The sequence below is a fragment of the Carcharhinus amblyrhynchos genome, chromosome 10 (genome assembly GCF_965287045.1).
Source record: "Carcharhinus amblyrhynchos chromosome 10, sCarAmb.v2.hapA, whole genome shotgun sequence".
Classification (NCBI taxonomy): domain Eukaryota; kingdom Metazoa; phylum Chordata; class Chondrichthyes; order Carcharhiniformes; family Carcharhinidae; genus Carcharhinus; species Carcharhinus amblyrhynchos.
The window spans coordinates 91,627,387-92,139,814 of NC_137333.1; the positions used below are offsets into that span (position 1 = coordinate 91,627,387).

Genomic DNA, 512,428 nt, shown 5'->3' on the forward strand with positions numbered 1-512,428 from the left:
AAAAAAAGATATAGAAGGTGCAAAGAAGATTTGCCAGAATAATACCAGGAATATTTGGGTATACAAAGCAGGCAAAGATTGAAAGGTTCGGTTTCTTTTTCTTGGGAGAAGGCTGACGCAATAGAGGTTTTTGACAGAGTGGTTATAGAATGTTTTCTCTTCACATAATCACAGAATTGTAGAATCACACACTGCAGAAGAGGCCCTTCAGCCCATCGAATCTGCACTGGCTCATGAGATCGAAGGCTATTGTGGCACAGTGGTTAGCACTGCTGCCTCACAGCACCAGGGACTTTGGTTCAATTCCCGGATTCAGTTCCTGGCTTGGATCACTAACTATGTGTAGTTTGCACATTCTCCCCATGTCTGCGTGGGTTTCCTCAAAGTGTCCCATTCCCTCCCACAGTCCCAAGATGTGCAGGTTAGGTGAATTGGCCATGTTAAGGCTAATTAGGGGTGATAATTATAGGATGGATGTCAGAGGTAGGTTCTTTACTCAGAGGGTAGTAAGGGCGTGGAATGCCCTGCCTGCAGCAGTTGTGGACTCGCCAACTTTAAGGGTGTTCAAATGGTCAATGGACAGGCATATGGATAACATTGGAATAGTTTAGGCTAGAGGGTCATTAGATTCGTTCCACTGGTCGGTGCAACATCGAGGGCCGAAGGGCCTGTAGTGCTGTAATGTTCTATATTCTATGTTAAATCGCCCCTTGGTGTCGGGGGATTAGCAGGGTAAATGCATGGGGATTGGGTTTGGGTGGGATTGTGGTCAGTGCATTTTCAATGGGCCAAATGGCCTCCTTCTGCACTGTAGGGATTCAGTGATTCTATGACTGAGAAACACCTGCCTGCCTAATCCCATTTACCAGGACTTGGCCCATAGCCTTGAATGTTATGCTTTTGTGGGGGAAGAGCATAATTCGAGGGCATTAATAAAAGATAGTCATCAAATCCAATAGGGAAATCGGAAGAAATTTATTCCCCCAAAGAGTGGTAAGAATGTGTACGCGCTACCACAGAGAGTGTTTGAAGCAAATAGCATAGATGCATTTATGATGCATAGAGAATTGACACAAGCGTATGAGAGAGGTGGGAACAGAGAGTTATGATGAAAGATTTAAAGAGTGAAAGATGAGAGGAGGCTTGGGTAGAGCGCAAATGTGGGCAGAGGCTGGTTGCGCCAAATTGTATGTGTCTGTGACTGTATATGTTGTGCCTGTTTGCTCTGTGGTCCTGTATCTGTGTCTGGGTATGTTTCTGTTTGCTTTGTGGTCCTGTGTTTGTGCCTGTGTCTGCTCTGTGGTCCTGTGTCTGTATCTGTGTCTGTGCCTGTTCTGTGATCCTGTGCCTGTGTCTGCTCTATGATCCTGTGTCTGTGCATGTTCTGTGATCCTGTGCCTGTGCCTGCTCTGTGGTCCTGTGTCTGTGTCTGTGTCTACATACTCTGTGATCCTGTGCCTGTGCCTGCTCTGTGGTCCTGTGTCTTTGTCTGTATCTGTGTATGCTCTGTGATCCTGTGCCTGCTCTATGGTCCTGTGTCTGTGTCTGTGTTTGCTCTGTGGTCCTGCATGGAAAACAACAAATTTGTTGTCTAAATTATCACTCGGGGTTTACACTGAAAAATAAAAAGCCCTCAATTGTGACTCTCAGAAATCACCAGCTCATTTTAAACCATTTCTGCCCACATTCGACGTACAGCAAACAATGATTGGGGCGGAGTGGGGGGCGGGGGGGGGAGGTGTGGTGGAATAGTTCACACGTTATACCCTCCAAAGATTTGATTCTTTCATACTGGCCAAGCCCAATCCTCATCAAAACAAGTTCATTTTCTTGTGAAAGATTTGGGTTGAAAGCTTAAAATTCCGGTGGCTTGCATGTTTAATGCATTTCAGGCATTTGATTGCACAATGCCAACACGAAGCAATTGAGATCAATGGGCACAGCAAAGGTTCTGTATGGGCAGCAACACATGCCAGCTGAAATGCTCAAGAATCATGCTTTAGAGCCAGTCCAGTCCCTTAGCCAGATTGTTGTCATACAGATATGATATTGTTATAATGATGAGGTTTATAAGGTTGGCATCATAGAATCCTTATGGGACAGAAGGAAACCATTTGGCCCATCGAGTCTGTATCAACGACAATTCCACCCAGACCCTATTCTTGTAACCCTCATTTATCTGCTAATCCCCCGACACTAAGAGGCAATTTAACACAGCCAATCAACCTGACCCTTTGCATATCTCTGGACTGTGGAAGGAAACCAGAGCACCTGGAGGAAACCCATGCAGACATGGGGAGAACATGCAAACGGCACACAGTCAGTGATCCTGAGGCTGAAATTGAACCTGGGTCCCCGGCATTATGTGCTGCAGTGCCAACCACTGTGCCACCATGCCACCCATGTTTTATATTGGAACTTTGTTTCCTTCAGTCTAAAATGAAGAGGGCCATGGACCTATTCTGAAGTCTGCCTGGCTGGTCTGGGTCAGGATATTAAAGATTAAAGGGAGGCCAATTGTGTTTTAATGGGAAGATGGTGCAAATCTTTACACTTGGAGACAATGGCAGAAGCATTTGTATTTACAGTGGTTTGACTGATAGTCTCCAAAATTCTCAGGGAAGATGATCAGAGTGTCAAGATATAAACAGCAATCCTTCAAACTGTCCATTTACTTCCTAGATGAAATAGAGTTAAGATCTCGGGTAGCTCATCAGCAATTTCTACCTGGTTACAAGCCGCTATGATTCACATTGCCATGGTGATGGATTTTGAGAAGGGAATAATTTCTAAGATGTCAATGTAAACTCATAGACATGAGAGAGAAAAGCTCAAGCCCAAAGGATTAGTGTTCATCACAAAGGAATATGGGTGGGAGCTTGGACTGAATATACCAAATTCATGTGGTGTTAAAATAAGGCTGAAAGATTCATCTATCTTGCATTAGAGGAAGAATCTTTCAAAAAAAAAGCTTCACTGTGAAAGGAAAGGTTTTGATCAAAGGCTAGGGAAGGGCTGGTTTACAGATATCTCAATACTGAATTAAAAAATGGTGTAAAGTATGTTTTGAGAAATATGTATGTTTGATTGTTCTAAAAGTGGAAAGGGAAAAGTTCATTGACCTTAAGTACAAGCTATTTGCAAAGATAATGGGTGTAATCTTATCGGCTGTGCATCCAACCAAAACTCTGTTCACTATAGCAGAATGGGAAAATTCTGCTGCCATTAATAACCATAATATTCCAGCTAGTGCATAGTCATAGTGCTTTTAGTCCTCTGTTGCATTACTCCTCACCTACCTCACCCCAGCTAACACAGTCATCCAGTATCTATGTTATAAAGAGAACTCATATATCCTATAATCACATCTGGAAGTTAATGGATAGCTCATTGTCCTGTCAAAATAAAAAAGAAACACACAAACAAGCACTTTAAAATTATTGTCTTCAGAAGCTCATAAATCTGTCAAAATAAACACAACACTTGAATTGGCTTGTGAAAAGCTAATATTCTCTATAGAAGTCATAAATCTGTAAAAGCCATCAAACAGCGAGTAAACAAATTATGCATTGTCAAATCCATTTGTGTTTTGTAAGGCAGCCAAATGCTCTTAAATTAGTCAAATATTCCAAACAGCCAAACTGATGATTAAGTCGAACTGCAAAGAATGAATGAGCATATACATCTTCCAACCCCTCTAAGCAGCTAAACAAATGCCTGAGATTATCTGCAAAGAATGAATGAAAGAAACAGGGAGAGTTTAAATGGGAAGAGTTCAAGCAGTTACATCTCAGTCTGGGCTGGCCTTTCCACGTTGGACAATGGCGAATAGTACTTTATTTAGTGAATAATCTATTCTAATGCATCTGGAGGCTTTTCCGCTTTTAAATGCTGTCATTCACTTGATGGCATGTTAGGTTTCAGAAGTAACTACGAGACATTCTCCCATTTTCACTCCCATTGCTCCCATTGGCCAGAAAGGGGCATACTTTCCCTCTACCCCACAACATGAAGGCTTAAGGGTGACCTGTCCCAACCCCTCCCCCTCAGGTTCCAATTTAGCAACCCCTGTGTCCTCAGCACCCTGTGCCTCCTCAGCTACCTACTCAGGCCCCCCTTCAGAGGCCATGTGGATATGGTCGAGACCTTCAAGTTTCTAGGTATTCAGATCACCAACAACCTGTCCTGGTCCTTCCATGCCAACACTATAGTTAAGAAAGCTCACTTTCTCAGGAGGCTAAGGAAATATGGTATGTCCACTACAACTCTCACCAACTTTTACAGATGCACTGTAGAAAGCATTCTTTCTGGTTGTCTCTCAGCTTGGTATGGTTCTTGTCTGTCCAAGACTGCAAAAAACTACAAAGAGTCATGAACGAAGCCCAATCCATCATTCAAACCAGCCTCTCAACCATTGACTCTGTCTACACTTCCCACTGTCTCACAAAAACAGCCAGCGTAACCAAGAACCCCTTGTATCCCAAACATAATCTCTTCCACCTTCTTCCACCAGCAATAAGATACAAAAGTTTGAGGACACGTACCAACCGACTCAAGATCAGCTTCTTTCTTACTGCTATCAGACTTTTGGATGGACATACCTCTCTAGTGAGTTGATCTTTCTCTACACCTTAGCTATGACTGTAATGCTACTTTCAGCATTCTCTCCTTTCCTTCTCTATGAACGGTATGCTTTGTCTGTATAGCATGCAAGAACTGTACTTTTCACTGTATACCAATACATGTGACAACAATAAATCAAATCAGATCAAATTGAATCAAATCAAATCAGATCAAATTAAATCAAATCAAATCAAAGCAAAGATTTAAGATTTAAGATTTCAGATTTAGAATTTAAGAATTAAGATTTAAGATTTAAGATTTAAGAAAGCTAGGGAGGAGGAAAGGAAAATGTACTTTACCCAGGAGGTAGTTATGATCTGGAGTGCATTGCACGAAACAGCATTGGAAGCAGATTCAGTCATAACTTGCAAAAGTGTATTGGATATATGTTTAAATGAAAACATATTCAGGGCTTTAGGAGCTGAACTGGTGAGTGGGATCGATGAATGGATAATTCTCTTAGAGAACATACACTGGTATGATAGGCTGAATGGCCTCTTTCTTTGCTGCTTCTATGTTCCCTATTTGTAGCAAATAAATTTTGGGTATGATCTTATTGTCCATTTGCACCTCACTCCCGCTGCAGCAAGGTTGAAGAATTTGGCGCCCAACCAAATCTCCGTTCACTGCAGCAGGATGGGGAAATCCTGCTCGTGTGAATGGTGGTAACATTCTAGCCTTTTTTTTTATTTTCATGGTTACAATTTTGCAACAGTTAGGAAATGGAGAAAATCACCCTTCCACCTTGAGAGCAACAATGATGTTAAAATTATATGGCGGCATGGTGGCACAGTGGTTAGCACTGCTGCCTCACAGCACCTGGGTTTGAGGTCCAACTTGGATCACTGTCCGTGTGGGGTTTGCATGTTCTCCCTGTGTCTGCGTGGGTTTCTTCAAGGGCTCCAGTTTCCTCCCACAGTCCCAAGATGTGCGGGTTAGGTAGATTAGCCATGCTAAATTACCCCTTATTGTATGGAGGTTAGCTAATGTAAATGCATGTGGTTATAGGGATAGAGCCTGGGTGGGATTGCGGTCTGTGCAGACTTGATGGGCTGAATGGCCTCCTACTGCACTGTAGGATACGATGATTCTACATCACTGTGTCCCGTGTATTTGGAAATAGAAGATATACAGTATTCATGCAGTTAAGCGCAAGTTTTTCTATTGTTAAATTAGAACGAATGAAGATACTATTTGAGTGATTAAAGACATTGACAAAGAAAACCAATGCCTGGTATTTTGCCAATAAACCACAAATAGACTTGGTATGAAAGCGTGTATTAAATTATAAGCCTTCCCCTTCAATCCCCACCTGAATTCTATGATTCATACAGAGCTGTTTTTATTAATAATTTTTTTTCTTTGGTCATTTACCAATATGGCATCCAATGACTGCAGAACCAGTTTTGATGATAATGAAAAAGCAGATCTAGCCACATTCCTTCAGCGAAGGAACACGGTGGGTCTTATTATTTTAAAATGCGATCATGATTTGTGTAATGTACCTCAGGGAACACACATCTCCATTGTACGATGATTTCTTTTTGTGAGAATGATTGAAAATCCATTGTGTTGTACTCAGGGCTTTCATTAAGGACGGGAAACTGGAGAATTCCTTTGCCGACTCCAGCACTTTAAAAAAAATATGATTATACATTTATTAAATCTAATCGCAACTGCCTTCACATTTCTTGAAATTAAATATATCCCACTCTTTGATTTCCAGAGAACATGCCTCGATTTGGTCTCAAATATAAACCTGCTGGCAAGCTGCAACACTCTGACTGGGAGGCTGGTCATTTTAACTTCAATGCTTTATTGAGGCTGTTCTGTTGCCCTCTCAGACGCCAATACGGTGTGCAGCCCTGATGTAATCTATTATCTTTTATCGGCCATTCACTGAGAAACATAGGCTGGAATCACAGAATCCCGACAGCGAAGAAGAAAGCTATTCGGCCCATCAAGCCTGCACTGACAATCTCATCCAGACCCTCTCCCTGCAGCCCCACATATTTACCCAGCTAGTCTCCCTGACACTTACCGCTGCCTCACCAAAGCAGCCAGCATAATCAAGGACCTCGCACACCCGGACACACTCTCTTCCACCTTCTTCCGTCAGGAAAAAGATACAAAAGTTTGAGGATATGTACCAAACAGCTTGAGGACAGCTTCTTCCCTGCTGCCATCAGACTTTTGAATGGATCTACCTCGAATTAAGTTGATCTTTCTTTACGTCTTGGCTATGACTGTAACACTACATTCTACACTCTGTCCTTTCCTTCTCTATGTATGGTATGCTTTGTCTGTATAGCGCTCAAGAAGCAATACTTTTCACTGTATGCTAATATATGTGGAAATAATAAATTAAATCGAATCAAATAAAAGATTTAAGATTTAAGAAAGTCAAGGAGGAGGAAAGGAAAATATACATTAACCAGGAGGTTGTTATGATCTGGAGTGCACTGCCTGAAAGAGCAGTGGAAGCAGATTCAATCGTAACTTGTAAGGGGCAATTTTCACATGGCCAATCCATCCACCTAACCCGCACATTGTTGAGTGTGGGAGGAAACTGGAGCACCCAAAGGAAACACATGCAGACATGGGAAGAATGTACACACAGAGTGTCACCCAAGGCTGGAATTGAACCCAGGTCCCTGGGGCTGTGTGGCAGCAGTGCTAACCATTGTGCCACCGAGGAAGTGTGTTATTGTTACGGATACCAGAGGACAATGGATGCAACACACTGTGTCATCATCAGCACTTTGGAATAACTACCCAGTTAATCCTACACTCCAAACCCTGCAAATTCTCTGCTTATTAAGTCTTTATACAATTGTTTTTTGCTAATTATTACAGAGTTCGCTTCTGTCAATCTTTCAATCAGTGCATTCCAGATCCCATGAACAAGGCAGCACGATGACACAGAGTGCAGCACAGTAGCACAGTGGGCTGCATGGTGGCACAGTGGTTAGCATTGCTGCTTCACAGCGCCAGGGATCCAGGTTCAATTCCTGTCTTGGATCACTGTCTATGTGGGTTGGCATGTTCTCCCCGTGTTTGTCTGCATTTCCTCCGGGTGCTCCGGTTTCCTCCCACATTCTGAAAGACATGCTGGTTAGATGCATTGACCTGAACAGGCGCTGGACTGTGGTGACTAGGGGAATTTCACCATAACGTCATTGTAGCAAGCCTTACTTGTGACTAAAAAATAAATAAATAAACTTTAACTTCAACAAGGAGCAGGAGTTAGGCCGTTCAACCCATCGGGCCTTCTCCACCATCTAATAAATGGTCTGATACAAACCTCAAATTTGCCTCCTGCCTATCCCTGATAATCTGTCACCCCCCTTGCTTACCAAGAATCTATCCACCTCTGTTTTAAAATATTCAAAGACTGCTTCCATCGCCTTTTCAGGAAGCGAGTTCCAAAGACTATTACCCTCTGAGAGGAAAGATTTCACCTTATCTCCAGATTCTAGATTCTCCCATAACAGGAAACATCCTCTTCATATCCACCCTGTCAAGATCCCTCAGAATCCTAAGTGTTTCAATCAAGTCAACTCTTACTTTCCTAAACTCCAGCAGATACAAGCCTCACCTGTCAAACCTTTCCTCAGAAGACAACCCACCCATTCATTCCACGTACCAGTCCGGTAAACCTTCTTTGAACTGCTTCCAAAGCATTTACATCTTTCCTTAAATCAGATGAAAAATGCCGCACTCCAAATATATAGGGGAAGGCGATGCCCTAGTGGTATTATTGCTAGACTATTAATCCAGAAACTCAGCTAATGTTCTGGGGACTTGGGTTTGAATCCTGCCCCCCATGGCAGATGGTGGAATTTCAATTCAATAAAAAAAATCTGGAATTAAGAATCTAGTGATGACCATGAAACTAATGTGGATTGTCGGAAAAAACCCATCTGGTTCATGAATGTCATTTAAGGAAGGAAATCTGCCACCCTTTTCCCATCTGGCCTACATGTGACTCCAGGGCTGCAGCAATGTGGTTGACTCTCAACTTTCTTCGGGCAACTAGGGATGGGCAATAAATGCTGGCCAGCCAGCAACACTTATGTCCGATGAATGAATGAATTTTTAAAAATGGTCTTATTAGTGCCCAGTACAATTGAAGCATCATTACATGTTACATCATTGTGTCTTTGTTTTCTGTCAGTCATCTGCATTAATGCCTATAGCATAGAGTAACTGACCTGTCCCTTGCTAGTTTTCTGTGTTAGTCACCAGGTCTGCCACTTCTCAGCTAAACCCAGGTCTTCCATGTAATTGAATTATTCTGGCAGAGGTAAGATTTTCTCCATGCCCTTGTATCTCTTTTGCCTCCTCCGGAGTTTAGTTGAAGATTTTCCACCTCTGTGTTTGTCCTGAAGTCACATTTTTTTGTTGTTTGTTACAGTTAGTGGCTTTTCATTTGTTGTTCCTGTCACTATGTTTAGCGCTGCTACCATCTATTACCATTGTTATAGGCCTTAGAGGGGGCTGCACATGTTCCAGACTGCTAGTGGTAAGAATGTTGATAAACTTTACCTTTTATCGAACATTGTACTAGCTGTGGACAATACAGATTCAGTACTAGGATTAACATAGAACTATCTCTTTCCATATTCTGTCATGGCACCTATGATGTAAACAGTATTTTTTTACTGATTTGTGGAACATGGATGTTGCTGGCTGGCCAGCATTTATTGCCCATCCCTAGTTGCCCTCGAACTGAATGGCTTGCTAAGCCATTTCAGAGAGCAGTTGAGAATCAATCACATTGCCGTGGCTCTGGAGCCACATGTAGGTCAGACCAGGTAAGGATGGAAAATTTCCTTCCCTAAATGACATTAGTGAACCAGATGGCCTTTTAGAACAATTATGGTCATCAGTAGATTCTTAATTTCAGATATCTTTTATTGAATTCAGATTCCACGATTTGCTGTCTCGAGTCGCCAGAACATTAGCTGAGTTTCTGGGTTAATAGCCATCACCTTTCCTGATCTAAATTTACAGATTTAAATTTATGGATTTAACACTAACCCTTTATACTGCAATGTTGGTTCTGCTTCTTTTGCCAAGTACTCTAAATCTGTGACCTCTGGTTACTCATTCCTTTGCTACTGAAAACAATTTCTTCTTATTTACCCTATCAAAACATCTATCAATTTCTCCTTCAACCTTCTCTGTTCTAAGAATAGACTCAGTTTCTTCAATCTCTCCGTCTAGCTGAATTCTAACATTCCTGGACAATTCTTGTAGATCTTATCTGGCTATTCCTTGAAATCCTTCCTGAAGTGCAATGTCCAGAATTGGACACAATAATCCATTCTTTCTACACTGTAGGATTTCATGGAATTCCTACAGTGTAGAAGGAGGCCATTCAGCCCATCGAACCTGCACCGATAACAATCCCACCCAGGCCCTATCCCCATTACCTCATGGGTTTACTCTGCTAGTCCTCCTGACACTAAGGAGCAATTTTGCATGGCCACAAATCTTTGGAATGTGGGAGGAAACTGGGGAACCTGGGTGAAACCCATGCAGCCAAAAGGGGAACGTGCAGAATCTGCACAGGCAGTGACCAAACCAGAAATCAAACTCGGGTCCTTGAACTGTGAGGTAGCAGTGTGAACAACTTACCACCGTGCTGCCCCAGTATTTTAGGAAAGTTTACCACAACTTATTTGCTTTCGTAACCCAGGCATATACCTAGAAAGTTATGGTTGCATCAGCCTATTTAGCATCATTGTTAACTTGTCTTCCCACTCTCAAAACTATAAATATTTACATACATGTTCCTCTTGATGCCTTTATAACTTTAAATTTTCATTGATATTGCCTCTTCTAACCCTCCCTACCAAAATGAATCAATGCTTGGTTAAGGGAAGGACAGGATTAGCAGTTTAACTTTCCAGGATACAGATGTTTCAGGTGGGATAGAGGGGCATGTAAAAGGGATGAGGGAGTTGCACTACTGGTTAAGGGGAATATCACAGCTGTACTGTGAGAGGACACCTCGGCAGATTCATATGGCGAGGCAAAATGTGTAGAGCTCAGGAATAGGAAAGGTGTAGTCACAATGTTGGGGGTTTACTATAGGCCTTCCAACTGCCAGTGGGAGATAGAGGGACAGATATATAGGCAGATTTTGGCAAGATGTAAAAGTAACAGGGTTACTGTGGTGGGGGATTTTAACCTCCCCTATATTGATTGTGACTCAGTGCTAGGGACACGGATGGGGCAGAGTTTGTAAGGAGCATCCTTGAAACAGTATGTAGATAGTTCAGCTAGGGAAGGGGCAGTACTGGACCTGGTATTGGGGAATGAGCCCAGCCAGGTGGTCAATGTTTCAATAGGGGAGCAGTTCAGGAACGGTGATCACAATTCAGTAAGCTTCAAGGTACAAATGGATAAAGATAAGTGTAGTCCTGAAGTTAAGGTGCCAAACGGGGGAAGGCTAATTACAACAATATTAGGCAGGAACTGAAGAATGTAGATTGAGGGCAGATGTTTGAGGGCAAGTCAACATCTGGCACGTGGGAAGCTTTCAAATATAAGCTGATAGGGATTCAGGATCGGTACATTCCTATAAGGATGAAGGATAAGTATCACAAGTTTTGGGAACCTTGGGTAATAAGAGATATTGTGAGACCAGTAAAGAGAAACAGGAAGCATTTGTCAAAGCTAGGAGGCTGGGAACACACGAAGCAAATGTGGAATACAAGGAAAGTAGAAATAAACTTAAGCAAGGAGTAAGGAGGACTAAAAGGGGTCACGAGAAAACATTGGCCAGCAGGATTAAGGAAAATTCCAAGGCATTTAATGCATATATAAAGAGCAAGAGGGTAACCAAAGAGAGGACTGGCCCATGCAAGGACAGGAAAAGGAATCTATGCTTAGATCCAGCGGAAATGGGTGAAGTATTAAACAAATACTTTGCATCAGTATTCACCAAAGAGGACTTAGTAGATGATGAATCTGGGGAGGGATGTGTAGATGGTCTGAATCATGTTGACATCAACAAGGAGGCGGTTTTGGTGTTCTTGAGAAACTTTAAAGCAGACAAGTCCCCTGGGCCTGATGGGATACACCCCAGGATACTGAGAGAGGCAAGGGAGGAAATTGCTGGGGCCTTGACAGAAATCTTTATATCCTCACTGGCTACAGAGGTGGTCCTAGACAACTGGAGAATTGTCAACATTGTTCCTTTGTTTAAGAAAGGTAGCAAGAATAATCCAGGCAATTACAGGCCGGTGAGCCTTATGTCAGTGGTAGGGCAATTATTGGAGAGGATTCTTCGAGACAGGATTTACTCCCACTTGGAAATAAGTGGAAGAATTAGTGAGAGGGAATATGATTTTGTGAAGGGGAGGTCGTGTCTCACTAGCTTGATCAGGTTTTTCGAGGAAGTGACAAAGATGATCGATGAGGGTAGGGCAGTGGATATTGTCTACATGGGCTTCAGTAAGGCCTGGACAAGATCCCTCATGGCAGACTGATACTGAAGGTGAAGTTGCATGGGATCAGAGGTGAGCTGGCAAGATGGATACAGAACTGGCTAGGTCAGAGAAGACAAAGGGTAGCAGTGGAAGGGTGCATTTCTGAATGGAGGGCTGTGATAAGTGGCATTTATCAGGGATCAGTGTTGGGACCATTTCTATTTGTAATATATATAAATGATTTGGAGGAAAATGTAACTGGTTTGATTAGTAAGTTTACAGATGACACAAAGGTTGGTGTATTGCGGATAGCAATGAGGACCATCAGAGATTACAGCACGATATAGGATCGGTTGGAGACTTGGGAAAGATGGCAGATGGAGTTTAACCTGGACAAATTTGAGGTAATGCATTTTGGAAGATCTAATACAGAGACGAAATATACAGTAAATGGCATAATCCTTAAAAATATTGATAGGCAGAGGACTCTGGGTGTACAGGTACACAGGTCGCTGAAGGTGGCAAGCAGGTAGAGGGGGTAGTCAAAAAGGCATACGGCATACTTGCCTTCATCGGACAAGGCACTAAGTTTAAAAATTGGCAAGTCATGTTGCAGCCTTAGTTAGGTCACTCTTGCAATATAGCGTATAATTCAGCTTGTTATACTACTGGAAAGATTTGGAGGCTTTGGAGAGGGTATAGAAAAGATTTACCCAGATGTTGCCTGGTAAGGAGAACATCAACTATGAGGAGAGGTTGGAGAAACTTGGTTTGTTCTCACTGGAACGATGAAGGTTGAGGGGCAACCTGATAGAAGCCTACAAGATTATGAGGGGCATGGACAGAATGGATAGTCAGAAGCTTTTTCCCAGGGTTGAAGACTCTATAACCAGGGGGCATATGTTTAAGGTGCAAGGGGCAAGATTTAAAGGGGATATACAAGGCATGTTTTTTGCCCAGAGGGTGGTGAGTGCCTGGGAGATAGTAGAAGCAGATACGATAATGACTTTTAAGGGGCTTCTTGACAAATACATGAATAGGATGGGAATATAAGGGACATGGTCCCTGGAAGGATAACGGGTTTTAGTTCAGTCGGGCAGCATGGTGGGTGCAGGCTTGGAGGGCTGAAGGGCCTGTTTGTGTGCTGTAATTTTCTTTGTCCTTTGTTCTTTAAGGATATCAAGTAATTACAGGCCTGTGAGCCTTACATCAGTGGCAGGGAAATTATTAAAGAGGATTCTTTGAGAAACGATTTACTCCCACTTGGAGATAAGTGGACACATTAATGAGAGGCAACATGGTTTTGTAAAGAGGAGATCGTGTCTCACTAACTTGATTGAGTTTTTCAAGGAAGTGACGAAGATGATTGATGAGGGTACAGCAGTGGATGTTGTCTACATGGAATTCATTAAGGCCTTTGACAAAGTCCCTCATGGCAGACTGGTGCAGAAGGTGAAGTCGCATGGGAGCAGAGATGAGCTGGCAAAGTGGATACAGAACTGGCTTGGTCATAGAAGACAGAGGGTAGCAGTGGAAGGGTGCATTTCTGAATGGAGAGCTGTGATAAGTGGTGTTCCTCAGGGATCAGTGCTGGGACCATTGCTGTTTGTAACATGTATAAATGATTTGGAGGAAAATGTAATTGGTTTGATTAGTAAGGTTGGTGGAATTACGGATAGCAATGAGGACCATCAGAGGATACCGCAGGGTATAGATCAGTTTGAGACTTGGGCAAAAGATGGCAGATGAAGTTTAATCCAGAAAATGTGAGGTAATGCATCTTGAAAGATCTAATACAGATAGGAAATATACAGTAAATGGCAGAACACTTAGAAATAATAATATGCAGAGGGATCTGGGTGTACAGGTACACAGGTCATTGAATTTGGTAATGCAAGTGGAGAAGGTAGTCATACGACATGCTTGCCTTCATCAGCCAGGGCATTGAGTTTAAAAATTAACAAGTTATGTTGCAGCTCTGTAGAAGCTTAACTTGGAATGTAGTGTTCGGTTCTGGTTGTCACACCACCAGGAAGTTTCGGAGAGGGTACAGAAAAGATTTACCAGGATGTTGGCTGTTATGAAAGGCATCAGCTGTGAGGAGAGCTTGGAGAAACTTGGTTTGCTCTCACTGGAACAAAGGAGGTTGAAGGGTGACTTGATAGAAGTCTACAAGATTATGAGAGGCATGGACAGAGTGGATAGTCAGAAACTTTTTCCCAGGGTGGAAGAATCAATTACTATGGGGCACAGGTTTAAGGTGAGAAGGGTAAGATTTGAAGGAGATATATGAGGCAATTTTTTACACAGAGGGCGGTGGTGCCTGGAACTTGCTGCCGGGGGAGGTAGTGGAGGCAGGTTCGATAATGACTTTAAGGAGCGAATTGGCAAATACATGAGTAGGATGGGAATAGAGCGATATGGTGCCCGGAAGTGTAGGGGGTTTTAGTTCAGATGGTGCAGGTTTGGACGGCCAAAGGGCCTGTTCCTGTGCTGTAATTTTCTTTGATCTTTGTTCTTGGCTTTAAATATCATCTGTAATCTGTTGGTCATTTCACAAAACTGTACACGGTGGCATGGTGGTTAGCACTGCTGCCTCACAGCGCCAGGGAACCGGGTTCAATTGCAGCCTTGGGTCGTTGTCTGCGTGGAGTTTTCACATTCTCCCCGTGTCTGCATGGGTTTGCTCCGATTTCCTCCTACCTTCCAAAGGTGTGCAGGTTAGGTGGATTGGCAATGCTAAATTGCTGCTTAGTGTCCCAAGATGTGCAGGTTAAATGGATTAGCCATGGTAAACATGTGGGTTTACAGGGATAAAGCGGGGGGAGACGGCCTGGGTAAGATACTCTGTTGGAGAGTCATTGCAGGCTCAATGGGCTGAATAGCCTCCTTCTGCATTGTAGGGATTCAATGATTCTATGCAATCTGTCCTCCTGCAGTCTGTTACTGTCCCTCTCACTGTTTACTCCCTTGCTGAGCTTTGAAAGATCTGAAATTATCTCCTGTATAATCAAATCCACGCCACTAATATGTGTCAAACAGAGCACTGTTCCTAATATTGGTCCCTGGGGGACACCGCTGCAAACTTCATTCTAATCTACAAAACAATTACTCACTGAGCTTTTCTGTGCCTTAATCAATTATATATCCACATGAGCACTGTCTCTTTAATCCTATAATTTTGCTAACAAGTCTATAATGTGGTACTTTATCAAATTCCTGATGAAATCCCATGTACACAACACCTATCACAGTACCCTTAATTACCCCTTCACTTTCTTCACCAAAGAATTCAACAGAGTTAGTAAAACAAAGAATGAACAGCACAGACTGGGTTTTCAGCTTTGAGGTGGAACTCAGGAGTTGGTAAGTTTCCTGACATTGTGACCCCACTTCCTACCTGGCAGTGCCCAATGGCACTATTTTCATCTCCAGCCACCCAGCCACCTGACGAAGGCACAGGCTGTCCCAAAAGCTTGCGGCCTTTGTTACAAATAAATGCTGTTTGGTGTTGTGGGATTTCTTACTATTTTCATCTGTCAGAGGTGGGGATGGGATGGAATTTGGAGGTGGAGAGGCCAGAGGCAAAGGTAGATGTGGGTTGACACTGAGTTGTCCATATTAAAAAACCCTCCCCTCCATTTACAGAAACATCAGCCCAGTTCTGGACACGAGTGTTAAGCTCCCTAGCGCTCACCCTTCTACTCCCCTCAACTCTTATATATCCCCATACACCCCCCACTCCCTTACCTCTATTCCCTCTTCATCCTCATACTCACTGTACCCCTTTCACCTCTCTATACCTCCAGCACCACATACTCCCAGACTCTCCTCAATACTCATTCTCTCAATTCCATCTCACCCCTCACTCCTATAACCAAAATATCACCCAACACATTCATGCAGTATCTACCATAATAAGAACTTATAAGCGCTATAACATATAGACATCTTTGAAAAGCTCATAAATCTGACAAAATAAATCAAAATTACTTGGCAATCCATTTAAAAATGATTATCCTCTTAAAAACTCAGAAATTTGTCAAAATGAACTGGCTTATTCCCCAGCTGTATAAACAACCACTTTTGAGCAGCATACATTAGTGGTTTGAAAATCAACCAAACATTCATGTTGGACCCAAAACATCCATATAACCTGAGCAGAATCCATTAGAGCTTTTAAATAGAACCTATAGCTTATCCATTTGTCAGAGCTTTGAATAGAGTTAAATAGATGGCTGAGCAGAATTTTTGAAGCTCAGCCATCTACTCAAGCTTTGATAAAAGACAAACAGATGGCTGAGCTGAATATCAAGGAGAAATAAATGACAACAATGGAGATATTTTACACAGTCAGATTGGGATTTCACTATAGATCAATTTAGAATAGCACTTTATCCAGTTGATAATGTAGTCTGCTGTATCTGATGACTTTTCTACTTTCAAAATGCTATCTTTTCCCTTGACTGGTTGCTCGTTGTCAGAAGTAACAATCTGACAACTATATTATCAAATGGTCACTTATCTAAGGCACCATGATCACTCACTGTATTACAAATAGGTCTAACCGATGCTATAACGTTTCATTATGACATGTAAAGTGGACAACACATTTTGTAGTTACCATTTATTTGGTTTCCACCTCCAAACCATGGGTCATCCACAGTTTGTGTCACTGTTGTGCACGTGTCACCAACCAAAATTAGACTCTGTGTGCTCGCCAACATTCTTTCCTCAGTCAATATCATCAAAAATAAATAATCTTCTTATTGATTTGGTTGCTGTTTTTGAGATATGCATTATTGTAATATGTCTTTAAGGGCTTGTAGCATGTCATCACTTTAACGGAAATGTGTCAGATTATCCTGCTTCAGTTTCACTATAGCCTGGACCATAACCCAGACACATGCCTCTGATGTTCTCAAGCTTTATGTCCATCTACCTCTGTCCCTATGTGAATAGATAAATTAACCCACAATAGTGTTTGCACGATCCCGCGTGAGAAATCGGTGCTTGTATCTCTTTATAACATGCATTTAAAAGTAATTCATTCTGCATGAAGTGTTTGCATGATGTTCCAGGAAACCATGGTAAACGTGATAACTGAAAAGCGAGTGTTTCTTTTCATTTCAATCAAAGTCAAAAAACTAATATTCCACAATATAAAGTAACAAGCCAAAACATTACCTGCAATCAATCTCAGGGATCAGATGATTTCATCAAACACAGCAAAGCTCATGTAGCTTGTAAGATTCACAATCCCTAATGTGTCATCATGTGGATACAGTAGTGACTTTCAACTGCCAATGACCTGTCACCCACCCAAGTTTCATCATTAAACCAGGCTGCTTGGTCAGTCAGTGAAGCATCTTGGTGTTGTACGGCCAAACTTCTGGTCACCACACTCAGAGAAGGATGTGAATGCTTTGAAGAGGGTACAGAAAAATTTTACCAGGATGTTGCCTGGTTTGGTGGGCATTAGCTATGAGGAGAGATTAGAAAAACTTGATTTGTTTTTACTTAAACGTCAGAGGCTGAGGGGCTGATCTGATAGAAGTTTACAAAATTATGACAGGCTTGATTTGATTTGATTTATTATTGTCACATGTATTGGTATCCAGTGAAAAGTATTGTTCCTTGCACGTTATACAAACAAAGCATTCAGTGTATAGGGAAGGAAAGGAGAGAGTGCAGAAGTAGTGTTACAGTCGTAACTAGGATATAGAGAAAGATTAACATAATGCAAGGTAAGCCCATTCAAAAATCTGATGGTAGCAGGGAAGAAACTGCTTTTGAGTCGGTTGGTACGTGACCTCAGACTTTTGCACCTTTTTCCAATGGAAGGTAGAAGAGAGTACGTCTGGGGTGCTTGGGGTCCTTGATTACGCTGGCTGCTTTTCCGAGACATGGATGGAATGTACAATCAAAATCCTTTTCCCAGGATAGTTACTCGGGGACATACGTTTAAGGGAAAAGGGGGAAAGTTTATGGGAGATATGAGAGGCAATTTTTTTTTTAAACAGAGAGAGTGTTAAGTGCCTTGAATTCACTGTCAGAGAAGATGGTAGAAGCAGATACCATAGCAACGTTTAAGAGGCACATTGATAGATACATGAATAGGCAGGGAATAGAAGGATACAGACCACACAGAAGCAAACAGTCTTCAGTTGAGAAAAGTGTCATGTGTCATGCGTAGGCTTGGTAGGCTGAAGGGCCCGTTCCAGTACTGCATTGTTCTTTGTTCCTCTGTCTGCATTGACTTGGGTCAGGTAATCTGTTCGAGAACACAGTTGCAACACTGGAAGGGAGAAATGGTGGGATCAGGTTTGCTTGGCATGTGGTGTGATTCCAATACAAATGCTGGAATTGTTTTTCACGGCACCTCTTTATTTGTTTACACATCTCACAAAGATGAGCAGTAATCGCTTATCAGTACACATTCTATTGGAACCGACTTAACCCTGAATGGGTCAACCTGTTCTATAAATGTATTGGTGTTAAAGCTTTTCAACTGAAAAAAAATCTTAACTTCTTTGCTAAGTATTTACATATGTCAATTTAATCAGTCAGTATTTCTCATCTGAATAGTTAAAATAACACTACAGTGTGTTATTTATTCAAATTGATTATCTGATGCCTGTCTTAGTTGCTGATCCGTGGGTTTTTAGCTGACACAGATGCAGATTTTATGTTTTAAAGAATCACCAAATTGTAGCAACTTCAGCACAAGCTATGTATGCATAAAAGATGACAAGTCATTCTTTTCTTGTAATAAAATAAAATTACTTGCTATAAGCCTAAACTTCTCACATTATCCAAGAGATTTGTTCATGCCATTTTACTGGTTTATTCAGATATATGATACTGTACTAGAATTGTGTGCAATTCTGATTTCAGCCCCAGCATTAATCTTCCATTTCTGCAGTGGAAACCCCTTCAACTCTTTGACTAGCACTCATGAATCACAAAATGGAGCACACTCGAGGTCTCTTTCTTAAGTTGGGGTACACAGGGGGTAAGCTGGTCAGCTCATCACACTGTTCAATCGGCAAGGTGAGCCGGTATAAATATGAGAATGGGAGGCCAGGGCGCATGCGCAATAGTGCACTGTAGCTGTCAGCAGCTGGATTCCCAGTGATAATATACTTCATCCACTCTCCTACTGATGAGGTTCATACTTTGCCCTATTTCTTTCCTAAGAGTCACAAGCTTTGATTTATTTTTCTCCCGCCCCAAAAAATGGGTCTAAGCTCCCGTTTTCATGCTCATTTGGCACTTAGAACTTTTTTTGGTAAAATCACCCCCACAGTATCAAAAGACAGTCAGCATCAATGCTACAGAAATGCGTCTCCAAGGGCCAGATTTTGACTACTAAGGTGGTTAGTTTGAATTGGGAAATCGTCACATCTGCCTCAGTAAAATGTACTTTTAGTCATACTATTTTTACTTTGGGGAAGCAGGGATACAGTTTGGAGTAGAGGGGTTAAGTGAGTGCCAAGGAGAGCTGGTTCTAATGCTGACCTCAGCTCCATGAGACATTATCCCAGTCCTCTCAGAAGCAGTTAGGTCATGTAGCCCTCACCCTTCACAAAACCCCCAACACCATACCCTCCATGTCAACTCAAAGCCTACCCTCCATGCCAACCCAATGACAAGTCATAGGCCCAACCTATTTCCATGGGCCCTAATGGCCACCTCCATAACCCAGTACACCATGGGTAGACCTGAAGAATCATGCAGAGATAAAGTAAACTTACTAACAATTGAATACTGCCTTGACTCTTACATACTTATGACGAAAATACTAAGATATATGTCAGTCTGCTGTAAAAACAGACAACCTTCTTTTCGGACTCCAATTCAAAGGCAGACAATCCTTTTTAATATCTCTAAACTATCACTCAAACAGAATTCCTTGCCCATTTAATTGTAGATTTTCAAACACAGTCAAGCATTCATAATCATAATAATAACCTTTAGTGAAAGCACTTCTTTTAAGCTACGCAACTGGATATTTTTGTTCTAATTTGCATCATATGTATTTTCAATCAAAGCTCTCCCCATTTTCGACAGATCTAACTCTTTGCCATTCAGGGGAAAGATGCAAGAGATTGGACGGGAAACCCTAAGCCAGCCAGGCCACCTCAACGTAGTGCTGTGTTCCATATCAGCCATTTCATAGCATTATAGAATCCTTACCGTGCAGAAGGAGGCCATTTGGCCCATTACATCTGTACTGATCCAAACTGAGCTTTGCCCCATAACCCCACATATTTATCCACTGCACTTATACATCTTGGTACAGACACTAACAGGCAATTTATCATGGTCAATCAACCTAACTTACACATCTTTGGGTTGTGGGAGGAACTCCATGCAGGCATGGGGAGCATGTGTGGACTCCGCACAGACAGTCACCCAAGGCCGGAATCGAACCTGGGTCCCAGGCACTGCGATGCAGCAGTGCTAACTACTGTGCCACCGTGTGGCTCATACAGTCTGCAATGTGGGAGTTTATAGAGTAGATTTAAACAATGATGTGAAGTTTTTTTAAATCTCCCACTCACTTAACTTTTAAGCAGCAGAGGGTATTTTTAACTCTCACTGACAACAGCAGCCTTTTTTTTAAACATTATATGAGTGGAGGATTTGAACAAAACTTTAGATCATCACACTCCAAAGATATGTGGGTTAGGTTGATTGGCCATGCTAAATTGCTTCTTATTGTCAGCAGGATTAGTAGGGTAAATACACAGGTTTATGGGGATAGGGCCTGGGTAGGATTGTTGTTGGTGCAGGCTCGATGGGCTGAATGGCCTTCTTCTGCATTGTAGGGATCCTATGATTCTATGTCAGTTATACAGGCCACTGGTTGACACAGTGGCACAGTGACCAGCACTGCTGCCTCACAGTACCAGGGACCCAGGTTCGAATCTGGCCAGGGTGACTGTGTCGAGGTTGCATATTCTGGGTATGTCTCCTCTGGGTGCTCCAATTTTCTTCCACACTCCAAAGAAGTGCAGGTTAGCTGGATTGATCATGGTAAATTACCCCTTATTGTCCCATGATGTGTTGGGTAAGTGGACTAGCCATGGTAAAATGCAGGGGGTTACAGGGATGTGAGGAGGTGTGGTGGGACTGGGTGGGATGCTCTCTGGGAGAGTTGAGTGCAGACTCAATGGGTCAAATACCCTCCGTCTACAATATACAAATTTTATGTTACTATGGTCAAGGGCATTTAGCTTAACTCCATAAATTTGTGACTCCAACACTGAAGGTTTAAGTTTTGGAACAGCCAAAGTGGGGCCTGTTTGAACTCAACATTAAGTTGGCCTTGCTGGGATTGGGTTTCCTGATTGTGTGAATTATGCCCCACCCCCATCTCCCTGATCAAAGAGACAGCTCTGTCAGAAATGGGGACTCCCCCAACTGCATCCGGCCCCATTTTCAATATCAGTCTGTGGAGTTTTTGCGACCCTGTGGAAATCCAGCCCCTAGCATTGACAGCCAATTTAATCAGGATGGTGGAATTTTAACTCTCTTTCTCTGCAGACGCTGGATGGATCAGGAGTTAAAACAAACACATCCCATTGCTACTTCATTCTTCTCTGTGCTAGGTTTTCACCAGAAACTAACCATTTTTACCAGAAATGAGGCACACTCCTACCTCAGAACTTATCCTAGGAATTACCTGGGAGATAAAGTCTGAGATTATCCAACCTGACTGCAGTGGGATCCACCACAGGGGGTTGGGGGTGTGGGGAGGGGATGTGGCGGGCCAGACTTGAAGCCACCAGCAGTGAGTGAGGCTGGAAAACCCCAGACAAAATCAGAGACTGGGCGGAACATACCCGTCCCACTTGCCACGGGAATCATAGCGGGTGGGACACAGACCATGCAAAGGTCCATTGACCTCAGGCGGGATGTTCCGGTCTTGGGACGAGCGTGCCTACGAAATCCCGACCATTTTGTTCCTTTGCACTGGCAAGGCTTAACTAAAATTTACACCAAAGCATTGAGGTGCGGTTAGACGAATTCATATACATCAGGTATCAGCTGTTTTAGTGGGGAGAAACTGCTTCTATTGACAGGAGCGTATGTAGCCAGTGGGCACAGACTTACATAAAATCGACCAAAAGAGCCAGGAAGTATGCAAGGAGGCATATTTTATTTGCAATGATTTGTTATGACAGGGAGGGACTGGAAAGTAGCTAATGTAATGCTGCTGTTTAAGAAGGGGGGGAGGCAGCAAATGGGAAATTATAGGCCACTTAGCCTGACTTCGGTCACTGGTAAGATTTTAGAGTCCATTATTAAAGATGAGATTGCTGAGTTCCTGGAAGTGCATGATGAAATAGGACAGAGTCAGCACGACTTTGTCAAGGCGAGGTCATGTCTGACAAATCTCTTAGAGTTCTTTGAGGAGGCAACAAGGAAGTTAGATAAAGGAGAAACAGTGGACGTGATTTATCTAGATTTCCAGAAGGCCTTTGACAAGTGGAAGTTAGGTAAAGGAAAACCAGTGGATGTGATTTATTTAGATTTCTAGAAAGCCTTTGGCACATAGGAGACTGTTAAATATGTTAAGACCCCATTGTGTGAAGGGTAAGATCATAACCATTAGACCATAAGACATGGAAGCAGAATTAGGCCATTCGGCCCAGTGAGTCTGCTGCATTATTCAATCATGGCTGATATTTTTCTCATCTCCATTCTCTTGCCTTTTCCCCATAACCCCTGATCCCCTTATTAATCAAGGATGACTGGCAGAAGCAGAGAGTGGGGTTAAAGGGGTCTTTTTCAGGATGGCAGTCGGTGACTAGTGGTGTGCCTCAGGGATCAGTGCTGTATATATTAACGATTTGGAAGAAGAAACTGAAGGCCGTGTTGCTAAGTTTGCAGATGATACAAAGATATGGAGAGGGACAGGTAGTATTGAGGAGGCAGGGGAGCTGCAGAAGGACTTGGACAGGTTAGGAGAGTGGACAAAGAAGTGGCAGATTAGAATACAATATGATAAAGTGTGACATTATGCTCTTTGGAAGTAGAAATGGAGGCATAGACTATTCTCTAAATGGGGAAATGCTTAGGAAATCAGAAACAAGGGAGCCCTTGTTCAAGATTCTCTTTAGGTTAATGTGCAGGTTCTGTCAGCAGTTAGGGACGCAAATGCAATGTTACCATTCATATCGAGAGGGCTAGAAAAAGATTAGGGATGTACTTCTGAGGCTGTATAAGGCTCTGGTCAGACCCCATTTGGAGTTTTGGGGCGAAGGATGGATGTGCTGGCCTTGGAAAGGGTCCAGAGGAGGTTCACAAGAATGATCCCTGGAATGAAGAGATTGTTGTATGAGGAAAGGTTGAGGGCTCTGGGTTTGTAGTCATTGGAGTCTAGAAGGATGAGAGGGCATCTCATTGAAACTCACAGTCTCTGTGAGGCCTGGATAGAGTGGACATAGAGAGGATGTTCCCACTAGTAGGAAAAACTAGAACCAGAGGGCACAACCTCAGGCTAAAGGGACAATCCTTTAAAACAAAAATGAGGAGGAATTTCTTCAGCCAGGAAGTGGCAAATTTGTGGAACTCTGCCACAGAAGGCTGTGGAGGCCAAGTCATTGAGTGTCTTTAAGGCAGAGATAGGTAAGTCCTTGATTAATAAGGGGATTAGGGGAAAAGGCAGGAGAATGGAAACAAGAAAAATATAAAGAACAAAGAATAACACAGCACAGGAAATAGGCCCTTCGGCCCAACAAGCCCGCACCGCCATTTTAACATTGTGAGTGCCCTCTTCTACCTATGACCTTTGTCTACGCCTATTGGACTCCACAATAAAGGAATTACAACCAGATTGAGGGACGCCTAACTTAGGGACAATTTGTTAACACCAATCAGCCTAACAGCACATCTTTCAGGTATGGGAGGAAACCGGGGCACCCGGAGAAAACCCATACAATCACGGGGAGAATGCGCAAACTCCCACAGACACTGGCCCAAATCCATGTGTCTGCACAGCAAACAGTGATAGTCACTGAGTTGTCGTCTTGCCCAGCATCTGGTCCAGTTTAGGCACACACTAACGACATGAAGCACTAGGCCAATCTCGAACAACCAAGAGAAGCCCAAGTATGACCCATCGCGTGTATGCCCCTCGTTGGGCAACAAGGCGGACCGACTTAAAACCTGTGAATGAAAAGAGAAAAAGCATTATTATCATACCATATCCATTTACCTTACCAGGGACGCCCCAATGCTAATGAACCTTATTTAAAACAATCTCCTATATCCTCCCATCTCCAACCCACTCATGTGCCTGTCTAAGTTGCTCTTAAACATCTCCAGTGTGCTTGCCTCCACCACCTTACTTGGCAGAGCATTCCATACCCCCACTACCTTCTGTGTGAAAAACCTCCCCCTAATATCTATGTTATACCTCTAGCCCCTCACCTTAAGCCCATGGCCCCTCATACTATGTGTCTCTACCATAGGAAATAGCTTACCTCTGTTTACTCTATCTATACCCTTCATAATCTTATATACCTCTATTAGATCCCCCCTCAGTTGCCATCTTTCAAGGGAAAAGAGCCCCAATTCCTTCAATCTTTCCTCATAACCCAGTCCTTCCATACCAGGCAACATCCTGGTAAACCTCCTCTGCACTCTCTCCAGAGTCTCCACGTCCTTCTGGTAGTAAGGCGACCAGAACTGGACGCAGTACTCTAAATGCGACCTAACCAACATTCTATACGACTGCAACATTAGACTCCAGCTCTTATATTCTATGCCCCTTCCTATAAAGGCTAACATACCATAGGCTTTCTTCACAACCTTCTCCACTTGTACTGCCACCTTCAAAGACTTGTGCACTTGCACTCCCAGGTCTCGCTGCAATTCTATACTCCTTATGGGCTTACCCTTTATCATATAACTCCCTCCTACATTATTCCGGCCAAAATGCATCACCTCACATTTATCCGGATTAAACTCCATTTGCCATGTATCTGCCCAATATACCAGCCTTTCAATATCCCGTTGTATTGCCAGACACTGCTCCTTGCTGCCTGCCAATCCAGCCATCTTGGCAGGAATAATAGTAGGAAGGACTACTACTTACAGGGCGAAAAGCTGCAGCATGCAACGGTGCAGAGGGACCTGGGGGTCCTTGTGCATGAGTCACAAAAACCCAGCCTACAGGTGCAGCAGGTGGTCAGGAAGGCAAATGGGATGCTGGCCTTCATAGCGAGGGGAATTGAATATAAAAGTAGGGAGGTCTTTCTGCAACTGTACAGGGCACTGGTGAGGCCGCAGCTGGAGTACTGTGTGCAGTTTTGGTCACCGCACTTGCGCAAGGATATTTTGGCCTTGGGAAGAGTGCAGAGGAGGTTCACTAGGCTGATACTGGAGTTGAGGGGGTTGAGCTATGAGGAGAAGCTGAATAGACTGGGCTTGTACTCGTTAGAGTTTAGAAGGATGAGGGGGGATCTCATTGAGATGTATAAGATGATGAAAAGGATGGATAGGGTAGAGGTGGAGAGGTTCTTCCCGCTCAGAAAGGACAACAGGACTAGAGGGCACAGCCTCAAGATAAGGAGGGGGCAGTTTAGAACAGAGTTGAGGAGGAACTTCTTCACTCAAAGGGTGGTGAATCTCTGGAATTCTCTGCCCGTTGAAGTGGTGGAGGCTGCCTCACTAAATATATTTAAGACGCGGGTAGATAAGTTCTTGGTAGGCAAGGGGATTAAGGGTTATGGGGAGAAAGCGGGAATATGGAACTGAGCCACTTCAGATCAGCCATGATCTTATTGAATGGCGGGGCAGGTTTGAAGGGCTAGATGGCCTACTCCTGCTCCTATTTCTTATGTTCTTAAGCCGTGCGGCACACCACTAGTGACAGACCTCAAGCTAGAAAAGAACCCCTCCACTACTGCTCTCTGTCTCCTCTTAGCAAGCCAGTTCTCAACCCATCTAGATACCTGACCACATATCCCATGAGCCTTAATCTTTTCTACCAACCTACCATGAGGGACTTTGTCAAACGCCTTATTGAAATCCATATAGACAACATCAACGGCTTGTCCTTCGTCAACCATTTTTGTCACCTCCTCAAAGAATTCTACCAGATTCGTAAGGCAAGACTTCCCCTTTACAAAGCCATGCTGCGTATCCTTAATCAGATCGCAACGCTCCAAGTGGTCATGCATCCTATCCCTAAGAATCCTTTCCATCAACTTGCCTACCACTGAAGTTAAACTCACCGGCCTATAGTTACCCGGGTTATCCCTCCTACCCTTTTTAAACAACAGTACCACGTTCGCTATCCTCCAGTCCTCTGGGACCTCACCTGTGTCCAAAGCAGAGACAAAGATTTGCATCAGAGGCCCAGCAATCTCATCCCTCGCCTCCCTAAGCATCAGCCATGATTGAATGACAGAGCTGACTCGATGGGCTGAGTGGCCTAATTCTGCTTCTATGTCTTATGGTCTTATGGTTCTGATCTGGAATGCATTGCTTGAAAGAATGGTCCAAGCAGATTCAACAGTAATTTTTGAAAGGACATTGGATGCTTACTTTGAAAAGGAACAGAATTGCAGGGTGTGGGGAATGACTCGCAAAGTGGGGCTTATGGAGTAGTACTTTCAAAGAGCTGCCAAAGACACAGTGGGCCGAATGGACTCCACCTGCACCCTAACTTTCTATATAATGCTTTAAATTATATGTTATGAACGTGTTCAGGGACTAATTGGATATGTTTCTGGAGAAAGAAATGATTGAGGGAAATGAGTGACCGTTATTTGGGGTTAATTCAGGCAGGAATAGTTTGGACCTAATGGCTTTCTTCTGTTTCCGAAAAGCTCGGACGTAACTTTCCCATTTTAGAGTCTACAAGATAAGCTGGAAATGGGATAATAGATTTTTCTTCAGGACGTCAACACCAAATGACAATGTTTGTTTCTGGGATGAATTGATCAGGCTTTGTCCAGTTCTTATGTTATAATGGCAGCAAATGATGAGTGCATGCCTCCACTGGGAATGCAGCATTAAGTTACAGTATAATCCTCCTACTTGTTTATAGAGTGAAGTCTAAGCTATTGATAGCACTGCCGTGAAGGCAGATGTAGAGAAATGGAAGGTGAAATGCATGCTGATAGAATTACAATTGATCTGTCTTGTAATGCATGAATTGAAATTGGACACTTAAGTGAAGTTATTAAAATCCGCGGGTGTGGGTCAGGTAGTTACGTGCTGTAATACTTCTTCTGAATACGATATGATGCGTTAATTCATTCAGCGTGCTGCAATTGTCACAGAGCAGCAACTGCAGTATTCATTGTGTCTGGCATCATATTGGACCTTGAGACTGCACTGGAATGAAAACTAAAAGGGGCGTGATGGTGCAATGGTTAGCACTGCTGCCTCACAGTGCCAGGGACTCGGGTTCAAATCTGGCCTTGGGTCACTGTCTGCACGGAATTTGTATGTTCTCCCCGTGTCTGCGTGGGTTTTCTCTGGGTGCCCTGGTTTCCTCCCACACTGCAAAGATGTGCGGGTTAGGTTGATTGGCCGTGCTAAATTGTCCCTTAGTATCAGTTGGATTAGCAGGGTAAACATGGTGGGGTTATGCTTATAGGGTCTGAGTAGGATTGTTGTTAGTGCAGGCTCGATGGGCTGAAGTGTCTCCTTCTGCACTATAGGGAGCCGATGATTCTATGATTCAAAAGCATTATTAATACTGTGGATTAGGGGTTGAAATTGGTTCATCTGGTTCATTAATGTCCTTTAGGGAAGGAAATCTGCTGTCCTTACTTGGTCTGGTCTACATGTGACTCTAGAGCCACAGCAATGTGGTTGACTCTCAAATGCCCTTGGGTAACTAGGGATGGGCAATAAATGCTGGCCAGCCAACAACACCCATGGACCACGAATGAATTAAAAAAGATCACTCACCTGTGGCTTGGGATCCAGTGATGATCCTCGGATAATTTTAACCTCAGGTGGCTGCTGTACTGGAAGCAATCAACACCCCTTTAGTACTGTTGCTTTTCTACAGCACTGTAGACCTCTGGCTGGCCAGTATCTCCACTCAGTGTCCAGCTAAATGCCTGAGTGGAACTTAATTCAGCTGACCTTTCCCTTAAAGCGGTGATACAGGAGTTTCACCAGCATCTCAGCCAGTGAACAAGACCTCCATCACACCCATTAATTGCTTCGCCGTAAGCTGAATCTTTCTCTGGGCCTGGGAAAACCCAACTTGTACAATTTCATTGCTCACAAACTGCACACCTGACCCACGTGTGACACCAGTTTCGTCTTTTTGCTCCAAGTATTTAGGTGTTCAGATCACCAACAACCTGTCCTGATTCCTCCCATGCCGACATTATAGTTAAGAAAGCCCACCAATGCCTTTACTTTCTCAGAAGACTAAGGAAATTTGGCATGTTAGCTATGACTCTCACCAACTTTCATGGGTGTACCGTAGAAAGCATCCTTTCTAGTTGTATCACATAGCTCCTGCTCTGCTCAAGACCGCAAAGGGTCATGAATAAAGCCCAATCCATCACGCAAACTCATCTCCCATCCATTGGCTCTGTCTAGGCTTCCCGCTTTCTCTGAAAAGCAGCTAGCATAATTCAGGACTCCACGCATCCCAGACATTCTTTCTTCCACCTTTTCCGTTGGGAGATACAAAAGTCTGAGGTCACATACAAACCAACTCAAGAACAACTTCTTCCCTGTTGCCATCAAACTTTTGAATGGACCTATCTCGCACAAAGTTAACTTTTCTCTACGCCTTAGCTATGAGTGAAACATTACATTCTGTACTCCTTTCCTTCTCTATGAACAGTAGGTCTTGTCTGTAAGAAACAATACTTTTCACTGTATATTAATACATGTGACAGTAATAAATCAAATCAAAATCAAATCAAAGATTGAGTTTACAGTGTTGTCTGTTAACTGTGTTGGAATGTATGAGGAGTGTGGGTAGAGAGGCGGGTTCATTACAAGGCCTATGTTGATTCTCCAACAAAGGATCTCTGCACCCAACAGTGTTTAAAGGCCTCTTAAACTACAACTGTCATATTCCTCAGCCCCTACCCACCAGCCATGCCCCCTCAGATTACCCTTGCAACCTCTATGCCTCACATTGGCAGCAGTGTGTACCATCAACAAAATGCACTGCATGCAATTCACCAAGGCTCCCTCGAAAGCACCTCCCAAATATACAATCTCAACAACCTTAAAAGACAAGGGCAGCGAGTGCATGGGAATATCACCACCTACAAATTCCCCTGAAAGCCACATACCATCCTGATTGGAACTATGTTGATGTTCCTTCACTGCCACTTGTAAAAATCCTGGAGATCCCTCCCTAACAGCACTATGGGTGTGCTTAGACCACATGAACTGCAGCCGTTCAAGAAGGCGGCTCACACCATCTCCCCAAGGGCAATTGGAGTGGGACAATAAATTCTCGTAACACACACCCGGTTGAAGAACATAAAAAATAATAAGGGTGATCTTACCATCTTGCCCTGCCGGTCAAAGAGTGCAAGCCTGACTGTAATATTTAAAATAGAATTTAAATATTATGAGTCACCTCAGATGAAATCATCTGGGCTCACTTGCCTTCATAGCCATGCCGGTGAATGTCCTCACCAGTGAGGATCACGCCTTTTTCCCATCAAAACAGCCCTTTTGTGACGGTCTTAGCAGTAGGACTGGAAGCGATCGAGGCCCTCCCCAGAGGTCAGGGCCAGGGGTATCCCTTAGGCAGTGTCAGCCTGGAAGTGTCAGCCTGGTACCAGCCAACCATGCATTCTGTGATACCAAGGACTACTGAGAGGTGGCAAGGCATGAAGGGGGTGGGACATGAAAAGGACAAGGCCTGAATCGTGTGGGGTGAAAGGCTGCACACTCTGCAACTTGGAGCAGTGGGGGGGGAGGTGGTGCAAGGAGAACACTGCACACTCTGAAACTGGCAATCAGCTGATCTGAGCAGGGTGTGGGGCTCAGGTAACTGGCCAATCCATGTGGGAATGGTGAGCTATTGGTCTTTGTGGGGAGGAATCAGTCCATACGGGGGAAGGTAAACCATAGAGGGCTGCAATAATGGGGGGGTGGGGGGACGTGATCAGCTGTGGAGACCAGCAGTAGCTGCGGGAAGGTAATTGATAGATCTCTGTGCATAGATAGAGATCAACGCATGTGCAATGGCACCCTCTGCCACAATCTGCCTGCATTTGCTGAACCTAGGCCCCGCCCCTCCCATACTGGTGGGAAACGGATCTTACTTTATTATTCCCTCAAAAAACAGTTTGGTACTCTCCCATTTTCAATCTTGTTCAGCACTTAAAATTCTTTTGGTAACACTGGCACAAATAAAGCTGTTCATAAAATTATACAGTGCAATTTTGTCCAAACAGTCAGCCAGGATGAATTTATAGAAAGCCATTAATGTGGATAGTATAAAATAATTTGCAACTTAATCAAATGGCCCATATTTTTCCACAATTGCAATGTACAGCTAAATTCCATGCCTAATTTGTCAATTGCTGATTGACTTTTGTTTGGCTAGCTAATTTGAATACCTGAACATAATATTAAATCGGAAGCAGTGAAACCAATGGCCATAGACTTGGACCGTTTAGCATTTCCCGAGTGCGTGTGTGTGTGTGTATGTGTGAACAGCTGTATGTAACTGAGTTTTCCTACCCTTAAATTAAATCAGATGAATCAGTTGTTAAAATTTAATTGCGATAAGTTGAAAGGAACGCAATTTAATTTGTTTCATTTGCTTCCAACTACCCAATGGAACATACAGGCTTGTGGCAGCGTCGTGCAAACTGATTAGATTCAGCCAAGCCTGTTGAAAGGGAGGGTTCAACTTCTAAATCTGCATTTTCCAATAGAAATGATTCAGTTTAATACATGCGGTGTTCAGTCAGATAACCATACACACTGTGCTATTGAAAGCCGTTCCCATCAGTTTGCTCAGGGAAGTGATTGCAAAATAGCAATCTAAATCCAACAATGAGCATTTACGAGTGATTCATTCTAACGTGGATAGTCCGAGCTGCTTCTCTTTCTGAATGTAACTGCGCACAAATTGGCTTTTCTAATGTACAAATGTTAAGAGTGTGTGAGGGGACATTGGTGGAAGTGCAGGCATGAAGCTGAATGCATTTCTTTATGCTAAATCTCCAGGGTTTTCGTTGACGTACAACCCAAGTTAAGATGGGAGATCAGGGAAATCCCCATCCCACTCGCTCCCTATCCCACAGAAATGCCACCAACTTAATCTCTAGCTCATGTGATTAGGCCCATGGGTGGGCCAGGAGAGAGTGGCAGATAGGGCACATTTTATGTTTTGTGCTTGGAGTCTTCTCTTCAGTGCCTATGGTTAAGGCCCAGGCCAGAAACTCCAAGGTGTCTTAGGAAGATAGCCGAGTCCCTTAGTGTTACATTTGATTTTGGCATTAGGGTGAGCTTAAGGTGTTTCAGTCCAGGTGTGATTCAAATGACCTACTAGGGAGCTTTTACCAAAACAAAGTTTATTTAAGAACACAATTAAAATATAACAAAACAAATTAGCATAACTTTCACCAATTACAAAAATTAAATACAACACAATATAATGCCTAATAGCTAGCTACCTCTGCTTTTCCAAGTTAAACACCATCCCACAGATGGGAGGGAATGAACACACTGAGTATCCTGAGACTGTGTAGAACTTCAAGAAAAATGGCCTTATTCAACATATGTGAGGGAGAGCCGAGCTCGAGGCTATAACTACAGCTTATTTCCAAGCTACTCTACTAAGCATTGGCTCTTGCATATTCTAATAGTTTTTCATATTACAAAGTGCTACATTTCGATTAGGTCATCAGACTGTTACTTTAAATTGGTTACAGTTTTGTTTTTGATCATGTTATATGGATCCATTGTCCTTTAGCTTTAATGGTTAGTTTTCCAGAGGCACAATGGCTCATTGGAGCCTTGATAAGTGATATTAATTCTTTTATTGTTGCTGTAAACTCGGAATGATCTCACCTGGGGTGTGACTGTGAGAGTGCTGTCTGAGATATAATTATTTGTACTTTGTCCTGTCTGCCTGCAGTGAGTGTGGATACTACAGTTCTGTCCATTTAACCCTTTCCATTCATTCCTCTCTTTCTGCAGCCCACACTCCCTGCGTCTGCCAAACTATACACACCCTTCATCGGACTTGGCATTAATACAAGCATACACATGTGATGCTGAATTTTCAGCTTTTAACAGCGATGTGAATTGGTTTTTTGAATGATGGATTAAATCTCTGAGGTTTCACAGTCCTGGATCTTTCCAAAAAGCCTCTGAAGAGCGAGAGACAGAGACACTGCCTGCCTCCAGCAGCTTCAAGCAGCAACTAAGAACCAAAACTAAAATCTGAGACTTTTCTCTGGAAAGAAATGATGTCCCCAGACCGATCACTTGGACTGTCAATCATCCCCAAATCAAGCTCCACTCAGCAATCCACAAAGGGCCATTAAGCCACAGAACACTTGATTAGTGTTGATCTCCATCATACTGCTTCAGTAGCAATTAGAGAACATAAGAACATAAGAAATAGGAGCAGGAGTAGGCCATCTAGCCCTTCAAGCCTGCCCCGCCATTCAATAAGGTCATGGCTGATCTGAAGTGGATCAGTTCCACTTTCCCACTTTCTCCCCATAACCCTTAACTCCCTTGTCTATCAGAAACCTATCTACCCGTGACTTAAATATATTCAGCGAGGTAGCCTCCACCACTTCAATGGGTAGAGAATTCCAGAGGTTCACCACCCTTTGAGTGAAGAAGTTCCTCCTTATCTCCGATCTAAACTGCACTCCCCCGCCCTTATTTTGAGGCTGTGCCCTCTAGTTCTGTTACCCTTCCTAAGCAGGAAGAATCTCTCTACCTCTACCCTATCTATCCCCTTCAAGCAATGAGGACAACAGTTACAGTCATCACGGCACTAATAAAATGCTAGGACCTGCTGGTTTCATTAAATTCAAATTTCACCATCTTCCAAGGTGGGATCTGAACCCTGGCCTCCAGAACATTACCCTGGGTCTCTGGATTACTAGTCCAACAACAATACCATGACACCACCGCCTCCCCTACAACTTGCAGTGTTTCTCAGGCTTTGAATGAACCTTGCACTTCAAGCACCTATCACAGTAATTGCCTGCTAGAGAATCCAATCAGCATTCATGGCTCGCAAGGTTGTAGATCTTCTGATTAAAAGGAAAACTATCTAATCATTTGTGTGACATGTAATATTGACAGCATAACAGCAATGATGTCTGAACACATATAATGGAGGGTTACAGAGGGCAGTTGTTCACTCAGTTAATTAATTGCTGATATTAGTGAGATCAATTTCTATTTATAAAGATGCAACTTGACTGCCATCACTCTTCGGTGTTTACGCATTTTGCTGCATATTTATTGTGTAATCAGGAAAAGCGAGTCATGATAGATTAACCTCAAGAGCCATGTCTGCAATCAAAGTTTGTGGATTAGGCCCCAGGTGATCCGATAAGAAATTCTATCACTAAATAATGAACATTAATTTTGTAGAACCCGCGTTTGGGTTTTTCCTGGTCACGCTTTAATGCACAAGTCTGTGGCATCAGAAAACTGGATCAGTGTGAGAGGTGCACTGAAGTCTGCAAAGCAAAGAGAGTAGAGGCCGCACATGTTCATGGAGATGAATATAGATGCCTTCTGTGACTAACACACCTCATCAAAACAAAAAGCAATGAGTGACAGAATTATTATCCCAAAGTTCAGTGCCACAGTGTTTCCCAACTGACATCGGATGACCCAAATACAACTGTGATATTAAAGGACAATGAGATCGCAGAGAAGTGTTGTCTCTTCAGCCTTAACAGGTCACTGAGGGAGGACCGGATGTCACCACAGCAACACAGAACTAATGTATCCCCCAAAAGAAACTGGGCAAATCAATGATTAGCATTTCACGGCAGATGCACAACAAAAACAAAAGAAATGGAACAGGTGAACATTTGAAGGGCTTTGAAATAAAGTCAAATTAATTCCTTGCTGGCTATACTGTAGGAGATGGCAGGGATTCTCCATTTCCTTATGGCTCCATGAGCCGTTCCAAGATGTTAGATATAAAGTTTAAGTTTTATTTATTAGTGACAGAAGTAGGCTTACATTAACACTGCAATGAATTTAATGTGAAAGTCCCCAAGTTGCTACATTCTGGCGCCTGTTCGAGAGTGAGGGAGAACTTGACACGGCTAATGCATCTAACCAGCATGTCTTTCAGAGTATAGGAGGAAACTGGAGCAATCAGAGGAAACCCACACAGACACGGGGAGAATGTGCAGACTCTGCACAAACTGTGACCCAAGCCACAAATTGAGCCCGGGTCCCTGGCACGGTGAGACAGCAGTGCTAACCACTATGCCACCGTGGTAGATGATTTATTTATTTATTCTAGAGGGACCAGCACTTCAGTTCATTTGTTCTTCTGCATGATTTTTTTTGTTTGATATGGGTAGGAAATCAACTGGGAAACTGTGTAAGGCAACACGGTGGCAGAATAGTCGGCACTGTTGCCTCACAGCGCCAGGGATACGGGTTCAGTTCTGTAAGGAGTTTGCACGTTCTCCCTGCATATCTGTGGGTTTCCTTCGGGTGCTCCGGTTTCCTCCCACCCTCCAAAGGTATGCAGGTTAAGTTGGTTAGCCATGACATTGGGAGGTGATGGTCTAGTGGTATTATCAATAGACTATTAATCAAGAAACTCAGCTAATGTTCTGGGGACCCAGGTCCAATTCCTGCCATGGCAGACGGTGAAATTTGAATTCCATAAAAAATATCTGGAATTCAGAATCTACTGATGATACATTGTCGATTGTCAGAAAAAAACTCATCTGGTTCACTCATGTCCTTTAGGGAAGGAAATCAGCCATCCTTATCTGGTCTGGCTTACATGTGACTCCAGAGCAACAGCAATGTGGTTGCTCAACTGCACCCTGAACAAGGGCAACTAGGGCTGGGCAATAAATGCTTCTCATTCAGGAATGTCCATGTCCCACGAATGGAGAAAAGAAACGCTAAATTGGCCTTTTGTGTCAGGGGAATTAGCAGGGTAAATACGTGGGGTTACGGAAATAGGGCCTGGGTGGGATTGTGGTTGGTGCAGGCTCGATGGGCCAAATGGCCTCTTTCTGCATTGTAATGATTTTAGGAGCATTCCACCTCCTACCTATTGCTCAGTAACATAGAATCATAGCAAAAATAGGCGCAGGAGTAGGCCATTCGGCCCTTCAAGCCTGCACTACCATTCAATAGGTTTACTAGGCTGATGCCGGAGCTGAGGGGGTTGAGCTATGAGGAGAGGCTGAATAGACTGGGCTCGTACTCGTTAGAGTTTAGAAGGATGAGGGGGGATCTCAGTGAGACGTATAAGATGATGAAAGGGATCGATAGGGTAGAGGTGGAGAGGTTCTTCCTGTTCAGAAAGGACAGCAGGACTAGAGGGCACAGCCTCAAGATAAGGGGGGGGAGCAGTTTAGAACGGAGTTGAGGAGGAACTTCTTCACTCAAAGGGTGGTGAATCTCTGGAATTCTCTGCCCGTTGAAGTGGCGGAGGCTGCCTCGCTAAATATATTTAAGGCGGGGTAGATAGATTTTTGGTAGGCAAGGGGATTAAGGGTTATGGGGAGAAAGCGGGAAAGTGGAACTGAGCCACTTCAGATCAGCCATGATCTTATTGAATGGCGGGGCAGGCTCGAAGGGCTAGATGGCCTACTCCTGCTCCTATTTCTTATGCTCTTATGTTCTTAATATGATTATGGCTGATTATGCACTTTGAGTATCCCACTCCTGCTTTCTCTCTATACCCCTTGATCCCTTTAGCCACAAGGGCCATCTCCAGCTCCCTCTTGAACATATCTAATAAACTGACCCCAACTGTGGTAGAGAATTCCACAGATTCACAACTCTTTGAGTGAAAAAGTTCCTCCTCATCTCAGGCCTGAGTGGCTTACACCTTATTTTTAGACTGTGACCCCCTAGTTTTGCCCTTCCTCAACATGATAAATTTGATGAACATCCATTATCAATGGCGGAGCAGGCTCAAAGGGCCAAATGGCCTACTCCTGCTTCTAGTTTATATAGATCAGGAACATTCTTCCTGTATCTTACCTGTTCTAGTCCCATCAGGATTTTATAGTTTTATATCCTCTCTCATTCTTCTAAATCCCGGCGGGTACAAGCCCAGTTGATCCGATCTCTCTTCATACAACAGCAGGCTATAACTAGGCTTCTTTGATTGACAGGCTGGACACTGGGCAAAATAGTACAGTCCATGGTGCAAACGTGCTCAGCGGCTGCCTAATTATTTCAGTTGCTGCACAGACTGCACGTCTGCACTTTGCTAGTCTAGGAACCCAGGCATTTTTTGGAAACCATGTTTATGACCGATAGCCCAATAAGAATGTGCATAAAACTGTGCCCCAACAAAGTTCCATAGAAGATTGCAGCACGGGAGGAGGCCATTTGGCCCAATGTGTCTGTGCTGGCTCTCTGTGAGACAAATCCAAAATAAACCCAACAAATGAACACTTGCTAATGTGCGCCGGTGGATGTATGCCGTGAAGCTCTTCCATCCCTCCTTGATCAGTCACTAAAGATAATTACAAAGCCAGTTCACAAGCATGCATTTTTCAATTATATTTGCATGAGAACCAGGCTGAGCTGATTGCAGCTGTTGTTACAGAGCCGTAGGTAGGAGGTGGAATACTTCCCCAAGGTTCGTGTGGAAACTGCAGGGATGAGGAATAGCTGCATAAATGTTGGATTAAGATAACCCCACCACATAATGATCAGAGAGATACATGCTGCTTTGTCAAGCTGCCAGAACATCATAAAATATGTATCTTCCTGCCAACACCATCGAATAAAGTTATTGCAATTGTGCTTACCTGTGCTCCACAAGATTCCTGTCTGCAGAGTCACAATGGATCATCCATAATTTGTCTATGACTTTAGTGGCTTAGCACTCATCTCCAACCTCCCCTGTCCCATGAGCACTATAAAATTATTCAGGTTCCGTATATTTACCACATTTATGCTCAGGTGTTTCGAATAAAATAGGTCGTACATTTTGAAATATATGTAGGTTTTCCCTAGAAATACTGTGCAAAGAAAATCTCCATCAGTTTACTTACAATGTCACGATAACATATCAATTACTGCAATATGCCATTACAACAGAGAAACAGGGAAAATAGGGGGAGAAATAGGCCATTCGGCCCTCTGAACCTGCTCTACCATTTATTTTGATCATGGCCGATCATCAAATTTAATGTCCTGATCTTGCCTTCCTGCCTTAAGTGATTGCAACATGCCATCATTGGAAAGGAAGTGTGTCATGTGATGCAGTTTTAGTTTCCCACACATAGCTCTGCTGCTCCTGTGCCTTCAATTATAGAATCTCTACAGTGCAGAAGGAGGCCATTCAATCCACTGAGCCTGCACAATATATATTCCACCCAGGCCCTACCCACTTAATCCCACGTACTTACCCTAGATAGTCCCCCTGACATGAAGAGGCAATTTACCATGGTCAATCTGCCCAACCTGTATATCTTTGGACTGTGGGAGGAAACCGGAGCACCTGAAGAAAACCCAAGCAGACATGGGGAGAATGTACAAACTGCAGACAGACAATGATCCAGGGCTGGAAATGAACCCAGGTCCTTGGAGCTATGAGGCAGCAGCGCTAACCACTGCACCACCTTTATTTCTAGGTATATCTGTTGAAATGGTGATAATTCTCTTCTTGTACCGGCTGTTCACACCCCATCGCCATTGAGAATGGAGAATTTAGTACTCAGCCAAAACTCCATTCACTGCTATTGGACAGGAGAAACCCGGCCAAGGGTGAGGTCGGAGAATTCAGCCCGGTGTGTTGCATGAAGAACTAAACGCCTGCCCACAACATGAAAGGAGATGATAAGCACATCACTATGTAATGTTGTGCGGGCAGATACACTGCTGTTTTCAGTCTCCAAACTCCAACCATAAAATCCCTACAGTGCAGTAGGAGGCCATTCCGTTCATCGAGTCTGCACCGACCACAATCCCACCCAGGCCCTATCCGCATAATTCCACATATTTACCCGCTAATCTCTCTAACCTACGCATCCTATGACACTAAGGGGCAATTTAGCATGCCCATTAGCTTAACCCGTGCATCTTTGGATTGTGGGAGGAAACTGGAGCACCCGGAGGAAACCCACGCAGACACGGGGAGAATGTGAAAGCTCCACACAGATAGCAATCCAAGTTGGGAATCGAACTTGGGTCCCTGGTGTTGTGAGGCAGCTATGCTAACCACTGAGCCCATAATCAGTGCTATTCCTTAGTCATAGCTGAGTATGACCTTAAATAGAATGAAGGAGCACTCCCCACCATCACCCCCTATTAATGCTCCATAAGAGATCATAAATGACATGCAGATTGACTGTTGGTTTACAATTGTCTTTTTAGAGTTCTCCTATATTTTGAGGAATTCCAGACTTCCCCATTCCCCATCTCTAAAGCAGAGATGGGGAGGAATTTCTTCAGCTAGAGAGTGATAATCTGTGGAACTCTTTGCCACAGAAGGCTGTGGAGGCCAAGTCATTGAATATCTTTAAGACAGAGATAGGTCGGTTCTTGATTCCTCAGGGTTCGGGAGTTATGGGGAAAAGGCAGGAGAATGGGGATGAGAAAAATATCAGTCATGATTGAATGGTGGAGCAGACTTGGTGGGCCAAGTGGCCTAATTCTGCTCCTATGTCCTATGGTCTTATTGAACAGGTCACCATTGACTACATTCACAATGCTCTGCAAATGTCTCATGTGAACACACTCATTCTCATGGACTGAGGCACCAGTAAGAGGGAGTGATCATACAAGGTAGACAACCTCTTTCTGCCTGGGCTCTATCTAATTGCATTATTCATGAACATCACCAATTACCCTCTAAGATAAAAGCAAAATACCACGGACACTGGAATCTGAAATAAAACCAGAGAATGCTGGAGAGTCTCAGCAGGTCTGACAGCACCTGTGGAAAGAGAACAGAGCCAACATTTCGAGTCTGCGTGACCTTTGGTTTGAGCTCTGATGAAATCAAGGGTTGCGGGGAGAAGGCAGGAGAATGGGGATGTGAATCGTATCAGCCATGATTGAATGGCGGAGCAGACTAATTCTGCTCTTATACCTTACGGTCTTATTGTGTGCTGAAGGAGGTGGCCACATATTCGATGTTGTACAGAAGAAGTGGATGAGTCGAATCAGTGCCCAGCTGTTGAGATATGCCACCTGAAGCTTGAGCTAACTAACCTCAACAACTCTTGTCAGATCATTCAACTTCTTCCTCCACTGCATTCATGTTCTTGGAGCTACACTCCTCCCAGGAGCTCCAACACCCCTTCCTTCCACTGTCTCCTTAGTATATGTCCAGAGAACCTCCTGCGCCACCAAGCCGCACCCCTGCATCGCCCCCCGCCACGAACCACGCCCCCTGCCACCCCCGCCAACCCAATGATAATGGACATTCCTCCTGCCTCACATTTCCCTCACCACCATTTGATCCCACCTATTTAAGAACATGCATTCTATCCTAATATTGTTCACCCCCCACAGTCCTTTGTGCAGTTTTATATCCTCTCTCAATGCCTCATTCCCTCTTCCCCTCCCAAATTAATTTAAACTCCCCCCCTCTCCACCCGAACCCTACATCTTTAGTTTACCGTCCCACAAAGAACAAAGAACGAAGAACAAAGAAAATTACAGCTCAGGAACAAGCCCTTCTGCCCTCTAAGCCTACACTGACCATGCTGCCTGTCAGAACTAAAACCTCCTACCCTTCTGGGGACCTCTATTCTCATTCTTTTCATGTATTTGTCAAGATGCCTCTTAAAAGTCACGACTACATATGCTTTCACAAACATGTTGGTTCCAGCCCTCTTGGGATACAGCAGTTCCATCTTACAGAGCACCCCCTCCCCCCACCTCTCCCCACCCTCTCCCCCTCCAACCGGCTCCAGAACTGATCCTGAAGCCCCAGCCATTTTGAAGCCTTCCTTTCCTCCACCATTTCGTCAGCCATGTATTAACATTCCTTGCCTTACTGCTGTTGTGCTCAGTGGTTGCTGTCAATCAGTGTCAGGTAGCTGAGTCATGGTTAGCAGATGCAATTAGTGCGAGAATGGTAGGTGTAAGTCAGTTGATTTCTCTTTCATGACTTCTTGCACCTTCACTCATCAAACGCTGTAATTACTGCACTTTAAAAGTAAACTCCATCATCAATTTTAAATTGACTCCCTCAATTGCATTGCACTCAGTATTTTATGGTTACAGTCACTGCATCAGCTGTATAATGAGAGCCCCTTGAGGGATCCCCTATCCTTTGGGGATCTTCCTGTTCTGCTGAACACTTTTAAGTGCTTCATCTACAATTGGCTTTTCAATGATTCTGTAGACAATGATTTAGTTATTTTTTTTCTGTAAAGGTATACTCTTCCAGCATGTTCCAGGTTTTCAAAACCTGTGGGGCATTAAATTGGATAGCCAGAAAAATGTTCACGGAGATTGTGGTCTGAAATTAGTCCATTCATTGTAAGGCCGTGTGAAACAATGAGTACATACAGCCAGTGCAACCTGGGCCATCCATTGGCTAGTTACATCAGCAAGTGGCCCAGTATGGTGATTGCTGAGTGCTACTTAAAGATAGCCCTGATTTCCGAGATGGGAGGTGTATTGCGGCTGAAAGAGGTGATGCCGAGAGTTCTTTGAAAAGTGAACTGAGTTTGAGGAACAGCTTGACTTGGTTTTTTTATATTTGATTTATTACTGTCATGTGTATTAGCATACAGCGAAAAGTAATATTTTTTTGCATGCTATATAGACAAAGCGTACTGTTCATGGAGAAGGAAATGAGAGAATGCAGATTGTAGTGTTACAGTCATAGCTAGAGAAAGATCAACTTAATGCAAGGCAAGTCCATTCAAAAGTCTGATGGCAGCAGGGAAGAAGCTGTTCTTGAGTCATCTGGTACGTAACCTAAGGCTTTTGTATCTCTTTCCTGATGGAAGAAGGTGGAAGAGAGAATGTCCAGGATGCGCAGGATCCTTGATTATGCTGGCTGCTTTGCTGAGGCAGCGAGGAGTGTAGACAGAGTCAATGGATAGGAGGCTGGTTTGTGTGATGGATTAGGCTACATTCACAACCCTTTGTAGTTTCTTGCCGTCTTGGGCAGAGCAGGAGCCATATCAAGCTGTGATACAACCAGAAAGAATGCTTTCTATGGTGCATCTGTAAAAGTTGGTGAGTAGTAGCTGACATGCCAAATTTCCTTAGTCTCCTGAGAAATTAGAATCATTGGTGGCATGCAAGATGACATGGGCAAAGGTTTCAGATGCCACTTTGGAGGGTTGGATGGAAGAAATGGAAAGCAAAAGAAACTGCACTTTTAGGTTAGGTTTATGTCCTCCAATCGCGTTCACTTCTGCCACCACTGCCAGTAGTAATGGCAAATTCAGCACTCAGCCAACACTCTATCCACCTCAGTGCCACTGGTGAATCCGAACCACAGGCGAGGTCGCCGATTTCTCGTGTTAAATGGCATTTGATAAAGTCCAGTGTAATTCGAAAAACTGATGCTCATAGGATTAAAGGAGCATTGGCTGAAATAATCCTTCATTGTCGTTGGGTCAAAATCCTGGAATTCCCTCTCGACCAGTAGGTGTACATACACCGCAAAGACTGTGGGCGTTCATGAAGGCAAGTCAGCACCATCTTCTCAAGGGCAACTAAGGAAGGGCAATAAGGGTGGGCGGGCAGCATGGTAGCACAGTGGTTAGCACTGCTGCCTCACAGCGCCAGGGACCTGGGTTCGATTCCCGGCTTGAGTCACCGTCTGTGTGGAGTTTGCACAATCTCCCTGTATCTGCGTGGGTTTTCTCTGGGTGCTCTGGTTTCCTCTTACATTCTGAAAGACGTGCTAGTTAGGTGGGTTGACCTGAACAGGTGCCGGACTGTGGCAACTAGGGGAATTTCACAGTAACTTCATTGCAGTGTTAACATAAGCCTTGTGATTAATAAATAAACTTTAAAAAAAACTTAAGTGCTTGTCTAGCCAGCGGTGCCCACATCCTGTGAACAAGTTTTTTTAAAAAAAGTTGTTTATAAACTGCAAGGAAGCGATATTGCCCCAAGGATCAGCCTTGAACCCATTGGTTTGCTTGATGTATACCAATGACCTGCATTTGGAAATACAGGGTATAATTCTGTGGTGTACAGACTATACAAGAGCTTGGAAATGTAATAAACAGTAAGGAGGTTAGTAACAGATTTCAGGAGAACAGAGACATTTGAAATGAGCAGGCATATGGCAGGTGAGATTTAGTGCATTGTGAAGTAATTCATTTGGACAGGAAGTGTGAGGAGAGACAATATAAACTAATGGTAGAATTTAAGAGCCTGTGTGGAAATGGAACAGACAGAAGATTTATACCATTTCCAAGGTGGCAGGGCATCTTTAGAGGGTTGTTAAAAAAAGCAGACAGGATCCCCGGCTTTATAAATAGACATGATGTGGAGATGCCAGCGTTGGACAGAGGTAAACACAGTGAGAAGTCTCACAGAACCAGGTTAAAGTCCAACAAGTTCATTTGATAGTAAGCCCACTAGCTTTCAGGGTTTGCCCCTTCGTCAGGTGACTGTGTTTATAAATAGAAGCAGAGAGAACACCAAGAAAATAATGTCAAGCCATTATGAAGTGCGTGTTAGGCTGGAAAGTTGTGGCCAATTCTGGGTAGTACACTAAAAGACAGAAAAGTCACAGAGAGTAGGGTTAGCGTCACAGACCAGAATCCCAAGGTATATTACGAAGCCAGACTAGACCCCAATAATTCTTCCATTTGTCATTAATATGAGGAAAGGATGCCTCACTCCAGGAGTAATTCCACTGACCAATTAATTATCTTTTATCTAAGCAAGCTTTACTCATAACACAGTTTAAGTATAACCTGAACAGAATGAAGAAGTTGAACAATCTTTAGGCATGGAAAGAAACAACTCCAATTTCTGTGCCTGCTCCTGACCTGCTGAACTCATTTCCTCCTGGCTTGACTCTCTCCTCTATTCCAGTCCCTTCCCATCTTCATCCGCGATGCCTTTGATGCCCTACGTCATATCAACAACTTCCAGTCCCTTCCCATTTTCATACGCGATGCCTCCGATGCCCTATGCCATATCAACGACTTCCAGTTCCCCGGCCCAAACCGCCTCCTCCTCACCATGGATATCCAATCTCTCTACACCTCCATTCCCCAGTAGGATGCCCTCACCACTCTTCGCTTCTTCCTCGAACAGAGGTCTGAACAATCCCCATCCACCATTGTCTGGCTGAACTTGTTCTCTCACTCAACAATTTGTCTTTTAACACATCTCACCTCCTCCAAATAAAAAGTGTAGCTATAGGCACCCCTACATGGGTCCCAGTAATTCCTGTTACTTTATGGGTTAGGCGAAGCCTGTTTCTGTCCTACTCCGGCTCCCTCCCACCACTCCGTTATCAGTGCATTGATGACTATTTCAGTGCCCCTCATGCACTCATCTGGACCAGGAAAAATTTATCAGTTTTGCTTCCAATTCCCACCCCTCTATCACCTTCACATGGTCCATCTCTGACACTTCTCTCTTCTTTGACCTCTCTGTCTCCATTTCTGGTGACAAACTGTCCATTGGTATCCATTACAAGCCCAATTCTCACAGCTACTTTGACTACAGCTCTTCACATCCCACATCCCCTAAGGACTCCATCTCTTTCTCTCAGTTCCTTCGCCTTCGCACGCGTCTGTTCAGATGATGCCACTTTCCAAAATAATGCTGCCGATAAGTCTTCCTTCTTTCTCAATCGTGATTTTCCATCCTCTGTGGTTGACAAGGCTCTCAACTGCATCCAACACATCCCCTGGGCCACTGATCTCAACTCCTTCCTCCCCTCCCAGAGCCAGGATAGGAACCCCCTTGTCCTCACTTTTCATCCCACCAGTCTCTGCATTCAGAGGATCATCCTCCATCATTCCCATCAACTTCAGCATGTAGCCACTACTCAACAGTAACTTCCTGTCACTCCCTCTGTCAGCATTCTGCAGGAATGGTCTCTCTCTCTCTCTCTCTCTGAGACATACTGGTCCAGTCCTCCATCGCATTCAACACCTCATTCCCTGCCCATGTCCCTTCCCATGCAATCGTGGAAGGTGCTGCACCTGCCCCTTTACCTCCTCCCTGCTCACCATCCCAGGTCCTAACCACTCTTTTCAGGTGAAGCAATACTTCACATGCACCTCCTTCAATCTGGTCTATTGCATTTGCTGCTCCCAGTATGGTCTACTCTACATCAGAGAGACCAAACACAGACTGGGTGACCGCTTTGTTGAACAACTTCTGTCCGTTCGCAAGCAGGAACCAGACCTTCCTGCCGCTTGTCACTTCAACACACCACCCTGCTCTCCTCTCCTGTCCACATGTCTGTCCTTGGCCTTTTGCAATGTTCCAGTGAGGCCCAATGCAAACCGCAGGAACAGCACCTCGCCTTCCAACCTGAACATTGAGTTGAACAACTTCACAGAATGTACTTTTCCCTCCACCTTCACCCCAATTTTTATTTTATTTCTTTTTTTTATCTCATTCATCCATGTGATTATTCTTCTTTCTCATTTCCATTTTTCAACTTCTCCATTCCAGCTCTCATTCTTGCCCCCCCATCACCGCCAAACCTCCACCCCTGCCTTCAAGGAAACTGCCACATTCCTCAGGCAGTCCTTTAACAACCTGTACTTCTGTTCTGCCATTCATGCATTCTGATCATTTAATGAACAGTTTTAGCGCATTCTCAGCCTTCTGTATCCTCTTTTACATTCTTTTTGTCCCATTCAGTCAGGCCCCCTTTCATCCCACTGATCTCAGGCAGAGTGGCAGCGGACTGCCCATCCACCCACCAACTGATCTAAAGCAGAGAACTATTAGACGCTAGGCACCTACCTCATCAGCAACTGGAGCGCCCGAATCGGACTTCTATGGAGCATGTCTATTTTGTGCCGATTCTGATTGGGCGAACGCAGTAGTAAAGGGGAAAGTCCTGTTAAGTAGGGCACGCAGCCCATTAACTCACGGCGTGGAGGTGGGCGCGGATGGTGCTACTTGCCTCATCCCTGACTTTACCAAGTTTTCGCGCCCGAAAACGGTGCAACTTGATGGTAAAATCGGGCCCAAAGTGACTTAATCATTAAGAAGCAGACTCACAATATTGAGGCAGAATCCAGATACTGACAGAGAGATTGTTGTTGCAGGAAAATTACTGCATCTCACCCTTGTCCTCATCTGCAACATCGTCAGCTAAATACCTGCTTTATCCTTTCCATTAACTATCATTTGCTTGTATACACCCTGGGGAGATGGTGACATTAGTCACTGAGCTTGTAATCCAGAGACTCGGGTTAATGCTCTAGGGACATAGATTCAAATCCCACCATGGCAGATGCTGGAGTTTCAATTCAATCAATAAAATCTGAAATTAAATTTAGTCTCAGCAATGGTGGCCATGAAACTAACATCGCAAAATCCATCCGGTTCACTCATCGGAAATCAACCACCTTACCTGGTCTGGCCTGCATGTGAATCCAGACCCACACAGCAATGTGACTGACTCTCAAAAGCCCCTCTGAAATGGCTGAGCATGGCACTCAGTTCAAGGGCAATTAGGAATGGGCATCAAATGCTGGCCTTTCCAAGGACGCTCACAGCCTGTGAAAGAATACTTTTAAATTATCGTGATAGTAAAATTACCAAGCGGTGACACAAATTAGTGGGTTAGATTGGAATGAGCATGCTCTATCACAGCTGGTATGTACACATGAGCTTAGAGCAAGAATCCTAACCAGAGAACAAAGAACAAAGAAAATTACAGCACAGGAACAGGCCCTTCGGCCCTCCAAGCCTGCACTGACCATGCTGTCCATCTGAACTAAAATCCTCTACTCTTCCAGGGACTATTCATGTCTATTCATGAATATATTCATGTATTTGTCCAGACCCTTTGTCAAAGCTTCCAAGTCATTGATAAAAATCACAAATAACAGAGGACCCAGCACTGACCCCTGTGGTACACCACTGGTAACTGGCCTCCAGGCTGAAAATTTTCCCTCCACCACCACCCTCTGTCACCTATGAGACAGCCAGTTACTTATCCAAAGTAGCCAGTTACTTACTCGGCCAAATTTCCTTCTATCCCACACCTCCTTACTTTCTTCATGAGTCTACCATGGGGAACCTGATCAAACACCTTATTAAAATCCACGTACACGACATCAACTGCCCTACCTTCGTCTACACACTTAGTTACCCCCTCAAAGAATTCAATCAAATTTGTGAGGCAGGGTTTATCCCTCACAAAGATGTGCTGACTATGCTGGATTAAGCTGCATCTTCCCAAATGGTCAGAAATCCTATTTCTCAGAACCCTTTCTATTAATTTACCGACCACCAAAGTAAGACTAACTGGCCTATAATTACCATTATCTTTCTGAATCTACCATATCTAACCCTGTTAGAATTTTATAAATTTCTATGCGATCCCCTCTCACTCTTCTAAACTCCAGTGAATATAATCCAGGATGTGGAGGCATTGGAGGGAGTACAGAAAAGATTTACCGGGATGGAGATTATGAGCCATGAGGATTGTTCTCTCTGGAAAGGTGAAGGCTGGGGGGAACCTCCTGATCGAAGTTTATAAAATTATGAGAGGCAAAGATAAGGTGAACAGTTGGAAGCTTTCCCCCAGGGCAGAAATGACAATTACAAGGGGGAACAAGTTCAAGGTAAAAGGTGAAAGGTTCAGTAGAGACGTATGGGGGAAGTTTTTTTATACAGAGAGTGGTGGGGGCCTGGAGTGCACTGCCAAGTGAGGTGGTTGAGGTAGTTACGTTAGCCACATTTAAAACTAATTTTGATAGGCATATGAACAGGTGGGGTATAGAGGGATAGAAGTGGTAGGCAATGTGATCGGTGCAGGTTTAGTCAGACAAAAGGCCTGTTCTTGCGCTGTACTGTTCTTTGCTGTTTGTTAGCCACTTAGCCTCTCCTCATATGACAGACCCGCCAACCCAGGGATCAGCCTAGTAAACTTTCACTGTATAGCCAGGACATCCTTCCTCAGATAAGGACACCAAAACTGCGCACAATACTCCAGGTGTGGCCTCACCAACGCCCTACACAATTGCAGCAAAAACCTGTATTCCTGGAGAAAAGTAACACAACTGGACCATGTCACTGAAACGTGAGGTGACATTCTGATGATTTCATGTCAAAGCTTATCTAAGAAGGAGGTAAGCAGTTGGCTTGAGCAGTAGCAAAAACCAGACACACACAAGGTGCTGTAAATAAAACAAACACAATTCTATGAGAAATAAATCCAAAACGGAAATCAACCTCTAGTCACGCCTGTAGAGAGTTTAACAGTGTACGTTACATACAAATGAATGTTAGATGGCTCTGCGCACAGATTTCCTGTTTAACAGCACTGGTTGTAGTTGAGGTCTGATGAAATATATCACTGCCACTAATTTCACCTTTCATTTAAGAGCTCACTGTCTTAAAGAAACAGGTCGGTATTGTAGTCTTTGGGAGGAATTTTCCAGCCCTTTCCCCAGTGGAATACTCACCCCTCCCCCTCCCCCCACCATCCCCATCCCCCCCCCGCCCCCCCACACACGCACACACACACACACACACACACACCTCCTCACTCCCCAGAGGAGGCTGGGAGGAGGCAAAATACCATTGGCATTGGCGGGACTGGAAGATTCCACTGACAGCCAATGATGAGCTGCCTCTCCCGCTGGGAAACACTCTGCAGGGGGGCTGGAAAATCCCACCCTTTTGTTTTTGATTTTATCAATGAAAATGATGTGCAGTTTCAGCACTCATCATTTTGGCCTTAACTGGGGCTGTGCTTTGTCAGGATTGCTGGAGACTGCGGGAGGCAAAGTTCTTAGTAAGCTCTATCTTCATATTCTTCTGACTGTATTCAGGATAAAGCTGAGCACAAGGTTTCACAGAGAATTATCTCTCAGCATCTTTTCTTGTCATGAGATTTTACATCACTGGTGATGCAGGCTGTCTATGTACTTATTTAACATAAACTTATTGCATTATGGCCAAAGTTTTCCAGGCCTTCCTGCTGATGGCATCTTCCTATCCCTTCGATGGTGACCTTCTGTAGCGCAGTCCCTGATAGCAGAGGGTGCAGGGGACACAAAACTCCATAGACGCTGGAAAGACAAACATTCAATCCGTTCACCACTGATGAACAGTGGCAGTCCTGTCTACCATCTATGAGATGCAGAAACTCACCAAGGAATATTAGGCAGCACCTTCCAAACCCATGATTACTACCATCTAGAAGGACAACAGCAGCAGGTACCTAGGAACACCGCCACCTGGATGTTCCCTACATGTCACTCACCATTCGGACTTGGAAATACATCACTGTTCCTTCACTGTCACTGGGTCAAAATCCAGGAACTCCCTCCCTTTGAGTGTACCGAAACCTCAGCAACTGCAGCAGTTCAAGGTGCCAGCTTACCACCACTGAGGGCACCTAACAATTGGCGATAAGTGCTGATCTAACAAGTGATACCCACATCCCTTAAATGCATTAAAAAAACCAATCATCCCTTCACATTCAGTTGAATGTCTGATCGACTGTGGAGTGGTATGGATGATGGCTGGTGGTATTCTTGATTTAGCCACTGTTCTGTGTCTTAAACTCTTGCTCCAGTGTTTAATTTGACATTTTTTTTATGTCAATAGACTATAATGTCTGCACTCCAATTGTTCCCATTAGATCCTGTAATTTCCCAAGAATTGCACTTCATTTTCTTTATTAAGTATTAAACATCTTCAATGCTAATTGTTTTAATTGATTTCTCCTTAAATTTTTGCGATGGGAGCTTTCTGTTATGGCATAAAGATTTAAAATGTCCTACCACTGCCGACCTTGTTAACTGCCCAGCCTTTGATAGTGTTAAATCGTCCTCGACTGTAGAAGATCTGATAGTCTCCTTGTGACTCCCTCACTAATGGGATCCAAAATTAATCCATCTTTCAGAATTCCATATTTGCAATCCTCAGCTGGTTGATATAAATCATTAATGTAGGAATTTACACTCTCTCCTGGTCTTTGGGTATGTCTATCAAACTGTTCCCTTTCTATGATTGCATTCCTGATAAGATTGAACTATGCATCAAAAAAATTAATACATCATCGTGTGTCGTTGCTTCTTTGTTAATGCCCTGTCTGACCATATATCACCTGTACTACTGCCTATCGCATAGGGAAGGGTACTGAACATAAGAACATAAGAAATAGGAGCAGGAGTAGGCCATTTAGCCCCTCGAGCCTACCCCACCATTCAATAAGATCATGGCTGATCTGTTGTGGCTCAGTTCCACATTCCCGCCCTCTCCCCATAACCCTTAATCCCCTCTCTTATCAAGAACCCATCAACCCGCTTCTTAAAAATATTTAGCGAGGCAGCCTCCGCCACTTCGATGGGCAGAGAATTCCAGAGATTCACCACCCTTTGAGTGAAGAAATTCCTCCTCAGCTCCGTTCTAAACCGTCCCCCCTTTATCTTGAGGCTGTGCCCCCTAGTCCTACTGTCCTTTCTGAGCGGGAAGAGCCTCTCCACCTCTATCCTATCCATCCCATTCATCATCTTATATGTCTCAATGAGATCTCCCCTCATTCTTCTAAACTCTAACGAGTACAAGCCTAGTTTATTCAGCCTCTCCTCATAGCTCAACCCCCTCAACTCCAGCATCAGCCTAGAAAACCTCCTCTGCACTCCCTCCAAGGCCAAAATATCCTTGCGTAAGTGCGGCGACCAAAACTGCACACAGTACTCCAGCTGCAGCCTCACCAGTGCCCTATACAGCTGCAGCAAGACCTCCCTACTTATATATTCAATCCCCCTCACTATGAAGGCCAGCATCCCATTTGCCTTCCTGACCACCTGCTGCACCTGCAGGCTGGGTTTTTGCGACTCATGCACAAGGACCCCGAGGTCCCTCTGCACTGTCGCATGCTGCAGTTTTTCACCATGTAAGTAATAGTCCTTCCTACCATTAATACCTTCCTACCAGTAATAGTCCTTCCTACTGACCTCTTCCTTACTATGCTTCCCTGCTAGACCCAAAGCAGTTCTGTATCTAATGAATCTACAATGTCAGTTCTGCTCTTCTTGGCTTGATGCAGGCCACTACATGTTCAAAACACTCTGATAAGGTGCAGACTTGGGGGGAGGTGGTGCATAGTGGTACTGTCATTGGACAAGTCATGATGTGGGTATGCCGGCGTTGGACTGGCGTAAACACAGTAAAAAGTCTGACAACACCAGGTTTTAGTCCAACCTATTTATTTGATAATATTCTCACAAGCTTTCGAGGGGACAGCCTCTTCGTCAGGTGAATTCACCTGACGAAGAGGCTGTCCCCTCGAAAGCTTGTGAGAATATTATCAAATAAATAGGTTGGACTAAAACCTGGTGTTGTCAGACTTTTTACTGTATTGGACAAGTCATCCAGGGACCCAATGTAATGTTCTGGAGACCTAGGTTCAAATTCTATCACAGCAGATGGTAAAATATGAATTCAATAAATGTCTGGGGGGGATGATTCTTTCAGCCTGCTGCGTTGCTAGACCAGCATAGTGGACCAGGAGAAATCAGCAGATAACTATTTACTGGGCTTCCCACTGGGCACCATGGTCTCTGGCTCCAAGTTTTTTGGAAAGTGGCACAGAGCTGATTTAAATATTGAAACTGCAAGTTACATTCGATTACTGGTCCCAGGGCTGAAGTCTCTGGACCTGCTCATATCTCCCCCTCTGCCAGTGGTGGTTCACTCCAGCAGGATTTACTGTTACTCTCTATGAATGGGTAACGGGTGGCCAACCCCGGTGGAAGGAACAGAGGTCATGAGGCCCCCCCATGAGGTCAACGATAAGGGTGCTGCCCCCTGGGCAGTGCCAGCCTGGTGGTGTCAGCCTGGTCCCGGCACTGCCCGAGGGACAAACTGACAATGCCCTGGGGACATCTTGGCACTGCCCAATGGACATCAGTGCCAAGACAGCGGGACTAAAGGTAGGCAGGGCTTACTGGGGTCAGGGCCTATCGGTGGGAGTAGAGGGATCCCATTGCCACAGTGCTGAAGGAATGGTGGCAGAGGGAAGAGAGGGAAGTGGGTGATTGGGGCTGGCCTTCTAGGTGGAGGGGATTCAGCCTTCAGGGGCAATTGGTTTTGCAGGGGGGCAGCAGCAAGATCAGAGAAGCCGGTGGGGGGTGGGGGGGCGGGGGGGGGGGGAGTTGGGGTGGTGATTGGTGGGGAGGGGTGGTAGCGGGAGTAGGGCTGCCAATGTTGGGGGGGGGCGCTCCTTAAGGGCTGGCCCAGTGATGTCTGGGAGGCCAGCAATCATGAGATGAGAGGGGGTCAGAGTGGCAGCGATGCAGGGTAATGAGGCTGGCCAGCAAATGGACTGGCTAGTAATTGGGAGGCTGGCAGTGCGAGGCCAATGTGTATGCGCTGATCTTGGTGCTGAGACTGACCACTGCGTGTGCACTGACCCATTCAGCATTATACTGCTGGTCTCATGGGCGAGTGAATCCCGCTGAAGCACTCTGCAGCACACAGAGTGTCAGAGATTCATTCTGAAAATCCTGTTAAAATAAATGGAGGGACTTACTCTAGTTTTCACACGAATTCAACAATTCTTTGGGGAGAATTGTCCCCCCACTGGAATTAAAATCTAATGGTGACCATGAAACACCATTGACAATTGTTGGAAAAGCCAACCTGGTTCATTAAGGTTTTTTTAGAGAAGGAAATCTACCAATCTCACTTGGTCTGGCCTACATGTGACTCCAGAGTTAGAGAATGTGGTTGATTCTTGAAACAAAATTCCCTCCTAAATGGTTAGCAAACCCATTCAGTCCAAGGGTAATTAGGAATGGGCAACAGATGCTGGATAGTAAAAAAAATTTTCTTTATAACTTTTCTTCACTCTAAACCTCCTTTGAGTTCTGCTGGACTTTTTTTATCCTGTGCTGTCCTTTTACTGTTTCCTGCAGTTGCTGGGTGCTTTACTAGGTGTTGCTTCCATTGCCTTTTCTGCTTCCAGCATCTGTTATCGTGGGCCTTAGCTTAGATTGTAGTTGGCCAGGATTGAGAGTGACTGCTGGAGGCAAGGGTGTTGGTACACTTTATCTTACTTTAAACATTTCTCTAACTATATCCAGGATAAGGCTTCACACAAGTTTCCATGTAGAATTACCATAGAAACCTTATAGTGCAGAAAGAGGCCATTTAGCCCATCAAGCCTGCACTGACCACAATTCCACCCAGGGCCTATCCTCATATCCCCACATATTTTACCTGCTAATCCCTCTAACCTACGCATCCCAGGACACTGAGGGGCTTTTTTTTAGCATAGCCAACGATCTTTGGACTGTGGGAGGAAACCGGAGCACCCGGAGGAAACTCACGCAGACGCGAGGAGAATATGCAAACTCCACACAGGCAGTGACCCAAGCCGGGAATCGAACCCAGGTCCCCAGAGCTGTGACACAGCAGTGCTAACCACTGTGCCACCGTGCTGCCCACAGCATACTCTTATATCTCTGATGATATAGACTGTCTATTTATATATTTAACATTAACCCGTTACATTGCAAGTACTTGTTGCAGGAAGATGTTTGTCTTTTCCACTCACTGATGCAAGCCATGCTCTATATTCTGGATTTCCCTCTACCCAGTACACTTCGGGGATGAAGTGGAAATGATTGAGAGCATTGAAGTATGTTCTGTCGGTATTGCGTGTAAGAAACAATACTTTTCGCTGTATCCCAATACATGTGACAATATTAAATCAAATCAAATTTTGAGAGGATATATATGGAGGTAGATGAGGTGAAGTAATTCATCTGATCTTCTCCTGAACCATGAATACCTGCTTCCCCTCAATGTACGAATTGCTTTACTGTAAACTCTATTCTGCCTCTTGCTACCTAAGCTCAAGAGAGAAACGACATAATCAGTCTGTTCTTATTTCCACGCTGCTACCCTTAACCTTGTCACAGCATTACTTGCATTATAAACCAGCATTTATTGTTCATCCCTCATTGTCCTCGGGAAGGTGGTGGTGTGCCACCTTTATAAACCACTGCTGTCCATGTGGTGTAGGTGCAGCCACAGTGCTGATAAGGAGGGAGTGCCGGGTTTTGACCTAATGACTGTGAAGGAATGGTAGTATAGTTGCAATTCAGGGTGGTATGTGTCTGGAAGGAGAACTTGCAGGTGATGATGTTTCTGTGAGTCTGCTGCCCATGGTCATTGAGGTGGTAGAGGTTGAGTATTTGGAAAGTGCTGTTGAAGGAGCTTTGGTAAGTTGTTGCAGAGCACTGTGATCACTGTGCACCAGTGGTGGATGGAATGAATGGTTAAGATAATGGAGCGGCTGGCCACCGTGGTCGAGCGACAGAACAGAGGAGGTGATGGCCTGCTGGTGTTATCACTAGACTATTAATCCAGAAACTCAGCAAGTGTTCTGGGGACCTGAATTCGAATCCCACCACGGCCAAAGGTGGAATTTGAATTCAATTAAAAAAGTCTGGAATTAAGAATCTACCGATGACCACAAAGCCATTGTTAATTGGCGGAAAATTCCATCTGATTCACTACACCCTTAGGGAAGGAAATCTGCCATCCTTATCTGGTCAGGCATACTTGTGACTGAAGAGCCACAGCAATGTGGTTGACTCAGGCAACCAGGAATGGCCAATGAGTTCTGGCCAGCCAGAGACACCCATGTCCCATGTACAAAAAACCACAATGGAGGGTACTCTGAATATGAAGATGGGACTTCACAAGGACTGTGCATTGGCCTGTTCTACCAATACTATCATGGGCAGATGCATCTGCAACAAGTTAGTTAGTGAAGATGAACAAGTTTTTTCCCTGTTGCTGATTCCTTCACCATTTGCCACAATCTAGCACATGTGACCTCTCGGACTACATGAGTTCCATCACCAGTAGTGCAACCTTGCCTCTCTAATCAAGTGGGCTGCTTTGTTCTGGATAGTGTCAAGTTTCTTGAGGGTTGTTGGAGCTCCCCACAGAGAGAGTCAGGAAGTGAGTTATTCACTTCAGAATTCTCAACCTTTGACCTGCTCTGTAGCCATGGTATTTATGGTGCAGTTCAGTCTGATTCAGGTTGTTGGTTCGGGGGGTGAGGAGGGGTTTAAAGATCCACACACCACCCTGAATTGCAACTATATTACCATTCCTACATTGTCATTAGGTCAAAATCCTGGCACTCCCTCCCTAACAGCCCTGTGGCTGCACTTACACCACATGGACTACAGCAGTTAAGAAGATGGCACATCATCACCATCTCGAGGGCATTGAGGGATGAACAATAAATGTGGGTTATGCTATTGAATATCAAAGGGACCTGGTTGGATTCTCTTTAGTTAGAGATGGATGTTGACTGGCACTTTTGAGACATGATGTGGGAATGCCGGCGTTGGACTGGCGTAAACACAGTAAAAAGTCTGACAACACCAGGTTTTAGTCCAACCGATTTATTTGATAATACTCACAAGCTTTCGAGGGGACTGCCTCTTCGTCAGGTGAATGGAGAGTTCTGGCCTCAGACAGAGCATATAAAGCACAGACAGTTTAGAGATTACTGATTAAAATGCGAATCCTTACACCTAACCTGCTGTTCAAGGCCTGAAGTGGCTGGCAATGTGAGTGGAAGGAGCACTGATCACAGGTTACAGAGATGTGTATTGTCTCCAGACAGTACAGTAAGTGAGGTTTTGCAAGCCAAGTTCTGCACACATGAGGACGGTCTCAGCAGGGATCTTGGGTTCATGTCGCACTATCTGTAACCCCCGTGACTTGCCTGGGTTTGCAAAACCTCACTTACTGTACTGTCTGGAGACAATACACATCTCTGTAACCTGTGATCAGTGCTCCTTCCACTCACATTGTCAGCCACTTCAGGTCTTGAACAGCAGGTTAGGTGTAAGGATTCGCATTTTAATCAGTAATCTCTAAACTGTCTGTGCTTTATATGCTCTGTCTGAGGCCAGAACTCTCCATTCACCTGACGAAGAGGCAGTCCCCTCGAAAGCTTGTGAGTATTATCAAATAAATCGGTTGGACTAAAACCTGGTGTTGTCAGACTTTTTACTTTTGAGACGCACATGTTACTTGCCATTTACCAACCCAAGTCTGAATGTTGCCTCAGTCTTGTCGCATTTGGAGATGAACTGCTTCAGTATGTGTGACATTGTGAATTTTTCCAATGTTGTAAAATCATCTGTAAATAACCCTCTTCTGACCTTGTGATGGATGGAAGGTCATTAATGAATTAGCTGAAGATGGTTAGGTCTACAACATTACCCTGAGGAACTCCTGCTGTGACGTCCTGGAACTTGGATTATTGACCTCCAGCCACCACAACCATGCTCCTTTATGCTAGGTATGGCTCCAGCCAGTGGAGAGTTTCCCCTGATTTTCCATGTGCTCCAATTTTTCCTTGGGCTCCTTGACCCCCATTTGATCAAATGCTGCCTTGATGTCAAGGGATGAACTCCCACCTCACTTCTGGAGTTCAGCTCCTTTGTCCATTCCTGGACCAAGACTGTAATGAGGCCTGGTGCTGAGTGGCCTTGGTGGAACCTAAACTGAGAGTCAGTGAACGCCTGGGTTGCCAAGTAAGTGCTACTTGATAGCACTGTTGAAGACACACTCCATCGCTTTGCTGATGATTGAGAGCAGAATAATGAAGTGATAATTGGCCCGGTTGGATTTGCCCTGCTTTTTGTGTACAGGGCATCCCTGGATGATTTTGACATTGCTGTATAGATGCCAGTGTTGTAGCTGCACTGGAACAGCTTGGCTTGGTGCACAGCTAATTCTGGAGCACAAGACTGTGGTACAGTTGTCAGAAAATTATCACCTATGAAGCATGCAGTGCCTTCAGTTGTTTCTTGATATTGTCTGCAGAAATTTGAATTGGTTGAAGACATTGATGACAATCTATGATGCTGGGGACCTCCAGAGGAGCCAAGATGGATCATTCACTGGGCGCCACTGGCTGAAGATTGTTTTAAGTGCTTCAGCCTGGTCTTTTGCACTGAGATCCCTCACCATTGAGGATGGCAATATTTGTGCAGAGTCCTTCTCCAGTTAGTTGTTTCATTTTTTTAAAAAAATCATTCATGGGATATGGCTGTCACTGGCTAGCCAGTATTTATTGCCCATCCCTTGTTGCCCGAGGGCAGTTGAGAGTCAACCATATTGCAGTTGCTCTGGAGTCAAATGTAGGCCAGACTAGGTAAGGATGGCAGATTTCCTTCCCGAAAGGACATTAATCAACCAGATGAGTTTTTTTGCCAATCCACAATGGTTTCATGGTCATCAGTAGATTCTTAATTCCAGATATTTTTGATTGAATTCAAGCTCCACCATCTGCTGTGGCGGGATTCGAACCCGGGTCCCCAGAACATTAGCTGATTTTCTGAATTAATAGCCTAGCCATAATACCACCATGCTCTAACTGTCAACCAGCGTTCACAAGAAGGTATGACAGCACTGTGGAACTTAAATAAGATTGTTAGTTGTGGGATCACTTAGCACTGTCTATTGCACTCCGCTTCCAATGTTGTGCGTGCAAATAGTCCTGTATTGTAGCTTCATCATGTTGGCACCTCATTTTTAAATGTGCCTGCTTTAACTTCTTGTTGACACAGTTGAGTAATTAATTTGGCTTACATTATCAAATTGCACTGTACAGTAGCTTAGTAATGAAAATTCTTACCTTGTATGAATTTTTGGTGTGATTATAAATTTCGGAGAAAGTTGTTAAGAATGCCTTGCTGTTGGCACCTCATCAAATGTCAAATAAACGAGAATTGTTTTCACTGGAAAGATTGAAGGCTGAGGGGAGACCTGATAGAAATCGACAGAATTATGGGAAGCATAGACAAAGTGGATACTCAGAGGCTTTTCACAGGGTGAAAGTGTCAATTACAAGAGGGCACAGGTTCAAAGTGAGAGGGGGAATGTTTAAGGGAGATGTGTGGGGGGGGTTTTCCATGCAGAGAGTAGTGAGTGTCTGGAACGCATTGCCAGGGGAGATGGTAGAAGCAGGTACATTAGCAACATTTAAGAAGCACCTGAAAGGGTACATGAATAGAGAGGGAATAAAGAGATATGGACTGAGTAAGGGCAGAAGGTTTTCTTTAGTTTAGTTAAGACAGCATGTTGTTGGGCCAAAGGGACTATTCCTGTGTTGTACTTTTCTTTGTTCTTAGTGCTGTGGCTTTAAGAAAGAACATCTGGATCCTTTGTGAGTGAACATGAAGTTATAACTAGGACACATCTTCATATTTAGTCCACAGTGACTCAATCTTAGAAGTAAACAGAAACCAAAGCTGACAAAGATGAGTTGGCTGGAAGGTGCTTTGGGCTCTAGATGTTCCAGGGCCTCCAATCAAAGATGCAAGTGAAAGTTCAGCAATTAGAATGGATGCCATGGCTGTAAGGCTGATTGGCCTTGGGTATAGAATGTTCCAAGTATCTCGGGTTAGAGGTTAAAGTTATCTTGTTGTGCGAACATTAGAAGCACTCTTCCCATTGGTTAAGAGTTTCAAATATTGGGTTAGGGATCATTAGTTGCATTGATCCAGGTGCATATACATAGGTTAAAAATTGCAAAGTTATCTGCAAAACAGATAGAAAAAGGGGTGTATCGCTGAGATGTTTGTGTTTGCCAAGGAATAGCATTTACTGAGTGTGATTTTTTTAGAAGAGGGAGATTTAGGAATAGGACACTTGCCAGAAGTACAGCACTTACTCGGAAGTATGCATTTGTGCAGGACACTGTCAGTTGATGGGTATTTGTCACGGTTAAGGGCTGTTAGTGGCTTAGTTAGCGCCTAAAGCGTAGAGCTGGGGATTGCTTCAGAGTCCAGTATAAGAGATCAGTGGATTGAGGATAGGGGTTTGTCAGCATTAATGTAATTCCCATTACGATAGAGTGAATAGAAAACATGTAACCACTCAGCCATCGAGGAATTGTTCAATCAGCTGAAGTGTAGCTTGGGAGAATCGATTGTAAAGTACAGTCTTAGACATCTTGAGAAACCCAGTATTTATTAGAAAACTGTTTCCGTCACAGAGAATGAGAGACAGAGAGTGAGAGAGTGAGAGACAGAGTGTGAGAGAGTGAGAGACAAAGTGGGAGAGACAGAGATTCGGTTCAATTCGGCCTTGGGTGACTGTCTATGCAGAGTTTGCACTTTCTTCCCATGTCTCCGTGTGTTCTTTCTGGTGCTCCAGTTTCCTCCCACAGTTTAAAGTTTTTTAATGTTTTTAAATTCCTAAAGTTTATTTATTTGTGTTACAAGTAGGCTTACATTAACACTAAAATGAAGTTAATGTGAAAATTCAAAGATGTGTAGATTGGGTGGATTGTCCCTTAGTATTCTAAGATGTACAGGTTCGGAGGATTAGTGGGGTAAATGTGTGGGGTCAAGAGGATAGAGTGGGGTGGGCCTTGGTAAGATTCTCCGTCAAAGAGTTGGTACAGATTTAATAGGTCGAATGGCCTCCTTCTGCACTGTAACGATTCTATGAAGTTGAAATATTCACACTCAATAAGCAACGTGAAGTTTGTAGCTTCAACAGTTAAGGTGGACTGGAAGCTGTGTGTTCGAAAAGGAAGAGTTGAGAAGTTGAAGTCTTAAAGACACAAAGGAAGCTGTATGTATGTTACGTGCATCAACGTTCTTAAGTTAAAATCTTGATGCACCTTCTAAGTCAAGAGAACAAGTTCAAAGAATCAGGAAACGAAGATCCCAGAAATCCCAGGAACCTTGAGAAAAACAGATTGTCATAAATTGAACTTTTCCATTGTGCCATGTCTCGACAAAGGAAGTGTTAAATATCATTCATTATTATCCAATAAATCTTGATTTGATTTGATTTCTTATTGTCACATGTATTAGTATACAGTGAAAAGTATTGTTTCTTAAACGCTACATAGACAAAGCATACCATTCATAGACAAGGAAAGGAGAGAGTGCAGAATGTAGTGTTACAATTGTAGCTAGAGAAAGATCAACTTAGAGTGAGGTAGGTCCATTCAAGAGTCCGATGGCAACAGGGAAGAAGCTGTTCTTGAGTCTGTTGGTACGTGACCTCGGACTTTTGTATCTTTTCCCCGGTGGAAGAAGGTGGAAGATAGAATGTCCGGGTTGCGTGGAATCATTGATTATGCTGACTGCTTTGCCGAGGCAGCGGGAAGCATAGGCAGAGTCAATGGATAGGAGGCTGGTTTGAGTGATGGATTCGGCTATTTTCATAACCTTTTGTGGTTCCTTGTGGTCTTGGGCAGAGCAGGAGCCATACCAACCTGTGATAAATCGGAAAGAATGTTTTCTATGGTGCATCTGTAAAAGTTGGTGAGAGTTGTAGCTGACGTGCCAAATTTCCTTAGTCTTCTGAGAAAGTAGAGGCGTTGGTGGGCTTTCTTAACTATTGCATCGGCATGGGGGGGACCAAGACAGATTGTTGATGAACTGAACGCCCTAAAAACTTGAAGCTTTTGACTCTTTCTACTTCATCCCTATTGATGTCGAAAGTAGCATGTTTTCCTTTCCACTTCCTGAAGTCGATGTCAATCTCTTTCGTTTTGTTGACATTGAGATTATTGCTGTCACACCAATTCATCAGATGCTCTATCGCATTTCTGTTCTCTGTCTTGTTCTTGTTTGAGATCCGACCCACCACGATGGTGTCATCAGCAAACTTGAAAATTGAGTTGGAGAGGAATTTGGCCACACAACCATAGGTATACAAGGAGGGGGCTGAGAACACAGCTTTGTGGGGCACCGCTAATGAGGATGATCATGGAGGAGGTCCTTATTGATTGTGAGCTAGGAAGTCGCACAGGGAGGAGCTGAGATCCAGGCCATGGAGTTTGAAGATGAGATTGGTAGGGATAATGTTGTTGAAGGCTGAGCTGCAGTAAATAAATAGGAGTCGACAAAGGTGTCTTTGTTACCTAGATGTTCCAGGGTTGTGTGGAGGACCAGGGAGATGGCATCTGCTGTGGACCTATTGTGGTGGCAGGTGAAATATACTGGATCCAGGCAATCCGGGAGGCTGGAATTGATTTGTGCCATGACTAGTCTTTCGAAGCACTTCATAATGATGGATGTCAGAGCCATGAGACAATACATATTAAGGCACGCTGCTTGGCTTATCTTTGTTACTGGGTAGTTGTTAGTTTGTATTCTAAATTAGTGATTGTACTTTATGCTAATAGGGTTATTTGTTGATAAGAACTTTCTTACTCTGAGATTCAGTTTGGTGAGAATGGATGTTAGTTTTTAAAATTATTTTTGGGAACTATCATGTTATTCTGTAAAGAAGACTGTATGTCAGTGCTTGTACATATTATTTAACTGAGCTTAGTAAAGGTTGCTAGAGACAGGTTGTTGGGACGAATAAGACACAAAAGGATAGAAGTGTTAGATTTGTGCATTTGTAATGAGATATTATGATAAATTTGAGAAGTTGGATTTAACATTTCCATTTTTAGATAAGTTCATTTGAATATCAAATGGAAGTCAGATGCGAGACAACATTTTGCACCTTACAGGAGTTCCATGGGTAAACAGAAGATTGCATATTACATTCGAGTTGTCTTCGAGAGTGAAGACAAAATGTATAACCACACAACTGTCAAAGAATCGTTCAGTTAGTTAAAGTCAGGCTTGGGAGGCAAAAAGAAGAAAGAGCTCTCCTACAGCTGAAGGCTAAATTCCAACAGAAAACACGCAATCTAAAAAACAGACAGCGGGTGGAGAAAACACAGGAGATCCAGCCATTAGTCAAAACCATAACGTGCGATGTTTCTTTCATGTAGTGAAGACCATCCGTAGCCCAAATAGTCAAGGCTCTACCCCAATGCTGGCCAAGAAGGGAGAGGTGCCAACACTATAATTAAGAATGCCCACCAATGCCCTTCCTTTCTGACAAGACTAAGGAAATTCTGCATGTCAGCTACGACACTCACCAACTTTTACAGATGCACCATAGAAAGCATTCTTTCTGGCTGCATCACAGCTCCTGCTCTGCCCAACACTGCAAGAAACTACAAAAGGGTTGTGAATGTAGCCCAATCCATCACTCAAACCAGCTTCCCATCCATTGATCTGTCCTCACCTCCTGCTGCCTTGGCAAAGCAGCCAGCATAATCAGGGACCCCACGCACCCCGGACATTCTCTCTTCAACTTTCTTCCGTCAGGAAAAAGATACAAAAATCTAAGGGCTTGTACTAAGCAACTCAGGAACAGCTTCTTCCCTACTGCCATCAGTATGGAATGGACCTACCTCACACTAAATTGAACTTTCTCTACACCCTAGCTACGACTGTAATGCTACATTCCGCACTCTCTCATTTCCATCTCTATTAATGGTATGCCTTGTCTATATAGCACATAAGAAACAATACTTTTCATTGTATACTAATACATGCAACAATAAATAATTTAATCAAGGCAAATCAAATCAAAAGGTGCTCATCAAGAATAGAAAGGCAGTCAGTGCCCACTGGAAGAACTATTTCAAAGATCTCCTGAGCAGAGACTCTGTCCTCAACACAGGTGTCTTCAACTTCATCCTGCAGAGTGCTACTAACAACCACTTCAGTACAACCCCAATCCAACATGAGGCACAAAAGGCCACCCGACAGCTAAGGAATAGAAAAGCATCTGGAGCATAGAATCATAGAATCCCTACAGTGCAGAAGGAGGCCATTTGGCCCACTGCATGGACCACAATCCCACCCAGGCCCTATTCCCATAGCCCCACATATTTACCCTGTTGATCCCCTGACAGTAGGGTGAATTTACCATGGCCAATCAACCTAACCCGCACTTCATTGGGCTGTGGGAGGAAACCGGAGCACCCGGAGGAAATCCAAGCAGACACGGGGAGAATGTGCAAACTCCACACGGACAGTGACCTGAGGCTAGAATTGAACCCGGGCGCTGTGAGGCAGAAGTGCTAACCACTGCAGTAATGGAACCCCACTGAAGCACTAAAACATGGCAAAGAAGCATCATTGGAATGAATACCTGACACCATTGCCCGTTTCTGGTGGGACATGCCAGGCGACCTCAGAAACAATGTGACCGTGATCATCTTCGAGAAAGGTTACCAAATCCAATTGCAGCAACTCAGAGGAATTCCTCTGCTGTTGGCCATAGGAAAGGCCATTGCAAGAGTCCTCCCTAATTATCATCTCTCTATGGCTGAAGGGCGCCTCCCAGAGCCCCAGTGTGGGATGTGCAGAAAACATTTACAAGGATGTTGCCAGGACTCAAGGGATTGAGTCATAGAGAGAGATTGGCCAGGCTAGGTCTTTTTCTTTGGAGCGTAAGAGACTGAGGGGTGATCTTATGGAGGTGTATAAGATCATAAGAGGCATGGATAGGGCGAATGCACCCAGTCTTTTTCCCAGGGCTGGAGAATCGAGAACTAGAGGGCATACGTTTCAGTAAAGAGGAGAAAGAATTAATGGGAACCTGAGGAGCAACTTTTTTACACAGGAAGTGGTCATACGTGGAATGAGCTGCCGGGGGAAATGGTTGAGGCAGGGGCATTGACAACATTTAGAAGACATTTGGAGGGATACACGGATAGGAAAGGTTTAGTGGGAAATGCAGGCAAATAGGATTAGCTAACATAGGCTTTTTTGGTCGACATGGACAAGTTTGGGCTGAAGGACCTGTCTCTGTGTTGTAGATTCTGATTCTATGATTCTGCCCACTGAGGGGCAAAATAGACATGCAAATAAGAGAACTGCAGGGAACAGCACTAACCCTTGTACATGGCCTTCTTTGACCTCACAAAGGCCTTTGACGCTGTCAAGCACAAGGGATTATAGTGCAAGCTCCTTCATTTCGGATTCCCCCAAACTTTGTCACCATCCTCCACCTGCTCCACCATGAAATGCAAGCCATAATCCTGATCAACAGATCCACCAGAGACACAACTCAGGTTCACACTGAGCTCAAGAAAGGCTGTGTCATCACGCTGACCCTCTTCTTGATTTGTCTTGTGTCTGTGTTCCAGCTAACCCTCAGCAAGGTCCCGGCTGGAGTAGAGCTAAACCACAGAACAAACGGGAATCTGTTCAACCTCCAATCCCTGCCGGCCAGATCCAAGGTTGTCCCCTCCTCCGTCACTTAACCAGAGTATGCAGGCGATGCTTGTGTCTGTCCACACTTGGAGCTTCGAGCCATCATCAACAACACCTCGCCAAGTGGACAAGAGCATGAGCCTCACACTAAACACAGAAAAGTCCTCTTCTACCTGCCCCACCACACAACACTGGAGACTCCCAAAATAAGTGGTCAACTCAAAGCACAGATGCACCATAGGAAGCATTCTTTCTGGTTGTATCACAGATTGTTATGGCCCCTGCTTTGCCCAAAACTGCGAGGAACTACAAAAGGTCATGAATGTTGCCCAATCCATCATGCATACCAGCCTCCCATCCATTGACTCTGTCTACACTTCCTGCTGCCTCAACAAAGCAGCCGGCATAATTAATGACCCTCCCCTTCAGGAAAAAGATATAAAAGTCTGAGGTCACGGAGCAACCGACTCAAGAACATCTTCTTCCCTGCTGCTGTAAGACTTTTGAATGGACTTACCTTGCATTAAGTTGATCTTTCTCTACACCCTAGCTATGATGTAACACTACAGTCTGCGCTCTCTCGTCTCCTTCTCTATGACTGGTATGCTTTGTCTGTATAGCACACAAGAAATAATACTTTTCACCGTATGTTAAAATATGAGACAATAATAAATCAAATCAAATCAAACCAAAATCATGCAGGTTCCAGGAATGCAAAGAAAACACTCCAAGGATACCCTCAAAGTCCCCTTGCAAAGGTGCAACATCCCCACTACAGTGGGGACTCCTGGCCCAAGAAGTAGAGGAAAATCACTCGGGTGCACCAACTACCCACTCCTCCAACCACCATCTGCCCCACCCATGGTAGAGACTGTAAGTCATACATTGGACTCCTCAGTTCCCTGAGAGTTCATTCTTAGCAGGGAAACAATAAGTCACCCTCGACCCCTAGGGACGGCCTAAGGAGAAGAAGAAGAAGCATATTATGTTTTATTGACCTGAAAGCAAAAACATAATAGAAACGTGATGTTTGGAAAGATTTGAGTTTCAAAGCACAGTGCAAATAATGGAAAGTGAAATGAGAGATGGAAAAGATATTTTGGAGTTAGTCTGGAGCACTTAGGGGTTGGCTATGTGTGTGGGAAATCTCCTAGAAACAGCTCTGGACTGCAAGCTATTTCTGAATGTGGGTGCTTTCTATTTCCCTTCCTGTTTACCAACACAATGTGTTGATGGCTGTGGCAACGTGTTCACGCATTCATCAGGTTTTTCTACAGTGAGGTTTGCTTCCAGTCATCGGAAATCAGTGTTGACATATTGGACCTGCCTATCTGGAGGGAGAGTCTCTGGAAAACCAGTGGTGATAAAGTTGCGGAAAGCAGGGGCAATATCACATCAGCCCAGTAGATTCATTCATAGAACCATGGAATCTTACAGTGAAGAACAGACTCTTGGAATGAACTATCCTTGTGATCTGTTTGACTGGCTCCATTACTCTATCACTTTGCAAACTTCTCCATATCCCGTTTTTATTCCAATTCCCTTTGAAAAGTTCACGTTGAATCTACTTCCCACACACTTTCAGGCAACGCATTCCCACTTGCAACAACTTCCTCATAGGCCAGGGTTTTACTGCCCTTCCCGCCCAGCGGGATATTACAATTGCACTAAAATAAGCGGCAATTTAAATGGTCTGCTGCATCTACCAGGGAGGGATACACCATGGCAGGACTGTAATAATCCCAGCCATCAATTACATTTTCCTCACGTACCTCTGTTTCATTTTACCAATTACCTTAAATCTGCATTACTGTCCCATTTATTGGTGGAAACAACCTCTCCTTATTTGTTCCTCATAATCTAGGGGTACATATTCATAGCTCCTTGAAAGTGCAGTCACAGCTGGACAGAGTGGTGAAGAAGGCATTTGCCATGCTTGGTTTCATTGGTCAGAACACTGAATACGGAGTTGGGACATCTTGTTGAAGTTGTACAAGACATTGGTGAGGCCGCATTTGGAATACTCTGTACAGTTCTGGTTACCCTATTATAGAAAGGATACTAAACTGGAAAGTATGCCAAAAAGATTTACTATGATGCTACCAGGACTTGATAGTTTGAGTTATAAGGAGAGGCTGGAGAGATTGGGACTTTTTTCTCTGGAGCGCAGGAAGTTTAGATGTGATCTTATAGTGGCCTATAAAATAATGATGGGCATAGATCAGATAGGTAATCAATATCTTTTCCCAAAGGTAGGGGAGTCTAAAACTAGAGGGCATAGGTTTAAGGAGAGAGGGAAGAGATACAAAAGGGTCCAAAGAGGCAATTTTTTCGCACAGTGAGTGACTGGAACAAGCTGCCAGAGGTAGTAGTAGAGGTAAGTACAATTTTGTCTTTTAAAAGACATGTAGACAGTTACATGGGTAAGATGGATATAGAGGAATATGGGTCAAACATGGGCAATTAGAGGTTTACAGCATGGAAATAGGCCTTTGGCCCAACTTGTCTATGCCGCCCTTTTTGTAACCGCTAAGCTAGTCCCAACTGGCCACGTTTGACCCCATATCTCTCTATACCCATCTTACCCGTGTAACTGTCTAAATGCTTTGTCATAGAATCATAGAATCTCTGCACTGCAGAAAGAGGCCATTTAGCTCATTGAGTCTGCATTGACAGCAATCCCACTCAAGGCCCTATTTCCACAACCCCACACATTTACATCGTTAATTGCTCTGACCTACACAAACTGGGACACTATGGGCAATTTAGCATGGTCAATCAACCTAACCTGCGCGTCTTTGGATTTTGGATTTTTAAAAGACAAAACTATACCCTCTGTTCGTTCCTGACACTCATTACCCTCTGTGAAAAAATTTCCCCTTTGGACCCTTTTGTAACTCTCTCCTTTCACCTAAAACTATCCTCTCTAGTTTTAGACTCCCCTACCTTTGGAAAAAGATGTTGACTATCTAGCTGATTTACGTTCCATGATGGGCCTACCGGGACAGTCCTGTTTGTGGATTTTAGGAAGGAGGTAGAAGCCAGCTGCCCGGAGTTGGGAGGACGATGAGGTCAAGATGTACGCTGAGAATTCCCTCAGAAATTTCCCAATTGATCGCTGCAACTTGGTCTGTTACCACAGGTGCATCGCCTTTACGTGGATTCGACTGAAAACTTTGCTGAAGTTACAGTAACTGATTGGGAAAATACTGGAGGAAATTCCTGCAGGAGATATTTGCTCCATTCGAGATCAAACAGATAAGATTTATGTGAAGATGAATGTTGATAAATATAACCAGCCATTTACTAATTGCTGCATTTCTGTTTGGAAAGTTAAATGAAGAACTTCTAAAGACATCAATAATTGTCGGATATCCCAACTTCAAAAATGGAGAATTAATCACTTTTGAGTTAAGACCAAAAGATATAAGAGCAGAATTAAGCTATTCGATCCATTTAGTCTGCTCTGCCATTCAATCATGGCTGAAAAGTTTCTCAATGTCATTCTCCTGCCTTTTCCCCACAATCTTTGATCCCCTTATCATTCAGGAACCTATCTCTCTCTGTCTTAAATACCCAATGACCCTGGTCCCTACAGTCTTCTGTGGCAAGGAATGCAATAGATTCACCACCCTCTGGCTGAAGAAATTCCTCCTTGTCCCAGTTCTAAAGGGTTTTCCCTTTATTCTGAAGCTGTGTCTTCGGATCCTGGTGTCTCCTACTGATAGAAACATCTTCCCCACATCTACCCTATCCAGGCCTTCCAGCATTCTACTGTTCCACGATGATGAAATAGTTCAACTATTTCACCATCAGTGCGCCTATCTTTGAAAAAAATTCACACCATTTGTTTTATTTTCCACAAAGTGGGTTTGTTTTATTAAAATTCCATTTTGTTAAAGTTAGGTGTTGTTTCAGTTTTCAAACCTGTAAAATTATTTTGCATATTCAGACAGGAGTTTTTGAAATGGAATCCAATGCAACTAAAATCCCTAACTCTCATCTACTTCCTTGTGCCGTGATTGTTTACTGAGCTTGAAGATTGATTTATTCAAGAGCCCCACTCACCAGGTCATAATAATTTCTGTTGAAATGTGCCGGCAAGTTAAGCATGGACCCAAGTACAGTTCCTTGTTAGTTGATGATTTGAAGTTCATTTTAGAAATGATAGGAATGGCACTCTGCATTGGTCCCAGAAAAACAATTGCTGTGTTTGGGGCATAGCTGAAGTGACGGAAAAGCAAGCTGAACTGGAAGGTCTCCCTGAAATCTACATACGAACATTGGAATATCAGTAACCTGGCAGCCTCTCTGCCAAATCCAAACAAGGATAGGGCTCTGATAATGCCTGCTAGAACTGGTGCCCACACAGCAGCTTAACTGGTCATGAATTAAACTAACTTGAATAGGTTAACATGGCAGCAACCACATTTTTCTTTTATAGAATGCGGGCATCTCTCGCAAAGCAACATTTGTTGCTTATACCTAATTGCCCTTGATCTGAGTGGCTTGTTGGACCATTTGATTTGATTTGATTTATTATTGTCACATGCATTAGCATACAGTGAAAGATATAGTTTCTTGTGCTCTAAACAGACAAAGCATACCATTCATACAGAAGGGAACGAGAGTGCATTATATAATATTACAGTCATAGCTAGGGTGTGGAGAAAGATCAACTTAACGCATGCTAGGTCCATTCAAAAGCCTGACAGCAGCAGGGAAGAAGCTGTTTTTGATTTTGAGGTCTGGTATGGGACCACAGATTTTTATATCTTTTTCCCCGATGGAAGAAGGCATGCCCAGGGTGCATGGGATCCTTAATTACACTGGCTACTTTTCGATGCAGTGAGAAGTTTGGACAGAGTCAATGATTGGGAGGTTGGTTTGCATGATTCACAATCTTATATACTTTCTTGCAGTCTTCAGAGGTTGGTTAAAAATCAACTACATTGCTGGAGTCACATGTAGGCCAGACCAGGTAAGAATGGCAGATTACCTTCCCTCCAGGGAACATTGGTGATCCAGATGGTCTTTTATGACAATCAATGATACTTTTATGGTCACTATTACTGAGATGAGCTTTCAATTCCAGTTTTAACTAATTGAATTTAAATTCCAGCAGCTACTGTGATGGGACTTCAACCTGTGAACAGCCCATTAGCCTAGGTCCCTGGATTAATAGCCCAGTGACAATGCCACTGAGCCATCATCTCCCCACTGGATTCTCAAACAGCAGGGAGGTGATACCAAGGGACATGTAGTCGGACAGTGTGAAAGGTATTTCTGCTCACATTATTTTCTTTCCTTCCAAACTGCTTTTCATTGAAATTCTACAAACCTATCTTGTACGTTTCCTTTCTTCAGTTATCTATTCTATTTGCCATCTGATGCACATTTTATAAGCTCTATCAACTGCCTTTGGATGGTGTTTAGAGATTGTCAAAGTTAACTACTCAAACGTTATTCATTTTATTAAGCTATTATTCTGACACCAACCAGATTTTGTGGATTGTACTCAATTATAAAACCATCTGTTCTTATTTTTAATCTTGGAGCATGGCAAGTAAGCAAAATGTCAGAAACGTAATAAGGTGCCACCTGGGAAATGTGCTAATACACTCACAGTACTTTAGGCAATTTTTCTACCATTGCTGTGATAATACAGGTAGATTATTCAAGAAAAAAGATGAAACAACACTAAAGAGATGTTCTCAATACTCTAAAGCATTGAATCCTTTGCCTATAGATAGCCAACTATAAATGCCTTTGAGGGAAAGTGATTTCAGAATTCTATGGTATACAAGTTTAAAGTCTAATGTTTATTTATTAGTGTCACAAGTAGGTTTACCTTAACACTGCAATGCAGTTACTGGGAAAATCCCCTAGTTGCCACACTCTGGCGCCTGGGTGGCACAGTAGTACAATGGTTAGCACTGCTTCACAGCTCCAGGGACCTGGGTTCGATTCCTGTTTCAGGTCACTGTCTGTGTGGAGTTTGCACATTCTCCTCGTGTCTGCGTGGGTTTCCTCCACGTGTTCCGGTTTCCTCCCACAGTCCAAAGATGTGCATGTGAGGTTGATTGGCCATGTTAAAAATTGCCCCTTAGTGTCCAGGGATGTTTAGGTTAGAGGGATTAGTGGGTAAAATATGTAGGGATATGGGGGTAGGGCCTGGGTGGGATTGTGATCGGTGCAGACTCGATGGGCTGAAGGGCCACCTTCTGCACTGTAGGGTTCTATGATTCAGGTGCACTGAAGGAGAATTTAGCATGGCCAATGCAACAAGCCAGCAAGCCTTTCGGCCTGTGGCAATAAAATGGAACATCTGGAGGAAACCCATGCAGACATGGGGAGAATGTGCAGGCTCCACACAGACAGTCACCCAAGCTGTGAATTGAAGCCAGGTCCCCAGTGCTCTGAGGCAGCAGCGCTAACCACTGTGCCACCGTGCCGCCCCCACTGGAGAAAGTGATAATGAGACCAAATCCACAGGAAAAAGGGATTAATAGGACCAGACTCCCAGGACAAAAGGATAATAGGACCAGACCCACAGAACAAAGGGGTAATGGAACCAAATCCACACGAGAAAGGGATAAGGAGAAGGAGGCTGCTACCTGGCCTGGCCTTGGACAGTGGTGCACTTCCATTTGATATCGTTAGGTCTTAACTATCCATGTCTCTTTCTCGGGCAACGACTATGACAGCAGTGCAATAAGCAAAAGAATTTTTTGGTTTGCCTCATTTACAAGTTTGACTTCATTGGTAGTACTCATAATTTGAAGCTCTCAAGTAGTGGGACTGATTTTGATGTCTGCCACTGCAGCATAGTGCTTGCTACAGGAGAAGCAGTGGTGTAATGGTATTGTCCCTGGAAAGCAACCTAGCCACCCAGGGTAATACTGTGGGGACCCAGGTTTAGATCCCACCACAGCAGATGGTGAAACTTGAATTCAGTAACAATCTGGAATTAAAAGTCTACTGATAACCACAAACTTATTGTCAATTGTTGGGCAAACCGGATCTGATTCATTAAGATCCTTTTGGGAAGGAAATCTGTCATTCATATCAGGTCTGGTCTTCATCTGACTCCAGATCCACAGCAATGTGGTTGACTCTCTGCTGCTCTCAGGAATGGACAATAAATGCTGGCCCAACCAGTGAAGTCCATAGCCCACGAATGACTTAAAAAAAACTGAGCATTTGGTGATGTTGTACTCTCTGCTGCCCTCTTTCTCTGCGGAGGTGCAACTGAATTAGGCCAATATGGCTGCCTTCATTTGAGCACAAGTTAATCTTACTCAGTTTACTACTCAACTGAGAGATGAACACTACATCTGGATAAAATTTTCTTTTTCGTTTCATTTGAGAAATTAGGGACTGACGAACGTTGTGACATATTTTTAGAGCTCCTGAAGTTAACTTTGAGGAAGTGGGAGTGATTTAAAATATTACTCTGTGTGGCCATATTACATCCAGCGACATAATGGGCCAGCATGATCCATAATTCAAAATAAATCACACTAAAGACATATTGGGAGAATTAAACCCCAACAAAGAGGACTGGTGCAATTATAAAAGAAGGCGACACATTTGGCTGATAGCAAATGAAATAGGGGATGAGGATAAAGTAAAGTGTTTGCCTAACTATGAGAGGGTCAAATGTGCTTGATGTGATGTTTAACCAGTGTTTTCTGCACAAACACAATGTTACAAAATGCAAATACTTACCCTTATTTCAATTTGGAGGCTGGGAGCTCCTGTTCCCAATGAGTCGTGGGCTTTGTGTGCATGTGCTGGTCAAGAAATGGAAGCACATATGTAACTCATGTTTTTTCACTGCTTCAGGTCAAGATAGTCTCTCTGTGTCTGAGCTGAAGAAAAGAAACAAAGATCTGAAATGGTGCAAAACAGCTGATTAAATGACCTGAACTGGAGTATCGTTTCAGAGAAGATGTCTCAGGGTGCAAGGCATTGAGGGGACAGGGAGAGGTATCAGAAAACAGGGATCCAAATAAAGTCCCAGAAGTCAAGTTGAAAGAAAGAACAACAGGCTCAGAGTTAAAGGGAGAGTTGCAATGACCAGACTTGCAGGAATTTGGGCTTGAGAGATGATCTGAAGATCTGAGGAAATGCCGAATGTTAGTGACTCCTTCATGCAGAGGTTTTAGAGCAGTGGTGTGCTGCTTACTATTACCAGGGGTCTGAAATTGTGCTTGGAAGGTGAAGGGTGTGTGTACTCAGATAGCCAATGGAGAGGAATCTTGGAAAGAAAGTTTGAAACCGTGGGAGTGGATCCTTGTTGAAGATGTCACAGTGAAAACAATGACTGGGAGAGAATTGCAAGACAAGTTATTTGAATATGAAGATTGAATGTCCTTGTAAGGAAGCTGAAGTTTCAATGAGATGGGTTGGCTGACAATTTAACAAACATCTGAGTGGGATGTTGAGATATTCCCAACCTTTTTGTCTGGTATAATAAAATTCATTTTTCTGTTTAACGAATGTGTTATTCTTTGTGTTAAAAGTTTATTTATTTAGATTTATGTATTTATTAGTGTCACAAGTAGGCTTACATTAACACTGCAATGAAGTTACTATGAAAATCCCCTAGTCGTCACACTTCGGCGCCTGTTTGGGTTCACTGAGGGAGAATTTAACCTGGCCAATGCACCTAACCAGCACATCCTTCTGACTGTGGGAGGAAACCAGAGCACTTGGAAGAAAGCCACAAACACATGGTGAGAACGCGCAAACTCCACATGGACAGTGACCCAAGCTGGGAATTGAACCCGGATGCCTGGCACTTTGAGGCCTCAATCAACAAAACTCCTGTGAAGGTGTTTAGTAACATACCTCGACAGTTTCCAAAATAAAAAAGCAAAGTTAAGTTCCATCAAGTCAGGTTTGACTTTGGGATTATTTTTATTCATTCGTGGGACATGGACATCACTGGCCCCCCAGCATTTACATGATGTGGGTGTTGTCCACTGGCTGAGGAGCTGGTGAGATTCCTGCAAAACTGCTTTTAGGGGAAGGCCAGATGAACTGAGTTCCATTCAGGCACTTAACTGGATACTGACTGGAGCTACCAGCCAACCGGAGGACTATAGCACTGTAGAAAAGCAACAGCACTAGTGATTCCTTCTCGTACAACAGCCACCTGAGTGCAGAATCATCCTAGAGTCATCACTGGATCCCAGGTCACAGGTAAGTGATTTTTAAAAAAATTCATTCGTGGGACATGGGTGAAGCAGGGTGACCAGTATTAATTGCCCATCCCTGGTTGCCCGAGGGCATTTGAGAATCACCCACATTGCTGTGGTTCTGGAATCGCCTGTAAAACAAACCAGATAAGGACAGCAGATTCCCTTCCCTCAAGGATGTTGGTGTACCAGATGAGTTTTCCAACCATTGGCAATGGTTTCATAGCCATCAATAAATTCTTAGTTACAGGTAATGTTTTATTGAATTCAAATGCCACCATCTGTCTTGGCAGGATTTGAACTCTGGTCCCCCAGAATGTTAGCTGAGTTTCTGGATGTATAGTCCGGCGATAATACCACTGGGCCACCGCCTCTACGATCTCTACGTTTAACATCAGCTGGGATAATAACACCAGTTTTTGAGCAACACGCTGAAATTCTGGGCTCACCTGGTGGCACGATTAAGAATAAGAGTTGCACTGAGAGTTATATTTCATGAAAGAAAGCAGTCACCAAGTGAAATTATTGCAAATCACATTCTCAAATTAAAGAGACTCTCACCATTACGAGCATGGTGGAAAATTGAAAATCAAACTCGGAGGCATTTTTATAGGTGGTGAGAGAGCAGTGAAACAAAGGCCAAATGTTTGGCAGCAAGTGGACATGGAAGGAGGCCAGCAATGTGGCCTCGTCCATGGAAATGGCACAAAGAGGTAGTTGCAGATTGCAGAGGTGATTGCTTTTCTGAGCTGGCTGGGGAGTTCCACTAGGTTTCGGTAAGATCCTGGCCAGGGCAGTCAAGTTCACAGTCTCTGAGTCAGAGAGTTAGATGCTATTGTTGCCATGGTACCTGCAAACTACTTGATCCAAATCAGAAGCAAGGCTCCAAATTGTGGTAAAGCCTCATTTTGCACTCATGCACCAGGCTTTTCTCACGCTCAGTTTAGTTTTAAAAGTTTATTTATTAGTGTCACAAGTGGGCTTACGTTAACACTGTAATGAAGTTACTGTGAAAACCCCCTAGTCACTACTCTCCAGCACCTGTTTGGGTACAAGGAGGGAGAATTTAGCATGGCCAATGCTCCTAACCAGCACGTCTTTCGGACTGTGGGAGGAATCAAGAGCACCTGAAGGAAACTCACGCAGACACGGGGAGAATGTGCAGACTCTGCACAGTCATCCAAGGCTGGAATCAAATTTGGGTCCCTGGTGCTTTGAAGCAGCAGTGCTAACCACTGTGCCACTTTGCTACTGGCAACTCACTCAGAGCCTGGAAACCTTCATATGCTTATATGATGGATATGGAAATAGAAATTGATGTGATTGTGCAGCAAGGTCAAAAGTTGTACTCACCCAGAGAGCAGGATAAACAGCAAATGGAAAATGAAAGTAAAACATACAAACATAAGTTGGACCAGGAATAGGCCACTTAGAGTCACAGAGTCATAGATGTTTACCAGCTTGTCCATGCCGCCCTTTTTTTAAATGCCTAAGCTAGTCAGGCCCTCGGGCCTTCTCTGCCATTCAATAAGTACACAGCTAATCTGATTGTAACATCAACTCCACAATCCCGCTGTGATGACTTCAGCCGACCTAATGAGGTTGGCTTTCTAGAGTATGAATTACCTGATGTGTCTTCCTAACAAGAACCACCTGATGAGTTCTAACTGATGGTTAAATCAGGGAGCCTCATGCTCCCTATTTAAAGCGGGTGTGTCAGACTCCCAGCCTGCATTCAGCAGGGAACAACTGGGGAGCTGGCTGTGATGATATGGATATGCTGGCGTTAGACTGGGGTAAACCAGTCTTCCAGCAGAGCCTGATAGCCAAGTTCAGCACACATGAGGACGGTGTCAACGGGGATCTTGGGTTCATGTCGCACTATCTGTAACCTCCGTGACTTGCCTGGGTTTGCAAAACCTCACTTACTGTACTGTCTGGAGACAATACACATCTCTTTAACCTGTGATCAGTGCTCCTTCCACTCACATTGTCGGCCACTTTAGGACTTGAACAGCAGGTTAGGTGTAAAGATTCGCATTCTAATCAGTAATCTGTAAACTGTCTGTGCTTTATATGCTCTGTCTGAGGCCAGAACTCTCCATTCACCTGACAAAGGGACAAACCCTGAAAGCTTGTTAGTTTACTATCAAATAAATCAGTTGGACTTAAACCTGGTGTTGTCAGAATTTTACTGAGCTGGCTGTGTACAGATGTATGGTGTAAATAAAATAACTTGGTGCTGGCACTATGATCTCCGTGGAGATATTATACCCACCAACTCCCAATAACTTTTTGCCTCTTTGCTTACCGAAAATCTATCCAGCTCTGCCTTAAAAATATTCAAAGCCTCTAATTCAACCGAGCTTTGAAGAAGAGAGGTCCAAAAACTTACAACCTTCTGGGAGAAAGTTTTCTCCTCATCTTTGTCTTAAATAGATCACCCGCAAGTTCTGGATTCTCCCAGAAGAGGAAACATCCTCTCCACATTTGCCCTGTCTAAACCCTTCAAAATCTTAGGGGCGATTCTTCCGAGAGTCTAGCAGGGGCTGTTTTGTGGGCTCCCTGCTGGGCACCACAGCCTCTGTGCATCACCCAATGTTGGATTTCCAGCGCTGTCAGCTCTGCGCCAGAAATCAGCATGGAACTGTCTAATATATTTGTGAGCTAATTTGAATCTATTTGTAATGTAATTCGTGGGCTCAAGACTGAAGTCTCCGGGACGGCTCACTTCTTCCCCTCTGCCAGAGTATTTCACTCCAGTGGAGTTTATTATAGCTCCCCACTTGGACTGGTGGCCTGACCCCACTGGAGTAAAGAAGGGCCATTGAGGCCTCCCAGAGGGTCAGGTGTCAGGTGAGTGGCCCTTGGGCATTGTCCAGGGGGCACATTGGCACTGCCCACTGGGAACAAAGGAGGGAGCAGCTTGGTAGGGGGCAGGGCTACTGTAGAGGCAATCGGTGGTGTGCGGGAACCGGCTATCACTCTTCAGTTGGGATCAGTGGGAGAGGGAGAGAAGCCAGCAATCAGGGCTGGTCATCAGTGTCACGGGGGGGGGGGGGGGGGGGTTGCGGGGGCGGTATGTGGCTCCTGTAGGGGTGGGTCAGTGGCCAGGTTTGATTCCCAGTTTGGTTCACTGTCTGTGCAAAGTCTGCACATTGCCCCCATATCAAGGGTAAGACTCTTAGCAGTGTAGAGGATCAGAAGGACAATTGGACTCTTAAATCAGTCTCGCAGGTAGAGGATGTGGTTAAGAAGGCGTATGGTGTACTGGCCTTCATCAATCGAGGGATTGAGTTTAGGAGTCGGGAGATAATGCTGCAGCTTTATAAGAACCTAGTCAGACCCCATTTGGCGTACTGTGCTCAGTTCTGGTCGCCTCATTACAGGAGGGATGTGGAAGCCATTGAGAGGGTGCAGAGGAGATTTACAAGGATGTTGCCTGGATTGGGTGGCATGCCTTATGAGGATAGTTTGAGGGAGCTCAGGCTTTTCTCCCTGGAGAGACAAAGGATGAGAGGTGACCTGATAGAGGTGTATAAGATGTTGAGAGGTATAGACCGGGGGATTCTCAGAGGCTTTTTCCCAGGGCTGAAATGGTTGCTATGAGAGGACACAGGTTTAAGGTGCTGGGGAGAAGGTACAGAGGAGATGTCAGGGGTAAGTTTTTCACTCAGAGGGTGGCGGGTGAGTGGAATCGGCTGCCGTCGGTGGTGGTGGAGGCAAATTTGATAGGGTCTTTCAAGAGACTTCAGGATGAATACATGGGGCTTAATAGGATTGAGGGTTATAGGTAAGCCTAGTAGGTAGGAATATGATCAGCGTAACTTGTGGGCCGAAGGGCCTGTTTGTGCTGTAGTTTTTTCTATGTTCTATGTCCGTGTGGCATTCCTCTGGGCGCTCCAGTTTCCTCCCACAGTCTGAAAGATATGCTAGTTAGGTGTATTAGCCATGCTAAATTCTTCTTCAGTGTACCTGAACAGGTACTGGAGTGTGTGACCAGGAGATTTTCTCAGTAACTTTATTGCAGTGTTAATGTAAGCCTACTTGTGACACTAATAAGTAAACTTTAAAACTTTTCTCTCACCATTTAGATAATATGCTTCTCTTTTATTCTTGTTGCCAAAATGGACAATTTCATATTTTTCCACATTATACTCCAGAGTGGCCAGATCCTTGCCCACTCATTTAATCTATGTCCCTTTGTGGTCTCATTACGTTTTATTCACAACTTACTTTCCTATCGATCTATGTGTCATCAGCAAATTTGGCAACTATCTCTTCGGTTCCTTCATCAAAATAATTCATATAAATTGTAAACAATTGAGGTCCCAGCACTGAATGCTGTGGCACATCTTGCCAACAAAAAATAACCCATTTATGCTACTTCTGTGTTTTCTGTTATCTAGCCAATGTTCTATCCATGCCAGTATGTTAGCCCCCAGCACCATGAACTATTATCTTCTACAAAAACCTTTGATGTGATACCTTTTCAAGTGTTTTCTGAAAATTTAAGTACAGTGCATCTTCATGGTTCCCCTTCATCCATAGTGTGTGTATCTCTTCCAAGGAACTCCATTAAATTGGTTTAGCATGATTTCCCTTTCACAAAACCATGTTGACTCTGCCTAGCTACATTGAACTTTTCCAAGTCACCCTTCACAATGTATTTAAGAAGAGATTCTCACATTATGCACATGTACTAGTTCACATTTTATGTACAGGTCTTTTTTTCAATGGGGAGGAAGTATAGAATATTTTAAAATTCAGGAGTCCTTTCTTTGATTTGATCTGATTTATTATTGTCACGTGCTAGTATACAGTGATAAATATTGTCTTGTGTGCCATACAGACAAAGCATAGCATACATAGAGAAGGAAAGGAGAGAGTGCAGACTGTAGCATTACAGTCAGAGTTAGAGTGTAGAGAAAGATCAACTTAATGCAAAGTTGGTCCTTTCAAAATTCTGATGGCAGCAGGGAAGAAACTGTTTTTGAGTCGGTTGGTACATGTACTCAGGCTTTTATATTTATTTCCCAATGGGAGAAGCTGGAAGAGAGTATGTCCATAGTCCTTGGGATCCTGGCTGGCTACTGGCTGCTTTTCTGAGCGGGTAGTTTAGAAGGTGTCAATGGGTGGGAGGCTAGTTTGAGTGATGGACTGGGCTTTGTTTACAACTGTTTGTAGTTTCATACCAAGCTGTGATACAACTGGAACAGATGCTTTCTATAGTGCATCTAAAGGTTGGTGAAAGTCGTAGCAGATGGAGTAGTTGAGGAGTCTGGGTTTATACTCAATGGAATTTAAAAGGCTGAGGGGGGACCTAATTGAAATTTACAGAATACTGAAAGGCCTAGATAGAGTGGATGCGGAGAGAATGTTCTCACTTGTGAGAGAGACTAGAACATGAGGGCACAACCTCAGAGTGAAGAGACGCTTCTTTAAAACTGAGGTGAGGAGGAATTTCTTCAGCCAGAGGGTGATGAATCTGTGGAACTCATTACCACAGAAGGCTGTGGAGGCCAGGTCATTGAGTGTCATTAAGACAGAGATAGATATGTTCTTACTCAGTAAGGGGATCAAGGGTTATAGGAAGAAGGCAGGAGAATGGGGATGAAAATCGTATCAGCCATGATTGAATGGCAGAGCAGACTCAATAGGCTAAATGACTAATTGTGCTCCTATATCTTATGATCTTATGGACATTCGTATTGCCCTCTCTGTCACCCTCTCTGTAAATAAAATTAGTTCAATAATGGCTGCCTGCGGTTGAAAATGTGTTAGGTCAATATACAACAGCTGTACCTAATGAGCTACGTTGTTCCGCTGGTCGTATGTCCATGTTAAATTGTCCACTGTTATTTTTTTTCTTGTCTATTCCAGGGGAGATTTTCATTGATGTATTTAACCCCATGTCAAAAAACTGATCAAATGGAGCAGGAGTAGGCCGCATGGTCCCCGAGTTATTTCAAAGGGGAGAGTTTAATAGGGCCATGTCAGTACACAATGTTGTTTGGTGTGGCCCTGTTTGCTGCTGCAACAAGTGATTCAATGATGAAACCAACTGTGGCAGAGTTTGGTTGATGCTGCCTGGGCTTGACCATTACATAACCTACCCAATTTATAATTCCATCGATTTCCAAGTCTATTTCACATCTACTGTCTCCACTGGGCTGTGCTTCAGAGTAATTACAGTGCAAATTCAGTGAGTATAATGAGCTGAAAGTTCCAATTCTCTTGTGTCAACAGCAGAGCGGAGGCGGGGGTATGCAGACTAACAGAATGATTTGATTTGATTTATTATTGCCACATGTATTAACATACAGTAAAAAGTATTGTTTCTTGCGCACTACACAGATAAAACATGCTATTCATAGAGAAGGAAAGGAGAGAGTGCAGAATGTAGTGTTACAAACATAGCTACGGTGGAGAGAAAGATGAACTTAATGTAAGGGAAGTCCATTCAAAAGTCTGTCAGCAGCAGGGAAGAAGTTGTTCTTGAGTCAGTTGGTACTTGACCTCAGACTTTTGAATCGTTTTCCCCAACAGAAGAAGATGGAAGAGAGAAAGTCCGGGTTGTGTGGGGGTCCTTAATTATGCTGGCTGCTTTGTCAAAGCAGCAGGAAGTGTAGACAGAGTCAGTGGATGGAAGGCTGGTTTGTGTGATGGGTTGGGCTACATTCATGACCTTTTGTAGTTCCTTGCGGTCTTGGGCAGAGGAGAAGCCATACCAAGCTGTGATACAACCGGAAAGAATACTTTCTATGAACATTCTGGGAGAGGATATTACTGGTTTTAATATGAGAGCATTGGAAATAGGGGTTGGAGTATGCCATTCTGCTCCTAAATCCCACCCCACCACTCAATCTGGATCATCAGATTAATTCACCCTGCCTTGGCTCCAAATCATTGGTTCACAATATCTGTTGATCTCTACTTTGAAGTTTCTAATTACACCAGCATCCAGTGTTTCCTCAGAAGGAACTCTCCAAATACAGACGATAAAAATGTAACAAAGCTTATTCCAACTTATAAAGCAAAGACAGGGTTTAATGAAGAAACTTCATTACTCCAAATTGGGGCCTCACCCACCCTGGGCCGATCCAAGTTCCCCACAATTCCCAACAGGTTTATGTTGAAAATGAGTCAGCTGGTCAGCTGACCATCACCAATCACTCTGTAATTAGTTCCATGGTTTATTGAGTCAGCTGACCCTTACAGCTTGTTACCATTGGTCACATTACATCCCATACAAAGTTGTCATTGGTTACATTCTAATATCCACAACCTTCTGAGTAAGTGGTAGGGTCGTCAGTGAGGGGAGACTTCGGTCAGAGTGAGACAGAGACCGAGTGAGTATGTTTGGGCGTTTGGTTCATCTATAACGTTGACAAAACAAAGGTCTCCGCAGGAGTATTTTCATGCGTAACATTGCATGAAACCACATACAATGAAATATTCAGGATCTCATTGGAACTTACAGAACACTGAAAGGCCTAGATAGAGTGGACTTGGGGTAGATGTTTCCATTAGAAGGAGAGACTGGGATCCGCGGGCACGGCCTCAGAATAGAGGGATGACCCTTTGGAATCAAGATGAGGAGGAATTTCTTCAGCCAGAGGGTGGTGAGTCTATGGAATTCATTGTCACAGAGGGCTATAGAGGCCTGGCCATTGAGTGTAATTAGAACAGAGATAGATAGGTTTTTGATTGGTAAAGGGGTCAAATGATGGCATGGTGGCAGGTGGTTGGCACTGCTACCTCACAGAGCCAGGGACCTGGATTCGATACCTGGCTTGGGTCACTATCTGTGTGGAGTTTGCACGTTCTCCCTGTATCTGTATGGGTTTTCTCTAGGTGCTCTGGTTTCCTCCCACAGTCCAAAGATGTGCAGGCTAAGCACATGCTAAATTGACACTAGTTTCGGGGGGGGGGCGGGTTAGCAGAGTAAATATGTGAGTTTACAGGGATAGGGTTGGATTGTTGTCGGTGCGGTCATGATGGACTGAATGGCCTCCTCCCCTATTGTAGGGATTCTATGAAAAGGTGGAAGAATGCGTTTGAGAAATTTATCAGCCATGAATGAATAGCAGAGCAGACTCGATGGGCTGAATGGCCTAATTCTGCTCCTATATCTTATGGACTTTTGGTCTTAACTCAGAAGTGACCTCATGGTCTTATAGATGAATTAAAGTTTGGGCCAAGAGGTGGGCTTTAAAGAGGTTAGAGAGAGAAAAGTGCTGTGTGAACTCCAAAGCTTACCAGGCACTGCCACCAGTGATCGAGCGATTAGCAATTGAGGATGTGCAATTTGTCCCTTCTCCTCAGTTTCTCAATCAGAGAGAGGAGTTGCTGCTGGGAATAGCTTATAAATACTATTAAAGTATGTATTTTGAAAAGCAGCGGGCAAAAAAAAATGTCAGCAATGTGAGGGAGCTTCAGGAAGAATGGACCATTCTGACCCTCGGAGTGCCAGGTAAAACCAATTATATTTGTACATCTTACACGCTATCTCACAAATTGACACCAAGCTACTTCTACTCTGTACATTCTAATATCTACATGTCAAACCATCACCAGCTTAATCCTTTTACTAATATACAAGAGCCCTGAAATTACACTGTGGGATACTGTTTCATGAGCTCTTAATGTATTCACTCGGAATTTGTCTCCCTGCTCTTTCAGTGGAGTCATTAACCTGTTTAAAGTAGATGAATTAACAGCACTGATGAATTACTGGAGGACAGAGTTTCAGATGATCGCACTTGGGCACTCTCAGGATAGTTCCTGGGCAGTGTAATTTGGGGGCTAAAGGCTATTATAAATAAATTATTATAATTACTGGGAATCTGTGCAATAAGCGTGGACATCAGGAGGGAGAAGCGTGGGGCTACGAGAACCCTTCGTCTGAGAACTTAATAGAAAACGTTAAAGTTTTAAGTTTTAAATTAAGTTAATTACACTGTGTTCAAGCCTTTGCTTATAAACAAACAAGGAACAACTTCTTGACTGAAGGGAGTCAGATGCGGAAAGCCTTTTAATCATTTCGGAGGCTTGGTCACAGGCTTGTTTATCAACCTGAAGGAAAACAATATTTACTTCATATTGCATACAATTTGTGAAGGTGTGCATGTGTGCCAGGAAACTCTCACCGAATTGAGACAATAATGATTTAAATCATTTGAACCTTGGCTACTGTTTCAGGGGTAATTATGTTGGTGCAATGTTGAAATCATTTGTGTAGGCTGGAACCTTCGGAGAAGGACAGGTTAGGCCACTTGAGATCAAACCTTCATTATATCTGGGCAGTCACCAGGCTTATTAAATCATACCTCAACTTCACATGATGGGTGAGTTTTAACAAGGTCTGTGTCCAGATGCATGAATCTTCTGAGTGTAGTGAGCATTGGAATATTGGGTAGATTTTCATAGAGTCCTGCAGAAAGTTTTGAGTTTACGCCCAGTCTCCAACAGATCATCTTACCCAGTCTAGATAGAACCATCGAATCCCTACAGTGCAGACAGAGGCCATTTGGCTCATTGAGCCTACACTGACCACAGTCCCATGCAGGCCTCATCCTCAGAACCCCATAACCCTTTGCTTTTACCCTAGCTGGCTCCCCAGCACTAAGTAGCAATTTAGCATGGCCAATCCATCTAACCCGCCCATCTTTGAACAGTGGGAGGAAACCAGAGCACCCAGAGGAAACCCACGCAGACGCAGGGAGAACAAGCAAACTCCACACAGATAGTGACCCAAGCTGGAAATTGAACCCAAATCCCTGGCACTGAGGCAGCAGTGCCAACCACTGTACCACTGTGCCACCCTGTGCCACCAACCCTATCCCAGCATTCTTACATATTTGACCCATCATCCCCCGTAACATACACACCTTGGGACACTAAGGGGCAATTTACCATGGCCAACCCACCTAACCTACACATCCTGGGACACGAAGGGACAATTTAGTATGGTCAATCTATCTAGCCTGCACATCTTTTAGAAGATGGACTTTCCAACCTGCCTGACGTCCTGAATATGCATTGCATCTGATCACACACACACACCTAGTGTTCAGTCTCCTTACCTAAGGCAGAATATAACTGCCTCAAAGAAGGTGCAGTGGAGGTTCACTGGATTGATTCCTGGGATGAGGAAGACAATCCTATGAGAAGAGGTTGGGTGGGATATGTCTTGGGGAGCTTAAGAGAATCGGTATTGAAATGTTTAATACACTCAGAATGTTTGGCAGAACAGATGCTGGAAGGACAGGAACAGAAGAAATGGACTCAAGAACTGAGGGTCAACCGATTAGGATTGAGCTGGGGAGAAATTCCTTCATCCATGGTTTATGAATTTTTGGAACTTTCCATCTCAACTTTGGATGCTCCATTGTCGAGTGAAGTTCAGACCGAGGGCGATAGATTCTTGGGTGCTAAGGGAATCAGGAGATATGGGGACAGGGTGCAAAGGTTGAGGTGATGGTCAAGGTCAGCCATGATCTGATGGAATTGCTGCGGAGATGAGGGGGGTGTCTAATGGCCTACTCCTCCTCATAGCTTTTCAGTTCTCATTGTAAGCATGCTTGCATATGAGCATCTAACTGCCAAGTTAGTCTCATTATCCAGAGTTGCTCTCCATCACAAAGACAGTGGGCTGGAGTTTGATGTGCAAAGCAAGAGCTGGCAGTGGAATTGGAGATAGTGTTCCCTATTGCATCATGAATCTAAGAATGTGGTCGGCATGGCAGTTGGTAGGTTCTTATCTCAGCCATTTCGTTCTCGTTTTCCTTCCAGATTTCTCATCCGATCTGAAGACATGTTGTGGAAATACCCCCCAACATTCTTTCTGGTTGTATCACAGGTTGGTATGGCTCCTGCTCTTCCCAAGAACACAAGAAACTGCAAAGGGTTGTAAATGAAGCCTAGTCCATCACGTAAACCAGCCTCCCATCCATTGATTCCATGTACACTTCCCGCTGCCTCGGAAAAGCAGCCAGCATAATTAAGGACCCCACGCATCTCAGACATTCTCTCTTCCACCTTCTTCTGTCAGGAAAAAAATATAAAAGTCTGGGGACACTACCAAATGACTCAAGAACAACTTCATCCCTGTTGCTGTCAGACTTTTGAATGGACCTACCTTGCATGAAGTTGACATTGCTCTACACCTTAGCTATCACTGTAACATAAATTCTGCACTCTCTCCTATCCTTCTCTATGAACGGTATGTCTTGTCTGTATAGGGTGCAAGGAACAATACTTTTCACTGTATACCAATACATCTGACAATAATAAATCAAATCAAATAAAATCAACACCAGATCTTCATGTTACAGCAGTTGTGATTAGTGAACTGGGAATGATACTCAGGAATCAAGATGGACAAAGGCCGCACCCAGTACTGGATGTCCTGCTGGGAACTATGACCACTCAAAAGGGGATGCCCTGCCTTGTTACCCGAGGAAGAAACTTGCTGCTGAGACTATGGGGGTGTGATTGCAGATTGCCGAAATGGTAAATATAAGAACATAAGAACATAAGAAATAGGAGCAGGAGTAGGCCATCCAGCCCTTCGAGCCTGCCCCGCCATTCAATAAGATCATGGCTGATCTGTCGCTGCTCAGTTCCACTTTCCCGCCCTCTCCCCATAACCCTTAATCCCCTCTCCTATCAAAAACCCATCAACCCGCGTCTTAAAAATATTTAGCGAGGCAGCTTCCACCACTTCAACGGGCAGAGAATTCCAGAGATTCACCACCCTTTGAGTGAAGAAGTTCCTCCTCAACTCCGTTCTAAACCGCCCCCCTTTTATCTTGAGGCTGTGCCCCCTAGTCCTACTGTCTTTTTTGTCTTTTTTATGACGCCACATTCCTGGGTTCAATGTACCTTGCTGCTTACTGACCTAAGAAAGCTAGAGAGGCAAGTACAGTGCGGAATTCACCTACACCCTGACATGTGTTTCATATGCTAACACCCACGCTGCCTTCTCAAAAACAAAAACAGAAAATGCTGGAAAACCTTAGCGGTCTGACAACATCTGTGGAGAGAGAAGTGTTTCATCAGAAGGAAGTCTACAAAATGCAGCTAATGAAAATACAACAAAACTTACTCCAATTTATAAATCAAAGAAAGGGTTTAATGGAGAAACATCATTACTCCAAACTTGGGGCCTTGACCTGGGGCACTTCAAGCTCCCCGCAATCCTACATAGTTCCGTATTTATAATAAATCAGCTGGTCAGCTGACTATTACATCACTCTGTAATTGGTTCCATGGTTTACTGGGTCAGCTGACCTTTACATCTTGATCCCATTGGTCACGTTACGTCCAATATAAAGTTGTCACTGGTTACATTCTAACAAGAAACATGGCTAACATTTTGAGTCTGGACAACACCTTTGGGGTAAAAGAGAGGGAGTTTATGCTATAGAACGTGGAGAAGGTGGCACAGTGTAGAAGGTCAGTGATTGGTGGGAGCCAGGAGAGTTTGCAGTAAGGATTAGTAGGTCACCAGACAGAGGAAGAGTTAATGACAGTATAAAGAACTAAAGAAGGTGCTGATGGTGGCATAAAGGTAAGATAACAGAGTGTGTGAATGGGAGAAGAATGGTCAGTACGCAACAAAAGCAAAATAAAAGAACAAGTGGCAGCTGGCCCAGTGGGGGAGGAGGAGGCACGGTGGCACTGTGGTTAGCACTGCTGCCTTACAGCGCCAGGGACCTGGGTTCAATTCTGGCCTCGGATCACTGTCTGTGTGGAGCTTGCATGTTCTCCTCATGTCTGCTTGGGTTTCCTCCAGGTGCTCCGGTTTCCTCCCAGAGTCCAAAGATATGTGGGTTAGTTTGATTGGCCATGCTAAATTACCCTAATGTCAGGAGAGTATTAGGGTAAATATGTGGAATTAAGGGAATAGGTCCTGGTGGGATTGTGGTTGGTGCAGATTCAGTGGGCTGAACGGCCTCCTTCTGCACTGTAGGGATTCTATGAGGGGATTCATGCATTTGGACCCAGACCCTGTTAAATGCCTTCCCTTTCCTTCCATTTCTACCTCCACAGATACTGCCAGGTCCATTGAGGTTTTTCTAGCATTTTTTGTTCTTGTTTCAGATTTCCAGAATCTGCTGTGTTTTACTTCTATTCCCCGCCTTCTCAAGCCTACTTCATTACACACTCCATGCAAACATTTATCTCTGTCTGTATATTCTGTCCCTCACACCTTAATCCATCCATTCACCATGGCCACTCCCCTTCATCCTTACACAATCTCAGGCCTCTCCCTCATATTTACCCAAAGCAAATACATTCCATACATCGGGAAACCCAAACCAATACACTCACTCTTAACTTTCTTCCTCCGTTCTTTGCAGAAGAGGGGAAAAAAGACTGTAAGAGGGAGACAACTGGGGGGGATTTTTCACAGGTCATTGAACTGGCGACTGCAGATGAGGACTCCCCGGAGCTGTCAAAGATCGGGACTTCCTAACTCTCTGATGACACAATTAAATAAATGCCGCCCACCTTCTTTAGTCATGTTGACTTGTTTCCAACAGGGAATGAAATATGAGCATCTTCATTATGCTAGTTTACAATATTCTTTCCATGCCAGGACTAATGATTGTAAGGGTCATGCACTTAAGGTGAGAGAGGGGAAGTTCAAAGGAGATTGCGAGGTGTAACTCAGGTGTTAGAGGGATGTTTTTCACACAGAGGGTTGTGGGGGCCTGGAATGCACTGCCAAGTAGGGTGGTGGAGGCCGGCATGCTAGGGTTGTTTAAAATTTACCTAGATAAGCACATGAGCAGACTGGAGATGGAGGGATACAAAAGAATGTCCTAGTTGAAGATCAAGAGCCTCAGGACATTCCTGGGAATTAATAGATTCCTATCGGCCATCCAACAAATTTTAAGGCTTACCTGTCTCTTACGTTGGAGCTATTGGGGACCTTCCATTAATGTCTCTATAGTCTGTTGTATGTTTATTGATGTCTCCTTTTTACACCCACAGGCGATTCAGTCCGCCTTGTTGGCCAACAAGGGACATACATGCGGTGGGTCGTGCGAGGGCCGCACTTGGATGTTGCTTCGAGAGTTGCCTAGTGCTTCACGTCGTTAGTGTACGCTTAATCTAGACCAATTGACGGGCAACACAACAGCTCAGTGACTATCACTGTTTGCTGTGCAGTTACAGGGACCCGGGTCGGATCTCCGGCGTGGGTCAATGTCTGTGGGAGTTTGCACATTCTCCCTGTGCTTGCATGGGTTTTCTCTGGGTGCTCCGGATTCCTCCAACACCCCAAAAATGTACTTTTAGGCTGATTGGTGTCAATAAATTGTCCCTAAATTGGATCTCCCTTAATCTGGCGCACATATAATTCCCTAAATTTGCACCCGTTTATTGTGGAGTCTACTAGATGTAGACAAAAGTCATAGGTAGAAGAAGGACTTGAATAAGGCACTCACTGAGTATTAAAATAGGCGGCACGGGCTTGTAGGGCCAAAGGGCCTGTTTCCTGTGCTGTGTTGTTCCTTGTTCTTTGTTGAGACGTAAAAAATAAGTTTTTTATACAGGGTGATAGGTGCCTGGAACGTGTTGCTGGGGGAGAGGAGGAGGCACATATGATAGGAGCATTGAAGAGGCTTTTAGATAAGTGCATGAATATGCAAGAAATAGAGGGATATGGATCAAAAGCAGGCAGCAGGGATTAGCTTCATTTGGCGTCATGTTGGGCACAACATTGTGGGCCGAACGGCCTGTTCCTGTGGTATACTGTTTTATGTTCTATTTTTTATGTTAATTCATGTCCTCTGTTTCTTACTGGGCCTTCATGAATGTAACAAAGGCCGATAAGTGTGGTGGTGACGAGTCCTCAAAGGAGCTGAGTCTTTTCGAGGATTTACCATCCCAATACCCATGTGGACCATTCACCCCCACCCCCAGCTCAGATAGTCCCCCTTTGATGCTCCCATTAAAGCAAATAGTTGGATCTTCACCTCGTGATTTACGTTCACATTTGTAAAAGATACTGGAGCAAAGTGCAATGTGCTGTCTGGACAAAAGCTATGGGAATTAGACACATATATAGCATCAAACCCGAACACACAGGTGGACCCTGTGGCTGATGGTGGACAAACCATCCACATCGAAGTTGTGACCACTCTCCATTGCACACCCATTTCATACTGTCAACCAGAAGGTAAGGCCATTGATAGGTCTTAGGAAAAGTTTCACGCTGGAGCTAATCCAACTTGGTCCCGATGCATGCACTCTGCAGCACCAGGTCCCAGAAATGTTAAAGTAAAAAGACCGATTCAACTGCAATGTCATTGGTGAGCTATTGTAATATACGTCATGAGGTAAGACATCTTGGACCAGCAACAGTCCGTGCTCTGAGAAGATTACCCTTAGCTATGGAGCAGAAGGTAGTTGATGATCCGTATTGGATGACCACGTTAGCTCCCAGAGTCGTGGGCACAGAATGGCTTTCAGCAATGGTGGCTGCAGTGGATGAAGACAACAGGATAAGGATTTGCATTGACCCAATTGACTTAAAGAGGGTTCTGCTCAAGCTTCATTACCCTAAGAAGACATCTTTGATGTGTAACTGGCCAATGCTAAGATTTTCAGCATCTTAGATGCAACGCCTGGGTTCTGACAAATCCCACTGGATGAAGACTCCGCAAAATTCACTACATTCATGCCTTTGATGGGCATTTTGTCCCATGCCAATGGGATCTCCACTGCTAGCAAGGTCATCCAATGATGCGTGGAGCAACTCTTTGCAGGCCAACCCTGCAAAATTATTGTCAATGACATCCTGGTCTGGGGTTGTACAATGCAAAACTGTGATGCACGTCCTTGTCTCATCCTTGAAAGAATTATATAACTCACAAGAAACAATACTTTCCCTGTATGCCAACACAGGGGACATAATAGATCAAATTAAATCAAACCAAGAATACCTTAAACTTTCACTCCAGGTCACACTCTATCATTCCCAAGTTTGTAATGTCTGTGTTCATTTGAGATTTTTTGTCACCATGCTGATGTTAATCTTGGCATAAATGTTCAGATTTTGCATGGTTAGTTATTCACACATGTAATACACACTCTCCAAGGAACAAATCTCTAATTGAGCCAATCGTTAATGGACAAGCCTGACTAAATCAAAAAATCAATAATTATATCACACTTAAGTGTGTGACATCCATGAATGTTATTTGAAACAGAGAGTTTAATATGTTTAAGCCATGGTCATTAATCTGACAGGCGCAAGGAGATACATGTGAGACCACTGAGGAATATGGAGCTATTGGACTTTATTGTCATGGCAGCTGATGATATTAAGATTGACATTTTTAAGAGTGATAAGCAATTTTAAATATCATTTTCTTTTTCACTACCGAGAATATCCTGCATCTTCATCGAGGTTCGGAGATCCCAAGTCTAATTCCTGGGCAGTAGTTTCTGTTGTCAGATTGGATGCTTGGTTCACCGTTCCATTACCCTCAGCTAGGGTATCAACAATTATTCTGCTTGATGTCTTTGGTCATTACTTTGTTGTTGTGGGGCTGTTTCGGTGTATGTCTTGCTGGGTGCAACGTTTGTTCAAAATACCTTTTATTTACATCGGTAGCTATTTAAAAGGTTCATATAATCCCTACAGTGCAGAAGAGGCCATTCAGCCCATCGACTCTGCACTGACTCTCTAACAACATTCTTCCCCACCCTATCCCATGATCCCACACATTTCCCATGACCAATCCATCTAACCTACACATACTGGGGAGATGCTGGCATTGGACTGGGTTGGGCATAGTAAGCAGTCTCACGATGCCAGGTTAAAGTCCGACAGGTTTATTTGGAATCATCAGCTTTTGGAGCACTGCTCTTTCATCAGGTAAGTGGAAAGTGGACACTAAGTTGCAGGTTTGCATGGCTAATCCATATAGCATACACATATCATGATACTAAGGGGCAATTTAGCATGGCCAGTGCACCTAACTTGCACATCTGCACATCTTTGGACTGTGGGAGAAAACCGGAGCACCGAAAGGAAACCCATGCAGACACAGGGATAACATACAAACTCCACAAAGTCAGCGAAGGTTGGGATTGAATCCAGGTCCCTGGAGCTATGAGAAAGCAGTGTGAATCACTCTGCTACTGTGCCACCCTAATACAAAAATAAGAAATCACCAAGATATAGCTACATCTACTCTCTAAGATGCTTCTCCTTATTTTCTTTCAGTGAGTGACATTATTGGGACATAGCTCCAAATGCATGTTCTTAGTAGCTGTTATGAGAGTTAACTCTTTGCTGTACAACCATCAGTCATCTCTTTTGAAAGAGGCATGTGCAAGTGTGAAGTGAGTGCAACATTAAATTGGTTATGATGCCCTTACAGTTGTGTGACTTGGCAACACTTATCATTGATGTCCACCTATGAGAAACCATCATCTGATAAAGTGCCAAAGGGTGACTGACAATGCAGGGGAGATGAACAGGAAGGACAGAGTTCGTTAATCTGCCAAACGATAAATGAAAACATGAAGACTACCCTGACAGATTACATTATACTATCATTAATTGAGTATCAACACCAACAGATTGACAGGAATGGTCCTACAATGCATACACATGTATTCTGACCCAATCTAAGTTAACCCCTTTCAGGGTTCAATGAAAATAGGAATGAAGAGAATTAAACTAACAATTTGATAGAACATGCCAGAAAATGAGAGTAATGGCCGTGGGATCGCATTGCAACACTGGCTCCCTAATTATGTTGTATTATTAATGATCAGCCCAGTGCCAGTGACACAGGTTTGATTCCCGGCTTGGGTCACTGTCTATGTGGAGTTTGCACATCCTCCCTGTGTCTGTGTGGGTTTCCTCCGGGTGCTCCGGTTTCCTCCCACACTCTAAAGATGTGTAGGTTAGGTGGATCAGCCATATTAAAAAGTACCTCGTAGTGCCCAAAGATGTGTAGGTTAGGTGGATTGCCATGGTAAATGCATCAGGTTATGGGGATAGGACAGAGGTGGGGGCCAGGGTGCGATGCTTTTTTCTGAGAGTTGATGCAGACCCGATGGGCCGAACGGCCTCTTTCTGGGATTCTATGGTTTTAATGGTCTATTTAGCCTGATTTAAACATTTAAAAAGTGGATTTTTTTTGTGCTGTCATCTTCCTTGTTGATTGTCTTTGCAGGAAGAATCAAGACTTAAAGAAGAGAGTGAATCACCCCAAGGATCCTCCATGGAGATCATGGGCCTCTGAGGAATTTTCCTTCCAAAATTATAGAATCCTTACATTGCAGGAAGAGGCCATTCAGCCGACCGAGTCTGCACCAAACACAATTCCCAGGCCCTATCCTTTTAGCCTGCTAATACCCCTGATACTAGGGTCAAGTCAGTATGGCCAATAACCTAACTTACACATCTTTGGACATTGGGAGGAAGCTGGAACTCCCAGAAGAAACTGATGCAGACGTGAGGAGAATGTGCAAACTCCATAGAGACCTAAGTGACTGGGTCCACAGTGACTCGAGGCCAGGATTGAACCAGGGTCCCTAGCGCTGTGAGGCAGCGGCGTTAACGACTGTGCCACTGTGTCACCCTTAAAATCAGGAGGGTGACCTTGACAATCTCAGTGTGATGGCTTTCAGAAGGTTCTGATCGATCTATGTGCCTGGCTTGCATTGAGGAGGATGAAAAGCAGTTGCTTTGTGTCCTCAGCAGTTCAATAAAGGAATCAATCCAACATTCACAGTTTCGCTCTCTCTCCGCAGACGCTGCCAGACCTGCTGAGTTTATCGAGAATTTTCTGGAGTTTTTTTTCATTGTTGGATGCAGTGATGTGATCTTCCCAAGCGGCTAGTGGAAAAGCATCAAATGTGATTTAGGAAACTCTTCGGGCTTCCTCTTGTTTTCTGGGTCATCTGTACATGTGAATGAGAGAGCTGAGAAGTCATTCTGGCTCCTTAGCCCCTGTTCCTCAAATATCACTGGTGCAGTTTCCTTTTGTGCCTGTGATATATCACACTCTTTCACTGAATGATGTTCCTTACTGTCAAAGTGACTGCTTGTCTTCCTCCACCTCTTCCATCAGTTATGAAAATATATAGCGGAGATTTAGGCTTATGCTAAATTAAACCACAGTTTAGGGCCTCACCAAATGAAGGTCTACGTAATAGGAAAATTTAAATTCTTCGACCATTCATGCTGGGAGATCCTTGGGTCCCACCAGCAGCGCACTCAGTCGCCCATGGCTTTCCCACCAGCATGGGGTGACATCAATGGGAATTCCCATTAACAGCAACGGGACCAGAGAATCCCACTGCTAGCAAACAACACACCACCTTCTGTGGGCGGAAAACACGTGGCTGGGAGGCCAGAGGATCTCACCCTTTATCAAGTTTTATCACAATCAGTTTTTAATTAAAGAAGATATGAGGAAGTGACTCTCTAAGTTTAGACTTTTGGCTCTAAGATGACAAATCTATCCACTCTTTGCGCACACAGTAGCATTCTGTCTTCATACATTTTGCAGATGAGATGATAATTCATCTCAAAATTTCATGAAGGTTTATTGAAAAATATTGAAGCCAGCCAATAAGAAAGGTTTCATTCAGTTAGCCCTGCTGTTATCCACAGAATCATTGCCTCTGTCTCTGATGTAGACTGCAAGTGTGTAAGTAAGCAGGAAAGGGCAAAGGAAAAGAGAAGTCAATGATGGTGATGCACCCAATGCTGGTGAAATACTTTTCCTAAGAGACCAACTTTGTCCCAGTGATGGATCATCTTGAAGGAAAGAGCAATTGTGCACAAAAATGTTGTAAACTTAGATGCCTCGGAAAAATGGCCGAGTGAAAGTGTCACAAGTCAGTTTACATTAACACTGCAATGAAGTTACGGTGAAAATCCCCTCATCGCCACACTCCGGCGCCTGTTCCTATCCACTAAGGGAGAACTTAGCACGGCCAATGCACCAAACCAGCACGCCTTTCATAGAATCACAGCATCCCTACAGTACAGAAGGAGGCCATTCGGCCCATCGAGTCTGCACCAACCACAATCGCACCCGGGCCCTTTCCCCGCAACCCCATACGTCTACCCTGCTATTCCCCTGACACTAGGGGGAATTTGGTACGGCCAATCAACCTAACCCGCACATCTTTGGACTGTGGGATGAAATCAGATCACCCGGAGGAAACCCATGCAGACACAAGGAGAATGTGCAGACTCTGCACAGACAGTCACCTAAGGGTGGAATCGAACACTGGCGCTGTGAGGCAGTAGTGCTAACCAGTGTGCCAGTGTGAAATGTCAATTCCATGATTGACAAACATCAAGGCTGAACTGCAGACAACAAAGCTACAAAGGAAGTTATCTGCCAAAGCATTATGTGAATCTAAAGTGATAGACTTTGTAGCTTAACAATTGTAGACATTCTCAATGACTTGCTCTCCAATAATCACAGAAGAAAACATTTTAAAATTTTAATTTGATGTGATATGCAAACAGACCAACTGTAGGGTGCAGGGCTAATTCCATTTAGTAAGCTGCTAATTTGTGTAATAACATTTGTGTTGATGTTGATAAAAAGTTATCATATAATAATTAAAAAATTATGGAAGGATTTTAATTTGCGAGTTATATAATGCAAACAAGTATTTTATAAGACGCGTTTTAATTTGATTATCATTTTATCTTTGCGCCTTTGAAGATTTGCAAATACACAATTCATATTTGCATTTTTAGTGTATTTTCTGTGAGAATAATAAAGTTTATTTTTTATTATATGAGACCTCTTAAGCTTGATATATTTTGGGGCCTCAACATGTTATAATCTGGTGCTGAAAATACGCTTTGGAAATCTTTATCAACAAAACAAAATTATTTTGTCCACTATTTTAGCAAATACAAAGAGCAGTACAGCACAGGAATAGACCCTATGGCCCTCCAAGCCTGCGCCAATCATGATGCCTGTTCAAACTAAAGCCTTATGCATTTACTGAGTCCGTATCCTTCCATTCCCATCCTATTTATGTATTCGCCTAGTTGTCCCTTAAATGCCGCTATCGTATCTGCTCCCACCACCTTCCCAGACAGCGCATTCTAGACATTCATCACTCTGTGTAAAAAACTTGCCTTACACACATTTCCTTTAAACTTCTCCCCATGCACCTTAAACCTATGTCCCCCAGTACTTGACTTTTCTACCCTAGGAAAGAGCATCTGACTGTCCACTCTGTCCATGTGCCACATTTAACAGGTTAATTCCTCCTTTACAGTCCCTGCCATTTGGAACCATTGGGATAGACTTTGGTTTTTGGTAAGTTTCATGTATCAAATTGAAGAAGCTATTGAAATTCCGGATGGAGTATCTGATCCCATTTTGGGGGAAAGGTCTTATTAGCATAGGCAGAAAACATAGGCTGGAACTTTATAGCTGTCTATGCAGGCAGGATCTTCTTATCCTGTCGACAATGCCAGGAATTTGCCATTGACAGTGGCGAGACCAGAAGATCCCACCACCGGCCAATGGCGTGCCACCTCCTGCCATGATAAAGATGCCACAGGGAGGCTAGAGAATCCTGCCTATAATTGTCGTATCCTTCTCCAGCCCTTCTAGACTGTGACTTGTTTCCAACTCTGGCCTCTTGTGCATCTTCCACATCTCCTCAAAATTAGTGGCCGTGCCTTCAGGTTTCTTGGGTTCCTGAACTCCCGCCTACAACCGCTCATGCTTGTCACTTCTCAATCTTTCTTTAAAAGTCTTCTAACATCATCACTTTGACCAACCCTCCTAATATCTCGTTCCTTAGCCCAACAACCATTTTCTTTGATTATGCTTCTGTGAATGTCTTTGGACATTTCCTTTTAGTGAAAGATATGATATCAATGAAAGTTTGTTCATGTTGTTATTTTTCTTTTTATTTCTTGGTGGGTAAATATTTTTTGCTTGAGTAATTTTCTTTGCACTGTTACAATATCAAATCAGAAACCCCAAGGTATATTATGAAGTTAGACCAGACTCCAACAATTTGTTATTTTGACAGTAGTGTGAGGATAAGGTGTTTCACTCCAGGTGTGATTCTATTGACACACTAGGAAGCTTTTACCAAAACAAACCTGATTTAACAATACAGTTTAACGAATAGAAAACTGAATTAGCTTAACATTTAATAATTGGCCAATATCTAAACATGAATAAGTATTGTTCCTAAGTGCTAACCTATCTTTATTAGCCCCAATTCAAGAAATATTCCTCTTATAGACTTAAACTCCACTTTAAATTAATTAGCAACACGCAGGCTTACATGCTTGTACTTAGCTGCCAGTCCTTGAGACCTGAAAACACCTCTGGAGAGAGAGTCAGAGGGCCCAATTTTATATTTTGATTCTAACTGTTGAAATTGGGACTGTTTCAGATCCGACTTTTAGCTCTGTTCTCAGGCGCCCCCATATTCACTCTGCCTGAAAAAAAAGCGATTTTGAATTGTGCTGCTGAAGCCTGTGGGCGGGACTTATTGTGCCCGAAATGCTGCTGCTCTGATCACAGCCTTCAACTGCGCACGTGCAGTAAACAAAATAGAAAAGCCCTCCAATGCCACGTCGCTCCAGGGCCTGATAATGCCCCCACCAGGCTCCACAAACATTGCCCTAACTGCACAACATAAGTGTCCCCCTTATCCCCTCCCCCCTCCGTTACCCAGACCGATCGCAGCCCCCTGCCCCCCTTCCCCCCCCCACAGCGATCACACACAGAGTGGCAGTGGATCCCCTGCCCCCCACCAGACAGCCATCTTACCCACCTCCCTCCTCCCTACAAGAGTGCGATCTGACCCGACGCCCTTCCTTGCCACCAGGGAGCAATCTGACATTCCTCCCTTCCCCTACCCGAGAGCTATCTGACCCACCTCCCTCCCCACCACAAGAGAACCATATGACCCACCTCCCTCCTCCCCAGCAGAGAGCCATCGGGCCCACCTCCCTCTCCCCTACCAGGGACTCATCTGGCCCAGCTCCCTCCTCCCCACCACCAGAGAGCCATCTGGCCTGCCTCCCTTTCCCCTACCAGGGACCCATCTGACCCACTTCCTTCCCTCCCACCAGAGAGCTATCTGATCTGCCTCCCTCTCCCCACCAGAGAGCCATCTGACCCCTCCTGCTCCTACCTTCTATGTTTCTACAAACTCATGCAGATAGAAGGCTAAGACACAAGGAGACAGAGCATCTACTGTACTTTCTGGTGGGCTCTTTCCATGTGAGACTTCCCCCAAACCCCTTCCACAATCTGTGTTCTCCACGTGGCAGTATGAAGAACCCTCAATCACCTTTCTGCCTGCAGACTACATGGGCATCAGTATGGCAATGAAACATCAATGCATCACGGTGAGAAGCCCTTTATTCATTGGCAGCCCAGATGGTGGCCTGGCCACTGAGGCCTGTGTCTGAGTTCCCACCAAGTGAGGTAGTTTGAGTGATAAAGGGTTTACTGACCCTGGTAGTGTGGTTGAGGTAATTCAATCTTTTCCTGCACTGTAGTGTTGTCTTCTGGTTTACTCTGTTTGCCCTCATCACCTTGGGGGCTGCCTCTTATGCTGGGTTGGTTAATTGGGTGGGCCTCCTCCTTCTTCCCTGGGGTAGAGGAAGACCCTCCTGTCCTCCACTACGTTCAGTGGTACTTCAAACGATGCACTGCTGAATCTTAAACCAGGATTTTACAGTTCCTGCCACTGTGTGTTTGTCCCCGGTAGATGTGGCCGGTAACTCAAGTTGCCATTTACTTCAATGAGACAGTAGTATCCCACTGGGTGGGAGGGGCCAGCAAATTCTGGCCTTGGTGTGGTGTGGCCTAGGGTCTCTGAGCCAGTTTCCTTTACAACAGTTCAACATGGGGTAAAACTGCAGCTGTCTGAGTCCTTTATACGTGGGCGAGGCATGTGACAACTTGCTCTCTCCCCCACCACACCCCCTTCCCCTGACTGAACACGGAACAAAAAACAGTACAATGTTAAAACATAGAACATTACAGCGCAGTACAGGCCCTTTGGCCTTCGATGTTGCGCCGACCAGTGGAACCAACCTAATGACCCTCTAACCTAAACTATTCTAATATTATCCATATGCCTATCCACTGACCATTTGAATGGCCTTAAAGTTGGCGAGTTCACAACTGCTGCAGGCAGGGCATTCCAAGCCCTTACTACCCTGTTGTTGCTGGGCTAACTTCTCCCAGGAATTTTTTGTTCTGTTTATACCCAATTCAATCCAATCAAATTCCAATTCACAGTCTCAGCAAGTGAGACATTCCAGATCCAAGCTGACAAGACAGGCTCACCATTTCCTGTCTTAGGCTTGACCTACATGACCCAAGCTGATTGGAGCAGGCATTGCGCCTTCTCCAAGGGTTGATCTCATTTGCATCTTAGCCAAAAGGCCAAGATGCCACTTTAAAAAATTGTTTCAAATGAAGCCTCAGTGTGACCTCATGACTGCAACCAAGTGCAGCATGTCGATATTATACTTGATCATAGCCAAAAGGCTGGGAAGCGGCCTTCTCCCAGAATTTTTTTTTATTTTGTTCTTTATTCCAATTCAACCCAATCAAATCAAGTCCAATTCAGAGTCCAAACAAGTTGGGACATTCCCGATCCAAGTTGGCAAGACAGTGCTCTCACCTCCTGTCTTGGGCTTGATCTACATGATCCAGGCTGATTGGAGTAGGTGTAGCTCCTCCTCCAAGGCTTGATCTCATTCGCATCTTAGCCAAAAGGCCGAGATGCCACTTTAAAAAAATTGCTTCAAGTGAAGCTAAAATGTAACCTAATGACTTCAACCAAGTACAGCATGTTGATACTACACTTGATCTTAGCCAAAAGGCCGGGAAGCGGCCTTCTCCCAGAATGCTGCAGTGAAGTCCCTTTGCCGCCTCTACCAAATGCTCTTCCTCCCAGTTGTCACTGGAGGGACTTTTCCACTGTTGCTGGGCCAACTTTTCCCATAATGTTCTAGTTAAGTCCCTCTGCCACCCCTACTGGCTAAAAAGGTTGGAAATCTCCCATCTGACTAAGGAAGATGCCCAGAATTGCACGGCTCAGTGTGATTTCCTGCTCCTTCAAAGGAAAGACTCCAGCTCCCTGCTCCTGTCATGGGACTTAGGCCCAAATCAGAATATCATGGCCATTACCTTTCAAAAATGCTGTGACAGTGGAAAGGACAAAGAGATAGCTTCCAATCAAGTATATCCCAGGATCCTGCCCTTTCTGGCGATGCTTTGCATTTGCCATGTCAGTAGTATGATATGAAAACTCTGACCTGAGGAACGGTTGCGACAGTGACTGCATCATTGCCAACATTTATTCATTTCTAGTTCGTTTATTCACAGTGGCACAATCTCGATGGTATCCATGTTACAGACCAAAAGGATTTGTCAAAACAGTATCATATAGTTGAGCATAGCTGAGAAAGTTAGAGCGTCTGATAGATAGTTCAATCGTAAAATGCCCCAGAAATACGTTGCTAAACCTTACCTTACTTTATTCATTCAGGCATGCAATATGTATGCAAAGTGGGGAGTTTGCTGTAATGCGCACTGACGAATGTTAGCAATTTCCTTTGGGTGTACAATTATCCTATGTAATCAGAAAGTTGATCGCGTTTGTCATCTGTAATTGAAAGATGCCTAACAACTGTCATGGAGTATGTTTAGTGGCAATAATGAAGCGGTAGAAGTCCAGAGATAGCCTTTTAAGGGTTTAAAATAATACATACTAGAGAACGTGAATGGTCCTGGCTATGTGTATCTGGGATTAAAGCAATTTCTTTTGAGTTAAACTATGTGTAATGGGCAGGGGAATGGGGGAAGATGGGGGTGTATTGGAACAGGAATAGTCCAGGCAGCTCCTCCAACCATGTAATCAGATCATGTCTGACTTGTATCTCAACCCCCAAACCCTTCATCCCGTTACACAACAAAAATTGATTGAGTTTGGAAACTGCATTTGCCTCAGCGTTCATGGTTTTCTGAGGCAAAAAATTCAAGATTTCCACTGTTCTTGATACAAAAACAAGAGCTCCAACAGCACTGAAGAAGCTCAACATCACCCAAGACAAAGCAGCCCTGCTTGATTAGCACCACATCCACAAACATCCACTCCCTCCACCACCAATGCTCAGTAGCAACAGTGTGCTCTATCTACAAAATGCACCGCAGCAATTCACCACATAAAGTAAAGTTTATTTATTAGTCACAAGTAGGCTTATATTAACACTGCAATTAAGCTACTGGGAAATTCCCCTAGTCACCACACTCTGGTGTCTGTTCAGATACACTGAGGGAGAATTTTGCATGGTCAATGCACCTAACCAGTGCGTCTTTCAGATTGTGGGAAGAAACCGGAGCACCCGGAGTAAGCCCATGCAGACATAGGAGAATGTGTAGACTCCACACAGACAGTGGCCCAAGCCGAGAATCGAACCCAGGTCCCTGGAGCTATGAGGCAGTGGTGTTAACCACTGTGCCACCGTGCCACCCTTAGATCCTTAGACACTACCTTCCAAACTCACGCCCACTTCCATCTCAAAGGACAAGGACAACAGATATATCGGAACACTACCACCTGCAAGCTCCCCTCCAAGCCACTCACCATCCTGACTTGAGAAATATATCGCCTTTCCTTCACAGACACTGGGTCAAATTCCTGGAATTCCCTCCCTAATGGTATTGTGGGTCAACCCACAGCATATGACCACAGCAATTCAGGAAGGCAGCTCACCAGCACCTTCTCAAGGGCAACAATGGATGGGCAATAAATGCTGGCCTGCCAGTGACGCCCTTATCCCATGAATGAATAAAAAAATGTATGGTTTTGAGTCTGAGTGCCACAGATACCTAAAACAGGTAGTCAGGTGATTGTAAGTAATTATAAGGCATTTTATGAAGTTCATTAAGAAGCAAATGTTTTGGGTATGATGCGTTTGCTCAATAGACAGGAAACATCTACAAAGTGTGACAGTGGAGAATGGTTCACTGGCCAGAATTTGACCAGCTGATGGAACATTATGACCCTGCCACACATAATGGAGATTTAAATTGTTCACGGCCTCTGGTGGGGAACACATAAGAACATAAGAACATAAGAAATAGGAGCAGGAGTAGGCCAACTAGCCCTTCGAGCCTGCCCCGCCATTCAATAAGATCATGGCTGATCTGTCTTGACTCAGCTCCACATTCCCGCCCTCTCCCCATAACCCTTAATCCCCTCACTTATCAAAAACCCATCAACCCGCGTCTTAAAAATATTTAGCGAGGTAGCCTCCACCACTTCAACGGACAGAGAATTCCAGAGATTCACCACCCTTTGAGTGAAGAAGTTCCTCCTCAACTCCGTTCTAAACCACCCCCCCTTTATCTTGAGACTGTGCCCCCTAGTCCTACTATCCTTTCTGAGCGGGAAGAGTCTCTCCACCTCTATCCTATCCATCCCATTCATCATCTTATACGTCTCAATGAGATCGCCCCTCATTCTTCTAAACTCTAACGAGTACAAGCCTAATTTATTCAGCCTCTCCTTATAGCTCAACCCCCTCAACTCTGGCATCAGTCAGGGCTTTAGATTCATGGCCACCACTCCTGGGGGACTAATACACAGGCTGCGTTGCTCTAGAAACGTAGAAACATGGGACGGGATTTTCCAGCCACGCTCATCTCAAAACCCACCTGAGGACAACGGACCTTTGCGTGGACTGCCTCCCCATCCACTATGATTCGGGTGGCAGGCAGGTTGGGAAAACTCCCCCCCACCCCCCCTCACAGAAACTAGCAGGAGTAGGCCATTCAGTCCTTTGAACCTGCTCCGCCGTTCATTATGATCATGGCTGATCATCGTAAGTAGTCGCACAACACCAGGTTAAAGTCCAACAAGTTTATTTGGTAGCATGAGCTTTTGGAGCACTGCCCTTCATGAGGTGAGTGGTGAGTTGGATTCACAAACAGGGCATATATAGACACAGAGTCAATTACAAGATAATGGTTGGAATGCGAGTCTTAACAGATAGTCAAGTCTTTACAGATGCGGACAATGTGAGTGGAGAGAGGGTTAAGCACAGGTTGAAGAGATGTGTATTGTCTCCAGCCAGGGCAGTTAGTGAGATTTTGCAAGCCCAGGCAAGGTGTGCGGGTTACAAGTAATGTGACATGTGACGTGAACCCAAGATTCTGATTGAGGCTGTCTTCATGTGTGAGGAACTTGGCTATCAGTTTCTGCTCAGCGATTCTGCATTATCATGTGTCGTGAAGATCGCCTTGGAGAACGCTTACCCGAAGTTCAGAGGCTGAATGCCTGTGACTGCTAATGTTTTCAACCCTAACGGCTCATCTTGATCTAGAACAATATCCATGATATAAGGGGAGGTGACGGCCAGATGGTATTATCACTAGGCTATTAATCCAGAATAATGTTCTGGGGACCCGAGTTTGAATTCCATCACGGCAGATGGTGGAACTTGAATTCAATAAAAAATACCTGGAATTAAAAAAAGACCAGGAAGCCATTGTCGGAAAAACCCATCTGGTTCACTAATATCCTTTGGGGAAGGAAATCTGCCGTCCTTAACTGGTCTGGCCCAAATGTGACTCCAGATCCACAGCAATGTGGTTGACTCTCAATTGCCCTCAGGTAACTAAGAATGAGCAATCAAGCAAGGTTCATTTGCCACAAATAATTTTTTAAAAAATTGCCCTTCACGGCATTATGTAAGCTAATAGCCATAGGATTTAAAGGATGTACAGACTGTGTAATATAGGATTGTTATCGGACAACAAATTTTCTGAAATTGGGTACACAATATGGAAGCAGACTAAAGCTGCACTCAGAACATCCCCACTAAAGATCACAAGGGAACAGATCCAGACGCGCAGGCAAAGGACATGTTTTTAAAATGCAAACAAGGGCTAGCACACAAAGGGAACCAGACAGGATGGCACCCACAGAAACTAAATTAAAAGTACACCCCCATCTAATCAAATCAGCACCTCTGATCTAATCAAGTAAACCTCTACGGAGGCACCTAAGGATTAATATAATTCAGGAAGCCTCCCTGGCCTCACAGACTTCCTGAGATCAGCCAAACACCCATTGTTCAAACCCCAGAGATTCTAGACCATTGATAAACCCATCAGATAGAAACGATTAACACACACTTAAAAACATCGTTACGATACTTGAAAACATCAAAACAGAATGGTCAGAGTCAAACACTGTAAGCAAAACATTAACATTTGAATTGTGCAATGTGTCAAAGTTTGAGTATAACTGTAGCCTATTGCGATGGGCCTTTAGAGTGCTTTCGGGACAGTTTTGTTTGTATGTCCTGACTGCACCTCCGTTGACGTTAAAATAAAGCTGTACCACTGTTGAACCTGACTCTGAGTCCGTAGTGGTCGTGTCCGCCCACTCGCACTAACAGGATCATAAAATCATACAACAAAAAAGCAGCTAGTTTAACCCACCAGACTTGTGTTGGTGCTTCCAAAGAGCTGACCTATTTATCCGACTCATGCTTACACATGGCCTTGTAAATTTCTCCACTTCAAGTTTATATTTAATTCTCTCTTGAAAATTACTATTGAAGCTGCTTCTGTCCTCTTGCTGCAATAGAAAAGTTCTCCTCATCTCCCCTATTTATCTTCTTTACCAATTATGGTACCACCATGCCCTTCGGTCATTGGCCCACCAGTAGAAACAGTGGCTGACAGTTCCCAGCCTGCCGATGAGTTCCCCAGCTGTGGATGGTGCAGGGTTTCCAAAACCACGTAGGCATCAGTGGGGCTGTAAGATCTCGCAACTGGCCAATGTTGGGTCTCATCTGCCACCATGGGGTCACAGTGGTTAGCGCTGATGCCTCAAAGCACCAGGGACCTGGGTTCGATTCTCGACTTGGGTCACTGTCTCAGCGGAATCTCCACATTCTCCTTGAGTGTCCGTGTGTTTCCTCTGCTTTCCTCCCACAGTCCAAAAGATGTGCTGGTTAAGTGCATTGGCCATGCTAAATTTTCCCTCAGTGTGCCTGAAAAGGTGCCAGAAAGTGGCGACTAGGGGATTTTCACACTAGCTTCATTGCAGTGTTAATGTAAGCCTACTTGTGACACTAATAAATAAACTAATATTCCTTTATTCCTCTCTCTCACAGTGCTAATTTAGCCTCTCTGTGAAGGTTTGCAGGTAGTTTGCCACAGTTAACAGCAAGTTCCAGTTCCAACCATGTACTGAATAAATAATTTTCTTTTGAATTCTGTATGCAGATTCCTCAAGAGCAACAAAGCTAACATGACTTTTTGCTTCTGTATAAATGCTGACTTCTCTTCTATTTCTCAAATGAATATTGACAAAATTCCATAAATACTCGTACTTTCCTCATTACTAATAGTCAACGGTCTAGCACGTGTGGTCAACACTCTCGTCTATAAAACCTGTGATGGTCACTGATTTGTATTCTGAATGTTTGGATAAGATTTGTTCATGGTCCAACACACATATATTTACAGAACTTCAAAAAGAATTCATTCTGTCCTTGAGGACTTCTTTTCCTTGACTCAGTGAAACTCTTTTATGTCTTTCTAAGCATGAGAAGTGCTATGAAGATCAGACTGTTGAAGATTGTTGTGACTACCCCATTTGATCTTATTCCTTTAATTTTTTCATGATGTGTTTAAGAACAAGGAAGAGTACAGCACAGGAACAGGCCATTCAGCCCTCCAAGCCTGTGCCAATCCGGATGCCCTAATTAAACTAAAAAAACCTTCTGCCTGTATTTGGTCCATATCCCTCTATTCTCTTCCAATTCATTCATCCACCAAGACACCTCTTAAATGTTGCTAATGTGCCTGTTTCCATCACTTCCTCTGGCAGCCTGTTCCAGGTATCCACCACTCCCTGCATGAGAAATCTCCCCTGCACATTTCCTTTAAACTTTCCCCCTCTCACCTTGAACCTATGCCTCCTAGAAATTGACACTTCCACCCAGAGAAAAAGCCTCTGACTTTCCACTGTGTTGAAGCCTCTCATAATTTTGTAGACCTCTATCAGGTCTCCCCTCAGCCTCTGCCTTTCCAGTGAAAACAATCATATTCTACTCAACCTCTTCTCATAGTCAACAGCCTCGAGACCACGCAACATCCTGGTGAACCTTCATGTAGTCTGTCCAAAGTTTCCACGTTCTTCTGGTAGTGTGGTGACCAGAACTGCATGCAATGCTCCAAATGTGGCCTAACCTAGGTTTTATATAGCTGCAATATGGCTTCCCAACTCTTGTACTCAATGCCCCGGCTGATGAAGGCAAGCATGCCATATGCCTTCTTAATAACCTTGGCCGCCTGTGTTGCCACTTCTAGGGAACTGTGGACATGCCCGCCCAGCTCCCTCTGTATGTTAATGTTTTGAAGGGTTCAACCATTTACAGTATAATTTGCATCTAAATTTGATCCCCAAAATGCATCACCTCACATTTTTTGATGGCTATTAACCATTGTGTATAAAAAAAAGCATGTCATGGTCAGCAGTGAAGTGACAGCGCTCATCACTGTTTTCAAAGAAAGTTACCCTCATAGGTCTAACGATTTCACTAGTGTTAGTTGCCCCTTTCCTGATGCCAGTTTTAACCTGGTGCCAGGTGAAGGGGGATTGAAAAGAGTCCACCAAAGGTCAAGGCAACAAGCAGTCAAGTCTGATCAGCATTTTAAAGATATTTCCTTTGCCAACCAGCAGAGACTAAAAACGATGAACGCATCACTTTTTTGTTCACTTATATTCACAGATAGTGAAATAAATAATTGACAGATATGTGATTAAGGTAGATTTGATTTGATTTATTATTTTCACATGTATTAGTATACAGTGAAAAGTAGTGTTGCTTGCATGCTATACGGACAAGGCATACTGTTCATACAGAAAGAAAGGCGAAAGCGCAAAATGTAGTGTTGCAGTCAAAGAGAAAAGAACAAAGAAAATTACTGCACAGGAACAGGCCCTTCCACCCTCCAGGCCTGCACCAACCTTGCTGACCGACTTAACTAAAAACCCCGACCCATCCGGGGACCATATCCCTCTATTTCCATCCTATTCATGTGTCCCTTAAGACATCCCTTAAAATCACTACCACTTCCACAACCTACCCCGGCAATGGGTTCCAGGCACCCACTACTCACTGTGTAAAAAATCTGCCTCATGCATTTCTTTTAAACCTTGCCTCTCGCACCTTAAACCTATGGCCCCTAGTAATTTACTCTTCCACTCTCAGAAAAAGCTTCTGACTCTCCACTCTGTCCATGCCTCTCATAATCTTGTAGACTTCAACCTCCATTGCTCCAGTGAGAACAAACCAAGTTTCTCCAATCTTTCCTCATCGCTAATGCCCTCATACCAGGCAACATCCTGGTAAATCTTAGCATCTCCAAAGCCTCCATATCCTTCTGGTAATGTGGTGACCAGAATTGAACATTATATTCCAAGTGCAGCCTGACTAAAGTTCTATAAAGCTACAACATGACTTGCCAATTTTTAAACTCAATACCCCGGCTGATGAAGGCAAGCATGCCGTATGTCTTCTTGATTACCTTCTCCACCTGCATTGCCACTTTCAGTGACCTGTGTGCCTATACATCCAGATCCCTTTGCCTATCAATACTCTTAAGGGTTCTGCCATTCACTGTTTATTTCCTATCTGTATTAGACCTTCTAAAATGCATTACCTCACATTTGTCCAGGTTAAACTCCATCTGCCATCTCTCTGCCCAATTTTCCAACTGACTTATATCCTGCTGTATCCTCTGATGGTCCTCATCGCTATTCACAAATCCACCAACCTTTGTGTCGTCCACAACCTTACTAATGAATCCAGTTACATTTTACTCCAAATCATTTATAAATATTACAAACAGCAAAGGTCCCAGCACTGATCTCTGAGGAACAACACTTGTCACAGCTCCTCATTCAGAAATACACCTTTCTACTGCTATTCTCTGTCTTCTTTGGCCGAGTCAGTTTTGTATCCCCCTTGCTAGCTCACCTCTGATCCCATGCGACTGCACCTTCTGCATCAGTCTGCCATGAGGAACCGGTTCAAAGGTCTTACTGGTCCATGTAGACAACATCCACTGCCCTACCCTCATCAATTATCTTCGTCACTTCCTCAAAAAACTCGACCAAGTTCGTGAGGCACGACCTCCCCTTCACAAAACCATGTTGCCTCTCACTAATACATCCACTTATTTCCAAGTGGAAATAAATCCTGTCTCAAAGAATCCTCTCCAATAATTTTCCTACCACTGATGTAAGGCTTACCAGCCTGTAATTACCTGGATTATTCTTGCTACCCTTCTTAAACAAAGGAGCAACACTGGCTATTCTCCAATCCTCTGGGACCTCTCCTGTAGCCAGTGAGGATACAAAGATTTCTCTCAAGGCCCCAGCAATTTCCTCCCTTGCCTCTCTCAGTATTCTGGGGTATATCCCATCAGGATCTGGGGACTTATCTACCTTAATGTTTCTCAAGAACCCCAATACTTCCTCCTTTTTGATCTCTTAGTCATAGCTAAGTTATAGAAAAAGATCAACTTAGTGCAAGGTGGATCCATTCAAAAGTCAAATGTCCGCAGGGAAATTGGTTGAGTCAGTTGGTATGTGACTCAGACTTTTGTATCTTTTTCCTGATGGAAGAAGGTGGAAGAAAGAATGTCCGGGGTGCGTGGGGTCTTTAATTATGCTGACTGCTTTTCCAAGGCAGCAGGAAGTGTAGACAGAGTTAATGGACGGGAGGCTGGTTTGCGTGATGGACTGGCCTTTGTTCCCAACCCTTTGTAGTTCCTTAGCAGATAAAATAGTGTGAATTTTTGTTTAAATGTCATTATTTTAATAAGATGCAACTTCTTTATTATATTGGAGAAGTTGGTCATTTTATTCATATAAGATCAGGCTTTCTGGGCCAGTATGACAAATTCAGCACCAATCATGCACTTCATTGACATCCATCCATCTATGAGGGATGAAGGTTTATTTATTCATCACAAGTAGGCTGACATTGACACAGCAATTAAGTTACTGTGAAAATCCCCTCATTGCCACACTTCAGCGCCTGTTCAGGTACACGGAGGGAAAATTTAGCATGGCCAATGCACCTAAACAGCACATCTTTCGGACTGTGAGATTAAACTATGGCATCTGGAGGAAACCCATGCAGACATGGGGAGAATGTGCAGACTCTGCACAGACAGTGACTCAAGCCAGGAATTGAACCCGGGTCCCTAGCACTGTGAGGCAGCATTGCTAACCACTGTGCCACCGTGCCGCTTTTGGGAATGTAGCCTCGGAATTTGGTGAGGTCCGATGAGATCATCTGCGGCACTTCCTCAGATGGTTGAACAAGCTGATTCTGGAAAGCTAAAGTGTGCCAAAAGTGCCGCACTTGCCGATTGTGAGCAATGATCTTTACTGACTCCTTGTTTGCCAGGCTGGTGGCTGCTTTCGAGCTTCTGAAAAGCACATGTCGTCATGGTGGCGACTTCCTGCCCACAGCTGATATCACCAACTGTTTCGGCTGTCAGCTAGAGTTCCCACTGGTTGTGATTAACATTGAGGGCTTCCACATTTCTTTCCACAGCATGAATCGTAGCTTTGGACAGCCTGCTGGTATCTTGGCACAGGATAACTCCCAGTGTAACATATCCTCAGGGATGCAAGCCTCTTCCTCTCTGTGTGCATGCCCAAGCCAGCAAAGCTTTTTTTTTGCTGGATTAGTGCTGGTGTGCTTGGCATGTTTACCCTAGAATGGATTCCTTAATAGATGACTTTTTCTCTCAATGTGAGGCCTATGTGATCATAACCAATGCAGGTGGAAGTTATTAAGCCTGTGCTTTGCACGGTGTAAGTTCCCAGGTTTCAGTGCCATATAGAATTGTGTCTTAAAGATAAGCGCCTTCACCCTGCAAGTGACCTTGTTGATATTGCATGCCCATTTGTTAGTTGGTGGCTGCCTTTCCAATGCTTGTGCTGATCAGTCCATCAAGATTGCTTATTACAACCGATCCCAAAGCAGAATCTGACATCCATTTCCACTGATGTGTTGCTAAGACTGATCATAGGCAGAGGCACAATACTCAGTCCTTTAGCTGCAGTTTACTTGACGTTGATGGTGAGGGAGAATATAACACAAGTATGGGACAGATGATCCACAATCATTTGGAGTTGGTCCACTGTCTGGGCAACTCGAGCAGCATCAGCAACATGCAGAACTTCTCTGATCAGGACATGTCACACTTTTGTTCTGGCTTTCAGTCGTAAATTTTGCCCTGAGTACACTCTTAAAAACCCTTCATTCACCAAGGTGTAACTTTTTCAAGCGCATTTATACAATGAGACCAATAGCACGAGAATGGAAACTTTCATCAGTTCAGTGATTTCTATTTGAGTGCAAACTAGGGGAATCTCTCACATACCAGATGGCGAAACGTAGGCACTTTGATCGACACTTCCGCATTTCCACATTTAACAATGCATTGGCGGCATGATGGCACTGTGGTTAGTATTGCTGCGTCACAGCACCAGGGACCCGGGTCCGATTCCCGGCTTGGGTCACTGTCTGTGTAGAGCCTGCACGTTCTCCTTATGTCTGCATGGATTTCCTCCGAGTGCACCAATTTCCTCCCGGAAGCCGAAAGACACGTTGGTTAGGCGCATTCAAGCAGCATTAGCAACATGCAGAGGTTCTAAATCCTCTTTCAGTGTACCCAAACTGACGCTGGAGTGTGGCAGCTAGGCGATTTTCACAGTAATTTAATTGCAGTGTTAATGTAAACCATTTTTGTGAACAGCTAGTATCTCCTGCTTTAACCTGACATTCTATTTTTGATTACATCTCTTTGATTACACTCCCTATTGGGATGTTTTCTCAGTATGAATGGTGCAGTATAAATGCAATTCCTTACCCTGCTCGTAATCTTTATGCTGAGATCCTAGCTGAGATTGTGGCGGGCATTCAAGAACTCATCTGGCCTTTAGTTTTGACCAAATTGAAGGAACCACCACTGTACTAAAGCCAGACATAGATAGAAACATAGAAACAAAGAAGATAGGAGCAGGAAGAGGCCATTTGGCCCTGCGAGCCTGCTTTGCTATTCATCGCGATCATGGCTGATCATCCAACTCAGTAGCCTAATCCTGCTTTCTCCCCATAACCTTTGATCCCATTCGTCCCAAGTGCCGCCTCATTCAATGTAATAATGTTTTACTTTTTGCCACCTCAGAGTGTCTGCGTGTCTGATATTTTACATCTGCCGTGGCACATCCCCTGAACCTGACACACAAAACAGAAAGGGCAAAATTTCCACACACTGGCAGCTCTTGACACACTGCGCACTCACCTCCCCAGCTGCGGTTCGGCAATAGAGCTGGGGCATTAGAGACAAGAGTGTTATCATTGTCACAAAACTGTTGAGCAGATGCACATAATTCCTATTTGCTGATCAGCCAAGCAATGACTCACAGGCGCTCCATGAGTCTGTACAGTTTTAACTTGGCTGAACTTTGCGGAACTTGAGTAAACAAGCCGGCAGACTTCGTCATTCACAGCTGCCTGGAGGAGCTGTGAAAATTCGAAATGAAGAGCAAAGAAAGGAAATTAGAATCTTCAGCAAGGGAGATGTGACAATTATGACCCATTACATCCTGTCAGAAGCAAACCTGTTAACTGGAAGTACATCAAAAAAATATATACAGTGCTGGAGTCTATTAACTCTGTTCTATTTTTGCCACAGAATTTGGGCGGACTATGAAATGGTTTTGTTAATTGAAGACGGACATCAAGGCAGGCCGTCAAAAATAATCCAAGAAGCATGGTCCCTTGAGAAGCATTTTATTGGTATTTCCTTCTAAGTTGTTTGAACATGAACAAAATAAAGCCATAAATTAGTGGTGGTGCATGAATTGCAGATTGCAATCTGCTGACATTCAATCACTCCTATTTAGCATCAATTTATTATCAATCTTTCGAGGGTGATTTTTTTTTTCCCCATGTGGGGTGTCCTGTCAACTCCGCCATAAATTCTGGGAAAGAGCCACGGAAATCCTGGGAAAACTATGTGTGTGAGGCATTTTGGTTTTTATCGCTGAAGATTTTAATGCCGAAAGTTTATTTATTAGCGTCACAAGTCGGCTTACATTAACGCTGCAATGAAGTTACTGTGAAAATCCCCGCGTTGCCACACTCCGGCGCCTGTTCGGGGTACACTGAGGAAGAATTTAGCAGGGCTATTCAGCATCTAACCAGCATATCTTTTGGACTTGAGGGAGGAAAGCGGAGCACCCAGCACAGACACGGGGAGAATGTGCAGAGTCCGCACTGACAGTGACCCAAGCCAGAAATCAAACCCGGGTCCCTGGTGCTGTGAGGCAGCAGTGCTAACCATTGTGCCACCGTGCCACCCAGATTACAAAGTGCTGACATTCAAACACTCTTTATTTTAAAGCAAGATGTTAGCATAGTTAGCGTCAATGCATTCTTATGTGGGGAAATCAATGTTTTGAAGGTGATTTTTTTTTCCCATGTGGGATGTCCTGTCACCTCCACCATAAATTCTGGGGAACAGCCACAGAAATCCTAGGATAACTATACACATGAGACATTTTGTTCTTCATTACCGAGGGTTTATGTCTTTATCTTCTGGTGAATTTACTGTTGAAAAGTGGAGAACTCTCGTGGGAAAGTGGATCCACTTTTTTCTCTTAATATTAACACCAGTCAGTTCTAGCTTACGCTTTGAAAATTGAAGGCTAATTTTCTTTTACTTTTCATCAGGAAGTAAAAAACAAGTTCATAATTAGAATAAATCTTTGAAATTCATATCTCTTCTGTCTTCAATGGACTAAAAGAAGAACTACCCTTGTGTTAATCTAAAGCAATGTTTTGTAAATTGCTTTCATTGGATCATATAATTGTTACAAGTGCAGAAAGAGGTCATTTGGCCCATCATCTCAGTGCTACCTCTCTGCAAGATCAACTCAACCAGTTCAATTCTCCTGTCTTTATCGCACAGCCCAGCAGTTATATTCTGGTTTGCTAATTCTAATTTGCGAGCTTGCTAAGGGCAGCATGGTAGCAAAGTGATTAGCGTTGCTGCCTCATAGTGCCAGAGACACAGGTTCGATTCTCGCCTCGGGTCGTGGTCTGTGTGGAATTTGCACATTCTCCCCATATCTGCATGGGTTTCCTCCTGGTGTTCCGGTTTCCTCCCACAGTCCAAAGATGTGCTAAATGCTGAATTACTCCATTGGGTGGAATTTTACTGGCACGTCTGCCCAAGTTTCACACGATCCAGCCTGAGGACAACGGAGAATGTTGTTTTCCAAGCCCAGCCCACTCCCGGAATCGGGGCTGGCATGCTGGTAAAATTCCGGCCTTAGTGTCAGGCAGATTAGCAGGGTAAATGTGTGGGGTTATAGGAATAGACGTGGGTGGGATTGTGGTTGGTGCAGACTTGATGGGCTGAATTGCCTCCTTCTGCACTGTAAGGATTCTATGATAATTATCCAGTCTGCTTTTGGAAGCCATGATTGAATCGGTCTCCACCATACTCTCAGACAGTGCATTCCAAATCCCGTTTAAAGAAATATTTTCCTGATGGTGCCTGCTATGTGTTTGCCATTAGGAATGAAAATAGAACATGATTCTAAGTATCCAGCTATGATATGTAATTAACAGAACAATTCATACATAGCTGTTGTCCATCAGACATCAAGCATCACACTTTCTTTATCACACTCTGGTGTCAAACTTTGGCATCAGAACCAGACAATGCAAATTTCCATGCCAAATTCTTCAGAGATGTTAGAGGGCTTGGGCTAACAGATGGAACATAGAATCCAGACAGAGCAGAAGGAAGCCATTCGGCCCATCGTGTGCGCACTAACTCTCCCATAGAGCAATTATCCAGACCCTATCCCCATAGCTCCACCCATTATGTTAATGCTCCTAACCTATGCAATGTGGGATGTGGGATGCCTTCAGTCTTCAATGGATTCCTTAGAATGATTCATATATGCTTTCTCTCTAACACACACACATTCACACACACAGGAGACCGGTGCAAAGCACCCCCGCACTCTGCTGTTTAAAATGGATAAAGGCTAAGCTTGTGTTTCAGTCCAAATTAAATGAGTGGCCGACTCTTTGACACTTCTGCACTTATGTTCTCCTCAGGTTTGACCCAGCTGGACTCCAAGAAGCAGCAGTAGGACAAATATCACAAGCCACATGCACTTTCTCAGCAAGAACTGGCACATGTCACTGCTGTACCACAAGAGCAGCTGCCTGACATAAAGGGATGAAGTGATCAAAGCAAATGTGAATGCTGGAAGTCTTAAATAAATCAGCAAGTGCTGAAAATTTACACCCGATCTACTAGTGTCTGCGAAAGGCACAGTGGGTAATTGCTTTGGACGTAGGATCTTCATGAGAAAGACTGCAACAAATTTGGTTGAAACGACCAGGTCACTTTTTCTAAAGGAGTATATTGGCCTGATGCTAAAGAGGTGAATTAATGTGGGTCATTGTCAACGTATCAGTAAATGTGCTTTGACTGAACTCACACAGAGCAAAGAGATTTTCTCAGCTGAAATTATATGTTATGAGTTTGTCTCAAGGCTTCCAGCAATGATGACTCATTGCCCTGGCATTCTCAAAAGGCAAGTGTAATAACTTTGGAGGCAACTCGTTGTGACTTTAACTTGTGACGGATTTATTATCAACTATATATATATATGATCAATGGTCTACAGAACAGAACACACGTCTACTCCCGTCCTGCCCTGGTCCCAACTGAGTTTCTTCCCCATCCCAGGACATGCACCCTTGCTCCTGATTGGCTCAGCTTCCCACACTGCGTCTCCATTGCATCATCTTCATCCTATGCTGCTGGTCCTGTTTAGGTTACTCTGACTTGTCATCATCCTTGCATCGCCAGTTCCTTAATTTTTGGTAACATTAGGTCTCTTTCAGTCCAAGTTTCTATTCGATTTGTGGAGACTGGCAAAATCTCTATCAGGTGCAAGAACCAACATAATTTCTTGTCATGACGAGGAGATGCTGGCACTGAACTGGGGTAAGCACAGTAAGAAGTCCCACAACACCAGGTTAAAGTCCAACAGGTTTATTTGGTAGCACTGAGTCGATATGCGTGATCTTCTTGGAGATCCTCTCCACTCTGTGCCAGCAGTTTGCGGTGTTGGTGGTAGTCATGATATGCAGACCAAATAAACCTGTTGGACTTTAACTTGGTGTTGTGAGACTTCTTACTTTGATTTCTTGTGGTACTGGTGGTGAAGATATTGTCTGTGGCATTGTGCATTCGCATTTGTTATTTGCATCCTTGGTTAATGCAGGAATGAGTAGCTGTATGCAGCTAGCAATACCGTTCTGATACAGTGGTGAAATAGCTACTTTTTATGTATTGATGAAATTTCTTCATTGCATAAATTGCTGCCTTATCTATCTGAGCATACATTTTTTCTGCATCTGATAATGTTCTTGATGCAAATGTAATTGGTCTTTCCATTCCATCTGACATCTTGTGAGACAAAACAGCTCCCACTCATACAGTGAGGCATCAGATGTAATTCGCAATCGTTTGGCCGGATAAAAATGTACAAGGAATGATGATGGCTATAAGGCCTGCTTAACATAGAAACACAGAAACATAGAAGATAAAAGCAGGGTGAGGCCATTTGGCCCTTTGAGGCTGCTCTGCCATTCATTACAATCATGGCTGATCATCCAGCTCAATAGCCTAATCTTGCTTTCTCCCCATAATCTTTGATCCCATTCACCCCCAAGTGTTATATCCAGCCGCCTTTTGAATGAATTCAATGTTTTGGCATCAACTACTTCCTGTGGTACTGAATTCCAAAGGCTCATCACTTTTGGATGAAGAACTGTCTCCTCATCTTTATCCTGAATTGTCTATCCCAAATCTTGAGGCCGTGACCTCTGGTTCTGGACACCCCCACCATCGGGAATATACTCCCTGCATCTACCCTGTCTAGTCCTGTTAGAATTTTATAAGTCTCTATAAGATCCCTCCTCAATAACTTTGGCAATTTTGTGCTTCTTCCTATTTCCAAAGCTGATGATTCTTCAAGAGCTGTTGAAGTGGGTCTAGGATTGTAAACATATTGTGCAAGAATCTATTATAAGAATTCACCATTTCCAGGGAACAATTTTAACTCCAACATCTTTTCTGATGGTGGCACTTCCTTTATGGCTTTAACATTATTTTTCAAAGGAGGTAAACCTTTAGTGTCTACTCTGAAACCCAAGTACGTAACTTCATCCATGGAAAGTTCATTTCTTTCATTTTAAATGAAGGCCCACCTCTTTAAATCTTCTCAAAACATTTCTCTAAGCTTGACCTGTATTCCTCAGTTGAAGTTCCTGTAATCAGGAAGTCATTGAGATACACCACTACTTTACGAATGGCCTATAATTAACTTCCCATCATACCCTGGGATACGACACGAGCCAATGAAACTCCAAAAGGTATATGTGTGTACAGCTAAAGCCCCTTGTGGATGTTTATAGTAACTGACCTCTGAGAATCCACATCTAACTCCAGCTACTGGTAGGTGTGACTGAGGTCTCACTTGTTTTACTTCAGGCCAGCTGCTTTCCATGGTGCCTCCATAGGATCAGCCCAATCATGTGGCCCTCAGGGATTAGAAACATAGAAGACAGGATAAGGAGGAGGCCATTTGGCCCTTCGAACCTGCTCCGCCATTCATCATGATCATGCCTGGTCATCCAATTCAATAGCCTAATCCTGCTTTTTCCCCAAAGCTTTTGACCCTATTCACCCCAAGTGTTATATCCAGCCACCTCTTGAATACATTCAATGTTTTGGCATCAACTAGTTCCTGTGGTAATGAATTCCACAGGCTCACCAATCTTTGGGTGAAGAAATGTCTCCTCACTTCTGTCCTAAGTAGTTTGTCCTGAAATCTCAGACTGTGACCACTGGTTCTGAACTCCCCTACCATCGGTGACATCCTTCCTGCATCGACCCTGTCTAACCCTGTTAGAATTTTATAATTCTCCATGAGATGTCCCCTCATTCCTCTGAATGCAACGAAACAATCCTAACCTATTCAATCTCTCCTACGAGTCAGCCCGATGAACCTTTGCTTCCCTCCAAAGCAAGAACATCCTTCCTCAGAAAAGGAGATCAAAACTGCACACAATACTCTAGATGTGGCCTCAGCAAGGCTCTGTATAATTGCAACAACACATCATTGCTCCTGTACTCAAAACCTCTCGCAATGAAGGCCAACATACCATTTGCCTTGTTTACCGCCTGGTCCACCTGCATGCTTACCTGCAGTGACTGGTGCACAAGGACACCCAGGTCCCGCTGCATACTCCCCTCTCCCAATTTACAGCTGTTCAGGTAGTAATCGGCCTTCTTGTTTTTGCTTCCAAAGTGAATAACCTCACATTTATAGTGAATAAGGTCACATTTATTAGTCTCTGAATGGGGCCACGCTACCATGGCAAGAAATTTGGGGAAGCATTTTCTGGCTGTGCTCGTCCAAAAACTGCCCAAGGCCAACGGACCTTTGCATGGTCCATGTTCCACCCACAACGATTCCCATGGCGATCGGGACAGGAAAGTTACACCATTGATCTGCTCTCAGATTGCTGCTTTTCTCCTTATATATCCAGTCAGCAGGAGGCATTATTGACTCTCCCCTCTAATGTTTCCTTTAGGGAAATGCTAATTTTGTGTCTTCCTTTTATGCCCTCCTCCTCAGCATGGCTCATATCATTAAATGAGTAGAGCAGAGACTGGTGCTTTGCTTATCCCTCATTCTGCGGGTGGGAGGATTGAAGCTGTATTCAGTGCTACCAAACTGTGTTCTCTTTTTAATGATTAATACCTCCGAAAGCGCAAAGGCACAGATATGGAAAATGAACAACTTATAGTCCTGTCAAAAAATCCTGGAGAAAAATTGATGCAAGAGAAAATTATAACCAGCAGTCCCACATAGAGGTGAATACTACCCCGATGCTTTAGCACTCATTTTTCCACCTTAGGCAGGCACACTTTGACCCTGAGACACAGAAAAATCACCATTATCTGCTGAAGTGTTGTGATGTGGAGATGCCGCCATTGGACTGGGGTAAACACAGTAAGAAGTCTCACAACACCAGGTTAAAGTCCAACAGGTTTATTTGGTAGCACGAGCCACAGTTCGGCTTACATTAACAGTGCAATGAAGTTACTGTGAAAATCCCCTAGTTGCCACACTCTGGTGCCTGTTCGGGTACACTGAGGGAGAATTTAGCATGGCCAATGCACCTAACCAGCATGTCTTTCAGACTATGGGAAGAAACTGGAGCACCCGGAGGAAACCCATGCAGACATGGGGAGAATGTGCAAACTCCACACAGACAGTGACCCAAGCCAGGAATTGAACCCGGGTCTCTAGCTCTGACGAAGGGTCATCCTGACTGAAAGCGTTGGCTCTATTCTGTCCTCACAGATGCTGTCATGCCTGCTGAGATTTTCCAGCATTTTCTGTTTTTCTTTCAGATTCCAGCATCTGCAGTACTTTGTCATTAAGAAAAATGTTTGTTGGCCTTGTGTAAGAGAAAGAGACCTGTGAGGTGACAAAGATGCAGCAAAAGAAAATTCAGTGCAATACATTGTAGAAGGCAATGGGGGTGTAAATGTAAATATAAATGTAAATCTAACTTGCCCAGAGGGAGGACGATAGAAGCGGATTTGTTCCCTGTTTTAAGTTTATTTATTAGTGTCATAAAATAGGCTTACATTAACATTGCAATTAAGTTACTGTGAAAATCCCCTCGACGCCACCCTCTGGCACCTGTTCAGGTACACTGAGGGAGAATTTAGCATGGCCAATGCACCTAACTAGCACATCCTTCAGACTGTGGGTAGAAACTGGAGCACACGGAGGAAACACACGCAGACATGGGGAGAACGTACAAACTTCACACAGACAGTGACCCAAACTAGGAATTGAATCTGGGTTGCTGGCGCTGTGAGGCAGCAATGCTAACCGTTGTCCAACACTGGGAAGTTTAGACCAAAATCGTACCCTAAGTAGCTTGCCAAGTGATGATATGCATAGAAATCTGTCACCGTGCTTAAGATATTTGAAAACCAGTTCATGAAAAATTCTCATCATTTGTCTTCCAATGCTTCCAGCTGCATGATGGCACAGTGGTTAACACTGCTGCCTCACAGTGCCAGGGACTCAGGTTCAATTCCCAGCTTGGGTCAGTGGTTGTGCAGAGTCTGCATGTTCTCCCTGTGCCTGTGTGGGTTTCCTCTGGGTGCTCCGGTTTCCTCCCACAGTCCAAAAGACGTGCTGGTTAGATGCATTGGTCTGCTCAATTCTCCCTCAGTGTACCCGAATAGATGCCGGAGTGTGGCGACTGGGAGATTTTCACAGTAACTTCATTGCAATGTTAATGTAAACATACTAGTGACATTAATAAATAAGTTTTAAAATTTAAACTCCCCTCTGTCCCCACAGAGAAATGTCCCATCTACCTCCCTGAGAAACAAGCTTCATGTTAGCAAGAAGCCAGGAATAAAGACTCCTGACTATGCATGGGCGTTCTGTCAGTAATAACCAGCTATAATTGCACAATTACCGGCATATGACTTTGGTATGCTTCCCGCTGCGAAAATCGCCTTGCCTGATAGAGTGTTTAGGGTTGCTGTGAAGCTGCGTGGAAGGATTGTCAGACCCCATTTATAGATCTACCTCTTGAGGTTGCATCAATGTGCCAGGCAAGCTGATTAATTGCGAGAAGCCCTCTTGACCTACCTGGCTCAGGTGTTGCTCTGCCAGGTCAGTCACACAGAATCTACTCAGTGCGATTGCCTGCCAGTGGGGTTATGGAGCCTACTTGATCCCACTTACCTTGCTCATGCAGGGGAAATCATCAGCTGCTGAAATTAAGGGATAAATAGGGAAAGCTGCCAAATAGCTTGCCGCAGTACAGCATTCACAGAGTGTTGGCAGCTGATTCTCCCTTTATTTGTAAAGATCTTGGGTTTGCCAAAAGTGCTGTGAGGACACCTGTTAAGGAAGGTATTATTAGATGTCACGAAGCAGACGAGTCTTATCTGGATGAGATGCAAATACAGATCAATGCCTAGCAACCAATTTCCTTCTCAGACTATCCCTTCCATTGTAATATTGTGCTGTTGAGTACTTTTATCCATGTTCTTATTATAATGCTACTTCAAGTCCTAACAGCGCGACTTCTCAATAATTAAAAAAATCCATTTGTGTTTTCCACGTTTAGTCGCAGCTATTTGTGTGGTTATGAAAGAGGACATAATAGGGGATTCTACTTTGTGTTATTATCTATTTTGGGATGGATTTGAGGTGGTGAAAAGAAAAGAATGCCTTCTTTAATTGCCTTAATGGTCTCAAGTAAATGCTCGCAAAAAAATGCAGCTTTAATACAATTAATGCTCACTTCCCCAAATAGATGTGTGCAAGCTCGTTAATCCATTCCCCCCAATTGTTACCCCATGATGATGTTGCTGTGTCTGCTGCACAGTCTGTTTTAACCCATATACAGTGGACAAAGGATTGTGAGTAGATTTCTTGTTAGTACAATAATATTTATTCACAAACAATTTTTAGTCACCCACCCAATCAATACTAAGTTATCTTACAGAATACTGTAATTGGACATAAGTCCAATGCCAGACCTTGACTTAATTTTTACGTTACTGGCAAGTGCCCAGGCAGATATTGGCCTTTATCTGTTTGCTCGTCTCCGTTATCCTCTGCGTAGTCTGGTCCTTCAGTCTGGTCTGACCCTCTGGCTCTGGTCGTCATTCTTTCTTTGGTGTGGTGGCTCTCTTTGTGTTGGTTGTTGCTGGTGATGGTCACCATTGTTGTGGTTCATTTGTTAGGAGAGAGAGAAAGACTCTTCTGTTGTGCAGCGCCTTTTATACCTCGTTGGTTTTGTGGCCTTTTTGGCCATTGCCAATCAATTAATCAGGGCTTGATCAGCCTGATCAATGGAATCCAATCAGGTGCTGCCACACTGATCTCTGGGTGTGTACCAAGTAGCCATGCCTGTAAGTGCTGGAGGTACGCAAGTCACATACCTTCCATCCAAATAAGGGGTTAAGGTTTCCCTTTGTCTGGTAAACAAATCTGAAACAAGAACCAGAGAGTTCATGTCACACTATTTGTAACCCCCATGCCTGGCCTGGGCTTGCAACATCTCACTTACTGTCCTGACTGGAGATAATACACATCTCTTTAACCTATGCTTAATGCAATCTCCACTCACATTGTCTGCACATTTAAGACTTGATTAGCTGGAAAGACTCGCATTCCAATCAGTAGTCTATAAACTGAGTGTGTGCCTTTATATGCCCTGTTTGTGATCAGAACTCCCCAGTCACCTGATGAAGTAGCAGCGCTCCGAAAGCTAGTAGTGTTTGCTAACAAATAAACCTGTTGGACTTTAACCCAGTGTTGTGAGACTTCTTACTGTGTTTACTCCAGTCCAACGCCAGCACCTCCGCATCAAGACCAGAGAGTGTCCATTGTCTTTGTGATGGCCTTTATCCTGTATATTCAGTCAGCTGACCTGCGGCCTGTTTATCTCTGTCCAATTTCTTTTGAGGCTGCAGCCTGCCTTTTTCAGTGCTTGTCCAATTATCCCAAGGTGCTCTTGCAAACCGCCATCTTAGGTAGTCCATTTGGCTACAATGGACAATTAGTGCCACATTTTTTTACAAAAATTATAAACAAGATTCCTTTTGTTGTGATCCTAAGCCAGGGCAGGTTTTTGGTAAAAGCAAAATACTGTAGATACTGGAATCCGAAACAAAAACAGGAAGTGCTGGAAAATTTCAACAGGTTGAGAACTTCTGTGGGGAGAGAGCTGTCGTCTCTCCTCGCAGATGCTGTCAGACCTGCTGAGTATTTCCAGGTTTTTGGTAATATTTGGTTATGGACTATTAGTGTTTTGTTTTAAGTGGACAAAATTAGAGTTTCAAGCCACTAAGGCCCCAAGATTCCATGAATTTTGAACAAAGAAAAATAAACAAAAACAGAAAATACTGGAAAATCTCAGCAGGTCTGACAGCATCTGTAGAGAGAGAATAGAGCTGATGTTTCGAGTCAGGATGACTTTTAGTCAGAATTCAACGTTTGAGCTCTGACGAATGATCATCCTGTCAGACCTGCTGAGATTTTCCAGCATTTTCTGTTTTTGTTTCAGATTCCAACATCTGCAGTATTTTGCTTTTAACAAAAATAGACGTTACTGTACAAAGTCAGAAAAATAACACTACTTTCAATACCTACGTGATACTCTGACACTTAGGTTAAATATCAGGCACATTTGAGTTAATTTATTGTGGTTGCACACAACACACTGAGCATTGAATGGATGATGCAACCAAGACAGAGTCCATAGATCTCTCAACAAGCCATCTAGACTTCAGTAAATACTGCACACAGAATTTTCCCATTCTGTTCACCACAGGAATCATAGTGGGTGAGATACGAGGCATGCAAAGGTCCATTGACCTCCGGCAGGATTTTCAGGTCTTGGGGCAAGCAGGACTGGCAAATCCTGCACTGCAAGTTAAACAATTTCATTGAAACTCTGTTTCTGTCACCAGGGATTCTAGCCTTCAGCTTTGAAGGTCTCCAGTGAATTCTTACCAAATATCACTCCAACTCAGATGGCTTCAACAACAGATTTCTTTGCAGGATTTCAATCCTGTCTCCTGAGATTTTGCTCTCTCTGGATTCCTGAGTACACTCAAACACCAACTCACAAGCGCAACTTCAGATCTTCAGTCATGCCATGTGGGACACTACTACTCCAAAGACCCTTTCCCCACTGACCCACAGCACGGAGTCTGCAATCGTCGTCTGCCTTCTTGAATATTCAGGGATTCTCCTGAGACCTGTTCTATTGTCAGGGCTTCCCCTGAACTCTCTCCTTTTAAATAATAGATGAAAGCAAACTACTGCGGATGCTGGAACCTGAAACCAAAAGAGAAAATGCTGGAAAATCTCAACAGGTCTGGCAGCATCTGTAAGGAGAGAAAAGAGTTGTCATTTAGAATCCAGATGACCCTTTGTCAAAGCTTTGAAAGTATTTTCTCTTTGGGCTCCTCTCCTTTTAAAGTCTGCTTCCCACAGCCCTTTTCCTACTTTTTTTCTTTCCCTCTCTTTTTGAGCTGAATTGGGATCTGTTCTGGGCCATGTCCCCTCTGTGGGTGCCTTTTCTTGGGACTTCTTCCTGTCCTGTCTCCCTTTTCAAACCCTTCCTTGCCTGGGACATTTGCCTTTCGATGACACTCTGCTCCTGGTTATTAGACTCAGGTTTTCGCACCGTTTCCTTAGGCACAAGTGCCCTGGGCCCAAAGAAATGTAAACACGTCAATCTGTACATGTGCAGCCTGCTCCCAGTCTGCACATAGGCAAAAACTCTAAGGCCTGAAGCCCCCAACATCTTCATTCTCCAACGAAACAAGTTTGGATTTCACAATACTTCATAGGACAGAAATTTCCACTTCATCTACTATCATCCCACTCTCAATTGCTGAATGGCAGTGACAATACTTACCTTAGTTCAGTGTGATTAAACTGCATCTACTTCAACAACAGCAACAACCTGCATTTGTGTAGCACTTTGAACAGAAACAAGCTTCCCGAGTTTTAAAGCATTTGATACCAAGTCAGGAAAGGAAATACCAGGATAGCTGATCAAGAACTTGTTCAAAATGGGGCATGAGGAAATCTTCAAAGAGGGAAGCAGGATAAAGAGGTGGAGTGGTTTAGGGAGGGGATTTAAGAGTTTAGAGCTGTGGAAGCTGAAGACATCCATCAGCAGTTACACAACAACAATGGGGGTGCTCAGGAGGCCAGAATTAGAGATGTGAGGCTATTTTCAGGCTATAACATTCACCCGGAGTGATGTCAGGCTTTTGAATGGACTTACCTCTCATTAAGTTGATCGTTCTCTCCATCTTAGCTGTGACTCTAACACTACATTCTGCACTCTCTTGTTTCCTCCTCTATGAATGGTATGCTTTGCCTGTATAGCATGCAAGAAACTTTCCACTGTATGTTATACATGTGACAATAACAAATCAAATCATGTGAAATCAAATCAGGAATGCCACAATTCTTCCTTTCTACTTATTAAAAACGCAACTCTCCTTCATACCAGTTCCTTTATGTGCTCCAATTTTTATTTTACTATTCTTTTATGATATTACCTGAATGAGCCGCATTGGTCATTGGATTGCTGAATGGTTTCGCTAAAGTTAAAGACCTTGGGGCCAATCTTACCAAAAAATTCTAAGTCCCAAACGAGCATGATAAGGGGAGAAATTCGTACCTTTTTTTGGGTGACTAAATAATCAAATCTTACCTGACATAGTCAAAACAATCTTGTCAGACTTGAAATCCACTAGCAGGAGGGGTAGGTGGGGCCTAAATCACCAAAAAGCAGGCTGATAGCAGCAGAGTGCATAATTGTGCATGTGCAGATTTCTGTGTTATTCGTGCACAAAAACCTGTCACTACCTCCCTCCATCTATAGCTGGCCACCACTCTGCCACCCCCACCTGGACCAATCACCTCTCCTGTCTGGACTGATCACCAAAACCCCTCTACCCGCACCCAGGCTGATCACCATCCCCCACCATTGATGGGCACCATATGTGATCCTCGCCAGAGAAAAGCTCCACTGGCGAGACCACAGAGGAAAGTGAGCCTGGAGGATCCCATCCTGGGCTCACTTGTAATATTTAAATACTACTTTAAGTAGCATTTAAATATTATAATCAATCTCGTGCCCACAGTACTGGTAAGATCACGAGAAGCAAGGAATCACAGGTGAAACCTGATTTCCTGGCTCCCCTGTGATCTTACCGGCTCGCTCCACCCATCAGCTTGAAGGCACAAAATGGTAAGATTGCCTTTCTCACCTGTGAATAGCTGTTCACCAGACAGAACAGCTTTTGGTCGTTGTTCCCTTGCAATGTCAAGGAGTGAGTCCAGCTGTCTGTTGCTCCCTCCTGTGAATGCACGGGAGAGGGTTTTGAAGATGCATGTTCACTGCCTTTCACAAGTGAAATTCACACTCACTTTCTGCAGTGAAGGGCACTGACTCAGAGATACTAATCAGGGTCAATGTGGCAGCACAGTGGTTAGCACTGCTGCCTCACAGTGCCAGGGACCCGGGTTTGACCCTGCCTTGGGTCACTGTCTGTGTGGAGTTTGCACATTCCCCCCGTGGAATTGCAGTCAGTGCAGACTCGATGGGCTGAATGGCCTCCTTCTGCATTGTAGGGATTCTATGATTCTGTGAATATTCCTTCTTGCAAGCCCTGTGACATTGTTAATAGAATCCCATAACCCCATGCATTTATCCTAGATAATCCCCCTGACACTAATGGCCAATTTTGCATGGCCAATCAACCTAACCCACACACCTTTTGGACTGTGGGAGGAAACCAGAGCACCCGAAGGAAACCCATGCAGACATGGGGAGGATGTGCATACTCCACACAGTCAGTGACCTGAGACCGGAATTGAACCTGGATCCCTAGCATTTTGAGTCACCAGTGCAAATCACTATGCCACCGTGCTGCCCCACATTTTTTGGAAAGCACCTATAGTAGCAGTTATGTATATCATCCTGCAGACCACCAGGTTTATTTTCTGACGTCTTGATGCCTCAATAATCTCCTGGGCTTCTAATCTCAGTGGGGAGGCAGTAGCACAGTGGAACTGTCACTGCACTAGTAAACCAGCAAAACAGTGTAATTAATGTTCTGGGGACCTGGGTTCAAATCCCACCATGGCAGATGGTGAAATTTGAATTCAATAAAAAAAACTGGAATTAAAAAAAGCCTCATGATGCTCACAAAACTATTGTTGATTGTCGTAAAAATGTGGTGTGCTAATGCCCTTTAGAGAAGGAAATCTGCCATCCTTACCTGGTCTGGCCTACAAGTGACTACAGACCCATAGCAATGGCTCTCAACAACCCTCAGGAATGGGCATTAAATGCTGGACCAGGCAGTGCTGCCTACATTCCAACAATGAGTAAAAAAAATTGGGGTGTTCTTCAAATGTTATAGCTGTGGTAGTGGAATCCTTCCTAGTGGTTACGCTGCTGCCTCACAGCAACAGGGACCCAAGTTTGATTCCCGGCTTCAGTCACTGCCTGCATGAGGTCTGCACGTTCTCCCTGTGTCTGTGTGGGTTTCCTCCGGGTGCTCCAGTTTCCTCCCACAGTCTGAAAGACCCACTGGCTGGGTGCATTGGCCATGCTAAATTCTCCCTCAGTTCACCCAAACAGGCACCGGAATGTGGCGACTAGAGAAGTTTCACAGCAACTTCATTGCAGTGTCAATGTAAGCCTACTTGTAACACTAATAAATAAACTTAAACCTCTTGTCCCTAACAACTATCTTGGCAGTGCAAGAGTGCCATGACATAACCAGGAAGATTTGGAATTCCAGGATGAAATCGTGACTGGTTAAGTGGAGAATTAATGGTGTTTTCAAAGGGACAGGTGTTAGGACTGATCATTGGCCAAGGAAAGGAGAATTGAGGCCATTAGTTTGGATGAAGAGATAACATTTTGTTCAATATTAACAAAGAACAGGTTGGTACACCTGTGTGAAAGTTGTCGGTTCTCTGTATTAACAAAGGACAGGTTACGATATCAGGGAAAGACATTGCCTGCAGATAAGGCGATATTAGTGTTGTTGCATGGCATGATTTCAACGTGATGTTAATGAACTCCTCACTGATATCTCCTGTACCTCTTCTTGTGTCTCACTCAGGGAGACACAGCTCATTAGCGTTGCAACTCGCATGATGAAATGTGAGCTCGCTGTCCTTCGTGACAATAGCTTGCTGGCAAAAAAGTGCGGCTTACCAGGAAGAGGGAATAAAATCACCGCCTACAGACTTCACCTTCATCTGTCAGACAGCATAATGGAGCACACGGTGTGTTTGAAGGATGTAACACCCCGCAGGGTTCCGATGATTATTCTGATAGCAGGCAGAAAGGATGCTTCATTTCCCCTTCCTCTTAACAGGAGGGACATCCTCTGCTTTGGGAATGCTTATCAGTTTAACTAAATAATTCAGCCACGTGAAAGTTGCGAGTGAGTTACAGTCAACCACGTGAGTAAAAACATGCTCTTTAATATGCAGTTTATAAGATTTCCATCCATCTTTGCTCAGCTATTTAGCATGGATTCTAATGGCCAAAAGTATCTAATGTGATGGGAGAGTTGCCATTGAATCCCTACAGTGCAGAATGAGGCCATTCAGCCCATCAAGTCTGCAATGAATCTCCAACAGAGCATCTTACTTAGTATTCCCATAACCCCAGGTATTTACCCTGCCAATCCCCCTAATCTACACACCTTGGGACACTGAGGGGCAACTTAGCACAGCCAATTCACCTAACCCGCATATCTTTGGATTGCGGGAAGAAATCCATGCAGATACAGGGAGAATGTGCAAGCTCCACACAGACCGGTCACCCAAGACCGGAATTGAACCTGGGTCCCTTGTGCTCTGAGGTTGCAGTTCTAACCACCATGCTACCATACTGCCCACTAAAGGCATTAAGTTTAAATTTATTTATTAGTGTCACAAGTAGGCTTACATTAACATTGCAATGAAGTTACTGTGAAAATCCCCCAGTCGCTGCACTCCGGCAACCGTTCGGGTACACTGAGGAAGAATTTAGCATAGCCAAAGCACCTCACCAGCATGTTTTTTGGACCGTGGGAGGAAACCGGAGCACCCAGAGGAAACTCATACACAAACAGGGGGAATGTGCAAACTCCACATGGATAGTGACCCAAGTCGTAAATCGAACCCGGGTTTCTGGCGCTGTGAGGCAGCAGTGCTAACCGCTGTGCCATCGTGCTGCCCCATGTCTAAAAGGCATGCCTACTATCTAACTCCAATATCTAAGCAAGTGGACTGATTTTATTTTATTTAGTATCATTAATATACATTTTTGAAAAAAAGACAAACCCTTTCATATGTGGAATAAATCTCTGGCGATATAATTTAAGTGGAACGATTTTGAATTGAATTCATTGGGGCATTTGAATTGCTATGGTAACCTTTCAACTCTGGGGCTTAGTCTTAAATTCACTCCAGATTGAATTTTCTCAGAGTTTTCCTTTCCTTGATTAGATGTGAGGGTTTCAACTGCAATGCATTTGTGCAGTCTCAACCTATCAGGAACACACTAAACTATAAAACTTCCACAATATTCACAATCAGCACTTTTGAAGATTGCAAAAATGGAGGAATCCCATAGAACAAGGATTGCTGGTGTCAGGAGGTCAAACTGCAATATCCTATGATAGGAATCCTTTCCCTAAGTTTGAACAGATTGCTGGAACATATAGAAGTGTGCTCAGATAGATTTTCATGCATCCATTTCAAAATGGACTCTCTGAAAAGGCAGCTAAAGCCTGCAAAGGCTACTTAGAATCACAGCATCATAGAAACCCTATAGTACAGAAGGAGGCCATTTGGCCCATCAAGTCTGTACTGGCCACAATCCCACCCAGGCCCTATTCCCATAACCCCACGTATTTACCCTGCTAATCCCCCGATACTGGGATCAATTTAGCACAGCCAATCAACATAATCCACCTGTCTTTGGACTTGAATGGGAGTAACTGAAACTTGAAACTGGTTTGAACTGTTTAAGCTTACTTAATTCTGTAAAAGTTAAAGTTAATTTATTAGTCACAATGAGGTTACTGTGAAAATCCCCGAGTCGCAATACTCTGGCATACGTTCAGGTACGCTGAGGGAGAATTTAACATGGCCAATGCACCTAACCTGCACACCTTTGGACTATGGGAGGAAACCAGAGCACCCAGAGGAAACCCACGCTGACATGGGGAGAATGTGCAAACTCCACATAGACAGTGACCCAAGCTAGGAATTGAACCCAGATCCCCTGGCGCTGTGAGGCAGCAGTGCTAACCACTATGCCACCATGCCACCCTGGGTACTTTAAGGCTGAGTTAGATAGATTCTTGATTGACAAGGGAGTCAAAGTGTATAGACAGGAGAAGGAAATATTATAAGCCATGAGCCCTTACTTAACCAGTGAGCAATGAGGTAATCCTACCTAGGACCTTGGGCTAGGGCCAATGAGGGAAAGAAACAAAACAAGTGAATAAGTTTAGATCAACAAGGAAGAGGCAGCACATCTCAGTAATGATAAGGAAGAGGATATGAATGAAAATTCCTGAACCAGCGGCAGCAAAGCAATCAGCAAGGATAGGTAACAACACCTCCTCCACGATTATCCTCAACACCAGTGCCCCACAAGGCTGTGTTCTCAGCCTCCGACTAAACTCCTTATACACCTATGACTGTGTGGCCAAATTCCCCTCCAATCTGATTTTCAAGTTTGCTGACAACAGCACCATAGTGGGTCGGATCTCACGTAATGACAAGACAGAGTACAAGAATGAAATAGAGAATCTGGTGAACTGGTGTGGTAACAATAATCTCTCCCTCAATGTCAACAAAACGGAGGAGATTGTCATCAACTTCAGGAAGCATAAAGGAGAACGTGCCCCTGTCTACATCAATGGAGACAAAGTAGAAAGGGTCAAGAACTTCAAGTCTTTAGGTGTCCAGATCACCAACAACCTGTTGTGGTCCCCTCCATGTTGACACTATATTTAAGAAAGCCCACCAATGCCTTTACTTTCTCAGAAGACAAAGGAAAATTGACATGTCAGCTACTGCACTCACCAACTTTTACAGATGCACCATAAAAAACATTCTTTCTGGTTGTATTAGAGCTTGGTATGGCTCCTACTCTGCCCAAGACCACAAGAAACTATCAAACTATCAAAGTCTAATCCATCACGCAAACCCACCTCCCATCCATTGACTCTGTCTACACTTCCCGCTGCCTTGGCAAAGCATAATTAAGGACCCACGCACTCCGGACATTCTCTCTTCCATCGGGAAAAAGATACAAAAGCCTGTGGTCACGAACAAACCGACGCAAGAACAGCTTCTTCCCTCCTGCCATCAGACTTTTGAATGGGCTTAGCTTGCATTAAGTTGATCTTTCTCTATCTATGGCTGTAACACTACATTCTGCACTCTCTCATTTCCTTCTCTATGGATGGTATGTTCTGTCTGTGTAGCACGCAAGAAACAATACTTTTCACCATATGATAATACATGTAACAATAATAAATCAAATCAAATCAAATCAAATGAGATTAACCACACAGAAGAAGGAAGGTCTGTGTCGAGGATGTGGAGATCGCATTGGGAGGGAAGATGAATGCCTGGCTACAGTCAGCTCCCCTGATTGGGTAATATCTCTCATATTCAGTGATTACACAGAGACTGTCATGGAAACCAAATGGGAGTGCAGTTAGACTGCATAATTTTGATACAGGTTGCATGCTTATGTCCTAAACAGAAGTATAATTTATATGTGCACTGCCTCACAATGATAATAAAATGGATTACTAATTGAGACAGACTTGCCTCTTCTGCTCTTTCTACCGAACCAATAACTGGTAAGGTACGGACAACAAAACAATCTGACTAGTCATCAAATTTAAAACAGCAGTAGCCCATCATTTAGGAAAAAGTTTAAGGTTATTTATTAGTGTCATAAGTAGGCTTACATTAACACCGCAATGAAGTTACTGTAAAAATCCCCCTAGTACTCTTAGGGGCCTGTTCAGGTACACTGAGGGGCAATTTAGCATGGCCAATCCACCTAGCTGGCACATCTTTCGACTGTGAAAGGAAAGCTGAGCATCAGGAGGAAACCCACGCAGGCAACATGCAAACTCCACATGGACAGTGACCCAAGCCAGGAATCGAACCCAAGTCCCTGGCACTGTGAGGCAGCAGTACTAACCACTGTGCCACGTGCTGCCCAGTAAGGAAAAGTCTGAAGAGGTAGAGCAGGTGAACACTCTGCTTGACTTGATATGCCCAATTGCTGATGACACCATTGCACAATAGGGAATTGATGGATTGTCCACAAAGTTGGAGGAGGTGCTAAAATTGACAATTATTTTAATCTGAGAAGCCATCAAATACACAAAAGAGCTAAATTTGATTACAGGATCCAGGAGGAACCAATCGATACATTCATCAATTATCTGGGCAGCACAGCAGAAGGTTGTGAATAAGCAGATTTAAAATAATCAGAGGCAGAATAGTGGTAGAAGCAGCAAATGACGCATTGTCTGACCTCTTGTAAGCAAAGAAAGACCCGACCCTGGAAAAGGCAATCCAGACAGTTAGGCAGTCAGATCTCCGTGAGGGACACAGAATCATTTTAAGAGTGGGAAATAGACAATGAGGCAGTATCAAACCCACAGCTCAGCTGGTAAAGCGGCAAAGGGACAGGCACACTCCGGGCCAGCACAAGCAATATCCTAACCGGTCAACAGAGTAACCTTAACAACGCTGCGGGGCAAATTGTTCCCACAAGCAAGATCCAACGGTCAGTAAGATCGCACCCATTATTTTCTCATTTGGAATGCAGAAATTTTAGTCAATGACTTTTTGATAAATTTAAGATTAGACGCAGGAGCCAGCCCAATTCTCTTGTCAGATAAAGGACCAGGACTAAAAGACCTCTGGCTTGGAACAACAGACACAATGGGCCCAATCTTACGATCAAGTTGCGTTTGTTTTCCCCGCCTCCAAGCCTGTTCCCCCTTTGCCAATCGCCGAAAATGACCACCATCAGGATTATGCCCAAAATAGATACGACATCAAATTAAATGCATTTACGTGCATTTAAATTGACTTAATGGACAGGACGCCCAAACTTACGGGCACTTCCCCTTTTATCACCGTGTTCACCCATCCAGATTCAGCGTGAAAAAGACATGGTCCAATTCGGGTACTCCAACTTCTGAGGAGATACGTCCCGAGCTTCCAACAGCTCTGTGACTCAAATCAGTGGTAGGAGGGGTTGGGGGTGGGGTGGGAGGGAGGAGGTGGGTCAGATGGCTCTCTGGTGGGGGGAGGGAGGCAGGTCAGATGTCTCTCTAGTGGGGGTCCACTCTGCATGTGATCAATGGGGGCAAAGGGGGTGGTCTGCTGCCACATTGCGTGTGACCGGTGTGGGGAAGGGGGGTGTGGGAGCCGCGATCGGCCTGGGTAGTGGGGAGGTGGGCGGGTAAGGGGGTCAGTAATGCTATGGGGGTGAGGCAATGTGTGTGAGAGCCAGGGGGAGGCATTATCTGGCAAGAGAGTGATGCGACAGGGGAGTGATTTTATACTTGCATGCACAATTGAAGGCTCTGATCAGAGCTGCAGGGCTTTGGGCGCGTTAAGCCACAAGCTTCTGCAGTGCAATTCAGAATCACAGATATTTTTTGAGGCAGGGTGCGCATGGGGGCATCTGAGAACGAGTCTAAAAGTCAAATCTGAAACACTCCCAGTTTCAAGCCTGTCCAGCACTTAGAATTAAAATGGTAAAACAGGGTCCAAGATTCTATGGGTCCAGAGGAACCTGACTTCCAGACATAAACAGGACTCTGGAAGCATTAATGCATTGCAGCAAACAAATCTTCAAGCTTATGTGGGTCATCTCTAACCAGCCTTTCTCTCTCTCTTGAGCAAAAATGTCTGTTTAATCCTCGACCTCCTTAAATGACAGAAGGTGTCAAGACAACCACTGTCATTAACCATACAGAACTGCAAGTTTCCAAGTACTCAAAGAGAAAAAGAGTATCCTGACTGGAGCTTCAGTCCTGGGTTGTCTTCTTTCTTTGTGGAACAGGCTTAGCCATTGCCGTTCCAGGTGCTGGAAAGCTAACAATGGTGAGACAAGCTAGCCATCCAGGAGGTAACCATGATCTATGGCGCTTCTGTAAAAATTGGTGATTGTTTTAGCGGACGTGCCGAGTTTCCTGAACTCCTGAGAAAATAGAGGCACTTGTGGACTTTCTTAGCTATAGTGTCGGTGTGGAGGGAGCAGGACAAGATGTTGATGATCTGGACACCTGGGGGTGGTGGGGTGGTGACAGAGACTTGAAGAGCGGCAATTGTGACACCCTTATTCAAGGGAGAGTGTAAGGACAGTCTGCTATTTATAGGCCAATCATACTAATATCAATGATGGATAACCTTTTGGAATCCTTGCTTGGGGTGGTGAAGTTTTAATTTATAAAGAAGAGGCAGCATAGAAAGGCAATTGGTGTTTGACTAATCCAGTTGAGTTTTCTGATGAAGCAACAGTGAGCGTTGATGGAGTGAATGCAGTGGATGTTGTCTGTATGGATATAAAGAAAGTGTTTGACAAAGTACCAGATAAAAGACTGCTAGCAACATTGAGGCTAATGTTATAGGAGGACCCAATGAGATTTTTAAAAAATGGCTTAATGACAGAAAGTCATGATCAATGGTTGTTTTTCAGATTAGAAGGTGGTAGACAGTAGACTTTCCCCAAAGGTAAGTGCTAGGGCCACTGATTTTTATATGACTTGGATCTTTTGATAAAATATCAATTCTCAAGATATGCCAATGATATCAAATTTGAAGTGTGCCAAACAATGAGGATCATATGAACCATTATATGGATATGCTAGACAAATGGATAGATAAATGGCAGATGGAATTTAATACAGAAAAGGATGAAATGATGCATTTTGGTAGAAGGAGTAGGGAGAGGTAATATAATCTCAGTTCTAAAAAATCTACAGGAACAGGTGGACCTGGCGCATGTTTTTTTAATTCATTTGTTGGGCATGGGAGTCGTTGGCTGGCCAGCACTGATTGCCTACTTGCCAGAGGGCAGTTGAGAGTCAACCACCTTGGTTCTGGAATCACTTGTAGGCCAGACCAAGTGAGAATGACTGATTTCCTTCCCTAAAGGACATTCATGAACCAGGTAGGTTTTATCGAAATCGACAAAAGTTTCATGGTCATAGTAGACTTTTAATTTCAGGTACTTTTTATTGAATTCAAATCCCACCATCTAAATAGCAAGGCATCTTGAGGAGAATTGTTTGATAGAGCAGACACAGCACGGTTTCGTTAAGGGGAAGTCATGTCTGACGAACTTATTGGAGTTCTATGAGGATGTGTCTAGGGCGGTGGATAGAGGAGAACCGGTGGATGTGGTCTTTCTTGATTTTCAGAAGGCGTTTGACAAGGTGCCTCACAAGAGGTTATTACAGAAGGTCAGGGGGCATGGAGTTGGGGGTAGGGTGTTAGCGTGGATAGAGGATTGGCTGTCAAATAGGAGGCAGAGAGTGGGGGTCAATGGGTGCTATTCGGATTGGCGGTTGGTGACTAGTGGAGTGCCCCAGGGGTCGGTGCTGGGGCCTCAGCTATTTACCATTTATATAGATGATCTGGAGGAGGGAACCGAGTGTATGGTGTCGAAATTTGCTGATGACACCAAGATTGGTGGAACGGCAAATTGTGCGGAGGGTGTGGAGAGTCTGCAGAAGGATCTAGATATGCTGGACGAATGGGCCAGGAACTGGCAAATGGAATTTAATGTTGGCAAATGTGAGGTTGTCCACTTTGCTAAGAATAATGGTAGGAAGGACTATTACTTACGTGGCAAAAAACTGCAGCAGGTGACGGTGCAGAGGGACCTCGGGGTCCTTGTGCATGAGTCGCAAAAACCCAGCCTACAGGTGCAGCAGGTGGTCAGGTAGGCAAATGGGATGCTGGCCTTCATAGCGAGGGGGATTGAATATAAAAGTAGGGAGGTCTTGCTGCAGCTGCATAGGGCACTGGTGAGGCCGCAGCTGGAGTACTGTGTGCAGTTTTGACCGCCGCACTTATGCAAGGATATTTTGGTCTTGGAGGGAGTGCAGAGGAGGTTTACTAGGCTGATACCGGAGTTGAGGGGGTTGAACTATGAGGAGAGGCTGAATAAACTAGGCTTGTACTCGTCAGAGTTTAGAAGAATGAGGGGAGATCTCATTGAGACATATAAGATGATGAATGGGACGGATAGGATAGAGGTGGAGAGGCTCTTCCCGCTCAGAAAGGACAGTAGGACTAGAGGGCACAGCCTCAAGATAAAGGGGGGGCGGTTTAGAACGGAGTTGAGGAGGAACTTCTTCACTCAGAGGGTGGTAAATCTCTGGAATTCTCTGCCCGTTGAAGTGGTGGAGGCTGCCTCGCTAAATATATTTAAGACGCGGGTTGATAGGTTTTTGATAGGCAAAGGGATTAAGGGTTATGGGGAGAGGGCGGGAATATGGAACTGAGCCACGACAGATCAGCCATGATCTTATTGAATGGCAGGGCAGGCTCGAAGGGCTAGATGGCCTACTCCTGCTCCTATTTCTTATGTTCTTATGTTCTTACTGGGATTGGAACCCAGATCCCCAGAATGTTAGCTGAGTTTGTGGATTAATAGTCCAGCGATAATAACATTAGGCCATCACGTTCCCTCTGCATCAATCTTTGAAGATAATGGGACATATTGAGACAATAGTTACAAAAGTGTGTGAGGTCTGGGCCTTTAGAAATAGAAGTATGCAAAACAAAAGCTGGTAAGTTAGGCTAAGCATTTGCAAACCTTCGGTTCGACCCTAGCTAAGAGTTTGCATCCAGTTCTAGTCATCACGCTATTGGAATGTGAGTTTCCTTGAAAGGATGAAGAGGAGATTTACCAGAATTGTTCCAGGGCTGGGAGGGTGGAGTGGGGTGGGTGGGGGGGCTGGGGGCGGGGGGGAGGTTGGGGGGGGTGGTGGGTTTCAGTTGCAAGGTTTGATTGGAAAGACTGTGTTTGTTCTCCTTGAAGCAACGGAGACTATGGGGAGATTTTACAGATGAAGCATAGATAAGGTAGACAAGGAAAATCATTTCTCATCAGCGGATGATAAAAGGAATTGAATAGAAAAGAATAGAAAAAATGGGCCCCACGGTGCCACAGTGGTTAGCAGTGCTGTCTCACAGGGACCCGGATTCGATTCTAGCCTTGGGTCATGGTCAGTGCAGAGTTTGCACATTCCCTGCCCCGCCCCACCCCCCACCTCCCCCCCCCAACCCCCCCACCCCCACCCCCCCAACCGTGTCTGCGTGCCTTTCCTCCGGGTGCTCCGTCAGTTTCCCTCAATCTGGATGGCCATAAAACATTAGACAGGGGTTGTGGGTAGAGAGGGGGACTGGTGGTGTTGAGATGGCGGCACGGGCTCGTTGGGCCGAACGGCCTGTTTCCCGGGCTGATTTTGTTCTTTGTTGTTTGTTTGTCTTCCTCCCACATCTAAAAAACATGCTAGTTAGGTGCATTGGCCATGCTAAATTCTTCCTTAGTGTATCCGAACAGGCACCAGTGTATGGCAACTTGGAAATTTTTGCAGTAACTTCATTGCAGTGTTAATATAAGCCTACTTGTTGTACTAATAAAACTTTAAACTTAGGGGTAGTAGATTTAAGAGATGCAGAAGGAATAAGATATTTTTTACCAAGTGGATGGTTTTGATCTGGAACTTGCTGCTGATGCAAGTTGTAGAAGTTGAGAAGAATGCGAGGGGATCTCATTGAAATGTACAAAATTCTGAAAGGGCTGGACAGATCTGATGTAGGGGTGATGTTTTCCCTGGCTGTGAAGATCTAGAATTAGGGTTCACAGTCTTAGGATATGAGGTAGGCCATTTATGACTGAGATGAGGACAAATTTCTTCATTCAGACGGTGATGAACCTATAGCTGCGGAGGCTAAGTCACTAAATAGATTTAAGAAAGAAATCAATAAATTTCTGGATTCTAAAGGCGTCAAGGGGAGAGAGCGGAGGTATGGCATTGAGATGGATGATCAGCCATGATCACACTGGATGGTGGAGCTGTCTTGATGATCAAATGGCCTACTCCTGCTCCTATTTTCTATGTCTCACCACAGCATGGTTGACATTAGTAACCACTGTTGCCTCATAGCGCCAGGGATCTGGGTTCAATTCTGGACTCGAGTCACAGTCAGTGTGGAAATTTCACATTATCCTCATGTCTACGTGGGTTTCCTCCGGGTACTTCAGCTTTCTCCCACATGCCAAAGATGCGCGGGTCAGGTTGAATGGCCATGCTAAATTGCAGGGTAAATATATGGAGTTCCGGGATTAGCAAGGTAAATATGTGGGGTTATGGGAACAGGGCATGGGATGGGATGGTGGTCAGAGCAGACTCAAGGGGCCAAATGGCCTCTTTCTGCACTGTGGGGATTCTATGTTGACCTAACAAATTAGGGAACAGCAAATGCAAGAAAGATGTAATCTTATCTCAAATGATTTAGGGCACTTGAAAGAAATAAACTTGTGAGGCTACAGGGACGGAGCAGGGAGTGGGACTGATTGGATTGCTTCTAGAGGAGCCAGCACAGAATTGGTAAACTGAATGGCCTCCTGTGACACAAGATGACTCTCTGAATGTGTCTATATAATGACACAATTTGTATGTGTTACAGTGTGTGTAGAGAAACGTGTACACGGGTGCTGGAACTGAAAGAAATGTTTGTGTCGTAATGTTGTTATTTATCTGTTTTCTGAAGCCAAATATGACTGGACAGCAGTAATATTGTCTTGCGGGTCACTGCAATTTGGGAATAAACCCGAAACTTTGACATCACACGAGGCCATTGTTGAAATTGCAGACACCGCCTCTGTGTGAAGTTTAATTATTACAACAGTTCTTCATAATAGCACATCTCAGTAAAACTATCACACCTCACACTGACACATATACATCACTGTAATATAGCAGATGGTGGAGAAGGTTAACCATTTCTGGCTCCTGCAGACACCAAACACACATTTTCTCGCACCATATGCTTTGGAAAGACGTGCAAAGAAATCCACATGTGTTTTGCATTCCAAGTAGATGCGCCTGTGCCCATCCCAAAGTTGACAGTGAATGTGCAGCTGAAGGACTCATGTTTGGCAAAGGCGATGTTTGCTGTTCGGGTCCCTCAGCATCACATTTCTTAAGGAATAGCCCCCTGAAGAGGATGTTTACTAAGTTCATTGCACGCGAAGTATGAGCAGAATATAGCTTGTTTCCGAAGGTGGTCACCAGAGATTGAAGGGACAAATTTGATAGACATTTGAAAAATATTGGTAGTCTTCAAGGGAAGAACAGAGATAGTATTGGAATTGACAGTTGTATTAATGGGCTGAATGGCCAGTTGCCCTGCAGTCGGGCTCCAGTTTTTATGATGTTAACTGCATGGTTGCTTGATCATTCTACCCAAAAGAGGACTCCACCCTCTGCACTGGGCCGTCTTCTTCTGTACCGTCATAAAGAGACAGACACAACATAAACAACAGTCACCTAGAGCAGTTTGGAGGCCAGAAAGTAATCCCTCATTGGCTTATCAGGGAAAGAGAGAATTGTAGCTCTGTTCTGGCCTGCCTGGTGACACAGTGGCACAGTGGTAGCACTGCTACCTTACAGTGCCAGGGACCTGCATTCAATTCCTGGTTTGGGTCAGTGCCGTGTCTGCATGGGCTTCCGTCTGAGTGCTCCTGTTTCCCCCCATAGTCTGAAAGACATGCTAGTTAGATGCATTAACCATGCTACATTCTCCCTTAGTGTACCTGAACAGGTGCCTGAGTGTGGCAAGATCTCTACAGAGTGTTAAGTATCTTACATATAGAAAGTGGGGTTTTAACTGCACTGGTAGATCGTTATTCAAAATGCACAATGTTTGCGCTACATAAGTTCAGTTGTTTTGGCTTTTCATTGGCTGCTGATAAAGATGCAAGATCATTATTTAACAGTTTATTTTCTGCGGAACCTGGCGGATCCCATGTCCTTCTGTTCGCAATAACACAATGATTACAACAACAGGTCAGAGATTGCTTTCTTTACAATAAATAGCTCATATCTGAGCCTTTGATGCTTTTTTTAAAATTTGATTTATTGTTGTCACAAGTATTGGTATATAGTGAAAAGTATTCTTTCTTGCACGCTATACAGACAGATCATGCTATTCATAGAGAAGTAAAGGACTGAGTGCAGAAAGTAGTGTTACAGTCATAGCTAATGTGTGGAGAAAGATCAACTTAGTGCGAGGTAGGTCCATTCGAATGTCTGGTGTCAGCAGGGAAGAAACTGTTCTTGAGTTGGTTGGTACGTGACCTCAGAAAAAGATCTGAAATGAAAGATGGAAAAAGATAAAAGAGAGTATGTCTGGTGTGCTTGTTGTCCTTAGTTATGTTGGCTGCTTTGCCGAGGCAATGGGAAGTATAGACAGAGTCAGTGGACGGGAGGCTGGTTTGCATATTGGATTGGGCTACATTCATGAGCTTTTGTATTTTCTTGCGGCCTTGAGCAGAACAGGACCATACCAAGTCGTGATACAACCAGAAAGAATGCTTTCTATGGTGCATTTGTAAAAGTTGATGAGATTTGTAGTGGATATGCCAAATTTCCTTAGTCTCCTGAGAGAGTAGAGGCTTCTCCATCATCTAGAAGCCTCCAGGGAGGACTATGATGTCTCACCAACTAGCCGTCTGGAGTATGCAACCACAAGAACACTCAAGATGCTTAACAACTTTAAGGAGAGAAAACCTTGCCTCATCCTCATTGTTGCCATTAAACTCAATACGCATGCTCTCCACCATCAGCTACACAATGTACTATCTACAATAGGTACTGTGGCAACTCGCCAATCTTATTTCAATAACACCTTCCAGCCTTGTGACTTCTAGAAGAACAAGAACAGTACTGTCATAGCAACACCATCTGCCAGCCCCTATCCAAACCACAAGCCAAACAGTAAGGAACACTGGAGTTGCTATCTCAATAAAAAATATATGCCAAGAAAAATTGTTAAACCTGCTCTCTGCCCCCCACAACATCCTGCAACCCCATCCAACAGCCCCTTGCTCATTGTGGGTTTATCCTTTATCTCAGGCCTAGGAGTGAATGATGCTTGATTTATCTCACCTAATGACCCTACCTCACCTGGATCAGGTCACTTAAGAGTCACCAAGCCTTTCCTGGAATAGACAAAAGCTTCTGGGGTAAATGAGATTCTCCTGCTTACCAAATCATCAAGGAAGAAGTCAGACAGAGGCAGCACAGTGGTTAGCACTGCTGCCTCACAGCGCCAGAGACCCAGATTCAATTCCCTGTTTGGGTCACTGTCAGTGCAGAGTCTGCACATTCTCCCTGTGTCTGTGTGGGTTTCTTCCAGGTGCTCCGATTTCCTCCACAGTCCAAAGATATGCGGGTTAGGTGGATTAGCCTTGCTAAATTGCCCCTTAATGTCAGGGGGAATAGCTAGGGTTAATGCATGGGGTTATGGGGATAGGGCCAATGTGGGATTGTGATTGGTGCAGACTCAATGGGCTGAATGGCCTCCTAGTGCACCAATCTGAAGGGATTCTCTGACTCCGCAAGACACGAACCACCAGCTATTTATTGACTGTCAGAGTTTAAAATTAAATACCGTGTGTACAAACAATTAATAGATATAGATAATTATAGGTACTGTTGCTTAGCAATTTCAGTATCAGATAGTTAATAGACACAGTTACTTAACAAAATGGATTATAGGGTTATATTAAACCATGTTGCCAGAGAAAAATCTAATTGTACATGTTCAATAGTGGCTTCTCGTTTTGGGTTTTATTTGTAAACATTTATTCAGTTCTAGAGCATTAATATTGAAAGCTCCTTAATATCATGTTTAAACATATTTGTTACTGAAGACAATTCAATGAACAACCTTCATTCAACATCAATTCATGAATAATGGATTGAGATAGGGAAGGGTTTCCAAAGACTGTTTGGGAGAATATTCTTGATGTGTATGGTTCCAGACCAATGAGGAAGGAGGTTGCGATTCTGGGACTGGATCCGGGAAAGGAAGTGGGTGAAGCAGACAAGGCGTCAGTCAGGGAATGTTTCTGGAACAATTATCATAGCATCGTAAGGTTTATGTTTGCCATAGAAAAGAACATGAAGGAAAGAGAATGAAAATAGGAAATTGAAAGAGATCCAATTGGAATCATAGAGTCATAGAGGTTGGAAACAGACCATTCAGCCCAACTTGTCCATGCTGCCCTTTTTTTTCAACCCCTAAGCTAGCCCCAATTGCCCACATTTGGCCCATACCCCTCTTTACCCATTTTCCCCATGTAACTGTCTAAGTGCTTTTTAAAAGACAAAATTGTGCCCGCCTCTACGACTACTTCTGGCAGCTTGTTCCAGACACTCACCACCCTCCGTGTGAAAAAAATTGCCCCTCTGGACACTTTTGTATGTCTCCCCTCTCACCTTAAAGCTATGCCCTCTGGTTTTAGACTTCTCTACCTTTGGGAAAAGATATTGACTATTTAGCTGATCTGTGCCTCTCATTATTTTATAGACCTCTGTGAGATCACTCCTCAGCCTCCTACACTCCAGAGAAAAAAGTCCCAGTCTATCCAGCCTCTCCTTTTAACATGGTCACTTCACCTAACCTGCACACCTTTGGGACTATGGGAGGAAACCAGAGCATCTGGAGGAAACCCACACAGACACAGGGAGGATGTGCAAACTCCACCCAGGTAGTTATCCGAGGCTCGAATCAAACCCGGTTTCCTGGTGCTGTGAGATTGCAGTGCTAACCATTGTGCCACCATGCTCCACTTTCAGTGGGATGAGAACAGGCCTATCTTTGGTAAATTGGAATCAAAGATTGGTGGGCAAAATTATAATGAAACATTGGACTGCCTTCTAAGAGGAGCTGGTTTGGTTGCAGTTGAGGTACATTTCCATGGGAAAAAAAGCATGGTGACTAAAGTCAGATTTCCCTTCGATATTGGAAGAGATATGCTGTCAGATGAAGCTGAAAACTGGATGTATAACTGTTGCTCAGATGATAACACAGGTGATAGCCAGTACAAATCTATAAAGCTCAGAGTGGAAGTGAAATCAGGAAGGCAAAGAGAGAGCATGAAAAGTCACTGGCAATAAATCTAAACAGGAATCTAAATGTTTAATGTAAGCATATAATTGGCGAAATGATTGACACACAGAAGATCCTTCAGGGTTTTGACGGGGTGAATGTGGAGAGGATCACTATCTGTGTGGAATTTGCACATCCTCCCTGTGTCTACATTTCCTCTTGTGGAAGAATCTGGAAGTAGGTGTCACCGTGCCCATTTAAAACAGAGATGAGGAAAGTTTTTTTCATTCTGAGGGTCAAGAATATTTGGAACGCTCTTCCTGAAAAGGCAGTGGAAGCAGAGGCTTTGAATATTTTAGGACGGAGTTGGATAGATTCTTGGCAAACAAAGAGGTGATAGGTTATTCGGGATAGGCAGGATGAGGATTTGAGGTTATTATCAGATAAGCTATTGCCTTATTAAATAGAAGGCAGGCTTGAAGGGCTGAATGGACTACCCTCCTCCTTGTTCACACACTTGAGTGACAGAATCTGCTCACCTCCCTTGATCTCAGAAACATAGGTATATAAGTGGCACACTTATCTCCTGTAGCTAGCTTAATGCAGCTGTGCAATCTGACTTTTATAACCTCTTATCCTTTGCCCTACTTGTAAATCTGGTTGAATGCATTGGATCAGGAAGGAAACAGTTAACCAGGTAGCCACAGGATTCTAGTGTAGTGCAGCTAATGATCTGTTTACTGAGCGTTTTGCAGTTGTGAGAACAGACTACTCCCCTCAAAGCCAAATAGGAATGTCCTGGATAACAAGGTGTTGTTAGCCATTGATAGAAGGTACAAAGACTGAAGCATTCCTTTAGCAATAAAGCTCCATCTGCTCAACTACATGAACAGAATGCACGCTATGTCTGGAAAACAAAAGGGAATACAGCTCATGAGATGTATAGGCAGTCACATAATAGAAGACAGGGTATAAATGGAGAGAGATAGAATGCATCTAGGAGTTGAACAATGGGATTCCTCCATAGAAGAATCTCAGGTAGAGTGATCGAGGCAGTGACAGACACAGGCGGAATTTTACCACCCCATCCACTGTAGGAATCGGAGCAGGCGAGGGGCTTACAATGGAAAGGTCCGTTGATAGTCAGGTGAGAATTTCTGGGTTTTAGACCAGCACGGCTGGGGAATTCCGTCCTATGTCTTGTTTTTTAGGTAATGTAGCCTACAGGTGGAAAATACCACAATGTTTTCGTTATTTTCTTATATTATTCATAAAGAGCGGGGACAGATCGTTAATGGGGATAAAGGGGTGCACGTTCACTGTCACGTTGCAGTCATGTACTGAGTAACAATATATCAGTCTAACAGTCTACCAGCCACGTGGAGAGCTGTGTGAAATCCACTCGATGAAATTTCCAGCATCATGAGCTTAACGTATTATTAATTTTAAATGATGGGAACCAGAAGACACGACAGTCCTCTTTGAAATCCTGCTGCCTTGTTCCATCTGAACACTGCCACCCGGCAGAGCTAGAGTTGATTTTAATACACACATCTGATTTGACAGACTTGAACCCAAATTACACTTTGAGACAAATTTCACCAATTTTACATCTGCAAGGCAGAGACAACTACAGAAGAAAATAAAGGGAATCTTATTCTTAGCGCAGAGAGGAACTGCGTCTCACAGAGATACGGAGAATCAAACAAGATGAATGCCAACTATCCCTTAATATATTCTAAATTCAAAGGGAAAAAAACCTTTCTGTAAAATTGAACACACATCTATCTGAAGAGTCTTCCTAATTTGATGTCAATTATTTCTAACAGCTCTGTATAGATTCTGAAAAAATATCAAAATTAATGAGATACATATTCTGACTTATAATATGTTCTACATTTTAATCTCCCAATTCCCAATCTTGCTTTACCAGAGGGTGCTACACAGAATATTGCATACTAATGTCAGACTAAAGAGCTACTCCTGGCTTCAGTCTGCATAGTGGCTGACTTTTCACTGGTAACAAATGCCCTCAGGGCGCGATTTTACCAGCCGTTCGCGCCACCTTCCCATTACAGCAAGGTTGGAGAGTTTGGCGCCGGGATAGGAAAATCCCGCTGACGTGAATGGTGGTAACATTACGGCTTCCAGAGTTTTGCATATTTTGTTTCCCTATCTATATAAGAACATAAGAACATAAGAAATAGGAGCAGGAGTAGGCCATCTAGCCCTTCGAGCCTGCCCCGCCATTCAATAAGATTATGGCTGATCTGTCGTGGCTCAGTTCCACACTTCCGCCCTCTCCCCATAACCCTTAATCCCCTTGCCTATCAAAAACCTATCAACCCGCGTCTTAAATATATTTAGCGAGGCAGCCTCCACCACTTCAACGGGTAGAGAATTCCAGAGATTCACCACCCTCTGAGTGAAGAAGTTCCTCCTCAACTCTGTTCTAAACCGCCCCCCCTTTATCTTGAGGCTGTGCCCCCTAGTCCTACTGTCCTTTCTGAGCGGGAAGAGCCTCTCCACCTCTATCCTATCCATCTCATTCATCATCTTATACGTCTCAATGAGATCTCCCCTCATTCTTCTAAACTCTAACGAGTACAAGCCTAGTTTATTCAGCCTCTCCTCATAGCTCAACCCCCTCAACTCTGGTATCAGTCTAGTAAACGTCCTCTGCACTCCCTCCAAGGCCAAAATATCCTTGCGTAAGTGCGGCGACCAAAACTGCACACAGTACTCCAGCTGCAGCCTCACCAATGCCCTATACAGCTGCAGCAAGACCTCCCTACTTTTATATTCAATCCCCCTCACTATGAAAGCCAGCATCCCATTCACCTTCCTGACCACCTGCTGTACCTGCAGGCTGGGTTTTTGCGACTCATGCACAAGAACCCCGAGGTCCCTCTGCACCGTCGCCTGCTGCAGTTTTTTGCCACGTAAGTAATAGTCCTTCCTACCATTATTCCTACCAAAGTGGACCACCTCGCACTTGCCAACATTAAATTCCATTTGCCAGTTCCTGGCCCATTCGCCCAGTCTATCTAGATCCTTCTGCAGACTCTCCACACCCTCCGTGCAATTTGCCGTTCCACCAATCTTGGTGTCATCAGCAAATTTCGACACCATACACTCGGTTCCCTCCTCCAGATCATCTATATAAATGGTAAATAGCTGAGGCCCCAGCACCGACCCCTGGGGCACTCCACTAGTCACCAACCGCCAATCCGAATAGCACCCATTAACCCCCACTCTCTGCCTCCTATTTGACAACCAATCCTCTATCCACGCTAACATCCTACCCCCAACTCCATGCCCCCTTACCTTCTGCAATAACCTCTTGTGAGGTACCTTGTCAAACGCCTTCTGAAAATCAAGAAAGACCACGCATTCAGATAAAGTGCCTTCATCCCAGCCTTCACCTGGACCCTATTTGCCATTACGCCACCAACCCTACTCACGCCCCCTACTCCCTTTATTATTGGGACATCCTTGGCCTCTTCCCTTACCTGTGTCCTCTCCTTAACTTTAGACCCCGTAATGTCACCTACCCTCGCACCCTCCCCCCCCAATAGTTTAAAGCCCTGTCTACAGTCCTATTTACACGATTCGCCAGGACTCTGGTCCCAGCACGGTTCAGACCAACCCCATCCCACCTGAACAGGTCCCACCTACCCCAATACTGATGCCAATGCCCCATAAATTCAAACCCATTCCTCCCACACCAATCCCTGAGCCACCCATTCACTTCCTTAATCTTATCAACCTTACGCCCGTCTGCACTCGGTTCAGGCAGTAGCCCAGAGATAACCACCTTGTCGGTTCTACTTTTTAATTCCACTCCCAGCTTTTCATACTCCCTCCCCAGATCCTCACTTCGCATTTTGCCTACGTCGTTGGCACCCACATGTACCACAACGACCGGATTCTCACCCTCCCATTCCAGGTTCCTCTGCAGCCCAGATGTGACATCCCGGACCCGAGCACCAGGCAGACAACACACCCTTCTGTGCACTTTGTCATTGTGACAAAGGACAGTGTCAATACCCTTCACCCCACTATCCCCTATTACTACTATGTTCCTTTTCACCTTCTCTTTGCCTATGCCCTGCAACTGCATCACTGTACCGTGTGCAGTCTGCTCACCAACCTCACCTCCCTCGTTCTCGTCCAGACTGGAAGCAAGAACCTCAAACCTGTTATGCAGATTGAGAGGCTGAGGCATCCGCTCCCCACCCTCCTTCCTCCGCTCCCCACCCTCCTTCCTCCACTCCCCACCCTCCTTCCTCCGCTCCCCACCCTCCTTCCTCCACTCCCCACCCTCCTTCCTCCGCTCCCCACCCTCCTTCCTCCGCTCCCCACCCTCCTTCCTCCTCTCAGCAACCCCCTCTTGTTCCTGTCCCTTAGAGTTAGCCAGTCCGGGGGGGGTGAATGTCACTTGCACTCCATTGACAATGGCACCCTCTCTCCCCCTGATGAGCCTCAGTGTCTGTAGCTCAGAGGCCAGCTCATCTACCTTGAGCTGGAGCTCCTCCAGCAACCTGCACTTACTGCAGACATGGTCACTGGGAAGGACCCTGGGGTCCACCAGCTCCCACATCATACAGAAACCACACATCACATGCCCCTCCATTATTCACTGTAGTAGTATCGAAAATTTCAACACGAACTTACCTGGCCCTTTTTCTACCAAGCCCTTTTGCTCCTAAGCCCTAATAACTCACTCTGCTTCCCTCTCACTCGCTCCAACGCTGCCCGCTATCTACACCAAGCCTCCTTTTAAACCTGGCGCTGTTTTAAAGCCTGCTCCCCCACAACTCCCTGCAATCCACTCCCTTACAATTCTTATCCTGGCAAGATGTTTCACAATTGGCTCCAAATTCTATGGGCACTTTTATTGAAATACTGACCTGAGTTCTCCGACATTGCCCGTGGTTCTCTGGTTCTGCTACTGTGGATGGAGAATTGACCCAGCACCAAATTCTCCATTCTCGCTGGCAATGGTAGCAGGGCATGTGTAACTGGAGAATTCTGATCCCCATTTTGAGAATCACATCCAAACACTTTGTAGGGCTATTTCTTTTCAATCACAATTGGACATATATCACTATTCCCCTATCATTGCTGGGTCAAAATCAGTCCCCTCCGTACACCCATATTCCCTCTCTACCCCATGCCTCTTTAATGTCCCCATGCATCCTGCATGCTTGTTTATATCTATCATGCCCTTCCATGCCTTCATGCCTGCTCCATATCCTCTCCATGCCCTCATTCCTCCATCATATCCACATTCTCCTTCCTGTACTCCTCGTCATACTCAAATCCAATTGCTGCAACCCCCTCCATGCCCTCATGCATGCATGTCCCTCATCCAGCATCCATCATACACAGAACTCATGAGCCATGTAATAACGATAGAAAGCATTTGAAATGTTTGGGGAAAGAAAAATACAGCCAGCCTTTCAAACCACAGGGCTAGAATCCTCCAATCTCCATGGCTGTGATTGTCTGATCCCGCTGCAGTGAATAGAGTTTTAGCTGAGTGATAAATTCTCCGATCTTGTTGATGATAGGATAAGCGAGATTGGGGAATCCCAGCCCAGGTGAAAAAAAATCACCTCTGCTGAGCTAACTCTATTAGGGAGGTTGAGAACTCAGCTTGCATTCATAATGGGATTACATTGTACAGATGAATAAAAACAAATCTCAATACAAAGCCTTTGATGTTGCCCAACCAGATGTCTAGCCATATGGTCCTTTATTTTCAAAGGCTCATTGGAGTTTCAATCAAATAAGTCTGGCATCTGTCTAGCTTTTTTCAAGTTTTGAACCAATCTCTTGATGTCAAATCGAATCTCAGAGCTAAGAGACCAGATTACCCATTTTAAGTCAGATTCCTGATTCTGTAGAAAATGCAAGATGACTTTATCCACTTGAAAAAGTACTGTAATGCATATTAACACTTACACAGTGCTGGTCAATTTGGTCACTTAGTTTTTCAGAACTGAACCCTGTGATAACTTCTTGCATTGGAACATGCTTAAATTGTCATACCTTGTTACCATGACATTTGAAGTTGACAAAACCTTTTGCATATACTTATCGAAAGGTTCCTGACCCCACAGCAAGCTTCCTGCAAAGGTTCAAAAATTGACTTGCCCGACATGATTCCCACAACCCTCAGGAGCCTACTGACATCATCGAAAATATCAGTGTCAGGGAAAATTGCATTTGCAGCAGGCATGTAAATGGCGAACCTGACATCGCTTCACCTAAATGTAGGGTCCCGACCCATCCTCTTTCCCACCCTGTGGACAGTGGCTCCAACATCAAGAAAATGATATGATGTGGAGATACCAATGTTGGACTAAGTTGGGTACAGTAAGAAGTGTCGCAACACCAGATTAAAGTCCAACAGGTTTATTTTGTATCACGAGCTTTCAGAGCGCTGCTCCTTCATCAAGTGAGTCATATCAAGAAAATGATAGTTCTGGTGGTCACTTATTGCATTACTATTTATAAAACATCGGCATGCAAAATGACTGCCACATCTGACACATTTAACCTGCTCGTTCAAACTTTAACTCATTATGTAATGCACTTCAGAGCATTTAAAAAAATGAAGTGTCATACACGTAGATTATTATTAAAACATGTCAAGAGCAAATGAGAATATTATTGCAAGAACTCATCTCATATATATGATGGGTGAGAAGTTTGAGTGATGGCTGTAAAGTGAACTTGCCAGAACATGTTCTTCCAAGCATTGAATCTGTCAAAATATCTCTGTTGTGTGACATTGTCCTTTCACGAAACTTCAAAATGAAAGGTGGGAGACAAATGGATTTTTGTCACGAAATCCTCCCCCTCCTCCAGGTATCATTCTCCAAGAGGGATTTGATAACCAAGTACTCACATTGGAAGAAAAACAGAAAATGCTGGAAAATCTCAGCAGGTCTGACAGCAGGTCTGCGGAGAGAGAACAGAGCCAGCGTTTCAAGTCTAGATGACCCTTCGTCAGAACTGAGCCCTGTGATCAATTGTTGCACTGGACCATATTTCAATAACTTCCAGTGGGTTGGTCCATGGGAAAAGTACTGCAATGGCTTGCCATGCCTTCTATGGCTGACCAGGAAGCTCTACCCCCCCCAGACATTAAGCACATTGGAAAGATTCAAAGGCTGTTTGGCCACTTTATGAAGGTATCTTTCATGGCCATCAAGTTCGCAAGTGGAGCTTGAATCCGAAGCTTCTGGCAGAGGTTAGGAACACTACGGGCCTGATTCTACCATTGCATTGCACCCATTTTCAGCGGCACAAAAACTTGGTAAAATCGGGCGTGAGGCGAGTAGCACAATCCATGACCGTTTCTGAGCCGGCTCTCCTTTTACCAAAGCCTGACTTGGGCGTGACGGCTATTTAAATGCATTTGCGCGCATTTAAATTGACTTAATGAGCTGCACGCCCAACTTTATCGGCACTTCCCCCTTTACCACCGCGTTCGTCCATCTGGAATTGGCACAAAACAGACATGATCCACAAAAGTCCGATTCGGGTGCTTAAGTTAGTTAGTTAGTTAGTGACGGCTCTCTGCTTGAGATCGGTGGGGCAGAGGGGAAGGTGTGACAACTGCCACCCTGCATGAGATCAGTAGGGGGGAAGAGAGTTCGCTGCCAGCCTGCCTGAAATTGGTGGTGGGGGGAAGGGGGGTCCGATGTCACTTTGCCTAAGATTAGTAAGGGTGAAAGGGGGGTCTGCTGCGACTCTGCCTGAGATCAGTGAGGGGGAAGGGGGTGTCTGCTGCCACTCTGCTTGAAATCAGTGAGGGGGGAGGGGAAAGGAGGGAGTCTGCTACCACTCTGCCTGAGATCAGTGGGGGGGGGAGGGAGGTTCACTGCCACCATTTCTGAGATCAGTGCGGGCATGAGGGAGGATGGATCATTCTGCCTGAGATCAGTGGAGGAGAAGGGGGAAGAAGGGGCCCACGATCGGTCTGGGTGGTGGGGAGGGGGAAATCAGGGGGTCAGTAATGTTGTGGGCATGGGGCAATGTCTGTGGGGGCCAGTGGGAGGCATTATCCGGCCCAGGAGCGATGTGATAGAGGAGCTGCATTCTGTCATTTATTTTTCTGTGCATGCACAGCTGGAGGCGCTGATTGGAGCTGCAGGATTTCGGGCACATTAAGCCCTGCCCACAAGCTTGTGCAGCACGATTCAGAATCGTTTATATTTGTGCAGGCAGAGGTGTGTATGTGGAGCGCCTGAGAACAGGTCTAAAATTCAGATCTGAAACACTCCCAGTTTCAAGTCTGTCCAGCACTTAGAATCAAAATGGTAAAATAGGACCCTACCACCCTGTCGCAAGATCTCCCGTCACGAGAAAAGCTCCCATCGCTTCTGAATTGTGGGAGAGCCACTACTTTACAGAAGTTGTTTTGTTGGAAAATCAATGCTCACATAAAACTGAATGATTCAAAACATATTTCATCAGAAGCTTGAATAGAATTATCCCAATTTCCCAAGTGGTTCATTATTCTCGGGTTGGCTAGATAACAGGAGGAGATATTTAAATACACTCTGGGAAATATTAATGTGAGAGCAAATTCCTGGAGGGAATTTGAACAAAAAGCAGAAAATCTGAACAAAATGCAGAATATTCGACAGGTCTAGTAGCATCTGTGAAGTGGGAATGTGGGAAAATGTTTTGGGTCAATAATGAAAGGTCATCGACTTAAAATGCTAATTCTCTGTCTCTCTCCACAGATGCTACCAGCTTGTATTTCCAGCACTTTTTGCTTTCCTTTGAGAAGTATTCTGCCTGATGATCTGTGTTAACCAGAAAAGCTTTCAGAATAGATTTTAAACACATCCAAAGCTTTCATCTATTTTGCTCCACAAGATTTTGGTGGCTTTTGTCAAAGCTCTTTCTTCCGAGTGTACATAGCCCTTGACATTAGTGTTAAGAACACCATATCTGAATGGGCTGAATGTGAATCTGTTGAAAACTGCACAATTTCAGCAACTTATAGTTTATTGTTTTCAATGTTAGAAGATGCTTCCAAAACTTTTTCCTTATGTTACCCAATTTTAACACCCAGACTCCACATGACCCCCAGACAGAAGGTTTTGGGGGTGATGTGTACAAGAGTTGTTGGGTGGCTGGGGGGTGGGGGGGTCAGCAGAAGGGCAGAGGGTCAGGTTTTTAAGTTTGTTAGTTACAAGTAAGCTTACATTAACACGGCAATAAAATTACTGTGAAAATCCCCTACTTGCCACATTCCGGCGCTTGTTGGGGTAGACTGAGGGAGAATTTAATATAGCCAGTATGCCTAACCAACATGTCTTTGGACTGTGGGAGGAAACCGGAACACCCTGGGGGAAACCCAAGTAGACAAGCGGAGAACGTGCAAACTCCACACAGTGATCCAAGCTGGGAATCTAACCTGGGTCCCTAGCGCTGTGAGGCAGCAATGCTAACCACTGTGCCATTCCTTGGATGTGGTGCTAAATTCTGGAAGTGTCTAAAATACCTGTGGTTTTGTTTGTAGCAGGGATCAGGCCTGAGGGATCTGACTGTTTGTCAGTGCCCACCCTTAGAAAAAGTGGATGGAGTTAATGGGACTTGCAACTCAAGGTCAGTAGTTTTAGCTGGGGGAAGGGTAATTATGAGGCTATTAGGAGAGAATTAGGAAGCATAGGTTGGACTAGGAGATTACAGGGACTGGGAATGTCCGAAATGTGGAATTTTTTCAAGGAACAGCTACTGCGGGTCTGCAATAGGTATGTCCCTGTCAGGCAAGGAGGATTTGGTAGGGCTAGGGAACCGTGGTGTACTAAAAAAGTTGATTCGTTGGTTAGGAAGAAAAAGGAGGCTTATGTTCGGATGAGGCTTGAGGGCTCAGGTAGTGCATTAGAAAGCTTTAGATTGGCTAGGAGGGAGTTGAAGAGGGAGTTAAGAAGGGCTAAAAGAGGACATGAGATGACTTTGGCTGATAGGATTAAGGAGAATCCTAAGGCGTTCTATAGGTATGTCAAGAACAGAAGGTTGGTTAGGGCAAGATTAGGGCCAGTTATAGACAGTAGAGGGAAGTTGTGTGTGGAACCGAAAGAGATTGGAGAGGCATTGAACCAGTATTTCTCTTCGGTGTTCACGCAGGGGGACATGAATGTAGCTGTGGAGGACACTGGGGTGCAGGGGTGTAAAATAGAAAGTATTGCAGTTGAAACGGGGGATGTGCTGGATATTCTAGAGGGCTTGAAAATAGATAAGTCCCCTGGTCCGGATGGGATTTACCCTAGGATTCTCTGGGAGGCTAGAGAGGTGATTGCAGAGCCTCTGGCTCTGATCTTCAGGTCATCGTTGGTCTCTGGTATAGTACCGGAAGATTGGAGGACAGCAAATGTTGTCCCATTGTTTAAGAAGGGGAACAGAGACTTCCCCGGGAATTATAGACCGGTGAGTCTTACTTCTGTTGTGGGCAAGGTTTTAGAAAGAATTATTAGGGATAGGATTTATAGTTATTTGGAGAGTAATGAATTGATTAGAGACAGTCAGCATGGTTTTGTAGCAGGTAGGTCGTGCCTTACTAACCTTATTGAGTTATTTGAGAAAGTGACCAAAGAGGTGGATAGGGGTAAGGCAGTTGACGTGGTATATATGGATTTTAGTAAGGCGTTTGATAAGGTTCACCATGGTGGGCTTCTGCAGGAAATGCAGATGTATGGGATTGGGGGTAATCTAGGTACTTGGATCAGGAATTGGCTGGCAGATAGGAGACAGAGGGTGGTGGTTGATGGTGAATATTCGTCATGGAGTTCGGTTACGAGCGGTGTGCCTCAGGGATCTGTTTTGGGGCCACTGCTGTTTATAATTTTTATTAATGATCTGGATGAGGGTATAGTTGTGTGGATTAGTAAGTTTGCTGATGACACCAAAGTCGGTGGTGTGGTAGATTGTGAGGAAGGGTGTCATAGTTTGCAGGGTGACTTAGACAGGTTGCAGAGCTGGGCCGCGAGGTGGCGGATGGAGTTTAATGCGGAGAAGTGTGAGGTAATTCATTTCGGTAGGAGTAACAGATGTGTTCAGTATAGGGCTAACGGGAGGACTTTGAATAGTGTGGAGGAGCAGAGTGATCTAGGTGTATGTGTACATAGATCCCTGAAAGTTGGGAATCAAGTAGATAAGGTAGTTAAGAAGGCATACGGTGTCTTGGCGTTTATTGGTAGGGGGATTGAATTTAGGAGTCGCAGCGTCATGTTGCAACTGTACACAACTCTGGTGCGGCCGCACTTGGAGTACTGTGTGCAGTTCTGGTCCCCACATTACAGGAAGGACGTGGAGGCTTTGGAGAGGGTGCAGAGGAGGTTTACCAGGATGTTGCCTGGTATGGAGGGGAGGTCATATGAGGAGAGACTGAGGGATTTGGGGTTGTTTTCGCTGGAAAGAAGGAGGCTAAGAGGGGATCTTATTGAAACATATAAGATGATTAGAGGTTTAGATAGGGTGGATAGTGATAGCCTTTTTCCTCGGATGGAGAATGCTAGCACGAGGGGGCATAGCTTTAAATTAAGGGGTGGTAGTTATAGGACGGATGTCAGGGGTAGGTTCTTTACCCAGAGGGTGGTGAGGGATTGGAATGCCCTGCCTGCTGCAGTTGTAAATGCGCCTAGTTTGGGGGCGTTTAAGAGATCTGTGGATAGGTTTATGGACGAAAAGGGATTGGTTTAGATTAGTGGGTCAGTGTTTTTTTTAAAAAAAACTGGTCGGCGCAACATCGTGGGCCGAAGGGCCTGTTCTGAGCTGTAATGTTCTATGTTCTATGTTCTAACTGTCAGCACTCAGGTCGAGCCCCAGAACACCCTGGAATTTGGAGACCCTAAAATCTGGGGGTCAAGACCCATAAGTTTGGAAAACCTGTCCTAAAGAAACAGGTCTGAAATTTAAGCTGAGATCAGGCATTCGGTTGACCTGAGCTACATGAAATTGCATGAAATGACATCAGGCGTACATCCTGACATTATACTGCACACATACTGCACCCAATATTGAGGTTGGCGCTTCCCAGATCTGCACCCTCTAAGGCAGGGCTTGTTCCTGAGTGAGGGGCAAGTGTACCGTCTACAGCCAATTGACACATTGAATGTGAAGTATCAATGGGGCAGTCAGTGTCAGCCAGAATGTGTTCCCCAATGACTCCTAAAATGGCAGGAAGGGTACCCTCACCATCTTGAATATTTTGGCTGTGTTTGCAGTGAGTTACTTTTTATTAATTTGTGGGACATGGGTGTCGCTGCTGTCCAGCATTTATTGCCCTTCCCTATGAAGATGGTGGTGAGCTGCTTTCTTGAAATGCTGTAACCCACTTGTTATAGATTGACCCACAATGCCCATAGGGAGGGAATTCCAGGATTTTGACACAGCGACTGCGAAGGAACGGTGATATATTTCCAAGTTGAGTGACTTGGAGGGAACTTGCAGGTGGTGATGTCCCCATGTATCTGCAGCCCTTCCCTTTCAGATGGAAGTGGTCATGGGTTTGGAAGGTGCTGCCTAAGGGTCTTTGGTGAATTGCTGCAGTGCATCTTGTAAATAGTACACACTGAGCGTCAGTAGTGGAGGGAATGGATGTTGGCAGATATGGTGCCAATTAAGCAGGCTGCTTTGTCCTGGATGGTGTCAAGATTCTTGAGTGCTGTTGGAGCTGCACCCATCCAGGCAAATGGGGGGTATTCCATCACATACCTGACTTGTCCCTTGTAGTTGGTGGATAATAAACATGATTTTACATGAGTTACAGGGCAGCATGGTGGATACAGGGCAGCATGGTGGCACAGTGGTTAGCACTGCAGCTGCAGAGCACCAGGTACCCGGGTTTAATTCCTGGCTTGGATCACTGATGTGAGGAATCTGCGTGCACTCCCTGTGTTTGTGTGGGTTTCGTCCGGGTGCTCTGGTTTCCTCCCACAGCCTGCAAGACATGCTGGTTAGGTGGATTGGCCATGCTAAATTCCCCCTCAGTGTACCCAGATAGGCATCGGAGTGTGCGACTAGGGGATTTTCACAGTAACTTCATTGTGGTGTTAATGTCAACTTACTTCTAACACTAATAAATAAACATTAAAAAAATGCTTTCTTTCATGGGTTACTCCCTACAATCCTGATTATTTTAAGCCATGCTGGGAGAGACTTCCTTAGAGATGTCCTTTGTAGAAGGTGATGGTCACAATGCTTCTTCAGCCATTATTCTCAGACCTTGCATATTGCTGCACTGTTCTGCTCTTTCCCCAGTTGTTGTCTCAAACCATGCAGTTGGACCTGTTTAGAGAATGCTCTGTCTATCATATACAATGCTTGTAAATGTTGTTGTCATGGCGCCTGCTATTTTAAAGCTCCGACACAACTCTTCGCGGTGATATGAATTACTAAACTAAGCACGGAACAAATATGGTTAAAGAGGGAATGTAATTATTTGGATTACGTAATTATTCATAATGTTCTGATGCCTTTCTGTTTGTCTGAGTTTTGCAGTTTTATGTTATCATCTGATGATTTGTTCAGTTATATCGCTGAAGTATTATTCTTGACTCTTCTCGCCTTCACCACGCAATTAGATGTTCACAGTAGACAGTTCATTTCAAAGGTAGCTTGACAATAGCTTGTCATGCAAACAAGTCCCCATGTTTGTTAACAGATTGGTGGAGCATTTCGCTTCAGTTTTACAAACACACAAGAGATTGTCCATGGAAACATTCCTCAGCATCATCAAACTCAATCATGCCCAGGATGCGGGAGGTCTAGATTGAAAACGGGAAATGCTGGAAAAACTCAGCAGCTGTGGCAGTTGAACTGGAAAATCCTACATGCATAGATAATCTATCCTTAGTCGAGTGTCCAGAATAAAATAAAGCACCCTCCCAGAAGTTTTATTTATTCATTCATAGGACATGGGTGTCGCTGGCTGGCCAGCATTTATTGCCCACCTCTAGCTGCCCAAGAGCAGTTGAGAATCAACTGCTGTGGTTCTGGAGTCACATGTAGGCCAGGCCAGGTAAGGGCAGCAGATTTCCTTCCCTAAAGGACATTAGTGAACCAGATGCGCTTTTTCCGGCAATTGATAACGGCTTCATGGTCATCAGTAGAGTCTTAATTCCAGATATTATTTTTTTAATGGAATTCAAATCATATTAGCTGCCATGGTGGGATTGGAACCTGGGTCCCCAGACCATTAGTTGAGTTTCTGGATTAACAGTCTAACAAGAGTATCATGAGGCCATCGCCGCCCCTTTGTAAGTGATTCTACGTCTTCTTCCTCCTTTATTCAACCTATGACAAAGTCATGTTTTTTTTGTGAAGAATTTTCTGAAGCCAGTCCTCAGTTTGCACGTTGAACCAATGCTGCCTTATTGTACATTTCCACTTTAAGTTGGAGCAGTAATTTCAACCTCAGGACGAGTATATTGTAGAAGTCGTTTCCTTGGGATTCCTAATAGCTGACCTTTCTGTGATATTTAGACACCTGCAGTGTTATATTTGCAATCTGTATGGTAATTAAAAGTATCTTTTATGCTAATGTCAGACTCTTCATTAATGTTGAAAAATATGATGCAAAGTAAAAATGAGTGAAGAGAGATATTTTGTTGGAGCCTGCAGGATTTTATTTTTTTTTACAATTTATTTTGTTCTTATTAAGGTGAAGGATGCTATTGCTGGGCAGTAGATCACATTCTATTTCAGGCACCCTGTCTTAGCATGCAGCACTTCTACTAATGCAGGGCAAAGCTGTCCTTAACAGCATCCCTGGTCAGGACCTTCGCATCTTTCACTTGCTGTACCAGATGAACTCTGTAAATGAAGTAACCAATTCAACAGTAGAAATTGCTCTCCTGAACCCTGCAAGGCAGGAGCACTGAAAGGCAGGAAGCTGAGCAGTGGGCTCAATGTGTCACAACATGATTTTCCACCCTGTAATGCAATTTCCCAAAACCTATCCATTGATGCAAGACAAGGGCATTTTGAATGTCCATGCCCTGGGTTTAGAATTCCCAAACTCATTTCACAGAAGGTATAGGAGCCAGGAAGGAGAACCCTCTTGTTTTAATATGCCAACATATGATGTTTGTAATGTATAAGGAGTTATTATCCAATTTGACCATGGCCAGGAAGGAGGTCTTGCCGGACACTAATGCTTATTGGTCCCTCGTGTGCTTGTTTGGCCATCACAGCACAGCACAGTGGCACAATGTTAAGCACTGCTGCTTCACAGCACCAGAGACCCAATTCAATTCAAGGCTTGGGTGACTATCTGTGTAGAGTTTGTATGTTCTCCCCATGTCTGCGAACTCTCGTTCTATGCTACATTTTACACTCTCTCGTTTCTTTCTCTGTGAACGGTACGTTTTGCCTGTATCGCATGCCAGAAACAATACTTTTCACTGTATGTTAATACATGTGACAATAATAAATCAAATCAAAATCAAATCAAAAATTTTCTCCCAGTGCTCCGCTTTGCTCCCACAGTCCCAAGATGAGCAGGTTAGGTGGATTGGCCATATTGTATTGCCTCTTAGTGACCCAAGGTGTGTATGTTAGGGGAATTAACAGTGTAAATATATGGGGTTACAGGGATAGGGTGTGGGTAATATGCTCTATTGGAGAGTTGGTACAGCTATGATTCTATAATCCTCTTCAAAGGGGTATTTCTGCACCTGGAACAAGAGGTCCAGGTAACTTTGCCCTTCTAGATATGTTGCAGTGTCTGCAACTCAGCCTCCAGCTTAATGACTCTGAGCTGAAGCTCCTCAAGCATCAAATACTTTCTTTCTGCAGATGTGTTTGTCTTGGCCAGCACATTCTATAGCTGCAGAATATTTTGGAAGGAAGAATAGAGAAGCAGTGTACTCTTAAAATGGTGACTACACAACTCTGTGCTACAGAGGGATCTGAATGTCCTGATTCATTACAAAAGGTTAGCATGCAGAGACAGGATGAGATTAGGAAGGCAAATGGAATGTTGGCATTTATTACAAATCATTGAATCTCTACAGTGCAGAAGGAAGCCATTCAGCCCATTGATCCTGCACTGACTCTCCCAATGAACATCTTACCTGAATTCACACCCCATCCTAACCCTGAGCATTTGCATGGCCAATCCACCGACCTACACATCTTGGAACACTAAGGGGCAATCAATCATGGCGAATCCACCTAACCTGCAGATCATTGAGCTGTGGGAGGAAACCAGAGCACCCAGGGGAAACCCATGCAGAAAATAGGCAGACTCCACACAGACAGCCACCCAAGGCTGGAATCGAACTCGGGTCTCTGGCATTGTGAAGCAGCAGCACTAATAACTGTGCCACTGTGCCACTCTTAAAGGGGAATGGAATATGAAAATAGAGAAGTTTTATTATAGCTGTACAGGGTGTTGGTGAGACCAAATCTGGAGTATTGTGTATAGTGTTAGACTCCTTGCTTGAAAAAATATATAATTACATGGGAAGCCATTTGGAGAAGGTTCACAGGATGCATTCCTAGGATGAAGGACTTACCTTATGAAGAAAAGTTGAACAGGGTGGATCTATATCCATAAGAGTTTAGAGGGATGAGAGGTGATCTTATTGAGACCTATAAGGTCCTGAGGAGATGTGATAGGATGGATACAGAGAGGCTGTTTCCTCTTTTTGGGAGACTAAAACTAGGAGTCACAATTTAAATTAAGGAGTCTCCTTTTTAAAATGGATATGGAGCTTTCTTTTCCCCACAGAATATTGTTGGGCATTGGAATCCTCTTCCCCAGAAGAGGGCAGCACGGTGGCACAGCGATTAGCACTGCTGCTTCACAGCGCCAGGGACCCGGGTTTGATTCCTGACTTGGGTCACTGCCTGTGCAAAGTCTGCATATTCTCCCCATGTCTGCATGGGATTCCTCCGAGGCTCCAGTTTCCTCCCACAGTCTGAAAGGTGTGTTGATTAGGTGCATTGACCATGCCAAACTCTCCCTCAGTGCAGCCAAACAGGCATCGGGGTATGGTGACAGGGACTTTTCACAGTAACTTCATTGCAGAGTTAATGAAAGCCTACTTGTGACACTGATAAACTTCAAACTTTAAGAATGTAGTGGATGCTGGGACATTGAATTTATTCAACACTGAGGTAAATAGACTTTTGATGGATAAACGAGTCGAGGGTTCTGGGGAACAGGCAAGAATGTGGAGCTGAGAGCACAATCAGAGCGATGATCTTACTGAATGGCAGAGTAAGATCAAAGGCCTATTCCTGCTCCTCATTAATCCCATGTTTCCATGATCCTGTATGCCATCATTACTGTGCCTGTACTGGGAGAACATGGGCTAGAGCCAGTGCCAATGTCTTAGTCTTCAGGGTACATTGTCTTTGCTATATCCAACAGACACATCCCTGTGCCAATATTACATGAGATGAACAATATTGGTTGAAGTCTGTCATCTGTGATATAGGGGTTTCAGGAGGAGACTGAGATGGATTAGTCACTTGGCGCTGCTTGGATGTTTGCATGTGCTTCAGCCTTATCTTTTGTGCTGACATGCTGCACTCAACCAACATTGAGGATGGGGTTATTCATGGGACCTCCTCTTCCAGTTGGCCATTTAATTGTCCACCATTATTCAGGACTGGAAGTGGCAGGACTACAGAGTTATGATCTACTCTGGCAGATGCAGGATAACTTAGCTCTGTGTAAAGTATGCTACTTCTGCTGTTTAACATGCATGTGTTATAGATTCTGCAAGTTAGCAATGCATTTTCATATATATCTAGTTCTTCTCCTGGCTAACTTTTCTGTATTTTCCATTGAACCTGGATTAGCCCCTGTCTTGATATTGGAGCATTAGGTTATGGATTGTGGTTGAATATAATTCTGCTACTGTGGAAGGTCCACAGCTCCAACTGGATGCCTTATTCAGTGCCATTATACCTTTGCTAAATCTTTCTTATTTAGGACAGTGGTGGTGTCACACAAAACAGTAAAAGATGTCCTCAGTGTGAAGACAGGGCCTTGACTTCATGAGGATGCTGTAATTGTCAATCCCACCACCATGGACTATTCTACCTGTATCAGGTACATTGAGGATCATAGAATCATAGAAACCGTACAGTGCAGAAGGAGGTCACTTGGTCCATTGAGTCTGTATCGTACACTGTCCCATCCAGTCCCTATTCCCATAACCCCACATATTTACCATGGTAGTCCTCCTGACACTACGGTCAACTTAGCATGGCCAATCCACCGAACCCGCAATCTTTGGATTGTGGAAGGAAACCGGAGCGCCCAGAGGAAACCCATGCAGATACGGGGAGAATGTGCAAATTCCACACAGACAGTGATCTGAGGCTGGAATTGAACCCAGATCCCTAGCACTGTGAGGGAGCAGTGCTGAGGTCAGGTATATTTTCCCTCTTTTTCTTACCAGCTACTGCAGACCCGGTCTAGCAGATATGCCTTCTTGAATTTAGCCAACTTGTGGAGATGCTGGCGTTGGACTGGGGTAAACACAGTAAGAAGTCTCACAACACCAGGTTAAAGTTCAACGGGTTTATTTGGTAGTAAACACTACTAGCTTTCAGGGCTTTGCCCCTTTGTCAGGTGAATGGGGAGTTCATGAAGGGGCAAAGCCCCGAAAGCTAGTGGCGTTTATTACCAAATAAACCTGTTGAACTTTAACCTGGTGTTATGAGACTTCTTACTGTGTTTCGCCAACTTTGTTGCTATAATTGGTAGTGGATCTTGAAGCTCCACCCAGAGTATATTTTGCCCTTTTGCTACACTCAGTCCTTTCGCTAAGTGCCGTTCAGCATGGAGGGGTACTGACTCCCCAGCTGAAGGAGGGGAATACAAAGAACAATGTACAGTACAGCACAGGAGCAGTACAGCCCACCAAGCTTGATGCCTCCGGAGGTGGTAATCACCAGGTTTCCTTGTCCGTGTTTGTATTGATGCCACAAGACTACATGGAGTCTGGAGTCACACCATCCTGATTGTATGTCACTGTGCCAGCACTTCAAATGCGTCTGTACTGCCTGTGGGTACAGGGCTTACCCAGGAATGGCGGTGGAGGTGTCCGGGATGTTACCCGAAAGGTCTAGAAATGTGCGTGTGCATGAATATGTCAGGCTGCTGCTTTATGAGTCTGAATGACACCTCTGTCAATTTTTAAACAAGGCCCCAGGGATAGTGCGGGAGGACTTTGCAGGAGGGGTTGGGCTGGGTATGTCTTTGTTGTGTCTGTATCTAGTGCTTTGGGTGGTCAATCCTGGAGATCCATCCAGTTCTGGTATTTAATTGGTATTCTTTGGAGTTTGTCCTGCAGCTGAGTGGCTCGCTACATCTTTTCAGAGGGCAGTTAAGAATTAACCACGTTGCTCTGAGTCTGGTATCAATGTTCCAAGCAGACCAGGTGAGGACAGCAGGTATCTTCTCTTGAAGGATATTAGTGAATCAGCAGGGTTTGTTAATAATCCAATACTTCATATTTCTATGAAATATTGCGAAGAATTTCAACATGTTTGAAACATTATGTCCAACATTATCACTAGACAATTCCACTGCATTACACCAGATATATATCACAGTAACTTCACCAAAGATCCTTAGGCAGTATCTCCCAAACCCACCACCACTTACATCTCGAAGGACAAGGGCAACATATATACGGGGCCATCACCACCTGCAAGCCCCTTCCAATTGCCATTCCTTTGCAGTCACTGGGTCAAAATCCTGGAATTCCCTCCCAGCAGCATTGTGGGTCAACCCAAGGCAAGTGGACTGCAGTGTTTCAAGATGGTGGCTCACCAACACCTTCTCTACGGCAACAAGGGATGGGCAATAAATGCTAACCAGCCAGCCATGCCCGTGTCCCATGAATGAATTCTGAAAAAAAAGCTCTTTAACCCAATTGGTCCATGTCAATAATTATGCTCTCATCTGTCTTCAAGGAGGGTGTTCCATGGGTTGGGACAGCTCGCCTGAATTTACAACTGGATTTATATACAGTAAATTAAACTGATTGAACTGTGTGTTTTATCCACCCTTGTGTAGAGTTCCATCTGTTCGCATATTAACTAGTTAATTTGCTTTTAGTGTTATGAGTGAGCTGGATGAAGTATCAGCTTTCTCACTGATATTAAAAACATTAAGATTGTCAGCAAAACACCTGAAATTTGACTTAATCCCATGCTTCAGGTGTGCAGTTGTTCCCAGAACTCTTGTCAGATGGTTCTGAACTTACCTGGATGCAATGCAGAAGGAGGCCATTCAGCCCATTGGGCCTGCACCAACAACAAACCAACCAGACCCTATCCCTGTAACCCCACAATTTTTTTTAATTATTAGTGGGACATGAGCATTGTTTGCCAGACGTCACTTATTGCCCATCCCTAGTTGCCCCTTGGAGGGCTGTTGAAAGTCAACCACATTGCTGTGGCTCTGGATCACTTGTAGGCCAGACTGAGTCAGGACAACAGATTTCCTTCCCTAAAGGATATTACTGAATCAGATGGGTTTTTCCAACAATCGGCACCGTCTTCATGGTCATCAGTAGATTCTTAGTTCCAGATAATTTTTATTGAATTTGAATTCCACCATCTGCCGTGACGAGATTCGAACCCAGGCCCCCAGAACATTAGCTGAGTTTCTGGATTAATAGTCTAGCGATAATACCACTAGGCCATTGCCTCCCACATTTATCCTGTAATCCTCCTGACACTAAGGGGCAATTTAGCCTGGCCAGTCAACCTAATTGGCACATCTTTGGAGTGTGAGAGGAAACTGGAGCACCCGGAGGAAACCCATGCATACATGGGGAGAATGTGCAAACTCCACACAGTAAGTGACCCGAGGCTGGAATTGATCCTGGGTCCCTAGCGTTGTGAGGCAGTAATGTTATCCACTGTGCCATAATGCCACCCTATTGTGCCACCTAAGTTTTACAATGTAGGAAAGGGAGCAACTAATTTGCAAGCAGCAAATTCCCACAAGTGGCAATTCTAGGTGCTGGAGAAGGTCCATAAATGTAGTCAGGGGATTTGGGGAAAGCGTTACTTTTTTTGAATCCTCTCGCTGCGATACCAGTGCCCACTGCTGAAATGCAAATGTTCTCTGTCCACCCGGATTAGTGATAAGTTTCTCAGCTGCAAGTCCCAACATGTATGCTGGGTAATACAAGGGTGTGGATGGGCCTACCCATTTTCACACTCATTGATATCTTTTTGCTGGTGGTTTGAAGGAATGTGCATCTCAGTCTTGCTAGGTATGAATCACATTGTACATATTCAAATCTCAAAGCAGCAAGGCAGTAGAACTGCGGCATTTTAAGTATTGCTGCTTTGTTGTTTGTACTTTCAGCACTTTTGTCAGTTATTCAGATTGTTCCACCATCTAAAGAAATTGTCTCTTAGAGTCCATGTCCCTTATTGTGTATATTTTATATATGGTGCATTCAATTATCACAAAACAGCACTTACTATCAATAAACTCAGACTCTTGGATTCCCATTTTGTTCATTATCTCACATAACCTTTGTCCCTGGTGATGGCCTGGTGGTATTATCGCTAGATTATCAATCCAGATAATGTTCTGGGGACCCAGGTTCGAATACCCCCGTGGCAGGTGGTGGAATTTGAATTCAATCAAAAACATCTGAGATTAAGAATCTACTGATGACCATGAAACCATTGTTGATTGTCAGAAAACCCATCTGGTTCACTAGATAAAAGCAAATCACTGCGGATGCTGGAATCTGAAACTGAAAGAAAACATGGTGGAACATAACAGGTCTGGCAGCATCTGTAAGGAGAAAAAAGAGCAAATATTCTTACCTGATCTGGCCTACACGTTACTCCAGAGCCACAGAATGTGGCTGACTCTCAACTGCCCTCTGAAATGGTCGAACAAGCCACTCAGTTTCAAGGGCAACTAGGGATGGGCAATAAATTCTGGCCGGCCAGCGACACCCATGTTACTAAAGTTGGAAAATCCCACCCGAGGTCAACAGATCTCTGCACGGTCCGTGTCCCGCCCACTACAATATCCATTGAGGGCAGGATGGGAAAATTCCACCCAAGATTTAATTGCACCTGAGACTGATGCAATTGGAGACTGACACTGAATACTTAATTGGAATCACAGAGATTTTTCTTTGAACCGCTTTTAGCTTGTGGCCAAAGGCATCCATAAGGTGCTGCAGAGCTCCACAGAATATTTCCCTTTTTTAAATATGTGTGGAGTGTATCGATGGCACAGTTGGTTAGCACTGCTGCCTCACAGTGCCAGGGAGCCAGCTGTGATTCCTAGCTTGGGTCACTATCTGCATGCAGTCTGTACATTCTCCACATGTCTGCATGGGTTTCCTCTGGGTGTTCCAATTTCCTCCCACAGTCTGAAAAAAGTGCTGGTTAGATGCATTGGCCATGCTAAACTCTCCCTCAGTGTACCTGAACAGGCATCGAAGTGTGGCGATTATGGTATTTTCACAGTAACTTCATTGCAGTGTTATGTAACCCTCCTTGTACCACTAATAAATACATTTTTAAAACTTTAGAGTTACAGAGAAGGAAAATAACACCAGACCACCCAATCTCTCTTCATAACTAAAACTTTCCAGCCTGGACAACATCCCGGTAAATATCCTCTGCACCTTTTCCAATGACATCATATCCCTCTTTTCATCTGGATTCCCGAACTGGATGCAACAAAGGTGGCACAAGGATTAGAAATGTGAGGAAGTGCATTGATCCCACACTAGAAGCGGAGAGCTGTACTGGAATTGTAAATAGGAAAATTGGGAATACAATGTCGTAGTACTCAAACCAATTCCTAGTACCTTTAAGTGAAGTTGCCCGTTAGGAAGTATCTGATACTCCATATAGAGATATACATTGTCAGACGTGGTTAGGTGAGTAGCCTGCTGCCTCTACATCTAGAGGCAAGGGTTCCAGATTTAAATCCCACCTGAGCACACAAATCTCGGCTCACAGCAACGGCAGTGCTGAGAGAGTGCAGCACTGTTGGGAGTGCTGCCTCTTTTGGACGGGATGTTAAATTGAAGCCCTGTCAGGCAGATGGAAAAGATCCTGTGACACTATTTTAAAACCTGATGTGGAGATGCTGGCATTGGACTGGGGTGGGCACAGTAAGAAGTCTCACAACACCAGGTTAAAGTCCAACAGGTTTATTTGGAATCACAAGCTTTTGGAGCATTACTGTTTCATCGGGACTCACCTGACGAAGGAGCAGTGCTCCAAAAGCTCGTGAGTCCAAATAAACCTGTCGGACTTTAACCTGGTGTTGTGAGACTTCTTAATTTTTTGAACAAGATTGGGGCAGTTACACCTGGTGTCCTTAGAATACAGCAAAAACAGATTACCTAGTCATCATCCTTCCTTGTGGGACTTCACTTTACACAAATTAGCTGCTCCATTTCCTGTACTACCACAGTGACTACTCATCAAATAATCTCATTGATATAAAGTGCTTTGGGATAGCCTGTGGTCATGAAAGGTGCTACATAAATGCAAAGGTTTTTTTTTCAAGACTATTACCAGTGGTGAATTAAACACAAATAGGAAGTGTAAGAGAGAAGAAAATGTGCTTTAAAAAAATAACATAAATGTAAATTTTTCTGCTTCTGTGTCTGAAGCCATCGGATTGAAGCAAATGTAGGAAAATCAGGCAGCGAGGATTGCACCCCTATTATATTCCCCACCCTAAATTATATCCACTTGAATTCATGGACTGAAAATTCGCTTATGTCTGTTAAAGATATGTGATTCTTGCCCATCAGATTTTCCTGTATTTGCTGCACCAAAATCAGTCAATAGTTCCAAGTGCAAGATGAAGAAGGTTAATGACTCAATTAAAAAAACTTCTGCCCAGTGAATGCTACACATATTCATATGCAGTGACCTGCCCCCTACAGGCCAACAGGACACGTCCAGGCATTGCACCTTTCTTCAATTAAAGAAAAGCTTTAGGAACAATGGCCGGAATTTTATCGTCCCCCTGCCACAGGAATTGGAGCAGGCAAGGGGTGGAAAGGTCCATTGACCTCAAGTGGGGTTGTATGGTTACGGGATGAGCAAGGCCGCAAAATTCCACCCCTTCTTTCCCCAGTACATTCTTCATGTCAACACCTCAACCAATGAGACTTGACTTGCCAACCAGTCAGAACCCTCTTCTCATGTAGTACAGATTGTTGCTCCCTTTGAGATTTGGTATTCTTGGAATTCTGATGAGTATGAGTCAAAAAACTTTGATGGCATGTCTCTTTGTTCAACAATACTCAAGTTCTGTACTACAAAATGACAATTAATAAAAAAACTTTTCAATGTAGTGCATTTGCCAAACTTTAGTGTTGCACATATATGGTCAGCATCTGAATGGATTAAATAATATTGACCTAGATTCTCTCATCCCAATGTGCTACTTGAGTAACACTGGCTAACAGACATCAGCGGGGCAACTTTAGCAGGACTAGAGACCAGTGTCTGGCTGATCGCAAGTTTCCCAGGCCCTTTTTTTTCATGTAATCAACTCTGCACTAGTCCCCTTCATTTTTACTTTAATTCCTGAGATGTGTGTGTCACTGGCCAGGGGCAAGGGTGCCCATCATTAATTGCCATTAATTGAGTCAACCACATTGAGTCACCTGTAGGCCAGACCAGTTAAGAACAGCAGCATGGTGGCACAATGATTAGTGCTGCTGCCTCACAGCGCCAGGGACCCGGGTTCGATTCCTGGTTTAGTTCACTATCTGTGCAGAGTCTGCACATTCTCCTCGAGTCCACGTGGGTTTCCTCAGGGTGCTCTGGTTTCCTGCCACAGTCTGAAAGACGTGCTGGTTAGGTGCATTGGCCATGCTAAATTCTCTCTCAGTGTACCCGAACAGGTGCTGGAGTGTGGCGACTAAAGGATTTTCACAGTAGCTTCATCGCAGTGTTAATGTAAGCCTGCTTGTGACACAAATAAATAAACTTTAAACCACAAAGCTAGACCCTGCTAATCCCCTTAACGTACACATCTTCGGACACTAAGAGGCAATTTAGCACAGCCAATCCATCTAATGTGCACATTTTTGGAGTGTGGGAGGAAACTGCAGAACCTGGAGGAAATCCAAGTGGATGCGGAGAATGTAGAAGAAAGGTAACCAGCTTGCATACAATGCCTCGTCTTTGGAAACAAAATAAGGCAAGAAATAATTCGGAAATGCAGTGACCCATTGGATACGTGATTATCAATAATCTAGGCACATATGTAAGCAAGAGGGGGCCAAATCTTCACACAAACAGGATAGGGTGACTTTGTGATTTAAGGCCTTCATGCCATTTGATTTCCACTGGCCTATTTATATAATTCATTTGTTGGATTTTCAGCTGAAAGTAATTAAGTTTCAAGATTCTGCAGCTCCAGAATATCAGTCAGTTATGTGTTTTGATTGTTTGTTGTTATTGCTATTATGTGCGTACAGATGTATGCCTCACATTTTTAGTTGTTTGCAGGAGTGTTGTCTACTGTCAAGGATAGCAATCCCATTAAAGAGGATTCACATCTTCTGGCAGCTCACCAGTGAGTATATTCATGTCAAATTCCCCTTTGTGATCTATTTAGCAGGTTAATGGCTGCATTTCAATTGTGCAGAAAGGAATTTTACATGAAGGCATTAACCAGCACGTCACCAGAGGAATTATTAAACCCTTAATTATTCAACTGAAACTCTGATTGGAATCGCATTTGTGAAGATGATCTCTGCTTAGTTTTTATTCATAGGATGTGGATGTCGCTGGCTGGGCCTGCATTTATTGTCCCATCTCTGAAGGCCTTTAAGAATCAACAACATTGTTCCGTGAAGCCAGACTAGGTAAAATTTCCTTCCCAAAAGGACGTAACTTGAGTTTTTATGACAATCGGCAGTGGCTTTGTCATCATCGGACTGTTTTTAAATCCAGAGTTTTGTTGAATTTAAACCTCAGCACCTGCCATAGTGGGATTTGAGCCCAGTTCTCTGGAGTATTATTCTGGGTCTCTAGGTTACTAGGCCAGTGACAATGCCACTGAGCCACCACCTCCCCAGCATTTCCATTGAAGTCTGAAGACAATCTGAGGCAACGAGGTTGATATTCCCCTCCTGGAAACGAGGGGCTATATTTAACGCATGAGACAGTGGCCCTGACCCCAGGCCAATCTCAGTTTTTACAGGGCTCCCCATCCCCGGCCACATTTCATGGGGGCCAGGCAGCTAATTAATTGTCATTGAGATTGATGTCCCTTTAAAGGATGGTTGCTTGCACCTCTCACAAACCACTGGTACAATGTCAGTGGTATTGAGAAGAAGCCCCTAATTAGCCACATGAGTAGCTCAATGGCCTTTGGGTCGGAGCGTCACCCTCCACCTTTCATGGCACAGGCAAAATGACACGGTGTATGGAAAGCAATGGGCCTATCAACCCCTGCATTCCCTTGATATTTTACGCATCCTATATGGACACTGCAACTCTTCCCTTCAATGTAAACACACACACACACACACACACATGCAACACACACACACACACACACACACAACACACACACACGCTCACACAACACACACAACACAAACACAGACACACACACACACACACACACATTCATGCGCACACTCACACACACATAACACACAACACACAAACACAAACATACACACATGCTCACACAAGACACACACACAACACAAACACACAGACACAGACACACACACATTCACACACACACATAACACACAACACACGCACACTCACGCACACAACACACACACACACACACGCTCACACAACACACACACACAACACAAACACAGATACAGACACACACACACATTCACGCACACACTCACACACACACACACACACACACTCCATCCTAAGAAAATGGACGACCAAGGTGCTAATAATTTTGTTACAAATACTAATTCACAGTTAAGGGGCAACTCTATGAGGAAGAAAGGAATAAAAGAGTATGTTGAAAGGGCAAGGCAAAGAAAAGTGGGAGGATGCTCGTGTTAAGCATTACTGCTGGTATAAACCAGTTGGGCTGAGTGGTCTGTTTTTCTGTCCTGTACATTTGAAGCAATTCTGCTCCATGTAATGAGGGAAGTCTTTGTCAGTGCATTTACTTATTTATTCATTCCTCATCACAGGTACCCAAGGTATCTTGAGAAATTTGATCAAATCCAGCCTGTGTCATTCATTAATGGATACACCTTGACTGTCATAAAATCATAGAATTCCTACTGTGCAGAAGGAGGCCATTTGCTCCATCGAGTCTGTACTGACCACAATCATCATAACCTGACTTATTTACCCTACTAACCACCTGACACTCGGGTTAATTTAGCATGGTCAATCCACCTAACCCGCACATCTTTGGACTGTGGGAGGAAACCAGAGCACCTGGACGAAACCCACACAGATACAGGGAGAATGTGCAAACTCCATACAAAGACAGTGACCCAAGCTGGAAATTGAACCCAGGTCCCTGGTGCTGTGAGGCAGCAGTGCTAACCACTGTGCCACCATGCCGCCCCAACTACTGTGCCACCGTACCGCCCTTCGCTATCTTAGACAAGGCGATCGTAGACACTAATTAAGAGTGTGTATGTGTGTGTGTGTGTGTGTGTGTGTGTGTGTGAAATGTACCATTCTCTACCCTTCAGTTGGACCCATTTGATTAAACCTCAGTCTCCAGCTACTGCTCTACCAACCAATTATTACCAATTTTATTTTTTTTACATTTTATTTTTTTTTAATGGAACATCAAAGAATTCAAACAGTATGCAGGAATGTTCATGAAGTTACCACTGAGCAAACTACAGCATTTACCATATCTGTTTGGAAAATGGAATTAAATGAAAAGTAAGTACTAAAACTAGAATATTTACACAATGTCTAACCGTGAATAGCAACTAACCCCCAAAAATTCTGCCCATGATTAAATTATCAATGGTAAGTATACATAGTGTAAGATGATTGAATCACTCAACACCATTCACTGCCAAATTAATTCTGCATTCATTCTGTGCTATGTACTGGTAGGAATACTGCAAGGTTCCACAATGAACTATAATGCTGCAGGACACTGTGAAAGTTAACTAAATACTGTATATTAACCAGCCGTGATCATTGTATTTAGAAATAGCTAAAAAAAAAAGCTTCAAGAAAAAGCAACTCTTGCAAGGTCCAAACAATTACTAATTTTTACAATTCCTAGTGTATATGGCAGATAACTCATTGTTAATGTGACATGGTCTCATGCAAACTATGACGAGCTTGTTCAAGGCTTATGAATGTCATTCTCTTTCTCTCTGAGGGCATCTTCCTTTATCATTTTCTTTTGAGTTTTTTTTTTAAATTTCCCCTCACATTTATCACAGCTTTTGTTCTACAGCAAAAAGATTCCCATAGCTGCGGGGCTGCATTCTGCATTCCTATAATGACTGGGCAGTTGTTTCACCCTGTACAATAAACGGGAGTCCTCAGTACTTTGCAGATGGTACCTTAGCATCAGTTTACGTAGTACAGCCAGTAGATCAAGTTGAACAAAGAGAAAATGACCGGAAACACTATCCTTGACCACCTGTCTATGGCGTTAACGTCAGTCAGATTTGGGATTTTAATTTTTAGCTGGGAGGACCTCCTTCGCAAACGGTTCTTCTTGGCTTGGGCAGCATTTCTGTCCAACGTGCTGCGGCCTAGTCCTTCTCGGGCTGTGCTTTGTTTCCTGTACTGAATTCCTGAGTTGTCAAAGGACATCACCGAATTCCTCGATTCGGTCACGCTTGTCGTCACCTCTGTCGCCGGAACTTCATTGTGAATCTCCAGGGTTGAAAGCAGAATGTTTCCATGAGCATCCACCTGGTTGCATGTATAAAAATAAACCGCACGTCAGTCATATCACCCAGTCACAGATTTACAACAGCATCACAATGTTTAGCTGGACGATACGCAATGTAGTAAACCGAGGCGATGGCCAAATGGTGTCATAACTAGACTATTAATCCAGAAACTCAGCTGATGAAATAGGGTTCAAATCCCACCACAGCAGATGGTGGCATTTGAACTCAATAAAAAAAACCTGTAAGTAAAAGTCGACTGATGACCATAAAATCATTCCTTCTACTCTCTCTATGGACTGCCAATAGCAGCCTTTCCCTTTGTTTTTGTGGCTGTGACTCATCTTTCATTCCCTTGCCCAACAGTAATTCTGTCTCCCACTTTCTGTGCCTTTTAGCTTTGACAAAAAGTTATCTGGACTCGAAACGTCAGCTCTTGTCTCTCCTTACAGATGCTGCCAGACCTGCTGACATTTTCCAGCATTCTCTCTTCTGGTACCATAAAATCATTGCCAATTGGTGAGAAAAAACATCTGGTAATGTTGTTCAGGAAGGGAAATTTGCCGTCCTCACCTGGTCTGGTCTACACGTGACTCCAGAGCCACAGCAATGTGGTTGACTCGCAACTGTCCTCTGAGTTGGCCTAGCCAAGGGCAGCTAGGGATGGGCAATAAATGCTGGCTACCCAGTGACGTCCATGCCCCATGAACAAATACAAAAAAAGGTAACAGTTTGGGACAAGCAAACCTATGGTGAGTGTCATAGCAGATAAAGGGGGCGGGGTGGGGTTGACAATGTTGAGGGGGGATTGACAGTGTTGATGGGGGATTGAAAGTGTTGAGTAAAGCCAATTTTTCCATGTGGTCAAAGGTTCACCACATGGAGATACCAAGTTAAAAATTAGGAGAGCCAGGAATTAGAGGTGAGTTTTTACATTTGGAGAGTAATATTTTACATTTGGAGAGTATGGACTTTAGTAAGGCGTTTGATAAGGTTCACCATGGAAGGCTTCTGCAGAAAATGCAGATGTATGGGATTGAGGGTGATTTAGGAAATTGGATCAGGAATTGGCTGACTAAAACCTGGTGTTGTCAGACTTTTTACTGTGTTTACGCCAGTCCAACGCCGGCATACCCACATCATGGCGGATAGGAGACAGAGGGTGGTGGTTGATGGTAAGTATTCATCATGGAGTTCAGTTACGAGTGGTGTGCCTCAGGGATCTGTTTTGGGGCCACTGCTGTTTGTAATTTTTATAAATGACCTGGATGAGGGTATAGTTGGGTGGATTAGTAAATTTGCTGATGACACCAAAGTCGGAGGTGTGGTGGATAGTGAGGAAGGGTGTCTTAGTTTACAGGGAGACTTGGACAAGTTGCAGAGCTGGGCCGAGAGGTGGCGGATGGAGTTTAATGTGGAAAAGTGTGAGGTAATTCACTTTGGCAGGAATAATGGATGTGCAGAGTATAGGGCTAACGGTAGGACTCTGAATAGTGTGGATGAACAGAGAGATCTAGGTATATGTGTACATAGATCCCTGAAAGTTGGGAATCAAGTAGATAGGGTTGTTAGGAAGGCATACGGTGTCTTGACGTTTATTGGTAGGGGGATTGAATTTAGGAGCCGCAGTGTCATGTTGCAACTGTACAAAACTCTGGTGCGGCCGTACTTGGAGTATTGTGTGCAGTTCTGGTCCCCACTTTATAGGAAGGATGTGGAGGCTTTGGAGAGGGTGCAGAGGAGGTTTACCAGGATGTTGCCTGGCATGGAGGGGAGGTCCTATGAGGAGAGACTGAGGGATTTGAGGTTGTTTTCATTAGAAAGAAGGCGGCTACGAGGGGACCTTATTGAAACATATAAGATGATTAGAGGTTTAGATAGGGTGGACAGTGATAGCCTTTTTCCTCGGATGGAGAAGGCTAGCACGAGGGGGCATAGCTTTAAATTAAGGGGTGGTAGTTATAGGACGGATGTCAGGGGTAGGTTCTTTACCCAGAGGGTGGTGAGGGATTGGAATGCCCTGCCTGCTGCAGTTGTAAATGCGCCTAGTTTGGGGGCGTTTAAGAGATCCGTGGATAGGTTTATGGATGGAAAGGGTTTGGTTTAGGTTAGAGGGTCATTGCTTTTTAACTGGTCGGCGCAACATCGTGGGCTGAAGGGCCTGTTCTGCGCTGTAATGTTCTATGTTCTATGTTAATACGCTTGTGTAGTAAATTACAAGAGAAAGCCATCGTAGAGTTTTGGAGATAACTGATGTTTTCTGGAGAGGGAAGCATTTGAGGAGGAACCTGTAAAAATAAATGAGTTTATTATGCTTGATTTCTTACTCTTGGCTTTAAGATGTCATGTTCTTGCATTGTAACTTGCCATAAAAATCCATGTGGTTCCAAGAAAGACATTGGTGGGAATTCACTGGAATGACTGAAATGTAGGCCAGGTTCTAAATATCCTGGATCCTGGCTTTCTGATCACTGATTTGGAGTGTCCTTGTAGAGGAAAAGCTCTCTTGCAAGATCACAATTGTAAATTGGTAGGGGTGGGGTGGCAACAGGAGACTGAAATACCTGTGACTCTGACATTCACTGGAACTTACTAAATAATCCAAATTGATAGCCAATCAGGTCATTCTCTGGCCTCGAATTTAAGTCCTGGGCAGGACTGGTCTGCAGAATGGGATTAGAAATGGGGAGGTCAACATATTGGGATAGAAACAAAGAAACTAGAAGCAGGAATAGGCCATTTGACCCTTTGAGCCTGCTCCACCATTCATTATGATCATCAAATTCAATATCCTGATTCCCACTTCCTCCCATATCCCTTGATCCCTTTAGCCCCAAGACCTATATCTAATTTCTTCTTGAAATCACACAATGCTTTGGCTTTAATGACATTCTGTAGAAGTGAATTCCACACATTTATCATCCTCTAGGTGGAGAAATTTCTCCTCATCTCAGTTCTAAACGGTTTATCCCTTCTCCTCAAACTATGGCCTCTAGCTCTGGACTCTCCCACCATTGAGAACATTCTTTCTGAATCTACCCTGTCTAACGCTGTTAGAACTTTATAAGTTTCTATGAGATCCCCTCTCACTCTTCTAAACTCCAGTGAATATAGACTGATCTCTTCTCATATGACAGACCTGCCATCCCAGGGATCAGCCTGGTAAACCTTCGCTGTACTCCCTCTATAACAAGGATACCCTTCTTCAGGTAAGGACACCAAAACTGCACACAATACTCCAGGTGTGGCCTGACCAACCAGCAAAATTCCCTATCCTGATACTCAAATCCTTTCACTCTGAAGGCCAACATACCATTTACCTTCTTCACTGCCTGCTGTACCTGCACACTTACTTTCAGCGACTGATGCATGAGGACTTCAAGGTCTCATTGAGTTTCCACCTCTCTCAATTTATACCCATTCAAGTAATAACCTGTCTTCCTATTATTGCTACCAGAGTGGATAATCTCACATTCATCCTCATTCTACTGCATCTGCCCACATACTCAGCCTGTCCAAATCAGGCTGAAGCTCCTCTGCATCCTTCTCACAGCTCACCCTCCCACCCAACTTTATATCATCTACAAATTTAGAGATAATGCATTCAGTTCTCTCATTCAAATTATTAATATATAATGATAGTACACCATTTCCCAATTGGATGAATTCTAGGCCAATATATTGTGATTATGGGTCTGGGCAATGCTGCTGCTAAAAGTAGACCAGGGTAGAAGGAATTAACAATCCACAATTTGTAGCCCAGTGACCGATGGAATGATATAGTTTTAATCTCATCGGGAAACCTCATGGTGTCTCTGGCAAGGTGGCAAGTGAGGAACCAAGTAGCCTGAAGAGTTGCAATAGATCTTACAACCTTGTTTTTTTTTAATACTTGATGGGTCAGAAGGAGTGGAAATGCTTCCCTACACCTCCCAGGCTTCACAAGGAAGTATTTGGTCTTTGGGGTTCTGGTCATCAGTCAGTCATGCCCAGATGCCAGCCTTCCCAATCGCGACTGTGCCCAAACCTACATGTAACCTCCCCCTGATTTTGCCCAGAGCCCCCTACCACTGCCTACACCTCTCCTCCAGCCATCAGGGACCATTCCTTGGCAGCAGGCATCCAGTCCTCAAACCTTCACTCTCCCCTCCACCAACCATGCTGCCAATCTGCCAGGCTGGAGCGGGTACAGATGTATTTATTTCAGGTACCCCCATCAAGAAGCCTGGCAGGGCCTCTACATCCTTGGCCTTTCCAGACACTTCTGGTGCTCTGTTTCCCCCCTACAACCTTTTCCCACTATCCCCCCATTGACACTGGGGCCCACCTTTCCACAGCCTTTACAGGTTATTGGCAGTTATTGGTGTATCTGCAATCCTCCTGACTATTCGATATTTTGGAATTTGGAGAGCTTTCCACACCAGGGAAATATCCGATGGTTTTGTAATCAGCAAAAGGGGCACTCATTGTAAAAGACTTTAAATTGTGTGGTCTTAAAATAAGCAGCTTCATGCAGATAGACAAAGAACAGTACAACACAGGTACAGGTCCTTCGGCCCATCAATCTGTATCGACACATGCCTCTCTAATCTAATAATTTCTTGTCTCATAATCTAATCTAATAACTTTGTGTCTTATAGAGTTATAGAGGTTTACAACATGGAAACAGACCCTTCAGCCCAACTTGTCCATGCCACCCTTTTTTTTTAAACCCCTAAACTAATCCCAATTGCCTGCATTTGGCCCAAATCCCTCTATACCCACCTTATCCATGTAACTATCTAAATCCTTGATATGACATGCACCATGTCTCTATATGGTCCATGTCCCACTGTTCCCTGCCTATTCATGTATCTACAGTAAGAAGTCTCACGACACCAGGTTAAAGTCCAACAGGTTTATTTGGTAGTAAATGTCACTAGCTTTTGGAACACTGTTCCTTCATCAGGTGAGTCACTCATCTGATGAAAGAACAGTGTTCCAAAAGCTAGTGATGTTTACTACCAAATAAACCTGTTGGACTTTAACCTGGTGTCGTGAGACTTCTGACTGTGTTTACCCCAATCCAACGCCGGCATCCCCACATCATGAGTATTCATGTATCTATCCAGATGCCTGTTGAACATTGTGATAGAATCTGCTTCCACCACCTTTTCTAGCAGCATGTTCCAGGCATTCACCACCCTCTATGTGAAAAACTTGCCCCTTCATCTCTTTTAAATTTCCTCCCTCTCACTCTCAACCCTGAATATTTGATCCTTCAACCCTGGGAAAAAGACTTTGACTATCCATTCTATCCAAGCCCTTCATAATCTTGTAAACCTCTTTCAGGTCCCCCCTCATCCTCCAACGCTCCAATGAAAACAATCCAAGTTTGTTCAATCTTTCTTCATAGCCCATATCTTCCACGCCAGGCAACATCCTGGTAAATCTCTTCTGCACCCTTTCCAATGGACCAACTTCCTTCACAACAATTCACAATAAACATATTAATAATTAATGCTATATAATCACATGGCATAAATCAACAATTCCTTCAAATTTGGGAGTGGATAATAAAGTAAATTCTATGGAGAAAATCTCTCCCAGCTGCTCCAGAGTATTCAACAAGTGTATGTTTACAACTTCGCTGGTCAGATGAAATTTTCAAGAATGTATTTAGTTTATCACACCAGGACAAAAAGATCATTTCATCTTCCGTGGTGTCTATGATAGTGATGAATAAGTAAGGTTCTGGCAATGACCAACGGGTGCGAGGAACAAAAACAATACAAACAGCACAAACATTTGACCCAATACCTGCTAAGATTTGCTACATCAATATAACACTGTGAGAAAGTTGGATCGGAAGGGGCAAGCCACTGGGAGACTCTCTCCAGGTGGGAATTTCTGGCCATGCTCGTCGCAAAATCGGAAAATCCCGCCCAAGGTCAATGGACCTTTGCATAATCCAACTGTCTGCCACCCCCCCCCCCCCCCCCCCCCCCCCCGCTGGTCCATTACGATTCCTCCTGCCACCACCCGCCCTTGTAGATGGCTGCCTCGTCATGTGGCAGAGGGAGAGTGGAGGAGTACTGCTCTTAATCGTACTTCTGTTCAACTTGGTCAAGCTGCTGTCAATGCCACCACTATTCATTCGTGGGACATGGGCATTGCTAACTGGCATTTTTGACCATCCCTAGTCATCCTTGGAGGGCATTTTGTTTTGACAAGCAACCACATTGCTGTAGCTCTGGAGTCACATGTAGGCCAGACCAGATAAGGATGGCTGATTCCCTTTGCTAAAGAATATTAGTAAACCAGATGGGTTTTTCCGGCGATGGTTTCATGGTAAAATAAATGGCAGAACCATCTGAAGCATAGACACACAGAGAGATCTGGGCTTGCAGGTCTACAAATCCTTAAAATTGGCAGCACAGGTGGAAAAGGTGGTGAAGAAAGCATATGACATGCCTGCTTTCATTGGCCGGGACATCGAATATAAAAGTTGGTAAATTATGTTACAGTTTTTTAAAGTGTTGGTTAGACCACATCTGGAATACTGTGTCCAATTCTGGGATGTGGAGGCTTTGGAGAGAGTACAAGGAAAGATTTACCAGGATGTTGCCTGGTATGGAGGGGAATTGCTATGAGGAGAGATTGAATAAACTGGTATTGTTCTCCCTGGAAAGACGGAGGCTGAGGGGGCGAACTGACAGAAGTTTGTAAAATTATTAGGGGTATAGATAGGGTGAACAGCTGGAAGCTTTTCCCTAGGGCAGAACTGACAATGAATTACAAGGGGTCACAAGTTCAAGATAAGGGGGGAAATGTTCAGTGGAGATGTGCGGGTGAAGTTTTTATACAGAGGGGCCTGGAATGCACCACCAAGTGAGATGATTGAGGAAGATATGTTTGTGACATTTAAGACTTATCTGGATAGACACATGAACAGATGGGGAATAGATGGATGTAAGCGATTAGATAGGACAATGGGATTGGCGCAGGCTTGGAGGGCCGAACGGCCTGTTCCTGTGCTGTTTTTGTTCTTTGTCATCAGTAGATTCTTAATTCCAAGTATTATTATTGAATTCAAATTCCACCATCTGCCGTGGTGGGATTCGAACTAGGGTCCCCAGAACATTAGCCGAGTCTCCGGATTAATATTCCAGTGATAATGCCACTAGGCTATCGCCTCCCATCTGCCTTCCATTGTTCATCCCTTTCATCCCCCTCATTGCCTTTTGCCTGCTATTGTGAGCACTTGCCCTTTCCTCAAACACCTCCTTGCATAGTTCTCCTTCCACGTTGTCCCCTAGAGACTGCCCTACTCCCACCCCACTCCTTGCACACTCCTTCCACATTTCCCTCCTTTGTTCTCATTTGCTCACACTCACTCCCTGCCCCCACCTTGCTCTCCAACCCTCCAGTCTTACCATGGATGCAGTGGCTGCATGAGTCCCGGAACACAGTGCTGTCCAGATAGACACTAGTATGTGGAACTAGGGTTGAAGGAGACTGCTGTACTCCCCAACACCAGGACAGTCCATGGATCCAGCAGCATGGTGCTGTCCATGAAGACCTACTTGGCATGGAGATGGAAGGCAGGAATCAGTCTGTTTCAGCAGACTGATGTCAAACCCACCAGGAGCAGCATAACACAATGGATGTAAGCTTTGCATGTTGCCCACCTCAAAATCTCTTGTTAACTGAGGGCCATATTGTGTACGCCAGCCTTAGTCAATTGAGTTTGACATTGACGTGATTTCCCACTGGCAAGATTGGAAAGACAGGATTCCAGCAGGCAGCTGCTTTAATTTTTTAAAAATTTCATTCATGGGACATAGGTGGCACTGGCTGGCCAGCATTTATTGCCCATCCAAGTTGCCCGAGGGCAGCTGAGAGTCAACCACATTGCTGTGGCTCTGGAGTCACATGTAGGCCAGACCAGGGAAAGATGGCAGATTTCCTTCCCTAAAGGTGAACCAGATGGGTTTTTCCGATAATCAACAATGGTCATCAGTAGATTCTTAATTCCAGATATCTTTTACTGAATTCAAATTCCACAAACGGGATTCGAACCTGGGTCCCCAAACATTTCTGGATTAATAGTCTAGTGATAATAGCACTGGGCCATTGCCTCCCCTCCAATGAGCATTCACGAGATGCAAATGAAAGCAAATGGCATTTGCACCACCTGCCAATGGGAAGATCAACCTGCCGTTAATCCACCGTTGGGAGAACCGGAATGGGATTTTACACTGGCAGGGTTCCGACTTTTTGGCTCCTGCCAAAGTCACCGTGTCTGCCACCAACCCGCTATGGGCAGAATGGGAGAATTCCACCCTTGGAGTGGGATTGAAAAATTGGTGACAGTGGGATAGATTATGTACTTGTGACTGCATAAAACAGGTCATTACAAATTGGCAACCTGGTTTACACATCTCCTGATTTTTAATTCCTTGCCAAGTTTTATCCTATTACAAAAAGTAACTATCTATTCCAATTAATACTGACCTCATGCTCTGCAGTTATCATGATTAAAACGCCCAAGCTAATTTCATCAAGAACCCTCAGCCTTCAGAGAGAGAGATCTTTCATCGTGTAAATTTGGCTTGGATTCAAATCCAGACCTGAACAGTCTTCTAACTGGTACTCCATGGCATTTCTTCACCGTATTCCTTTCATTTAACTTTTGCAATAAAATTTTTCACCTTTATTTATTTTAAGACATTGACCCCTAGTTCTAGATTTGTCCACAAGAGGAAACACTGGCTGGCAAGATTGGGTGAGGGATGGACCATGGTAAGGTCTGTTGACCTTAGGTGGAATTTTATGGCTTGGGGCAAGTGAGGCCCAAATCCCGCCTATCATAGAACCATAGAAAATTACAGCTCAGAAACAGGCCTTTTGGCCTTGCTTGTCTATGCCAAACCATTTTTTGCCTAGTCCCACTGACCTGCACTTGGACCATATCCCTTCACACCTCTCTCATCCGTGAACCCGTCCAAGCTTTTCTTAAATGTTAAAAGTGACCCCGCATTTACCACTTTATCCGGCAGCTCACTCCACACTCCCACCACTCTCTGCGTGAAGAATCCCCCCCCTAATATTCCCTTTAAACTTTTCTCCTTTCACCCTTAACCCATGCCCTCTGGTTTTCTCGTTTCACCCTTAACCCATGCCCTCTGGTTTTTATTTTCTCCTCTAGCCTCAGTGGAAAAAGCCTGCTTGCATTCACTGTATCTATACCCATCAAAATCTTGTACACCTCTATCCTCTCTACATCAACCCTGACAAAACCCTTCAGGATCATTGTGTTTCAATCAATTCACCTCTTACTCATCTAAACTCCAGCAGATACAAGTCTAACCCTTCCTCATATGTATATATATATATGACAACCCAGTCATTCTAGGTATCAGACAACAATCTCACCCAGCACCCATCCTAATCAACCCACATACTAACCCTACTAATCCCCCTAACACTCAGGGGCAATTTACCATGGCCAATCAACCTAACCAGCATGTCTTTGGAGTGTGAGAGGAAACCGAAGCACCCAGAGCAAACCCATGCAAACATGAGAAGAATGTACAAATTCCACACAGTCATCCAAGGTGGGCATCAAACTGGGGTCCCTGACACGGTGAGGCAGCAGTGCTAACCACTGTTAACACTCGAGTGTTCAAAACATTTTCACCCAGCGACAGTGAAGGCAAGATGGCACGTGGCTTGGAGGGGAACTTATAGGTTGGGTGTGCCTTTGCACCTGCTGCCCTTGTCCTTCTTGGCGACAATGGTTGTGGGTTTGGAAGTGGTCATTAGTGAGTTTCTGCAGTGCATCATATTGATGGTCTGTCTGGCTGCCACTGTGTGTCGGAGGCTGAGGGGGTATGTTTAAAGTCATGAATGGGGTACTGCTCTGACCATATTCTACAACTTCCTGCCTGGACACCATCATGAGAGCACTACTTGTTCAAGAAAATAATCCACCATCTTCTGAGCACAATGAATTGGCTGATAATTATGTCACTACTGTCTCCCAAACTCCAGGGAAAAAGAAATAATTACCAGTTCATTAATTCAGCCCTGGTTCCAAAGAGCTTTATGAATACCACATTAAAAATGAAAGCATTTCTCTCTTAATGGTATCTTTTAAATAATCTGCGATGTATTATATTTAATATTTCACAGTGTAATATTTATTGAAGCCCTTAGGGAAATAACACTTAAGAGATTAATGACCCAGAAAGAGAAAATTATCTTCAGATTTTTTTTCTGGAGTTCATTCATCTCAATCACACGAGGGTCTGAGTGGGATTTTGTATCAAGTGGTGGGATAGCAATGATCACAAAAGAGAGCAAGCAATCCTCAGTATTACTAATGACTCTCAAAATGCACTTGTCCTGCTGGTACCAGCTCACAGCAATAGTACTTTGATTGCGTTGCAAGCCAGCACACTGAGTTGGAAATCCTGCCTGAACTGCTGTGCAATCAAGGGAAGCCTGCAGATTGCAAGTGAAAGCTGCAATGTTAGATGAAAGCTGACGGTTCAATTACTGCTCGAGTCCTATCTGTTACACTGCCTTCATAGAAAGGATCATAGAATCCCTCCAGTGCAGGCGGAGACCATTCGGCCCATCAAGTCTGCACTGACCACCATCCCACCTGAGGACCTATCCCCAAAACAGCACATATTTACCCTGTTAATCCCTCTAACCTACGCATCCAGGGACGCTAAGGGGCGATTGAGCATGGTCCAATGCACCTAACCTGCATGTCTTTGGACTGTGGGAGGAAACCAGAACACCCAAGGGAAACCCACACGGACATGTTGCAAATCCCACACAGACGGTGACCCAAGTCGGGAATTGAATGCAAGTCCCTGGAGCAGTGCTAGCTAGTGCCCCCTCCACTCCCTCCCAGAACAATTATAGAGTCTCCCTAGTTCTCACATTTCACCCACCAGTCTCTGCATGCAAAGCATAATCCTCTGCCATTTTCACCAACTCCCGGATGATGCCACCAACTGACACATCTTTCCTTTACTCCCTCTGTCAGCATTCCGCAGAGACCGTTCCCTCTGGGATAACCTAGTCCACTCCTCCACTATACCCAACACCTCTTCCATCACCCATGGCACCTTCCCATGCAGTCACAGAAGGGGTAACACCTGTCCCTTTACCTCTTCTATGTTCACCATCCAAAGTCCAAAATACCAGTCCCGGTGTTTCACTTGCACCTCTTTCAGTTTGGTATATTGCATTCGCTGCTCCCAACCTGGTCTCCTCTATATTAGAGAGACCAACCGTAGACTGGGTGATCACTTTGCTGAGCACCTTAGGTTTCTGCACAATCAGGATCTTGACCTGGTTGCTTGCCATTTTAACACACGATCCTTGCCCACATGTCTGTCCTTGGCCTGCTGCAATTTTCCAGTGAAGCTCAAAGCAAACTGGAGGAACAGCACCTCATTTTCCGGCTGGGCACTTTACAGCCTTCCAGTCTCAACATCAAATTCAACAACTTCAGATGATTTGCTCTACCCCATCTCAACCCTTTTGTTTTCATTTCATTTAATTTTTAATTGTTCTCTCCCTTTCATTTCTTTATTGTCTCTTTTTATTTTTCTTCCTCCCCACTCTTTCCCCCTATTTTATCCCCCCTTTCCTTACCTTTTCTCCCCCTTTGCTTCCCCCTTTTTGTCTCTCCAACTCATCTCACCCTTCTCCCCACACCTTCATCTGTCACCGTTTACTCTCTGATTTCAGCTTCTCTGCCGTTTGGCCAGTCACACCTTCTATTCTCTCTAAGGACTGCCATTTAGCAGCTTTCCTCCTTGTTTCTGTGACGATGACTCATCTTTCATTCTCTCACTCTGCAGGTTCAATATTTCCTGCTTTCCACGCCTTTTTACTTTGACAAAGGATCATCCAGACTTGAAACGTCAGCTCTTTTCTCTCCTTATAGATGCTGCCAGACCTGCTGAGATTTTCCAGCATTTTCTCTTCAGGTTGAGGTTTGTAAGCTGTGTTTCACTGTTAATCTCTGATTTAAACCAGAAATTAAACAGTGGAACAATACTGGGCCAAACATCTGGATAAATTGTGAGTGTCTAAACCAAATTCCCGACACCAATGTCAGTGAGAGAAATATTATCATAGTGTCCCAGCCAGCGTAAATCAGTCCCTCGGAAGTTTAAACGTCCTGGGTCATTGACTCACACGTGCATGGTTCAGGAGTTTCAATGGGTTCTAAGGAGCAAGAGCAGTTGATGTCTCAATAATCACTGCTTTTGGCATCAGAAGACCTGTTCTAATGATAATCGTGCAAACCTCACACAGACAATGATCCGAGGCCGGAACTGAACCCAGCTCCCTGGCGCTGCCAGGCTGCGGTGCTAACCACTGTGCCACCGTGACGCCCCTGCATACTTTTCTTAACTGCAGGCTGTCCTTCTTAATGGAAGGCTGCACTGAAAAGTATTGCCACAATTTAAATGATAGGGAAGTGAATACGAGGGCAGGGAGAGGGTTCCAGGATTACAGATGTAGTGCTGGAGGCCTCAGCAGCAGGCAGGAGGGGAGATGCTTTGATTCTGCCAGGGGGAGGGGAGATGGAGAACAGGGGTTTCTCAAGGACCATGCTCAGAAAGGTGTTGGGCAGGGGACCAGGGATATCAACTGCTGGAGTCAGGAATGCCACAAATAGTCTGACGACCTCTGGCGGGTAATAGATGTATCCTAACTTGACATCTACTCACCACTGCCTCAATCTCTCACACTGCCCAACGCATCACCCAACACCATTCCCTGGCACTCAGCACTCATAGCTAATATTCAGATCATTTACTCCTCTTTCACATATATACCTCTACTGTCAGCCTCACACTAACCTTGTGCTGCCTACACACACCTTCAGTGTGACAGGCATGTTACTCCGACACAGTGAAACACAATCATGCTGTTCTCTCTCTTGCAGGACAACAATAGAAAAAAGCAAAGCAGATCCTGTGAGAGACATGGATACTCCTAGATTCTCCAAAATTCTCTGGAAGAGGTTACTGTTGACTTCATGGGGCTGGTTGTAACATGGTCTTGAGGTATTCAACAACCCTGAGAACATTGAGGGTGATGGTTTAGCTCCTGCCTCGTGCTCCTTCTCAATTCCCAATACACCACCATCTTCACCAACCTTCTGATGATGTGACCATGGACCTCTTGCTTTAAACCACACGAAACTTTCCTCACCCCAATCTTCTGATTTCTGGTTTTCAAGTATCAAAAATTGTCACCTCTGCAACCAGAACAGCCCATGGAGGGTGAGAAAGATGAGAGCAAAATACTGATGACGAGGCGCCATCCCTAGCTCAGATAATGGTACTGCAGATACCTTAGATGCCAGCGTAGGGTTGGGGTCAGTTGAATGATTCATGTGGACAACGAATGTGTTGCAGAAGCTCAAGGAGAAAGGAGCTCCCTGAGGGCGAGGTCACAGATATCTTCTACTGCAAGTAACTCTGATAACTTCCCACTGCCTTGACAAAGTAGCCAGCATAATTAAGGACCCCACCCACCCCGGACATTTTCTCTTCCACCTTCTTCCGTTGGGTAAAAGATACAAAAGTCTGAGGTCATGTATCAACTGACTCAAGAACAGCTTCTTCCAAACATACTTTTGAATGGACCCACCTCGTATTAAGTTGATCTTTCTCTACACCCTAGATATGACTGTAACACTACATTCTGCACGCTCGTTTCCTTCTCTATGAATGGCATGCTCTGTCTGTATAGCGCACCAGGAACAATACTTTTCACTGTATACTAATACATGTGACAATAATAAATCAGATCAAATCAAGAAGATGATGACCTCAATGGGGCTGCTTACTGGAAAGCACTGAGTAGGCATGTTCACTAAGATGTTGGGTGCATTGCTGGTCTGCTAACTAACCCTCTGCCTCTTTCAAGGAGCACGGAAGGGTCTGGCTCCATGTTGGCATGGGGCAGAATGGAATGCTTCCCTTCTCTAGCCCCTTTGCTCCATCTTCCTGCTGCGATGAAGATCCAGAGGCAATACTACCTCAGCCCTCTGCCCCCACACTCCCCGCCCCCGCATCTGTTGTAGCCTTTGTGAGGACAGGGCACTGATGCCTCCTCCATTTGGAATATTGTGTGTAGTTCTGGTCACCTCACTATAAGAAGGATGTGGAAGCATTGGAGGAGGGTAGGTCTTATGAGGAAAGGTTGAGGGAGCTGGGGCTCTTTAGAGTGGAGGAGGATGAGAGGTGACTTAATAGAGGTTTATAAGATGATGAAGGGGATAGATAGAGTGGACGTGCAGAGACTATTTTCTCAGGTGGATGTAGCTTTTACTAGGGGGCATAACTTTAAGATTCATGGTGGGGGATATAGGAGGGATGTCCGAGATAGATTCTTTACTCAGAGAGTGGTTGGGGTGCAGAATACACTGCCTGCTATGATTGGAGTTGGATGCTTTAGGAACTTTCAAGCAGTTATTGGATAGGCACATGGAGAACACCAGAATGATAGGGAATGGGACAGCTTGGTCTTGGGTTTGGACACAGCTCGGCACAACATCTAGAGCTGAAGGGTCTGTACTGTGCTGTACTGTTCTATGTTCTATTTCAATGAGGGAACAGCAACACTCCCTGGCAAAGCCAGAAACTAAATAAAATAGACCTCCAGAAACAAACCCAAGTACATCTAGATACTTTGCAGCAGAAAAGAATTGTCAAAAAGATTGCCTTATATGGGTGCCTGGCCCTTTAAGGAATGTTATTGTGAGGCCCACCTTCAGCCTAATGCCTGATCTGGGCCACATAAATTACTTGCCAGGGCTCGCATTAGCCAAATTTGTGAGCCTAGTGTTCTGTCATTGTGAATTTATCTCCAGATTTGTTAGCTTCTTATTCCAGAAGAGAACTTGCTGGAGGCAATGATCTTTTGCTGAAAATACAATTAATTACAAACTAATTATTTGCAAAGGTTAAGCCAGACATAGCTGAAGCTACTCTGTGAGACACTTCTCAGTCATCTATTGTCAGTGAGCTCCTCAGACACATACTCAGCAGCTAGCATTAGAGTTAACTCTGTACTTTACGGGTGTGGTATCAGTCGTTTAGGCTGCATGACACTGCTTCATAGACTTTCAGCGTGCCCTGGTTTCAGCCAAGTGGGTGCAATTCTGAACAGGCACCAGGATACTGGTGGCACGATGTACCTCCTGAAACCCGTAGAGGGTGAGAGAGCGACAGCAAAGTACTGATGGCGAGGTCATGTCACCAGCTGAGATAATAGCACTGCAGATACCTTAGAAGCCAACACAGAGTTGGGGCCAGTTGGAAGACTCGTGTGGACAATGAGCATGTTGCAGAAGTCCAGGGTAAAAGACAGTTTTAGAACAAAGAACAGTACAACAGAGGAATAGGCCCTTTGGCCCTCCAAGCCCATGCCGATCATGATGCCCTAACTAAACTGAAAAAACTTCTGCCCTTACTTGGTCCATATCCCTCTATTCCTCCCTATTCATGTACCCATCCAGATACCTCTTAAATGCTGCTAATCTTCCACCACCTCCTCTGGCAGCGCATTCCAGGCACCCACCGCTCTCTGTGTGAAAAACTTCCCCCGCCCATCTCCCCTAAACGTTCCCCTTCTCACCTTGAATCATGCCCCCTTGTAATTGACACTTCCACCCTGGGGAAAAAGCCTCTGAGTACCCACCCTGTCAATGCTTCTCATAATTTTATAGACCCCTATCAAGTCTCCCCTCAGCCTCCGTCATTCCACTAAGAAAACAATCCTAGTTTATTCGACCCCTCCTCACAGCCAACATCCTCGAGACCAGGCAACATCCTGGTGAACCTTCTTTGCACTCTCTCCAAAATCTCCTTCTGATAGTGCAGCTACTCAAACTGCATGTAATATTCCAAATACGGCTTAACCAAGGTTTTATCTACCTGCAACATGATTTCCCAATTCAATGCCTTGGCAGAAGAAGGCAAGCATGGCATATGCCTTCTTAATAACCTTGGCTACCTGTGTTGCTACTTTTGCCAGCTCCTCAAGGGCAAGGTCACAGATGTGTTTCATTGCAGATAACTCAGATGATGATCTCAGTGGAGCCATGTCCCCACAGCATCACTACAGGTGACGCAGCACAACTGAAATTCTGGCCCTGGGAGTCTTATAAAGCATATATTGATAGATCACCTCATAATCCCTCATTGTGGAGCACAGGGCCAAGTTCTGCAGCAACAGGACCATTCGTGGTATGCACTGTTACAGTTTGAGCTTTCTCTGCACCCTGCAGTTTGATTTCATAATTTGCCCGGTAACTTGTAGGAAGTGTGAACGTGCATGTGGCATGGATAATGGGGCATCTATCAGCGATGGAACCAATGGGGCTTAAGAATAAAAAAGGGACAGAGGAGCAAGAGAGAGCCTGGGTGAATTTGAGGGTCAACAGAGCAGAAACTGAAGGGGAAAGGATGGTTCAACAAGGAAAACAGAATGAAAAATAAGAAAACAAAAGCAAACACAATTTCCAAAATGTAATAAATTCAGGGATGTTTTGAACTGTTCAATTTGTTTGCTACCCTTAATTCATTTTTATTCTCACCTCTCTCTCTACTCTCCTACACTGTTACACTGAAAATCAGCGTCAGTTCGAGGGACAGCACCTTTGCAACTTTCAGAACCAATGCTGAGTTTAACAATTTCAAATCATAATGCCTCTTCTCCCATCTTTGGATGGCACTAATTCCATTTACACCTCTTTCAGACACATCTTTCCTAAATCTTTACTATCTCGTTTTGGCTTCTATCATTGTTTAGAATCTTGGCATCACGACAGTGCAGAAGCAGGACATTCGGCCCATCGAGCCTGCACTGACAACAATCTCATCCTGGCCCCATCCCCGTAACCCCACCTATTTGCCCTGCTAATCCCCCTGAAATGAAAGGGCGATTGAGCATGGTCAATGCACCTAACCCGCGCATCTTTGGAATGTGGGAGGAAACATATAAGATGATTAGAGGTTTAGATAGGGTGGACAGTGATAGCCTTTTTCCTCGGATGGAGAAAGCTAGCATGAGGGGGCATGGCTTTAAATTAAGGGGGGGGTAGTTATAGGACGGATATCAGGGGTAGGTTCTTTACCCAGAGGGTGGTGAGGGATTGGAATGCCCTGCCTGCTGCGGTTGTAAATGCGCCTAGATTGGGGGCGTTTAAGAGATCCGTGGATAGGTTTATGGACGAAAAGGGATTGGTTTAGGTTAGTGGGTCATTGTTTTAACTGGTCGGCGCAACATCGTGGGCCGAAGGGCCTGTTCTGCGCTGTAATGTTCTATGTTCTATGAGACTGAAGCACCCAGAGGAAACCCACGCAGACACATGGTGAATGTGCAAACTCCACACAAACAGTGACCTGAGACCGGAATTGAACCCGGGTCCTTGGCACTGAGAGGCAGCAGTGCTAACCACTGTGCCATCATACCGCCCTTCCTTTCTTCCATTATTTTCTTCTGTCATTTGATGACTCCTGCCTTCTGTCCTATCACAGATCTGTCCTCTTGGCCATTTCCCACCTTTCCTTCTCCCTGCTTGTCTTAGCAAGTGGTTAGATTTCTGAACACTGCCAGTCCTGATGAAGGGTCACTGACCTGATGGACTCACCCCTGTTTCTCTCTCCATGAAAGCTGGTGGGCGTGCTGACTGTTTCCAGCATATCTGGTTTTATTTACTATGCTTTACTCTTGTATCAGAGGGTAAACTGTTTCCCTTCTAGGCCAGAGAGGTTGATTGCTATTTCATTCACAATCATCACATCACTAAATGGATACTTTCTCTGTTAAGTCAGAGTCCTAACTTTGTAATGGGCAATTTACATACAAATCCAGTAAGTTCTTAAATAAAACAATAATGATGTTGGTGAGCCACTCTTTATGTGAGATGATTGGTGGAGGGGTGTATACTGATTGGTTAGTATTGTCTCTTTTCCCTGAACTTGGTGGTTGCCTGTGCATTCATAACAGCATATGACATGAATTTACCATTATTTTTCAAGGAGAACTTGCCCTATTTTGTCTTCCAAAGTTTACAGAACACAGATTAGATGATAGAATGGTCACAGCACAGAAGGATGCCATTCGGCCCATCATATTCCTGTCAGTTCTCTACAAGAACAACTCAGCTAGTTCCACTCCCCCACGTTTTCCCTGTAGCCTTGCGATTATTTTTTCTCTCTCTTCAGCTGCTTATCCAATTCCCTTTCGAAAGTCACAGTTGAGCCTTCCTCCACCCCTCAGGCAATGCTTTCCAAACCCTAACCACACGTCGTGTAGAAAATGTTTTTCTCACGTCGCATTTGGTTCGTCCGCCATTCACCTTAAATCCTCTTGTTCTCATCCCTCCCACCAATGGAATAAAGAGGGAATGGTTGTGAGCTCCGTAGTTTCTATGTGTCTAGATCACCAACAGCCTGTCCTAGTCCCTTCACGCCAGCTATAGTTAAGAGAGCCCACCAACACCTTTACTTTCTCAGGAGGCTAAGGAAATTCAGCATGTCCGGTACGACTCACCAATTTTGACAGATGCGCCATCGGTTGAATCACAGCTTGGTATGGCTCCTGCTCTGTCCAAGGCCATAAGAAACTACAAAGGGTTGTGAGTAAAGCCAATCATGCAAACCAGCTTCCCATCCATTGACTCTGCCTACACTTCCCGCTGTCTCGGAAAAGCAGCCAGCATAATCAAGAACCCCACACATCCTGGACATACTCCCTTCCACCTTCAATCAACTCAAGAATAGCTTCTTTCCTGCTGTCATCAGGCTTTTGAATGGACCCACCTTATATTAAGCTGACCTTTCTCACACCCTAGCTGTTACTGTAACACTACATTCTGCACCCTTTCTCACTATGTACTCTATAAATGGTATGCTTTGTCTGTATGGCACACAAGAATCAATACTTTTCATTGTATTCCAATACATGGGACAATAGTACATTAAATCAAATCAGAACACTTTCTCTCATTTCTACTCATCTCTCATAATTCCGTTTCTTGTCCCTGTGATATTGCCAATTAAATTCCACCCCAGTCCAAGATTCATTTACATCCCTGCATTCCCAACATTTGCTCTGTAAGCATTCCAGAAGGATTATTTCCAGAAAAAGTACCTTATATGGATGACACCAAATTGAAACTAAAAATGAGAATAAGTCAATGCACAGCAGCTGGTGTGAGATGTGAATGCAACCAATGCCACAAATGTAGGAATCACAGATCTGATGATTAGCTGAGTCTTTTGAGCAAACTGATGTATGGTGTATATTTATTTATTCTTGAATGGGGATGTGGGCATTGTTTTGTCTGTTGGAGCATCGCCCCTTTAAGGGAAGGGTCATATGACCCTGGATGTGGGATGAGCTGGCCAGGAATCACCCTGAGAGGGCAGTTGTCTGCTGGAGTGTGGAGTGAGTAGACTGCAATAAGGACCCATGTTCAATGACGCCTAGCTGTGGAATAGTTCTTGAGGTGGACCTGTTGGTATTAAGGACTTTAACAGACTTCACTGGCAAGGCCAACATTTATTGCCCCTAATTGCCCAGCCTCCCATCCTTGACTCTGTCTACACCTCCTGTTGTCTTGGCAAAGCTGCCAGCATAATTAAGGATCCCATGCACTCCAGACATTCTCTCTTTCACCTTCTTCCATCAGGAAAAATATACAGAAGTCTGAGGTCACACACCAACTGACTCAAGAACAGCTTCTTCCCTGCTGCCATCAGACTTTTGAATGGACCTACCCTGCATTAAGTTGATCTTTCTCTTCACTCTAACTATGATTGTAATACTACATTCTGCAATCTCTCCTTTCTTTCTCTATGAATGGTATGTATTGTCCATATAGCGCACAAAAAAACAATATTTTTACTGTATGCTAGTACATTTGACAATAATAAATCAAATCAAATCAAATCTCTATGTGGACTTGGTGCACCTTCAGTGCTTTTAGGGAAGGAGTTCCAAAGGTTTGAGCCAGAGACAGCGAAGTAACAATGATATAGATTCAAATCAAGAGGGTGTGTGGCTTGGAGAGCCTGCAGCAGTGGTTACCATGCCACTGCTCTCCTTGTCCCTCCAGATAGTAGATTCTGTGGGTTTGGAAAGTGCTGTCGAAGGAGAGTCGGTGAGTTGCTGCGGTGCATTGATAGATGGTACACATTGCTGCCACTGCACCTCAGTAGTGAAGGACAGCATGATTAAGGTGGTAGTTAGGAAACAAACACAGCAACTGCTGGAAATACACCGCAGGCCTGACAGCATCCCATGGAGAGAGAAGCAGAGTTAATGTTTCATTTCATGACTATTCATCAGAATGCAGTGGAGAGGGTGCTGATCAAGCGGGTTGGTGTCTGGGTGGTGTTGTGATTCTTCAGTGTTGCTGGAGCTTCACTCATTCAGGAAAAGTAGATTGCTGAATTCTCTCTTGCTGTAGGTGGTCATTGCCTGATATTTGTATAGCACAAATATTACTTATTTTCACTCATCAGCCCAAACCTGAATGTTGTCTTGCTGCATGCAGATACTGACTGCTTCACTACCTGAGGAGTCACGATTAGTACTCATGATGAAGATGGACCTAAGACAATGGACCGATGCCCTGGGGCTGAGATGATTGGCCTCCAACAGGCCCAACTATCAACTTTTGTGCTAGGTATGACTCCAAACAATGGACCTGATTCCCAGTGCCTTCAATTTTGTGAGGGTTACTTTACGCCACACTTGGTCAATAGCTGCCTTGATGTCATGGAATCCCTACAGTGCAGGAGGAGACCACTCAGCCCATTGAGCCTGCACCGGCCACAATCCCACCCAGGGCCCTGTCCTAGACTCCATATATTTTATCCACTAATCCCCCTGATACTAAGGGGAAATTTAGTGTGTCCAATCAACTTAACCTGCACATTTTTGGACTGTGGGAGGAAACAGGAGCATCCAGAGGAAACCCACGCAGACTTGGGGAGAATGTGCAAGCTCTATTCATACAGTCACCTGAGTCAGAATTGAACCTGGGCCGCTGGCGTTATGAGGCAGCAGAGCCTCTGAAATTCACCCCTTTTTCCTGGATGAAGGCTGCAATGAAGTCTGGAGCCAAGTGGCCAAGGCAGAATGCAGCAACAGTCTTCTGGGGGACGATTCACCATTTTGTGGTATGAACAATGTGACAGTGGAATGATGATTGTCAAATACAATTCAGAGACTATTTCCTCAGGTGGATGTAGCTGTTACTAGGGAGCATAACTATAAGGTTCATGGTGGGAGATATAGGAGGGATGTCCAAGGTAGGCTCTTTACTCAGAGAGTGGTTGGGGTGTGGAATGGACTGCCTGCTGTGTTAGTGGAGTCGGACACTTTAGGAACTTTCAAGCGGTTATTGGATAGGCACATAGAGCACCCCAGAATGATAGGGAGTGGGATAGCTTGATCTTGGTTTCAGACAAAGCTTGGCACAACATTGAGGGCTGAAGAGCCTGCACTGTGCTATATTGTTCTATGTTCTCTGTTCTAACATTACCACCAAGAGGCCTACCTATCGTCAACCATGTGACCCTGAATTTAGCTGGGAGGCACTCTCACCTGAAACCAGTGGAGGATAACATTTATATATCAAAATAACAGTCCGATGCATTGCTGGGGTCCAAACACCAGTTTACTCTCTTTGTGATGCCATGGGTGGCAGAGTGGCACAATGGTTAACGCCTCATAGTGCCTGGGACCTGGGCTCGATTCCTGACTTGGGTCACCGTCTGTGTGGAATCTGCATGTTCTCCCCGCGTCTGAGTGGGTTTCCTCTGGATGCTCTGGTTTTCTCCCACAGTCCAAAAGACGTGCTGATTAGGTGCATTGGCCCTGCTGGATTCTCCCTCAGTGTATCTGAACAGACGGCGGAGTGTGGCGACTAGGGGATTTTCACAGTAACTTCATTGCAGTGTTAATGTAAGCCTACTTGTGAACTAATAAATAAATAAATGTCTGCTTCTTCATGCCATCGATAAGCCATTGGCGGTACAGGTCGGGAGCTGGTCTTTTTGTAATGCTGCTTAATAGGGTCATAGACAATAGATAAAACTGGAAGAGAGTCCAGCATGTTTAAATTATTGTGGCTTACAGCACTCATTTTCTTCCCCCTGCCATCCCAATCTGCTACTTTATTGATCTTTCCCTCTAGTCAGAAATGATAATCAACTGTCTATGCTTTTGACAGCACCAGAAGTGTCCTATTCAGCCTCAGCCAACATGGGGAATGGCCTCCTTCTGCCTCCAATTGTTTAGTCAGCTGAATTCCACCACGCATCCCCTGTTTACATTTACATCTGGTTACCTTGCCAAACTGGCTTTTGGCACAGAGCACGGTGTTTTTTTTTAATGAAAAGCAAAGAGAAGGGAACTGACCATTTGTCCCAGCAGACATCACCTCTTCCATAGATCATGTGGAAAATACCCAGTGATGGACTCTAGCGTGTGCACTTAATCTCCCGTGGCCATCTTCCAGTCTGAACACTGTCAGGCAATGTTATATAAATTTAACAGGTTGATGTTAAATCTGCTGTGGTCACGCTGCAAGGCTTACAGCTCCCTTCAGCCCCGTGCACCGTTCTGCTCACTTTGACATGAAGAGGCATCACGAACCTTGTGGCTTCATGAGTGTGGCAACCAGGCTGATCCCCAGTGTCAGGTGAAGGAGGTTGAGGGATGTTTTGATGAGTGAGGGCACTTCAACCTTGGTTGGAGAGACTGGGGATATCGTGCTGTCTCTGATATCCGATTGTAGAGAAGATTCAGGCCTGAAACAAAGCTTTAGGCTAGCTGGCAATGAGGGCACATGAAGGATAAACGTAGGCCAAGTGTGAGGAAGTATTACTTTACGTGGAGTTTGGTCACAGCTGGAAGGTAGCAAAGTGATGTATTCTGTAATGTCGTCCATCTTTTTATTTATTCATTTTGCGGGATATGGATGTCGCCGGCTGGACCCAGCATTTATTGTTCATCCCTAATTGCCCTCCATTTCAGAGCATTTGAGAGTCAACCACATTGCTGTGGGTCTGGATTCACATGTAGGCCAGACCAGGTAAGGACAACAGATTTCCTTCTCTAAAGGACATTAGTGAAAGAGATGGGTTCTTACAACAATCTACAATGGTTTCATCGTCATCATCAGACTTTTAATTCCAGATTTCTACTGAATTTAAATTTCATCATCTGCAGTGGTAGGATTCGAACCCAGGTCCCCAGAGCATTACCTTGGATCTCTCGCTTATGGTCTAGGGGCAATACCATGATGCCACTGCCTTCCCCTCACACAAACCACAGCAGTTCAAGAAGGCAGCTCATCATCATCTTCACAAAGATAATTAAGGATGGGTAATAAATGCTGCCCTAGTCTGCAATGGTGACATCTTGTGAATGAATAAAGTGTTGGCTGTAAGGATGAGATCAAACAGGCGAAAGGGCATTCATCACCTGAATTTGCCCTGTGAATTATCTGTCTTTACTTTAGCCATCATACCAATTTTGAACCGGATATTTATATTGCCCATTTGCAAAGGTATTGATTATCTCAGCAACAACTTTTACAAATGGGCATTTGGTCCATTATTCTATATTAATTAAATGATATTTTCTCTTAAATTATTCACTGCCCTGGCAAACACCAACATGTGTCAAACTCTATAGAGGGTTGATTTGACTTTTGTTCACGGTACACAACCACTGGCAGCCAATCTGTCGCTCGTTTATATAACATGTCCAACTATCCTTCCCATTGAGGTCAAAAGGGGAGGCGATGGCCTAGTGGTATTATCGCTAGATTCAGCTAATCTTCTGGAAACCCAGGTTCGAATCCTGCCATGGCAGATGGTGGAATTTGAATTCAATGAAAAATATATCGAATTAGGAATTGGCTGATGATCGGGGAAGCATTGTCGATTGTTGGATAAATCCATCTGGTTCACTAGTGTCGTTTACGGAAGGAAATCTGCTGTCCTTGTCTGACCTAAATGTGATTCCAGAGCCGCAGCAATGTGGTTGACTCTCAACTGCACTCTGAAATGGCCTTGCAAGCCACTCAGTTCAAGGGTGACCAGGAATGAGCAATAAATGTTGACCAGCCAACGATGCCCATGTCCCACAAATGAATTGAAAAAAAGAAAGTTAGAAGTGGGGTGTGTAGAGGGCATGTAATCCACCACCATCTATTTTCTATGACCAGTGAAGATTGAGGTCAGTCCTTAGGCTGAGTATATTGCCCAGGTACATTGGTGACACTCAATGAAAAAGGTACAGGAAAGAAGCACTTCCCACAGTGACAGAAAGAAATAAATTTTTCTTACCCTGTTGCCCTCGTACTTGTGTCGACCGTTGTTGCCTTTAGTTGCTTTCTCTGCCAGTTTCTTCTGCATCTGTGGACCTCTCCCAAAGAAGATGTAGTTGACAAAAGCGTATTCGAGTAAGGCCAAGAAAACAAACACAAAACAGCCCATCAAGTACAAATCGATAGCTTTGACATAGGGGATCTTTGGAAGGGTCTCTCTCAGATGGGTGTTGATGGTTGTCATAGTCAGCACAGTGGTGATTCCTAGAAAGAATTACAAATAGGGTTTAATAACCTGTGTGTCATAGTGAAAACAGAGAGTGCTGAACAAACTCAACGGGTCTGGCAATATCTGTGGAGAGAGAAATAGAGTTAATGTGTCAGATGTTATGGCCTTGCACGTTCCAAAACTATAAAATCCCACCCAACGTCAATGGACCTTTCCACTGTCTGCCGCTCTCCTGCTCCAATTCTCGTGGCAGGTGTGGCGGTAAAATTCTGGCTGACATTTTGAGTCCATATACCTGCGATGCTGAGAATGAGCATTCCACTACTTCCAAATTACTTTTACATGGACGGTACATTGGCACAGTGGTTAGCACTGCTGCCTCACAGCGCCAGGGACCTGGATTCAATTCCCGGCTTGGGTCACTGTGCGGAGTCTGTACATTCTCCCTTTGTCTGCATGGGCTTCCTTCAGATGCTCCAGTTTCCTTCCACAGTCTGAAAAACATGTCAGTCAGATGCATTGGCCCATGCTAAATTCTCCCTGTGTACCCGTACAGGCACCGGAGTATGGCAACTGGGGCGGTTTTACAGTAACTTTATTGTAGTGTGAATGTCAGCCTACTTGTGACACTAAGAAATAAACTTAAAATTTAGAATAAACCTCTTTGGGTTTGTTGCAACAAAATGGGGGAAAGAAAGGATGGGATTTGTGATGTAATTCAACTGCAGTACACAAAAAAGCCTTCTTCATCTTTACCCCTCTTATCTAGAAGGTGTTGACTTAATCTGGGACTATAACTGTACATATTTTCCCTGCTAATCCCTCTAACCTATGCATCTTGGGACACTTGGGGCAAATTAGCATGATCAATACACCTAATCTATTCATTGTTCTTTGCTCTTTGCACTGTGGAAGGAAACCCATGCAGATACGGGGAGAACATACAAACTCCACACATACAGTGATCCAAGCCAGGAATTGAACCTGGGTCTCTAGAGCTGTGAGGTAGCAGTGCTAACCACTGTGCCACACTTAGACAATTGTCATCCTACCAACCGATCTATTATTCTAGCTTGAACATGACCAGTGATTGGCCACAGATTTTGAGCAACTTACCGTACTGTAGTAGACCATGTCCAAATGCAGCAAAAATTGGACAACATTCAGACTTGGGTAGAGAAGTGGCAGGTTACATTTATACCACACAAGTCAATGACCATATCCAACATGACAAAATCCAACCACCTGCCCTTGACATTCAATGGCATTACCTCCACTATCAATCCTCCACTATCAATAGCCTGCAGGCTAACATCAACTAGAAACTTAACTGGACTAACCAGATAAATGAACAGAGCAGGTCCAAGGCTTGGCATTCTGCAGAGAATAACCCATCTCCTGACTCCCCAAAACCTGTCCTCTATCTATAAGGCACGAGTCAGGAGTTTGATGGAATTCTCCCCACTTGGGTGAGTGCAACTCCAACAACACACAAGAAGTTGAATACCATCAAGGACAAAGCAGCTTGCTTGATTGGCACCACATCTACCACCTTGAGCATTCACTCTTTCCACCATCAAGGTAAAGCAGCAGCTGAGTGTGTCATCTACAAAATGCTCTACAGGAGCTCAACAAGGCTCCTTTGACAGTGTCTTGCAGACCTGCAACATCTACCAGGAAGAGGACAGGGCAGCTGCCACGTGAGCACACCACCACCAGGAAGTTCCTCTCTAAGCCACACATCATCCCGATTTATGGTTTATGTTTATTTTTTAGTGTCACAAGTAGATTCATATTAACACTGCACTGAAGTGACTGTGAAAATCCTTTAGTCGTCACACTCCAGCGCCTGATTGTGTACACTGAGGAAGAATTTAGCATGGCCAATGCACCTAACCAGCATATCTTGCGGACTGTGGGAGGAAATCCGGAGAAAAACCATGCAGACACGGGGAGCACGTGCAGACTCCACACAGACAGTGACCCAAGCCAGGAATCGAACACGGGTCCCTGGCGCTGCGAGGCAGCTGTGCGAACCACTGTGCTATCACTGCCAATTTGGAAATATATCATCATTCCTTCACTGTCGCTGGGTCAAACACTTGGAACTCCCTCCCTAACAGCAATGTCAGTGTAATTATGCCGTTTAGACTGCAGCGAGTCAAGAACTTCTCCAGGCAATTAGTGATGGACAATAAGTGCTGGCCAAGCCGTCGACTCCCACATCACATGAAAGAATAAGGAAAATAAAAGGACAAAGAGAGGCTGATGGAAAAAGTGGCAACATGACAGATGAAATTCAGGAAAAGTGTGCAGAGATACATTCTGGTACAAAGATAGAGGTGAAACAATACAAGCTAAATAGTCCAATTTTAAAAGGGGTGAAAGAACAGAGAGCGTATTTGGGAAGAAATCTTTGACAGGAGAATAATGCGGGCAATAAAACATACATGATCTTGGGCTTTATACACAAAGATTATAGGGTAGAAAGGCCAAGATGTTATGCTAAACCTAAACACAACACTAGTTTGGCCAGAGCTGGAATATTGTGCTCAATTCTGTGCACTACACATCAAGAAGAATGTGAAGATTTACTAGAATGGTTCCAGGGATTAGAGATTGGACTGGAGAAGCTGGGGATGTTTTCCTTGGAGCAGAGGAGGTTGAGAAATCACAGAAGAATCCCGAGTGCAGAAGGAGGCCATTCAGGCCATCCAACGTGTGCCAAGAACAATCCAACCCAGGCCCCATCCCCATAATTCCACATATTTACATTTCCAATGCCCCTCGCACTAAGGGGCAATTTAGCATGGCCAATCCACCTAACCCGCACACCGTTTGGACTGTGGGAGGAAACCGTAGGAAACACATGCAGACACAGGGAGAACGTGCAGACTCTGCACAGACAGTGACCTGAAGCTGGGAATCAAACCCCAGTCCCTGGCGCTGTGATGCAACAGTGTTAATCACTGTGTCACTGTGCTGTCCTCACGAGAGATATGTTAGAGATGTTCAAAATCTTGGAGCGCTTTGATGGAGTAAAGAGGAATTCTTTCCAAAGATTCAAAATTAGATAAACAGTGGGCACAGAGTAAAGGCGACTCGCAAAAGAATCAGAAACAATGTGGATCCAGAACTGGCTTGCCTGCAGAAGGCAGAGAGTGGTTGTGGATGGGTCTTTTTCTGCATGGAGGTCAGTCACCAGTGGAGTGCCCCAGGGATCTGTTCTAGGACCCTTGCTGTTTGTCATTTTCATAAATGACCTAGATGAGGAAGTGGAGGGATGGGTTAGTAAGTTCGCTGATGACACGAAGGTCGGTGGTGTTGTGGATGGTCTGGAAGGGTGTCAGAAGTTGCAGCAGGACATAAATAGGATGCAGGACTGGGCGGAGAAGTGGCAGATGGACTTCAACGCGGATAAATGTGTAGTCGTCCATTTTGGCAGGACCAATGGGATGAACGAGTAAACTATCAAGGGCAGGAGTCTTAGTAGTGTTGAAAAGCAGAAGGATCTTGGGGTCCGGGTCCACAGGACTCTTAAATTGGCCTCGCAGGTGGAGGATGTGGTCAAGAAGGCGTATGGTGTACTGGCCTTCGTTAATCGAGGGATTGAGTTTAGGAATCGGGAGGTAATGCTGCAACTTTATAAGACCCTTGTCAGGCCCCACTTGGAGTACTGTGCGCAGTTCTGGTCGCCTCACTATAGGAAGGACGTAGAAGCTATTGAAAGGGTACAGAGGAGATTTACAAGGATGTTGCCTGGACTGGGAGGCATGCCTTATGAAGTTAGGTTGAGGGAGCTGGGACTCTTCTCCCTGGAGAGACGAAGGTTGAGAGGTGACCTGATAGAAGTTTATAAAGTGTTGAGAGGAATAGATAGGGTGGATTCTCAGAGGCTATTTCCCAGGGTTGAAATGGTCGCTACGAGAGGACACAGATTTAAGGTGCGGGGAGGCAAGTACAGAAGTGATGTTAGGGGTAAGTTTTTCACTCAGAGGGTGGTGAGTGAATGGAATCGGCTGCCATCAGTGGTGGTGGAGGCGAACTCGCTGGGGTCTTTTAAAAGACTTCTGGATGAGTATATGGGATTTAATGGGATTGGGGGTTATAGATAGATCTATGGATTGGTAGGTGTTGATGTGATCGGTGCAACTCGTGGGCCGAAGGGCCTGTTTGTGCTGTAGTGTTCTACGTTCTATGTTCTAACTTGAGGACAAAGGTTTGAACTTGGTGAGTGGTTACGGATTTGGAATGTACAGCCTGGTAGGATAGGGGAGGGGTACAGATTTAATAGCATTCTTCAAAAGGGAATTGAATAAACAATTGTAGGAGAAAGGTTGCAGGGATACGGGAATAAAGCAGGTAAATGGAATCAATTGGATCTTTAAAAATGCCAGTACAGATCCAATGGGCCGAATGGCCTATTGTGCCGCACTATTCCATGAGATTATGATTCTATATTGACAGAGTGCATTTCCTAGGGAAATACCAGCACCTGAGTGGGAGAATGTGAGTTTTTGCCTTTGATTTCTCATCTGCTGCTGACACTGATGGGTTAGAGGACACATATTGTGATGGAAAATGGAATGGAGTGTCATGACCGGCAGCTCTCGACAGCCTCTCCAATGCTAGTTATCAAATGATATTGGAGATAGAAATGATTCACAGCATAGGGAGATCTTCAAAGCTCTGAGTGCAAGTCGTGGCTTGGTTCAGTCATTTTTGATTTTGATTTGATTTATTATTACATAAGAACATAAGAAATAGGAGCAGGAGTAGGCCTTCGAGCCTGCCCCGCCATTCAATAAGATCATGGCTGAACTGAAGTGGATCAGTTCCACTTTCCCGCTTTCTCCCCATAACCCTTAATTCCCTCGTCTATCAGAAATCTATCTACCCGTGACTTAAATATATTCAGCGAGGTAGCCTCCACCACTTCAATGGGCAGAGAATTCCAGGGACTCACCACCCTTTGAGTGAAGAAGTTCCTCCTCAACCCCGATCTAAACTGCCCCCCCTTATTTTGAGGCCGTGCCCTCTAGTTCTGCTATCCTTTCTAAGCGGGAAGAATCTCTCTACCTCTACCCAATCTAGACCCTTCATTATCTTATATGTCTCTATAAGATCCCCCCTCAGCCTTCTAAACTCCAATGAGTACAGACCCAGTCTATTCAATCTCTCCTCATAGGCTAACCCAAATTTCCTTATTGTCAAATGTATTGGTATATTGTGAAAAATATTGTTTCTTGCACACTGTACAGACAAAGCATACCATTCATAGAGAAGGAAAGAAGAGAATGCAGAATGTTACAGTCATAGCTAGAGTGTAGTTTTAGAACCATAGAACAAAAGTAAAAGATAGAATTAGAGGGAATGCTGGGCACAGTTTATAAGAAGTTGCCATGCTCCAGCGCCATTTATAAGGCAGTAGGCAAAATGGTCAAAAAGGAAACACAACAGCAGAAACTGTCCCCTTTCACAATCTTAAGACATTGATGTTGGTAGCGGGATAAACTTTGGCCTAGTCTCCAAGATAATTTGGATAATTTGAATTAGAAATATGTAACCATACTGTACATTGAACCAATGGTATTGATCTAAGAATGCATGTATAAAGGCAAGGGATGGAATTCTCCCAAAAAGTGTTGAATTTGTCTGAAACCTGGAGTAATTCACGTTGTTTCTTTCAGTGGGAGTTCAGAGAAGAATCTCCCACATTCTGTGCACTGCAGAGGACACCATTGTGAATATCATTAAATTTCAGGGAGCGGGTCACTGCGGCATGGTCGACCTCCTGATTGCTGGCCAGCCCCATGACCCCTGCAACAGCAGTTCTCTGCCCCTCCACGGCCTGATTGCTGGCCCCCTGACCATTCCCAGGCCCAGACCCAATCCCATCCCTCCCAGACCACTGCGATCTTGAACACCCCCCTCCGCCTCCCCCCCCCCCCCCCCCCCCAGGTCCGATCACTCACAAAACAGTAACCCAACCCCACCCCCCTACTCCCCTGCAGTCCCAACACCGACAGGCCACCCACCCCCCAGCAGACTGACCAAGTTGTCCCCTTAGGCACTAGCATTTTACCCCTTGGGCAATGCCAAAGATGGGCCAAATGGCCTCCTTTTGCACTGTAAGGATTCTATGATTCTCCCCTACATACTCAATGAATGGTATGCTTTGTCTGTATAGCTCGCAAGAAACAATACATTTCACTGTATCCAAATACATGGGCAGCATGGTGGCACAGTGGTTAGCATTGCTGTCTCACAGTGTCAAGAACCCGCATTCGATTCCTGGCTTGGGTCACTGTGTAGAGTTTGCACACTCTCCTCATATCTGCATGGGTTTACTCCGGGTATTCCAGTTTCCTTCCACAGTCTGAAAGACATACTGGTTAGGTGTATTGGCCATACTAAAATTCTCCCTCAGTGTACCCGAACAGGCGCCAGAGTGTGGCGTCTAGGGGATTTTCACAGTAACTTCACTGCAGTATTAATTTAAGCCTACTTGTGACACTAATAAATAAACTTATGTGCCAATCATAAATCAATTCAATTCAATAAAAGGGGATATTGTTCCAAGTCAAGATGGAGTGTGACATAAAGGGAGTTGCAGTTGGTGTAACCATGTGTCTGTTGCCCTTGCCCTTCTAAGTGTAGGGCTTGTGAGTTTGGAACATGCTGTCGAAAGAGACTTGAGCTGCAGTTCCTTTTGTATATTTTCACATTGATGCCACTGGTGAAGGGAATGAATGTTTAAGATAGTGGATAGGATGCCAATCAAGTGGGTTGCTCTGTGCTGGGTGGTAGCGAGCTTCTTGATTGTTGTTGGAGCTGCAGTCATCATGGCAAGTGGAAAATATTCTATCACACTGCTGACTTGTGCCTTGTAGATGGAGAACAGGCTTTGGGGGCAGGGGGGAGAGTGTCAGAAGGTGAGTTACTCACCACAGAATTCCCTGCCTCTCACCCATGCTCTTGTATCCATTGTGTCTGTTATGAGTAACCAATTCAGTTTCTGGTCAATGCTGATCCCCAGGATGTTGATAGTCGGGGATTCAGCAATGGTAATGTCTCTGAATGTCAATGAGGGGAGGGGGGATGCTTAGATTCTCTCTTGTTGGAGATGGTACTGTAAGTAGTCTCACAACACCAGATTAAAGTCCAACATGTTTATTTGGTACCACGAGCTTTCGGAGCACCGTTACTTCATCAGGTAAGCAGCACTGGACCGATGGGCCTGTTTCCATGCTGTAAGCCTCTATAACTCAATGGTCGGCATGGATACAATGGACCAAAGGGCCTCTTTTTTGTGCCATCAAACTCCAAGGGCAGGTTTTCCCAGCTGCGCTCACCCCAAGATCGAGAAGTCCCTCCCAAGATCAAAGGACCTTTCCATGGTTGGCCAAATTGTCTGTCCCACCTGCTACAATTCTTGTGGTCGACAGGACAAGAAAATGTCATCCTATGACTCTGTCTGCGGGTTTTCCTGCCACGCTCATCCCAAAGTTGGGAAATCCCGCCCGATGTCAATGGATGTTTGCACACTCTGTGTTCTGCCTGCTATGATTCCCGTGGTGGGTGGGACGGTAAAAGTCCAGTGTATGACCCTATGGGCGGGATTTTACGGCCTCACTCAAGCGAGATCGTAAAATCCCACCCGAAGGCAACAGAGATTTCCGTTCTGGGAATTTTGCCCGCTTCGATTCCAGGGTGGACGAGGTGCTAGAGTTTCGGCCCATGTATGTCGAATCTGAATTCAGAGTTCAAGACCTTGCCCCGCTGACAGTTTGTGGCTATTGATTAGGATTCAGTTTATTCTCACTTTGATAGCCTCCCTTGAGTCTGCTTCATGTCAGAATCCTGACCTTTACTCTGAATAACATCAGTTGAAATCTGGCAGAACTATCTCTCAGTAGTAATTGCAAGACACATACACTGCAATTTATCTATATAAAAGAGCAGGATATAGGTGGTACAACTATCAATGGTCTGCATATTAATTATTCTATGTTTAAATGTTATCAGTTTAGCGCAAGAGTGACAGACTTATTCATAGCCTTCCATCATTTACTATGCTGTACATTGGATGTTGAAGTGTCATCAAGTATAATTCATTCTGCCCGCCCGCGGTATTTATTAAATATAAAGTATATATATTTTCTTCTATAGTTGGCACTTACCCAAAGCAACTCTCGCAGCAGAAGCATCATAATTGATCCAGAATGACACCCAGGAAAGAATTGTAATCAGTATAGATGGCATGTACGTTTGAAGGATGAAGTAACCAATATTTCTCTTTAGCCTGAAGCTCAGTGACAGCCTTGGGTACGCACCTGAGAACACAAATGAGTAAAGTGCCATTTAATATCGGAAGCATGACCAGAGACTGTCCACACTCACTGGGGTAGTCTCCAAGGATGCGGGAAGTGTCTGAAGTTCTGCTCTGGCATGTAAATAATAATCTAATCTTGTTACATATAATGAGCATTTAATTTCTCAATCTGACCATAATTCCTCATCAGAAATCTGTCAGGCCGGACGAACCGTCACGATGAAAACTACAAGAAAGTACAAAAGGTTTGAACGTAGCCCAGTCCATCATTCAAACCAGCCTCCCATCCATTGACTCTGTTTACATGTCCTGCTGCCTCGGCAAAGCAGCCAGCATAATTAAAGACCCCACGTACCCTGGACCTTCTCTCTTCCATCTTCTTCCGTTGGGAAAAAAATACAAAAGTCTGAGGTCACGTACCAACCGACTCAAGAACAGCTTCTTCCCTGCTGCCATCAGACTTTTGAATGGATCTACCTTGCATTAAGTTGATCTTTCTCTTCACCTTGGTTATTAGACTACATTCTGCACTCTCTCCTTTTCTTTGCTATATATGGTATGGTTTGTCTCTATAGCATGCAAGAAACAATACTTTTCACTGTGTGCTAATACAATAATAATAAATCAAATCAAATCAAAAGAAGACACTTGTTTCGGTTCCCCACCCTGTTGTGATGTGAAAGTCTTGGGACAGGGTTTTCCAGTCGCTCTCGCCCCAAAACCAGAAAATCCTGCCCGAGATCAATGGACCTTTGCATGCTACGCGTGCCCACCCGCTACGATTCCCATGAAAAAATCCCCCCTTAAACTGTTTCTTGCTGAGACTGGGGGAAGTGGGTGGAAATGTTGATTAAAAGTTATTAAAAAACTGAGATTTTTGTTAGGGAAGCATATTATCATGGAACTGATCCGAGGAGCTGAATGGCCTACTCTTGATCCTGCATTCCTTAGTAACAGCCAGGAACATAGGAGTTAGGAGCAGAAGTAGGCAATCAGCCCTTCAAGCCTGTTCTGCCATTCAATCAGATCATAGCTGATCTCTCCCTGGTCTCAAACCCACCTCCCTACTTGCTCCCACATCTCCTTAACCTGTTTTTTATTAGAAATATATGTCTCCTTCTTGAGACCATTCAGTGATTCAGACTCCACCGCGCTATGGGGCAGCGAGTTCCACAAGGTCACCACCCTCGATGAGAAGTAGTTCCTCCTCATCCCAGTTTTAAATCCCCCACCTCTCAACCTATGTCCGCAATCTCTAGTTCTAAATTCTCCCACAAGGGTAAACATTTTGTCTATGTTTATCAATCCCTTTTAGTATTTAATATACCTCAATCAGATCCCCGCTCATCCTTCTAAACTCCAGCGAGTATAAGCCCTGTTTAATGTCTCCTCATACAGCAACCCCCTCATCCCCGGAATCAATCTGGTGAACCTCCTCTGAACTGCCTCCAATGCTGCCACATCCTTCCTCAAATAAGGAGACTAAAACTGGAAACAACACTCTCGATGTGGTCTCAACAACACGTATACCATTGCAACAACACTTCTCTACATTTATACTCCAGTCCTTTTGCAATAAATGCCAACATCCCATTTGCCATTTTTTATTACATCATAAACTGTAATGGGCGACAGAATGTTTATGGGTGGCACAATGGTTAGCACTGCTGCCTCGCAGCGCCAGGAACCAGGATTCAATTCCATTCTTAGGTGAATGTTTGTGCGGAGTTTGCACATTCTCCCCGTGTCTGTGTGGGATTCCTCCAGGTGCTCTGGTTTTTGCCCACACTCCAAAAGACACGCTGGTTAGGTGGATTGGCCATGCTAAATTGACCATTAGTGTCAGGGGGATTAGCAGGGTAAATATGTGGGGCTACAGGGATAGGGCCTGGGTGGGGTTGTTGTCAGTGTAGGCTTGATGGGCTGAATGGCCTTCTTCTGCAGGGTTTCTATGATTCCACAATTCTATGCTACATGCTGCACCTGCGTACCAACTTTCTACGATTCATGAACAAAGACACACAGGAGCTAGGACGGATCCTGAGAGGTGGCATTATGTTGAACTGAACTGAGGTTGGTCGAAGCTGGGAAGGGATATTGGTGGTAGGTGAGGTTAGTGAAAAGAATGGCTAGAGGTTGCTGTTGGAACTGAGAGTGGTGAGCCACCAAATAGATCTGCTGCAAAACTGCCGTTGGTGGAAACCTGGATTTAAAGCTACATGTGGTGGCGGGGGGTAAAGCCCACTGACATATTTATTGCAACTGCAGAGTAGATTGTATAATAATGCATTAGGTGAGCAGTGTTAATGTGGAATAGGAGAATGTTAACCCACTGTGCCTCGTTTATGAGAAAAATAGATGTTGCTTTGGCTGAGAAAAGATACAACAAAAGTTCTTTATTAGAATCCCTACAGTACAGAAGGAGGCCATCTGGCCCATTGAGTCTGCACTGACCCTCTGATGGGGCATCTTACCCTATCCCTACAACTCCATGTATTTACCCCACTAATCCCCCTAACCTGCACATCTTGGGACACTAAGGGGCAATTTAGCATGGCCAATCCATCTAACCTGCACATCTTGGGACACTAAGGGGCAATTTAGCATGGCCAATCCATCTAACCTGCACATCTTGGGACACTAAGGGGCAATTTAACATGGCCAATCCATCTAACCTTCACATCTTGGGATACGAAGGAGCAATTTGGCATGGCTAATCCACCAAACTTGCACATCCTGGGACACTAAGGGGCAATTTAGCATGGCCAATCCATTTAACCTGCACATCTTTGGAATGTGGGAGGAAACCGGAACACCCGGAGAAAACCCACGTAGACACGGGGAGAATGTGTAAATTCAACACTGACAGAGACCCGAGGCCAGAATTGAACCGGGGTCCTTGGCACATGAGAGGCAGTAGTGCTAACCACTGTGCCAAGCGTGCCGCCCTGTTACGAATGACCTCTGGATAAATATGTTACGCGGGCTGTAATTTTCTCCTTATCAAAGTGAATCGGCGTAAGAACCGGTTTAACAGCCGGGACAGCAAGGCTCAAGGGTGTAAAAGCGTGGGGGAGAAAACTTGGTGCTCGAGTTGCCCATTGGCCCAAAGCGTTTGAGGCAAATCGTTCATTTTCCATTGCGGGCGGTGCAGGCATCAATGAGCTCCGGTCGATGGACACCAGACCCCTGCGTGGATATTTTCATTATAATCAATGAACCAACTTAAATAGCTGCTGTTAACACAGTTATAACATCAATGTATGTTTCCGATACGGAATTGATTTTTATTCTCCACCCCCGGAAATTAATTGAAGCAACGCTTATGCATGTAGGTCGTTGTGGTGTGAGATGGCCAATATTGACCTATTGAGTGCCCAGGCTCCTGTGGGTTTCATTCCACACAGTGGAGTAGTTAGAGTGCATGGTGTTAGCTTCCTGCCCTGTGATATTCTGTACAGCAAGTCCATTTAGTTTAAAAGGGTTCAAGGCTGTGCTTAAATACTGGAGGCAGGAACCAGTGAGCTAAAAATAGGCTGTGGAAGGAATTAAACCCTCGGGGGTACTGCAGTGTTGGCCGCGCCCATTCTGGAGCTGAATGGTGAAGTGGGAGGTACAATTTTTTTTAAAAAATTCGCCTGCCATCAGCCATCTACACAAAGCAATGTCAGATTGGGAAAGGGACGGGCAATTAGTGAAACTGTTGTCTCTTTTTATCTCTCCCCCTCCCCCCCCACCAAGGGAAAAACAAAGCAAGCCACTAAGTACAGGTCAGGCATTCCAGATCTCTGCTGCGATTTCCGTGGGTGGGAGAGGGTTGCCATGGCTCCTGCGGTTGCCATGGTGAGAAGTTGCATCACTGTCACACAAAAGACAGTGAACAAACTGCTCCGGAAAAACACTGAACTGAGGGGGCTTCTTGAACACGGCGGTGCCGCTGCCAGTAGCAGCTCCGAGATAAATAAGGCAGCTTTCTTTCCATCCAGAGAGGTGGTTTCCCTGGGCTCCTCTCAGGACAACAGCGCGCCTCGCGTCCCCCCCCCCCCCACACCCCACTGTTGCCTCGCCTCGGTTTGAGGCTCCATTGGTCGGGCTGCCACATGAAGTTACCCATTTGCCAGCAATGCGCGCCTGTGTGTCTGCCGCCTCTGCTGCTGTAGGACGTTCTCCGCAACATAAACAGGCAGATTCCACCGCACTGACAGCTCAGGTTAGATTGCACAAACCACTTTCACTTCAGTAGAGAAGCTCTATGTGACAGGCGGGTTGAAGTGAGTTGGCGTACTAATGCACTGCGCAGCAAAGACATAGCGGGCAATTTGGTGCCTGCAAATCCTGATGTGGTGAGGGAATCGGAGGATGTTTACAGCACAGCTGGAGGCCATGCAGCCCATCACATCTGTGCTGTCTCTCTGAAGAGCAAATCACTTCATGCCATTCTCCTGCCTTCTCCACTAGTCTTCTGCTTCATTCTTTTTTGGATGTTGAACATTTCAGTTGAAACCTGTCTCCATCCCACTCTCTGGCAGTGCATTCCAGATCCTTACCGCTCGCTGCATGGAATTCATTTATCTCATGTCACCATTGTTTGTTTTGTCAAAAAACTGTGTCCACTAAGTTTTCCATCTTACCATCGACATGAACAATCTCTCCCCTTACCATCTTCTCTATCCAGACCCATCATGATTGTGAATAACTCCCTCAACTCTCCTCTCAACCTTCTCTTCTCCAAGAGTGGCAATAGGGTGGCACAGTGGTTAGAACATAAGAACATAAGAAATAGGAGCAGGAGTAGGCCATCTAGCCCTTCGAGCCTGCCCCGCCATTCAATAAGATCATGGCTGATCTGTCGTGGCTCAGTTCCACATTCCCGCCCTCTCCCCATAACCCTTAATCCCCTCTCTTATCAAAAACCCATCAACCCATGTCTTAAAAATATTTAGTGAGGTAGCCTCCACCACTTCAACGGGCAGAGAATTCCAGAGATTCACCACCCTTTGAGTGAAGAAGTTCCTCCTCAACTCCGTTCTAAACCGCCTCCCCTTTATCTTGAGGCTGTGCCCCCTAGTCCTATTATCCTTTCTGAGCGGGAAGAGTCTCTCCACCTCTATCCTATCCATCCCATTCATCATCTTATACGTCTCAATGAGATCTCCCCTCATTCTTCTAAACTCTAACGAGTACAAGCCTAGTTTATTCAGCCTCTCCTCATAGCTCAACCCCCTCAACTCCGGCATCAGCCTAATAAACCTCCTCTGCACTCCCTCCAAGACCAAAATATCCTTGCGTAAGTACTGCTGCCTCACAGCGCCAGCGACCCAGGTTTGATTCTGGCCTTGGGTGACTGTATCTGTGTGGAGTTTGCATGTTCTCCCCATGTTGGCGTAGGTTTCCTCCGGGTGTTCTGGTTTCCTCCCACAGCCCAAACATGAGCAGGTTCAGTGGATTGACCATGCTAATTTGCTCCTTAGTGTTCAAAAATGTGCAGGTTAGGTGGATTGGCCATGCTAAATTGCTCCTTTGTGTCCAAAAATGTGCAAGTTAGACGTAAATGCGTAGAGAGGAAGGCCTGGGTAGCTGCTCCCTTGGAGAGTCAGTGCAGACTCAGTGGGTTGAATGGCCTCTTTCTCCACCATCGGGATTCAATGGTTTTATGATGAACAGCCCCAGCTTCTCCAATCTATCCACGTAACTGAAATTCCTCATCCCTAGAGCCATTCCACTGAATCTTTACTACACTCTTTCGAATGTCTTCACACCCTTCATAAAGCGCAGTGCCCCAAACTGGACACTATACTCAGATTGGGACTGAACCAGTGTTTCTTGTAACCTTAATGTTAGTGCTTTTGTCCTCTGATCCCCTACTGATAAATCCTAGGATACAGTGTGCTTTATTATCTCTCAATCTGTCCTGCCATCTTCAATGATTTATGCCTGTTTACACATCAGCCGGCGGCATCTGAGGTGTTTCTCTGCACAGAAGAAAGTCAAACCAGACAGCGACCCATGTTATGTCTATGATTCTACGATTATGCTGCTCGTCTCCTTGTTTGGGGTAGGACAGGCAGAACTTTTAGCTTCAAAGAAGAAGAGAGTGGAGGGAGAAGGTGCGGAATGGGTCTCCTGATGAAGGAGCAGCGCTCCGAAAGCTAGTGGCATTTACTACCAAGTAAACCTGTTGGGCTTTAACTTGGTGTTGTGAGACTTCTTACTGTCTGATTCACTGTCAACCCCCACACACACTGACTGATCCATCAAACATCAAGGTTCTGCGCAGTGGAGTCGAATTGCTGTTAGGCTGGGCTTCTTGACCACTGGGTCAAAGGACATTCAAATGAGCACTGTCTCCAAAATGTCACCACAGTATCAGACAGCCTCAGTGGCTTCAAAGATGTAATGGTAGGTTGATCTGAAGTTCCCCTCGAGCACATGACTTCAAACTCAATCTCCATGAATTCTTAACTTTCTGTTTTCTTCCTGGCATGTGTATCATGAGTAAAGAGAGAGTTGGCTTGACTTACTATCATTTCCCATCTGCTGTGCATTAAGGGTTAAAGTTTATTTACTAGTGTCACAAGTAGGCTTACACTAACACTGCAATGAAGTTACTGTGAAAATCCCCTTGTTGCCACACTCCAGCGCCTGTTGGGGTACACTAAGGGAGAATTTAGCATGGCCAATACAACTAACCAGCACGTCTTTTGAATTGTGGGAGGAAACCAAGGCGCACGAAGGAAACCCACGTAGACACTGGGGAGGATGTGCAGATTCCGCACAGACAGTGACCTAAGCTGGGGATCGAAGCCCGGTCCCTGGCACTGTGAGGCAGCAACGCTAACCACTGTGCCACCACACCACCCTAGTTGGAATGGTTGGAAAGAATATACAAGATTGGCGTAACTTTAGTGTCAGTGAGAAGAATTTATTGTGCGTTTAAATTTACTTCCTGGGTGCCCCTTACAGGTAGCCCCATGGATTATCTATGCTGCTCCTGTCGCTCTGCATCCTCCATAGGTACCATTGCAGTTGCTCATTGCTTCACCCATCCAAGAGGTGTGGTTTGACGAGAGCAAGCATAGATCATTCTCACCAAAGCCTGCTTCCCCCTCAACTGCTATCTCTCACCTCCATAGATAGCTCAACTGTCAATTACATTTGGAGGAAAATCCACGTGAAAACATCTGTACAGTGTTGGTTTCCATTTGCTATTGAACTTCCTTGATGCTTCCCTGCTGATGAAGCAGTTGCAGAAAGCAACAGAATTCTGGAAGAGCACAGCAATCTCCTTATTTTATGAGGATTGTAGAATCCCACCAGTGCAGAAAAGGCCTTTTGGCCCATCGAATCTGCGCTGACTCCCTGACAGAGCCCTCTTCCCTACCCTATCTCATGGCTAAGCCATCTAAATGGCATGTCTTGCAAAACTAAGGGGGAATTTAGCATGGCAATCACCCTAACCTGCACATTTTCACAGTGTGGGAGGAAGCCAGGGCACCTGGAGTAAAACCCATGCAGACATGGGGAGAATGTGCAAACTCCACACAGACGTCACCCAAGGCCAGAATTGAACCTGGGACTCTGGTACTGAGAGGCAGCAGTGCCACCATTACCCTTTTTTTATTTTTCATTCTCTGTGCACATGCGCCATGAAACACAAGAGGTTCCGGAAAGTCCGATTTAATTTGATCATGTTTAGACAAATTATATCTTGGCTAATTATTGGGATGCAGTGACTTAAATGGTGAATTATCCATTGGGAACATAGAATAGGGGTAGGCTCTTCAGCCCATCAAGCCCCTTCCACCGTTCAATTAGTTCAAGGCTGATCACCTCACAGCCTCTTTCCTGCACAATTTCCATATCTCTTGGAACTCATTACTCTCCAGAAATCTATCAACTTCTATCATGAACTTACTCAATGATTGAGCTTGCACAGCCCTCTGTGGTCGAGAATTCCAAATATTCACCATTTGAATGAAGACATTTCTCCTCATCTCGGTTTTAAAGCTTATTTATTAAGCACAAGTAGGCTTACGTTAACACAACAGTGAAGTGATTGTGAAAATTCCCTAGTCGCCACACTCCGGCACCCGTTTGAGTACACGGAGGGAGAATGTAGCATAGCCAATACACCTAATCAGCACTTTCCTCCCATAGTCTTTCAAACTGTGGGAGGAAAGCGGAGCACCGGTGGAAACACACTCAGACATGGAGAGAATGTGCAAGTTCCATGCAGACAGTGACTCAAGCTGAGAATCAAACCCAGGTCTCTGGCGTAGTGAGGCAGCAATGCTAACCACTGTGCCACCATTAAATGGCCTGTCTGTTACTAGGAGACTACTATTATGAATCTGATTCTAGACTCAGCAGCGATAGTGGGAAAACATCCACCTGTCCTGCCTTGTAAGAATCTTGTAAGTTACAATGAGGTCAGCTCTCATTCTTTGACACCCAGGGGAATACAGACCCATTCTCCACAATCTCTCCTCGTAAGACAATTCTGCCATCCCAGGGATTAATCATGTGAACCTCTGTTGCACTCCTTCTATGGCAAGTATGTTCTTCCTAAAATAAGGAGCCCAAACCTCTTCATAATATTCCAGGTGCAGTCTCACCGAGCCTTGATATAACTGCAGCAAGATAACTTTAATCCTGTACTCAAGTTCCCTCAGGACAAAGGACAGCGTACCATTTGCTTTTCTAATTGCTTGCTACGCCTGCATGTTAACTTTTAGTGACTCATGAACAAGGACCCCCTTCCAGGCCCCTTTGGGCACCCGCACTTCCCAACCTCTCACCATTTGAGGAAAACTCTGGCTGGAATGTTAAGGCCGTTCACGCCAGCAGGATTCTCCCGTCCCGCTGCAATGAACAGAGATTCAGCTGGGTGTCAAATTCTCTGACTTCACTGCAGCGGGCCCGTGAGCATAAGACCGTACCCTCTGTCTTTCTGTTTTTTCTATTAATGTGAATAACTTCACACTTACTCACGTTATATTCCATCTGATATGTTCTTGCCCATTCACTTACTCTTATTCAAATCCGCCTGAAGTCTTTTGAAATCTTCCTTACAACTTACGTTCCTAGTTTGGTATCATCAGCAAATTTGGAAGTATTACAATTGATCCCCTCATTCAAATCATTTATATAGGTTGTGAACAACTGGATACTCCATCGCCATCTGCCATCCTGAGAACAATCAGTTTATTCCTATTCTCTGCTTTCTATCTGTTAACCAATTCTTAATCCATCATAATATATTACCCCCAATTCTATGCACTCTAATTTTATTTCATGGAAATCATAGAAACACTACAGTGCAGAAGGAGGCCATTTGGCTCATTGTGTCTGCACTGACAACAATCCCACCCCAAGCCCTATTCTCACGACCCCACACATTTTACCCTGCTAATCCCTCTAACCTACACATCGCGGGCAATTTAGCATAGCCAATCAACCTAACCCGCACATCTTTGGACTGTGGGAGGAAATCAGAGCACTCGGAGGAAAGCGATGCAGACACAGGGAGAATGTGCAAACTCCAGACAGTGACCCAAGCCGGGAATCAAACCCAGGTCCCTGGAGCTGTGAGGCAACAGTGCTAATCACTGTGCCACTGTACCACACTTACGGACCTTCTGTATGGGACTTTATCAAAAGCCTTCTGAAAATCCAAATACACTACATCCACTGGCTCTCCTTTCTATTTGTTACAAGTGACATTCTCAAAAAACTCCAACAAGTTTGTTAAACATGATTTTTCTTTCACAAATCTATGTTGATTTTGCCCTTTTTTTTCCCTAAGTGTCCAGTTTTCAGATTCTTTATAATAGATTCTAACATTTTCCCTACTGCTGACAACAGACTACCAGGTCTGTAGTTCTCCATTCTCCCTCTTCCGATCTTCTTAAACTGTGGGATTATATTTACTCTATTTTTTCTGATTTCTTTCTTGAGAAACCTATCAATAGATCCAAATGTCAGCACCTCAGTGCATTAAAGTAAGAGTAAACTCAGAAGTGATGGTTAGGTATTGCCAGTTTTGAGTTTTCAAAGCTGGTAGACTGTAAAAGTTCGGAAAGGTTAAAGGATCAGCATGATCCGTGGCTTTAAGGTGCTGGAAAGGAAGGAGTTACAGTTAGGCAAAGAGTCTAGAACTTCACAATGATTCACTCCAAATAAACCTCTGGGCTAATGGCACCAATGAACAGAACAGGGTGAGCTGGCCTTGGAACAAGAGTGCTTATGAGAATTATCCCGGGAATGAAAGGCTTGCTATGTGATGAACATTTGAGAACTCTGTTTTTACTCAATGGGATTAAGAAGGATGAGTTGGGGGGGGGGTCTCAATGAAACTTACAGAATACTCAAAGGCCCGGATAGAGTGGACGAGAGGAAGATGTTTCCATTAGTAGGAGAGGCTAGAATCCAAGGGAACAGTTTCAGAGTAAAGGGACGACACCTTTAGAACCAAGATAAGGAGGAATTTCTTCAGTCAGAGGGTGGTGAATTTATGGAATTCATTGCCACAGAAGGCTGAGGAGGCCAGGTCATTGAGTACATTTCGGACAGAGATAGATAGGTTCTTGGTTGGTAAGGGGGTCAAAGGTTAGAGAGAAAAGGCAGGTGTGGTGGATTGAGAAACATATCAGCCATGATTGAACGATAGAGCAGACTTTATGGGCCGAATGGCTTAATTCTGGTCCTACGTCTTATGGTCTTCTATCTTTTCTTTGCCAACTTTTTAATTTGTTTATGGGATGTGAGTAGCACTGGCAAGGCCAACATTTGTTGGCCATTCTGAATTACCTATGAGCAGGAGGTAACGATCTACCTTCTTCAACCACTGCTGCCCACGGCAATGTAGTTATACCCACAGTGCTTATTCGGGAGGGAGTTCCAATATTTTGAGCCAGCAAACAGGGCACACCTGGGCAATTTCCCACATTGTCAGAGAGGTGCCAATGTTGTACCTGTTCTGGAACAACTTGGCTAAGGGTACAGTTAGTTCTGAAGGAGAAGTCTTCAGTACTACATCCAGGATGTTGTCCAGGTCCACAGTTTCTGCACTGGGCCTGGACCCCAACCAATACAATCTTTTCTCATAGCTATAATTTTTCAATCCTGGCAACATCCTTGAAAATTTCCTCTCTACCCTCTCTGTATGATGAGGTGACTAGAACTGCACACAGTACTCAAGTTATGGCCTAACTAGTGTTTTACATTGCTCCAGAATAATCTCCTTGCTCTTACATGATGTGGTAAGTCTCACAACACCAGGTAAAATCCAACAGGTTTATGTGGAATCTCGAGCTTTCGGAGCACTGCTCCTTCATCAGGTGGATGAGCCCTCCGAAAGCTTGTGATTCCAAATAAACCTGTTGGACTTTAACCTGGTATTGTGAGACTTCTTCCTGTGCCCACCCCAGTCCATTGCCAGCATCTCCACATCATGGTTTATATGCTATGTCTTGGCTCATAAAGGAAAGTATCCCATCTGCCTTCTTGTAACGACCTTATCAACTTGCCCTGCTACCAAGTTGAAGTGTGAGTTCTCACAGCATCAAACCTTGGAAACTTGCCTTCCCTTCTGTCGCTAGGTCAAAATCCTGGTGCTGCTCCCTAATAGCACTGTCGGTGTATCCACACAACCCAGATTGCAGCAATTCAAGAGGGCAGCTCACCACTCACCTTCTCAAGAGCAATTATAGGGCTGGTTATCAAATGTTGGCTTGGCCAGGGATGCCAACATTCCAAAATCAATTTAAGAAGTGGTCATGTGCCCGTAAAATGGTCATTTGACAGAATGGATTTTGTAATTTCACTTTGGAGCCAAAGATAATTTACCATGAATGACATGGACAGCAGCCAGTCTGAAGAACTTAACTCATTAACAGCAAAAGGAACAAACAGAATCTAACCTAATGGTTCAAGCTATAGGCTATGCTTCTGGAGGTGCAGCCTGAAATAAGACATGTCACAGTGATCAAGTCCCTGATTGGTTGTACTGCCTCTATCCCCCCAACCATTTCTGCCAGCCCAGGAATGCCCACTTGGCACTCACCATCAGAAATTGCCTTTACAGGAGATAACATCATCAGAGAGCCTCAAGGAGAGCTACACTGTCTGCTACAAAGATTCCTGAAGTTTCCATACAGTATACATACAGAACTTCCATACAGGAGTTCAATAAATACTTTGCATTAGTCTTCATGGTGGGAGACACGAATAACATTCTAAAAATACTAAATAATCAAGCGGCAGAAGGAGGAGAAACTAAATACAATAACTATCACTGGAGAAAAAGTACTAGGAAAACTAATGGGACTAAATGCTGATAAGGCCTCTTGGCCTGATGGGTTGTATCCTAGGATATTAAGGTAAGTAGCTACAAAGATTGTGGATACATTGATAGTAATCTTCTAAAAATTCTTAAACTCTGGGAAAGTCCCAGAGGATTAGAAAACTACCAATGTAACACCCTAGTTCAAAAAGGGAGGGAGACAAAGAACAGGTAACTGTAGACCAGTTAGCTTAATATCTGCCATTGGGAAATGTTCATGTCCATTTCAAAGGATGTAATAGCAGACTACTTAGCAATACATGATATAATTAAGTAGAGTCAAGATGGCTCCATAAAGGGGAAATCATGCCTGACAAATTTATTAGAATACCATGAGGTGGAAATGAGCAGGATAGATAAAGGGGAACTAGTAGATGTAATATATTAACGGTTTGGTAAGGTATCGCACAAAAAGTTACTTAATAAGATAAGAACCCATGGTGTAGGGGTAGTGTATTAACATAGATAGAGGATGAACTAATGAAAAGAAGGCAGAAAGTTGGGATAATTAGGGTATTTTCAGGATGGCAACTTGGAGTGGAATGCCACAGGGGTCAGTGTTAGGCCAACAATTTTTTGCAATATATATTCATGCCTTGGATGAGGGAAGTGAATGTACTGTTGCCAAGTTTGCAGGTGACACAAAAATAAGGGGAAAGGCAAGTGCTGAGGATGACCTAAAGGATGAAGATGACACAAAGGGTGGGATTCTCTGTCCTTCCTGCCACATGTTTTTGGCAGCGAGAGGTGGCAGCGATGGATCTTCTGGTCCCGCCACTGTCAAAGGGATTTCTCATTGATTCCAACCCACGCCACCAGGAAACGTGTTGTGGCCGAGCATCACCAGCGGGACCAGATGATCCCACTCCAAAGGCCAAAGAGTCTAAAGAGGGATATAGATAGATTAGGCGAGTGGGCAAAAACTTGGCAGATGGAATATAATGTAGGAAAATGTGAAATTGTGGACTTTAATGGAGAAAGACTGCAGAAAATTGAAGCACAGAGGTATTTGGAGGCCTTGTGCATAAATCACAAAAAACTAGCATGCAAGTTCAGCAGGTAACTGGAAAGGCAAATGGAATGTTGGTCTTTATTTCAGAGGGAATGAAGTATAAAAATAGGGAAGTCTTATTAAAATTAAACAAGGCACAAGTTAGACCGCACCTGGAATGCTGTGAACAGTTTTGGTCTCTTATCTAAGGAAAAATATACTGGCATTAGAAGCAGTCCAGAGATTGTTCACTCAGTTGACCTCGTGTATGGAGGGATTTTCTTATAAGAAGAGGTTGAGTAGGTTAGGCCTATACTCACTGGGGGTTGCAGAATGAGGATATGTTTGGCAGAATGAGAATATTATTATTCTCAATAAGAGAATATCTCTTATTGAGATATATAGGATGCAGAGAGGCTGTTTCCTCTTGCGTCTAGGATCAGAGGGCATAATCTCAGAATAAGTGGTCGCCCATTTGAGATAGAGCTAAGGAGGAATTTCTTCTCTCAGAGGTACTGAATCTATGAAATTCCTGATTATAGCGAGCTGTAGTGGCTGGGTGTATAAGTTTGTTCAAGGCTGAGATGGGCAGATCATTAATCATTGAGGGAATCATATGAGGATAAGGATGGAAAGTGGAGTTGAAGATGATTGCAGTAGATCAGTCGTGATCTCATTGAATGGGGGAGCAGACTTTTAATGGGCCAAATGGCCTACTTCTGTTCCTACATCTTATGGTCTTATTTATGATAATAAATTGATGTCAGAAAATTGGCTGCAAGTTCCACTTTTGTGCCTGTTATTCATTTGTGGGGCAAGGCCAGTATTTATTGCCCATCGCTAGTTGCCCAAGAGCAGTTGAGAGTCAACCACAATTTTGTGGCTCTGGAGTCAAATGTAGGCCAGACCAGATAAGGATGACAGGTTTCCATCCCTCAAGGGACATTCGTGAACCAGATGGGTTTTTCCGACAATTGACAATGATTTTGTGTCCACAACAACAAAAACAGAAAATGCTGGAAAATCTCAGCAAGTCTGACAGCACCTGTGGGGATGGAATAGAGTCAATGTTTCAAGTTTACAAATGTTGGTTCCGTTCTCTCCCCACAGATGCTGTCAGACCTGCTGAGATGTTCCAGCATTTTCTGTTTCAGATTCCCACATCCGCAAAATTTTGCTTTTATCTTTATGGTTTCATAGATTTTTAATTCCAGATTTTTTTTGAATTGAATTCAAATTTTACCAGCTGCCACGGCAGAATTTGAACCCAGGTCCCCAAAACATTAGCTGAGTTTCGAGATTAATAATCTAATAATAATACCACAAGGCCATCTTCTCACCATACAGCCAAATGTTTGAAAACAGATCACACCTGTATCTGAAAGCTAGCTTCAGTTGTCAAGTCCTTTCACCCAGCATTATCACTGCAACAAAATTAGGAGAAGGATTGACAGAAAGGACAAAGAGAAGTGGAAGAGATGCTGGATTAGATCCTGAACTTTGCTTAGAAATGTTAAGGAGGGTTCTGACATTGGGACAATGACTCTGGTGTTTATTCAATCATTAACAGCCTGTGATCCCAAATGAAAGAAAACAGAAAGAGATTCTGAAGAAGAGCCTTTCATTGAACTGTAAAATCATTGGATGCTGATGTCCCCTCTGGCATACGCAGGACTTGGAGCCAAGCCAGCTGTAGTTGAGTCTTCCCATCCTCCCCTCTGCCTGACCTCCCTTATCGCTAGCAGCATGTGTGCTTTGCTGGGGGAGGGTGGGTGTGTGACGGACTAACTGCTGTGTCTGTCCCAGTACCTGATCCTGAAGGGGGTGCACCAGAGACCAGCAGCAAAGGCCATTTAAGAGTAAACTGATGCCCTCTTGATGACATTTCACGTCACCCTCTCGCCAGTTTGCAAATCCAGATGCAATACACGTGGGTCAATTGAGTCATGCAATGTAAATTCGATAAGTCTGATGTTTGAGTAGGTACTGAATCATAGAACCTATAGCACAGAAGGAGGCCATTTGGCCCATCAAGCCTGCACCAACAACAATCCCACCTAGGTCTCTCCGTAACCCCATATTTTACCTTCCTAATCCTCTGACACTAAGGGGCAATTTAGCATGGTCAACCAACCTAACCTGCACATCTTTGGACTATGGGAGAGAGGCAGAGCACCCGGAGGAAACCCACGCAGACACAGGGAGAATGTGCAAACTCCGCACAGACACGAACTCAAGCTTGGAATTGAACCCGGGTCCCTGGCGCTGTGAGGTAATGGTGCTAACCACAATGCCACCATGCCCCTGGCATGGCAAGATCAAAGAAAAGATATAAATGATGCAGAACAGCTCTTTAATTAATCAGTACTTACAGGTATAGGTATTTAGTGATTTAATTTTGCAATTTCATTCAGATCAGGCGAACAATTAACAGTGCATAGAACTAGACTGTCTTATGAATGTAGATTCACCTAGTCATGTATCTGCTCAAACATTCGTGTACTGACCCTAACTAATTCACGCTGTCTGAGTGAGAATCTCTGTAATGGGCATGGCCTTGGAAGTCTGCCAGAAGATGATCTGACACTTCATCAAGAAGTAACATAAAATTGACAGTGCAGAAGGAGGCCACTTGGCCCATCGAGCCATCACCGACAACAATTCCACTCAGATCCTATCCCCACAAACCCACATATTTACCCTCCCAATCCACCTGACACTAAAGGACAATTTATCATGGCCAATCAGACTAACCCGCACAGCTTTAGAATGTGGGAGGAAACCAAAGAAAGCAGAGGAAACCTACACAGACATGGGGAGAACGTGCAAGCTCCACACAGACAGTGACCCAAGGCTGGAATTGAACCAGACCCCTGGTGTTGTGAGGCAGCAATGCTGCAGGTGATCGATGGGACATGGTGACTTAAATAACTGCATGCACACGATGACAAAAATATTGCCACTATTACTAATGGACCTGTTGTCTTTGCAATTTTATTCAGGTAGCAAACAAGCCTGGTAAAATCCCAGGCCTGGCATGATAAATCTGGAGGCAGAAAACCAACCTTGTTCACCAGTGGTGTAATTTTTAAAAAATTCAATTGTGGGGACATGGGTGTCAATGGCTGGCCAGCATTTATTGCCCATGTCTAGCTGTCCAAGGGTAGTTGAGAGTCAACCACATTGCTGTGGCTCTGGAATCACATGTAGGCCAGACCAGGTAAGAATGACAGATTTCCTTCCCTAAAGGACATCAGTGAACCAGATGGGTTTTTCCGACAATCCACAATGGTTTCACAGTCATTAGTAGATTCTTAATTCCAGATATTTTATTGAATTCAAATTCCACCACCTGCTGTGGTGGGATTCGAACCTGGTTCCCAGATCATTAGCTGAGGTTCTGGACTAATATTCTAGCAACAATACCACTAGGACATCACCTCCCCAGAGGTAATACTGCAACCATTTGCCAAGCAAAGTGGTGATGATGTAGAATGAGATGAGAACCAGAATATACCATGGCTAATGCAATTAATCAGCACGTCTTTTAGAGTGTGGGAGGAAACCAGAGTACATGGAGGAAACCCACGCAGACACAGGGAGAACATCTGTCAATGGGATTTCCCATTGAGAATTGACTGAGGTCTATAATTATGAGGGCTATGGATAGGGTGAATAGGAAGCAGCTGTTCTTCTTCATGGAGGGGTCAATGATGAGGGGCATAGTTTTCGGGTGAGGATAGGAGATTCAGAGCTGATTTGAGAAAACAGTTTTTTACTCAGAAAGTGGTGGGAATCTGGAATGTGCTGCCTAGGAAGGTAGTAGAGGCCAGAAACCTTACAACCCTTGAAAAGTACTTAGATGAGCGTTCCAAGCATCGTAACATTCAAGGATTTGGGACAAGTGCTGGAAAAAGGGATTAGTGCAATTTGTAGTAGTAGTTATTGTTGTTGCAGACTCAGTGAGCCAAAGGGCCTTTTCTATGATGTATGACTCCATGGGTGGAATTTTCCTGTCCTGATTGCCACAGGAATTGTATCAGGCAGGGGCGGAGCAAGCAAAGGACCGCTGACGTCGGACAGGGTTTTCCAATCTTGGGGCGAGAACGGCTGGAAAATCCCACCCTCTGACTCTATAACTTCTATATTAGTGAGAAATGCAGAGTATGGCAAAGGGAGCAATGAACATTGTGGAACCATCTTTGTTTGGAATTATACAAGCATCATAAATTAGATATATACACATCAAATGAAAATAAATGATTGATCCCTAAAGTTACCACTGACTCTTTTTCATTCGCTTCACCATGAGTCACTTGAGGGTTCTGCATCACCTCCTCAAGGCCAACTCATGACGGACAACAAATGCCAACCTTGCCAACGGCTCTCAAATCCCAAGGAGGAATATTGTTCTGAAATGTGCAGGTTAATCAAAAATAAGAAGCCAGAAACTGAAACATTTGTGAACTTTGATGAAGCATGTGGCCATTTAGAGCAATAAATCGGTAGGCAATAAATGTTGAACTAGCCAGCATCCTGTAAATGATTTTTTTTTCTACATAGCTCAGGTCTCAAGGAAAATCAGGCTTGGAGGATCCCACAGTGATAAGTAAGTCTGTCTGGTTTCAATCCATTGTCAAAAATGCGGCAATCAAGACACATAATTGTAACCTTCATGCTCCCCATCTCAATTTTCCAAAAACAAAAATCACTCACTGTCCCTCCCCCCAACTGGATTTTCCATTCCTTTCAAAGTCAATGAAGTCTTGAACTTGCTCACCGAATTTTACATCCCTGTCCCCACCACAGCTGGGCTGTAAAATCCTGCCCAGGAACCCTGAACATTATCACCGTAATGAAGCCAGACTTGCCTGTTGCAAACACAACGTTGCGGGACACTAGCCTGTACTCCACGATAGAAAACTGTGGCAACTCAATCTTATGCACTCCAGTCACAGCGTCATCTCCACCCCTCCAGTAGAACTGAATGTCATCCGTTGTGTATCCATCTGGAAGTGAAAGCAAGGCTGGCATTATTCGAATGTCATGAACTCTGCACTCACCTGACGAAGGGGCAAAGCCCCAAAAGCTAGTGGTGTTTGCTACCAAATAAACCTGTTGGACTTTAACCTGGTGTTGTGAGACTTCTTACTACGTTATTCGCATGTGTCACACTTTCCATGCATCCCATGCAGATTCATCCTTTAAGTCCACCTGGTATATCTTTAGGGTTCATCTAAGATCTGAGTGCTGGGAATTGGAGCACAATGAGTCAAAGTATTAAACATTTTAAACCAGGTGCAGCAACAAACAAAAGACCCTTCACTCTGCTTTGCCATTGTTTATTAGTCCCAACCTCCCAAGAGTAAAACATTCCAAAAACCCAACAACTATGTTTCAGGGTCTTCAGGGCAGGACTGGCTGTTTAATGCCAATTTTTGCTAATGATTGTTGGTGAACCAATAGTGAAAAATAATTGGATACACAGTCTCCAACATGATCCTACATACCATTCCTACAACAGAGAGAAGGAACGTTTACTCAACTGTATACGGTGAGTTCTTCATAGGACATTGAACATCGATCAAAGAACTGTACTGCACAGGAAAATGCCCTTTGGCCTACCAAGTCTGCACAGACATAGGTGTCTCTGTAATCTAATATTATCTTGCCTCTATGTGGTCCATATCCCTCTACTCCCTGAGCTTTGATAAAGGATTATCTGAACCGGAAACATCAGTTCTTTTTTCTCCTTATCGATGATGCCAGGCCTGCTGAGATTTTCCAGCATTTTCTCTTTTGGTTTCAGATTCCAGCGTCTGCAATAATTTGTTTTTATCCCTCTATTCCCTGCCTATTCATGTATTTATCCAGATCCCTCTTGAACGTTGTTATAGAATCTGCTTCCACCACCTGCTCTGGCAGCGCACTCCAAGCATTCTTCACCTTCTGTGTGAAAAACTTACCCTTTATATCTCTTTTAACTTTCTCCCTCTTACTTTCAACCTATGCCCCCAATTAATTGATTCTTCAACCTTGGGGGAAAAATCTCTGGCTATCTACTCAATCCAAGCCTGTCAAAATCTGGTAAACATCTATCAGGTTTCCCCCTTTAAGTTAATCTTCTTTTCTAATTTCTTTCAACGTATTAAAACAAATTGCAAATAAAGAGTTTCCTTGTCAGCATTTCCTAATGCATTCAACGCAGTATTTGTTACTTATATTAATGATTTGTTTGAGAATATAGGAGGCATGGTAAGTTTGCAGATGACACCAAGATCGATGGCATAATGGAGAGTGAAGAAAGTTATCTCTGATTGCAACGGGATCTTAATCAATTGGGCCAGTGGGCTGACGAATGGCAGATGGAGTTTTATTTAGATACATGTGAGATGATGCATTTTGGTAGATTGAACCAGGACAGGACTTGCCCTGAGTTAATGGTAGGACGCTGGGGACAGATACATAACAAAGAGAGCAAGGGGTACATGTTCATAGCTCCTTGAAAGTGGAGTTACAAGTGGACAGAGTGCTGAAGAAGGCATTTAGCATGCTTGGTTTCATCAGTCAGAACATTCAATACAGGAGTCAGGACGTCTTGTTGAAGTTGTAGAAGACATTGGTAAGGCCACACTTGGAATACTGTATATAGTTCTGGTCACCCTATTACAGAAAGGATATTATTAAACTAGAAAGAGTGCAGGAAAGATTTACTAGGATGCTACCAGGACTTGATGGTTTGAGTTATAAGGAGAGGCTGGATGGAGTGGAACTTTTTTCTTGGAGCGTAGAAGACTGAAGGGTGAACTTATAGAGGTCTACAAAATAATGCTAGATAGTCAGCTAGATAGTCAATATCTTTTCCCAAAGGTAGGGGGTTCTAAAACTAGAGGGCATAGGTTTAAGGTGAGAAGGGAGAGATACGAAAGTGTCCAGAGGGGCAATTTTTTCACACAGAGGGTGGTGAGTGCCTGGAACAAGTTGACAGAGGTAGTGATAGAGGCGGGTACAATTTTGTCTTTTAAGAAGTGTTTAGACAGTTACATGGGTAAGATGGGTATAGAGGGACATGGGCCAAATGCAGGCAATTGGGACTAGCTTAGGAGTTTAAAAAAGAAAGGGCGGCATAGACAAGTTGGGCCAAAGTGCCTGTTTCCTTGCTGTAAACCTCTATGACTCAATAAAACCTTGGCAAAACTCAACCTTCCCTGTAATCCCACAACTATTCTAAAGGTTTGTAAAAGTTTACAAATAGGATCGGATGTTTCATGCGTATTTGGATGAAATTGTTATTTTTGGATCCTTTTGAGGTATGGGGGTGAATTTTTCCATCCCGTCCACGCAAGGTGAGACAGAAAATTTGGCGGACTATTTATAGGTCCGTTGACTTTGGGCAGGGATTTTGGTCTTGGGGCATGCGGGGCTGGAAAATCCTATCCATTGACTTAGATATAATTCCCACATCAAATTCGACCTGTTTAATGTCAGAATCGAAGGATTTCAAGCTCTGCCTTTAAAATGAATAGAGGGAGAAAAGTTAAAATGAAGCGTATAAAAAGGTTCAAATTTCTAGAGCAGGGAGAAAGGAATCAAATTTAAACTAAAATGAACAAAATAGACTGAAAGATAGTATGGAAAACATGGTAAGACAGAAGGGACAACACAGCATTTGCCTGGCTTCTTGCAGCCTGGCTGAAAATCAATGGGATACTGCAGGGATGCAGGGATAGGCTTCGGGAGGGTGGCCTATCACTTCCTACGGTCATATTGCCAGCGTTGGGGTCTTCAGAGGCACAATCATCTGCCAGGCAGCCATTTAATGGCTCAATTAATGGCCAGCTCCAGCAACCATGGACATTATGCTCACATTTGGAGTGTAATGACTTCAGTGAGGCCCCTGAGGTTGGCTTCTTGGAGTATGAGTTCCCTGATTGAAGTCGTCCCTCTACCATGGCTATATTCACAGCCAGGTGTCCCTGGAAAGGGAGCATGCGGTGTCCGAGGGCACCACTGAAGCCTTTCGTGCCCACTGGGCACCGCAGGGACTGGGATGTATTATCGACTCCTTTAATCGCATTTTAATTTGATGTTTTAAATTTCCGTCCCTTTTTTTTGTTTTGGGCAGTTCCCTTCCTTTAGGGAGCTGCCCTTTTTGAGTTGTCCTTAAGTTAGTTTGATTTTATTTGTTTGGTTCAATAGGAAACGAGTTCCCTGCCCAATCAGGGAGACTCACGTCTATGTATGTATTGATGAATGTCAGGTCCACTCCAGATTCTGACTTTGTACCTGACTCTTAGGGGTGGGATTTAGTTTGTAAATAAAGAGAATCTGGTGAAGGGACACCGGCCTCTGAGGAGTTATTTCACTGAAAGAGCAATTAGAGGCCCCCAATTCAGCAGTATCAGCAGTGCCACCGGGAGTGGTGGCCACTTCCGGTACTGCACTCAGGTGAAGAGGAGGTGTGCTCAACTTCTGGGATGGGCTTCTTGGGGTTTGGCGGGGGTGGGGGGGGGGGGGGGGGCGGGGAGTGAAAATTTGGTCTCGGGGAAGGACAAGACGGTGGAGCTAATGAACCAGGAGGCAGGGGCAACCTGCGGTGGGCACTGCCAAAAGCCCACCATGCTGAATACATGGCGTGAGCCTCTCCCGCCCCTGGTTAAATCCTGATGGTGACATTTTGAGGCCCTCAAGTGGTGGGTGGACAACCCAATGCCCACAGCCTAATGTTGACAATAATTGTGTTCGGGATGGAGATGGATGGGTAGGCGTTAGGTAGCGGAGCAACCCCACTTTCCCAGCCCCTAACCTCACCCTACTCCCCCCAACCCCCACCCCCCAACCTCTCCACTCCCCCACCACCCAGTCTTCAGCTGGAGTTTCCTCCAATGCTTGTGCACAAATTAAACATACATATCACATCCTGGATGACCCACGCATCTCGACAAACAACTCGTACTGGGCATAAAGCTCCTGATTAAGAAGTAGGTCTCTGCACAAGCCTGGGGGGGTCCAGCAGCTCTGTGAAGTCATGCGTAATAAAGCATGCAGAGAGCAAATTGCATCCCAGTGTTTGCTTCATTCAGGCTGAATCTGATTAAAATTTAAGCATTATTCGTCCCATGTTGTAGATAAGCATCAGACTACTGCCTAATCAAACTGAAATGATGAAGCATTTAATGCTTTCTGACTCCCAGCTGTAATTTTGCCATGCGGAGACACAAACACACGCCAAAACATTAAAGAAAGCAATACGCATTTAAAAAAAAACACACAATCTAGCCCCTATCTACTTAGAATGTTAAATTACATTATGGATTGCAATGGGTGTGTTTTCAGGGGGTTGGAGACAGGGAAGGGGATTGGGTTTGAATGCTTGATAAGACTAATGCTGATGGTTGAGAATTCCTAGCCGCAAGGCTCGTTCCTCCTGAGAGTACTCACAGCTTTCTATTTCCAGCGTGCAGTTCTGTTCATCCAGTGGGTACCTCCGCAGATCCATCATGCACGCAGCTGTTGTTGTGATTCTGCATCAAAACAAAGAAAGAAATGGTCACCATGGTAGCTGCTTTTTATTCCCAATCACTGTGCACGCGTCTGTTAACAAGGCAGGGTATTAATTCCTCTGAATTCTGGTCACTGCTCCTCTGAGCTTTACTCCCCACTGATCTTCCAGTATGCTCCAACATGCTCATCCTCCTCCCCGCATCCTCCCCATGTTGAAATCGGCTGCATTTAAGTAGCGCCTTTACCATAATCAGACATCCCCAAGTGATTCATGGGGTGCATTCGCCAAAGGGTGGAATTCTCCGGCTGCGCTGGTCTAAAAGCCAGACATTCCCGCCCGATTGTAGACAGGGTTTCACATTGTCCGTGCTCTGCCCGCTAAAATTCCAGTGGCGTGCAGGATGGGAGAACTCTAAAGTGTGGAACTGAGTCACATGAGGGGAATGGCAGCAGCTCGATCCAAGAAGTAGGCTTTAAGCAGCGTCTTAAAGGAGCAGTGAGAGATTGAGGTGCAGAGAGGTTTACGTAGGAAAATCCAGAGCCTAGGTTCTAGGCAGCTGAAGACTCGGCCGCCAATGCTAACAGTGATTAAAATCGGGAACAGCACCTATCCAGAATTGGCTGAGTTCAGGTTAAGGGCAAAAGAACAAAAGGAGCAGGAGCACATCTCGGACTGCCACTCATTACAATCATGAATGACCTTCTGCCTGAACTCTCCTGCCTGCTCCCTTTATGCCTTGATTCCGAGAAAGACAAAAAGATTTGTCTCAACTTTAAATATATATTTTTATTCATTCGTGGGACATGAATGTCACTGGCTGGCCAGTATTTATTGTCCATCCTTAGTTGTCCAAGGGATTTTGAGAGTCAACCTGTGGCTCTGGAGTCACATGTAGACCAGACCAGGTAAGGAAGGCAGATTTCCTTTCCTAAAGGGCATTAGTGAACCAGATGAGCTTGTCTGACAATTGATGACAGTTTTATGAACATTAGTGGATTCTTAATTCCAGGTATTTTTCACTGAAGTCAAATTCCACCAGCTGCCTTGGCAGGATTGGAACCTGGGTCCCTAGAACATTAGCTGAATTTCCTGGATTAATAGTCTAGCGATTAGGCCATCACCATCACCAGGGACAAAGGTTGTGTGTAAAATATCTGAGTCTTTTTAATAGTCTAGCGGTAATACCACTGGGCCATCAACTCCCCTTGTGCTATTTTAGCACAGGAGGGTACATTAGTCATGCTAACAGGTCTCTCGAAAAATGGCAGCAAGAGGAATGTTAGGCAAGTTTTCTGACATTGGTCTCCACCAGGAATCACGTTGATACTGAAAGATGGGACATCCACAAACCTCTGGGCTAGACAATTCCAGCCATTCACAACCCTTTCAGTGAAGACATTTCTCATAATTTCAGTCCTGTATGATTAGGCTCCTTGTCCAGAAACATGTTCAATATTCCAAAGTCAAAATTTATTTATTAGTCACAAGCAAGGCGTACATTAACACTGCAATGAAGTGACTGTAAAAATCCCCTAATCGCCACACTCCGGCACCAGTTCGGGTCAATGCACCGAACCAGCACTTCTTTCAGACTATGGGAGGAAACCCATGCAGACATGGGGAGAACGTGCAAACTCCACACAGACAGTGACCCAAACCAGGAATCGAACCTGGCTCCCTGGTGCTGTGAGACAGCAGTGCTAACCACTGCGCCACCATGCCCCAGACAGGGGGCAAAATAACATCTTGATGCCTCGCTTGTCAAGTTTCTCCAAAGTGATTTAATGGATCACTTCTCAATTCTCCAAACCCCAGAGAATACAGCCCCAAATTACTCATCCTCTCATCATAGGACAATCCTCCCTAGAAACATCTAGTCAACCTTTGATGTATGTAGTGCTTATAGGAAAACGGAACAGCTTGGATCTGTACTTTTATTTCCCATTTTCACTGTTATTTTCATTCCGATGGCAAGGTTTTCCTTCCATAGATATGGACTTTACTCAACACTGCAAGTGTGATCTCACCAATGCCTGTTACAATTATAGCAAGACCTCTTTATTTTTGTACTCCAATTGCCTGACAACAAAGAACAACATGCAATTTGCTTCCTTAATTGCTTGCGGTACATGTACACAAAGTTCTTATGTTCCTTGCATGAGATCAGCCAAGTACTTCTGACCATCAATATTTATAAGTTTCATAGCTTTTAAAAAAATGTGATTGTTGTGTTCTTATCACCAAGGTGAATAACCTTATATGTCACTGGAGGCTTGATGGGCTGGCATTGGCAACAGAGATATGGCAAGGCAAGGTCATGGAGGGAACTGAATGCCAAGGATGAGAATTCTAAAATTTGACCAGAGAAACATAGAACTAGAAGCAGGAGTGGGCCATTCGATTCTTCGAACCTGCTCTGCCATTTACTTTGATCATGGCTGATCATCAAATTCAATATCCTGATTCCCCCTTCCCCCATATCCTTTGATCCCTTTAGCCCCAAGAGCTATATCTAATTTCTTTTTGAAATGTACTATCCTCTGGGTGAAGAAATTTCTCCTCACCTCAGCTCTAAAAGGGTTACCCCTTATCCTCAAACTATGACCCCCAAGTTCTGGACTCCCCCACTTTCAGGAACATTCTTTTTGAATCTACCCTGTCTAATCCTGTTAGAATTTTATAAGTTTCTATGAGATCCTCTCTCACTCTTCTAAACTCCAGTGAATATATTCCTAACCAACTTAGTCTCTCCTTATATGACAGACCTGCCAACTCAAGAATCAGCCTGTAAACCTTCGCTGTACTCCCTGTATAGCAAAGACATCCTTTCTCAGATAAGGACACCAAAACTGCACACAGTACTCCATGTGTGGCCTTACCAACAGCCTATACAATTGCAGTAAAACATTCCTATTGCTATACTCAAATCTTCCCACTACCAAGGTCAACAAACCATTTGCCTTCTTTACTGCCTGACGAATCTGCGCCTTACTTTCAGTGACTGATGCAATGAGGACTCCAAGGTCTCGCTGAGTATCCACCTTGTTCAATTTACACCTATTCAAGTAATAATCTACCTTCCCTTCATTGCTACCAAAGTGGATAACCTCACATTCTATCCACATTATATTGGATCTACCATTATATTGCCGACTCACTCAGTTTGGCGCAACAGCCAATGTAAGACAGTGAGTTGAGGAGCGATGGCAAATTGTTAAGTTCGGATATGGGATTTCCTGCACCATTATCTACTCTAGTCCCTGTTGCTTGGACCTGAAAGGTCTCCAGAATTTCTTACCTCCCTCAATCTTTCTGAATTTCTATAGGCTTTAGCCACCCATGTTTAGTATTACCAAAGGACCCCTGTTGATTTCTCACTTCTTCACACTGGTTCTTTGCTTCACTTCCTCAATTATGGAAAAAAAAGCTATAACCTTTAAAATTAGCCAACATTGACTTAATTAGCTTTGAAGTTAAGATGTGTGAGACTTTTGTTTGAAATTCTGCGCTGGTATTTTGGCACAGGAGCGTACTTTAATTACGTTAACAGCTCTCCAAAATGGCATCAAGAAGAATTTTAGACAAATTTTCTGACGTTGATCTCCTCCAGGCATCACACCTTTTGCATTTTTATTTCTATCCATTTGAGATGCCAGATTTGGTTGCCAACCAATTTGGTGAATCATTAAGAGATTGCACTGACCCTGAGTCACTACATAATCTCCAAATGATTCACCAGGTTGGATAAACATCAGGTATATCCAGCGTCTGTATTCAACAGATAGGTGGATCTTTAAATTTACAAGCATATTGTTTGGCCAAGCATAGGTGATGGGGACTTCTTAAGACACTCAACTGCAGCTTCATTGCTTTCACAAACCCTCTTTGCAGTTGTATTGCCAGTTGTGGTTAGTGGATAAGTAGCATAAGAACCCATTAAGAGCCACAAAGCTGGTATGATTCACTCATGTTTAACAGTAATAGATACAAAGCGGTGAATAATCCTGTGAGCATGAGCAACACAGCCTTCTGAAATAAAATTTCCTCTCTTTCAAATCCCCCACTTAGAGCAAACGCAGGTAAGTTGCCCATTTGATAAAAGGACAGAACACTGATAAAACTGCGGCTCCTCATTCTACCTCATGTTGGTATCCGGGATTACCATCAGAAGAAAATCAAACATCGTTACGTCTTCACTTTCCGAGGCTCCAGTCCCGGGGACAGGGCATTTTCGATGGCAGTCACTGCTTAGAAAATCCAACCATGATGAGATTGCATGTCCAATTTGGCTCAAGTCAATTTTCCAACACAAGTGATCATAGAATAGAATCATTGAATCCCTACAGTACAGAAGGAGGCCAATAGGCCCATCGAACCTGCACTGCTAGCAATCCTACCCAGGACCCATCCCTGTAACCCCACATATTTATTCTGCTAATCCCCCTGAAACTAGGGTTACTTTAGCATGGCCAATCAACCTAACCCGCACATCCTTGGATCGTGGGAGGAAACCTGAGCACCCAGGGAAAACCCATTCAGACATGGGAAGAGCATGCAGACTCTACAGACAGTGACCCAAGCCAGGAATTGAACCCAGATCCCCAGCGCTATGAGGCAACAATGCTAACCAGTATGCGACTGTGCCGCCTGATTAAGGGTGGAATTTTCCACCCACGATAATGCCTACCAGAAAATCTTGCCTTAAGAAGTCAACATTGAATCTTCTTACTTAAGGCAAAGGCTCTATTCACACTGGGCATCTTGTACATAAAATCTGGGCTCATCAAGTGGCCCAGGTCTTTGTCTTCTTCAAAGGAAATGATAGCTTTGGGTGCATGATATTACCAAATAAATTCTACGTGCCAAACGTATGTGAAAAGGGAGAAATTCGCACATTCGTTTGGGTGGCTTAAGAATTGAATCTTACCTGACTCTGGCAGAAACTGAAGCCAAACCTGTTTCTCATCAGCAGGGGGAATGGATGAGTCCTTGCTTGCCTGAAAGCCGGCTGATAGCAGCAGAGGGTGCAATTGCACATGCTCAGATCTCTGTGTTCCCCCCAGCCTTAGCCAGCCTTCTGGTTGAATTCTGCCCACCCTCCTACCCCTCATTGCTACTGTGGGGCTATTTTAAATCGCATTTAATTGCACTCTTGTTGGATATCTGGTGCTGGTAATATCGTGAGAGGCACAAAATCAGGCGTGAACGCGACTTCTCAGCTCTCTTGCGATCTTGCAGGTGGGGCAAAAAGGTCAGATCACCCCCACAGTGTCTTCTTCTGCCCTAAATTAGAATTTGCTCCAGTATCAATTAAAATTACCGGGTGGTCTGACCTTTTAGCATTCCTTGATTCCACCCTGTACGCACTCCAGCCCAGTCCTCCCTTTCTCTACCCTCCTCAGTGTGTTTCTGCAGGTGGCTATTGTTGTTCACACTACACCATACAGAAATGTGAAGGTGGAAAGACCTTGGTCAATTCTCAACAGGATGCAAGATTTCTTGAGGGGTCAACAAACACAGGTTCAGAGAGGTGTTTGATCTGAATACTGTCACTCCTCTTAGATGTATACTCATGAATCTCAAAAATCTTGTGTGCTTGTATACATCCATTTAAACTTGTTGTCATTGCCTCCTGTTCTGTTGTTGAGCTCTATTATGCAGAGTAAGAAGCAAGAAGGTGGCTTCTTCGATTGAAGGGTAGGAGAATGACGCTCCAATCCATGACAGAGCACATCTACCACGTAAGGCAGCCCATGGGCCACCCATGGGGATTTTCACGGTAACTTCATTGCAGTGTTAATGTCAGCCTATTGTGACATTAGTAAATAAACTTAAGCTTATATCAACCAAGAGATAAATGCTGTAATGCAAAGTGCATCATCTGTCTCTTTTCCATAGGAAAAGGGACTTTTGGACAGTTTCTACAACTTGTGACACAGTGGCTGGCAGTCTTGCTTCACAGCACCAGTGGGTTCAATTTTGGCCTCCGGTCATTCTCTGTGTGGAGTTTGCCTCTGGGTGCTCCAGTTTCCTTCCACAGTCCAAAAGTATGCAAGTTAGGTGGATTGGCCATGGTAAATTGCTCCTTAGTGTCCCAAGATGTGTAGGCTAGAGGAATTAGCAGGATGAATATTAGGAGGATAATTGGGGTTATGGGGATAGGGACTGGTTGGGATGCTCTATCAGAGAGTTGGTGCAGGTTCAGTGGGCTGAATGGCTTCCTTCTGTACTGTAGAGAAACTTCCATTGAGGGAAAGATTCACCCCCAGTGTATAGTACTTCCATGGCAGCCACAGAGCCTATATGCACCAATGGAGTTTGCACTCTCTTACGCATTAAGGATCTGACTATGAAAATGGTTCATTTATAGCAAGTAGCAATGGACTTAGAAATTGGGTTGCATTGTGCTGGCACTATAAGTATAAAATGAGCACCTTAATGGTGCAATGTGGCAAGTTCCACCACTGCAGGATGGAAGCATGCCATCCACATGATTGGTTATGATTCCTCCATAGGAATCCATCTAACACTTCTACAAACAGACATTAGTCCCACTTGTTTATTCGAACCAGGGACTGATTACTATTTGAGGGCCCCTCAACCTCTCATCACAGGAAGAAGTCTCCCAACATCAGGTTAAAGTCCAACAGGTTTATTTGGAATCATGAGCTTTCAGAGTGTTGCTCTTTCATCAGGTGAGTGGAGGAAGGTTCACAAACGTGGCATTTATAGGCTAAAGCAAAATTGCAAGATAACTATTGATTGGAACGTGAATAATGATTGGAATGTGAGTCTTTGCAAAAGCCTATGAATTGTCCTGGTTTGAGACAATTCACACCTCTTTAACCTGTGATTATCCCTCTCTTCACACACACTATTCATACCTTTAAAGACTCGATTACCTGTATAGACTCACATCCCAACCACTCTTCACATTCCATTATATAGAACCAGCTTGCAGGTGCAGCAGGTGGTCAGGAAGGCGAATGGGATGCTGGCCTTCATAGCGAAGGGGATTGAATATAAAAGTAGGGAGGTCTTGCTGCAGCTGTATAGGGCATTGGTGAGGCCGCAGCTGGAGTACTGTGTGCAGTTTTGGGCGCCGCACCTGCGCAAAGATATTTTGGCCTTGGAGGGAGTGCAGAGGAGGTTTACTAGGCTGATACCGGAGTTGAGGGGGTTGAACTATGAGGAGAGGCTGAATAAACTAGGCTTGTACTCGTTGGAGTTTAGAAGAATGAGGGGAGATCTCATTGAGACGTGTAAGATGATGAATGGGATGGATAGGATAGAGGTGGAGAGACTCTTCCCACTGAAAAAAGACAGTAGGACTAGGGGGCACAGCCTCAAGATAAAGGGGGGGCATTTTAGAACGGAGTTGAGGAGGAACTTCTTCACTCAAAGGGTGGTGAATCTCTGGAATTCTCTACCCATTGAAGTGGTGGAGGCTGCCTCGCTAAATATTTTCAAGACGCGGGTTGATGGGTTTTTGATAAGAGAGGGGATTAAGGGTTATGGGGAAAGGGCCGGAAAGTGGAACTGAGCCACGACAGATCAGCCATGATCTTATTGAATGGTGGGGCAGGCTCGAAGGGCCAGATGGCCTACTCCTGCTCCTATTTCTTATGTTCTTAGAATCCCTACAGTGCAGAAGGAGGCCATTTGGCCCATCAAGTCTCCACTGACCACAATCCCACCCAAGCCCTATCCCCATCACCCCATACATTTTTACTCTAGCTCGTCCCCCTGACACTAAGAGGCAATTTAGCATGGCCAATCCACCTAACCCGCACGTCTTTGGACTGTGGGAGGAAACCTTAGCATCTGGAGAAAACCCACACAGACAAGGGGAGAATGTACAAACTCCACACAGATAGTGACCCAAGTGGGGTCAAACCCAGGTCTCTGGTGCTGTGAGGCAGCAGTGCTAACCAATGTTCCACTGTGCCACCCCCAATTTCAATCTGTAATTATTTTGCAATTGTGGCTTTCCCAGATATGCTACGTTTGTGAACCTCCTCCACTCACCTGATGAAGGGGTAGCACTTTGAAAGCTTGTGCTAACAAATAAAACTGTTGGGCTTTAACCTGGTGTTGTGAGTCTTCTTACTGTGCCCACCCCAGTCCAATGCTGACATCTCCATCTCTCATCACAGGACAAACTTCCCAACACAGGAACCAGTCCAGTGAACCATCACTGTACTTGAAATTTTCTTTTCCTTAGATGTGGAGGTCAAATCTGTGCACATTTCTCCAGGTGTTGTCTCACTAATTGTACAAATGCAGCAATACTTTCTTATTCTTGTATTCCAATCCCCTTGCAAGAAAGGACAACATTCCATTAGCTTTCCAAATTGCTTGCTGTACCCTGCATGCTAACTTCCTGTGTTCCTTGTATGAGTACAACCAAGTCTCTCTGAAAATCAACACTCGCAAGTTGTAGGCCCTTTAAAAAAATACTTGTCCACGTACCTTGATAGATTACTTTAACTCTCTTTGCTGAAATTATTAAAAGGTTTGTAAATAGCTGAGGAACCAGTAATGATCCTTGCAGGACTCCACAATCTGTAAATGCTCTGTTTATCAATACCTCTACGCTACTGCCTCCCCAGTTGCTAAGAGAATCATTTGTATGGAGCCATGGCCTACAGACTGGGAACATAAAATAAGAAACAGCAACTGAATCATCTTTCAAGCCCCCTCAGGTCTGACTATTGTCAACCAGTTGCAGGTGAATCCAAATACACTGAGAATTTCACACTCACTGAAGTGTAAGGAAAGTCCTGGTAAAATTGTTGGTGGCCACTCATATCTTCTTATTCTGAACATGTCCTCTAAAATCAGAAGTTGACCCTACAACAGCTCACTGCCACCTTCTTGATGCCAATTAGGGAAAGGCAATAAATGCTAACCTAGCCAGTGACATCTCATGAAAGAGTAAATAAAAATATAATATTTCCAATGTGGACCTTTCCAATCAGGATCTGCCTATCATAGAATTCCTACAGTGCAGAAGGAAGCCATCCAGTCCATCCAGACTGCACTGATAACAATCCAACCTCTAACCCCACATATTTACCCTGCTAATTCCCCTGACACTGAGTGACAGTTTAGCATGGCCAATCAACCTAAACCACACCTCTTTGGGACTGTGGGATGAAACTGGAGCACCCGGGGGATACCCACGCAGACAAGGGGAGAATGTGTGAACTCTACACAGGCAGTCACCCGAAGCGGGAATCGAACTCCCTGGTGCTGTGAGGCAGCAGTGCTAACCACTATGCTACCGTGCCCTGGCATTTTACAAAGCAAAGTCACGTCACCAAGAAATTATGGTTCTGCAATATTGGGTGGTGTTTCACAGCAGCAACTTGAACTTGGTAATGTTTCCACTCAGCTTAGTTGGCAGAAGTGGTGACGGCAAAGAAACAACAGGATATGTCATCCAGTGAGCCACCATGTGTGCCTCTCAGAGTAGAGTTTGCAAATTATGCAACTGGATAGCAATCCGACATAGCTGCAGGGCTTATTCCCTGGCGTGGGTGTCACACCTGTCTGCTGTTGGCATGTTACCTTAACTTGACTGCAGGCAATTAGCTAGCTCCAACCCATAGTGACATCACTTGAAGGATCTCTGGGGGAAAGAGCAATGGTGGTGGCAATGGGAGGTCTATTTTTGGATTTAAGTTTTGCTCTAAAATGGCAATATATAATTGATAACTACATGGTTTTTACATCATCACAGGGGGAGTATTTCACATAGAAAGTATTCCCTCATGAACTTCCATCCACATCACATCAGAAGCTTTGACGGACTGGTGTTTCTCTTTTACCTCCTGCCTCCTGAAGGTGGCGACTTGCGCCTTGATACAGATACATTCGCTAACGTCTCTCCAGAAACCGATACGGTTTCACACACAAGCTATAGTCGTGCATAGCAGCAGGCCATTCAACTGTAATGTCCATCACAGGAAAAGCTGATTCAACCCACGCTATATTTTGTCAATCGCTTTCACGGCTGTGGTTCTCCCAGTGGGCCGGGAGAATCCCGTGGTGGCCAGTTTGTGAGGTTTGTGTGAGCGTTCCTGTCCCACTTGCGTCTCCCAGTGCCGGATTTCCAGCAGGATCTGCTCCGTGGCAGAAATCGGTGGGGAGACGTACAGAGCATTAAGATGGTCATTTCAATATAATTTGAACCTCATTAACGGGCCTGAGACTGAATTCTCCAGGCCTGCTAGCACCTCCCACCTCGCCAGAGTATTTCACTCCAGCCGGGATTACACTAGTGCCCCACTAATGGAGGGCTAGCGACCCAATCCCACTCGAGTGAAGGGGGGGGGGCACTCAGGGCCTCCCCAGAGGGTCAGGTGGGAGGGTGCTCCCTGAGCATTGGCACCCGGCAGTGCCAGCCTGTGCCCCTGACACTGCCCAAAGGGCAAAGTGCCAATGCAGCGGCCAGCCTGCTGGTGGGGAGGGGGTGAGTTCAGCACTGCGGGGAGCATGGCAACTGTCAGAGGGCTTCGGTGGAGGGGGTGGTGGGTGGAGTGGAGCTGGGGGTGGGCTAAGAAGATGGGTTAAGTGCCAGGCCCAGGGATGGTCAGGGGGCCGGCGATCAGGCTGTGGGGGGCAACGAGCCAGCAATGTGGGGGTCGCGGGGCTGGCCAGCAATTGACTGGCCACAATCGGGAGGCCAGCTGTGCAGGTCCCCTGCGTATACGCCAATCCCGGTACTGATAGATTGGCGCATGTGCAGTGACCCGTTCAGCACGCTGACTTCAGGCTCTCCAGTGGGAATAGGCCTTGCTCCCTGAAAGTTAATGGAATTCAGGCTGGTGGCCTCTGCAATGCACAGAATGTGGGAGATTCTTCTCTGAACTCCCACTGAAAAAATCAATGTGAATTACTCCAGTTTTCACACAAATTCGACACTCCAAATGTTTTTGGGAGAATTCCACCCCACATATCTATACCCCACACAGAGCAGGGCGGGAACTTTCAAGCTAACCCACTCCATCAGGAAATGGATGGGGTTCGGGGCAATGCTATTTTGTGCCTCGCTTTCCATTGAAGTCAATGATGAGAAACATTGGGCAGAGTATAAGACAGGCATTTTGTCCAAGGTCCATGGATCTTTGTTTTGTTCAGCAGGTTAGCTTATAATGACCGTACATGCTTGCAGCAGGAGTCAGCATTGGCAAACAAGTCAGGAGCAGGAACCTTTGCTCATTTTCACCTCTGCGATGAGACTGGGAATAGTTTCTAGTGCATCAGTGTTGCTCATCTGAAGATCAGCAAACATGACCTGGAGGGTTTCCCTTGGCTGCATTAAGGAGAGTATTTACAAAAGGCATGTTGGAGAGGCTCGGTTGAACAGCACTGCAAGCTATGAAATAAAGATTGAAGGAAATAATCTATGCACTTAAATCTTTCATAATTTAACTTCTAGCCTGCACAGGACAAAAGAGCTTTTAAATCAATTCTTACTGCAGACATTAGAATTATTTCTTTTCTTTGTTTCCCCTAGTTTTGCAGCAATACAGGGAATTCCAATTTCCACAGTGAGTCACAGAAAGCCATCCGAAGCAGTCTACAAATTGCATCATTCGTACTTTGAGCGGCGGGACGAAAACAGCAGTCATGCATCCATTATTCTGATTGGTAAATAATTAAAGAAAAACACATTTGTGTCAAAAATACACGAACATGGATTAATGCTACAGCATGCATAAAAGATGAACATCAGCGAGGAAGTCAACTTAAAAGGCAAATTGTGGAAAGTGCATCTTAACACAGCATTTGTGTTCCTCTGGGTAAGGACCTTCAGCCTAATGGAGGTATTAGTTTGTATTTTTTTTATAAAGCAAAATATAATTAAGTAATGGAGAATCTTTAAATATAAGTCAGTTTATTTTCTGATCATTGCCATAAACGCTTGACCTGCCTTATTGTCCAGCCCTCCTAATAGCCTTGACAGTCAAGGAATTACCTTTTTCTTTATTCATGGGCGTCGCTACTGGCCAGTATTTATTACCCATCCCTAGTTGCCCAAGGGCAGTTGAGAGTCAACCATATTGCTGTGGCTCTGGAGTCACATGTAGACCAGGCCAGGTAAGGATGGCAGATTTCCTTCCCTTCGGGATATTAGTGAATCAGATGAGTTTTTTCCAACAATCGACAATGTTTTCATTGTCATCAGTAGATTCGTAATTCCAAATACTTCTTCATTGAATTCAAATTCCACCGTCTACCGTAGCAGGGTTTGAACCTGGGTCCCCAGAACATTAGCTGAGTTTCTGGATTCATAGTCTTGTGGTAATACACTCGGCATTTGCATCCCCTGCTACATCATTTGTCTGTGCACATCAGAACATGCGGACAGTGAAATTGGGCACTAACAGGTCACTCTAGTATATAACAGGTGATAGCATAGTGGTAATATTGGTAGACAAGTAATCTAAAAGCTGGGCTAATGCTCTGCAGCTGTGAGATCAAATCCTGCGTGGGATGGAGCACTGGGGAAAAAATTTAAATTTAATTGATTAGTAAGTGTGGAATAATGTATGAGTTTATGAACAATAACGACTGGATTGTTGTAAAATCCTGCCTGGTTCATTATCATCCTTCAGGGGAGGAAATATTACATTGTTACCTACCCTGCCCTCCAGGTGACTTGGGAAGTGTTGGTATTATCGCTGGACTATTAATCCAGAAACTCAGGTAATGTTCTGGGGACCCAGGTTTGAATCCCACCAAACCGTGGAATTCAAATTCAATAAAACATATCTGGAACTAAAATTCTACTGATGACCGTGAAACCATTGTCGATTGTTGGAAAAATCCACCTGGTTCACTAATGTCCTTCAGAAAGGAAATTTGCTGTCCTTACCTGGTCTGGCTAACATGTGACTCCAAAGTCACAGCAATGTGGTTGATTCTCAACTGCCCTCCAAGGGCATCTAAAGACAGGCAATAAATGCTGGCTGGCCAACGATGTACATGTCCCATGAATGAACAAAAAAACCCAATTCCAGTTCTACAGCAATCTGCTTGATTCTGAACCATCTCCTGACATGGCCTAGCAACTCATAGATCGTAGAACCCTACAGTGCAGAAAGAGGCCCTTCGAGTCCACACCGACCACAATTCCACCCAGGCCCTACCCCCATGTTATACCCACTAATCCCTCTAACCTATGCATCCCTGGACACTAAGGGGCAATTTCTTAGCATGGCCAATCAACCTAACCTGCACATCTTCGGACTGTGGGAGGAAACCAGAGTACCCAGAGGAAACCCACACAGACACGAGGAGAATGTGCAAACTCCACACAGACAGTGACCCGAGCCAGGAATCGAACCCAGGACCCTGGAGCTGTGAAGCAGCAGTGCTAACCACTGTGCTACCATGCCGCCCAAAGTTGAATCCAACTACCATAGAAAGCAAAGTAGGTGTACCTGCACTACATAGACTGCAGCACTTTAAGAAAGTGGACTCACTCCTCCTCAAGGACAATAAACCCTGGCCTTGCTAGTGAACACATATCCAGGAATCAAATATTTTAAATCAAGTTTTCTATTGCACATCTGGGCTATTGCATATCAGCCCCCAGACCGGGGAAGGCAACAACAGCTGGGAGTTCATACTTTCATTTGTGCTCCAGTTACTTTCCTTGCTAGAAAGTAAATGCATCATTGCTGGGTGAAAGCAAGATGGTCTCTGTCTGAGAAACACTCTAAAGGGACATTGTCTGCTGGTGAAACTCTGGAAAACTGCAATAAGTTCCTTCTTCTATGAAGATCACGAAAGGAAGCTTCACAAGATCTAGACTAGGCTTAAGCAAAAAGGCAGAAGAAGTGTCATTCAGGGTCCATGTTGCAAAGAGGTATTACTGCTTTTACATATGCAAAGGGGATGATCTTACCAAAAAAAATTCTAGGTGCCAAATGAGTAGGAAAATGAAGAGGATTGCACCCATTGTTTTGACCAGATTTGGAATGTGGTTATTTTGGCACTAAGTGCAAAAAAAGGAGGCAAAGTGTGATTCATGCCAGCTGGGGGAGTGGATGGAGTCTCTTCTCGCTAGAAGGCTGGCTGATCATAGCTAGAGGGTGTCTTTGCACATGCACTGATCTTTCAGTGCTCTGTGTAAAGTATACATAGAACACTGAAGACCTGTCAGTCCCCCACTCCCCTGGATATCACTTCCCCCTGCCCCCTCCCGGATATCACCCCACTCCACCCCCGATGGACATCACACTCTTGCACAATCGCTGGCCTACCTGGCCCATTGCTGGCATCTGCTGCCAGTCACCACCCTGGCTGATCCCCAATTCAGAGTGTACAGCACCCCCCCCACCCCCCAATCTCTCCTCAGGATCCACACTTCCACACTCCTTGGCATTGCTCAGTGCCCAGTAGGCAGTGCCAGTCTTGCAGTGCCAGGGTGCAAGACTGGCACTGTCATGATCCCAGACTGGTAGTGCCGTAGTCCCAGGCTGGTAGTGCCAGGCTAGTACTGCCCAAGGTGCACTGCCCCCGACTACCTGGGGAGCCTTAATGGCTTTCGGTCCCACCAGCCATCATGACAGTTCCCCATCATACATGATCCTAGCTGGTGAGGACCTTCACTGACGAGACCACTAAGGCAAGTGAGCCCAGACGGTTCCGTGCCAGGCTCACTGATAATATTTAAGAATAGATTTAAATATTTAAATCAGCCTAGTGCCCTTCCCAATCACGAGGCTGAGCACGCCAGCAATCCAGGACCGGTAAGATTGCGAGAGGGGAGAAACTGGGCGCGAACCTAGATTTCCACCTCTTTTGCAATCTTACCATTTCACCAGGCCAATTGACCGACATGACAAGCCAGCAAGATCACCCCCAAAGAGTCTGAGGCTCACTCTGCAAAGCCGGTATATCCTGAAAGCTGATGCAGTCAGGAAAACATAGTGGACTGGTGGCCTAACCAGCAGCCCCATAAGTCTCGACCAGACTTTCACTGACTTACCATTCTGCCCCACAACCCCCTCTAAGTGTATAATTCATCACATTTTTATCCCTCCTCAGTTCTGTTGAAGGGTCATACGGACTCGAAACATTAATAGTTTCCACAGATGCTGCCAGACCTGCTGAATTTATGCAGCATTTTCTGTTTTTAGTCCCAGATATGCCTTGGGCCTACTCACGCCAACACAGGGGTCATTACTAATGACCGCTTTCCATCAATAATTTATAGGTTACAACTTTTTTGGCAGCTCACAGCTGCAGTAATCAGAGTGCATTTTCAGACACTCAAAGGCAAAGATTTTTCTACAAAAGTTGTTCATTTCCCCTTGGTGTACCACAAATTGGGTTCCAGCTGGCAGAGGCACTAATGGCAGATTGCACATGGTGCTACTGGTTACAAATCCATAAGTTGGCACCTCCCAGCTGATTGAAGTAACTTGTGTATTTGGAAATACAGCTATGCTATGAAGAAGAATTGCTATCACTGAAGAAGAAGTGGCATGGTGGCACAGTGGTTAGCGCTGCTGCCTCACAATGCCAGAGACCCCGGGTTCAATTCCAGTCTTGGGTGACAGTCTGTGTGAAATTTGCATGTTCTCCCCATGTCTGCATGGGTTTCCTTCAGGTTCCTTCCACACTCAAAGATGTGGCGGTTGGGTGGATTGGCTGTGCTAAATTGTTCCTTAGTATCCTAGTGTAGTTTAGGGGGATTGGTGGAATAATTTGTGTGGGGTTAAGAGAGTGGGTGAGGGGGAGGGCGAGCCTAGGTAAGATACTGTCAGAGGATTGGTGCAGCCTTGATGGGCCAGATGGCCTCTTTCTGCACTGTAGGGATTCTAAAATTATTGGAAAAGGATCTAGTTATTTGGTTACTTCTCAAATATTTGATTGGTTCAGTAGTGAACAAATTTTTAAGTCAGAGTTAGATCTAGTAAAGATTAAACCCCTACCGTAGGGGTAACAATAATGGAGTATAGGAAAGAGATAGAGAACCTGGTGAACTGATGTGACGACAATAATTTCTCCCTCAATGTCAACAAAATGAAAGAGATTGCCATCGGCTTCAGCAAGCGCAGAGAAAAACATGTTCCTGTCTATATCAATGGGACAAAGTAGAAATGGTCTTACACTTCACGTTTCAAGGTGTCCAGATCACCAACAACCTGTCCTGCTTCCCCCCATGCTGACACTATAGCTACGAAAGCCCATCAATGCCTCTACTTTCTCAGAAGACTAAAGAAATTTGGCATGTCAGCTATGACTCTCACCAAATTTTACAGATGCGTCACAGAAAGCATTCTTTCTGGTTGTATCACATCTTGGTATAGCTCCTGCTCTGCCCAAAACTGCAAGAAATTACAAAAGATTGTGAACGTAGCTCAATCCATCACACAAACAAGCCTCCCATCCACTGACTCTATCTACCCTTCCCGCTGCCTTGACAAAGCAGCCAGCATAATTAAGGACTCCATGCACCCCGAACATATTCTCTTCCAATTTCTTCCATCAGGAAAATGACACAAAAGTCTGAGGACACGAACCAACCGACTCAAACTTCTTCCCTGCTGCTGTCAAACTTTTGAATGGACCTGTTTATATTAAGCTGATCTTTCTCTACACCGTAGCTACGACTGTAACATGATATTCTGCACCCTCTCCTTTCCTTCTTTGTGAACGGTATGCTCTGTCTGTGTAGCACGCAAGAAACGATACTTTTCATTGTACACTAATACATGTGACAATAATAAATCAAATCAGATCAGTTCAGGTCTGATTTTAATCATGTCATTATTGGTAGCCATGCCTTCAGCTGCTTGTGCCCTAAGCTCTGGATACTTCCTCCCTAAATCTCTCTGCATCTCAACCTCACTTTCTTTGCCATTTTCAATAGCTGCTAAATGTTTTTGACATGATTCATTTGTTTCTTGGTCTTCATCTGCATTTCTCATTCAGCCGAAGTTGAACAAACTGTTGGCTGGAGTAATTTTTGTTTTAAATATCGGTGCGTAGATTTTCTGTTTAAGTATCCATTCATATTCCTACAACTTGTGCAAACTGCCAAAGGTTTCACAGGATAATGTTCCAGTTTGGAACTTAAAAAAAAACTGTCAATGGAAACTGAAGCTTTCCACTGGTTACATTTCCAGGCTTGGAACAAAGCATGTATTTTTTGTATTTATCCCGAGGCTACCCCCTTGGCTTCTTTATTGATTCAATTCCTCTCAGATTCTCGCCTTCTCATTACCTTCCTGATGTTCCACAGGGACGCCTTTGTAGTGAGATGTAGAAAGAAACATTTCCCCTCATAATTCATGTCATGTTTGACTCCCCCCTCCCCTCTCCCTCTTGGTCACCTCCACCATAGCTCCTAATGCTCAACCACGTATGTTCTCTGAACGCAACCATTAGTCATGTCGGTGACCGTGGAGGTGCCTTTGTCTTCATATCTTGCCTTTACCATATTTGGAGCTAAGTTTGGACAGGCTGGACAGTGATACCCTGTGAGTCTCTCATTAGATTCAATCTATTTCTTAGTTCATAAGGGTCTCCTGATTCAAAAAAATAGTTTTTTTGAAAAAAAATGGTTTCATATGGATCAGGGCTAAGCCTTCCTCCTTCAATATTTATTTCACTGCCAATCCTTCGTTCGTTAATATTTTTTCCAAAGTCAAGCAGTAAAGCCCCAAGTATCTGCACTGACTTTGGCATTTCTTTAGTATCTCAATTTCCACCCCAGTATTCTAACTCACACAAGGTTGTGGTCATCCATTACCATCCTACTATATGGATCTACATTGGCCCATGGTTAGGCAATGCCTCAATTTTCAAAATTTAATCTTTGGTTTCCAATCTCTGCATGCTCTCCTCTCTCTAATTGCGATTATTAACAGGGAGTTAGATTTTAAGAGCTGTGGGGATATGCTGCAACTATACAGCACCTTGGTGAGACCACATTTGGAATATTGTGTGCAGTTCTGGTCACCTCACTATAAGAAGGACATGGAAGCATTGGAGAGAGTGCAGAGGAGGTTTACCAGGATGCTGCCTGGTTTGGGGGGTAGGTCTTTTGTGGAAAGGTTGAGGGAGCTGGAGCTTTTCTCTTTAGAGCGGAGGAGGATGAGAGGCGACTTAATAGAGGTTTACAAGATGTTGAGGAGGATAGATAGAGTGGATGTGCAGAGATTACTCCCTTGGATGGATGTAGCTATTACTGGGGGCATAACTATAAAGTTCATGGTGGGACATATAGGAGGGATGTCTGAGTTAGATCCTTTACTCAGAGAGTGGCTGAGGTGTGGAATGCACTGCCTGCTGTGATAGTGGAGTTGGACACTTTAGGAACTTTCAAGTGGTTATTGGATAGGCACATGAAGCACACCGGAACGATAGGGAGTGGGATAGCTTAATCTTGGGTTCGGACATTGCTTGGCATAACCGAGGGCTGAAGGGCCTACACTGTTCTATGTTCAAGTATTCCCCAGCTCCATAAATCTTTGAGGTTGGCACAGTGGCACAGTGGTTAGCACTGCTGCCTCACAGTGCCAGGGACTCAGGTTCAACTCCTGGCTTGGGCCACTGTCCATGTGAAGTTTGTACATTCTCCTGTTGTCTGCGTGGGTTCCTCTGGGTGCTGTAGTTTCCTCCCACACTCCGAAGATTTGCAGATTAGGTGGATTGGTCATGCTAAATTGCCCCTTAGTGTCCCAAGATGTGTAGGTTAGATGGATTAGCAGGCCACATGCTGTGGGTTGACCCACAAGCTGTTAGGGAGGGAATTGCAGGATTTTGACCCAGCGACTGTAAAGGAACAGCGATATATTTCCAAGTAAGGAAGTGGCTTGGAAGGTAACTTGCAGGTGGTGGTGTTCCCATGTTTCTGTTGCCCTCATCCTTTTAAGGAGGAATTGGTTGTGGGTTTGGCAGGTGCTGTCAAAGGATGTTGGGTGAATTTCTATAGCGCATCTTATAGATATAAGCTGCATGGTGGCACACTGGTCAGCACTGCTGCCTCACAGCACCAGGGACACAGGTTCAAGCCTAGCCTTGGGTGACTGTCTATGTGTCAGAGCAGAATTCCTCCAGTTTCTTCCCATACTCCAATGATGTGTGGGTTAGCTCCATTAACCATGCTAAATTCCCTCTTAGTGTCGGGGGATTAGCAGTGTAAATACGTAGGGTTACGGTGTAGGGCCTGGGAAGGATTGTTGTTGGTTAAGCTCGTTAGGCTAAATGGCTTCCCCCTGCACTATAGCAATTCTATGATAGTACACATTGCTGCCACTGAGCGTCATTGCTAAAGGGAGAGTTTTTAATTAATTTTATTAATATTGTTATCAGTACTGGTTGGTGCCCACTTACCTCTCATATTGGGGATCGGTCAGTTTTTTAGACATAGGCATCTGATCTGATGCCCCCATGTTCAGGTTGCCTTAGCTAGTCCATGCTACTCTGAAGTTTGTAAAAGTAGCTGAAACATTCCCTGTTTCCTGAGGGGAAGCACTTGTCTGCCTTCTACTGGTTTCCTGTTGTGGTAAAGCTGAAGTCAGCAGCTACAACCATGAGGCCACATTTCAGAGTGTCCTGGCAGTATAGTCACATTGGAATTGGTTAGGAGCTATGGTCTCCAGCAGCTCAACTCGATCTCTTACCCAAGCAGCTATTGTTTCCCTGTGGGGAGCTCAGCAACTGGATTATCAGTGACACGAGCTGGCATGATCAATTCAGATGTCAACCTCACCTGCTGTTCCTGGGTTGGAATTTTAATCAGGAACCGGGAACCGGAAATCGGAGGTCGGTTCTGCATCCCAATCCCCTTTCAGACAATGTGCCTTAAGCACACCCATAGGATTTTCCAAATCCTCAGCCAAATGAAAGCCTGGGTGTAGGCTTGGGGTCGCAACCTTCTGAAGCTGGTTGACGAACGGGAGGCCCTTCAGCCCTTGGCGATCTGCACTGAGGCATGAGCTTCTGATCTTAAGAAGGAGACTGATAGGAACAAGTGAAGCTAAGTCATCCACTGTGTAGCTGTGGCTGTTATAGGACCACTAGGAGGAGGGAGCCAGGAGGGTTGGAGAGAGGAAGAGGGGAGCTTGCTTTGCATGATCCATCATGCCTCACCCTTCCGTGTCACCATCCACTCCGCCCACAAATCCCTGCTACCCACCACGAGCCTGCCTTGTCCTTGCCCAGGCCAACCCGGGCTTCCCGCATTCTAGTCAGCATGGCAACAGGGAGCTATTATTGAACCAGATAGGATATTCTGACAATTGACAATGGTTTGAGGGTCATCAGTAGATTCTTAATTCCAGATACTTTAAATTTAAGGTGCACCATCTGCCATGGCAGGATCTGAACCCAGGTCCCCAGAACTTTCGCTGGGTTTGTGGATTAATAGTCTTGCAGTAATACCACTAGGCCATCACCTTATCTTGACTACAGTTGTCATGGGGTGAGGGAGAAAGAGGAATAATCTGGCTCAGTTTCCTGGTCCTGATTTCTATCCGGTGTCATTTGCTAGAAGGCCCTCAGTTAGCTGCCCGCTCAGACTCCTGGCCTGACTCCAAATTATCCCCATTGAAAATGGCTGAGGGTTGGGACCACGATTGGGAACTGGCGTATCTGCCTGTCTCCCACCTGGATTCTGAACCCTTTCAAAAATCCTGGACCGCAGTGAGGGACTTCCAGCAAATGACACCGGATAGAAATCAGGAGCAGGAAACTGAGCCAGTTTATTCCTCTTCTTCCCTCACCACATGGCAATTGTAATCAATTTTATCATTTCAACCAGTACCTTTGATAAAGTGATGGCCTCGTGGTATTATTGCTAGACTATTAATCCACAAACCCAGCTAACGTTCCAGGGACCTGGGTTCAAATCCTGCCATGGCAGATGGTGCACCTAAAGTATCTGGAATTAAGAATCTACTGATGACCCTCAAACCATAGTCGATTGTCAGAAAATCCTATCTGGTTCAATAATGTCCTTTATGGAAGAAAATGTGGTTGACTCTCAACTGCCTCGCAACCAGGGGTGGGCAATAAATGCTGACCAGCCAGCGATGCCTATGCCCAGAATACTTGGCAACAGGCATCAAAAGGAGATGGCAGTGTTTGTATGAGTGCTGCTTCCAAATGTGTGGGTGGGATCAGACAGTTTCTATGTATCCACAATGAATATTTCACCCTTTCGTTTGGAAGAGTAAAACTGATAGATGAAAATTGTAATTCTTGTAGCAGCAATCTGAAGTGTCAATTCACTGAAGCTTTAACACACTTAGGATATATCATGGGTTCTTGAAATAAAAAAAACTAAAACCAACACACTCTGGGAATCAAGCCTGCGGACCTCTGGCTTTTGTAGTTTAGCATCGGATCAAGGCAGGGAACGGGCTGCCAATCTTAAAATGTAGTTTTTTGCATGGGTGGCTGTGATTCTAGAAAATCTGTAAATGTGATGGCTGGCTGGCTGGATGGAAATGAGTCTATTCTGGCCTTGCAGAGTTCTCACCAATCCCAGCTTTCTGAAAGCATTTCTCTCTCTCTCTATCTCTAACACAACTGCAGAAATCCACACAGGGATAAAGCTCTCTTTGGTTATTAAAAAATAATCAATTAGGACCGAGATCATGGTAATTACAACTTTAACTCTCGTCCCCTCAGAAAAATCTGCGAACAGCCATCAAACGATTCCCCGAAGCCACTAGTTAGCTCCAACATTCAGCTTATTTTTCCTTTATAATTCTTCAAACCAATTACACAGCGGTTTCAGCTTTCCAGCATTGGCTGTCTTCACTCATTCCCATTTCGGCAGTGGGACCGATTTTTGTTCTCTATTTACAGCACGATAATTATTATGTTGAGGCGTGGCACTGAGGCGGTCATCATGCGAGGTGGAGATAGAATTCATCGAATCCCTACTGTGCAGAAGGAGGCCATTTGGCCCATCGAGGCTGCATGGACAACAATCCCACCCAGGCCCTATCCTTGTGACACTACTTATTTACCCTGACACGAAGGGGCAATTTAGCACGGCCAATGAACCCAACCCGCACATCTGTGGACTGTGGGAGGAAACTGGAGCAGCCGGAGGAAACCCATGCAGACACGGGGGGAGCATGCAGATTCCGCACAATTACCCGAGGCCGGAATTGAACCGGGGTCCCTGGCGCTGTGAGGTAGCCATGCTAACCATTGTGCCAACTCTACAAGAGATCTCCTATAAGATTTGCCATTCGTTCCAACAATAGAGGGATCTTTTACAGGCCTGACCTATGACCTGCACCATATCTTGATATCTGTTGTGCCCTGGTGCCCCGGGAAAATCTCCCCTGCCATCCTCTGGGATTAAGAGAGAGAAAAATGATTTGACAGTCTGGAGGTTGGAGGGAATTAAACCAGAGTCCTGTAAATGGCACATACGAATGGTTAATAATTTTGCATGGGAAATACTCCTGTTTTGTTGCATGTTATGATGTGGAGATGCTAGCGTTGGACTGGGGTAAACACAGTAAGAAGTCTGACAACACCAGGTTTAAGTCCAACCAATTTAATTGATTTGATATTCTATCAAATAAATCAGTGGGACTTAAACCTGGTGTTGTCAGACTTCTTACTGTTGTTGCATGTTATTCATATGCATACGTATATTCCTACCCCTTTACCCCCTTTTTTCAACTTGCAGGCACTGCGGGGCTTTACCCAACCTCACCAGGCAGAAGCTGATGGATGATGCCACTGGGGAGACGAGCACGGAGTGGGCCACGTGCTCCGGTCAAGACTTGTTTTCTCTGAGGTCGGAAGGTGGGGGGAAGGGTGTGGTTACATAATCTAGTCTCCCAGAGTGAGAATTGCCTTCCCCTCATGTGAACATCAAGAGCGCTGGCAAATGCGCCGGGCCGGTGACAAAGGTTCCAAACACATTGCACCAACCTCAGTCCGTACAGCACCGTTCCATCGGGGTGAAGGCGGATCATCCGGTTCTTCACCGTGACGCCGTGGACAAATGATTTCTTGTCGTTCAGGAAGTACGTGTCAGGCACCCAGAGCTGGTCCGCCACTCGATTGTCTAATGTCAGGTTGAGAGGTATCCCCGAGTACGCAAGCCTCTTGTCCCTCCAGTATTGCTGGAAGTACATAGTTATCGTGTAATCCTGTAAGAGAAGTGACAGGCAGGCTATCAGCGGTGTTCTGCTGTGGAGATCCTTCATGCTTTAGACACTGCACACAAATGGAATGGAAGCAAATGAACCATAAAAAATTCCTTCTCAACAAGCACTTGGTGGAGTGAGTGTGTGGATGTACGAGATTCCGGGCGAACACTGAAAAATAAATCAGTGTAACGATTCAATGATCTGGCCGGAAAGTTTGGAATGGAAAACAATATTGGAGTAATTCTTTTTGGATGCCTTACACTGTATTTCAATCAAACATGCTAAATCTGGTTAGCAATGAAGCATAGCCATGTAAAGAGCTGGAGACAGTGACAAAAGGGAGTCATTTGAAAAAAAAACAAAATCACACTGCATTTATAAAGTGGCAATTGAGCAGCCCAGCTATCTTCAAGGGAATTCAGTCTTCTTCCTGCAAAGAAGTGCTGGTTATGACTCTTATGGATTTTTAAATGGATCTTTATATGGAATAATTTAAGACATGGAAACAATATGAAAAAGCCAACACTGCTGGTCAGATACAATTACAATCCACGCTACCACTATTTCAAGCTTTTAAAGTTTATTAATTAGTGTCACAAAATAATTATGACATTGGAAAAGCGGCCAGCATAATCAAGGACCCTATGCACCCCGCACATTCTCTCTTTCACCTTCTTCTGCCGGGGAAATATATACAAAAGTCTGAGGTCATGTACCGACTAACTCAAGAACAGCTTCTTCCCTGCTGCCATCAGACTTTTGAATGGACCTACCTTGCATTAAGTTGATCTTTCTCTATACCCTAACTGTGACTGCAATGCTACATTCTATGTTATCTCCTTTCTTTCTCTATGAACAGTCTGCTTTGTCTGTATAGCGCGCAAAAAACAATATTTTTCACTGTATTCTAATACATATGACAATAATAAATCAAATCAAATCAAAATCAGTCACAGACATATTAACACTGCAATGAAGTTACTGTGAAAATCTCCACACTCTGGCATCTGTTGGGGAACACTGAGGAAGAAGTTAGTGTGACCAATGCAGCAAAGCAGCACATTTTTCAGACTGTGCATGGAAACCAGAGCAACCGGAGGAAACCCACACAGCCAACTGGAGAATATGCAAATGCCACACAGATGGTGACTCAAGCTGGGGATCAAACCCAGCTCCCTCGCGCTGTGAGGCAGCAGTGCTCACCACTGTGCCACCTTGGCACCAGTTTAATCGCCAGAGGGAAAATACCATGCATGCAGCGCCAAGTCCACAAACACGAGAAAGCGAGTTTGCAGAATATGCATCGCTCCTGATATAACCTACTCTTGAAGGTTGGCTGATTGTCGTCCACAGTGATGCCCTCTCTTTTTCCTCAGCAGCACATGAACAACTGGGTTTTCTCTATGTTACAGTGTTATATGTCCTGATGTTCCATATTTCTGTGAAGGCGGGATCAGGATATTGAATTTGATGATCAGCCATGATTAAATGAATGGTGGAGCAAGCTTGAAGGGCCGAATGGCCTACTCCTACTTCTATTTTCGATGTTGCACCCTTTTGTGCTGGTGTTGAAGGTTCCAACGTGACACAGGGGGAGCAGAAAACCAAGCTTTTGGTTTACAGTTTATTGATTAGTGTCACAAACAGGCTTACATTAAAACTCCAATGAAGTTACTGTGAAAATCCCCTAATCGCCACACTCCAGCGTCTGTTTGGATACACTGAGGGAGAATTTAACATGGTCAATGCATCTTACCAGCACGTCTTTTGGACTGTGGGAGGAAACTGGAGCACCCAGAGGAAACCCACGCAGACATGAGGAAAATGTGCAGACTCCACTCAGCCAGCGATCTACGCCAGGAATCAAACCTGGGTCCCTGGCGCTGTGAGACAGCAGCGGTAAGCACTGTGCCACCGTGTACTGCTTTCACACAAGTGCCTCTCAGTTATTTACCACTTAGAAATGATGGTTGTCTGCTCTGGGGACTGTCAGTGAGCAGCTTATAGTATCAGTCACATCTGCAAAAAGAGACCTCAGGCATGTAGATGGCCATCAGAGGAGCAGCCTCTCTCAGTGTGCAGTAGCAGGGAACAGGCTAATAGATCTCAACTCACTCCATCATCTTCCTAGTTTGTGCCTCGGGGGGTTGGAAAGGAGAGGGACCTGAACGAATGGATAGGGAATTCTGAGTTTACAGGCAGAACCAAAAGGGTTCTGTCGCAGGTCGTGGTAAGCAGAGAGAAGAATCTCACACACACTTCCTCAGGAGACTGAAGCCTCTCTTTTCCGAGCAAGCAACATGTAGAGATTGTGCCACAGGCAATGGGGCTGACATCTGAGCACCTCTGTACACATCGGAAGCAGGCAGTTCAGTCGCTTATTATGTTAAACATGCCACAAAAAAAGGCGCACCAAACAAAATTACATCAATTCAAACAGTTAGATATCCCCCTTGGTGAAGGGAATCAAACGATCCTTGGGGGCAGCAGTGGCACTGTGGTATTGTTACTGGACTAGTAACTCATTGAGCTAGAGAAAGATCTGGGGACCTGGGTTCGAATCCCGCCATGGCAGGTGGTGGAATTGGAATTCAATTTAAAAAAATCCAGAATTAAGATTCTACTGATGACCATGAAACCATTGCAGATTGTTGAAAAACCCATCTGGTTCACTAACATCCTTTAGGGAAGGAAATCTGCTGTCCTTACCCGGTCTGGTCTACAGGTGACTCCAGACCAGCAGCAATGTGGTTGACTCATAAGTGCCCTCTGAAATGAGGAGGGGGCAGTTAGAGACAATAAATGCTGTGCCCAGCCAGCGGCGCCCACATTCCACAACTGAGTTTAAAAAAAAAGAAGTGGAGGGAAGATGGGATCTGGCTATTGAGTTAATCGTAATGAAGGATGGAATGGCCTACTCTTGCAGCTGTTTTCTATGTTTTTATGTCAAACTTATTGCACAGAAATTGGTCATTCAGCACAGTTGGTCTATGCTGGTGTTTTATTCTGCATCCGAGACTCCTTCTACTTTACATCATCTACTAGTTATTGAAGTTAGCACAGTTTCTATTGCTTTTGAGGACACTTAGCTGATAATATAATGGGACTACTATAATGGACGATGTTGAGGGGCTAAGACTTGTCTGACTTATGGAGGACTGAGAGGAGCACATAATCTCAGAATCAACTAATCTTCAAATCGGTCCACACCCATTTATTTAAGATTGATGCCTTCACAGGAGGCTGGACTCTCCCCAGAGTGAGTCCACTGCTCTGTATTTGACCCCATTCTCTGGAACTCATCACTCCGTTCATTCCCATCATTGAGGTGTAGGGTTGGCACTGGGGACAATGATCTGCTCGCATATCTGCTGGATAATGAGTGAACTCCTCGACACAAATGACTACGAAATCTAACTTACATAAGCCAACTGAGCCCCCAAACAAAGATGGGGCAATTTCCTGCCCCCACCTCCCCACTTCCAATATGAATGGGATAGCGTGGGGTCTTAAATTGTTAAAACAGGCAAACCTTGCCTCAACTCACCATAACACCATGGTGGCACAGTTGGTAGCACTGCAGCCTCACAGCTCCAGGCACCTGGGTTCAATTCTGGCCTTGGGTCACTGTTTGTGTGAAGTTTGCACATTCTCCTTGTGTCTGCCTGGGTTTCTTCTGGGTGCTCCGGCTTCCTCCCACAGTCCAAAGATGTGCACATTTGGAGGATTGGCCATGCTAAATTGCCAGGGGGACTAGCAGAGTAAATACTTGGGGTTACAGGGATAGGGGCTGGGTGGGATTGTGGTCAGTGCAGACTTGATGGGCCGAGTGGCCTCCATTTACACTGTAGGGATTCTACAAAACTCACTTTCTGGCTGGAACAAGCTGCCAGAGGTAGTAGTCGAGGTGGGTACAATTTTGTCTTTTAAAACACATTTGGACTGTTACATGGGTAAGATGGGTATAGAGGGATAGAGGCCAAATGTGGGCAATTGGGACCAACTTTGGAGTTTAAAGAAAAGGGCAGCATGAATAAATTGGGCAGAAGGGTCTTTTTTCATGGAGTGGGAAGGCAGGATAATGGCATTGAATTTGATGATCAGCCATGATCAAAATGAATGGCAGGACAGGCTCGAAGGGCCGAATGGCCTATTCCTGCTTCTAATTTCTATGGGCGGAATTTTATGGCCTTCGCTTTTCCTGAAACTGTAAAATCCCTCACGAGATCATTGGACCTCACCATGGTTCACCCCCTCACCCGCTCCCATTCCCATGGTTGTCGGGGGGCGGGGGGAGGTGGGGGGAGGTGATGGTAAAATTCCAGCCCATGTTTCTATGACCTTCAATACTCTTGATTGCTGGACACCTTCCCCTACTGCGGTTGCCCATTGAAGACAGCCTCGGCCACACTCCGGCCCTCCACCTAACCAGGCTGGCAGGAAACAGCAGAAAAATATGCAACCTTGGCATTTCCAAACTTGACTTTCAAACTCCTCCCATCCCCTCTCAGTCCCGCCGCCCCAAATTTAGCTGCAACCATCTTTGGGCGTGTGGAGGAATAGCAGCCCCTCTTGCCCCAACTCTTGCTGGAATGGCCAAGCTCAAAGCCTTCCAGATATTAGGCCTCAGGCCTCAGGCGAGGGGAGGACTGATCAGTGGTCCAACCTCGGTTGCTACCTGAAGTGTTACTGGGGACTCAGAGCCTAGGTTAGGAACCAATACCTCTCCAGATGATTGTGTTTAAGGATTAAAGGGCAGGGCTAGGCATTGAAGCAGTGGTAGAAGATGAACCAAGGATATATTTTCACTGCAGTGCTCTTGGTAAAGGGCTTTGTTGTGGAGGAAATACATATCAGATGCCCATTCGAATGAACAGAGAGGAAGTCTGTGCACATTCCCAACACATGCTTTGGTGCAAAAGGCTCGATGCCAGGGACACTGAAGATAAAAGTGCCTCCCATTTCAAGATGCATCACATCTATATCCATCGGTCGCGAAATATTAACCCGCTTGAAGTTTAGCTAATTCGTAGTTCAAAAAAAAACAAAACTGTTTCGGGTGTTTGCATACAAATTACATAATTATCCTTTTTCTCAACACCCATCATGTCAGCAGTGACAAGCTGTGTTTGCTCTGGGAGATAATGTGATTGTGTGAGCTGTGCAGGCGGTTGGATTAGCATTATCAGAGGGATTTGCTCGGGCAAGGAAGTCAAGGATTTTCAAGGTATTACCTAGATTTAAATCTGAGCCCATAAACTCTTTAAGTGTGCTGATTCATTTTGATATCGAGATGTTCTCTAGCTGATAGTAATGAGATAAAAGTTCCTCAACAATGGGAGAAAAAAAAACGGCTGGATATCAGTTGGAATCATCAAGTGGTTACAATACTGAGAGAAGGCTGGATTCCTGCAAACACAACCCAGCTAGTCCCATTCTCCTGCTCTTTCCCTATAACCCTATAAATGATTTCTCTCTCGATCGTCTGCAAGAAACCAGAAATGGTTGTGAAAGAAGCCCAGTCCATCACACAAGCCAACTTCCCATCCACACGGTAGCACAGTGGTTAGCACTGCTGCCTCACAGGGCTAGGGGCCTGTGTTCGATTCCTGGCTTGGGTCACTGACTGTGTGGAGTTTGCACGTTCTCCCCATGTCTGCATGGGTTTCCTCTGGGTGCTCTGGTTTCCTCCCACAGTCTGAAAGATGTGCTGGAGGAAATCAGAGCACTGGAGTGGCCACTAGGGTACTTTCACAGTGACTTTGTTGTGACACTAATAAATGAACTTGAACTTAACTTCCTTGGAAAAGCAGTCAGCATAATCAAGGACCCCACATACCCCAGGCATACTCCCTTTAACCTTCTTCTGGCGAGTAAAATATAGTCTGAGGTCACATATCAACAGATTCAAGAGCAGCTATTTCCCTGCTGCCATTAGACTTTAGAATGAACTTACCCCATGTTAAGCTGACCTTTCTCTGCATCCTAGCTGTGGCTGTAATACTACATTCAGCACCTTCTCCTTTCCTTCTCTATGAACAGAATGCTTTGGCTATGTAGCATGCAAGAAAGAATACTTTTAAGTTTAAGTTTTTAAGTTTTAAGTTTATTTGTTATCGTCACAAGGCTTACATTAACACTGCAATGAAGTTACGGTGAAAATCCCCTAGTCGCCACACTCCGGCACCTGTTCGGGTACACTGAGGGAGAATTTAGCATGGCCAAGTGCACCTAATCAGCATGTCTTTGGGACTGTGGGAAGAAACCGGAGCACCTGGAGGAAACCCACGCAGACGCAGGGAGAATGTGCAAACTCAGCGCAAACAGTGATCCAATCCGGATCTCTGGCGCTGTGAGGCAGCGGTGCTAACCATTGTGTCACCGTGCATTCCAATACATGTGACAATAATGAATCAAATCAAATTTGGATTCCTGCAAAAGCATCTTAGCAAATCCCATTCTCCTGCTCTTTCCCTGTAGCCTGTAAGTCTTGTCTTTTGTGAACTCAAGCTGGTGTGCAAATTCTTACGGACTGCTTGGGTCACCTGTAGGTTTAGATGAATTCTGATTGCTGATTACAGTTAGCCAGGAGTCTACTATGATTAGGAAGAGTGACAGTTTGAGCTCCATGATTGCTGAGATGATTAACTGAAGCTGTTATACATTGGGCTGCAATGAAGACCACATCAATAAAATCAGACCGCTCAGAAACTGGCACGCATCATTCTCTATCCTATCATTCTCGCTGAACTGAGCTCGATATGGGATCAATAGCACACCAGGGAGCTGGGATTACTTTCGGAGTACCAAGCCGATAGGAATCCTGCTAATCACTCCTGGTGACACTGAATGTAGGATTTGTCCCGCGTGCCTCTGGGGACTGGGGAAGTGACTCAGGGGTGTTGTTTTAGTTCTGGTCAATAAGTTTGATTGGTAATTGATGCATTCAGCAAACCTTAGGCTTTCAGCATACATTGAATCAAACAGGCAGCGTGGTATGCACATGTAGCAATTGCAGCCCAAAGTATTAGTGGGCTGGCTTGTAGCCAGGTCTCCCTCCCTGTGCACTTTGGATTTTATTCCTGAAAGCTAGCGGTCCCGGAGCCACTTATAGAACATACTTGAAGCCAAAAATGTTACTAAAGGCCAAAACAGAACATCCTCGCAAACTGTCCAGAAGTAATTGCCCACGTGCTGCTGGAGTGTAAAGCTGGCCAAGTGGCTAGGAGGCCTGTTAGAGAACCTGCCTGGGGTGGCATGGTGGCACAGTGGTTAGCACTGCTGCCTCACAATGCCAGGGACCCAGGTTCCATTTGGCTCACTGTCTGTGTGGATTTTGCATGCTCTCCCTGTGTCTGCGTGGGTTTCCTCTGGCTGCTCCAGTTTCCTCCCACAGCTCAAAGATGTGTGGATTAGGTGGATTGGCCATGTTAAATTGCTGCTTAGTGTCCCAAGGTGTGTAGGTTAGATGGATCAGTGATGGTAAATGTGTGGTGTTATGGGGATAGGACAGGGGAGAGGGCTCTGTCAGAGATTCGGCACAGATTCAAGAGTTCAAAGATGTGGGGGTTTTTGTTTTAGAATCCCTACAGTGCAGGAAGCCATTTGGCCCATCATGTCTGCATCGACCACAAGTCCACTCAGCCCCTATTCAAGTAACCCCATGTAGTTACCCTGCTAGTTCCCCTGGCATGACCATTCAACCTGCACATCTTCGGACTGTAGGAGGATGCCGATGCACCTGGAGGAAACCCACACAGACATGAGGAGAATGAACAAAGTCCACACAGACAGTGACCCAATAGTGGGAATGGAACCTGCGTCCTTGGCAGTGTGAGGCAGCACTATTAATCACTGTGCCACCATACTGCTCCAAGGTTAGGCGGATTGGCTATGCTAAATTGTCCCTTAGTGTCCCAAGATGCATAGATTCATGGAGTAAATGCGTAGTGTAATGGGGATATCCCCCATCACGCAAACCACAGCCTCCCATCCATTGACTCTGTCTACACTTCCCGCTGCCTCGGCAAAGCAGCCAACATAATCAAGAACCCCACGCACCCCGGATATTCTCCCTTCCACCTTCTTCCGTCAGGGAAAAGATACAAAAGTCTGAGGTCACGTACCAACCGACTCAAGAACAGCTTCTTTCCCGTTGCCATCAGACTTTTGAATGGACCTAACTCGCACTAAGTTAATCTTTCTCAGTACCTTAGCTATGACTGTAACACTACATTCTGCACTCTTTCCTTTCCTTCCCTATGAACAGTATGCCTTGTCTGCAGAGCGTGCAAGAAACAGTACTTTTCACTGTATACTAATACATGTGACAACAATAAATCAAATCAAATCAAAAAATACAGTCTGGGTTGGTCAGTACAGGCTCCATAGGCCTGTTTCTGTACTGTGGAGATTCCATGATTTTACCATTCTATAATTCAATGATTCCTTTCCATTGAGTTTAGTGTCAAGGTTTGCTGTAAAGGGTGTCAGATTGGCATGGCCACGTTTACACACCTGGGTTCCACGTGCAATGCTGACCAAGTTATTCACACACTCAATAACACTATCGCAGACCCCAGAATCCTACCTCCCCAAGCTCAAGGCCAGAAATTATTTTTGCGTGTTCCTCGCAGCTGTTTGTTCTGTGCTGAACCTGACAATTTTTACAATCACCTGATCTGACTTTTCATTTTATGCTCAAGACATCGAACGATTTATTTAGCTTTAGTATTAGTCATCCTCGTACCAAGAAACCTTAGCACCAATTCAGCGACAAGATGGTGTCACTGAAAAGATGGTCCTTGAATCTCATGAATAAAACAACAAAGGAGAGATCAATGGGAATATTATCAGAGTACTCACTGTCAAGGGGAGAAAATTAGTCATTCAGCCTTGATATGAATTATTTACCGCTATAAAAATCCTCACTGTTGCTCTGATATATCACAGCAGACTTTCACACAAGTAAAGCTGGTCATGGATTCTAATACAGTTGGAATCCTGCCCCATGATGATATGCTTCTGTCGACCTCCCACTTGGAAGTACTTAATGTTTGCTCAGGGGCCCTGTGTTTCCCACATCTGGAAGTAAACATTTTGCCCAGTAACACATCTTTTGGAGAGTGGGAGGAAACCGGAGCACACCCACGCAGTCACGGGGAGAATGTGCAAACTCCGCACAGTGACCCAAGGCCGGAATTGAACCCGGTCCCTCGTGCTGTGAGGCAGGCAGTGCTAACCACTGTGCTACCATTCCAGTCTGCTCAATAACACTCCTGAAGAGCACCTTGGGATGTTTTATTATGTTAAAAGTGCGATATAACTTCATGTTGTTGCCCCTGCTGTTGCTCCTGGCCTGTGGCAATCGATACAAGATAATGCAAATGAAATGCTGGCTTCCCACGCAAGTCACACTCTGTTTCAGCTAACCTCTGCTTCTGATTTGTTTAGATGGGAGGCAGACTGGAAGAATGACTGGTTGATTGAAGCCTTCTTATGGCCTTGCTCTTGACTACATTGCAACAGCTTAGAATATCAAATAAATGCAAATACAGTGAGGCTTGTGCAGCCAGTATAATTGGTGAGTATATGAAAGTCAATTTGAAGTAGTGCTTCAGATGCCTGAGCGAATCAGAAAGGACTGCAGAGAGCAGACCTGCTAGACTTTCCAAAATTACCATCGTCTATTGCAGGCTACATGTTATCGTCATCCAGAGAGGCTAAACACTGAGCAGTTTTCAGCTTTTAACTCTTCCTCTCCCAGCAATGCAATATTTACCACTGTGAGTTTCCCTTTCCTCCTATTAACTTTGAAACATAGAAGATAGGAGCAGGAGGAGGCCATGTGGCCGTTCGAGCCTTCTCCGCCATTCATCATGATCATGGCCGATCATTCAATCAATAGTCTAATCCTGCTTTCTCCCCATAACCTTTGACCCCATTTGCCCCAAGTGCTATATTTAGCTGCCTCTTAGATACATTCAGAAAAATATACAAAAGTCTGATACCATGTACCAACCGACTCAAGAACAGCTTCTTTCCTGCTGCCATCAGACTTTTGGATGGACCTGTCACACATTAAGCTGATCTTTCTCCTCACTCTGTCAGGAACTGCAACACTACATTCTGCACCCAACCCTGTTCTTCTGTCCTATGTACTTTATGAATGGTGTGTTTTGTCTATATAGCTCACAAGAAACAATACTTTTCACTGTACACCAGTACACGTGACATAATAAAGGAAACAGCATGGTGGCACAGTGGTTAGCACTATTGCCTCACAGTTCCAGGGAGCCAGGTTCAATTCTGGCCTCGGTCACTATCTATGTGGAGTTTGCACATTCTCCCTGTGTCTGCGTGGGTTTCCTCCCACAGCCCAAAGATGTGGGTTTGGGTTGATTGGCCATGTTAAATTGACCCTTGTGTCAGAGGTATTAGCAAGGTAAATGTGCGGAGTTATAGGAATATGAACTAGGTGGGATTTCAGTCAGCGCAGGCTTAATGGGGCCGAATGGCCTCCTTCTGTACTGAAGGGATTCTATGATTTTATGAATTCAATTCAATTCTAAGAATGGTGTCCATTGGTTCAAGAATGGTTCTTGAAGTTGCCTCTTCAATCACAAGGGTGATTGTGTAATGTGCTGTAGAGCTGGTCCCTTTAACCTTTTCCACTTAAAATGCATAAAAATCCTGCTCCGAAAGGGACCCTGACAATGTTCCCTTCAGACAAGGCGTCACAGGGAAATAGCTGCAAGTAATAGAAAGAGAACTGTTTCAACCTTGTGCCTGAATTGACACTTTGGCAAAGGGAAGATTCGATTTTCATTAAATACAATTGAAAAATTTCCTTCTTTCGTGGCACCTGTTCATTTAAAATTTTCAGACATCAATGACAATAGGAAAATGCTTTCGTTATTCATTCATGGGATGTGGGCATCGCTGGCATGGTCAGCATTTACTGCCCAGGCTTAATCAGCCCAAATCAGATGGTGTTGAGCCTCCTTTTGAACTGCTGTAGGTACACCCGCTGTGCTGTTAGGAAGAGAGTTCCAAGATTTTGGTCCAGCGACAGTGAAGGCACGGTAACATAGCTCCAAGCTTTGGAAGGGGACTTGCAGTTGGTAATGCTCTCACCACATTGTGAGCCACACAGCTTTATTGTAACATTAAGATGGCCAACCCATCTCCTGGGAGTGGATTGGTTGCAAGCCAGCCATCCACAACAACTCTTCAACTCCTCTGTGCCCACCACAACCACAACCCTCCCCTTCCTGATGCCCACTCCATCCCACCTCTGAAAGCGGGTTGGGTGGAGGTGAGTTGGCTTTGAGATTTTTAATATTTTCACCAAATGCACAAGATATTTGGAGCTTAAAGTTCCCTTTAAACCCTTTCAAACACAGTTCCTTCAAAGAACTGGAACAGACACAATGGGCTGAATAATCTCTTACTCTACCAGTCTAGAAAGAAAGGAGGGAGAGTGTGATGATATCTTGCCTTTGAGAAATGTATTTGTGTCGTGTTTCTTGTGCAGGATTTGTTTCTATTATCAGTCTATTATTTGTCTGTAACTAACGGCTTCCAAGTTATCACTGCAGTGGAATAATTGATCTTAATTGTTAAAAGGTTTGTTTTAAGCTGGGTGAATGACGTTCTGCCAGGGGGCATAGGTTTAAGGTGAGATGGGAGAGGTACAAAAGGATCCAGAGGGGCAGTTTTTTTTCCACACAGAGGGTAGTGAGTGTCTGGAACCAGCTGCCAGAGGCAGTGGCAGAGGCGGGTACACTTCTGTCTTCTAAAAAGGGTAAGATGGGTATTGAAGGATATGGGCCAAATGCGGGCAATTGGGACTCCCACAGTGGTGAAAAGGGCAGCATGGACAAGCAGGGCTGAAGGGTCTGTTTCCATGCTGTAAACCTCTACGACTCTGTTACTCTAGTGTTTTCCACTGGGAGTTTTCGGGGTAAGGCTTGATTAGGTTTATTGACAGGAAAAGTCATGTGACGGACAGGGCTAGACTTGTGGGGAGCTAACAAGCCCAGTTGCTGCTTGGGAGCTGGAGAAAGAAGTAGCTCTTTCCCTCTGTGAAGTTTGGAGATTGGGAATTGATCAGAAAATGGGGCTTTTCTGTTATCCAAGGCTAGAATCGAACCTGAGTCCTTGGCGCTGTGAGGTAGCGTTGCTAACCACTCTGCCACCATTCTGCCCTTGCTTCTACTTGTTGTCCACATACACCCGGGAATCTTCAAAAAAGAGAAAGGATTGCAAAAGTACTACTGCTCTGAAGAAAGGCTGGTCTGAATATCAATCTTTCCCTCTCTCACAGATCCTGCCTGCACTGCTGAATGCTTTCAGCATTTTCTCCCTTTGTTTCAAATTTCCAGAATCTTCCTTATTTCACTCTTGCACAGAAATGTCTCACTCATTGCAATGTGCTTTCCGACGTCCTGAGGCTGTGAAGGGTGCTATATAAATACAGACAGGATGACTGGCTGTTTTAGCAAATGATCAAAATAAATAGCTTAATGTTCTTATTAAAATGTTGGATAACAACATTACAGGCAACTGCAGTGGTGCCATCCCTGATTTAATCTTTTTTATAAATCAAATGTCAATGAATGCAAGCTTGCAATAATTTATTTGATTAGAGCTGAACCCAGAAGTAGTTTTTAAAAAGGATTACGTTAAAGTTTACATGAAAATAAAGTCAAATCTTTGGTGGTATCGTGGAGTCAGTGGTGTATTAGATTCACTACAATTCGGCAATTTCAAAGCTAGGCAGTATTAATAAATTGGTTACATAGTTGAACTCTCTTAAGTAATTGCACTTAAAATAGAATCATGGTAAAACCTGCCTATAAATCTGCTTTTGACAGCTATACAAAGCGAGGAATATATTATTGACCAGGGAATTTTAGCAGCCATTTTTTGATTTGTGAGAGAGCCAATGTCAAGCAGTGAACATGGTGAAGCATAAATAGGATCATTGTCCATTAAGGATTGGGTTAACTGCATCCTCCCACTTTAGACCGGATTTGTACATTTAATTGTTTAATAGTGCTCACCGGGATATATAAAGGGGTTACAGGTGGCACGGTGCGTGGATGTGGAGTTGTAAAAGGGAATAAAGTGAGTTTGTGAAGAAGCTGGGCTGGCAACATTTTTCATTACTGGACTGCAACTGGGAGGTTTAACACAGTTGGGTTGAATGGCTTGTCTCAGTGCTGTAGATTTTAAGTGTTGTGAGAATCAAATTCTTATGTTGTTACTTATGTATGTGCATAGTTTTATATTATATATATATTATTATATATAAAGCGGTGGGGTTTTCCAGTCCTGACTGTCCCCTTGCTTATGGGTACACTGGCAGCAGAGGGTGGTGCACAGTAGGAAATCCCATTGATCACTTGTTGCCAGTCAGTGATGTGTCATCTCCACCGCCTAAATGTGGGAATCGGGTGGGCGCAGAAAATCCCACTCACGGTCTCTGTGGAGCCTTTGAGGTCCTTTTCCTAATGGAAATGCTTGCTAGTGGTCCAAATATGATGGAACATGACCTCCCAAACCAGTTCCTTTGTATACTCAAAGGGCAGAATTTTCCTGTCCCGCCTGCCTTGGGAATTGTGGCAGGCGGTGTGCGGACCATGCAAAGGTTTGTTGACCTCGTGTGAGATTTTCCTGTTTTGGAGCAAGCACCCCTCCCAAAATCCTGCCCAAAGGGTCTAACACCTATTTCAGGTGTGGTGTAATTTAGTTTATTGATTAGTGTCACAAGTAGGCTTACATTAACACTGCAATTAAATTACTATGAAAATCCCCTAGTTGCCACATTCCAGCACCTGTTCAAGGGAGAATTTAACATGGCCAATGCACCTAACTTTCGCTGTCTTTCAGGCTGTGGGAAGAAACCGGAGCACAGAGGAAACCCACGCAGGCATGGGGAGAACATGCAGTCTCTGCAACAAGTTGACTCAAGCCAAGAATTGAACCTGGGTCCCTGGTGCTGTGAGGCAGCAATGCTAACCACTGTGTCATTGTGCTGCCCTCAAATATCTGTGTTGCTGTTGATAAATGTTGTTTATATATTTCCATTCTCAAGGCGGTATGCAATGCAATTCTGCCTGGAAATGTAAACATTTGTCTGCCATTTTGCAGCTTATGAGTGCCCACTTGAAGCAAAATTTATTGGCTGTATTTTAGAATTTCAGGAGAGCCATTTTGAATACAGCTGAAGATGGTGAATGCAAATCTAGTACCTGCACACTCTGCATCAAGGGGGCTTGGTCTTTTCCAGAAATTTTGGCCATCCCATCTTTCTAAGTGTTCCATGAAAGGCTTGCCCAATTGAGAACTGGCATGGGTTCCACTCAAGTTGTTTGGAGGCACCCACACAAACCTATATTAAATGACCCCCATCCCCATAAGTCTGACCTATTGCTTGGTTGGACTGAGCTCCCACTGCCTTGTAGCAGGAACGGCACAACAGGACTCTCTTGAGTTTTTAGGCCTTGTCTTTTTTTAACTGGTATTAATGTCGTGATAAATTGGATTTCATTCTGGGTCTAAAGCGCTGGTGAACATCCTGCAATCCGGGTGCCACATGCAGCACATCAGGGTTCTCCCTTCACGCAAAGAGTGGTGGGAGTGTGGGATGAGCTGCCAGATAAAGTGGTAAATGCGGAGTCACTTTTAACATTTAAGAAAAACTTGGACAGGTTCATGGATGAGAGGGGTGTGGAGGGATATGGTCCAAGTGCAGGTCAGTGGGACTGGGCAAAAAATGGTTTGGCACAGACGAGAAAGGCCAAAAGGCCCGTTCCTGAGCTGTAATTTTCTACGGTTCTATGGTCCACGAGGCATTTTGTTGCCCACTGACTTCCATCCATGTAGTTTCTTTCTTATTGGGGTGACTGAATTGATATGCACGTAAAACAAAAGCAAGTGAAGTGAGGTCCGCGCTAATTGCTTACCACATTGATTGTGAGAGCCATGTGCTCCGAGTCCAAAATATAATTTATTTTCCCCCTTTGAAGTTGATGATAGTTAAGTATTTTCCATATTTTGTTATGAAATATCTTATTTTTTAGAGTCACAAGTAGGCTTACATTGACACTGCAATGAAGTTACTGTGAAAATCCCCTCGTCGCCACACTCTGTGCCAGTTCGGGTATGTTGAGGGAGAATTTATCTTGGCCAATGCACCGAACCAGCCACGCTTTTCAGAATGTGGGAGCAAACCTGAGCACCCAGAATAAACCCATGCAGAAATAGGGAGAAAGTGCAGAGTCTGTAAGGACAGTGACCCAAGCCAGGAATTGAATCCATGTCCCTGGCGCTGTGAGACAACAATGCTGACTACTGTGCCTCTGTGCTGCCCTGTAGCGCCTTTTATCTCTCATTATGAAATATTTTGTGTGTATTAAATGAATTTAATCTTATTCTTGGGATCATGGTTGGTGAACAAGCCCAATTTCAATCTTGGGGCCCACTCAGATGAGGGAGAGCCACGCATGTGGCCCACTCACCAGCCGAGATTGCCCATCACTGATCAAAACCCTCAATGAGAATGCCTTTCAATACACAATGAAATAACAGTCTAGAAACTGGTTCAAACTTGCATTCAGCATGAACTCTATGGCTACCACGAACTTCTGCGATGCAACACATGAGCAAAACTGCGTGTAACTAATCTGCTTGCATTTATTGGGATGTGAATCGCGTGCTAAGGAAGCCAATTGGGTAGATCGTAAGGGCAATTCGCTAGTTGTAAAGTTGATGATCAACAAGTAAGGACATTGACATCACTGGATCCACAGAGAGTGCAGCGGAAGCAGGAGAAAAAGCAGAAGGGGGCAACAGTCCAGTTGTGGAGGAGTCCAGGACTAGGAGTTAGAGTTTCAGGATAACGGGTAAACCTTTCAGTAATGAGGTAAGGAGAAATTTCTTCACCCAGAAAGTGGTGAATGTGTGGAATTCATTACCACAGAAAGTAGTTGAGGCCAAAACTGATTTCAAGAAGAAATTACATATAGTTCTTGGGGCTAAAGGAATATGGGGTAAGGGGGGAAATCAGGTTATTGAATCTGATGATCAGCCATGTTCAAAATTAATGGTGGAGCAGGATTAAAGGGCTGAATGGCCTACTCCTGCTTCTAGTTTCTATGTTTCGTGCCTTCCTGATCCATGTGGCTCCATATCCAGGGAAGTAACTGTATTTTCTTGGCAGAATAAGCCGGTACACACCAAATTGGATCCTTCGGCATTTGCTGTCTGCTTAGAATAATTGACTATGTTCAAGGTGCCATATAAATATAAGACGTTGTTGAAAAATGGGCACAGGGCAATTCAAGCTCCAGGTCTCTATTTGCATGCAATCCCCTGGAGATTCAATTCTAGTGACTGCACACTGATTACAAATTACTAATTTAATTTTCAAGCAACTGAAACAGTTACTGAACAGAATGGCTGATGTCAACCGTGCCACCCACTTGCGAGGAAGCAGTGCTCTGATCACATATCAGCACTTGCCAATGATTTGGTGTTTCTCAGTTGCAAGGCTCAGTGTTTCTATTCCTTCATCATAGAAACGTAGAATCATACAGCGCAGAAGAGGCCTTTCAGCCCATCAGGTCTGCACCGTCATGCGAGAAACACCTGAACTCCCACCTAATCCCATTCACCAGCACTTGGCCCGTAGCCTTAAATTTAATGATGTGCCAATTGCTCATCCGGTATTTTTAAAGGATATGAGGCAACTCACCTCTACCGCCCTTCCAGGCAGCGCATTCCAGACCATCTCGGGATAAAAACTGTTTTCCTCACATTCTCCCCAGAACCTCCTACCCCTCTCTTTGAACCTATGACACCTCATGACTAACCCCTCAACTAAGGGGAACAGCTGCTTCCTATCCACCCCCCTATAAATGCCTCTCATAATCTTGTACACATCAATCAGGTCACCCCTCAGCCTTCTCAGCTCCAACGAAAACAACCCAAGCCTAACCATCCTCTCTTCATAACTTAATTCTTCCATCCTAGGCAGCATCCTGGTGAATCTCCTCTCCAATGCATTCATGTTCTTCCTATAACTTGGTGACCAGAACTGCACACAGTACTCCAGCTGTGGCCTCACCAAAGTCTTATACAACTTCAAAAAGACTTAATGTTTAAAATCCATAGAATTCCTATGGTGCAAAAGGAGGGAATTCGGCCCATCAAGCCTGCACCAACTCTCCAAATGCGCATCTTACCCAGGCTCTTCACGCTATTCCCGGGGCACAGTGGTTAGTACTGATGCTTCACAGGGCCAGAGACCTGGGTTTGATTCTAGCTTGGGCACAGCACTATTGTCATGGGGTGGCACAGTGGTTATCACTGCTGTCTCACAGTGCCAGGGAGCCGGGTTCGATTCCCAGCTTGGGTCACTTTCTGTGTGGAGTTTGCACATTCTCCCTGAGTCTGCGTGGGTTTCCTCCGGGTGCTCCGGTTTCTTCTCACAGTCCGAAAGATGTGCTGGTTAGGTGCATTGGCCATGCTAAATTCTCCCTCAGTGTGTCCGAACAGGGGCTGGCGTGGGGCAACTAGGGGATTTTCACAATAACTTCATTGCAGTGTCAATGTAAGCCTACTTGTGACTAATAAATAAATAAACTTTTAACTTTATGCCATCTGATTTTATGCTACCCCACCTCCCAGCCAGCTCTCAGGGAAGAAGGTAAACTGCAGCTGGAGTGGATAAGTGCAATCAGATCTATATAAAGTTTAAGGTTTATTTATTCGTCACAAGTAGGCTTACGTTAACAATGCAATGAAGTTACTGTGAAAATCCCCCAGTTGCCATACTCCGGCGCCTATTTGGGTACACTGAGGGAGAATTCAGCACGGCCAATGCACCTAACCAGCAAATCTGGAATTAAGAATCTACTGGTGACCGTGAAACCATTGTCAATTGTCAGAAAAACCCAACTGGTTCACAAGTGTCCTGTAGGGGAGGAGATCTGCCATCCTTACCTCATCTGGGCTATATGTGACTCCACGAGCGATGACCAATAAATGCTGGCCAGCCAGTGACACAGTGAGAAGCCTCACAACACCAGGTTAAAGTCCAACCAGTTTATTTGATTGTAATCCTACAAGCTTTCAGAAACACTGTTCCTTCGTCAGATGTGTGGAAGCCAGCGACACCCATGAATGAATAAATTACAAAAAATTTTTTCGGACTGTGAGAGGAAACTGGAGCATGTGCAGGAAACCCACACAGACATGGGGAGAATGTGCAGTCTCCACATGGACAGTAACCCAAGCCGGGAATCGAATCCAGGTCCCTGGAATAATGAGGCAGTAGTGCTAACCAACATGTAGAGGATAAACACTAACATGGATTACTTTTGCTTTCTCACTGCAATGTCGTGTTACATTTTATAAAGCACATTCCTCCCCGCAGTGTAATGGCCGACTGTTCCCCCTTATCCAGGTTAACAGTCTCTGCAACTATTCCTGACTCTGTGATGGCACATGGCTGTGAGTGGAAGCAAATATCCACCCCACTGCTGAGTGACATGACACAAGTAAATCAGCTCTTGCGAACCAGATGACACTTTGCCGACATTTGTTGGAACACCAGCTCGCAAATTATCTTTGCTTTTGCTCCCACCAAATCCATAGAATGTCTACAGTGCAGAAGGAGGCCATTCGGCCCATCAAGTTTGTACTGACCTCAATCCCACCCAGGCCCCATCTCCGCAACCCCATTTATCCTCTAATCCCCCTTATACTAGAGTCAATTTAATGTGGCCAATCCTCCTAACCCGCACATCTTTGGAGCGTGGAAGGAAACTGGAGAACCCGAAGGAAACCCACACAGACACAGGGTGAACGTACAGACTCCACACACAGACAGTGACCCAAGCCAGGAATTGAATCCGTTCCCTGGTGCTGTGAGGCAGCAGTGCTAATCACTGTGCTGCCCTTCACCCAGTAAATAGGCCAAAAGTGAGAGCCAGCAATACTTCTAATAAAGGTGGATGAGAAAATTGAGGCCATTATGAGCCTCGGTACCTGGTGGGGCAATCCAGCCCACTCTGCTAAACTTACCAGTCACAATCTAACTAATAAATCAGCCTTAGTATCAACTGTTCCTGATGCTACTTTGACAGTCTGAAGTGTTCAATATTCCAAAGCACTTGTGCAAATTATGTGGAAGGTTCACTGGCCAGGTTTTTGTCTGTCTCACCGACTGTTGATGCATTTGATTTATTGGAAATAAAAGAATGCATTATCAGAAATTAATTATTTGATTTGATTTGACTTACTATTGTCACATGTATCAGTACACATTGAAAAGTATTGTTTCTTGCGCACCATACAGACAAAGCAAACCGCTCATAGAGAAGGAAATGAGACAACACAGAATGTAGTGTTACAGTCATAGCTAGGGTGAACAGAAAGGTCAACTTAGTGCGAGGTGGGTCCATTAAGTCCATAGTGAGTTTTGTTCTGTGAGCACAATTTGGACTTATTGGCCAGAATTCTACCTCTTTATAGCAGAGTGCAGTAGTGGGCGGAAAAATGTACTGTTTATGTTTATTTATTAGTGTTCAAGTCAGCTTGCATTAGCACTGCAATGAAATTACTGTGAAAATCCCCTAGTCCCCATACATTCCAGCACCTGTTCAGGTAGACTGAGGGAGAATTTAACATGGGCAATGCACCGAACCATCACGTCTTTCAGACTGTGGGAGGAAACCGGAGCACCCGGAGGAAACCTATGCAGACTCAGGGAGAATGTGCAGACTCCGGACAGTCAGTGACCCAAGCCGGGAATTGAACCTAGGTCCCTGGTGTTGTGAGGTAGTAGTGCTAATCACAATGCCACTGTGCTGCCCCAACAGACTGTATACAGACGATGATATTGACAGATGTTCAAATTATTATGTCAGGAAACCAGCAATCTGTCCTCATGATGTGAGTTGTAATATGCCTTTAAGGGCTGTCAGCATGACATCACTGGAAGGGAAGTGTATCATGGGATCCAGTCTTACGCTGGAATTCTCCACCCGTTCATGCCAGCAGGATTCTCCAGTCCCGCCGGCAGTGCACCCCTGCTCATGGGTTTCCCGCTAGCATGGGGTGACGTCTATGGAATTCCCATTGAAAGTGGCGGGACCAGAGAATCCCACCATTAGCAAACAACATGCCACCTTCTGCTGGCAGGAACCACACAGTTGTGAGGCTGGAGAATCTCGCCCATTATATTTCCCACAGATGTGTATTAGGGCCTCAGCTTCCCACTATTCATATCAATGCAGCTAAAAGAATAGAAGGTATAAATCCAGGTTTGCAGAAAACATTAATTTTGGTGCGAGAATAAATCAGGGACTTTCTAACTGTGAATCACGACCCACCGTGGGGTGGAGGGATGTCAGATTAGGGTTGTGGTCTCCTTCTTCTCTGAATTAGCAGTGATAACTGTGGAGGTGAAACCAGGTCTGAATGGAACTCTTACAAAGGGTCACCTTGATAGAACTGCAACTTCTGGCGTTCTCTGCACCAAGAGTCAGACCGGTTATCACAAGATCTGTCAGACCTGTTGGCCACCAGCTGGGCGGGCTGGGGAGAGGCAGCAAGCTGGAGATATGTAGAAAGCGTTAGCTTGTAATTAAGAGATAATACAAAAAGGGTGGAATTTTCCTGTCCCGCCCACCACAGGAATCATAGCGGGTGGGACACGGACCATGCAAAGGTCTGTTGACCTCTGACAGGATTTTCCAGTCTTGGGGAAAGCACAGCTGGAAAACCCTGACCTAAGAGTTAGAAAGTTAGCATGAGTTCTTAAGGTTGGAAGAGATTGTAGGAGGAGTTTTGAACCAGTTACATTCAAGGCAGTTAATGTGAAAATTGCAGGTTCAGAACATAACCCCACCCCATGATAAACCGTTCCATTTGTTTTTGTTTAGAATGCTGTTTTTAAGGAGCACATTCAGAGTGCTAAACAATGGAGAGGTGTATAATGTAGGCAGGTTATGTTCAATGTGTATCAAAGTTTGATCAAGTCACATTTGGTGTAGTATGTATGATTAGTGGGCAGGATTTTCCAGCTAGTCCTGCCAGCAGGGTTTTACGGTCCCGCTGCTGCCAAAACCACCCTCCCCCCCAAAATTGTGGGTTCCCCAGCGCAGAAGGTGTGAACATTGGGAAATCCTATTGACGGCAGCGGGACTGGAAAATCCTGCCACCAGTCAATGGAGAGATGCCTCTGCTCCCACAATACATGGGGACAGGGAAGAACAAACAAACCCACCCAATGTATTTATTGTTTATCATTATTTTTGAGTTTTACAAACCAAGACATCTTTCCAAAACAATAATTGGCAATTAATTCATGAGTATTTTTAAAATTCTGCTGTGGCTTGATTAAAATTTTCTAATGTCCCATTGGCCCTCACCCTTTATTGAATGAATACAGGTTTGATTGATCCATGTTTCTGAGGGGACTCTATTGTATTTGTAACAATAGGAAGAAGGAGTTAGGGTTCGGGGTGGTGGAGATTGTTTGCAGCATCAGAATACAGGCTTCATGGTGGCTCAGTGGTCAGCACTGCTGCTTCACAGCACCAGCGACCTGGGCTTGATTCCCGGCTTGGGTCACTGTCTGTGTGGAGTTTGCACATCCTCCCTATGTCTATGTGGGTTTTCTCCAGGTGTTCTGGTTCCCTCCCACAGTCCAAAGATGTGCAGGTTAGGTGGATTGACCATGCTAAATTTTCCATTAGTATCAGGGCCAATACAGAAGGTTATAGGTATAGGGCCTGGGTGGGATTGTTGTCAGTGCAGATTCGATGGGCTGAATAGCCTCTTTCTGCACTGTAGAGATTCTATGATTCTATCAGTATTAAGTAACTGAATACATGAGGGGCTTCAATATCAAGAGGGCAGAGGAACGTCTCTTGTTTGCTGGGATCCGACCTGGCCAAAGTTTAGAGTCTTCAAAAGTGCATCACAATTCCTGTCCCCTCACCCACCCTTCACTCTGGAACTCTTCCCCGCATCCACTCTCCTGCTCCCCCCTCACTTACCACCCTCCCCCCCTCCCACCCCCTGCTCCCCACTACCAATAACCCCCATCATCTGGCTCTCCCTCTGGGTCCCAGCAATTTAGAAGCATCAAGGTCAGGGCTGGGATTCTCCGATCTTGTTTCCCTCGACACAGCTGCCAGTGAGAACAGAGATCGCAACACTCAACTGAAACTTAATTCACTGCGGCGGGACCGGAGAATGCCACCCGCTGGCGAGGTTGGAGAACGGCGGCCGGGATCAAAGCGGGAAAAATGTTTGGGAAGCACCGCCCCAGAGGCCCACGTTAATCCCAGTTGCTTGATGGGGTTAACCAGCCGTGGCTGGGCTGTTAACACTGAGCAGGTTTGATTCCTTCTGAAGTCATCAATCGAGTTTGCTTCTCCCACCCTTATGGGCAATGACTCGTGTAGTTAAAAAAATGTCTTTCTCATCCACTTCAGGCACTCCCCTGCCCCCAACCACTGTTTCCCTTGTCTAAGGATGGTTTTATTTATTTTGCAATGAGTTATGGCCATTGCGAATGCACTGCCTGAACGGATAATGGTGGAAGCAGATTCAGTAATAACTTTCAAAAGAATTGAATAAATACCTGAGAGGAACATTTGCAGGGCCATGGGGAACGAACCGGAGAGTGGACCTAATTGGACAGCTGCTCACATTTGGCCCTTTGGGACTGAGATGAGAAGAAATTTCTTCACTCAGACGGCTGCAAATCACCACCATCTGCAATCCTAATCTGCAGACCATCTGTATCGTCTGCTTAAAGCAGGTTAAATCCTCGTGGATTTAACACACAAAACAGGAGCAGGAGTAGACCACTCAGCCCCTCTAGCCTGCTCTGCCAGTCAATAAGATCATGGTCGATCTTGTACCTCAACTCCACTTTGCTGTCCAACCTCCAGATTCTCCCTTAGTGTTCAAAATCAAGTAAACTCAGTCTTGGGGTGGAGAATTCCAACATTCCTCTGAGAGAAGAGGTTTCTCCTCATTTCAGTCCTAAATGGCCAATCAGGAAGATTGCAGAATGCTGTCATAGAGAGTTGTGCAGTGCAGAAAAGGCCCTTTGGCCCATCGAGTCTGCACCAACGATAACTACCACTAAAGTTGTGCTAATCCCATTAATCAGAGGGACCTGGGTGTTCTTGCGTATGAAGTGTAAACTGTTAGAATTCAGGTACAGCAAGTCATTACGAAGGTAAATGAAATGTTGGCTGTTGTTACAAGGTGGATAGAATATAAAAATAATTAAAAGTTTATTTATTAGTGTCACAAGTAGCCTTACATTAACACTGCAATGAAGTTAATGTGAAAATCCCCTAGTTGCTAGATTCTGGCGCCTGTTTGGGTACACTGAGGAAGAATTTAGCACCTAACCAGCACATCTCTGGATAGAGCGAGGAAACTGGAGCACCCGGAGGAAACCCATGCAGACATGGGAGTGCAGACTCTGCACATACAGTGATCCAAGGCAGGATCAAACCTGCGATCCTGGTGCTGTGAGACAGTAATGCTAATCATTTTGCCAGTGTATCACAGTGTCGTTACACCTACACGGGCCTGATCCCCAACTTCTCCCCATAACCCTTGATTCCTTTAGCCGTAAGAGTTATATCTAACTTCTTCTTGAAATCACGCAACGTTTTGGCCTCAACGACTTTCTGTGGCAGTGAATTCCACACATTCACCACCCTGTGGGTGAAGAAATTTCTCCTCACCTCAGTTCTAAAAGATTTACCCCTTATCTTCAAATAACCTCCAGTTCTGGACTCCCCGCCATTGAGAACATTCTTTCTGAATCTACCCTGTTTAATCATGTCAGAATTCTATAAGTTTCTATGAGATCCCCTCTCACTCTTCTAAACTCCAGTGAATATAATCTGAATTGACTTAGTCTCTCTTCATATGACAAATCTGCCACCCAGGAATCAACCTGGTAAACCTCCACTGCACTCCCCCTATAGCAAGGACACCCTTCCTCAGATAAGGACATCAAAACTGCACACCATACTCCGGGTATGGCCTCACCAAGGCCCTGTACAATTGCAGTAAAACATCTCTATTCCTATACTCAAATCCTCCAACAGCTCCTCCTGCTCCTATGTTCTTACTCTGACGCTACGACCCCAAATTCTGGAGTGAGGATTTTTTTGATTTGTGTGCCTTAATATTACATTGGGCAGTTCCATTAATCATAGACTCCTACATTGACAAAGGAGGCCATTAGGTCCATTGAGTCTGCACCGACCACAATCCCACCCAGGCCCCATCCCCATAGCGCCATGCATTTACCCTAGCTAGTCCCCCTGACACTAAGGGGCAATTTAAGCATGGCTAATCCACCTAACCCGCATGTCTTTGGAGTGTGGGAGAAAACTGGAGCACCCGGAGGAAACCCACGTAGACACAGGGACAATGTGCAAACCCCACACAACAGTGACCCAAGCAGGAAATTGAACCCAGGTCCCTGGCACTGTGAGGCAGCAATACTAACCACTGCGCCACCATGCTGCCCACTGAGTCAAACGGATAGCTGTTTGCTTTCATCACAGATGACAGTGAAAAACCTCCGCATCAAATAAAAATAAGGTCATTAATGTCAGAGAAAGGAATGTTAAGTGACAGTTCACTGTAGCCTCATATCCATGAATCGATCCAGTCAGAAATTCAGTTTTGGAATTCATATAACATATATAAAGTAACCTGCATCTCATGTATACTGAACAAAAGATAAAGGTTAGCAGGCTGTTCCTTCAGTCCTTTAAGCTTTAGGCTCTAGGGTTCCCTTCCTGAACCTCTCCTTCTTCACTCTCTCTCTATGCTATGGTGCCTCTTAAAGCCTATCTCTTCAACCAAGCTTTTGGTCACCTGCCTTAATATCTCCTTATGTGGGTTGGAGTCAAGTCTTTTCTGATAGCCTTCCTTTGAAAGATCATAGAATCATAGAGTCTCAAAGAGCCCATTCAACCCATCGAGTCTGCACCAAATCTCTGACAGTATTTTATCCTGGCCCCCTCCCCCCACCCTATCCCTGTAAGCCCACACATTCCTCATGGCTAATCCATGACCTAACCTACACATCTTGGGACAATAAGGAGTGATTTAGCATGGTCAATCCACATAACCTGTGCATGATTTGGACAGTGGGAAGAAACCGGAGCACCCGGAAGAAACCCATGCAGACACGGGGAGAATGTGTAGACTCCACACAGACAGTTACCCAAGGTGGGTTGGGATATTGAATACAGGTCCCTGGTGCTGTGAAGCAGCAGTGCTAACCACTGTGCCACCATGCTGCCCTAAATGTCTCAAGATGTTTTAATATGCTAAAGGCACTACAGAAATGCAGGCTACTGTGGTTTCCCAACTCATGAGCTTCCAGCCATTATCACAAGTAAGGAACTCCCAGCATTAATTCTTCATCCACTAAAATCAATGGACTGAGAGGTACAGGCTTGTGTGCTATGCACTCTGTGAACGCTATTTGTCACATTGAGGAACCTGATTATAGAATCAGTCCGAAAAGGTCATGGCCAGATTTTAAAGAATTGAATCTCTGTAACTGCCAGATCAGTGACGGTCTGACCAGAGATTGATGGTAGTTTACAGTCCATCCACATTCACTCTAACGACTCTAGAGAATCCAACAGGACAGTCTTAATTATGTCAACAGGTGCACAGCAGGCGATAACAAAATATGGGCTGGAATTTTACCGTCCCGCTTGCCATGGGAATCGGAGCTGATGAGGGGTGGACGAAGGAAAAGTCTGTTGGCCTCAGGCAGGATTTTACAGTTTCAGGACGAGTGAAGCCGTACAATCCCACGATGGACTCTCACTTATGAAGACAGTGCTGTTTCAGAGAAGGGTGGGAGCTCACCAACACTCATCTCCAGCCGATTTCCCCCCACAATCCAAAGATCTGCAGGTTAGGTTGATTGGCCACGCTAAAATTGCCCCTTAGTGTCCTGAGGTGCACAGGTTAGAGGGATTAGAGGGTAAATATGTCAGGGTATGGGGTTAGGGCCTGGGTGGGATTGTGGTCAGTGCAGACTCGATGGGCCAAATGGCCTCTTTCTGCACTGTAGGGTTCTATGATTTCTATGATCACTGAAATAGTGATTCTGTTATCTCTTCCTTTTTCCCCTTCAACCAACTCTGTTCATTTTGGCAACCTTTATTCACCCCACTTTCCTCGCCTTCTACCCCACCAGCCTCCACGTTCAGTGCCCTTTTCACCATCTCCAGTTCAATGCCCCTCCAAACATATTTTTCTCTTCCTTTTCAGTATTCCAAAGGGAATGTTTACCTCCTGACAGGCTGGCTCATCTGTCAACCATCCTCAATGGCCCTCTCCATCCCATGCCATCACTGCCTGCAATCACAGGAGATGCAACATCTGAGCTTTTATCTCCTCCCGTGCCACTGTCCGAGGCTCCAAACTTTCCTTGAAGGTGAAATGGAGATTTGTTTGTGTTTCTTTCAATTCAGCATAGTCGCTGATAGGGATCCCCTTCGCGGCGAGGAGCCGAGCACAGATTGGCTGTTCACCATGTGAAAAATCTCCATTCGGTCTGCAAGATCATTGGAATGAAAAAGTTGCAGAGAAACCTCGGGCGGGATTTTCCAGCTGCACTAGCCCCAGTAACGGAAAAAGCCTCCCGAGTCAATGGACCTTTACATGGTCCTGTCCCGTGGTGATTCCCGTGGCGGGCAGGATGGGAAAATTCTGCCCCTCATCTTTTGACAAGGCACTTTACAGCTTTCTGAACTGTCTTCAACAGTTCCAGATCATTAACATTGCTTCCATTTCATCTTGGATCTGCTATTTGGAAATAAATCTGCTTTGGCCATTTTCAGTTCCTCTTGATCCACTGCTTGTGGTTTTTTAATACTGTCCCATTGCCACTCCTCTTTTGCCTTACACCTTCAGCCCTACCATGGTTTAATCACATCTACCTTCCATCCTGTCGCAGACCTTCCCTTTCCTTCTTTCCACCCCTTCCTCCTCCCTCTCCTCTGTACTTGCTTAAAGCTTGTTGTGTCTCTACCTTTTCCCAGTTCTGTCGGAAGCCGGGAACATTGGGCTGGATTTTCCTGCCCAGGGCATGTTTCCCATTGGCAGAAGTAGCCCGCCATTGGTCAACGATGGAATTAACAGGTTGCGCGATTGGTGCCACTCGCAAACTCTGGGTGGGATTTTCTCGCCGCGCTCACCCCAAGGCCAATGGACCTTTGCATGGTCTGCTACCACCCGCTATGATTCCCGTGGCAGGCTGAATGGAATAATTCTACTCTCTGTTGCTGGGGAACCCACTGTGTGTGTGTGTGTGTGTGTGTGTGTGTGTGTGGGCGGGGGGCGGGGTTAGGTAGCGGTGGGGATGTGAGGGGGTGCAATCAGTGGGAAGGGTCAATATATTCTGTCCATTAACTACATTTCTTTCTACACGGGGGTTGCCTGAACTGCAGAGTGCTTCCTGCATTATGCTTCTTTTTAAAATTTATCTAAATGATTGTTATCATCTTGCTGTTTTGGGGGTCTCGCCAGTGTAAATGGGCTGGATTTTGATTGTAATGACTTCAGAAAGTATGTAATTACTCTGAGGCACTTACATGTGTAAACCTCTCGTTCTTTGAATTGTTTCAGGTGATTTACATCAGAAATATAGTAATCTCTAGCACTGGTTTAACTAATCAGATAATTGACCCTTAAATTTCCAATCATCGATACCCCACTGTGGCTATCCAAAAATTCCAGACTGATCGCAGTTCGAGAGTTTAAATAGTCATTCTGTCATTGCTGATTTACAGATCTGTCAGGAGAATGACTGATCTCTGCTTTCATCTCCAGCATGTTGGAATAATAATGACGAGGCCACACAGACCTAACCTCCACCATCCAATTCTTTATTTCAAACTCATCTGGCTTGTCACAGATTTCTTCACAGATTCTCACTGTCCCATCTATATATCAAGGACTGTACCATAAGTGCAAGATGGACATGAGCCGAAATTCTCTGGCTGTTCATGCTCTGCTGCAAGCAAGTATGGAGAATTTGACGCTCAGCCAAATCTTCATTCACTGCAGCGGGACTGGAGAATCCTGTTGGTGTGAAAGGCTGGAACATTCCGGCCATTGGACCTTCTCGTGTAAGTATGATGTGTGCAGCTTCTCGAATACTTCCTGTATGCATTTTTAAAAAAATTCTTTCATGGATGTGGGTGCCACTGACTCAGTCGGCATCTGTTGCCCTTGCGCAGAGATGGTGAGCCACTTCCTTGAGCCCCCTTGCAGGCCAAGAGATGTAGGTACACCTTCAGTGCCATTAGGGAGGGCGTTCCATGATTCTGGCCCGGTAACAGTGATACGGCTCCAAGTCAGAGTGGTGTGTGGCTTGAATGGGAATTTGCAGTACGATGGTGCTCCTGTCTATCTGCCGTCCTTGTGGTGGAGGTCCTAGAAAATGTATGATTATTCCTAGGGAAGCAATAGAAAAAGGACCTGGAGCCAGGAACAGTTTGGCATATCCAACACAACACCAGGTTTGTGGGAAGTGTTGTGACCAGATTATGTCAAAACTGCATTCAAAGCACTATCAGTGTAAATTGTGTATATAGGTATATAGTTTTTTTATTCAGAAGGTATCCATTCTTGCAAACGCAAGCCTGTGACGAGCCGATGGGATAAATTGCCTCTTTCTGTGCCAAGTGACTTTAGAATAACTCCACGACAGATGCAAATATTGTGAAATCTTCACAGTTTGGTTGCATGGTACTTAAAGGAAAATACATTGATATAGAAGTTGTGTTTTTTTATCCATTTATAGGATATGGGTGTCACTAGCTAAACGAGCAATTATCTCCCATCCCCAACTGCTCTTAAGAAGGTGGAAGTAAGCTGCCTTCTTGAATCGCTACAATCCCTGAGGTGTAGATACGCCCAGAGAGCTGTTGTGGAGGGAGTCCCAGGTTGCTATCCCAGCAATAGTAAGGGAACAATGTTATATTTCCAAGTCACAATAATGAGTGAATGTCTTGGAGGGGAACTTCCCATGGGATGTTCCCATGTGGCTACTGTCTTTGTACTTCTAGATGGTCGCAGTCATGAGTTTGGAAGTTGCTGCCTCAGGAGCCTTGGTGAGTTCCTGCAGTGCATCTTGTAGAGAATACGTACTTCTGCCACTGTGCGTTGCTGGAGGAGGCAGTGAATGCTTGTGCAAGGGGTGCAAACCAAGCGCGCCACTTTATCCTGGATGGTGTTGAATTTTTTGAGTGTTGTTAGAGCAACATTCATCCAGGTAAGTGTACAGTATTCCATTACATTCCTGACTTGTGCCTTGTAGATAGTGGACAGGCTTTGAGGGAGTCAGGAGGTGAGTTACTCACTGCAGGATTCCTAGCCTTTGACCTGCTCTTGTAGCCATAGTATTTACATGGTTAGTCCAGTTCAGCTTCTGCTCGATGATAGCCCGATCGTGTTGGTTTCCAGTGTCATTAATGCAATTGAGTGTCAAGAGACAATGGTTAGATTCTCTTTTGTTGATGTCTGGCACTTGCATGGTACAAGTGTTACTTACCACTAGTCAACTCTAGCCTCTATGTTGGCCTGGACCTGGGCATAGACTGCTTCAGTATCTGAGAAGTCATGAATGGTGCTGAACATTGTGCAATTATCAGTGAACATGCCTGCTTCCAACCTTATGATGGAAAGAAGGTCATTGTTAAAGCTGCTGAAGATGGTTGGGCCTTGGACACTACAATAAGGAACTCCTTCAGTAATGTTCAGGAAGTGTGATAATTGACCTCCAACAACCAGGATCATCTATCTTCCCTAGTGAAGTTAAAGTTTATTTATTAGTCACAAGGCTTACATTAACACTGCAATTAAGTTACTGTGGAAAATCCCCCAGGAATTTAGCATGGCCAATGCAGCTAATCAGCATGTCCTCAGACTGTGGGAGAAAACCGGAGCACTCGGAGGAAACCCATCCAGACTAGGGAAGAACATGCAAATTCCGCACAGTGACCCAAAACCAGGAACCAAACCCAGGTCCCTGGCACAGTGGTGCCACCAAGCCACTCTCTTCATGTTTCATGTCTAATGCCTGAAAAATTGTAACTGGTTGGATCATTAACAAGCTCAATTAGCCATTTAAAAATGTCGGCGAGGCTGTCGATTTCGGTGATCTTGGATACTGACATGATTACATGGTATTGCCGGCCCAGCATCATCATTATCTATTTTAAATTCACGTGGTTACCCGATTTGTGACCACAAAATCCAGCCCTAAGTCAAACAAAAGTCACTGTGTTCAGGGATCAGTGCAAGCTGCCTATATCATGTAATAAGGTTTAACCACTTACAATATCCCAATGAAAACCAGCTTGATCTGGTTCTATGATCAGTGTTGAGCCTTTGAGTGCACTTACAAGAAAATAAAAATATACTGAAGCAATAAAAAAAATCCCACTCATCCTGGTGGATATAGATAGGGGTATTTGAGGATAATTCTGGCTTTGTGCAGTCGTAAACACCAGGCCGTCAACACCAATCAATCAAAATCAAACTCGGGAGATGTGCAATGTTGCGAATAGATTATCACCCATTTTACATTGTCACACCAAACAAATTTGCCCCCTCTCCCCCAGTCAAACGCGGTCAAGCAAGTAATATAATGAGAAAGCTCCAAGAGGTGAACTGTACACCAACAAAAATCTGTCTGCTCAGAAATGTTTTCTTCCACAGAGCCATTCATTACTGAGGCTCACCCAGGCTCTGATTCAGTTTACACACTGGCAATGCCAAGCAAATTCAAACCTTGCCTTCTGCCCTGCCGTCTGTTTTCAAACTTGGCAAAAAAGTGGCAATTCAGCTGCTTGTTACGTGTCTGATAATTGAATAAAGAATATTCCAGTGCACACGACGACCTCGGGTAGTGCCACATGGAGTATCACGAGTGCAACAGAACCAGGCCTGAGCTCCTCACAGCCGGCCTGGGCCGGAGAGCATGTACTAATGCCATGTGAAGCCATGTGTGACTTTGTTTAATCAGTTAATTAAAGTACAAAGTTGCTTGTGGTGGATTCTGTGAGATCAGTTTTGTGAGGTACTTACATTGGTGAAGTGCTTTAATTCTGACATGAACTTCACTTGAACTTTGTACGGAAAGGGAAACGTTCAAACCCTCTCGCTTGTTGATGCAATTTGTGGTGCGGGGGGTTAATTTGTATCACTCCCCAAATTTGAAGATGTGACCTTAGACCCTTCGTTCAAACCTGTACACCATTGCTGAAAAATGGCAAAGATCCTTCTGCACCTACGACGCAAGGATTAAGTTTGAAAGAGGCAATTCTTCTGCACTACTGACATTCTATGATTCTACGATTCTATGAAGTGGCTCTAATTTTTGAGACTTCTTATGCTTTGTGCACTGAAATAAATCTTGCAGACCAAAGGGAGGAGAAATATTAGCCTCGAATCTCAGAATAATTTAACTGAGTACGGCATCAAGGAGCCAGAGTAAAATTGGAGTCAATGGGAATCAGGGGGAAAACCCTCCACTGGTTGGAGTCATACCCAGGACAAAGAAAGATGGTTATGGTTGTTGGAGGTCAACGATCTCTGCTCCGGGACATCATTGCAGGAGTTCCTCAGGGTCAGCGCAACTATTTCACCTACTTCATCAAAGATCTTTCTTCACCGTGACGTCAGAACTGGGATATTGGCTGATGACTGCACAATGTTCAGCACCATTTGTGACTTTTTAGACACTGAAGCAGTCTGTATCCAAATGCAGCAAGGCCTGGAAAATATCCAGGCTTTGGCCAAGAATTGGCAAGTCATATTTGCACCACAAAAATGCCAGGCACCGACAATTTCCAACAAGAGAGAATCGAACCATCTCCCCTTGACATTGAATGGCATTATCATTGCTGAATCCCCCACATCCTGGGGGTGACCATTGACCAAAAACTGAACTGGCCTAACCATAAAAATACTTCAACTATTAGAGCAGGCCCGAGGCTAGGAATTTGCAGCAAATAACTCACCTGTTGATTCCCCAAAGACTGTCCACCATTTAGCGGTCCACTTGATTGGCACTTCATACAGACATCATCTCACCTAGAGCACTAATGGGTTCACAGCGGTTACACTGTTCACATTGCATATATCACATTTGAGTATTTTTTGAATATATCGACATATATTCAGACTCGGTGGGCAGAATGTTCCAGTCACTCCCACCCTGAGATCAGAGATTCCTGCCCGAATCAACAGACTTCTAAATGGTCTACCAAATTTTTTGTCTGGCCCATGACGATTTCCGCAGAGAGCGGGACTGAATAATTAAACCAGTGAGTTTGTATACTACAGAACGCCAAAAGAATGATAACGTTCAGAAGAATGTTCTTATCTGTGATAAAGAAGCTGACATGTTGAGGTGCATCTTGAGGGACATTATCAGGAGCGAGTGTATGGCCATATCTGTGAGGTAACAGAGGGCACTTGTCTTCTCTATCTGACCACATAAGAATCCAGAGTTCAAAGGCTCGAGCATCGAGATGCTCCTTGCCTCCTTCATTATCCATCCAAGGTAGCAATGACCAGAATTCAGCAACAGGGGCTGGGCAGAGGATCTCAAGCTGGGTGCAAGGCCATTCACCCACATGGCACTGTCTCACATCGGCCTAGGTGTAAGTATCAGATCTCAGCAGGCCATATGCGCTCCAGAGAATATTGCTTATCTGCTGCCCCCATTACATTGGCAGTATTTGCATTTTAGGTGGCAGAGGATGTGCTTTGTGAGGGGAGTGGATATTTATGGAAGTCTGGAATGTTACAAATGGTGCCCACCTCAGGAATTGGACCATTGATCAGAATGGATGCGGAACAGGGTTTTTCAAAGAACATAAGAACATAAGAACATAAGAAATAGGAGCAGGAGTAGGCCACCTAGCCCTTTGAGCCTGCCCCGCCATTCAATAAGATCATGGCTGATCTGTCGTGGCTCAGTTCCACTTTCCCGCCCTCTCCCCATAACCCTTAATCCCCTCTCTTATCAAAAACCCATCAACCCGCGTCTTAAAAATATTTAGCGAGGCAGCCTCCACCACTTCAACGGGCAGAGAATTCCAGAGATTCACCACCCTTTGAGTGAAGAAGTTCCTCCTCAACTCCATTCTAAACCGCCCCCCTTTTATCTTGAGGCTGTGCCCCCTAGTCCTACTGTCTTTTTTGAGCGGGAAGAGTCTCTCCACCTCTATCCTATCCATCCCATTCATCATCTTATACGTCTCAATGAGATCTCCCCTCATTCTTCTAAACTCTAACGAGTACAAGCCCAGTTTATTCAGCCTCTCCTCATAGCTCAACCCCCTCAACTCCGGTATCAGCCTAGTAAACCTCCTCTGCACTCCCTCCAAGGCCAAAATATCTTTGCGCAGGTGCGGCGCCCAAAACTGCACACAGTACTCCAGCTGCGGCCTCACCAATGCCCTATACAGCTGCAGCAAGACCTCCCTACTTTTATATTCAATCCCCTTCGCTATGAAGGCCAGCATCCCATTCGCCTTCCTGACCACCTGCTGCACCTGCAAGCTGGGTTTTTGTGACTCATGCACAAGGACCCCGAGGTCCCTCTGCACCGTCGCCTGCTGCAGTTTTTCACCCCGTAAGTAATAGTCCTTCCTACCATTCTTCCTACCAAAGTGGACCACCTCACACTTGCCAACATTAAATTCCATTTGCCATTTCCTGGCCCATTCGCCCAGCCTATCTAGATCCTTCTGCAGACTCTCCACACCCTCCACACAATTTGCCGTTCCCCCAATCTTGGTGTCATCAGCAAATTTCGACATCCTACACTCGGTTCCCTCCTCCAGATCATCTATATAAATGGTAAAAAGCTGAGGCCCCAGCACCGACCCCTGGGGCACTCCACTAGTCACCATCCACCAATCCGAATAGCACCCGTTGACCCCCACTCTCTGCCTCCTATTTGACAACCAATCCTCTATCCACGCTAAGACCCTACCCCCAACTCCATGTCCCTCGACCTTCTGCAATAACATCTTGTGAGGTACTTTGTCAAACGCCTTCTGAAAATCTAGAAAGACCACATCCACCGGCTCTCCTCTATCCACCGCCCTAGACACATCCTCATAGAACTCCAGTAAATTTGTCAGACACGACTTCCCTTTAATGAAACCGTGCTGCGTCTGCTCTATCAAGCAATTCCCTTCAAGATGCCTCGCAATTTCCTCCTTAATGACAGATTCTAACATTTTACCTACCACAGACGTTAAACTAACCGGCCTATAATTCCCCGCCTTTTGCCTGGCACCCTTCTTAAACAACGGCGTAACATTAGCCGTTTTCCAATCATCCGGCACTTCCCCGGAATCCAGCGACGTCTGGAAAATAACCACCAAGGCATCCACTATCACCTCCGCCATTTCTTTCAGAACCCTCGGATGCATTCCATCCGGTCCTGGGGACTTGTCCACAATCAGCCCCTCCAGTCTGTCGAGCACCGCCTCTCTAGTAACAGTAATGTCATTAAGACCCTCCAGTCCTACCACCTTTCCATCGCTAACACCCGGCAAATTATTCACGTCCTCCTCCGTGAAGACAGAAACAAAAAAGTTATTCAATACCTTAGCCATATCCCCATCCCCTACCACTAGGTCCCCTTTCTCATCCTCTAAAGGACCAACATTCACCCTAGCCAGTCTCTTCCTTTTTATATATTTATAAAAACTCCTGCTATCCTTTTTTATATTAAGCGCTAGCCCAGCTTCATAGCTTCTCCTACCCTTCTTTATCAACTTCTTTGTCAATCTTTGTTGACATTTAAACCTCTCCCAATCCTCTTCTCGCCCACTACTCTTAGCTACTCTAAATTCCTCCGCTTTTAATTTAACACTTTCCTTCACCTCCTTCGTTATCCACGGCTTATTACCTCTCCTCCTACTATCCTTTTTGACCATCGGAATAAATTTCTGCTGAGCACCAAGAAAGATCTCCTTAAAGATCCTCCACTGCTCCTCAACAGACCCTCCCTCCAACGCGCTCCCCCAGTCCACATTCGCCAATTCTTCTCTCATCCTACCGTACTCCCCTCTATTCAAACAAAGGACGCGTGTCCGGGAACCCACTTTCACTTGTGGACTCGTTGGGTGCAATATGCCTTAGCTATAGGTTTGTTGGCAGATACAATCATACCAGCATATAAAGGGTGTAAAGTCTTATGTCGTGTCACTTTCAGCATTGTGGGCATGGTTTGATTATGGACGGCACAGCGGCACAGAGGTAAGCACTGCTGCCTCACAGCGCCAGGGGCCAGGTCCAATTCCAGCCTCGGATCATTGTCTGTGTGGAGTATGCACATTCTCCCCATGTCTGCTTCAGTTTCCTCCCGGTGCTTCGGTTTCCTACCACAGTACAAAGATGTGCTGGTTAGGTGGCTTGGCCACACTAAATTCCCCTTGAGTGTCAGGGGGATTAGCAGAGTAAATACATGTGGTTGCGAGAATAGGATCTGGGTGGGATTGTGGTTGGTGCAGGCTCGCTGGGCGGAATGGCCTCCTTCTGCACTATAGGGATTCCATGATTGTATGAAGGTGATGGCTTTGATGTATCGTTGGCAGGCTCTGACATTTATGTAAGGGGGCTGGATTGTGAAAGGGTTATTTGTGACATGTTTATCCCCATGGCTATGATGGTGAGGGTTTCAGCCATTTTAATGTAACTGAGTCAGATATCTGAATGATGTGGCCAGCCTTTCTGGAGAAAGGTAATGGAAGGTCTCACTAGTTGTTGAACTGGAGGCTGAGATCCCGATTGCCTCCACAAGATTAAGCCCATAGAAACAGAATATTCACGCCACAGAAGGAGACTATTGAGCCCATCATGTCTTTGTCAGCCAAAGGATATCTACCCACGCAACAGAATCCTATCTTCCACCTCTGGGCCCACATCTTTGTAGGTTATGGCACTTTAAGTGCATATGGAAGTATTTTTGTTCAAATACAATGTGGATTTTTTCCTCTACCACAGTTCCAAGCAGTAAATTCCTGATCACCTTCTGGATGAAAACATTTCTTCTCAACTACCCTCTAACCCTTCTGCTAATTACTTTCAATCTAAGCCCCCAGTCAGTCACTTTCTTGCTAAGGGAAGTAAGTCCTGCTTATCCACTCCATCTCACCCCCTTGTAATTTTACTTCTAATTAAATCTACCCTAAGCAAATGAAAAAAAAATCCCTGAAAGGAGAGCACTGAACAAGGTGGAGCCTCCCATCCGATAACACTTCCCGCTGCCTTGGAAAAGCAACCAGCATAATCAAGGACCCCATGTACACCAGACATATTCTCTTTCACCTTCTTCCATCAGGAAAAAGATACAAAACGTAGATGGAAACATAGTTGGAGCATGTCCATATCTGTGCACCTATGACACCCACCTGAGGAGGTGGTGGCGTAATGGCATTGCTGCTGGGCTAGTAATCAAGAGACCCAGGGTAATGCTCTGGGGACCCAGGTTCGAATCCTACCACGGCAGATGGTGAAATTTGAATTCAATAAAAATCTGGAATTAAGGATCTACTGATTACCATGAAACCATTGTCAATTGTCATAAAAACCCTCTGGTTCACTAATGTCTTTAAATTTGTCATCCTTACCCAGTCTGGCCTACATGTGACTCCAAATCCACAACAATATGTAGTTGACTCTTAAATACCCTTCACAGATGAGCAATAAATGTTGCCAGCGATGCCCACATCCCATGAAAGAATTAAAAAAAAAATTACATGAGGAATCACTCTGTGAGTGCAAACTTATAAAATAATCGCTCGCTTATACTCCAGAAATTCGCTTACATGTGTTTGCGGGATGTGGGTGTCACTGGCAAGGCCCCCATTTGTTGCCCATCCCTATTTGCCCTTGAAATGAATGGTTTACCTGTCCAGTTTAGATGGCAGTTAGGGGAAAACCACATTGCTGTGGCCCTGGAGTCACATGTAGGTCAGACCAGATAAGGACAGCAGATTTCCTTCCCTAATGGGCATTAGTGAATCAGATGGGTTTTTAACAATTGACAATATAATTGGATTTCTAATTCTAGGTTTTTATTAAATTCAAATTTCAACATCTGCCGTGGTGGGACTACGATCCCAAGGCCCCAGAGGCATTATCCTGGATTAGTAGCCCAGTGATAATATCATAATGCAACCACCTCCCCATAAATAACAGCAGGTGACTATAACATGATATTCTGTGCCACCTATGGCATGGTTAAAAGTCTCACAAAACCAGGTTAAAGAGAATCCTTACTGTGTCCACCCCAGTCCAATGCCAGCATCTCCACATTATACTAAGGCATGATGAGATTTAAATTTTCCATTTCATACAGACATTCAGACTGGGGATCTGAAGCATGTGTCTTGGCCTAGATGTTAGTAGAGGTTCTGCAAAATCCCACAAATGCAGCAAAACTGGAAGGGCAAGAGAAAAGGTTCTCTTACAGACTGACCTGTGTCTTTCCAACATTTTGTTTTTTGTTGTTTTCACTTATACATTGTGATGTTGGAAAAGATTATTTTCTGAATTGGACACAATTGGGTACTGCTCCTCTGGAATAGTTGCACGTGCTATGAATGTTATATTTAGTTAGAGTACAAAATAGAACAAACTTGTAATTATGACTGTATCCAAGCTTGTATCTTACCATTACTGTGTTGCCTTTTTTGGTCTTTTATAATCTTACCATAAATAATTTTGCCTTGTATTACCTCAGGGCACTTTTGGGTGCCAATCCTAACTCTGCATATTTTGAGACTGTTTGTTCATCCTTCATTCGAGATTTGGGTGAGATTTCAGTGATACGCGTAGCAAATTAACAGCAGATCCTTGTCTTGCTAATGATTTTAATTACTTGACATATCCCACACCTGCGGAAGAATTCACTTCAGTTTCTGAGAGGACAATGTCAGACCTCATTTATGTTTGAGGATAGAATACAGAATCATTGACTCCCTACAGTGCAAGAGGAGGCCATTCTGCCTGTTAAGCCTGTACCAACAACAATCCCACCCAGGTGGTGGCACGGGGGTTAGCACTACTGCCTCGCAGCACCAGGAATCCAGGTTTGATTCCTGGCTTGAGTGACTGCCTGTGCAGAGTCGACACGTTCTCTCCGGTTCTGTGGGGTTTCCTGTGGGTTTTCTCCCACTGTCCAAAAAACGTGCTAGTTAGGTGCATTGGCGATGCTATATTCTCCTTCAGTGTACCCGAACAGGTGCCGGAGTTTGGTGACGAGGGGATTTTTGCAGTAGCTTAATTGCAGTGTTAATGTAAGACTACTCGTGAACATAAGAACATAAGAACATAAGAAATAGGAGCAGGAGTAGGCCAACTAGCCCTTCGAGCCTGCCCCGCCATGCAATAAGATCATGGCTGATCTGTCGTGGCTCAGTTCCACATTCCCGCCCTCTCCCCATAACCCTTAATCCCCTCTCTCATCAAAAACCCATCAACCTGCGTCTTAAAAATATTTAGTGAGGCAGCCTCCACCACTTCAACGGGCAGAGAATTCCAGAGATTTACCACCCTTTGAGTGAAGAAGTTCCTCCTCAACTCTGTTCTAAATCGCCCCCCCTTTATCTTGAGGCTATGCCCTCTAGTCCTACTATCCTTTCTGAGCGGGAAGAGTCTCTCCACCTCTATCCTATCCATCCCATTCATCATCTTATACGTCTCAATGAGATCTCCCCTCATTCTTCTAAACTCTAACGAGTACAAGCCTAATCTATTCAGCCTCTCCTCATAGCTCAACCCCCTCAACTCCGGCATCAGCCTAGTAAACCTCCTCTGTACTCCCTCCAAGGCTAAAATATCCTTGCGTAAGTATGGCACCCAAAACTGCACACAGTACTCCAGCTGCGGCCTCACCAATGCCCTATACAGCCGCAGCAAGACCTCCCTACTTTTATATTCGATCCCCCTCGCTATGAAGGCTAGCATCCCATTCGCCTTCCTGACCACCTGCTGCATCTGCAAGCTGGGTTTTTGCGACTCATGCACAAGGACCCCGAGGTCCCTCTGCACCGTCGCCTGCTGCAGTTTTTTTCCACGTAAGTAATAATCCTTCCTACCATTATTCCTACCAAAGTGGACCACCTCGCACTTACCAACATTAAATTCCATTTGCCATTTACTGGCCCATTCGCCCAGCCTATCTAGATCCTTCTGTAGACTCTCCCCACCCTCCGCACAATTTGCCTTTCCACCAATTTTGGTGTCATCAGCAAATTTCGACACCCTACACTCGGTTCCCTCCTCCAGATCATCTATATAAATGGTAAATAGCTGAGGCCCCAGCACCGACCTGACACTGATAAATAAATAAACATTTTAGCCCCAATGCATTTATCCTGCTAATTCACCTGGCACTAAGGGGCAATTTAACACGGGCAATCCACCTAACCCGCACATCTTTGGAGTGTGGGAGGAAACCAGAGCATCCAGAGGAAACCTACACAGACATGGGTAGAGTGTGCAAACTCCACACAGTCACCCAAGGCCGGAATTGAACTTGGATCCCTGGCATTGTCAGGCAACAGTGCTAACCATGATGCCACCGTGTTATCTGAACAGGATATCATTCTTTCTTCTGGAAATGAGAATGCTGTAAGGCGACTTGATCTTGATCTCCAAAATAATGAAATGGTTTGATTGGATGGATACACAGGCTATCACAGAATCAGAGAATGGCTATAGCATAGAAGGAGTCTATTTGGCCCATCTTGCCCATGCTAGCGCTCTGCAAGGGCAACCCAGTTGGTCCCAATCCCCCTCCTTTCCCCCATACCCCTGCAAATTATAACTTTTCTGATAACAATTCAATTTTCTTTTTGAGGCCTTGATTGAATCTGCCTCCACCACACTATCAGGCAATGCATTCTAGATCTTAACCATTCGCTGCGTAAACAAAAAGGTTTCCTCGCATTACTATTGTTTCTTTTGCCAATCAGCATTCTCTGGTTCTCACCAGTTTCTCCATATCACCTCTGTCCAGGTCTTTCATGATTTTGAACATTTCTACCAAATCTCCTCTTAATCTCCTCCCACCACCCCACTCCCCTCAACACCCACACTCTTCCAGAAACCACTGGGTTTCTTTAATTGAGGGACCCCTGCCTCGCAGGAAAACAATTTGGCTTTGCTCTTTGGGCTCCCTGCATGGCGACTGTGCTATCTGCCATTGATTAAACATTGATTGAATGGTTGGATTGGCAGTGGGGCAGAAAGGTTGATCACGGGTCTCCGTCTTGGACTTAATCGGAACACAAGTGGAAGATTGGTAGGACCCAACTCGCCATCCCCCCAGTCCAAAGAAATGCTACCCCTGCCATCTCAGTGAGAGCATTAAATTCCGCCCAGTAATTCTGTTTCTTGTGACACAGCCAGACCAGTAGGGTATTCCCAGTATTCTGAGCTTTTGTTAACATGCCTTCTAAACCTGGACTGGCCTGCACTTGATTCCTGTCCCCAAATCAGTGCAGCTGACTCTTAATTGTCCTCTTGCGTCAAACTATTGTCACAGTTGGAGATGGCTGCCCACCTTCATCTTCTCCAGGCCAACAGATAGTAAATTTTATTGATTGGATTTGATTTTTTATTGTCACATCTATTAACATACGGTGAAAAGCATTGTTTCTTGCACGCTATACAGACAAAGCATGCCGTTCATAGAGAACGAAAGGAGAGAGTGCAGAACGTAGTGTTACAGTCATAGCTAGGGTGTAGAGAAAGATCAACTTAATACAAGGTAAGTTCATAAGTCTGATGGCAGCAGGGAAGAAGCTGTTCTTGAGTCGGTTTTAACATGACTTCAGACCTTTCTATCTTTCTCCAGAAGGAAAAAGGTGGAAGAGAGAATATCTGGGGTGGTGAGGTCCTTAATTATGCTGGCTGCTTTACCGAGACAGCAGGAAGTTTAGACAGGGTAAACGGATGGGAGGCTGGTTTGTGTAATGGATTGGGCTACATTCACGATCTGTTGTAGTTCCTGTGGTCTTGGGCAGAGCAGGAGCCATACCAAGCTGTGATACAGTCAGAAAGAAAGCTTTCTATGGTGCATCTGTAAAAGCTGTTGAGAGTTGTAGCTGACATGCCAAATTTCCTTCGTCTTAAATGGCACCATTGCTGTCAATGCCCATGTGAGGTGGATGAAATAAAATCATTGAGTCAAAGCTGGTAGCTGCAGAGTTAAGGACAGAATCAGGGAGTCAGTTATTTAAGTATAGGCCAGATAGGTGGTTGAGAAAAAGGAGTTGACAGGAAACAGGATCAGAGTAGAATTAGGACCACTGCTTGTGTAGAGCATAAATGCCAACACAAACTGGTTGGCCAAACAGTCTGTTGCCATGTTCAATCTATGTGCCAGATGCTCTAAAAGTGTTGGTCTTTTGCAATCCCTTTATCTATATGTTTACCACACTTTTCCAAATTGCAGCATAGACCCTCACTACACACCTCCCAAATCTGCACCTGTGATTATGCTCCTTTGTTCTGGTTTGATATCATAAAGTTATTTCTGTTTGTTCAATATGGCCTGGGCAATGTAATAAGGAAGATTCCATGCATCTCAATTTTGTTCCAGTGAGCAGACTATTTTGCTCATCCCTTTATATGTGCATTAGTAGCCTACCCCAAAAGGCCATTTGGAAAAAGGAACAAGAGTGGGCTATTCAACCCCTCAAGCCTGCTTTACCATCCAATAGGATCATAGCTGATCCAACATTCCTCACCTCCACTTTCCTGCCCTTCCTCCATAACCTTTGATTCCATGACTGAACAATAATCTATCCTTAATTGCCCTAAATTGAGCAGCATGCCAAGCCATTTCAGAGAATCATAGAAATCCTACAGTGCAGAAAGAGGCCATTCAGCCCATCGAGTCTGCATTGACCTCAATCTCAATCAGGCCCTATCCCCATATCCTCACATATTTACCCACTAATCCCTCTGAGTCAATGTGTCAACCACATTGCTGTGGGTCTGGAGTCACATGTAGAACAGGCCAGGTAAGGATGTAGATTTCTTTCCCAAAAGGACATTAGTAAACAAGAGTTAATGATAATTTGGCACGCCATTACAAAAGCCCATTGTCAATACCAATTGAATTTAAATTCCATCAGCTGCTGTGGTGGGATTTGAACCTGTGACCTGAGGACATTAGTCCAGGCCCTTGGTTTATCAGTTCATTGTAACTACCACTTGACCACCCTCACTTGACCATAGAAGTCTCTGTATTCAGTTATGTTTCACTTTGATAATGCTGCACATCCTCTGCCTTCTCTCAAAGACTCAAAAGTTTTGAGTCTATGTTCCATGGATTCTGGTCACCCAGTGATACACTGCCCATGTTGTCCTTCATGTGTCACCTTTGTTGGTGGATCTCAGTCAATAGGGACAAAACATCAAAATCAAAATTTTGTCCCTCCATAGCCCCATCTAGTTGCAGCAATCTTGCCCCTCTACTGGTTACTATCAAATAACAAAGATGTGCTGGTTAGGTAGATTGGCCATGCTAAATTGTCCCTTAGGGTTAGGGAAATCAACAGGATAAATACATGGGATTACGGTGATAGTGTTTGGGTGGGGTTGTTGTTGGTACAGGCTCAATAGATCAAATGGCCTCCTTCTGCGCTGTCGGGATTCTATGAGCAGCACTGAACAGAGATCAAATCTGGGATCTTCCTCGACTCTCTAGCTCACCTGTTCAGTGGCTGAACCAACTGAAGCATCAAAGAAGGGCCAACGATCTTGATAACAATCAACTTTCTCAAAATGACTGAATATACCTTTATTGTCAAGAAGACAAGTAAATATGTTAATGTTCTAACACATAACATTGCTGGGCATTGATTCCCTCAATTATCCATTAAATGGATACTTGAGCTCAACAGCACTGCAATAAGGAGGAATAAAGTAGGGCGCCAGTACTTTCTCAAAGGGAGGGAGAAATGGTAAATTACTGTCGTTCATGGGGGTTCCATTCCTACAAATCGCAAACAGCAGACTTGAGTCTGCACAGAGCGTGCACAGGTGCAGTGCGCACTTTCTATGTCGGAACAACGTGGGGAAGGTGAGAGCTTCACATCTTCAACTGTAGATGAGTGAAGTTTTGGGACTATGAACCACGATTGTGTGCACAATTACAGTCATGCGAGTAAACAAATTTTAAAATGGGGGATGGGGGAGGGTGGTCACATTTGATAGCAGTTGACTGTATATTCATATGCAGCGAACCTATCTTCTCCAGGCTAGAGAAACATGTCCATGCATTACACCTTTTTTCAATGAAGCAAAAATGTGGGGAACAATACTTACTTGGTGCATTCTCCACAGCAATGCCTCAAACAATCAGTATCAACTTGATAACCAATCAGCACCCTTTTCTCAAGCGGTTTACATTGATCCCTTTGAAATTTGGTATTCTTGTGCCTGTCCTGATGAGTGCAAGCTTCAACAGCCTGTTTCTTTAATAACACAAATTAATTGCTTTTGTATTCAATGCCTCTATTGAAAAATCTCCAAAAAACATTCTTAACTGTGTTATGAACTGGCCCTGCCACTTCAAGGATTGGTGAATATGCCCTCATGCCCCTCTGCTCTTGCACACTCTGACCTCAAAACAGAACTGTACCATCTTGATTATACTGCTTCTTTGCATTGTTTCTCTGAAAGTGCATTACTTTACATTTGGCTGCAGTAAATTGTATCTGCCAAGTGCCCATCCATTTCACCAGCCTAAGTTCCTCCTGGAGTCTGTTACTATCTGATCAATATTTACTACATTGCCAACTTTTGTATTTTCCACATGCTCTGAAACAGTATTCCCTGGATCCACACCCAGAAGATTTATCTATCTATAACAAGAATAGCAATGCTGACTCTGAAAGGTGGGGTGGGGATGGGGGGGAAACGCCATTGCCTATTTCTTTAAGTTTATTTATTCGTGTCACAAGTAGGTGTACATTAACACTGCAATTAAGTTACTGTGAAATTCCTCTAGTTGCCACAATCCAGCGCCTGTTTGGGTTCACTGAGGGAGAATTTAGCATGGCCAATGCACCTAACCAGCACATCTTTCAGACTGTGCGTGGAAACCGGAGCACCCGGAGGAAACCCACGCAGACACGGGGAGAAAATGCGGATTTCGCACTGACAGTGACCCAAGCCAGGAACCGAACCCGGGCGCCGTGAGGCAGCAGTGCTAAACACTGTGCCACCGTGCTGCCCCAGTTTGAAAGCAGCCATGCACCACAAATCTCTGCTTCCTAACCCTTAACCGTATACAAATTACCACTATTCCAACTGCTTCGATTTTCTGATGAAGACTGTCCGAAAGTCCATAAGCAAGACAGTGGCTACACTAGCTTCATCAATCTTCTCCGTTACTTCATTGAAGACCTCAATCAGATTAGTCAGACGGGAATTGCCTTAAACAAATCGGTACTGGATGGTGCATATTAATCCACGGCTTTTCCCAGTCGGAGCAAATTTCATCCTTGCCAATAACCGTCAGTAGTGAATTTGAACAGATAGTTTACCGGGGGACTAATATGCAGGAAAGTACGCCTTTTTACAACCATCTTGATCATTTTGCGTGCATGTGTGATAGAGTGCTTTGAGCGGATCTGAAGTACAAAATTGACTGCAAGCTGAATGTTTACAAAGTAATCTTTAAAGAAAACAGTTAGACAGGCAACAATTTGATGCAAAGATGTTGTTCTATGTCGTGCGTGTGCAGTTGGCTGAAAATCCAATCTGAACTGTCAGCCTCATTGTTATTCCTTGAAACATCTGTGCCATTCAGCCATAGGCAGCTGCTTCTCATTATTAGGGATAATCTACTGGCCATTAAAAAAAACAATCAGGTATGCAGAATGCAGCAAGCTAAACAATATCATTATCATATGCAAAATGCTAATTAACAGAGCAACCTGCCACATTTGCTTAAAGTATCAGAAATACGTTTGTTAATTGATATAAATCAGTAGAAACTATTAACGCTGTATTTCTAATAGACTTCACCGCAGCCCAAGAATCAGAAGCTTGACGTGGCCACATCTGCACAGGTATGTGTTCAAAGCAAAAGAATTGTGGCCCTTTGCAGGAGACATAGGAAACCAAAAGAGCTCACGTTTCGAGTCCAGATGACCCTTTGTCAAAGTAAATTTTCCAACATTTCCTCTTTTGGTTTCAAAGAGCTTTGACAAAGGGCCATCTGGACTCGAAATGTCAGCTCATTTCTCTCCTTACAGATGTTGCCCGACCTTCTGAGATTTTCCTGCATTTTCTCTTTTGGTTTCAGATTCCAGCATCCACAGTAATTTGTTTTTATTATAGGACATAGGAATTAGGAGTAGAAATTCAGCCTTTTCAGCCTGCTCCGCCATTCAATCAGACCATGGCTGATCTCCCCTTGGTCTCAAATCCATCTCCCCACCTGTTCGTCATATCCCTCTTTCCCTTCTTTTTATTAGAAATATAGCAATCTTCTTCTTGAAACCATTCAGTGATTCAGACTCCACCGCGCTATGGGGCAGCGAGTTCCACAAATTCACCACCCTCTGTGAGTTTCTCCACATCTCAGTGCAAAATCTACAGCCTCTCAACCTGTACCTGTGGTCTCTTGTTCTAGGTTGCCCCACAAGAGGAAACAAAGGGGAAGATACATAATAAGTCTCTACATTCCTGCGCAAGATCTCTATGTCACTATTGAGTGGATGTAAAAGATCATGTGCTAATATTCAAAGGTGTTCTCCTAGTGCTCTGTCCAACATTCATCCATTGACCAACAGAACCACCAGCAGATTATCACTTCACTGCTGTCTGCAGTATATTGCTGCATGAGAATGAGCTGATGTGCTTGCTTATACAATAGCAGTCACTGCATATCACCGGTAATCATCTGGCACTACTTATAGGTGCTGAACAGGATTGTTGTATGAGGGGAGAATGGGAGGACTGGGCCTGTATTCATTTGGATTTAGAAGAATGAAAAGGAATCTAATTGAAATGTACAAAGGATGATTCTCTGGTCTTCCAGCCATATGTTTCCCGCTGGCGGGAAGTGGCATATTGTTTGCTGGTATTGGGGTTCTCCGGTCCCACTGCTGTCGATGGAAATTCCCATTGCCGGCAGGAAACTCATGGGCGGGTGTGCGCTGCTGGCGGGACTGGAGAATCCCACGGCCGTGAGTGGCTGCTGACAGGACTGGACCGACTAGATGCAGGGATATCTTTTCTCCCGGCTCTAGAACAAGGGATCACAGTCTCAGGACACAGGGTAGACCGTATAGGACTGGCTGAAGAGAAATTTCTTTTAACAGAGGGTGATGAACCGGTGGAATTCTCTACCATGGAAGGCTGTGGAAGCCAAGTCATTGAACATACATAAGAAGAAAATCAATAGATTTCTAGTCTCTAAAGGTGACAAGTATATAGGGAGGATCATAAAATTCCAATAGTGCAGAAGCAGGCTATTTGGCCCATTGAGTCTGCACCGAACATAAACCCACCCAGGCCCTATTTCCATTTACCGTGTTAATATCCTTGATACTAGGATCAATTTAACATGGCCAATCAACCTAACCTGCACATCTTTGAACTGTGGAGGAAACCGGAGCACCCAGAGGAAACCCACACTGAGACGGGGAAAAAGAGCAAACTCCACTCAGAATTGAACCCGGGTCCCAGGTGCTGTCAGGCACGCCCGCTGGGACAGCATGGGAGTGTGGTGTTGAGATAGAGAACCAGCCATGGTTATATTGGACAAAGCCTGCTTAAAAGGCTAAATGACTTCCTTCGTCTCCTTTTTTCTATGTTTTCTGTAAATTAGCTGTATACACAAGGCATAACTGAAAAATAACAAGACAATGAAAGAGGAGATGATTGAACTTTAATGTTGATGGTGTTGGGTGCTCTTAGGAGTTTTGGCCTGGACATTTGGAGAACCTTAGGCTCATCTTCAAACCCTGTCACAGGTTCTCCAAGAGCAGGCAGATGGTTTAACAAGTGAAAGATGCAGCTGTAAAAATGCACCTCTCCTGTTCCAGCATGTACAAGTATAGAATCATAGAATCCCTACTGTGCAGAAAGAGGCCATTTGGCCCATCATGCCTGCACTGACAACAATTCCACCCCCAGCCTTAATCCCAGAACTCCAAGTATTAACCCTGCCAGTCCCCCTGACACAAATGGTCAATTTAGCATGGCCAATCCACCTAACCTGCACATCTTTGGACTGTGGGGGGAAACAGGGGCACCTGAAGGAACCCCACACAGACAAAGGGAGAATGTGCAAACTCCATACAGACAGTGACCCAAGGCCAGAATTGAACCTGGATCCCACTGTGCCACTGTGCCATCCAGTATCGTCCACTCTATTAGCTATTTCAGAATGTGGTAGGTCCAATGGGTTTCAGGTACAGAAAGGTACAATATCTTTTCAAAATATCCTTACAATATCCTTTCAAAACGGAATATGTTTATAAAGTAAAGCATATTGTTGTTTTTAGGGTAGTTTGGATAATGTAGATTTAACGAGCTTCAAAAACAATTGTGGGCTAATGGCTGAAATTTGTCATAAGGTTTGGGCTACACGGTTTGCTAGGTATGAATGTCGTGCAATGTTCAAATTCTTATTTAGATTCAGATTGCATTCTTTGGATCTTTGGTTCAAATAGAAATAAGAAAATAGAAGCAGGAGTAGGCCATTCGGCCCTTTCAGCCTTCTCCGCCATTCACATTGATTATGGCTTGTCATCAAATTCAATATCCTGATCCTGCCTTGCCCCCATATGCACCAAGTTTCCTGTTACAGGAAGCTATTGGGTGGTCAGCTGGTACACACTGATACCTGACTGCCCAAAGTGCATTCAGGATGAAAATGTATCCCAAGGCGTGTTGAGCCATTGGCATCTACAGATCAGAAAATCTGGAGGTGTATTCCCAGCTTGGCATCTCGATTTAATTACCATCCCTCAGGAAGATCGTTAGGATGCAACCTCGTCTGAGGACAAGGTTGACAAATCGACAAGTTAAGGGCAAAAGGGAAGACGATGGCCTTGTGGTATGGTTGCTAGAGTATTCATCCAGAAACTCAGCTAATGTTCTGGGTATCCGGGTCCGAATCCTGCCACGGCAGATGATGGAATTTGAATTCAATAAAAAATATACGGAATTAAAAATCTACTGATGATCATAAATCTATTGTCAATTGTCAGAAAAACCCATCTGGTTCACTAATGCCCTTCAGGGAAGGAAATCTGCCGTCCTTACGTGGTCTGGCTTACATCTGATTCCAGACCCACAGCAATGTGGCTGACTCTCAACTGCCCACTGAACAAGGACAACTAGGGATGGGCAATAAATGCTGGCCAGCCAGTGACGCCCATGTCCCATGAATGAATAAAAAAAAGGCTGCTGGGATTTGAGCAGAGAAGGGGCAAGGGGCAGTGTAGCGACTTCTCTTCTCTGAACACACACACACACACTCTGTGCTGAAATAAAACAACAAATAAAATCTGTATAACATCCTGATAACGCTGCTGCTCACAGCTATCACTTACACCTTTCCAGCTTCAGCCAAGACATGTCACTGCATAAGCAGACAAATGCACTATGTCATCTGACATTTCACCACTTTCTATTTTCTGCCTGTCGCCATGACAGCCAGTGACTTCTGAAATAAATGGAAACTTCCGTAAAATCTGAGGACTGTTCCACAGACGAACGTTGCAAGCGAATTTAAACACCGTCGTACGTTTTGTTCGACATTCAACATTCATATTCATGCAAAATAGCCTGATGACTAAATGACAGACTAGTATAACAATGTGTAGATAATACCCAGCAAGAACCCTATAGCTGCTGTGTTCCCAACCCTGATTGAACATATTTCTGGGATTTTACTCACCTTTGATTGACCTACCAAATTGGAGCTTTGCTTTCCAATATATTAAAAAATACAAATGTGTAAAAGGCAAATGAGAAAAATAAAGGCTTCTTTTAAAAAATCTCCTTGGATTTTACTCCCAGATTCTGGTCTCAGCAGCATCCTGGTAATTAATCCTTAATTCCTGGAGACTCTAGGACAATCCTGAAGAAACGGCATTCCTATATAGAAAGCTCCACTATTCAGCAAAAGGCCCAAATTGAGATATGAGATCACAGAATCCCTACAGTATAGAAAGAGGTAATTCGGCCCATTGAATCTGTGCTGACCACAATCCTACCCTATTCCCGCAACCCCACGCAATTACCCTGCTAATCCCCCTAACATTAGGATCAATTTAGCAAGGCCACTCCACCTAATCTGCACATCTTTGGACTGTAGGGGGAAACCCACACAGACACGGGGAGAACATGCAAACTCCACACAGACAGCGACCCGAGATCGGAATTGAACCTGAAATCCTGGCACTGTGAGGCAACAGTGCTAATTACTGGTCATAAGGAATAGGAACAGGAGGAGGCCATTCAGCCCTTTGAGTGGGCTCTGCCATTTAAAAAGATTATAGCTGATCTACCACTCGCTAAATCCATTTTCCTTCCTTATCTCCATAATCCTGAATTCTCCTACCACGTAAAACCTATCAATCTCAGTCTGGAAAATGTTCCAGGACTCGGCCTCCACAGCTTCCTGGGCTAAAGAACTCTAAAGATTCACCATTCTTTGAGAGAAGAAATTCTTCCCCAAATCCATCTTACATGAGCACCCCCTTATAACCTCTGGTCATTCACTCTTGTGAGTGGACACAATGTCATCACCTGATGAAGGAGCAGAGCTCTAAAAGCTCATGATTCCAAATTACAATATTGGACTTTAACCTGGTGTTGTGAGACTTCTTACTCATGAGTGGAAACATCCTTCTAATATTATTCCTGTCCAACCTCTAAGAATCTTAGGTTTCAGTCATATCACCTCTTATTCTTCTGAACTCAAGAGTACAGACTTAACCTACTTAATCTTTTCTCATATGGCAGTCCCTCCGTACCTGGGATCATCCCAGTAAACCTCCTTTGTACTGCCTCCGAGGACAATTCCTCACCAAAACTGGTGAGGAAATTGGTTAAGGGCACCAAAACTGAATACAGTGTTCGAAGTGTGGCCCCACTAACATCTTGTACAGCTGCAGCAAAACTTTTTTGATACTCAAGCCCCCTTGAAATAAAAGCTAGCATTCCATGTGCCTTCTCTATTAACTTCTGCACCTTCTTGAGTTTCATGAACTATAGATTGAGAACTATCACGTTACCATCTGCATTTACACATGTATGATTTTCCTGGTCCGCTTCAAGACTGTTGACCTAATCTGAAGACGTCAATCTTAGGCCAAGGTATCCAGTTGGACTACTGTTTAACAGGAACAGAAATGCAGCTTTAACTTTTACCCATCAGCACTATCGACCACCAGGGTAAGAATCCTACACACAGCCAATCCTTGATTTCCTGGTTTGGTCCATTTTAGTGATCTCACCTTTTGAGAAGGTGTGAAAAGGATTCAGCTCTCCACATTTGCTGTGTCTATAACAAATTCCGACAGCGTGAAGCATTAAATAGAACGCAATTAACGAGAACCTTACTTTGGTGCCAGCTGTGCGAATAGTTTTTCGCATGTATGCAGAAAAAAAACAGAGTAGTATCAGAGGGGTTTGCAACATAGAATCATTGATGTAGCACAGAAGCAGGCCAGGTAGCCCATTCTTGTGATCTTGTGGCAGTGTTAGAAACCATAGAATTCTACAGTGCAGAAGGAAGCCATTCAGCCCATCAAGCCTGCACCAACTACAATCCCACCCAGGTCCTATCACCGCAACTCCACCATCTACCCTGCTAGTGCCCCCCTGACATTAAGGCCATGCTAAATTGCCCCTATCAACCTAACCAGCATATCTTTGGACTGTAGGAGGAAACCGGAGCACCTAGAAGAAACCCACGCAGACATGGGGAGAATGTGCAAATTCCACGCAGACAATCACCCAAGGCAGGAATTGAGGCCAGGTCACCGGTGCTGTGAGGCAGCAATCCTAACCACTCTGTCATCGTGCTACCCAACAGCATGTGGGTGCTGTGGTTGTGGTACGAATATCATAGAATCGTACCAACACAGGCGGTCATTTGACCCATTATGCTTGCTTTGCCCTTTGACAGAGCAGTCATGACTGGTTCCACTTTCGCATTTTATTGACTGCAACCTGTAAGCCCCTTATCTTCACATATCTAGCCAACACCCTTTTAAAATTACTTATGGAATCAGAATCTGGGTGGCACAATGGTAAACACCGCTGCCTTACTGCGCCAGTGATCTGAGTTGGATTCCCAGCTTGGGTGACTGTCTGTGTGGAGTCTGCATGTTCTCCCCGGTTTCCTCTGGGTGCTCCGGTTTCCTCCCAGGCTCCAAAAATGTGCAAGTGAGATGGATTGGCGGTGCTAAATTGCCTCTTAGTATCTCAAGATGTGTAGATCAGCACAATAAATATTTGGGATTTTGGGGAACAGGGCCTGGGTAGGATGCTATTTTGGAGCGTCCCAATGGACCAAATGGCCTTTTACTGCACTGTAGGGATTCTGCGATTTGGCCATCTTTTCATGTCAAGTGTTTTAAATCCCTACAATTCAACAAAAATTGTTCCTCCTCATCTTCTCTCTCGATTTTTTTACTAATGATTTTAAATTCATGACCTCTAGTTATTGACCCACATAGCCAATTATTTTTCTCTATATGCTCTACCAAAGTCTCCCATCACCTTGAAAACATCTATTGTTCATCAGTTAACCTCCTCCGTTCCAAGGAGAAGAGTGCTAACTTTTTAAATCGCTCCTCATAACTGAAGTCTCCCATTCCTGGTAACATCCTGATAGACTTTCTTCACTTACCCTTTCCAAGATACTTCTTGAAGGCTAGTGACCAATATTCTCCACAAAACTGATACCTCATCTATGATTTATAAAGCTTAAGCATGACATCTTTCCTTTCAAACTCTATTCCTTTAATTTTCAGCTCAGGTAACTCATATGCTTTCATTTAACCGCCTTATAAACTTGCTCTGTCATTTTTGAGGATTTTTGTACTTGGATACCTGGGCCTTGGTGCTCACCCACACTTGTAAGTTCACACTATTTACTGTCTTTCCACATTAATCCTCCCAAAGTGAATCACTTCACCTTTTTACACAATAAATTCCACCTGCCATGTGCTTCTGCCCATCTCACCAACCAGTCTATGCCATCCTGAAGCTTTTGAGTGTCCTCATCTTCAGCTATCTCTTTGTCAAGGTTCATAACATGCAGATTTTATTCTGGACGGCACAATGGCATAGTGGTTAGCACTGCTGCCATCTAGGGACTAGGGTTCAATCCCAACTTGGGTCACTGACTGTGTGGAGTCTGCACATTCTCACTGTGTCTGCGTGGGTTTCCTTCGGGTGCTCCGGTTTCCTCCCACTGTCTGAAAGACGTGCTGGTTAGATGCATTGGTCACACACTAAATTCTCCCTCAGTGTACCCAAAACAGGTGCCAGAGTGTGGTGACTAGGAGATTTTAATTCTAACTTCATTGCAGTGGTAATATAAGCCTACCTGTGACTCTAATAAATAAACTTTAAACTATTTTGCTGCTCCCTACACCTCAGTCCAGGTCATTCATTAAAAATTGCCAAAACTAACAGACCCAAAACTGACTGTTGGGGAACATGACTGCTCACTACCTTCCAAAGTGTGAAAGAAATCCACCCACTAAATATCCTGTTTCCTGTCACTGTGCCAATTTTGTATCCATCCCATCACTTTCTCCTTAATATTACATACTTTCATTAGCTTCCCGGTAAGCTGTCAGTTTGGCATTTTGTCAAATGTCTTCCAAAGGTTCACGTATACATCAACTGCAACATCTTGATCAACCTTCTCTACCACCTCATCAGAAGAACTCAACAATCAAGAACCTAAGGCACAATTTGAGGGAGATTCTCCCCCAAAAAATTCAATGTATGCAAACTGGAGTAAAAGTGCTAGTTTTTCCAGCGGTGGTTTTAAAATGAATATTCCACACTCTGAGCATTGCAGAGTGCACTCGCGTGAATCACGTTAAAATTCAGTGGGTGGTGCCTTTTCCCGTTGGAGACGTGGGCAGCATAGTGCCGAGAAGCTACTGCGCATGCACCGATCTGTCAGCACCGGGATCAGCACATGTGCAGTGGCCTCGCACTGCTGGCCTCCCGCTTGTTGGCCAGCTCGACCACTGGCCAGTCCCATGGCCCCCTGCATCGCTGGCTTTCTCACCATCTCCACGGCCCAACCGAGGCTCCCCGAACATGCCCGGGTCAGCCTCCACCACTTCACCTCCTGGCCCTCTTCAATCTCCAGAAATGCAATCCCTGATCTCCCCCCCACAGTAGTAGTCCTGACCCCCCAACTGCAGTGCTGAGACGTCCCCGGAGACCCAAACAATCCAGCCAGCTGCCCCACCCTGCCACCCAGATGACCAGCCCTGATTGCTGGCCTCCGTGCCTCCCTCACCCATCCTGATTGCAGAGTGGCAGCAGGACTCAAGCCCCACTTTCCCCCCAGAGGCCTGACCCCCATCAAGCCCTGCCCCATGAGGCCCATCCCTTGGCACTGGGCCATGGGCATTGGCACTTTGCTCCTTGGGCAGTGCTGGGGGTGCTGGATGACTCAGTCAAGTTGCCAATGCCCAGGGAGCAACCTGGTACCTGACCCTTTGGGGGGCCTTCGATTGTCCCCCTCTTTACTCCAGTGTGATAAGGCTGCAGGTCCCCATAAGTGAAGTGACATACACCTGTTGGGGGGTGAGGGCAGAGAGTCTAGTTTGAACAAAGAACAAAGAACAAAGAAAATTACAGCACAGGAACAGGTCCTTCAGATCTCCAAGCCTGCACCGACCATGCTGCCCAACTGAACTAAAAACCCCTACCCTTCTGGGAAATATATCCTTCTATTCCCATCCAATTCATGTATTTGTCAAAATGCCCCTTAAAAGTCACTACCATATCTGCTTCCACTATGTCCCCTGGCAATGAGTTCCAGGCACCCACCACTCTGTGCAAAAACTCTGCCTCATATATCTACTTTAAACCTTGCCTCTCGCACCTTAAACCTGTGCCTCCTAGTAATTGACTCTTCCATCCTGGGGAAAAGCTTCTGATCATCCACTCTGTCCATGCCTCTCATAATCTTGTAGATTTCTATCAGGTTGCCCCTCAACCTCCATCGTCCCAATGAGATCAAACCAAGTTTCTCCAACCTCTCCTCATAGCTAATGCCCTCCATACCAGGCAACATCCTGGTAAATTTTTTCTGTACCCTCTCCAAAGCCTCCACATCCTTCTGGTAGTGTGGCAACCAGAATTGAACATTATATTCCAAATGTGGTCTAACTAAGGTTCTATAAAGCTGCAACATGACTTGCCAATTTTTAAACTCAGTACCCTGGCCGATGAAGGCAAGCATGCCGTATGCCTTCTTGACTGCCTTCTCCACCTGCATTACCACTTTCAGTGACCTGCACACTCAGATCCCTTTGCTTATCAATATTCTGAAGGGTTCTGCCATTTACTGTATATTTCCTATCTGTATTAGACCTTCCAAAATGCATTACCTCACATTTGTCCGGATTAAACTCCATCTGCCATCTCTCCGTCCAAGTCTCCAACTGATCTATATCTTGCTGTATCCTCAGATGGTCCTTTTTGCTATCCACAAATCCACCAACCTTGGTGTCGTGTGCAAATTTACTAATCAAACCAGTTACATTTTCCTCCAAATCATCTATATATATTACAAACAGCAAAGGTCCCAGCACTGATCCCTGTGACCACTTGTCACAGCTCTCCATTCAGAAACATACCCTTCCACTGCTACCCTCTGTCTTCTTTGACCGAGCCAGTTGCTTGTAGAGTTCAATCCCAGGCCCGCTAATGAAATTATAATTATATGATAATCTTTGCCTGCATATCTACTGCAGCTCCGCGCTGATATCTGGCGCTGGGAGATGAGCTCAAGGCTGGATGCTTAGCATGGACCCCGCAGATCGGGTGCCTCTTGAATCTCTCTGCTCTCTGCACTAAAAAATCAGTGCAGTGGGATGGGAGAATCACCCCCTTTAACTTTAATAAATCCATTCACCGATCAATCTTTGTCTTTCCAAATAAAAGGTTATTTTGTCCCAAATAACAGTTCCCAATGACCTCCCCCCCACTGATGTTAATCTTTTTCATTCATTTGTGGAATGCGTGTGCCACTGGCTGGCCAGCATTTGTTGCCCATCCCTAGTTGCCTGAGGGCAGTTGAGAGTCAACTACATTGCTGTGGCTCTGGAGTCACAAGTTGGCCAGACCGGGTAAGGACAGAAGATTTCTTTCCCAAAAGAACATTAGTGAACCAGATGGGTTTTCCCGACAATTGACAATGGTTCCATAGTCATCGGTAGATAAGAACATAAGAACATAAGAAATAGGAGCAGGAGTAGGCCATCTAGCCCTTCAAGCCTGCCTCGCCATTCAATAAGATCATGGCTGATTTGAAGTGGCTCAGTTCCACTTTCCCCATAACCCTTAATCCCCTTGCCTACCAAAAACCTATCTACCCGTATCTTAAATATATTTAGCGAGGTAGCCTCAACCACTTCAACGGGTAGAGAATTCCAGAGATTCACCACCCTTTGAGTGAAGAAGTTCCTCCTCAACTCCGTTCTAAACTGCCCCCCACTTATCTTGAGGCTGTGCCCTCTAGTCCTGCTGTCCTTTCTGAGCGGGAAGAATCTCTCTACCTCTACCCTATCCATCCCCTTCATTATCTTATACGTCTCAATAAGATCCCCCCTCACCCTTCTAAACTCCAACGAGTACAGACCCAGACTATTCAGCCTCTCTTCATAGTCCAGATTTTTAATTCCAGATTTTTGTACTGAATTGAAATTCCACCGTCTGTCGTGGTGAGGTGCGAACCCAGATCTCCAGAACATCAGCTGAGTTTCTGGATTAATAGTCGAGTGATAATACTTCTCGGCCATCCTCGTCCCCCTGACTGCCCTGATATGTTTATATTTGTAATAAATAGCAGAAAATGCTGGAAATACTCAGCAGGACATGCAGCACTGAAAGGGTTAATAATCACACAAGTTAAAAGTCAAATCAGCTGTATCTCAGTTGAACAGGGAAAGTTATCAGAAAGCCAGAGATCTTGACTAAAGCAGACCCAGCTGAGTGTCAAGGACCATTCAGTTGAACGGTGTGCAGCTGCAGCCTATGTTTGTCCATTAGAATATGGGAAAAATAGAAGAAAAAGGAGGTTGATCGGTCAGGTGTATAGCTATAACGGCCTGATGATATCAGGTAGACATGCACAAGTTGTAATTGGACAACTATACCCTCATGTAATCCTAATCAATAGTAGTGAGTGGATATAGTTATAACCTCTGTGGAAATGCACATCTTTGAATTAGTATATGCTAATTTCTTGTAAATGGATCTTAAATAAAAATGACCATTTAATTCCTGAATTGAAGCTCTCCCTGGTGAACCACTAGTTGGTGCACTGTGGTCAGCCTGTACTATAGTTCGTATTAAAGGTATTGTCTGAAACGCCAAGAGTCTTGATCTGGTTTTCTCAAGTGAGAGAGTGAAGTACATTATAGCCAAATAGCTGCAACTTTCTCCCTAACAAGCATCTACAGAGAGAGAGAGTTAATATTACAGATCCGGGTTGGCACGGTGCCTCACAGCGCTTGGGACCTGGGTTCAATTCCCATCTTTGGGCCAAAGTCTATGTGGAGTTTACATGTTCTCCCCTTGTCTGCGTGGGTTTCCTTAGGTGCTCTGGTTTCCTCCCACAGTCCGAAAAATGTGCTGGTTAGGGGCATTGGCCATGCTAAATTCTCCCTCAATGTACCCGAACAGGCGCCAGAATGTGGTGACTAGGGGATTTTCACAGTACCTTCATTGCAGTGTGAATGTAAGCATACCTGTGACACTAATAAATAAATCTTTACTTTGGATCCCAGGGCTTTTCGTTCAAAGTGTTTTTTGTATTTTTGTTGAATCAACAGATGTTTCTGGTTTGGGAATAGAGCCATTGAATCATGAAACAGGCCCTTCGGCCCACCATGTCTATGCTGATCATCAAATACCATTCTATACTCATCCCATTTAATGTACTGCTCCTATTTTCCTCAATGATGCTAATTAATGCTCAGGTATCCTGACCAAAATGCAGCATTAAGAAGATTGTATATGATGCTTAGTGATAGTGAGGAACAGCATAAGTAATGGCAACATTAAAAACAAGTCAAAGTGTGTCAACGTCAAATAATGATTATATTTCATTACATTTGTTACAGTAGTTATCACTGCTGCCTCATGGTGCCTGAGTCCCGGGTTCAATTCCTGGCTTGGGTCACTGCCTGTATGAAATTTGTACATTCTCTCCGTGTTTGCACGGGTTTCCTCTAGATGCTCCAGTTTCCTCCCACAGTCCAAAAGATGTGCGGGTTAGGTTGATTGGCCATGCTAAATTGACCCTCATTTTGGGGGGATTAGCAGGTTAAATGTGTGGGGCTATGGGGATAGCGTGGGATTGTTGTCAGTGCAGACTCGATGGGCCGAATGGTCTCCTTCTGTACTGTAGGGATTCTATGATAATAGTCAAAAAGGAGAAGAAAAGGTAGATAGGATCTGTAGAAAGGATTCTCACGATAGACGGTTACAGCTCCTTATGGCTGGCGTTTGAAAGAATAGATACTTGTCATGATTTGCTTGGAAAGATTTTTTAAATTAATTCTCAGAGCCAAAGGGGTTAAGTCGAAATCTCCGGCAGTTTATTGGTAACTCCGTCTGAGTATTCAGGCTTCCCTTTGTGCAATCTTACCTTGACCCTTGAGATTGGATTGCTTTGCCTTTTCTAAAAATAGCAGCACAAGGTGAAAGATTTACTCACTGGAGCTTTTAGCATCCTCCACAGCCTGAAGCAGAATGCGCAAGGTGCCCATTATATCAGCACAAATCAGCACTCTGTTGAGTGGTGCTGCCGCATAACTAAAGAGAACGGTGAACACAAGGTACCTTTCATCGACCACAGCGTTCTGGGAACAAAGTGAAGAATTGTAAAGCTGGAATCAGCGCAAAATCTTTTGGGCCCTGGACCAAAAGGGATTATGGTGGTGGAACGGGTTCAGGGAAGAGTGATGAGGGCAAGGTTCTGGCATTTCAGATCCTTAAGTTACAAAGGCAGGCTCGCGTTAATCCAATGTGTTTTAATGGGCAAGAGGTTTGAGAGAAAACATGACCCAGCTCTTCAGAATGCTGGAATGAAATGCAAATGGTATGTTATTTACAACACAGGAAACAGGCCTTTTGGTCCAGCTGGTCTGTGCTGGAACCCCTGTTTCACACATGTGTGATATCAGATGTAGCACATATGAATGCAAAATGACTTCCTCTTAAATTCTTCATTATGGTGATGTGCCAAGTTCTTAATGAAGAGAAGCGTTACCTCTCTAAATCCTTCTGTCTCTTTGTCCTTCTCTAATAATACAATAATAAGTAAGGTCCTCTTTCAAACTCTTTAACCAAGCCATTGATTTTCTGTGCTGATATCACTTTATGTGTCTTGCATTAGGTTTTGTTTGACAATGTCTTTAAGTTGAAATTTTATTTATTAGTGTCACAAGTAAGTTTACATTAACACTGCAATGAAGTTATTGTGAAAATCCCCGAGTCGCCACACTCCTGTTTGGGTACACTGAGGGAGAATTTAGCATGGCCAATGCACCTGACCAGCACATAGTTCAGACAGTAGGAGCACCTGGGAAAAAAACCCATGCAGGTACGGGGAAAATGTGCAGACTTCGCACAGACAGTGACCCAAGCCAGGAATCGAACCTGGGTCCCTGGCGCTGTGAGGAAGCAATGCTTACCACTGTGGCATCACGCCATTCCCAGGGCATTTTATGTAGGATGTTTTACAAACATTTGGCCCTGCGAGCCTGCTCCACATTCAGTAACATCATGGGGCATCTGACTGTAACCTCCTGCCCACCTCCAATAACCTGTCACCTCCTTGCTTACCAAGAATCTCTCTACCTCTAAACTCAAAACCTCTAAATTCAAAAATTCTGCTTCCATTGTCTTTTGAGGAATCCAAACGATCTACTGATGACCATGAGACCATTGTCGATTATCAGAAAAACCCATCTGGTTCACTAATGTCCTTTAGGGAAGGAAATCTGCCGTCCTTACCTGGACTGGCCTATATGTGACTCCAGAGTCACAGCAATGTGGTTGACTCTCAACTGCCCTCCAAGGCCAACTAGGAATGGGCAATAAATGCTGGCCCTGCCAGCAATGCCCATATACCACAAATGAATTGAAAGTAAAATAATGCTCCAGAGTTTGCAGTTGGTGGCGAATGAAAGGTGCAAAATTGTCACTTAAACTTGTTCCCAGGTTGAGGGATGAGCTTCTGCTTCATTAGACAACTGTGCATTGCCCTCTGTAAGAGATCTGGGACCTCTGTAAACAGGGTGAGCAACAGCATTAAGCAGACTGAAGCACACTTACTGAGAGATGCAGTGCTTGAACCAGGGAGTGTAAGTTAAAATATTGATTTCAACGCCAATTATGTTCAGAAAGCAAAATAGCAGAAGAGAAACAAAGATGACTGAGAGAGAGGGAGGCTCAAAAAAGACAAACAGAAAGGTTAAAAAAAACTTTCAATATGTACAAGTTTCTAACAACAATTAACATCTAAATAAATGAGACAACACACTTGTAAAAGTTACCGTGCCAGAGAGCTGCCTGGCAGTAATTAACACAGCAGCAGGATTCTCTGGCCCCACCAGCCACTCATCCCCTGCCATGGGTTTCCTGGCAATGTGAGGTGACTTCAGTGGAAAATCCCATTGACAGTGGTGGTACTGGATAATCTGTCATCGGAGAAGGATGTGACACCCCTGCCACCAAGAAAAACACAAAAGGGAGGCCAGAGAATCCTTAAGATTCATCAAATGGTTGAGAATTCATTTTCTCTTGAATTGTTAAGCCCTACCATTTTCTGCCATCTTTCTTGGATATCTAGTGGGGTGGCAATGTTACCTCATGTTCTTCCTGATGGAATATTGAGTGTCTGTGTTGTAGCATAGCTTGTGATGGATCAGAGAAGCTCAGACGGCAATTAACTGCACATGCACAAACTGCTGGAAGTTTCTAATGATTCACGCTTTGGTAGTGGTTAGCATTGACAGTCTCGCCATCATTTCTGCCGCAGAAACCAAGCCATTATCGCTTGACATTCTGGGATTTGTTGGAATTGTGTTTGGGAATCACAAGTAATTTTCCAGAATTTTGGGTAGAATTTAATGCCCTCCCCTCCAAAGCGAGTTTGGTGATGGTGGGGTGAATTAATTTGGTAAGGGGTGTGGGGGGGATCCTGCCACCTTCCTGCCTGATTAAGTCTGTGGCCAAAAGCCCCGTGGACAGTCCTCCCACCCACCACCATTTGAGGACCATTAAGGCCCCATCCTATAATTGGTAGTTTTCAGGTGGGGGGCCCACCATGCAGGAAGCCCAATAAGCAGAGCTTGTCAGGGTTTCTTTCGGCTTTCTTGTTGGGGGTCCCTCGTTTAAAGGCACTCGGTGCCTCATTGAGGGACCCAGCTTTGGGAAGGCAAGAACCAGTAAGAATGCCTCTTACTGACAACAACCCCCACCCATCCCTCAGCAATCCTGAATCCTGAATGGGAGCAAAACTGGCAGAAGCTGTCAACTCCCCAGTAGCGCTGCCGAGATATGAATGGCCACCGGCCTCTGATTGGCTGGCAGCTCTTCCAGCAGCTCTCAGCGGTGGAGATCTTGCTTCAATGCTCCTTGATCCCAGTTAAGTGCCTGATTGTCACTTAATGCATTGGGCCTTCTTGAGCTCAGTTGGGAAAAGATGCTGGTCACCTACTTAAAGTTCCACCCATCATAGTCTTGGAATTTCTGCCTGTTGCTGCTCAGTTTCATCAGATTATAGAATATGTTCAATGATTGAATCTTACAGAAGGAGTGCATCATTCTCTACAGTTGGCGAGGGAACACTTCACTTGGCTTCCAACTCTTCTGTATAAACCAGTTGATTAGCACTGCTGCCTCATAGTGCCAGGGACCAGGGTTCAATTACCAGCTTGGAACATAGGAACTAGGAGTAGGAGTAGGTCACCTGGCCTCTCGAGCGTGCTCTGACATTCAATAAGGTCATGGCTGATCTTAATGGACTTAGCTCCACTTACCTGTCCACTCACCACAACCCTTAATTCCTTTAATGTTCAAAAATTTATCTATCTTTACCTGAAAAACATTCAGTGAGATAGCCTGAACTGCTTCACTGGGCAGGGAATCCCACAGATTCACAACCCTTTGTGTGAAAAAGTTCCTCCTCAACACAGTCCTAAATCTGCTCCCCCTTATTTTGAGGCTATGTCCCTTAGTTTTAGTTTCACCCAACAGTGGAAATAACTTCCTTGCTTCTATCTTATCTATTCCCATCATAATCTTGCATGCTTCTATAAGATCTCCGCTCATTCTTCGGAATTCACTGTCTGTGTGGAGTCTGCACGTTCTACCCGTTGATTGTGGATTGTGGATTCCCGCAAATTGTGCGGAGGGTGTGGAGAGTCTACAGAAGGATCTAGATAGGCTGGGCGAATGGGCCAGGAAATGGCAAATGGAATTTAATGTTGGCAAGTGCGAGGTGGTCCACTTTGGTAGGAATAATGGTAGGGAGGATTATTACTTACGTGGCGAAAATCTGCAGCAGGCGACGGTGCAGAGGGACCTCGGGGTCCTTGTGCATGAGTCGCAAAAACCCAGCTTGCAGGTGCAGCAGGTGGTCAGGAAGGTGAATGGGATGCTGGCCTTCATAGCGAGGGGGATTGAATATAAAAGTAGGGAGGTCTTGCTGCGGCGGCTGTATAGGGCATTGGTGAGGCCGCAGCTGGAGTACTGTGTGCAGTTTTGGGCGCCGTACTTACGCAAGGATATTTTGGCCTTGGAGGGAGTGCAGAGGAGGTTTACTAGGCTGATGCCGGAGTTGAAGGGGTTGAGCTATGAGGAGAGGCTGAATAAACTAGGCTTGTACTCGTTAGAGTTTAGAAGAATGAGGGGAGATCTCATTGAGACGTATAAGATGATGAATGGGATAGATAGGATGGAGGTGGAGAGACTCTTCCTGCTCAGAAAGGATAGTAGGACTAGGGGGCACAGCCTCAAGATAAAGGGGGGGCAGTTTAGAACGGAGTTGAGGAGGAACTTCTTCACTCAAAGGGTGGTGAATCTCTGGAATTCTCTGCCCGTTGAAGTGGTGGAGGCTACCTCACTAAATATTTTTAAGACGCGGGTTGATGGGTTTTTGATAAGAGAGGGGATTAAGGGTTATGGGGAGAGGGCGGGAATGTGGAACTGAGCCACGACAGATCAGCCATGATCTTATTGAATGGCGGGGCAGGCTCGAAGGGCTGGATGGCCTACTCCTGCTCCTATTTCTTATGTTCTTATGTTCTTATTTCCTCTGGGTGCAGCAGTTTCTCCTGTAATCTGGAAGACGTACTGGTTAAGTGTGTTGGCCATGCTAAATTCTCCCTCAGTGTTCCCGAACAGGTGCCAGAGTGTGACAACTTGGGGATTTTCACAGTAACTTCATTGCAGTGTTAATGTAAGTCTACTTGTGACAGGAATAAATAAACTTTAAGCTTTAAACCAAGTCATACAAACTGAGGGACAAAGTAAAAGAACAGCCCCTTAAAAGGATATTGCTTTCATAGAGTCATACAGTAAGAAGAGGCCATTTGGCCATTGAGTCTGAAACCACCAATTACACTAAATCTACACTAATCCTACTTTCCAGCACTTGGAACATCACCTTGAATGTTATGACATCTCAAGTGCTCATCCATGTACTTTTTAAAGGTTGTGAGGTTTCCTGCCTCTACTATTCTCCCAGGCATGTATTCCAGACTCCCACCCATTCTGGGTGAAAAGATCTTTCCTCAAATCCCCTCTAAACTTCACCTTAAAACTATGCCCCCTTTTCATTCAGTCTTCATCTAAGGGGAACAGCTGCTTCCTATCTTCCATATCAATCATAATCTTATACACCTCACTCAGGTATTGCCTTAGTCTTCTCTGCTCTAAGCAAAGCAACTCAAGCCTATTCAGCCTCTCTTTATTGGTCAAGTGCTACATTCCAGGCAACAATATCATGGTGAATCTCCTCTGCGCCCTCGCCAGTGCGATTCCATCCTTCAACTGAAACAAAACACAGATGAGACTTAACATGTTAACCTTAAATGTGATTAAAGGGGTCAATAAAAGCATTTGGCATCTGGTATTCCCAGGCAGTCTCCCATCCAAATGGTATCCAGAACTGAGTCTGCCTAGCTTCTGTGATCAGGTCCAGGACTGTTTGCAATCTAAATAAATGATGTGCAAGCAGGCACGTAGTGTAACATAGCAAAATTTGTGGATGATCCTAAAATAGGTGGGAAAGCAGGCAGTGAAGAGGATATAAAGATTTTACAGATAGATATAGATAGGCTGGGAGAATGGGCCAAAATTTGGCAGATAAAGTTTAACATGGATAAAGATGAGGATATCTATTTTAGCAGAAAAATTGAAAGACAAATTATTACCACAAGGCAGGTTCAAAATGCATCCGGGCAGAGGGATCTGGGTGTCTGTGTTCATGGACCACAGAAAGTCAGTGTGCAGGTGCAGTATGTAATAAAAAAGAAAAATGGGATGTTGGCATTTATTGCAAAGGGACTGGAGTATAAAAGTAAAAGAAAGTGTTGTTGCAGTTGTGTAGGGTGTTGGTGAGACCACATCTGGAATGCTGTGTTCAGTTTTGGTCTCCTTATTTGAGGAATGGTGGGGTGGCATTGGAAGCAGTTCAGAGAATGTTCACTGGATCAATTGGGGGGATGAAAGGGCTGATGTATGAGGAGAGATTAAACAGTTTGGCTTTGTACTAGCTGGATTTTAGAAGGATGAGAGGGATCTAATCGAGGCATATAAAATACTAAAAGGTAAACGTAGACCAAATATTTCCTCTTGAGGGCCAATCGAGACCAAGAGTTCAAACGTATGGGTTGTGAGATGGTAGATTTAAAACTGAAATGAGGAGGAACAAGTTCTCACAGAGAGTGTTGATTTTGTGAAACTCGTTGCCCCATAGTGCAGTGGAGTCTGAATCATTGAATGGTTTTAAGAAGGAGAAAGATATATTTCTAATTAAAAAAAGGGATAAGGGGATATGGTGAACAGGTGTGGAGGTGGATTTGAGACCAGGGAGAGATTAGCCGTGATCTGATTGAATGGCGGAGCAGGCTCAAAGGGCAAAATTTGCCTACTTCTGCTCCTAATTCACATGTTCCTAGATGGGGCATTTTCTGACCAGTAGGAATGGGTTTGATGAGGCAAATTGTTTTCGCTTATCCCATTATCACATGAAGCTGATGCGAGATTGTTAGAAGAACTCAAGCGATGGATACAATAGGCACCAAGAAAGACAGTGGCAACTGTAGCTGGTGTCTTGTCGCAGTTCCAACGCGTCCCAGAGTACTTGACATCCAATGAACTGGTTCTGACGTATATTCAATGTTGGTAAGTAGGAATCTGCGTAGCCAATTTATGTACAGCACGATTGCACAAATAGCAAATGATGATGAATGACCAGTAATTGTGGGGCGTTTTTTTACGGGCTCGGTTAAAGGCATTATGCAATAGAAGGCATCAGGAGAATTGCCTGTGATTCTTAAAATAACATCACGGGATCTTTCAAATCGCTTTGCCAGCAAAGATAGGTGAAGATAAGTGGAATTTAAACTGAATGCGTAGCACTCTTTGAAGTCAGACCTCGACTGAAAGAAAGAAGGTCATAAATAAAAGAAAAGTTCCAAATCAATGTTGGAAAAAAGGATGAAACCAGAATTCAGGAACTATTTATCTGGAAATAGCTGGACAGACTGGGACTCTTTTCTCTCGGAAAGAGGGATAACCTGATTGAGGTTCTTGAAATCATGAAAGGCTTTGACAGGGTGCACACTAAGAAAATGTTTCCACTTATGGGGGAGCCCAAAGCAAGATAAAAAAGTCACTATTAAATTCAATTGGGAAACTTTTCCTCCATCCAAGGAATGGAGAGAATAAGGGAGGCTCAACAGTAACATGTAGTTTGTGCAAATGGCATAGACATATTAAAGCAAAGCTAGATGAGCACTTGAGGGAGAAGGGACTGAACGTTTTGGGTGATCGATTTAGATGAAGGGGGGAGGGATGGTATGGAGAGAGGAGGCTTATGTAGGGCATAAATGCCAAAATAGCCAGTTTCTGCTTTTCCCTCCTATTTCCCCAAGTAACTAGACACTACACTTCTACACACAAGTAGTTCATAATATCTGAAAAGGCCTCATATATAGCATATTGGAGGTTTCTGAACACTTTGTTGGGGCAATAGAAATTTGCCACAAAAGTACCAAACCAGTCCGGCCAAAGAACTTCTCTGGTTGTGGTTACCTTTCCAATGATTTTAAAAGGTTATTTTTGAACCTGCCAAGACTTGTCCTGCTCTCACTGAAAAGGAAGTATTTCTCGTCATGGATTGGTTGAATAAAGCACTCGGGGAAGTTGTCCCTTTTAGTACCATGTGACATTGAGAGTGCCGATTCATATGTTGCAAATTCCCTTTCCACAATGATCGAGTCTGCCTCTGTCACCATAATTCAGCAATTACACTCCATTCAGTAACTGTCCTTTACTGACACACAAGCCATGATCCTGACCTACCTTCCACCATGGATCAAAATCAAGTTCAGACTGGGGTCAAGCAAGACTGCGTCAGTGCACTGACACTATTCTCGATCTTCTTTGCTGCAGTGCTCCATCTCACCCTCAGCAAGCTCCTTGCTGGAGTGGAGCTAGACTACAGAACAAATGGGAATCTGTTCAACCTCCAGCACCTGCAGGCCAGATCAAGGTCATCCCATCCTCTGTCACTGAACAACACTATGCAGCCAATGCTTGTGTCTGTGCACACTCGGAGACTGAGCTCTAAGCCATCCACAGCACGGTGGCACAATGGTTAACACTGCGGCCTCACAACACCAGGGACCCAGTTTCGATTCCCGGCTTGGGTCATTGGCTGTGCGGAATCTGCATGTTCTCCCCTTGTCTGTGTGGGTTTCCTTCGGGTGCTCCGGTTTCCTCCCACAGTCTGAAAGATGTGCAGGTTAGGTGCATTGGCCGTGCTAAGTTCTTCCTCAGCGTACCCAAACAGGCACCGGAGTGTGGTGACTAGGGGATTTTCACAGTAACTTCATTGTAAGCCTACTTGTGACACTAATAAATAAATATTAAAACACCTTCACCAGGGCGTAAGAGAACATGGACACTAAACATCAGTAAGACAAAGTTCATCCAACAACCTGCCCTCGCCACACAAAGCTGCTCCCATGGTTATCAATATCCATAACGAGGCATTGGACATCATGGACCACTTTCCTTTTCTGAGACCCTGCTGTCAACAAGGGCAGACATCAACGATGAGGTCTAACACTGCCTTCAGTGGGCCAGCGCAGCCTTCAGTCGCCTGAGGAAGAGAGTGTTTGAAGACCAGGATCTCAGACCCAGCACCAAACTCATGGTCTACAGAGCAGTGGTGATACCTGTCACCTATGTGGCTCAGAGATGTGGTTGATGTACGACAGGCACCTGAGGATGTACTGCCAGCACTGCCTCCGAAATATCCTGCAAACCGACATCAGTTATTTTCACTTAGGCCAACACTCCAGCCTCAAAGCATTGACCACCCTTGATCAGCTTCACCGGATGGGCCACATCATCGGCAGGCCTGACACGAGACTCAGTGCTCTACTCGGATATTCGACAGAGCAAGTGAGCCCTGGTGGGCAGATGAAACACTTCGAGGACACCCTCAAAATCTCTTAGAAAAATCGTAACATCTTCACCGACATGTGGGAATCCTTGGTCCAAGAAGTGGAGGAAAAGCCTCCGGGAAGGAGCTGAGCAGCTCGAGTTTCATCGCCAAGAGCAAGCTGAAACCAAGCTTCGACTGTGAAAGAAGCGCATGGCAACCTGGGCACCCCACCCACCCACTCCTCCATCCAACATCTACACCAGCTGTGGCAGAGACTGTACATCGGGCCCCTCAGTCCCCTGAGAAGTCATTTTTAGTATGAAAACAATAAGTCATCTGCAGCTCCATGGGGCTGCCTAAGAAGAAGAATATGGACGAAGCTCGTAAAATCCTGCCCAATTCCGTTCCATGAGCCTGTAAAATTCCAGCGTGCCTGTCCTTTACTGAGCTTCATATTACCCTCGATGAAGCTGAAATTGAATAGGTCACCAATCATCACTGTTGTCTTTCCCAAGTGAAGGATTGATACAGAGCGTACAGAATTTGTTGGCCTCCATACCAGTTATTCCTGTATGGTAAATCATTTCAGATCCAGGGGGAGCTGGAAGTAGATAACCTTATTCTGGGAATGGATTAAAATAATTGGGACCAATTTTATCCCTTGAGACATGGGGACGGGATTTTACAGCCTCACTCGAGCGAGACTGGGAATTCTTTCCCTCGGTCATCGGAGATTTCCGTTGTCGAACCCTCGCCCGCTCCAATTCTGTGGCAGGCAATGTGGTAGAGTTTCAGCCATTGGTTTGGAAGGAGAGCACATGGAAGCTGCTAATTTGAGGCGGCAATAAATGAGTGTATCTCGCTGACGGGAGGTGGCACATTGTTTGCTAACTGTGGGATTCTCTGATCCTGACGCTGTTAATGAGAATTCCCACTGACATCATCTCACACCAGTGGGAAATCCGCAGGCAGGACTGCATTGCGGACAAGACCGGAGAATCCCACCCACGTGAACAGCCGGAGAATTCCGGCCAATATACCGAAAAGGAATCCAATAGTTTTGCTTCAGGTTATTTTAAGTTTGTACTTGAACCAACGAACACATCTTTCCAAAGACAAAGTAACATTTCCCACCAATGGATGAGAAATGGGACTCGCTATTCTTCATTATCAATTTGCTTCTCCTCACACTGATATCAGTCACTAAGAGAAATGGAGCAAAGAGCCTGGTCAGTGCTCGAGTTCAGATCGGTGCTGGAGTTTTGGTCAGTGTTAGCATTTGGTTATTGGTTCCGTGTGTTTCACTTTCATTGCAGTACACCAAGGCGCCAAGGTAGCAGGGTCGTTGGGGATCTCAGGGGTGGTTCTCCATGCTCCTGGCCCAGCACAGGGTCCCGCACTCAGAGGTACCAGTCCAAAAGCCAAAGCTGCAAATATTTGATGGCGATGGTGGAATCGCTAGAACCTTCAGGGACAACTTGCAAGCACAGGATCCTATCATAGAAATCATAGAAACCCTACAGTGCAGAAGGAGGCCATTCGGCCCATTGAGTCTGCATCAACCACAATCCCACCCTTTGTGAAGTGTTTACTAAAACACACATGGAAAATCACCTCATGTCTTTTCTTCCCTTGTCACCTGGTCATGTTATCACAAAACCCCTACAGTGCAGATGGAGGTCACTCAGCCCATTGAGCCTGCACCCACAACAATCCCACTCATGCCCCATGCCTGTAACCCTACATATTTACCCTGCTAATCCCCCTGACACTAAGGGCAGAATTTTCCAGTCACATTTGCCCCAAAACTAGAAAAGGATGTTTCCATAGTCCGTCCCTCGCCTGCTATGGTTCCCATAGTTGGCAGAATGGGAAATTCACTCCTAAAAGGATTAATTTTAGCATTGGCAATCAACCTAACCTCCACATTTTTGGACTGTGGGAGGAAACTGGAGCACCCGGAGGAAACCCACGCCAACACGGGGAGACCATGCAAACTCCACACAGATAGTGAGCCGGGGCTGGAATCGAACCCAATTCCTGGCGCAGTGAGACAGCAAAGCTAAACACCGTACCACCATGTTGTCCCTATTGTTTGTGGAAATTGAATATGAAAGGCTCTGTTGAGGAACTGAAGTGGAGAACACAAAATTGGGGAGAAATAAACAGAGGACCGGCCCTTTGGTAGGTCACTACTGCACAGGATGCTTAGAATCATAGAATCCCTGCAGTGCAGGAGGAAACCATTCGGCCCATCAAGTCTGCACAGACCACAATCCCACCCAGATCCTATCCCCATGACCCCATGCATTTACCCTACTAGTCTCCCTGATACTAAGTGGCAATTTATCATGGCCAATCCATCTAACCCCCACATCTTTGGGCTGTGGGAGGAAACCGGAGCATGCAGACACGGGGAGAATATGCAGACTCCACACAGACAGTGACCCAAACGGGGAATCGAACCTGGGCCCTTGGTGTGGTGAGGCAGCAGTGCCAACCACTGTGCCACCGTGCCGTCCCATCTGCTTAATCAGCTTTATTCTGCAAAACATTGCGGGGGGGTGGGGTTGGTTTGTGAGGGAGCAAGTCTGGGTGAGATGTTCTTTTGGAGAGTGGATGCAGAATTAATGGGCCAAGTGGCCTCCTTCTGCACTGTAGGCATTCTGTAGGCTGTGTGGAAAATCATGACCCATGCACAAAATGCTTCCTGATTGCCCGTTATGTGGTGCTCAGCATCCAGCCGTCCACTGTCAAGCTTCACCTCCAGAAAGCACATACTTGAGCAGTCTAATGACTTTTTTTTATAGAATGTATGTTTTTTCACTGGTGATTGTTTCGCTGTTGATTTACTCGGATGGACTTGCTGAATGAATGATTAAGTGGGTTATTTGTATCTGCAGATTTTCAAAGTCCTGACTGAAGCAAAGTTTCCTTGGCGAACTCAATGCGCGTTAATCAAGATTCAGCTCCAACTGTCAAGTTCCATACACTGCAAACATCTTAAAGCGGGCTTCAATCCTATTTAAAGCTACCGTGACACAAATTGCACGCAGCATCTCTGGTACTGGAGGAACAAGTGAGGCCATGAGTTTACATCCTCTCAATGACAGGTTAGAAAGCTGAACAGAGCCCATCCATTGACTCTGTCTACACTTCCTACTGCCTCGGCAAAGCAGCCAGCATAATTATGGACCCTACACACCTTGGACACATTCCCTTCCACCCTCTTCCATCGGGAAAAAGATGCAAAAGTCTAAGGTCATGTACCAAATGACTCAAGAACAGCTTTCTACCTGCTGCTGTCAGACTTTTGAATGGATCTATCTCACATTAAGTTGATCTTTCTCTATACCCTAGCCATGACCATAACACTGCAACCTGCACTCTCTCCTTTCCTTCTTGATGAATGGTATGCTTTATCTGTATAGTGCACAAGAAACAATAATTTTCACTGCATCACGATACATGTGACAATAATAAATCAAATCAAAGTCTAAATTTTCTTTTGTCGATGTGACGAAGATACACCGACATTTACACCGATCCTGCCAACATGCTGGTCTTTTGAATGGGCATAAAACAAGGGGGAATCAACATAAACGTAATCTGCGTCCTATCCTTTCGTTCTCCTCTATGTACTCTATGAATAGTAAGCTTTCTCTATACTGTGCGCAAGAAACAATACTTGTCACTGTATCCCGATTCATGTGACAATAATAAATCAAATCAAATCAATTAAACAGCTGAGGGAAAGGAAACAGAGAAGCATATGCACATCAAACTAGCTTGAATGTAGAAAACCCAAATCTTCTGGACTCCTGCGTGTGGTGGGGCTATGTTAATAAGCTAAGTGGTGTTTCTTTAATTTGGAAACCTGGCAGATAATAATGGAAACATGTGCTTCGCAAGGTTTGGGTGTTGATCCAGTGTAAGTCATTTATGTGCTCTGCTTTCTGGATTTTTGCAAACAAGACCTGCAACACATAATTTGTAAGATATACAACAGTGCAGAAATTGCTAGAAAAAAAGAGAGACACCAGAAACCAATATGGAATGGCAGTCAAGGTGGATGAGGGAAGCAATTACTAAAATATGAGACGCTGTGTAATGTGGTAGAATGGGGTTTTATTCGGGAACAATGAGCTCACATGGGTTGAAGGGCTCTGAACTTTATGATCTACTGACCACGAGCCATCAGTGAGTTTTCCTTCTGCATGCACAGTTTTCAAAACATAATTCATTATGAAGTATGTGGCACAGTGGTTAGCACTGCTGCCTCATAGCACCAGGAACCCGGGTTCAATTCCAGGTCTCGGATGACTGTGCAAAGTTTACACGTTCACTCCGTGTCTGCATGGATTTCCTCCACAGGCTCCGGTTTCCTCCCAGATGCATGGCTTAGGTTAATTGGCCATGTCAGATTGCCCCTCAGTGTCAGGGGGATTGGCAGGGTAAATAGGTGAGGTTCCGGGGATAGGGCCTGTGTGGGATTGTTATCCGTGCAGGCTTGATGGACCGAATGATCTCTTTCCTCACTGTAGGGATTCTACAATTATATGAGGTGCGCGGCACAAATCCAAACACAACTCCTCAAAAAGCCACTCAGGAGGCAAAGGTGCAACATCATCTGTTTAAAAGTAAAATACGAAGACTGATTTCCGACCAAAGCATCTTTCGCGAGAGTGAAGATTTTTTGCACAGATGGCAGTTTGGGCGTATTTCCACATGCCTGAGTTGTGGGGGCAGGAAGTGAACAAAATCAGTTCTGTTCTCTGAAACATCACAAGACTGGAGTGTTGAACACGTTTTGATGCACCCGTTTCATATAATGACATTGAACAATCCAGAATGAAAAGAACAATGGTCGACAAGAAGAACACCAAGAACATATTGTACATGTCGAATAGTGTTGTTCAAAAAATAAGAGTAGTGTTTGCCTAGCACGCTTTGAGATGGTTGTTCACGTTAATAATTCATGCACCCAAATCCTAACAGTGAATGCTTACCTCAATTACACTCGATATATTTCTGCTCATTTAATCACTGTGAATGTGGCCTAATTTTATTCCTCCTCCAGTTTTCCACCCCTGGTCTCTTTAAGTTTAACTCTGCAAAGCTCCAAACTTGCTGTGAAGCTTCACCCACTGTTGGCTGGAAGTTAACTGTTAATGTTACAATCCTGTCACAATAAAGTACGTGTTCGAGCTGTTGGGTGAGAGCAGCTGTTATCAGTTGGGGAAATCTTTGTACGTTATTCTTCAGTAGATATAAGAATTGGTTTCCACCTGTGCCGTGGGAAATAAATCTGTGCCTGTGTTCTCTAAGCTTTTCTGAATAAAGCCATGTCAAGGAAAGACTCTTTCCTGATTCCATCTTGAACCAGTGAGTGAACAGTGAGTTGTAATGTTTATCCTGTGGACTCAAACTGGCCTAGGACTCCATGGGCCCCAGACTATCTCTAGTACCCTAGCATGATATGTCTTCTTGTGTAAATCTACTAAGTCAGTCAACAGTTTTCAGCTGCCATCTACACACTCTTTTATTCTTAGAAGGGACACCACTGGATAGTGATCAGAGGACAATCTCTGGCTGATCTTGTAATTCCTTTCTCCTGAGTCTCTGAGGGTAACTGGAGCACTCCTACTATTCTCACAGAAGAGATTGATTTATTCTGTCAATCTTTCACACATCCAAGGCTCTCTACAGATCTACAGATGCTCAATCTCAGGAGAGCATCGAGAACAAGAGGGCACGGGTTCAAACTAATGGGCAAACCGAGTAAAAGTGAGGTGAGGAAACGTGTTGTCAGCCAGAAGATGGTTGGAGTCTGGAACAAACCTCTTGAGAGGGTGGTGGAGGCAGATTTGATCGAGGTGTTCAAAAGGGAATTGGATTGCTTTCTGAAAAGAAAGAACGTGCAAAGTTACAGGGACAAGGCAAGGAAATGGGACTAGGTAGAATGATCTATCAGAGAGCCAAACCAGCCTTCTATCCATTGACTCAGTCTACATTTCCCGTTGCCTTGGCAAAGCAGCCAGCATAATTAAGGACCTCATGCATCCGGACATTCACTTTTTCTTCTGTTGGGAAAAAGATACAAAAGTCTGAGGTCACGTACTAACGGACTGAAGAACAGCTTCTTCCCTGCTACCACCAGACTTTTGAATGGACCTTCTTCGCACTAAGTTGATCTTTCTCTACACCCTAGCTATGACTGTAACACTACATTCTGCATTCTATCCTTTTCTTCTCTATGAATGGTATGCTTTGTGTGTATAGTGCACAAGAAACAATACTTTTCAATGTATGTTAATACATGTGACAATAATAAATCAAATCAAATCAAACCAAATCAGTACAGACTTGATAGGCCAAATGGCCTTCTTCTGGATGGTAAAAATTCTGTGATAGTACAAGGCTTGGTTCCATAGTGATCAATTCACTAAGCAACAACAGGAACAATTTGATTAACTTTAGATGTTAAGACATTTCCTTGTGAGAAAGTCATAACCAAGTTGTTATGTGAACAAAGCGATTGCCCATAAGGATGTGTTGAATCACAATTCCTTCAGTATCATTGTCACTGGGCTAGCATTATTTCTCACATTGTAGTGGTTTCGAGAAACAATTATTTTTTGCTCATATTCAACTTGAGATGAACAAGATGTCGCTTGCCAATGCTCTCCAAAATTCCTCTATATTGAATTTCCGCATGCTTATAAAGTCAGCCAGAGAGCAAATGAATCAGCAACATTGGCAACCCTGCATCTGTCACTTGTGGCTCAGCTGGTAGCACCCTCACTAGCTTTGATTCAGAAAATTGCGGGTTTATGCCATACTCCAGAGACTTCAGCATGGGGGTGGCACGTTGGCACAGTGGTTAGCGCTGCCACCTCACATTACCAGGGATCCAGGTTCAATTCTTGGCTTAGGTCGCTGTCAGTGCAGAGTCTGCACATTGAAGGGTCGAAAGGCCAAACGGCCTTTCGCTGCTCCTATTTCTTGTGTACGAGGTGCATGGGAGTGATGTTCTGATGGTTGAACTTGGTAGTATTTGTTAGAGTTCAGGTTAGAGTTAAAGAGGAGCTAAATTTGAATCCATCTGCGGGGATTCAGAGCTATAACTGTGAGGGGTTTATGTGAAAATAATGCAAGCAGTTTCAATCTGTCACCCGTAATCTCAGGATTGTCCACAATGTCTGATGGAGTGAATCATTTCTCAGAAGATGCTTTGTCTAACCATTTGAATGCTTAAAATTAACCTGGGCACCTGCCATCCTCAATCCTGTGGCATTAACTTTTGCTATTTTGATGAGCACATGATTTGATTTTGACTTGATTTATTATTGTCATATGTATTAGCATACAGTGAAAAGTATTGTTTCTTGCGCTATATGACAGAGCATACCATTCATAGAGAAGAGCATACCGTTCACAAGAGAGTGCAGAATGTAGTGTTACAGCCATAGCTAGGGTGTAGAGAAAGATCAACTTAATGCAAGGTAAATCCATTCAGTAGGGAATGACAGCAGTAGGGAAGAAGGTGTTCTTGAGTTGGTTGGTACGTAACCTCAGATTTTTGTATCTTTTTCCCGACGGAAGAAGGTGGAAGAGAGAATGTCTGAGGTGCGTGATGTCCTTAATTATGTTAGCTGCTTTGCCGAGGCAGCTGGAAGTGTAGACAGAGTCAATGGATGGGAGGCTGGTTTGATGGGCGATTGTAATGAAAGCAACAATTGCAATAGTTGGAGCGCTGGTGAAAGAGCCACACCATTTTGGAGAGGCCTGTTATATTCCGTGCCAATCAGGCACTTAACTGGGCAGCAGCAGGCCTTCCCTGGAATCAAGGATTCCAGGTTGGAAGGCCCACCCACCGGGAGCTGCCGACCATTAAGAAGTTGGTAGCTCTCCTCTGCTAACCATTCTACTCAACGTTGGCCTCTAATTGTCAATGGACTCAGGCACAGATGAGGAAAAAGTAGGAAGGTATCATGTGTTGGGAATTGTAGGTTGGGGAGGGGGTTAACAGGAAGGGGGGGTTCATCAGCAAAGTAGGGGGCTGGCTCTAATCCGGCCAATTCCCTTCTTGATACCGGGTCTGTCAATTGGGCAATGAGTGCTTGGGGTGGCACGGTGGCACAGTGGTTAACACTGCTGCCTCAGAACGCCAGGGATCTGGGTTCAATTCCCAGCTTGGGTCACTGTCTGTGCGAAGTCTGCACGTTCTCCCTGTGTCTGTGTGGGTTTCCTATGGATGCTCCGGTTTCCTCCCACAGTTCAAAACTGGGCGGATTAGGCTGATTGGCCATGTCAAATTGCCCCTTAGTGTCAGCTCGACTAATAGGGTAAATACGTGGTGTTATGGGGATAGGGCCTGGGTGGGATAGCTGTCGGTGTAGGCTCAATGGGCTGAACAGCCTCCTTCTACACTGTAGAGATTCTATGATTCTATGAAATGAAAGATCCTCTCTCCTAACCATGAAGCCCACAAGCAACCCTGATAGTGTTTATTTTCAGGGCTTCCTATAGGGCAAGTCCTCTGTCCAACAATGGGTGAACATCAGCAATGAAGGAATGAGACCTTTAGGTAGACATCAATTGCCCATTTAAGGGCCTCAACTGACAGCGAGGACAGAAGGCAGCAGTGATCTGACTGAGGAAGCATCACATCTGACAGAGGAAAGGGAGGCAAAGGACAGGAAAAAGGCAGCACCACAAAGTGCTTTGAGAAAAAATCCAGGGTGTCACCAAATCTGCACTGCCTGGTGCGCTGAGGTGGGATCGTGGATCTCTGAGGAGACTCATGGGTTGCTGATTCCTGGAGAACACAATCAGGAATGTGATCACTACACCAAGCGCAAGATGGTCACTTGTGGTGAACACTCTGAAACGCCAGGACCGCACTCTCTCTGGTGGCAAATTGGTCCCATTCTAACAAAAGCCGAGAGGGCAGTCCATGGGTTTACATGGGGTAAGGCAAACGGATCCCCAACCTCACACTCCTGCCTGATTAACTGCTCCCACCCATCAAACCCTCCACAGACAGGGCATTAGATATTGCCCATAGAGGCTGCATTTAATTTATAATTGATGAATACGTAGAACAGAACGAATACAGCTTCCATTGAGGTATTAATAATCTGCTCATGAGAAAGACCATTAACATTCAATGCTCCTTTGTGACTGAACCTACATGTAACCGATATTGTAACTGTTAGGCTCGTACATGAAAAATTTACATTATGTATGTAACAGGGGAGGCAACGGCCTACTGATATTTTCGCTAGACTATTAATCTAGAAGCTCAGCTAATGTTCTGGGGACCCGGGTTCAAATCCCACCAGGACAGATAGAATCATAGAATCCCTTCAGTGCAGAAGGAGACCACTCAGCCCATCGAGTCGGCGCTGACCACAATCCCGCCCAAACCCTATTCCCGTAACTTCACATCTTTGCCCTGCTAATCCCTCCGACATTGGAGTGAATTTAGTATGCCCAATCAACCTAACCCACACATCTTTGGACTGTGGGAGAAAACTGGAGAACCCAGAGGAAACGCACGCAGACATGGGGAGAATGTGCAAACCCCACACAGACAGTGACCCAAGGCCAGAATTTAACCTAGGTGCCTGGCGCCGCAAAATTGGAGTTCAATAAAAAATATCAGTAGAATTAAGCATCTATTGATAACCATGAAACCATTGTCGGTTGTCAAAAAGACCCATCTGGTTCACTAATGTCCTTTAGGGATGGAAATCTGCCGTCCTTACCTGGTCTGGCCTACAAATGACTCCAGAACCACTGCAATGTGGCTGACTCTCAACTGCCCTCGGGCAACTGGAGATGGGCAATAAATGCTGGCCAGCCAGTGATGCCTATGTCCCACCAATGAATAAAAATGAATAGTTTTTTTTAAATGGAACTCTTTACACAGACTCACTGAGAAATAAAATCTGAAAGCTAAATCATTGAGCAGCTTTGAGTCAATATTTTACTGATAGGCTTTGATGAGAGATTCAATATAACGCATTTGCTTATCTCAGATGGAACTTGCTGATATCTGGAATGTACAAGAAGCCAAAACAACATACAGACGAATTACTGTCACCGACCAGATGTGCCATTAGCCCGACACCTGGACCCGGGATCAGCTGACATGCTGTAATGAGCAGTTTATTGACTGCACTGGGAGATCTGCTTGGCACATGCTGAAAAAGTCCCCAAAGGTAATCACACTTTCCCACAGAAAGCACTTTACAGCGCCGGATTGCTTTATTGGTAATTTCATCCAATCACCAAGGAAATCGAGGAATGTGTTGGCGCGAGAGGAGCTAACTCAGGATGGCGGTGTGCGGATAATTCAATTGCAATTTAAGTTCAGTCGATTTGAGGTGCTGCCTTTGCCCACGGGTACGCTAACTCGGCTCTTAATGAACGATGTGCCTGAATGCTTAAGGCCCAGTACTTCTTACTCTGAGTGAGGTGAAGCTCGTGTAGGAATTTAGGAGGAACAGAGCACAGGACCTCAGTATTAATGCAACTGTTCAAAATACACTCGATTAAATTAGTAATGGTGGAATTTTTTAAAATCATTCATGGGACGTGGGCATCGCTGGCCAGGCCAGTATCTATTACCCATTCCTAATTGCCCTTCAGAAGTAAGAGGTGGGCTGCCTTTTTGAACTGCAGCCCAGGTGGTGTAAGCACTCCCACAGTGCTGTTAGGGAGGGAATTCTAGGATTTCGACCCAGCAAGAGTGAAGGGACACACACACACACACACACACACACACATACACACACACAAAAGAATGAACAACATAGAACATAGACCACTACAGAACAAACAGGCCCGTCGGCCCACAAGTTGCGCCGATCATATCTCTACCTACCAGGCCCATCTATAACCCTCAATCCCATTAAATCCCATGTACTAATCCCTCAATCCCATTAAATCCCATGTATTCATCAAGAGATGAGTACAATGCAAGAAATAAAAGCAGGAGCAGGCCCTTCAAGGTTGCCCCATCATTCAATATGTTCATGGCTGATCTATGTTGGCCTCAACTCCTTTTCTGTACCATTTCCCCAGAGCCCTCTATTCCTCTTTCTATCAAATATTTATCCACTTCAAGTACTTCTAATGATCCAGCCTCCACGGAACAAAGGGTCATCTGGACTCAAAATGTCAGCTCCGTTCTCTCCTTACAGATGCTGCCAGACCTGCTGAGATTTTCCAGCAATTTCTCTTTTGGTTCCAGTCTCTACTCCCCTCTGGGTCAGAGAATTCCAGAGATTCACCACTCTCTGTGAGAAAAAATTTCGAAGCACCTCAGTTTTAAATGACTGACCCTTTATCTTGTAAAATTTATTTATTAGTGTCACAAGTAGGCTTACATTCACACTGCATTGAAGTTACTGTGAAAATCCCCTAATCGCTACACTCAGGCACCTGTTCAGGTACACTGAGGGAGAATTTAGCATGGCCAGTACAATACAATACCAGCAATTCTTTTGGATCGTGGGAGGAAACCAAAGCACCCGGAGAAAACAGATACACACATAGAGAGAATGTGCAGACCCTGCACAGACAGTGACCCAAGCTGGGAATCAAACCCGGGTCTCTGGCACTGTGAGGCAGCAGTGCTAACCACTGTGCCACCATGATTTCCAGTGTCAACATTACCTTATTTTTTTTATTGTCAAATTAAAAGCTTTCAAACATAGAACATTTTTAATTAATTTTATTTGGGGTGGAGGAAGAGACAGGGGTGAAGAAATGTTAAAAGTGTTGAGATCTTTGAGGATCTGAGGTAAGGAGAGAAAATGCTAAGAACAGGCATCAGACTTAGCAATACCTGACAGGACAATATGCCAGGTGCAGACTCTTGGTTTGTTTAATCTATACTTTGTTAGGTAATCTTTGGCGATCTACCAAAAGACACACAGTACTATGATAAATGATCTTGTCTGCATTCAGCCTTAGAACTAATTCAAGATCTGCTCTTGGGAGAAGGAATCTCACTGCCGGCCATTCCTCACCTGGCCAAAGAGATGTAGGCAGTTAGGGTTCGAAAGCCAAAGATGTGGTTGTCTTGGCCACCCCATTCACAATAAGGGCCACTTGACAGCACATTCAGACAATGGCGTAAGGCTGGTGAAAATGGAAAATCAGATTTCTCCAGGATCCGTATTAATAAATTCAGGCGCAAATCAGAAGCAATCATGCACCCATTGCCCACACTGCGACAGGCATTGAGCAGCTCTATCAATGATCTCTTCCTCAAGTCTGAAGTGGCTAACATCAAGTGCTCCTCCTGAGCCTGCAAGCAATTTGTGGCACAGTGGGTTAGCACTGCTGCCTCACAGCGCCAGGGACCAGGTTTCAACTCTTGCCTCAGGTTACTGTCTATGTAGAGTTTGCACATTCTCACTGTGTCTATGTGGGTTTCCTTCGGGTGCTCTGGTTTCCTCCCACAGTTCAAAGATGTGCGGGTTAGGTGGATTGGCCGTGCTGCTGAACTGCCCCTTAATGTCCCAAGGAGTGCAGGTTAGTGGAATGTGTGGGTGACGGAATGGGGCATGGTCCTGGGTAAGATGTTATTAAGGTTCAATGAATCCGGACCACCATTAGCTCATTGAAAGTTGCCTTCCCCAACCCCACACCAGCCTCCCTCTCTACCCAGCCACATTCTTACTGGGCTCAATTTTCCCGAGCACAATGTTGGGAGGCAGCCAATTACCTACCCTCCCCAAATTGACAAGTTGGGGGGTTGGGGTTTAGGGGGTGGGGGGTGGGGAGTAGGGGGGATATGGGGTGGGGGGGGGAGTAGGGGGATATGGGGTGGGGGGGGTGTAGGGGGGGTGTGGGTGTATGGGGGGTGGGGGTGTGGCATCCGTTTGAAGGCTGTGCTTCTCTCCAGTGGCTCCAGAATGAGGTCCAGGGCTCAGGCTCAGACCCTCTCCGGGCCTGGGCGTCTGTTTTGGGCCTCAGTCAAATGTCTTCCTCCCTTGTGTTTTGCATTGTGTGTTGTTTCTTCAGAACCTGTGTGGCCTGTGCTTGACCTAAATAAAAAGCTACTGGATGCACAGATTTATGTCTTCATTGCCCGAGGTTTTTCAACTCACTGGCTCAGTCAGTCAGAGTGTATAGGTAGCTATCAAGGCTTCTCTGCTTAAACTGGAACAAACTGGCCTTCTGCAGCTGTGAGTCAGCCCCGTCCCCTCTCAATAGCATGACCGAGCTGTTACTTTGCATCTCTGCTGATCTCATTTACACCAAATAGAGGGACAAATCATTGCTAAATTCCTAACTACAATCAACTCAAAAAAAACAGACTTTAATCACACACTAATAGGCTAAACCTGTACCTGTATTCATCATTCTGAAGGAAGATAGTAAGGGCTCGGGCCCTTAAAGAGATGTTGTATTGTGGTTCTGTAATTCTTTTTAGTAATTCAACAAAATCCTACAGCGTCAAATCTCAGGGGACCTCGAATGCAAATTTGTGCTAAGCGAACCATCATGACAGGCAAGGAGGCCCCATTCTCATCTGAATACCACCTGATAGCTTTTTTATTTATTCTTTCAAGGGATGTGGGCATCAGTCTCACGTTTGTTGCGCATCCCAAATTGCCCCTGAAGCCTGCCAGGCCATATCAGAGGGCAGTTAAGAGTCAACCAATTGCTGTGTGCCTGGACTCACATGTAGGCCAGACCAGGAAATGACGGCAAATCATTGCAGGCTGAATGGGCCGAATGGCCTTCTTCTGCACTAGAACTTGGATGGGTTTTCCTGACAATTGACAATGGTTTCATGGTCACCATTACCGAGACTAAATTCCAGATTTTATTAATTGAGTTCAAACTTCACCAGCTGCCATATGAGGAGGAATTTCTGGAGTGTTTATTGGATGGTTTTTCTGTACCAGTATATTGAGGAACCAACTAGAGAAATGAGAGAGCTGACCATCCTAGACTGGGTACCTTGTAATGAGAAAGGAATAATTGGCAATCTAGTTGTACAAGATCCAATTGGCATGAGTGATCGTTATATGATAGAATTCTTCATTAAAATGGAAGATGGAGAGTGCTGTGGTTGATTCTGAGATTAGGGACTTGAGTCTAAGTAAAGAAAACTGCCATGGTATGTGCTGCAATTTGGTTATGATGGATTTGGGAATTTTAGCTAAAGGGATGATGGTGGATAGGCAATGGCAAACATTCAAAGAGCACTGGGCAAACTCAACAATTGTTTATTCCTGCCTGGAGCAAAAATAAATCAGAAGCGGCCAATCCATGACTTACAAGGGAAATTAGACATAGTATTAGATCCAAGGTAGAGGCATTCAAATTGTTCAGAAGGAAAACAGCAGACCTGAGGATTGGGAGCTGTTTAGAATTCAGCAAAGGAGGACCAAGGGATTGATTAAGGAATGGAAAATAGGGTTTTGGAGTAGTCTTGCAGGGAACGTAAAAACTGACTGTAAAAGCTTCTATACATAAGTGAGAAGAAAAAGAATTGGTAAATATAAATGTAGGTCCATCACAGTCAAAGACAGGGGAATTTATGATGGGTTATAAAGAAATTGCTGACCAACTAAATCCACAAAATCATAAAATCTCTACATTTCAGAAGAAGACTATTTGGCCCATTTAATCTGCACTGGTAACAATCCTATCCAGACCCTGTCCACATAACCCCATATATTTAGCCTGCTAATCTTCCTGATTAGCTATTAGCATGGCTAATCAACCTAACCTGCATACCTTTGGCCTGTGGGAGCATCTGAAGGAAACCCTACAAACACGGGGAGAATGTGCAAACTCCACACAAACAGTGACCTGAAGCCGGAATTGAATCCATGCCCTCGTGCCTGTGAGGCAGCAGTGCTAACCACTGTGCTGCCCTATAGTTTGGCTTTTTCTTCACAAAGTAGGGCACCAATGACTTACCAGAAATGTTGGGGAACACAGGTTTAATGAGAGGCAAGAACTGAAGGAAATCACTATTTAGTAGGGAAATAGTGTTGGGAAAATTGCTGGGATGAAGGTCAATAAAACCCCGGGGCCTGATAATCTACGTCCCAGAGTACTTCAGGAAGTGTCCCAAGAAATAGTAGATGCATTGGCTGTCATCTTCCAAGACTCAGGTTGGAGGATAGCTAAATGTAACCCTGCCATTTAAAAAGGGAGGCAGAGAGAAAACAGGGAATTATAGACCAGTCAGCTTGATGTTGGTAGTGGAGAAAATACTCAAATCCATTTTCAAAGATTGTATAGCAGAACACTTGGAAAACAATGGTAGAATTGGAAAGGGTCAACATGGATTTCCAAAGGTTCTTGACAAATCTATTGGAATTATTCAAGGATGTAACTAGTAGAGTTTATGAGGGGAAGTCAGTGGATGTGGTTTATTTGGACTTTCAGAAGTCTTTTGACAAAGCGCCATATAAGAGATTAGCGTATAAAATTAAAGTATACGGGATTGGGGGTAGTGTACTGAGATTGATAGAAACCTGATTGCAGGCAGAAAAGAATGAAAGGAATGAAGGGGTCTTTTTTGGAATGGCAGGCAATGACTAGTGGGATACCACGGGGATCATGTTGGGACCCAAGCTATTCACAGTGTGTATTAACAATTTAGATGAGGGGATTAGAAGTAGTACCTCCAGATTTGTACATAACATAAAGCTGGGTAGGAGGGTAAGCTGTGAGGAGAATGCAGAGATGCTTCAGTGTGATTTGGACAAGTTGAGCGAGTGGGAAAATGCATGGCAGATGCAATGTAATGTGGATAAATGTGAGGTTATCCACTTTGGTAGCAAAAACAGGAAGGCAGATTGTTAACTGAATGACTATAGATTGAGAGAGGGGAATGTGCAATGAGGCCTGGGTGTTCTTGTACATCAGTCACTGAACGTAAGCGTGAAGGAGCAGCAGGCAGTGAAGAAGGCAAATGGTATGTTGGCCTTCATGGCAAGAGTATTTGAGCACAGGAGCAGAGATATGTTGCTGCAGTTAGACAGAGCCTTTTTGAGACCACACCTGAAAAATTGTGGGCAATTTTGGTGTCCTTATCTTGCTATGGAGTACAGTGAAAATTTACCAGACTGAGTCTTGGGATGGCGGGACTGATATATTTGGAGAGATTGAGTCATTTTGGATTATATTTGCTGGATTTTAGAAGAATAAGGAGGTTCTCATAGGAACCTGTAAAATTCTAAAAGGGTTAAACAGGGCAGATACCAGGGAGGATGTTTCTGATGGTGGGAAAGTCCAGAAACAGAGGTCATGGTTCAAGGATACAGAGTAAACCATTTAGGATTGAGATGAGGAGAAATTTCTTCACCCAGAGAATGATCAGCCTGTGGAATTTGCTACGACAGAAAGCAGTTGAGAACAAAGCATATTTTCAAGAAGGAATTAGATTTAGTTCTTGTGGTGAAAGGGTTACAGGATATGCAGGTGCTATGGTTAAGAATGTCCACCAACGCCTTTACTTTCTCAGAAGAATAAGGAAATTTGCAATGTCAGGTACGATTCTTACCAACTTTTACAGATGCACAATAGTAGGAATTTTTGAAGGTTGTATCACAGCTTGATATGGCTCCTGCTCTGCCCAAGACCACAGGAAACAAAGGTTGTGAGTGTAGCTCAATCCATCACACAAACCAATCTCCCATCCATTGACTTTGTCTACACTACCTGCTGCCTCGGAAAGCAGCCAGCATAATTAAGGACCCCACACACCCTGGACATTCTCTCTTCCACATTCCTCCATCGGGAAAAACATACAAAAGTCTTAGGTCACATATCAACCAACCCAAGAACAACTTCTTCCCTCGTCAGACTTTTGAATGGAGCTATCTCACACTAAGTTGATCTATTTCTACAACCTAGCTATGATTGTAACACAACATTTTACATTACCTTCTTTCCTTCCCTATGTACAGTATGCTTTGTCTGGAAAGCATGCAAGAAAGAATACTTCTCACTGTACACTAATAACTGTGACAATAATAAATCAACTCAAATTTAATCAATATCAAATGTTGGGGGAAAGCAGGAAAAGTTGGATGATCAGCCATGATAATGAATGGTGGAGCAGGCTCCAAATGGCCTCCTTCTGCTCCTATTTCCTATGTATTCTATGTTTATATAACTGGAATTTCATGTTGTCCGTGTTTGACGCATGACGATTTCACTGAAACTGAGCCTTTTGCAGCTGGACCATTTATCAGTCCAGCTATCTAATCTGTGTGAGATATTTGACATCTTTGAGAAGTACTGACACTATGTTGAGGTAGATCAGAGCTTGGCAGCATACACTGTCACTCTGGAGGGGTAGAGACTTTCTAATTAAAATGAGAGCTTGGCTGCTAAGTAGTGTTAGCAGAGACAATTTAGTCAGTACCGAAAGTTAGCAGTGGATCAGCCGTATGAAAAACCATGGATACATTTTCTTCCATTCAATGATTTAAAGCTTATTTTGTTAGTGTCACAAGTAGGCTTACATTAACACTGCAATTAAGTTACTGTGAAAATCCCTTAGTCGCCACACTCTGGCGCCTGTTCGGGTACACTGAGGGAGAATTTAGCATAGCTAACGCACCTAACCAGCACATCTTTCCAGCAGAGCATCTTACCTGGCCCACCACCCTGTCCCATCCCATGACTAATCCATCTAACCTACACATCTTGGGAAACTAAGGGGCATAGCCAATTTGCCATAGCTAATGACCCTAACCTGCACATCTTTCAGATTGTGAGAGGAAACTGGAGCACCCAGAGGAAACCCACACAGACATGGGGAAGACCGTGCAGACTCTGCACAGACAGTGACCTGAGTTAGGAACTGAACCCGGATCCCTGTCATGTGAAGCAGCAGAGCTAACCACTGTACTACCATAGCTAGCTTGATTGTAGAAAACACAAATCTTCTGGACCTCTGTGTGTGGTGGGACTATGTTAATAAGATAAATGGTGCTTCTGTAAGAACATACCTTGGGAACTTGGCAGACAATAATGGAAACTTGTGTTTAGTAAGTTTTGGGTGTTGACCCAGTGTAAGTCATTTATGTGCTCTGCTTTCTGGATTTTTGCAAATAAGAACTGCGACACATAGATTGTAAGATATACAACAGAATCAAAGTTTAGAAGGCTGAGGGGAGCTCTTATAGAGACATATAAGATAATGAAGGGGCTGGACAGGGTAGAAGCAGAGAGATTATTTCCACTTAGAATGGAAACAAGAACTGGAGGGCACAGCCTCAAAATAAGGGGGAGTCAATTTAGAACAGGGTTGAGGAGGACCTTCTTCTCCCAGACAGTAGTGAATCTTTGGAATTCTCTGCCCTTTGAAGCAATGGAGGCTACCTCGTTAAATGTGTTTAAGTCACAGATAGATAGATTTTTGACCAATAAGGGAATTAAGGGTTATGGGGAGCAGGCGGGTAAGTGGAACTGAACCACTATCAGATCAGCTATGATCTTATTGAATGGTGGGGCAGGCTCCAGGGGCTGGATGGCCTACTCCTGCTCCTATTTCATATGTTCTTATGAACCCAGGTCCATGGTGCTGTGAGATAGCAGTGCTAACCATTGTGCCATCAGGTAGTCCCACTGATGCTCGCATCAGCATATGCAGAAAATTACATTGCATTTGTGGCCTGTGTAAGACAGACTGAGGGAAGTAAGGAGCCCGCAGTGTCAGTGGACAATCAAGAAGTGTGGTTTGTTTTGTATGTACAAATAATGAAATTAACATTCAGCTTAGCCCGATGCAGTAATATGTTGAATGCGATTATCAAACCTCGAGACCTCAGCAGAAAAGGTAATATGGAACGCAACAGAATCTAAGGCAATCTGTGGCACTGTGAAAGGAGCTTCCATGCACACAGTATGGGAAACCTGCTGTAGGAACACAGATCGACATCATTGTAACACAATAGCCGAAGGTTCTGGGCATCTTGTGTGCAACGCGCTCTCATCTTTATTTCCCCTTTATCTGCCACAGAGTGCAGCATGGGAGTTGCATCTTCATTCAAAGTTTTGAAAAGCTGCACAGAGAGGAGCGCAGATGGCACAAAAAGATAGTTTGTGACGCTCTTTATTAGTACGACAAATTCGAACGCTGCGCAATAACAGCTCTCCCCTGTAGACTGCACATGAGAAAGGATAATGAAGGTTGGTGCATGCAAGGATCGAGTCCAGTCTCATAATTCGACTGATTCACCATAAACAGCTTCAGCTACAAGCAGCGGCTCTGTGGTTTACATCTGGTGCGTATCTGACATTCATTACTCCGGAGAAAGATTTCCTCTGCTATTAATAGACTTCCCTTCGGCACAGCAGGGTAAAAGAGAAATTACATTATGGTGCTGTCCTGGGGAGCGTGCAATCTAAATTACCTACAAATGAGTTCCTGGGTATAATCATTATTTGACCATATATTAATCAACAGAGTGCAAGTGTAGACCTCCACTGAACTTCTGACAAACTGTAGTGACCAGAACTGCACACTGCATTCTAAGTTTACCGATGATTAAGAAAGTGACTAAATTACCTATGTATTTTGGCTCAATACCGACTCCTTACTATCTCCAACATGCCATTTGCTTTAATCACTGCTGGTAAACATTGGGCGGGATTTTCCAATCCCCACCAGTGGGATGTTCCGTTCCCAGCGAATCCAACAGGGATTTGAATGGATCATAAAAGTCGCCATGGGAAAACTAGCCGTGGAAGCGCTGGAGAGTCTTGGCAATTGTTGCAACAGATTCAGTTGATGGTTATCATTGACTCATAGAATCTCTACAGTGCAAAGGAGGCCACGCGGCCCATCCACTCTGCACCAACAATAATCCCACCCAGACCCCATCCCCGTAAGCCCGCATATTTACCCTGCTAATCCCCCTGACACTATGGGCAGGATTTTCATTCCGCACTCGCTCCAAGGCCGGAAACTCCTGCCTGAGGTCCACGGACCATTCTACATGTCCCAGCAGCTATGATTCTCGTGGTGGATTGGGCAAGAAAATTCCACCCAATGGATCAATTTAGCATGGCCAATCTACATAACCTGCACATCTTTGGACTGTGGGGGGAAACTGAAGCATCTGGAGGAAGCCCACACAGATACGGGGAGAACATGCGGACTCCACACAGACAGTCACCCAAGGTAGGAATTGAACCCAGTCCCTGGCACTGTAAGGCAGCAGTGCTAACCACTGTGCCACCATGCCCCACATCAGGACCTCCGAATTGCTTTTATTTTTCATATAGATCCTTTCTCATTTAAAAAAGAAATTCCACAATTTTCTTTTCTCCATATGAAGTAGATTTTCTATATTGGATTTCATTCCCCACTCGTCTACCCAATTCCCAATAATTCTCCCACTAGTTACACTACTTTACCCTCTATGTTTGTGACTCCTCGCCCCAGATCATTTGTGAAGGTATTTCACAAAGGATTTCCCCAAGCTATGGGACCCTATTAGTGACATTGGCCGGGTCCTTTTGGATTAGTGGGGTTACCCATCCAACCATCTGAACAGCCGACAGACAAACCTGTAGGTATGTTTGCCCCGCAGCCATTTTCCAATGACAGTTAATTGGCTGCACGCGGGACTTCTGTCCCTCCTGTGGGAGGAGGTCCTGCCTTCGAGAGCTGCAGTCAATCTGAACAGCCAGCTGCTCTGCAGTGCCAGAAAGCTGCAGTGGACAGAAGTGGAAGTACATGCAGGCATCAGAGTCCACGTACCAGGAGTGCAGAGAAAGATGGGGTTTTGGGATCTCAGGGTGGAGAGGGTAGTGAAGGCCTGGTGAAGTGGTAGCAAGGGATTGAGGTTTCAGGGAAGAGGCCAGGGGAATAGGGAGTTTCAGCGACCACCGGATCTGTAGGGGGAGTGTTAGAAATTAGAAGAGGGAAGGGGGTGGCTCCTGATGGGCCATTTCCTACTTGAGGCCTAAAGCCAATTATTTTCAGGCTTCCCCCATATACACAAAGTCCTCCCACCATCCTAGAAATTGTAGTTGGCGGGAAACAGTGCTCAAGTGGTCAATAATTGGCCACATGCATGCCTCAACTGGGGCAAGGGTGGAAGGTCCATCTAAGACCTCGTCTGCCCTCTCATAAAACGCCCGTGAAGGGGCCAGGATTCCAGTGGGAAGCCCATTTGCACCACTTCACACACCCCTGCCTGAAACCCGCCGGCAAGGGGAGACCATGAAAGTCAGGGCATAATCGCAGGTTAGTGGTGGGTGAATCTCCCATTACTTCTGGATCCTACTGACCAAGCCAATGATACATCCGTTGTCAAATATTTCCACCGATTCCCATTTTCTTTATATGCAGTGCCCGCCTTTTGAGGAACTGTTTGAGATTTGACTGAAATCGAAGACACTGTATCCGCTGTCACACATGCAAGTGAAATATCTTTATTTCCTACCATGCCCCTCTATACTATAAAGCAATGACATTTCTACCTTCACCCAAACTGCATGAGTCCTGATAGTTACCTAACTGTGCACCCTGTTCTAGCAATACTGATCTAATCACTGTGTGTGTCTTCCCTGGCAGCACTAACTTAATCAGCCCTCACTGACTCTGTCCTGCTCTTCAACTAGTTACTCTGTTAATTGATTCCAGAGGTGAAAGAGTTGATGTATGTGGAGGGATAGTTTGGGCTGATATTTCTTGGAGTTTAAAAGATGAAGGGGAATCTGATCGAGGTATATAAAACACTAAAAGGGATTCATAAAGTAAACATAGACCACGTGTTTCCCTGTGTGGGGTAATCTGGAACGTAAGGTTGCAGGTATAGGTTGAGAGGCAGTAGCATTAAAATTGAGATGAGGAGCAAATAATTCTTGCAGAGGGTGGTAAATTTGTGGAACATGTTGTCCCATAGCAGAATAACAACATAAGATCTAGGGGCAGCAGTAGGCCATCTGGCAATTTGGCCCTGCTCAACCATTCAATAAGATCGTGGCTGATCTTTTTGTGGACTCAGCTCCACTTACCCACCCGCTCACCATAACCCTTAATTCCTTTACTGCTCAAAAATTTATCTATCCTTGCCTTAAAAACATTCAATGAGATAGCCTTAACTGCTTCGCTTCACAACCCTTTGTGTGAAGAAGTTTCTCCTCAACTCAGTCCTAAATCTGCTCCCTCTTATTTTGAGGCCATGCCCCCTAGTTCTAGTTTCACCCACCAGTGGAAACAACTTCCCAGCTTCTATCTTATCTATTCCCTTCATTATCATAGATCATAGAACCCTACAGTGCAGAAAGAGGCCCTTCGGCCCATTGAGTCTGCACCGAACCCAATCCCACCAAGGCCCTACCCCCACATATCATACCCACTAATCCCTCTTACCTCCGCTACCCTGGACACTAAGGGGCAATTTCTTAGCATGGCCAATCAACCTAACCCGCACATCAATGGACTGTGGGAGGAAACCGGAGCATCTGGAGGAAACCCACGCAGACACGAAGAGAACGTGCAACACAGACAGTGAGCCAAGCCGAGAATCAAACCCAGGACCCTGGAGCTGTGAATCAGCAGTGCTAACCACTGTGCTACCATGCTGTCCTTAATCTTACATGTTTCTATAGCTCTCCCCTCATTCTTCTGAATTCCAATGACTATAGCCCCAGTCAACTCAGCCTCTGCTCATAAGTCAACCCACTCAACTTCGGGATCAACCTAGTGAATCTCCTCTGTTCCCCCTACAGTGCCAGTATATCCTTTCACAAGTAAGGAGACCAAAACTGTACACAGAATCGTTGAATGGTTTCAAGAAGCAGATAGATATACTTCTGAAATTAAAAAAAGGTTAAAGGGATATGGGGAACAGGCAGACACGTAGAGCAGGGTGAGGTCGTCCATGATCTGATTGAATGGCAAGCAGACTCAAAGAGCCGAATTATCTACTTCTGCTTTTAATTCCTATGTTGCTGTGTTTCTGCAGCCTCTGGTTATCATTACACGCTATGCATGCATTATGAAACTTTCAAATCATTGCAACACTTCTTCCCACACAACAGCAAAAAATGTTTATTCTGCTCTCATAGTAACACATTGCATAGGGACTAGAATATGTAATAACTGAAGTGACACTTTCTTTCTGTTGGAGCTCAGTGTTAATGTGACACAGAGTCAGTGAGAATCTGGGGAACAGAATTTTTAAGGTGTGGGCTGCTGGTGCTGTGCTGCATTGATGTGTTAAAAAATATTGAAGATAAGTTGCCCAATCCTTGCTTTCTCATACAACACTACATTGTCCGTTCACTGTCAAATGGTAATCTAAATAACTAGTGACGTTCCTGAATAACTAGTGACAATTCTGTCAGTCTACCTTCTCTATTGTGTGGCAGCTGTCAGTAAACACTTTTGTTACCATGTCTTATTTCCCACTCCTGCAAATATCCAAATTAATTCTGTCAATTTTGTCCCTGGATAGAAATGTCAATTACTAGGAGACATGAGTTTAAGATAAAAGGGGGAAAATTTAAAGGAGATGTGGGAGGCTAAGTGCCTGGAATGCATTGCCAGAGTAGTTGGTAGAAGCAGATACAATAGCAATGTTTAAGAGGCATCTTGACAGATACATGAATAGGCGGGGAACAGAGGGATACGGACCGATTAGAGATAAACATGTCTTTAATTTAGAAAGATGTCATGTGTCAGCACAGGCTCGGTGGGCCTGTTCATCTTTTTGACCGCCATTGAGATCCATTTGGCTCGCTTGGCTGCTTTGTTTAGCTCAGTTGGCTGGAGGCTAGTTCGTGAGGCGGAGCAATGCCAACAGCACGGGTTCAATTCCCTAAGGGGCTGAGGTTATTCATGAAGGCTTTGTCTTCTCAACCTTGCCCCTTGCCTGAGGTTAAGTCACCACCAGTCAGCTCTCCCCCTTAAAGCCTATGATTATCTGGGACTTTGGTGACTCTACCTTTACTCACATTGGATTCCTTTCTGAGTGGTTTGTTTCGGAGGGTAATGAGTTAGTATAAGTATGGCACAATACAATAGCAAAGCCCCGAATCTCATACCCATAGCAAGTAATGAATAACAGGGGGGAGTTGGAATTTGACTTGGGCAGTAATTAACATTCAAGTCCACAGCTGACATTCAGCTCCACTAATTTCAGTGTAACTTTTTTTTATTTGTTCATGGGATATGGGCGTCAGCGGCTAGGCCAGAATTTATTGCCCATCCCTGAAGATATTTAAAAGTCAACCACGTTACTGTAGCTCTGGAGTCAGATATAGTCCAGACCAGGTAATGATGGCAGATTTCCTTCCTGAAGGACATTAATGAAACAGATGGGAGTTTTCTTTACAAGAAATTGACAATGGTCCCAGGGTCAGCATCAGATTTTTAATTCCAGAGTTTAATGAATTCAAATTTCACCATCTGCCGTGGTGGGATTTGAACCCAGGTTTCGAAAGCATTACCTGGGTGTCTGGATTATTAGTCCAGCAGCAATGCCATTAGACCTGGTAACTGGGATGTATATATAACAGGTGGCAACTGTGATGCTTCCCACTTAGTGCCAGTGCCGAGTGCAAACTTTGACTCCCAGATACCCTACTTGAGCACAATCTGAATGAGGGAATATTTTTGCTAACCCTTGTTCCTCCTGTTAGTTTTCTTTCAGGAGTGATATTCACAATATTGGAGACAACTGAGATAACACATGAAGTTTGAGTCAACGCAATGCCTCTGTGCCTCTGTACATTGTGTTCTTCACATCTTGAAACAGCCACTCGAGAGATTGATTCATTTTAACATAAGTTGAGTCTGAATGAAGTAATTTGAAGACAAGCTGGTTTCCGAGAATTATTGGTGACATTGAAACTGATTGATTTACGATCCCAAGATACATACGTGAAACCAATGTGAGAAATACCAACTGTTCAACAAACATGACTGTTCCTGAAATCACAAGGAAATGTGACTTGAATTCATCATCCAGTTAAGTTGAACGTTTATTAGAGAGGGCACTATTTAAGGACTGCAACAAGATAAAGAAGTGAGAAGAATGAGGAATGGCACAGTGGTTAGCATTGCTTGCTCACAGCATCAGGGACCCACGTTTGATTCCTGGCTTGAGTCGCTGTCTGTGCCAAGTCTGCCCATTCTCCCTGTGTCTGCGTGGGTTTCCTCCAGGTGCTCCGGTTTCCTCCCACAGTCAAAAAGATGTGCTGGTTAGGTGCACTGGCCATGCTAAATTCTCCCTCCGTGTACCTTAACAGGCGCTGGAATGTGGCAACTAGGGGCTTTTCACTATAACTTCTGTACAGTGTTAATATAAGCCTGCTTGTAACTAATAAATAAACTTTACTTTTTACTTTCTACAATGTGATGGAAACATATACAACTCTTAAGGGACCTGATAGGCTCCCTGGTTAGGGAATATAGAACTGTTTTTTTTATTCATTCACGGGACATGGGTGTCGCTGGCTGGCCAGCATTTATTGCCCAATATAGTTGCCTGAGAGCAGTTCAGAGTCAACCACATTGGCTTTGTCTGTGGAGTCACGTGTAGGCCAGATCAGGTAAGGACAGCAGACTTCCTTGCCTGAAGGACATTAGTGAACTAGGTGTTCTTGTTTTCCAACAATTGACAATAGCTTCATGGTCATCAGTAGACTCTTAATGCCAGAACGCAGTGGTGAAGTTGGCCAGCTGTTTTTCTGTACTCAGCAGAGCCAGCAGGGTCCTGGTGGCTGCTACTTCTATAACACCTGCCTGGGGGAAAATACAGGCACAGATGAGTGTTGGTAGCAAAAGGGTCAAGTCACAAGGTGGGGGAGGGTTGGGGTGGAGGTGGGGCAGGGGCACGGGATAGGGGGTTAGCAACTAGGGCAATGTTTTTCAATGGTCCTTGGAGGGGGAGGGGTGGGGGGGGGGGGTCCCCTGCCCAGTACCAAATCCTTTGATCGAGTGCCCTTGAACGAGGGCAATCCTGAACCTCAGAACTCACAAGCAAACCCACCAGTGTTTCCTCACATGGCAAGCCCTCACTGGTTTAACACCAGCAGCAAATGGATGAGGTCCTTAAGTGCTCATTAATTGACCACTTAAGGGCCTCGATTGGCAGACAGGCCTCACAAGAGGCCTTGAACCGAATAGGAGTGGAGGCAGAGAGCTAACTGGGATTCCCATCTGCTATTCCTGCCTGATTAAAGGCCCCCACCACCAAGCTTGGCATGTGGGTTGGCACAAGATTGCGTCTTTAGAATCTTATAGCACAGAAAAGGGTGATATTAAATCCACCATTCTCGTGCTGCCTCTCTGAAAGAGGTATAATGCTGTTGCGTTCCTCTCCACTTTCCCCACTTGCCCTGTAAATGACTCTCCCACAAGGAAAAAGCAAAGGGAAGTAGTGTGAGAACTTAGCAGCTCAGCCTTCACTGGTGTGCTTGATCTTATGGTGCTGAGGAAATAGATCATTAAATTGAATTCTCTATTGCCCCCGTTCCACCTCCAGTAAATATGGTCGAATCTCTGTCGCAAATGTCCAGAGATTGAAAGGTGTTATCAGCTGGTTGGTAAAGAACTCATCATCCAAGCAACTAAAAGCATCTACTGAGCTCTCCTCACTGCTATTCTTCAATGTTCTTTCAAAGCAGTGATTGTGTTAACATGAATCCATTCCCCTTTTCATCTGCATCCAACCTCAATGTACAATTTCACTCTTTTGGCATCAGAATATCTCATGTAGTCAGTGAATTGCGCACACACACACATGCACACGCACAACATGCACAGACACACACAACATGTGCACACATGACATATACACACACACACCATATACACACACACCATACACAGACACGACATAGACACACAATGCACACACAACCTACACACACACAACATACACAGGCACACAACATAGACACACAATACACACAACCTACACGCACACAACGTACACAGAGACACAACATACACACATAATACGCACACACAACATACAAATACACAAACATACGCAGACACACACAATATACACACACAACATGCATAGACATAACATACAAATACACATACACACACAATATACAAATACACACACATACATACACACACACGCAATATACACACACAAAATGCATACACACGTACAGCATACAAATACACACACATACACACGCTCATACAACATAGACATATGACACACACACACACAACATGCATGCAGATGCACACACAGCATACACACACATACACAACATACACACAAATGCGCACAGGACATACACAGACACACAACCTTTACATACATGTATACACATTATTTGAAATGCCAATGAAAAGTGCTGCCTTTCATTGAATTAATTCATTAGGATGATGGTGCTGTGTTGTTGTCCATCTCTAATCAACCTTGAGAACTTACAGTCCACAGTGCAATTAGGGAGGGAGTTCCAAGTTTTTGACCCAGCATCACTGAAGGAATGACTGATATATTTCCAAGTCAGGATGGTGTATGCCTTGGAGGGGAACTTGCAGGGATTGGTGTTCCCCTGTGTGTGTTGCACTTGTCTTTCATAAGGATTGGTTTAAGTTTAGTTATTAGTGTCACAAATAGGCTTACCTTAACACTGCAATGATGTCACTGTGAAAATCCCCTAGTCACCATATTCTGGCGCCTGTTCGGGTACACAGAGGGAGAATTCAGCACGGTCAATGCACCTAACCAGCACATATTTCAGACTGTCGGACAAAACCAGAGCACCCGGGGAAACCCACACAGACACTGGGAGAACTGTGCAAACTCCACACAGACAGTGACCCAAGCCAGGAATCGAACCCTGGTCCCTGCAATTCGAGGCAGCAGTGCCGGCCACTATGCCACTGTGCCGTTGTTTAGAAGATGTTGGTTTGAAAGATGTTATTGAAGAAGATAAATCAGGATAGAGTTGAAACTGAACATTGCATCTCCATGATCTGTATTCCTCAGCATCAGCCATGCTATTAAAATAACTCTTACACAAAGTCTGTTAGACTTAAAATATACCAACTATTATCAATGGTATGTGGACTACATTCATCCAGTGTCTGGTTAGAACGTGAAACTTGCTCCCACAAGGAGTACGTGTGGCAAACAGCACATAACATTTAGGGGGAACCTAATTAACACGAGGAAGAAAGGACTAGAGGAATATGATGATGGGGTTGGATGATGAAGAGTGGGAGGGAAATTATGTGGAGTATAAAGAATGGCATGGGCCTTTTGGGGGAAATGGCTTATTTCTGTGCTGTAATGTTATGTAACAAAAGCTGCTTTCTGTATGTTTCATTCGCTGTAAATTTCTAGACAGCTAATGGATTTCACTAATAGTCCAATAGTAACCAGAAGCTCATGATACAGTAAATTAACAAAGGTATTTTCTTCAATCATGAACTGATTCATTCTGCTACCAAGTGTTCTATTTGTTTTATTTCCATTTTGCTGGGGAAGATACTGTTTCATAACTAAAACAAAGGGAAGAATAGCCAGCAAACCAATTTGTTCCACACATTTTCTGACTGCAGTTATGTATTTGCTTCCACGATGTACATAACCAGACAGTGACAAGTGATCACATATCATTAGTGTCCAGGATGAAAGAAAGGGATTAACCCTTCCCGGGTGGAATTTGCTGCAGAATTTGTGAATAAGTGTTATCTATCAGAATGACAAGTCCACCAGCTACAAGGCACAAGTCAGGAGTGTGATGGAATACTCCCCACTTGCATGAATGGGTGCAGCTCCAACAACACTCAAGAAGATGAACACCATCCAGAACAAAACAGCTCGCTTGATTGGCACCATACCTACAAACGTCCACTCCCCCCACCACCAATGCTCAGTAACAGCAGTGTCTATCTACAAGATGCACTGCAGCAATTCATCAAAAACCCTGAGGCAACACCTTCCAAACCCACAACCATTCTACCTAAAAAGACAAAGGCAACAAGTACATGGGAACACCACCACTCATCAGTTCCCTCCCAAACGACTCACCAGCTTGACTTGGAAATATATCACCGTTCCTTCTCAGTCGCTGGGTCAAAATCCTGGAATTCCCTCCCTAACGCTGTTGTGTGTCAACCCACAGCGCATGGACTGCGACAATTCAAGAAGGCAGCTCACCACCACCTTCTCAAAGGGCAACTAGGGAGGGCAGTAAATGTTGGCCAGCCAGTGACACCATGCCCCACAATTCAATAAAAAAGAAATCACATCAAGCAACAACCAATCCTCACATCTCCTCCAGTCAACATCACCTTTCCCCCTCCCCTCCTCTCCCCACTGACTGAGCTTGTGGACAAACAGCAACTCTTCAGTTTCTTCAAATGCAGCATCTTTCAGATTTGTGGGGTGTAGTGGTATTGTCGCCAAATCAGAGATCCAGGGTAATGTTCTGGGGACCAGAGTACAAATCCCACCACAGGTCATTAAAAGTCTAATGATGACCTTGAAACCATTGCTGATTGTCAGAAAAACCCTGAATCACTAATGTCCTTTAGGAAAGTAAATCTGCCATCCTTAACTGGTCTGACCCACGCGTGACTCCAGACACAGCGATGTGGTTAACTCTTTAATGACCTAGCAAGCCACTCAGTTCAAAGACAATTTGGGATGGGCAATAAATGTTGGCATCACCAGCAGTGTCCACATCCCATGAATTAAGTAACAATTCATGCGAAAGCCAACCCAGTGGCTCAGCACAAATTGAGGACTATTCCTGGGACTTCATTGGTTTTCCCTCAACAATTTCCTGCTTTCTGATATGCTTCCCCGTCCTTTTTGTTCCATCAACTCTGGTCTCCTGTACGTCCCGCTGCCGGCCCCTTCACTGCACCTCTGCACAACCATTTAGCCAGCTGGATTGTTGCTGAGTCAAGACCCTGGAACCTCCTACCTATCGGCATTGTAACAGTGTCTTCAGCAAAGGAAAGGGATGGAGAATTTGATGAAATGGCACGACAACAATAACAACATTGAGGTAATCTCTACCTCAATGTCATCGACTTCAGGAAGCATAGTGGGGGATATGCCCTTATCTACATCAACGGGGATGAAGTGGAGATGGTTGAGTGCTTCAAAGTCCTAGGTGTCCAGATCACCAACAGCCTGCCCTGGTTTCTCCATGCTGACAGTATAGTTAAGAAAGCTCACCAACACCTCTACTTCCTCAGGAGGCTAAGGTAATAGGTATGTCCACAATGACTCCCACCAGCCTTTACAGATGCACAATATAAAGCATTCTTTCTGGTTGTTTCACAGCTTGGTATCACTTCTGCTCTGTCCAAGACCGCAAGAAACTACAAAAGGTCATGAACGAAGCCCAGTCCATCACTCAAACCAGCCTCCTATCCATTGATACTGTCCACACTTCCCGGAGCCAGCATAATCAAGGACCCCACACATAATCAAGGACTCCACGCACCACAGACATACTCTCTTCCACTTTCTTCCGTCAGGAAAAATATACAAAAGTCTGAAGTCACGTACCAATCAACTCAAAAACAGCTTCTTCCCTGCTGCCATCAGACTTTTGAATGGACCCATCTTATATTAAGTTGATATTTTTCTACACCCTAGTTATGACTGTAACATTACACTCTACTTCCTCTCCTTTCCGTCTCCCATATGTACTCTGTGAATGCTGTTTTGTTTGTATAGCGTGCAAGAAACGATACTATTCACCATATATGAATACATGTGACAATAATAAATCAAATCAAATCAAATCACCTAGACTGTTGTGACTCAAGAAGAAGTCCCACATCACTTTCAAGGACATCATTTTCAAGGACCTTACTAGCTGTGCCCACATTGAATCATAGACTCATAACGGCACAGAACGTGCTCTGCCATTCCCATGCCAGCTTACTGCAAGAGTAATTCACCTTGTCCCACTCCTCCATCTTTCCTCCGTAGCTTTGCATTTTTTTTTCTCTTTAGGTAATGATCCAATTCTCTTTTGAAAGCTACAATTGAATCTGCCTCCCCCACACTCTCAGGCAGTGCATTCAACCAGTCGTTGCTGCTTCTTTTGTCAATCACATTACACTGTCCTCTGAAATATAGAAACTAGAAGCAGGAATAGGCTAATCGGCCCTTCGAGCTTGCTCCGTCATTCATTTTGACCATAGCTAATCATCAAATTCCATATCCCCCATGGTCTTTCCCCATATCCCTTAAACTCTTTAGCCTCAAGAGCTATATCTAATTTCTTCTTGAAATCACACAATGTTTTGGCCTCAACTAGTTTGAGTAGGTGAAAAAAATTCTCCTCAGCTCAATTCTAAAAGGTCTTCAAACAACGACCCCAAGTTCTGGACTCGCCAACCATTGGGAACATTCTTTCTGAATCTACCCTGTCTAATCTTGTTAGAAATTGATAAATGGCTATGAGATCCCCTCTCACTCTTCTAAATTCCAATGAATACAATCCTAACTGACTTAGTCTCTCTTCATATGACAGACCTGCCACCCCAGGAATCAGCCTGGTAAATCTTCGCTGCACTCCCTCTATATCAAGGACATCCTTCCTCGAATAATAATATCCTTTCTCTTGTTTTGGATCCTTTTACCAGTAGGAACGCTTCCTCCCCATCTAACTCAGTCCAGACCCCTTATGATTTTGAATACGTCCACCAAATCTCTTTGTGATCTTCTCCTTGTTAAAGAGAACAGCCCCAGCTTCTCCAGCCTATTCACATAGCTCATTCCTGGAACATGAAACTTTTCTGTATAAGTTTTTCACATCCTTAACCCAAAATCAACCAAGAAATACTCTCCAAAACTCTCCCTCAAAGCCTTCAAACTGGCATCTGTCTCTCTAAAATGTCCTCCCTCACATATATTTTCTTAGATCGATCACGTAATCTTTTTTTCTAACTCCTGTGCTATACAGAATCTGCTTCCTCCACGTCAAGTGACTTAGAGCACTTACTGTGTCAAAAATAGCACAGTGATTAGCATTGCTGCCTCACAGCGCCAGAGACCCAGGTTCGATTTCTGGCTTGGGTCACTGTCTGTACAGAGTCTGCACATTCTTCCTGTGTCTATGTGGGTTTCCTCCGGGTGTTCCAGTTTCCTTCCACAGTCCAAAAGACATGCTGGTTAGGTACTTTGGCCATGCTAAATTCTCCCTCAGTGTACCCAAACAGGTGCTGGAGTGAGGCGACAAGGGGAATTTCACAATAACTTCATGTAATGTAAGCTGACTTGTGACACAAATAAATGAAAGTTTAAGTTTAAATGCAAGTTGTTGATTGAGTGCCTCCAGTTACTCAAGGACTAATTTGCAGACAATATTTGTCCGGCCATCTCAAAGTCTCACACAAGGAGGACAGTGTGAAATAATGCAGAAAAGGATTGTTAGAAGAAACTGTGACAAAAAAAGTTATTACTACTAGTTCACGTTGCAAATGAAAAGTTCATCTCATTTTACTGCGAATATTTTTGGCTAATTGTGTGACATGTTCTGGATTCATGCAAAGTGGTTTGCACTGATGCAAACTATCAAGTGTTACTTGGCTGTGAATTCACCTGAATAAATTCACGCAAGCTACATGAGACCAGTTCATGGAAATCGTCTCACACAGCTTTAGCTCCCGCCTGGACGCAGCTGGTGGAAAACCAACTTTATCAAATCTTCCTCACCAATCTTTTGGGAACTTTATTTTTAACCTATTCAGCTTTGCAGACTGCCTTCAACGCATGGCACGGTGGCATATGTAGTGGGAAAGCGACTGCCTAGCGGTATTATCGCTAGACTATTAATCCAGAAACTCAGCTAAAGTTCTGGGGACTTGGGTTCGAATCCCGCCATGGCAGATGATGGAATTTGAATTCAGTAAAAACAAATCTGGAATTCAGAATCTACTGATGACCATGAAACCGTTGTCCATTCTCAGAAAAAACCCATCCGGTTCACTAATTTCATTTAGAGAAGGAAATCTGTTGTCCTTACCGGGACTGGTCTACATGTGACTCCACAGCAACGTGCTTGATTCTCAAATACCTTCAGGCAACTAGGGATGGGCAATGAATGTTGGCCAGCCAATGATGCACATGTCCCACAAATGAATTAAAAAAGTAGTTAGCACTGCTGCCTCACACCACCAGGGACCTGGGTTCAATTCGGACCTCAGGTGACTGTCCGTGTGGGGTTTGCACGTTCTCCTCATGTCTGTGTGAGCTTCCTCCAGGTGATCTGCTTTCCCCCTCCTCCCAAGTAGGTTGGGTGGATTAGCCATGTTAATTGCCCCTTAGTATTCCAAGATATGTAAATAGTCGGATTGGCTGTGATCAGGCCATGATTAGGGTCACAGTGTTTGGGCAAGAGATTGGGCCTATGTGGGATGCTTTATTGGTGAGTCAGTGCAGGCTCAATGGGCCAACTCACCTCTTCTGTACTGTAGGGATTCTATGACTCTGTTGGGTGGTTAGATGTGTAGGATCTGTGTGTACTGCTTGCAAGAAAACATGCAAAATAGGAGCAGTTAGCCATTCAGCTTTTCGAGCCTGCTCCGTTGTCTAATAAGATTATGGTTGATCTGGTTTTGTTTCAAAATTTCACACTTTCATCTACCTTTGATTCCCTTGCATTGAATCTGTCTACCTCTGCTTTAAAGATATTCAATAACCATAACCACTCACCACCTCCCCCCCCCCCCCCCCCCCCCCCCCCACCCCATCACCTTCTGAGGCAGAGAGTTCCAAAGCCCCAAAACCATCTGACAGAAAAACTTCTCCTCAGCTTTGCCCTATAAGGGTGGTTCCTAATTTTAATACATCGTCCCTCATTCTGGATTCACCCACAAGATGGAACATCCTTTCCACGTCCACCTTGTTGAGAACGTTCAGGATCTTATATACTTCAATCACATCACCAATCACTCTTCGAATAGAAACAAGCCTGGTCTTTCCAATCTTTCCTCAGAAGACAACTTACTCAATCTAGGTATCAATCTCTTAAACCTCCTCTGAACTGCTTCCAATGCATTTACATCCTTCCTTAAATGAGGAGACCCAAACTACACAAAAAGTTTTTGTGATGGAGTCTCACCACTGCCCTGTATAACTGAAAGAAGTTTCACAACACCAGATTAAAGTCCAACTGTTTTATTTGGAATCTCGAGCTTTCAGGGTGATGCACCTTCATCGGGTGAGAAGGAGTAGCGCTCCAAAAGCTCATGATTCGAAATAAATCTGTTGGACTTTAACCTGGTGCTGTGCGACTTCTTATTGTGCCCACCCCAGTCCAATGCTGGCATCTCCACATCATGACTGTATAACTGAAGCATAACATCCTTTCTTTGATGCTCAGTCCTTCACAAAATAAAGGCAAGCGTTCCATCAGCCTTCTTAATGACTTCTATTTCTGCAGATTAACTAGAACACCTACATCCCCCTGCATCTCACAGTTGAGCAGTTCTTCTCTCTTAAGCAATACCCTGCTTTGTAAGACTCTGTTTTAAGTAATACGCTGTTTGTTTAATTCTGCTTTTCTTTCTTTCCTGCCAAAGTCAATGACTTCACATTTTCCCACATTATATTCCATTTGTTAGATCATTGCCTACTCACTTAACCTATCTATAGCCATCCACAAGCTCCTTACTTCTCTTCACAACATACTTTCCTCTCTCCCTTTGTGTCATCTGCAAATTTAGTTACCATGCCTTTGCTCCCCTCATCTAGCCATTGATGTGAATTTTGAAGCCCCAGTACAGACCTCTGCGGGACTTCACTCGTCACATGCCTCCAACTAGATAATGACCCATTTATACATGCTCTTTTTGCCAGCCAGTTAATCTTCTATCTGTGCAAATATGTTAGCCCTACACTACAAGCTTTCATTTTCCACCATAACCTTTAATATGGCACCTTATCAAATGTCTTTTGGAAATCCAAGCACAGTACATCTGCAGACTCCACTTTATCCACAGTGAATTTTTTGATTTGATCCATTATTGTCACATGTATTGTATACAGTGAAAAGTATTGTTTCTTGTACACTATACAAACAAAATATACTGTTAATAGAGTACATAGGAGAGATGGAGAGGAGAATGTGAAGGATGTAGTGTTACAGTCACAGATAGGGTGTTGAGAAAGGTCAACTTGATATAAGATAGGCCTATTCAAAAGTCTGATGGCAGCAGGGAAGAAGAAACTAATCTTGAGTCAGTTGGCACATGACCCCAGTCTTCTGTATCTTTTTCCCAATAGAATAAAAAGTTTTAAGTTTAATTATTAGTGTCACAGGTAGGCTTATATTAAAACCCTGCAATGAAGTTACTGTGAAAATCCCCTCGTCGCCGCACACTGGCACCTGCTCAGGTGCACTGAAGGACAATTTAACAAGGCCAATGCATCTGACCAGCACTTCTTTTGGAATGTGGGAGGAAACCAGGGCACCCGGAGGAAACCCACGCAGACAATGTGCAAACTCCACACAGACAATAACCCAAGTGGGAATTGAACCCAGGCCCCTGGCGCTGTGAGGCAGCAGTGCTAACCACTGTGCCATCGTGCTGCCCGAAACGAAATGGAAGAGAGTATGTCCGGAGTGCTTGATTATGCTGGCTGCTTTACCAAGGCAGTGGGTTGGCTTGCGTAATGGACTGGGTTACTTGCATGTTATTCTTTCAAAAATCGCCAATAATTTGCTTAAACATGTGCTGAAATCTTGCTGGTGTTCACACCGGTGGGATCGTAAGATCCTGCCGACACCGCACCACTGCTGCGGGTTTCCAACTGCGACCAGCTGAGAACTTGGTAAGGCACCAGCAGAAAAGGGGAAGCAATGACGGCTCAGATGGACTGCATGTGCAACCCTTGTTCCCTGCAAATGGAATGTTTGCAGCCTGCATAAAGCACGCAGCGTGGAAGGTCACAGAGCAATCTCCCTGCTGACGGAAAATGGCAAAAGTCGTCCGAGGTATTGGTTACACAACCCACAAGCGAGTACCTCTGTGGGCGGTATTAGGGAACAAGTCCTAGGCAACAAGATGAGACCTCTGCTTAGTTTGATAAAATGGCCATGATTGCATATGAAACCAAAGGCAAAATTGTTTTAACGTTTCATTCCCACCTATAAATAGCAAACAACAATTAACAAACCACGTTTAATCAGATCATCATTATTCTCAATATATGATTTTAACTCCTCAGAATTATTAGCCATGCATTAAGCTACTGAGCTGCTGGTATTGTGCGCAGAATTTCAACGAGGATCTGTGACATATAATTAAAGATCTTTTCTGATTTATCATTTTAATTAAAAATCTTTTGAAGCATTCAAATAGATTGCATTTATTTCCCAACCCAACGTCTCACTGTTCTGTAATGGCTCAGCCTACTGATGCTTGCAATTAGGTTTACACCACTCTGCTCTAATACGCACCTTCAAGCACTTTTAACCCGTTGCCTTCTCATGTCTACTCACATCAATAAACTGTCAGCCACTGATATTTCTGAGCCCATGCAATTTAGAACCATCAATTTCTGTCAATAAAATAAAATGAAACAAAACTACTGCATCAACTTCTGTAAATACGGCTAAAACAAAACTGTTGCACGATACCCCTCAAAGTGGCAAGCACGGAAAGCAAACATTCTGTTAAGACAATTGGATTTACCTCTTTTATTGCTGCTGACAGGTTAGCTCCTCCAGATTACCCGAAAGCAATTTGCCCTGTATTTTGGAGAACATTCTACTCTCATTGAGAACACCATTCGCAAAAATAGCGTTGTCAGTCACCCTTCTCACTGCTGGTTTCCGGAACTTGCTACCTACAAAATGGTCGCCATAATTCCCTACACGAGTTCATATGAAGCTGACGTCAAATGTATTCAAGAGGCAGCTAAATATAGCACTTGGGGGTTAATGGGATCAAAGGTTATGCGGGAAAAAGCAGGATTATACTATTGAGTTGGACAATCAGCTACAATCGTAATGAATGACGGAGCAGGCTCAAAGGGCCTAATAGCCTCCTCCTGCTCCTATCTTCTATGTTTCCATGAAGCAGAGGGCAGATTGGCTTGCTTCCTCACCTTATATCCAATGTAGGTTAAACGTTTTTGATGTCTTGTGAGCTATGATCATTCCTATTTTACTCTGGCAGAGGCCAAACAGGCTCTCTTGGCAACCAATGAATGTAGTCATTTTTCAGAATCAGTTTCCCATTTAAAAAAATGTTTACATAATGCGATCATGCCAATTTGAAGATTAACACTATTGATTCAATTAAAGTGGTCAGAATCAATTTCCAGCTGGTGAACTCTGTCTCATTTTGGGAATTTCTGATCAGGCTTTCACCGCAGGAGCGATTTTGAAGTGGAAAACAGTTGCAGCATGGAAGGAGGCCATTCAGCCATTGCCTCCATGCTGGCTGGCTCACTGTGAGACCGAAGCAGCTATTCTTACTCCTCAGTCCCGTCCACGTAGCCCTGCAACATCCTTTCTTCCCAGATGGTTATCCAATTCCCTTTCCCAAAGCCATGTTCGAATCTGCCTCCACCAGACTCTAAGGAGATGCATTCCAGATCTCTCACTGCATCAAAATGTATTCCCTCTTGTCACCATTTAGATCTTTCACTCACTTTATATCGGTGTCCTTTGCTTCATGAACCTTCAACCAATTGAGACCCCTCATAATTTGGATGAAAGCTGATTACTACGGTAGATTACTTCTTAGATTACTTTGGTAACCACATTTCAGAAGTACTTCAGATTCAGTAAAGCATCCTTAAGTTATGGGAAACACTAAATAATTGTTCTTGAAGGTCAGGTAAACCAGTTAGAATCACAGGGTAGGGTTTTATGGCCTCGCACATCCCCAAACTAAAAAATCCCATCCAAGGTCAATGGGCCTTCCCATTATCTGCCCCTCACCCGCTCCGATTCCCGTGATGGGAGGGGTGTAAAATTCCAACCATAGAATCTCTACAGTGCAGAAGGAGCCCATTCAGCCCATCGAGGTTGCACTGACAACAATCCCACCCGATCCCTGTAACGCCATGTATTTACTCTGCCAGTCCCCCTGACACTAATGGGCAATGTAGCATGGCCAATCTACCTAACCTGCACATCTTTGGACTGTGGGAGAAAATTGAAGCACCTGGCGGAAACCCACGCAGACATGGGAACAGCATGCAAACTCCACACAGACAGTGACCCAAGGGCGGAATCGACCCCAGCTCCCTGGCGCTGTGAGGCAGCAGTGCTAACCACTGTGCCACCGTGCCATTCAGAATATCTAAAACACTCGTCCTGTGCTTCATGGCATCAACAAATTCCATTCCAATTCTCCGGCCAAAGCCGGACCCTTTGTCTGTTGATGCTTTACCAGGAGCCACTTCTCCTCTTTGTTAGTGGCAGCTTGCCACTGCCTTCCACTCTTGGGGGCAGGACAAGAAGGCTGGGCCTGTGTCAACCTCAGCCAAAATAGGAGACAGGCCCATGTTCCTGGCATCATTCAGTACCACTCCCTAGCCATCTCAGGTAACCAGCCTCCACCAACAAGAACACAAAAGTGTTCAGGAGTCAAAGAATGCTTTAAAGTGATTTGCAAAGTCAGATATGGGGGACAAACCCTTCTGGCATAGCGAATGGTTGAGCACTGCCTGGATGTCTGCTGGAGGCAGATTCATGCGAGGCATTCAAAGGAACATTAGATATTTATTTGAATAGATGCAAGAACAGCTTCTTCTCTGTTGCTGTCAGACTTTTGAATAGACCTATCTTAAATTAAGTTGATCTTTCTCTACACCCTAGCTATGACTGTAACATGACATTCTGCACCCTCTCCTTTCCTTCTCTATGAACGGTACGCTTTGTCTGTAAAGCATGCAAGAAACAATACTTTTCGCTGTATACTAATATATGTGACAATAATAAATCAGATCGAAAGGTTTATTATTTATATTTATTGGTCACAAGTAAGGCTTACATTAACACTGCAATGAAGTTACTGTGAAATTCTCCTGGTCACCACACTCCGGCACCTGTTCAGGTCAATGCGCCTAACGAGGAGGCAGGAGAATGGCACCTATGGAGAACCAGTGTAGACATGATAGGCTGAATGGCCTCCATCTGTGTCGTAACAATTCTGGAGTTCTGTAAAAAGGTTACAAAGTTCAAAGTTTGGGCTCAGAACCTGGACTCAAAACCTTAGGTCAGGATTTGAAGTTAAAGTTTGCCTAGAAATAAGGATTGACTATCCTTCGTTACCTTCCTCCAATCTCCCTTTTCATATCAAAACCTTTTACCCGTGAGACCACATTGCACTGAAGTTTAATCCTTGTTTCTTCTGATTCTAGCAACGTCTACGCTCGAACATCTCCTCCTGAAATCCACACATTATATTATATCCCACTTCAATGCATCATTTCTCTCAGGATTTACTTCTTACTTCAACAAACTGAACTCACACTGGTAGTACTTGTACACTGGGATGCTCGATTTAGTTTAACTTCCCTTCACGCTCACTAGCAGTGCTGTCTTGTACTTTGGACTTTGAACATTCATCTTGACTTCTCAATAAAGAAAGGGACTCAACAGGGTCGATTATATGACTTCCCTGATGGTCTAGTGGTTAGGATTCGGCGTTCTCACTGTCGAGGCCTGGGTTCGATTCCCAATCAGGGAAAACAAATTTGTAGGCGGCACGGTGGCACAGTGGTTAGCTTTGGTGCCTCACAGCGCCAGGGATCTGGATTTGATTCCCAGCTTGGGTCACTGTCTGTGTGGAGTTTGCACATTCTCCCGGGGTCTGTATGGGTTTCCACCTGAGTGTTCCGATTTCCTCCAACACTCCAAAGACGCACGGGTTAAGTCGATTGGCCATGTTAATTTGAATCTAGTGTCAGGGGAATAGCAGGGTATATGTGTGAGGTTACTGGAATCGGGCCGGGGTGGGATTATGGTCAGTGCAGGTTCGATGGGCCGAATGGCCTCCTTCTGCACTGTAGGGATTTTATGATTCTATGTTTGTGCAACTGCTGTGTCCAAACAATTTTAAGGTAATTGGCAAAAGAATTAGAATCAGAGGCGTTGTGGTACTATCGCTGAGTAATCCAGAGAACCAGGATAGCACTCAGAGCACCTGGGTTCAAATCCCACCATGGCAGATGGTGGAATTTGAATTCAATAAAAAACCTGGAATGAAAACTCTAATTATGATCACGAAACTACTGTTGATTGACATAAAAAACCATTTGGTTCACTAATGTGAGTCATAGATAAGCTAGCTAGTCAACATCTTTTCACAAATGGTTGGGGAATCGAAAACTAGAGGGTATAGGTTTAAGGTGAGAGCGGAGGGTCCAGAGAGGCAATTTTTTTCACACAAAGGGTGGTGAGTGTCTGGAACGAGCCACCAGAGGTAGTAGTAGAGGCGGGTACAATTTTGTCTTTTAAAAAGCATTTAGACAGTTACATGGATAATAAGTGTACAGAGGGATGTAGGCCAAATACAGGCAATTGGGACTAGCTTAGTGGTAAAAATTGGGTGGCATGGGCAAGGCCGAAGGGCCTGTTTCCATGCTGAAATCTCTATGAATCTATGTCCTTTAGGGAGGGAGATCTGCTGTCCTTATCTGGTCTGGCCTAATGTCACTCCAGACCCACAGGTTGACTCTCAAACGGCCTCTGTAATGGAGGGCAGTTAGGGATGGGCAATAAATGCTGGACCAGCCAGCGATGTCCACATCTTATAAATTAATTTTTTAAAATGAGGCATTTACTTTCAGCACCGCATTCTAACAATTGGGAATGTGCCACCTGAACAAATGGTAAAAGCAGATTCTGTAGTCACTTTCAAAAGGGAGATGAGTAAAATCTTGAAAAGAGAAACTGGCAGAGCTATGTGGAAAGGAAAGTGCATGGGACAATTTGGGTTGCTCTTGCGAAGAGCTGGCACAGATACAATGGGCCAAGTGGCTTCTAACTGCACTGTAAGATTCAACGGGCCAGATTTTGACCACAATAGAGACGCTTTCCAAAATTTCTAAACTTTTGTTGCTGGAGCTTGCCCCTTTTCATGGGGGAGGGAGTCAAGCCAGCATTCACACATGCACGATTCATGGAGGCAACTGGCCCTTTAAGTCACTGGCTGCGCCCCCACTGAAGTGGGATTTTGGAAGGCCATGTGTGTGAAACACTGATTGTGCTGGTTACACCAAACAAGAGGTGGTCTAAACTTGGTGTACTCATTTGGAAAGCCAGGGTGCTTCCTTGGAGAGTAATGTACCTCTTTGAATACGGTCCAGGACACATTTGAGAGAAGTAAGGCACCCTTTGGGATTATTAAAACTGAACATGATCATGCACTTTTTACGCACAAACTGTCAGACTGTCAAAGAACTATCCAGCTGTCAAAGAACTGTTAAAGACTTGTCCACGCTATAAAGGAAGCATACAGCTGCTAATGAATTATTAACAACTTTCGAGCTGTCAAGGAACTGTCCAGTTGTCAAAGAACTGTTAAAGAGCTGTCTAGCTGTCAAAGCTGTCCAGAAAATGTTGAAGTCATCAAGAGCTCATCCAAGGATACTAAATGAGTTGGCATGGAGGGGTTAAAGCAAAAGTGGTAGGTGCATAGAATTGCATGAATCATCATTAAGTTGTCATAGGTGATATGGGGCAATAAACAGTGCGCAGAAGGATATGGATCAGGGTATGGAAAAATATGGTGGTCAGAGGGGCCTAGTTTGGCATTGGGGAATGTGAGCAACCATGGGGTTTAGATGGGGGCATTGGTTGGAATAGGGGGTGTCAGGAGCCCTGGGGGTTGACTGGGGCAATGGGTTGATGTAGGTTGGTTTGGATGGGGCTTAGGGAGCGTGTGGGTTCATGACAGGGGCCGAGATCTGGAGGGCTGTTGCTTGTTTAATATAATTTTTATTTATTTAAACACAGTGCCTGGGCATTGAGGCTGGCATTGAACCCAGCCAGCGTCCACACCCACCAGTCTCCATATCGCGGAGCCACTCGCCCCGGTTCCTCTTTCAGACTGACTCCTGCCATCTGCCCCCCATCCCCTCCCCACCCAAATAAAAATGCAATCTACAGGTAGAGATTTTTAAAGGCCCAGAATAAGTCTCAACCCTGTGGACATGATTCGGGGAAATAAATCCGGGCCTATGATTCCATGTGATAGTGAAGTACCTATGTATCACATACAACTAAATGACCACTGCGACACGTGTTATCTATATGTAAAACTATGCTGCGGTCGCGTATGGTGTGGGAGACTTTAATGTCTTACACTATTTATTTTTCAGTCTTTGTGTTGAAGCACGAGCCATGATGATTAGTGCCAGGGTAATAAAATTGTTGTGTTTTATTGGTTGCATCAGGTAAATGTGTGTCTTTGATTTGGTTGCTGCAGATCTATTATGCAACCTAGATATAGATGTGTTTTGGTTAAGGAGTAAATGTCCCCAGAAGTATATTTAACTTTGGACTGTTGCTCTTCGAACAATACTGTGCATGCCTTTCTCCCTCATGGTAATGTTTTCTTCTTTCTTGTCGAGATAACCAGAATGACAAGCAGAATGCAATTATTTCACAATGGGGGCAGACTGCAGGCGGAGAGGGAGGTGGGTTTTATGGAGCCCACAAGAGCACAAAATGTGATGTGTGGGCTGACTGAATTAGTTGGGATGTGAAATCTCCATTTCTGAAGGCAGTTTCAGATAGAATAAAGAACAAAGAAAATTATAGCACAGGAACAGGCTCTTTGGCCCTCCAAGCCAGCATTAATCCTGCTGCCCTACTTAACTAAAACCCCCTACCCTCCCGGGTCCCTCTATTCCTATCTCATTCATGTACTTGTTAAGACGCCCCTTAAATGCAGTGACAAAGTTAGTGGTGCGTTTGCCAATGTGTTGAACACCACACCTGCCTGTTGTTGGGGTCATACTTGGAGCATACTTGCACGCCATGAATTCTCATTTGCGTGATGAAGTCCTTAATAAAGTCCTACCCTCGAGATAAAGTTAGCCATGCACGAGAAACTCAATGCACCCAGTTCTTGATTTTTGAAAGGTGGCATCCACTCGTCAACTTTGTGCATTGATGAGTAAGGCCAGTGGTTTTCATTGTTCAACTGCTTGGCACTAGGGAGAGGAGCCAGTGTTTATGCTCCACATAACGCTCTGCATCTAAACCTCTTAGAACATAGAACATTACAGCGCAGTACAGGCCCTTTGGTCCTCGATGTTGCGCCAACCAGTGGAACCAATCTAATGATCCTCTAACCTAAACTATTCCAATATTATACATATGCCTATCCAATGACCATCTGATTGCCCTTAAAGTTGGTGGGTCCACTACTGCTGCAGGCAGGGCATTCCACACCCTTACTACCCTCTGAGTAAAGAACCTACCTCTGACATCCGTCCTATATTTATCACTCCTCAATTTAAAGCTATGTCCCCTCGTGTTAGCCATCACCATCCAAGGAAAAAGGCTCTCACTGTCCACCCTATCTAATCCTCTGATCATCTTGTATGCCTCAATTAAGTCACCAACTGGCATTATCTTCTATTCCTTTCTCTCCCATCTATGTATTTGGTTTCCCAATGGCAACAACTTGTATTTATACCGCACCTTAAACAGTAGAATATCCCAACACACTTCACAGGAGTAATGTAAGCAAAAATCGGCACTGAATCACACAAGGTGAGATTAGAATAGACCATAGAATCATAGAATCCATAGAGTACAGGAGCAGGCCATTCAGTCCACTGAGTCTGCACTGACTGTCTGACAGAGCATCTTACTCAGGCTCTTCACCCTTTCCCCCATAACCCCAGGTATTTACCCCATTGATTCACCCTCACCTATAATTCCTGGGACACCAAGAGAAAATGCAGCATGGCCAATCCGCCTAACCTGCACAGCTTTAGATTGTAGGAGGAAAGCAGAATACCATGAGGAAAGCCATACAGACACAGGGAGAACGTGCAAACTCCACACAGACAGTGACCCAAGCTAGGAATAGAACCTGGTATTATAAGGTAGCAGTGCTAACCACTGTGCAACCATGCTGCCCCAAAGATGTCCCAAAGTTTGGTCAAAGATGGAAGTTTTAAGAAATGTTGAAGGCAGAAGGAGAGATGGACAGAGTGGTTAAGATGGCATTCAGTATGTTTGGTTTCATTGGTCAGAACATTGAATACAGGAGTTGGGATGTCTTGGTTGAAGTTGTACAAGACATTGGTAAGGCCACACTTGGAATTCTGTGTACAGTTCTGGTCACTCTATTATAGAAAGGATATTATTAGACTAGAAAGAGTGCAGAAAAGATTCACCAGGATGCTACCAGGACTTAATGGTTTGAGTTATAAGGAGAAGCTGGATAGACTGGGACTTTTTTCTCTGGAGCGTAGAAGGCTGAGGGGTGATTTTATAGAGGTCTGTAAAATAATGAAGTGCACAGGTCAGCTAGATATTCGGTATCTTTTCCCAAAGTTAGGGGAGTCTAAAATTAGAGGGCATAGGTTTAAGATGAAAGGGAAGAGATACAAAAAGGTCCAGAGGGGCAATCTTTTCATGCAGAGGGTGGTGAGTGTCTGGAACGAACTGCCAGAGGTAATAGTAGAGTTGGGTACAATTTTGTCTTTTAAAAAACGTTTAGATAGTTACATGACAGTAAAAAGTGTATAGAAGGATATGGGCGAAATGCAGGCAATTGGGACTATCTTAGGGGTTTAAAAAGTGGGCAGCATGGACAAGTTGGGCCGAAGAGCCTATTTCCCTGCTGTAAACCCCTATCACTCTATGAGTGGAGAGTTTTACAAAGGAAATTCCAACCTCGCTAGCCGAAGACACAGTCTCCAGTAATAGAGCAACTAAATTTGTGAAAACTAGATGAATGCAGACATTTAGGGGTTTGGGAGGTAGGTAATGAGGTTGGAAGAGATTGCAGAGATCAGGAGGGATGAAGTCATGATGGGATTTCTAAACCAAGGATGGGAATTTTAAAATTGAGACATTACTTAACCAAGAGTCAGAGCAGGATTCTGGAATGAATCTAAACTATTTGACTAATCAACACCATATGGTAGTGAGCTCCACATTCCTTCCACTCTCTGGGTTTCAGAAAGTAGTCTGATTCAAAGTAGGCAATAAAAATAAATAGTCAGAACTCAACACTTTACTTAATTACACAAAAGAAGTGCCTAATGGACATGAATGTGATTAAATGACCAATGCACACTTGAGTCAAAAAAAGCAGCAAGCTGATTTCTGGAACTCTTCCAATACGCTGCAGGTTTGGACTATTTTCTCAGACTATGGGCAGGATTCGGCTTCTGAAATTATAACTATTTACTTGCTTCTTTTGGTAATGAACTTTTATATGCACCTTTAACTGAAACAGCATTGCCCTGCCAATTGCAATAAGTTTATCTGTTACCCAACTGTTAAGCTGAACAGTCCATACTTCTAACAATGTCAATGGGCGACACAGTGCCAGAGACCCATCGTTTGATTCCTGGCTTGGGTCACTGTGCAGAGTCTGCACATTGTCCCCATGTCTGCGTGGGTTTTCCTCCAGGTGCTCCGGTTTCCTCCCATAATCCAAAGATGTGCCGGTTACATGCTTTGGCCATGCTAAATTCTCCCTCAGTGTACCCAAACAGGGACTGGAGTGTGGCTACTAGGGGACTTTCACAGTAACTTCATTGCTGCTGTGTTAATGTAAGCCTACTTGTGGCTAATAAATAAATGCTTGACTGGCATTACAATGTTCACAAGAGGTGACATCCTGACCAGGAGCTGTTCTATTCAGCAAACTGCATCCTATGTAAGTTATGCAGGATTGTGAAAGTGTTCTAGTGTAAAATCCTCATTTAGGGCAGAATTTTCCCATCCCACTGCAGTGAACAGAGATTTGCCTTGATGCTAAATTCTCCGTCTTCGCTGCAGTCAAGGTGCGGCGCGAACGGGCAGTAAGATCGCGCCTTGAAATTTTCTGGCCACGCTCTTGCCAAAATCGTAAAATCCCGTCCAAGTCAATGGACCTTTGCACGGTCTGTCATCCCGTCTGCTACAATTCCCATGCCGGTCAGGATGAGAAAATTCCCCGCTAAACTTTTCAAAGTGGCTTTCTGCACGGACTTATAAAAAATGCCCTGAAATACTCGCATTTAATATAGCACTCTTCACATTTCAAAGCACTTTATAGACAATGAAGTCCTTTTGAAGTGCAGTCACTGTCGTAGCGTAGGAAACTCAGTAGTTACTTTACACATAGCAAGCTCCCAGGACGGCAAAATGATTACAACCACATAATTGATTTTGGTGGTTTGATTGAGGGACAAATATTGGCCAGGACACTGGAGAGAGCTCCTCTGATTTCCTTCGAAATAGTACATGGAAACAAGGAGCAGGTGCAGGCCGCTTGGTCCCTGAAGCCTGTCCTGACATTTAATAAAATCATGGCTGATCTGATTGTAACCCCAGATCTGCATCCTGCCTACCCCGATAACTCCCCATTCCCCAGCTTACCAAGAATTATCCCTCTCTCCACTCACACTGTAAAGACTCGAGTACCTGCAAAGACTCTCATTCGCACCATTTTTCACATTCCAACCTCTAATTATCTTGCATTTGTGCCTTTGCCTATATGTGCCGTGTTTGTGAACCCACCTCCACTCACCTGATGAAGGAGCAGCACTCCAAAAGCTTGTGATTCCAAATAAACGTGTTGGACTTTAACCTGGTGTTGCGAGACTTCTTACTGTGCCCATCCCAGTCCAACGCTGGCATCTCCATATCATAGGTGCCAAGAATCGCTTCACCTCTTCCTGAAGAATATTCAAAGACTCTGTTTCCACTGCCTTCTCAGGATGTGCAATGGGATTTTTTGCATACATCTAAACAGGCCCATGGGGCCGCAGTCATGTCTGTCTTGTCCAGTATAAACAGTATAGTATTACAGGGTTGAAAGCTACAAATGCTGTTAAGGTGGCTGTAGCACATTCACATGACTTTTGGCGTTTGAACTGTAGACAGTAGAATCTGCAGCCAATATTTCCCTGAGCGAAGGAATATCACAGCCACTTGTGAGATTCACACTGTGCATTGTTTAAGGATGCAACACTTTCATCACCATCGCCTTTGTCACCATGTTTGATGATTACTCTGCAACACTCCCTCTGACCTTGGTGGTTCTGTTTGAGTTGATTGCAGTGGCGTGGGTCTATGGAGCTGATAAGTTTATAGATGACGTCCATGCTATGACTAATATCCAAGTACATTACATCAACAGCATTACTCTCATCAACCCTTTCCATTACCTCATTAAACAATTCCAGCAACTTAGTTAAGCAGAACATTCCCTTAAGAAATCTGTGTTGAGTTTTCTATAATTAGCCCGTATTTGCCAAGTGACTACAAATTTGATCCCAAATTATTGTTTCTGGAATCTTCCTCAACATTCCTGCATTTATGAATTGGACCATTGAGTACAAAAGCAAGGAGGTTCTGTTAATTTCACAGTCCTAGAATCTAATTTCTTCCAGTATTATGGGTCTGGTTTAGTTCTTCAGAGTGCTTCTGAGTACATCACTCTAACTGGGTAAGTGTACAGGATTGATTAAGGCTTAATTGAGTCTATTATAGTTTGATGGCCTTTCTGTAATCATATCTGGACTTGAACCATCCTAAACTTCAAATAAATGCATTGGACTTGCTTCTAGTTTTACTCCATAAGATCACATCTTTTGCAGTTCCAATGGAGGCATTCAAGAGAAAATTGAATTGTTATCTGAAAAGGGAAAATGGATAGGGCTAAGGCATGAAGGCAGGTAACGTGGCATTAGGTGAATTGCTTCTTCAGAGAGCTAGCACAGACACAGTGGGCTGTATGGACTCCTCCTATGCTGTAACCATTCTATAGTCCCATGACAAGACTTTATAACACCATCCCAGCTGATTCCAGTGATAAAGAAATATCGCCGTGAGGATAGATTGGAGAGGTTGGGACTGTTTTCATTTGGAGAAAAGAGGGCTGAGAGGAGACGTAAACAAGGTATTCAAGATGTTGAGGGTTACGGACAGGGTAAATAGTGCAAAACCTATCCCACTCGAGAGTATCAAGAACTACAGGGCACAAGTTCAAAGTAATTGTCAAAAAGTGTAGAAGTGATTGAGGAAATACTTTCACCCAGAGGTAAAGAAAGAACTCCCTGCACAGATGGTGAGGGTAGATTTTGAGTTATTCTAAAGGGAATTGGATTACTATCTGAAAAGAACGTGCAAGTTTACGGGAACAAGGCCAGGGAGTGGAATGAGGTAGAATGCTCTTTCAGAGTGCCAGTGTAGACTCAATGGGCTGCATAGCCTCCTGCACTGTCAAGATTCTGTGATTTCAATGTCTACCGACGGAATTGACACCTTAATTGCTGAGGTTTAGCAAACAGAAGCGCTGCAGTCAATCCTTAGCAATATCTGAACACTCGGCTGCTCAGTGTCCTCTTGAGACATTGATTACATGAAGGCATCTCGACATCTGTAATGTTCTCTTCAACAACAACATGTGCTCTGCACTTCAAAAGACTTGAATCTGAAATCCAACATCAATGTAATTGATTATTAATTAAAAGTAGCTGAGGCAACCTTTGACTTATGAGATGTATGGAACAAATCCATAGCTAAGGACATAGGGCTAACATTTGTTTTATGCGCGTGTTCAAATGTTATAATCGGCTATAATAGTTTATTGAATAAGTTTCTTTTTTCTCTTTCCAGTTTTCTCCCCTTTCCTTATACTTGCTGGGACCTGGTCCCACAAGCAATGATGGTCCTTGCCAAGTGGTTATTTCCTGCCCTAAGTAACGAGTGTTAGATCTTCAGACTGTGAATACAATATATCATGGATGCTTTTCACCAACAGTTACTGGATAATGATCAGCAGCAAAAGGCCTGGTTGATTTTCGCTTCTCTTGCCTGGGAGCACTCATGCTATCTTTAACATCCTCCCTCACCATTGTCTCAGTGAGACTGTTTAACTCTGTACGTTGCAATAGCACACTGAGCAATCCATTTATAAAAGAACCTGTCAGACTGTTACTCAGTGGCTCATTTGGTAGCACTTCTACCACTCCAGATACCAGGGCATTATTATACAGTGCTGAGAGAATGCTGCACTGTCAGAGGTGTTGTATGAACCAAGTTAGGCAGGAACATGGCATTAGGTAAATTGCTCCTTCAGAGATCTAGTGCAGATACAAATGGGCTGTATGGACTTCTATGTATGTAACGCAAGTTTTTTTTTCCTTATTACTGAATAATCTGTTATCAAGGCTACGTACTCTTCAAAGAATGGATGCCCATCCAAGGAAAATGAGCAAAAGCAGGGATCAATTTAGAAATATGAAATGAACCACAGTGGGAAAGTATCGCGAGCTCTCCAATTACTGCTTCAGCCGAAACATGCAGTCCTCGACAGAAGTGACACTAACATTTGCTTTGGAATATCTGGATGTTGGGTCAGCACATATTGCAAAACATGAATGTCATAGAGTCACAGAATCCTGACAGGATAGAAGAGACCATTCGACCCATCAAGTCTGCACCGATTCTCTGACAGAGTATCTCACCTTGGCCCTTTCCCCCGTAACCCCACACATTTCCCATGGCCAACGGGAGATTGAGGGGCAATTTGGCATAGCCAATCCACTTAACCTGCACATCTTTGGACTGTGGGAGGAAACTGGAGCACCCGGAGGCAACCCACGCAGACTCAGGAGAATGTGCAAACTCCATACAGGCAGTCGCCCAAAGCCGGAATCGAACCCAAGTCTCTGGAGCTGTGAGACAGCAGTGTTAACCACTGTGGCACCATGCCATCCAACAGAGCAACCAAGAGATCCATCAGGACAACAGAATCGAAAAGGCTTCCTCGCTTTGCCAGTGAGGTACAGTGGCACAGTGGTTAGCGCTGCTGTCTCACAGTGCCAGGGACCTGGGTTCAATTCCTGGCTTGGGTGACTGTGTGGAGTTTGCACATTCTCCCCATGTCTGCGTGAATTTCCTCCAGGTGCTCCGGTTTCCTCCCACAGTCAGCAAGACATGCATTGGCCATGCTAAATTCTCCCGAACAGGTGTGGCGACTGGCAGATTTTCACAGTAACTTGATTGCAGTGTTAATGTAAGCCTACTTGTGATTAATAAATAACAGCTTAAGAACATGAAACAGATTTATTGCTATCCATTGGCCCATAAGCTGGGCCCCTGACATATCTGTTCCGCCAGGCCTCCCTCTACGTGGAACTGGTTTTGTTTAAATTGTTCCATTATTAAATTTACTTGTAAATTCATCTCAATTTTAAGAAAATATAATGATGTATTGCAGCTTTCAATGTAATGCATTGGTAGGTGAAACATGAGCCTCTTCTAACAAGACAGATGCTAACAAGTTGGACTAGAGCCAGGCCCCAGTGAAGCCTACATGACACTGCTGTGCGAACATGTTGGAGGCAGCATGGGGCTGACTTCTCCTGTGCAATATGTGGCCTCAGGTTCTACCTTCTGGTGTGTTGAGCACTCTATTGAATTAGAAAATACTTCCAGTTTCAAAACGCCCTTTCCCATTCTGTATTTTCCATAAATGATCTGCCGAATAGCGTGGATAGGGTTAGGGACAATAGAGACAGAGAGATAGACAAACAGAAAGAGAGAGAAATCTGGCAAATTATTTAATTCTGGATGTGGATCTTGGATCAGTAAACTGCTTGAACATTGGACATGATCTCACAAGTGGACTTTGATCTTCAGCCTCATCAAGTGGGGACAGTTTTCTGGATTAGGAAAGTAGGAAGAGCAGTCAACCATTTTGCCTCTTGAATCTGTTTTGTTGTTTAATTAGATCATGATCTATATCTTAACTCCATCCATCCACCTTGGTTCCACAGCCTCGGGCAGCATGGTGGCACAGTGATTAGCACTGCTACCTTACTGTGCCAAGGACCCGGGTTCACTTCTGGCCTTGGGTGACTGGCTGTGTGGGGTTTGCACATTCTCGCCATATCTGCCTGGGTTTTCTCTAGGTGCTCCAGCTTTCTCCCACAGTCCAAAGATGTGTAAGTTAAATGGACTAGCCATGGAAAATATATAGAGTTATAGGGATAGGATGGTGGAGCAGGCTTGGGTAAGATACTCGGTAGGTGCCTCTTCTGTAGAGACGTTAGGAACCTTTAACCCCTTAAAGGATACTTAAATAATGTTAATGCTAGGAATCTGGAATAAAAATGGAAAATTCTGTTAAAGCTTAGGTGGTTTTATATTCCATCAAACAGAGTTAATGTTTTGAGTCAGTATGACTCTTCTTCAGAGTTAAAGAGAAGGAGAAATGTGATGGATTTTATATTGTTTAAGAGGGGTGGAGTCGATGGAGTAAAGTGGAAGGTTCAGGGATAGGTGAGAGCAAGGAGAGAATTGGCAAAGATGTCATAGGAACAAGGCAAAGGGAATATTAAGGCAAATTGTGCGGAGGGTGGGGAGAGTCTACAGAAGGATCTAGATAGGCTGGGCGAATGGGCCAGGAAATGGCAAATGGAATTTAATGTTGGCAAGTGCGAGGTGGTCCACTTTGGTAGGAATAATGGTAGGAAGGATTATTACTTACGTGGAGAAAAACTGCAGCAGGCGACGGTGCAGAGGGACCTCGGGGTCCTTGTGCATGAGTCGCAAAAACCCAGCTTGCAGGTGCAGCAGGTGGTCAGGAAGGCGAATGGGATGCTGGCCTTCATCGCGAGGGGGATTGAATATAAAAGTAGGGAGGTCTTGCTGCGGCTGTATAGGGCATTGGTGAGGCCGCAGCTGGAGTACTGTGTGCAGTTTTGGGCGCCGTACTTACGCAAGGATATTTTGGCCTTGGAGGGAGTGCAGAGGAGGTTTACTAGGCTGATGCCGGAGTTGAGGGGGTTGAGCTATGAGGAGAGGCTGAATAAATTAGGCTTGTACTCGTTAGAGTTTAGAAGAATGAGGGGAGATCTCATTGAGACGTATAAGATGATGAATGGGATGGATAGGATAGAGGTGGAGAGACTCTTCCCGCTCAGAAAGGATAGTAGGACTAGGGGGCACAGCCTCAAGATAAAGGGGCGGCGGTTTAGAACGGAGTTGAGGAGGAACTTCTTCACTCAAAGGGTGGTGAATCTCTGGAATTCTCTGCCCGTTGAAGTGGTGGAGGCTACCTCGCTAAATATTTTTAAGACGCGGGTTGATGGGTTTTTGATAAGAGAGGGGATTAAGGGTTATGGGGAGAGGGCGGGAATGTGGAGCTGAGCCAAGATAGATCAGCCATGATCTTATTGAATGGCGGGGCAGGCTCGAAGGGCTAGATGGCCTACTCCTGCTCCTATTTCTTATGTTCTTATGTTCTTAAGGCATAAAGGTATGTGTTGAGAGCCTAGCTACCCTTAATACCCTTGTCTGACAAAAACATACCAATTTTCAATTGTTGCATTTTCAAATGACTTTTCCTCAAATCATTTTGCAAGGAAATTCCAGATTTAAGACCATACGACATTGGAGCAGAAGTAGGTTCCTTTTTTCAATGAGATCATGACTGATCTGATGCGCTACCCCTCAATTCCACCTTCCATCTTTATCCCTACAACCTTTAATTTCCTTACTGATTACAAAGCCAGCTATCTCAGCCTTGAACATACTTAAAGACCCAACTCTACAGATCTAAAGAATTCCACAGATTCACTATCCTCTGAGAGAAGAAATTCCTCCTCATCTCTGTCTGACATGGATGGCCTGTAATTTGAATTGTGCCCTCCTAGACTCTCCCAGAAGGGGAAACAACCTTTCAGCATCTACCCTATCAAGCCCCCTGAGAATCCTATACATCTCAATAAAGTCGCCTCTCATTCTTTTAAACTCCACTGAGTGCAGGCTCAACCTACCCAACCTCTCCTCATAAGAAAATCCCCCCCATATCCAGGATCAACCTATTCCCTCCCTTTCCATACTGCCTCCAATGCTAGTATATCTTTCCTTAGAGAAGGAACCGAAAGTGTTACAGGTGTGGTCTAACCAGTGCCTTGTATAGTTTTAGCAAAATGTCTTCAGTTTTAAACTCCATTCCCTTTGAAATAAAGACCAACATTCACTTTCCTTCCCTATACTTGCTGAATTTGCATGCTTGCTTTTTGTGATTTATGTATAGGGACCCCCAAATTCTTCCATGCTGCAGCTTTCTGCAGTCTTTCTCCATTTGAATAATATTCAGCTCCTTCATTCTTCTTACCAAAGTTCATAACTTCACATTTTCTTATATTGTATTCCATATGCCTATTTTTTGCCCACTCATCTAACCTACCTATATCCCTCTGTAGACTCTTTGTGTTATCCTCACCACTTCCCATCTATTTTTGCATCATCTGCAAGTTTGGCAATAGCACATTCACTTCCCTTGTCCAAGTCATTAAAATATATATTGCAAATAATTGTTACCCCAGCATTGTTCCCTGTAGAGTTTCAGTATGGCCATCCTGAAAATGTCCTCTTATCCCAATTCTCTGTCTTCTATTAGTTAGCCAATCCTCTATTCATGCTAATATACTATGTCCAACAATATGGGCTCTTACAAAAGTAACCTTTTAAATGATACCTTATTGAATATCTTTGGAAATCCAAGTATATTACATCTACTGGTTCCCCTTTGTCTATCCTGCTTATTACGACATAAAAGGATTCTAATTAATTTGTCAGACGTGATTTCCACTTTATGAAGCCAGGCCAACTCTGCTTGATTATATTGTGTATTTCTAAATGTTCTACTTTTACATCCTTTATAATAGACTTTAATATTTTCCCAATGATAGCTTTCCATTACTCCTTATGTGAAGGCTTGTTTATTGACATCACCACATCACCCCCGAATGGCCTTGTTTTAACTTTTAAGCTGCTACACCTTGGTCTTAATGTAAATTCTTAAAAAACGGAAGTCAAGCAATATTCTTGACTATCCTTTTATTCCTGCAGACAATTCTACCCTGTATATATCATAACATAGAATCCTCATGATGCAGAAGGAGATCATTTAGCCCATGAAGTCTGTACTGACAACAATCCCACCCAGCCCTATCCCCGTAACCCCACATATTTACCTTGCTACTGCCCCTGACACTAAGGGCCAATTCATCATGGCCAACCTAACTAATCTGCACATTTTTGGAGGGTGGGGAGGAAACCAAAGCACCCGAAGGAAACCCATGCAGACACAGGGAAAATGTGCAAACTCCACCAAGGCAGTGACCCAAGGCTGGAATTGAACCTGGGGTTCTTGGCACTGTAAGACAATAGTGCTAACCACTGTCAAAGGCTTAAGGACTGACATAATACAAGGTGACAGACATAAAACTAAAACAGAAGTCCAACATCCACAATTTGGACTAAAATGGATGGAAAAATGATTGTTGTTCAATGGATCAACAGTGAGTGACGTAGGAGATGATTAGAATTGTGCGTTCATGATACGAACACAGGAAAGGCTCATTTGATTTAATGGCCTTTTCTTTATCCGGAGCTTTTGTATTGTGATGTTATGTAAACTTTGAGAGGTGACTCAATATTACCAGTGACCTGCCTTCTTATCAAATGGTCTTCATATCCTCTCGCAGTCTGCTTGAAAATTCCATTCAAAAATATTTCCATCTCTCCACCTCCCTCTCCTTCATAAGACCCTTCTTGAATCGGAAATCCCTGTCATGGTGTGCATTTTTGATGTGAAGGGCCCTGGAGCATTTTTTTTCTATATTAAAGACACTATATGAATGAAGGATGCTGTTATTGGAGACAGCAAATCTAGGAGTGACGGCAATAATATCCTTCTCAAAGAGAGTTTAATCAATACATGGAATGTTTCTGAGATGTGAACACCAAAATCAAGTGGGGATGGGGGACATTAGCCTGAAGGATGGAAAATGGGTTCTTTCATTTGTATTTGTCTATTCTCAAAGCCTCTTCCGAAATGTTGCTCATCTGAAACTATTTGGTAGATTTTGTACTTGCCATGCAGGGAGTAAATTTTGGGAAATGGTAGCACAACTGATATTGCCAGTGGATTAGTCATCCAAAGGCCTAAGCTACTCTATTTTTATTTGTTCATGAGATATGGGCATCGCTGGCTAGGCCAGCATTTATTGCCCATCCCTAACTGCCCTTGTTCAGAGGGCATTTAAGAGTCAACCACATTGCTACTGTGTGGAATCACGTGAAAGCCAGACCAGGTAAGCACAGTAGATTTCCTCTCTAAAGGACATCAGTGAACCAGATAGATTTTTATGGCACTTGCCAATGATTTCATGGTCAATGCCAGATTTTGACTTCCAGATTTCTTTAGAAAGAAGGTGGTGGCTTTCAGTGCCCTCCCCCTACTTATCCAATGTCAGATCCCTTGATCAGGCATAAGTGTCTTTGAAGGAGGAACCCTGGTTGTACTTCTCATATGCTGAGGCCACTTAAGGGCCTCAGTTGGAGGTGGGGCAGAAAGGTGTCCACGGGTGTTTCCACCAAGGGCTTAATCGAGATTGAGGCTACCCTACTGTCTCGGTAAATAAGCATCTGCCACCAGACTTGCTCTGGGGGAGGGGACAAGATTCCGCCCAGTTATTTCTTCTTTTGTTGAGGCCCAAAATCAGGTTTGATTCTTGCCTCAACAGGGCAAGTCTCCAGCATGCTGCAATGCACATCACTACAGATTTCAGTGCTACCACTGTGGAAAGCTGCCAAATGGAAGCTAGGTCCCTTCCCACAGGAAGAGGAGGGAAAAAAAAGTAGAACCAATATTTCTGTTAAGTGTTTCTATTTTAATAAGCCATTTCACTTGCCGTCAAGGAGCTGGAAGCTCTCTGGGGTGGAAATGCATCTTAGACTGTAATGTTAAATGGATGGTTTTATATCGACCGACTGGTACACTCTTGGCTTGATACTCAGTTCTGTTGGAGCTGAAGGAACTAAATATTAGGCTGGGGATATAAGCAGGGGTCAATACAAAACCACATGTGTAGTTTTGTGGAATTTCTATTCCAATGACTCTAAATAGTATTTTCTTTTCTCTTTCAGCTGAATGAAGAGGAAAGTGGAGAGGGCAGTTTTGATTCTCAGCTCAGTCAATACGGTCAGGGACAGAGGCCAACGAGAAACTAAAGACCACAACTGAATGAGAACAGAGCGGCAAATATACATCCCTCAGGGCATACTATACCTTTGTAGCTTTAGGCTGTAGAAAGCCTCCGGGCTGTCTCTACATATCCCCCATTAGAATCCCACCAGGCCTTTCCCCTCTGCACCCAGCCAGGCCTCTTTAATGAAACAATGGGACAGCATGGTGGCACAGTAGTTAGCACTGCTGCTTCACAGTGCCAGGGACCCAGATTTCAGTCCCGGCTTGGGTCACTGTCTGTATGAAGTTTGCACATTCTCCCTGTGTCACTGTCTCCGAACAGGCGCCAGAGTGTGGCAACTAGGGACTTCCATAGTAATTGCATTGCAGCGTTAATGTAAGCCTACTTATGGCCCCATGTCTGCATGGGTTTCCTCCGGGTTGCTCCGGTTTTCTCCCACAGTCCAAAGATGTGCAGGGTAGGTTGATTGGCCATGCTAATTGACCCTAATATCAGGTGGTTAGTAGGGTAAATAAGTAGGGTTATGGGGATTGTGGTCGGTGCAGACTCGATGGGCCGAATGGTCTCCTTCTGCACTGTAGGGTTTCAATGAAAATCTGTCCTCCCCTTGGGTTCCACTCAAATGGGCTTGAAAATAACAGAGGGCTGCTTCCACAACTCACGCAGAAACCATTGCAGCATCTTCCCTTAGCCTGCCAGCTTAACTTTCACTTGTTACTTCAAGCTTCTGCTTTAAGAGCTGAGAGGTTGCTTGGTATTTGCAGTCTCTCTGTTCAGGATCACTGCTGTGCCTTTGGGACCAAGCCATGGACGGCATTCAACCCCCTACAGATGTGCAGGATATTAAATCAGGAAATGGACAAATAGAATAAAATTATCGAATATGTGGAGAGATGATGGGCGGGATTTTTTGGCCAATTCGCACCTGAGCCCGAAAGACCTTTAAATAATCCATCCGAATTTTCTGCCTTGCTCACTATGATTCCCATGGAGGGCAAGATGGGAAATTTTCGGCCAATGTCTTCATTTGTGAGGGATTCTAGAGAGTTCCTCACATGATGTTGATGTCACTGGTAAGGCCAGCATTTGCTGCTCAAGCAAGATGGTAAGAAGTATGGATAAAGTAGAGGTGGAGCAGATGCTCCCATTGGTGGGGCATTCTAGAACAAGAGGTCATAGTCTTAAGATAGGGGATGGCAAACTTAAATCAGAGTTGAGGAAAAACTACTTCACCCAAATGGCTGTGAATCTGTAGAATTCGCTACCCCAAAGTGCAGGGAATGCTAGGACAGTCTGTAAATTTAAGAAGGAGTTAGACAGATTTTTAATCGGTAATGGGTTGAAGGGTTATGGGGAGAAGGCAGGAAAATGGGGACGAGGAGCATATCAGCCATGATGGAATGTCAGCAGACTCGATAGGCTTACTGGCCTAATTCTGCTCCTATATCTGATGAATCTATAAATTTGTAATCCAATAGAGAGTTCAGGAGAATTTTTTTCCCCATAGAATGGTGAGAATGTAGAATTCATTACAACATGGAGCAGTTGCGATGAATAGCTGAGTATTCAAAAAGAAACTAGATAAATACAAGGGGAAGAAAGGAACAATGGGGCGAGAGTTAGATGAAGTGAAATTGGAAGAGGTCCATGTAGACCATAAACAGCGACATGGACCATTGGGCAGAATGACCAGTTGTTTTATAAAATCTAAATAGTTACATCTAGTGAAATACAGTCAGATTTTTATGTGACAATTGATAAAAATGTTTGAATTTTAAAAAAATATCGAGAATGTGCAATTTGAATGTAATATTATTGTTTCTAGTCATTAGGCAGCACAGTGGCATGATGGTTAGTGCTGCTGCCTCAAGAGCCAGGGACCCGGTTTCGAATCCCAGCTTGGATCACTATCTGTGCAGAGTCTGCACGTTCTCCTCGTGTCTGCATGGGTTTCCTCTAGGTACCCCGGTTTCCTCCCAAGGTCCAAAGATGTGCAGGTTAGGTGCATTGGCCATGCTAAAATTTCCCTCAGTGTATCCAAACAGGCGCCAGAGTGTGGCGACTAGGGGATTTTCACAGTAATTTCATTGCAGCGTTAACGTAAGCATACTTGTGACCCCGTGTCTGCATGGGTTTCCTCCGGGTTGCTCCGGTTTCCTCCAACGCTCCAAGGACGTGTGGGTTTGGTTAATTGGCCATGCTAAATTGACCCTCATGTCAGGGGACGAGTAGGGTAAATATGTGGGATTAGGGGAATAGGGCCTGGATGGGATTGTCGTCGGTGCAGACTTGATGGGCCAAGTGGCCTCTTTCTACCCTGTATGGATCCTATAGTTCTCATTAAATAATTTAGAACAATCTACTATACAGTGAGTTGAACTGCCAAAGTTAACAGCTGTTTGAAGATGGAGTATCCATGGGAATGCCAGGGAAATGGATTAAGCAGCAAAGTCATGGCAATTAACCAGGAGGAACTGCATCGATTTTAATGGCGCACATTTCTCCTTACATATCATGTAACATACAGCCAGATAGATGTGAATGAACTCTGATCGATACAGCACTAATTTGCTCAGACATTTTATGGTATAGATTGTGAATATAAAACTCCAAGGTCTTTTATTATGTAACAGTGGTTGTGGGATTTAACATGAGTCGTAAATTTGCTATGCCACGGGCGCTGTGTGGAGCACCTACAGAATGCGCTGCAGCAACTCACCAAGGCTTCTTTGGCAGAGCATCACAAAGCAGTGACCTCCACTACCTCAAAAATGCAAGCAATCAGCATTACCTTGAACTTGTCTCCAAATCAAAAACCATCTTGACTTGAATGGATGCCACCATTCCTTTATCATTGCTGTATCTAAATCCTCACCGAGTAGCATGATGGATGCACCTTCACTACACACATTACAATGGTTCAAAGAGGCAGCTCAATGGCATTGACTTTTGAAGGGTAGAATACATTTGATTAATCTAGTTGAATAGCATACTAATCTGGCTGATAGTGGTGGATGAGGCCTATCTATGGATGTTGATTATATGGACCCTATAATTATAGAGTCCCCACAGTGCAGAAAAGGCCATTGGGTCCATTGAGTTTGCATCAACTCTCCTAAAGAGCATCATACCAAGGCCTCCCCCCCAACACCCCTCCCTCCACCCTGTCCTTTCGCTATAACCCCATGCCTTTATCATGGCTATTCCACCTAACTTACACACTTTGGGACACTAAGGATCAATTTAGCATGGGAAATCTACCAAACCTGGACTGAGAGAGGAAATCGAGAACCCAGAGGAAATCCACGCATACATGGGAAGGATGTACAAATGCCACACAGACAACCACCTGAGGCTGGAATTGAATCTGGGTCCCTAGCACTGTGAAACCAACCACTGTGCCACTCCTTAATAAAATCGTAATAACCTTAATAGTGTTTTGCATAAGACATTATCAGCAAATATATGGGAGTGCACAGAATTTGAAGTAAGCTTGTGAATTTGGTCAGTAATTGGTTAGAAAGCAGAATCTTGAAATCCCTACAGTGAATAAAGAGGCCATTCAGCCCACTGAGTGTGTACTGGCCACAATTCCACCCAGACAATATCCCCACAGCCCAACGTATTTACCCTGCCAGTCGCCCTGACATTAAGGGGCAATTTACCATGGCCAATCAACCTAACCTGCATATCTTTGGAGTGTGGGAGGAAAGCAAAGCACCTGAAGGGAATCCATGCAGGCATGAGGAGAATGTGCAAATTGCACACATACAGTGACCCAAGCTGGGAATCGAACCTGTGTCCCTAGTGCTATGAGGCAGCAGTGCTAACCACTGTGCCACCCGTGTCAACTGAATGTAGGGAAGAGGGCTTTGTTTTCTTATTAGTGAGATGTGAGGTGGTATTTTCCAGGGATTTGCTCTGGGCCTTGGCTTTTTGTCATATACATAAATGAGTGAAGCTTTCAGATGACATTCGATTCAAAGGCGCAGTCAGGTATATGGATGAGAGCAGGAAGTTACAAAGAGACATTGGCAGAATAAATGAATGGGCAATGCCATGAAAGGTGAAGTTCCTTATGGGGATGTGTGAGGTCAATCAGTTGAGTCCAAGAGAGAACAAATCAGAATATTTTCTTAACAGTGAGAGATGAGGAACTGTGGAACAGCGAAAAGATTTAGGTGTTCATAGTGTTTTGGGGTTTAGGGTGCCACAGTGGTTCACTCTGCTGCCTTACAGCAGTCAGGGACCTGGGTATGACACCTGGCTTGGGTGGCTGTATGGAGTTTGCATGTTCTCCCCATGTCTGTGTGGGTATCCTCTGGGTGTGCCGGTTTCCTCCAACAGTCCAAAGGTGTGCACAGGTGGTTTGGCCATGCTTAATTGCCCATTGGTATCTAAAGATGTGTATGTTTGGGGGATTTGTGGGGTAAATACATGGGGTTATGGGGATGGGCCTGGGTGGGATGCTCTGTCAGAGAGTTGGTGCAGACTCAATGGCCGATTGGCCTCCTTCTGCACTGTAAGGATTCTATGTGTACAAACCATTAAAGGCAAACAAAAAGCAATCAAAAAAATGAAAGGAATGTTACCTTTTACCTCAGGGAAACACTTAGTAAAGCTTAGTAAAACCCCATCTGGAATATTGCAGTCGAGTTTGGACAAGGAATGTCAGGAGTGACTTACTGGTTTTGGAAGGTGTGTAATACAGATTCACCAGAATGATGCCAGGGCTTAAAGGATTAAATTACAAGCACAGGTTGCATAAACTTGGTTTGTATTCACTTGACTTTAGATGGTGGAGGGGTGATGCAAGTGTTTAGAGTTATAATGCTCTCAACTGGAGAGATACAGAGAAATTGCTTCTTCTGCTGGGCAATCCAGAACAAGAGCGCATAAGCTTAAAATTGGGAATGAGCCTTTTGGAAGTGAAATCAGGAAATGCTTTCTCATGCAAGAGGCAATGGGAATTTGGCATTCTGTTCCCTCAAAAGCCGTGGAAGCTGCTCCAAGAAAAATATTCCAAACTGAAAATAACAGATTTTGGGTATTAATGGATATGGAACACTGATGGGCAAATGGAGCTTTGGGATAAATGGGCCATCATCCATTTGAATAGCAGAAGGGGCTCAAAAAAGCTAAAGGCCTTCTGCGAGTGTTAAGAATATTTTTGTTTTGATAGCTCAGCTGAAGAAGACACTCCAATTCAGTTGATATCATTCTCCGAGAATATCTGGTTGTTTGCTCTTTTCTATCCCTACATCCAACTTTTGACATCATTTGCATTCAACAACATTCATTTGCACTCATTTGCTATCAACTGCGCTCGGAAGAAATCTTTTACCAATCATTTAACATTGCAAGAAATGTAACTGATGTCAATATCATCAATTGCCCCAAACCATAGCATTCAAACGTTTGCAATTAGCCACACTACTTAAACATTCAGTCAGCAAAACCAATCAGAGGTTATTTTCATTTTGTTGAATTTCCATAGCTTAAAACATCCTAAAACTGAGCGAACTTTAGAAAAAGCAGAATCAGATTTATCATATGTTTTTATAAGCTAGTTTTTTGTTTTCCTTCATAACCTGTAACACATATACCACAACCCTGCACCACACCCCTCTGTTCCCACTCCAGGGCTTGCAGCAGTTCTCTCCGCTGCCATCACTGCCCTAACGCCCACCTGAAGAAATCTTCTTCTGCCCCAAAAAACCCATCTCCCCCAGATTTCAGCACTTCTCTTTCCCTCTCTCTCCCTCCTCTCTCCCTCTCCCTCCTCTCTCTCCCTCTCCCACTCACCCCTCCCACTCTCTGACTCTCCTCTCATTCTCTTCTCACAGCTCTCCGGTCCCCTGCCCCCTCTCTATCATCTCTGGGTGGCACAGCGGCAGAGTGGTTAGCACTGCTGCCTCACAGCTCCAGGTTCAATTCCTTGCTTGGGCCTGTGCGGAGTTTGCACATTCTCCTCGTGTCTGCGTGGGCTTCCTCTGGGTGCTCCTGTTTCCTCCCACAGCCCAAAGATGTGTGGGTTAGGTGGAATGGCCATACTAAATTGCCCCTTAGTGTCCCAGGATGCATATGTTGGAGGGATTAGCAAGGTAAATATGTGGGGTTATGGGATAGGGCCTTGGTGTTGGTGCAGACTTATTGAGCCTCCTTCTGCACTATAGGAATTCTATGATTACAATCCCCTTCGCCCTCTCACTTCTCCACACAGCCCGACCTTCTTTTCCCTCTTTAACCCCATCTCTCTCCACCTCACTTTCCCTCTTCCTCCCTCCCTGCCCCCTCCACCCCATATACCTTCCATTGCCCCACTCCCATCTCCATTACTCTCCCTCCTCACCCAATACCCTCCAAAGCAGAACCATCTGCTTGCAGGGCCATCTGGAACTGGAAATGGCACCAAGACTGGTCTTGATGAAGTTTTGCAGTGGTGGGAGAGCAGTGATGGCACGGGCAGCATGGTAAGAATTTGAGGGTGGCAAGGGTGTTGTTAGAAGACAGAACTGCTGGGGGGAAGGGGGGTGAGGGCTGAGGTGGAGAGGATCAGGAGGGATGGTGGAGAGAGCTGGAGGTGTTGGTGGACAAAGTCATCAGACTGATGGTGCAGCTCTAGGTTGGTGACAGTTACATGGGTAAGATGGATATGGAGGGATATGGGCTGAATGTGGGCAATTGGGACGAGCTTAGCAGTTAAAAGAAGGGTGGCATAAACAGGTTGGGTCAAAGGACCTGCTTCCATGCTGTAAACCTCTATGACTCCATGGTGGGGGTCTGGACCCTGGATTCTGGTAGCAACTTGGGGGTGTAAGAGTTTGGAGACTTGAAAAAGAGAGAAGGGAAGATTTTCGACATTGAGGCTGGGGATTGGGTGACTGCTTAGACCCTGATGCTGGGAGTTGAGTGAGGAGGGGGGAGCTTAACCCCTGAGTCTTGGGGATTTGTGGGGTGGGATGGTGGCGGGGTGGAAAATATAGACTCTGAGATTAAAATGAATTAAGAACTGATGGAGGGTCTGGTGGATACTCTGAAGCATACACTACCGAGTGGAGTGATATCATGGCCTAATTCAAAAAAAACTGGATAAATACAGACATTATTAGGTAATTCATTATCTTGTATTTTTCCGTGCAGATTGCTGAGTGCATTTGGTAGCTTTGAGCATACTAGATTTTTAATTTTATAAGTGTCACAGGTAGGCTTATGTTAACACTGCAATGAAGTTACTGTGAAAATCCCCAAGTCACCACACTCCGGCGCCTTTTCGGGTACACTGAGGAAGAATTTAGCATGGCCAACGCACCTCATTAGCATGTCTTTCAGACTGTGGGAAGAAACGGGAGCACCTGGAGGAAACCCACGCAGACATAGGGAGAATGTGCAAACTCCACACAGACAGCGACCCAAGGCAAGAATCGAAACTGGGTCCCTGGCACTGTGAGGCAGCTCAGGTCCCTGGCACTGTGCCACCGTGCCACTCATGGTAGTTTGATAGTTTTGAGAGCACTCAACAGGTGGAATACTCCGATGGCATATTGCCCCCTCCAGCTGACATTGAGAACAGAGGATTTGGCAGCGGGACCGGAGAATCCCGTACGCAGGCGAGGTCGGAGAATTCCAGCCTATGCCTTTGAGCATCTTTTGCCATTTGATTGCATTTGATGTCAAGGATGTCAAAACGCTTCTGATCTATGATCAAACACACTCCAATTTAGAAAACTCGGTGTCAAATGATCGCAGATAGTTTTTGAGCATAATGAACCCGAGAATGTCAAACTTTTCAGATAGCCTTTTGAAGTCTCCATGAAAGAATGTTTGCTCCATGTGACATTTGAAAGTTAGTGTCTATAAAAACGCTGTGCTCAAGTTAAGCTACAGCTTCCTGAGCCAGAGGTGAAACTGCGATCAACTGATAGCAGGTCCACCCGAGCAATGGTGTGCAGGAGAGGAAGGTGATCATAAGTTAACAATATCACGAAAATCAATGCTTTCTTGTCAACCAGAATGATGATAAGGATAACGATGATGGAGAGTCAGACCCAAGGCCACCCATGAGTTCCTACACAGATCAGAGGGAATTTCCTAATTCCTTCAAACGCATCTCTTGTGTCACTTGCGTCTTTGCGTCTAAGGATCAGTACACCTAAAGGCAATTGAATAGCACTACTGAGGATGAGACACTATGTGATTTAGAGCACAGGTGAGAGCTGCAGGAGTGAAATCCAGCTCATCTCCTTTTAATAGATAAATTCTGTTGATCCTACAAAGTCCCTCACTCCCTTCTCTCTAATAGAGATAAGTGCATTGAAGTCTGTTAAGGGGCAGTACAACTGACACCCCATGAAGAAAACATCAGCCAGGGTCATCCTCACCTCCTGCTAATGTGTATTATCCAATGATTGTTGATAGAACATGCACAACTCTGAATATTGATTCAGAAGAAAATTTGGTTTATATTTGATACTCACCCACAAATAAAGAAAGATTCAGGTCATACCAAAAGGGCAGCATGGTGGCACAGTGGTTAGCACTGCTGCCTCACAGGACCAGGGACCCAGGTTCAATTCCTGGCTCAGGTCGCTATCCGTGTGGAGTTTGCACTTTCTCCCTGTGTCTGCGTGGGTTTCTTCGGGGTGTTCCGTTTCCTTCCACACTCCAAAAGATGTGCAGGTTAAGTGGGCTGACCATGCCAAATTCGCCCTCAGTGTAGCCAAACAGGTGTCAGAGTGTGGCAACTGGGGGATTTTTACAATAACTTGATTGCAGTGTCAATGTAAGACTACTTGTGATTAATAAATAAACTTTACTTTAGTGTTTGAACTATAGAATCCATACAGGATGAAGGGGGCCATTCGGCCCATTTAGTCTTGTTTGACTTTCTGAAAGAGCATCATACCCAGGCCCCCGAGGTCACCACATGCATTTACCATAGATAATCCATATAAGCTACACATCTTTGGACACTAAGGGCAATTAGCAAGGCCGATCTTCAAACCTGCACATCTTTGGACACTAGGGAGGAGTTTAACATGGCCAATCTACCTAACTTGTACATCTTTGGACACTAAGAGGCAATTTAACACGGCCAATCTACCTAATCTAAACATCTATGGACATTAAGGGGTAATTTAACATGGACAATTCACCTAACCTACACATCTTTGGACACTAAGGGGTAATTAGCATCGCCAATCTACCTAACCTGTACATCTTCAGACACTAAGAGGCAATTTAACCTGGCCAATCCACCTAACCTTCACACCTATGGACACTAAGGGATAATTTAGCATAGCCAATCCACCTAACCTGCATATCTTTGGACTGTGGGAGGAAACCAGAGCAGCCGAAGGAAACGCACGCAGACACGGGGAGAATGTGCAAACTCCACACAAACAGTGACCCGAGCCGGGAATTGAATCCGGGTCCCTAGCAGTATGAGGCACTAGTGCTAACCACTATGCCACTGTGCTGCCCTGTATGTAGGCCAGTGAAGTACTTTTTCAAATTCAGTCACTGTTATAAGAAAAGCTACGCCCAGTTTGTGCATGGCAAGCTCCCACAAACAGATAAAGTGCTTGTAAATGTTTAAGAGACAAATATTGGACAGGGCATTTGGGAAAAATTCCCCTAAACGCCCTAGGATATCTTTTATGTCTGGCCAGGAAGGGGCCTTGCTTTCACATCTTACCCACAAGACAGCACCTCTGATAGTGTAGCATTCTCTCAGTTTTTTAAATTAATTTACAGGATGTCGATGTCACTGGCTGGATCAACATTTATTGCCCATCCCTAACGGCCCTCTATTCCAGACAGCATTTGAAAGTCAAACACATTGCTAAGGATTTGGAGTCCCATATGGGCCAAACCAGGAATGGATGACAAATTTCCTTCCCTAAAGGAACCTGATGGGTTTTGATGTCAAACAACAATGGCTTTATAGTCATCATTAGATTTTTAATGAATTCAAAATTCACTATCTGCCATGATGGGACTTGAACCCAAATCCCCAGATCTTGCCCTGGTCTCTGGATTACAGTGAACAAAACCACTGCACTACCCCATAGCGAAGTGCTAATTTGGATTTTGTACTCAAGTCTCCAGATTGGGGCTTACATCTACAGCTTCCAACCTCAGAAAGAGACTACAATTGAAAAGAAATGCATTTACTCTCTGTCAACAGTCATTATCTATGGCTACCCATGAGGAATGGCACCCTTGGAAAATTATAAGAAGGTTGGTCAGTGAAACCATACCCCAGTGTGTGTCAAATTTCGTAGGTGAAGAAGGAAAAGATAATTCAATATTGAAGTTATTTTCTTCCAGTGCATTATTCTTTCATCTCTGCCTTTATTTCATGCCAATGTTCTTCAGTTGTTTCTTCTGGCCTGGGCACTGTGTTCATTTATTTAGACCATCTCAGTTGCCATGACAACTTTTCTTTTCTAAGAATAATGTAATCAAAGGCTGATAGTCCTTATGCCAATCTTATTCTTCCACAACAATTAATTACTTACATAATCATCATGTGACGGGGAGGTCTTTGGGATAGTAATGTGTGTCCATGGTGACATCACTTATGCATAATTAAAAGGATAAAAGGCTCCATGGTAACCCAGGCGACCTAAATAAGTGAGCCAAATGTAGTCTGACTAAGGCATACAGAAGACGCGGTCAAAGTCATGAAGTAGGATGAGTAATGAAATTGAGAGGCACAAGGACTGAGGTTAAATTTCGTCTTGCTATTTGGGCAGTCCCAGCTGACAACTACAGTGGCATCCCAAAGGATGATAAATCAACACTTCGCGCTGTTTGTAGATTCCGGTGAAATAATCAAATTAGTTTTGGTCGGATCCTCCAGTTCACCCTGTTCAAATAATTCCATTCAGTAAATATGATTTTATAATGGAGATAAATCTTTGATTCCGGTGTCCTTGCTTTTAGTTAGCTATCTACCTGAAGGCTTCCTTTGTCACCTTCTGAAATAGTTCATTCCCTCAGTGCTCATCTCAACCACGGCCATCAGACCACCAAGTGTGCAGTTTTGGTCTCCATATCTGAGGAAGGATGTCTTTGCTATAGAGCGTGCACAGGCAAAGGTTTACTGGCTGGCCTGTGGGATGTCAGATCCATCATATGAGGAGAGATTGAGTCGGTTAGGATTATATTCATTTTAGAACAGTGAGGGGGGATCTCATAAAAACTTATAAAATTCTAACAGGGTTCGAGAAGGTAGAATCAGAAAGAATGTTCCCAATAGTGGGGGAGTCCAGAGCTAGGGTCCATAGTTTGAGGATAAGGGATAAATATTTTCGAACTGTGGAGAGGAGAAGTTTCTTCACCCAAGGCTGGTGAATATGTAGAATTCACTACCACAGAAACTCGTTGAACCAAAACGTTGTCTATTTCAGAAAAAAAATAGATGTGGCTCTTGGGGCTAAAGGGATCAAGAGATATGGGGGGAGGACGGAATCAGGATATTGGATTTAATGATCAGCCATGATCATAATGAATGGCGGAGCAGATTCGAAGGACTGAATGGCCTACTCCTGTTTTTAATTTCTATATTTCCATTTCTATCATAGCAAGCAGATGGATTAAACATTTGGCAGACAAATCACAGGTAGTTGAAGTGTTGGATACCTTCACTGAGTGTCAGCCATGGCTCAGTGGGCATTACCTCTCTGGCTAAATCAGATGGCATGGCTTCAAGTTCCATGCACCCCAGATGGAATGATTTGTAGCTGACACTCAACCCATTTCTCTGTTTTAAACACGATGAGCTGGATTTCACAGTTTTTCAGCGGGATCAGGAAGGCAGCATAGAGAGTGGTCTGCTCACTCCCGACTCCACCAATTAGTGGCCATCCTTTTTTTTTTAAAGCTTATTTATTAGTGTCACAAGTAGGCTTACGTTAACACTGCAGTGAAGTTACTGTGAAAATGCCCCAGTCGCCACACTCCGGCACCTGTTCGGGTACACTGAGGGAGATTTTAGCATGGCCAATGCACCTAACCAGCATGTCTTTCCAACAGTGGGAGGAAACCAGAGCACCTGAGGAAACCCATGCAGACACAGGGAGAATGTGCAAACTCCACACAGACAGTGACTCAAGCCAGAATCAAACCTGGATCCCTGGTGCTGTGAGGCAACAGTGCCGACCACTGTGCCACAGTGCTGCATCTCTCCCCACCCTCCACTCTCTTCCTCACTCTTTGTCTGGCCTGGTAATATGAGAGCCGACTTTCCTGTCATTTCCAGCTTGCCCAATCAGAGCCCAGCTTTTCATTGCATTGGCTGCTCATAGGTTCAGTGGTGAGCCAATCAGCAGCTTACACTGAGAGAGGCCAGCCTCTGATTGGACTAGCAGCTTCATATTATTAGCATTCTTCAAATTTTATGCATCAGCCTTGCCTACTGTGGAACCCCGAGATGTGTCCAACAGAACCCCAGTTTTTCTGTGGAACCCAGTTTGGGAAACTCTGCATTAGTGAGTGAGAGTTACAAACTAAGCATTTCCTTGGGAGCTTTTGAGTATTTCCTTGCTGTGATGTCCAGTTCCAGTGGCTTCCGTGCTGTCTTTCTGTCTCTGTGTCAGTTTTGCCAAGCAGGGATATCAGAGAAACTACCAAAAATCCTTAACATTGTGGCTTAGGAAATTTTGAAAATAATCCTTGGATTGGAAAATGATTTGAGTTGGCCAAATGAATATTCGTCTAACTGCTATAACTGTATTATCAATAATAACATATAGCTAATGACAGTTTGTTAGAGGATCCACTTCTTGATTCCACTTAATCTCTGTTCAGTGGACAGGTTAATGAGCTCAAAGCATATCTTGTGGAAATCCTATGGAAGTGATCACGGTAAGACAAAAAGTCTTGTGAAGGAATGCTTGTTCAAAGATTACCAAGGGGAGGTGCAATGTAGAGTTGAGGCGACAGTCAGATCACAGTGCCGGGGACCTGCGTTCAATTCTGGGCTTGTGTCACTGTCGGTATGGAGTTTGCACATTCTCCCAATTTTCTGTTTATTCATTCATGGTACATATGCGTCGCTGGCTAGCCAGCATTTATTGCCCATCCCCAGTTGCCCTTGGAGGGCAGCTAAGAGTCAACCACATTGCTATGGCTCTGGAGTCACACATAGGCCAGACCAAGTAACGACAGTAGATTTCCTTTCCTAAAAGACCAGGTGGGGTTTTTTCTGACAATTGACAATGCTTTCTTAATTCCAGATTTTTTTTTATTGAATTCAAATTCCACCATCTGGTGTGGTGGGATTCGAACTGGGGTCCCCAGAACATTAGCCGAGTTTCTGGATTAATAGTCAAGCCATGAGGCCATCGCCTCCCTGACCATCTGGCCGCTTTGGACTTTTTTCAGGACTTGTCCAAACCAGAGTGTCACTGGCTAGAAGCCTAACATACTTTTGTTACTGGGGCTAATTTAGAAAAAAAATTGTTCCAACACGGGCACCTCATTGATCAAGGAATTGAGATATCCAGTGGCATTTTTGTACAGACAAGCTGATATTGTCAGGTGGGTGGAGTTGGAAATAAGATGAAGTCAGCCTAGTTGTGACGCTAATAAATAAACTTTAAACTTCAGTGACCATGGGGCAGGAAGGTGAGCTTGGGCGTGAATGTCCATTCCTCCAGTAACACACCTCGTAGTAAGCCAATCTGTGAACAAATGAAGCAGAATCAATCCGCCCATTAAAAATGACAAAACAAAGAACAGTACAGCACAGGAACAGGCCCTTCGGCCTTCCAAGCCTGTGCCGATCATGATGCCTGCCTAAAGTAAAACCATACACACTTACAGAGTCTGTATCTTTCCGCTTCCATCCTAGACAGGTATTTGTCTAGATGCCCCTTAAATGTTGCTATTGTACCCGGTCCCACCACCTCTGGGCAGTGCGTACCAGGCCTTTACCACCCAATCTGTAAAAATCATGCCTTGCACATCTCCTCTAAACATTTCCCCACACACCTAAAACCTATGTCTCCTAGTACTTGACTTTTCTACCCTAGGAAAGAGCATCTGACTATCCACTCTGTCCATGCCGCTCATAATCTTGTAAACCTCAGGTCACTCCTCAACGTCAAGGTAAGATTTAAGTGCTCTGTTGAATAAGAGAACATTTTAATTATAATAAATCATATACAATTAATTATTATCCTTCTATGTCCAAAGATGTGCATGTTAGGTTGATTGGCCATGTTAAAAATTGCCATTAATACCCTGAGATGCGTAGGTTAGAGGGATTAGTGGGTAAATATATAGGGATATGGGGAAAGGGCCAGGGTGGGATTGTGATTGGTGCAGGCTCGATGGGCTGAATGGCTTCTTTCTGTACTGTAGGGTTTTTATGATTCTATTCCATATAAAATACAGAAAATACTTTGGTAAATGTGTTTTTGTATCTTTGTATGTATTGTGCAAGAACAATCTTGTTTAACTGTTTAACATAATAAGAATGTTCCTCAGAGGTTCCATCAAGACCTTTGGGAGGTCAAACAGGTTCTGTGGGCAGAAAAGCTCAGGAAACTCTATACTTGTGAATTTGTCACATGAATCAGTCTGGATGCATTCATGCAAGTAACGGTCCAAGTTCTCAAAGGGGCACAAACTGTCCTCCAAAAAATAGTGTGCACCAAACCAATACAAATTGTAATGGGCACTCCTTCATGTGCCTGCATTACTTTAATTAGCTGGAAGTATGTTCTTTCCTCAAAAACAATTGCAATAATTAATGCTTTAAAATGAGAGAAGTCCTTTCAGCCCGTCTGTTCTTGATACTGATCATGTACCCTGAGAGGAATTTTAAAACAGGTAACCCCTGATTCTCAACAACACACAGCACTGTTGTCTCACAGCATCAGGAACCCGGGTTTAAGTCCAACCTTGGGTGACTGTCTGTGTGGAGTTTGCATTTTCTCCCCGTGACAGTATGGGTTTCTGCTAGATACTCCGGTTTCCTCCCACAGCCCAACGATTAGGTAAATTAGGTGAATTGGCCATATAAATTGCCCTTTAGTGTTGAGGGACTAGTAGGGTATATATGTGGGGTTACAGGGATAAGGTCGAGGTAAGATTGTTGTTGGTGCAGCCGAGATGGGCCAAATGGCTTCTCTCTGCACAGTAAGGGTTCTATGATCCTATGATATTCTTTATTTGAGATTGGTTAGCTGACAAATTGGAACATCCTCAGTACTATCAACGACATAAAAAGTGTCATAACTCCTTGAAACAATTAATAATTATCCTTGTAAAGTTAAAGTTTATTTATTAGTCACAAGTAAGGCTTACATTAACACTGAAATGAAGTTACTGTGAAAACCTCCGGTGCCTGTTCAGGTCAATGCGCCTAACCAGCACATCATTCAGACTGTGCAAGGAAACCCATGCAGACACGGGGAGAATGGCAAATCCACACAGACAGTGACCCAAGCCGGGAATCAAACTCGGGTCCCTGGCCCTGTGAAGCAGCGGTACTGACCACTGTGCCATTGCTAGATTTGAGAAGGACATTGCAGAACTCAACGTAGCTGGCTGAAGGTGTGGTTGCGAATGGTGGAGCAGAACAAGACAGGAATGAACAAGAAGGTTGCCTATAGCCAAAGTTGCCAAGAGGGAGCCAACACTGAAAGTTCACTGCCACAGGAAATTTGCTGTGTACCAGGTATTGGAAAATAAAACATGTGTGATCATAAGACCATAAGATATAGGAGCATAATTAGGCCATTTGGCCCATCAAGTCTCTCCGCCATTCAATCATGTCTAATAAGTTTTGCAACCCCATTCACCCGCCCTTTCACTGTAACCCTTGATCCCCTGACCAATCAAGAACCTATCTATCTTTGTTTGAAATGCACTCAATTACTTAACTTCCACTTCCTTCTGTGGCAATGAATTCCAGAGATTCGTCACTCTCCGGTTGAATAAATTCCTCCTCATCTCAGTTCAAAAGGGTTGTCCCTTTACTCTGAGGCTGTGCCCTCCGATCCAAGTCTTGTAATGGAATAGTGTAGATGGGCAATCTTCAAAGCATTGTGGGACTTTGTCCCAGTTAAAATAAAAACAGGTCTGCTAACTCTCACCTTTCACCCGCCCTCAGCCCCTCACACTCTCTCCCTGTCCCATCCAAGCCATCTCACCCCCTCCCCCCAGCCACCTCCTCATGTCCCTATGCCAAACTCTGTCCTTCCGCCCATTCCCTATAGTCCCTCATATTTCCATGCCAAGCTATAGAACTGCCATGCCCAGTGATCCATTATACACTGTTCCTAATTAATGAACCCTGTAGTGACAGTAGTATGAATTTAATAAAAACTTGAAAAGTAATTTGTTCATTACTTTTGCCCCTATAGATTAAAGTGGAGTTAATTTAATGTTTCTGTGTCTAAAAGGGGACAACCTACAGTTAGATTCATGCTGGGCAAAGGTGTTTATATGTGTGGGGTTTGGTTTCAAATCCTATTTTATTGTGCTTAGAGAGGGTTACGACGTGAAGAATAAATAAAGGGCAGAAGCATGTGGGTGTTGCTAAGCAATTGGAGGCCCTCTTTAAGGGAAATAAAAACTTAAGTTTTAGTTTTAGCTGCTTGTAGTGCAATTGGAGATAACACACCAGGGAATGAACATCCCTTAACTCTGCCAGGAGAGGCTGGACAGGATAAGGAAGTTGCAAAGATGCAGTCTTCCTAAGGAACACAATGCAGCACAGGTAACCAGGGAATTGGGACAGAAGACTGCTGGAGGTAAGAGAACAGAAACCAAGGCATTCAAAAGAAGAATTAAAGGGAGATGAAACAAAGTGTTTTAATTTAAGGAGACAATTGCAGCAAACAGATTTAAAGTGGAACAGCAGATTTCAGAGTTAAATGCAACATTTTATACCATTTTAAAAGAGTCTGAGTTAAATTGTGAACAGTTTATACAGACAAAGAAATCTTCAAGGGATTGACATAAAACCCTGGACTGAATTCACTGTTAAAAGTAGACCAGAAGATTTGTTCAAAAGTGTCATTAAGAAAACCGAGACTGGATTTCAGAATGTAAAGCATTATTGTGAGACAAGATCTCGGCCAGAATTTTACCATCCTGCTCACCATGGGAATCGGATTGAGCAAGGAGCGAACCATGGAAAGGTCAGTTGACTTCAGGCGGGACGTTACGTTTTTGAGAAGAGTGAGGCCCTAAAATCCTGCCCTTTATTTTTTTTGGAATTAGAGTTTAGAAACTCTCATGTGACAATGGAATAGAATCAGAGAGTCCTACTGTGCAGAAGGAGGCCATTCGGCCCATCAAGTCTGCACCGACCACAATCCCATCCAGGACCTATCTCTACAACCCTAGGCATTTACCCTAGCTAGTTCAATTTATCATGGCCAATCCACCTAACCTGCACATCTTTGGACTGTGGGAGGAAATCAGAGCGCCCAAAGAAAACCCATGTGGACACAGAGAGAATGTGCAAACTCCACACAGACAGTCACCCAAGCCAGGAATCGAACCAGGTCCCCGGCGCTGTGAGACAGCAGTCCTAACCACTGTGCCACCGTGCTGCCCTATTAATCAAGTAAACCTTCTCCAAACTGTTTCTAGTGTATTTATTTATCTCCTTACATAATGTCCTGTGCAACTGAACCCAGGCCCCAGGCGCAGTGAGGCAGCAGTGCTAACCACTGTGTCAGTGTGCCATCCCAATAATCTGGGGGGGATTTTGAAGACAATTCCACAGACACAAATTTGGATCCAGAGCAGAGTGTGTGTATTTGCCCACACCCAATCTTGTTTGTTGAAAGGATGTTGTATTAATGTGACCATTGTAGCTTAAGATGTACTTTGTAAATGTATTAATCCTAAATTCCATGTGTATTTGTTAAGCTGAGGGGGGGTGTAAAAGAGTATTGTATCAATTCAATTTCTCAATGTTTAATAAATGTTTTCTCTGACGGTTCCTCCATGTTTTATAAAAAAATAGTTAGGGTCTTTTGAGCCAGGGTTCCATTCTGGGACCTTTGTGTCCAAGTATAACATCCACTGGCATCCTAATATTCTAGACAATATATAGTAGGTCAGTGGGCATGGAAGTGCCCTAGATTGTCATGGTGGGCATAAAGGGCCATGGGGTGGAAGAGCAGAGCTTGGCATGGGGGCGATTTTGAACTTACCTTTTAAAAGGTTCCCTTAAGCAGACGAGGGGTCATGATCCTGAACTCTTTAAAACCCTGGCCCAACTCTGTAAATTATAGTGGAGTAGGACATGCCTACCTCCGCAATGGATCTGGCCAGGTCAAGCGTGATAGGTGTGGGCTTTTGACAGGAACCATCCTTCACCCTTAAGGCATTCCCGAAAATCAGACACCGGAAATGGGGATGGAAATCTTGGAATGGGGCCTCAGTTGCCACTTTTAAAGAGCCCCTGTGTCATCCTGAATCACTGAAAATCCAGGCCATTACTGTAATATTAGAGCCAACTTCACTGTGTCAAAATGTCACCTGCAAATTCCTTTTCTAAAAAAAAAGGCCGTCCCAGGGAGACTTAAGTGTTCCTCTGCCGAATTAAGAATTAAAATTTTTTTAGAATTTTTTTTCTCAATCACCAGACTATGCTACAACAATAAAAATTATTCTCCGAGAAAGAAAAGCCATAGAGATTTTTCTTTATCCCTATAATCTTATGCTGGGAAAACAGCAGGTGTAGAATTTCACAGCGGGTATATCTAGGGGCACACTGAAAACAAAAATGGTTTTCCAGCAGCACTGAGGAAATGCATTCACCTCACACCGTTTCCTAGGAATAGTTTTCGGTACGGTAACAAACGCTCCTCCATTTTGTTTGGAGTAGGATGTGTTTGAGGCCTACACTGCATTTGGATCAACTGCTGAAGCTGTCGCCAAGAGCTTTTGAGTTTTCTATTTGGCTAATGGGATAATTAGTCAAATGGCTCCCACATTAAATATTCAAATGATTTCATAGGAAGCAACATTTGAATCATTAACAGCTTTATAAAGCTACCCACCCCATCATCCTTCATCTGCAAGTGGACCTGGTATCAATTAGTGGAAAAATGCAGTGATCAATTGCTGCCATCAGCGATCCATGATCCCAATTCTAAACAGAATCTAAACTCAGATCAATTTTTAACAATAAAGTATGAATTCCATTTGAAATGAATAGGAACTGGCCAAATGATAAAGAAATTTATAGGAATTCTTTGATGAGCTGCCAGACTTCAAAGATGTGCAGGTTAGGTGGATTGGCCATGCCAAATTGTCTTTTAGTGTTCCAAGATGTATAGGTTAGTGGGATTAATAGGATAAATATGTGGGGTTACAAGATAGGGCCTGGGTGGGATTGTTGTCGGAGAGTCAGTGCAGACTCGATGGGCCGAATGGCCTCCTTCCTCCTGCAGGGATTCTATGATTCTATGATAAGGGGGTTGCATTAAAGCATTTCTTTACCCAGATGTTATTTCTTTTTATTCGTTTGTGGGACATGGGTATTGTTGGCTGGCCAGCATTTATTGCCCATCCCTAAGTTGCCCTTAAACTGAATGGCTTGCTAGGCCATTTCAGAGGGCAGTTGAGAATCAACCACATTGCTGTGGCTCTGGAGTCACGTGTAGGCCAGACCAGGTAAGGGCGACCGATTCTCTTCCCTAACGGTCATTAGTGAACCAGATGGGCTTTTCTGACAATCAGTAATGGTTTCATGGTCATCATGATTCTTAGTTCCAGATATTTTTTATTGAATTCAAATTCCACCATCTGCCGTGGTGGGATTCGAGCTTGAGTCCCTACAACATTCGTGGACTTTCTGGATTAATAGTCTTACGATAGGCCATCACCTATAAAATCAAACATTTTGTGCATAAAGAAACACATCCAATATAGGTAAATGTGCAAGCTGGCTTCCCATTCGAGCTGCCAATTCTGGCTGGATATGTCTCTGGAGGTTTCCTTACATGACCCCTCACATTAGCAATACTGCTCAATGAACTATTCCCTCCACATAGCTCACCATTTTCCTGTGTCAAACCAAACTCCCAACTCTGATACACTGATAAATAATAAATGAAAGTTAAAGCGAAAATCCTTCAATGAAAAGGAGAAAAAAACAAAACACAATTTTAACTAACGTTCCTGTGATTTTTCACACCCGTATTCTGGAGATTAATCTTCAATTCTTGGTGGCACCAGTGCAATCTTTAGGGCTGTCAACCCTCCAACTCATAGGAAGTAGGCTCCCAGTTGGCATTAGCTAAGTTGTCAACCTCATTACCTCTGAGTGAGGGAGGAAACATCCTGGAAATTGGTTGACTAGCCCATTGATATTAACTGCTTCAGCTTACATGAAGAGTGGCCGAGTCAGTGAAAGGTCTACAGATGCCAATGCATTCACACTTCAGTCTGAATTAATGTTTTCATTCATAGATAAAATAGAAATGAGAATAAATATCAGAAGCTGCATCAAACAGGAAATCTGATCAGGTCTGAAGGAATAAAATGTTCCTTCTATGTGTCCTTTACCAGCAAGAAAACTTACCGTAGAGAAGACATTTAAATATGAACAGTATGAATATTGACCGTAAACACAAAGAGAGGCGGTTAAATACAGAGAAAGTAATGCACAACATCTGTCAATGTCTTTGCCAGGGGCATGTTCAAGGGTGTTTGACAGCCAGCAACTGTAATATATGATTAAAGATATTTGTAATTAAATTAGTTGAACCAATTCCATCTTTCTGATGAGATTCTTTGCTTGGGTGTTGCGCTGCTGCAATACACAACAGGTCTACAAAATGCTCAGACGCGTGTTCCCCCGCAATGACACCGGGGTCACTCCAACCTCCGAACCTGGCCACTGACTCTGCCTGCGCCTTAGTGGGCTGGGACCTCACCGAGTGGGCCTCTCCAGGTTTAGGAGCCACGATGACAACAACTTGCAACTCTTTGGTGCCTTAATATACAAACATATCCCAAGGTCCCTCTCTGAGATTTACGATCAGCAGAACAATGGAGCTTGGCTGATAATGTGGATTTTAAGAAGGCTTTGACAGAAAGGAGTTAAGAGTGAGATTTTGAGAAACAGATCGCAGGCCCACCAACAGAAAAGAGGAAGTTTACAGAATCGAAAGGCAAAGCCATCTGGGATTTAAACAATAGAGGATGAAATTGTGCCAGACAAGCCGTAAAGTTATTTTCTTCAATTTATTCATGGGAATGAATTGACAAGTAGGAGTTTAGAATGATGAGGGGGGATCTCATTGAAACTTACAGGATACTGTGAGGCCTGGATAGAGTGGACATGGAGAGGGTGTCTCCATTAGGAGAAAAACTAGAACCAGAGGACACAACCTCAGGCTAAAGGGACGATCCTTTAAAACAGAGATGTGGAAGAATTTCTTCAGCCAGAGAGTGGTGAATCTGTGGAACCCTTTGCCACAGAAGGTTGTGGAGGCCAGGTCATTGCGTACCTTTAAGACAAAGATAGCTAGATTCTTGATTAATAAGGGCATCAGAGGTTATGGGGAAAAGGCAGGAGAAAATATAGAATATAGAATCATAGAACCCTACAGTGTAGAAACAGGCCCTTTGAGTCTGCACCAACCACAATCCCACCCAGGCCCTATCCCCATACCCCTACACATTTACCCGCTAATCCTTCTAGCCTACACATCCCAGGACACTAAGGGGCAATTTTAGCATGGCCAATCAACCTAACCCACACATCTTTGGACTGTGGGAGGAAACTGGAGCACCTGGAGGAAACCCACGCAGACACGAGGAGAATGTGTAAACTCCACACAGACAGTGACCCAAGCCAGGATTCAAACTCAGGTCCCTGGAGCTGTGAAGCAGCAGTGCTAATCACTGTGCTACCGTGCCGCCCAGCCAGGATTGAATGGTGGAGCAGACTTGGTGGGCCAAGTGGCCTAACTCTGCTCCTATGTCTTATCATTTTATGGACATGGACATCACTGGCTAGCCAGCATTTATTGCATATCCTTAATTGCCCTTGTCCAGAGTTGAGAGTCAACCACATTACTGTGATGCTTGTCACATATAGGCCAGACCAAATAAGGATAGTAGATTTTCTTCCCTAAAGGACATTAGTGAACGAGATGGGTTTTTTGACAATCAACAATGGTTCCATGGTTATCCATAGATTCCTATTTCTGGATATCTTTTATTGAATTCAAATTCTAGCAACTGCCATGGCAGAATTTGAACCCAGGTCCCCAGAACATTTGCTAAGTCTCGTCTAATAGTCAAGCAATAATACACTCGGCCATCTAGGACCAGCTAGGGTCCTCCTCCAGAAAGATATGTGGTCATTAAAACTTTCATTGAGTAGATTCTCCTCCCCCAATGTGCCAGTCTTCCGGCATCCATACCCTGAGCCCAGGCCTGACTCCAGATGAACACCATGTCTGCTGGCATCAAGTAGGTACGCTAGGTGAGCTACTCTGAAAGAAATATCTTTAAGATGCTCAACAAAGGTAATCACACTTTTAATCTTGCAGACCCCTTTGTAGAGGTAGCTGAAGCTTCCACAGCGCCCCACACAATGCCATCCAGGAAGATCTCTGAAACTGGGGCCCATCAGAGCCAAGTGTCACTACTTCTTTGGCTGTTCAATTAGACTCTAACTGAAAGAATGGTTTGGACTCCTGCTATCTCAGATCAAGTAGATACAACCTGCATGAATAATAATAAGGAATAACTGAGAATACATTTTTGTTCCTAACATTCCTCCTCTGAATGCATTAATTCTTGTTGCATTAGCACTAAAAAGAAACCTCAACCACGTACCCCATCATGTGTGAATCTAGGGAGTGAACACCATCAAGCTGTCTGACTTTAAAGGACATCACATCCAAGCCTGATCCACTCCTCACCATCTGACCACACATATATGTTTTTCAGCAAGAATGATTGAATCGTTATCTATCTGGAAATCTTAGTCAATATTTTCAGATCCTTTGCTCAAGGGAACTTGAGATGAGTCCTAGATTGCTGCCTCAGAGCAAGAAGATTGAAGAAACCTGAAACCATTCAGTTCTGACATTGTGCATTCCATCCTGTGCAGTTATTTACAAATCCTTCAAAATAGCTATCTTTTCCACTAACAAGAATCATTTATTACTTAGATCCTTACTTATTAAAAGAATAAGATTACTTATTGAATGAAGTAGCTAGTTGTCGACTTCAGGAAGTGTAGTGGAGAACACGCCCCTGTCTACATAATGAGGGTGAAGTGGAGGTGGTCGAGAGATTCAAGTTTCTCAGTGTTCAGATCATCAACTGTTCTTGTCCCTCCACACTGACACTAGACTTAAGAAAGCCCAGCAATACCTCTATTTTCTCAGGAAAATTTTCTCATGCTAAGGAAATGTGGCATGTCCACTACGACTCTCACCAATTTTTACAGATGCACTATAGAAAGCATCCTTTCCGGATGTATCACAGCTTGGCTTAACTCCTACTCTGACCAAGGCCACAAGAAACTACAAAGGATTGAGAACGCAGCTTAGTCCATCACTCAAACCAGCCACCCGTCCACTTAGTTGGACTACACTTCCCGCTGCCTCAGAAAAGTAACCAGCACAATCAAGGACCCCATGCACCCTGGGCCTGTTCTTCCATCTTCTTTCATCGGGAAAAAGATACGAAAGTCTGAGAACGTGCGCCCGGGAGCTCAAGAACAGGTTCTTCCCTGCTGCTATCAGACATTTGAATGGACCTATCAAATATTAAGCTGACCTTTTTCTCCACCCTATCTGTAACTGAAACACTATATTCTGTACCCTTCCCTTTCCTTCTCCCCATGTCTTCTATGAAGATATGTTTTTTTTTATAGCATGCAGAAAACAATACGTTTCACTGTATGCTAATTCATGTGACAATAAGTCAAATCAAATCAGATCCAAATAAATGACTTTATGTTGTCTTCATCACAATTCATTGGCAAATCCATCCCCACCATCAAAAATAAAAGCTTCATAAGAACAAGGGCAGTGATACAAGGAGGTTGCATGAAAATATTTTTGATCAAAATACCAGAGGCTGCCTGTGCAGTTCCTGACTTTGATCAAACTTCTGATTACCTGTGTTGCTCCCTGCCCTCAATTTCCCAAGCAAGAGGTTCCAGTGTCTCAAGGTGGTGTTATATGAGGGCTGGATGTCTACATCGAGACTCTATTAAATAACCTGACTAATAAAACATAATACTGTGGCAGACTGTTCTGTATACAAGTCACGATGTACACTAAATAAAACACTTCAGGACAAAATCCAATAGAAAGCAACCATAACCAATTACCATCTACATGGAGAGCGATTACTTCTCAAGAAAGGAGGGGTGACCAAATGGAGGTTTTTAAAACTATGAAGGTGGGTATCTTATTATAAGGTAGATGGAGGGAAGGTGTTTCCACCTGTGGCTGAGTCAAAACTATGGGTCACAGATATAAAAGAGATCCAAAAGAGAATTCAGAAGAAACTCCCTCACCCAAAGCATGGTTAGAATCCGATATTTGTAGATGAGGGAAAAGATAGGTGAGCGTATAAGGGAGAAAGGAATAGAATGGCGCACTGATAAGGTCAAATAAACTTGAGATCATTCAAAACTCTGCTGCCCCTGTCCTAGGGTGGCATGGTACAAAATAGTTAACACTGTCCCCTCACAGTGCCAGGAACCTAGGTTCGATTCCAGCTTTGGGTGACTGTTTCTGTGGATTCTCCCCGTATCTGCATGGGTTTCCTCCGGGTGCTCTGGTTTTCTTCCAAAGATGTGCAGAGTAGGTTGATCAGCCCATACTAAATCGCCCCTTAGTGTCCCAAGATGTGCAGGTTAGGGGGATTACTATGGGGGATACGGGGATTGAGGGGTTGGGCCTGGATAAGATGTTATGTCCAGTTTTGGTGTAGCCTCGATGAGCTGAATACTTCTGCACTTGTAGGGATTCTAACTTGGATTAAGTCCCTGTCATCCATCACCTGAAAGTTCATTGACCTACACTGGCTCACAGTTAGGAAACACCTGAGTTTTAAAATTCTCACTCTTGTTTTCCAATCCCTCCACAGCCATATCCCTTATCCTTATAACCTTCTCTAGCTCTGTAATCCCTCCCAGGTTACAAAGGAAACAGAAAATGCTGGGTAAACCCAGCAGGTCTAACAGCCTCTGTGGAAAGAGAAACAGAGCGAACATTTTGCATCTGTATGACTTTTCTACCAAACTCACTTTTATTTCAGAATCTGCAGTATTTTGCTTTTATTGCCCTCTGAAATCTCTGTGGGTTGCCAATTCTGGCCTCTTGAGCATTCCAGTTTTAAACTCTTCAACTACCAGTGGTCGTGCTTTCACTACCAAGATCCAAACTTCTAGAAATCACTCCCTAAATTTCTTGACTCTTCAGCTCACTTTCCTCCTTCAAGACTCATCTTAAACTTTCCTCTTTGACCCAGCCTTTGGTCATCTGGTCGAAAATCTCCTTATGTGTCCCTGCATCGAAGCTTGTTTGATAACATTCTTGTGAAGTGCCTCTTGACATTTTATTACAAAAGGAACATCGGAACATAGGAATCAGGAATGAAAGTAGGCAATTCACCTCTTTGAGCCCGTTCCGTCATTCTATATGATCATGGTTGATCTTCATCGATCCTAACTCCACTTTCCTGCCTTTTTCTCAAAGCCCTTTATTCTGCTTTTGATCAAATATTTATCTATTGCTTTTTTGAATCCATTGATTGATTCTTTACTCTGGAGCAGTGAGTTCCATAGATACACAATTCTCTGTGAGAAGTAGCTTCTCCTTATCTCTGTCTTGAATCTCCTACTTCTTAAACTATAACTGTGACCTCTTGTCCCAGACTGCTCTAGAAGAGGAAACATTTGGTTAACATTTACTTAATCAATCCCATTGAGTATTTTATAAACCTCAATCAATCCCCCCTCATTCTTCTGTACTCCAGCACATACAAGCCCATGCTACTCAAACGCTCCTCATACGACAGCCTCTTCAAACCTGGAATCAATCTAGTGAACCTCTTCTGAACCACCTCCAGTGCCACCACATCCTTCCTCAAAGAAGATGTGCACAACTGAACACAATACACCAAGTGTGGTCTCACCAATGCCTTATGAAATTCTAACAACACTTTTATACTCCAGACTCTTCACAAGAAATTACAAGAATCCATTTGCCTTTCTTATAACATTCTGTGCCTGCATACCCACTTTCTGAAACTCATGCACAAGGACACCCAGATTCCTCTGCACAGACATCTTTTGAACCCTTTTCCACTTAGTGGCAATTTGCCCTTTTGTTTTCCTGGCCAAAATGGATAATCTCATGTTTACCCACATTTAACTCTTTCTGCCAGATTCTGGCCCTTTCCCCTAGTCTGTCAATATCCGCTTTCCAACCTACTTTCGTGTCGTCAGCAAAATTTCATGATGTTACACTTTGTCCCTGCTTGCAGATCACTGATATAGATTGTAAATAGCTGTGGTCCAGAATTGAATCCTGAGGGACTCCACTATTTACAGATAGCCAACTGGAGAAGGACCCATTTATCCGAACCCTGTCAGCCAATTCTCAATCCAAACCACTTCTCAACCCCCAATCCCTTGGGGTCTAACCTTCAAAATTAAAGATGCTATGTCAATAAATGCATGTTGTTAAGCATCAGCAAGGTTTTCAGTCTCACTGTCCCAGATGCTTGTGGAGGTAACATGTTTTACTAAGTTAAAAGTACAATATCAATGCAAGCTATTTTTTGCAGTATGCCATTGGACAAAAAGGGAGGACAAAATTAGGCTCCCTATGGTAGATTAGCTTACCATCACTGCAGTCAACAATCATGCATGATACAGCTAGATACTGGAACATTGCCAATATCAATGGACCTGCTGGGAGGCAAAGGCTTATTGATATTATTGATAGACTATTAATCCAGAAACTCAGCAAACGTTCTGGGGACCCAGGTCAGAATCACACCATGCCAGATGGTGAAATTTGAATTCAATAAAAAAAAATCTGGAATTAAGAATCTACTGATGACCATGAAACCATTATTGATTGTCGGAAAAACTCATCTGGTTTACTAATGTCCTTTAGGGAAGGAAATCTGCCATAGTTATCTGGTCTGGCCTACGTGTGACTCCGAAGCCAGAGCAAAGTGGTTGACTCTCAATTGCCCACCAAGAGCCACTAGGGATGGACAATAAATGCTGGCTAGCCAGTGATGCCCCTGTCCCATGAATGAATAAACAAAAAAGCCCAGGAAGACTCAGAACTTTCAGAAGAGGAGGGGGATAAGAATAGTGTAAGAAAACAAAGGTACTGTCACCATCCCTGGGACTAATTGAAACAGGTTATACTAAAATGAAGCCAATGTAATGTTATACTGTATGAGAAATAGTAAATAGAAAGTCTCCAATATGCTACAAGGCAGCAGGGGCTGAGATGATAAACTGGCTTAATAGCATGCAAGTCCTGAGAAGGTGAGACATTTGTTTCAAACTATCTTTAAAGTGTCCTCTGCAATAAAACATACATCACACAGAATACAGAAATTCCAGTGAGAAAGAAATATTCTAAGGGGAGGAGCCATCATCTGTGATTAACTTAGCAAGTTAAAGTTAATATCAAATTTCAGGAAAAGCATATAATTAGAACTATAGGAAGATTACGGTACAGAAAGAAGCCATTCAGCCCATCATATTTGCACCAGCTAAAAAATGAGAACAAAGGAACTTATTTTAGTCCCATTATTCAGCATCTGGTCCATAGCCTTGCGGGCTACGACATTTCAGATGCAGATCCAAGTACCTTATGTGCTGTATATAAAGGGGAACTAGTGGATGTACTGTACTTAGATTTCCAGAAGGTGATAACATACTACATCAAAGGTTGTTGAAGACAATAAAGCTCATAGTACACGGGGTAAAATATTAGAATTAATAGAAGAATGGCTAGGGAACAGAAAACAGGCAGTTGGCTTAAATGGGCTATTTTCTGGTTGGCAAGATGGAGTGAGTATAATGCCATAGGGATCAGTGCTGACTCCTCCACTTTCTAGAATTCATAGACATGACTTGGAGGAAGGGACCTAAAGGAATGGCAGTTAAATGACACAAAGATATCGGTCGGAAAGTAAGTTGTGAAGAGGACATAGACGGCTACAAAGAGATACAGATGGTTAGATGAGTGAGCAAAGCCTTGCAATGGAGTATAATGTGTGAAAGTGTGATATCGTCCTTTTTGGGAAGAAGAATTAAAAAATAAGCACATTATCTAAATGGCGAGAGAATGCAGAGCTCTGAGAGGCAGAGGGATTTAGGTGTCTTAAGGCATGAATCGCAAAAGGCTGGTATTAGGTACAGCAATTAATTAGGAAAGCTAGTACAATGCTATTGTTTATTGCAAGGGGATTTGAATGCAAAAGTAGAGTTTATGCTTTAGTTATACAGGTGAGACTACATCTAGATCTAGATACAATATTGATTTCCTTGTTTAAGAAAGGATATAAATGCAGAGAAGGTTTACTGGACTAATGCCTGGAATAGGCAGGTTGTCTCATAAGAAAAGATCAAACAGGTTAAGTTTATATCCACTGGGGTTTAGAAGAGAAAGAAGTGACTTGATTGAAACATAAGATCCTGACGGCTCTTGACAGTGAGGAGATGGAGAGGGTGTTTCCCCTTGTGGGAGAATCTGCCACTAAGGGTTACTATTTAAAAATAAGGAGTCAAACATTTAAAATGGAGATGAGGAGTTTTTTTTCTCTCAGAGGGTCATGAGCCTTTGCAACTCTCGTCCTCAAAAGGCAATGGAAACAAAGTCTTTGAATATTTTTAAGGCAGTGGTAAAAAGATTCTTGATTAACAAGTGGGTGAAAGGTTTTCAGCGATAGACAGGGATGTGGGGTTGACACTACTATCAAAATAGCCATGATCTTATTGAATGGTAGAACAGGTTGGAGAGGCTGGGTAGCCTATTCCTGCTTCTAAGTCATATGTTCATATATTATACTATGATTTTTTAATGAATATCTTGTACAGCAACAAGCTTTCATCTATATTTAATACAGATAGATACATATATGTGATTAAATGCTCTTTTAAATCTGTCCGTTCCTTTTTTTAACCAGATTGAATATCCTTCATCAACTTCTAGCAAATAAAAAGCAAACAAAAATTTAAGAAGTGTAATACTTTATCAACATTGTCAGTTTGATGCCATTCAATCAATACTTCTTAATTTAACTCGTCTTCCTTCTTGTTCGTTTCAACTATACTGATGTCCTGGATGATGTACCCTGATGCTTTTGACTGGGTTTCTCAATTTAGAAAATGCATCAACTGCAATTTTCCATTGTTCATTTCCCAAGTTGGCAGTGGTTATTTTAATTCCACAGACAGTGGCTGCCAGGTTGGACCGTGCCTTTGCAATGACAGCAGCTGTCACAGTAACAAATCATTACTCCCATATAACCTATAGCTCCCACTTTGGAATGAAAGGCGAAACAGGCACAGCAAGTAAAAGACTCAATACCTTGGCCAAGGATCACACTCACAGTAAGTTATGATAAACTGTAGATGCTGTTTAGCAAATCATCAGGAGCTGAAAGGATCCTGAATACAGAAAGAAGTATACCTCTTTCTTTCTGAACACTACAACGTTTAATAACTTGAGTCAAAATTCCACTGTGCTGGCTCTTGACTTGGCAGGGAACATATTCTTTCATGCGATGTGGATATTGCTTGTAAGGTCAGCATTTGTTGTCCGTTCCTAATTGCCCTAGAACTGAGTGTCCTGCTCAATTAAATTCTACTAAATTCCAACCTATGTCACCAGGATATTAGCTTGGGCCACAGGATTACTTTTTCAAGTGATATCACCAGCACTTCCCCTCCACATCTTGGACACATACTCCGAGGCCATGATTTTCCAGGTTAACGGAAGGTAGCACTGCAGTACTCAGCTTTGATTTACTGACCAATATATTCCAAGGAACCATATAATACTTTATATCCTTCACCTGAACCATTTGGGGTTACTGTCCAGCTGAAGTCTAAGAATTAATTCAAATAGAATTCAGATTCACCTTACCAGCTCTTAATTAGGGTACCCACAAGATACTGAGTGATTGAATTCTTGTCAAACCATCAAGAAAGTAGTCAGACAAGTCATTCACTAGCAACTGTTAACTACAAACTTACAGCCACTTCTTACAATTGAGTACATAGTATACACAATGAATGGTTTATAAGTTGGATTTCATTGAAATTTGATAATTGAGAGACAAAGTTGATTAATGGAATGCATAGAAGGGTTGTTAAGGGTAATTCACTGAAATCTGGGATGAATTGGATCATTGATTATTAAAATGTTGGTTGAGATCAGTGTCTGAAATTACAGAAAATGGTGAGACTACCCCAGGAGTACACTCCATAGATATTTAACAAGATAGCCAATTTTCTACATACTTTCGGGTCCCTGCAGGTTAGCAAAGTTTCCAGAGTTTATCCAACATTGTCCTTATGAGCAGGATGGTTGAGTTGATCTTCTTCCTCCCCTGAGATGGAAATATCAGCTACTGCCTCAACAAGTTGATGGTTCCCTTTGTAGCGGGATTATCTGTTCCACTTGGGTCCTTGGGTTGTGGCTGAATTCAGATCACACATTAATGACAGGACCTGCTAGCTTAACGTGCTGATCATCAAAACTTGCATAGAGAAGTGACATACCCATCTGTGCATGTAATTGGCTAATGTAGCCCTACACTTTGGCTTCTGTCTGCTTTGGAAAACCTTTATAATGATAACCCTACTGTCATTCATCTGCTTAGTCAGGGCTACGATAGACAAAAGAAAAATCAAACCTTCTTTGAACCAAAAAGAGAAACTGAAGATAAAGGGAATCTAACAAAGAGTATCTGACATTGATACTCTTTCACTGCTAGGGATGGGCCATGCACCTTTTAGTGTAGCACAATTAAATGCAAAACCCCTTCTATGCAATTGACAGATTACTTAGACTTATATGGAGTTTAATCTGGACAAATGCAAGGTGATGCATTTTGGAGGCTCAAATTTAGATGTGAATTTTACTGTAAATGGCAGAACCCTTAGGAACATTGACATACAGAGGGATCTGGGCATGCAGGTCCACAGTTCCCTAAACGTGGCAACATAGATGGCCAAGTGATTGAGAAAGCATATGGCATGCTTGTCTTCATCAGCTGGGGCACTGAGTATAAGAGTGGGAAGTCATGTTGCAGCTGCATAAAACCTTGGTTAGGCTGCATTTGGAGTATTCCATGCAGTTCTGATCACCACACTACCAGAATGACATGGAAGCTTTGGAGAAAGTGCAAATAAGGTTCAGCAGGATGTTGTCTGGTCTCAAGGGTGTTGGCTATGAGAAGTTGTATTTGCTAGGTTTGTTTTCACTGGTAATCCAAGGCTGAGGGAAGACCTGATAAAGGTCTACAAAGTTATAAGAAGCATATTCAGGGTGGATTATCAGAGGCTTTTTCCCAGTGTCAATTACAAGGGGAACAGGTTCAAGGTGAGATGGGGAAAGTTCAAAGGAGGTATGCAGAGGAAGTTTTTCATGCTAAGAGTGATGGTGCCAGGAACGCGCTGCCAGAGGATGTGGTGGATGTAGGCACATTAACAACATTTAAGAGGCATCAGGATGGGTACATGAATTGAGGGGGGGAGGTGTGCGGGGGAAAGAGGGATATAGACAAAGTAAGGGCAGAAGTTGTTGTTAACAAAGATGCTTCCACAGGACCATACAAAGTGTGATATTGTTGTATCTCACTAATGATCTACTCAAGACTTGTACGCTATCTTGTTATTGTGTTCCTTTGAAATATCTGAAGAACATCAGAAGGTGTTACATGAAAGGAAGTATTTTGTTCTTAAATTGTCTAATAAATAAGATTCCTGACAGCAATTAAAGAATTGTAATCTCAACAAATTCAAATTTGTCTTGTGCTTTTCATGTGTTCAATGTGAAAGCCCAAGTCCCCAAACTGTTTTTGAAGTGAAATATTCCAAGACAGTATGTCACAGCATGAACCTTTGTACAGTTAGGTACAGTTAGGAAGTAGAGATCATTTTAAGTAACTTATGTTTGTATTTGTGGGTGTTAAAAATCAGATATAAGTTTAATTTTAATTTTGTGTTTCTACATATGTGCATTAAAATGGTTAAGACCTGGATGTTGGTTTCTTTCTAAACATTGATGAGTGTCTGTTTAGATGCCTGCATTGTAATGAGGTTTTGTGACATTAAAGCAAATACAGAGTTTAAAAAAAAACTGGGCTGTTGCGTAGCAACAAGGACCCTCCACAAAGAAAATCAAAAGCAGCTTGTGCAGTTGGAAACCAGGTAAACCAGAGACGAGAGGAATTCCACAGACACGACCAGTAAAAGGACAATACAGAAGGTTAGAAAGTAAGTCCCAGAAATGGACAAAGAAATTAACTGAAACAAGGATAGGGGCAGAGGAAGGTCTCAGGAGGAATGTGAAGTCAAAGGAACAAAAAGCAGGAATTTGAAGTAAAATGAAAGGTGCAGGGAAAAAGTTCTGAAGTAGAGACAGTGGGAAGCAGATTCAAAGTTAGCTTGCTAGGCCTCCAAGGTGATCAAAAGGTTGGTGAATCTTTAAGACAGCTTGTGAAGCAGTGGTGGTCTGCTGGGTACCTGAGAAATTGTGCGGAAGCTTGGATGCACATGGTGATTCACAGCGGAGGAATACCGAAAGAAAAGGTTGAAATGCTAGATGAGGTTCAATGGTGAAGGCATCCAAAATAAAGCATTGCTTGGGTGAAGATTCCAAGATGAGTGGAAATTGGAAAATATAGAAGACAAGAGTTCCAGTGAGCCCAGCTGGCTCACAGTGTGACAAGTGTTAGGGTGAATTGGTGAGAAATCCACAGAGGTTGGTTTGGGTGGCATCCGTCACTTATTTTCAGAGTGTGGTGTATCTGGCCACATTTCACCGATTGGTTTACATGGACTGTGTACTTAGAATCGTAGCATCACAGAATCATAGAAATCTCTACAGTGCTGTAGGACCCATTCAGCCCATTGAGCCTGCACTATCAAATATTCCACCCAGTCCATATCCCCATAACCTCACATGGGTAGTGGTAATCCCCCTAACCTACACAACTTGGGACACTAAGGGGCAATTTAACATGGCCAATCAACTTAACCCACACATCTTTGGACTACTTACTTAGAACATCAAAGTATAAAATAGATTTTGTAACTTGTGTTATTCTTACAAGTCCTTATATATCTGTGAAGGTATAGCTGGGTGAAGGAGTAGTGTATTCTAGTTCATCATTCCTTGCTTAATAAACGTTTTATTATTTTGTTATAAGTTCAATGGCAGTCCTGTGATTCTGTTCATCCATGCATCTAAATAAATGAAATATAAAAGTTAGGATCTATCAACCTGGATTCCATCCCGGGATCTCACGTCTCCGGTAGCAACATTAGCTACAACCATACTCAAGAGTAATGCATTGAGTGAAAACAGTTGCTCTTGATCCCCCAAACCTCCACAGAAATAACACTGATAGAGCCTGTTATCCCATCAGTTCTCAAACAGAACAGCGGTGAGTGACAGTGGAATCAGGCTAGGGAAACCTTTGCATCCCCAGCTCCTTCCGACTCCTCCAATCAATGGGCACGAAATAGAAAGGCTCGAGAGCTTAAGTTTTTAGGTGTCCAGATCACCAACAACTTGTCCTGATCCTGCCATACTGATACTATAGCTAAAAAGCTCACCAACACCTCTACTTTTTCAGAAGACTAAGGAAATTTGGCATTTCAGCTATGACTCTCACCAACTTTTACAGATGCACCATAGAAAGCATTCTTTGCAGTTGTATCACAGCTTAGTATGGCTCCTGTTCTGCCCAAGACCACAAGGAACAACAAAAGATCGTGAATGTAGCCCAATCCATCACATAAACCAGCCTCCCATCCATTGACTCAGCAAAGCAGCCAGCATAATTAACGACCCCACCCATCCCGGACATTCTCTCTTCCATCTTCTTCCTTTAGGGAAAAGATACAAAAGTCTGAGGTCATGTACCAACCGTCTCATGAACAGCCTCTTCCCTTCTGCTGCCAGACTTTTGAATGGACTTACCTTACATTAAGTTGATCTTTCTCTGCACCCTAGCTATGACTGTAACATACATTCTGCACTTTCTTATTTCCTTCTCTATGAATGGTATGTTTTGTCTGTATACTCCGCAAGAAACAATACTTTTCACTGTATGTTAATACATGTGACAACAATAAATCAAATCAAATCAAAAAAATCTCCTAGTGCCACAGCAGCAGAGGATATACCACCCATATATGAGTGGATATATATTGCAATGAGACACAACTAATGGAAATACATCGTCTGATGTACACCCCCACAATATGCATTGTATGAACACTCCTGAATAGGACCACCTTTTACACATCCCCGACTACTGTCAGTATGACTACGGAAGATTAGTCATTGAGTCTGTTTAAAACAGAGATGGACAGATTTATAATTATGTGTTGTAGAAAAGGAAATGGGGATAGTGTGGGGGGAAAAGGCACTGAAGTGGATGATCAGCCATGATTGTATTGAATGACAGAGCAGGCTAGATGGGCTGAATGGTTTATTCCTGCTCCTATATTCCAAATGAGGGTCTTGTGGGGGTGCACAGCCGTCCAGCAGCCTGGGAGGTGTTGCACAGGTTTTGACCTGTGATAAAAAATACTTTTTAACACATTGAAAAAACTGTCTGTGTGCTACAGTCAATTTTTAAAAGGAACATTGATGGTGTCACATTTCAATTTGGCCTCCAAGCCTATGTGAGTTGTCTGCCCCGATGTATGAGGGAGGCCCCAGATTTGTTTCCAAAATCAATTTTTACTGGCAACAAACAGGCTGACTTCAGAGGTGTGCCATAACTAAATGCCGGATACTTCCACAAACATCCACTCTCTCCAACACCGACACTCAGTGACTATCTGCAAGATGCATTGCAGGAATTCTTCAAGTTTCCTTACACAGCACCTTCCAAATCCAAGACCGTTTCCATCTAGAAGAAAAAGGGCGACAGATAAATGGGAACACCACTGTCTGCAAGTTCCTCTCCGAGCCACTCCACATCGTGTTGGAAATATATTGGCCGTGAACCAGGCAAGACTGCTCCCTTCCTGTTGGGGAACACTTCAGCGGTCACAGACATTCGGTCTCTGATCTTCGGGTAAGCGTTCTCCAAGGTGGCCTTCACGACACACAACAGCGCAGAGTCGCTGAGCAGAGACTGATAGCCAAGTTCTGCACACATGAGGACGTCCTCAACCGGGATCTTGGGTTCATGTCACATTATCTGTAACCCCCATGACTTGCCTGAAATTGCAACATCTCACTAACTGTCCTGTCTGGAGACAAGGCACATCTCTTTAACCTATGCTAATGCTAACTCCACTCACATTGTCTGCATCTTTAAGACTTGAATAGCGGGTTAGTTGAAAAGACTCGCATTCTAATCAGTATTCTGTAAACTGTGCCTTTATATGCCCTTCTCTGATCAGAACCTTCCATACACCTGACGAAGGAACAGTGTTTCCAAAAGCTTGTGGGTTTACCATCAAATAAACTGGTTGGACTTTAACGTAGTGTTGTGAGACTTTTTACTGTGATTCAAGAAGGCAGCTCATCACTACCTTTGCCAGGGCAATTAGGGGTGGGCAATAAATGTTGGCCAGCCAGTGATGCCCATCCCACAAATGAATAAAAATAGCACTGCCTGGTGAAGGTCATGAAGACTACCTCTTATCCGTAAATGATTGCAAAGCTGACAGGCCTTTTCCTCCCTTTCCACTGAGGAAACACGGCCATCAGCAGGAAGTAATCCAGGGCTATCTCTTTGACTACAATGAGGAATTAAGCTTTTTAAATACAATTAAATCCAAGTGTGAGGAAAGGCAGCTAATTTAATTAGATCGCAACATATTACTCAACTTATACTCTTTGTAAGAGAATAATTGCCTCTCTTGTAGGACAAATACAAAATCCAAATTGAAGTCCTGCTGACTGACAGTAATTATTTCTAACATCTCAGCTAACTTAACGTCCACTGCATACCGGTCACTTAAACAGTACTGCTTCCTTTTCCTTCAAAGTGGCAACAGCAGCCAAGGAATCTAGAACCTTGCATTTGTTCTGCACCAAAGTCATCACTCTAATCCTCCCTCATTTATATTGGCTTCCAGTTTCTCAGCACCTCCAATCTAAAATTATCCTTTTCCTGTTTAGATCATTCAAGTTCAGCTATGTAACACACTCTATCTGTTGACTCTCTGCAGTCCTCTAACTCTGGCCCATTGCACTTACCCACCTCCACTGCTGGATACAAAGAGCAGAGCCTTGAGTCTTCAGTTTCCTCTTTCAGTGTTAGAAAAAAGATACACTATCCAATGGTAATGGACTCATGATTTCAGCTTACAAACTATCGTCATTCTCTTGTTCCACATTTACTACTTGTGCATATCAAGACTTCCTTGTTCCGTTGGGGAAAAGGTACAAAAGTCCGAGGTCTCCACCAACCGACTCAAGCACAGCTTCTTCCCTGTGCTATTAGACTTTTGAATGGATCTACTATATATTAAGGTGAACTTTCGTTACACTATAGCTATGACTGTAATACTACATTCTGCATCTTCTCCTTTCCTTCTCCCCTATTTACACAATGAACGGTATGTTTTGTCTGCATTGCGCGCAAGAGGAGCAAACTGGAGCAACTCATCTTCTAACTGGGCTCTTTATAGCCTTCTGAACTGAACATTGAGTTCAACAACTGCAGTATATTTATTAATTAGCGTCACTAATAGGCCCACATTAACACTGCAATGAAGCCACTGTGAAAATCGCCCAGTCACCATATTCTGGCACCTGTTCGGGTAACTGAGGGAGAATTTAGCATGGCCAATGCACCTAACCAGCATGTCTTTTGGACTGTGGAGAGAAACTGGAGCACCTGGAGGAAACCCAGGCAGGCACAGAGAGAATGTACAGACTCTTCATAGACACTGATCCAAGCCGGGAATTTTCACTGTATCCCAATACACGTGACAATAATAAATCAAGTCAAATCAAATCAGTACACAATCCAGCTAGGGTCAATTTAGAGCTATAAAGATCTAAAAAGCTGACCAATTTGTGAAGAGAGGAACAGAGTAAAGACTATTGAACTGAAATGTTAAATCCGTTCCTCTTGCCAAAGGCTCGCTGCCTATTTTCTCTTCTTACTTCAGAAGTATTTCATGTGCTGGTAAAAAGTGCTTCGTGATCTCCTGAGTCATGAAAGTTGCAAGTTCTTTTTTATCTCTTCTGGGCAACCATATTGTGTTATCATGTGAGAAAAGAAACAAAATTATTGGGCAATATAAAGAGAAAACACTGCGGATTCTGGAATCCGAAATAAAAACAGAAAATTCTGGAAAATCTTAGCAGGTCTGACAGCATCCGTGGAGAGAGAAGAGAGCTAACGTTTCAAGTCAGGATCATCACAACTGAAGACAAAGAAAACCAGACAAGAATTAAACCATGAGAGTGGGGGTGGTGGGGTTTAGAAGGCAAGATGGAGAGCCAGATTTCAGAAGTGGAAAAATTAGAACAAAAAGTTATAAAAATGGATGAATAAGATGAAAAGAAGAAATGAAGTAAAATAAATGGAGATGGGGTGGAGGAGAGAAAACAGTTCATGTTCTGCACAGTGGCACAGTGATTAGCACTGCTGCCTTACAGCACCAGGGACCTGGGTTCAATTCCTGGCTTGAGTCACTGTCTGTGTGGAATCTGTACATTCTCCCCATGTCTCCGTGGCTTTCCTCCAGGTGCCCCAGTTTCATCCCACTGTCCAAAAGACGTGCTGGTTAGGTGCATTGGCCATGCTAAATTCTCCCAGAGTGTACCCGAATAGGGGCAGGTGTGTGGCGACTAGAAGATTTTCACAGTGACTTCATTGCTGTCTTAATGTAAGCCTACTTGTGACACTAATTGATAAATACACTGCAATTGTTGAACTCAATGTTCAGTTCGAAAGGCTATAAAGTGCCCAGTCAGAAGACATGCTTCTGTTCCTTCAGTTTGCTTTGAGCTTCACTTGAACATTGCAAAAGACCAAGGATGGACTTGTGGACAGGAGAGTAGGGTGGTGTGTTGAAATGGCAAGCGGCAGGAAGGTGTGGGTTCTGCTTGCAGACGGGCCAAAGAAGTTCCGAAAAGCATTCATCCTGTCTGCGTTTGGTCTCTCCAATGTAAAGTAGACATTGGGAGCAATGAATGTAATAGACCAGATTGAAGGAGGTGCATGAGAAGCCCTTATTCACCAGAAAGGAATGTTTAGGACCTGGGTGGTGAGCAGGGAGGAGGTAAAGGGGTAGGTGTTGCACCTTCTATGACTGCATAGGAAGGTGCTGTGGGCAGAGGGTGAGGTTTGTGTGTGATCGAGGACTGGACCAGGATGTCCTAGAGAGAGAGCTGTCCCTGTGGATTGCTGACAGAGGAAGATGTGTTGAGAAATGGTATCACACTGGAATTGGCAGAAATAGCAGAGGATGATCCTTTGAATATAAGGGCTGGTGGGGTGGAAAATGAGGACATGGGGAAACCTATGCTGATTCTGAGAGGGAGGGGACAGTGTGAGAGCAGTGGCCTGGGGAATGAGTTGGACACAGTTGAGAGACCTGTAACCATAGAGGATGGAAAACCATGATTGAAGAAGAAGAAAGACAGATCGGCAGTGCTATTTTGGAAAGTGGTATCATCAGAACAGATGGAGCAGAGGTGAAGGAACTGGAGAATGGGATGGAGTCCTTACAGGGTAAGGGGTGCAAACAGCTGTAGTCAAGGTAGTTATGGGAGTTGGTGGGCTTGTAATGGATACTAGTGGACAGTTTATCACCAGATATGGAGACAGAGAGGTAAAGAAGGGAAGAGAAGGTGCATTAACCATCAAATTGGGGGGGGGGGGGCGTGTGTGTGTGTGTGTGTGTGTGCGTGTGCATGTATGTGTGTGTGTGTGTGTATGTCTGTGTGTGTGTAATTCACTCATCCTCATTGCGTTCCTCACTGGGACTGAACCACAGGCAAAACTACAGAGAGCAATGGTAACCTTGAGCAAGCTCTGGCATCTCCCTGTTCTCTGCAACACGGCTGCAGGTGCCCCCTGTTGCAGATGGTAAAGCTCAACAACTGGGTCTCTCCAGGCCCTGAACGAGCAGAAGCAGCTGTCCCCATTATTGGTAGGAGGATGCTTGAAAAATATTTAGCCACCATTACTGACCATCTGAAGCATTATGATGCATTGAGGTACAGGGTTCGTGGTTATGGAATTTGATTTGATTTGATTTGATTTATTATTGTTACATGTATTAGCCTACAGTGAAAAATATTGTTTCTTCTGTGCTGTACAAACAGAGCATACCGTTCATAAAGAAGGAAATGAGAGAGTGTGTTACAATCACAGTTAGGGTGAAGAAAAAGATCAATTTAATGTAAGGTAAATCCATTTAAAAGTCTGATGGCAGCAGGGAAGAAGCTGTCCTTGAATCGGTCGGTACGTGACCTCAGATTTTCGTATCTTTTTCCCAATGGAAGAAGGTTGGAGAGAGAATGTCCAAGGTGGGGTCCTTGATTATGCTGGTTGCTTTGCTGAAGCAGCAGAAAGTGTAGACAGAGTCAATGGATGGGAGGTTGGTTTTAGCTACGAGGAGAGATTGGGTAAATTGGGGTTGTTCTCCCTGGAAAGACGGAGAATGAGGGGAGACCTAACAGAGGTGTATAAAATTATGAGGGGTATGGATAGGGTGAACAGTGGGAAGCTTTTTCCCAGGTCGGAGGTGACAAACATGAGGGGTCACAGATTCAAGGTGAGGGGAGAGAGGTTCAACTCAGATATTAGAGGGACATATTTTATGCAGAGGGTGGTGGGGGCCTGGAATGCACTGACAAGCAGGGTGGTGGAGGCGGACACGCTGGGATCGTTTAAGACTTATCTGGATAGTCACATGAGCAGACTGGGAATGGAAGGATACAAAAGGATGGTCTAATTGGACCAATGAGCAGCGCAGGCTTGGAAGGCCGAAGGGCCTGTCTCCTGTGCTGTATTGTTCTTTGTTCTTTGTTGATTTGCTTGATGGATTGGGCTACATTCACAATCTTTTGTAGTTCCTTGCAGTTCTAAGCAGAACAGGAGCCATACCAAGCTGTGATACAACCAGAAATGATCCCATTGGATCAAATGGAAGATGGAGGAGGAGTACATTGATTCCTCTGTTACAGTTGGACTGATCCCCTATCAGGGTGGAAGAGAGGATGGAGTTCCATAAACAGAAGCAATCCCGCGAGACAGCATGTTAACACGCTCGTACATGAGGAACGGGCAAAGTACCTGAAGAAAGCAGGCACCGATGGAACCAGTAATGAGTAAATATTTTCCGCGGTGGTGGGGGGCATTGCAAATTTAGAAACGTCTGATAAAATTACCTTCAACAAGAGTGCTGGAAGCTGTAGCAATCTGTATAGATTTCACAGAATAACACAGGTGGCATAATGTTTGAAGGATGTAACACATTGAGATGATGTTGATAAATCTTTTAAGATTTGCTCCTACAGTTTAGGAGATCATCTCAACCCTGAGGTTTCTTGCTGCTTTTGTAACACGGTCCAACTCTGCGTTAATCAATAACCTGTACGTATCAGTATTTCTTTTCCAGAATATTACACAAGAAAAGCGAGAAAGAATATTTGCAACATCTGAGACTCTCATTGGATCTGAGGTGCTATTTCAATTAACTTTACAGCATTTTTTTAAAAAATCGAGTTGGTTGGCAATTATTTTCAGGCATTCTGTTAACTATTACACTGAATTTTACTTCGACTCCATCGTGCTGTTTCTGTTTCTAATTACTGTTGTGTTTGCTGCATACAGTTCTTATGCTGCCCTTTATTGAAGTAGATTAATTGGGCCAGCAAAATCAACTTCAGCTCAGTTGACTGCTCAGATTATATGAGGGTGATTTTACCATCATGTCCTGTTGGCTGATGGGCGGGGCGGGCTGGTAAAATCACGAGAGGGCCGAGAACTTAGGTTGCCGCCCAATTTCTCACCTCTCGTGAGCTTACCGGCACCAAATACCCGGCGTGATCAATAAATTGCTTAAATGTAATTTACACATGGCATTTGCCAGGATAGTATTATCTGGGCTCACTTACCTGTGTGGCCACAGGTTCTCTCCGGCGAGGATCACAGCTGGTTCCCAGCAATGGGGACCAGACATGACGGCCTGCCTGGTAGAACTGGAGGTCATTGAGACCACCTGTGAGGTCGGGGAAAGACGGGGTGTGGGGCTGTAGTGGGCCATCGGGGAGTTGCAAATGGCCCTGGGGCCCCCCCGGTGGGGTGGAGGGGAGGTGCTGGATTTAGTGACAGGTCTCTGCTGCTTTCCGAGCAAAAACCTCCATATGCACAGTGGCGATCTCTGCTATTGTCAGCCAGCTTTTGGGTGATTTAGGCCCTGTCCACTCCCCCTACTATCGAGAAATGGATTTCAGGATTCTTCTATTCACTAAGAGCATTGGACTTACCAAAAAAACGGATTTGAAACTCTCCCGTTTTCCTGCTCATTCTGGACTTGGAATGTTTTTCATAAATCATCCCCTATCTGTCATATTAAGGCACAGTGTGATAGATTTGGGCCCTTTCTCGGAGGCAGCTTTCACTCAAACCATGCGACTCAAGGATTGCCAAGAATTGGTCCTTGGGCCTTATCTACATGCTTAGGTGAGTTGCCTGCACTAACGGAGTTAAGGAAGAACTTCTTCACTCAAAGGGTGGTGAATCTCTGGAATTCTCTGCCCGTTGAAGTGGTGGAGGCTACCTCGCTAAATATTTTTAAGACGCGGGTTGATGGGTTTTTGATAAGAGAGGGGATTAAGGGTTATGGGGAGAGGGCGGGAATGTGGAACTGAGCCACGACAGATCAGCCATGATCTTATCGAATGGCGGGGCAGGCTCGAAGGCCTAGATGGCCTACTCCTGCTCCTATTTCTTATGTTCTTATGTTCTAATCCCAAATCTAATTTTGGGTGATCTGCCTCAGGTAGTCTCTGCAAGGGATTTGGTTGGTTTGGCAATTGGTTGTGGTATCAGAGGAAGTCCATAGTTGTTGGCTACAGACATGGTTAAAAAAGCCTGATCAAGGTAAGCCCAACGCATGATTCCCTGATAACACATTGAGCACAGAGATGTGGTCAGGCTGTTTATAAATATTTATCTGGTACCAACATGTTCAAACACTTCCAGTGCAATTGCTGCCACCATGATTTTGGTATCACTTAAGCGCTAATGGCTACTAGAGTTTAGAAGAATGAGGGGAGATCTCATTGAGACGTATAAGACGATGAATGGGATGGATAGGATAGAGGTGGAGAGACTCTTCCTGCTCAGAAAGGATAATAGGACTAGGGGACACAGCCTCAAGATAAAGGGGGGGCGGTTTAGAACGGAGTTGAGGAGGAACTTCTTCACTCAAAGAGTGCTGAATCTCTGGAATTCTCTGCCCGTTGAAGTGGTGGAGGCTACCTCGCTAAATATTTTTAAGACGCGGGTTGATGGGTTTTTGATAAGAGAGGGGATTAAGGGTTATGGGGAGAGGGCGGGAATGTGGAACTGAGCCACGACAGATCAGCCATGATCTTATTGAATGGCGGGGCAGGCTCGAAGGGCTAGATGGCCTACTCCTGCTCCTATTTCTTATGTTCTTATGTTCTTAAAAGGGTATGACAATTTTTTTATGTAAATAATTATTGCTAACGATGCAGTTCAAAGTCTTGCCGCTCAAAAAAGACAGTAGGACTAGGGGGCACAGCCTCAAGATAAAGGGGAGGCGGTTTAGAACGGAGTTGAGGAGGAACTTCTTCACTCAAAGGGTGGTGAATCTCTGGAATTCTCTGCCCGTTGAAGTGGTGGAGGCTGCCTCGCTAAATATTTTTAAGAAGCGGGTTGATGGGTTCTTGATAAGAGAGGGGATTAAGGGTTATGGGGAGAGGGCGGGAAAGTGGAACTGAGCCACAACAGATCAGCCATGATCTTATTGAATGGCGGGGCAGGCTCGAAGGGCTAGATGGCCTACTCCTGCTCCTATTTCTTATGTTCTTATTTCTTATGTAAATCTGTCAATTGTATCTCCAACAATCCTGAGCGTGCTAAGAATTAAATAAGAATAAACTAGTTGTCAGTCGCGCTCGCAATGTAACCTATTTATGATTACTAGAAGCTACATATATTCATTTTCAGCTTAATATATGTGAGATCCATTCAGAGAAGAAGCTATTCTTGAGTCGGTTGGTATGTGATCTCGGACTTTTGTATCTTTTTCTGGACCCGGAATAAAGGATTATCCACCAACATTGCACCTCTTCTGAATTAAAGAAAAACACGAAGGGTATTAATTTACTGGTGCATTCTCCAACCAATCAGAGTTCACTTGCAAACCAATCTGCATTCTTTGCTCACATGGCATTATTTGTTGTCCCCTTTGAAATTTGCCATTCTTGCACCTGTCCTGATGAATACAAGATGAAAAGCTTCAATAGTATGTCTCTTTTTTCAGTGATATTCAAATATTAACATTTCATTATTGGTGCTTTTCCTTGAAGCAAGAATGTCAGTATAATATAAATTGGACAAGACCAGATACATTTGACGTACTGCCGCTGGATTCATACTGTACTCAGGTGACTTGAATCAATGGTGGAATTAATTGAGGGCTATAATAACAGAAAACAAAGCAAGTGCTTACTGCATCTATGGGACAGTCTTTGATTCGATTTGATTTATTATTGTCATACATACTGGGAGACAGTGAAAAGTATTATTCTTGTGCACTATACAAAGCATACCATTCGTAGAGTACATAGGGGAGAAGGAAAGGGTGCAGAATATAATGTTACAGATATAGCCAGGATGTGGAGAAAGATTAGCTCAAAATATAGTAGGACTATTTAAAAGCCTGAAGACAGCAGGGAAGAAGCTATTCTTGAGTCTGTTGGTACGTGATCTCAGACATTTGTATATTTTGGAAGAAGGTGGAAGAGAATACGACTAGAATTTTACTGTCCTGCTCACCAAGGGAATCAGAGGGGATGAGGGTCAGATTATGGAAAGGTCCATTGACCTCAGGTAAGATTTTATGGCCTCACTCGTCCCAAATGGTAAAATCCCATCCGAGGTAAACAGATCTTCCCATTGTCTGCCCTGTCCTCCACGGGAGTCGGAGCGAAATGAAATTCCAGCCAGTGGCATATGGGATCCTTGATTATACTGGCTGCTTTTCCAAGGTGGTGGGAAGTGTAAACAGAGTCGATGGATGGGAAGCTGATTTCCTCGATGGACCCTTACAAAGCAAAGCAGCCAAAAAAAACATTGCGGTTAAAAAGCCCCAAAAACTTTCCACGGTGTCTGGGTCTGTCAGTTACTTCCATGGCGTTCTTGCCACACTCACTTAATGCATTTTTTTTTTAACAAAAACTTCACTTAAGATTACATTTCAAATTAATTAGCTTGTGCCTTGCAGTTGCACAGACCAAAATGTGTTGTGCCCGCAGCTTTGGAAGCTTTATAAATCTTACTTAGTCTTCCGATTGCTAATTGGAAGGCACTTCCCTGTATTATCTTCCAGAAGATTCGGCCTATTAATATTAAGCAATGCATAAGGATGTGGGAAGTGGTGGGTTAGATAAGTCCCTTGGTACCTCTGGGATTTGCCTTTGAATGCGGCCCAGACTGCAAATTTTAAAAGTACGGTGCCATGCGCATTTACTCGTGAAAAATAATACTCCAGCATTGTAAGGCAGTATGTGACTGGTGTACTGATGCTGGGGCTGACATTCTAATGCAACAGAAGAATATCTGTATCATTTTGACTTGAGAGGATTAATGCCTAATGGGAGTTATTGAATCAGCTGCCCCGTTGTACATCTCTGGAAATGAAGATGGGTGGTTGATCCTGCATCACTCAAATTGATACAAATATCGCCCAAAGTCACAATTACTGCCCACGTGCCTGTCACATGCTTTGTGACTGACGGGTCTGTGTTTTAACGGTAATTTTTAATTGGTTAACATTTCTGTCAAGCTGCCTCAAATCCAACTTCATCCCAAAGAGCATGCCAGACTTACACGCTCCAGCCACCTCTGAATCCAGCACCCCTCCAAGATCCCACATTTAAGCCCCATCAAATGGTGAGCAATGACAGGGGTTTATTAGGAAATCATTGCTCTCAAAGCAACCTGGAAGGGGAAACTATTAGTAGCGCAGCACTTGTGAATGGAAGTGTGACAGCCTCAGCTTCCTCCGCTACGGCCACAGCTCCGAACCATCGATACTTTTCAGCTGAATGATTGAAGGAGAACGGGTTTGTGTCCTGCACTGCAGACTGTCACTGATGTAGCAGCCTCTGTCGAGACGACATCGAGCTAAAACTGAGTCCGGAACTATCTCTTTTCAGGCATCCAAGCCTCCGAAGCTTTTGCCAACAAAACTAAAGTCAATAAGGGCGATTTGGAGCTCGTCTGATGGCACGCGCTCAAAATCCACAAAGCGTGATTCACGCCAGTGAGTTTCTGAGTTCTAATTTTCCCAGCCAGCTGTGGGCGGAGTGGAGTGAAATACGCCGTGGGACCGCAGAAAGCTCATTTTAATACATTAGCGTGTCATTAGTGAGCACTCTTGAGGATTCCACACATCCCGCCCCACCTCGTTCCACTCCCACTGGATATTCAGGGGACACAGACGTGACGTCACCCCAGTGCCATTTACAACAGGCTCGCCTGGGCATGACCCTGTTGTAAGGGTCTCACTGGGGTCGTAACAGTGAGTATAGCCCTGGGAGAGAGGAAAATGGCAATGCCCCTTGTCATGGATCAGTTATGGGTCCTTGTCATGGGCCTGTGCTTTACATGCTCTGTCTGAGGCCAGAACTCTTCACCCACCTGATGAAGAGGGGAACCTCGAAAGCTTGTGAGTTTACTATCAAATAAATTGGTTGGACTTAAACCTGGTGCTGTCAGACTTCTTACTGTGTTTACCCCAGTCCAACGCCGGCATCTCCACATCATGGGTCAGCACTGCCAGGATGGCACCATGCCTATGCCAATCTATGCCAATGGGTAGGACCCAGTGGGAACCTCATGTGTGTGGTGGGGGGGAGATTCATTCAGATTTGATTGAGGGCCAGGAGTAAGTGGAGGAGAAGGGGGGGAAAGTGGGGGAGGGGTGTGGAAGGGGCCGATGATTGGTGGGGAGGGGGGGAAGGGCTGATGATCAGGAGAAGGGGGAAAGGGATCGATGATCAGGAGAATGGGAAGAAAGGGGAGGAAGAGTCTGATAGTCGGGGGGGAATAGGCCAATGATCAGGAGAATGGAAAGAAGTGGCTGATAATCAGGGGAAGTGGGAAGGGCCCAATGATCGTAAGGAAAGGATCGATGATTGAGAGGAGGGGAGAAAGCAGGGGGAAGAGGCCAATGATTGGGGGGGAAGTAGGATGGGAGAGAAGTGCCAAGCCCAATCAAGGACGGGGAGGGAAATCCCTTGATTACCGTGGTGGGCTGAAGGGGAGGTTTATTCTTGTTATGATTTTTAAAGATAGCTCCCTGATCTTGTTGCAGCCAGATTTTGCTAATATATTGAGGTTCCACCCCCTACATGACAGAATGAAACATGCCCCCTTGCTTTTTTAGGCAGAGTGTCATAAGATTTGGACAATTTTTCTCTCCAGAAACAACACTGCCATTTTTTTGGTCAGATTCCCACAATGTCTTAAAATTGCAGTGTTGCAAGAGTACTGGTGCAGAGACCTGTAGATAGTGCCGTCACTTGGGAATGTGCTCACCGGATATTCTGCCTGCCGCGGAGAACAAATACATATGATGCCATCACAGAGAGCAGTAAAGTTGTATGAATCATCTTATCCAATGTCTATGGTGAAAAACCTCAATCCAAAGTAAGCTCCCAGCACATCTGCCTCTCCTTCAAAATCAAATGGTATTGGTTTGAAAAGAACGCATTGTGTCGAAAAGGAGTGGGTTTGCATCAGCTAATCTTTTCCGGTAGCTCAGATTCCTGGAATTCCCTCCTCAACAGCAGTGTGGGTATCGACACACCAGAGGGACTGTAGCGGTTTGAGAAGGCAGCTCACAATCACCTTCCCAAGGACAATAGCTTAGCCAGTGGCATCCACATTCCACAAGTGCATAGATGTAAAGAAAAGACACTGCTGTTCTTACCCTCCATTTTAACCAATGTGCAGTAAAATAGGCCAGAATATAAAATTGGCAGCCAAACCAATTAGATTGACTTCTTGCCTGGTGGGGCAAGTTAAAGATGACCAATCTCACCAGATAACGCAGCAGGGATGGCAATGGAATGGTTTACAAATATTTCAAATGCCAATTGTCTTTGTTTACAACTGGTAAAATTGCACAGATATGAAATTAGAGTCTCAGATGTTCAAAAATGTGCAACACAATACATTTTTTAATCATTTTTTATTTGTTTATGGGATGTGGGCGTCACTGGCTGGGCCAGCATTTGTCACTGTAATAACGTCACAGGAGCAAAAGTCCCATCACCAAGTCACTTTATTTACACCGTACATCTGCACACAGCCAGCTGTCCAGTTGCTCCCTGCTGAATGCAGGCTGGGAGACTGACACACCTGCTTTAAATAGGGACCATGAGGCTCCCTGATTTAACCATCAATTACGACTCATCAGGTAGTTCTTTTAACGGCCCAACAAGTAAAATGAACTCAAATTAATTTAGGGATAAATTAAAAGGGGCAGCCCCCCAAAAAGGAAGGGGGGACGGCCCAAACAAAAAACAAAGTTGAAAGGAAACTTAAAACATTAAATCAAAAGGTGATTGCCGGAGTTTATAATACACCCTTGCCCCTGCATTGCCCAGCAGGCGCGCAAGGTGTCCACTGCGCCCGTGGACACCGCATGCTCCTGGGACACCTGGCCATGAATGTAGCTGCAGTAGAGGGGCAGACAGTTGGACTCATCAGGTAGTCCATACTCTAGAAAGCCAACCTCATTATCCTGGCTGAAGTCATTACAATCATCCATTCCTAAGGGCATTTAAGAGTCAACCACATTGCTGTGGATCTGGAGTCATGTGTAGGCCAGACCAGGTAGGGATGGCAGATTTCCTTCCCTAAAAGACCTTCCCTATGTCCATCTCTAGGACATACCAATTTGAATTTTGAATATGTCATTAAAGTATGTAAGGCTCTACATTTCATTTACCTCTCTTTGGTGCAAGGAGTTGCGTTCCAGTAATATTTGTCCCCAGTGCGGAGAATGTTCCAGTTCTATCAGTGTTGGTGAAAAGGATGATGGCAAGGGGTCAAAGATGTTCCCTTAGGGCTGAAGAAGCTAAGGTTAGTCACTCGCACTTCCTCTCACACTTCTCTTAGTGACTGACCCAGCAGTGGTGCTACCTGAGAGCAAGAAATATTTGATTCACACCAGCATTCGGAGCAGCGTTTATAGGAAACAATACTGCTGGTTGTCAATGTATTTTAGTCAGGCAGATCTCCAATCTAATAGAAACATAGAAACTAGAAGCAAGAGTAGGCCGTAGGGCCCTTCAAGCCTGCTCTGCCATTCGTCTTGATCATGGCTGATCATCAAGTTTCCTCCCATCACCCCATTTCCTCCCACATCTCTTTAGCTTCAAGAGCTTCTCGAAATAAGACAATGTTTTGGCCTCAACTACATTCTGTGGTAGTAAATGGTCATCCTTATTTAAGTGACTGAATGATTGCAATAATTGTGGATATAAGATGGCTTTCTAAGTTCGATGGACCGGCAATAAATATTTACCTCTCAAATGCCCACTGGAATGTACTTCCTTCCACCAAAGAGATGTAGAGCCTTACACTTTTTAATGAGATATTAAAATTGGCAAGTCACAGAGGTGGGCATATATTAAGGTGTCTTGCACATGTCTTAACATCTGAGGTTCTAATTTCATATCTGTATCATTTTAACAATTGTAAGCAAAGGAATTGATGCCAAAATATTTGAAATAAGAAACCATTTCATTGTCGTCTACAGTAAGTTATCAGGTGCGGTTCTCAAGGAATCAGGTAACCAGTACATATACCTGAGCAATAAGGCACCAAAGCTACACAATTCCTTTACATCCATGTGTTATTACAGCTCGATGTGCTCACTTTTCCAAGAAGGGTAAGAGTTTTTAAGTCCCATTTTACAGACTTCAGAATCAAATCAAAACTGACATCCAGTTCAGCACAGCAGGAATGCCAGGCTGTTGGAGGCACCAGTTTTCTGATGAGGGGTGCCATTTTGGCATGGATGGAATCAGGTGCTAAACTTCACTCCCCCTGTTGGCATGCCGCTCTGACTCGCCCCCATTCTACATTCCCAGAGGCAGTAGGGTAGTGTGGTAGAGGGGCTGTTCTCAAGGCTATCTGCTCACAAGTGATGGGTAGACAACTGACCCAGCTAAAGGCCTATTCAAGCCTGTTGCTGGAGGTCAAATGAGACTTTACACGTGGGCAGATGGTGGCTACGCTCCATGCAGACTTAGAAACTTGCCTTGCCTGTCTACTCGCAGCTGCAGCTACAGGCCATCCTGTGGAGGAAGTCCTCAGCCCACCACCCTCCCCATCTCCACAATGGTGGCGCAGTTGCAAAGACCCTTTATTTATTCTAACTTTCCACTAAATGGATTGGGGAGAAGCTCAAACTTGAGATACCCTTTCCCTCACCTATCCATCATGGTGGTCTGCTGCTGCTTTTATGCTGGAGGGCTCCCCATTAGCCTTGCAGCTTACAGAGCCCATCTAAAGTCTCTAATTGGATGATGAGTCTGCACTTTGGCAGATTAATTGATTAATTGGCAATTTGGGGAAAACCTGAATGGATTGACTTTCCCACATTGTGCGGGCTTCAGGCAGTTGCCCCCACCACTGCCAATTCAGACAGATGATGGGTTACTGAATCCCACCAGGAAGATCATGCCCTTTCCAGGAAGAGGCAATGGCCTACTGGTATTATTGCTAGATTATTAATTCAGAAACTAACAACAGCCTCTTGCCATCTGAAAAACTCAGGCCTATGAAATGATCATTGTGTGAATCTGACTGATTCTGTTGCAAATATTTTTCTTTTAGCCAGAGTAAGAAGTCTCATAACACCTGGTTAAAGTTCAACAGGTTTATTCGGTAGCATTAGCTTTTGGAGCTCTGCCCCTTCATCAGGTGAGTGCCAAGATGTGGAGATGCCTACGTTGGACTGGGTTAGGCACAATAAGAAGAGCTACTTTTGGCCTTCAGACCTTCCAGGGTAGTTTTCATGGGACATGGGCGTTGCTGAAGGCTAGCATTTATTTCCCATTCCCAGCTGACCTCGAACTGATTTCAGGTGGCAGTTGGCAGTCAACCACTTTGCTGTGGCTCTAGAGTCATATGCAGGCCAGACCAAGTAAGGATGGCAGATTTCCTTCCTTAAAGGACATTCGTGAACCAAATGAATTTTTCCAACAATCGACAATGGTTTCACCGTCATCAGTAGATTCTTAATTCCAGACTTTTTTTATTGAATTCAAATTCCATTACCTGCCAGCATGGGATTCAAACCCAGCTCCCCAGAATATTAGCTGAGTTTCTGGATTAATAGTCTAACAATAAATTCACTAGGCCATCATCTTCCCTATTGTACAGGTCTACAGTTTTATGGCAACACTTATTTCAAACCAGGCCCTTCCAGAAATGGAGTTAGAGTTGAAAATGTTGAGAACTCCTTCAGGAAGCAATGAAGCTTCTTAAAGTAATTCCAACTGCTGTTTCTGTAATTAATGGGCAAAAAAGAACAAAATCATTTTTCTTCTGAGTTGTGCAAGTGCTCGGTTGAAAATCATTTGTAATGTTTAATCCGAGGAGTGACGTAAAAGTAACACACATTGTGTTCAGTCAAGACTTTCCATTCATAACAATATCATTTCACATCAAATGATATGCAAAGTTAAAAATCAGAGATTAAGCAAGTACAGTCCCAAAATGGAGAACAGGACAGGATAGATTTATTATTGTCACATGTATTAGTATGCAGTGAAAAGTATTGAAAAGCATACTGAAGGAAAGAAGAGAGTGCAGAATGTAATGTTACAGTCATAGCTAGGGTGTAGAGAAAGATCAACTTAGTGCAAGGTAGGTCCATTCAAAAATCTAAGGGCAGCAGGGAAGAAGCTGATCTTGAGTCGGTTGGTACATGACCTTAGACTTTTGTGTCTTTTTTCCGACAGAAGAAGGTGGAAGAGAGAATGTCCGGGTGTGTGGGGTCCTTGATTATGCTGGCTGCTTTTCCAAGGCAGTGGGAAGTGTGGACAGTGTCAATGGATGGGAGACTGATTTGCATGAAGGACTGGGCTACATTTGTAGTTTCTTGCAGTCTTGGGTAAAGCAGGAGACATATGAAGTTGTGATACAACCAGAAATAATGCTTTCCATGGTACATCTGTAAAAGTCATTGTTGACATGCCAAAATTCCTTAGCCTTCTGAGAAATTTGAAGTGTTGGTGGGCTTTCTTAACTATAGTGTCGGCATTGGGGGGGGATTCAGGACAGGTTGTTGGTGATCTGGATACCTAAAAACTTGAAGTTCTTTGAAGTTTGAAGACCCTTAAAAGTTTATTTATTATTGTCACAAATAGGCTTACATTATCACTGCAATGAAGTTACTGTGAAAATCCCCTCATCGCCATATCCCGGTGCCTGTTTGGATATACTGAGGGAGAATTTAGCATGGCCAATTCACTGAACCAGCACAACTTTCAGACTGTGGGAAGAAACCAGAGCACCGGAGGAAACCCACGCAGACACGAGGAGAATGTGCAGACTCCATACAGACATTGACCCAAGTTGGGAATCAAACCCGAACTCCTGGTGCTGTGGAGCAGCAATGCTAACAGCTGTGCCACCATGCCACCCTTCTGAGTCTGTACTCAATGGAGTTTAGAAGAATAAGGGGGGGATCTCTTGAAACTTACAGGATGCCGAAGGATCTGGATAGAGTGGATGTGGGAAAGATGTTTCCATTAGTTGGAGAGACTCGCATCCAAAGGCACAGCCTCAAAATAAAGGGACAACCCTTTAGAACCGAGATGAGGAGGAATTTTTTCAACCTGAGGATGGTGAATCTATGGAATTCACTGCCATAGAAGGCTGTGGAGACCAGGTCATTGAGTCTACTTAAATCAGAGATAGACAGACTCTTGACTGGTAAGGGGATCAAAGCTGGTGGGCAAAAGGAGGGAGAATGGGGTTGAGGAATATATCAGCCATAGAGTCATAGAGGTTTACAGCAAGGAAACAGGCCCTTTGACCAACTTGTCCATGCCGCCCTTTTTTTTAAACCCTAAACTAATCCCAATTGCCCACATTTGGCCCATATCCCTCTATATCCATCTTACCCATGCAACTGTCTAAATGTTTTTTAAAAGACAAAATTTTAGCTGCCTCTACTATGACCTCTGGCAGCTTGCACCAGTCACTCACCACCCTCTGTGTGAAGAAATTGCCCCTCTGGTCACTTTTATATCTCTCCCCTCTCACCTTAAACTTGGCCCTATAGTTTTAGACTCTGCTGTCTTTGGGAAAATATATTGACTATCTAGCTGATCTATGCCCCTCATTATTTTATAGACCTCTGTAAGATCACCCCTCCGCCTTCTATGCTCCAGAGAAAGAAGTCCCATTCTATCCAACCTCTCCTTATAAATCAAACAATCAAATCCAGTAGCATCCTAGTAAATATTTTCTGCACTCTTTCTAGTTTAATAATATCCTTTCTATAATTAGATGACCAGAACTGTACAAAGTATTCCAAGTGTGGCCTTACCAATGTCTTATACAACTCCAACAAGTCGTCCCAACTCCTGTATTCAAAGTTCTGACTGATGAAACCAAGCATGCTGAATACCTTTTTCACCACTCTGTCCACCTGTGACTCCACTTTCAAGAAGCTACGAACATGTACCCCTAAATCTCTTTATTCTGTAACTCTCCCCAGTACCCTACCTTTAATTGAATAAGTCCTAACCTGGTTCAATCTACCAAAATACATCACCTCACATTTATCTAAATTAAACTCCATCTGCCATTCATCAGCCCACTGGCCCAATTGATCAAGATCCCGTTGCAATTGGAGATGACTTTCTTCATTGTCCACTATGCCACCAATCTTGATGTCATCTGCAAACTTATTAACCATGCCTCCTATATTCTCATCCAAACCATTTATATAAGTGACAAATAACAAAGGATTCTGCATTGATCCCTGAGGCACACTGCTAGTCACAGGCCTCCAGTTTGAACAACAACCCTCTACAACCACACTCTGGTTTCTGTAAAGAAGCCAATTTTGTATCCATTTAGATACCTCACCTTGGATCCTGTGAGACCTAACCTCATGAAACAACCTACCATGTGGTGCCCTGTCGAGGGCCTTGCTAAAGTCCATGATTGAATGGTGCAGCACACTCGCTGGGTTGAATGGCCTAATTCTGCTCTTATGGTCTAAAAAAGAGGTCAGCAAGTTACAGTTCTGATGCAGGTCACCATTGGAAATATTACCATTGTTTTTTTTTCACCCTGTGGGACTTGTTCTTGTACAAGTAATGAAATATATTGCTGCACAATGCCATTTCCAGCATTTTCTGTCCTTTTGATTTCTGCCCCAGTAAATTAAATTCCCTGTGCAAATGTTCTTCATTCTATAATGAAAAGTTTCCAAAAACCCATTATCCTTACAATCATTCAGAGCAGCTCAATCTCTTTACAAGAATGCTCTGATGGCGCAAATAACCTTTCACGACATCAGCTGGTTAAGTCATAAAATTATGCCGGCTTGTCTTAATAAGGCTCAGTGCAGACTGGCAGGGGTAATGGCATGAGAATGTTCCCTCTTATCTGCCCTGGTCTCATTCTTCTTGCTCCACAAACTGTATTGATTTTTGTCAGTGGCAGAAAATGTGCTGCTGCCTTCGCGTTTGACAGCTAAATCTTGTCTGGCTTGTCAAAGGAGCCTGCCGAGGAAACTAATTTCTACAGACAAAGGTGCGCTTTGTCGTAGGGATTGACCATCTGATGTGCTTTTAATAAACCAGCCCGCGCAGCGGAGGATTCACAAAATAGGGGTGAAGAGGGACTGAGCAACACGAATGGATTTCACACTATCATTCCACCCTGGAGACCTGGCTTTCAATACAATCTTGAAGACTGTGAGCTTCCTTCCTCTGACGGTAATAAAGCTTTTAACGGACACGGGTGTGGCCCTGTCTGGGCAGACATGAGTGCCCATTGCAGAGACTGGCACTAATTCATAAAGACCATGGCATGCCATCACTCTGGCTGCTGTAGTAAATGGGAATAATTTCTCCCTGATGCAGCAAGTATTTTTGTTTGATTTGACTTGATTTATTATTGTCGCTTGTATTAGTATACAGTGAAAAGTATTATGTTTTGTGTGTTATACAGACAAAGCATACCGTTCATAGAGAATGAAAGGAGAGGGTGTAGAAAAAGATCAACTTAATACAAGGTAAGTTCATTCTAAAGTCTGACGGCAGCAGAGAAGAAATTGTTCTTAAGCCAGTTGGTACATGACCCCAGACTTTTGTATCTTTTTCCCGGTGGAAGAAGGTGGAAAAGAGTATGTCTGGGATGCGTGGGGTCCTTAATAAAGCTGGCTGCTTTTCCATGGCAGCGGGAAGTATAGACAGAGTCAATGGACAGGAGGCTGATTTGCGTGATGGACTGGGCTTCTTTCTAGACCTTTTGTAATTCCTTGCAGTTCAGAGCAAAGCCATACTAAGCTATGATACATCCAGAAAGAATGCTTTCAGTGGTTGAGGCGCATTTTTAAGGACAGACTTGCATTTACATGACTCATTTTTTACAATCTCGTGTCATCCAAAAACACTTTCAGGTCAATCAGATGTTTAAAGCATACATACTGCAGGAAATACTGTCACCAATGTGACCTAGCATGCTGTAATGACTTTAATAAGGCCCACTTTATTCTCCACCTAGAATACAAGCTCTCTGATTAAGGCAGTAAACTCCCACAAACTGTGATAATGACCAGATAAACTATTTTTTTTAAGTGGTGATGATTAAGGGATAGATGTTGGCCAGGGCATTGGGGATAACTCACCCATTCTTCTTTAAGTTAGTGTCATGGGGTATTTTACATCCACTGCAGAGGGAGCTGAAGGGACCTCAGTTTGATATCACACCCGTGACTGCAGTGACCCTTCAATATTATGGTGGGCTGTCAGGGTGGGTTTTTGTGATCAATTCTCGGCAGTAGTCCTTGAACACACAACTGAGCCACAAGAAGAAGATCGGACTTCACTATATAGCAAAAGTATGCCATATGCAAGTTTCAAGTACTTGGTGCTAAGACTGTGTGGTTAAGGTATGGTTTCATCATTGCAAGGTGCCCAACATTGCTTACCTGGATGAATATTAAATGAATAAAATTAGGAGCAAGGCCTGAAATTATTTCTGGATCTCTCCAAGCTTCTTCAAGGTTGGTACATTTCACTTTCTTGAGTACCTTTAGAGGGGTCTTTTTTTATCCAGCACTAGGGTTTTATAAAGTTTTTAATAAAGTTTATTTATTCATTAGTCACCAGTAGACTTACATTAACACTGCATTGTAGTTACTGTGAAAATCCCCTCGTCACCGCACTCCGGCACCTGTTCGGCTACACTGAGGGAGAAATTAGCACGGCCAATGCACCTAACCAACGTGTATTTTGGACTGTAGGGGGAAACCAGAGCAACTGGAGAAAACCCGTGCAGACACAAGGAGAATGTGCAGACTCTGCACAGACAGCGACCCAAACCAGGAGTCGAATCCGGGTCCCTGACGCTGAGAGCCAGCAGTGCTAACCACTGTGCCACCATGGCACACTGGTAGGATACCTGATAAAAGGGGGTCTACTTGCAGCAACTTAAATGAAGCACAATGGGTTGGTCACCTTCTCCCTTCCAGACAGAAGACTAGAGTTAAAACATTCATCAGCTTAGCTGAGAAGAGCAGCCACAATGTAGTGAGAGCATCCCTGGGGCAAAATCTTCACTCTGTATCAGTTTGGGGTGAGTTTGCTGAGATCAGTCAGAATAGGATGAGAGATATTCAAATTGGCTCCAGTGCTCACAATTTGAAGCCAGCAAGTGTCAATGTGTATGTTGGATATGAGATGGGTCAGGATTCATAGAATCTCAATAGTGCAGAAGAAGGCCACTCAGCTCTTTGAGCCCACACTAACAACAATTTCACCCAGGCCCTGTTCCCATAACCCCATGTATTTACCCTGCTGATTCCCCTGACACTAAGGGGCAATATGGCCAATCAAGCTAACCCACACATCTTTGGACTGTGGGAGGAAAGCAGAACACCCCAGAGGAAACCCATGGGGGAACGTGCAAATTCCCCATAGACAGTCACCCGAGGCTGGAATTGAACCCAGCTCCCTGGCGCTGTGAGGCAGCAGTACTAACCACTGTGCCACCTGAGCCGTGGCTCAGTCTTCTTGCAGTAGTTGAATAGCTGCCAACTCACACTGTCAAGAATCATACAGTTGTGGCGATGACCTAGCACGCGTGGTCCACGAGGACATTGCAGACAGAGGCAATCAATGATTTCAAAATAAAACTGGGTGAATACTTGAAGAAATATACTTTTAGAGCTAAGGGGATAGAGTTGAGTAATAGTTCTATTGGGGGGGGTGGAGGGCAAAGTGAACTAAATGAGTCTCCTTCTGTGGCATAAGTGATATGTGTGAGAACCACTGATTTAAGATACTGTAGAATGTTGGGTTGTTATTGCACTGTAGGCAAGCACAGTATCGCCATCCATACGAAAATAAGAGGTGAAAATTGCTGTGTGAAATTGGAATGCAGAACATTTATATAGTGGCAGCATGGTGGCATAGTGGTTAAAACTGTTGCCTCGCAGCAAAAGGGCCCGGTGTTCAATTCCAGCCTCGGCTCACTGTCTGTGTGGAGATTGCACATTCTTCCTGTGTCTGCATGGGTTTCGTCTGGGTACTCCGGTTTCCTCCCACACTCTCATGATTAGGTGGGTTGGCCATGCTAAATTGTCCCTTAGTATCCCAAGATGTGTAGGTTAGGGGGATTAGCAAGGTAGATAAATGGAGTTACGGGGATAGGGCCTGGGTGAGATGCTTTGTTGGAAATTAGGTGCAGACTTGATGGGCTGAATGGCCTCTTTCTGCACTGTGGGGATTCTGTGGATTCTAATTTCTTCCCTGCCCTACTTGTAGGCATTGCCTGAAATATAGGTTTAATATCCTAGGTTTTACGGCCTTTTCTTACCTCAATCTAGCAAACTCTAGTCAATCACCAGCATCAGGCTCTGAATGAGACATTCCACCTGGAGTAACTGGATAGCCATTAAGGAAGCATGGATGAACCTATTTTACAGGGCTGCTGAAACCAATCTTACCACATTAGTGGATGACCTTGCTGAAATCAACAAGTGCAGTGCAGACTGGGAACTCCTTACCATGGGCCATTCTAACCTGTACAGCTTGCTCCACTTTAATAATGCATTTAGCTCTTTTCTTGTAACATTTAAGGAGCACATCGAGTATCGTCAGTAGATAATATGACATCTATTAACACCATGGTGAAATGGCACATAATATTATTTCTCTGCATTTTCTGTCAACTGTTTCCCTTCATCTGCTGAAGCTGCAGACATGGAATTTGGTTTCCAAGGTGTCAGCTACTCTTGGCATTTGCTACCATTTATATGAAAATCCTGCCGATGAGTCCAGATCGAGTATTTTAGACACTCTGGAGCCTATTCGGGTACACTGAGGGAGAATTTAGCATGCTCAATGTACCTAACCAGCATGTATTTCAGACTGTGGGAGGAAACTGGCGCACCTGGGGGAAACCCACACAGACATGGGGAGAATGTGCAAACTCCACACAGACAGTGGCCCAAACCGAGAATTGAACCCAGGTCCCTGGTGCTCTGAAGCAGCAATGCTTACCACTGTGCCATTGAGCCATCTCCTCCTTTCTCCATAAGAACAATTAGGGCTGGAACAACCTCAATTTTTGCTCCCTCAAGGACTCGTTTGAGGAAAATCGGTTGGATCTTCCAGCCATTCACACCAGTGGGGTTTTCTGTTCCTGTTGCAGTGAACGGAGATTTGGCTGAGTGCCAAATTCTCCATCCTCCCTACAATGGCAGCTGGGTCAGAATGGCTGGTAAGATCGCACCCATTGTTCTCTCCCGCGAAAAATCCCTGGTGCAAGACCACAGGTGGGATTTTCCAGCTCTTCCTACTGGCAGGATCTTCCAGTCCCGCGGAAGACAATGAGGCCTTAAATGGATCGTCATATTCACCGCAGGAAAACCCACAGGGCTGGAAAGTCTGAGTGCATGGAAGGAAATCTTACCAAATATCCAACTCAAATGGCTAGATTGGGGTGTAGAATAACCCCAACGTCATGGGTTCAATCACTGTACTAGCTAAGGTTGTCCTTAGGACCTGCCTCCTTGCCTTTCCCTGTGGTGATATGTGTAACTCTCAGGCAGTGAAAATGCCACTGGGAGAGAGGGGGATGTTCTTACCCGCGCGGAGATTGTCTTGCTTAGCACAGCCCTGCTATCAAAGCTAGCTAATCCTGCTCTCTGTTCACTCACTGTCTTAATCAACTGAATTATCAGGGGATCTGCGAGGTTGTGATTTTTAAACCTTGCTGCTGTGGAACAAGATGTTACACTGCACCTTTGGCTGACAAAAGATTAAACGAAATCGCGACAGGAAAGTGCAGTATTTTGGATGTTGTTTCAGAGAGAAGATAACCACTGAATGATTTTTAAAAATGTTAAGAGTTCCTCAGCAATTATTGAGAAAACATAAACAGAATACGCCTGTCTGTTGCTTCTCATGAAACTGACACTATTGAAGCCTGCACTGCTCTTGAGGTGTAGCTAGATTTTAACCCAATCTTTTGCTCTTTTAAGCAGTGACCTTTTCAAGTCAGCTGTGGTTCCATACAAAGCACATTCCTCTCTCAACCAGGAAATTGCATTGAATAACTGGGCAGCACGGTGGCACAGTGGTTAGCACCGTTGCCTCACAGAATCAAGGACCTGAGTTCAATACCAGTCTTGGATCAGTGTCCGCATGGAGTTTGCACATTCTCCCTGTGTCTGCATGAGTCTTCTCCGGGTGCTCTTGTTTGAGTTAGGATATGGCAGCAAACGTTAAGACGATCTTTCAGTTTATGGGGATGACAAAATGAGAAGCTGGATTGAACCAGGAGGTAACAAAGGTGAATGATGGCTTCAGCAACAGATGTACTGCAGCAGCAGTATTGACGAGCAATGTTATAGAGGTGGAATTACATAAGAACATAAGAAATAGGAGCAGGAGTAGGCCAAGTAGCCCTTCGAGCCTGCCCCGCCATTCAGTAAGATCATGGCTGATCTGAAGTGGATCAGTTCCATTTTCCCGCTTTCTCCCCATAACCCATAATTCCCTTGTTTATCAGAAACCTATCCACCCGTGACTTAAATATATTCAGCGGGGTAGCCTCCACCACTTCAACTGGCAGAGAATTCCAGAGATTCACCACCCTGTGAGTGAAGAAGTTCCTCCTCAACTCTGATCTAAACTGCACCCCCCCCCACTTATCTTGAGGCTGTGCCCTCTAGCCCTGCTATCCTTTCTAAGCGGGAAGAATCTCTCTACCTCTACCCGTTAGATCAAGCAGCAGATAAGGGTTTGGAAGCCCACCTCAGGGTCAAGCAGGACATACTGGCTGAGCCTCAGACACTGTAAAAAGTCTAATAACTTTTAAGTCTGTCAGACTTTTTACTGTGTTTACCCCAGTCCAACACCAGCATATCCACCTCAGACACTGGCCAGGGAGAGGAATACAGTGAGTGGCTTGGGAACAGAGTTTGCAGTAGGGATGGAAGACAATGACTGAGATTTTCCAGCCCTGCCCATCACCAGGATCTTCCAATTCGGCCAAAAGTCAACGGACTTGAGGCTAAAACGTTGTCTGATTTCAAGAAGAAATTACATATAGCTCCAGAGGTAAAAGGAATCAAGGGATATGATGCAAAGGTGGGATCAGGATATTGAGTTTAATGATCAGCCACAATCAAAATGAATGCCAGAGCAGACTCGAAGGGCTGAATGGCCTAATTCTTCTTCTAGTTTCTATAACCCTTGGCTGACCCACATGCGACGGGATGGAAAATCCAAGCCAGTAGCTTTGGTCCTACATTGAGTTGCAGGGAAGATCTGCCCACCGGATGTCAGCCCAGCGACTTGACGAATCAAAGGCCGCGGAAGAGTTTCAGCCCCGCCAGCTGCCACAGCGGCAAATGGGATCCAACACTACGTAGTCCAGTGTGCAAATAATACCCAGCCTCCTCAGTATTTTGGCCTTTATGTTATTGTTTTCTCTCTGTCTTCCATCCCGGAGCGTCCATCAGTGCTCCTGAAGTGAGTGCCTCACTGGGAAATTATTTAAATGGAAAGAAGGGGCATCGATCATTGAACACGCCACTCTTACATAAACTGAAGCATTTATGGTTGACAGCTCACTTTTAAATGCATTTACTCCACTCTACATGCACCAGTGACATCCCAGTCTGCCTGTCTGCAGCTGTTCCACACAAAGCACTTTAATACAGGGTACTTTGAGACAGATGCACTGAGCCCAGGTTGACAGATGACACGCCTATGTGATACTTTTTTTGTGCAGGCTTGCTTCCACACAACTCTTATTGATGGTGGTGCATAGAGAGAGCTGAATCAGGTCTAATTGATCCAGAGCAACTGAATACTTAGATACAGCACCACTGAAGTCACATTTCATACAACCATAGAATCCCTACAGTGCAGAAGGAGGCCATTTGGCCCATTGAGTCTGCACTAATTCCCTGACTAATTACTCAGGCCCTCTCCTCTGCCCTGTCCCTGTAACCCCTCACATGTTAACCATGGCTAATCCATCTAACCTACGCATCTTGGCAAACTAAGGGGCAATTCAGAATGGCCAACCCACCTACCCTGCTCATCTTTGGAGTGTGGGAGGAAACCGGAGCACCCGAAAGAAACCCACGCAGGCCACGGAGAGAATGTGCAAACTCTGCACAGACGGGCAGAACTGAACCCAGGTCCCTGGCTCTGCGAGGCAACAGTGCTGACCACTGCGCTGCTCCCCCCAATTCTGCTGCCCACTCCCCCCACACCCCCCCCCCGCCCCCAACACCGTGTGCCACAGTGGTAAAGAAATTATCACATGAACTATCATTTACTTATACCATAATTCGTTGGCATGCCTGTGTCTTTCCTGGTACCTTCACCAAAGCTGGTAAAAATGTCACGCAAACCACTCCACCCCAAAACCCCCCATCAAAAGCAGAAACATTCATGACTTTGCAGACCGACAAAGAGCTGCATTAAAATTACACAGAATTCCCATTTCTAGAATATTCCAGAGTCCTATTTTTGGCCATGAATATTTCTTTTCCATGTCAAGTGGATTTAAAACTGCATTGATCACAGATAGGCAGGCCATTCAGTCTATCCGGTCTCTGCCAGCGTATATCCTCCACTGAAACCTCCATACCAACGCTGTGTCAACCCTCACTGATGCACAGGATGGCACTGGTGGGCTACAGGATGATGCTGGAGGGGTGCAATATCAGTGAAGTACTCACTCACTCAGCGGGGTCCTGTATCAAAGACAACCATTTAACATCTTGATCACAATCTTAACCAGGCGGAGATGCATCGGGCTACCGCACTCAGGGTTAATTCTGTCATTACTGGGGAAGAGCTTCAGTTTATGAAGAACCTTGAAGTTTAATTTCATCTTGACCATCAAGGATTCCTTGAGGGGAACATTTTCACTGACTTGTTCCAGGAACTCCATCAAAATCTTAAATCTCGATGAAGCATTAAATGTTTTGACATGTTCTTGTTTTCCCCTCCTTTGACCGATATTACTTTTCAGTTAATATTTATGGAGTTCATGCTCTTAAGTGTGGATTTTAATCGATAATGTAAATATGCCTAGTATTCACATACAGCGTCCAACTTTAAGCACACGGATCTCTTAACGCCAATTTATGTACGTATATAGTTCCAGCCCAATTAAAATTGAATTAAGCATCTGTGCTTGCACTGTGGCCCATCTCCATAATATCAGATCCGAGACTCTGGCTGGGGATTCTCCCAAAAACATTCTAAGTGCGTAAAAAAGGGAGTAGATCCTGCTGTTTTTTTCCAGCGGGATTTTCAAAATGAGGCATCCACTGTAACTGCAGAATGCCTCAGTGAGATTCACGCTAGAAATCAGAGGGCAGGGCTTATCCCCTACTGTAGAGGGTGGCAGCATAGCGCTGAGTGGGCCATTGCGCATGTGCCAATCTGCCAGAGTGGGCATTCGCACATGTGCAGTAGCCCTGCACTGCTGGTCTCCTGATCATTGGCCAGCATGGTCACTGACCAGCACAGCAACTCCTCCATCACTGGCTTACAGAGACGCCACCCCTCTGATCACAGGCCTCCTGGATATCTCCAGGCAACCTCATTGCCCCTCCCTGCCCCCTGTCCCTGGCAGTCCCAACCCCACTATTCCCCACCACCCCCTCCCCCGGATTCCCCCCCATCGCAATGGCCCCTTCCCTCCCTCATTTGCTTCAGTTATGCATAAGGAGGACTTTAAAGTTTAAAGTTTATTTATTAGCGTAAAAAGTAGGCTTGCATTAACACTGCAATGAAGTTACTGTGGAAATCCCCAAGTCACCACACTCCAGTGCCTGTTCGGGTACGCTGAGGGAGAATTTAGCATGGCCAATGAACCTAACCAGCACATCTTTCAGCCTGTGGGAGGAAATTGGAGCACCCAGAGGAAACCCATGCAGACACTAGGAGAATGTGCAAACTCCACAGAGACAGTGACCCAAGCCAGGAATCGAACCCAGGTCCCTGGTGCTGTGAGGCAGCAGTGCTAACCGCTATGCCACTGTGCCACCCCAATAATGGTAACCATGATGCTTTAATTGATTGTTTTAACAACCCAAAGAAATCTGCCATCCTTATCTGGTCTGGCCTACATACCAGATGATATGATATCTCTTAACTGTCCTCTGAAATGACTTAGCAAGCCATTGATTCGAGTGTAATTAGGGACGGGCAACAGATGCTGGCCTTGCCGGCGATGCCCACATGCATGAAAGAAATAAAAAATACATAGGCCAGGATTTTCCGGCTCCACACAGTGGGCTTTCCGGAGGTTTCTCCCTATTGGTTGCCTGGAGATTGCCTTTGCCAGAACCAGAAGATCCTGTGGTGAAAAGGGCCATAAAATTCAGCACTATAGGTGTTATCAAGTACATTCAATTGGAAGTGCGGTTGGTAAATAACTGAACTCCAGCACTGGGCCACACTATCTAACTACAAGTTAGGCCAATAAGACAACCCTGTTTGTCACCGAATGGGATTAAGATAGACTGTTATTAAATGAGGGTATGCGTTGTGTCCAACTGAAGATATATCCTGTTTCCTGTGGATAGCAAGGTTAGCACTGCTGCCTCACAGCTCCAGAGACCTGATTGCTTGCTTGAGTGACTGTCTGTGTGGGGACTGCACGTTCTCCCCACATCTGCGTGGGTTTCTTCCAGGTGCTTCGGTTTCCTCCTGCATCCAAAGATGTACAGATTATGTGGATTGGCCATGCTAAATTCTCCTCAGCGCACCAAAACAGGCACCATTCTGTGGTGCAGGTTGGATAGATTAGTGGGGTTATTATGTGGGGTTAGGGGAATAAGGCCTGGGTGGGTTTGTTGCCGGTGCAGACTTGATGGGCCAAATGGCCTCTTTCTTCACTGTAGGATTTCAATGATGTAAGAAGTCTTATAACAGCAGGTTAAAGTCCAACTGGTTTATTTGGTAGCAAAAGCCACTAGCTTTCGGAGCGCTACACCTTCATCAGGTGACTGGGAGTTCTTTTCACAAACAGGGCATATAGAGACAGAAACTCAATTTACAAAATAATGATTGGAATGAGAGTCTTTACAGCTAAAGGTACAGTCAATGTGAGTGGAGTTTGTGTCTTTATTTGCCCTGCTTGTGAAAAGAACTCCCACTCACCTGACGAAGGAGCAGCGCTCCGAAAGCTAGTGGCATTTGCTACCTAATAAACCTGTTGGGCTTTAACCTGATGTTGTAAGACATCTTACTGTGTTTGCCCCAGTCCAACGCTGGCATCTCCACATCAGGATTTCTATATCAGCTTCAGTCTTCCTCTGTCACACAAGCCTCACTTCAAAGTAGTAACTTATCTTTCAGATACAGCAATTAGGTGCACACTGTGAAGGCACTGTCAGCAGTAAAACCAACCAGACCTTGGAAATAATGAATGACTCTTGTTTTAGCAGACCCTTGCCACTGGTGAAAAACGGGAGTTATTAACTAGATGTGAAGAAAAAGCTCTATTTGGGCATATGGATTTTTAAAATATGGAAGTGGGAAGCTTGCTGGAATAGTTACACTCATTCAGTTTTATAGAAACATCACATCTGAAATTAAGAATCTACCGATGACCATGAAACAATTGTTGATTGTTGTAAAAACCCATTTGGTTCACGAATGTCCTTTAGAGAAGGAAATCTGCCGTACTTACCTGGTCTGGCCTACATGTGACTCCAGATACACAGCAATATGATTGACTCTCAACTGCCCTCTAAGGGCAACGAGGGATGGGCAATAAATGCTGGCCAGCCAGCGGTGACTATGTCCCATGAATGAATGAAAAGAAAATGAACTGAAAAAAAAATGAACTGTTTTGTTTTGGGCCCCGGTACATCCGTTACTCCATTTTGGTTATACCCCTCGTTATGTTCAAATGTAGCGTTTTCTAATTAGTTCCCCATCAAGATTTTGGCACCAAAATTGCTTCAGCAGGATTAGGCAGCTAACTTATGGTGCTCCGAGCCCAAAGTGCCATTCCAGGGAATTCCATGCAAATATATTATTCATGGTTGATACATCTGTTGTGATTTATGTTCACATTTTATTAACAGGACTTTGCGGTTCCAAATTTGAAAAAAGGCTGAGATCAGTATTTTGACTGCTGGGCTTGGCTTGCAAAATGCTTTGCCTCACCCTCCCTTCCCATTGTAAAATATCTCGATCCTTAAGAAGTTCCACCCTTCTGGTTGACGTCAAAAATATGGCAACGAGAGGATTTTTACAGTAAACTTACTTTGTTGCAGTGTTAATGTAAGTCTACTTGTGACACTAATAAATAAACCTTAAAAAAACTTTAACATTGTTTAAAAGTAAATTAATGCAGATGCTGGAATCTGAAAGCAAAGGAGAAAATGCTGGAAAATCTCAGCAGGTCTGGCAGCATCTGTAAGGAGAGAAAAGAGCTGACGTTTTGAGCCCATTTGACAAAGGGTCATCTGGACTCAAAACGTTAACTCTTTTAAGGTCTTTTAAGGGTCATGTGTACTTGAAAAATCAGCTCTTTTAAGGATTGTCTGGACTCGAAACATCAGCTCTTTTCTCTCCTTACAGATGCTGCCAGACCTGCTGAGATTTTCCAGCATTTTGTCTTTTGGATTTAAATTGTTTGTTGAGCAAGAGGGAAAACAAGGGGTGGAATTTTCCCATCCCACCCGTAACGGGTGGGACACAGACCATGTAAAGGCCCATTTAACTCAGGAGGGATTTTCCAGCCTTGGGACCAGCGTAGTTGGAAAATCCCGCCAAAGTATTTTGTAAGTGGTAAGTCAATGTACTCCTGATTTGGCTCAACCATTGAGCATGTCTCCAGAACAGCCTGAAACATGGATCAAGAAATCACCATCTGTACGGTTGTGGTACAAGCCAACATCATTCTACCATTTTGCCATGTATATGTACCGACAATAGCATTCATTTTCCTTACTTTTCCAGGACTACTGAATTATAAGAAAAAAGGATTTGCATTCACACCCTGCTTTTCATAACCACTTTACATCTCAAATTGCTTTACAGCCAATGAAGTACTTTGGAAAGTAGCCATGTTTGCAATGAAAGGATCATAAAGGAAGCAAAATGGACAATGGGAGAATGTATAGCATTGGACATAAATAGATGGCAGAACCTGGATCACATAACAACATTTTGGTAGGCAAAGACACTATTGATTTATTTGAAGCTAAATATACATTGATTGCACTATATGTCTTTAGATCCAGAATAACTATCAACAAAGCAGGAACGTACAAGGCTCCTGAGGCAGCACTTTCCAAATCCACAATCATTGCCATTTAGACGGATGAGAGGAGCAGGTGACAAGGATTATCACTGCTTTGAGATTCCCCTCCAAATCATCCTGATTTGAAAATATATCACCATCCCTTCACTGTCGCTGGGTCAAAGCCGTGGAATTCCTTCCCTATCAGCATTGTGTACTTACGTACATCTCAGGGACTGCAGCGATTCAAGTAGGCAGCTCCCCACCATCTTCTGAAAGGTGGCTTGGGATGGGGCAATAAATGCTGGCCTAACCAGCGATGCCCACATCTTATAATTGAATTTAAAGAAAAGTGTTGCCAACAGTTGACATTGGCAAGGCGAAAGAATCATAGAAAGTCCACGGTGCAGAAGGAGGTCATTCGACCCAACGAGCCTGCAGCGACCACAATCCCACCTCGGCGCTTTCCAATAACTCTGCATATTTACCCTGCTTTTCCCCTTGACGCTAAGGGTCAATGTGGAGCACCCAGAGGAAATGTACCCGGAGACATGGGGAATGTACAGACTCCATACAGTCACCCAAGGCTGGAATCGAACCTGGATTCCTGACGCTGTGATGCATCAGTGCTAATCACTGCACCACCTATGCCACCCATACTACCTGTCCAACACTATCAATTTACAGTCCTCCTAATCAGATAGAATCGTTCAGAAAACAATGTGTTACCAGTTTAGTATAACACCTTGTTCTCAGATAATGGGTTGAATCTGGGGTGTCACTCAGCTCATTCAGTTCAAACTGTACGTCCTTCGCTGTTAATTTTTGTCGAGTAATTTGGTGAAGGAGCAGGTCGGATGATAAACTTTACTCAGTTTGATTCACAAAACGTTCCAGATGATCAGCTCCTAACTCTGCAATCCACCAGTGTCAACAAGTGGCTCTTCAAGCTGGGTGGCATGGTGGCACAGTGGCACTGCTGCCTCACCAGGGACCCAGGTTCAATTCCAGCCTCAGGTCACTCACTGTCTGTGTGGAGTCCTCCCCGTGTCTGCATGTGTTTCCTCCAGGTGCTCCAGCGTCCTCCCACACTCCAAAGATGCGCAGGTTAGTTTGATTGGTCATGCTAAATTAACCCTAGTGTCGGCAGGATTAGCAAGATGAATATGAGGGGTTATGGGAATAGGGCCTGGGCGGGTTTGTGGCTGCCTTCTGCACTGTAGGGATTCTATCATGTTGGTGCCCATTTCCTTCCACATGTGAAGCAAACGTGATAACTAGTGAACTCCAGAAACAGCGCCTCTAAGTGGTTTTTGATATGTGCACAAGTATTCCAAAGAGTACCCCCTCCCTGTAAACTCTTAACTTTCTTCTATACAATGACCATTTGGTGCCTATTAAACTGCCGACTCCTTCTTAACATCAGTTACAAGAAGCCCATGGTAAAAGCATGAATGGGGTGCAAGGGGTGCCGGCTTGTATACTCCACATTACGGCAATAAATCACAAAATCATAGAATTCCTACAGAGCAGCAAGAGGCCATTCAGCCCATCTGGTCTTCACTGACAGCAGTCCCAACCAGTCCCTGTCCCCTTAACCCTTCCTATTTATCCCTAATTTACCCCTGCTAATCCCCCTGACACTAAGGGGCAATTAAGCATGTCCAATTAACCTAACCCGCACATCTTTGGGACTTTGGAGTGAAACCAAAGCACGGAGGAAATCCACACAGATATGGATTTTGCGGCCTCGCTCAGACAAAAAACTTAAAATTACACCCAAGGTCAGTAGACCTTTCTATTATCCGTTCCCTGCCCACTCTGATTCCCATGGTGGTGGTAAAATTCCAACCAGGGAGAAGATACAAACTCCACACAGACAGTGATCAAAGGCCAGACTCGCACCTGGGTTCCTGGCACTGTGAGCAAGTGCTAACCACTGTGCCACCGATAAGTAAGTTGCAACTCTTTGCAGCTGACTTTTTCAGTGTTGCGGAGCACTTTAATCACTTTAATTCAGTTAAATAGAACTGAGTTACACATGTAAAGGTCATTCAGGTACTGGAACTAAGTAATTACAGCATATGAAACAATGTAGGCTAACAGCATTTAAATGAACAGGAAAATAACTTGCATTTTAGAATCACAGAATCCCTACAAGGCTGAAGAAGGCCATTCGGCCCATCAAACTTACACCCACAACAATCCCAACCAGGCCCTATTCCTATCACCTCACATATTTACCCTGCTAATCCCCGGACACTAGGGTCAATTTAGCGCGGCCAATCAACCTTACCTGTACATCTTTGGAGTGTGGGAGGAAACCGCAGCACCCAGAGGAAACCCTTGCAGACACGAGGAGAATGTGCAAACTCCAGATAGAGGGTGGCCCAAGGCTGGAATTGAACCCAGGTCCCTGGCACTGTGGGCAGCAGTGCTAAACATTGTGCCACCATGCTGCCCCTAAATGCTGTACTGAACATTTTTTTTTCCAGAAGAGGCATAAATGAACCTCTGTCCTGCTAGGCACAGGTTTGCAATCTATAGCTATTTCTTTTATTATTTACTAGTCACAAGTAAGGCTTACATTAACACCGCAATGAAGTTACTGTGAAATTCCTCCAGTCGCCACAGTCCGGCACCTGTTCGAGTCAATGCATCGAACCAGCACTTCTTTCGGACTATGGGAGGAAATTGAAGAACCCAGAGGAAACCCACACAGATACAGGGAGAATGTGCAAACTCCATACAGACTGTGAACCAAGCCGAGAAACGAACCCGGGTCCTTGGCACTCTGGGGCAGCAGTGCTAACCACTGTGTCACCATGCCGCTCTAAAGGATGCTTCGGGGCTACGGGAGGAGTGGGGGGGAGGGGCATTAAAGGATCATGTATCTAGAACATACTTAATGCAAATTGAAAAGCAACTAGTTTTTGTGTGTCTAAAATTAAATGATGTTCAGGAAATATTTGGATTTGAACAGAAGGTAGGTTGATCTCATGCTGCCATGTCAAATCAAAAAATAAATAAGACTTGCACTTGGACTTCAGAAATCCAGTCGAATCCTCGGAAAAGTGAGTGAAAGTGTGCCAGTGTGGCTCGGTTGGTAGCTCTCTTGTTATCGAGTCAGGTTTGTGGGTTTAAGTCCCATTCTGAAGACTTGAACACAAAATCGAAGATGTTGCTTCAGTGCATTGCTGAGGCTGTGCTGCAGTGCAGAGGTTCTGTCTTTCAGAGGAAACGTTAAGGGAAGGTTCTGTTTGCTTTCCACAGTGGGCAGACATAAAAGATCCTGTGACACTACATCGACACTATTCCTGGAGTCTGGGCCAATTCCTATCCCTCAACTAATGTCACAAAAAGAGATAATCTGGTCATTATCACATTGCCGTTTCACAAACACGCACTTAGAAAAAAGTGTACTTCATTAGCTGTAAATGCTTTAAGACACAGTGAGGTTGTGAAAGGCAATAGATAAATGCAAGTTTTTTCTTTTCTGGTTTACAGGAATAAACCGCAGTGGCATTTGCTGATCTGTCATTTAAACTAAATTCCATCATTTGTGAATGATTCCAAGGGCTGAGATCTTTCCTAAAAGAAAATATTCCTATTACCGTTGACTTAAGTGTATGGTTTTTCCTATTCAGTCAGATGAATGTATCTTTTTTTATACAACTATAAAGACATGTTAATATATATTGATTGGGAACACATTGTCCATTTTTTTGCTGTCCATTTTATTCTCTGCTCTGATGCCTATTGCTTGGATTTGGTTCCCTTGGTACCTCACCTAAATAGCCATTCATTGGAGAGGAGTCTAAATGTTGATAACTGATTGTGAAATATAGCCAATCTCTGTTCTCACTCTACCTCAGTGATATGGTGTGTTCTGTCAGGTCACTGGCTCATTGCCTGTTGAAGCTAACTTCACCCTGAGCTTGTTGTCATGACCGTTTTTGTCAGCAGTCGTTCACCATTGCCTTCCACACTCAAGGCCAGGTTGAGGAGGTCTCAAGTCTAGTTCCTCTAGAATGGGAATTGAACCTGCGCATTATTCTGACCCACACGCTCGCCATCTAAGCTAACTATCCCCCCTTCTACAACAGTATCGCTGTTTGGTATGGCTCCTTCTCTGATCAGGACCGTAAGAAACTACAAAGGGTTGTGAATGTAGCCCAGTCCATCATGCAAACCAATCTCCTATCCATTGACTCGATCTACACTTCCCTCTGCCTCAAAATATCAGCCAGCATAACCAAGGATCCCAGCCTCCCAGACGTACTCTGTTCCATTGACTTCCATCAGGAAAAAGATTCAAAACTCTGAGGTTGCATACCAACCAACTCAAGAACAGTCTCTTCCCTGCTGCCATCAGACTTTTGACTGAACCTAGTATACATTAAATTGATTTGTCTACACCCTATCTGTGACTGTAACATTCTGCGCCCTCTCCTTTCCTTCTCCCCTATGTGCTCTATGTTTTGTCCGTATAGTGTGCAAGAAACAATACTGTTCACTGTATCCCAATACATGTAACAATAATAAATCAAATCAAGTCAAATCAAATCAAATTAAATCAAATCAAATCAGTACACAATCTGGCTAGGGTCAATTTAAAGCAATAAAGGCCAAACAAAAATGACTAATTTTTATTTTTTTTCCCAGACCAGGGTATTTGGGCCAAATTATAGAAGCCTCAGCAGTACCTAAACTACAAGCCAAGATTATTGTCCACTTAAAAATGCTGTTCAAATGAGAAATTTCACATATTGCCAGCATAACGTTTGAAGAATGTTCTATAAGAACCTCCCTGCACGAACTGCTCATGCATTGCTAGCTGCAGTTAAGTTTAGGCTTGGAGATTTTTAAGCACTATTTGACAGGAATGGTGACAGCCAAGAAAATAGATAATTCAAGTCAAGCCAAGAGTATTCCACCGCATTTTCCGTGCATATGTTTTCAACCAATTATACCTAATAAATACAGAAACCACTGAGCATGGCAGTGACCTGACAATGAGGAAGGTTATCTCATCAATATTTATAGACTTGGTTCATCTGTCCATACGCGCATTTGCCGTATCATTATAACAGCGTAAATAATTCTAATCATAAACATGGCAAGAAAATTCCCCATGTGGATTGCTCTTAATTAGACAATGAAAGGAATTGGGAAAAAAAAACACTTCTCCATGTTCTAAAGATAGTTGGATCTGAACAAAAGGTTGACCCAGATCTTCAAGCATTCTAAACATATTTACAGTTCAGCTAGAAGCAGTGGTGAGCGTAAACCATGCTGCTAAATGTACAATTTCAATAACATGCAGCAGCCAGAGAAAATAAATCTTCTTTTTCAGGTATGAACAGCACTGCAGACAAACAATTGAACTTTCTCGAATTCAGGCAGCCGGCAAACGTATAGACTGGCCTGAAAGACTAGGATCGCCCCCTCCAACCCCATCCGCACCCCTGTTTCATTCTCCCTCATCTGCTGTTTCTAAATCAGTAAATAAATCTGGGTACAGAAGACATCTCCATCCAGCTTCTACAGTTAGAACCCTGCACCAATGCTCAGACTGAGCATTTGACCCACGTCCTATCCTCATAATGCCATATATTTACCCCACTAATCCCCCTAATCTGCACAGCTTGGGGCACTAAAGGGAAATATTGCATGGCCAATCCACCTAACCTGCACATCTTTGGACTGTGGGAGGAAAAAGGAGCACCCGGAGGAAACCTACACAGATACAGGGAGAACGTGCAAACTCCACACAGACAGTCACCCAAGGTTGGAATTGAACCCGGGTCCCTGGCGCTGTGAGGCAGCAATGCCTAACCATTGTGTCACCAGCCCGCCCTACTTCTTTGTACTTCTTTAACCAGGTGACCGTGTTAGGAGGGAAATTAGGAAGGGAGATTTCTAAGTTATGTGTGACAAACATTTTGAATTTTAAATACAAGACCGCACTATTGTTAATGAATAAAGGGTTAAGAACCAAATTGTCTGATTGCCTGGTTGAGTTGGTAAATCTGCTGTCAAGGAGGATATCAGCCCATATCCTCAGTCACACCTCTCCCCAGCCCCAAACCCTCCTTCCATGTCTATTCCTTCAGCACTAAAGAAGGAGGCCAGAATATCATCTCATTTTCTTTGATAACCGATAATCTTCCTTCATAAGGAGCAACTACAGATCGCAGTCAGTCCCGGATACACGGAAGCTCACATGGACTTAAAGCATGAAATCCACTTGTTTCTCTCTCAACACATACAGTCAGTCCTGCTGAGTTTTTTTTTCCTGCAGTTTCTGTTTTTTTTATTCCAGGCACATGAAATTGGGGATCTTGATTTTTCAGTTGAGAAGCTCAGAGTAAGGGGTCTAACTTCTCTGAGAGGGGAGTGAATCTGTGGAATTCTTTACCGCAGAGAGCTGTGGAGACTGGGTCATTAAATATATTCAATATAAGAACATAAGAACATAAGAAATAGGAGCAGGAGTAGGCCATCTAGCCCTTCAAGCCTGCCCCGCCATTCAATAAGATCATGGCTGATCTGAAGTGGATCAGTTCCACTTTCCTGCTTTCTCCCCATAACCCTTAATTCCCTTGTCTATCAAAAACCTATTTACCTGTGACTTAAATATATTTAGTGAGGTAGCCTCCACCACTTCAACGGGCAGAGAATTCCAGAGATTCACCACCCTTTGAGTGAAGAAGTTCCTCTTCAACTCTGATCACAACTGACCCCCCGCTTATCTTCAGGCTGTGCCCTCTAGTCCTGCTATCCTTTCTAAGCGGGAAGAATCTCTCTACCTCTACCCTATCCATCCACTAGCCTATTCAAGGCTGAGATAGACATGTTTTTAATCAGTAATCAGATGTTACAGGAATAATAGGGGAAAGTGGATTATCATATCAGATCAATCATGATCTCATTGAATGACAGAGCAGACTCGATGGGCCAAATGGCCTATTTCTGCTCCTACGTCTTATGGTCTTATGGAGTAATACTCAGAAGTCCAGGGTCACTTGAACAGGAGAAAGATACAGTCTACAAGGATTGCAGCTGCCAGTGGCCATCCAATGCCTCATATAATAAAGTTCAGGCATGGGACATCAGACAAAGGATAGCACAGAAATCAACTAAACAGTCTCTCAATGTGGAAGAAGAGTGGAAGTTCCTGCACAATGGAATATTCTTTTTCAATCAGTAAATGGGATGTATAAGGAAGTGAGAATGTGGGTGAGTCATGGGGAGGGAAACCAACCTATCTACAATAAATGCTTCATCAAATGTAACCAAAGGGGAGAAAGTGAAAATCTGATGTTGAGACAGAGAATCAGCCATGATCATATTGTATGGTGAAGTAGGCTCAAAGGGTCGAGTGGCCCATCCCCTGCTCCTAGTTTCTCTTCCCAGATTACTGTATGCTGATAATTGGTTATCTCCTCTGTATTCAGTCTCACAAGCCACTGCTCTGTCTTCACAATCACACCGAATATATCCCAATAGATTCTCTTTAAAATCCCCCAGATCCATAATCTATCTCAGTGTAATGTAATTCCCAAAGAACAAACTATTGCCATGATGGGGACAATCCTGCAATGATGGTGAATTTTGGAGCCTAGGGGGTTACATTCAGAATTGCCCACTTTGTGTCACTGCCCATCTCCCAGCACAATGCTAGAATCCTGCTCACAGTTGTTGAAGTCCAAGGAGTCCTGGATATTGGGCCTAAGACTCTGAGGTGCAGCAGGGGAAGAACTAGCTAACTTAACACAGATGTTAGGTTAGCATTGGAGAACAGGATGCCTAGCGCAGTTGGGAAGGTGAATCATTGTCATTGATGAAGCAAGCGGGTAGTTCAGAGGAAGGCATTGCAGGTCGGAGGGTGACTGGAGGTAGTGGCTTTGGAGACCTCGAGACTGGGCACAGCAGCAATTGGGATGCTGATGCTGGAAACATAACTTATTTTTCCTATCCATTTTTTCGACTTGGTTTTCCCTGAGGACCTGGAGCTGGAGGAATCTTTCGGTCCCTAGATTCTCCAACAAGAGGAAACATCCTCTCCACGTCTGCCCTGTCAATACCCCTCATGATTTGAAAGATTTCAATCAAATCACCTCTTACTTTTGAAGATTCCAGTGGATACTAATCTAACCTCTCCAACCTTTCCACATAAGACTGCCCACCCATTCCCTGAACCTCTGGTGAACCGTCTCTGAACTACTTATAATACACGTTCTGGTTCAGGGCAGAAGCTCCAAACGGTTTTATGGAATCTGCCTGAATTATAACTTTTGCATCTTGAATTTGGCTAAGCTAAGCATGTTAGGTTTCACTCCAGATATGATTCAAATGACCCACTAGGGAGCTTTTATCGAATAGGTTTATTTAAAAATATAGTTAACATGTATAGTAAGAATATTAGCAATAAATTCTATCAATTACAAACAACACCATAACAACCACAAAAACGTATTGTGGTTTAATAACCCTTAACAAATATAGGAGCTGTCCCAATCAAACCAGTCCCATAAACAAGACCCTTCAAACAGGTTTAATGAAGCATAGATTAATGCTTATGTAATACCAGAGTTGAAACCTTTGGATGAAGTCTGCAGTTTTCTGGATAGATTCAGAACAGTTTGAAGTCAAAATAGCTTCCCAAAACATCAGGGATTCCAGGCATGCCACCAACAGTAGACTCCCCCCCTTTAGAAAGACAAGACCTTGCTTTCAGACAAACAGCAGAATTTCCAAAACCAAGGGAAGAGAGAGCGAGAGAAACACCTCCTTCCAGCTTAATGTCCCTTTTAAAACACAACTAAACAGCAGCTCAGACTCGAAATGAAGCCTTTAATGCATTGGAAAGGGAAAAAAAATGTTCAAAACCTTATGACCGTCCTCCTAACCATGCAGATCACAAAACAACCAAACAGACCCCCCCATTTAAACTATTGGAGTAGCAATTAAAAAAAACTCCAGATAAGCCAATGACAAATGACATCAGTGAAAGCTGTAAGCTAAGAAAACACTGAAGCCGTGAGAGCGCAGAGATCGTGATTTAAAAAAACGTTTTCTTATAGGTACACTACCATCACATGTGTTTACACCTTTCCATAAATAAGGGATCAATATTATATACAAAACTCCAGATGTGGTCTTCTGATTTACCTTCTACATAAGCTGGTCGATCTAATCATATTTATTTACATGTTTCCATATACCTTCAGTCCATTTTCCCTCATCCATCTATTTAACTTAATCATGAACGTTGACAGAGCATTACTCATTAACATTGGAAGTAAAGCAGGCCTCATAACTCTCTGTATAAACAGGTTCCTCCTGCCCTCTGTTGTACATGTTTTGATAGGAATTCTCTGGTCATTCACAGCCACACCCGCTGCCAGCAAGAAGGGAGAATTTGACGCTCAGCCAAATCTCTATTCACTACGGTGGGACAAGAGAATCCCAGCTACAGGTGAAGTCAGAGAGCCGGACCCCTTACCTTCATTCTTGTATCAGTGGCCCTTGTGTTCTAGATCCCTCAAGACACAATTCTAATTCTGTCCACTCAGTTCCATCCTTGCATAATTTTAAACACTCCTATCACAAAACCTCACAATATTTGCACACAGAAAGAACTCTGGTTCAATTTTTAAAAAATTCTGTCACGGGATGTGCACCAGCCTTTTTGTAGACCATCCCTAACTGCTCTTGAGAAAGTGGTGATTAGCAGGGTTCTTGAACAACTGCAGTCCATGTGGTGTAGGAATACCAATAGTGCTTGGGGAGGAAGTTACGGAATTTTGACCAGTAACAATGAAGGAACAGCGATATATTTTCAAGTCAGCTTGGTGAGTGACTTGGAGGGGAACCTGAAGTTGGTGGTGTTCCCATGCATCTGCTGCCCTTGTCCTTCCAGGTAGTAGAGATCGTAGGGTTGGTACTGTCTTGTACATTCAATCATACAGTGCAGAAGGAGTCCATTCGGCCTATGGGGTCTGCATTGACTCTTACCCAGGCTTACCCCATAACCCCACTTATTTACTCATGCAACCTATATATCATGGGAAACTTGGGGCAATTTAGCATGGCCAATCAACCTAACCTGCACATGTTGGAGAGGGAACCAGAGTACCTTTATTGAATCTGTGCTGACACTCAAAACCTCAACATGCAACCTATAACTTGGGGTCCAGTACTCCAACTGAGACAATATGTAGAGCTCATAAAAGTTTAAGGCACTTATTAGCATTTATATGCCTTGCAGAAAGTTATAGAATTTCAGTAACTTGTTTTTGAGCACCATCAACCTGAGGTGTTGTCTTTAATGTCCTGCGCACCTGTACCCTTAGATCCCTCTCAACCTCTACAGAGAACTCATGTTGGAGGTGTATAGAACTTTGATGAGGCCCCAGCTAAAGTACTGTGTGCAGTATTGGCCGCCACATTATAGGAAGGATGTGATTGCACTGGAGGAGGTGCAGAGGAGATCCACCAGGGTGTTGCTATGAAGAGAGGTTGGATAAGCTTAGGTTGTTTTTGTTGGAGCAGAGAAGACTGAGGGGTGATCTGATTAAGGTGTACAAGATTATGAGGAGCTTGGAGAGAGTGGATTGGGAGCAGCTGCTCCCCTTAGTTGAAGGACTTATGTCACGAGGGACATAAGTTTATGTTTAGATTTAGACTTATAGGTTTATGGAGGCAGGAGGTTTGAGGGGATGTGAGGAAAAGCTTTTTACTCAGAAGGTGAAGGTCTGGAATGCGCTGCCTGGGAGGATGGTAGAGGCGGGTTGCCTCACATCCTTTAAAAAGTACCTAGATAAGCACTAGGCACAACATTACATTCAACAACATATGGGCCAAGTGCCGGTAGAAGGGATTAGGTGGGAGATCAGGTGTTTCTCGAGTGTTGGTGCAGACTCAGTGGGCTGAGGTGCCTCTTCTGTGCTATATAATTCTATGATTCTAAGTCATCCATTTCATACAATGGCAATTGAGATTTTGTTTTGAACCAAAGTGCATCATCCCACACTGACTGACAGTGGCAGGAATTTTACCACCCTGCCCACCATGGGAATTGGAGTGGGTGAGGGACAGCGCATGGAAAGCTCTGTTGAATGATTTGGTAGCAAAACGTTGCTGCTATACTCCATGGGTGGAATTTTTCCAGCCCCACTTGCTCCAAAATTGGGAAATCCCACTTGAGATCAATGGACCTTCACATGGTCTGCACCCCTCCCTCCAGGATTCCCCTGGTGCAGGACTGGAAAATTCCTCCCATGTCTCCATTTCCAGAATACTTAGAAAGCGTAGGGTTCAGCATAATGCAATTTCTTCAGACAATGGCTCAACTTGGTTGTTCAAGGATATGGGAAAAGGCAGGGGGATGGCACCAAGTCACGATGCTCATTTGGAGAATTGGTGCAGACATAATGGGTCAAATGGCCTTCTTCTACAAATATATGTTTTGTGACAAGCGAAGCCGTAAAATCCCACCCATTGAATTCCATCAGTGAATGTTAAGCAATTCCCCAACCATGCACTGACTTACAGTTAAATAATTGCTTGCAGATCACACCCCACCAGTAAAAGGTATCACTTGGGCTTAAGAATATCTGGGTATCTTTATGAAAGCGAGCAGCATGTTTCAATGCCCAGTGACCCCAAACTTGGGCTACTAACATATGAATGTGTTTTTGAGTTCAAAAGCTGGCAGAGCAGGTTGAGTAGCTGTTTGGGTGGAATTGCACTCGCAGATCTTACACTTCAGCAGGGGAGCCAGTGTGTCAGTTTTTTTTTCGCTGCTGATGTCCGGCTCAGCTATTCACAACATCCTGCATGTCTTTGGTCTGGCACTGCTCAAGAATGCCTGAAGCCAATAGTTTCCTGGGCACATTAAAAGCAGCTCTGCCTCCGACACCACAAGTGTGTATGTTCAGTCTTGACATTAACTGGTCAGAAATCAAGAGGAAAAAAAGCCTTGCAAATGACCCCACCCACTCCCTACTCCCCTACCACCTCACCACAAGGTGTTGGCTTGCCTGGTGGTTCAGTTGCACAGGGCCCAATCACTGTCCATTTTTACACAGATGAGAATAGGCAAGCCGGTAGATCTTCACACTGTCCCATAGGGTCGACTTTAACCCATTCTCTGTCGGTGAACTGGGAAGATGGGTTTTAGTAAAGTGGTGCCAGATAGCATTGAGAGGGAAATCTGCCACCTTTCCACCAATCTGGGACATAGCCAGCAGCAGGAACCTCACCAACATAGTTGACCAACCAATTAAGCTCTACTTCTCACCAACACCAACATTCTACCAGCATTGGAGAGGAGTGAATCTGTGGAATTCTTTACCATAGCGACTGGGTCATAAACTATGTTAGAGGCTGGGATGAACAGATTTTTAATCAGTAAGGGAATTGAGGGTTATGGGGATAAGATGAGAAAGCGGAGCTGAAGATTATAACATCAGAGCAGTCTTGAGCTCATTGAATGGTGGAGCAGACTAGATGGGCCAAACGGCCTCTTTCTGCCCCTATGACTGATGGTTTTATGACCACCAGTAGACTCCCAGGGAATTGGAGGCAATGAGGTGAAGGACCCTCTAACCTTGGCACCTCTATTAGTGAGACTGCCAAGGCTGCCAGGCTTCCAGCAGCACTGGGAGATGTACCATTATCTTCAATTAGACTGCGGTCCCAAGGTTAGCGGGTACAAGAGAAATGCTGCCCACAGTCCCATCTCCCACCTGCCCGGACTTGGGTTCCACTTTTGGTTCAGGTGGCAAGGGGATGGAATGTTGGCACAGTGGTTAGAACTGCTGCCTCACCATGCCTGGGACCTGCGTTCAATTCCCAGCTTGGGTCACCACCTGTATGGAGTTTGCACATTTTCGCCGTAGCTGCGTGAGTTTCCTCCAGGTGCTCCAGTTTTCCCCCACAATCCAAAGAGGTGCAGCTTAGGTTGATTGGTCATGCTAAATTGACCCTAGTGTCAGAGGGATTAGCAGAATAAATGTGTGGGATTACAGGAATAGGGCCTGGATGGGATTGTGGTCAGTACAGACTCAATGGGCTGAATGGCCTTCTTCTGTGCTGTAGGGATTCTGTGACATTCTGCCTTTTGACAATATTCCAGTCATAGCATGAAACAACTTTTACTTCCATTGACTTCAAATCAGGTGAGTTGTTAAATACGCCACCAATTTAGAATTGCCCATCAGTACACAATTACACCAGTTAAGAGGTTTTTTTGACTGTTGGTTGAACCACCACCAAGCATAAGCGCTGGGGTGAAGGTGGCTTCATGGTAATGTCACTGGAGGAGTAACCCAGAGGCTGAGATGAATGGTGGGATTCTCCAGCCTCCAGCCGATGTTTCATGGTGGAAGTAGGCAGCATGCCATTCTCCGTTGGCCGGATTCCTGATCCCACCACTATCAATGAGATTAAAGCCACCCCGCACTGCTGGGACACCCAAGCACAGGGGTGCGCTGCCGGCAGGACCAGAGAGTCTCGCTGACGTAAATGGCTGGAAAATTCCTGCCTAACAGTCTGAGGGCATTGATTCAGAATCTCATCATGGTAACTGGTGGAATTAAAATATCTGGAATTGAAAAGTAGTAACAGTATCATAAAGTTATCACCAATTGTAAAAATTAGTGAACCATAGGATTCACTAATATTCCTCAGGGAAGGAAATCTGCCTTTCTTACCTGGTCTCAGAAAGAAGTCTCACAACACCAAGTTAAAGTCTAACAGGTTTATTTGGAATCATGAGTTTTCGGTGTGCTGCTCCCTCAGGTTCACGTGTAAGTGCTTGGCCAAGGAGCCAATGGTGATGTACTACCATCTGTGGGATTAAGACTGAATGCCTCTAAGTCAGAATCCCGTCTAAAAGTTGGTCTTGTGAGACTTCTTACAGTGCCCCAATCCAGTCCAATGCTAGGATCTCCACATCATGGCTTACCTGGCCTGGCCTACATTTCACTCCTGACCAACAGAAATGTGATTGACTCTTAATTGCCTTCTGAAATGGCCTGGTAAGACACTCTGATCAAGGTTAATTAAGGATGGGCATCAAATGCTGACCTGGTCAACAATGCTTACGTGAAAGGATAAATTAACTCAAGCCTGCTTTCACCCCTCGCTCAGGATGTTGAGGACAGGAAATCCAATCGAGTCCACAGACTCACTATCAGATAAAGCACCTAAGATTTATTTGATTATGGTATTTTAATGAGACTGGCTGTCATTGAGTCTTCAATTGATCAATGCATTGGCCAATACAACTGAGGAGACTGGTTTTGTGAAGGGGAGGTCGTGTCTCAAGAACTTGATCGAGTTTTTCGAGGAAGTGAAGAAGATAATTGATGAGGGTCGGGCAGTGGATGTTGTTTACATGGACTTTAGTAAGGCCTTTGACAAAGTCCCTCATGGAAGACTGGTGCAGAAGGTGAAATCGCATGGGAGCAGAGGTGAGCTGGCAAAGTGGGTATAAAACTGGCTCCGTCAAAGAAGATAGAGGGTAGCACTGGGAGGGTGTGTTTCTGATTGGGAGGCTTTGACAAGTGGTGTTCCTCAGGGATCAGTGCTGGGACCTGTTGTGCTGTTTGTAATATATATAAATGATTTGGAGGAAAATGTAACTGGATTGACAAGTAAGTTTGTGGATGGCACAAAGATTTGTCAATAGCGATGAGGACCATCAGAGGATACAACAGGATCTAGATCAGTTGGAGACTTGGGTGGAGAGATGGCAGATGGAGTTTAATCCGGACAAGTGTGAAGTAATGCATTTTGAAAGGTTTAATACAGATAGGAAATTTCCAGTGAATGACAGAAGCCTTAAGAGTATTGCTAGGCAAAGAGATCTGGATTTGTAGGTACACAGGTCACTGAAAATAGCAACGCAGGTGGAGAAGATAATCAAGCATACGGCATGCTTGCCTTCATTGGCCAGGGTATTGAGTTTAAAAATTGGCAAGTCATGTCGCCGCTTTATAGAGCCTTAGTTGGACCGCACCTGGAAAATAATGTTCAATTCTGGTTGCCACACTACCAGAAGGATGTGGAGGCTTTGGACAGGGTACAGAAGAGATTTACCAGGATGCTGCCTGGTATGGAGGGCATTAGCTATGAGAAGAGGTTGGAGAAACTTGGTTTGTTCTCACTGGAGGTTGAGGGGAGACCTGACAGAAGTCTACAAGATTATGAGAGGCATAGACAGAGTAGACAGTCAGAAACTTTTTCTTAGGGTGGAAGAGTCAATTACTAGGGGGCATAGGTTTAAAGTGCAAGGGGCAAGGTTTAAAGGAGGCTTTTTTTTATACAGAGAGTGGTGGGTGCCTGGAACTCGTTGCTGGGGGAGGTAGTGGAAGTGGATACGGTAGTGACTTTTAAGGGGCATCTTGACAAGTACATGAATGGAACAGAGGGATATGGTCCCTGGAAGGGTAGGCAGTTATAGTTAAGTCAGGCAGCATGGTCGGTGCAGGCTTGAAGGGGTGAAGGGCCTGTTCCTGTGTTGTAATTTTCTTTGTTCTTTGCTCTTTGAGACCTGTGACAGAACATTCTTCGCACATTGAGTCAGGTAACTTCAGAAAACATTTCCTGATATCATTAATGCAGTTGGTCTGTTACAAAATAATCCCCAGCAACAGGTACTACATTTCTCAGAACTGGATAAGAACACTTCACTGCATCTCTTCAGGGACCAGTGACGGCAACACTTGCTTCCAGGCAGAAATATTCTTAGATACTCCTTAGATTGTATTTTTGTTCCTTTGTGCACTGCTAACGCTGCACATAAAAAAATCTTCTTAATCTTTTTCCTCAGAATTGTCCATTGATTTACAAAGTGCCACAGGCATTGTCAATTTTTACATATTGGGCCTGCTGGTATAAATGTCGATACCCTTTTCACAGTGACTACAATTCTAAGGTAATTCATTGACTGCAAGCACTTTGAGATGTCCAGTTGTTGCAGAAAGCACTCTGGTAATGCAAGGTTGTCTTCCTATCTTTTAGGTACAAGAGTTGCACATTTTAGGTTTGAGGGCCTCCCAGTCCTCCAATGCCTGTGCCTGGGCATTGGAAAGGCGGCACACTGCACACAAAAGGTGGAATTTTCCTATCCCACCTGCCACAGGAATTGGGGGAGTGGGGGCAGACCACACAAAGGTCCATTGACCTCGGGTGGGGGCTTTCTGGTCTCGGGAAGTGTGTGCTGGAAAATCCTACCCAAACAGTCCTCCAGCTGTTCAAGTGCCCACATGGTCCAGGCCTGCTTGATTCAGGCCCGCTCTTCATACAATCATAGAATTACAGTGTAGCAGAGACCCTTTGGCCCATTGAGTCTGCACTGACACATTAGAAACACCTGAAGTCCCTCCTAATCCCATCTGCCAGCACTCGGCCCATAGCCCTGAATGTTATGATGTACCAAGTGCTCATCCAGATATTTTTTAAAAGATGTGAGGCAACCCGCCTCTACCACCCTCCCAGGCACTACATTCCAGACAGTCACCTCCCTCTGGGTAAAAAGTTTTTCCTCACATCCCCCCTAAACCTGCTGCCCCCCACCTTGAACCTATGTCTTCTCGTGACTGATCCTTCTACTGAAAGGAACAGCTTCTCCTTATCTACTCTGATCCTGTCTCTTATAATCTTGTAGACATTGATCAGGCCTCCCTTCCACCTTCTCTGCTCCAACAAAAACAACCCAAGCCCATCCACCCTCCCTTTATATCTTAAATATTCCACTCAAGGCAACATTCCGGTGAATCTCCTCTGCACCCCCATCCAGTGCACTTACATCCTTCAGATAATGTGGTGACCAGATTTGCACACAGTACTTCAGCTGTGGCCTCACCAATTCCAACATGACTTCCCTGATTTTGTAACCTATGCCTCAATTGATAAAGGCAAGTGCCCCATATGCCTTTCTCACCACCCTACTAACATACCCTTCCACTTTCAGACATCTGTGGACAAACACACCAAGGTCCCTTTTGTTCCACAGAACTTCTGAGTGTCCTCCCATTCATTGAATACTTTCTTGTCAAATTACTCCTTCCAAAGTGTATCATCTCACTCATTTCGGGGTTAAATTCCATCTGCCATTTATCTGCCCATTTGACCAGGCACATTAGCAACATTTCCTCCATATTCATGTAACCATCCAGATGGTTAAATGAATATGGAGGAAATAGAGGGATACGGACCGAGTAAGACCAGAAGGTTTTATTTTAAGTTAGGGCATCATGATTGGCACAGACTTGGAGGGCCCAAAGGCCTGTTCCTGTGCTGTACCTCTCTTTGCTCTTCTTTCTACATCTCTCCACTTCTCAAATTCTAGTGGGGGGGGGCGGGTAATGTCTGAAGTGGGGGGGGGGGGATGATCAGGGGGGAGTGACAGATCTCCCAGTGCATTGGGAAATCAGGGCACCTGCACAATGGCACCCCTACCGTTCAGCAGCTGGCTTCCCAGCATAAAATAGCTCCACCCACTCCCTCTGCTGGCAAGAATCGCATTTGCATTTTTTCCCACATGCTGTAAGATAGTGGCTGGGAACTCACCCAAAAAAATGGATACAATTTTCTCCTGTTTTCAGGTTCATTTGGCATTTAGAATTTTTTTAGTAAGATCACACCCTAATAAATTTGACAAACAGGATTTCTCTTTAGTAACACCATGTTGAATTGCTTTAATCAAACAATGTTTTTCCTTGTGCATTGTCAAGGTTTCTTTAACAATAGGTTCCAGCATTTTCCCAACAACTGATGCTATGCTAACTGACACTGTGGTTCTCTGTGTTCTCTCTCGTTCCTCGCTTCCTAAGTGACTGAATGTTTGTCAACTTCCAATCTAATGGTGCACTCCCCATGCTAAGGAACTTTGAAAAATAAAAGTGAACACATCCACAGTCATCGACGCTATTTTTTTTGAACCCTAGGATGAAGGTCATCAGGTCCTGGGATTTGTTGGATGTTAGCCCCTTAAATTTCTCCAATATTTTATCTCTGCTAATATCAATTACCTTAATTTTCTCACTCTTTCTCATCTCTAAGCTAGCATCTATTTCTGGTGTGAAACCGATGTCTTCGAATGTAAACACAGTAAGAAGTCTCACAACTCCAAGTTAAAGTCCAGCAGGTTTACTTGGTAGCTTAAGCCACCACTCACCTGATGAAGGGGCAGTGTTCTGAAAGCTAGTGGCTGTGCTATCAAATAACCTGGTGTTGTGAGACTTCTTACTGTGTTTACCCCAGTTCAACGGCAGCATCTCTACATCATGGTTACCTTTGAATGTAATGTCAGGCATTTGTTCAATATCTCTGCCATTTGCTCACTCCCCATTCAAATTTCTCCTGCGTCTGTTTCTAATTCTAGTTCACTAGTTTATTTATCTTACTGCAAATGCTTCTTGCATTTTGATAAAGAACTTTCTATTTCATATTTTTACTTTCACTCCCATAATGACCCTGCTCACTGATGCACAGAGCTAATGTTAAAATCTCTGTCTGTTTCGTTCCCACTCTGCTGATTTTTACCCACTAGCTATACTCTTCTAATGCTTTGATTTTATTTTCGGATTCCTAAATCTCTCCTTACCTGAACTCTCTTGTTTGATTAAAGTCCTTTCCACAGTGCTAGTAATACGATTGGCCAGGACAATGAGAGAAGCTACTGCCAAAAGGTAAGCTTTGTGCCTTTTACAGACGTTATTGAATAGCCAAGATTAAGGATTCATACTCTTTTATTTTCACTTGCCTCCCATCCTCAGTCTATAGTCGCCCATATCTGTGATTTTTCTGATGTCCTGACTGTAATGTCCTAGCTATATTAGGGATTATGTGTTTTAACAGAAAGAAAAGACTTGGTTTGAATCCCATGCTTGTCACCATTTTTCTTTCTGTGATGTCCAAACTATTTTAGGGGTCGTGGGTTTTAACAAAAAGGAAAGATGTGCTTTGCACATTCAAACTAACAACAACAGATTTATTCAAGGAACTCTTGCCTATACATACTACAAACTGAAAGTGAAACAGCAGCCTCTGCAACACCCTAATGAGATCACTGTCAAATCACGTGATCAGGTCTTAAAGCAACCTGCAACTACGTATATATATATATATATATATATAACCATTGCCTACTTCAAGAAATTTCAGTTTTCATTCTCCATCAAATTTAAAAATGTGTTCCCACAACAACCAACCTGTCACCTGCTGTAGAGCAAGCTGTTCCCTCTAATTAGTGACGGCTGTTCTTGGCTTTATTTCGGGGGACTGAGCAAATCTTCAAATTTCCCAGGATAGACTGCCATATTTCATTTCTTTTTTAAATGAAGTATCAAAGTTTATTCTTAGTTTGCAACCTGACAAATTGATAGGTGTTGCAAACTAGCTGACAAAAAGAAGCTGAACAAAATGTCAGTGACTAGCATTAACACTCCGAGCGCAGTTACATACTCAGCATTTGTGCCAGATAAGCCTTTATGATTTGAAGAACTACACTAATGTCTGTGCAAAAATAAAATGGCATACTTTGAATGTCAGAAACAGAATCAGGAGTAGACCACATGGACCTTTTAGCCTGCTCCACTATTCAACATGATCATGGCTGATTAAGGTCTCATCTCTCTCTCACCCACCCCAACATCCCTTGATTCACTGACAGACCAGAAGTCCATTAATCGCAAATATAGTCAACAATGGAGCATCCACAATCCTCTGGCGTTCAAATGTTCCTACAATTCACAACTCTTGAGGGAAGAAATTTCTCCTCCTCTCAGTCTTAAATGATTGACCCCATGCCTTGATACTACATTCTCATGTTCTAAATTCTTCAGCCAGAAGCCGCAACTTCTCATTGTGCCTATCCTCTCATCAACTCCACCACCCCCCCGCCCCCCGTTAGAATCTTGTATATTTCATTTCTTATCCTTCTAAATTTCAGAGAATATATTTGATTTGATTTATTATTGTCATCTGTAGACAGTAGCATACATGCCTACAGTGAAAAATAATGTTTCTTTTGCACTATACAGATAAAGCATAACATTCATAGAAAAGGAAAGGGTGCAGATTGTAGTGTTACAGTCAACATAAGCCCAATATATTCAGCTTCTCATCATAGGACAGTGCTCTCCTCCTAGGAGCTGCATGAGTGATCATTTGCTGTACCACCCCCAAGGTAAGTATATTCTGCTTTAAGTATGGAGACCAAAACTGTGCACAGTATCTCAAGTGTCTTCTTACCAAAACCTTATTGAACTGCAGCATGATTTCCTTACTCTTGTACTCCAATCCTCTTACAATAAAGCCGACATGCCACTTGCCTTCCTAATTGTTGGCTGTATCGGCATGCTAACTGTGAGATTCATGTATGAGCATGCCCAGATCTCTCTGAACATCAATATTTACAGATTTCACACACTGAAAGAATATTCTTCTTTCCTATTTTTACTGCTAAAATGAATAACCTTTCACTTTGCCACATTTTACTCCATTTGTTATCTTGTTGCCCACTCATATAACCTGACTAGATCTCTTTGCAGCCTCTTTGTGTCTTCCCCGCAGCTTACATTTCCACCTAGTTTCATATCATTAGCAAAGTGAGATACCTTCATCTCTGTCTCTTCATCAAAGTCATCATCAAAACTCACAACACTTAGCATAGAGTTAGATAGGTGAGGTCCCAATACTGATCCTTGTGACCCTCCACTAATTATAGCTTGCTAATTTGAAATTCTCCCCTTTATCACAACTCTTTGCTTCCTTTTTTACAACACACTGGTGCAATTGCCACTGTCTTGTTTTCCAGGGGCAGGGAGTCCTGGGGCCTGACCCAAGGCAGTGGGATGTTGTTCTCTGCATTGAAATGAAAGGGGGAATCATCTGAGGTTACAGCAGCTTTCATGTGGCAATATAACCAGAGTAGTTTGGAAGGTGAAAATCGAAAAAGGCGTGCCTTCATTAAAATAGCAATTTTGTTTTTTGTTTCCCCAAATGGCAGCAAATGGTTTTATATAATTATACTTTTTGATACAACTTCTCTCCTTTTATATACGCAAGCAAATATGGTCTGTCTAATCAGTCCCATATCTGGTGGAAGATACAGAATAGCAAGATACAAGCAGATCACTGGATCCATCCAAAACCAATGGACCATGATGTTAAATGTTCTTAGACATTATTGCCCAGGGAGTGGGGAGATGGTGAAAGAGCCTGACAGTGGGTAATGCAACTGTCAAGGCCAGGGACATAGCAGTCCTGCCCACTGACATGTTCAGATGAAAGAATATGGACCCTTGCCCAATGCCTGGCCAGACTGGCAAGTTGTCTGGCAGATAATTGCAGTGACAGGTCAGAAAAAGGGACCTGCAGGAATGGGCTCTGGCAATTAATGGGGGCTTTGTCTTTGTCTGCAATCGGGAATGAAGGAGGGTGTTGCCAGTGATTGCGCATGATGGGAGGTTTTGACCATGATCCATATGATATTAAATATTAAAGCACTTGTAATTTCCCTGGCAATTCTCTGCTGCAGCATGGCAGACGTCCAGGTCACCAATAGCTTGTCCTGATCCCTCCACGTGATGTTATAGTTAAGAACACTTTTACTTTCTCAGGGTGCTAAGGAAATTCAGCATGTCCACTACTACTCTTGCCAACTTTTACAGATGCACCATAAAAAACATTCTTTCCAGATGTATCACAGCTTGGCGTAGTTCCTGCTCTGTCCAAGACTGCAAAAAACTACAAAGGGTTGTGAACAAAGCTCAGTCCATCACACAAATCAGCCTCCCACTGCCCACACTTCCCACTGCCTTGGCAAAACAGCCAGGAGCCCAAGCACTCTGGACATATTCCTTTCCACCTTCTTCCATTGGGAAAAAGACACAGAAGTCCGACAGCATGTACCAATGACTCAGGAACAGTTTTTTCCCTGCTGCCGTCAGACTTCTAAATGAACCTACATATATTACGCAAATCTTTCTCCACACCCTAACCATGATTGTAACATTATATTCTGCACCCTTGCCTTCCCTTCTCCCCTATGTATTCAATGAATGGTATGTTTTGCCTGTATAGCGCACAAGAAACAATACTTTTCACTGTATCCCAGTACATGTGACAATAATAAATCAAATCGAATCAAATCAGATCCCCGGAGAAATAGCACAGGTGACTGAAAACGAGAATTGAACACAATGGTTCAAGATGGCAGCACACAATCCTCAAGGGCAATTAGGGATGGGTAGCAAACACCAGCATGATCAACTATACTGACATCCCACGAAACATTAAAAAGGAAAGGCTGTTTGGGTCCCCAAAAGAGAAAACACTGGAAAATCTCAACAGGTCTGGCAGCATCTGTGAGAAAAGAAAGGAGCTGATGTTTCGAGTCCAAATGACCCTTTGTCAAAGCTTTGACAAAGGATAATCTGGACTCAAAACATCAACTCTTTTCTCTCCTTACAGATGCTGCTAGACCTACTGAGATTTTCTAGCAGTTCTCTCTTTCGGTTTCAGATCCCAGCATCCCCAATAATTTGCTTTCATTAAGGCTGTTTGGGTTGTTTCTCTGCCCCAGAGAGGCAGGAGGTGATGGAGGTCCCCCGTGGATATTATACCTGTAGCTCTTTGCTTTCATAATTTGATTAAAGACATGTTGTGTCAGCATTTGCCTTTCCTGGAGATGGAGCCCTTAAGGAAGGATGAGCAGTGAGTCAGCCTGTGATAACAGAATGTGGAATGGCTTCACGTAAGCTTTTTTTAATTTAAAGTGAGAAAGCACAGGGAGAGCAAAGGCCCAGAGCTCAGGGCAACACCCAATTCGAAAAGGCTACAGAGGCAATGGAGCTAATAAAGAAACATTGATTTCTTTACTGAGATCAGGGTTAAAACCCTGTAGAGTGGAGGAGTGTGAGAAATGTAAGATGTTCCACTGTCTTGAGTGAATAAAGAAAATCTCACTGCCTAATTTTGTTTCTTATGACCACCAAGCATCTCAAATCACTTTATAGTCAATTAAATATTTGTGAAATGTAGTCGCTGCCATAACATAGGAAACATGGGGAGGCAGTGGCGTGGGGGTATTGTCACTGAGCAGTAATCTGGAAACCCATGGTAATGTTCTGGGGACCTGAGTTTGAATCCCACTATGGCATTGGTGAAATTTGAATTCAATAAAAATCTGGGATTAAAAGTCTAATGATGGCCACAAAACCATTATTGATTGTTGGAAAAACCCAGCTGTCTCATTAATGTCCCTGAGGGAAGGAAATCCATTTTTTTTTGTTTGTTTATTTATTAGTGTCAAAAGTAGGCTTACATTTACACTGCAATAAAGTTACTGTGAAACTCTCCTAACTGTCGCACTCCGGCGCCTGCTCAGGTATATGGGGGGAGAATTTAGCATGGCCAATGCACCTAACTAAGTTAGTCACAGCTTTGGACTGTGGGAGGAAACCAGACCATCTTGAGGAAACCCATGCAGACACTGGGGGAATGTGCAAACCCCACATTCCAAATCCAGGAAATGAACCCAGGTCCCAGGCAGTGTGAGGCAGCAGGGCTAACCACTGTGGCACCTTGCCGTCCTCACTTGGTCTGGCCTACATGTGACTCCAAAGCCACAGAAATGCGGTTGACTCTTAACTGCCCTCAGAGATGGACAATAAATGTTGTCTCAGTCATGACACCCACATCCTATGAATGAATTAAAGAAACTAGCGAATGTGTGCAATGGTGTAACAAACAGGTCATCCTTTTATGCTGTGATGTTGTTTGAGAGATAAACATTGGCCAAGGCACTGTTCGTCTTCAAAATAATCCCTTGGAATTACTTATATTTCCCTGGGACATTCCTCCTTAACTTGGCCAAAACTTCTCTGGCTCCAGGAGTACCTGTTTCAGGGATTCATTGAAATGTGTAGTTTAGGTTCATTGGCTATGCTAAATTGTCCATTTGTGCCTGCAGTATTAACAGCTTAAATATACAGGGTTACAGGGATAAAGCCTGGTGGGATTGTTGTTGGTGCAGGTTCGATGGGCCAAATGGCCTCCCTCTGCACTGTGAGGATTCTATTCTGTGGTTCCTCTTGTTCCAGGTTGCAGCCTTAGCAATGTCCATTGCTGTGCTCTTGGTGCTGTTGAAATGGAAGGTGGGACAATCTCCCCAGTGAGGGACAGAAGTCCCATACTGTCCATATTTAACATGCCCACAGCACGTTCTGCCTTACTTGGTCTGCCCTTCATGAGAGTCAAAGCATTCATGTGGAGGGTAATTAGGGATGGGCAAATGTTGGCCTCAGAAGAAGTGCCCATAGCACATGAAAGAACACGTTAGGTAAACTGCTTTGGTTGTGAATCCCCTCTCTACTCCCCCTGCAGCTGATGCAGTGAATCATTGGCCACAAGTGAGATCTTCGATTCCCACTGATCTACTGCCTTCTTGGGACACACAGTGACTGGTCAACTTTGGGGGGAACTGGAAGATCCTGCTGGTGGTAGAGTCTGGAAAATCCTGCCCTTTGAGTGGGTTGTACCTGATAATGAAATGTTGTTAGTCACTCCATTTTCTTTTTCATGTTCAGTGATTTACCTTTTCTCTCCCTCATACTATGGGCTGACCCAGGTCAGGATGCTGGTGGTGGTGGCAGGCGGTGGGGATTGGCCTTGAACAGCTGACCAGAGGTTACTTTGTTCACCTCCAGTCCACAAAGGTTAAAAGTCAGAATTCCCAAGCCTGTTTATTTTCAATGAGCCTGCAGTGGTGCCCTTAGGGACCATTGGGTTTGGTTCAACAAGGTTGATCTTGAACCTTTACAAACATGTTCTTACAACAGACAAATGAAAACCAGCCTTCGGCCTGCCTCAAAGGGGCAAGCCCCTATCCACTTCCAGGCCAACTTGAACTTAGCATCAGCTGGGCCTTGGAGGAGGCAGGGTGAGGGATGAATCTGGGTGAAAGAGAAACTGAACTGGCCTCCTGAGCTTCAGTTTTCCTGCTTTTTAGGTACAATATGGGTAACTAGGAGTTTGCAGTGATCCACCCCACAGTCATCAACTTCCTCCCTGCCCCCTTAAGTATTCATCCAGCAACATGGATACTTCAGTTACAAACAATAAAATAACTAGCTTAAGAAAGTAAATCAAAGGGGAAAACAAAATTAAAAAAAACTTCCTTACACATCACTCAGACAAGAGCCTAACTCCCCACAATCCCCATCTGTGTTTTATTTATACTGGGCCAGCTGGTCAGCTGACTACCACATCATTTTGCCATTGGTTACACTGTCCACCGGGTCAGCTGGTCAGCTGACTCTCACAGCATGTTCCCATTGGTTATATTATAACAGACTCCAATGCTACCAGTAGTTCCATTGTAACAGATTCCAATGTTACCATTGAATCGTAGAAACCCAACAGTGCCGAAAGAGGCCATTTAACCTATTGAGTCTGCACCGACAACAATCCCACCCAGGCCCTATCCCCAGAATCCCATATATTTACCCCGCTAATCCCTCTCACCTATGCATCCCAGGACACTAAGGAGCAACTGAGCATGGCCAATGCACCTAACCCACGCATCTTTGGACTTTGGGGGGAAACCGAAGCATCTGGAGGAAACCCACGCAGGCACGGGGAGAACATGCAGACTCCGCACAGACAGTGACCAAGCCGGGAATCGAACCCACGCCCCTGGAGCTGTGAGACAGCTGCACTCACCACTGTGTCACCGTGCTGCCCTGTAATCTTATAACAGGTACCTTATAACAGATTCCAATGTTACTATTGGTTACATTATAACAGATTCCAATGTTACCATTGGTTACATTATAACAGATTCCAATGTTCGACAAAAGTGTTGGTGTAACGCAGTTTCTTTATTAATAAGCGTCTTACATCAAAGGGCGCTTTCATATTTGAAAGACTTTCATGAGCTCAGAGGATTCCAATGCACATTAAGCTGGTGAAATACTTCCATGGTGCAGTCTTTGTTATAATACTGGAAACACAGCAATGTCCCACATGCAGCAATCTGATAATGGTCTGATAATCCATGTTTAGGCATCAACCAAGGGGCTCAATATTGACCAGAGGGTTGGGAATAAGCTTCCTGCTCTTTCTCAAACCAGTGCCAAGGTGTGCTTTATCAGAAACACCATGAATTTTACGGGGCATTGCTTTAACTTCTCATTGGAAGGACAGAGCAGCACTCCCTCAGCACTGCTCAGGAATGTTAGCCAAAATTATGTGCTCAAGTCATTGGCGTGGAGCTTGAGCCAATAGGTTTCTGTCTTAGAGGCATGCGCACTCCTGACAGAGCCTCGGTTGACACAATAGATTGGAACGTAAGGCCAGTGCCTATGGATTGTGATGTGGAGTTGTCAGATTCAAGCTAACGGCAGTGCCTTTCTCTATCATGAACAAATAACAAAGAACAGTACAGCACAGGAACAGGCCCTTCGGCCCGTCAAGTCTGTGCCAACATAGATGCCTCACCAATCTAATATTTTCTTGCCTCTACATGGTCCATATCCCACTATTCCCTGCCTATTCATGTTTCTTTCCAGATGCCTCTTGAACATTGTTATAGAAGTGGCTTCCACCACCTCCTCCAGTAATCCTTCTAATAGTGGCAACCAGAACTGCACACAATACTAATCAAGACCTGTTTGCATCCACAGCTCTCCAGCATCAGATACTAGTGAGCCTGAGCAGTACCTGCAGCAGGTATGAATCCCAAACAATGTGAGGTGAACTCACTCTTCTTGCTTGACCTGGATTAACTCTATTCCTCTCTCCACAGATGCTGCCAAACCTGCTGAGTATATCCAACATTTTCTGACTCTATTTCTTACTTAAGTTTACTCCAGCTGATATTGCAACAGAATATACTCCACAATTTGCACTGATGTAAAGCTGAGCATCACACCAAAGTGTGCCAGATAATATGATTCCTAGAACTCGAGAACGTGATTTCCCACCTGAGTAGTTTTTAAAAGTTTAAAGTTTTCTTTATAAAGTTTATTTATTATTCTCACATGTGGGCTTACATTAACACTGCAGTGAAGTTACTGTGAAAATCTCCTCGTGGCCACACTCCAACACCTGTTTGGGTACACTGAAGGAGAATTTAGCACAGTCAATGCATGTCTTTCGGACTGTGGAAGGAAACTGGAGCATCCGGAGGAAACCCACAAAGACACAGGGAGAACGTGCAGACTCTGCACTGGATGGCACAGTGATTAGCATGGCTGCTTCACAGTGCTAGATACCCGGGTTTGATTCCCAGCTTGGGTCACAGTCTGTGTGGAGTCTGCACGTTCTCCCCATGTCTGCGTTGGTTTCCCCTGGGTGCTCCAGTTACCTTCCACAATCCGGAAGGCGTGCATGCTCGTTAGGTGCATCAGCCATGCTAAATTCTCCCTCAGTGTACCCGAACAGGCGCAAGAGTATGACGACTATGGGATTTTTGCAGTAACTTCATTGCACTGTTAATATAAGCCTACTTGTAACACTAATAAATAAACTTTAACTTTAAAAGATGAGATGGAGGTCAGTCATGACCATGTTGAATGGTGAGGCAGGCTCAAAGGGCTGAATTGCCTACCCCTGCTCCTAATTTCTATGTTCCCATGACAGTGACCCAAGCCGGGAAGCAAACCTGGGTCTCTGGCTTTGTGAGGCAGCAGTGCTAACCACTGTGCCGCTGTGCTGAGCAACATGAATACTCACTGTCTGATGTTAATTTGTGCTGTTTTTCTTTTGATAAGGCTAAACCAAGAATTATAGTATTTGTTGAAGGCACCATCTTTTAGATTGGATGTTAGATTGAGACAGACCTCAGGTGGATGCTAAAATTCCATGCCATTATTTTGAAGGAGAAAAGACCCCAGTGTCCTGGCCAATATTTATCCTTCAACCAAGATCATGAAAATAGATTATCTGGTTAGTGTCATGTTGCTATCTCTGGCATGCAGACTGGGTGATTTTTTAAAAAAAAAATCATTTATGGGATACAGGCATCACTGATTGCCCATCCCTAGTTGCCCGAGGGCAGTTGAGAGTCAACCACATTGCTGTGGCTCTGGAATTCCATGTAGGCCAGACCAGGTAAAGGGGACAAATTTCTTTCCCTTAAGGACATTAAGTGAACTGGATGGGTATTTCGGACAATCAATTTATGGTCATCCTTAATTCCGGATTTTTTTTATTGAATTAAAATTGCACCATTTGCCATGGTGGGATTCGAACCCTGGTCCCCAAAGCAGTAGCTGAGTTTCTGGATGAATAGTCTGACAATAATACCACTAGGCCATCACCTCCCTTTGCTAGAACAATGGAAGGCAATAGGAAACCACCACTGACAAACAAATAAATTGCTTATTCAATGGTTTAGGAGGGAACATTAGCAGATAACAAGCCATGGACCTGACTTTGAGCAGGGTACATGAATACATGTATAAGAATACATTTTCTATATAATAGCAGTGACCTAAGCGCTTTTAGAGCTCCGGGATGACTTGAGGTCATGAAAGGTGCTATGTAAATGCAAGACTTTCTTGTTTTTTTTTCCTTTGTCGCTTTGAACACCAACCTGGCAGGACTATTATTGCTAGTCTTTGTTGTTTTCTGAGCCTATATATAAAACTCTATTGATTGTTCCTGAAATGATGAGAAAACATCTGTCTGCTAAATTAAACACATGATTTACCTAATTGCTATACAGTACTATTAACAAAATGTAATTGTCCATTAACTAATGTCTATAATTATAGCAAACTAGTAAAGTCTTTTCCATAATTAAAAATAAATGCATCCTGTGTCTTGAAAGTTCCAGTAAGGCAGGGAAAAAAAAATCAAAGCACAGAGAGGTGAATATGATCTGTGTGATCAAATTAGCTGCTAATCATTGTAAAAATATTCATTTTAGTTTAATTAACACCAGCATGCAGAGCTGCATTAAAGTACATGAAGCGTTTTTCTTTAATGACACTCTAGTCATTACTTGGAACACGACTTGCCAAAGGGTCATCTTGTACTTAAAGTAATAAGGACATAAACTCTAGGGTTCCCTTGCTTCCAGCCATAGTTTCAGTGGGAGACTAGTGGAAAAGGGCACTTACGCCATTTTCTCTGAGAGCTTGGCTTCACCTTGTCAGAGAAAAGGTGCTCACAGAATTTCAGGGCCAAGGTCTTACAATAAACATAAAAAACGCAAACACAGTAACACACACAGAGAAACAGAAGCAGGAGCAGGCCATTCAGCCCTTCAAGTCTGCTCCGCCATTCATTTTGATCATGGCGGATCCTCAAATTCGATATCCTGATCCCATCTTTCTCCCCATATCCCTTGATCACTACAGCCTCAAGAGTTATACATAATCTCTTCTTGAAATCATGCAACCCCAAGAGCTATACATAATCTCTTCTTTGACCTCAGCAACTTTCTGTGGTTGTGAATTCCACTGATTTGCCACCCTCTGGGTGAAGACATCTCTCTTCATTGGAAAGAGCAAAGGGATCAGCCCGTTGGGGAGAATGGTTTCTTTCAAAGCAGTTTTCCAAAATGCCTTGCGAGCCCTTCATCGGGCGGCATGGTGGCACATTGGTTTGCACTGCTGCCTCACAGTGCCAGGGTCCCAGGTTCAATCCCTGCCTCGGGCCACTGTCTGTGTCGAGTTTTCACATTATCCCTGTGTCTGCATGGGTTTCCTCCAGATGCTCTGGTTTCTTCCCACAGTCCAAAGATGTGCGGGTTAGATTGATTGACCATGCTTAAATTGACCCGACTGTCAGGGGGATTGGCATGGTAAATGCATGGGGTTATGGGAATGTAGGGCCAAGGTGCGACTGTGGTCGGTACAGACTCAATGGGCTGAATGGCCTCCTTCTGTACTGTAGAGATTCTATGATTCCCCAGATTGACATCCCGTTCTCTCGACCCTATTTGCACTGTCTGTCTCAATTGTTCTCCTTAGGTGCAGGCAATGGCCGAGTGACTAATTAGACTACTAACCCAGAAACTCCTCAGTTTGAATCCTGTCACAGCAAATGGTGGAATTTGAATTCAATAAAAAAAGTTCTGGAATTAAGAATCTACTGATGACCATGGAAGAACCATTGTCCATGTGTCATTTGAACCCATCTGGTTCACTAATCATGCAAACCAGCCTCCCATCCATTGACTCTGTCTACACTTCCCGCTGCCTCAGCAAAGCAGCCAGCGTAATTAAAGACCCCATGCACCCCTGACATACTCTCTTCCACCTTCTTCCATCAGGAAGAGGTGTAAAAGTTTGAGGTCATGTATCAACTGACTCATGAACAGCTTCTTCCCTGCTGCCATCAGACTTTTGAATGAACCTACTTTGCATTAAGTTGATCTTTCTCTACACCCTAGCTATGACTGTAACACAACATTCTGCATGCTCTCCCTTCCTTCTCTACAAACGGTATGCTTTGTCTGTATATCGGACAAGAAACAATACTTTTCACTGCATTCTAATACATGTGACAATAATAAATCAAATCAAATCAAATAATGCCCTTTAGGAAAGGAAATTTGCCATCCTTACCTGGTCTGGCCTATATGTGACTGCAAAGCCACAGCAATGTGGTAGACTCTCAACTGCCCTTCGGCAAGTAGGAATGCGTAGTAAATGCTGGCCAGCCAGCGATGCCCAAGTCCCACGAATGAATAAAAAAAATGAAAAATCCCACAGTTTTGTGAAAATGTAATAAAATCTTAAGCCCCTGACTAAACAGAATCACATTGACTGAAGTTGTGAGATCATGGAGACTCCCAAATCTTCCTTAAAAAAAGGACCAGCTATTTAAAATAATGTTGGTACATTGATCTAAAATGCAAGTTGCCTCAACGATCTTAGCATGAAATATTGTTTTCTTTAATAAGATCATCTCAATTTTAGAATGACTTACTGCTTTAACTGACAGCTGAGGATCAGACCCTAACATACCAGTGGCCCATATAACTCCACACCTATGTAATCATTACGTAAACACAATATGTTCATTTCTTTTTCTCTTATTAAATTTTCTGTCATTTTTCTTCCTTCACTTCAATTCCTTTCTGGGTTATAATATCCTGCTCAAGTGACTGAGTTCTCACGTAGAGCAAGAGCAGACAATCGGAGCACAGTGAGCATGACAGCTAAGTTCCATTCTATCTTAACCTGGTATCCACATGCAAAGCCCTGTTTTAATCAGAAAGGTTAGAAACAGAAGCAGGTGTGGGCTAGTTGGCTCTTTGAGCCTCTGGATGATCTTCTACCTCAGCAGCGACATCTTCTTGCACTATCGCAATAACTCTTTACCCCCTTATTATCCAACAATCTACCAATTGCCGTCTTGAATGTATTCAATCGCTGAGCATTCAGGTTCTCTGGGGGAGAGGTTCGCAACACCTTGAGTGAAATAATTTCTTCTCATCTCTGTCCTAATTGACTGACCCCTTATCAAAGAATCCTTACAGTGCAAAAAAAGGCCATTCGGCCCATTAAGTCTGCACTGCACCAACCACAATTCCACCCAGGTCCTATCCCCATAACCCCATGCATTTACCCTAGCCACTCCCTCTGACACTAAGGGTAATTTAGCATGATCAATCCACCTAACCCACACAAATTTCAAAATAGACTGATAGACTTTTATTAGGCAAGATTATTAGGGATTACAGAACCAAAGCAGACAGACAGAGTTAAAATACAGATCGGCAATGATCTAATTGATTGTTGGAATAGGTTGGAAAGGCTAAATGGCCCACTCCTGTTCCTATAATCCTATTCACAAAAGCACCTAAATGTTTATGGTGCCCAAATGGTGATGGGCATGGAGTACACAATTATGGGGTGCTAAGTACTGGCATACAGCTTTCTCTGGCAGGAAGTGTTGAGTTAAAATTCCCCCCATGCTATCCAATGTATTGGCAACAACATTGGATTTTGCTTCTTTTGTTCACAATGGCACCTATAAATTTCAGTCAATTCCACCAGAACAAAATATTGTTTAAAGTTTATTTTATTAATGTCACAGGTAGGCTCACATTAACACTGCAATGAAGTTACTGTGAAAGTCCCCACACTCTGGTGCCTGTTTGGGTAAACTGAGGGAGAATTTTGCATGGCCGATACACCTAGGTAGTACGTCTTTCAGACTGTGGAAGGAAACTGGAGCACCCGGAGGAAACCCATGCAAACAAGGGGAGAATGTGCAGATTCCACACAGTGACCCAAACCGGGAATTGAACCTGAGCCTCTGGCACTGTGAAACAGCAGTGCTAACCACTGTGCCACTGTGCCCCCCTAATATAATGATCCTAGAGTGTATCTTTTACTAGTCATTAGCTATTCCTAAATTAAAATCTTTGGTATTATGATGTCATAGCAAATTAGATCCTGGTAAAACTGCACAATTTTCAGCCCAAATGATCTTGACTGAAATTACCATCATGCTTTGAGAGGATGAGAACAGATCAATAATTTTTGTTAGAACTGTAGTAATCTTGTTTTTTTTTCCAGACAGTTCTATCAAACAGAACTAGGCCATAATACTCAGAGAGGAGACATCTGTGTTTGCAATGTGGGAACAGACCTTGAGAATTAATGAGTTGAGACCTCCTCAGAAAAGACACTAACAACTAATAATAGCCAGGAGGCTAAAGACATGAAGTCATCTGGAAGAAGGCCAACACAAATAAGTCCAGCTGAAAATCGGAGGATATGGAACCACCCCCAAGCAAGCCAAGCCGATGGAAAGTTAACAACACAAAAGACAGTGCCTGCAGTTGGAGCAGAGGGATTTAGCAGTCATGTAGAACTGAAAGTTCAACTACCAATTGGGCTAATGCAGGCAGATCAATCCTTATTGACAACTAAGTCCTCCTGGCAAGATGACTGGTCAAGTATTCTCCTTCTGACAGTAGCCATTATGTATAACTCTTCACTGGGCTACTGTCAGAAGGGGAGTACTTGGCCAGTCATCTTGCCAGGAGGACTTAGTGGTCAATAAGGATTGATCATCCTTATTGGTTGTATGTACTTATAATGCAGTTATCTCTTCCAACAATATTGTACTGCTGCTCACATCACAGAGTCTTTATAACTAACGTTAGACTGTGTGGTGATGATTTTGAATCTGTCTTGGAGATACAATAAAATCTTACGGACAGAACTTGCATATCCTGTGTAAGTACTCATATATCTCAAGCAGAGTCATGGAGCCATAGAGATCAGGGAAAAGGCCTTTCAGCTCATTGCATCTATGCCAGTTAAAAACAGTAAGAAGTCTCACAACACCAGGTTAAAGTCCAACAGGTTTATTTGGTAGCACAAGCTTTCTGAGTGCTGCCCCTTCATCAGTCAAAAACAACCATCTAACCATTCTAATCCCATTTTCTTGCATTTAGCCCATTGCCTTGACATTGCAAATACACAGCTAAATACTTCTTAAATGTTATAAGGGTCTCTGCCTCCATCAGTCTTTTAGGCAATAATTTTCAAACTCCCACTACTTCTGGGTGAAAATGTTTTTCCTCACATCCCCTCTAAACCTCCCACTCTTTACCCTAAATCTATGCCCCCCAGTCATTGATTCCTCCACCAAGGGGAAAAGTTTCTTCCTGTCTACTCTATCTGTGCTTCTCAATCATTTCCCCCCTCAGTCCCTTCTGCTCCAAAGAAATCAACCCAAGTCTATCCAATCTCTCTTCATAGCTAAAACTATCCAGCCCAAGCAACATCCTGGTAAACCTCCTCTGCACCTTTTCCAGTGCTATCACATTCTTCCTATAATATGGATTCCAGAACTGCACACAATATTCTAGCTGTGGCCTAATTAATGTTTTATATAGTTCTAGCATAACCTCCCCGCTCTTAACTTCTAAGCCTCGGCTGATAAAGACAAGTGTTGTATAAGCCTTCTTAACCACTTTGTCCACCTGTCCTGCTATCTTAAGGGACAGGGGTACTTGCACACCAAAGCCTCTCTGATCCTTGGTGCTTCCCAGAGTCATGCCATTCAACATGTATTCTTTTGCCTTGTTCGTCCTGCCCAGGTGCATCACGTCACATTTATCCGGATTGAATTCCAATTGCCATGGATCAGCCTATCTGACCAGTCCATCAATATCCTCCTGCAATCTAAGGCTACCCTCCTCATTAATTACAATGCCATATCCAGGCAAAAGGCATTGCTGAGGTTACACCTAGAGTACTGCACCTAGTTTTGGTCTCCTTATTTAAAAAGAGATATACTTGCATTGGAGGAAGCTCAGGGAAGGTTCATTAAATTGATTCCTGGGAAGGTGGGTTGTCTTATGAGGAAAGGTTGAGCAGATTGGGCCTATATTCATTTGCAAGAATGAGACACGATCTGATTGAAACACACAGGAATCTGAGGGGACCTTGGCAGAATGGATGTTGAGAGACAGTTTTCCCTCACAGGGTCAGAATACAGATTCTCTTTTTAAGATGGAGGTGAGGAGAAATGCCTTCTCCATGAAGATCATTAATGTATGGAGATCGCTACACAGGGTGCAGGGGCAGACTGGATTACTGAACACATTCAATGATTAGTCAGACAGATTGTTGATCTCCAAGGGAGTCATGGGTTATTTTTAAGTTTTAAGTTTACTTATTAGTGTCACAGTAAGCTTCCATTAACACTGCAATGAAGTTACTGTGAAAATCCCCAAGTCGCCACAGTCCGGTACCTGTTCTGAGGGGCAAGTGGGAAAATTGAGTCAATCAGATCAGCCGTAATCTCACTGAATGATGGAGCAATTTTGAGGAGACAAATGGCCCACTCCTACACCTATGTTCTTCAATGAATAATTAACCTGTACACTGTGTGAGTGAGGCCTTACATCTTCAAATTACTGCCTCACCTTTTTCCTTGATTCGTTCATGGGATGTGGGTGTTGCTGGCTAGGCCAGCATTTATTACTCATCCCTTGTTGCCCTTGGCTAGGCCATTTCAGAGGGCAGTTGAAAGTCAACCACATTGTTGTGGCTCTGCAGTCACATGAAGGTCACACCAGGTAAGGATGGCAGATTTCCTACCCTAAAGGACACTGATGAACCAGATGGTTATCCTGACAATGGGCAATGGTTTCATGGTCATCAGTAGATTCATATTTCCAGATATTTTTTATTGAATTTAAATTGCCAAGCAGGATTCAAACCCAGGTCCTCAGAACATTGGCTGAGTTCCTGTGCTAAGTTGAGCAGTAATGCCACTAGGCCATCACCTCCACTCATCCTGCATGTTTGCACTCATCCAATCAGTACTCCATTGCACTCCTGGCTTGTGCATTGTAAATGGTGGACAGGCTTTGGGGAGCCAGGAGGTGAGTTACCCACTGTAAAATTCCCAGTGTCTGACCTGCTCTTGTAATTGGCATGGTGACACAGTAGCTACTGTGGCAGTGGCACACTGCTGCCTCACAGTGCCAGGAACCCGTGTTCAATTACAGCCATGGGTCTGTGCAGAGTCTGCATATTCTCCCCGTGTCTGCGTGGGGTTCCTTCAGGTGCTCCAGTTTTCTCTCACAGACCAAACGACATGCTCGTTAGGAGCACTGGCCATGTTAAATTCCCCCCTCAGTGAACCCAAACAGGTGCCAGAATGTGGCGACTAGGAGATTTTCATAGTAACTTCATTGCAGTGTTAATGTAAGCCTGCTTGTGACACCAGTAAATAAACTCTACAAAAAAAACCACAGTCTTTATATGCGTGGTCCAGTTCTGATCTGAATGATATGAAACATCTATAGCGTACTGTGCTTCATCAGCTAGTTCCCTACTTCTGCTTTCTATCGTGGACAGACCTCAAGCCACTGTCAATGGCACAGTAACAGGAATCACCAATGAGATTCCCACTCCTGAATGTCTGGGTTTCAGGTGAGTCCTCAGCTTTATTGCCCTTTACCATCAAACAGAATGTTGCAACTTACAAATTAAGTATGGCCCATTGAGCAAGATACAAAGGGATGTGATGCAACTACATTTGGGAAAGGAGGCGAGATACTTAAGAGGGAGTCTTGTACTCAACCAACCAAGGAAATAGAATAATTGTAGCTTAAGGAAACGAACATGAAAATAATTGTTCATAGATCATTAGAACATTTTCAGTACAGATATCAGACACTAACATATATAGAAGTGAATAAAGCTCTGTAGAAGTGGCAAGATAAAGGTGGACACAAAAATAAACCTCTCAAGATATTATAATGATTTAGTAATCGTTAAAATTCACAACACAACATTGTACGGTTAAGCTCTATTTTCTCAGATTTATTTTCTGCCAATAATCAAACAGGATAGTAAGCTTTGCACTCAGGTTCATTGACAGCATTTCAGCACACAAGCACATTAGTGAAATCATATCTGTAAATATTATATAAGCTTCCTTAGGTATAGCATTGTGTCAGAGTTTGCAATGAAACACAGCGATGCATTTACTGATATATGCCCCTTTACTGCTATCTTATGAGGACAAAGGACTGTCAGAATTCTCCCCAATATAATGGGTAAAAATAAGGCAGTATACCATTTTTTAATTATACTTCTGTTATGATGGTCAACATTTTATCAACGAATAATACTTTGCTACTGCGTAAATGGATCACATTACAATGCTTCAAACTGCAGTACGCCCTCATCTGATATAATAATCCCACTTCATTTTTTGTACAAAGTGAACTGAACACACTCACATTTCGGAACTGTGCTTGCTGGAGCAGTTAACGTTTATTTATTCGTCACAAGTAGGCTTAACACTGCAATGAAGCCACTGTGAAAATTCCCTAGTCACCATACTCCAAGGCCTTTTTAGGTATAGCGAGGGAGAATTCAGCATGGCCAACGCACCTAGCTAGCACGCCCTTCAGACTGTAAGAGGAAACCGGAGCAACCGGAGGAAACCCACGCAGGCAATGTGCAAACTCGGCATTGACAGTAACCCAAGTCGGCAATTGAGCTGAGTCCCAGATGCAGTGAGGCAGCAGTGCTAACTGCTGTGCGACCATGCTGCCCAGGGAGTGGAGAAGCTGACAAAGGAATAGCCCAGGCTCATTTCACTTTGAACATTCAACAGAGTTCTAAGGCAAGCAACTTTCAGCCTGTCTGCCTGTATGCCTGGGATAGATTCCAACCCAGGGCCCGGAGGAAAGATTACAATATTCTAACCCTCTGCACCACTCAGCAGTAAATCAGATTACAAATTATTGCTTCCTTGAACATCGCCTCTTGCATTAACTTCACAGTCACAGAACAAGCCATTCAGACTGAAGTTACTCGGCAATTTCCCAATTGTAATTTTGGAAAAATCTGTAGTACTGGAAGGAGGACGTGCCACATAATATAGATATGACTAATATTAAACGCACTCTGTAGCTGGTCAGTCATGTGGATAATTAAAGGGATATTATTGAAGAGATAGTCTATATTCCTGCAACATCCCACTCCAACATTGTTTCTGCGATGATGAAACGTTGGCTGCTGGAGCTATTGCTGCTTCAAATATTGTATCTGACACACCGTGAAATATTTTGATGTACTTGTTTTATTTTTACATTACCCTTCATTAAAATTAAAAATACTAAATCAGCCACAGAAGACACAATTGGTAATGTAATGATAGTTTGAAAGCCACTGATTACATTACAGCATTTCCCACAATTTGTATAAAGGGTTTAGCAAGATACATTTCCTTGAAGGAACACGAAAAGCGAGACTCCTATTTATATAGTGCCTTCCACAATCTCAGGATGTTCCAAAGGATTTTAAGGCCATTTAATTCCTTTTTTGAATGTCATTATCATTTGGAAAACTTGGGTACCAATTTATGCACAGCAAGATCCAACAAGGCCCCACAAACTGCAGTGAAATCACTACCAGGTTAGCTCTTTTAACAATGTTGGTTGAGCTGGCCAAACCATCAGGGAGATTTTCCCTACACTTCTTTCAAATCATGCTGTGGGATCTTTTGTGTCCACCTGCGAGGGTAAACAGGACTTCAGCTTAACACCACATCCAAAAGTCAGCACCTCTAACAGTGTAAGCACCCCCTGACGAGATCAAGTCTTTACTGTTCGGCTGTGCCGTGGGAGAAACTGCGACTCCACAGCTAACAACTAAACTCCAGATACAAACTGGAATTTCTTCTGGCATCAAATTGTCAGAGGGTAAAAAAAGAAGCAACTTTGCAATCCTACTTTCTACCTCTCATTCCCAACAGATGGATGATCAATATCAAAGGGGGTGACCGCAGTATTGATATGGTTTATAGCAAGCTCAGGGGAATAGGGATCACCCACACAAGCACGTCAAAATGTGATCACCAGCAACCAGTAAACATCTGAAACACACCATCCTTATTTAAAAACAATAGACAATGCAACACATAGATTATTATATGTTAACTGTACAGCATTACGACAAGAACGGCATATTATGTCTGAAAGTGTGTACTATTTTAAAATCACCCACCCTGTGTTTCATTTTGGCATGATGGTATGGTGGCACAGTGGTTAGCACTGCCGCCTCACAGTTCCAGGGACCTGGGTTCAATTCCGGTCTCAGGTGACCGTCTGAGTGGAGTTTGCACATTCTCCTCATGTCCGTGAGGTTTTCTCTTTCGGTGCCCCGGTTTCCTCCCACGTTCCAAAGATGTATGGGTTAGTGCATTGGCCATGCTAAATTCTCCCTCAGCATACCTAAACGGTGCCAGAGTGAGGCAACTAAGGGATTTTCACAGTAACTTCATTGCAGTGTTAATGTAAGCCTCCTTGTGACACTTGAACTTAAACATTTTTAGCACAAAAATGGGACATTTTATCCATTTATCTCTTCAGTGCAAGTGTTCAGGAGGCATAAGAGGATCCAATCGGCCTGGGTGACCCACTGGGGTCCTGCTCTGGCATAGCACTAGTCCCTTATTAGAATATTATGGACATTGCTATTTCCATTGACATTACGCAATGGTTAATGTGGTTACGTTCACTCCGCAAAATAAGTCACTCGGCCTTGAAGTGACAATTCACACGCCTTGTTACTATTTATACTTTCACAGTGGTAGATTTCCCTGACTTTAACAGGGACTATACAGTAACTCAACTTGCGCAACAGCTAATTAGCAGTGTACCATACAGTAACTGTGATCTCCGGAGCAGTGTCATAACACCAATGTGATCCCAATCTTTCACAGGGATAGTCTTAACTGCTGCAAATTGCACCACATGACAATATGTTGCGCTGTTGACAACAGTCAAACTTTGCCAAAAGCGGAAGCAAAAATTTAATCAAGGAAAACATGCCCATGCACAAGCAATTCAGTGAGCTTAAAGCTCAAAATGGTAACAACCAAAATTACTTTGCCACTGCATAAACAGAATTGCACATGAATCGTGTTACAACACAACACTTAAACAGCTTGTGGCCCTGATCAGCTATAACAACAGCTTTACTTCATCACTTATATAATGGAAGTCAGTGTGACACACTCTGCAATCTTTGGTATGGAGAAAGTTTTCTGTAGTCAATAGTCTAGAAATCAGTCACCCTCATAGACAGCTAGGAGCGGCGAAGCTGGTAGAAGTGACTGAGTGGCCAGCGACAGACAGGACAGGAGATGGCAAGTAAGGTTCGATAGGAAAACAGCTAGGGAGCAAGATTCCTCCATCAGCAATCCTTATTTAAAATACCAGTGAGGGAGGCCAAAGGAATGAACACGGTCACCATGAGTGACAATAACATGCTCGTAGGGCCGAATGGTCGACACCTGCTTCTAGTTTCTATGTTAACAAGGCATCATGTCGCAAGTAGGTACCAATGCAGACTCAGCACAAGTGTTTACCAGGTGATGAATGTGGGGGCTTCTATAGCTAGATGATGCTTTTTGGGGGTGATGCAGTGATTAGCACTGCTGCCTCACAGCATCAGGGACCCCTCCCAGGTTCAATTACAGCCTTGGGTTACTGTCTATGTGGAGTTTGCACATTCTCCCCATGTCTGCGTGTGTTTCCTTTGGGTGCTCCAGTTTCCTCCTGCAGTCCAAAGTGGTTTGGGTTAGGTTGATTGGCCATGCTAAATTGACCCAAGTGTCAGGGGATTTGCAGGGTGAATAAGTGGGGTTATGGGAATAGGGCTTGGGTGGAATTGTAGTCAGTGTAGGCTTGATGGGCTGAATGGCCTCCTGTACCGTAGGAATTCTATGATTCTATATGTCCTGAATGGATTATTGCTTGCCAGGGTCAAGATACAGCCAAAGGTCAGGGTGCACGTGAAACATGGGCAGAAGCAGGTTTAGGTTCTGTAAAGGGCTCTAAGCAGCAAGGTTCTAGATTAAGGAGGATAAGGAGTGTGAAGAGATGGGGAGTGCCAAGGTGAGAAGAAGAGGGTGGCATAGCGGTAATGTCACCGGTTTAATAGTCCATACACCCTGAGTAATGCTCTTGAGACACGAGTTCAAATCTCACCACCTCAGCTGGTGGAATTTAATATTCAATTAATAAAACCGTGTTCTCTGTTATGGTGACCATGGAACCATTGACAGTTGTCAGAAAGGCTCATCTGGCTCATTAACGCCCTTTGCAGAAGGAAATCTGCCTTCCTACCTTGGTCTGGCCTACTTGTGGACTCCAGCCCCACAGCAGTGTGGGCGACTCAAATTTCCTTTGAAACGGCCCAGCAAGCCACTCAGCTCAAAGGGTGTTCAACAAATGCATTCTTTGCCAGTGATGCCCACATTACAGTAAAAAAACTATCAGTGTAACTTTTCCCAGATTGTTCCCAGTGCCACAGTCTGGACCAGACAGGGAACGAAAGATTGTTTGGGAGAGACTGTTGACATATTTTGGTTACAGAAAAATCAGGACTGTGATTTAAACGTTGCAGAGTATTGTATATAACAAGTTAGAAAAAAGTATAGAAACCAGGAGGTGGAACATTACTTACTGAGGAATAAAATAATGGAAGTAGGGAAAAGGAATGCAGCTATCTTTGAGTGGAATTTATATTGATAGGGAAAAAAAATCATAGAATACAGCAGTGCAGAAGGAGGCCATTTGACCCATCGAGTTTAAATCAATCACAATCACACCCAGACCCTATTCCCATAACCCCATGTATCCATCCAAGCTCGTCCCCCTGACGCTAAGGGGCAATTTAGCATGGTCAATCAACCCAACTCACACATCTTTGGAGTGTGGGAGGAAAGTGGAGCACCCAGAGGAAACCCACGCAGACATGGGGACAATGTGCAAACCCCACACAGACAGTCACCCGAGCCAGAATTAAACCCGAGTCCCTCGCACGATAAGGCAGTAGTGCTAACCACTGTGCCACCGTGTCACCCCATTAAAGGATAATAAAGGATTAATTACAAGAAGAGGAGTAATCTACAAGCCAACAAGTAGTTGAAGGGAGGTAAAGAAAAATACCCACAAGTTAGAAAATTGAGAATAAAAATAGAATAACCATGGTTCTTGGAGATTAGAAGTATACAAAGGGGATAAGGAATTAGATTTTCTACAATATTGAAAGACTCCTTTTAACTCAATATGTAAACGATACAATGAAAAATCCACTTTTGGATCTAGTAATGTGGAGTGAACCAAAGCAGATGAGAAGCGAATGTCGGGGAGCATCTGGGCAATAGTGAGTCCAATATAATATGATCCCGGGGATAATATAGAAAGGTCATAACTTTAGTGAAAGCTAGCTTAAAAAATTGGAGAAAAAATAATTTTGAGGGGCTGAAAAAAGATCTTATGTAAATTAAGTAATATTGGCAAGCGACAATGTAGAGCAGCAAGGAGAAACATTGAAAATACCATTCACCAGAGTGCAGGAAAAATATATTGTATTAAAAGGAAAGAACTAGTGAGGCTCATGGACAAACAAAGACACAAAGGAGCAATTGAGGAGTAGGTAAGAGACATACATTTAAATACATAAACAGTGGGACTTTACTGCTTAAACTCAGGAACCCAGTGGCTAGGATTCAGTCACTTTCCTTACAGTATTTTCAGGATGAAATACTTGCTCCAGTGGTTTCCTGTGCTAGCTCATATTGAACCTCCGAAACAAAAACAGAACATGCTGGAAAATCTCATCAGGTCTGACAGCATCTGTAGAGAGAGAATGGAGCCAATGTTTTGAGTCTGGATGACCCTTTGTCAGTGCTTTGTTGGAGAATCATCCAGACTCAAAACGTTGGTTCTACTCTCTCTTCACAGATGCTGTCAAACCTGCTGAGATTTTCCAGCATTTTCTGTTCTGGTTTCAGATTCCAGCATCTGCAGTATTTTGCTTGAAACTCCAGATGTCTATAGAGAAGACATTCTCCTCTTCGAAGTACACCACTGGCTGATAGCTAACAAAGCCTTCCCATTGACACAGTTGACACAACAGGACCTCAAAAAAAAAACCCACGCACTCATCTGAAAACTCATAGTCTCCACTGGGCACACTCTACATGCTGAAAACCGATGACAGCCCTACCTCTTGATGGCCCATCTACTGGCCAACTGCAAACATCAGCAGCCGCAACCTGTTAACTGACCGCAGTGGTGAATTCCAAGCTTTCAACCTTCCACAGAAAATTTGGACAACCCTCAATTGCTTGGTAACAGACCAAGGGAGGATGCAGCCAATCCTGCCACAAGTGGTAAACGACAAACAGCTCATACTGTAACTGTAGCTATCCCAGGACAGGTCATCCCACCCCCCTGCCCCACCCCTCACACATTGAAATTCTGACAGATCCATTCCTGGTGGCATCACAACCATTCACACTGCATCAGATAAAGCCATTGAATGGATTGTTAACCTTGATATCGAATCACTTGCTCAGCAAAACAAATTATAAAAATAAACTAAGGAAAGAGTGTCAAGTTAGAGTACAAAGGTATTAGGAGAGATGGCAAACTAACAGGAAAGCAAAGAGATATTATGAAATTAATGGCAATCAACAAGCAACATAAAGCAAGAAAGTAAAATATTTTAATTATATTGATTTTAAAAAAGGTCAGGATGGGTATAGGACCAATAGGAGATAGACAGAATAATACCTAGATCGTGGCAGAGTTAGCAGAAATATGAACAAATTGTTTTGCTTTGGTGTCTACCAGGGAGATTGAACAAGATGACACGACATTGAGTGACAAGATGGATACTGACAAAAGTGCATTTAAAATTTAAAAAGGGGATATATTGAACGAACTAATCAAATTCAAAGAGGATCCTGGTCTGGATGGATTTTAAAAGAACCTCAAGAAGAAACAGCAGAGGCATTTCCATCCAAGTTTAATAATTCAGTAGTACCACAAAACCGCTAGGTAGCTGATGGAATTCCTGTATTTAAGAAGAGGGACGTGCACAGGAAATTACAGACCAATCGGCTTAAGTGTGTGTGTGTGTGTGTGTGTGTGTGTGTGTGTGTGTGTGTGTGTGTGTGTGTGTGTGTGTGTGTGTGTGTGTGTGTGTGTGTGTGGAGAAAGGGGGCGGGGGTTGTCAGAAGGGAGCAGTGGGTGTGGGGATAAGAGAAATAAGGAAATCCTCATGATGGAGAGAATAGGAGGACACATTGAAAAGAAAAGAACATAATAAAGACCAATCAGCCTGAATTACAAAATGGAAAATCTTGCTTGACCGATATTGAAGTTTTTGAGGGGATAACAGAGAGAATAGACAATGATAATGGAGTCGATGTGATGCATCTGGATTTTTGAAAAAGCTTTCAATAAGGTGAACATGAGAACATAAGAAATAGGAGCAGGAGTAGGCCATCTAGGTGCCCCATAATAACCTAATGAATAGGGTCAGAGAGCATGGAGTAAGGGAACAAGTTGGAGAATGGATTGCCAGCTTACTTCCAGACAAAAAACAGAGAGTGGGAGTAAAAGGTATTAGTCAGAGTAGCAGAAAAGTGGTGTTCCACAAAGATCAGTGCTGGGAGCACTCTTGTTCACAATTTATATTAACAATTTGGTCTTTGGAATCAAAAGCAACATTTCTGAATTTGTGGATGACACCAAATCAAGGGAGTACTGAGGAGGACTGCAACAAAGTACAGGAGGACATTAATACACGTACTGAGTGGGCAAAAGATTGATAAATGAAGTTCAGCGTGAGTAGCATATTTTAGCTGGGGGAATAATCGATTTAAAGTTATGAGCTTCAGTGGGGCAGAGGAACACAGGGATCTCAGAGTACAAATATACAACTCAGAAAAATCTACACAGGAGGTTAGCAAGGCCATTATTAAAAAAAAGCATATCAAGAACCTGGCATTATTTCTAGAAGTATGGAATTGGATAACAGGGGGGTTATGTTAAATCTATGGGGAATCTTACCAGAATTTGTGTTAGTTCTGTCGAGAAAGCTGGCATGAAGCTTTGCAGCTCCATTGACATGCTTTCTCTCCAGATTTTGAGCTTCTTAGTCTGTAAAAAAAGAGCAGGCGAAATTTGTAATGTCCAGTTTTTGCTGGATTTTGAATCCCCTCTGACGATCTCACACATGGAGTTTCAAGATCCAGCCCTTTGTTGAACCTTGGATAGACCACACTTGGTCATGTCATATCATTCTAAAAATGATATAGGAACACTGGAGAGGGTACAGGGAAGATTTGGAAAGATGCCTACTCCTGCTCCAAGTTTGTATATTATTAAGGAAGAGGTAGACAGATGAATTAGTTGAGGGGCTATAGTGAATGGGCAGTAAAGTAGAGTTGAGGCTGAGATGAGATCAACCACGATCATATTAAATGGTGGGCTCAAAGGGCTAAATTGTCTACTTCCGCTCCTAGTTCTTATGATTCTTAAGATCTCAGAAATATAATCAGAGAAGAATAAACAGGTTAGTTTTTTTTCTCTTATTGGGAGATAGATCTTTAAAAATATGAAAGGTTTTGATGTAATAGACATCGATGGAATGTTTCTACTTGTGGAGAGAAGCAACATTCAGGACCATCAATATAAGATAGTCACCAATAAATTGAATAGGGAATTTAGAAACTTATTTTTAAGAAACTTATTTCCCAAAGAATGATGAGAATGTGGAGCTCATTACCGCAGGGAATGGTTGAAAGGAATAGTTTAAAAGAAAGATTTTTTTTATTCATTCATGGGACATGGACATAGCTGGCTGGCCAGCATTTATTGCCCATCCCTGGTTGCCCTTGTTCAGAGGGCAGTTGAGAGTCGACCATATTGCTGTAGAGTCACATGGAGGCCAGACCAGGTAAGGACAGCAGATTTCCTTCCCTAAAGAATATTAGATGGGTTTTTATGACAATTGGTAATGGTTTCATGAATATCAGTAGATTCTTGATTCCAAATACTTTTCATTGAATTCAAATTTGACTATCTGCCACGGTAGGATTCCTAACCTGAGTCCCCAGAACGTTAGAACAAAGGAACAAAGAAAATTACAGTACAGGAAGAGGCCCTTTAGCCCTCCAAGCTGATTGTCACTCATTTGTGAGTTTCTGGATAAACAGTCTAATGGTGATACCACTAGGTTATCCCCTGCCATTAGTTAGACAAGTATTTGAGGGAGAAAGGATTATGATGATGGATTTAGATAAGGAAAGATAGGAAGAGACTCAAGTAGAGTATAAACAATAACTTGGCCTTTTTTTTTGCTTTACAACCTATGTGTAATTGGAAGAGTGTCAGATAAAAGGGGCTTCTAATTCCTCGGTCATTGGAACCACTGTTAGGGCCAAGGAAGGCTGCATAAATGAATGGCCTTCACCTCAACTGGAAATGCACTTGTCCTTTCTGAAGGAGTAAATAGGGCAGTGGGATGAGTTAGAAAGAGAAAATGGTAGGCAAACATTTATTTAAGATTGGACCATGTATGTCAAAACTGTGACCACTAGGACATGTGGCTAGATTGTTCAACTGTTTACTACTGTTCTCTGCTTTTTGTCTGTTATCCAATGTCATACCCTTACAGCTCCTGCTCCTCTACTTTTTGTGGGCTTCGGTTTTGTTAATTAGTATTGTGAGTGAAATTGGGAAGCTTCTTTTTCTCTCAAAAAGGGCAGTGGAGATCTGGAACTCACTTCCTCGTGTTTGTTGGGTCAATTCAAATCTTCAGTGGTGAGAGTGATTGATCTTCATTAAGTAAGTGTATGAAGGTGTATGCATCAAAGGTTGTCAACCATGATCTAACTGAATGGAGAAACAGGTTTCAGAAGCTGAATGGCCCATTGCTAATCCTACGGTCATGACAGGTTTGTTCCAGCCATTATTTCAATGTCCTAGATATCAGCATTTAGACGCAAAGAATCCCAAGTGCAGAAGGAGGCCATTCAGCCCATCAAGTCTGCACCGACCACTAACCCACCCAGGCCCTATTGCCATAACTCCACATCCTCATATCCCCCTGACACTTGGCCAATCAACATAACTTGCACATCTTCGGGCTGTGGGAGGAAACCGGAGCACCCGGAGGAAACACATGCAGACAGAGAGAGAATGTGCAAACTCCACACAGACAGTAGCCCGAGGCTGGAGTTGAACCCGGCACTGAGAGGCAGCAGTGCTAACCACTGTGCCACCCTGCCTCCCAAAATGTTTTCTCTGTCACATATGCTAATGACAACTTTACCAAATCATCCAGATCAGTTCTTGGTCTTGGTAAACACTGAAAGTGTGAGGGTTAATGCCATTTCAGTAGCTCAATGTCCTTTGATCTTTAAAAGGTGTTGATCACATACCTCTTAAAGCAAATGTCCTGGACTAAATAAATTAATGTCTCTGAAGCTTTAGTGACCTCCCTGGGTTACTACATGAACCATTTGGATCAGGACGATCACAGGCTCCATCCCTGGTGTGTAATGAGCTAGCTAACCTTAACTTTAAGAGGAAGCCGGGAAGTGAGTAGGGGAGAGGCAAGAACAGCAATGTAAGGTGTATCATTACAACCGTGAGTATACTTCAAAAAATGTTCCTTTGACTTTGGGACATCCTGTGATCATGAAAGGCATGTACAATTGCAGATTTTTTTTGTTCTCTTTTACAAAATGTCGCAGTGTCCCTGAGTTGGATGGTCATGGCTCCAAACTCCTTTTCCCATTCAATGTTCCCTGTAAGAACTTGCACGTTGGATGAGAACAAGGTCGGACTCAACTGGAATAATGAACGAGGTCGCCACTAACATAGCTGTCAAATTTCGTACGTAAGGGTTTAACATTGGGATTGACCAAAACGTCTGTCGAACCCCCGGATGGTGTCAAATTCCCCCTCCCGCCGATTGGAATGAAAATATTGTTGTGTAAAATATAAAAAAAATCAAATAAACGATTGTGGAGTCACAATTGCGCCAACTGGGCCACATTACATTTGCTGCAGATTTGAGGAAAGTTTTTTTTTGACGAGTTGGTGTTTACGCTTCAAATAAATGGGTTAGCAAAAATCGAGCTGGCTATTTTACACGGGGCCATAACGGGTGTTAGTTTTCCAGCCACAAAAACTATAAAACGCAATCTTTCCTTTACATTTCTGAGCGCAAAGACTTCATTCAGGACACGCAAGGAGCACGTTTGATGTTTCTACAATTGGTGAATGCATTCCCTGCGTCTCTGTAGGCGTATGGAATTGATTTGTGTCAAAGGTTAGATCAAAATCAAAGTATCAATCGCTTGTAGTCTTTGAGAGCTACGCGAAGTGGAGGATTATACAGGTTGCATTGAAATTTGCCCCATTTATTTGCACAGATCCAGTTTCCAGGTGAATGTTCACTTTCAGGACCAGGGATAGTGAAATTCCATTAATCTCAATTCATTTCCACCGCACAACCCTGCACTCCAAGCCTTTGCAATCCCCGGAGAACTGAAGGTCCGGGACACCTTCCCTTTGGTTGGGGATCGCACAGCCACTGTCGGCGGAGGGAGTGCCAGGAGATGGCATCAAGCAGAGGCTCCAGTCTACGCAGTATCACCGCCTTCTACTCATCACAACGAAAACCACAGGAGGGTGAAAGGGAGGGGAAACCTCGCCCTCCCCACCCATAAATATAAAACACCGATCACAGCTCAGGCAAGGGTCCATTCTCCCGGAAGAACACACCGCAGAGACCCAAGAACACCACTGAAGTCGCACCACACTCAATATCTTTGCCAGTACAACCTCAACAAGATGCATCAATGCCCCAACTCCACGGCCGCACAACGTGGGTCAGAGCTGTTGTACTTTGTTAGCAACGGTGCCTAGTAAACGTGGACAAAAAAAAAACATAAGAGACAAATGATGCACTCACCATGTTAACTTCAGACACCTGGTCAATGCTCGCCACGTCTATGTTCATCCCAACACTGACTGGTGGACCTTGAAGGGGATAAACAAGAAACAACAGTTCAATTGGACGGACCGGCTACACATAGAGTCACCATAGTGCAGAATGAGGCCATTCGGTCCATCGTGTCTGCACCCATTACAATTACACCTAACTTATCCCCGCCACCTCATGTATCTACGCTGCTAATCCTCCTGACACGAAGGGTCAACATTTTTTGAACATAGCTGTGCGCTGGTTTTACGGGGGGAGGGTGAGGGGGAAGGGGGCTGGCGGAGATGGACTTGATGAACTAAAAGCACGCCTTACCTCCAAAATCCGGTCTCAGCCGAATGTCGTACCCCTTCAGCAGGTTATCCACCGTCTCTTTCACAAACGACATATTCCCAGGCTCGTTGACGCTGCAAAACGAAACACAAACACAAAAAAAAAGAGGAAGAGAGAAAGTGGCTCTCGGTTCACACCCGCACCCAGTAAGCTGATGGGCCGCTTGGCCGGCTGAATGGTCTTACCTCTGAGCGCAACAGACAACTGCCACCAGTACTACAGGCGCGGAAAGAACACCAAAATACCGTCTTCTCTGATATGTCCACATTCCTCGGTTGTTTGGTTAGAAACTAATCCGTGGGTTTAAAAAAAAATTATGGCACAATGCGGAGTCCCTGCTAAAAGTCCAAAGCATCGGTGGAGAATGCAGAGCACACACATTCACCCCTCCAGTAACATGTCTCATCAAGGATTACAGAGGGAGAGAGAGAGAGAAAACAGCAGAATCTGCCTGTGCTGATTTCAATGTTCCTTTTTTTTTCTACACACGACGCAGTTAATTTCTTCCCAATGAAATCTAGTGGTCCTTCAAGAATGGATTCATTTTGCCAAATAAAAAAGGACAACAGACAGCGGGTTCCTCTTTTCCAAAACTAAACCCTTCCCCACCCCCCTCCCCCCTCTTTATCTTGGATTTTTATCCCCCTCCTCTGCCCCTTCACTCATATGAACGGACGGATTTCAGATCTCCACACATTCCCATATTCAGGCACAGTTTTTTTTTTCCCCCAGCTCCAAGCTCACAGACACACACACACACACACACACACAGGAGGGAGGGAGGGAGGAAGGGGAGGATGGAATAGAAACGTTGAAAATACTTAAGAAAAACACATTTCAGACACCATCCCTACAGGCTCGGCGCTAAAGCAATAGGAAGGGCCAAACGACAACACATCCAGTTTGCTCCCATCCCCACATCGATCGTGGCAAGGAAGGGTGGTGGGGAGAGAGGGGAGAAAGGCTATCTTCTCTCTCTTTTCCTCCACGTTGGGTTTCACATAGCAATTTTGTCTCCCCCTTTCTCTCTCTCTCTCTCTCCTCGCTGCTGTTGCTGCTGCTGCTGATGGGGATGCTCGCACACGAGTTGGTGGAAATTCAGATGCCCGGCACAGAATCAGGAATGAAATGTATGTGCCATGTGATAAAATACTGGGCTCCGAGCTTCGACCTGATTGCAGCAGAGGAGAGACTGACGGCGGGATCAGCCAGCCAGCAGCCAGAGAGAAGGGGGCCAGCGCACAGCAACATCAGCAACAGCGAGGGATGGAAGGGCCAGTCTTATCAGAGAGTACAGGGAGGGACTTCCAGTCCTCAGGGTTGGAATAGTGGCTGGAGGGATATGGGGGTGGGGGGAGGGGGGAGGGGTGCTGAGTGAGCGATCTGGGTCAAGCTGATTTGTCAAAAAGTGGGGAGAGAGGGATGGGGGAGTGGGGGAATGAAAGGGGAGAGTGGGGAATGTTGGGGGAAAGTGGGGCATAATGGAGAGGAGTGTGGGGGAGTAGAGGGGAATGTGAAGGAGGCTGGGGCAGAATGGAGAGGAGTGTGGAGGTGTAGAGGTGGGGAAAGAAAGTGGGGAGTGTAGCGGGGGGGGAGTTGGAGGAGTGGAGGGGGCGTGTGGGGAATGTAGGAGAGAGTGGGGAAGTAGAGGGGGTGTATGGGGAGTGTAAGGGAGAACGGGGGATGGCGGGGAGTGTAGAGGGAATGGGAAGTGGAGGGGGAGTGTGGAGTATGTAGGTGGAAGGGAGGGGGAAGTATGGGGAGCGTAGGAGAGAGTGGGGGAGTGTGGGGCGTGTAGGGGAGAGTGGGGGACTGGAGGGGTAGTGTGGGTATTATAGGGAAGAGTGGGGGACTGGAGGGGAGTATGGGGAGTGTAAGGGGGAATGGGGGAGTGTGGGGAGTGTAGGGAGAGTGGGGGAGTGAAGGGGCGGTGCGGGGGTGTAGAAGAGAGGTGGGAGTGTAGGGGAGTGTGGGAAGTGTAGGGGAAATGGGGGAGTGGAAGGGGAGCGTGGGGAGTGGAGGGGGAGTGTAGGGAGTGTAGGGAGAAGTGTAAGGGAGATTGGGAAGTGGCGGGGGAATGTGGGAGAGTGGGGGAATGGAGGAGGAGTGTGGGGATTGTAGGGGAGAGTGGGGAAGTGGAGAGGCAGTGTGTGTGGGGTGTAGGGGAATGGGGAGTGGAGGGGAGTGTGGGGAGTGTAGAGAGGAGAGTGGGGGATAGGAGGAAAGAGTGGGGGAAAGTAGGGGGAATGTGGGGAGAGTGGGGAGTAGAAGGGTGTGTGAGGGCAGGGGGAGAGTGTGGGGGACAGTGGGGGAAGAATCGATGGTGGGAGTGGGGAATGGAATCAGTCCCAATAATGGAACCAGCAACAACAATCCTCTCCAACTGGCATTTGGCATTTGCCACCTTCAACAGCCCAACCACCTCAGGCACCCATCAGCTGGCAAGCGGTAGTTAAAGGCGGCGACTCCGAGCCAAAGTGAACCCGTCTGTTTGGGGGTTTAACAACAACAACCCATCCAGAAGAGAGTTTAAAATAATGTCAACAAGGTGACCGCTACCATCTTCAATAGAAGACAGCGACGTGTCTGATCACTTGAACACACTTTGGTTTATATTTTTAAAAAAGAACAGAATCAAATGCATACAGCCGATTTTGTTTTAATTAGTGCTAACTGCCAGTCATGGTTCCGAGGTTTAGAAAGTTGGAGGGATTGATTTGAGCGACCCCGGTGCTATGCCAGGCGAGTGGTGCATTATTCATACTTCTCAGTTCTCACTTTAAAGGATCAGAGTGCATTAGCCAGGCGGTGTATCGAGCTCGGCCCAGCGCTGAACTGTGAGCTGTCCATGGTCCTGAAGCTACTGGCTGGTTAGGAGATGTCCATGAATCGCGCTTAAAGAGTCTCTCCCAGTGCCAGAGACCTGACAGGACCCTTGAGAAGAGATTGTCCACCCCTGGGCACCCAGAATCGGCACAACCTGACAGTGAGTGTGAATGCGAAGGCTGTGAATGCCCCAGGCAATGTAATCCAAGGCTGTGTGATCTCCATGGAGACACCCAAATTCCCCGTAAATAAAAACTTGCTGATAGAGATTTTTAAAAAAATCGACTGATGCGAGACGCATACAGCTTGGAAGGTGAATTCAATAATATCATAGTATTTCTTTGGCACGCGTGAATTTACCCCCCCCCCCCACCTCCCTCCCTGCATAGGATGAGCTTATGATGAATTAGAGGGAACTTGGTCTAACGCTGCTACCTCCCTATCGGTTGCTGATACTATCCATGTTAAAGTGGACTATTATGTTATTGATTAACTATAAGCTGAACATTAGCACAGCATCATGATATAAATGACTTAATCTAGAGAGGCCATTGTGCTAACCCGGGTCAGCATTCATCATTTTTCTTCCGTGATAATTTGAATGTATTTTTATGTGTACACCTACTGTCTTGCACATAAATCATCCTTTGATACTTTAGTAGTCTCCCCACTCTGCAGTTCAGTTCAAGTCGTTCTGGCAAAAAGAGAAAGTTTAAAGTGGGAGACAATACCCAACCCCCACTCTCACAAAGGATGTTACATTCTTGGGCCACGTTATTCACCGAGTTATTTTTCAAGCAATGACTTTGAGGTAACTGTAAGTTCATGCCAGATCCACATTAACAATGCTATAAAAATGATCATGAGAGACTGTTCATTCATAGAATCCCTTCTGTGTAGAACAAGGCCATTCAGCCTATCGAGTCTGCACAGACTCCTGACAGAGTATGGGACCAGCCCCCATCACCCCATATATTTACCCCTGCCAGAGAAAGTAGTTGAGGCAGGTACATTGGCAACATTTAAAAAAGCATTCAGATAAGTACATGGATGGGAAAGGGTTAGAGGGATATGGGCTAAACGTGGGCAATTAGGATGAGCTGGGAGGGCACCATGGTCTGCAGGGACCGGTTGGGTTGAAAGGCCTGGTGGCCTTAGAAATGCTCTATGACTTCATGGCTACAATTTTACTGCCTCACCCACCACAACGGAATTTTCCATTGGCCTTGGGTGGGATTTTATGAGTCTCACCTGAGCAAGGTCATAAATTCCTGCCCTATGATTCTAATCTATACACCTTGGGACACGAAGGGACAATTTAGCATGGCCAATCCACCTAATCTACACATCCTTGGAGTGTGGGAGGCAACTTGAGCATGCGGGGAAAACCCGCACAGGCACAGGGTGAATGTGTAAGCTCCACACAGTCACTCAAGGCCGAATCAAACCCAGGTCCCTGGTATTGTGAGGTAGCAGTGCTAACCACTGAGCCACTGTGGCCATCTTCTGTTAATGTTGCTCATGCATTGTGCTTCATGCTTCCCACTACATGAGCTGTCTGTGGAACATTTGCTCCAAACTAGATTCTCACTCTGCTCCGAGCCATATTTTGTTTACAGTGACGTGCATATAACATTGTCACTTTTTTTTCACATTCAAGTCAATTCAAGTCAAATTATTTATGCCTCTCATAATCTCACTGAAATTATTCTACAAGCCTCTCTATTACCATCAACAAGTTCCTGGGTCAAATACGTTGCTACACATTGTAAAAGCACAAAACATTATGATTGTACAAGCGAAACATGTCCCATTTATGTAAAAGTAGACAACTGGAGAATGATTTCCAACCCTGGTTCTTATTATTAATTCCCCACATTATCATTCTAAGCTTTCTGCCGCACCAAGTGGTCACTGTTGACAGTTTAACATTCAACATAGATGCATCATTGAGCAACTCTGCAAACTGGAATAATCAAGAGCTGCTTAAAGCAGTAAAGATCATTACTGGGAAGATGCTAAACAAGATCCAGGAAGGATTAACTTCTTTTCATTTAAGAGGAGCTTCCATTCAGGACTCCACTGACTATTGGTTTAACTCAGTGGGCTGGAAATTGGTTTGGGATGCAAAGCAATGCTAATAGCGTGGGTTGAATTCCTGTACCAGCTGAGGTTATACATGAAGGCTTGACTTTTCAATCTTGCCCCTTGCCTGAAATTTGGTTTGATTTATTATTGTCACATGTATGGATACAGCGAAAAGTATTGTTTCTTGCGCTATACAGTAAAAAACCCATACCATTCGTAGAGTACATAGGGGAGAAGGAAAGCATGAAATGTTTCAGTCACAGCTATAGTGTAGGAAAAGATCAGCTTAATATATGGTAGGTCCATTCAGCAGGGAAGAAGTTGTTCTTAAGTCCATTGGTACGTGTTCTCAGACTTTTGTATCTTTTTCCCGATGGAAGAAAGTAGAAAAGAGTATGCCCAGGGTGCGTGGGATCCTTGATTATGCTGTGGTAATCCCTAGATTAAGTTGCCAGTAGTCAGATCTTCCCCTCAAAGGGGAGAACAGCCTATGGTCATCTGGGACTATGGGGAATTTACTTTTTTATATCAATTTCTAACTGTCATTATTGAACTTACTGAAATACATGTAACAAATTGTTTAACTAAATGTTTTGATTGTCACCATTAATTGTCGTATTTTTAATATGAAACTCAAAAATATTTATTTCTGTTTCTTAACTTAGGGAAATCTTAATATCCGCACTGTTTGGCTCAGTGGCATAGTAGAGTGACATGGTGCTGGTGCGGATGCCTCACAGTGTCAGGGACTTGGGTTCAATTCCCAGCTTGAGTCACTGTCTATGAGGAATTTGCACATTCTGCCCATGCCTGCATGGGTTTCCTCTGGGTGTTCTGGAAAATGTGCTGGTTAGGGTGCATTGGCCATGCTAAATTCTCCCTCAGTGTACCCGAACAGGCACTGGAGTATGGCAACTAGAGGATTTTCACAGTAACTTCATTGCAATGTTAATGTAAACCTACTTGTGACACTAATAAATAAACTTTAAAACTGCTCTTTCTCCATTGATTGGCCAAAATAAATGATTCCTATTGATTCAAAACATCTGATCAGACAACCGGGTGGTTAACTTGTCTACAATTGGTTACATAAATTAAAACTATTTGATTAGGTCACTTTACTTTGCTTGCAAGTGAGAGTGTCACAGCACCTCAATACTTCACTAATTCCACACCCACTAGCATTCATTTCTTTCTTGACTTTTGTATCCTTGGAGACATTCTGTGAAAAATGGTGAAAGAAATTACATTACCAGTCACTCTTTACAGAGATTGACAAGCTTCCACAAGTTTACCTTCTGTCTCCCCTTCAGTGCATAAGCCGAGAACATTTATTTTTAATTCATTCCTTTTACGGATTGTGGGCATTATTGTTTGGGTCAGCATTTATTGCCCATCCCTAATTGCCCTCTATTTCAGATGGCATTTGAAAGTTAACCAAGCTGCTATGGCTCTGGAGTTATATGTAAGCCAGACCATGGAAGGATGGCAGATTTACATAGAAACATAGAAGATAGGAGCAGGAGAAGGCCATTTGGTCCTTCAAGCCTGCTCTGCCATTCATCCAACTCAATAGCATAATCCTGCTTTCTCTCCCATAACCTTTGATCCCATTCATCCCATGTTCTATATCCAGCCCAAGTGCTACATCCAGTTGCTTTGGCATCAACTGCTTCCTGTGGTAACAAATTCCACAGGCTCACCACTCTTTGGGTGAAGAAATGCTCCTTACCTCTGTCCTAAAGGGTCTATCCTGAATCCTCAGACTGTGACACCTGGTTCTGGACTTCCCCACCATTGGGAATATCCTCCCTGCATCTACCCTGTATAGTCTCCTGCTAGAATTTTATAAGTCTCTATGAGAACCCTCCTCATTCATCTGAACTCCAGCAGCTCTAACCTCGTCAATCTCTCTTCATACATCAGTCCTGCCATCCCTGGAATCAGCCTGGTAAACCTTCGCTGCACTCCCTTGAGAGTAAGAACATTCTTCCTCAGAAAAGGAGACCAAAACTGCACATTGTATTCTAGGTGTGGCCTCACCAAGGCCCTGTATAATTACAACAACACATCCCCGCTCCTGTATTCAAAACCTCTTGCAATGAAGGCCAACATTCCATTTGACTTCTTTACTGCCTGCTGCACCTGCATGCTTACCTTCAGTGACTGCAGCACAAGGCCACCCAGGTCCTGCTGCACACTCCCGTCTTCCAATTTATAGCTCTTCAGATAGTAACCTGCCTTCTGTTTTTGCATCCAAAATGAATAACCTCACATTTATCCAAATAATACTGCATCTGTCATTGATTAGACCACTCACCCAGCCTGTCCAGATTCTTCTGAAGGATCTCTGCATCCTTATCACACTTCATCCTCCCACCCAACTTGGTATCATCTTCAAGCTTTGAGATGTTACAGCTTGTTCCTTCATCCAAATCATTAATATGCACTGTGAATAGCTGTGATCCCAGGACTGATCACTCTGGCACCCCATTAGTTACTGCCTGTCAATTTGAAAAGCATCCATTAATTCCAACTCTTTGTTTCCTCTCTGCCAATTGGTTTTCTATCCATCTCAATACATTTTTCCCAATCCCACGTGCTTTAATCTTGCACGATAACCTCTTGTGCAGGATTGTGTCAAATCCTTTCTGAAACTCCAAATATATCACATCGTCTGGCTTCCCTGTGTCACCTCTTCCCTAGTTACCTCTTCAAATAATTCCAACAGAATTGTCAAACATGGTTTCCTCTTCATAAATCTATGCTGAGTCTGTCTGATCCTGCCACTGCGTTCAAAATGCTCTGCTATAAAGTCCTTGATAATGGATTCGAGAATTTTCCCCACCACCGATGTTGAACGTACTGGTCTATAATTCTCTGTTTTCTCTCTACCTCCCTTTTTGAATATTGGAGTGACAATTGCTACCCTCCAATCTGCAGGGAGTGTTCTAGAGCCAATAGAATCCTGGAATTTGACCACCAATGCATCCATTATTTCTAGAGCCACTTCCTTAAGTACTCTGGAATGTAAATTATCAGGTCCTCGGGATTTATTCACCTTTAATCCCTTCAATTTTGCCAGCACCATTTCTTTACTAATATTGATCTCCCTCAGTTCACCCCTCTGATTAAATCCTTCATTCTCCAACATTTCTGGCTTTTGATTTGTGTCATCTTTTGTGAAGACAAAACAGAAGTATGTATTCTGATGCTCAGCCAATTCTTTGTCCCCTATTATACATTCCCCCATTTCTGCCTGTAGGGACCTACATTTGTCTTCACCAACCTCTTTCTCTTCACATGTCTATAGGAACTCTTAGAATCAGTCTTTCTTTTCCTAAAGGGCATTGGTGAACCAAATGGGTTTTTACAACAATCAACAATGGTTTCATGGTCCCTCAGGGTAATGTCCCAGGCCCAACCATCTTCAGCTGCTTTATCAATGACCTTCCCTCTGTCATAAGGTCAGAAGTGGGGATGTTTGCTGATAATTTCACAGTGTTCATAACCATTTGTGACTCCTGAGACACTGAAGCAAATGCGACAAGAACAGGATACTATTCAAGCTTGAGCTGACAAATGGCAAGTAACATTCATGCCATACAAGTGCCAGGCAATGACTATCATCAATAAGAGACATTTGAACCAGTGACCTTTGAGATTCACTGATGTCACTATCACAGAATCCCCACACTATCTGTATACTTGAGGTTACCAATGACCAGAAACTCAATTGGACTTACCACATAAACACAGCGGCTACATGAGCAGGTCAGAGGCAGGGAATACTGCAGAGAGTAATTCATCTCCTGAATCCCCAAAGCCTGTCCACCATTGACAAGGCACAAGTCAGGATTGTGATGGAATACTCCGCACTTTCTGGATGAGTGCAGCTCCAACAATACTCAAGATACTTGACACCATCCAGGACAAAGCAGCCCCCTTGATTGGTACCACATCTACAAACATCCACTCCCTCCACCACCGATGCTCAGTTGTAGCACATAAAAAGAATGTGTTGCAGAAATTCACCAAAGATCCTCAGACAGCACCTTCCAAACCCACAACTACTTCCATCTAAAAGGAGAAGAACAACAGATGCATGGGAACACCACCTCGTGCAATTTCCCCTCTAAGCCACTCACTGTCCTGATTTGGAAATATATCACCATTTCTTCGCAGTCGCTGATCAAAATCCTGGAATTCCCACCATAGCGGTATTATGGGTCAATCCACATAACATGGGTCACAGCGATTTAAGAAGGCGGCTCACCACCACCTTCTCAAGGGCAACTAGGGATGGACAATAAATGCTGGCCAGCCAGCGATGCTCATGTTCAGCAAATGAATAAAAAGGTCATCATTAGATTTTTAATTCCATATTTTTTACTGAATTCAAATCTTACTATCTGCCATTGTGGGATTTGAACCTGGGTCCCTAGAGCGATAATCTGGGTCTGGATTCTAGTCTAGTGACAATACCACAACACCACTGCCTCCCCATTGCTTAGAAAAGACAGGCAACATTTTTTAAAATTAATCTGGTCTTGAATCTTTGATTGTCTATGAATTGATGTTTATCTTTGATTTCATTGCACTTGAACATCATTGTTAATTTTATATTTTACATGCTGACATTCTCCACCACATAATGAAAAGATTGAGCAGATACAATTGGTGCTTTTTAGTCTTTGTGACATTATGTCCAAAGTTGGACAATGCATGGCACAGAATTCTGAGACATAGTGACTTTTCTGTTAAGGTGCACTGTTCAGTCAGAAATGAAGTTAGAAATAATTATTGATATTGGCAGAAACTAGAATCCTCACCCTTTGTTTGCTGTGTTTTACTTTTGGAATGTGGTCTATCCTCCTATCAGCATTCCATGACGGAAGGCTTCAAGTAGCTACATCATATTGTAAAGCATTGCTTACTTATAACGTCTGAACCAAAGGTGGCTTTGTGCTTGAAACAAAATTATTACTGTGGAGCTCTTGTCATCAAATTTATTTTAAAGTTTATTTTTATTACTCTCACAGGTAGGCTTACATTAACACTTCAATGAAGTTATTGTGAAAATCCCATAGTTGCCACGTTTTGGTACCTGCTCAGGTACACTGAGGGAGAATTTTGCATGGCCAATGCATTTAACCAGCACGCCTTTCAGGCTGTGGGAGGATGCAGACATGAAGAGAATGTGCAAACTCCACACAGACAGTGACCCAAACCAGGAATCGAACTCGAGTCCCTGCCATGAGGCAGCACTGACTAGGAAACGGTTTTGACAATATCATTATACATTTCAAGACAATTTGGACCAGATATAAATCAAAATGAGTGTTTTATTTCACAGGGAAAGATAACCAAAATATTCACAAGTTCCAATGAGCTTCATATCTATTCTCTAGATGTAATTCTTCAGCAAACCTTTCTAACTAATTTTGTTGAGGCTCAAGTAATGCATTAACTGATAACAACACATGGTTTGAACAGTAATTACAATGATCTTGCTAGATAAATTTCAGAGCTGCACTATTTCCCGATGGAGAGAAAGTCAAACCAGTAAGGCCAATTTCAAGTAAAATTAATTTGGTAAATAAAAATGTAAACTGACCCTTACTTCTTTCTGGCATATTTTCATAAGGAAGGCAATGTATGTGAAGGAATTAGTATCTGTGACATATTGTCTCAGGTGGGCATGTGGTGTAGTGGGGAGCATCACTGCCTCTGAGCCAAAAGTTCTGGGTTCAAGTCCTATCCCAGGACTTGATGGCCAACAAAGGTGCATTCATAATTTGGCCAGACCGTTGAGTGTCAGTTTATAAATCCTTTCAGGAAATGTCAATCGCAGGCAGTAAAACTGGAACGATTCCTGGTCAGCCATGTGATGGAAGGAATATTAGAGCTTCTACCATCACTATGCACAGCTCTGGACTGAAACATACATGTAAAAGAGCAATAGCAACTCAGACTCCTTGGAGGACCAGTTGGCTGATCAACTGGTGTGGATCTGACTGGTGCTAACAGCACAGAGTTAGATCCCCTTTCCAGTTAAGATGGTTCTTTACCTCCTTTGCTGAAGGTTGTGGTGCTGTGGATTGGAACTCTTTGGGCAGAGAACTAAAGAAGAATCTTCTCTCCCTAATGAACTACGATGTATCAGTCTATCACTTCTCATGCATAAACTGGAGTGTGTAACATGGCCAGCTTGCGTAGCATTGACAAAATTTTTAAGGCCACTTCTCAAATAATATCTACCAGGAAGTGCTTTAAATAGGTATACCATCAGTTAGGGAATACTTGTTATTGACAATTCCTTTTGATGAAGTACTTATTGCTTCATTTTCTAATAGAAAGTTCAACTTGTTGGACAGAAAAAGGTTTATTGGCCATGTTAGATTGCCCCTTAGTGTCCCAGTATGTGTAGCTCAGATGGATTAGTGGAGTAAATATGTGGAGTTGCAGAAATAGGGCCTGGGTGAAACTGTTGTCAGTGCAGATTCAATGGGCCAAATGGCCTTCCTCTGCACTGCAGGGTTTCAATGATTTCTGCAACCTACTCATACAGCATCTTAAGTGAGCTACCAGACAGATGTACTCAGTAAAAATGTGAACAAATATGGTTATTCTGTTTTATCTTCTTTCACAACTGAATTTATTTTTGCTGCTTTTGCAGTTGGTTAAGCATCATATTTTATCTGATTTAGCTTATTTCTTAATGCCCTTTATGTAATGATATGTTAGTTTTAGAATGAATAAGAGGTCATTCTAATCGAGCTCCCCGCCCCCCCCCAAACTTCTCCGCAGTGCTGAAAGGGGATGGAGTCAAACTTCAAGTAAGTGGAATTGAGCAAGGTTAAATGGGCAGCTGAGCGGGTCTAAATTCTTCAGCTTCCCATCAGTTAGGTTAGGTTAAAACTATCTCCAAATATTCAACAATACGATTCTCGATAGCTCAAGCTCACCTGTGCTTCCACTATGGGAGCTCATATTAGAATAGAGTAGAATCATGGAATCCCTGCAGTGCATAGGGAGGCCATTCAACCTGTCGGGCCTGCACCAATAACATCACCCAAGCCCTATCCCCGCCACCTCACATATTTACCCTGCTAATCCCCCAACACTGAGAGTCAATGTCGCATGGCCAATTGACCTAACTCACAAATCTTTGGACTGTGGGAGAAAACCAGAGCACCCAGAGGAAAGCCACACAGCCACAGGGAGAACATGCATACTCCACACAGTCATCCAAGGTCGGAATCAATCCCGGATCCCTGGCACCGTGAGGCAGCAGTGCTCACTAGTTTACCACTGTGCTATGCAATTGTGGGATTGGAGGTTGTACAGGTTTACCCCGCGGCCTATCATCAACCAGTTTGAAATCTCCCGGGAGCTTGCAGGCTAAGTCTACAAGATGTCAAAAGGGAGCATCCCCAAGATATGTTTTAAGGATCTATTGTAAAATAGTGTTTCAAGAAGGCCTTCGACACATATCTCTAATTATCATTTCTTCAACAGAAACTTAGTGCTCCATGTTATATAAAAAATAATAGGTGGCACTTTTGGGAGAACTAACAGTCTTTCGATGGTACTGTTGCCCCAAATTCAGCCTTTAACCTGTGCAAATGCCATTCCCAGTATAACAATTGTTAAGAACTATATAACAAATCATGCTGGCATAGTGGTTAACATTGCTGCCTCACAGCACCAAGGACTCGGGTTTGATTCATGGCTTGAGTGAGTGCCATAGAACCATAGAACACTACAGCACAGAAACAGGCCTTTTGGCCCTTCTTGGCTGTGCTGAACTATTTTTCTGCCTAATCCCACTGATCTGCACCTGGACCATATCCCTGCACACCCCTCTCATCCATGTACCTGTCCAACTTTTTCTTAAATGTTAAAAGTGAGTCTGCATTTACCACTTCATCTGGCAGCTCATTCCACACTCCCACCACTCTCTGTGTGAAGAAGCCCCCCCTAATACTCCCTTTAAACTTTTCCCCCTTCACCCTTAACCCATGTCCTCTAGTTTTTTTTTCCCCTCATTTCAGTGGAAAAAGCCTGCTTGCATTCATTCTATCTATACCCAACATAATTTTATACACCTCTATCAAATCTCTCCTCATTCTTCTACGCTCCAGGGAATAAAGTCCTAACCTATTCAATCTTTCTCTGTGACTCAGTTTCTCAAGTTCCGGCAACATCCTTGTAAACCTTCTCTGCACCCTTTCAAACTTATTAATATCCTTTCTGTAACTAGGTGACCAAAACTGCACACATTACTCTGAATTCAGCCTCACCAATGTCTTATCCAACCTCACCATAACATTCCAACTCTTATACTCAAAACTTTGATTTACAAAGACCAATGTTCCAAAAGCACTCTTTACGACCCTATCTACCTGCCACACCACTTTTAGGGAATTATGTATCTGTATTCCCAGATTCCTCTGCTCTACTACACTCTTCAGTGTTCTACCATTTACCTTGTATGTTCTACCTTGATTTGTCCTTCCAAAGCGCAATACCTCACGCTTGTCTGCATTAAACTCCATCTGCCATTTTTCATCCCATTTTTCTAGCTGGTCCAAATCCCTCTGCAAGCTATGAAAGCCTTCCTACTGTCCATTACTCCTCCAATCTTCATATCATCAGCAAATTTGCTGATCCAATTTACCACATTATCATCCAGATCATTGATATAGATGACAAACAATGGACCCAGCACTGATCCCTGTGGCACACCACTAGTCACAGGCCTCTACTCAGAGAAGCAATCCTCCATTACCACTTGCTGGTTTCTTCCACTGAGCCAATGTCTAATCCAATTTACTACCTCTCCATGTTTGCCTGTGTGGAGTTTGTACGTTCTCCATGGGTCTGCATGGATTTCCTCCGGGTGCTCTAGTTTCCTCCCACAGTCTGAAAGCCGTGCTGGTTAGGTGCATTGGCCATGCTAAATTCTTTCTCAGTATACCTGAACAGGCACCAGAGTGTGGGCAACTTGAGGATTTTCACAATAATTCATTGCAGTGTTAATGTAAGCCTACTTATGACACTAATACATAAACTTTAAAAACAAATAATGAAATGGTTTTACTAAATTGTACAAGTGTCTGTGTGGGTTTCCTCCAGGTGCTCCGGTTTCCTCCCACAGTCCGCAAGACATGCTGGTTAGGTGCATTGGCTATGCTAACTTGCTCCTTAGTGTGCCAGGATATGTGAGATAGGGGGATTAGTGGGTTACCTATGCAGGGTAATGGGATAAGGTCTTGATAGGATGGTCTGTCGGAGCGTCAGTACAGACTTAATGTGCTGAATAGCCTCTGTCTGCACTGTAGGGATTCTATGATGTCAACTAATATTGGTAAAAAATGAGACTATGGAAAGATAGTCTGGCAGTTTTGCACTGGCCCCACATTATTGGACCCTATATATTACTTTACATTTCTTCATATAAAATTCTATTTGCTATTCATCTTCCCAGTTACTTAATCTATGAGTTTTCATGTCATATGATTATTGAAACATAGAGCAATGGTACCAACTACATTTAGTTTCTGCTGCCTTAGGCTCTCTTGACAAATTATCACTTCTGCTTCTTTGTATGCTTCCAGAGCTACTTTTATAATGCATTGATATTCATGGGCAATGCAATATCATTTTTAAAGCCTTCTCCATGCTGCCACCAAGAGCTTTGTAGGTCACATGCACAGAACAATAAGACAACAACAATATGGTTTATTTAAAGAACGTTCAGGTTATTTGGTCTCTTCTTAAAATACACTGAATCAATGTGATGAGTTTTCTATCAGTTATACGGTCTGCACCAGGGTGTCTAACACTTAGTTATGATGTACTCAATTTAAAACAGACTGGTGGAATTCTAGAAATGATAAATGCATAGACTATGAAAGGCACACTGTGTTACCTTTCATTCCTGATGTCAGAAGATGCTGATTACTTTGCTAGCTCAGGATTATTGCTATTTGTTGACAGATCCATGAGAGGTAGAAATCTTGTTCCCAATGTTCACAACTTATTTAAATAGCTAAGCAGCAGGCATGTTATGACACAAATTCAGAAAAGATTAATCAAGCAGCTTGTTTCTCAAAATGGTACTGCTGTTGAACTCAATACCAGCACTTAAATTTTCAGTTTAGTGTTGAGTAATGATTTTTATCTCAATGGGTCTATTATTCATGTGTGATCTGTTAGTCCTTAATGTTGTCATGGAATTTCATAGGTACCCAACAGTGCAGAAAGAGGCCATTCGACCCATTAGGTCTGCACTGACCCGGTAACTATTGTGCCACCATGCCACCGACTTTGTCAAAGATGGAATGGCAACGCCATTGTTATATTATGTGAAAGGGAGGGCCAAGGACAAGTAAGAAGTGAAAGTGGCATGGGTCACGAAAGGTGTCCATTTGGTAAAAGTAGGTCATTGGAAAAAGAGTTGGAAGATCTTTGATCTAAACTGTATAATCTTTATTATCCTCGTCTAGGTCTTACAAGTGTTGCTGTAGGCGTGCAGATGTACAAAGCACTCTTCCTGTGGATGATTGAATCACTCTGGCTCTTTAGAGCTTCAGTTTCAATATTTTGGGTCCAGGTTTAATTCCAGCCTTGGGTCACTATCTGTACAGAGTCTGCACATTCTCCCCGTCTCTGCATGGGTTTCTTCCGGGTGCTCTGGTTTTCACCCATAGTTTAAAGATACGTAATTTAGTTGGATTGGCCATGCTAAGTTGCCCCTTGGTGTCCAAAAATGTGTTGGTTAGATAAATTAGCCATGGTAAATGTGTGGAGTTATAGGGATAGGGCAGGGTGGGGGCTGGGTAAAGTGCTCTTTTGTAGACTCGGTGGACCGAAGTACTGTAGAAATTCTATTGGATTCTATATTCTGTAGATATTATACAGCCCAACAATATATTTGCCTTTGCAACTGTTGTCCTACATTGTGGTAACACATTTGTCAACACTTATTATTGTACTTATTCTGACTCACCTTATTTATTAATATTCTCTCCATTTAGTAATCACATTTGTTTGTTTATGAATTAAGGATATGCACAGTATTATGTGACATTTCTCTATATTAAATCCAATTTGATGTTCATCTGCCCGTTTTCTAAATTGCCCTGTAATTATGATCTCTGGGGAGCTTAATAGTCCATTGTATAATTTGAAAACATAGATTTGCAATGACTGTAGCCTCTAGGGTATCCTACAACTTAATGTGTAATTGTAAACCACATTAACCTTTGAGGTAGCCATTCTTCCCAGTAGAGTCCAATTATGCTTTCCGTACCTTTCATGGTTTAAGGTGTTGTAGTTTCTTTTCAAATTATTGTCAACATATTTACAATATAGTCCAATGCAAAAATGTTGTTTGTGTGAAAGAAAACACAGGGCTATCTGTGACCTATTTCCCACTAAACTTGCAACACCTTCGTCACATTTACGAAGTTGTGACATGAATAGGAAATTTAGCTGTTTCTGCTTTAACAATGGTTCACCTGAGTTTTCTCTTTAGTCTAATAGTTCTGATTATTGCTACAAATAAGCCCCACCATTTTGTGTTATTTTAGTCAGTGTTTTAAAGTTGAAAGTTAAAGTTTATTTATTTGTGTCACAAGTAAGTTTACATTAACACTGCAATGAAGTCACTGTGAAAATCCCCGAGTCGCCACGCTCCAGCGCCTGCTCGGCTGCACTGAGGGAGGATTTAGCATGGCCAAAGCACCTAACCAGCACATCTTTTCGACTGGGGGATAAAACCGGAGCATCAGGAGGAAACCCACGCTGACACGGGGCAGACCTTGATCAATTGGGCCAGTGGACTGACAAATGGCAATTGGACTTTAATTTCGATAAATGTGAGGTGATGCATTTTGCTAGATTGAACCAGGGCAGGACTTACTCAGTTAATAGTAGGGCACTTGGGAGAAGTTACAGAACAAAGAGATCTAGGGGTATATGTTCATAGCTCCTTGAAAGTGGCATCACAGCTGGACAGAAAGGTGAAGAAGGCATTCGGCACGCCTGGTTTCATCGGCCAGAACATTGAATACAAGAGTTTGGATGTCTTGCTGAAGTTGTACAAGACATTGGTAAGGCTATACAGTTCTGATCACCTATTATAGAAAGGATATTATTAAACTAGAAAGAGTGCAGAAAAGATTTACTAGGATGCTACCAGGACTTGGTGGTTTGAGTTATAAGGAGAGGCTGAATAGGCTAGGACTTTTTTCTCTGGAGCGTAGAAGGCTGAGGGGAGATGTTGTAGAGGTCTACAAAATAATAAGGGGCATAGATCAGCTAGATAGTCAATATCTTTTCCCAAAGGTAGGGGAGGTCTAAAACTAGAGGACATATGTTTAAGGTGAGAGGGGAAAGATACAAAAGTGTCCAGAGGAGCAATTTTTTCACACAGAGGGTGGTGAGTGCCTGGAACAAGCTGCCAGAGGCGAGTACAGTTTTGTCTTTTAAAAAACATTTAGACAGTTACATTGGTACGATGGGTATAGAGGGATATGGGCCAAATGCAGGCAATTTGGATGAGCTTAGGGGTTAAAGAAAAGGCGGCATGGACAATTTGGGCCGAAGGACTGTTTCCGTGCTGTGAACGTCTGTGACTCTGTGAACCTGTGAACTTGCAAACTCCGCATAAACAGTGACGCAAGGCAAGAATCAAACCCAGTTCCTGGTGCTTGAGGTAATAGTGCTAATCACTGTGCCACCATAGCCTTTGAGCATTGAAGAACTTTGGGCTTAATGAGTAATTGACAACGGTGCTTTCTGATAGGAAAATACAAGTGAATATTGTTTATAATTTTGCTGACCTCTGGTTTATCTCGCCCAGCTTTCATTTAGATTATTTCAACATAAAAATACGTATTAAACCTTTAAGTATACATTAACATAGTTGTAACATATTTAGGGGAGGCTGTGGCATTGTTGCTGGACTAGTCTCCAGAGACCCAGGGTAATGCTCTGGGGACCCAGGTTCAAATCCCACCATGGTGGATGGTAAAATTTGAATTCCAGAAAAATCTAGAATTAAAGGTCAAATGATGACCATGAGATGATTATCAATTGCTTAACTCTATCCAAGGCCTCAAGAAGCTAAAAAGGGTTCTGAATGTAATCCAATCCATCATGCAAATTAGTCTCCCAACCATTGACTTCATTTACACTTCCCACTGCCTTATAAAAGCAGCCAGCATAATCAAGGACCCCATGCAGCCTGGACATTCTCTCTTCCACCTTCTGTTGGGAAAAATATACAAAAGTCTGAGAGCACTTACCAACTAATTCAAGAACAGCTTCTTCCCTGCTACCATCAGACTTTTGGATGGACCTGCCATATACTAAGCTGATCTTTTTCTGCACCCTAGCTATGACTGTAACACTGCAGTCTGCACCCTCTCCTTTCTTTCTTCCCTATGTACTTAATGAATGGTATGTTTTTGTCTGTATAGAATCATAGAATCCCTATAGTGCAGAAGGAAGCCATTCAGCCCATTGAGTTTGCACCGACCACAATCCTACCCAAGCCATAAATCTGTAACCCTTTACTTTTACATGCTAACGCCCTGACACTAGGATCAATTTAGCATGGCCAAACATCCTAATCTACATATTTGTGGACTATGGGAGGAAACTGGGGCAACCAAAGGAAACCTACACAGACACAGGGAGAACATGCAAATTCCACACAGACAGTGACCCGAGGCCAGAATTGAACCCAAGTCACTGGTGCTGTGAGGCAGCAGTGCTAACCACCGTGCCACTGTGCCATTCTAGTGTGCAAGAACAATACTTTTTACTGCTTCCCAATATATGTTACAATAATACATCAAGATTGTCAGAAAAACCCATGTCCTTTAGGGAAGGAAACCTGCTGTCTTTACCTGGTCTGGCCTGCATGTGACTCCAGAGCCATAGCAATGTGGTTAACTCTCAAATGCCCTCAGGTTTGGGCAAAAAATGTTGGCCCAGCCAGCGATGTGCCCATTCCATGAACAAATAAAAAAGTAGCTTGGTCCATGAAGATAAAAGTGCCTTGCTAGAGTTCAGTTTTATTTGAACATAAAGTGATAAATGGAGCTTTCCCACTGCTCAACCTATTTTTAGTTGTAGTGGTCACAGGAAGGACTTTAACCAGGTCATTGGAGTAAACCTCTTCTGCTTCAAATAATGCCACAGGATCTTCACAGGATCTTCAACGTGCACTTGATGTAGCTTCTTATTCAAAGGTTAATGTAACAGCCATTCAACATTGCACTGACATGCCAGCCTAGATTATATGCTCAAGCTTTTTAAAGGATCTCAAATCTGTAATTTATTAACTCAGTGCTTGGAGTGCTATAACTGAACTTAACTGACATAATAACCTAAATTGTCCGAGGATCCATCTGTGAAAGGATTACATAGGAACATAGGAGCATAGGATTTCGGAGCATTTCAGGGCCATTCAGCCATTTGAGTCTGGTAGGCCATTCAATAAGATGGTGCTTGATTTGGTTGTGATTTCAAATCTACTTTGCTGTCTGCCTCCCCTAACCCTTGATGCCCTTGTCTAAGTCTGCCTTGAGTACATTCAATGATCCGGTCTCCATTGCTCTCGAGTGAAGAGAATTCCACACAGCAACAACCCTTTGAGAGACAATAAGTTCCCCTCATCTATGTTTAAGTGGTAGACCTCTTATTCATAAACTGCAACCCGTTATTTTACTACCGCCCCCCCCTCCCCACCTCACACACAAGTGGAAACATCCTCCCATTATCATAGAATCAAAGAATACCTATAGCACAGAAGGATGCCACTTGGCTCATCCAGCACCTATCTCTGTAACCCCATTTATTTATGTTGCTAGTCCACTGGCATTAAGGGGCATTTATTTTGGCCAGTCAACCTAACCCACACCTCTCTGGAGGAAACTGGAGCAGTTTCCTCCCACTCATGACTCCCAATCACCTGAATGAAGGAGCAATGCTCCAAAAGCTTGTGGCTTGTGCTACCAGATAACCCCTGTTGGACCTTAACCTGGAGTTGTGAGACTTTTTACAGAAACTGGGGCACCCAGAGAAAACCTATGCAGACACATGGAGATTCTGAAAACTCCACACTGTCATCCGAGGCCGGAATTGAACCCAAGTCTCTGACGCTGTGAGGCAGCAATGCTAACCACTGTGCCATCCTGATGGGGTGCCTACCCTATCAAATCACTTCACGGACGTATACTTTTCAGTAAGGTTCTCAAGCATTGCCACTGTGTGGGTTTCTAGCTGAAAATTACTGTTTGTCTACCTGGCCAAGATACAACTGCTCTTTACTCAATCCATGCCAGCCACAGACAAATGCAAAAGAACAATTCAGTTTCAAGATCTACATTTACAAGTGGGCATCACATTTACCAAGTTTCAGTTGAGGTGTAAAATAATGTTAATCAATATTACTTTATTTTTCCTTACACATTACAATCAATTCTTTTTACAGTACATTTGCTTGATAGAGTAATTTAATTTTGGTCATCATTGCTATTGTTAAGCTTCTGAAGTGTCTGGCATTTTCCATTTATTTAATTTTTATTGATACAATTATGGGCATGCATAAGCAGCAAATAGCTTACAGACAGGGTGCTTCACATTTTTAATGAATTTTTATTTATTTTAAATCAATATAATCATTCATAAAAATGCATCACAGCATCCAACCCTTTCATCTGATTGGTATCAAATGCATTCTGTTCTTTTCAAAGTGCATTAACCAAGAATCTGGTACATTAGTATTTGCAACTAACTTATTCCAATGGTTTCTAAAAGTACATTTTTATAGGCACTCTAGGCTCACAATAATTAGCCAGACTTTGTACCAAGTCTTCCCAGAACATTGTAATGTTTATTTTATGTGCTAGTTCGGAAGCAGTTGATCATAACTGCAGGAAATTTTGAATGAAGCACTACATAATTAAGATTAATAGAATGAAGCTCAGTTGTGGAAGAAATGAACTATGCAGGCCAAGAAGGTGCCAGGTTTAATTCACGTTCTCGGCAATTATCTTTCTCATCAGCGTGGCGGCAGAGGCAATGTAACTGAGCACAGTGTCCCTAAGCTGGGGTGAAGATCGCCAAGGGTTGCTATCCAGTGATGTCCCCTGGAACATTGATGATGAGCAAGGATAAGCTACAATGGCAACAATGTCCAATTAAGTAAATTATTTATCAGTGTCGTTCGTAAATTTACATTCACACTGCAATGAAGTTACTGTGAAAATCCCCTAGTCGCCACACTCTGGTCTTTGTTTGGGTGCATTGAGGGAGAATTTAGCATGGCCAATGTACCTAACCAGCATGTCTTCCAGACTGTGGGAGGAAACCGGAGCACCCGGAGAAAACCCACATGCACGGGGAGAACATGCAGACTCTGCACAGAGAGTGACCTGGGAATCGAACCCATGTCTCTGGCACTGTGCTAACCACTGTGCTAACGAATAACTCATCCATACCTACTGCTTTGATTCATACATGTAAGGATTCTATGATTCCAGCATAGCTAAGAGAATAAGGGAGCAATTGGAAAGGAGAAAAACACAGTAACATCCATTTCAGGAGCACCTTTGTTGCTCAGTTGAATAACATTGTCAATGATTGGTTATATAAAGGCTATAGATGATACAAAATAAGTACACAACTTATAAACTGAGGAAGAGATACTGCAAAATTCATGATCTGGAAAGATCATTCACTCTCAGGACATAAGTTTAATATTCTGGCTCTGTTTAAATTGTATGTAAGAAGTTGAATAAACCGAATAAAGAACCTATTTAAAAATGATGTGGAAAATTCATTGACGGAAGGGTTAAATTCCTCTGTGTGTGGTTCTTCAACACTACCTAACACATTTGAGCTACATGCCTTTGAGTGATATGAAAATTAAGTCATTAAGTCAACGTGTTAGAATAGCGGGGACAGGAATTTAATATAGAGGTGTTATCCAGGCCTAAAAATAGCACACAGAGAAAATCAAATCCCTTTGGTTGCTAAGTTGTGTTTGAATCAATGCTGTTGCTGCAGTGGATAAGTTATTTTGAAATCAAGCTGAGAGGATATCTCAACAGGTTGCTTCACTGGAATGGAATACCTTGCAGACCAGTCTAACACACAGTTTCCATCAGTGTAAATTGGTTTTGGCTTTGTTTTGATGCAAACTGTGCTTGTAATTGAGGCGAGAAGATTCTTGAATCAAACTTAGCCTGCTGGTGTGAGACCTTTGCACTCGTTGCAGTGTAACTGCGATTGTTACAAATCAAAACTTCCTTAAAGTTCCCAGGCAGTTCACGAAAGCACCTGAGGATTTTTTAAACTTAATTTTAAAACTTGGTTAATGCTCTCAGACAGTTGATTGTGCCGCAGCTCACTGTTAAAATTAAAATCGAGCCTGTATTCTGTTAAGTGGTGTTTTGAGTGGGCAATTTTCCTGGCCAGAGGATGAGATGCATTCAGCTAGGCAACTCATGTCTGCCAACGCTGCGGCATTCGAAACAGGGCACCCCTAACTGGGACCCATTATTAGGGCGGTTCAGTGGCACAGTGTTAGCACTGTTGCCTCATGGTGCCAGCGACCTGGGGTTCAATTCCAGCCTTAGGTGACTGTCCGTGTGGACTTTGCACATTCTCCCCATGTCTGTATGGATTTCCTCCAGGTGCTCCGGTTTCCTCCCACAGTTCAAATATGTGCAGGTTAGGTGGATTAGCTATGCTAAATTGCCCTTTGCGTGTAGGTTAGAGGGATTAGCGGAGTAAATGCCTGAGGTTATGAGGATCGGATGTGGATAAATTGCCTAGTTGGAAAGTCGACGTTGATGCAATGGCCCGAATGGCCTCCTTCAGCATGGTAGTGGTTCTATTCTATGATCCTGTGGGGTAAAATAAAGCTTGTCGGTTCTGATCACAAACTTGTGACATTATTAACAATAGTTCAATGCCACATATTCAGTTCCTTTGTATGCGACCTAACCAGAGTTGTTAATAACAAAACACCAGCCTATCAATGGAAGTTACAACTTGATGGGAGCCATTCCACATCAAGTATGTCTGACCAGGGGGAGCCTCTCACACTTTTCCTGCCACAGGCATAAATTGAAGTGCAGCTTTAAGAGATATATTAATTTATACGAATCACATTCATTGTAACCAAATCGTGATAAGGATGGCCCATATCCAAAGGTTAGGTGGATTGACTGTGCTAAATTACCCCCTCAGAATCATTGAATTTCTACAGTGCAGAAGGAGGCCATTCAGCCCATCGAGTCTGCACCAGCCACAATCCCACCCAAGCCCCAATCCCCATTACCCCATGCATTTACTTTGCTAGTCCCCTGACACCAAGGGACAATTTAACCTGGCCAGTCCACCTAACCTGCACATCTTCTGCACTGCAGGAGGAAACTGGAGCACCAGCGGAAACCCATGCAGACACAGGGAGAATGTGCAAACTCCACACAGACAGTGACCCAAGACAGGAATCGAACCCGGGTTCCTAGCACTGTGAGATGGCAGTGCTAACCACTGTGCCACCATGCTGCCCTTAGTGTTGGGGTGACTAGCTAGGGTAAATGCATGAGGTGATGGGGAAAGGGTCTGGGTGGGATTGTTGTCGGTGCAGACTCGATGGACTGAATGGCTTCCTTCTGCACTGTGGGATTCTAGATTTTATGATATGCAAAGAAAAGTGATAAGCAGCCAACAAAATCTACTACAGACAAATAATTGGAACTTCTGCAGAATGGTTTCCCAGGAAATGTTGCTTCATGTTATCTTGGTTAAATAATCATGATCCAAAATTAACAAGGGATGCAATAAGAGTGTAGTTTAATTACTTTTGCTAGGAGCAGATGATATTTTTAATTTAAGCACTGAAGAAAGATGAGAAACTTAGGGCTAGAGTTTGTTATTATGGTGGAGATTTGACCAATGGGCCAAAAAAGGGAGGGGTTGATGATTGGACGTGGGAGGAGGGGGAGATAACCCAGCTTTGGGGCATGTGGGACCCTGAGCCACATATGGTCAGTGGCTTCACTCCCTAGGAGCCTCCATCAAATCAGAGGCTGGTCACAGGCCACAACAGCATAACTGGGAACAGTGAGCACTGTTGTGATTATGCCTGGAAGAAGATGATGCCATGGTGTGATAGTGCCCTCTCAGCCAGGTAGGTGAGCTGTTGGGTACCAGTGCCAGTCAGGCAGGCCCCGAGAAGGGAGTGGGAGAATTGGGTGAGGGTGGACAGCATCTTTGCCACGTGTTTGACCAGTGCTTCTGGGGACCCCTCCATGGGCTAAAGACTGTCTGAAGAGATGGGGCTTCCCCGTAACCCACTGGGAAGTGCTCAGCATTCACCTGGTGGTTTTTCCAAATGGCAGAGGGACCACCTATTGCTTGTATGATGCCAGCTGCGAGGGACAAGGCCTTTAAATGACCATTTAAGTGGCTCAACTGACTCTGCAGCGAAGGCTATCTGCCACCTACTCCACCACTAGCAAAATAGCACGGTGGCAGAAATCTGGTGGACAATGTTATGGTTCAGGTTAGAAATCCAAAGTGTTTTATGTAGCCTGCCTGAATTATAAATTTTGCATCCTGAATTTGGCTAGGACAAGCATGAGATTTTTCTCTTTAGGTCTGATTCAAATGACCCACTAGGGAGCTTTTAGCAAACAAAGTTTATTTAAGAATATAGTTAACATTTTTCATAAGAAAATTAGCAACAACTGATATCAATTAAAACCAAGAAACAAAACAACCACTATAAAATGTATAACTCGTAATGAATACCTCTAATGTGTTCCAAAATCCAATAAACAAAATCCTTTAAACAGATTTATCACTGCTAAAGCTCACATAATACTGGAATCCTGTTCCCCGGATTGAATGCTGATTTCAAACGATCTTGAAAACTCAGAGCAGCTTGTGGTCTATTTAGCTCCCCAAACACAGATTTTTTACTGCAAGATGGCAAACAAGATGTGCTTTCAGCTAAGCAGTAAAACTTATTCAATAAAAACAAAGAGAGAGAAACTTCTTTCAGTTATGCTTTGAACACTGCAGCCAGAACAAAACATAAAACTGAAAAGACTTCTGTCACCTGACCAGCCCACAGGTTTTCCCCTCCCACAGTGACATCACCTAAGGCTTTGCTACAGAGACCATGTTTTAAACTTTTAAAGGTACACCAACATGGCAACTGGCCAACTATGCCTACCCTTGCTATTTTACATCCCCCCTCGCCTCTGAGCCCATCTCCAGAGGGTAGGTAAAATTGAGCCTGAACCAACAAGATTCATGAAAATTGAGCTCAAAATTGATGGGTGTGGTACAGCAATACCCTAAGAATTAGGATAAAGATGAGTGCAGTGCACTGACACCATTTGAGTTTAACTGTGCTTGGGCTTGGAAGTTGCTTCTTTTCTCCACCTGGCTCATCAGCCCTCATTGCCTGATAAATGAAGGATTGGGCAGCATGGTGGCACAGTGCTTAGCACTGCTGCCTCACAGTGCAAGGGACCCGGGTTCAATTCCAGCCTCAGGTGGCTGTCTGCATTAGTTTGCACATTCTCCCTGTGTCTGCGTGAGTTTCCTCCAGGTGCTCTGGTTTCCTCCCACAGTTCAAAGATGTGTGGATTAGGTTGATTGGCTGTGCTGAATTAATCCCAGTGTCAGAGGATTAACAGGGTAAATATGTGGAGTTACGGAAATAGGGCCTGGATGGACTGTGATCGGTGCAGACCCAATGGGCCAAATGGCCTCCTTCAACATTGTAGGGATTCTGTGTTCTATGTATTCAATGAACTTTTGAGAATTCTTCCTATTGGACTAAAGCTCTAGAGGGTGATTGGCTGACTTACATCAATTTTTAGCCACTAGGTCATGGCAAATAGAGTAACGTAACAGTGTTGTGACTATTTTCAATGTTACCAACAGGATTTAGGTAGAATAAGTAGGACAAGTGACCTTAATAAGCAGTTAATAAAATGGGATGTATGAGATAGTGGTCTGCTTTGTAAATAACTGGGGACTTCACTCTGGGAAGAACGATATTACAGAGGAAGTAATCCCATTGGGACATTCAACTGGGGCAAATCAATCAAAGAACAGCTTCTTCCCTGCTGCCATCAGACTTTTGAATGGACCTTCCTTATATTAAGCTCATCTTTTTCTACACCCCAGCTATGACTGTCACATTATGATCTTATGATCTTATTATGGGGGGACGATTCTCCTAAAGAAGTTTTAAGTGTCGATTTTTCATAAAAAATTGGACTAAGTCACACCGGTTTTTTCAGCGGGAGTTTCAAAATGAATCTCCCACACTCTGTGCACTGTGCATGTGCCAATCTGTCAGCGCGGAGATAGGCACATGCGCAATAGTTCCGCACCGCTGGCCTCCCGATCGTTGGCCAGATCGCCCGCTGGCTAGCCTGCAACCCTTGTATCGTCAACCGTGCGACTCCCCCCGCCACGGCCCAATCGCTGGCCCCCTCCCTGAAAC

At 44.1% G+C, this 512,428-nt stretch overlaps 1 protein-coding gene and 1 non-coding gene across 2 annotated transcripts; one reads left to right on the plus strand and one right to left on the minus strand.

Annotated features, from left to right (window-relative positions):
• Positions 1–167,499: 167,499 nt before the first annotated feature.
• Positions 167,500–486,540, minus strand: gabrb3 (gamma-aminobutyric acid type A receptor subunit beta3). The gene is made up of 9 exons (XM_080197604.1): positions 486,138–486,540; positions 485,935–486,026; positions 485,590–485,657; positions 247,299–247,519; positions 224,300–224,382; positions 219,730–219,867; positions 201,373–201,525; positions 192,980–193,224; positions 167,500–168,597 (listed from the first exon to the last, which is right to left on the minus strand). Exons 1-9 carry the CDS (start codon positions 486,218–486,220, stop codon positions 168,247–168,249), a joined length of 1,434 nt encoding a protein of 477 aa, XP_080053730.1. The 5' UTR covers positions 486,221–486,540; the 3' UTR covers positions 167,500–168,246.
• Positions 354,208–354,279, plus strand: trnae-cuc (transfer RNA glutamic acid (anticodon CUC)). Its single transcript has one exon. It is a non-coding gene; the product is annotated as a tRNA-Glu (tRNA).
• Positions 486,541–512,428: the final 25,888 nt, after the last annotated feature.

Excerpts from the sequence above, each read along its gene's own strand:
- gabrb3 (XM_080197604.1), bottom strand. The coding sequence starts at position 486,220 with ATGTGGACATATCAGAGAAGACGGTATTTTGGTGTTCTTTCCGCGCCT. Across the intron at positions 247,520-485,589 it reads AGGTGTCTGAAGTTAACATG|GATTACACGATAACTATGTA; the intron begins GTGAGTGCATCA and ends CTTCTCTTACAG. Across the intron at positions 168,598-192,979 it reads ACAAGTACGAGGGCAACAGG|GTGGATGCTCATGGAAACAT; the intron begins GTAAGAAAAATT and ends ACATGCAACCAG.